We start from the raw sequence: 532,658 nt of genomic DNA, 5'->3' as shown, positions 1-532,658 counted from the left end.
AGAATTTGTCCATTCTTTTACTGAACACATATTTAGCACCTACTATGTGGTAGGCCCGGTGCCAGGTGCTGGCATTACAGCACTGAATTAGACAGGCATGATCCCTACTGTCTCTTGGAACTTCCATTCCAGTAGAGAAGACAGACAATAAACAAACAAACAAATGAGATAATTACAGATTGTGTTAAAGTGCCGTGAAGGAAACAAACAGTAGGACATGAAGGAGGATAACTGGAGGTGGGGGAAAGGAAGGGGCTGCGTTACTCACTGTGGCCTGAGTAGCTTATCTGAGGAAACCTGGAGATGTAGAGCTCAGAACAGAGCATTCCAGGCGAAGGAAAGGGCAGCTGCCAAGGCCCTGGGGTGGGAGACAATAAAGGGGTTAGCCTGATGCCTCTAAGATGCTAAGCTTCCTGAGGGCAGGAAACTAGGTCTCTTACCTCTCCCAACCGGTTGGACAAATACAGGGTAAGATGTATAGAAATGGAGGGGATTTTCCAGCTTGCTGGTCCAACTTCCTCCCCACCCGCAGCCCCTGGAGTGGTGTTGGGGGGTTGCTGGCCTCATCAGTAGGTCCATCTGCACAGCTTAATCTGTACTCCAGCTGTTCTGTACAGGAAAGTCCTCTGCCCACTCCTGCTCCTTTCCCAGGGTTCCCAATCCTCTCCTCAGACAGGAGGGGCAGGTTGGGGCCCCTCCAGAATCTGCCGGTCCAGAGTCTGGACTGAACAGAATTTAGTGTCTGACCTGCAGGGGCTGCGGGGGAGGATGTGTCCCTGATGAATATCACCAAGTGTTTTAGGATCATTGGGGCCTTTTGGGAGTCTCCCCCTTGGTCTGGGTCTCCCTTCAGGGAAAGAAACCTCGAAGAAAGATTTCTTGCACATGGGTACATTTCACACGCAGCAACCGGCACCCCCACCCCGCCCCGTGCTGCAGAGCACACACAGCTCCTCTCACACACTCACCATCCAGCTGCACACTGCGTCTCCATGGCAACCAGTAGGCCTGGTCCACGGATGTTAGAAATAAGTGCCAGAGGAAGAGAAGAGAGAGAGGGAGAGACAGAGGAGAAACATCAGAAATAAAGAGACTCAGAAAGACAGCCTCCCAAGGAGGACCCCACTCTTTCCTTGCACCACCACCACCACCCCCCCCACCCCCCCCCGCCAGAGACTCTTGAATGGACTCAAGGCCTGAGGATGGAGGGGCTCAAGATGGGGACTAAGCAGTGGGCTGGGGGCTGTCTGGAAACAGGTAATGGGGCACAGTGGGCAGTGAGGGAGGAGGAGTATCAGGGAAACTTGAATGACAGTCTGGAGTCCTGGGCTAAGAATACTTGGTCCAGGTAAAAGACAGATGAGGGGGTTGGGTGGGGGTGGGAGACTTGGTGGGGGGGCTCCCTTCCCTTCTTCCAGGCCTAATTGGCTGCTCAGGCTGAAACCTCCTCTTAGTCACTTAGTCTAATTAGAATTGTTCCTGAGAAGATGGTGGGGGAGGGGAAGGAGAAGCTCGGGTGTGAAGGTGGAAGGGTGGGTGGAGACAGAGCTGGGGGTGGGGAGTAGGAGTTCCTTCTATCACCTTCCATCCATTCCATCACCGGCCAGTGGATGGGCTGAGCTCTAACTGTCCAGGTTGTGGGTCACTGTACATCCTGGCCTTCTGTCACCAGTGCTCCTCAAACGCCCCTGCTTTCTGCTTGGCCCCTGTGTGTCTCTCTGTCTCTTGCTCTACCTCTTACTCTCTCTGGCTCTCCCTTGTTATCTTCTCACCTTCCTCTTCACCTTTCCTCAGGGTCTCCCAATCTCTGGCCAGCAATATTTGAATAATAAACAGGTGAAGTATTTAGGAGTTCTGGCTGGGGCTGAACCAGGGGCAGGGAGAGCAGGGAGAGGGGATTATACTGAAAGCAGCCTCATCTTCTGGGAGTAGGAGGGAAGGGGACAGACACTGCCTGGCATGACTCCCCTGACCCCCTCCCCCTTCCCAACCCCAACTAAGGAGAGACCTCGCTGGAGTCTGTGGAGCTTGGCTTCTGGAGCTGGACTGTCTGGACTGCCTTGAACAAGTCACTTAACCTCTCTGAGCATCAGTTTCTTAGCTATGAAATGGGGATAATAAATCCTAAATTTTTTGTGTGGATTTAAGGCGATGGTGCATGTAACCAGCTTAGTCCAATAAATTGTAAGCGGTCAATAAATGCAACTTTTCTCATCACTCCCAGACTCCTTTCCTTTCCCTTCTGGAACCAGGACATCTGCATCTTCCAAACTCTCTCCTTATTCTGCTTCCTCAGTCTTTCAGGCTGAAAATGACCTCTTAGCTCTCAGACTCACCCTCCTTGCCTATGCAGTGCGGGGAGGGCTATGTGAGAAGTTAGGCATGGATCCTGCCCCCTTGCCACAGGGTTAGGACAGACCCTCCTCCAGTTTGGGATCTGATCTTCCCTTTTCTGCAGTACTCCAAGGGAGGAAAGGGGACAGCCATAAATGATGTAGGGGAAGTATACTTGCTGAGGGGGACAATAAGGGATGAGCAATGTCCAAAAACCTAAATATTTCATGGGGCTGCAGCACTGGGAAGGGCAAAGTCCCCGAGCTGTGTTTGTGAATATGCTTGCAATTCCATGTGGCTTGGAGCTCTTCCACATGCCCAGTGCCCTCTGCACGTGCTCCAACCCTCAAAGTGCTGCGCCTACAGAAAATTGCCCCGATGAACCCTTTCCTGGCCATGATCCCTCCAAAACCCCTCAGCACATGCATATTTTATTTCTTACAGCTGTAGTAGTTTGTTCAGGTTTGAAGCTGTATTTTGACATGGGCACGCTTTTCTTGCTCATTCAATTTCCCCTTTCGATCCCCCAAGGACAGATTTTCTTGCCCCTCACCTCCTCGGCATTATCAGGGGAGCCCAGGAGCTGGAAAGAGCCGGTGGGGTGGGAGCAGGGGCGGGGCTGGGGTGGGGATGGCAGGGGGGAGGTCTGAGGAGGTTGACTGAAGAGGAAGGTATCCATTACAGCAGGTGGGAGTGGGTGGATAGCAACAAGGTCCGGCCTCAGAGTGCACTGCTTACAGATGAGCTGGGAGGACCGCCTTTGCCAAACCTCTGCCTCCAGGTGGCCCCTGTTCCCCACTCTCTATGACCCTTCTGACTCCATAACTAAGTACGGGATTAGAAGGTGCCCTTGTGGTCTCTGTCATAGCTCCCCTTTGTCCTTTTCCTTGACCTTATCCCAGTCTATCGTCATTTCATTTATTTGTTTATGTGTTCAATTTCTGTCTCTTCCCACTAGAATAAAAGCTTGCAGGGGGCAAGAATCTTGTTTAACTTCTTTATCACCACTCAAAATGTTTACTGAATGAACGAATGAATAAATGAAGAGGAAATCTATTTGGGGATTCTGTAGGAACGGCAAGAAAAGGGAGCAAGAGAGAGGGCTGGTGGGCCACAGCTGAGTAGGGATAAAGGCCAGAAGGACTGAGCACAGAGCAGGAAGGAGGTGTGGAAGGTGGGAGGAGGAGGTGGCCTGGGGATGAGAGGTGGACTGGGGAAGTGGGTGTGAGGAGAGAGCATCGGTGGAGGTGGAGGAGCTAGAGCCTGGGGGCAAGAGATCTAGGGGAAGGCATCCAGGCTCCCAGAGGGGCTAGGGGCAGGGGCTTTGGGCAGGAGGAAGTTAAGCTTGGATAGAGGCCAAGGATAGGGTCTGCTCTCACCGAGGCTAGGCTTAGAATTTGGGTCTGGGGCTACAGTGGGTGGAGTGTAGGAAGGGCTGAGCCATGGCAGTTTCCCAGGACCTTCAGGTGCCATCAGTGTGTCTCAGACACTGACCCACCCTCACTCCCAAATCTGGCCCAGATGCCCAGCCTCAGTTTTCCTTCCCTTACCCTTCCAGGCCCATAAACAGGAAATGGCCCAGCAGGGGCTGGCCAGTTCTTCCCTCAGAGCAAAAGCCTGAGATACTCCTGAGTAGGGGCGGTTCATGCAAATAGAAGAGAGGTCTTAACCCCTTGATTACCTATGGTATACCCAGAGAGGCCCCTTCAGAAGCCTCCATCCTGCCAAACCAAAGGTGACAGCAATATTCACTCGTTAGCTCTAAGCCCCACAGGAAGCTGGGGATGAAGAACGAATTCTTTCATGGGACTCTGCCTTGTTCCTTGGCCCACTCTCCAGCCCAGAAGGCAGGCAAGGGACGGTGGTGGTAGCCTGGGTGAGGACGGAGAGACTCCCATCAGAGAGCTAGTGTCTCCCCCCCCCCCAACCGAATTGGCCAGAATGGCTATGTGTCATGGGGGAGCGGAGGAGATCAGAGGTGCACACCTGCAGTGGTTGTCATGGCAACCTGACTTGGATCCCAAGAGGGTGGACTCTCCCCCAAAGCCCTGTGCAGCCTGGAACACAAGAGCAGAGACACATGGGGGGTCGGGGTGGGGCAGGGAGGTCCACGTGCACGTGTGTACATACACACACACACACACACACACACACACACACACACACATTCTGGGCTTTGCAGAACTCTACTTCTTAGAGAACCCTGTCAGGTTCCTCCCTCTTCTCTCTACTTCCCTGGGCCCTGGGTGAGGCTGAAACCAGGGATGGCGCCATAAGAGGATGTGTTGGGGCCAGGGAGAGGGAGGCACCCTACAAGGGTTGTGTGTGCTTCCCAGGTGTGTTGGTGTAGGACCCTGTGTGCAGTGTGCCTGGGGGCGGGGGGGGCGCTGTCCCAGTTGTGTGGAGGACTTGTGTATACTCAACTGACCCATCCCCAGTCCCAAAGCCAGACCACACAGAAGAGGGATTTGGGAGGGAGAGGATTATTAACAAAGACAACAATAATCACAGTTAACCTTAATTGAGAGCTTATTAAATTCCAGCTATGTGACTGTGGTGAGCATTTTATAGGCAGTGTCTCGTGTGATCCTCACAGCAACTGTACAAGGTAGGAATTATTAGCCCCATTTACAGATAGGAAAACTAAGATTCTAAGAGGTTAAGTAAATTGCGCCCGGTCCAGGAGCTGGAAGAGAGACAGGGAGAGACTCTGCAGGAGTCTGCAGGAGGAACAGAGGATCAGGGTAGCAGCCACTGAGGCCACAAGTCCCATCCCTGGGCTCCACAGGACACTCAAGCTCACGTGCTCCCATGCTCCTCGGCAAGGCTGCTCGGTGATATGCCAAGAGGCAGGACCTGGCAACCTCGGGTTGTGATGTCCGCCTGGCCTAGGTTGGGGCAGCTGAGGGCACCTGTGAGGGTGTGGGGACACCGAGCAGCGGGCATCGTGATTGGCACGAGCCAGGGGAGCGGCTGGCAGCCTTGCTCCTGGTAAACACGAGGAGAGGTTACTTCACAAGGAAACAGTAATTAACTTTAATTAGCACCTTGCATCTCGGAATATTATTAACATCTCAATTTCTCTAATCAAGGCAGCAGGAGAGGGGCGGCATCTGCCTTGCCGACTCCTTCCTGGCCGTGCTCCCTGGCTTGGCGTGGTTCCTGCCCGGCCCCCACCCGCTGGATGGCACCCAGGAGCACCTCCTCAGGGGCAGGTTGCCAAGGGGAGCCAGGGAGTGAGGGGACGGGGACTGGCAGGGCCAAGAGAACAGGTCCAAGCCAGGGACATGTGAACCAGTGCCAGCGACGGGGCAGGAGGACAGGGGGTCTCCTTATCTTTCCAAGAAGACTATGGACACCAAAGGCAGGGCTAGGCTTGTGTCCCCTGACCCAGAGAACAGACATGGCTGCCTTGCTATTTCCCTCTTCCTTCCTTCTCCCTGCTTCTCCTCTCTTTCCCTCCCTCATTGAGCTAGCCTGCCCTTCCTCTCCCTCATGTCTTCTCTACCTTCTCTCTGTAACTCCCCCTCTCCTTCTCCTTCTTATAGAAGGGTGATGGTCAGGGGCCGTGTGCTGGCTTCCACCATTGGGACACAGAAATGGGCACAGGATAAATCCTGTCCCCAGGGAGTTTGGAATCCCATGGAGGAGATAAGTCTTGGGAATAAAGAACTCTAATTGGGCTCTGTACTGATAGGCATCATAATAGAGGAGAGAGAAAAGGCTGTGGGGGTTCCAGGAAGGAGGCAGAAATGGGAGAGGCAGGGTCTCTAATTGTGGGTCACCAAGACAAACACCATCTGGGGGACCAGGAAAGCAGAAGATCCTGAGGCAGCAAGCGCACTTGGTGCCGACCAGCCCTTTTCAGCCCTCTTCAGGAAACCATCATGGAGGGAAGGCCCCGAGGGCACAGGAGGTGATTCTCTGTTCATTACAGCCACCCTCAGTGGCTGTTAACCCTGCCTCGTGTCTGATATTAATAACTGACTATCCTCCTTGGTCTAATTACAGTGGCCTGCTGCTTGCACAGTTTGGGATTTATTTGGCAGTGTCCTCGTGGCCGTCTCCCCCGTCCATCCAATTTGTATTTATTGAGCACCTATTATGTCTTGAGGGCAGGGTCTGCCCTCGAGTAGACTCCAAGTGCTGAAGTTCCTCTCTACAGGGACTGGAGGGGTCATGGTGGAGGTGCCTACAGGCCTGGACATGTCAGCACAACGACAGCAGTGTCTGCCGGACTTCCCCACAGGGAAGAGGCTGGTTCCACATTGGCTTCGTCAGCACCCCTGGCTGCTGCAGCAGCTGCCTACAGTGTCATCCTTGTACATCCCCTCCCATCTCTGTTTTTAGACCATCCAGAGGACAGCATCAGAAGACTACAGTTCAACTGTAAATCTTGTCCAACATTAACTCAGAGGGCAGGTTAAATGTTCAGTGGAGACTCCAATCTCAAACCCACCTAGTTGGGGAGGGCACACACCATGTGATTTTACTATCTACCTTGGTTCAGAAAACTGATCACACGTCAAATTGCCAGGTGCAAGGTGGGACCAGTTTTGTTTGACCACCCTAATGTGGGGCCACGGAGCGGGGATGGGCACTGGCTTTGCCTTGGCTATCACTCTGTTTGCCCAAGTGGATCATCTTCATTGAGGCCTATGGGATCTCATTTAATTTTTGCAAGAACCTGGAGAAGCAGGAATGTCGATGCCCATTTTATAGCCTGGGAAACCAGACAAAGAGGTGAATCTACGCAGCTGGTAAGAAAGTGAAAGCAGAGCAGGACAAGAACCCTCTGTGGCCAACTCAGGATCACTTTCTTATTTGCGTCTCTCTGTTTTATTTGTGAGCCTACCCTCTGTCAGAAGCTGGGGCGCTGGGGGGGGGGGCCCAAGTGCGGCCTCTGCCCTCAAGGACAATAAGAGAATGGCCATTTGTCTCTTAGCAAACCCTAGCTCTCCCCCTCCCTCCTCCAAACTCCTCCTCACCACCCCCCTCCCCCCAGCTCCCCAGGGCCCTAAACTGGGCCTCAGTAATTGTAGAGTAGCCCGCACAGGGCGGGGAAGAATCTGACGTTTCCAAAGGCCTTTTTGATGTTGATGATTATGGCGATGATGATGCTGTCCGTCTCCTACCAAGACTGGGGCCTTTCTTTGTTTCTCTCACCATCGGGGTCTTTCTCTCTCCCTTTCTCTCTCTCTCTCTGTCTCTCTCTGCCCTGAGGACTGGGGTTGTCAGAGGACCAAGAGTTGCTCCTCCTTGGGGGCTGGAAGGGGACAAACTGGGCAGAAGTGAAATGAGGGGAATCAACCCACCCTTCACCTTCCCCAAACTGGGCCCAGGGGTGTGCTGATGTGTCATTAGCATAACATTTGCATAAGGAACAATTGAGGAGATTGGAGTCTCGCCTCAGAGGAAACACCTGCAAGCAACAGTGAATGAAAGCTTCTCCGCCTCCACCCTTAGATGCCTCCCACCCCACCCCAGGATGGGGGACGTGGCTGGAGCCCACTCATGTGCCTCGCAGTGAGGATGACGGCGATCGCAGTTATCATTCACGGAGTGCCTACTCAGTGCCAGGCACCGAGGTGGATGTTCTGCTTCTCTTCATCTTCGCAACCACCCTCGGTGGTACATTTTATTATTTTATAATACAGCTTACAAAGGAGGAAGCTGGGGCTCAGCCACCTCGAAGTCATACAGACTATGTTAGCAGCGACAGAGCTGGGCTTTGGAACAGGGTGGTATGATTCAGTGCCTGTGCCCTCAACCACTCAACCACTCACAGCAGATTGGGGTGCTCGGGGCTCACTTCAGGCACCCAAATCCAGTCTCCATGGACTCAGGGGATCCTGGGAGGCTTAGAACAAGGGCTCCAAGACAGGCCGCTACCCAAAGGCACACATGCTTGCACACACACATGCACAGCGCTCTGCCCTGCCCCCACCTGTGCTTCTGGAGGCAGAGGAGCTGGGCTGACTTGGCCCATAACCAGGTTAGCTAAGATCCAATTAACTAGTTAGCGCAGGCAGAGCTGGGGGCAGGCAGGGCGCGCTGGAGAGCGGGACGGATGGGTTGGGTAATGTGCAGAGACAGCCAGAGACAGCGGCTCCGCTCTAACCTGATAAGCAGCTCCCAACATCACTGCCGCCCAGCCTGGCAGGCGGAGTGGCCTCAATCCTGGGTTGCTGGGGAGGGTGCTGGGACGGTCTCCGACCCCCATTCCTCCCTCCCACACACACACTGCCCTCATCTTCTGGCCTCTCCTCAGCAACACTCACTCCTGCTCTGCCCCCTCTAAGGACTGTGAGGAAGGCAGCTTCTGCTAGATGTTTTCATCCACTATCTGCAGTCATGAACAGAAGGTAAGGGTGAAAGATCCACTTCCTCCAGGTGGGAGGCTGGGGGTGAGGAAGCTGGAAGAATTAATGGAGAGGGGAGGTGAAAATAATAGCAGCCACTATTTGTGGAGATTGCCACGTGCCAGAGATTCTGCAAACCCTGTATATGTACTCTCTCATTGACACTCACAACAACCCTCTGCTGTAGGCACGATCATAATCCCCATTTTGCAGATGGGAAAAGTGAGGCCTGGAGAGGTTAGACACCTACCTGACTATCAAGATCCTTCAGGCTTAAAACCACCATCACTTTGAACCATCCCTCTGAACCAGGTCTAGGATTAAAAACAATATTACCGGTAACAGTATGCTTCTTGCTTTTGTATAATCACTTTAGAGTTTACAAAAGCTCTTTGGATTTAATCCTGACAAGTCTGTAAGGTAAGTGTTTTACTTCTAGCCCCTATTTTCCAGATAAATACACTTGAGGCTTGGAAGGGCTTGTGCCCCCAAGCCTCACAGCTGGTGAGTAACAGTCAGAATTTGAACCCAGGCCAGGTCTTGCTGACTCTTAGTCTAATGCTCTTGAGGAGACAGTGGAAAAAGTCTGTAAGTCAAGGGTGGGTCATTCATCTATTTACTTGTTTATCACGGCTAGTTGGAGGAGTATGTGCAAGGCACCACGCTGGGCACGCTTACTCAGGGCTGAAGAAAGCAAATGGCTTCCTGCCTTCATGGAACAGGTGGAGAGGAAGGCCCTGAACTTCCGTGTCTGGGAACTTAGGGCTGCCTTGGTCTTGGAACTCCAGGGAATGAAAGACCATTCTGGTCTAATTTCTTCATGTTTCTCAGAGGCTGCATCTGAAGCCCGGAGGGTTAAGTGACTACCCAAGGTTATACAGAAACAGGCAGGCACACCAGGTCTCCTGGCTTGACCTGAAGTTTCCTCTCAGCCCAGGGCCTTTCCTTCATTGTAGGATGGGGACTTACTAACCCTGTAAGCTTTGGGTTCACCCACTGGGGAAGGAGCAGATGCTGTGCCAACCATCCCTGGGGTCGGCTCCCCCATTTCCCTCTGTGCTCTGGGAGAAAAGAATCTCCTGAATCCTGGCCGCTTCAGGCCATCTGGGGCTGTGGGGTCAGGACCCAGGGATGAGTGTATTGAGCAGGACAGCAAGAGGAAGCTTGCACCTGTGGGGGCCACCCGTGTGAGAAGATGTGTGCACCTCTGTGTTGTTCTCTGCTTTCCCTGATACCAGCACCAGAAGGGTTAAGCTGTCCCCAGCCAGTCCCCAGCCTGGGGGGCCTGAGGAGTAGGAGTAGTCAGTGCAGGAAGCTGCTCTCCCAGTCCCCAAGGCCCAGGGAGGGGGAAGGGAGTCTTTCTCAGTCTCTTTCCCAGGCTTCTCAGCCTCCCTGGGGATCCAGCTACATGCCTAAGAGGTGACCCTTGACCCATCCCCCTCCACAAGCCTCCCCTCCCCTCTCCCCCCCACCCAGCCCAGCCAGAAAAGACTCTGATCATCACTCCAGGGCACTAGTAGAGTGGGATCTCCCTACTTCCTCACCTCATTTTCCCCACCATCTCACTTATTCCCCTTAGTGCCTAACTTCACTTCTGTCCCACAGTCACTATATTCAGACCCCTGAACTTCTTCCCCCACCCTGGCGCTGGGCCCCCAGGCCCCTCCTCCCAGCCCCTGCATTTGTAATCTTCTAAAAATAAAAGCTTGGGATTCAAGTAGGCAACTCCGGAAATATACAGTCCAGCCCAGGCATCCGCCGGGGTGGAGAAAGGACCCACATATGGAGAAATACCCAGACGCAGCAACGCCCCCACCCCCTGCCTCTCAGGTAAACACAGGAACACAGTCTGTTCCTAAAGAGAAAGAAGGCAAGAGGAGGAGGATGGGCCCCAAAAGAGAGGGTGTGGGGGCCCCTCATGGGCTCCTCTGTCTGAAATCGTAAGTGATGGCTCCCCTCCTGCTTTCTCACTGCTTGGAGAACTAGCGGGCTGTCTCTTGCCATAGCCAGCTCTGACATCCTGTCAGGACTGAAACCCAGGGAAATTCCAGCAGGTTTGGGCCTAGTCCCTGCTCAGTTTCCCAGGAGTAGGCAGACAGCCACCATGGGCAGCACATGTATTCTTTATCCCTCTGCCTCCCCGTGGACCCTGGCCAGGACAAAGGCTGAAGAGGTCAAGGAGGGGCATCATCTGAGATCTCTTTCTGTTTCCCAGCTGTATGATCAGGTGGCCCCGGGAGAAGGGGTTTTGCAGTGTCCTGCAGGGATACTTCAGCTCCTCTATGACTGGTCCCGGCCACTTCCTCAGGTGGCAGAAGGACGAGGACCAAATCACACTGGATTTGATAAGATCCACTCCCACACTGGGCCTGATGAACTTCCTGGGCTGGAATTTGTGTAACTGCTCAGTAACACATCTTGGGACCTCATGAACAATGGTCATAATTAGAAGAATAATAGTAATATTTTTCAAGCACTTGCTCTGTACCAGACCTGGGCCAAATACTACGTATGCATCATTCTCACTTAATCCTGTCAGGAGCCCCTTTTTATTACCCTTAACTTATAGGGGAGGAAACTGAGGCACAGGTTGCTCACAGAGCCGGCGCTAGCCTTAGGTCACACTAGTAAATGGCAAAGCTGGGATCCGAACCCATGGCTGTGTGACTCCCTAGCTTTTCCTCTTTGGCTCTGGGTCGTGGCCTGAGGGCACGGTGCCCTGCTGATGGGGCATCTTCAAAATAACTGTGGTGTCAAGGCTCAAGTGGGCACCACTCACGTCCTGCGGGTAGAAGCCTGCCAGGAGGCTGGGCTTTCTTCCCACCTGGCCTGGGCCTTCTTTCTGCATGTTGGCAGACACATGCACAGAGCACATGGGGTTCAACGGGCCCTGGCTCATTCCATTCGTACCACCTCAGTTCAAGCCTCAGCAAAACGGCAGAGGTCAGCTTGGGGGGATCTGGGGAGCTGCCCCATCAGCCTCATCCTGGGATCCCGGTCCCCAGCACCCCCACCGCTGGCCCACAGCCTGGCTGGCCCTTGCTAACCCCAGCCAGGCAGACTCCTGCGGCAACCTCACAGGCAGCAGCACAAACTCTGTTTGCCTTCCCATTTCCTTTCGCGAAGGAGGGGCTGCTGAGCAGGCTGGCAGCCTGGACTGGGAAGCCCACAGCACAACTGCGAAGGAGACAAAGACTAACTTGAGAAGCAGCCCCTCTTGCCAGCATCTTGGAGCCCCTTCCCAGGCCCGGTCACCCAACCCTGGCGCTATTCTCCACACCTGGCTTTTGCGTGGTAGGCAACAACCAGCCCTTCCTCTCAGGCCCGAGGGGAGCTGTCCAGCTCGTCCTACACCATTGGTAATCCCCACCCAAGAGCAGGCATTTTGAATTGCAGCCTTTTCGGGTTTAGACAAGATATATCTGTCATAGGGGAATTAGATGGTGTGCCCGGGAGAATCACACCAGTAAAGTTGGTAACACAGGTAAACAGGCCAGCACCTGGTATATATAAAGTGAGTGGATTAGGCGGTCACTCCTGGGACCCCTTAGATGGGTCATCACCCACCATAATAATGCTGGCTAGCATCACCAACTTACCAGCTACTGTTTGTTATCAGTCACAAGCCTGACACTGTGCTGAGTACTTCACACACATTCTTTTTTTTTTTTTTTTTAAGTTTATTTCTTTATTTAAGTAATCTCTACAGACTTGAACTCATGACCCTGAGATCAAGAGTTGCTCACTCTGGGGGCGCCTGGGTGGTGCAGTTGGTTAAGCGTCCAACTTCAGCCAGATCACGATCTCGAGGTCCGTGAGTTCAAGCCCCGCGTCAGGCTCTGGGCTGATGGCTCGGAGCCTGGAACCTGTTTCCGATTCTGTGTCTCCCTCTCTCTCTGCCCCTCCCCCGTTCATGCTCTGTCTCTCTCTGTCTCAAAAATAAATAAACGTTAAAAAAACAAAAAGAGGGGCGCCTGGGTGGCGCAGTCGGTTAAGCGTCCGACTTCAGCCAGGTCACGATCTCGCGGTCCGGGAGTTCGAGCCCCGCGTCGGGCTCTGGGCTGATGGCTCGGAGCCTGGAGCCTGTTTCCGATTCTGTGTCTCCCTCTCTCTCTGCCCCTCCCCCGTTCATGCTCTGTCTCTCTCTGTCCCAAAAATAAATAAAAAACGTTGAAAAAAAAATTTAAAAAGAGTTGCTCACTCTGACTGAGCCAGCTGGCCAATCCCAACACACATTCTTATTTAACATTTACGATGACCCTATGAGTTAGATGTTGCTTATCCTTATTTTAACGATGAGAAATCTGAGGTCATAATCTCACAGTTAGTAAGTAAATGAACTGGGATTTGAACCCAGGCCCGCAGATACGTGGTTTTCTTGTGGTCACTCTTCTCCCAGCTGGTTGGCCCCTGTGCATGTTCGTATGCTCCTCAGATAAAGTGGGCAGGACTTCCTGAAATTCTGAAACTGCTCTAAGCAGTTCTGATGGAAGAGACATGTCCTGCCACTTTGGTGAGGCTTTGCTTTTAGCCTCTAATTGGCTGCTGGCCAGCACTCACCTTCTTGTACCAAACTCTTCTGATCAATAACTACTGGATGCTTTTATATGCAGGAAGCGCCCACCAAAAGTCCCTATCATTATCACGACTCTTTTTTTTTTTAAGTTTATTTATTTATTTTGAGAGAAAGAAAGAGCATGTGGAGGAGGGGCAGAGAAAGAGAGAGAGAGAGAGAGAGAGAGAGAGAGAGAGAGAAGGGGAGAGACAGAAACCCAAGCAAGCTTTGCCTGCCCTGTCAGCACAGAGCCCAATGCGGGGCTCAAACTCACAAACCATGAGATCATGACCTAAGCCGAAGACCCACGCTTAACCAGCTGAGCCACCCAGTTGCCCCTATCACAATTCTTCATAGCGCCTTCGAATCAAAGAATCCTTTTGCCCACTTAATGTTTGTCAACTAATTTACATGCCCCCTTTGACCTTCTCTTTTAGATCCTACCTGGTCCTCCCTCCCACTGTGACCTTGGGGGTCCAGGATAAATTCCATTCAAATTGCCCCTCTGTATTTCCACCAGTATGGTCTTAATATATAAATTTAACTCTAGCCCCTCTGTCTGCCCACCCTTTATCTCTTTCTTAATATCTCTCTGGTCACATCACCCCTGCTCCTCCTCTGACTATCTCTGGTGTCTCTATCACTGCCTCCCTCCCCAGAGCCAATGCCACGGAACCACCCAACATATGTAAGTGTGACTGCCTGGAAAATGTAACTTTCAAGGAGCTTGCAGTTGAGTGACAGTAAACAGAACCTTGGAGACCCGGACATCATCTAGGGTTTACACGGACTCAGCAACAGGAGCTTAGAAATAAGGCAAGAAGAGAGAGGGAGAGGAATGGGGATGATCAAAAGAATGAGCTGGAGGGAGAAATGGGAAGTGAGGGGAGTGATATTGATTCAACCAGGCCAAAAGCATCCTTGACTGTCAATGTTGGAAGGGCCCTTAGAGATCAACCAGCCCAGAGTGGCAAAGAAGTTTCAAGTCACGAGTTAATGCTGAATGATGAGTAGCAGCTGCCTGGAGTGTGTCCTGAGAACAGAGTGCTACTATTGATTAGCAATGTCTGCCATGGGCACTGGATTAGAAATGGTGGCATGTGTGCCAGAATTTACTTCCCTGATCTAGTTTCAACCTCTTCATTGTGGAGCAACTGAGGAGCCCAGAGGGCAAGAGACTTGTCCAAGGTTTCCACAGTGAACTGGAGGCAGATCTCACTCAGGGCCCTTGCTGTCTCCAAAACCCCAGGAAAAGTTGCACAGCTAGACAAAGACAGGGGACCCAGGGAAAGTGGGTCTTCTGCATAGGATAACAAGTAAAGGAGCAGCTAATCTGAAGCTGTGGAGAAGACTGTGGATATCACAGATGAGACACTGGGTGCTTGCTCAGTTCTTACCGGGTGGTCAGCTGAGTGGATGTGCCCAGGAGCCTGGTTGTGCCTCCCCTGAGCTCTGGCTTCTCCACCAATGCCCTCCCAGGGAGGACAAGGAGGCTCCCTGGAGCAGAGGTCTTGGCTGTCTCTCTAGTCCTGGAGAAGCCAGTCAGAAAGAGGCAAGAGTAGGGGAAAAGGGTTTGGGACAGGGATAGCACACATCGGGGCAAAGGCACTGGCTGTGCAGCCATGGAGAGGGCCCCAAAGGTGGTGGCAATTAAGAGGTGTCAGACAGGAGACAAACACAGAGGCACCTGTGTGCAGGTTCCGTGTGTGGGCCAGAGGAGAAGAAAGAACCTCCAGGTGACAAGAGCTGCAGAATAGGGATAATGATACCCTGACAAAGCAGTGGGGGCTTGGAGCCCAGCCCATCCAGGGTGCTGGCACAGCTAAGCTGTGACATACCACTCATAGGCTGGGGGGTGTGGGAGGGAGGAGGAGGGGGGGCCAAGGCGCCCAGCACTGGCACAGCTTTGTAAGTTTGCTCTTGGGCTTCTGCCTCTCTTTCCTTCTCTTCATTTCCATCCTATCTCTTCCTTTCTCTTACCTCCCTCCCTGCCTGGCTCTATACCACAGAGTCTCCAATGGGAGCAGAAACAGGGAAAGGAGTGGTAAGAATGGCAATGACATTGAAAGATGTGGGAGCTGCTCTAACCCAGGTCACCTGCCCAAGGCTGTGAGAGGAAGCCAGGCTGTGAGACGTCCAAGAACAGAGAATCCATCTGGACGCCACACCCAGTTTTTCAAGAGAGACAACTAAGAACTGGTCAAGTGAAGCCTTCCTCCAAGTCAGCACCATATTGGTTTGCCATCCCACTTTCCCATCTTCCTTCTGCTGCTAAGCACACCCATATTTTCCCTAGGCAACCATCCCTTCCTCACTTCTGTCCATGTGGTTTAGGAAGGGCTGACTTTACCCCCGACTAGCCGAGATCTCAGGGTGCAGCTCAGGACTGGAGCTGGCCCATCTGTGCCCTTCATCCCTGGGCCACATGATTCAATAAAAGGTGATCCAGTATGATCAGCACTAAACCATCGGAAAAGGTGTGCTTTCTATGGGGTTTACCACCCTGGTAGGTTTAAGCCTGATGCTATTTAAAACACTTGGGGAAGAGCTACCAGAAAGTAAATCTAACACAAAGGAGAGCAGACCTGAGAGTTGGAGAGAGACAGATGCCAAATGATCAAGTGCCTGGATCCAGCTATGCCTGAAGTTTACAGCTGGGCTTTTCAGTTATGTGCATAAAAAAGCTTAAGCCAGTTTGAGTTGGATTTTTATCCAAGAGACTCTAAGTCAGCTTAGAGAAACAAAGGAGAGAGGGGGAGAGACAAGTACCTGCAGGAATGAGGACAGAGTCTGTTGGGAAAGCAGGGGTGTATGTGTGGGGGGTGGGGAGTGCATGAAGATCACTGAAACTACATTCAACAGTGAAGCAGGATACCAGAATTTATTGGAAAGAACACACAGCCAAAGTTGATTCTCCAGGTGGGCCAATCTGAGGTGGGGTGGAAACTTTTGTACTGGTACACAAGCTATCGTATCTGTCTGTGTAATGACAGAAGTCCATCTGACCCCCAGTGTGTATGCGGTGTGGATCTGCATGGCGTGGGGAGGAAGTCATGGTCAGTTGGAGTTTATCTTGACGGTCAGCACCCAGGTGCAACGGATGTCCCTGCTAACAGCTCTTATGATGTAAACTTCATTCCAAGACAGATATTTAAAGACAAATGAAAACATTCAACCAATCCCTGCTGATCACATGCACTCAGCATCTTCCCAACCCCTTCCTTATCAGATGTCCCCAGATTTCACCTCATTTACAGAACATTAAACTTAGTGATGAACAAGAGACAAGAGGAACAAAGTCACAAGCTTGGCTCATACATGGGGCAGGACATGGAGTTGCACAACTCCAACACATCACCGGATGACTCCAACTTTCCCCCTTATCCTGGAGTGGCAAAATGTATGGAAAACCTATTGATTGTAACCTAAGGAGAAGATCTCCTGGAGCCTTGTCTGCACTGCTAGTAGGAGATGCCAGGTGGGGATGGGGATGGCAGGAGGAAATCATGCCCAGCAAAGATAAGAAACTCTCTTCCCTTGTCACAGGCACACGGATGTCTGTGCTTGGAACCCTCTGGGGTCAAAGGATGGACATAGCCTTAAAAAAGACAGCGAGGGTGGAGGGTCTGATTCCTGGTGCCTGGGAGTTATTTAACTCTCTCTTTGTTTTTAATGTTTATTATTTAAAAAAAAATTTTTTTTTCAATGTTTATTTATTTTTGGGACAGAGAGAGACAGAGCATGAACGGGGGAGGGGCAGAGAGAGAGGGAGACACAGAATCCGAAGCAGGCTCCAGGCTCCGAGCCATCAGCCCAGAGCCTGACGCAGGGCTCGAACTCACGGACCGCGAGATCGTGACCTGGCTGAAGTCGGACGCTTAACTGACTGCGCCACCCAGGCGCCCCAATGTTTATTTATTTTGAGAAACAGAGAGAGACAGAGAGAGAGAAACCCAAGCAGCCTCTGCACTGTCAGCACAGAGCCTGATGCAGGACTTGATCCCACGAGCTGTGAGATCAAGACCTGAGTGAAAACCAAGAGTAAGATGTTTAACCAACTGAGCCACCCAGGCACCCCAGAAGTTATTCAACTCTTTATACTTCCCCACCATTTCCCACTTCCCCTTACTGGGAAACAATTGATGCCTTAAGAAAAAAATCTACACAAACAAAATACATATATGTAATATGTATGCATACATAAAATACAATGTGTATGAACATACACGGATTCAAATGCAGTCTTTCTCCTCCCCTAACTTGCTATTTTAGAGAGATTTCGATCCTGTCCAGTTAAGGTCTGCCTCATCCTTTCTTCCAGCTTCATGGTAATTCTGCTTATTTATCTAATCCCTTACTGATGGACATTTAGGTTGTTTGGATATTTTAAAAAATATTTTATTTTTTAAATTATTTTTAAGTTTATTTAATCTCTACACCCAACATGGGGCTTAAACTCATGACCCCAAGATCAAGAGCTGTGCCCTCCTCAGACAGAGCCAGCCAGGTACCCCTAATTTTAATTTTTGTCTGTTGCACATATAATCTAAACATCTAATACATTTTGTGCAGTGGACACCTAACACATCTTATGCACACCTAATACATCTTGTGCACATATATGAGTGTTTCTTGAGGATTCATTCCTAGGAGAGAGATTGTTGGCTCAAAGTGTGTATGAGTTTTTCACTGTGAAAGACACTGCCAAGTAGGACTGGAGACCTTTTGCCTGTGAAGGAGCCCTCCCTGGGGATGATCAAGGGATCAAGCCACCTGGGGTGGAAAGAGCATGGGCTTCCAAATCAGACATGTTCAGGTTCAGATCTTGGCCCTGTCATCTTCTTCCTGTGTGACCTTGGATAAGTCATTTAACCTATCTGAGTTGTTGTTTCCTTAACTGCGAAGTGGGGGACCATAAGAGCTGCTCCACAAAGCTGTTGCAAGGATCAGATGGCATCTCTAGGTAAAGCCTCTAGTATGGGCCTGGCACACAGTAAGCTCTTGGGTAATGTTAGCACCCTTTCCCTGCATAGACCCCCAACTTCATTCATCCTGGGTGGCCAGCTCTGGGGAAAGGCTGGGGAAGGTGATTAGTAAATGTCACGCAGAAGTCAGGACTCCATGGTGGCTCCTTCTAAAGGTCACCTAGACAATACTTGGAGCTAGGAACCATTCCAAGTAAAGCATGAAGATATGCTTTTGAGAACATAGGCTGGGGGGTCATCTGCTGGAGAAACTTTCACTAAATGATCCCTTTACCCTGGTCACTGCCCTCCAAGTTCTGTCTCTGCAGAGGAGCTGGAAGAAAACCTTCCTCAAGAAAAAAAGTGGGCTGCCTGGATTTGATCATAGGGAGTATGGAATGCTATGTGCACAGAGAACAGACCGAGGATACATGCAGCAGACAGGATTGAGGTCGGGCAGCAGAGTGAGATCTCTGTCTTGGGGAGCCAAGGTGCATGCTCGAGGAAACCTGCAGGGCTGCCCTGCTGGAGACCCTTGCCCAGGACATGGCCCATCCATCTCTGTTTAAGAGAAAGTAGTTCCGTGAAGGGTCTGGAAAGCAGGTGGGGGTGGCCATCCTTTGGGGGTAATGGCCAGATTGTGTCCATAGTCCCAGAAAGATGCCAGCAATCTTAGGGCCCCTTAGCTACAGGTTGCTGTGCTCTGCTCTCTTGAGGCCCCCTCTCCGAAGCTTCAGGGCCATTGACCCTTCCTTCTGGAGACTACATGGGCTATGGAATCCAAGACTGAGCTGCTCTTCCTGGAAGAAGATGAGTGTGTAAGCCCAGAGACTCCTACAATAGGGACCAAAGGGGTGAGTTTGGCAAAAGAGGTGGAGCTGAGCAGCCTGGTGACAGCAATGGTGACAAGGGCTCCAGTAGATGTAGTCATGATGAGTGATGGCTTGGTTGGGGAGGCTGTGGGGGCCTGGTAAGAATGAGCTCTGTGATATGAGTCTGAACACTTGGGTTTCAGTTCCAGATCTATCTATTGCAAGCTGTGTGGTTTAGGGGAAATGGCTTGCCCTTTCTGACCTCAATTTCTTCATCAGTAAAATGGAGAAGCTGATACTACCAATCCTATCTTCCTCAATCTCTTGAACCAGCAGGTGTCTTTAACATGCCAAAGGGTGAGAGAGAATTCAGATGGTACTACTATGCTAAAAACATCTTGGGAGGTGAGAAGATGACTGAACAGAACTGGTCACATTATCCCAAGAATGATTTCTTGTGTCCCCTGGAGACTCTTGTTGCCATGATGTATTTCCTGGTTCCCAATTCCTGGACTCTGGGGTAGCTGGGATCTCTGGCTCTCTCCTCACTTAGCATTTCACAGTGAAGTCCTGGCTTGTTGCCCAGGCCCCACTCATGGGTGCTGATGCTGACCCTGCAGGCCCCTGGCTCCCTCTGCCCGGCTTGAAGACAGGGCCCGGGCTCTTTGGAAGAACTAACAGGAAGCTTGCATGAAAAGCTGAATGTTGTGCATAACAGGAGCTGATTATGGCAGCTGAGGGCTGGGCCTGCACAGGCTCACCCAAGGAACACTTCACCCAAGCGCCCAGAGGGTTTCAGCGCTATGCCTAAGCATGATTCTGGGCTGAGTGGGTCGGGTATCAGGGATTTGGCAGGGAGATGTGTCCTCCAGGTGATCCCTTAGCCCATAATGGAAGTAAGTTCTAGAACATGAGGCTTCCCTGCCTTGTCCATGCCCTTAATCATGCTCTAGAGAGATGGGCAAAGGACAAAGTATAAGAATAAACTCCCTATGATGAGATAGGAGATGGGGGCCATTTAGGCCCTACCACTGCAAAAAGAATTTTAAAAAGGAATAGGATTAGGGTGCCTGGCTGGCTCAGTCAAAATGGTGTGCAATTCTTGATCTGGGGGTCATGAGTTCGAGCCCTACAATGAGTGTAGAGATTACTAAATAAATAAATAAATAAATAAATAAACTTTTTCTTTTTAAAGGAGTAGGATTGACTAATGCCTGCAAATAAATGGGAGGGGGCAGTGTGGGGGTGATGACCCTGAAGGGGGAGGGACAGGAAGCAAAGGATACTTTACTGGGCGCCGAGGAGATGCCCGATACCGCGTCTGCACGGTTTCAGTCATCCTTACGACCACCTTGTGAGGTGTGTAGGTAGACACTATCTCCATAGGTCCATTTAGCAGATGAAGAAACTGAGGGTCTGAAAAGTTAAGTAGTGCAGCTAGGAGGAGGCTGACCTGGAATTTAAACCCAGGAGTGACTGTCTGACTGCTAAATTGGTGCTTTGTGTTCCTTGCCTACATCCCCAGGTCTTGGGGACATCCCTCCTGCATAACCCCATCTCCTGGCCTTGCCTCCAAGCACCAGCCTCCTCCAACTGCCCTATTCCCAAGAGCTCTTTGAATCTCTTCACTTACTCCTCACTCTGCTTCCTCTTTGGAAACCAGCCACAGGCTTTTTTCTTCCATCTGAGGGAGAGAAAATGGTCTCATTCCCCACCCCCAGGTCTTTCCATCCTCTCATCCATCCAAACCTAAGCATCTCTCTCTCCTCCCCTCCTCCCTGCCTTCTTGTTTTTTTTTTCTTTCTGTTTATCCATCACTGGAATCCATCCCCCCCTTCCCTCTTGCCTGTAGGTTCTGTGGCTATAATCAAATCATAACTTTTATTAAATTTAAGATTACTTTTTAATGGAATCAATTTCTTGTGTGGTGCTTCTCTGCCTGCCCACGGGCTCCACAGGCTCTGTGCTCAGCATCCCCACCCGCACAATTGTCTCTGCCGCTGGCGTTTCTGGCTAAGCTGCCTCGAAAGGAGGGGCAGGTCTGACATCCCTAAACACACACATGGAAACACATACACTGAGCGCATGCACACACACACACACACACACACACACACACACCAAGATGCACCTTCCTGTAAAGCCCCAGCTGCACAACCTTCAGCCCCAGGCGCCCACGCTGAGTAGTGGGGGTTGGGGGGGGGAGCAGGATGGAGGTGGCAGGGGCAGGAGGAGGGAGCTGCAGAGAGAAAGACTGAGGGCACAAAACAAACACAGAGCCAGGCAGACATTTCTCAGCCTGTTAATTTCCTACAGTTCTGTTTTCCATCCTCAGAAAGAAGCTGGTTTCTGCCAGTCCACCCCCTTCGCCCTGACTGCATCGTGCAGCTGGTGAGCAGGGAGGAGGGGGTCCAGAGGAGTGGCCAGAAGGCTCTGGTCTTCATCTGATTTATAGAAGTACAGACAAGATGCACAGATGCACCCGAAGCTGTGACCCTGAAGGGAAGCCCAACTTGGAGATTTGCAGGCTGGACCAGTCAAACCATACAGGCCTGGGACTTCAGGAGGAAGGGAGACCAGGGGTTCTACAGGGAACATTGTAGAGGTTGGAGAGGGTACAGGGAAGAGAGGAGTCAGAGGGTCACCTTGATGGAGGAGCCAGAAGCTGGGGAGAGGTACTGTGGGAGTTCTCATGGTGAGCTCATGGTGGGGGCCTGTAGACGGGTGTCTGCTGACTCAGCAGAGGCTTGGCAGCTTCCTTGAACTGTCTAGGCAGACTTGGGCTCTGCTCCAGCTTTCCTGGGAGGTTCCCTGGACAGTCTCAGGTGGACACGATCATGGGTGGGCAGGTAGATCTGAGGCCATCCTTTGGCTCTTCACACTGTCCTCCACACAACTTGTTCACTGTGTGTCAGGAGGGGGACCTGTCCATCCAGGTGGGTGGTGCATAGCTTAGTGGGTAAGAGCACAGCCTTTGGCATCAGGGAGGTCTGTGAATCTAGACTCTGATGCTTTCTAACTGTGTGATGTTGAACAAGTGACCTAACCTCTCTGAATCTGTTTCTTCATCTATAAATAAGGATTTAGTGAGATGATACACGTGGAGCATCTAGCATAAAGCCTGGCATGTAGTAAGAACTCAATAAGTGGATTGTTAATATATGAACTATGTCTTCTAAGCATTAGCCAAATGCATACATAGAGCCGAGATGGATTGGGATCTAAGCCAAGGGGTAAGTCAGAGGGCAGACCCCACCAGGCATCCCTCAGCTCCTGGAGGCAGATCATGCCAAGACCATAGACTGTGGTGTGACTGGAACCCAGGACAGGCCAGGACTATTCTCCCTACTTCAGGATTGGCTAATGGTGGGAAGCCCACAGCACCCTGTCAGGAGGAGAGGTAAGGGACTGATGAAGGCTCCTTGGACACTGAAGGCCAACCCCATGGCCCCATCCCTGACTTTCAGGGGCAAATGAGCCTGAAGGGGGAGGGCCCTCTGGGACAGGAATGCTGGAAACCTTCTGCTCCCTGCAGCCTCTGAGAGCCACCTGTTGGTTATGAAGACATAAGAGAGCTGTGACCTTATTAGACAAGGTCCACTTGAGAGGGGTCTGTAAAGATTTAATTAGGCACAGGGCATAAGTGAACTTTGCTTCCCATTTCGGTCCTCTAACCCCAGGGGGAGGAAGGGACTGATGGAGAATGTGAACAAGGGGCAGAATTGGAAAAGTCTGGCTCTTTTATGAAATCTTACAGCTTAGGAACAGAGACCAACATGTGGTCAGCTTAGGAACAGAGACCAACATAGCCAAGGGTCACAGTATAATGAGATTTCCAGCACAACACCATCAGGGCTACACTTTGGAATCTGGTAGCTGCCTTGGAGTGAGAGGCAGCTGGGGCCCCCTCCCCCAGGCGGGAGCTCACCCTTCACCTTTCCATTACCTGTAGTAGGATGCTGGTCCAACCTGCTGAGCATCTTCCTTTGTTTGACCCCTAGTACAAGAATGCCTGATGAATCTACACCTGGACCTACAGACCTGCATGGTCTTGTCTGGGCCTGGATGTTCCCACAGGGCCATGTATTCGTCACATAGGTAGAGCTTTATTGCTCAGGGGGACTTCTGAAATCTGAGTATTATTCACTTCTGTTCTCCTTTCACTCATAAGGTAACTAAGGTGGGGGGTGGGAGGAGTCACATAGAGTAAGGGTTAGAGCCCGACCAAGGTTTCCTGATTCTTCCACCACTGCTTGCTATGCTTTTTGGTCCCCACTCCTCCAGATGTAGCTATAACTGCCATCTACACCTTATAGCACATGTCCTTACACAGTGTTTACCATGAACAGGCAATTTACATGTATCCCCAGCAACCGTATGAGGCAGGTACTATTACAATCTCCACTTTACAGATGGGAGGAAGAGAGGTTAAGTGACTAACCTTAGCAATTAGGGGTAGAGCTGGAATTTCAAACCAGAATGTCTAGCCCCAGAATCTGGGCTCTTAACCCCTCTATTCTATATCTCCTCACCTGCACGCACTTGCCTTCACTTTCTTCTTCTTGGGTTCCTTGCTTTCACCATCATTGTTGCCATCACCACCACATTCACAATCTGTCATTTTCTACTTTCTGATTTCAGTCTAAGCCAGACAATCACCCCGGCCACAAGGGCATGCTCAGCATCATGATCACATTCCCTTTTGTCTGGCTCTTCCCCATCATTTTTGCCATCATCACCTTCAACATTATCATGCTATCAGGACCACCTTTGCCACCTACAAAATTCTTAATCGCAAATGACTGTGAACCTGGAGACCAATGCAGACATAACTCCTGCCTTGGGATTGGAAGAGAGTGCTTACAATCTCTTCCAGGCATATATAGTCTCTAAAGTAAAGGTACAAGCCAAAATGTGGAAAGGCAGGCTTGTTCGTAGAGGCTTTCTGGAAATAAGAGGGGTGGGGGAGAGAAGTTGCAAACAGCCAGAGAGTGTCTGTTGAGGGAAATTAATCAATGGTCAAGGAGATTGCTTGTCATCTTTCAATATCTATAGCAATAACAAGCCTCCAGGGAGGGGGTCGGAGCTCCAAGGGAAAAGAAGATCAGAGGATCTTCTGCCCAACCCAATCATCTAATGAGCTACAGGGAAAAATGGAATCATAGGCAGCTTCCACCTACTTTGGGTGTTGGCCAATAAATACCCCATCTTCCCAGCCACAATAGCTCTTGCAGTCCCTGGGAGCCAGCAGCAAGCACACTGCCCAGGAGTTTTAAAAATTGATTATGCCTTTGGGTCCAAATTCCACCCACGTCCCAGCCCAAAGAGTCTGCTGGTTGGCGTTCCATGAGTGTTGGCTGCCAGGGGTGCCATCGTCCTGCACAAGATCAAGGGAAGAGGAGGCAATGGCTTCCCGGACCAGAGCCTCCACCCAGAATTCCAGCCAAGTCCTCAGAGCTCCCAGGACCTGGAGGAATTTTCCCCCCTGGTTATGTTTGGAATTGGCTGGTTTTCTGGGCACCAGGCCCAGCTCAGTTTAATTTTTGTTTATTTTTATGTACAGATTCTCTTCTGTTTGGGGAAGAGCTTTGTAAATTATTATTATTTATATGATAAAGAATAAATCACACCAAATAAAAAAACCCACAATCTCTTTTTCTCAATAGAATTACTAAATTAGGGGCTGAAAGGAACAGCCGATATGCTGGGGTTTGGTTTCAGGAAGCCTTTGGACATGGATTCTCACAAAATCTCTTAGTAAATGGGCACTGTTGTCCTGGATTTGATGCTACTCACAGCCAGCAGAGGCATATGGGGCCTCTCAGGAGGACCGTGTTGGTTTGGGCTTAAGGGTGCTTCTGGTCCTCCACATATCCCATTCCTTAGGAAATGAGTAGGGCATTTTTAAGTGATTCACTAACTCGGAATGGTAAAAGAAAAGGGGAAACAGAGGAGTTGGAATTTCTTGCCAGAAACATGATCAAATGCCCAGAAATGGGATGGGGGGAGGGTACATAGGGGTTACTTGAATAGTGGCATTATTACATCAGGGGAAAATGAGCCAATCATTTCTTTGCCTATTCATTACATTTGCATGGTATGAATCTATTGGCTGGAATGAAATGAGTCAGGAGGCAGGGATGCAGATGGGCAGAGGAGGAGCTTGGCCCAGAGAATGTCCCCAACTGGCCCCCACCAACCTGGGTAGGGAGAAGACCAATTCACCAGAAGGACCATCCCTGCCACCTCCTTGTCCACTCTCAAGTTCTGTTTGGGAACTAGGGGAAGACACACCTAGGGCAAGAATATATCATAGGGCTAATACGCTAAAGAGCAGGGAGAAGAAAAAAAAAATCAACAAAATCTGGCTTTTTTTTTTTTTTTTATCTCCCAGGATCTCAGGCTACCAGAGATTTTAAAAAACAGACGGACCTGGCAGCGATGCCTACCAGCTTTTGCTCAAGCTGTGTCTTCTTCCTAGAATGGACTGTTTTGCACCTCCGTAGCTGAGTCCTACCTTTGCTTTAGGCATAGCCGTGACCACCCTATGGTTAAGAGTAGGAGTTCTGGACTCTCATCTTGAGCTTGAACATCCACTCTGCCACTTAAAAGTTGTTGAAAATTTGGGCAAGTTGTTTAACCCTCCTGAGACTTAGTCTTCCCATAAAAAAGAACAATCACATACACACATTTATAGTGAAGATTAAGTGAGAGAATCCATGTAAAAAATGCCTAACATATCATAAGTGCTCAATCAATGTGGTTGTCATTTTACATAATACTCGAATAAGCTATCCCAGAGCTCCCCACCTGGGAATTAACCATGTCCTGCTCCCCCCACCCCACACTAGTTCACTTGTACCCTGGGAACACAAAGCTTCTACTTTTTCTTTTTCTTTTTTTAAAGTAATCTCTACTCCCAACATGGGGCCTGAACTCACAACCCCAAGATCAAAAGTCATGTGTTCTACCGAGCCAGCCAGGTGCCCCAGATAAAGCTTCTAAGATTTCTACTTCAATTATCTTTCACAATCTACCCTGAATTAGCTATTGTGTATAAGTGTGGCAGTCCCTAGCCATGCTTTGCACTTAGTAGGTACTGAGTAAATAAAAAAATGTTTATCTTAAATTTTTTTTTTCAACGTTTTTTATTTATTTTTGGGACAGAGAGAGACAGAGCATGAACGGGGGAGGGGCAGAGAGAGAGGGAGACACAGAATCGGAAACAGGCTCCAGGCTCTGAGCGGTCAGCACAGAGCCCGACGCGGGGCTCGAACTCACGGACCGCGAGATCGTGACCTGGCTGAAGTCGGACGCTTAACCGACTGCGCCACCCAGGCACCCCCAAAAAATGTTTATCTTAAAAGTTGCCGGGACACCTGGGTGTTTCAGTCGGTTAAGTGTCCAACTTTGGCTCAGGTCATGATCTCATGACTCATGAGTTTGAGCCCTGCTTTGGGCCGTGTGTTGACAGCTCGGAGCCTGGAGCATGCTTCAGATTCTGGCTCTGTCTTTCTCTGACCACCCCCCCACCCCCTCCACTGACACACTGTCTCTCTCTTTCTTTCTCTCTCTCTCAAATATAAATAAACACTTAAATAATAAATAAATAAATAAATAAATAAATAAATAAATAAAAATTGCCTAACTAGTCAAATTCCTAAGCTCTGTAAATGCCACTAAATTCGATTTTCTCTGTTCTAGCTCCCATACAATGCCTGGTTTGGCCACCCCCAATAGAATAGGACATGGGGGGCAATGGGAAGTGGGCTAGGGCCCTAGGAAGAGGCAGGAAATGGAGCCTATGAAGTGCTTTACTGCTTCCAGGCCACATGGTCAGTCTTTTTCTAATGCCCCTCCCGTAGGGCACTTAAAATTCCACCCTCATCTTTGATTAACCAACAGCTGACCTGAGACATGTCTGTTTGTACAGGTCCTCGTCCAGCCAGAGAGTATAGGTATTGATTAGCTGAAGTAGTGCAATGAACTGTACAGGCCATGACTCTGAATTTTCTAAGAGGCCCCTTGAGAGGTGGCCCATGTAGGCAGGCAAAGGATGTCTCTGTGTGACTTTGGACACATACGCACTTGCCCTTAAATATCTATACATTTATATATGTGTATTTGTGGGTAAACACAGGTCCTTTCATCTTGGAGTACATTCAATGATTCATTCACTTGTTCATTTATTATTTACTGAGGTCCTACTGTGTGCTAGCACTATGTCAGATGCTATAATGTGGAAGTCACTAAGATAGAAAATTCCTGCCCATGAAGAGTTTACTTTCTAGTGACAGCAGAGAACAAGAGTAAATATGCAAAGAAATAAAAAAAGTCACTTTCAGATTGTGAAAGTGCTATTAAAAATAATAAGACAGGGGCACCTTGGTAGCTTAGTTGGTTAAGCATCTGACTTTGGCTCAGGTCATGATCTCATGGTCCTGTGTTAGAGTCCTGCCTCTGGCTCTGTGCTGACAGCTCAGAGTCTGGAGACTGCTTCGGATTTTGTGTCTCCCTCTCTCTCTGCTCTTCCCTCACTCACTCTCTGTCTCTGTCTCTGTCTCTCTCTCAAAAATAAATAAACATTAAAAATAAGAAGAAGACAGGCTAAAGGAATAGAGAGTGACAGGGCATGTAGCAGGAGCTCCTCTAGGCTTGGGTGGGTTGGGCAAAGCCCTGAATGATGAAAACAAGTCTGCCTCAGAAAAACCTAGGAAGGGGCACCTGGGTGGCTTAGTTGGTTAAGCGTCTAACTCTTCGGCTCGGGTCATGATCTCATAGTTCATAAGTTCAAGCCCTGCATTGGGTTCCACGCTGACAGTGCAGGGCTTGTTTGGGCTTTCTCTCCTGCTCTCTGACCCTTTCCTGCTCTCTCTCTCTTTCTCTCTCTCTCCCCAACCCTCTCAAAATAAATAAATAATTAAAAAAAGAAAAACCTAGGAAGAGAGCATCCCTGGTAGAGGGAACAGCACATGGAGAAGCTTAGAAGAACTGCTTAAGGACTCTAGGGATCTATGAGTTTTTGAGATAAATTTTAATCAGCTCTTACTGCATACACATATTTGTGTCTTTCCATTGCTCCCAGAATCGAGTCCAACTCCTCACTGGGGTCTACAAACCCCCTGTTTGGACCCCCCTGGCTTCTTCAGTTCCTTGAATGAGACAAACTTCTTCCAGCCACAGTGCCTTTGCACAGTCGGTCCCCCCCCCTCCCTTAAATGCTGTTCCTTACCCTTGTTCTCTAGTTAAAGCTTATATCCTTTAGATGTCAGGAAGCCTAGGGTGGTCCACCTGTCTCCCTTCCACACTAAATCAGGCTCCTTTGTTAGATGTTTTCATATTACCATGTTCCTTTATAAGCAGATCCCTTATCTCATTTGGTAATTATGCATTAATTTTTGTGCTTATCTGATATTAGTATCTGACTTCCCCACCAGAATTACAAAACTTGGGAGAGCTGGGATCTTGTCTGTATCCCCAGCTAGTAGCGCAGTGCCTGGTGCCTGGAAGGCACTTAATAAATATTTATTAAATAAATACTTATGGATACTGGGGTCAGCTCTGGGCCCCATTCTTAAGAGTCCTCAGTGACACACTAGGCAGCATAGAGGAGGAGAATAGGATGGTGAAGGGACTCAAAACCACAGACTAACGGGGTCTGGGGGGAAGGGTGCAGGGTTGCTCAGCCCAGGAGAAACAAAGCCTCAGGGGGCTGCAATGGCAGCCTTCAAATCCAGTAGGCCTGTCACATGCCAGAGGGAGACGACATTAATAGGGAGCCAGAAGGTAAAGGACTGGGTTATGGGGAGGTGTGTGGGGATCCTTCTAAGGAAGTTCTTATAATAGTGAGAATTTTCAGGAGTGGAACAGGTGCCTTGGAGGTAGTGAGTTCCCTGTGAACAGTGAGGCCCCTGTAAGCAGAAGGAGAGGAGAGGGACTCTGAGGTCTTCACTTATGTGCCAAGGTACTGCAATTAGGGGTCTCCAGTGGGTCAGGTCCCTCAATCCCATTGCCAGGCAAATAAATGCCCAAGGCACCAAGGTGTACAACACAGAATGGGGAGCAGGGTTGTTTCCAGCTTCATTCTTGGTGGCTGCTCTCCCCCCTCCTCCCTGCTTTGTTCTAACAGGGTCTGGGAAGGAGGGGAAGGGGGTAGAGGTAGGGGAGGCTCTTCCTGTGCATCTTAAGTGGCTCCCCAGCTGGAGGAGTTGTGCATATTTTAAGTGGAGTTTACAGACAATGGATCTCTCTAGGGCTTGGAGGGGAAGGAAGCTGAAATTCAGGACTATTCTGTGAATTCCCAAGTTCTTTTTGTCCATTGTATGGGGAACAATGCTGTTTGTCCTGCACATTCACTCAAGGTGGGAGGTGGGGCTGGCGGGGGTGGGGGGAATACTTATCCCTGGGAGTTCTGAAGTTCTTGGGAGGAGTGGGCTAGTCAGCAATGGGGGACCCTCTCAGGGAAGGAAGAAAGCTGAAGAACCTGGAGAACCTGAAGGTGGGCCACAAGGGAGGTGGGGAAGCTGCAAGTCTAGTTGAGTAGGTTTGAGTTCTAGGGAAGCCCTGGCAAATAGAAAAAAATTGCTTCCCCTTCACTCCTCCCCACCCTTCCCAGGGGTTTCTAACTTTCTAAGTCTTCTGATATAGACCTGTTGTCCAAAGGCTGCATATGATGGGGGGTAGGGTAGAACTGGCGATTTACCAAGTGACCTTGGATAAGTCATTTCCTCCTTGAAACACTGCCTTCTTGCCTTGTTTCCAAGGTTGAGCGGTTGGCTCAGAGATGATTTCACAGCACTGCCAATTCAGACATTCTTTGGACCAAAGCTAGTTTCCCTCCTCTATCCACGACATCTCCAACCTCCCCAAGCCCGGGTCCCTCCCTGATCTCCAGACTGTATCCCAGTGGCATGCAGTATTGGTTGGTGGAGGACACTGTGCACCCTCTGACTGAAAGGGGTAGGGAGATGGAGCCCCAAATTCGGTCATAGAACCTTACTAACAAGAATATCTCCACTTACTGCATCCATTATCTCACGCTGCCTGGATGAAAAGCCTGGCTCTCGCACTAGCAGACTCACCCTAACCTCTCTGAGCCTCAGTTTTCCTTCTGCAGAAGAGACCCAGCAATAATGACATCTACCTCAGCTGTTCTGAGAATTAAATGAGATATCACATCTAAAGCACTGTATTTGGAAGGGATGTAGGGCTCATAGATGTCAGCCCTGTACCTGCATATAATTATTATCTCTGCTTTTCAGATAAGGAAATCAAGGCTCAGAGAAGGAAAGTATCACACAGTGAGTAAATTAGGGCATTATGATTCAAACCCAGGCTGGTTGATTCTGAAGCAGAGTTGCTGACCACGCGCTGGGCCTCCTGCAGGGACGGGACCGATGTCTGCTAGAAGCAGGTCTCTCCTGACTTTCTGACAGCACCTGTCAATGCCAGAGAGCCAAGTTTCCTCCTCCCAGGCAGGGCACATGCATCCTTTAACTGGGGCCGGGGGCTAGGAGACCCCTCTAGCTCTTCTCATACTCACACTATAAATTAGAATCCCCCCGCTTTCCTAGCATTTGCAAGACCGTGTCTTATACAGGGTCAGGGGCAGCCTTGGTGCTCCTGGGTTGGGTTCCAGGGCTGAGCTACAGTTTGGCTGGTCCTGGAGAAAAAATACCTGAGCCTGGAGGGTGATACCTGGCCTTGCTGTGCTCTAGGGTCTTGAGCTCAACAGGGAGGCTGTCCGGGCCCCAGAGGGTCACAGAATTAGAGCTAGGAGAGACATAGGTCCATGAGCTGAGACAGAGCTGGGAGTGGGAGGTGCAGAGGCTCAAGCCTTGGGGGTGCAAAGATGGGGGTGGGGGCACTGAGCCCTGGCTGTTTCCCATCCCTATCTTACCCCTCTATCCACTCTAGTCCAGCCCTGTGCCCGCCCCCACTCTCAGCATTTCTCTCTCTGATTCATGCATCTCCACTGAACGGGAGGAGAAAAGGCTGGAATGGGGGAGAGAAAGCTGGGAGGAAGCAGTCCACTTTGCCAGGTTAAGCAGTTCTTGTTCTATGAATGAAGGTGATATGGGTTCGGGGTGGGGGAAGGCAGGGGAGGGAAGGAAGCACTGGGCAGGGCAGCCTGGGATGGGGTTGCCATGGGAACAGCAGCCTGTCAGGATCCCAGCCTTCAAAGCTGAGGTGCGGGTGTTGCAGGTTCCTAGGGGAGGCTGATGGCATGTGTGCGTGTCTGGGGTGGGGGAGCAGTTCTGATGTGAGCCCCCTGGGACTTCAGCTCCTGGATTCCAGATCAAAACCCTAACCTGATAGGGAAGCGGCATCACGAGATGTTCCCTGGCAGACACCTCTCAGCCTCAAACTCTCTCTTGCTGAATATAAGGCAAGGATGGGGGTGGAATCTACACTGGGGGGGGGGGGAAGGCTGTGATGTAGGTCCTCTGCCAACACTACCTGCTCACTTCAAATGGGGCCGGAGGGAAAGGAGGGAGGGAGTATTTTGTCCTCTAGGCCTGGGTTAGGGGCCATGCTCCATAATGATGAGGCTCCCTAAGACCTCTGGCTCCAATTTCCCAAGGGGGCCTCAGAAACCTGGGGAGTAGAACTTAGAGAGAAGCCCCTGGGCTGTGCGTGAGCTCTCCCGACTGCGCTCTCACTCCCACCACCCACCACTGTGACCCTCTGGCCACTAGGGGGGGCCATGGCCCAGCATCCATAGGAACAGGTCAGTTCTGAGACCCAAAGTGGCCCAGTGAGGCAGTGTGACTGAGACGAAGGCTCAGGGCAGTTGCTTTTCACGGAGTTGGCCCAGCTGATTCAGGCCCCAACAAAACGTGAGGGCCTTTGGGAGGCACCCAGCACCCTGCAGCTACCAATTCAATCCCAGCCTTCTCAAGCTTGAGGCCCTGCCATCCACTCAGACCTTTCCAGAGACCACCAACCAATTTAAAACAGCTCTCAAGCACCTACTACTCACCAGCACTAGGCTGGGCCTTGTGAGGGAGTCGGAAGGCGAAGGTGGGGACGGCCGCTTACACAGTGCAAGCGGCAAGTAAAAATGCTGGCAATGGGGTCGTGAAAACCTGCGTTTGAGTCCTCACTTTGCTGTTTCTAATTGAGTGACCTCAGACAAGTTACTGAACTTGAGCCTTGACCTCCTCATCTGTAAAATGGCGTGGATAACAGTGCCTAGCGCATGGAGTTGTGGGGAGGACTAAATGAGAAAATGGGCATAAAACCTTTAGTGCAGCAGGTGGCCCATGGGAAACCCTCAGTAAAGGCAGTTACAGTTATTAAAGTGAACCATGCAGAGTGCTAGTGCGGAGCTAGAGGCCAAGTGGCAAGGAGTCTTGGAAAAAAGACAAATCAATCTGGTGAGAGAATCAGGGAGGGCTTCCTGGATGTGGTGCCTAATGTGAGTCTGAAAGAAGGGTAGGATTTCTTTTGCTGGGAAGACCAGGGAGGGTGTACCAGGCAGAAGGAAACTCGATGAGGGAAGGCATTTAGAGTTCTTACTTTATTTTATTTAATCCTTGCAGCATAAATTGGCAGCCCCGGGTCTCCCTCAGGGCACCTGTCTCCTACATCCCTATTTCCAAAGGCTCTCCCACCTACCAGGAGCCCTGCCCTGGGCTCCCTCCTCCTGCCCCTCCTCCTCTTCCTTTCTGTCTCACTTGGACTATTTGCCTCTTCCTCTTCCTACCTTCTTCGTGTTAAGAAAGCCGCCTCAGAGAAAGCAAGTGACACTAATAGTGACCACTGCCCTGGGAAGGCTTAGCTCAGCTTGGGGCCGTTTTGCCCCCCACAGGACATTTGGCACTGTCTGGAGACTGGTTATGGAGACCGGGTGATAGGACGGTACCACTAGCTTCTCATGGGTAGAGGCCAGGGATGGGTAGAGGCCAGGGATGCTCCTAAACATCCCGTGATGCACAGGATGTGCCCCCACAGCAAAGAATGGCCTTGTCCCAAATGCCCACAGTGCTGAGGCTGAGAAGCCTGGTTCGTACCAAGAACTGCAGCTGGGGAGAGACTCGGCCCTCTTCCCCACGGTCCTGGTGTCAAACCTGCAAATCTCCTCCCCATCCCCAGCCTCTGATTCCCTTCTTCATCTCCCCCCTTTACCGAGTCCGGCCCTCTGCACCCTCTGGCCTCCCACTCCCACCACTCCGCGGCCTGTGCCCCATCCACCCGGGTCGTGCCCCCCTTTTATCCCCTCCCACGGAAGGGGCTGCGAGGGCCTGTCAGGCAGGAGTCAGCCCGCGGGCTGCACGAGGCTTCGGAGACTGAGCTGCCTGCTGCACTCGGCGCTGCCGGCCCACTGATTGGCCGAGGCTGCTGTTTCCATGGTGATCCCCAGCAAAGCCCAAGGCCCCCCTTGCCGGCCCCCCCACAGGCCCTATTCAGTGGCGAGAGCAGCGACAGGCAGGTTAATAAAACAGGAGCCGCGTGAGGAGCCGGGCTGTGGGCCGAGGTCCCAGCGTGGTGGCCTGCCCAGAGGAGGGAGGGAAGGGTGGGGGTGGGGAGCGAGGCGCTGGCCCGCTGCCCAGTCAGCACCCTCCCAACTCCAGCCGACGGAGGCAACTCTACCCGTGGCAGGTTCTGGGGCTGCACTGGCCGTGGCTGGGGGGGTTGGCCCCTGGAGTGCACCATCCTGCATAGGCCTCTGGGGGCAGTGTCCCTGACAGCATCAGGACACCTGCACCCCATAAACGGAATGGGAGGAATCCTGGAGCTGGGGGTGGGAAAGGGGAGAGATGGGGGTGGGGTGAAGGAGATAAATGGCAGTGAAAGATTGGAACGGGAATCAGGAAAGAGATCCGGTGAGATGCGGATGAGGCGGGAGGGAAGTCGGGCTCTGGAAGGGAGAAAAAGACGAAGAGAATGAGGAAGGGGTTGGAGTGAGGCCAGGGGAGGAAGGAAGAAGGTGGATGGAGTTGGGGATGGGGTATGGCAGATCCTGAAGACAGAGAGGAGGCCAGGATGGGGACAGAGGGGAGCTGGTGGAGGGTGCAGGTAGGGTTGCTGATGACAGGTGGCCATCAGAGACTGGGATGGGAGCTGACAATTAGGTGACCAAGAATGGAGTGTGAAGGGTGAGGTCAGGAGGGTGTGGGGACAAGCACTGGCTCTGGTTTGCTCACCACTTATGTCCCACACAGAGCCTAGCCAGAGTGGGTGTGCAGCAAGTGGACACTTGTTACACAGCTGACGCTCACAACTTGCATGTGGAATGAGTGGCTGGAGTAGGGACTGGTGGGCTGTGGGTGCTGGGAGTGTGCTTTGCACTGGAATCCGTGACCTGGTACCAATGCCACTCTCAGCTGCCAATATCAACACTGACTGCTTCTCATTTACTACTTCGGATAATTCTTTGAGGCAGGCAAAATTACCATTTGACAAAGGTTCAGAGAGGTAGAGTGACTTGCCCAAGGTCACACAGCTCTGATCGTTGCCTCAGGTGAAGACCTGGTCAGCTTTGGTGTTCAGACATGGGCATTTCTGGCCAGAGACCCAAACCATACAGATGGGTAGCAGGGGAGGACAAGGAGCTCCCAGTCACAGGGGCTCCAGGATGGAGTCTGGCTGTGATGCCAGGTCGGGTGTCAGGCTCTCCTTGGCTGCCATCCCTGACCCAGGCACTCACTGGCTCCTTGAGTCAGCTTTCCCAGCTGGTGGAGATGCTGGGTTTGCTGCTGCTTGGGGGGCATCACTGGTATTACAGCTCCATCCCTGCGACAGACACACAGACCCTACAGTGGTTCTTTCGGTGTCACCCCTGAGGTCACCCATTGTGAGACAAGGGGGGAGCCCACAGCTGGTATCTGAGGTCTGGCATGAAAATGACTCTGCCATCTGTGGTGTGGCTTTCAGTACTTAACTTCCCCAAGCCTCAGTGTCCCATCTATAAAATGGAGAAAGCAATGCTACCTAGGGTGGTGATGGAGATTAGAAGGAGAGGATGTCTGTGAGGTAACTGATACAGATCAAGTTATCCAGAAATGCTGTTCCCTGTGCCCGGAGCCAGGGTGCCTCCCTAGGTGCTTCTGTTTCTCCTGGGAAATGTGTGATCCCTTCCTACACGGCCCAGAGGGGAGGCACTGCCTCCCTAGTGTCTGCATGGTCACCACTGCCAGAGGACTCAGTGTGACAGGGGGAAACCGATTTTGCATAGGCCTAGAAGAAGAGGTAGAATGGGTCAGGACACTTTTTTTTAATGTCTCCTCAGAAGGGAGAGATGTATCCAGGCGGAGGGCATGAGAAGGGCTCTGCCCCTCGTATCTCCCCTTACTCTACAGCCAAGGGAGGGAAGGCCACTGAGAGAGGCCAGGTCTGGGGATGAGAGCATAGAGACTTCCAGACCTATGTCGACGGGCTGCTGCCCCTCCAGCCTGCTTGTGGCTAGTAGGACTCTGGGAGGTGCGGCCAGGCCAGCGGCTAGGAGCCCAGGCCTGGGAGGGCAGAGGCGGCTGCAGCAACCTGAGCACTCGATAAGCCATTAATTCTTAATAAACGACAGGCTGTGCATTATTTAACAATAATGATACTTTCTGTTCCATTATAGATTAAAACACCGGCCTCTTCTTATTAATCCTGCATTTCAAAAGCTTGTAAATCCTGTGCAGCCAGAGGAGATAAAAGCCGGCTCATCTCCATCCCGGGGCTGACACGCTTGCACTGACACAGGGTGGCTCAGCGGCCAGGCCCGTGTGCGCACACGCGTGTGCCCGGGGCCCACCCACGCACCCACCACCAGCCACCAGCCGGCGTCACAGCCAGGAGAGAGGAGCTCAGCTGCAGGTGGGGGCCCGGCCTCCATTCTCTGTCTTGCCTTCTCTCTCTGAATCTCCTCTGTCTCCCTTTTTTTGTCTCCCTCTCAGCATTTTTCTCTGACTTTTCTTTTTTGGTTTATCTTGCTTCTCCCTCTCTTTATGTATTGCTCTGTTTTCTCTGTCTCCTCCTCTTCCTTTCTCTTCTCCCTCTTTCCATCTCCTACTCCCTCTCTCTCTCTCACATACATCACCTGCCTTTCCCTCCTTTACCTTCACACCATTTAGTTGAACGGATCCACAATATGCAAGGAGTGTATTCCCATATGGTCTTTGGTTTTCTCAGGGGTCCTCTGAGAGGTGGGGGTGGGGAGAGGGGAACCGAACTCAGAGAAGGAAAAGAAGGAGCACAGAAAAAAAGGATGGGGCAGAAACCCTCAAGACACGCCCACCCACCCCCGCCCCCTGCCAGACTCCTCAACACAGACTAGGCAGGTTCTGATCCTGAGACCTCTTGACACACCCTGAGAGCTGCACAGGGGACATCCAATGTGGTCCTGAGGGATGTTCATTGCCTCTCTGTATTACCTCCAGGCTCTGTTTACACTCCTCTTAGAGACAGGGAACTCACTTCCTTGGGAGGCAGCCTCTTTTATTGCTGCAAAGCTCCTAATACTCAAGAGGGTCTTCAGGAAGAGCCCATTTCACTCTCAATCCCCCTCTGGCAAGTGACAGGCCTTCAGGAATCTGAAGCCTGCCATTCCAATGCCCAGACACCCCCAATCTCACTGGCTGAACATTCCTCCAGCCCTCATGTACCAGTGGGCTGAGTTCCCTCTTCATCCTGGTTCCCTAGTGTCAGAGACCTATTCTAGGTGTCCCCAGAGGGGCTCCTGGGTGGCTCAGTCAGTTAGGCTTCCGACTTTGGCTCAGGTCATGATCTCAAGGTGCCGGTTCCCAAGTTGGAGCTCCGCATTGGGCTCTCTGCTGTCAGGGCGGAGCCTGCTTCAGATCCTCTGTCTCCCTCTCTCTGCCCCTCCCCCACTCTCTCTGTCTCTCAAAAATAAATTAAGGGGAAAAAAAGGTGGCCCCAAAGCTGGCCACAGCCCTTTTTGTGCTGTAACCAAAATAGAGGTCAGTTTGATTCTCCTCCCTCCTCCCATAACTGAGGGCATGGGAAGAAAACTCACTCTTATCTTGAATGTCTCTCCAAGGTCATTGTAAAAAATAAGATCTGTCATCATTTACTTAATTTTACTACCCACTAGGCATGCTGTATATATCCCTTATCTCATTCAATCCTACGAGGTCCGTTCTAAATTATTCCCATTTTGTAGATTAAGAGACAGACTTGGAGGTATTAAGTTAACTTGGCCATGATCACACAGCTAAGAGGTGATGCCAGAATTTGAGCCAGATACTGAAGTGTTTAAATTCAGCTGGAGACTACAGTCTTGGAGGGTTAACCTGAGATGTTCTCCCCAGCTATTTGGAACTAAAAGTGTCTTCATCGTCCACTGGACCCCCAAAGTCAGAGGGACTGGTGTCCCCAAACCTAAACTCTCTGTCCAGGATTCGACTAACAGTGTCCCACGGTGGACTTCCCAGGTAGAGGCAGAGATCAGGTGGAGGATTCCTGGAGGCTGTTTGTACATGTTGGACATTTCTTCAGGTCAAGGTAGAAGAGATAGTCCCTAACACTTACTGTCAGCTCAGGTGTGCACCAGGCTCTAACATCCCCTTAATCCTCACTACAATGCTGCACAGAGGGTGTTGGCCCCATTTTAAAGAGTGGCAAACTGAGGCTCAGAGCTGGTAAGTCAATAGTATTCATGCTAACCCCTTGCTCAGGAGTCTTGGAGCTTGACTGTGATGCCCCTTCCTTCCTTATTCCCTCCTCTTCCTTCCTTCCTTCCTTCCTTCCTTCCTTCCTTCCTTCCTTCCTCTATTGCTTTGTTATTTTAAGTGATCTCTACATCCAACTTGGGGCTCGAACTCACAACCCCAACATCAAGAGTCACATGCTGTACTGAATGAACCATCCAGGTGCCCCAGGCTGTGATGCTTCTTTACAGCAATGTGTGTGGAGAGCGTAAATGAGAGAAGAACAGGGATCGGCTTTAAGAAATACCGAGTTTGAGAGGGGGAGGTGAGCAGCTTTCTTCCTTTTTTGAAATGCACGAATGGGAAATTTAACTTGATCCCTTGTGGTTTCTGGGCCAACCCCTGAGTGAAGTAGGGTAGTTTTTGCAAAGGAAAATTTTATCCATTTTCTGTTTTTATGGGGCTTCCTCAATGAGCAAAACCTCTCCTGTTGGTGCTTAGAGAGGATTTCTCTGCGTGGCCCACAGTGACGCCATGTAATCTCCCAAAAAATATGGTACTAATATTCGCCGGGTTAGGGTTAGTTATTTTTATGTCTTTGTCATTTTGTTTCTAGGCAGCTCTTTCTGCCGCCTGGAAAGGACGCGGCGGACACTTTATTTCCAGAGTCATATTTTTTAATTTGATCAAAGCAAATTTCACCCGTTCTCTGTATAAATTATTTAACTCATTTCTTTTAGGTTAAATGTCTCAATAGGAAGATAGAAAGTCTCTCCATCACATTTTCTTCCAGGATTTTAATCACCTCCTCTAGATTGCATGAACTTCCTTCTCATCCTCCACCCTTCTCTGTCTTCAGTCTCCCTCCCTTCCTTTCTCTCTCTCTCCCTCTCTCTCTCTCTCTCTCTCTCTCTCCCCCTAACGGCTTCTCTCCATCCTCTGCCCCCAACTCCTCCAGGGTCCCTGGCCCCATCCCAGCTTCCGTTTTCTATGACTCTGGGGAATGAGGGGAGCTTGAACACGCAGGGCCCCACAGCACACAGTGAACCCCTCCTGTTGAACAGATTATCAAAAGGCACCTTTCCTCTGGGCGGCCAGGGCCTGCCACGCTCCCACGTGGCCAGCAGAGTGAGGACCGAGAATCAGGCCCTGTGGCCTCCCCAGCCAGGTCTCTGTGCACAACCTCAGTTGCTACTCCCCCATTCTCCCTCTAGGGATGTAGTTTCTTGCTGAATTTTTTTTTCTTTTTAAATTTTTTTTTTAACATTTATTTATTTTTAAGACAGAGAGAGACAGAGCATGAATGGGGGAGGGGCAGAGAGAGAGGGAGACACAGAATCGGAAGCAGGCTCCAGGCTCTGAGCCATCAGCCCAGAGGCTGACGCGGGGCTCGAACTCACGGACTGCGAGATGGTGACCTGAGCCGAAGTCGGACGCTCAACCGACTGAGCCACCCAGGCGCCCCGTCTCTTGCTGAATTTAAATGCAAGAGCCTCTCCCCAAATTCCAGCTTCATTTCCTAATGAAAAACTCCATCCTATTCAATCAACTGCCCCCTGTCACAGGGTTTCCTCAGTGTCTTATTTCACTCAGGTCTGGTTCCTTTAGCCTCAGGGCCCTTCCTGCAGCTCCAAACCCCTTAGGCCTGATGCCTCACTCTGATAATAGTGCAGGGGTTGGGGGTGTGTGTGGCAGGGGGCTGCCGCAGAGGTTTGGGGACTGAGAAGTGGTGCTGCAGAGGAGAGAGGGGCTTGGCTCTGCCAGGACCCCTGCCTCTCCATGCAGCCCCATCTCTGGCCCCAGGCCCTGTCAAGAGGAGCAGAAACAAGCAGAGCAAGCTCATTACTACCCCTCCCTTCCCGCCCTGCGCAAACTCTCCCTTCCCTCACATCACATTGTTTCAGCCAAGAACAAATCTCCGGTGGGAATTCCCTTTTCTCTTACTTTCAAAATATACAGTAATTAACAAACTAATGCTACTAACTGCGACAACTAGGAAATCACAATAAAATCACTGCAGAGTCCACAAGCAGTTGGTCTGGTGGTAGGTCTCAGCTCAGTCTGGAAGGGAGGAGCCCAGTCTGGCCCAGGTGTCATCATCTCAGCCACAGTGGAGCCCCTTCAGGCTGGGAATCTGCAGGGGCTCTGAGTCCTCAGCAGGTCAAGCCAGGGCTCCGGCACAGCCGCTGCATTTCCTGTGCAGGAAGAGTCAGGATCCCGGCCATTCTTCCAGGCCCGGAGGTTTGCTCTCTTATGGAATCCTTAAATAATAGAGTTGTGGCCTGACGCTGACCTGGGCATGTCTGTGAGGACGTGGCCCCTGCTCCAGAACAGGCCCAGTGACTTCCCTTCAAGGTCAGGATAGGTCCTGAAAGGCCTCCAGAGGACAAGGCTTGAAAGAGAACCCCGGGGAGGATCTGCCAGACTACTGTGGCCTCCTTCTCTGGCCCTGCAGAAGCCAGACAGGGTTGCCCTGTCCATCCTTCTGCATTGCTTCCTGCATTCAGGCTTAGCCTCTCCACCGGGGAGATTTTGCTCAGGCATAGCCAAAGACCCCAGGAGGGAGTGCCCTTATTGTTGCCTGACTGGCTGGAAGTCTGTTTACAGTCTGACCTGAGTCCTTCATACTGCAGTACTGTGTCATTTCTTCCGGTGGGTTCTCAGCAAGCGTGGTCCATGAATTCCAGGGGCCCTTCCCAGCAAGGCTCCCTGAGTTGGGCCCTTTTGCTTCCTATCCTGGGTTTCACAATCTCCGTATCCAATCTCTGTTATCCTCTGAATCTCCTTCCTCCATCAGGCAGCCTGGTGACCAGGTAGGGCAACCTGTTCTCACCCTCCCTCCCTATATTTTGTCTTCCCTTGCATACTGACAACATCTGCTTGGGACTTTTAGAAATTCTGTTCAGTAACAGAGGTGGTATTATTAGCTCCATTTTACAGATGAGGAAACCAAGGCTCAGAGAGGTTAAGTGACTTGTTTGAGATCACACAGCAGTGGGGATGCAGCATCAGGACTTGAAGAGCACGTTATGTCCTCCCACATGACTCTATCTTCCTTGACTCCTCTTGCTTCTCAGGGGAATGAATAGTCTAGGTGAGAGGACATCAAAGCAACTTTCCTTTCTCTCTGACCAGGCTGAGCTTGGGGAGGTGGACAAAAAAGTTAATAGATAGCTCATTTCATTTCTCCCCTTTCAGTAGCATTATGAATTAGCTGCTATGATCTCACAGATTTCACAGATGGGAAAGCTGAGGCTTGGAGAAGTGGAGGGCTCTGCCTGAGGTCACAGGGCTGGTGATAATAAAGCCAGTACTTAAAGGCCATCCTGTTTGACTCCAGAGCCCATCCCTGCCTTCAGCCACTTGCCTCAACAGTGAGACAGACTAACTTGAAGTCAGCGACGGTGAGTCCAGCCAGGGTGAGCGGTGAGTCGAGAACCTCATTAGGAGTGAAGCTGCCACACATGTCAAAAACCCCGGCTGCCCAGCCAGCCCCACTCGGGCTTCCAGCGCACAGTGTAAAGTAAACATCCTTACTAATTCACCAAACTCAATCACGTTACTGTGATGGATTTTCCCATCATTACTCCTGAGTGAGTGACAACCTGCTCAGACATTTGCCTTCCCCGCTGCCTTTGGAGGGTTTCAGAAATCAGAATGCTTTGCTCCCTAAGTTGATTTCAACTTGTCCTAAAGTCATTTTAATTGGTGAAGCATCAGAGGCAATTTGGGTAACTTTCTGAGAGCCCCTTTCCACCAGCACCGAGCTGGGGGAAGGGGGGGGTCTTAAATGCCACCCTGGCCTGCGGTGGCACTTTCCTCTTCTCTGATTGGTCAGGAGACTGCACTCCACGCTTTATTTTCATGTTTCTTGCTGAGGTTCCTACCGCTGGTTCCCGAGGATAACAAGATTCATTTTCTCAATGGCTCTGACAGATAGGATTGTTATTGTTATTACACTCATATACCACCTTTCCTCCGAGGAGCTTAAGGCACTTTACAAATTTGAAAATTATCTAATAATCTTCCAGGAACTCTGGGAGAGGGGGAGAAGCTGTAGCTAGAGGCACCGCAGTGCAGCCGGAGAACCCCCACACCCCTCACTCCGAAGACTGGGTGGGGGACGGGCAGGTGGCTACTGTTGGGCTGGAGGCCTCTGAAGGTCTTGTTCCCCCTTCTGAATAAGGAAGTGAAAGGCCTGAGAAAATTGAAACTTAAAAGCTTAAGTTACGGGAAACTTAAACCTAACCAAGCTTAACCAGCTTGTTCCGCTTCTGTACAATTGCTTGGCGTGCCCATGTATTCCTGATCAATCATTATTGCCTGGCACATCCGTATATTCTTGATCAACCATTGTTACTTGGCACATCTATGTACTCCTGATCAATCATTGTTGCTTGGCACATCCGTGTATTCCTGATCAATCATTGTGATACCCGTACCCCCGGTTGTGGTCTGACCTAAAGGCAGGAACCAATCGAATACTGTTAAGTGTCCAACTTTAAACACCAACCAATCGCAGCTCTGTAACTGTGGAAAATTCCTGATTTCCCCATGACTTGTTTGTATCTGTCTATAAAAGGGGTGTAAAAACCTCTCTCAGGGCCTCTTGGCGTCACCGGCAACGGGGGCGCAGAGGTCCAGGTTCGAACCTGCAACAAATGACCCTTGCTGCTTAGCTTTGACTCTGGACTCTGGTGGTTTGTTTTTTGGGGGTCTCTTAGACTCTGGGCGTTTCAGAAGAGGAAGATGTCTGGGTGAGAAGAGGGAGAGAGGAAGGAGGAGAGGGAGGGAGGGAGGGAGACAGGCCCAGCTCCAAAGGACAAAATCCAATGGGAGGGAGCCCAGGCAAGGAGAGTTTTCTTTAAAGACACAAGAAATGAGAGGAAGCAGGAGGCTCCCAGGGGCTTGCGGGTAAGAGAGCTGAAATTCAAAATGGAAATCTACTAAAGCAGCAACTAGGCCGGTTGCAAAGGACCCAGCTCAGGCATGAGAACATGGGCAGAAATATCAAGAGGACCCGAATTGCAAATTTAGGTGGCTGCCTTTAGGTGGGTGTGGGAAGCCTCTGTGGACCTTTTTTTTTTTTTTTTTTTTTTTAACCTGCAAGCTGAGAGGTGTAGCATTAGGTCTCTCCCAGCCTGACATCCTATGATTCTGTCTTTCTTTAAATTTCCTCTTGCCAGAGGTGGCCGCAGTAATTGCAGCACCTTTACTAAGCGTGAAAGGAAAGCTACTATCAAAATGATGGAGGGCTCAACTGTATTACCATTATTTTCTTGAGAAGAAGGCATGCAGACCCCACCCTGTTTGAGGCTGTCCTTTGGGATTAGGGATTTGTGATGGTTCTGGGCTGTAGCCTTTTGGAGACCAAGTATAGTGCTGCGCTTAAGAGCTGAGCTCTGAGATCAGACAGTGCAGTGACCTTGGGCATATGATATAAGCACTCTGAGCCTAGTTCCTTGTCTGTTCAAGGATAATGGTAGGGCCTGTCTTCTATGGATGCTTGAGGATGACTTGAGAGGATGTATGTAACATGCGTGGGATGCTTAGCCATGAAGATGGTGAAGAAGAGGAGGAGGGGGCGATGATGCTAATGATACGGTATGATGTGGTGATTTATAGTAACACATTTGCTCTTTGTCCATTTCTGGCACAGAGCTCCTAAAACCCTTAGAACTGCTTTTTTTTTTTTTTTTAAGATTTTTTAATTTTTAAGTAATCTCTACACCCAACCTGAGACTCAAACTCACAACCCTAAGATCAAGAATCACATGTTCTACTGACTGAGCCAGCCAGGAGCCCCTAACCCTTGGAATGTTCCAAGTGGTGAATGCCACAAAGGTGTTGTTTCTTATGTTAATGAAGTGACTTTTGGGAAGTCCGGTCGGTCACCTAAACTCGGGGGTTGGTTGCCAGGGGAACCAATCCAGTGATAGGAGGATCAGAACTTTCGGTCTTCCCCCACCCCCAACCACCCACAGCTCTGGAGAGCAGGGAGGGACTGAAGAATGATTTCATGTGATAAAGCCTCCGCAAAACACAAAAGGACAGGGTTCAGAGAACTTCCTAGTCGGTGTACACAGTGGAGGTGCTAGAAGAGTGGCCTGGAAGCTTCCCCCTCCCCCTAACCCGCAGCCTTGCCTGGAGCCTCTCCTCTGTCTGTCTGTTTCTGAGTTACTGGTGACCCTCCAACAACACGGTTTTGAACTGTGGGGGTCCACTTCTACATGTATTTTTTTTTGATAAATACAGTATAGTACTGTAAATGTATTTTCCTTATGATTTTCTTAACGTTTTCTTTTCTCTAGCTTACTTTATTATAAGAATATAGTATGTAATACTACACAATATATACAACATGCAATATATGTGTTAATTGTTTATGCTATCAGCAGAGCTTCTGATTAACAGTAAGCTATTAGTTAAGTTTCAGGGGAGTCAGGGGTGCCTGGGTGGCTTAGTTGGTTAAGCGTCTGACTTCAGCTCAGGTCTCCATCTCACCATCACATTGCACATCACATCACACATCGGGGCTCTCTGCGTGTCAGCTCGCAGCCTGCTTCAGATCCTCTGTCCCCCCCCTCTCTGTCCCTCCCCTGCTCTCTCTCTCTCAAAAATAAACATTAAAAAAAAACTTTTTGGGGAGTTAAAAGTTATATGAGGATTTTCTATTGCACGAGGGGGTCAGTGCCCTTAACCTCCTGTATTGTTCAAGGGTCAACTGGATATCCTTTTATAAAAAACTAGTAATCCAGCAAGTAAAATGTTCATCTGAGTTCTGTGAGCCTCTCTAGCAAATTAATCAGAGATGGGGTCATTGGAACCTCCAATCTAGTCTTGTGATTGGCATCTGAAGCAGGGTGAGGAAGATGGCAGTCTTATGGGAATGAAGTCTTAATCTGTGGAATGGGATGCTGTCTCCAGCTCAAGAGTGTCAGAATTCAGTTGACTTGTATGACACCCAGCTGTGTCCAATAATTATTGATGTGGGGAAAATCCCCTTCCTGCATTGGAATTGGGTTTAGAATCCTTTTTAAGGCTACCCTTCCCTTGAGTTTCTATTTTTTTTAAAGATTTTATTTTTAAGTAATCTCTACACCCAATATGGGGATCGAACTCACAACCCTAAAATCAAGAGTCGCATGTTCCACCGACTGAGCCAGCCAGGCAACCCCACCTCCCCCGCCCCTGCCGCCTTGAGTTTCAGCTAAAGCCCTGTCCTTCCTCAAGGGCATTTGGCAGGGTGGGGATTTGGGTGCAGAGGGTGACACAGGGGCTGGAGACCCAGCATGATGGTCTTTGAGGCACCTAGTCTTCATCCTGTCCCCACCACAGGCCCACCAGACCATGGCTTTCATCCCAATCCCCTTGGCTGCTCTCTCCCAAATGCCCTGAGCTTCCCCTACAGGCCTCACTGATCCTGGAGATGCCAGCTGGCTGCATCCCGCTCCAGCTCCCTGGACAGAACCTCTCCCTAAGTCTCTACTGGGGCTCTGACAAGGCTGTTTGGTAAGCCGGGTCTTTAGAGAAGGCCTGGGGCCCCCACTGCTTTGACCCGTGTGGAGGTACCCTCCGAGAAGCCCAAAGGAGGTAGAAGTAATGTTATAGGCCAGAGTGTGAAAGGCAGATTGGAGAGAAGGGACAGTATAATTTAGGACAATGAGCTAGAGACAGAACAGAGAAACTCTTAACAGGGGAGAGAGAATTAGAGGAGGGGAAGCTCTGTAGTTCTCTCCATATTGTCCTGCTGACATAAGACATAGTAGGTCCTCACTAGATGGAAGCTATTATACACACATGTGCACATACCCACAAATACTTTTTAAGTTTTTACTTATTTATTTTGAGAGAGACAAGAGACAGAGTGCGGACAAGGGGCAAAGAGAGAGGGAGAGAGAGAATCCCAAGTAGGCTCCCTGCTGTCAGCTAAGAGCTTGATGTGGGGCTCAATCTCATGAATGTGAGATCATGACCTGAACTGAGATCAAGAGTTGGATGCTTGGGGCACCTGGGTGGCTCAGTAGGTTAAGCGTCTGACTCTTGGTTTGGGCTCAGGTCATGAGCTCTCTCTCTGCCCCTCCCCTGCTCACTTTCTCTCTCTCTCTCAAAATAAATCAACAAATAAAGAGTTGGATGCTTGACTGATTGAGACACCCAGGTGCACTGCCCGCCTCCGACAAATATTTTTTATATAATTAAGAAATACGAAAACACCCAGCCCTCTAAGACACTGTGGAGCTGGTACCTAGTATCCATCCATCCATCCATCCATCCATCCATCCATCCATCCATCCATTCATCCAATAAATACTTATTAAGCACCAACTCTGGGCCAGACCCTATGCAAGGCACTGGAGTATAGCAGTGAACAAAAATAGACTGTCCTCACAGAATTTAGAGTCCAGTGAGGGAGACAGACTTTAAATAGATGAACACACAAAATAAAGAAATGATGTGAAAAGTGTCTTCTTCATTCCATCATGCATTTAACAATATCTGGAAGAGCGAAACTAAGGAGGCCAACTCTTGATGGCTGGCCAGGGAAGACTCTTAGTGGGAATGCTGGTTCAGATAAGATGCAAAGGCTGAGTGGAAATTGGCCAGGGACAGGTTGGGGAGGGAGGGCTCTAAGTAGACCCACTGACACAGTCAGCAGAGACTGGGCCATGAATGGGAAGTTACTGAAGGAAAGTGATCTAATTGAAGTTTTTAATGACCGCTCTGGCAGCTGAGTGATTGGATTCGGGAGGATTGAGTGAATGGATTCGGGAGGGGGACGAGAGTGCAAGCAGCAAGACCAGTGGGCAGGCTATTTCAGGAGCTACCAAGGTAGAGGGCCTCCCTCAATGTCCATCCTCTGCCCATTTAGAATCTAGAATATAGTGGACCTTAAGGTTCTCTCACCTGGGGAGTTTTAAGAATCCTGGTACCCCAGGTGTATCTCAGACTACTTAAATCAGAGTCCCTGAGGGCAGGACCCAGCACCCATCCTTTGTAAAACAGCCCAAGTGACCCAACGTACTGTTTTTCCTTTTAAATTTTTATTATTTTTTTATTATTTTTTTTTCAACGTTTATTTATTTTTTTTGGGACAGAGAGAGACAGAGCATGAACGGGGGAGGGGCAGAGAGAGAGGGAGACACAGAATCGGAAACAGGCTTCAGGCTCTGAGCCATCAGCCCAGAGCCCGACGCGGGGCTTGAACTCACGGACCGCGAGATTGTGACCTGGCTGAAGTCGGACGCTTAACCAACTGCGCCACCCAGGCGCCCCTCCTTTTAAATTTTTAAAAAATATTTTATTTATTTTTGATAGAGACAGAGTATGAGTAGGGGAGGGGAAGAGAGAGAGACACACACAGAATCCAAAGCAGGCTCCAGACTCTGAGCTGTCAAGCCTGATGTGGGGCTTGAACTCGTGAACCACAAGATCACAATCTGAGCTGAAGTCGGATGCTCAACTGACTAAGCCACCCAGGCGCCCCTCCTTTTAAATTTTTAAAAAATGTTTGTTCATTTTTGAGAGACAAAGAGACAGTGCGAGTGGGGGAGGGGCAGAGAGAGAGAGAGAGAGACAGACAGACAGACAGACAGAATCAGAGGTAGGCTCCAGGCTCTGAGTTGTCAGTACAGAGCCCGACATGGGGCTCAAACTCAGGAACTGTGAGATTGTGACCTGAGCGGAAGTTGGATGCTTCAGCAACTGAGCCACCCAGGTGCCCTCTGATGTACTATTCTAGTGCAGTCTCCATCTTCAAGAGGGCAAAGTCACACTTCTGAGTACCTACTGTGTCTGAGGTTCTGCCAATTTAGTTGGCTTACATTTGTTTAATCCTCACTACAACTGTGAGAGATGGGTATTACTGCACCCACTTTACAGAAGAAGAAACTGAGGCTTGGAAAAGTCAAGAGTTTTGCTTCTCTACTTGCTGCTCCTGAGTAAGTCACTTAAACCTCTTTGAGCCTGTTTTTGGTATACATCGGGGATAGTATCTACATAGAAGTGTCAGGGGAGTGAAATGTGGCAGGTTTGCTCAAGGTTATGTATTATACCAGAGACTAGCTCCGTAGAAAGAGACTGGATTCTGAGGTGTCCCTGTGGGTGTAATGGGAGGAACCCAGCCCAGGAACAAGGATCAGAGCCCCTGACCAAGACTGGGAGTCTGTACCACACCCAGGCTCCAGTCAGCCTGCCACATCCTGACCTGGGTTTCAGTAGGGTCTCCCTGCTTCCCTCTGCAAGGAGAAGGTGGGAGCGCTGCCTACTTTCACAGAGAGGGGCAAGCAGCTTGCCCAAAGGCACAAAGTTAGAGGCAGAGTGAAGAATGGTCCCAGGCCCCCTATCTTCCCACCTAAGGCATTTTCCTCCTGTACAGAGGAACAAAGGGGAAGATGAGGCTAGTGCTGGGGTACCAAGAAAGGTGAGTGGTCTGAGGGGAATACTGAGGCCCAGGGCCCAACTCGTCAGCCCCAGTGCTAGTAGGTTCCCTGGCTGACTCTGGGGAGGCCCAGCACCATCAGGGCCCCCACTGCCATCCCTGGTCCCTGAGAATGCCCCCAGCTAGAGCCCAGAGATTTTTCTGGGTTTACACTCCTCATGTGGGGGACTTTGTGGGTTCCCCCAGCCATATGAGTAGAACAGAGCAGCTATGAGCACAGGCTCTGAAGTCAGGCAGGCTTAAATTTCCGTCCCAGCCCTGCCTCTGTCATGCTGTAATACCTTGTGCAAATTTCTTCATTCACCTAAGCCTCAGTTTCCTTATCTGTAAAATGGACATAAATAAAAAATAATGTAGATCAAATCAACCGTTGAAGGAGTTCCAAGATATATTATTTAATTGAAAACTAAAGTGCAGAACAGAAGAAACCAAGATGCAGAACAAGGCAAATCTTTAGGAAGGGATACTCATATACGTGTGTGCCTGTATATGCGTAGACTATATTGGAAAGCCCACAAAATAACAGAAAGTGTGTTTCACCTCTGGGGAGTAGGGCAAGGGATAGGAGTAGCAAGAACAGTTACTTTTCATTGAATAAAACTGGTACTATTTGAATTGTTTACTTTGTGCAGGTTCTATTTTTTTCAATTAGAGGCTTTTTTAATGGGGTTAATCAGATTTACAGGGTTGACTCAAGGATTAAATAAATTAATACATGTAAAGTACGTGTCACAGAACAAGCACTCAGTTCCACACCACCATATTTACTGAGGATGTGGTAGTTTTAACTGGCCCCCTACCATATCCATACCCTTGCCGTGGTCTGGCTTTGGCCAAGAGGGTGCTAGTGTGCCTAGCCAAGCTCTCTTGCGTTTCTGCCTCTTGCAGAAGAACATCCCTGAAGTAGTTGCTGGTCCAACAATGGTTAGAGAAATATGAGACGGGTTTGTACTCAATCCACAGTTGTTTGTTTTTTTAAGATTTTAAGTAATCTCTCCACCCAACATGGGGCTTGAACTTAGAACCCTGAGTTCAAGAAGTGCCAGCCAGGTGCCCCTCAATATAAAACCAAGCCCACCTGAGCCTAGTCAAGATCAACCAAAATCCAGTCAGCCAGCAAAAAATACTGTTGTATGACCCTGATTTTTGTAGTGGTTTATTGTACAACATTATTATGACAAAAGTTCATTAATACAGACTAGGGCAGGCCCTGTGCTAGGTACAGGAGATACAGTAGTAAGCAAAACCAGATATAGTCCCTGTCTGCATGGAGTTTATACTCTAATGATGAAAGGGCCATGAGAGCATTTAATGGCAGGGAGGTAAGGAGAGTTGATCTGGACAGAGGGTCATACAAGCTTCCTTGAGGAAGTGACACTTAAACTGAGACCAGAAAGATGAATAGAAGTTAAGTACTTAAACTCCTCCAGACAAAGGAATGGAATATGCAAAGGCTCTGAGGCTGGGAGGGAACTCTGGCCCCTATAAGCGGGCTGTGGGTGTCTGGGTAACCAAGGGGCAAGTGTGGGAGGTGCAGCTCAGCCAAGGATTTTTTTTTTTTTTAAGCAATGGGACACCTTGGGAGGGTTTAGTGGAAGGCAGGGTAGGACACAATGAAATTCCTTTAGGAAGAGGTCATTTGGACTGAAGTTATATACATATTGGAAGTTATGTTAGTTGAGATAATACTGGAACTATTACAACATCTGTGCCTATCTCTGTGTCTCTGCTACTTCTGTGTCTATATCCATATCTATGTCCTTGCTTTCGTGTCCAGCCTCAGAAACTCCAGAAACCCCAGCCCCTTCCCAGATTATAGGGGTCCTTAAAAATTTAGGGTCCTCTTCATTCATACCACATATGTTTAGCCTGTGCATTTCCAAAGTACCTGCCCATTTTCTGGGCATCTTGGGTCTCTCCAGGCAAGGGTGGGGGTACTGGCTCCAGGCTGGTATCTCTGGACCAGCAGAAGCTGGAGGCTGCCCCTAAGGCTCCTGAGTCTAAGGCCCGATGACTCCTCCCAGATGGGGCAGTTGGGGGGGGGGGGGGTAGGGAGTAGGAGGCACACAAGGCCCTGGCATCTGTAAACCTCCCATCAGTGTAAATCAATGCAAGATTAAAATTCATGATGGTTCCGGGGCACAACTGCAAACAATTTGTTCAGTAAAGTTTGCTCTAATTGGCATTCGTAGAATTTCCTGTTAATCAGTCCCCTTGGGCTCTGTGGGGCTGGGATGCTCTGTCTCCCCATGACAGGACAGAGAGCATGTATGGGTGGTTGTGAGAAAAAGGGGGAGGAAGGATGGGCAAATGTGGGTATCTCTAATTATTTGCCTGGGTATTTCACCGAATGGACTCAAGTGTCAGACTGGCATGTCCACAGGTGGCCTTGCTCAGGGAGTACTTCTGTTCCACTTCAAGTAAGTCTCTGTGTTTGTGTGTGTGTGTGGGGGGGGGTCTGGAATGAATCTGCCTGAGTCAGAGTCTCTGTGCACGTGTGTACCTAGGAATTGGGGTAACATATATCCATTGGGGTATGCATCCAAGTGGTGAGAGGTACATCTGCTAAAGAGTGTATCTTAGGACCCATATCTAAGTGTTTGTCTTGGTGCCTGCACACAGCTGTCCAGGTACAGTCTGCAGCTGGAGTCTGCAGGTTAGTAAAGTGTGGTGCCTCAGGGTGTGAGCCTCAGTGTGGAGGCTGCCAGCTCCAAAGTCCTTACCTAGCTCTCTCTAGGGCTCTAACAAATAGGAACCGGTGATAATCAAGCTGGGCCCTGGACTAAGGGGGTCTCCTGCCCACGAGTCCCTGGTCTATCTATGCTAGCTATCACAAGGGGGGTGGGCGTCCCCCCACTCCATGCCCACTGTCCCTTCACCAGGGCCCTGTTTCCCATCACACACCAGAGGCTCAAGACCCAGGACCCGAGAGGCTTTTGAGGGTTCTGCTGAAAAGTATCAATGACATCAATGACCTCAAATATGAAGAGAATCCACACAAAGAAATCACATGTAATAAATGCTTAATTATACATCTACGAAATATAACAGTGTGCCAACTGCAAAGCTGCTCAGATCATATGGTTATATAGAAATGATATGTAACATGGGATCTGGCTGTGCTTTCTTGTGTTTGATATGAGACAATGTTTAGCCTCCAAGAGGAAGGAGACCCAAGAAGATCTAGAGACCTGGCCTTGGCCAGTCCCTTGAGTGCTGGTAGGAGGGCCCAGCCCCTCCTCTCCCTGGTCCCCAACTCTCTGCTTACTCTCACAGGGAGGCATCCCCTGTCCTTATACAGTGATTGGGTTCACCCTGGCATACTGTCAGACCTGATACAAGGACACTGGAAAGGTGAAGTGTAGGTGTGTTTGTGTGCGTGCATGTGTGTGTTACAGGCTGCTGAGTGCCAAGGCTGCCTGCAGCTTGTGTCTCCGAATGGGTTTATACTCAAACCCAGAGAGCCAGGGCTTGTATAATTGTGTGTAAGGGACTGTGTCTTAGGCCCAGATGGTTATGGTGCTTCTGTGTGTATGTGTGTGTGCACATGCGTGCGTGCGTGCATGCCCAAACAGATAACTTGCCTGAACAGGAGGGGTTTCGGGGGTGTGCTGGCTTGGGGGGTGATGTGCGGGTGGCCCCCACCCCAGCATCCCTCACAATCATTATCTCAGCAGGAGCAGCTCTTGCCCTGGGGCCCGCCCTCACTGTTTCAAGCAGCTGCTGCTTTTCTCCAAATTAACCCCTCTGCTCCATCCTCTCATTTTCCTGCTGGGGGGCCTTGGGCTCGCTGGGGAGGGGTCTGGGGAAGACAGTGACCCCAGCAGGCAAGTTGATCTTTCACAGACCCCAGCCCCCCCCAACCCCCCCTCCCCTCACCCACAGGGGTTCCTTTTCTTTCTTCACTCCTGTTGCTGTGGACAACAGGGATTGTGTGACTGAGTATCAGTGCTGGTCATGTAACTACATGTGTGTGAGTGTGTGCGCTGGGTCTAGAATGGGAATGGTTCAGAAGCACTGTGCCAGGGCTCTGGCTGCCTAGGAGGGTGGGGCTACTCTCTTGTTTTCAGCATAGGGGTCCTGAGTCTGTCTGGCAGCAGGAAGGACCAAAAGAGTCAGGTGCCGGGGTGTGTGTGGGGTGGGGGCAGAGCTATGGCTTTTGCCAATTAGGGAAGTCTTGAGTCCACCCTATGCTCATCCAAGGGCATCCCAGGAAGCTCAACCCAGGCAGAGGGCATGCAGCCCCCTCCACCTGCCCAAAGGGCCAAATCCAAGTAAAAGAGATGAAGGCTCTCAACACAAGTTGCTGAGGAGAAGAGACAGGTGGGGGGAGGAGGGGACCGATGGGAGAAGGGAGAAGGGAGGAAAGAGTTAATCCTAGAAGCCTTGGTTTGAGCTGCTCTGTTTGCCACCTACCTGAGGCCAGGGAGGAGGGAGGGGGCTCCTGAGAGTCCAGATGAAACCCAGGGAAGGTGTAGACAAGGGAGTCCAGATCTGGGGGAGATGGATGGACAGCCATCTCCAACCTGGGAGCTTTGAGTTCTGAGGGCTGCATGGAAGGACCCTGTGCCCATGAGACAAATCTGCAGACCATCCCAGCTGGCCCAGGGACATCAGCTACCAGCACCTTGGCTCTGAATCCAAAACATTGAGGTTCTACCATATGCCCCTGGGACATAATCATGAGCAAGACCCAGGCCAGCCCTCATGGAGGTGCAGGCTGCTGGGAAAGACAGGGGAGTAACCAGTGCTGGGATGGGGGGAGCTCAGAGCTGTGGCCACTCAAAGGAAACACATGACCCAGCTGAGGAAAAACTTCTTAGAGGTGGCATCTCAGCCTGGACCTGAATGACTGGTTGCAAAAATAACACAAATTATTATTTTTAATAATAGTAACAGACAGGGGCGCCTGGGTGGCTCAATCGGTTAAGCTCCCAACTTCGACTCGGGTAATGATCTCACGGCTCATGAGTTATTCGATCCCCACATTGGGCTCTGTGCTGACTCAGATCCTCTGTCTCCCTCTCTCTGGCCCTCCCGTGCACTCTCTCTCTCTCAAAAATAAACAAACATTAAAAAAAAAAAGAAAAAAAAATAACAGTAACAGACAAGCGCAACCCTGAGCAACTTACCACATGCCAGATACATTATCTCAGTCAACCTTTACAACTTCCCTGTGAGTTAGGTACTAGACTGTTAGTACATCTGTTAGATGAGGAAACAGAGACTCAGAAAGGTGTCCAAGAACAAATAGCTACTAAGTGACAGAGCCAAGATTTCAAGTCCACCAAAATGTGAGTATCTGCCCACAGTGGGACACAGCCTCCTGCGGTTCTCAATCCCCTTTCCTGATTTCAGCAGCAGCAGCAGCGTGCAGACCTCTGAGTACCCCAATGACCCTCAGAAGTTAGCCTGGCGGCCTGGACCGGCCTCTTGTGGGCAAGATGCGGGAGAAATCTGGAAAGGCAGGTGTCATCCTCAGACCAGTGTTTGCAGAGACTGACATCTACCTGGCCCTGTTTTCATTTGCTTTTTAGTTGAGAAGGGAAAAGGCCCACGTTTTTATGACACCAGCTTGTGATTCTATTTTCTGTTTAAATTCTGGGTGAGGGAAAAATAAGAGACATCAGAGAAACCTTCAGAATCTCATTTTGAGAGTCTGAGCTGCAGATAAATGAGCCTCCTGCAGAAACGCTACATCAAAGCGAATTTTCTCAGCTGTATTTTCTTTCTTTTAATAGGGCCATTTACTACATTAATATTCCAGGAAGTCATTTTAATTTCGTGTTTATCATCCATTGGGAAAGTTAAACAGGATCAATATGTAACCAGTGGCAAATTTGGGGAGCTTGGGGGAGAAGGGGAGTGTTTGGAGGCTGTGGTGCTTCCACCCCTGAGAGTCCTAGGGAGGGGAGGAGGCTGGGGAAGAGAGGACCGGACAGGATGGGGGGAGGGGAGAGGAAGCATGGGGGAGTTGTAAGGTGGTAATTGTCTGAACATGCATCGGAGGGACAATTATTGAGCAGCTACTAGTGTGAGGCACTGCTCATGTCTCCTGTTTTTTAATCCTCACAACTCCCGAAGTAGGTGTTCTCATTCCTGTGATTACATATGGGGAAACTGAGGCTCAGAAAATTTGTCACATTCCACAGTCTTCCAGGCGAACTCTGACTCATTGACCGATTCATCGCTTAATAAATATGTCTCGAGCACCTGCTATGTGCCAGGCATTTACCTAGCAGCTGGAAGATTTTGGTCAATGAAAGTTAATTTACCAAAAGCCTAAGGCTCCATGTCAAATCCACTGAATGTCTCTTTTAGTGAATTGCCTGCTTCTGGGGACACAGGTGGGCCCCTGCCCTTGTGGAGGTTACAGTCAGGTGAGGTGACAGACTTTCATCAAATAATCACACAAGATGAACTTGCCCCTGTGGTAGAGATCAGGGCTAGAATAAGGGGCTTCCTCCAGAGTGGCAAGCTTCCTGGGTGGTGCTGGGGTGCCCACCTGAGATCTAGGGGAAGCATGGGAGGCAGCTGGGTGACTAGGAAGAACAGAGCTGTGTGGTAGGGAGCAGGGCCAGTTCCAGGGAGCAAGAGAAGGAACACCAAAGTTGGGGGGAGCCAGGGACCTCAGGGGCTGCTCAGGTGGACAGCAGACACGATGGGACCCCTTGAGCTGAGGAAGGACTTGGGGGCCCTAGAAGGCATGAGGCAGATGTATACTCTGGGTCAACTTCTATGCCCTCAACCTGGGGCTCTGTAAGGCAAATTTCCAAGCAGTGCAGGGAGACAAGGGTGGCAAGAAGTGGATGGTGAATAAAGCTCCACGAGCTGAGGGTGTTTCAGGGGACTCAGGAGGAGGTCAGGGAGGATAGAGTTGGATGTTAAAGGGAGGGATCAACTTCAGGGAACTGAGAGATGGAGAAGGCAAAACCCCAGAATCATCTGTGATTCCCATCTTTCTCACATCCCCCACATGTGGTCCCATCGGCTCTTCCTGCTGGCTTACCTCTGCAACAGAATCAGAATCCAGAATCAGACCTCTTCCCACCACTTCCACTGCCACCTCCCTGAACTAAGCCACCAGCTGCTCTCACCTGGATTACTGCAAGAGCCTCCTACCTCTCGTCTCTGCTTTTGTCCTCGACCCCCTACAGTCTATTCTCAACACCACAGTCAGAGTGATACCTTTAAAACATAAATCACGTCATGCCTAAAACCCTCTGGTGGATTCTTGTCTCACTCAGATAAAAGCTAGTTCTTACAAAGGCCCACAAGGCCCTACACAATCTCCCACTACTTTGTGACTCTAATTCCTACTGCTCTACCTTTGCTAATGCACTTACTCTGGCCTGCTTGCTCTTCCTGTAACTTGCCAGCTATGGTTCCACCTCAGAGCCTCTGTACTCTGTGCCTGCTGTTCCCTCTCCATATGCTCTTCCTCTCATACGTGCTTCACTTCCCTTGAGTCTTTGCTCCAAGTCACTTTCTCTGTGAGGCCTTCTCTGACCATCCTATTTGCATTGCAGTCTTCTCACCAGCTCTCCCTCTCCCCGTTGGCTGCTTGCTTGTGTCTTATTGCATTTCCCTTTTTTTTTTTTTTTTGACGGCGGGGGCGGGGGGCAGGGGAGGTATGCACTGTGGGAGGGGCAGAAGGACAGAGAGAGAGAATCTGAAGCAGGCTCCACACTCAGCATGGAGACTGATGCAGGGCTCAATCTCACAACCCTGGTGTCATGACCTGAGCTGAAATCAAGAGTTGGACGCTCAACTGACTGAGCCACCCAGGTACTCTTGCATTTCCCATTTCTACCATAGGTTATCATGTGCTTATTTTGTTTGTGGTCTGCCTGTCCTCTCTGAAGTCCCCAGCTCCACAGGGTGGGGACTTGTCCATTTTGTTCACTGTTAGCATCCCCCGTGCCTAGAACAGTGCCTATACATCACAAGTGCTCAGTTTGCTGGAAAGGACACCTCCCCATGTCTGGAACAAGGAGCAAGGCTCCAAAGCGAATACTATGTCTGGGATGAGTTGTTCTTAACTTAATTTTTTATACTTTGCTGACTCCTAACAACAGTGCTACATGGTGACAACTGTTATTGGCCCCATATTATAGATGGGGCAGCTGAGGCTCTGGAATGTGGTGAAGGAAGTGGTACAGCTGGACATCCTGCAGATCTCAGACAGGCATTGGTGCCATACTGCTTGGGCTGGTGGCTGGTGCCTCTGTTTACAATCTACAGGACCTTGGACAAGCTTCTGTCTTTTCTGTGCCTCAGTGTCCTCATCTACAAAATGGGTACAATCATAGTACCTACCACCAAGGGCTGTTAGGAGAATTTGATGGGACAATACATGCACATTCCTTGGCTTGGGCTGCATTAAAGGTGCTCAATAATGTTAGCTGTTGTTACTCTGGGAGCTGCAGTCTGCTGCCTGAGTGGGGCCCTGGGCCACTCCCGACCCAGAAGACTCCTTCCATTTCCACCAGGGACCTTGGGTGAGCCCAAGTCTCTGCCTCCAAATGGCAGTGGCCAGGCTTGTTCAGTCCCATTTGTTTAGGTGGAATTTAATTTCTGCCTAAGCTGAGAGTCTTCTGCCCCCTCCTGCCCTCTCTCTTGCTCTCATCAGCAGGAAAATGAGCTCTGGGAGCTTTCCCCCTGGTCTAGAAATCCAAGGTGAAGGATTTCATTAACAATCAAGAGGACATAATCAACATTCTAATAATTCTAGATCTGCACTCCCCCATTTTGCAGCCCCCCCCCAATTGCCCCCTTCCTCCCCACTCCATCCCATTCTTGGCTCTCCCAGACACACTCACCTTGACCAAGAAATTTCATTTCCTCTCAAGCCAAATTTACTTTGCTATTAAATTCAGCACCTTACCTTCTGCCCTGATGGTGAGGGGATGTGTGCTCCAGACTTCCCGGATTTCTCCAGCTTCTGAAAGAGATACGAGTGGGAAAAGTGGTGTCATAAGGGGCTGGCTTCTCTTATACCCCCTAGAGCCTTCCAAGGTGGGCTGACACACCTTCCCTCTAGGGACTCAAAAACTCTTTACTACATGGCCAGGGAAACTTTTCCTGGTGTGGGGTTAGGAAGAGGACTCCAGTGATCTCTTCTTGGGGACTGCCGAGTGACTCCCTACTTAAGCACTCAGGAAGATTTAGCCTGTACCACCTCTTGGCTGTATGATCTTGGACAACTTAATATTTTTGGGCTTCAGTGTCCTTACCTGTAAAATGGGGATGATAGCAGTAAGTCTCCTCTCCAGGACACTGGGGAAATGAAAGAAGATAATGTTTATTTAAAACAAAAAAATTTTTTTTTTTTATTTTAAAAAAAAATTTTTTTCAACGTTTATTTATTTTTGAGACAGAGAGAGACAGAGCATGAACGGGGGAGGGGCAGAGAGAGAGGGAGACAAAGAATCGGAAACAGGCTCCAGGCTCTGAGCCATCAGCCCAGAGCCCGACGCGGGGCTCGAACCCACGGACTGCGAGATCGTGACCTGGCTGAAGTCGGACGCTTAACCGACTGCGCCACCCAGGCGCCCCTAAAACAAAAAAATTTTTAATGTTTATTTATTTTTGAGAGAGAGAGACAGGGACAGAGTAGGAGCAGGGGAGGAGCAAGGAGGGGGAGACACAGAATCCGAAGCAGGCTCCAGGCTCTGAGCTGTCAGCACAGAGCCCAATGTGGGGCTCAAACTCAAGAACTGTGACATCATGACCTGAGCCAAAGTCGAACATTTAACAACTGAGCCAACCAGGCACCCCAGAAGATAATGTTTATTAGCACAGTGCCTGGAATGGAGTGGGCACATGGTAAATAACAGCTGTAACTATTATTATAAGCATATTAGTGGTTATAGTGTCTTTGCACTTGAACCCTGCATTGTGGTACCCTCCATTCTTTCTCTCACCTTGCTCCTTCCTTCATCCATTTGGAATACGAGGAGTGCTTATTGATTGATACAGCAAAGTGTGGGTGATGAATACATTAAACAGGCCCTTCCAGTACAGTGTGGTCAGAATTGTGACAGGCAAAGTTCCAGGGCCTATGGGAACCCAAAGGGGGTGACTGTGTGGCGATCAGAGGCTCTGGCAGGACCTGACCCACGTTGAGAGCTGAGGAATGAGGATGGATTTGCCTGGAGATGGTGAGTGGGAGGGACTGACGGTGGAAACTGTAGGCGCAAAGGCCTGGAGGTGAGAGTTCCCAGCTGAGCTCCCCTTCTGTGGTGGTGCTGAGGGACAGTCAAGAGCAGAGGCCAGTGTGGTAAACCCTGCCTTGTGAGCCATGACAAAGTGTTTGGATTTTATCCTATGGGTAACATGGATTCACTAAAGGGCACTGAGGAGAGTAGTGACTGGAGTTTTCTTTTCTTTCTTCTTTAATTTTTCTTAATGTTTATTTATTTTTGAGACAGGGAGAGACAGCATGAATGGGGGAGGGTCAGAGAGAAAGGGAGACACAGAATCTGAAACAGGTTCCAGGCTCTGAGCTGTCAGCACAGAGCCTGACGCAGGGCTCGAACTCACGGACTGCGAGATCATGACCTGAGCCGAAGTCGGACGCTCAACTGACTGAGCCACCCAGGCGCCCCTCTTTTCTTTTGTTTTACATGTTGGTTTATTTATTTTTGAGAGAAAGGGAGAGAGAGGGAGAAAGAGATCCCGATGAAGAATCCCAAGCAGGCCCCACACTGTCAATGCAGAGCCTGAGGAGGGGCTTGAACTCACAAACCTTGAGTTCATGACCTGAGCTGAAATCAAGGGTCAGACGCTTCACTGACTGAGCCATCCAGGCACCCCAGTGACCTGAGTTTTCTTAGAGAAACATGTATCTGGCTGCACTGTGGGGATCAGATAGGTGCAGGGCAAGGGTGGACACGGGGAGATGAGTGAGAATATGGATGGGGTCTGGGCTGGTGAAGCCTGTGGAGATGGAGAAAAGTGGAAATGTGTATTACAGAGGCAGTCCCAGGCATGGCAGGCTCTGACAGGGTGTTGGAGATGATGGGTGGGCTTGAATACCCTGCCTGTGGGGGAGGGGGGTGCTGGGAGAAGCACAAGGACCCAGGGGAGATGGCACCCTGCATGTCTGGGCCTGGGTGGGGGATTTAAGTGGTCCACGTCCCTATCTCGGAAGCTGCCTGAGGAAGCCTTGGGTTTCTGGAGACAGGACTCAGAGCAGTAGCCCAAGAGTCCCATGTCACCCTGGCCTGGCCCAGCTCCGTGCTTTACGCAACTTTACACAGGACCCTTATGGGGCCACAAGGATTCCAGGTTCAACAGAGGCTACAGCTGGAAGTTTAATTCTCTAATCTCTGAATCCTCCTGAAATCCCTTTCGAGACCTGAGTGGCCCTTAGGCTTACTTCCGGATGGTGGCCCCACGGCAGGGCTAATGGCACCTCTCTTGTGCTTCACAAATACACACCACATCCTCTAGCCTGTGCGCGCGCACACACACACACACGCACACTGTTTCAGGCTCCAGGAGGAGCCCTGGGGAACCAGAGGCAGGGACCTTGAGAGTCCAGAAGAGGAGGTGGCACAGGAGGGGGAGGGAAAAGAGGGACTGGAGGGGGAAGAAAAGATACTCCCAACTCTAGTGTCCCTGGCACAAGCAGAGATTAACCCTAGGTGAGAGAGCAGGAGTGTTGCTGCTCTGAAAGTGACAGAGAGCTCTCCCTCCGGGGGCTTCAGCTGGTCATCAAACCACCAGACACCTTCCCTTCTCGTTCCTTCCTAGGGCATGTGGCTCTGGGTGCCTCCCCAACCTCCGATCTTCCCCTGAGGGAGATGGAGAGTGTGGGGGGAAAAGCTGAGGAAGGAGGAAAGTCTTGCCTCCCTTGCTGCTGGGGACAGGAGAGGTTGTTCCCACTTGGAGGAGAGGTAAGACACATGGTTACGAGTCTTCTGGAAGGTCTCCTGCCCTCCCCCCTGGCCCTCAATCTTTCCTCCATATGGCAGCCACATCATCCTCTTGCCTCAAATCTTTCTGCAGCTCCTCAGTGTCCTCAGAGTAAAGTCCAAACTCTCAAACATAACTGATAGGACCTCTGTCCACCCTTATGGTCCTACATAGACACGTCTCCCTGCAAAGCCTCCATGTTTGTTCCCACCGTTGTTCCCTCTGCTGATCTAGCCCCACATCTTACCCTCCTTCCTCATTCTTTAGGTCTCAGAAACCCTGAAGCCAGTTTTTCTCAGACTGCCTCTCCAAGCTAGAAATGATTCTGCCTTTGGGTACTTCAGGGCAACCCTGGCCTCTCTCATTCCCTCCATAGCCTGTGGTTTCCCCAGCCCCCTCCCAGCTCTAATCACTCTATGTTGTAGAACTATCTGGCCCTATTCCTCTCAAGGCTGAGAACTTTGTGAGGGCAAGAATTTGCCTTTCTAGAATCCTCAATGCCTGGCACCATGCCTACCATTCATTAGATAATAGTGGAAGGAAAACTCCAAGAGTTATCAAAATGGTATTATCTTTCAGGCTAGAAGTCAGTTAAGCTAGTTAGAGATCACCAAGATGAACCTCCAACTTTTGAGGCCCAGACAGTGGAAAGAACTTGCCCAAGGTCACAGAGAGGGAGTGTGTGAGCCAGGAAAAGAGCTCAGGCATCCTAACTGCTGAGCGCTTGGCCTCCTACAGTGTGCTACAGGGAGGGAGGGGAGCAGCAGTGTGCAGGGGATCAGTAGGAGGATCTCCCAGCAGCAGCACTTACAGGGTGTGTGTGTGTGCACGCTTGACTTGTGGGGAACCCCTTCCTGCTGCCCCACAGTGAAGGGACCTAGCTCCCTGGGAAGGGGCCTACTCAGGATGGCTGGGTGACAGGGATTTTGGGGAGCTAAGCTGGCCAGGACCTCGCACTGGTGATTTACGTCATCTTAAACCCCAAGGGAAGCTGAAAGTGTGTACCTAGGGGGCAAGGCAGGCTCTGGGGAAGCAATCACAGGCTAATAGCCTCCCAGCCTGAGATGCAATTAGGGGCCAATTCCCAGCAGACCTAGAGGCGGTGGGAGGGGCAGTAGGTTGTTCGGAGGTGGAGGTGGGGGGCACACCTCAACACTCTCGGCTCAGGGTCAGCGGGGCCAGGATGAAGACACAGCCTGGGTAAGGAGACCCCTAAATAGAAGGAAGAGTAGAGACACGGGTGGGTAGTGAGGCAGAGGGGACCTTGGAGGTGAAGCACAATCATGAAAGATTAAGTGTGGAAGGGTATTTCCCCAGGACCCTGGATCTAACAGTGAAAGAGCCAAGCTGAGTAACTGAGATCCTCATTCTTTCTGAGTGGCAGTTTCCTTCCCCATAAGATAATAATAACACACTATCTCAGAGGGCTATTGGGAAAGTTAAGTGGGGAAAAGCATGTAGGGTGCTTAGCTCAGAACGTGGCCCTTACCAGGTGTTCAGTAAATCAGCACGATGTAGGGAGGTGCTATCACACTCCGGGCATAAAGAACCTTTGGAATCATGCAAACCTGGGTTCAAATCCCAGCTCCTCTGCTTCCCAGCTCCAGGAGTTTAGGCGAAAGACTAAGCCAGGGGTCTGTTATCAGTAAACAGAATAGCAGTACTTAACCTCAGCCAGGGATCGATGAGGTGCAATAGGGGATGTGAACTGCCTAGAAGCAGGTTCTCCTTAAGTGATAGCTATCTAGGATGGACAGCAGTCATTCCTAGACCCCAGGTCACCATCTCCAATCTTCTGCCACTGAGACCACAAAGCAGCTCTATCTGACCCCCGAGTCTGACCTCAGGGGCTCCAGCAGGGGCCCACTACCCCACCCTGTCCAAGACAAAGGTCTGCAAAGCTGTCTTCCTAAGGGAGCCTTGAGGGGCCAATAGGGACACGTGATAATACTGCAGCTATGAGGCCCCCAGAACCTGCTGGACAAGTTGAGCCCTCCCAGAGCTACAGCCCCAGGCCCAGTTTCAGCTCAGAAGGGAGGGAAAAGGAAGGTGCAACATCCATCCCAAGTGGCCTTTCCTGAGCATTTTATCGATATCATCTCCTGTAATCCCCACAACAACCCCATGAGGTGGGTATAGGTATCACCCCTGGTTTGCAAATGGGAAGATGGAGGTCCAAGAGATGACGTACAGGGCGCATGGCTGCCTGACTGCTAAGTGTCAGCCCCAGGATTCACATTCAGGTTTATTCCAGAGCCCAGGCATTGAGGGTGAGCCCAGCAGTTCTGAACCAGAGGGGAAAGCTTGGAAAGAACCTGTGCTACACACACTCCCCCGGATAGGGGGACCCCTTTCCCCACCAGATTCTGGAGGTCTGTGGGAATGTGCAGGCTGGCAATATTAACAAGCCTTGAATGCAGATGCTGGTGTTCCGGGGACCCATATATAAAGGTCTAGGATGGCTGAAGCGGGGAGCAGTATCCACTAGGCTACAGGTGTGGGTGCCCAAGGACACAGGGTGGCCCCCAGGAACATGGTCCCTTCTCACCTGCCTGCCCAGTCAGGGAATGAGTCCAGGTGCTTTGAGATAAAGCAGTCCCTAACTGGGGAAGTACAGCCACAAACCTGTTGAGCTTTGTGGCTGCCTTGGGGTAAATATAAACCTGGATTTCCTGGTCTCTGGATGACTCAGCATAGCCAGCCCAAGGTTTTCCTCTCTGTTAGTGGAGAAGGTGGAAATCAGCAACACCCAACCCCCAAGAGGTAGTTTCAGCTGGTTCTTCCCCAGCTCCCACACAGGCTTTGGAAGAGCAAGCCACATTCTGTCTCCAGGGCCCAGCTGAGGTTGGAGAACTGGCCTGGTGTGGTAGAAAGAGCATTGTCCCGAGTAGACCCGAGTTCACAACCCATCCCTGCTACTTACCACTGTGTGGACTGAGTCCCAGTTAGCTTGTCTGTAAAATGGGAATAATCATATCCACCTCCACAAAGATTAATAAGAAAGATTTGCAAGGAAAGCAGAGCCATTCTGCAACTGTTTGATTCCTTTCCTCCCCAGCTCCCAAGGCTCTCTGGCAACTGAAATACACCATTAGCCGCAGAGCCATCCCAAGACTCCCCTTTCAAATGCACAGAGCCGGGAAGCAAGGGACAGCCATTAAGTCCACCTGAGATGAGGCACGTGCAAAGCTCTGACTCTCACAGCTGTAGGATGGAAATGATAATGTTGTCTTTGTTACTGAATTACTGACACCTGAGAAAAGCGGGGCTGGCAAGGCCTTAGCAGATTCTGGTCCCGCTCCCTTATTTTAAAAAGGCAGAGCTGGGGAGCTGCTGGCCCAAGGTCACCCAGAGAGTCAGGGGCTAGTAGAGTCATGCTGCAATCCACTTTGCCTGTGGTTTTGCTTCCTTCATGTCAGGAGAGACAGGTCCTGGGAGAGGGGCCCAGGCTAAACTTGGAGAGGACCTTCTCTGGTGGGGAGGCCTCACTGCTCTTGGCCACTTCCTTAGCACCTGGAACCAGCCTTGGCACATAGTGGGCATTCAGTAAGTATTTATCGAATGAATGAACGAATGGGGTGGTAGGAAGACAAAGGTGCCTTTCCAGGACAGGATGGTATCTCTGTCAGACTATGGTCACCTTGACGAGAAGCGTTCAAAATGTCCCCAGGGCTGAGTCCACGTGTCTACTCTGCCTCCTCCAGATGGCAGCTATGGGAGGAGGGGAAGGGGGATTCCTCAGGGACAAGGCCTGGGGCCACAGCTAGAGGGATGAGGTTAGGCAGCAGGAGAGTTAGTTGAAGGAGGCAGGGAGGCTGGATGACTTCTGCTGTCAGAGCTCTGTGAAGGGGGCGGGTGCTTTGTGTCTGGGGTTGGAGGGAGGGCTTAGTGAAACTGGGAGTGTCCAGGAGACCCTGAGTCACATTTGCTCAGATCCTGGGACACCTGGGGAGCTCTGCAGGCAAAGGCCACCTCTGTTCCTCACAGGTAGACCAAACTTGACTCTGGCTGCTCAGGATCCTGTTGCCATGGAGATGCAGAAGTCTCCTTTGAGGGCTTTGGAGGCACTGGGCGTGGCCTGCCCTCAGAGTGGTTTGAAGCCTGGGGTGGGGGTAGGGGTGCAATCAGGGCGGCAAAGCAGTTTGGTTAGGACGGGTCAGGCACTAATACCCACTGGCATATGCAACGTGGCAGCCACTGGATTTGGAGCCCACAACCCTGAGCTAGAATCCCAATTATTAACTGGTGACCTTGGACAAGGAACATCACATCTCTGACCTTCAGTTCCATCATCTTTAAAATGGGGTTATAATAGTCTTCATAGGGTGGTTGTGCTGTTCATTTAAGCCTGCACGTGGAAAGAACAGTGCCAGGGCACAGTGAGACCCAGTAAGTGGTAACTATTAATTCTATAATTGGGGTTAGGATTGGGGCTCGGCAGGAGTCTGCCCCGAAGGCAGCAGCTCCCTGCCCTCAGCCTGCTCTTTGGGACTCCTGGCTGAGGCTGGAGAGAAGCCTGACTCATTCTCTACAGACACAGACAATCAAGAGTCGGGAGTTATGTCATCCTTTGAACATGGGCCTGGAGGCTCTGCCGCAGGCTCATCTGAAAAATAAATAATAACAACTTGAATAATTCACAGAATCTGTGTGAATAATTCACCACGGCCTCCCAAGCACCAGCCGATTAGTCACCACAGACACAGGCTCTTGTCCGTCTGCCTCTGGTTGCCCCACCACCCCTTGGGGGTGTGGCCTGGCCACAGGTGCAGGAGATGGCAGGCATGAAGGAACAGTTGGAGGGGCCCTCCCAAGGCTGCAGGGGTCTGGGGGCAGCTGGGGAGGCAGGGGCCATGGTCTCTCCATGGAAGCCAAAGGGACTCTCCCAAAGTCCCTGAGCTAGGGAGATCATGCAGCTGGCCATCACTGCTTCCCCACTTTGCACTGCGTTTTGGAGATGTGGAGGAAGGTAAGCCCTTTCTTGTTATATTTTAGTAACCAGTAGCCAGCCCAGTATAGCCTCGTGTCCACAGGGACCCCAGGCTTCGAGGTCTTCTAGCCCTAAAATCGATTGTGTAAAGCCCACACTGACCTCTCATGTTTCCCCTGGGAGGTGGGATGCAGCGGGAGTTAAATGCCTCCGCTCAGGACTCAGACCTCAGTTCAACCTCCCAGTTACCTCCTGTATGTCTTGGCCAAGTGGCTCAAGCGTTCCTGGTCTCCATTTCCTTATCTGTAAAATGGGGATTAAAAACACCTACTTCATAACGTTATTATTGCTCTGCAGATGAAATGATGTAATGGCCATAAATTGCTTAGTGCAATGCCTGGCACATAGTAAGTGCTAAAACACAGTAGCTGTTCTAGATACTCATTATCTTTCCAAAGATAGCATGTTGGGGACTCAGGGTAGGAAGAGGGTTGCTCAGATGTTGCACACGTTTGTACAAAACATAATCTTCAGGCCCAGAATGGACACAGACTGCTGACCAATCCAAGGGAGGCCTGTCTGTTACAGTGTGGGTGGCCTCCAAGGTCCTCCAAGTACATGCTCCACTCAAAGCACCCACTATCCTGTCTCTTTGCTCCTCAACGCTTGCCACTTTGTGATTATTGTCTTAGTATCTTACTCATTTTTTAATGGTGTGCCTTCCCTACTAGACTGTGAGCTCCATGAGGACAGGGACCTCATCTGTTTTACCAGTATCTCCCCAGGCCCTAGAATACTGCCTGGCACATAGTAGGTGCTCAGTAAATATTTGTCAATAAATGAATAGATTAATTGGCCTACCAGAAGAGAGCCTCCATCGTTGGGAGTCGGAGGAGTTTGGGAGACAGTAGCTGAGTGTGCAGCTCAGAGTGGGGATCTTCCCCACCTTCCAGGTAAGTCTTCCCCAGACCAACAGTACCAGGGAGGCTTAGTGGTGGCACAGTCCCGCTGTGTCTTCCCAGTAATGATTTAATCGCTTGTTTAGAATTTCCTGTGGCATTAATGATTATTCCCCAGAACAGGGGGAATAATTGGCTGTGTTCTTGTGGTGAGCAAGCTCCCTGTTAGTGGGGAGCTGAGCCCTTTCTTCTGTAATCTTCTCTCACCTGCCTGCCATTCACTCATAGGGTGATGGAGATGGATGAGCTCATGTGTGCAGAGTTGCTGGGAAGCCACCTGGAGGCTGCAGGGCCTGGCTGGGACTGGGAGGCTGCAGGGAGAGGGAGAGACTGAGAAAGAGGTGCTGCGCAGGAATGCAGACTGATGGAGAGAGAGCAAGAGCCTAGAGACAGTGAGAGAGAATGATACCAGGAATCAGCGTTTTGGGGCCAAGTGATCCTCAGCTCAGCTCCTAGCTTCCAGTTATTCCCAGCTGCCTCGCCTTGTTATTTTGCAAACGCTTCTGTGCATGAATGTGTACCCTCCTGTGTGTGCGCAGGTGGCCATCTCTAGTGCAGTGGTTCTCAAAGAGTGGTGCCCAGATCAGCAGCAGCAGCAGCAGCAGCAGCAGCAGCACTTGGCATCCGTTTGAAATGCACATTCTAGGGGCGCCTGGGTGGCGCAGTCAGTTAAGCGTCCAACTTCAGCCAGGTCACGATCTCGCGGTCCATGAGTTCGAGCCCCGCGTCAGGCTCTGGGCTGATGGCTCAGAGCCTGGAGCCTGTTTCCGATTCTGTGTCTCCCTCTCTCTCTGCCCCTCCCCCGTTCATGCTCTGTCTCTCTCTGTCCCAAAAATAAATAAAAACGTTGAAAAAAAAATTAAAAAAAAAAAGAAATGCACATTCTAGGCCCCACCTCAGACCTCCTGAATCAGAAACCCAGTGTGTGGCCTAGCACTCTAATAAGCTTTTTAGGTGACTCTGGGGCACCCAGGTGTGAGATGCCCTCTAATGTACAGTGTGTAGAGATGTGTGAGGTGGGTGCCTGTGCTGTGTGGGCATGGCCATATGTGCATCCATGTAAGGTGTCTGTGTGAGCATTCAGACCCTTGTTCCCAGCCAGAGGCCAGAAAAGAAAAGGCCCAGGCAGGCAGAAAACAGATGCCACCAGAGGACCCAGGGCTGCTGTTTGCAAAGAGAGGGCTCAGGTCCAGCCATCAACTGCCTCATCATAGCCACCTGCTCCTTCGTAGCCGCAAGACCCCCCTGCCTGGGGACCTGAGGGGGCTAACAGGGGCCCACAGTCCCTGCCAGGGCCTCCATAAAGTAGGCCTGGGAGCAGGATCTGTTGAGAATTGCTGGCCTCGGCCCTGACACCTCAACGTGGCTCAACGAAGGACCTGATCTGACCCTACTTCTCCAGGGACTTGGAGTCCTAGGGACCTTTTCCCACTCCACCCCTCCATGAACCATTGTTTTTGGGCTTTAAGGAAGTGGATTTTCAGGGATTAAGTACATTTAAGGAGGACTGTACAGGGCTGGGGGGAAATGAATTATCACCTGAGAGCCAAGAGGGGCAGTACCTACCCACAGGAGCAGTCGGCAACACAGTAGCCCTGGCTTATGCCCCAATATTTTATATTTTAGAAAGGGGGAGTGGGAGGCAGGGTGGAGTGAAAGCAAGCCCTGGAGATTCAAATAACTCTAGGGTATGAGGGTATTGCAGGGTAAGGAGAGGGGAAGGAATGGAGAGGGAAGGGTAAAGATGGGAGTGGGGAAGGACGAGGCATAAGGAAGAAATGGGTGAAGCTGAGAGTAGGAAACCATGGGAGGTGGGCAGACTGAGAGAAGTAATGGAGAAGGTATAGGAGAGGGCAGAGGGCAAGAGCAGAGAAGGGAGAAGGGAGACACTCTGGGTAGAGGAGAGAAGGGGAGAGGGGAGGTCCAGGCAGCGGGTTAATGAGAGTGGTGATCCCACAGGGGTCTGTAGGGGGCAGGATGGGTGAAAGGCATTAAAGGCTGGGGATGCCCAATGCTCAGTGAAGAGAGGGCATGGGGGCCTCTCCCACCCTAGGCTAACCTGAAGAAAGGGGTGTGGACATGAGATCCATTAAGAATCTGAAACAAATGAGAAAGTGAGCCGCTTGTTGAATTTTGTATTTAACAAGGCAAACAAATGGAAGGAGTATGAATAATTAGGAAGTAATGAAGACCTTGCAAAATAGCTTTTTCTTAAAAAAAAAAAAGGATAACAAAGAAAACACTCAGAAAACCAGAACATATGCAAATCGCCCATCTTGGACAGGTAAGTGAGTCAGCAAGCCAAAACACCCGGCCCCTAACAGCCCAGCTGGGCCTGGGGATGTGGGGTGGGGAAGGTGGAGAGAAGCAGGCAGGAGGAGGAATTGGCTGGGAAGCCAGATCCTGCCAGAGCAGGTTGGGAGGTTGAGATCATGTACCTTCCCCGCGCTTCCCAGCCTGCTGCTCTCTCTGCTGGAGTACGAGGACCCATTTGGTAGAGACCATGGCAGTCCCCAGCAGTGATGCTGACCTCAAACATCTAAGCCAGAACCCCAGCATCTCTCGCTTCCTTTAATTACCGCTGGGGACCCATCATCCATTAATTCCATGCAACCCTTTCTGAACTCCTTTCTATTTTCAGCTTGAGAAGACCCCTTGAGGGTAACAAATTCCTGAAGTTGGACAGCAGCTGTGTCAAGCAGGACTTCCCTTTAGAAATCCTCAATTAAGTAACTCTAACTTCAGGAGGGACCTCCTTGTTCGGGGCCAATGTTTCTTTATCAGTTACTTGGGAGGTTTGGGTCAATACTCCCTCCACTGCCCCCAGTGTTTCCAACAGCCCCTTTGCTCTCACATTCCAAATATTCTGAGCGTTGGGTCAGATAGGCTTGGGTCCAAATAGGAGCTCTCCCACTTCCCAGCTGTGTGAGCTTTGAACAAATCACTTATCTCTCTGTCCTTAGTGTTTCCATCTGAAAAATAATTATATTGCCTCTTTTTTTTATTAAAAAATTTTTTAAAATTTATTTTTGAGAGAGAGAGAGAGAGAGAGAGCACATGGGCACGCTAGTAGGGGAGGGGTAGAGAGAGTGGGAGACAGAGAATCTGAAGCAGGGTCCACGCTATCAGTGCAAAGCCTGATGTGGGGCTCGAACTCACAAACCATGAGATCATGACCTGAGCCAAAGTTGGATGCTTAACCAACTGAGCCGCCCAGGCACCTCTATGTTGCCTCTTTCAAAGATCAGGACATGAAGGAATAATGTATGTAAGTCATCTAAAACAGTTCCCAGAATGTAATAACTTGTGGCTCTGTGCCAGGCACTGTTGTAGGCCATAGCGGGAAAACGGTGAACAAAATAGGGAGACTGCTACCCTCAGGGAGCTTACATCCCAGGAGGAGGTGGGGAGGTGACCATAAGTCAAGAAACAAATCATTACAGTGATTGCAAAGAGTAATTGAGCTCTGAGGACAATAAGGAGGTGAAGGAGGGTGGGGGACAGATGGCTGCTCTGGGAAGGCCTCTCTGTTGAAATGACATTTGAGCTGAGAAGAAGCCAGATAAGTGGATCTGGGGGAGGAATTTTTGTAATGAGTCTCAGGATTTACAAGTAGTTCAGGGCCACATTTTCTATATCCTGCATGGTTTTCATAGGATTTGACTCCCCCCGCCCCCCCACGCCTCATCCCCTTCTCCTTCCTTCTCTGGTTTCCCCCTCTCTGTGTTTGGAGCTCCCCATGTCTGTTAATGGGTCCCAGGCCTGAGAAGTGGAGGGAGCAGAGCAGCCGGGAGCCCTGCCTCCCCCTTCCCTCACTCCCTTACTCCCACGCTGTCCCTCCCCTGCTTCTCTCTCCTTGCTGCCTGCCCAGGGTGATGGATGCCTCCTTCCCAGGGCTGAGTCATTTGCTGCCTCTTACAAGCGCCAGGCCAAGTCTCTGCCACCACCCTCCTCCAGGCCCCTGTGGGGAGGCAGATTGATAGGGGGTTTCCCCAGGGACATGCGTGCATTCTGCTTCACTCTGGCTCCAAGGCTGCAGGAGAAGAGGCTACCACTCAGAGGCTCAGAGCCACTTTGTTCAATGTGCTCAGGAAAGCTGAGGCCCAGAAGGGAGAAGGTAAAGTCGTGCCAGCACTGGCAATGGCTGAGCAGGGGCTCGAGGCCAGAACTTCAGACTCTATGTCCAGTGCTCTTTTTCCTGGCATACAGGTTGCTTGCCTACCTTTAAGGCTTTGCCAGGTTGTCTCTCTCTACAAATATTTACCGAGTCCCTACTATGTAACAGGTACTGTGTTGGGCTCTAGGGATCAGTAATAAGTAGAAAGAATACATAGTCCCTGCCTTCCTGGAGCTTATTGTCTGATGTGCTAGACAGGGGTTCATCAACCAATCACTCACGTGTAACCGAAGAGAAACATTTCTTACACAACAGCATTCCAGGCAAAGGGAACAGCAGCTACAAAGATCCTGAGGTGGAAATAAGCCAGTCGTGTTTGGGGAGCAGAAAGGTCTGATGGCTGAAGTGAGGTGGGAAAATTGAGTGATGGGGGATATGGTTGCAGGGTCAAATCATCAAGGTCTGTGTGTAGACATAGGTAGGTTAAAGTGAGGAGGTGAGATGATGAGCAAGGGGTCAACACTGACTGCGCTTGGAAACGGGGGGTGGGCTGCTTCTTAGAGTCACAGTGGATGGGACCAGTGCACCCCCCTTAAGGAAGGGGCTGAATGGAAATCTGCCTGCTGCATCCTTGCAGCCAAGATACAGGCCCAGGCAGAGCCTCTCCCCTGACAATACACAGTCCTGTAAGAGATTTCCAGGACCCCCTCCCCCCCTCCCTACCCCAACCCAAGAGAAAAAGTGGGCTGTGCCTCTTAGGCATAGTGATGAACAGGTGTCGTTTGGCAGACATTTCCATCACTGGAAGGTGTTTCCGAATTGGAGGGGGGGTTGAGCCCCTCTCTCTTGGCCTCATTTCTGGGGCTCACACAGCCCCTCCCTGGGGCAGCCAGACTTGGGGGGGGTGGGGCTTCAGCAAGTGAGATACAGCGAGGAGCTATTTAAAGCTGCCGGCAGCTCGCCCCTTCTGTTCACGGCTCTGTCGCTCGGGTGGGAGCTGCCATCGTCACGCACCCACCGGCGCCACAGGAACACAGCAGCCCAGTGCACCCACACAGAGACGGGGAGGGGGGGTGGTCTTTGTGCATTTCCACAGCCTGCCAGGGGTCCTGCTGCTTGTGGGGCAGGGCTGATGAGTCAGGAGTGGACCCTGGCCAGCCCCTCACTGCCACCCCATGTTCTCATCCACAGCCTGAGAAAGTAGCCTAAATTTAGGTCAACCCCCCCTCCCCCCATTGGCTACAAAGGTAGCCAATTAACGGCTTTCTGAGGGTGTTGGTGGAGGCAGGGGCATCTCGAGGTCCATGCTGGGCTGGAAGTGCTTCTTGAACCCCGGAAGGCTGTCCCAGGCTTTGGGGGAAGAGCCATGAGCACCCAGCTCCATCATTCACACCTCCCAGGGTCCCACCACAGGGGTTGTCTGTGGGAATTTTGCAGGGTCTGCAGGGGTTCAGAGCACAAGCTGTGGAGGCAAATGGCCCTGGTATGAATATAGGCAGGTGACTTAACATATATGAACCTCAGTTTCTTTCTCTGGAAAGTGGGGATAAAAATAATGCCCACCTCAGAGATAGTTGTGAAAATTTTCTTTGAATTAAAAATGTACAGAGCCTCCCTAAAGGCTAGCACAGAGTAAGCTCCCAGTAATTTTGCCAGTATTACTATCCTCATTATGATATATTTTGAAATTGGCCTCCTCTCTCCAAATTCTAGATAATAGTGGCCCCCACCAGGCCCCTTGTGGATACAGACATGGGATGAATGTCCTGGGGAAGAGAAGTGGGTGGCAAATTTGGCCCTAAGTTGACTGCATGTACTATCTATGGTCCGGACACACACAGGCCCTGGGCACCTACTGAGAGTCCAGCAGTACTGACTAGAATGTGCTGGGGACACCATCCCTGCTCTGATCCTCACGAGCAGAATACCCAGCTCACAGACTCCAGGCTCAGGAACTACCACAGGCTCCTCAGGCGATCTGCGGATTCCACCAGACCAGGACAAGTGGAAACTGGACCACTTCTTTCTGGACCAGACAGACAGGTCTCTGCAGGAGGAGGTGGTCCTGTCCACCCTCAGAACCAGACCAAAGTGATGGGGATCTATAGGGGAATGTCCTAAATGGAAAGGGCAGTTAGCACTCAAAACTGCTCTGTCGGGGGGTGGGGAGATGGAGGGGTGGAGAGGAGAGATGGACAAGCCTAGAGACTGAGAGGTAAAGGGCTAGAAGCAGCAAAACAGCAATGGGGGCAGGGAAGCCTGGCAGGGGGTGCCAATGGGGAGACGGGTGAGGGGCAGGCAAGGGGATGCCCCAAGGAGCCCCATCCCATAGCCTTTCACTGCATCCATGTTCCTGATCCATCCCATAGCCCCTTCACCCACATTTACCATCCCCTAGATCCTTAGCCAATGTCCTGTAACTCTATCCTAGGTCCCCTCCATCCCACCCACAGTTCCCTTCATCCCACCCAATGCCCCCTTCTATCCCCACCCTTCACTGAAACTTCTTCCCATTTGCCCCATCCAGTCTACATAATTGCATCCTGTGACTCCCACCCCTCCCTCCATTATCCCACCCAGGGTCCTTCCTAGGCAGCCCAGGTCCTCTGTGAAAGTCCCAGAACTCCATCTTGAGCCCAGCTCTCTTTTCTGGGTCCCCATCACCCCCTTCCGTCATCATGTTCTGCAGCCAGCCGCCCGGGAGCTGAATCAGAGCCATAGAGCTAACATTTGCACACACGTCTCTCCAGATGACAGGCAAGATGGGCCTTCTGCCCTCGGCCCACACACACCCGTGCTCAGGAAGCAGAGAGAGCCAGGGCTGCACCCCACACGGGCTGGGGAAGAGGGCTGGTGGGGGGCCCTTCCCTTCTGAATAACAGGCCTGACCTGGCCCCTTGGGCCTTTGCTCAAGGATGGGCACACCGTGTAGGGATGGAGAAAGATATTGCAATTGGCAGAGAGAGACAGCAAGAGAGTTAATATCATTGACAGGGACAGAGCAGGAAAACAGGGAAGAAGCAGGCATAGAGACTGAATAGAGACAGACATCCAAGAGACCAAAACAGGAGAAAGAAAGAGGGACTGAGGAGGGAATGCGCAGAGAAGGGAACAGATGATCAAAAAGATAGGGAGGCACTGAAGGTGGGGGTGGGGAGGAAAAGAGACCCCAAGAAGGAACAGGAGCTGTCACCCAGGAGTGAGAGCTCAGATGCTGCCAGGAGCCCAAGCAAACCCTGAGGGGAGGCTTCAGAGATGTTCAGGGAAAATAACCCAGGGCTTCCACAGAAGGACCCAGAACTGTACCAAGAGAGGAAGAGAAGAAGTGGTTCCCAGGCCCCCTGGGACCAGAGGGGAGCTGCTGACAGCTGGGCCCAAAGAGATAGATAGTGAGGACCAAATAGCCCCTTGCCTGGCAGAGCCCAGACCCAGGAGTTCTGCTGGGAAGGGTTGGGCTGATGCCAGGGGAGGCCTCCTGATGCCAGCTCAGCCATCTTTTGCTGACAGCATCGCTTCTGCCCAATCATAATCATGTTAGCCACTATTTATTTGAGCACCTACTATGTGCCAGGTGTTTAGGTGCCAGGGATGGAGGGGACCTGGGATAGTTACAGGACATTGGCTAAGGATTCAGGGGATGGTGAATGTGGGTAAAGGGGCTATGGGATGGACCAGGAACATGGATGCAGTGAAAGGCCATAGGATGGGGCTCCTTACAGTCTCCGCTTTTAATCCTTTCACCCCAAATCCTTCCCTATCCCTTTTAATCCTTTCACCCAAAATGCTTGCAAGGTCAACCTCAATGTTACTTCCATTTTACAGATGAGAAAACTGAGACTCAGAAACATAAAGAGCCTTGTCTAGATCTGTCTAACTCTAGTACAGAATCTATAAGCCTCTGCTTTTTTTTTTTAGCAGCACGATGAAGTTCCATCTCTGCTCTAACATTTTGTGAGTCTGCAGTTTGCCTAACACGTACATGTGGGTGAACCCTGGGACACACACACATACAGGTATTTCTAGGGGGGCTTGGTATCTGTCCTTTATCTGCCCCTTGGGTTCCCTACCCCCAGCCCCAGCATCTCTTGCTTCCCCTCTGCAGTATCTCAGATCACCTCCTTCTAGCTCAGCAGCTAAGAACAAGGATGACGTCATTGCTTTTATTTAAAGAAAAGGGCTGAGCTGGAGCTTTAGGATGGGGGTCCACATGGGAGCAGGAGCCAAGAGACTGGCTGTCCCAGCTCCTGGCCCAGTCTCTTCTGTCTCCCCAACTGCCATCTGCTGAGCTGCTTCATGACCCTGCCCCTTTCCCCAAAAAAGCACCCAGGTGAGGACTCTGCTCAGCATGGGAGCAGTATGGGAGAGACCAGTGCGTGAAGGAAGGAAGGTGCCACAATTCTGTGAGGATAGTGCATTTGTTATAGAGCACTAGGATAAAGGAACATGCTGCTGTTAAAGCCACACTGCAGGGGAAACTGAGGCTCCAGGACGTTACATGAGTTATCCAAGGTGGTTATCTATACATGGCAACCCAGTAGGATGGCAGTGGGGGGGAAGAATAAATGGGGGCTTACACAGTGGTTAGAAGTAATTTCTTCCTCTTCCCACTCTAAAGGTCTCAGTGTAACCACCTATTTCTCTCTAGAACACCCGAGGGGAGCATCGGTGAGGCAAGAGCCCAGGAGTGAAATTGGCTTAGCTTTCCCTAGGCTTCCAATTCCCTTCCAGGGCCTATCCTCCCACCTATGCATGACCTCTCAGCAGTATCTCTAACCCTTTCTGGCCACAGCCTCACTCCCTTTTGGGGGAGCCTCTTTTTGAGAGATGTGGAGCATTTATCATTTAAATCTAGCAATATCATTGAGAGGTTGGTACGACTATTATCATCCCCATTCTTCAGCCAAGGTAACTGAGGCTTGGAAAGGGTGAGCAGCCTGCCTCTGTCACACAGCTGTTAAGTGGCAGAGCCAGGGTGCAAATCTAGGTTTGTTGTGCTCCAAAGTCACTGTCCTCTGCTTCTTGCTATTCTGCAGGCCTCTCTATTGACTCCCACAAGACCCCCATAGCTCCCCTGCACTCCCTAACTCTCTAATAAGGCTGACCAGCCTATTAGGAGTCTTTGAGCCCCTCTTCCCTGAGACTTTGTCCCAGCAAAAGGCTCCAGAGCAGTAGATTGGGATTACCACCTTCTGTTCCTCAGTCCATTCCTGGGGTCCCTAATCCGGGCAGCTTTCCGTGAGCTCCTGCCAGAAGCAGGCAGAGATACTCGTTCTATATTTTATTTAGCCACTAATTGCCTACATTTAAAAGGCAGCACAGTGCCACAGTCGTCCTCTGTTTCATGCCCTGATGCCTGTTTCTGCATGAAGGGACACTGGGGCAGGGGAACGAGTAGGAGAGGGGCCACGGTCTCCCCAATGACAGCTTTAAAAGCCTGACCCCAGCACTGAGTGCCAGAGGATGTCAGGTTGTCACCCTGAGAAGCGAGAAGGGGCATGCAGGGGCTGGGACCTCTACAGAAAGGAGGAGAGAGGTCAGGGCCCTGGCAAGGGCCAGGAAGGAGTGGGAGGGGCACTCCATGTCCCCATTCACCCCTAGGATGAGGGCCCAGCTGATGGAGCCCTACCCAGAATGCCTCGGGTCTTGCTCAGTTCTTGAAACTGGAAGACTCTGCGATAAAGCAGCTGCTTGAAAAAGAACACAGCGCAGTCCTCAGCCCCATCTGCCATGATCAGGAAGGAGATGATACGTGAGCCTTGCCTCTGCCCAACAGCAGGAACTGGGACTCAAAGGAGAAGAGAGTAAGGGTGGGAAGGTGGAGGTAAGTGGATGAGACAGGTGGTCGATGGCAGATGAGTTCTAAGACAGCCCCAGTTGTCCCACTTTGGGTTTTCCACCTACTGAGAAAGTGCACACACTGGTCAGTGAAGAGAAAACTTGGTTCCCACCCTTTCCTAATCTAATTATTTTATTAAAAATTTTTAAAATGTTTATATACTTTTGAGAGAAAGAGAGAGACACAGAGCACGAGTAGGGGAGGGGCAGAGAGAGAATGAGACACAGAATCTGAAACAGGCCCCAGGCTCTAAACTGTCAGCACAGAGCCCAATGTGGGGCTCAAACTCAACAACTGTGAGATTATGACCCGTGCCAAAGTCAAACGCTCAACTGAGCCATCCAGGCACCCCTTTACAATCTAATTCTGAGCCAAATGTTGTCTCGCCTGACCTCAGCTCTCACACAAACAGCAGGCCTATTGACTCCTACCTCATCTCCAACCCTAACACCAACCCCCATCCCAACTACAACTTCACCCCCAATCCTGTTCCCTGGTATCAAAATCAAGCCAAGGTCCACCTCAAATTCTTACCCTAACAGCAATAACAATCCCAACCCCATTTCCAACTCCAACCCTCACCTACCTCCACTACCAATCTCTCCCTAACCCCCCTGCCCAGGCCCCCCTGCATCCTCATACTAGTCTCCACCGCTGGGGAGGAGTGGTTCTCACCCCACCTCTTGCCTGCCTTTCCAGTCCTTACCTCTCATCTGACCCAGCCCTTTCTCCAACCCATGATGATCTCCTAGCTGCACCTGGTGCCAGACCCTTACCCTGGCACTACACCTGGCCCCTGGCTTAGTCCTGTGGCACCAGACAAGGCTGCATGTGGGTTAAGAAGGTTGCCATCTTGAGTCAAGCCACCAAACCATGGGAACTTCAGGGTTGTGCCTCCCATTTCTCAGAATGCTCCAGGTCCCAGCTCTGAGTGCAGGAGTCTGTGCCCTTCCTGCTGTGTTCACCTCTCAGCCTGATGACACTAGGACATGGACAGGGATGTGACAGTACCCCCAACTGAGGAGCCATGCTTCTCCTGAGGAATGGAGAGAAATTAGCACTCTGTAGAGTGGCCCCACCACTGCCACTCCTCACACCTCGCTGGTTAATGTCTACACGGCCGAAGGCTGAGCCTAATGGGCTGCCTGCTTCCAGCCCACTGGACAATCAGGGAGAGCAGCCCCCAGGGTCTCCCACAGAATGAGGGGCTCTGCGCTCTGCTAAAAGGATGACATTTACATCCGGCAGGAGAGAAGGGCACTGTGAAAGCTTGGAATCCTGTAGCCGCTGGGAGACAATGAGCAAGTTAGAGTGCTCTGCTGAGCCCTAAGAAGCAGAAAAACTTCCTCTCTGGGGATGGGCATAGAAGTCACCCCTGTCAGTGCCTTGAGTGCCAAGAAGCCACCATCTGAGCTCAGCAAATGCCGAGTGATTAAGCCTCCAATGTGCAAAGCCTTCCAAATAGCCCCTCCAAGAACAACTCTGTGTACCTGTGCCCTGTTCTCGGGGCCCACCACCATCCACCCTCGAGCTGCTGGTGATGAATGCCAGCTGTTGCCACCACATGGGCTGGCACCCCCCCAAACTGGCTATCATCACCCGCCCCTCTTCCTGGGGTCTGTCTGTCTGTCTGCTCAGATGGGGAGCTAGCTGGCCGGGCTGGCCGCCAATTCTGCATTTCCTGCCGGGCCCCGTGCACTGTGGTTGCTCACTAAACACTAACTGAACGTTTGGTCTGAACTTTCTCCAGCTTCGTTTCCCAGCAACTTCCACTTCCTGAGAAGTGGGAGGGTGACTTCCGTTCTATCTTGCAGGGAAGGCAATTTGGTCTAGTGGTTAAGAGCTCTAGTTCTAGGATCAAAAAGACATGCCTGGATGCTCATTGCCCTTCCAGTCCTACCATTTGCTAGCTGTGTGACCCAGGGCAAGGGGTCTCCACTTCCCTGGACCTCAGTTTCTTATTTAGTGCACTGAAGATAATTATGGTTCCTATCTCACAAAGGTGCTTTTAAAATGAGGTAAGCACACCATAAATGCGTGTATAAAATGTTGCACGTTTAGCTGACAGTAGGTCCTTAGTAAACACTGCCTATGAGGATAAGGCTAGACACTGGCGGCCTAACTTCAAGGCTGTGTTCCTAAGAGAGGAGGTCAGCTTGGGTCCTTCTCCTGGGGAGAGAACGTTTGACATTGTTTACAGTTCTTTCTAAAGCACCCATTCCCCGTTCTCTTCATCCTACCAGACATTCTGCCTCCACCTTCCAGCCCGAGCCATTCCAGTTATTCATGTATTCATTCACTCACACCTTCTTCTAACAAGTATTTATAGATTGACTATTCTGGATCAGGCCCCATGCTACAGGCTGGGAGATTAGTAAACAGATCAAAGACCCTACCCTCACAGAGCTCATGGTCTAGAGGATAGGGGGCAGGGTGCTTTTTAGCTCGAGAGTGGGAGGCACATCGAATACGCTGGTGTAAGGGAAAGCAGGATTGTCTAATCTACGGTATGGAGGACAGGTAGGAGTTACTTGGGGAAAGAGCTTTCCAGGCAGAGGACACAGACCTGGTGAAGGCCTGGGGAGGAGAGAACAGGCAGATGTAAGGCTTCAAGAATATCCAGAGTGGTAGTGGGATCGGAGCGATCACATATCACAGGCTGGAGTTTGCATTTTGTCCTTAGTGCTCTTCCTTCCGAGATTGGACCTGACCCGACGTTTCCCCCTCTATTCACATACAGCCTCCCTGTCAGTAAGGAGACCCAGCCTGAGCCTCTGCCTGGCTGCTGAGGGTTGGGGGGACAGGGGAAAACCTGAGAGTTCACACCCGGATGGACATAAGCCAGGAGGAGGAAGATCTCAGCTGGGGAGAACATGCACAAGAGCCAGCACGACTAAGCATTGACTCTGTGTTCTTGCTCGATTTTCCTAACAACATTATAAAGAGATACACTTATCGGTTCCATTTTACAAATGAGGAAACTGGGATTTTCAGCAACACGCCCACGTTTCCACACCTACAGAAAGTGGCCCTGCTGTCAGTCCCCAGGGCCCATGTGCTTAACTGCCTGGCCGCCCTGGATATGGGACAGTGCTAGGGGAGAGGACATGGGACAGGACATAAGAGGGAATGGAGCCTCCTTGTGAGTGACCACCCTTGGCCTCTTGACCAGCCAGCCTTCCAGACACAGACCGTGAGAGCAAGAACCCGCCTGTGCCCTGAAGGGACAAAGCCCCCCATTCAGGGCTGTGATGATCTCCGATCTCTGCTCCCAGCTGCTCAGCTCCTTGCAAAGCATTTTCCCTTAATAGCCTCCCATTCAGCAGGACGGCTGCAGCCCACATCTGCAGAAACCAGGGCACGGCAACTCCTCCTACCAGACCGGCAAGGCTGCCAGGGCCCATGGTCACCATGTCCCAAGCTTCTCCTTCTCCTCCAAGTCAGGAACCTTCCAATATCCGTCCACTCCACCTGCTATTTCCGGGACTCTGCCTATAGAGGGGGACAGAGTTGAGATCCTTTCCCTCAGGCCAGCCTGTCCTTAACTTTTCTCTGCAAAATATGTCTGAAGAGTGGGGATGGAGGGCAGGAGGAAGAGAAGAGTCCCTGGATTCTAATCCCTCCTCTGCCTCTAACTTGCTGTGGAGCCTTGGGAAAGTCACTTCACTCCTCTGGCACTTGTGTTTCCTCAACTACAGAATGGGAAGGTAGCCCACGCATGGGGATTCAGACCACCCAGGTTTAAATTCTGGATCCGCCACTAACAAACCATGTGACCTTTGACATACCTCTATGAACCTCAGTTTCCTCATCTGTATAAATGGGAAGATCTATCTCAATGGCAGTTGAGAAGATTAAAAGATTGAGAAGATTAAAGCTAATCCATGTGAAGCACTTAGATAGTGCCTGGCTCCCAGTCAACAATCCATAAATGTTAGCTGTAATTATTATTATTACCAAAATACATGTTTTCCAAACTTCTTAGCTGCAGAATTTTTTCTTTTTGAATACACTTTTTAGCAGAACCATGATACTATATGTAAAAGGTGAAGTTTACATATTGAGGGAGGGCTTATTTATTCCTTCTTCCAGCTCTGGCCAGCTCTGACCCACTGTGGCCTCTAGTTTTGAACCGTAAGTCCCAGATCTGGCTGATTTCAGACCTTCCTGGGAGTTTTCTTTCTTTTTTTTTTAACTAGTTTCCTGGGATCCACCCCTGAGATTCTCATTCAGGAGATGTGGGGTGAACCCAGACAGTAGATCTTATAGAATCATCCCAGGTAATTCTCTCTTTTTTAAAAAATGTTTTATTTTTGAGAGAGAGAGAGAGAGCAGGGGAGGGGCAGAGAGAGGGAGACAGAAGATCTGAAGTGAGCTGCATGCTGACAGCAGCAAGCCCGATATGGGGCTCAAAGTCACGAATCATGAGATCATGACCTGAGCTTAACTGACAGAGCCACCCAGACACCCCTCATCCCAGTACTTCTAATGATCTCCCAAGTTCAGGCTGCACTAAGCTCCTTTCTGGCCCTTAGGTGATGTCAAGACTGAGTACAATGACGTCCTCTCCCACTGCCCACTCTGAGACTGAAAAACATCACACACAGGCCCAGCAGGTCCCAATTGTCTGCACACCCTCACCCAGACCCCAGCCTGTCCCTTGCCTTCATCAGGGTTCCCTTCCATGGTTCTTTCTCTTAGACCCTTGACCAAAAGTGGACAGAGGGTAAGTGCTCCCTCACCCGCTTTCAGGCCCAGGCTTCAGTCACCATGTGCCTGCCTCTCTTTTCCAGGGCCGTCACTTTTGCTAATAATGTCTAAATAGCTATTGAGGGCTTCCATGTGCCATGCAAGGTGCTAAGTTTCTTACATTTATCATCTTGTTAAAGTCTCACCACATCCTATGAGGTATGAATTATCATCATCCCCATCTGAGAGATGAGACAAAGCACAGCACAGAGAGGTTAGGTGACTTGATCAAAGTCACATAGGTGTAAATAGCCAAGCTGAAAATCTATCCTAGGTCTGCCTGACCCCATAACTCATGCTCTTAACCACTCTACTGATACCCTCCCCTTGGTGTCCCTATTTCTAACCTTACTCTATTAATCTCCACTCCCTGTGTCCGATGTCCCCAGGGACCTGCTGAAGCTTCTCCCAGGAATGTGGCTCTGGCCACAGCTCAGACAGCAGGCGAGAAGCACCACCAGGCCTTGCTCAAACTGGTACCTCAGAATGCCTGAGTCCTGAGTTGGGGTAGAGAGACCAGGCATTCCTTTCAGAGATCACAGATGCACTCGTGAATCCAGTCACCCAGTCATTGCCTTCCATTGGATTTTCCATCTGCCATATGGTAATCATCCACCCATCAGCTACCAGGTCAGCCTGCACCCACCAGCCTTGGTCATCTGTCAACCTTCCTTCTGACATCAGAGGCCACCAGATGGTCCTTATATGCTTCTTGGTTCATCAACCAGTCAGTCCTTCTCTACAGACCAAGAACCTTGATTTGTGAGTCCCCAGGGTAGAGATCCCTGACTCAGGGTCATGGGGAAGAGACCTAGCCCCTGTCCCCACAGACCTTATCATCACACAGCCTCAGAGTCAAGATTCACACAGCAGCCCCCTAGGTCATGATATCCAACAGCTCTCCCCTCCTGCCCTCCCTACCACTTCATCTCCCCTGGGCCCAGCTTCCCCCCACTGCTGGAGACCTTTCCCTTTGTGACCTGTCTAGGTAATTTGGAAGGTGATTAACAGCAATCACGCTTGAGGTTGACATCCAGGCACGGCTGCTAAATTGAGGCTCACAAAGCCTCCTTGACATCCAATATGTTATATGCTTTTCCCCTTAATTAGGAGCTAAAGTGGATAAATATGAAGTTGCCATGGCAACAGCCTCCCTGGTTGGTGGAGGGATGCAGCTCAGTTTCTGTCGGCTGGCTGGCTGACATGTTGGCTGATGGACCAAGTCAGCTTCTGGGAAGGGGTAGGATGAGGCCCCCTCTCACTTTCCTGGGAATCTGCCTCCCAAGGCTCAGTTCTGGTTATTCTCTCTGTCACTGCTCATCAGATTTCACAGAAACCTGGAATGCCCAACCTGGGCCACAGACCTCAGTTGGTCTAACTTCCTCATGGAGCAGGTGGGGAAACTGAGGAGGAAGGTTGCTGGCTGAGGAGTGAGAGGCAGACAAGATTTAAAGCCCAGATCTCCTGACTTCTGGGCCAGAGTCCATAGTGGTTTGTAGCAGATTTGGGGTCCTAGATCCCACAGAGAATCTGCAGAAGGCCATGAATCCTCTCTTGGAATACACTTTCAGAAGGTTCATGGACCTTCTTCGTCTGTGTACCTCACCCAGCTGTTCCTCCAAAGCATTTACCATCCACAGAAACTCTTACTCTGTATTTGTGTAGAGTCTTCACTCTCATTTCTGCTTTCTTCCCTGTGACAGTCTTGTCTGAGATACACTTCGACCTTCTCTCTCCATCCCTACCCTTGACAAGGTGCCTCAGGCCATTCCTCCACAGGGATTCGCTGTGTATAGCCACCTTGGGCTTGGGGGCAAAGGTGGGAAGATGGGGGTGGGAGCCTTAGGAACTGCAGCTTGTGGCTGGAGGGAAGAATTTTTCCAGCTCTGCAGGTAGAGGGTGGGCTATACATTTGTTTTCTGCCTGGGAGTCAGAGGCTTGGGACTTTGGGGGGCAGTGATGGGGTGAACAAAGCCAGTCAGATCTGAGAGGTAATGTCTGCAACATGGGCCTGAGATCAGCCACACAGTGGGGTTCAGGCCCAGGACTGGGCTCTGCTTTTAAATTTTCATTAACTAGAGGCACCTGGGTGGCTCACTCAAGTTAAGCTTCTGATACTTGATTCTGGCTTGGGTCATGCTCTCACGGTTTGTGGGTTCGAGCTCTGTGTCAGGTTCTGTGCTGTCAGCACAGAACCTGCTTGGGGATTCTCTGTCTCCCTCTCTGTCTGACCCTCCCCCCTCTCTCAAAGATAGGTAAATATTTTTAAAATTTCATTAACTAATAGTTAAGTACTTACTACGTGTATTTTCTCACATTATCTCATTTAATCTTCAGCAATCCTATGGGGCAGGTACTATAATTATCCAAATTTCAGACAAGAAAACAGAGATCCAGAGAGGTTTAGCCACTTCCTCTATGTCACACAGCTAGTACGTAGAGGAGTTAGGATTTGAACTCAGGTCTATCTGACTGCAGAGCTAAACTCTAACAACTAAACTGCCACCCGAAGTGCCTTTCTCTGACCCACAGGTAGTGACCATAGCAGCTGTGGAATTTAAGTCAGGGAGTCCTTCTGCTGTGAAGTAGGAACACTGGAAAATTCCACCCTCTTTGCCCCCAGCTCTGCTGCTGGGCTGGTGAAGGAGAGACTATGGGTTCATGCCTCATACCAGTCTCCCAGTGAAGAAGAGTAACAGAGGTCAAGATGTTTAAATCTTGAAGCAGGAAATGTGGTGTGTGGGGGCTCCACTCACGGAACCCACAACAGAAAGTATCACAGAGCTACCTAAGTCCTATTTCAGGAGATTCTACTATGTCAGGTAAACCTAGTGCAGTGCCAGTGTTTGGGCAGAGAGAGGAGGCAGCACTTCCTCCCCAGCCCCAATCCAGAGTATGTCCCTTCATCCTATCCATCAGGCCCAGCACCTGTGCTGGCAGGTGGGAGGGAGCACCATCCTGCCTCCCTGAGGAGTTGGGCTCCTCCTGCCCCCCTCCCCCCTGCACCACGTGCTATGGGTGCTGGCAGCAGGAGCTGGGGCTGGTGGCTTGGCCCCCGAACTTCCTTTCCTTCCAGTTCTGACTAAAAATAGAGACGCAAGGACGCAGCTCATTCTGTCAGACAGTGTGGTGGGGGGATGCCTGTGCAGACATAGCTTCCCCCTTCTTGGCACATGAGCCTCAGCTGCCAGTTTCCCCCCCATACACCTTCTGCCTCCCCCAACCTTCCTTTGCTGTGGCAGCCCTGGCCCAGGACCCAGGGTTGGGGTAGAGAGGATTTGCTGCTTTCCCCAAAGCCTCTTCAGGAACATTCTCATTTGTCTCTGACTTTAGGGGTGGGGGTGGGGGGTCCAGGTCAGGGCTACAATCTAGAGGAGTAGAACACCTGACTTCAGGATTTCTTGCCCCTCTTCCTCCAAGCCATGTAAGGTGTGGGGGCAGGGCTATCAGGACCGGGCCCCCTCCATACCTTTCAATATTGGAATAATGCCCAGAAGCCCAGACAGCTAAATGGAGCAATCTCAGTGGTAGCGGTGGGGGAGGGGAGCATGTGCTCTAGGAATGTCTTACATTTCTCAGGGAGGATGCCTTTCAAGCCCTAGGGTCCCTCCTGCCTCTTGGCCTTCCTGCAGGTCCTCTCCTGTGGTGATTAAGAGAAACCATTGCTGACTTAGTCCCATATTTGGATGCTCCCTTCCTACAGGCAGTGGCACCAGCAGAGAACCCCTGGAGGGGTCTACAGTAGGGGTTAGGGGAGGAGCCTGGCATCCTCTGCCGTTTCCCTCTGGCACCCCACTCCCCACTCCAGCTGCCCAGACTGGATCTCTCCTCAGGGAAACACACACACACACACACACACACACACACACACACCCCTTCCTGAACACTGCATGAATTTATAAGCACACACCACGTCCTGAGGGCATGAAAAGCTGGTGCTGAGCTAGGGACAAGGACAAAAAAGATGCCTCTACTACGGATCCATGCCCCCAAGGGGATGACTTTCTTCTGGGACAGAGACCAAGCCTGAAACCTCCTCTGATCCCCACCCCTACCCCAATCCCAATCTAGGCACATGAAAGACTCTAGATCTCTGCTGGCTCAATCACACATGGGTGACAAGTGGGAGAGAGGAAGCAGTTTGCTGTGTATCCCCAGTACCTGGAACAGTGCCTGGCACACAGTAGGTGCTCAGAAATATCTGTTGAATGAGTGCCTGAAGGAATGAATAAATGATTGAACAGATGCAGTCAGGACCCAAGACAGGAAGGGAATCATTAAAGCCATCATTAGGGTACTTTCGCAACAGGACTGGACTAACAAATAAGAGAGCCAAGGGCATGCTAATAATTCGGTGCCTCTTCCAACCAACACTCTTTCAATATTTGTTCAATATTTATTTGGAAAAGACGCTGTGTAGGGACTGGGCAGAAAGCTCCCCCCTACCCCCCGGGGTGCAGGCTGCAGCGCTCAGCCTTTCTTCCATCAGCCAAAACAATTCAGCTCTGGTCCTAACCTTGCCAGTTGCACTGAGCTACACGGAAACCCTTTGGTTCTCCAGGTCTCCCCTCCTAAAGGAGTTTAATGAACAATTGTCCTAGTGTGAGCACCCCATGGGAGTCTCACCACTGTGCCTGGCAGCTTATGGAAGTGTTCCTGCCAACCCCCGCCCCCCACCCGGAGGCTCAAACCTAGTAGATGCTCTTTTTTAAATACTCTTTTCCAATTCGTTAAGTGACCACTGAAGCTTTAGTGCCCCGTAGAGATGGGTGCCCCAGGCAGCTGCCTGGTGGGCCTCCCTCCATTGAATCTCCTCTCCAGGTGACTAAGGAGGGGAAAGGCATGGAAGAGGGTGCTTATTCAGTGCCCTCTTCAGCCCCTAACAACCTACAATCCCCATGCCTACGAGGGAAGGACAGGATGGGGAGGTAGAGTGTGTGGAAGAGTTGAACCCCACTGTCTGTAGCTCTGAGCAGGTAAGAGGAGAGTGACCAGCAACTAGAAGTGATTCCTACCCCCTCCCAGTGAGCTCCAGGGGCAGACTCACTACTCTCTTGGCCGCATTCTGCAGGGTAGTGTCCTGAGCCCTGTGAGCCAGCCAGTGCAAGCGAGCCTGGGGTGGATGGCATTGGAGCTGCTGAAGTAATGCTGTCTGACTTACATTCCCTGGGGATGTCCAGGGAAACCAGATGTCTGGCCAATGAGGCGATCATCGGAGCAAAATCTTTAAGTAAATACATAGTCACTCACTTCCTTTTCCTCTACACTGCTTGCCCCACCCTCCTCTGCTTTTTGTACCCAGCCCTCCCTTCCTACCTCTGCCTACCTGCCCCCTGGACCACAGCCTCCCTGCCACTCCCTTCCCAGCCCCCAACCCTACAACCAGCTTCTCCATCCTCCCTTCAGCCCCCTGCCATCTAAGGAGCATAAAAGGAAACCTCAGAGCACCTGTACAAATGCATAAATACAAACAACATTAACATTGTTTCCTGAGCACTCATTGTGTGCCAGGCACTGGGCTAAATACTTGTTTATGTACATTATCTCATTTACTCTTCACAGCAACCTTGAGATGCGGGTACCATACATCATTCAGGGTAAGGATCTGAGATCAGAGTCCCAACCTTGTCATTTGCCAGCTGTGTGACTTTAGTAAAATCACTTAACCTCTCTGAGCCCTTGTTTCCTCATCTATAAAATGGGGAGATCAATAATACCTACCCTCTATGGCTGTGTGAGGATATAAAGAAAGTGCTTAACACAGTGCTTGGCACATAGTCTGGCTGGCTCATGCCACTGTTATCATTATTTTTATCCTCTTTTTAGGTGAGGAAACCAGGGAGCTTAAGTCATGTGCCAAGGTCACATGTGGCTAGAACAAGACAGAATCGGAGTTTGGACCAAGTCTTCCCAGTCTTGTCTGAGGGTCTGCAAACTGGGACTGGGTCAGATATCCTATCCCTTTCCCCCCAGCATCAGAGGCCCCTCTTTTTCCTTGCCTGTGGAAAGGAAACTAGAACTCAAGGAGCTGGAGTGAGCCTCCCGGATCCCTAGTGACAGCCAACATCCCACAATGCTCTCGGGAATGTGTGCACACACGCCCACCTGCAAGGCCCAGAGGAATCCAGGCTTTAGACTTGAAAGGTAATTCAATCCACCGTGCTTCCTCCCCTCCCCCGCAGCACTGGGTGTTCCTGACAGCAGTGACACAGACCCAGTTTCAGAAGACCAAGCCCACAAGTGCAAAGTCTGTGTGGCCTCGCTCACAGGCCGCCCCACTTGGTGCAGCACATGTTCCCCTTACTGGAGACACAGCCCACCCCTGGCCTCTCCATACCTCCTCTGGCCTTGACAACTCTCCACCCTTCCTCAGCTCCCCAATGTGTAGGCTCCTTGTTCCTGACCCTTGCCCTCAGACCCCAGACCCCAGACTCAGGGTCACTTGTCATTGAAATGGACAAAGACTGCCCCTGTGTGTCTCCCTTCACCTACCACCTCTAATCCCATCCCCAGCCCTTTCTTTCCATCCAGTGGTCCTGCTCAACCTAGGCTTACAGCCTGGTGCCCAGCACTTGGGACTGTCACAGGAGGAGGCCTAGAGTAACTCAGAGCTCCTATTTAATTAATAATGAGTAATATGTCAACATGTGATTAGAAGAGGAGGGCATGTGGCTGTGCTCCACGGCCCCTGCCCTGGGGGAGTCCCTCCACACATGCCCCTGCATGCGTCCAGACTCCCATCTCTGGCCAGATTCCCTTCTCACCCACCCTCTCAGGTTCACACTGGGTCCTGGGGCTGGCTCTCTGACTGGTAGTCCCCATTCATCCAGCCCTCAGGACCTTCCTCACTGAATGCTGCCCCAACAACTTGTCCCCTGTTCTCCACTTGCCAGAAGGCAGTCATGAGGGTCCCAGACTCTCCTGGTATCACAACTTTGTGAGGGGCCAGGCCAGTCCCCCATTCCCACCTAGGCCTTGAGTGCTTGGAACAAGAAATTCCACTAAAGAATGCACAGCAAGTCAAGCCCCACATCCCTTCTGCCCCCTACATTTGGCTCCTGTATTCTGTCTCCCTCCATTTTCCTCACTCACCCAGGAGGGAGACCCTCCAGAGACCCTCCCCATCTCAGGCAGTCCCCTGTCCTCTTCCTCTCAACTTCTGTGAGAGCTTCTTGGTGATGGGAAGGCAGCATCCCCTCGCCCTCCCTGCCCTCCACACCCCAGTGCAGTGGCCTAGGGAGGAAAGCATGCCCAGGTTAGAGTGTCTCCCTCTGGTTTGTCTGGAGGTGGGAGCTGCGGAGGGACAGCCCCACTGCCACATGTTAGCGGGCACCTCTTTAGTGCTGGGGGCGGCTCACATTTCCCAGTAGTCTAGTTAGCACTTCTACCATTACTCGAGCCCTAGGGACCTGCTCGATCAGATTTATCCCTGGCCCCTCCCCAGAACAGTTTTTGGTACTTTCACCAGCTCTCCTGACATGGCACATATGCTCCCCCCACACACACTCCCACCCAGCACTGTGGGGCAAAGGGCCTGGCACAAAGTATCAATTAGCTACAAACATGGCAACAAACAAGATCAACACTTACATGGAGCACTTCCTGTGTGTGAGGCAAGGGCCTGGCAAGCCTTGGCCTGCTCATTCACACAGCAGCCCTCAGGAGTCCTGGGTGTAGTGCCCCGCTCTTCACCAGGAGATATTTGGCCCTCATGGTTACTGATGGAGGGCAATAAGTAGGTGAGAGGAGTGAAATCAGGGGTGATGGGGTGTCAGGAACAGGAGAGGGTTCCAGAAAGTGATGTGAGGAAGGGGTGAGGAGTGGAGGGAAAAAGTGTGTGAGGAGTGAAGGGTGTAAGCCCAGGAGCAGTGAAGTGTAAGGAGTGAAACAGGAGGCGAGGGGTGTCAGGTATGGGAGAGGGTGTATGGGAGAGTGGTATGAGCCCACGTAAGGGAAGGAGAGGAGGTGAGGGGTGAAAGGGCAGTATGAGGATAAAGTAGGAGGTGGAGAGAGTGTCAGGTGTGTGTGGGTGTGTGAGGTGGAGGGTGGGGAGGCGTGAGGGGTGTGAGGGGTGAAAAGGCAGTGTGAGGACGAGTGGGAGGGGGAGGGCGTGTCAGGTGTGCAGGGGTGTAAGGGGCACAGAGTGGTTGAGGGAGAAAGTGAGAAAGGTACACAAAGGTGTGAGGATTCTGAAGATTCCTGAGGATCCAGAGGACCTGAGCAGGGGAGAGGAGTGGAGGGAGAGGAATATGGGTAGGGGAGGGGTGGGTAGGTCTGAGGAGTTTTGACAGTTTGGCTTTTGTCCCTGTCCACATCCCCAGCTGCTGCAGCCCCACCAGACCTGGCTTCACTGCCAGGCTCATTTCAGGGATGGGTGGAAATTTCCATTTCAGCAAAATCCATTTGTAAAGCCCTAGAGCTTTGAGCCTCATTCTGCTCTGCCTGCCTGGCTCTGCCTGCTTGGCTTTGGCCTGCCCAACCAGCCCTACTCTCTACCCCAGACCTCCCTCTGCTCTCCCTCCCCAGCAGGCAGGATTTGGTTTCAGTGCCTGGCCTCCCCCAGACTCCACCCTAATCCCATCACTATAGCCTACAGAGGAGCCCACACCTGCTGAGCATTTTGACATCTTGGGGTGCCCCCTAGGGTCTGGCAGTTTCCCCCCAGGAAACTGTTCACTGCCTTGCCCTCAGTCAGAGTACCCTCTGCTCACAGTCTGTCCTCACTGGCCCCCTTCTTCAAAATAACCCTATTTACACCTTTTCATTTTATAAATAGGAAAATGGAGGTCCAGCAAGGAAAAGGCACTTATTTGTCCAGAGCCACACAACTGGTTGGTGTGCACAGCCAATGTTACCCGCTTGCCTAGAGGTGGAATTTTAGGGGGAAAAAATCATGCAAACTTAGGTTCGAATCCTGGCTTTGTTGAAGAGGTATGCCTTCAACAAGTGGTTTTACTTCTCTGCACCTTATTTTGCTTATCTACCAAGTGGGGCTCATGACCATCGTCATGACCAGGCTAGTGTGAGGATGGTGAGTTGACCACAGCCACATACAGCAAAGTGGGGGTGGGTAGTAAAAGCCTCTGGGCCCTCAAGTTCTCAGGGCAGGCAGGAGCAAACACCAGTTCCAGATTCTTTGCCTTGGTCCACCCTTTTCCCAGATCCACAGAAATTGCAGTGACCAGCAGGGATGACAGGGCCAGGGACCGAGGCTCTGGGTGGGAAGATGAGCTGCAGCCTCCTGGGGTAGATGACAAACAGCTTGGGTTGTCTCACTCAGGCCTGTTAGCAGGCTTTCCTCCTGAGTCCATAAAAAGTGGCCACTCTGGGGAGCCAAAGCATAAGAGACTCTTGAAAAGTGAGAACGGGTTGAGAAAGGGTTGATGGGGGGTGGGAGGGAGGAGTGGGAGGGTGATGTGTATTGAGGAGGGCACCTGTTGGGATGGGCACTGGGTGTTGTATGGAAACCAATTTGACAATAAATTTCATATTTAAAAAAAAAGTGGACACTCTGGACTCAGGGAGGAGGGGCGAGTCCTGCAGGTCCAAGCCAAAGTTGTACATCGGAAGAAAGGCTAAGCTCCCCACAGGCAGGGCAGGGTCTGTCTTCCTCACTTCTGTACCCTGGCACAGCATGTGGCAGGGAGGTTTTACCCCTCATGCCCTGCCACAGCTAGAGGCAGCTCAGGACAGATCTTAGTAGCCAGTATAGGGAAAGCACAAAGGGCCACGTGACCTAGGCTGCACTCTACCCAAGTACTATATCCTAGGCACACCCTGTGGCACATGCCCTGGCACATGTTGGAGCCAGTCTCAGCTCTAGCACATGTCCTAGCACACCCTCCAGCTGCTGGCCTCCTCCCCTCAGCCCCCTCAGGAATCCCAGGCCCCATCTGCTCCACTTCCCTGCATCTCCCCTGAACATCTGGATTGCTTCTGAAATCTGGCTCCTGGCTCCATCCAGAGGGAACTGCTAGGTGGAAGAGGAGACTCCTGGGTCCCATTAGTTCTGAGCTGGGGCCAGAGAAGTCTCTTCCTGACCCCTCACACCCACCCTGCAGCTGCCAGAATGAACAGGCCTAATAGGTCCTGGTCCTGGTCCATACCTCCTACTTTCCCTACCTTTGGGCACCCCTCACCTGTAGGGGTTGTAACTATGCCCTTCTCTCATGTACACATAACATACCTACACAGCCTCCCAAAGTCTGCCTAAGGGCAATTCCATTCGCTTGAAAAAAATATCATCTGAATGTATTTAATATCACTGAACTGTATACTTAAAAATGGTACTTTACCACAATTAAAAAATTGAAAAAAAATACCTCAAACCCTAATCTATTCATTTGTTTAGCTTTGTACACTACGTACAAAGGTTCCCAGAACATCCCAGCAAGAGCTGTCCTCCAGAATCTCACCCCAGAGCCCAGGCTGCCCTCCCCCCTCCCATTCTTTTTGATGTGGTAGTGGGGGGCCTTTGGTCCAGGGTAGCAGTATTTCTGAGTCCCAGTTCAGAGTCACCCAGGCTAGGAGGGCCAGGCTGGGAATAAGCCTCACTTTTGTCTGTGCCTTTCCCTCCACTATCTCTCCCTTACTTCCACCTCACCAGCTCTCTCCTACTCTCTCCTGGCAATCCAATTCTTTTGGGAGAGGGCCTTACCTATGTAGGATGCTCTCCATGGTCCTGAACCACCAGGTCTGGGGGCAGGCTTGCTTCTTCGTAGCTTTGAGGAGTCACTTTGTTTGTCACTCCTGGCCAACATCTCCAAGGCATACTGACCCCGGTAAGGAAGGAGATAAAAGTGGAAGAGAAGGCAGTGGAGAGACAAATAGAGACAGAGCGTGTGAGACACATAAGGACAGAGAAAGGGATCACCATGAGACTGCCAGGAGAAAAAAAGTGACTATTGTTCCTTCTGAGGAAGGTTATCTTCTCTCTTGATACTTGGGTGTGGGTCAAGACCCCTCCCCCACCTTATGCAAATGCCAGCTCCTGTTTGACCCTGAAACTCTCTAGTTGTGCCACCTTCCAGTTCCTTCTTTCACCCTCTGTCCTTGGCCCCTCCCTGACTTGGGGTAGCTGTGTGTTGGCAACCACTGCTAGTCCTGCTCCTAAAGACTCAGCTGTTGCTGCCTTCTTCCTGAAAGCTGAGAGAGACGACCTCTCTCCAGACTTCTCTCATCCCCTGCTTCTCCAGGAGCAGACTGGGGCACAGAAGGCCTGTTCAGTCACCCTAAAAACACCACCCCCAATCCCCTCCTGAAAGGTATATACCACTAGGGGAAGGGAGGGAAGGCGTTTACAGACAGACCCAGCCTGGGAGTCCCCAAGGACAGCTCCTGGGAGGAAGGAGCTAGGGAAACAGAAAAGAGTGGAAAGCGGTTTCCTCTAGGTTATGGCTGTTATTATTTATTTATTCATGTATTTTTTATTAAGCAGGAGATGTCGGCCTAATGAGCAAGAAGCCCAACAGGCTCTGAGGGTGGAGCTGGGGATAATGGGGTGCTATACACACACACACACACACACACACACACACACACACTATCCCCCACATGCACACAGGATCTCCTCTCCAGCTGTAGGGGACCACCTCAGTGGCTTGAAGTCCCTAAAGGCTTTCCTCTTCCAGCTCCCTCCCTCACCACTGCACCTCTGCCTGTGCTGGAGGGCCCCCCAGCACACATCATGTCCCTACCCCATCCCCCTATCAGACTGGGACAGACTTTTCTCTCTCCTCTCCAGCCTTACCAGGCTCTGCAGATGCTAGAACCAGAGATGGAGTCTTGGAAGGGATTCTCCTTAGAGAATCCTCTTCCTGTACCTGACCTTTTAATATCCCATTTGATCCCAAATTGGCCCCCCCCCAAATTCTTTACAATTGGTCAGAACCCAGTTTAGGGTCACACATGGCATCTGATCATTATGTGTATTAAATTCTTTAAGATGATGCATTCTCCCCGCCTTTTTTTTTTTTTCTGGCCACTGACCTATGAAACATTCAGATCAGTTTCCCTAAAAAATTTCCCTCCTTCGAGTGTCTGGTTACTTCCTTGTGCTGGTTTACTTCCTGTAAACCAGAAGTTAGATCTAAGGGCTAGAATAATTCAAGTTAAATGTTTTTAGCTAGAACACATGTGAGGTAATGTCATTTACTTCACTTTGCATCATGTCAGAAGACACATAATATTAATCTTTCCACCATTAGAAACACTGAGAGAGACACCAGCTGATGATAGTTATGATTTTCTTCCCACCTTGTTTCTAGAAAATAACATTTGTGGGTTACCCTGGCTCCAAACAGATGTTGATTTCCCCATCAACCATTCTCCTAATGTTTTTTAATGCTAGTCCATAATCTTTGCCTGATTATGGATTAAAAATTTTTTTCAATGTTTATTTGTTTTGAGAGAGAGAGAGAGTGGGGGAGGGGCAGAGAAAGAGTGGACAGAGGACCCAAAGAGGTCTCTGCACTGACAGCAGAAAGCCCGATGTGGGGCTCGAACTCACGAACCATGAGATCATGACCTGAGCTGAAGTCGGATGCGTAACCGACTGAGCCACCCAGGCGCCCCTGATTATGGATTTTTAAAGATGAGAAAACTTAATTTCAGATTGGGAAAGTCCCTCAAGCTCACACAATGAACAAACTAGGAATCTGTCTAGTAGTCAAGTTTTTGTCCTCTTTCCTATCACACTGAGTCAGGTGCACATTAGGTGCCTCGTACACATTTAAATGAAAATCTGTGAGGAAAGGGATTCCCCTCTCTGTAAACTAGTCTGACCAGAAATGGAAAAGCCCAACCCTACTCCATGCCACTAACAATAATGCCAATGAGGCAGCTTAGCATGGGCCATGTGGTAGCGTGTACTAAAATTAGCTTCTTTGATCCTCCCAACAAACCTGCAAAGTATGCATTATTACTACCATTCCCCCCATTTTACAGATGAAGAAACTGAGACCCCAAGAGGTAAAGTAGTTGCCTAAGGCCAAAGAGTTAGTGATCAATGGAGCCAGGATTAGTTCTTATGACCCTAAATTCTGAGCACTTTACATTCACCCTGATCTAGCCTCTCAAGCTGGTCTTCCTCCATCTTGAGACTAAAGAGTAAAACTAGCAAGAGAGTCTCTGCCTTATGTGGGCTGATACTGACGCTGCTGACAGTTCTGTAGCCATCTGTCAGCATTAACCAGGGCATCAGAAGTTCCCTGGGTCTCCTCTGCTGGCCTCTATCCACGAAGCAGCTCTCTCCAGCCCATGAACTTGCCGGAATCTCACCTGGTTCCTCTAGCCCCTTCACCCAGTTAACCCCTTCCACACTCCATCCCCCCGCCCCCCCACTGTGTCCACTCTAGGGCTTAATGTCCTCATCAGAGTCCTTTACACTTGCACAACAACCCACAGTTTATGAAACACTTCCTTTTTCTCATTGGAGCCCCCACAACTATTCTGTGAAGGAGGCAGGGATTATGGGCTCCATTTTACAGATGCAGACATTGAGGCTTAGTGAGGAAAGCTCTGGGCCCAGAGTTGCCCTCCAGTCAGCATTTTCAAAGAGGGATCTCGGTGCTCCTGCCATCTCAGGACCAACCCCAGAAAATTATATTTTGCTGCTGTTTGGAATGAGAGGCTTGTCTCAGGCCGGGGCAAGGGGTGGGGCTGTGGCCTAAGCTCATCTGGGCCTGGAGCAGGGGCCATGGGGTCAGCTCTGTATCTTCCAGCCCCCTCAGGGATCAAGTCTCTGAAATGTCACCAGCACCTAGGGCATCTTGGGAAATGTCAACAAATGCTGATTTAGGTCTCTTAGTGGAGGCAGAGTCACCCTCTACCATTTCTCAGGAGCAGAAGCCAAAGAGCCCTTACAGTGAGCCCAACCCCACTGTTTTATAGTTGGAGGAACTGAGACCCAGACTCACAGAGCAAGCTGGTGGTTTTTTCTCTGGAAACACTGAGGGTCACTGATGGATGTCCATTCACCCACCCTATTCCTCATTCCCTCTTACTTTCTATCTTCCTCCGAGCTTGGAGCCTGTACCCCTTTGAGTCAAGACACTGATTTCCAGCAGCCAGAGAAGAGGGAGGGCCTGGGGAGCTGTTCAGGACTGTGGGCTTGGCATTAGGGGCTACAGTATGGAGAATAGTTTGAGCCAGCACCATGCAGGCCTCTGTCCTCCCCACCCCCTCACTTCACTGACACCTGGACCAGGCTCTTCCAGAAGAGAGAAAATAAAGGTCTTGCTGAATGGCAGAGCGTGGGCTGACAGTAGTCTCCATGTGCTCTGGGAACCTGCCAACCTCTCCAGCCCCAAAGTAGCCAGCACTCCTGCCATCTCTCAACCTCCTCTGTGGGAGCCCGTTGCTTCATCATTCCTACACCCTACCCAGGCAAGGCTGCTTCTTGCCTCGGCCCAGTTAGTGCTACTAAGGCTCTGCCCATTCATTTTCACCTTTACCGGTGAAAGGACCCCCCCTCCCATCTCAGGGACTCCTCCCTAGGGCCTTGGGGAGTCTGGGTCCCCTGTTTTCAGCTGTGGAGTTCACAGACTTTCCTGGCCCTCTCCTACTTGTAGTATACGGTGAGGCTGTGTCCTCTCTGTGCTCTGTCTGTCTCTGTTTGCACTGAGAATAGTGAAGGGAGGGCCTGTCTGCATTTGTGCTTATCCTCCATACTTGCCATATCACAGGTGCACAGTCACTGAGGAAATAAATACTGAGGTCCCAGATCAGGCCTGAACATTACTTGATAGTCTGCATTTCCACCCTAGAACAATTTGCAGTTGGTCTTCCCCATACAGACTATAAGATCCTTGAGTGCAGAGATCATGTCTTCCTGATACACTTCTACATCCTTAGTGATTAACTCAGTACTTGGCCCACAGTAGGCACCTAATAAATCTTCATGCATGGGAATATGTAAATGGATGGGTGGACAGATGGACAGACAGACGATGGATGAACACCAATGAATGAATGATCTAGGCAGGTTATTTTTTTATCCTCTTAATATGGTGGGAAAATGAGACAGAGGATGGAAACCTGGAAAAAGCTTCCCAGATGTTACATGGTGGAGTCAGGATTTTAATGCAAGGAAAGCTAGCCCAGGAAGCTTGGACTACTGACCAGGGAGTAAGGTGACAGAGGTGGGGTGGGGGGGTCGGATGGAAAAGCCTCAGGGCCGAAGGCAAGGCAGAGGGAGCCTCTGCCCAGGAAGAAGGACTTTCCTGGAATTATCTTGCTGCCATATGGAGAAGCAGGGAAGCCTAATTGTTTTTTTCAGTTCCAGGAGCTGGGTCCATAAATCATGACTCCATTTAAGACAGGGGTACCTCCTCTCTGGAGACCTAGGTGTGACTTGATGTACATTCCTAGTGACATGGGGAGGCTTGCAGCCTCCATATGCAGGTGCCCATGCCACCCTTGCCCAGACTAGAAGGCACCACTCAATAGGGCCTGCCAGTCTGCTGCTGTGTGTGAGGTGTGCAGCCCTGTAGGAGGAGCAGGTGGGGGAAGGGGCCCAGGAAAGGCAGAGAGCCCAGGAAGGGGGAGAATGGGAGAGTGGAGAAGGCTCTAATAGCCTTCCTTTGGTGAAGTCAATCTCATTTACCATTTATTGAGTGCCAACCTTGTGCCAGACACTGTGCTGAGCACTCGGACCCTCAGGATGGCTCATATGTGTGTGTGTGCGTGCGTGCGTGTGTGTGTGTGTGTGTGTGTGTGTGTGTGTGTGAGAGAGAGAGAGAGAGAGAGAGAGAGAGAGAGAGAGAGAGAGAGAGAAAGAGAGAGGCAGGCAGCTACAGAGACAGTAATCACAACATGGGTGATAAGTGCTTGAGAGGGATGTACAAAGTGCTCTGGGAGCTCAGAGCACCAGGCCATTAATTCTTCCCCTTAAGAATTTAAGGTGGAGAAAGATTTTGGAACACTTCATAGAGGAGGAGGTGTTTTGGCTGGATTGGGTCTTCTCAGAGGCTGGAAGAGGAAGGGAAGGGTATTTTAGGCAGGAGAGCATGTGCAAAGGCAGGGGCTATGAAAGTAGAAGGAGAAAACTTGTGTATGACTAGAGCAGAAGGGAGGCAGGAGGAGAAACTGGACAGTGAGCCTCCGGCCAGCATTTGCGAGGCCATGAATGGTCCTACTAGAGAGCTTGGACTTGATCCAGTCGTGGGCAAAGGGGAGCCATTGAAGAATTTTAAGCAGGGGTGTGACAGGACTAGATTTGTGTCTTAGAAAGCCTTCTCTTGGGGGGATAGAATGAACCAGGACCGTGGCCAAGGGGCAGAGAGAAGGGAATGGATTCTGGAGTTATTGTGGAGAAAAATGGGCAGGACGTTTTCCTTCCTAGGTAATTATTTTGGACTTTCCTGCCTTTCTACCCAGGCTCCATGTTTCCCTGGGGAAGGAGCTGTTCCCTCCTTTCTCTGTGTCTGGTGCAGACTTCTGCATTCACAGAGCTGAATTACAGGGTCTGATTGACTGACAAGAACGGAGCAGTAGAACTGGCTCCCAGTGGCTGAGGAGTCCTGCTCTGAGGATGAGCTGGTGACTTCTCTCCAATTCAGTCCATAAGCCCCAGAGCAGGGTGAGGCTTAGCCCAGGCCTCTGGGGAATGTCCATGAGGTCCTACCCTCCCTCCCTTCCCTTCTTTTCCTTTCCTCCCTCCTCCTCCTCCCCAGAGCCCAAGCCTTCTTGCTGGGAGGCTCTCAGAGCTAGCAGAGCTGTGGATGAAATGGTTCGGTGGCTCCAGCCCAGCTGCTGCCATGGCAACCAGGCTGCCTGCCAGACCCACAGTCAGGAGCAGACCCAGCATTCCTGCTGCAGAACTACAATTCCCAGAATGCAAAGCACCTGGGGCTAGAAGAGAAATCCACCTCTTAGATGGGTATCCAGTAAGAGAGTCTTCCAACTGGAAAGAGGACACATATGAGCACCACCAGAGAAACACAGTACAGAATAGGGGAATCTGGGGGGTCAGAAAGCAAGGCATACTTCTGGAGGGAAGTCTGGGAACCCCTCCTTAACAGTGGCCCACTGGACAGCCCAGAAAAAGGCCAATGGCTACAGGAAAGTGCAAAGGCTGGCAATGGGTACTTAGTCTTGGTTTTGCCACCAACCTGTGCTGTTGCTTGAAAACTGTCTTTCAAAAACTACTTCTCTTGATCTCCACTAGCACCTTTGTGGTCTGAGCCCAGATGGCTGCAATGCACTACTTATTGGTCTTTTTGCCTCACTCAAGCCCCTCCCTTCCTTCTTCATACTGAAGCCTGAGTGACCTTTTCAAAATGCAATTCTGATCATATCACTGCTGCCTGTGCCTGCCCCCCTGCTGTTTAAACTCTTCAGCATTTAAACCCTTTGCTCTGAGAAGAAGAAAAAAATCCCTTACCTCACCTGACAAGGCCCTGCATGGTTTGGCTTCTGCCTGCTGTCCAGCCTCCCCCTTCACCCCACAATTCCAGACCTTCTGGATTTTAGTTCTTTGTAGAAGACATGCTCCTTTCTACCACAGGGCCTTCACGCATGCTTTTCTGTCTCTCCAGAACACCTTTTCCTCTACTGTTGCTCCACCCACCCATCTCCATCTCAGAGAAATACCGCCTTCTCAGGAATTTCCCTGACCTAATTAACCCAACCAGATCCCCCTTTTGTGTACCCTTGTTGCCACCATAAACCTCTACAAAGCACCTGTCACAGTTGCATACAGTATTTGTATGATTATTTGACAACCATCTATCTCTCCACCAGATTGCAGCCTCTGTGAGAGGAGGAAGAGTGACTTTTTGTCTACCAGTGCATCTTCAGGGTCTACCACTGTGCTTGACACATCACTGATGCTCAAGAGCCATTTATTGAACAAGTTGCTCTGTTTAAGCCGCAGTCTTCCCAGCTGAATGTCCACTACATGCCAGGCACTGTGAGTGGTGGTGCCAGGGATATGGTAGTAGACAAGACAGGCATGGTTCCCCCTACCAGGGAGCTCACAGTCTAGTGGGGGGAAGATAGACACTGAATACCTAATGACAAGAGAGCTGAGTGTTGCAAGTGGTAGAGGATGTAGAGCTGTGGTAGCACAAAGCCAGGACATCCGGAAAGGTCCAGCAAGGAAGAGAGGTAGGATTATCAGATGAAAGGGATGGAAGAGTATAAAAGAGCATTGCAGGCAGAGGGAACAGCATGAGTAAGGGTGCTACTCAGGCAGAAGAGAGCCCGGAGTGCTTGAGGCATGAAGTAAGGCCAGAGTTGCTGGAGTGTAGAATGAATGGAAGGTGGTCTTAGTGCCATCTACATGCCTTGATTTTACTAGGCAGAAGTGGCATAGAGTGAGCTATCTTTTCAAACTGGCTGGCCCTTGCGTTCCGTACTCCTCCCCCTGTTCTCAGACCCAGGTGGAGGTCCAGCATAAACATACCCAGGCTATTCCACTGCTCAGGCACACTGTCCTTTACCTCCAAGAACCCACTGCTGTGTTTCAGGTGTCCTGTGTGGGCCATGCCTGTGTCTGGTATGACGGGGCTGTGACATTTGGAGTGTGTGTGTGTGTGTGTGTGTGTGTGTGTGTGTGTGTGGAGGGGGGCATATGCTGGGGAGGCAGTCAATCAATCCTGGAGCATACATTGCTGACAAGTCTAGGAGAGGTCTCCTGAAGAGGCAGGGAGCCTGGCCTGGAGCTTGAGGGTGGTCTGCTCAGCTTGTTTGGGAAATGAAGCATGACTTACCAGCTGAAGAAACATCAACGGGCTAGGGAGCAGAGGCCCCTGAGCATGGGGCAGGGAGGGGTCCTTCTCCTCCTCACATTTGTTACTGTCTTCCTCTTCCTCTAGGGTCCTGGGTCAGGTGGGGGGATTGTCCCCAGTAGGCTCCCCAAAGGAAAGGGAGCTTTTCCTTTAAACTTGGGGGCTCTCAAAGAAGTAGCTCCCAGTGTATATGTAGAATGAGGTGGCAACTTCCTGGAAATAATGGAATTTAGCTTCTTCATTCCCCTTGCAGGTAGTGCAACAACCACGCGTGCATGTGCACACACACACACACACACACACACACACACAGCAGCAGCAGCAGCATTAGCAGCCTAGATCCCTGGCTCTGCTGAGATCTCCCTGGAGCAGGAGCCTTCAGTTCACCCATTCCCCAGAATAGTGTTTCTCAAAGTGTGAACTTCAGACCCACGGTATCAGATCATGTGGAGTACTTGTGAAGATGCATGTTGCCAGGGGGCTCTGATGCAATGAATCACGGACCACATTTTGAAAAGCTTGCTTTTGGAGGATACCTAATTCTGTCCAAAGAACTAATGAAGCATTCCCTTCCCCAGAAATGTCTCCTCAAATCCAGCCAGGGATGCAATCCTTGGCAATTCCATCCTGGATCCCTGCCAGGAGGACAAGCCAGCCCTGGCCCTTCAGACCTTTCACCTCACACAGTCAATAATATTTAGCAAAGACCTACTAGGTGCTAGGTGCTGGGGTCCTGAGAAGAACATAGCAGCCATGAATCCTGCCCTATGGGTCTTCTAATTTAGGGGTGAGGACAAATATTTTAAAAGCAAATAAATAAATAAACAGAATAATAGTGGTAAGTGCTCTGAAGATGATAAAACATAGCTATCAAAGAAAGTGCCCAGGGGACCTGTTTAATTCAGGGGTTTAGGGAAGGAGCCATCTTAGTTCTTGTGGAGAACAGCGTTCTTAAAATGAAAGAAAAAAACCTTTCCTCTCCTTTTGCTACTTTTTTTTTCTTTCCTCTTGTCTTTCTTCTCTTTACCTCGGCTTGGCTCTGTTTCTCTGGTAAGACTCCCTCTTTGTCTCCTTCATTCTCTCCTCCTCTGCTTCCCTCCCTCCCTCTCCTATTGCCTCCCTCTTCTTCCCATCCCACCTCCTGCTCTTCTGCTCCCTCCAGAGAAATGGAAGAAACCAGATCCTTCTGCCTCTCAGGCTAGCCAGCAGTAATTGAGCTGTGGGCTTGCTCAGCAGCTGGCCCTGAGACCAGGGCTACAGGAGGTCAGAGGGGAGCTGGAGGTGGAGGGAGAGCCCGAGAAATGGGAGCAGGGAGGGGCCTAGGGAAGGAGAGGGCACTCAGAGGGGCTGGAGGTGGCTGCTGAGCCAGGTAATCTAATCATGGGGTGAGTCATAAAGATCACTCACTCCCGTGCACAGGACGGCCTATGAAATCACATTAATTTGAAGAGGGTGTAAAATCCACGGAGAATTCCCCTCTCTTCCCCACACACATGAAGATAAACTGTCTTCAGCTTCCAATATGATCTTACAACAGCTTGTCAGTGACAAAACAGCCTCAAATCCTCCCATTTATCAAACGGCCAATCCTGTTAGCAGCTTAAAAGAGACATAATTACCTGCGGCCTTTTGTGTGATTCTTTATACTAACGCCGCTTCCTTCTTCCTGGCAGCGGTCCAGAACGTGAGCTCAGAATTCATTCCTGGTGACTGGGGAGATCATCAGAGATGTTAAAGTTGGGGGACAAGAGCGGATGGTTGAGGTGGGAAGTTGTGCATTGTGGGCAAGTCTGGGCTGTGTGTTAGCACCACGGACAGAGCCAGGGCTTGGAGCCTGGGAGCAGCAGCCTGGATGGTGGGGTAAGGAGGAGCCAAGCCCAACGAGTGTGGGCAGAAGCCGGTGGGCCAGCTAGGAGCCTGGCAGGCATCTCAAGGACTAAGTTTCAGCTGCCTTTACAGAGCAGTGGAGACTCAGTCCATGGCACATCAGCACTGACAGTAGGGACAGGATGTAGAACAGGCTTGGCCTTTGGATCAGTAATTTGGGGAGACTGCCCCACCCTCAGGTAAAGCCAGGAGCTCCCTCCCTCTTTGACTCCAGTGTGGCTGACACATTTTGAGTTTCCGTGACTTCAGACTCTGCCACACTGCTATTGGGGAGAAGAAGAACGTTCCCAGATAACATTTACTGAATGCTCACTATGGGCCAGGTCCTGTTCTAACCATTTTGTACATGTCATCTTAATTAATGTAAACCTCATGAAAATCTGTTCTATTATCCCATTTTATAGGTGAGGAACCAGAAGGTAAGTGAGGATAAGTCACATATCCAAAGTCACCCAGAACTAATTCAGACTCGTGGTCTGCAAGCTGGGCTGTCTACAAGGCAGTCTCTGGCCATGATGAGAGATCAGTTCTGTGGCTCTGGGTTGGTGTCTCTTCCTCTCCACACTTCCTGCTATTCTTCAGCCCAGTCAAGGCAGGTATCTGCTCTCACTGCTTTGGGGAGAGGGATGGGAAAACCACATGACTTATCTTTCCTTCCACGAGAAATAAGACATCTGGAACTGGCTTCTCTCTGGCCAGAGCTGCTCTGCAATTTCATATCTTCATTCCCCCAGCCCCTCCCTCTCTCTACTGGCCCCAGGGCCCTCACCTCTACCTATTTCAAGAGGCTGCCTCACCCCTCTCCTCTTACTGCCCACTGCCAACCACCTACTTGCTACCAGCTTTCCCCACACTCCTTTCCATTTTCCAGCAGGCCCAAGGGAATCCTCTCCTGGGAGAAAACCATCAGAGTCCATTTGGAAGCCAGATAAAGGGGCAGACAGTGAGACAGACAGCAAGAGACAGATGAGAGACAGAACAAAAATGAATTTTGAAGCGCTGTTGAGTTAATGATTGTGGTCAAATCCTATTGAGAGATAAAGCCAGGATTAGTAATCTGGGGGTATCTTCCAGAATTTCTAGAACTCAGCTTTAAGTCAGTTGGCTCTCTCTGCTCACCAGCCCTCCATCCTCACACCTGTCCTCTAGAACTCCCTCCCAGACCAGCATCCTTTCCCCCATCCCACCCAGCCTCAGGGCATTCATCACTTGGGTTAGTGATTTATCAAAGACTCCGACAGTGTCTGTTGGCAAAAATCAATCTGTGAAGAATGGGACCAACTCAGGGTCCCCTGTTCTCCTGAGCCCCCCACCATCAATCTGCCCCAGAGTAACTCCATGGCTCTGACATCACCACTGCCCCCAGCCTCACCCCAGCCTTGTTTGGGTCCTTTTCTGTTCTTAGAGAGAAGGGAGAGAGGGAAGGAAGAGAGAGGTGAATTAGTGTCTTCTCTTAGATGTTTATTTTGTTGTTTTTAAGCGAGAAAGTCCCAGCTCTATTAAACGCAATCAATAGTTGGCCCAAGAGAAGCTTCCCTTCTCTGAAACATTTGAAATCTGGTCAAATCATTTTGCCCCAATACAAAGTAATTTATCAATTTCAAAACCCTTCTAATCAGTAGAGACTATGGAGTTCCCACTCCTGCCATCTTCAGCTGCAGTGTGCGTACACACACACACACACACACACACACACACACACTGTGCACAATGCACAAACTCCTCTATTCTCTCTGGACACCCCCCCTTCCTCCTTCCTCCATCTTACCTCCCAGGGACTACAGAATGTCCTCCCCCTCAGCTCAGCCTCCAGGCTGGGTGCCATCCTCAGTGTCTCCAGCCCAGCCTGTGTGCTTCTGGCCCAGAGAGACTATAGGCCCCTGCAGGTCTGCTATGCTTAGCCCTGGGGACCTGGAGGTGGGCATGTGCCCAGTCACAGAGGACTGCTGAGTGCACTTCTCTTCACCCAGGTAAAAAACCACGTTAAGGGATTTCTGTTTATAAACAGAGCCCAGAACTGGAGCCAGTGGGCTGGGAGGGGCCTAGAGCCACCAAAATCATTCCCTAGGACCTTGGCTCTGGTCTCCAACGGGGCAAGCAGGATCAGCTGTCTGGAGAGGGGTTTGCTGGCTGAACCTGGGGATGATGTCACAACACTCTCCTGCCTCTGAAGCTGCTATTTTTGCCCTCGAGGACAGCCTGTGTCTAAAGGGAGAATGCGAAGGTAGTGAAATCACCTTGCAACTCACCCTCACGCTCCTGGGGAAGAGCGGCTAGAGCCTTTGCCGCTCCATTATATTGGATTCTCGGCAGGTCTTTTGTGGCCACCAGCTGCAGTGGCCAGATAGGCCACTGACCTTTGTGGGGGGCACCTACTGAATAGTTGATTCAAATGCTCTCCCTACAATGGACTCTGCTCATTGCTCCCTCAGAGAGCGACTGAGGAAATTGACTCAGCGAGCCAGGGGCCTGCCCCACAGGGGAACTCAGGAGCACAGATGGCACATAAGCTTTCTGAGACCTCTATCACAGAACAGTCAAGCCAGGGGCCTTACTCTGACCTTCAAGGCTCTCCATCAGGCCTAACCGAAAACCTTCAACAGACCTATAACAGCATGCCTAGGACTCTGTAAATATGTGTGCAATCAATGAATGTGCTGAACTCTCTGTGTAGTTCTGCACCTGCCTTGTGCCTCCTTTCCCCAAATCTATGCCAGCTCTTCTAGGCCTAGGCCCAATGGTTTCACATCTCTTTGGAGCCCTTATAGTTCCTCACCTAGGGCTCTGCACCAAGTAATATTAAACTAGAGTGAGCACAACGCTTATGGTTTATGAGGCATTTTAGTATTAACTGTCTATTCTGCAATAATGCTGGGGGTTAGCTATTATCTTGTTTTACACTGAAAGAACCCAAGGTTCTGTAGACCAAAGGCAGGCTGCCCCAAATGTGCTATTTTGGCATACTAACTATTCAAAATAAAAGTTACTTACAAGATAGTGCAGGAAGGACACTCAGACCCTCCTCTGTCTCCCTGAAATCAAGAAATATATATCCCATGTGAAAGGTACCCTCTCGGTAGAGGTAGAGAAACATCCTTACCACCAGAGATGAGAAATTTAGAGCCGAGAAGACTACATAAACAACCCTTGTAACTTATTACCAATTTACTAGCCCGGCCTAAATTCTGATGAGAATTCTTTACTAATTGAAGCTCCCAAATCAGAGTTTTCTTTTTCCTATCAACTCCTCACAAATGTATTGTCTCTTTGTCTGAAAAGTATAAAAAACTGCCTGCCTCGGTCATTTCTTTAGGTCTTAAATTCATTATTTGGCCTCCCTGCACATGTAATAAGAGTTTTCATTTTTCCTCCTGTTAATGAGTCTCATGTAAATTTAATCCTTAGTCCAGCTGGAAGACCTTGAGGGCAGAGGAAGAATTTTTCCTTCCTTTTACTTCAATGCGGTGAAGTAATATGTCCCAAACCACACTGAAAGTAAGTGATAAACCTGGGATGCCAATCCAAGTTCTCTGAATCCAAATCCTAAAATCTTCCACATCATTCATTCATTCATTCATTCACTCACCATACAGATGTGGAGCATCCTTCTTATGGCAAACATTAAGCCTTTTTCTATGGCAGTCTAAAACCAAGTGACATCCCTTTTCCTTAGGTTGGGAAAAGAGAGACTTCAGGGTGAAGTGCTTTGCCCAAGGTAAGACAGTAAATAGGAGATGGAAATACATTAAACCCAGGCCTTCTGATCTTAAATCTGGAGTCTTCCACATTGCACCACACTGCAGATTCATCAAGGGCTTGCTATATGCCAAACGCTATACCACAGTCTTCTCATTTGGCATGCTTCTGTTAGTATTCCCTTCTATATGTGAAGAAAACAAAACTTTGAAAATTACGGTATTCAGAGGCCAAGCTGGGATTTGAACTCTGTTTCTCTGACTCCAGAATCTGAGCTCTAGGTTACACTGGCTTACTGATGATGATAAAAGCACTCATTACACATCCAAATAACTGATGTTTATTGAGTGACTGTTCACAATAGATATTAGGTTCATAGCTGTAAACTCTGGACTTCCAGGCTGGCAGCTGGCCCCTGGCCCATACTATTCCTCACAACCACCTCTGTACCTAATAATAACTGCCCACATTTCCTGAGCATTCACTTCATGTCAAGCACCGGGCAAGGCCCCTTATGTGCACTCTCTCTTTGGGTCTACATCATAGATATACTTTTCCTCATTTGAAGAGTGTGGAAACCAAAGCTCAGAGAGATTCAATCATTTGTCCCTGGCCATACAGCCTATCAGAGAGATATCGGTGTAGAAATGTCATCTCGTTCTTCCACCTTGCAAGCCATTTGGGGACAGCCCTCTGATCCTAGCTCACCACTATGACTGTACATGAGGATTATAAATGTCATTTCCCCAGGAGTTTGGGGAGAAAGTAGGAATATGGCACCAAGGGCCACTGCAGCTGGAGGGAGTCTTCAATGCTATAGAGAGTAGAAAGGCACATAGATCCAAGACTAAACCCTGTTGGGAGAAGTGTGGTGACTGACACTTACTGAGGAAGTGACTGAGAGAACAGCTGACTTTGGGGAACTATAGTGCCCATTACTGGCTTGGATCCCCCAACCCCACCCCTCTGAGACTGAGGACTGCCCAAGCCTCCTCCAGAAGGGGCCATTCCTCTATCCAGAGAATGGCTGCAACATGAACCAGCTCCAGCCTTGCCCCTATTGCTTCCCACATTGATGGATGAAAGTGCCTCCGCAAATTGGAAAAATAACTAATGCGCTACTCCCAGACCCTGCTGCCTGTGAGTGGAGGGGGCACTCCACTTCTGGGTTAGCCCAAGAACTGGGAGGAATCAATCCCCTGAATAACAACCCAAAGCAGCAGCAGGGAGAGGCTCCCAGCCTGGTGGGGGTGGAATTACATTTCCTACAGGGTATTCTCGGTGTCGCCTCTCATCACCATAATATTTACATCAAATGCAAAAGGCCTCTTTGGAATAAAACCCTGAGGTTGTAAATGCCAAATCCAAGAATGTCAGCAAATGCAAAAGATCAGGTTCTTTGAGCAGCAGTCTCTCCCTTCCCACCAGGCAATGCCTGCCACAACCCCCTGGGGTGACTGGGTGGTCTCCTGAGCAGCCCTGAACCTAGGCCAAGATCGGGAAAGGCTGGGAGCATGCAGGGAGCTTAAGGGTACCCAGCTCTGGTCCAGAGATGGCAGGCAGCCTTGTCTCTTCCACCTGGCTTCATGCAAAGTTTGAGAAAATTGTGTTTACACATACTTCCTATGAAGAAATGCAGCCAGGTCATCTCATGGACAGACAGGTGGACTCTCTTCTATGGGGAGAACCTTAGGGATCAGTCTGCAACCCAGCATCATAGTTTACAGCCCAGTGGCCACGTTCTCTTCCTAGTGGGTCCCCTTGCTCCTCTAGGTGCCTCCTTGGGGCCCAGGAAAGCTTTTCTGAGGTCATTTGTCCATCAAACATTTATTGAGCACTTACTAAGCACCAGGCCCTGGGGATACAATGGTGAAAGGAAGGAGCTTCCGTTCTAGTGGATAACACACAAGGAGCAAGTTAACATACAAATAACTTCAGATGCTCTGTGCTCTAAAGAAAAGAAAGTGAGATGAAGGGACAGAGAGGGACTGAGGAAGGCCACAGTTGCCTGAGTAGTCAGGGAAGGCCTCTCAATGAAGGAAGGTGGTGTCTGACCTGAAGAATAAGAAAGAGCCAACCCATGAAGATTTGGAGGGTAAGTGTTCCAAACAGGGGATCAACAAGTATAAGAGCTTTGAGAGGAGAGTGAGCACACAGTGGGCGGGGGTGAGGTCAGAGGTGCAGGTCATGCCAGCGGTGGAAAGCAGAAGGATTTCATGCAGAAGGCACCAGGAAGCCATGGGAGTGATTTAGAAAGGGGACAGGACTATATGATTTACATTTTTAAGTCCTGCTCAGATAAGAAAAGTCTTGGTTGAGTTCTGGTTTCACAACCTATTCACTGTGTGATCTTGGGCCAAGTTCCTGCATTATTAAACTTTAGTTTCTTTAAGAACTTCCCGGGGAGTCAGAGGATGACATGAGCTAACATGCACAGTATGTCTAGTTCAGGACCTGGTGTCAGTAGGTGCACAATTAATGTCCCACCTTGTGTCTCTCCCACTCTGTCTTCCCTCTGAGCCCTAGCCCAGGCCCCATCTCTGTGCAGCTGTACACACTATGTGCATCCAGGGCTTAGTGGGGTGCCACCCCTTAGGTGACGAGATGAGACTGCACAGGGACACTCCAGGGGCCACATGCTGCCAGTGGAGTGGCCAGGGTGCCTGGGCACATTTGCATGCAGAACTTCTGCATCTCCATGTCATTCGCTGCACCAGTAGGGCAGGCACAGCATCCAGGAGAAAGGTCACCAGTGCCACCTGAGGATGTTCCTCTACACTCATCTGCAATCCCTCCACCCCTTTGTGCCTAATCTTTGACTCCAGTAGTTGCCTGAGGAGGAATGAGAAAAAGCAACTTGTGGGAGCAACTGGAGGGAGCAACTGGAGGGAGGCTTTGTCAGGCAGTTGGAGATTAAGCCAGGGCTGAGAGCAGAAGGGGTTACCCCCTCTCCTCACTGGAGCTGGGCTCACACTGCATCCAACTCCAAAGTGGGGAGGGAGTGGCAGCACTGAGAGAATCCCCCAGCAGTTGCCTGTGTAGCCACTTGTCCCCCTGACTGTCCTCAAGAGACAGGGCGCTTCTCTTCCTTTCCTCCCTCCCTGCACTGGGCTCCACAGAAAGGATGTGATGAGGTTAATTAATTGCTTGTGGAAAGTTCTTTAGAAGGAGGAGAAGGAGCAAGGGAGCCATCATGTCTGGGAGCCAGAGGGTTCTCGACACAGTATTAACAGTGAAGCCCTGTCAGCAACAGTAGAGGTTGGGAGGGTGGGGACAGCAGAGTGGGGGTCGTGACAGTGGCTACAGGCAGGCACAGGAAGATAGTGGGGCAGCAGAGGAAAAGAACGTGGGAGAGGTCTCAGAGAATAGCCTCAGGTAAGTCTCCAATCCAGGAATGTTTGGGAAGCCCACAGGAGGGAGTTGGTTGGGCAGGGATGTGTGGGGGCCAAAGTTAAGCTCCCAAAGTTAAATGTTCTTTGTCCTGTCACTTCCTCACAAATTTATTGTCTCTTTGTCTGAAAAGAATAAAAACCAAAGGCGCCTGGGTGGCTCAGTCTGTTAAGTGTCCAACTTCTGCTCAGGTCATGATCTTGAGGTCCGTGGGTTCAGGCCCTGTGTCGAGCTCTGTGCTGACAGCAGAGCCTGGAACCTGCTTCGGTTTCTGTGTGTCTGTCTCTCTCTCTCTGTGTTCCTACCCCACTTGCACTCTGTCTCTCTCTGGCTCTGGCTCTGGCTCTCTCTCTCTCAAAAAATAAACATTAAAGATTTTTTTTTTTAAGTACAAAAACTTTAGGTCTCAAATTCATTACTGGGCCTTCCTGCACACATAATAAAAGTTTGGGGTTTTTTCTCCCATTAATGTGTCTCACGTAAATTTAATCCTTAGTCCCACTGGAGGACGTTGAGGGCAGAAGAAGAATTTTTCCCTTCAAGTAGCAAGGCCCAGGTTGAATCAGCCCAGGCTGTGAGGCAAGGAGGAGAAAAAAAACATAACCCAAGCCACAGGTGCATCCGCCCTCCCTTCCTACCAGCTGAGCCTGATGCCAGGAGGCCTCCACCATGCCTCCACTCCACTCCCAGCCCTGAGCCTTGGGAGATCTCCCTCTTTTAGAGATCAGCATACTTCATTATCCATGAGAGGCCCTCCTTCTGCCCATCCAGCTTCTCAGAAGCTCGTGTAGCTCCAATAAGTCCCCCAATGATATCCTCAATTTCACACATAGGCCCACTATTCTCAGCATCTCCACCATACCCAGAGGCATTAACATAGGGCAGGCTGGAAACAGGCAGAGAAAGCTAAAACTGCAGGAATCCAGAGGGTCCTGACTGAGGTTCTGAACAGCTCCAATTCCTTCAACAGAACCTTCACAGCTCTCCCTGTGTACCCTTTCCTCCCATTCCCACCCACACCACCATCCTGCTGCCATCTTCAAGGCTTCATTCTGAATGTGAACATGTGAGGGTTGGTGACTCAGGTAGCTTAGATTACAAGCTTCCCCCAGAAAGCACCAGCCTCCACCCCTCCCATCCTGTCCTTAACACTGGCTCCGTCTGTTCCACCAGTCCTGTCAAGGACAGCCCCCCCCTGCAATCTGACCATGGCAGCAGCTGGCAGGGCCCGGGGCTGCACTTGACATCCTGATCCAACCATATTCTCGGAGAGGAAGCAGGTTGAGAGTTCCGCATGCTTGCACACACCTGCACATACCATGCACACGCTCACTCCCTCAATGTCAGCCTAGACTAGAGAATTGGTTCTCCAATTTCCTGGGTCACAGACCCTCTGGATATGATGAAAGCCAGGCACCCTCTCCCCGGAAGATGTGTGTGTGTGTGTATATATTGCATATCTTATCAGGAAGGCCTGGTATAAGGGTGGCCCGTCCTCTGATTCCTCCCTTCAGTAACAATCCTTGTCCAGGTCTTGGGGTTCCCCTAAGAAGATATTTTCCAGGGAGGTGGGGATGTGGCTAAATTGCTGGATACCCTTTTATTGGCTGAGTTTTGGGGACTCCCTGGGAGCAGTGTCAGGGGGGCTGGGCTTAGGGGCAAGAGGAATCTGAATCATCTCCAAGGACACTTCCAGCTTTCAAACTTGAGGACTCTGCACTTCTGTCCACACATGCCTCCTGCCCACCAAGGCAACCCAGGATCTTCTTGAACCAGGACAGGTGAGCTCTGAGCTCCCAGTGTTTATTTACCTGAGTCATTACACAGTCTGACCGGGGTTTTGCCATCTACAGTGAGCAACAAGCATGTAGACAAGGAAACTGGGCTCTGCCTGGCTTCAAAACTTCCTGAGATTGGGCACAAACCCACTGCTTTGGGTAGAATGCACCTGGAGACCACATACGTGCACTGGCATGTAAAGCACACATACACAGTTCAAGACACACACAAACTCTGCAAGAGCATGCAGAAACACACAAATCATAAAAACAAGATGAAACATGCAAAACTCCAAAAAGCATATACATGAATACACAAACTGTTCACATACACGCAGTCATGTCATGCAAACACACATTCATGTTCTAACATGTAACTTCCATTTCCACCTCCTAGAGACTATTTCAGCTCTATTCAACTTTCTATTTCTCTCTGCTATGTTCTCTCTGTAGTCTGTTCACTGTGACAGAGTCACTCTTCCGTCCTTTTCCTCATCTGGCAAATCTCTAGTTAGCCTAGTAAGCCTCTGTATTAGGGCTTTCCTAGGCCTGCCATAACAAAGTGCCACAAACTGGGTGCCTTATAACAATGAAAATTTAGTTTCTCAACAGTTCTGGAGTCCAGAAGTCCAAAATCAGGGTGTCAGAAGGATTTATTCCTTTTGGGGGCTCAGAGAGAAAATCTGTTCCATGACTCTCTTCACTTCTGGTGGTTGCAACTCTTGCCATCCCTTGGCTTGTAGACATATCAACCCAATCTCTGCCTCTATAATCACATGGCCCTCTTCCCATGTATGTGTCCAAATTTCTCTCTTCTTATAACAACACTCGTCTTTGAAATTAGGGCCCAGCCAGTATGACCTCATTTTAACTTGATGATGTCAACAAAGACTCTGTTCCCAAATAAGGCCACATTCATAGGAACTGGGGATTAGGACTTGAATATATCTTTTGGGGGGGGGGGGACACAATTCAATCATCAACAGACTCTTAGCCAAATATTTCCTTTTCCTTTTTAAAGATTTTACTTTTAAGTAATCTCTGTACCTAACGTGGGGCTCTAACCCACAACCTTGAGATTAAGAGTCATATGTTCCACTGAGCTAGCCTGGTGCCCACCCCCCCCAAGTTTTCTTTTTTCTATGAGTCCTTCCTTGACCTTCTCCCTAGACTGGGTAACGTAAGCACTCCTGTCATGTGCTCCCCCATCACAACTCTTAGCTCATATTATTGCTATTGCTTCTTTAATGGTCTCTCTTCCCAGCTCTGAGGGGCTGGGCAGTCTATTCCTTTTACTTACCATTGTAAGTCTAGCACCTGGGACAGTGCCCAGTTGTGACAAGGTCTCAATAAATGCTTGTTGAATGAATTAAACCATTTATACACACAGTATAAATATGTTAATCATATTCACATGCTTAAGGGCATACTGTACATAAGTGTACAGATATATAAATCAAGCATATACACAGATACATGAAAACTATATACCATACAAATCCAGGTCTTGAACACAGTCCAGCAAGTTCTAATTAGTCAACCATTAATGGCTGAGTTCCAAAAAAATCCAACCCTTCTCTAAGTGCACTGGGAGAGGCAAAAAAGGGTCACCAATGGTCTCCTGTCCTCAAGAGACTGACAGACTAATTGGAAAAACAAGACTAATATATGATGAGAGATGGTATAGTATTTCATTCTATTTTGTGAGCTATGAAGGCTCAGAGGAAGAAGCTCCATGGGCTAGAGGAATCAAGGGAGTCTCCTTGGTGGAGGTGAAGGTTGAGCTTGGCTCTCCTGTGTGGGTAGGCTTTAGACATAATGAAGAGAGAAGAGAGGAAATAGCATGTGTAAAGGCACAGGGGCCCATTCATGGGACCAATTTAAGGGGAGGATCCCATGCTAGTAGCTGGAGTATTGTGGGGAGATCCAGATACCAAAGCTACCAATGTCAGGCTAAGGATCTCCAGTTTCTAATGGCACCAGGTAGTTCAGTCTCTTCCTGCCAAGTGCAGGGAGTAATTTCTCCAGAGTCCTGTGACCCGGGCTTCAAGAGGCTGAGGGTAGGCAGAGATATGCTAACTGTGTACCTCAAGCCCTGAGAACATGGGCACCGTCCCTGGCAGGGCTCCTCTCTTCCCTCAGAAGCTGTGGTAGGCAGCAGCACCTGCTGGAAGAACAGGGTCAAGCTGAATGACTGGTCCCTCCACCCATTCCTTCCCTGGGAGAGGTAAGTGACAAGCTGACAGAAAGCTTCAGTGATACCTTTGTTGGCAAAGCAGCCCCTGTCAGCCACCAGTGACAGGGTGGGGGCGGGTGGCCAAGGGGTAGAGAGAAAGCCTCGCAAAGCTCCCTCCCAGGCCCTGAGCCCTGACACCAAAAGTCTCCTAAGGGACAGACCATGCAGTAATGAGGAGCCACTCAGCAAGGAAGAGGGGCCACTGTGCCTGCCCTCACCAGGGAGGGTGGAGAGATAGTGAGCTCTTTCTTTTGGTACTGGAAGAAATGATAGTTCTTTCAAACTGCAGGGACAGAGAAGGGCTGAGCCTGGAGCTTGAGAAGCAAATAGAAGCCTTCTATTACATGACAGACCTCCTCTCTCACTTTGAAATTGTCCATTTCTTAGGGACAGGGAACCAGAAGTGGTAGTTGTCATGGGAGTATGGAGAAGCCACTAAGAAAAAAGTGGAGACTGCCAGGAAGAGGAGAGGAGCTAGCATTTCAAAGATGGGAAATCTGGCCTGAGCACCTTTTTAACTGTAGACACTGTCCCTGTCCCTTCATGTGCTGCTCAGAAAGACCCCCACTAGGGCAGAGGAAAGAGTAAGGCAAGCTCTGTGTTTGGAAGGTGAAATGATTTTCTTGAATCTGCAGGATAGGGTTCTAGAAAACTATTCCCTAGGTAGACCTGGGTCAGTCACTGGAGAGCATCTGGGCAACCAGGTGGAGCTAGAGCCAGAGGGCAGTGAAGGGATGAACACTCACTGGCTTCCGGGCATCATCTGTGGCCACCTGCTCTGCAGTGACACTGGATGCAGCCCTCACAAAGCAAACAAGAGGATGGTAGGTAGAATCTGAGGCCAACGTTCCGGGCTTGCTTTAACGTGGTGCAGGGTGTGTATAACCCTAGATAGCCAAGCTCCTGGAGACCCCCAGAGTCCCCCATAAGCCTAGGAATGCAGAGTGCACTGTTGACCTCCTCCTCTCTAGAGAACCAGTTTCCCAAGTCATAGCCTGGACGGTGAGATTGGTGGGGATGGGGTGAAGGCTGTCTTAGATGTCACCTTCTCTTCTTCTTAATCTGGTCCAGACCGCCCTGCCCTCATGGCTGCTGGGCCCCATGAGCCTCTGTGAAAACCCATTTCCTCTCCATTCAATGATACAGTCCCTCCCTCAGACTCTGACTTCTGTCCCACATCCTGAGCATTTCTAGGCCAAAACCTTTAGCCACCAGGATCACAGAAGCCTGCTGGCCCTGCAGCTCCAAGCAGGGAGGAACGCTAATTGGCATTAACAGAGACCAGGCCAGCAGCTCACAAAAGATCCTCTCTTCCTGACCAGAGTCATGCCTGGGGCACAGCCAGCTTCTGGTGTGTCTGCTCATGGGGGGAGGGGATCCTTTGGATGATGGCAAACAAAGAGAGGGGAATGCCCCACTGGGACTCTCCTGCTGGTGCTCACATACACTCAGCAAGAACATGGCCCTTCTTTCTGTCCCTCAACACAACTCCTCAGATAGTGCAGAGCACGCTAGCAACTTTGACTCCTTGAAGCCCACCATATGTGCTCTTTCTAATCTGTTCTCACCTGGAACAAAAAAAGCTCTGAGGTCAGACTGCCTGCATTGATATTCCAACACCACACTTAATATGTGTGACTTAGACCAAAACATGGTACCTCTGTTTTCTTGTCTGTGAAAAGGGAATAATACTACCTAACTCACTGGGTTGTCGTGAAAATTAAATGCTATCCAGAAAAAGCTCTTAGCACGGTCCCCAGCATGTAGTAAGCACTCACTCAATAAATGGTAATTGCAGTCACACGATTATGGTTATTATTTCTTGGACTCAGTTCCCTTTGTTGTAGAAAGTTCCCATTTCAGGACTTCAACATTGAGCACAGAGAATTAACAGGGCAGGCACCCCAGAGAAATTTGTTGAACAGATGGAAGGAAAGGAGGGAGAGAGGGCAGGAGAAAGGAAAGCGGATGTATTTGTATTTGTCACAGGTAAAACCCACTTTATGAGCGGACAAGAAAGACTCCCATTCAATACTCCGTCTAATAGACTGTCTGTCACTGCCTAAAATTTCACCAATGTTGATTCATTCTTTTGAGTAAAGCACTGCCCACTTCCCACTGGTCTCCTTTAAGATGCAAACAGTCACACTTTAGTTTGAATGACTGATGAGAAGAGATGGTTTGAGGCACCAGAGGCTTTGTGGGGAGGAAAAGAATTTTGACAAGAAAGGTGCCAAAGGGATCATACAATTTTGCAGGAGGCTGGATCTAAGAAAATTGAGAGCAGGACACTGCAATTTCCCTTCGTAACAGTTCAGATGTAACTGAACCTCATATGCAAGAATGTCTTCCTTGTCTCTGTCCTAAATCCTTCATGCTATGGATTATAGGACAAAATGGTCAACTACTTCTCCACATTATAGGCCCAGCACAGAATGTATGACTGTATTTGTTCCTGAAGGTTTTCTTTTTCTCCAGGTATGAACTATCCACATGCAATCTCAATCCTAAAGTGATTTTCATTTACTGGGAAAATTTGAAGACTATCTCTTGCCAGTCTGAGGTTAAACACAGAGGAAAATCTAAATGCAATTTTCCTGTTTGAGAAGCAGTTACAATATTTTTAAGCAATTGAAGCTTCAAAATTTCAAATTCAACATGCAGTTAGGCCTCCACCACAGGAACTACAGATTTTGCAAAGTTTACAAAACAGTGGAATATCTCAGAGGCTTTTCCCAAATGCTGAATCTTTGAGTGTTTCATAAATGAAGTTGTTCTGGGAGACTAGGTGCAGTTTTACTGCTGTTTGGCTTTTGGCTGGGGCCTTTTAAAGCAAATGTTACATGGGGAAAGTGTAAGAAAGGTTCTATACCAAAGTGTCAGAACAATAATATATTTTAATAGCATTATTTATCAACATCTATTGGCATTTGGAATTAACAAACACTCTGGTCCATACCCATTGAGCATACATAATAAATTTAAAGGGCTTGTCTTGCCTTTGGCACAGTGAAGATGACCCACCTAGGATCCTTGTGTCATTTTGCAGAGGCAGACTATTGGGAGTGGATAGAGAGAATAGACACAGAGACCATAGCCAGTTCCTACGTTTTCCCTGGCCCATTCCCCAGGCCTGGAGAACCCAGTCTGCTTCATGAGTTCTCCCCAGGTCTCCTCATGAAACTCACCCACTACAGCAAGCAGACAGAGGGCTCTGAAGACATGTGAATCACACTATCCTTATGTCCATCAAGGCAACCAAAGGGACAGCAGTAGGGGACCCCTCTCCATAGCCACAGTTGACTGGACCATTACCAGGAATGTGGTAGATGATCCATGGGCCAGGAACCTCTGCTGGGGCCTGGTGGGAGGAAAAAGGTGACTTGGGTCAATCAGATTTTCTCTTCAGGAAATCTATACAGACAAGCACTGTAACAAAGAGACTCATAGAGCAGTGGCTTCAACAAGACAAAAGATTATCTCTCTCATATAAAAGCCCAAGTGGATGCAGTAGCTCTGCTCCACAAAAATCCATAGGAACCCAGGCTCCTTCTGTCTTGTTGCTCCGCCCCTCTGGGCGTTACTCTTATTATACCATGACCACATTCCAGCCAGAAGGCAAGAAAATGGAAGGGAGAACACGGGCTTTCCTTTTAAGGGAACAACCCAAAAGTTGCACATATCACTTTTGCTTATATCCAGTTAGCCAGGGGTGCCTGGGTGGCTCATTCCAACTCTTGGGTTCGCTCAGGTCATGATCTTGAAGTTTGTGAGTTCAAACCCCACATTGGGCTCTGCGGTGACAGTCTGAAGCCTGTTTAGGATTCTGTCTCTCCCTCTCTCTGCCCCCTGTCCCCAGTTGCTCTCTATCCCTCTCTCTCAAAATAAATAAATAAGCTTAAAAAAATCCCATTGGCCAGAATTTCGTCCCAAACCACAGCTAATTGCAAGGGAGGTTGTATGGCCAGCTAAAAACTTCTCCCACATTAGAAAAAAAGGAGAATGGTTATTCCAGGACAACCAGGGGGCTTTGTCACCGTGTCTGGAGAGTGTTCAAAGATGGAGTTAACACTGAGAAAAGACAGATGAGAAATGGCGGGGATGTCATTGAGGCCTGCAGATCCAGCCATGCTTAAAGCCAGTTCTATTCTATTTTTGATTTGTCAGTTATATCAGCCAATAAATTCCTTTATTTTTCTATTATTAATTATTATTATTATTATTATTTTGTTTAAACTAGTTGGATTTCAGTTTCCAGCACCCAAATCTAAAGAGTTCTGGCTAATTCATGGCAAGATCAGAAGGTAAAAATTCATAAGGAAGAAAGAGGACAAAGGTACAATGAAGGGAAAGCCAAAGTCATGAGGAAATAGAACCTTCAAGACAGAGAAAAGCAGAAGCCAGAAGATATAGAGAAAGTACAGAGAGTCAGTAGCTGGTGACAAGGCAAGAGGTGGACACAAAGAGAGAGGCTAAGCTGCCTGACCAACCACATCCTCCTGCAAGGGTCCTTCTTGTGAAGCTACTGTGAGGTTGAAATTACTTTCTAGCTCAATTACAATGTATGGAAAGTTGTATTATTCTTCAAAATATTTATCCTCCCTCTTTTGGGTGCCCTTTCTAAAGGGGGAATACACTTCCCACTGATGTCAGGGTTGGCATAGGATTTACTTTGATCAATAAGATGTGAAGGGAAGGTTTACGACCCAGTGGGCTCCTTTGTTGGCCTGGGCTCCAGATTGAAGAAAACATGAAGCAGAGCTGCAGCTGACCTATGATAGACATGTAACATAAGGGGGAAATAAACATTTCTCATAGGCCTCTGAGATTTGGGAGTTGTTTGTTACTGTAGCATAACTTAATGTAAGCTGACTGATACACAATGTCTATAGAGTCTGTATTTACTGCAGTTCCTACTGATCTTGAAATTTCATATTTTCAGGTACATACTTCCTTGTAGTACAGCTTTTTCTCTCCTTATAACCAAGAGGTCTATCCGTGAAGCCAGGAATTACAAGCCTACATTTCATGATCAAGTGCTCCTTGTTACCAAGTCCTTTTCCAGTTCTTTTTCCCCAATAATTCTGGTAGTTCCAAGAGGACATGGGACAGGTCTGATTACAATAAAACTGGGTAAGTGCATAATGTAAGTAATTTCATGTTTGTAAATTGTATAGAATTTTTGCAATACAAAATCAGAAATGGATCATTTTAACAACACGGACTTCTCAAACTTAAGGACATTGTAGGTTAGAATACATGCTGCACTGGTGATGACAACAATGATGGTGACAAGAATTCATACAGCACTTTTATATTTCCAAAGCGTGTCACATATCTGCTTGCTTTAAATTCACAATAGCCTGTAGATGTTATCCCCATTTTACATATAGGGAGACTGGGGGTGAGAAAGTTGAAGAGACCTAACAACCTGTGGAGCTGGCACCACATCTCCTGGCTCCTTGTCATGCCCCTTCTCCCCTGCCTGTTGCATTAGTCATAGCAGGCACCCCTGGCAGAAGAGGAGAGCACCCACCTCCATGACAGGTGCTTGGGAAGGGCAATCAGGGACACTGTGATTTGAATAAATAAGTGAATGCATGAATATATGACTCAATGAGTGGATGGATGGATGATGAATAAATGGATGAGTGGATTGATGGGCAGATAAATGGCTGGATGGGTAGATGGGTGATGGCTGGATAAATGGCTGGCCGGATCTCTCTTGTATGGATGGACAGGTAGATGGATGGATGGATTTCTGTGGTCTAAGGGAAAAGACAGTGGGGTTCTCCCAGAGTCTGGAAAGCATGCACACACATTCCTAATACTCTACCACCAGAATACTCTATACTCGGCCAATATCTTAATGCTTCTTGCCCAAGCGTCTTAATTCTCCCTCACCCCCAAGAAACTAGAATATGTTTTACCCACAAGTTTGTCTATTGCTACTCTGCAACCGATTAGCTATGTTCACTTCATTTCTCCATGCCTCAGTTTCTTCACTTGTAAAATGGAGATGAAAATAACACCACTTTCAGAGGGTTGTGTGGGAACACATAATATATAGAGATCATTTAGTAAAGTGCCTCACATATCATAAGTTCTCTATAAATAATAACTATTATAATTATTATTCCCTAAAGTTTAGGATGGTTGCCTGTGGAAATCAAGGTAAGTCCCCAGAATCATACCATATTGTGATTACGGTCTTTAGCCCTTTTTCATTAGTGGTGGAATCTGTAATAATACAATAACCTTTATTTTATTACACAGCCCTTGGAAATTGAGGGTTTCATCCATGTCAATTAATTCCTTCGCAGCCCACGTTGGCAGTGACAATCAGAATGTCAAAATGTCTCAGAGGATTCCTAGGAAATCTGAGGCACTTCACGATGAGCCTGCCCGGGCCAGAGACCAGCCGGAGTGAATCCTTAATGCACTTCACAGGAAGGGGGACTCTTCCGAAATGCTAATACAATCAACCTGAAAGCCAAACTTCCAGCTTCCTGCTCAGTGATCAGACCTGTGCTCCCAGAGCTGAGGTGCTCTCCACAGAGAAGGCCAGAAGCCCTGCCTCCTCACCTAGTGCGCTGGGAACAGCGGTCCATCCTAAGTCCCCGAGCACATTGCAGGTGCTGGGCAAAGCTTGCAGGCACTTCCTGTTGCAGCCAGCCAGGGCAGCAACGCAGACTCACTCTGGACACAGAGTGTCCTAGGTCCTAGGTCTGCTCCATGGACACAGGAGGAGGAAGCTTAACCAAGAAACAACCATGGAGTAAAAAGGAGATATCTGGATAAAGGAGGAACTGCTTAACTCCCGGCATTTGCTCCTGGGACCCAGTTTGTAACATCCTCTGGAGCCAGACTGCTTCAGTCCAAACCCTGGCTTCCCTACTTCCTGGCTGTGTGGCCTTGGGTGCATTACTTAACCTTGCATGTCTTACTTTTTTCATTTGTAAAGTGCATCTGATAATACCTGCCTCCTGCGGTTGTACGAGGATTTAATGATTTAATAAATATAAAGCACTCAGAACAATGCCTGATGCATAGAGAGTACCAGATACATGTTTGCTATTTTTATCCATTCTTATATTCCTTCATTCATGCATACCTTACTTCTTCCACCCATCCACTTATTCCTACACTCATGCACCTATCTAACATTCCTATCTGAACCTCTGATGAAGTCATGTTAAAAATGAATAATAAGGGGCGCCTGGGTGGCTCAGTCAGTTAAGCATCCGACTTCAGCTCAGGTCATGATCTCACAGTCTGTGGGTTCGAGCCCCAGGTCGGGCTCTGTGCTGACAGCTCAGAGCCTGGAGCCTGCCTCAGATTCTGTGTCTCCCTCTCTCTCTGCCCCTCCCCTGCTCATGGCGTGTCTCTCTCTGTCTCAAAAATAAATTAAAACATTAAAAAAGTTTAAAAAAGAATAATAAATATCAAAGTTAGGTTTGAGACTCAAAGAGCTACCGTGGGTAGCCTAGGGAAGGTATACTAGCCCTCCATTTTATGCAGCTAATGTTCCACAAAATTTCCAGTTGTATGGAAGAATTAATATTGTGAAAATGTCCATACAATCCACAGATTCAATGCAGTCTTTATCAAAATGCCAACAACATGTTTCACAGAACTAGAACAAATAATACTGAAATTTGTATGGAGCCACAAAAGACCCCAAATAGCCAAAGCAATCTTGAGAAAGAAGAACAAAACTGGAGGTATCACAATCCCAGGTTTCAAGATATACTACAAAGCTGTAGTAATCAAAACAGTATGGTATGGGCACAAAAACAGATAAATAGATCGGTAGAACAGAATAGAGAGCCCAGAAATAAACCCATGATTTTATGGCCAATTAATCTACAATAAAGGAGGCAAGAACACATGATGGGAAAAAGACAGTCTCTTCAACAGTGGTGCTGAGAAAATTGGACAGCTACATGCAGAAGAACAAAACTGGACCACTTCCTTAGACCATACACAAAAATAAACTGAAAATGGATGAAAGACCTAAAAGTGACACCTGAAACCATAAAACTCCTAGAAGAAAACACAGACAGTAATCTCCCTGACATTGGCATTAGTAACATTTTTCTAGACATGTCTGCTCAGGCAAAGGAAATAAAAGCAAAAATAAACTATTGAGGCCACACCAAAATAAAAAGGAAAGGAAATTAAAAATGAAAAAAAATCATCAATCAAATGAAAAGAGCCTATGGAATGGGAGAAGATACTTGCAAATGGCATATCTGAGAAAGGGTTAGTGTCCAAAATACATAAGGAACTTATACAACTCAACACCAAACCAAACAAAACAAAACAATCTGATCTAAAAATGAACAGAGGACCTTAATAGACATTTTTTTCAAAGACATCCAGATGGCCAACAGACACATGAAAAGATGCTCAACATCACTCATCATCAAGGAAACCCAAATCAAAACCACAGTGAGCTACCATCTCACTAGAATCAGAATGGCTAGAATCAAAAAGACAAGAAATAATAAGTGTTAGCAAGGATGCAGGAAAAAAGAACCCTTGTGCACTGTTGGTGGAAATGCAAACTGGTGCAGCCACTATGGAAAACAGTATGGAGGTTCCTCAAAAAATTATAGATAGAAATATCATACAATCCAGTAATTCTATTACTGAGCATTAACCCAAAGAAAATAGAAACACTAAATCAAAAAGATACATGCATTCCTATGTTTATTGCAGCATTATTTACAATAGCCAAGACATGGAAGTAGCCCAAGTGTCCACCGATATGTGAATAAAAATGTGTATAAATATTTTTATAAATATACAATGGAATATTACTCAGCCACAAAAAACAATGAGATCTTGCCATTTGTAACAACATAGATGTACCTTTAGAGTATAATGCTAAGTGAAATAAGACAGAGAAAGACAAATACCAGATGATTTCACTTATATGTGTAATCTAAAAAACAAAACAAAATAAACAAACAAAAAACCCACATTCTTATATACAGACAATAGACTAGTGGTTGTAGGAGGGGAGGTGGGTGGGGAGACAGGTAAAATAGGTGAAGGGGATTAGGAAGTACAAACATCAAATTATAAAATAAATAAGTTACAGAGATGAAAAGTATAGCATAGGGAACACAGTTGATAATATTGGAATAACGTTGTATAGTGACAGATGGTGACCACATTTATTGTGATGAGCACTGAATAACATAGAATTATTGAATCAATATATTGTACACCTGAAACTAACATAATGTTGTATGTTAATTATACTTAAATTTAAAAAAAAATCTCGAACCATATGACTTTGTTCGTGTGGTTTTCTCTTTTTGGACGCTTCCCTTCCTTCTTTTCCCCTCAGAAAAGTTAAGAAAAAAAGTTAACGTTTATTCATTTTTGAGAGACAGAGAGAGGGCATGAGCAGGGGAGGGGCAGAGAAAGAGAGAGACAAAATCTGAAGTAAGCTTCAGGCTCTGAGCTGTCAGCACGGAACCGGATATGGGGTTCAAACCCACAAACTGAACCATGAGATCATGACGTGAGTCAAAGTCGGAAGCTCAGCCGACTGAGACACCCAGGCTCCCCTCCCCTCAGAAAACTCTTACTCATTCTTCAAGCCTAGTTCATGGGTCACCTCCTGGGTGAAGCTTTTTTTTTTTTTTAATGTTAATTTATTTATTTTGAGTGAGACTGATCATGTGTGTGTATGTGTGTGTGTGTGCGCGCACGTGCCAGGGAGAGGGAGAGAGAGGGAGAGAGGGAATCCCAAGTAGGCTCCAAGCTGTCAGTGCAGAGCCTCACACAGGGCTCAATCTCATCATGAACTGTCTGAGATCATGACCAGAGCTGAAATCAAGAGCCAGACGCTTAACCAACTGAGCCACCCAGGTGCCCCTTGGGTGAAACTTTTGTAACTCCCATTCATAACCATTCTCCATCTTCTTAGTGAATGTTTGTTTTACTGAGTAACTGACTTATTAAGGCTCCCAATGTTCTTTGTTCATATTAATATTATAGCCTATATCACTTTATATTAAAATTAGCTACTTAAGCTCTTCCTTCTGCATGGAACACTCTTTCCCTGCCAAGTAGGCCACTTCCATTTTTCATTCAGGTCTTGGTTTAGAAGTCACTTCTTCCAGGACGCCTTCTTTGACTTCCCAAATGTAGTCTTGGGGGCTCTCCTGCAAGCTCTCACAAGCCCTTGCTCCTTCTCTCTCACTACACGGGCCACACTGGTAGGTAATTTCCTGGTTCATCTGACTGTCACCCCTATGGGACTGCATCTTCTGTAAGGTTAGGGACCAGGTTGTGTGCTCCCAGCATCCAATATGGTGTCAGGTACACAAGTCCACAGTTTGAACAGCCCCTTAGAGGGTTATGTGGTGCACAAGTATGTATGGCAGCTCTACCCTGGAATGGTGCCTGACACAGTAAATATTTGGTCAACTCAAGTTGGTGGCAAAGCCTAGCCATCCCTAGGTCTCAGTGCCTGGTGCCTCCCCATTACCACTCACCCAGATAGAGCAAAGATATCTCAGGCTCCCTCCTTCCTCTCTCAGAAGGTATCCTGTGTTTGGGAAGCTCTCAGAGCACCTGGAGGTAAGTGGATGATGGAATGCACTGGGATGGAAAGAGGTGGGTTCCCTGAGCCTGAAAGTAAGGAGGGTGATAACAGGAAACACTGAGTGCTTTCTGGAGATAATGTAGGCTTTGCTCCCATCTCCCTCCAGCTCTGACAAAGGCTACCTGATGCCCCTCCTTCTCAAGATATTTAGGCATTGCAGGACCAATCCCACAGAAGGCAGAATAGGGGAGCAGTTAAGTGCAGACCACGTTTCAAATTCCAGACCACTTTTTATTAGCTGTGTGGCTTTAGGCAGGTTGCTCAGCCTTTCTGAGCTTCACTCTCACCCGTTTAAGAAGACCTCACAGGGCAGCTGTGAGGATTAAATGAAATAGCACATGTAATATGCCTGGCACAGAGTAACGCTCCATGAATGTTTGCTAATATCATTGTTGTTGTTTTTGTTATTAATCATCTTGTCAGAGCCAGCTTGGAGCTGAGAACAGATGAATGATGTGGCGTGGATACACCGCCCCCCCCCCCCCGCCTCTTTCCAGCCCCTCACTGAGGCCCAGAAGAAAATGGGCATTTGTCAGAACCACAATCTGGCAGCAGAACCAAAACATTCACATCACACATCACATCGATGTTCTTCCCTCCTCATGGTCCGTAAAATATCACTGCTGAGTGGGAATTTACCTCCCAACTTTTCTTGTCATCTGGAGGCTGAGACTGGACTCTGGATTAAATTTGTCGCTTGAGCACCCACCTGTCATGTGAACTCAGATGAGTTGCTTAGTCTCTCTGAGCTTCAGTTTCCTCATCTGTAAGATGGGAATAGTCATAACAATTCCTGCCTTACTGTGAAGCATCAGTAAGATAATCAGGAAATTCGAGGAGAGCAGTTAGTAAGCTGCCTAGCTCCGAGTAACAGAGCAATAACTCTTCATTATTATTACCTTATTTTATTAGCAAGTTTTAGGGTATATGGCTGTTGGGGGAAGGAGAACTTAAGATGTGTCCTTGATGGAGGTTTTTACTCTTCCTGAGAGTCTAGGCTCTGGAGCTCCCAACGAGAGCACACCCCATTCCCATCTCAAGTCTGGGGACCACCCTTCTGCCCTTTGTGGGATTGCTCCCCACTCCCTTCCACACTGTGCCTCCAACTCTGTCCAAGCAAGCTGTGGCCTTCCTCTCCTTTCCCGGTGCCCCCACCATGAGCCACTAACCTCAGAGCCTTCTCTCTGGCATTCCAGCATCTGTGAGATGCAGTTCTCACCCAGTGACAGAGGAACCCAGGCTCCCCCAGGCTGGGCAGGCTGCTGGGGTTTGCTCTGTCTCCCACAGGCAGACACAAGCCTGTCCTGACCGTGTTAGAGAACAACACCCCTCTGGGTGGCTTCTGCATGCTTTGTTCCACCTATCTACAGCCAGAGCTGGTGGCTAGTCCTTGGGGATGCCCAACTGGCCTAGGGTTTGTTGCTAATTTGGCATCACCATCCTCACTCTAGTGTTATCCAAAGAGCTGTTTGTCTTTGTAGGTCCCGGAGCACCTGGATACGTGGAGGCTCCTTGACCCTGTCATACCGGGGAGGCAGAATCTCAGAACCAGGGATTATATGGGAGAGGAGGACCCATGGCTCCACTTCGGACCTCACATTTCCCACCTGCTTCCTTTCCAAGAGCAGATCTGGGGCCCCCACCTCCAGGTGCCTAGAGGCCTGAGGAGTTGTCGAAACCGCTGAACCTGACATGTTTAACTGTAGGAGACGCCAGCCGTCTCTTCCAGATGCAGGCTAAAAATACAGAGGAGCAAGGGCCCTCAGTAATGGAGACTTTAAGAGCCTGTGACATGCGGCAACGGCTATGCGGCCGCTAATGAGCTCTGAGCAGTCAATGCCCAAGCCCTGACTGAACGCGTGGGCTGGGAGCAGGGATGGGGGTGTCACTCAGCATTTGTCCATCCTAGCTCAGAAATCTGGATTGTTGGTGTGGGCCAGGTGATTGGGGACCAGCTCAAGCGACTCTCTGACAACCAGCTAGGGAGACTGAGGCCAAGTGTCCGGAGGTGGGAAGACATACCCGGGAGAGACAGAGACTTCAAGAGACCCCAGCCAGACCTCTGCTTCTCTGGCTCCCAGTCTTGCCCCCAGCCCTGTGCCCCAGAGCCCAACATGAAACCCACTCTGGGAGACCCCAGCAAACAGGTGATAATCGACCAACTGAACGAGTGAATGATAAAGACCTTCCTCACTGCAGCCTGAGCTTCCCAAGGATGGGAGTTGTAACTCAGCCACTGTCACTCCGGGAGTGCCTGGCACAGAGTAGACACTCAAACACTGCTTGCTGAATGAATGAACACCTGATCTGCTTCTTGTCCTACCCCCTTCCCGAGTGTGGAGACAAGGAAGCCTATGAAAATTGTGGCAGGTGTCTCTTTCCACTGATACCGCCACTCAAAGAACCAAGGTATAGTCGCACCCAGCCTAACAACAGCCACAGCACAGCGTACATCTCTTAAACAATAGGCACAGTCCTAAGAACTTTGCACAAAGTAACTCATTTAAGCCTCACATCCAACCTTATGGGTTCCATTCGATGTTCACACTTGTTTTACACAAGGAAACTGAAGGGCTCAGAGGAGTTGTGTGACTTGCCCCAGGTCACCCTCTAGAAAGAGGCGGGGTCAGTGTTCAAGCCTGGACCAGTCTGCCCCCTTCCCTCCTTAACCATGGTGCTACCCTGCCTTCCCTAAAGCACAGCAGGAGAGGAGAGGAGATTCGTGGGCCAGAGAAAGCCACACAGGATGGAGGCAGAAAAATACCTGCAGGGCCCATAAAGTGTTTGATAAATTCCAGGAGAAGAATAGGAAGAAATAATGAGCATTTGTCAGAGCCTTTTATAGCATATAAGACGCTTTTGCCTGCATTCTCTCATTTGATCTTCACCACAGGCCTGGGAGGAAGGTATTATCATTGTCTACATTTTATTGGTGAAGAAAGTAAGGCTCCCACACCTCCCAGCTTGGCCAGACAGGCTGCATAGCTAGGGGTGGGCATGGATAGTGGTGCCATGAGGGGGACTTGCTTCTCATCTCCTACAGGTTGTCATAACCTCTCCTCAAATTGTCATCGACTCAAAGACTAAACCCAGGCCAAGACCCGTATGACATTTCTGAGATCTCTGTAATCACAGGGGAAAGGCCAGCAGGGGGCAGAGGCCAGATGAAATGCCACCTCCTCCAAGGAGTCTACCTGGACTTGCCCCCCTGATGAATCTCACTCTTCTATGAGCTGTCCGTCTCTTCCATTCCTCTGCACCTGAGCTTATTACCTGTGCACCATCACCAAAGGTGGATGGCCAACAACTAGCCACCCTGGAAGTGGGAAAATACACTCAGAAAGGTTTGGGTGGAATGAAACCAGAGCCCCTCACCTTCTCCAGGGCCCCTCTGATGCCCCAGCTCCTTCCCTAAGCCTCCCCTGGAGAAATGCAAATTCAGATCTAAAGAGTGCTGTGGGGCTCCTGTTCTATGCCCAACCATACTTCTCAGAAGTGAATGGGGGTATCAGGAAGTGACTGCCCTGTGATCATCTGGAACGTCCTCAGTGCAGCCTGGAGTCAGCTGTGTACAGAAGTCTTACATTCTTTACTTTTTGTGCCAATTCATATGGATGGAAAAATATTGTTTCTTGCTAACCCTACAAAAATGAGAACCCAGATTTTATGTGATTGAATGTTTTTGTACTCCAGTTAATGCATACAGTAGGGTTTTACAGTCCTTGGGATTGAAAAGGGGGAGCCAGAACAGGAATGTGCCCCAACAGGATTCAGGCAGGCATTCAACAAATATATCTGGAGCCCATTGTACTAGGCTTGGAGGCCACAGCAGTGAACCAGGCAGATACTCCCTATTATCAGAAGTTGCCAGACCAGCAGGGGACAGGCAAGCAAACTTGCTACCTCATAGCATGGTAGGTGCTCATAGGGAGTGGACAGAAAGATGTTGTAAAGCACAGAGAGCCACGGAAGCCCACAGGAAGCTCCTGACCCAACCAAGGGAAGAGGAGGATTCCAGGAGGAGGTGGCGCCTGGACTGCATCCTTAAAAGATACACAGGAGGCAGATGGCATAGTGGCGATTAACTCCTGAGCTGGAACTTGCCTCTGCTACTTCTAGCTGGTGAGCCCGGGCAAGTCACTGCACCACTCTGTGTCTCAGTGTCCTCATGTGTAAAATAAGGATTATAATAGTAACTTACCCTTAGGGGTTGTAAGGATTAAGTGAGTTAATATATATAAAGCACTGGGACCAGTACCTGGCAAATGGTGGCCATCTACTCCCTGTCAACTATGATTATTTTTCCTTGTCATTGTTGTGAGGATTAAACAAGGTAACATTTGGGAAGCGCTTAGCACAGAGTAGGTGTTCAATAAATGTAAACTGCTATTACTTTTGATATTAAGTAGGCATTTGCCAACACTAGCCAGGTGGGTGGGAGGGTTGAGGAGCAGAGGAATCCAAGGCAGAGACAACAGCTTATGCAAAGGCCTGGAGGTGAGGGAGAGCCTGGTGCATGTGGCGAAGTTTCAAAGTTCACTTAAACTGACACATAGCCTGGTTTCCAGGAGTGATGTAGGATGGGGCTAGAGAGGTGAAAGGCCGGGGCTAGATCTGGAGGCTTTGGGAATAATGAGCCTCCCTCCCTTCACAGACAGAGCAGCTGAGGGTGGCCAGGCTGATGAAGGCTGGCCTGGGGAAGGAGGGACAAGGCAGTGTGAGGGTGGGCTGTTCTGCCTCTATCCCCTACCCTGCCCTGTGCTACTCTGCGTGGAGCTGTGGGCTGTCAATTAGGCAGCCTCAGTGCAAGAGGCTCTCTTTCCTCATGCGATACATGTCACATCCGGGAACGATCAAAACAGCTTTGCTTTGGCAAAACGTCTTGTGCTGCGTGTTTGTTCTTTGGTGTCTGAGTGTAACTCCTGTTGTTTCTGAGACACCTGTGATTTGCTGGTCCCTGACAGCCATTACCTGCTCAAAGTCTCTGCCTTTCACACAACCTACCTGGTGGTACCCCCATTCCTTTCTCTGCCATTTCCAGAGCACTAAATGCCTCTCCGGGTCACACGGGTTAAGGCTGGCACTGATCCAGACACAGTCTGCAAGGAGGGCCAATTTTAGAAATCGTCTCCACCATTTGGGAATACCTACTGTGTGCCAGGTGCTTTGAATGCCTTCTTAATCTGCCCAACCACCCCACAGTTAGGCCTTTTGAAATTTATTTAACAGCAAGGCTAAGGAACTGGCCCAAGTCCACCCAAGTGAGAAGTGTCAGAAGTAACACTGGAACACAGAGCGGCCACAGCCAGCACACGTCCCACCACAGCAGACTACCTCTCTCCAGATCACTTGCTCCAGGCCCACTGATTCTGAAGAGAGGGGCTTGGGGATGGCTGGGATTCAACATAGGCAGGAGGTTAACAGATGAGAGGTCAGTTTACCTGACCCCAGAGCCCCCAGAGGTATTAGGCCCCAGGGTTGATCTCAAGCACTCACGTTCTGACCAGCAACTCCTGCAGGCAGCCTGTCCCCTTTTTTTCAGATCTTGGGCTCATCCTTTGGCCTCCACCTACCAGATCTCCCTTTGAGTTCATATATGCCAAGTATTCGATTTAACTGTTGGTATTATTATTATTATTATTATGGGTGCTATCATAGCCTTATTTAAGGCTTGAAGACCTTTCCGTGTCCCCTCTCCCCACCTTTCCCCACTTTCTGGGACCTCTGAGAGAGCAGGAACCAAAGGAGACACAGATCCTCCATATTGTGATAAGCTCCTTGAGGGCAGAGCACTGTCTTACTCACCCTTGTTTTCCCAGAGCCTTGAACCACAGTAGGTACACAGAAAATATTTGTTGAATAATCATATCCACGGCTGCTACTACTGAACTGCACTCAGCACTTCCCTTCGTGACCGCCTTTAGTTGTGATAGGAACCATATAAAGGGGGTATTATTTTCCTCACAGATGAGGAAACAGAGGCTCTGAAAGATGTGCCAGGGACCACAGCTAAGTAGTGGAGCCAGGATTTAAAACCCAGCATTGCCTAACTCCAAGCTTGTGTTTCTTAACCTCCTCCCCCATCTTATACTCCCTGTTAATGTAATCAGTCAATGAATAATCAATCAATGAATGAATGGAGGAATCTCACATGCCTTCCACAGCCAGCTGCACCAGGCCTGATCCTCCCACAATCTCCTAGGACACTGGAGCTCTCTGCCTATCCTGTCCCCTCCCCTGACAGGCTTAGGGCAAAGCTTCTCCCAACAAGGCTTATTATTTCTCATCTTAGGAGAGAAGTCTCAGTTCAAAGGCATTTCAATTCCATTGGAGTCAAGGAACAGTTCTCACTTTGCCTCTCTGACCCCCTAATACCCCCACCTCCTTCTCCGACTGGCGCCAATAACACAAGATAAATCTTTCCTCAGAAATATAATAGTTGTTCTTCCTCTTCCCGTTGAAGCCTCTGCCAGGTAATTAGCATACGCTGACACCTTGATAGACGAAAAGAAAGGCATGAGATAATTCCCTTTTTCTTTAACCATTATAGTATGAAGCAGCCTTTCAATTTGCCAGTTACCCAATCCAGCATTCCTGAACGCAGCCCACCGTGTGACATGTTATTCTAGTTGATCCTACCATCTCTGGTATTCATCACCAACCCCAGGTCACACTTGAGAGCGCAAATTCTCCCTCTTCACATTGACACTTTCTCTGGTAGGAGGGGTAGTATGGGGGGAGGTGGTGTTCAGTTGGTCTGGAAGCTGTGGGGATGATGTGGTCATACTTGGTTGGGCGCCCCCGGCTGGCAGTATGAGGTCTTGCAAGGGCCACATACTTCCAGGGGCACCTTCAGAATCCCTCCTCACTTCCTCTCTCCTACTGCCCAAAAGAAGCTGGCTTTTGACCAGGGCTCTGGGAATCCCTGCATTTGATACAGCAGGAGCCTCAGCTTGCAAGTGGTGGCTTTCTTTCTTCTTACCAAAACACACACATACACACACTGTCTTGAGCTCATGGGCCTTGCAGCTTGGGGTTGTGCCCAACCTCTTTAGAGGTACTCCATGGCCATACCTATGTGCTCACATATATATGATTTTCTCCTTGTCATTTTTGGGTGTGAGTGGTAGGGGAATGAATTCCTTCATGCACCTAATTCCTTCATTTTACAAATAATTTATTAAGCATCTATATGTGCCAGACACCATTCTAGGTATTGGAGAGAGAGAGATGAACAAGACAGGCCAGGGTCACAGCCTCATGGAGTTTATAATCCAGTTCAAGTAAGCATACAAGGAATTATTAATAATACAGTAGAAGATATGGTTTCAGATGGTGAGACATGCTTTCTAGGGAAACAGATGAGGTGACAGGGAGGGAGTGGGAGAACTACCTGAAACATGGTGGCCAGAGAGGGCCTGAGACCTGAACTAAAAAGTGGATGAAGGCTCACAAGCTGGCTAGGCATGAGGTGGGGAGAAATATTCCTAGAAGTGGAAACATGTAACCACAACTCATAAACCAGTTTGAGAACCAGTCATCCTATAGTTGGGCCCATCACTTTGGAGGACCCTAAGTGTCTCATCTTGACATAGCTCTGACTCTCTCTAGCACTATGGAAGGTGCAGCAGAGTGGGATGAGCAGCTTGCTCCTCTACTTGGTGAGGGCAGAAGTAGCTGCCTGGGTCCACCAGTCATCCAGGCCCTCTGCAAGGCTAGGGACCAGGCCCCACACCTCTGAACAGAAACCAAAAACCAGATCAACACTGTCATCCTGCCAATGGCTGCCCAAGGAAATCTCCAGCTCCCTATTCCTCAACCTTCTTTGACTCTGGGCAGGAGGCTCAGCTGCCCCAACATTTCCCTCCCCTGTTTGCCCATCTACTCTTTCTCTTGTCTGGGACAGGTTCCTGATACCCTCTTTGGGCCCAGGGGCTGGGGAGTGGGGGGTGAGGTTTTTGCTCGGTCACCCAGGATTTGTGCTCTCTGTCCCTTGCCTGAGGATCACCATGATTCTCTCATCTGGCAGGTGGAGGTGGGGAGGAGGAGGTCCACTGGTGGTCAAATCATTCATCTTATGTCCAGGGGTCCCTGCATACCACCAGATCTCCAAGCTACCCTACAGCCTTTCTGCCTACAGGCCTCTCACCAAACCCCAATATTTACTCTTGCTCCCCTTTTCCTCAATCCAGGATCCAGCCAGGCCCCGCTCTGAACAGCCTCCAACAGCTCAGCCCGCAATATTCTCTCCCCTCCCTGACCACCCACTGCATATATCGACTGAATTGTGCTTTCTGGCATTTGCTTCGACCTAGGCTGGCATTTGATTAGGTTCTGCCGCAGGTTCTCATCTCACTGGCCTGTCAGATCTCCCCAAATGATGGATTTTAATAATAATACTAACAGTACTACTACTATACTACTCCTACTACTACTACGAACACCAATACTAATGCTCCTTCATATATGGGAACCCACTAGACACTCACACATAGGGCTTCCATTTCTTGTATCTCTGTCTCCATAACCACCCCAGAAAGCAGAAAGTGGGGATGTAGAATCCTTCTCATTCTACAAATAAGGCAACTGAGGTTCAGATAGGCTTATATCAAAAACCTCTCAACCCAAGCTGCTTCCCCTTCCCCAACTGTGTCACAAGAACCACTGTTCATCAAGATGCCAGACCAAAAATGGGCCAACATCACTGGCTTTCACCTCATCCTTTCTCTCACAGCTGGACAGTCCCCAAACTCTACAGACACCTAAGCCTCTCTCCAGACCACACCCTGCTTTCCAGCTCTGCCACTGTGGCCCATGCAAACTGTCCATCAGCCTTCCCTGGGGAAATTACCAAGTTCCCCCATACTGCCACCACTGTTGCCCCACCCCACCCCATCCACTGTGAACACCACATCACAGTGGTCTTTCTCTGATGCATACTCATTTATTTCTTCTTCATTCAACAAATAGTTATCAAGAGCTTACGATGTGCCATGCCACAGTTCTATATGCCGGGCAAAGCAAGAAATAAGACAAAGCCCTTGCCTTCATGGACCTTATATTCCAGCGGGGAGGTGGAGGCCAATAAGAAATAATCCAAGTCAATATATAGTATCTAGAGAGGGGTAACTGTCATGGACAGAAAAAAGCAGAGGAGGGAAATATGGAGTGCTCAGGCAGGAGAGAGGCCTTTTACTCAAAAGATGGGGTGTTGGCGGGGGTGGGGGGAAGCCCTCACTGAGCAGACATCTGAAGGAAGAAAGGAGTGACCTCACTGACACCTGGGGCTCTTCCAGGCAGATGGAACAGCAAGCACGAAATCCTCAGCTGGGACTGTGCTTGGCAAGTTCATGTTTTGAGGAAGTGCACAGAGACCAGCAAGGCTAGAGGAGTAGGAGAAGAGGGAGAGATTTGGCAAGAGGCCACACCTTGCAGGGTTTGTAGGCCATTTAAAACCTTTGGCTTTGACTCTGAGAATGATGTGAAGCCATTGGAGGGTTTGAACAGAGAAGTGACACAATTTGATCTACATTTTAATGAGATCCCTCTAGCTCCTTCATGGAGAACTGATTGTAGGGGGACAAGGGGGGAATTAGGGAGACCAGTTAGGAGGCCACTGGAACAATGTGGGGAGAGACAATGATGGCTTGGACCAGGGTGGTGGCTGTGGAAGTGGTAAGAAGTGGTCAGACGCTGGATGATTTATGAAGGGAGAGATGACAATATCTGCTAATGAATTGGATGTGGAGAGTGAAAGAGAGGAGCCCAGAAAAAAAAAGAGAGAGAGAGAGAGAGAGGAGTCCAGAATGATGCCAAGGATGACTACGGATTTGATCTTGTTGCTCCACTAATTCCCCATTGTTTTTAGGCTTGTTCAAACACCTTAACATGGATTATAAGGTCCTTCATGATCGGAACCTCCCACTCACCTCCCAATGCTGTGGTCTCATCTTCAGCAAAGTGAATAATATTACTGTTTAACAGTTATTGAATGTTTACCTTATGCCAGACCTGGGCTAAGCCCTTTATGGGTATCATTTCATTTACTGTGCACAACAATCCAATGAAATGGGCACTATTATTAACTCCTTATTAGGAATATACCCATTTTACAGAATAGGAAACTGAGGCACAGAGAGGTTAAATAACATGACCAAGGTCATGCAGCTAGGAAACAGCAGACCAAAGATTTGAATCTAGGCATCTTATCCCAAAGCTGTCTGTTCACCATCATGAGAAACTGATATTTCATTTCTTTTTAAAAAAAATTTTTTTTTTCAACGTTTATTTATTTTTGGGACAGAGAGAGACAGAGCATGAACGGGGGAGGGGCAGAGAGAGAGGGAGACACAGAATCGGAAACAGGCTCCAGGCTCTGAGCCATCAGCCCAGAGCCCGACGCGGGGCTCGAACTCACGGACCGCGAGATTGTGACCTGGCTGAAGTCAGACGCTTAACCGACTGCGCCACCCAGGTGCCCCTGATATTTCATTTCTATAACCAACCATGAGTTCATTCTCTTAACCTCTGTGCCTTCCAGCAGGCAGTTCCACATGCCTAGGACATTCTCTGACCCATCTGTCACACATCCTCACCCCACCCTCCACACCTCCGTCTAGCTAAACTGCCTTCTGCAGGGAAGACAGGGTGAAGTACCCCTGCTCTGAGCTCCCACAGCTTCCTGTGCTTGCTGTGTTAGAGCTCTGCCCACCCTGCCACCAAAGAGCCTGTGTAGGGATCTGATCTTCTCTGCTACCCACAAGCTCTCTGTACACGGAGGCCAGGTCTACCTGTCTCACCACTGTGTTCACAAGGCAGAAAACAGTGCTTGGTACCTAGGCATTCAGCAGTTATCTGCTGAGGGGTGGATGGGACAGAGTTCAGCTAGGTCTGTGCCCCAATGCTTTGCCCTCTCACAGTCTTTACACTGCTACCTACATAGTAGATAATAATAATAAAATAATAAGAATAGCATTTATTAAGTGCTTACTTTGTGCCAGGCACAGTACTAAGAACTTTACACCTGCGATCTCATTTTCATCTTCATTTTAATATTTTTAATGTTTATTTTTGAGAGAGAGAGAGAGACAGAACATGAGTAGGGGAGGGGCAGAGAGAGAGGGAGACACAAAATCTGAAGCAGGCTCCAGGCTCTGAGCTGTCAGCACAGAGCCCAACACAGGACCCGAATCCACAAAACATGAGATCATGATCAGAACCAAAGTCGTACACTTAACCGACTGAGCCACCCAGCTGCTCCTCATTTCCATTCTACAGATGAGGAAACTGTAGCTCTCCGAACTTAATTCCTCAGGGTCAAAATGTGGTCCTGGGATGCTAAACAAACAGTTGATGAATTGAACTGATGACACTGGTACTAACCTGTGCCTGCTTTCTCTGTATCCATAGCTCTCAGCAAAAGGCCAGGCACACAGTGGGCATGAGCTCAACCAGTGGGTGAGCAAATCTGCAGTTAAGCTTTCAGGCCAGCTAGGAAGTCTTCCTCCTCTCCCTGAGAGCGTCTGTCCCCTCATTCATCTCCCCCCTCACACCCTTAATAAAAGCCCTGGGAGTGACCGATTGAAGGGTGTGATTTCCTCGGGAGAGCAGCAGCATTTACATAGGAGCATTCAAACAGGAACAGAATACTTTCACGGGGGCATAGGCTCCAGAAGACAGCTGTGGATGCAGAGCTGTTGTTGGGCGAGGAGGGGGGTCAGAGGATGGGGAAATGATCCTTTATTTATTTCCCTCTTGGAGCCTTCACCTTTCATTAAAACAGCCTCCGGATGTAGGTGCAATCAAACATTCATTAGACAAGCAAGGTACATTAAAAAAAAAAAAAAAAAAGCCAACTAAGAACACCCGAAAGTGCGCGCGCGCGCGCGCGCGCGCGCGTACACACACACACACACACACACACACACACACACACATAGCAATAATCAATCTGCGAAAAGAAACCGGTCCTTCAGGCGAGAAAAGGAAGCCGTGTTCCTCCACACCGTGCTCCTTCGGCCATGTGTCCGCTCCTAGTGACTGTGGCTCTGTGCCTCGTTCCCAAGTGCCTGCCCCGGTCACTGAGTTGACTGCCTGGGAGCTTGACCCTGGGATCTGGCACCTGCGTGCTGCAGGGCTAGAGGAGCAGGCCACCAGTCAGCCCGCCTGACACTAGGGTGTCCTTCCAGGCCCTCCCACTCTCCGCCTCGGCACGTTTGCCCACAGGACTGAATTCAGCACACACAGGGTTCTCACTTGCATCAGTTCGCACATCCCAACTCCAGGATCAGAGGTTGGCCCTGGCGTTCGTGCCCACAAGGCAGAGGGCATTTTTGCAAAGCCGGGTGGTTGGGGGAGTGGGGCGTGGAAGGAGGTTGTTCCGTGAGACGTCGGCCCTCCTCCACCCCTCAATCACGACCAGCTTCCCGGAGGAGGGGACGGCGGCGAGGAAGTGGCTCGACAGATGGGGAGTGGGAGGCTCTTCCAGCATATGGGGCCGCGTGGGCGGAAGGAGTCTGGGACGGGAGAGGGGGAGGGGACACAGGGCTGCGGAGACCGTCCCCGGAGCAGGCACGCGCGCCGGAGTTGGGGTGGGCGTGTGAATGGGCCCGAGTGGGGAGGAGGTAACCCCCCCCAAAGTTGGGGGCGGAAGACTAGGGGGCGGCCTTGGTTGCACTCACCCCGGAGCCAGCGGAGGGCGCAGCTAGCCGAGCGCCTTGCACAAGGGCTCCCCCTGATGGCGCCTCACGTGTCAGACACATTTTCAATTTTCTAATCAGTTTAACAATCCTCATCTAGACCCTCATAGGAGCCAGGCGCTGGGTTGAGATCTTTGGGGGATACTACTGGGCCCATTTTTCAGCCAAGGGGACGGAGGCCCAGCGAGATCATAGACCTAGAAGCGCGTGGTAAGAGCCAGGATTCCAACCCATGCGTTCATTTACTCAACAGTTATTAAGAAGTCCCTACTATGTGCTGGTGACACTGCAGTACGCAAGACCAACAGATCCCTGGCCTCGTGGGGCTTATAGTCTGGGTGAGGAGACAGACAGCACACAAGTAAACAAATGAGAAAAATAATTTCACTGCTGTGGAGGAAATAAACCAGGGTGTGGAGCTAGGCAGCAACTGTGCTCTCGGCTTCCCCCAGCCTGCCTCCCCCTCATTGCTCCCTGGGGGACTGGGATTTGTCAGCTTTGGCTTCAAGGCAGGCAGCAAAGGTGGCTCTGAGGGTGAAGCGAAGGTGGGGGAGGTGCAGCTTCCCAAGGCCATCCCCTCACATGTACCACCACCAGCACCTGCAGCCTCAGGCTTTCCCACTGTGGCCAACTGGCTGAATTATTTCCTTATCTCAACCCAATGAGTTTTTAATCTGTCTTTATACAGAAGCCTGACTGCCTGCGCGGGGATTATTACTGAGTTCTCTGCACATCGATCCTGCCTCTCCTGTCTATTCTGACCAAGTGAGGCTCTGAGATGAAAGCAGGAGGGGTCTCTGCTCTGGAAAGATTTAGGAGAGCACCAGTGCTTGCTGTGGGCTGGGGCCTGTCGGATTTCAGGCACAAAGACTCAGGATTTCAGGAGCCCTGGCCTGCAAGGGGTGGGGGTGGGGACAGACAGGGTGTAGGGATAGGGGTATGAAGGGACGAAGCTCACCATTTGAGCTCAGGAGACGGGGCTGTTCCAGCACTACCAGGTTACTGCCTGCTCAGGAAGATTGCCGTAACAAGAGGAGAAATGAAAGGAGACAGTAGAGGCCAGGATGGCCTGGGGCGGGGACAGGCAATCAGGAGGACAGGGTTCTGGTCTCAGCTCTGCTCTTTACAAGCTGTGTGCTCTTGGGCAATTCTCTGTAAATGCTTCTGTAAAATGGAGGTGGTTCCTGAGGCTAATGAATGAGGTAGTATATGCACACGCTCTTCACACAGTTAAACACTCAATAATGTCAGCTATTGTTATTGATATCATTATCTGTAAAATGGGAGTAGGAATACTGGCTCTGCTTCCTGGGCAGATCTCTTGTGAAACTCAAATGGACAGAGGCGCCAGGCCCACGTGAGGATTATTGTTGATCACGGCTAGCTCACCAACGCTAATAAAGGTGTGAGGAGGCGTGAGGCAGACGCACTTACTCAGTCCCTCCCACACTGGGTCAGTGACAGACACAGTCTGACAGCAGTTTAGACATGCAGCCTACATACACCCTGCCCTGCCTTCACACCTGGCCTGATAGCAGGGAACGTGGGACAGAAGCTCCTACATGTGACTTTTCATCTGCCCCTGGTGCCACTGGATACTTGAGAGTGGCTTTTCAAGCACCCAAATCTAAGCATCTCATTCACTGCCTTGGGACAATCTCCAAATGCGCTATATGGCCCATGGTGAGTCTTCTGTTCCCACCTTGCCTCTCATCTCTTCCGCCCTCTGCACCCAAGCTCCTGGTGGCTCCTGTGGTATCCTGGGCCCCTTGTGCCTTTGCCTACACACATGCAGTTCCTTCCTCCTGGGACACTTTTCCCTTCAAAATCTAACTCCTTGAGGACAGAGACTTGGTGTGTTGGTTCATCAAAAGTAGATGAGCCATAAATATTTGTCGAATTGAACTGAATCCACCCCCATTCTGGCTGGCTCTTTCTGGCCTCAGCTCAATTCTCAGGAAAGGCCTTTCCACTGTGGAGGCTGGGTGGAGCCCCTTGTTTCCCCTTCTGAAGCCTCCTGTACTTCCCCTGGGGAATATGCATGCTTGATATCCGTCTCTTTTGCAAGACTAAACTCCACAAGGTCGGGATAGCTCCCTCTTATTTACTGCTCTATCTTCAGCTACATAGTAGGTGCTCAACATATATTTTGGATGAGTAAATAAATGAATGGATGTCACTGGGACTCCATGCCTCCTGTTTTAGAACCTCCCATTGACCTTCCTCCCTGTCTTCAGAGGAATGACTTCTGACATCTCAGGGCCAGGTCTTTGCTTTCCAACCCATCTTTTATTCCCTTCCTCCACAGCCATCCACTCCCAGGCCATGCCCTGTTAGGGCACTCCTCTGGCTGGGCCCTTTCAGGCTTGGTTGCCTATCCCTGATGAAGAGTTGTGCTTGCTCTGAGCTTCTGGAGGGCAGGCCAATCTGGGAAACCTGGGACCACCTCCTTTCCACCCTCCAAAGAACATAGCTCTGGGTGTGCAAACACCAGGAGGCCGGGCACCCCTTTCGCTCACCAGCCAGTCAGGCCTAGCAAATGCCGAGTCATCGCCAGCTGCTGCCTGTCTCTAGCTCCTCCAGCCTGCCGAGCTGCCAGGAGCAAACCCAGAAGAGGCGCCCCTGGCAGCATCTGAAGCCCTTCACACCTGAAGCCAAGGAGTTTCCTCTCCCTCTCTGCAGACTCCCACCTCTGCAAGGGTGGATAGAAGCCCTAGAACCAGGGATCAGATCCTGTCAGGGGAAGGCGGGGGGTACCAGTGCTGTACCATTCAGTGCCACCTTCCCACCCTACTCTCCACTGCCAAGGGCCTCTGAACACATGCTGACAACCCAGCCTCAGTTCCTCCATCGGGCCCTTTCTCTACCAAGGGGCTACCAAGGGAACATTTACAGGGCTGCGCCAAAGCTTCGGTGCCTGCAAATGCTGACTAATAATTAAGTCCCTACAAACTGCCTGTAGATAAGCATAATCCCTTGCATTTATACAGCCCTGAACACATTTCAAAGCTTTTTCACGTATATTATCTCATATGATCTCCCACAGTAATCCTATTGGGTAGTTACTGGAAGGGAAATTAATGTCCTTATTTTGTAGAGGAGAAAACCAAGACTCAGAGAGGGAAGAATCTTGTCCGAGGTCACACAGCCTGTGGGGGCCAAAACCGGGCCCCAGACACAGCTTCCTCTTAATTGTCCCCTTGCCCAGGACCCTGGAGTCGCTTATACAGCCACTCCTCTCAGCTCTTCTGCCTCATCAGTCTCTCAACAGCAGCAGCAACAACAGTAGCTGTCAAGAACATATATACGACTTGAATTGTGTTATCCCATTTAATTCCCAACACAACCTTATGATATTGGTAATATCGTTAGCCCCCATGTTACAGGTGATGTAGCCAAAGCTCAGAGAATTTAAGTAACTTTCCTGGGGCCACAAAGCTTTTAACATCCACGAGCACAATGCTGGTCTGTTTGAACAATCTAAATTGAAGCCCATCCTTAAGCTCTCCCTGGCTTAACTGAGGCTCCTTCTCAGACCCTTAACTTCCAGAATCTCCTCCCCTGGAGTCTGGCATTCTTAGGGATCTCTCTTCTCTATGGTTCTCTGCACTCCCAGATCACTCATTTATTCAGACATTCATTTGACAAACATTCATGGAGGCTTTCCTCCATGCCTGGCATTAGGAATACCACAGTGGGCAGTATCCCAATCTCCTGCTCTGCAGGAGCTAGCTCAGGCTCAAGAAGTCTGGGAAGGCTTCCTGGAGGAAAGGGAAACCAAAATGAAATCTTGAAAGATGAGTAGCTGTCAGGCAGCAGAGAAAGAAGGAAGGATGCTTCGAGCAGAAAGAGCCGAGGGCAAGAGAGAGTAGCACCTGTTCAGGGACCCCGTAGGTGAGACAGTTTGGCTGGAGGAGAGAGGAAAAATGAGGCTTGTACAGTGTTGAGAGGGGCATGTGGCAGGGCAGTGATCCGGTCAGAACTATGTTAAGGATGCTGTGGAGGCCATGTGGAGGATGGGGCTGGCACTGGGAATGTGGTCCACTCTTGTGCAAGATCTTTCCCAGTCACCTTTTGTCCTGGACCCTTGGAGCCAGCCCTGCAGGCTGTGGGAATATGGGAGGGCAGGCTTCTAGGGCACCCTTGGCTGTGCTTGGGGGAAACTTTGGAGGCCAGGGTAGGGGGATGGTTTGTGGATAGGGTAAGACATGAGAGCCAAAGCTTCTCCACAGTGGTCCCCAAGGAGGTACCCAACTGAGAGCAAATAGAAGGGAGGGCATTTTAGACAATGGGAACAGCATTTGCAAAGGCCCAGGTGCAAAGAAAACAAGACCAACTGTGGAGCTAGAGTATTTCAACATGGCTAAAGTCAGGGGCTGGGCTGGGTGGGGTCACTACAGTGCAATACGAGAGAACTCAGGCCTTAATGGATAAGAGTCCAGAGGCCCTGCAGGTGATACACCTAGGTTCAAATCCCACCTCCTACTAGCTATGTGTGTTTGTGGGCAAATTACTTAATTTCTCTGTTTTTCTCATTTGTAAAATGGGATTGTGAGGATTATACAAAAGAACACACAAAGCACTTAGCATATAATAAATGCTCAATAAACACAACTTGTATTATGATCACTATCATTAATATTATTATTATTAACAGTTCCAGAGTGGGAAATCTAAAGTGGAATACCACTTTGTAAGGAAGGAATCTCATTTTAAAAAGTAAAAACAAGCTGCAACGTGTGCTTATCTATAATCTCCACATTCACAGATATGTGTGAAATTTCATCTGCAACTGTTTTCTCAGGGTGTCATTGCATTCCAAATCAAATGACGATGTTGGATGCTGGATGCCCTCACAGGAACGATAGGGGCATTACAGCATCTGGCAGCAGGTTCTAGGCTGGGAGCAGGTGCACAAGAGAGGAGGGGGCCTCTCTCAGTCACAGGGGCAGGGGTGGGAACAAGTCCCATAGTTCTCAGCCAAGATGGTTGGAGCATTTTAGGGATTGGGAGTGGCTCTACCCTCCCCAGTTAAGAAAGGAGAATCAGCCAAGTTTTTCTGGAGTGAATGCAGTGAGCAAAGAGCTTGGGACACAGCCTCTGCCTCCACAAGTTTACAATCTTCTGGGTTATAAATTAGTCCCTTAGAATCTGAATTGTTTCAACACGAGGATTAAGCTTTTCAGGTGTTTTCAGGTGTTAGGGGCACCTGGGTGGCTCAGTCAGTTAAGCATCCGACTACTGATCTCAGCTCAGGTCATGATCTCATGGTTCATGGGATCCAGCCCCATGTTGGGCTCTTCACAGACAGCATGGAACCTGCTTGGGATCCTCTCCCTCAGCCCTTCCCCACTCGTGCTCGCTTGCTCTCTCTCCCAAAATAAATAAGTAAACTTAAAAAAGAAAAGAGTTTCAGGTGTTAACCATGAGACACACAGCTCCAACAATGGTGGAACAGGCAAGCCAGGATGGAGAAGGCTGTGCTCCAGAGTCCTACCTGTTTGGAGTCCCACCTACAACCATGTAACTGGGAGCCTTAGACAAACTGAGTTTTGGTTTTCTTGCTATACAGCTGGACCTACCTCAAGGGTTGTATAAGGCTCAGTGAAATAATGTATGTAGAGTGCTTGACACAGAGCCTGGTATGTGATTGGGGCTCAAAAACTAGTGGTGTTCATCGCTGATAGGATGTCCGTCCCCTTCTGAAAAACTTGATGGCCATTCTCACAAGTCCATACAGGGAAGTGAGAGTCAAGGGCTTCCTCCCTGGGAATGACAAATGTCTTGATCCGACTGCTATCCCTTTAGGCAATGGCAGGTGGGGGTCTAGGCCCAGAAAGACCACTGTGCCCATGAGGGGATGGGGCAGAGTGAGGTCTGCATCGGAGTGCTGGTATATGGTCTTGGTAGAGACAGGGAAAAAGACCAATCATTTTCTGGGCCTTCTGAAATTCAGAAACATGAAGTTTTAAAAAACAGCACATACACAAAGAAATGGTTTTTTTGCAGCTGTTTTGGTATTTGGGGAGTAATTTACCAACTTCAAGTTCAACTTAATGAATTTGGGGGTAGGCAGCTTCCATGGGATTTCTGCTTCCTAGTAATCTGCGGTTGCCCAGACGGCAAAGAGGGCCGAGCCAGTGGTCGGTGGGGAGCATTAACAGTAACACGTTGTATATTTGTCATCAGAATGGAGCCCCCGGGCACAGGGGTAGTACCCATGGCTGCTCAATGGTGTATTTGTCATGTGGCCACTGACACAATCAATTGACCCCCTTACACACCGGTGTTTATTAGCCATTGTATAAATATTTCACCCCTCCCCGGCTGACACATAATCTCTTCTTTGCTGCCTCTGACAAATGAACATTTCTCTGTAGACTCTTAAATGAGTATGTGTCACAGCTATGTCACTGATTAATTTTTTTTACCACCACGAACAACGATGCATAGAAATGTAACTTATATTCATTTCCCGGCTTGAGCCCAGCTGTCTAAAAAATTCCACCAGCAGCTACAACTGACAGACAGCTATCCCAGCACTTGGGCGTGCCGACATGTGGTTGTGTGAGTGCCAGCTTGTTAATTACGGGCTTTTTCTTCCGGCCTGGCTGCCGAGTAACCAGCCACAAGGACCTTAATCACTGTTGGGGCCGGGAAGGGCCTGTTTCAGAAGGCTCCAGGGGCTGGCTCCCCAACCCAGCCTAACCACACATATTTTTTTCCTCCAAACGTTGGCCACCCTTTCCTCTTGGCCTTGGTTTGGGAGCACCTCTGAAGGCACCCTGCTAACACTCTTTGCCACCTTAGACTCTTTACTCACTGATCTATTAGATCCTGAGGGTAAGGACTTGGTCTTCTTTGCTAAGAACAAGTGGATGCTCCAGAACTATTTGCTGACAGTAAAGCAGCTAAGGTGCAATTCTTGACCAATGTACCAGCCAATTGTTCATTTCATCTTTTCAGTGAATGTTCTTGGAGCGCCTACTATGCAGGCCTATCAATCTGGGGCCAGAGGAAAAAGTGACCATTGCTTGGAGAAATGAGTATGTGGTTAGACTGGGGTGGGAAGCCAGCCCCTGGAGCCCTCCAAAGTTGGCCCTTCCTGGGCCCAATAGTAACTAAGTTCCCTGTGGCTCGTTCCTTGGCAGCTAGGCCAAAACGAAGTTTAGGTTCTAGTGGTGGAGAACTAGAGGTTCTTGGGGTACACGCACTATTTGTACCCTGGTTTGTAGCTGAGGAAACTAAAGAACAATTCTTGCCATTAGAGTTCAGTTAAGAACTTGTGTCATCTTGCTTGCCCCAGACCCTGCAAACCCTTTTCTATCATCTGCGCTGACCCCATTTTCCTTCTGGGCTGCCTCAGTTTCTCCTCCACTACAGCTCCCCTCCCCTCCCTTCCTTTCTTCTCCTTCATATTTGTCTCTTCCTGGCAGATTCTCAAGTCACCTTGGGCTTCAGAGCCGACTCAGCATCCCTGCCCCCACCCAGACCCTGTCCATCTGCTGCTTCCCCCTCCCCACCCACCTACCCACTGGCATAGGACTGAGCCTTCAGCAGGTGTCTAGGCTGCCCCTACGCCACCCCCTACCTCCATGCACCTGTGTCCCATACACCTGTGTCCCTTCCCTGATGTCATATAACCACTGGCTGGGAGCCAAGTGCATGACACCTGGGGACACTTCCAGTATATTAACTAGTTCACACCATCTCTGCCATTACCCACAAGGCTCTCAAGAGACTGACCCAAGAAATAGAGAACCTTCCCCCTGCACATTCAGGGAACTGATACTCCCTAATGCCATGTTCAGGGAGTCCACCTGAATCAGTTAAAACCACTGATGTGGTGAGACCGAGAGCATGGAATGGGAGTCTGTCTGCATCCCAGTTCCTCTGTTTACCCACTCTGTGTCCTTGGGAAAGTCGCTCATTTTCTCCTTGTCTCGTGCACTGGGGATGCCAGGAGCTACTTCACAGGACTGCTGGGAAGGTAAAAAGAGCTCACATGGAATAGCACCCAGCATGGTACCTGGCACATCGTAGGTATACAGTAAATGGTAGTGTCTTTCTTTCTAAAGAAAGAACTTTCAAGACTCTGTCCCATCTTGACCAGTATCTCCCAGTGAGAGAAGAAAAGCTGGCTGAACCTGTCTCCCGAGACACATGCATGATATCTCCACCCATGTCAAACCTAGGACGTGGTCCTCTGAGACCCCAGGTACCAGGCAGCACTGCCCTCTCCTTCCCTCCTGGCCTGAGTGGTGTGGGAGGAGGGGCAGCTCTACAGGAAATAGATAAAACTGCTAGGGGTGGGTCTGCCCAGACAATCTGCTCTCACCTTCAATAAGCATCATCCACAATGACAGCCACATATGAACATTCAGTACATGCAGCACTGAATAAAGTACATGTTTATGTGCATTATCTCATTGAAAAGATACAAAAACCCTCTGAGTTACGTATGACTGACCTCATTCTACTGGTGAAGAAATTGAGATCCAAAGAGCTTAAGGAAACTACCAAAGGTCACGCAGAACCAGGACTTAATTGAACTTGGGTCTGTCTCCTTCCCAATTACGGGCTCTTAACTACCACCATATGTTACCTCCCCCAAACCTCCTTCCCCACTACACTTACCAAGCTCCTAGGGCATGCTCCAGGGAGCAGGCAGCACCTGCTCTATGATGTCATCCAGGGCTTGTGCTATGACGTCAAGGACCCAGTGTGCCTGCCCAGCCCCACCTGTGGGGACTTAGTAGCATTAAGGTCAGAGAAAAGAGAAGCCTAGATGACACAGAGCTGGGTTGGGACCAGCTGGGGAGGGGGCTGATGCAAGAAAGGGCCCACACAACTAGCTTCAGTTGGAGGCTTGGCTGTGCCATCCCCCATACATTTCCTTGTTCGAAATGGAGCGTGGAGCCCCGGAAATCAGGACAAAAGCACCACCCACAGCTCTGGTCTCGATGACTCAGATTCCACCTCCCACAGCCTCCTCCTGTGTGTGTTTCTGAATGTGTGTGTACCCGAGCATGTGCCCTGCCAGTGCGTGAGGCTGTCAGCTGTGCACGCGTGTATGCACATGCATGCACAAGGATGAGTCCCCATGTGTGCATGCCAGAACTCTGCCCATCTGCATACCTGTCTTAAAGCCCAAGCCCTCAGAATACGATGACCAGCAAGGTCAATGATAATCACATTATTAATAGCCAATGCGCTTCCTATGTTCTTCAAAGGTACTGTGCTAAGCACTTTACGTGTAGTATTGAGTGGAATCTTTACAACAACCTTATGAGGTGAATACTATCATTATTCCCATTCTGCTGCTGATGAAACTGAGGCTCAGAGAAGTTCAGCTGTTTTTCCAAGGCCACACAGCCAGGAAATGGTGTAATTTTCAGAGGCCAAAGTCTGTGCACAATAAGATGTGGTTCCCTCCCTGCCCTCTCTAGAGAGTTTGGAGAGAAGACTCCAAGTGTCCAGCCAGGGTCCCTGAAGGAAAGGGGACCAGAAGCCAGAGTTTTGGAAGAGAAAGGGGGGTAAATATCAGATAGATTCCTGAGCAGGAGGGGGGCAGGGCAGCTGTCTCTCAGAACAGGTGTCAGAGAAGCTGTGACAGCCACTTAGAACCACAGTGGCAAGCCTCCTTTACATGGCGATTTGCATATATTTGCATGCATTTGCATCACCAAATCTGTGGAAACGGCCTTAATGGTCCCTGCCTCAGAAGACTGGCAGAAGCTGAGAGGGTGGGAGTGACAGGGAGGGCCTGGGGAATTCAGGAAGGGAACGGAGGCAAGAGGCAGTGCTGTGGAGGCACTGGGAGGCGCTGGGCACGGCTCAATTCGTAGAGGAAATTGGGAAGATAATCTCCCGCGTGCCCCGGGAAGCCTCCGCGCCCTGAGTCCATCATCCCCTGGAGGATTCGGAGGGTGGGGAGAGCAGAGGAGGGTTTGAAACCTGGGTCGGTGGGCAGAGCTCGGGAGGACGGCCGAGGCTCATATCTGGGTCGGGACCCTCAACCCCAGGTCCTGGGAAGGCTGGCCAGAGGAGAGGGGATGGCCTTGCTCTGCGTCTCTCCACTGGGGGGCCGCCCACTCGGTCACCCGAGCTCACTGACTCGGTGTTGGGGAGCCATCTAGTGGACATGCTCGGGAAAGCGCCCCCTTCCTGCCCATTCTGGCGCAGCCCCCTCCTCTGGTTGCCTGCACAAAACGTGTTTCTGCTTTGCCAGCGCTGAGAAAAGGCGTGGTACTGAAGTAGGGAAGCTGAAGGCACTCCATGGCAGAAAGGTTGCATCTCTGCTGTTTTTCCGCTAGGCCCCATTTACTCATGTTTCATATTTTGCCTGTGAATAAGCGGAAGAAGCTATGTTCCCACTTCAAGGGGGGCGGGGGGGGGGGAGCAAGAAAGTTCATTTTTCTCTGAGTTTTGTCCTAGGCTCCAAACACCAGATAACATCTAAGAAGAGCCAGATCCCAAACATGTTCCAGGACATTACCTTCAAACAAACCTCAGCTGATGCTGGCATCAATACCCCTACCTTCTTCAGTAACTTATGAAATAACACCTATTGTTCACCTGACACCCGCCTTTGATTGGACCCTACCATGGACTCCTGAAGAGACACATACCCTAGATCTTTTTTTCAGTATAACCCCCTATGGCCCCAAGCAACGACAAAACTCATTCCTATCTCCTTCCCAAGCCTCCTAGACACTCCGCTACTTTCTTCACTCATGCTATTCAGCAAACTCTGTTTTCACTTTCTCTGGCTCACGTTTGACTTCTATCCTGCGTGAAGCCAAAGGTCTTCTTGACTGATCCTGTTGGACTCTCCCCTAGGTCCTCGGATGCAGCCTTCCTGCATCAGTGCAACCTGGTCCCGTGGCCCACGTCTGAGTGGGATTTCGATTCTTCTGGAGGATCACCCTCAGGGAGCTTCCCGCAGGGCTCAGGCCAGGCTAAGATGGGCTAATACAGCTGAGAGGCTAAGAGCTTAGGCCTTAAAGTCAGAAAAACATGGCTGTGCCAGTTGCCAACAGAGTGACTTTGTCAAATGAACCTCCTAGTCAGTTACCTCATCCGTAAAATGGGGGTAATAGTATTTACTTATGAGAATGAAAGAAGACAATCTATGCCACGAGTTTATTAGTAGGGTCAACACTAGACAAAATCAAGTGCCTGGAACCCAAAATTTAAAGGATTTGGGACTTGTATGACACTGAGATCTTCTTAAAATTTGTGTCCTAAGCTCCTTGTTCTTTTTGCTCTAGTCTTGGCCCTGACTATTACCACATTGTGGGGCACACGAGGAGCACCTCATGCGCAGGAGCTATTGTTGATGTTGTTACCATATTGTTACTGCTGTGAGGATGCTAAGGTATTGGGAAGGCAGTACCCTACCCCCAAGGCCCAGGAGGAAGTAGCACCCCATCTCCCTGCTGGCCTGGTTCAACAAGGGTGTGAAGTGAAATTGGAGGCCAGAGGGGTGAGGGACCACTTCCCAATAGTCAGGAATAGAGAGGAAGTCACAGGCAGATAGGAGTGGAGGGGGATATTGGGTCATAAAGCTTGTGTGGCTTCTCAGAGTTCCTGTGATCACCCAATGACAAGGAAGGGACCCACAGATGGTCAGTGTGATATGGTGGTGAGAGTCTGAGGTGGACTGATGTCATATTATGGCCCTCTGAGGGGTGACACCAAAAGACAGTGGTCAGGGGAAGTACTATCCAGTGCGCAAAAAACTCTGAGCAGTACATTTGGTTGTCAGCTTCATGTAGAAGAAGACGTGGTCTGAGATGCGGATATTCCCTGACTCCTGGGAAGTTGTGAATCACTTGGCTCATTGGTCAGGAGCCTAGAAAGAACAAAACCAAGATCACTGAGAAAGAGGGCTATGGAAAGACAGATGGACAGACTTTTGGAAGTGGGCACCAAGCGTGCAAACTTCTGGGTCTCAAACACCCTGCAGAGCAGGAGAATAGGAATGAGATAGGAAAGGAGACAGAAATGCCAGGTTGCTGTCAACACAGCAGACACAATGATTCATGAGGTGAGTGAATCTTTTCCTGTCCACCTCAAATGTCTGAACAATAGCTTTTGATTAGAATGGTCATGGTGCCAGGAATGGGGGTCATGTATGGGCCCAACAGCATGGGCTCCCCTCACTAAGGCTGAGCTCATCCTACCACTCTGAGGGCTCAACCTGCTTACAACAAGCCCCATGCTGAACACCTGGTGTGGTTCTCTTCCTCAGCAGACCAGCCTACTCCCTGGTGGCACATGGCTTGCACTGAATCCCTTCCTTCCACCCTGGAGGGGACAGTTATTTGTCCTTACTAGAACCAGTGTGTGCTTGGGGTTTGAGTTTGTCTTCCTTGTCCACAGTGCTTCTACAAGGAAGGTACAATAATGAGGTCACCTAAGACTTAAACATCATCAGCTCTTACATTTAGATTTTGATCCATTTTGCATTAATTTTTGCATATGCTATGAGGTAATGAAATGGTGGTAAATTCAACAGATACATTGGTCTTACTAAGTTGTGCCTCATCACCCAGAAGCAGTGGGCCTGGCAGAACAGTGGAGCAGCCTGTGCAATGCTCAGAAGTTGCTGGCAGAAACATGACACGTGTGGGTTTGGGCCCAGAACTTCTGGACATGGTATTTGTTTGATAGCACTTTGTCCCCTATACCTGGAAATTACAGGTCCCATAATCAATGTGGAAGTGCAAGTGGCCCATCTCACTCTCAGATCTGCACAGTTTTTACTTCTTGTTCCCAAAACTTTAGGCTCTGCTTGTTAAGGGTCCTAGTTCCCATGCAGTGCCAACTGTATGTACCAGGGAACAGAGTAACATTCGTACTAAACTGGAAGCTGTGACTGCTCTTTATGCCAGGGGACCAATAGCAAAAAAGGACATTCATTGCTGGATTGGTCAAGCCATTGATCCTGATTGCCAGGAAGAATAAGAGCAGTAGATAGAATACATATCGATGCAATAAGGGCAGGGAAGGCTGTGTCTGAACCCTGCCAGGAGTTTCACTGGACATCTCTTAGAAACTCCCACCCAGTTGTAATTGACGATGGACAACTTCAACAGTGACAATCCCCAAAGGGAAGGCAACCAAGGGATCAGTGCTCCCAGGGACGAAAGCCCATATAATCTCATCTGGCAAGTAATTTAGATCTGCAGAGGGTTAACTGAGGATAACAGAAGGAGGGAGACAAGATCAGTTATGGAATCAGGACCAGCTACAGTAGTGGGGACTAAAGCTTGCTTCATTAACCCTCCTGTCCTTATCTTCCTTGGGATCACAGCTAGCATTACCTTGAAGGAGCTTTGTTTACAGTGGACTGTACCTCCCTTTCTGCAGAAAAAGTAATGATAGCTTTGTTCTCTTGGACAAAACCGGAGGCCCCATGTTGTAGTAGGGAAGTCAGATATAATGCAAGGGCGTGAATGGATCTCAGTGGCACGAGGGCTGGACCATATTGAGATGGAAACCTTTCTTCTCGAATGACTTGACTACCTCCCTACTCTCTCTGACATTGCCCCCCACCTTCAGGCTTAGACGAAAGGCCACACTTCATAGTGGTTTCTGAATGCCACCAAGGGTTGGTTGACAGAACCCAGAAGCTTGCTGTGAACCTTGCCCCATGGGGATAGGTTGTGGGTAGAAGCTATGGGCCACTGCAAGGTGTGCTTCCTCCTTACAGCCTTCTAGAGGAGTCCCACCGCATGCTGAGTGCACACACTCTGGCCAAGCAAACTGCAGTGTCTTTCTGTGGCCCATGTGAAGCAAGTCAAGACAGTAAGGCATTGCACCACCTTGCTTTGTGTCTTCTGTGCACATATTTCCCTCTTCCTCATCCTTAGCCCCCTGGGCTTTCACCTGAATCCTGGCCACAAGCTCTGCTTCTAGAGGGCCTAAGACAAGGGGGTTCGGAGATTTGTCTCCCTCTATGTGTCCCACACCAGGGTCAGTCCCAGAGCCTGAGTCTGACCAGTCCAGCACAGCTGCTGAAACCAAAGAAATAGAGACTCTATGGGGGGCAGGAACTGACCAACTATTTTTTCCAGATGGGGGGCAAAGGGGTGGACATCTGAGAGATAAGGGAGGAGAGGGTGGGCAAGAGCAGCAAGGAGGGAGAGGAGGGCAGAGGGTAGAAAGTCAAGTCCTAGTGAAGGTGGTCCCCTGTAAATGGATCTATGTAGGGAGTTTTCTGAGGAGGAGTGGCTGGATCCAGCAGGACAAGGGAGAACAATATTCCCTCCCTGCACTGAGTGGACACACGCATCCATGCAGGCTGGGAGTGAGTTTCTCTAAGCCCCCTCAGACCTCCATATTCCTGAATGGGGGCAGTGTCTGACTCTCAGCGGATCTGGAAAAACAGTAAAAAATCAGGAGTGAGTGCTCGTGCTGGGGCCAGGAGGAGGCAGAAACAGGTAGAAGGTAGAAGTTCAGGTAGAAGGTCCAGAACAGCACACAATAATCACTCCCTTTTCTAGTGCAAGGAGGCCAAGAGGGGCTAGACTGATGCCAAGGGGCACCCCCTCTTGGCCTAGGTCTTCACCCTCTGACTACTTCAAATCCTCCAATTTATAAACACTGCAGGCCCATGACACAATCCCATCTCCAGAGTACAGCCTCACATTGCATTGGACTCTGTGCCCCAAGAGGAACCAGCCCAGTGGCATTCGGGTGGCTTGCTGGGAAGCAGGGCAGGAGGAAGTCCGGTCAAGACTGAGAAAAAAGACTGAATGTCCCTCATGTCACCCCTGTACCCTAGCCTTCATCCACCACCTTGCCTTTCTTTAGATGTGTGGGGATGGGAATGCAAGCTGGTGCAGCCACTCAGGAAAACAGTAAGGAAGTTCCTCAACAAACTAAAAATAGAACTACCCTACAACCCAGCAATTGCTCTACTAGGTATTTATCCAAGGGATACAGGTGTGCTGTTTCAAAGGGACACATGCACCCCCATGTTTATAGCAGCACTATCAACAATAGCCAAAGCATGGAAAGAGCCCAAATGTCCATCAATGGATGAATGGATAAAGAAGATGTGGTATATATACACAATGGAGTATGACTCGGCAATCAAAAAGAATGAAATCTTGCCTGTTGCAACTACATGGATGGAACTGGAGGGTATTATGCTAAGTGAAATTAGTCAGTCAGAGAAAGACAAAAATCATATGACTTCACTCATATGAGGACTTTAAGAGACAAAACGGATGAACCTAAGGGAAGGGAAACAAAAATAATATAAAAACAGGGAGGGGGACAAAACAGAAGAGACTCATACATATGGAGAACAAACTGAGGGTTACTGGAGGGGTTGTGGGAGGGGGGATGGGCTAAATGGGTAAGGGGCACTAAGGAATCTACTCCTGAAATCATTGTTGCTCTATATGCTAACGAATTTGGACGTAAATTTTAAAAAATAAAAAATTAAATTAAAAAAAAAAGATGTGTGGGGAGTGCACCAGGCTGGGGACAGAAATCTTGGTATAAAACTGTGGTCTGCTTGTTCCTGGAGTCATCCCAGTCATTCTCCTTCCAGGCAAAGGCAGAAAGAGGGGCAGAGTAGTTGAGCCTGAGCCCCAGGCAGTTGGCTCTGCTTGCCTGGGATACACAAATGGGACTGGAGGGGCCCACCTATGATAGAGTGTGTGGATATTTTTCTAAGATGGAGTCTATAACTGTCAAATTCTCATAAAAGTTTAAGATCTGCCTGTGCTGTCCAGTATGGTAGCCACTAGCTACATGTGGCTATTTAAGTGTACATTAAAAATAAAATAAAAATAAAATAAAATTAAAAAAAATAAAATAATTCAGCTCTTCTAGCTCACCTTTCAAAGCCACAATTCAATGTCTTAATGACCATATGTAGCTAGCGGCTACCATGTTGGACAGCATAGATACAGAACATGTGCATCTGTAAGTAAGTTCTGTTGAACAGTACTGCCTACGAATTAAACATTGTTTTCACTTTGTTGAGGTATAACTGATAAGTAAATTGCATGAATTTAAAGTATACAACTTGATGATTTGACTTGTATGTATATTGTGAAACAATTACCACAACAAAGTTAGTTAACACATCAATCACCTCACAGAGTTACCAGTCTGTGTATGTGTGTGGTGAGAACATTTAAGATCTACTCTCTTACAAATTCCAAGTATATAATACAGTAATGTTAACTACAGTCACCATGCTGAACATTAAATTGCTTTCCATTAACCTTGCACAGGTAAACTGAGACCTAAAGTGGAGGTAATCTGCCCAAGGCCCCAAGGGGAGTCAGTGATAGTGGCAAGAATCATAAATGCCCTTCATAAAATATAAAACTGCATAAAAATATCTTCTTATACATACAGCTTAGTGTTCCACAACAGCCTGGGATGGAAGGAGACAGGGCGCTAGTTGGGGCTCTAGATGGGGGGAAGGGAGGTAAGCTGTGTTTGTTCCTCCCACCCCACTCCCAGGGCTGCCCCAGCCCTTCAGGATAAAGGAGGCTTAGAGTTCTGGAAATACTTCCCCTCCCCCATGATGACCTCATCCTCACAAAAATGTGAGAAGGGCAATGGGAGGGGTTTCATGGAGGGAAGCTAAAGGGGGGGATTGTGGGTGGGGAAGATGGCACAGTCCCCAAGCCAAAGAAATTAGGGGGTGGGGAGAGCTGTACTGATCCTAACCATGCTCCATGCAGCCATCTTCCTAAAATCCAAGTCTGAACCTATAACCCCATGCTTGTACTCTTCTTGGAACGGAGACCAAATCCCAACCAAGGACAAGGGTCTATATGGCCTGGCCCCTAGGCCCCTCAATCTCAGCTGGCCCCAAACTCCCATCTCTTTGCTCTGTCTCTATTACTAGATTTGCTCCCACCTCAGGACTTTTGCTCTTGTGGTTCCTTGGCCTAGGATACTCTCCCTCCCAGCCCTAAGGAACTCCTAGCCATCTTTCTGATCTCAGCCTAAGCACAGCTTCTGGGAGAAGCCTTCCCAGAACCCCCAGGCCAGGACAGCTTCCTCTGTTATATATTCTTATACTGCTTCCCTTTGGAACACTTGTTTTGGCTTGGTTTACTCTACACATTTATTTGGGGGTTCTTTGGTAAATGTCTCATTCCCCTAGCAGACCAAGCTCTCCACAGTCTGTTTTTGCTTATTGTTATATCTCTAAACCCTTGAGCAGTGGTTGTCCCAGAAGAGGTGCTCAATAAAAATATGAGAAATAAATGAAATGATTGAATGGAGTTTTCCTTCCTGCAAGAAACATGCTCTTCAAAGGCCATGTCCACTCCAACTGGCCCATCTCATTAGGACACAGTGTGGGTGGTGCATGTGCCCTCTACCCACCCAGAGAGGGAAAGCAGGGGAAGAAATGTGCCCAGGAGGCCCCTGGAGACAGCAGAGGTGAGCAGGAGAGCAGGAGTGCCAGGATATTGGATGAGGAGTAACAGAAGTGGTGGAACCCACAAGATGACAACCGGGAGATGGTGGAAACACAATGAGAGCAACGTGGTCTAATCTAGCAATAGGATGCCATGAGATGATTGAATAAAACAAGACCCTGGATGTACCAGAGTGAGGGCATAACAGGTAAGCTGGTTTGAATCCAGAGTCACTGTGGAAGTGACTGGCAAAAATCGAAACAAGGAAGGGGAAACATTTATTGAGCACTTACAGGGCATCAAGCTCTTTCCACGTACCCAAGTATTCCCATAGATTAATCTTTATGACAACCCTGTAAAGTAAGCCCTATTACCATCTCTTTTCCTTGCAGAAAAGGAAACCAAGGCACAGAGAGACTAAGTAACTTGCTCAGGTCACATAGCAGGTAAAGGTGGATCAAGATTGTACTTTGGAGACGGCTCTTACTTCCTGCATCATACCATCCCCTTCTGGTGAACAAAATGGCTCCCTAAGTGATTGTGGTTGCAGTGGTCTATGATTTGGGTGGGAAGGTGGAAGAGCAAAGAGAGACATGGAAAGGGTAGTGGAATATTCCTTCCGCAATCCCCACTGCTTGGTTCTGTCCTTCCTCTGCTCGCCGGTACACCTTTTGCCCCACATGTTAGTCACATTTATTCTTACTCCTTCCCTGAAAAATGCTAGAGAGGCTGAATCAAACCACACAATAAAGAGTAAGAGCAAGAGAAAGTCTGTACTGGCCAAGGGGAGGACTTTGAGGAGATGGGGTATAGATGAGAGAGAAGCCCAGACAAGTGAGGTTTGTGACCAACACAGAAGGGTTATTGTAGGTTGTAAGATCTTTTGAGAGATGAAACATTGGAAAACCTGTTCATTCTTTTTGGTTTCTGGCATATACTTTATTTTTAAACTGTGGTTCCATGTATATATTGGGTCACAATGAGCCCTGCCATTGTCATTTGGGTTAAACCAGAGCAGGCAGATCAGATGGTGATGGTCAATAATGGGGCCTCTCTTGCCTGGGTGAACTGGTAGGACTTCAGGGTTAAGGTTTGGAGAGAGTCCTTTCCTATTACCCTGAGCCCACCAGGCCCTGAAGGAGTCACAGGCAGTACCCCAAAAGGGAATGGCAGCTCAGCCCAGATCCCCAGGCATGGAAGCCCGTGGAGGAAAGTGAGTTCCCTAGCTCAGCCTGGTATGGCTCATCTCGCCGTAGGCAAACCTCTTGGATAGTGAGGATAAAAGAGGTCTGGCTAAAGAGCAGGGACCCACAACAGCCTCCCAGAGAAGCAGCCCCTCCAGGGGACACTAGCCACCCACGCAGTCTCCATCTCACTCCTAAGAACTGGTTCACTTCCCACACTACCATTCGCCTCACCCTTTTTCCCTAGGGTGTCTTCCGTGACTACTCTCTGTCCCCATTTTCTCAGACCAATAGCCCTCCCCTCGTCTAAATCATCTTGGGAGGCATACACCCCCCAGGGGAACAGATGACTTGGCTGCTCTACCCCACTCTTAAATATTCAGAGAAAAGATCAATCCCAGAACTCTGTGCTCCCCATCCTTGAGCCCACTGAGCTCCCTTCTGCCCATCCACCCCGGGGGCCAGGGCAGACATCTGCTGCAAGCTCAACCTCTGAGTCCACGTGCCTGCACACCAGACCTGGTCAGTACTCTCCCCTTCTCTCCCCAGGCATGAGGAGGGCAGAAGGCAGCCTCAACATCTGGATTGTTGGCAGTGTGGAGAAAGATCCACTGTATCCAAGTTCAGGGTCACAAAGGTTTCAGCCCTTATCTTCCAGAGCTTGGAATGTTTCCATTCACTACCTTCATTTTTACTCATCTCTGTCTTGACCTGTTTCTGTCCTTAAGAAGATTGAGAATATGGGGTGCCTGGGTGGTTTAGTCGGTTAAGCGTCCGACTTCAGCTCAGGTAATGATCTCACAATTTGTGAGTTTGAGCCCAGCATCTGCTTCTGTGCTGACAGCTCAGAGCCTGGAGCCTGCTTCAGATTCTGCCCCTGACACAGAATCTGCCCCTCCCCCACTCACGCTCTGTCTCTGTCTCTCTCAAAAATAAATAAACATTAAAAAAAAAGAAAGAAAGAAAGCCTCTTTAGAAAAAAAAGAAGAAGAAAAAGAAGAAGGTTGAAAATGGAAGAGGGAGTGGGGAAGGAACCCCTGTGCCTCCCTGGCTAGAGTTATAAGCCCAGGGGTACTCCCTCTTGTAGCTCTCAATGACCCTAGAATTAGAATTCTCTTTGTCTCACTGGGCTCAGGTTACAGAAATCTTTGAATCTGCCCTGTCCCCTCAGTGACGAATTATGGCGTCAAAGAGAGAAACACAAACACAGACAAAGGTAGAGAGAGAGGTGGGGCAGAAAGAGAGGCAGACACACAGAAAAACCACAAAGAAGATTCTGAATGAAGAAAGACGGAACTGTATTCACCAGAAGACAGAAAGACAAAGAATAAAAGAGAAATAAGAGAAACAGAGAAACAGATATGGGAGGTGTGTGGCAGAGAGAGACAGAGAAAAAGAGAAACTGAGAGAGCCAGGGAGAAAGAGAGAAGGAAGATACAACTCAGGGACAAGAGTCTTCACCCACCACCAAATGGCTGAACCAGACAGGGAACATAGGGTCTGGGGAGAGAGCTGGGTCTTCCTTTCTGCAGCTCTGCCCTGACCCTCTTACTCAGGTATCCTCAGTGTGGAGTCACTAAACTTGGACGGGAAAAAATATTATATTATTTAGCTAATCTTATATTATATTAATCTTAAATTATATAATTTAATCTTATATAATCTTAAATTATATTATTTATATAATTATTTATATAATTATTTATTATATTATTTATATAATTTAATCTTACATAATCTTAAATTATATTATTTCAGCTAATCTCTAGCTGAAATTTAGCATTTCCTTCCACTATGATAGTAGCAACAAACCAGTCACATTAGCCATAACAATGGCTTTGTCACCAATAAAAATCACTTATATTTTTGTATCGTATTATAGTATCGTAGATATTTTGAAATATCATTCATGTTCTTCACTGCTTCAAAATTATGTGAGGTATCAACCTACTGCTAGATCTTATTTAAAGCATTAATAAAGCACATATATTACTATATCACATTAAAATAGTTTAAAAACTGTATTACAATATAATTGGTTTCCTTTGTAATCCTACATATTTCATTTTATGCATTTTAAAACATTATGCTGAGAATGGTTACATAGGTTTTGCCAGACTGCCAAAGGGGAACTTGACACAAAAAACGTTCAGAACTCTTGCATCTGGCCCCTCCAAATTATCTCTCTAGATTCCCTGTGCCCTATAGTTATTTACTCAATTCCCTTTTCTTGCTGGGTTACTGGGAAATGTGGAAGAGGAAGGCAACCAGGAGCCAAGAGAGGAATGAAGGAGAGAGGCAAGGAAGGGAGGTTGGGAGAAAATATCTTACACCACTAAGCAATAGAAGGAAAGTTCATCAAGGGTACAGGGATAACTCTTGAGTCAAGGTCAGTTGTCACAGGAATCCCCTTATTTTCCAGGAATGGGCCTACCTTAGGATCTCTGCTGAGTTTGGTCATTGGATGGGAGCAACCCCATGGGAAGCTGGCCTTAAACTGCGAGTTGATGGATTTCAGAAGGCAGCAGCTAAGGCCTTTGGTAAATTTTCAGTCTTTGTAGTTGGAGGTCCATGAAGAGTATTCTCCTGGCCCCACAGTTGCCCATCCAGAGAAATGTCTCCTTATCTGTAAAATGGAGGTGATAAAATCCCCTATCTTAAGAGTTGTTGTGAGGATTAATGGAAATTTGCAAAGCAATATTTGCACAGGGCCTGGGACAGAGTCGGCTCTCAGTAAGTGGCAGCCATTACTATGGTCATTTTAATAATTAATTATTATTATCATTCTCTTTCTCAGAGAGAAGAGCTCCAGGAGGCTGAAGGTAGCAGATCCTCTCTAAGCTGGGGCAGTTGGGAGAGGTGGGGACCACTTCACACTCCCCTCACCTTCTGCTGAGGCAGGGGTCTTCCCCTAGTTACTGACAGTTCCTTTGTCTGCTGACTCACAGCCAACTTCCTCTCATACAAACAGGAAAACACAGCGAGCCAGTGGTGTCCCCCCCCCCCCCCCCAACAACACCACACATAGCTAAACACCAGCCCAACTCTGAGGGGGAAGTGCCTCAGGCTCTGGGGGACAGGCTTCAAGGCTAGGGCTCCAGGCAAGATTGGGAAAAAGGAGAGGAGCCATTTCTCCTCAGGTAACACCCCCATCCCCCTACCTCCGCCCCCCACCTCACCAAAAAAAAAAAAAAAAAAAAAAAAAAAAAAAAAAAAAAAATGGAGTACGAGGATGAAGAGAAGGGGCTTCTCCTAAAGAAGAAAAGACTTCTTGCTGGGTCACTGAGCTTGCAGGGCGCCAGGCTTATCCCCTAAAAGGCAGCCCCAAGACCCGGGTTGGGGGGTATGGGAGTAGGAATGTTGCCTTGCTGACCTTAACCTCTGGGAAGAAACCTAGGCCTGGCTCTTGGGGAGTTAGAAGCAGATGGGGACTCCTCTGCTAGGCATCGGCCCCTATTCCCTCACGTCAAACCTCTGGGCTACTGAAGGGGTCCCCAGCTTGGAAGGCTGTGGCTATCTGTGACTTCCGGATGCCAGCCTCCCTTCACTCGCTAACTGGGTGCCAGGGTCCAGCCACGGTGCTGGGCATGGGACAGGGGCTGCCACCCTGGGGGCTTAGGGCCCACCTCTTTCCCTCCTCTTTTGGCACGATGGGGAGGGAACAGCAGAAGGGATGCAAAGCCGTGCTCCAGGCCGCTCTCCTTTTCGCTCTGGTTCTACCTCTGTCACATCTCCATTCTGGTCTTTACCCCTTTGTCCCTCTCTCTAATGCTGTCTTGACCTCCCGCTCGTGTTCCGGTCCCTTTCTCGGCCCCTAGGAAGACAGAGTTGGCCAGGCCCCGAGATAAGCGCAGCGGTTAGGTAAGGAGCCCAAACCTTTTGAAGGCCGGCGCTTGCACAAGGAGTGGCGGGGCCCAGCGGAGGGAACCGGCCGGCGGGGCGGGGCGGGGCCGGACCCGTCGGGGGAGGGCTGAGGGGAGGCGGGGCCCGCTCTGCGCGACCCGAGCCTCGGACGGCGCGGCGGGCACCGGGAACGGACGGCGGCCGCGTAGTGAGGTGAGGACCCCCGCGCCCACGGGCCCCTGCTTCCCAGACTCCTCCCCGTCCCCTCCTCGAGGGCCCCGTCCGCGCCGGCGGCCCTCCCCCGCCCCCCTCCCCGCCGTGGCTCGCCCCTCCCTCCGGTGGCCCGGCCTCTGCCCCCTCCCTCCTCAACCCCCTCCTTCGTCGCAGCCCGCGCTGCCCCGCGCTGCCCGGCCCGCCCCCAGCACTCCTGCCCCGCGCACCTCCGGGTTCCCAGTCCCGTGCCCTCGGGCTGGATCTGAGTCACTGGGAAACTGGGCTCTGAGTCAGGCCCTAACTCAGCTGGGTAAGGGGGCCCAGCTGCGGAGAGGCAGAAAGGCCAGAACTGATGCTGGGGCGAGAGGGAGTCCTGGTCAGGACCCCATGGGGAGAAAGTGTGTGAGAACCTAACAGGCAGAGGCAGAGAGACAGAAATCTGGAGTCACATACACCTAAAGGTCTAGTTAAAATTGGAGACTCAGGCAAGGAGAGGCTTAATGACAGAGCAAAAGAAGGAGGGGAACAAAGATGGATTTAGATAGAGGCAGTGACCGATAGAGTGGGGTAGAGAAAGGGACAAGCAGAGAGAAAACTCCAGGGAGACAAAATCTGAGACAGGTCCAGAGAATAGACCAGGGTCAGGGTCAGGATGGCAGAACGGGACAGAGCCTCAAAGACTTGAGCCCAAAGGCATGGGAAAGGGAAAGGGAAAGCTCAGAGGAAGAAGATGTGGAGAAAGCAGAGGTAGGGGGATGTCATTTCACACTCTTGAGTCGCTATAGGGAGGGTGCTCACATGTGCATGCATGTGTGTGAACATGCTTCAGGTTGGTGGAGAGTGAAGACCCTGGAGTACCCCTGGCCTCTGGGCCCTCCTCTTTCCAGCCCAATTCTCCACCCTATCCCCATTCCCCAGGCGGCCTGTTTCCACAGCCAGGACCCCACTTGCTGAAACTAGTTAGGGCTCTCTGGGCAGCCTGACCAAGGCAGACAGGATGTGGGGGCGGCCAGGGCTGGAGGGACAGGAAGGAAGTCTGAGCAGAGACAATAGGTGGAAGGGGAGGAGGAACTGGGAATGACCAGGATTAGGATGGCCGAGCTTGTACCTCAGTTCTGAAAACCAGGGGGGTGGAATCTCCACCTCTTCCCTCCTCTTGTGCCACAGCTGCCCCTGTACCCACCTTAGGCCACATCATGAGGCCCCTCTTCCCACCATCCCATTCCATCCTGCCCCCGCAGGCTTCTGTCATCTTGTCCCATGCTGACTTGGTTGAATGCAATAAAGCAGAGGCAGAGCTTTGATCCAGACCTAGGGTGGTCAGGAGCATGGGGGCCAACACTTCCACCAATTTGTTGTGAGCCTGGGGCAAGCCTCTTCCCTTCTCTGAGCCTCAGTGTCCTCATATGCAAATGAAGAGATTCCTCTATAATAAGAAAGCCCTTTCTGATGTTCTGGGACGGCTCTTCCTCCAGATTGCCGGCCACTGGTCATTTTTCTTTGGAGGAAGACAAGTCTGGTGCCTACCCCCTGTCCAGGCCTCAGACTTTGGGACAGGGAGGGGGAATCTCAGCCTGAGCCCTTCCTTCACCCTGCCGCTCCCCCCAGCAATGGCCTGAGCCCCCATGGCTGCCCCTCAGGACCTGGACATCGCTGTGTGGCTGGCCACGGTGCACCTGGAGCAGTATGCAGACACGTTCCGAAGGCATGGCCTGGCTACAGTGGGTGCAGCCCGGGGCCTGGGCCACGAGGAGCTGAGGCAGTTGGGTGTCAGCGCCACAGGTCACCGGAAACGCATTCTGCGCCTGCTGCAGGCAGGTGCTGCAGAGGGCTCCCTGGATTCCCAGTTGGACAGTGCCATGGAGCCATCCCCCAGCCTAGCCCCCCAAGCCCAGCCCCTGAAGCCTGTGCCTAAGCCCAGGACAGTATTTGGTGGACTCAGCGGCCCCACCACCACCCAAAGACCTGGAGCGAGCCCAACCCTCTGGAAACCAGAAGTGTCCAGGAGCCCGGAGTCCAGCCCAAGTTCCCCTCCTCTCCCCACCTCCTCCTCTGAGCAGACTTCAGCCTTGAATACTGTGGAAATGATGCCAAATGCCATCTACTTTGGCCTGGACTTAAGAGGCGGGGCACAGACAGCCCAGGACATGTGAGTGGGGCTGGCTTCCTTGGGATCCAGTGCTGGGTGGGGGCAAGAAGGTGCAGGACATGAGGGTTTCTCCTCTCTCCTCTCTCCCTTAATGATCACTAGACCTTTTCCCTCAGGACCCCAGACAGCTCCCAGGCAGCTGCCCCCACCCCTGCCCTCAGGCCCACAACAGGCACAGGTAGGTGGGTTATCATGGGTTGGGGGGAGAGAGACAGGTCCCTTCAGGACCCAGACATTCCCACCTGACCTCCTCTTCCTTGTCTCTCCCCTGCCAGTACATATCATGGACCCTGGCTGCCTGTACTATGGTGTCCAGCCCGTGGGGGTCCCAGGGCCACCTGACAGAAGAGAAGGCAGAGGTGTCTGTCAGGACCGGGTTGAACACAGGTGAGTAGTCAGTAGGGTGGTGATGGCAGGAAGAGAGAAGCTTGAGGAGCAGTCTGGTGGTGGCCATGGATCCAGTTATTCGTCACGTGTGTATTGAGTGTCCACTGTGTGCCAGCCAGGTACTCAAGATATAGAAGGACTATGGCAGACCCAGTACCCCCCTCAAGCCTCTTGTGACTCAAGGGCAGACAGGAACTGAAACAAGTAGACAAACAGATGGATATATAATTTACAATACGGAGAAATGCTTTTCTTGCTTTCATTTAACAAATCTTTATTGAGCATCTACTGCATCCCAGATGTTGTAGGTATTTGGGATAGATCAGAAATCCTTGTCCGTGTGGGGAGTCAAATAAAAATAAGTATAATAAATAAGTTACATCATATGTTAAAAGGTATTAAATACCATGGGGAAAAAAAGAGCAGGGTAAGAAGGCTGGGATGGAGTGAGGGGAAGTGGGCTATAATTTTTCATTAAGAGTTGCCAGAGTGTTTTCAAATGACACTTGAGCAAAATGAAAGGTGTGAGAGAGTTAATCATGACAGTGTCTGGGATAAGTGTCCCAGGCAGGGGGAGTGGCTAGAATAGAGGCTTCCAGGTAAACCCAGGAGTGGTGATAAGGCCAGTGGGGCTGGGGTATAGTGGCCAGGGCAGGAAGAGTGGGAGGAAATGATGTCAGAGAGGTAAAAAGAGTCAGATCAGGTAGGACCTTGTGGGGACTTTCGCTTTGACTCTAAGTGAAATGGGAAGCCACTGGAAGGGTTTTGAATACATTTTTAAGAATCCCTCTGGTTGCTGTGTTGGGAATGGTCAGTAGGAGCAAAAGCAGAAGTAGAGAGACCAGATATGAGGTTATTGCAGTAATCTAGATGACACATCTCAGACTAGGTCATGGTAGTGGAGATGGCAAGAAGTGGTTGGATATGAGTTATATTTTGAAGGCAAACTGTCATGTGAGAGACATTGACACTTGGGGTGTGAGAGAAAAGAGCAGTCAAGAATGACCTCAAAGATTTTAGTCTGAGCTGCACTGTCCAGTGTGGTAGCCACTAGCCACATGTGCTTACTGAACACATGAAATGTGGCTAGTCTGGAGTAAGATGTGCTGTAACTATAAAACTACCAAATTTGAAAGACTTAGCATGAAAAAAAATCAGTACTGGATGAATATGACAGAAGTAGACATAAATTATCTTACTTTTTATATGGATGACATAGTAAAATGTTAATATGTTGGGTATGTGGGATTAAATAAAATATAATTAGTTTTACTTGTTGCTTTTTATTTTTTAATGTGGCTACTAGAAAATCGAAAATTACATATGTGGTTTGCACAGTGACCTCTGTTGGACAGTGCTGTTTGAGCAACTGAAAGTTCCTGGAGTTGCTCTGATCTGACATGGGGAAACTGCACAAAGCAGGGGGTGGTGGGGAGATCGGGAGCTCCATTTTGGATGTGCTGAATTTGAGGTATATATTATAAGCCCAAGAAGAGATGACAAATAGACCATTGAATATACAAATCTGGAGTTTGGGGGGAGAGGTCTGAGCTGGAGATCTAAATTTGTGAGTTTACAGCATCTACATGGGTGTATATAGCTGTGAGTGAGTGTCGATAGAGCAGAGGACCAAGATCAGAGTCCTGGCATACCCCAATATCAAGAGGTTTGGGAGAAGAGGAAGAACCAGCAAAACAGACTAAAAAGAAATGAGTAGTAAAGGAGAAGGAAAACCAGAAGAGTGTGATGTCATAGGAGCCAAGTGAAGACAGGAGGAGGGGGAGGTCAACAGTTCAAATGCTGCCAGGAGGTCAAGAAAGACAAGGATTGAGAATTGGCTTCTGGAATTGGCAACATGGAGGTCACTGGGGACCTTGACAAGAGGTAAAGGTGAAAGCCAGATCAAAATGGTCTCAAGAGATAACAGAAGGAGTTGGAAGGTACAGATGACATTTTTTAATTTTTCTGCAAAGAAGAGCACAGGGTTGAGTGGTTGTTATAGTGGAAGTGGAGTTAAGGAATGTTTTTTGTAGGAGGCAGTGTTACATATGTTTATAGATGGATTGCAGGGATGTGGTAGAGAGGGAGAATTAGTTGCTGTCGGGGAGAGGAAGGGGAGACAGTCTGGAGCAACATCCTTCTGTAGGTGAGAGGATGGTGCACAGAGGAGGGACTGGTTTCAGACAGGGATGTTTATGACAGCAGCAGAAGGAATGTAAAAAATGTGTGAAATTGGGTAGATGAGGCACTGGGAGTTTGTGGGGGTTCTTATCTGATTGCTTAAGTAAGCAATTTAAATAAGTGTTTCTCACTTAAGTAAGAAACAAATAGGGTAGAGTAATGGTTTTCAACCTTAGCTGCACTATAGTCTGGGGAACTTTTTTTTTTTTTTTTTTTTTAGTTTATTGATTTTGAGAGAGAGAGAGAGAGCACACAAGTGGGGAAGGGGCAGAGAGAGAATCCCAGGCAGATTCTGCACCACCAGCACAGATCCCTATGTGGGGCTCCAACTCACTAACCAAAAGGGAGATCATGATCTGAGCCCAAGTCAGATGCTTAACGAACTGAGCTACCCAGGCAACCCAGCCTGGGGAACTTTTAGAAATAAACATTCATGAGCCCACTCCCAGATGATTAAACTTAAATGTCTAGGATGGGGGCCATATACTGGTATTTTAAGGTTTCCCAAGTGACTTTGTGCTACTGAGGTTAAGAACTCCTGGAAAGTGACAAAGAATAATAGAGGACTTCCTGGGAAGATGGCATAAGCAAAGACCTAAGGGCTGAGATAAAGCAGCCCAGGAAAGCATGTTCTGGGCAGAAGGAACAGCATGTGCAAAGACTCTGAAAGAGGAAGAGAAGGTGGCTAAACTGTAGTAAGCAAAGGCAAGGGTGATATAAAAGGAAGTCAGGGGATTGGGTGTGGGTCTCATTGTACAAGGTCTTACAGCCCATGTTAAGGGATTTGGATTTATCCCAACTGCAAATGAGAAGTTATGCATGATTTCATTGAGGGAAGGGGTGGTGGAGGATAGTGAAATGATCTCATTTGCATTAAATTTTTTTTTAATGTTTATTTTTTTATTTTTTTATTTTTTAATTTTTTTTTTCAACGTTTATTCACTTTTGGGACAGAGAGAGACAGAGCATGAACGGGGGAGGGGCAGAGAGAGAGGGAGACACAGAATCGGAAACAGGCTCCAGGCTCTGAGCCATCAGCCCAGAGCCCGACGCGGGGCTCGAACTCGCGGACCGCAAGATCGTGACCTGGCTGAAGTCGGACGCTTAACCGACTGCGCCACCCAGGCGCCCCATTTAATGTTTATTTTTGAGAGAGAGACAGAGACAGAGCGTGAACGGGGGAGGAGCAGAGAGAGAGGGAGACACAGAATCTGAAGCAGGCTCCAGGCTCTGAGCTGTCAGCACAGAGCCCAACGCGGGGCTCAAATTCACAAACTGTGAGATCATGACGGGAGCTGAAGTTGGACGCTTAACCAACTGAGCCAGCCATGTGGCACCCTTTTTTTAAAAATTTTTTTTAATGTTTATTTATTTTTGAGAGAGAGAGAGACAGACAGACCGTGAGCAGGGGAGGAGCAGAGAGAGGGTCAATTGCATTTTTAAAGGAGTGCTCTGGTAGTGATGGAAAGTGAGGTCCAAGGGAGGGCAGGAGTGGAAGCAGGTGACCAGTTAGGTAATTCATATCACCCTGGTGAGAACTCATGGGAATTTGGTCCAGGGAGAGAAAGTCAAGCACTTTTTGGAGAGAGAACCAAAAAGACTTATTGATTAGATATCGGCAACTGTGGCAGAAAGCCAGCTACACAGCCTTTCCCCAACTTTTCTACCAAGTAATACTAATGGCAAAGGAGAGGGACTGAAATTTTTCCAGTAAAAAATCCAAGTGTGCTCAGGGAAAAGGCTCTATGATAATCTTTTGGGTTCCCAACATCCCCATTTCCCTGTTTGAAAAGTGATCCAGTACCTTCCAAACATTCTATGAAGTGCTGTGGGTGGGGGTATCTAGGGACCTGGGTCTAATATATGTTCTCTCTTGCCCCACATAAGGCTCAGCAGGCAGGATCTGGAAGCACGGGAGGATGCTGGCTATGCTAGCCTTGAGCTACCTGGAGATTCTACCCTCTCACTGCCCACCCTGGACATGGAGATGAATGATGACCTCATTTCACCCTATGCCAGCTTCTCATCCACAGCAGACCGCCCCACGCCCCTGCTCAGCGGCTGGCTAGACAAGCTCTCCCCTCAGGGGTGGGGCTACTGGGGAGGGAAAGGGAGGGTAGGGAGGGAGAAGAGGGAAGAGGGAGGCTGGGGGGTGGTGGTGGGTCGGGTCCCAGGTACTCCCAGACCCTAGGAACCCTCAGGATACAGCCTCCACCACTCACTCATCTTGGCCCCTGCCTTCCCCAGAAACTACGTTTTCCAGAGGCGCTTTGTGCAGTTCAACGGCAGGAGTCTGATGTACTTTGGCAATGATAAGGTGGGGGTCTGGGAGATGCTATGTTGGGCCTAGGGAAAGAGAAAGGGAAGGAGGGTTGAGAAAGGCTCGGGACTGGAAGATGGGAAGCCCAGGTCGGGGGCGGGGGGCGGTCACCACACGACTGATGTCAGCATCTAAAGTAGCTAGGTTAGCAGCTGTACCCCACTGCGTGTGGAATGAATGCCGATCTCATTAAAAGTTGGCGCTGGCCCCAGGGTCAGCACACATGGTTGAGTTGCTGTCCCTTTGGGTCACTGGGCTGTCTCTCCAGGATCCCTTCCCCAAGGGTGTGATCCCTCTGACTGCCATTGAGATGACCCGCAGCAGCAAGGATAACAAGTTCCAGGTCATCACTGGCCAGAGGGTGTTTGTGTTTCGCACAGAGAGCGAGGGTGAGAAGCAGGGCCCTACTGTGTCAGGGTGGGGGGCAGGGAAGCCATGTGAGCACACAGCTGCTGGCTAACCTGCTTCTCTGTCCCCCACCAGCCCAGCGGGACACATGGTGCTCCACACTGCAATCCTGCCTGAGGGAGCAGCGCCTCCTGGGCCATCCCCGGCCCCCTCAGCCACCCCGACCCCTCCGCACAGGCATGCTAGAACTTCGTGGACACAAGGCCAAGGTTTTTGCTGCTTTGAGCCCTGGAGAGCTTGCCCTGTACAAGAGTGAGCAGGTGAGAAGGGCCTGGCCGAGGCCAAGGAGCCTGGCCTAGCCCATTCTCGTGTCTCATTGAACCTGTTCCAACCCCCACAATCCCACCAGGCCTTTTCTTCCGGCATTGGGATCTGCTTCATTGAACTGCAAGGATGCAGCGTCAGGGAGACCAAGAGTCGCAGTTTTGATCTGCTCACGCCCCATCGCTGCTTCAGGTGGGGCCCAGACTGGCAGGAGGCAGGGATGGGGGAGAGACTTTTTTTTTTTTAAGTTTATTATTTATTTTGAGAGAGAGAGAGAAAGGGTGGGGGGGGGGGGAGGGAGAGAAAGTGTGAGTGGGGGGAGGGGCAGAGAGAGAGAGAAAATCCCAAGCAGGCTCTGCACTCTTGAACCCACAAACAGGGAGGTCATGACCTGAGCAAAGACAGACACTTAACAGACTGAGCCACCCAGGCACCCCTGGGGGAGAGACTTTTGAAGGAGACCCAGGGCAGGTAGAGGACTGGAGGCCTCTTCAGTAGGATGTCAGTGGGTGTGCACTGATGGAATTCCAGGGATCAGGGTCAAGGTCTCAGGAGGGTCTGGGCTGGCCCAGAAGTGGCCTGCAGGGCTTCCTGCAGGAATGGCTAGTGAGATGGGACAGGTAGGAGGGGGTATCCATGCCCACAGACTGGCTGTCCACCCCTCAGCTTCACAGCCGAGTCTGGGGGTGCTCGGCAGAGCTGGGCGGCCGCTCTGCAGGAAGCAGTAACCGAGACCCTGTCTGACTACGAGGTGGCTGAGAAAATCTGGTCCAATCGGGCAAACCGGCACTGTGCGGACTGTGGCGCCTCCCGCCCAGACTGGGCTGCTGTCAACCTGGGGGTGGTCATCTGCAAGCAGTGTGCAGGTGAGGGCTGGGGCCTTTAGCTAAAACAGGGAGAGGGAGTGGGGGCTGAGGCTGGAGGTTCTGGGTATCTATGCCACATACCCTTCATACCCTAACAGGTCAGCACCGGGCCCTGGGTTCTGGGATCTCCAAAGTACAGAGCCTGAAGCTGGACACAAGTGTTTGGAGTAATGAGATAGTACAGGTGAGGAGTCTGAAGAGGGAAAAAGTGGGGAAGATGGAAGAAAAGCATCCATAAAAGGCTGTGGGCCCAGCTTGAGGGCAGGATTGAAATGTCTGATGACTCAAGTTCCTGTCAGTTGCCTCTGCCCTTTGTCATCCTACAGTTGTTCATTGTCCTGGGAAATGATCGTGCCAACCGCTTCTGGGCAGGGGCATTACCCCCAGGTGAGGGGCTGCATCCAGATACAAGCCCCGGCCCCCGGGGAGAGTTCATTTCCCGGAAGTACCGACTGGGTCTCTTCCGGAAGCCCCACCCTCAGTATCTAGATCATGGCCAGCTTCTCCAGGTAGGAGGGACAGGTTGGGGCTGATGGAGGAGGGCAGTCTCTGAGTTGAAATGCCTAGACTTGGCGTGGGGTTGGGGCTGTTTCTGATGACTGGAGGACTGTCCCCACACTGTCAGGTTGGGTCTTGGGGCTGACAGAGGCCCTTCCCCTTCTGTAGGCACTGTGTGCAGCTGTGACAGGACCCAACCTGCTGAAGAACATGACCCAGCTCCTCTGTGTTGAGGCCTCTGAGGGCGAGGAGTCCTGGTCCCCCTCAGCACCTGATGGCAGCTTCTCTGGTCTCCTGCTCCCAGGTAATCCCCAGAAGGACCTCCTTTCTCATCCCCTAAGAATTCTCAACCCTGACCCGTGCCTTGATTGTTCCAGGGAGCCCCGTGTACCCTTTTACTCATCCCATCACAATGGCTCAGTTTGGGTAGTTTCCCAACCTTCTAGATCCTCTGGGTCCTATATCCTGAAGTCATGAAATGATCAATGGCACCCACTGCCTGGAATGGATCTGGATGTTTGAGGTGTTAGTGCTGGTGAACCCCTGACAAGGTCAACCCATAAAGGAGATCTCATCTCCCTGGGGAAGTCTGATCAAAGAAACGGTCATCTAATGATGCTTCTCTCCAGGGGTCAGGCCAGAGGGGCTGTGACACTTATAGGATGGCCCATGCTTAGAGGTTTCCACCCTGGGCTGACTGGGTGAATGGATGGCTGGTTGGGAGAGGCAGTGGGCAAGGGCTGGTGTCTTGCTTCCTAATACCATCTTTACTAATCTGGGTAGTAAGGGGTCCAGCCCCACTGGGCTCGACTTGGCCATGCTGCCACTGGAGTTGGGTCCCACTGTCTTCCTCAGTCTGATCCTTTTCCTGATGACTCAGGCCATCCCATTGCACTGCACTGAACTGACCACTTCTCCTTCCCCTTGCAGACCCTTCCCCTGGCGTGTACAATGAGGTGGTGGTACCTGCCACTTACAGCAGCTTCCTGTACTGTGGTCCCATCAGCAACAAAGCCGGACCCCCACCTCCTCGCAGGGGCCGGGATGGTGAGAGGCGAGCCGAGGGTGGGGGGAGATGGGGCAGAAACTGGGATGAGCAAAGTGTACCACAGAGGGGCGGGAAGGGCAAGTAGGGCCACACCCTGGAGTGGACTAGGTGCTGGGAGTAAGAGAGGGACCATGCCTGCTGGCAGCACTGGGTGATAGATGAGAGCGTGTGCTGTGAAGTCAGACTGCCTGGGCCAAATCCCAGCTCTGCTACTTCCTACCAATGTGACTTGGGCAAACTACTCAAACTCTGGGCCTCAGTTTCCCTACCTACAAAGAGGACTGAAGATGATACCCACCTCATAGTGTTGTTGTAAAGATTACGTGAGATCATACACAGGCAGAGGGTTTGGCATAGAAAGAATAAATATGGGAAATGGGAATTATGACGGTAGGGACAGACATCTTCTGCCTGCTGACCATCAGCCTCCCCCTTAGCTCCCCCCCGAATGTGGTGCGTGCTGAGAGCAGCTCTGGAAATGTTTGTGTCAGAAAGCAGCCCTGAACCCCTCAGCCTCATCCAGCCCCAAGATGTTGTATGTCTGGGTGTGAGTCCCCCACCCACTGACCCAAGTGACCTTGACAGGTAACCACACCCCTTGACAGGTAACTACACCCCATGCTCCCTGCACTCCCCCTTTGCCCTTTGTGATCCTGAGCCTGCCAGCCCCTCTTGGTCCCCATTCTCCTCCTTAACCTCACTTTCTTTCTAGATTCCCCTTTTCCTTTGAGCTCATCCTTACTGGGGGGAGGATCCAGCATTTTGGCACAGATGGAGCTGACAGTCTGGAGGCCTGGACCAGTGCTGTGGGCAAGGTGAGCCAGCCAAGACCTCCTCCCTAACAGCCCATGGTTTCCCTGTCCCCATCCTGCCCTCTCCTGTTCCTACAGCCACCCCTACCACATCCACCTTCATTAACAGCTGTGCTAGGACCAGTGTTAGGCACTGCCCACTCAATAGCTCATTTAACTTTCACAACAACCCTGAGAGGAAAGGATTATCAGTATTTCACATACAGGGAAACAGAGTTACACAGGTTATGAAGTCACTTGATCAAGGTCACAGAGCTAGGAGGCAGCAGAGCCCAGGATTGAAAACAGGCCTTTGTCTCCAAAGCTCATGGCTTGAACCTCATTGCGCAGGCCTTCTTCCCAAGGAAAGGCTGCCTCTAACTCCCACTTCCCCCTTCCCCAAGTTCTCCCAGTGCACAGGTGAGGCTGCCTTTATGAGACCCAGCGTCTCCATTCCCAGGCAAGCTGGTCTCTCTGTCCTGCACCCTCTCCCTGCAATTAAAAGTTCGGGCCCTAGGGGTTCGTGGGTGGCTCAGTCAGTTGAGCATTGACTTTGGCTTGGGTCATGATCTGTCTCCATTCATGAGTTTGAGCCTCACATTGAGCTCGCTGCTGTCAGTGCAGAGCCCCCTTTGGACCCTCTGTCTCCCTCTCTCTGCCCCTCCCCAACTTGCGCTCTTTCAAAAATAAATGAATATTATGGGGCGCCTGGGTGGCGCAGTCGGTTAAGCGTCCGACTTCAGCCAGGTCACAATCTCGCGGTCCACGGGTTCGAGCCCCGCGTCGGGCTCTGGGCTGATGGCTCAGAGCCTGGAGCCTGTTTCCGATTCTGTGTCTCCCTCTCTCTCTGCCCCTCCCCCGTTCATGCTCTGTCTCTCTCTGTCCCAAAAATAAATAAACGTTGAAAAAAAAAAAATTAAAAAAAAAAAAATGAATATTAAAAAAAAAAGTTCGGGCCCTAAAGTCAGATATCCTGGGATCTGAGTCCTCCAACTCTCAGCCTTGTGAGCTTTTCCATACAGATAGAGTGGGTCTAAAAGATGCTCCCCTTGGCATTGAGGATTAAGTGACATGTGAGACCTGCGCTGCTTGGCACACAGCAGGCCCTCCATCTGTGGGTGTTGAAATAGTAATGGTGATGACGATGCCAATTGCTCCAATCGCTCCCATCCTTAACCGTTTTTTCCCTCAGTCCTGCTCCACCTTCAGCTTCTTATCACCCTGGTGCCCTCCTGACAACCCCTCAGAATAGTCGTGTGCCCTAGCAAGCATGCCCTTCCTCCTTAACCCCTGATGGCTGCCCTCCTCTGCCAGATTTATGAGCTGCTACTCTGCGGGGGTAGTTAGTGACTTCCCATTACCAAAGTCCAAGGGCCTCCTTCTGGCCTCACCAGGTCGGCCCTGCAGGATGTGACACTCCTCTGTGGGAAATGCTCAAACATTCATCGGAATGTCACAGAGTGATTTTATGTGTAGAATCTACTTTTTATTTTTTATTTATTTATTTTTTTTTTCAACGTTTATTTATTTTTGGGACAGAGAGAGACAGAGCATGAACAGGGGAGGGGCAGAGAGAGAGGGAGACACAGAATTGGAAACAGGCTCCAGGCTCTGAGCCATCAGCCCAGTCAGCCCAGAGCCTGACACGGGGCTTGAACTCACGGACAGCGAGATCGTGACATGGCTGAAGTCGGACGCTTAACCGACTGCGCCACCCAGGCGCCCCTAGAATCTACTTTTTTAAAGGGAGGGCTTATATTGTGTATTTCTTTTTTCAGTTTACTTTTGTAGTAGTTCATTTTTATTGTTTTTTAAATTATTTTTTAATTTTTTTTCAACGTTTATTTATTTTTGGAACAGAGAGAGACAGAGCATGAACGGGGGAGGGGCAGAGAGAGAGGGAGACACAGAATCGGAAACAGGCTCCAGGCTCTGAGCCATCAGCCCAGAGCCCGACGCGGGGCTCGAACTCACGGACCGCGAGATCGTGACCTGGCTGAAATCGGACGCTTAACTGACTGCGCCACCCAGGCGCCCCATTTTTATTGTTTTTTACAAAAGCACTATTAGTAACAGATTGGAATTTTGAACAAAAAAAAGAAAAGAACTCCTTGTTTCATCACCACAGGTAGCTGGAGAAGCACCATTTTGCAGACCATCTCCAACATTTATTTCTTCACGAATCCTCCCCTGACCCCTTAGGGTGGTGGGATTTCCCAGGGCATCGTGACTCTTCAGTTAGAGCATTTTGGCTGCCCATTCTTTCTTACCCTTACATCTCTTACATCCCTTACCCTTACATTTAAGGGCATAAGGCTGCCACACAGAATATCTTCTCTGTGTTGGCTGGAGCAAATTAAATTGAACTGAATTTCTTTCCTGTCTTTCTCCATCCATCTCCTGTGTTCTTGTGTCTTTCTTTTGTTCTCTCCCCATCGCTTTTCATTCCCGTCTTTATTCTGCTCTCTCTTCGTGTCTTTCCCTATCCTTCTCACTCTTATTTCTCTCCACCTGTTATCTCTTTCCCCATCCTCCTTGTTCCCCATGTGTTCCTCTTGACTCACAGTGGTTCTCCCCGCTGAGCTGTCACCAGCTGCTGGGCCCTGGGCTGCTGCGGCTGGGCCGCCTGTGGCTACGCTCTCCCACCCATTCAGCCCTGGCCCCTGGCCTCTGGCTGTCAGGGTTTGGACTTCTTCGTGGTGACCACCTCTTCCTGTGTCCAGCACCGGGCCCTGGCTCTCCAGCCCCTGAGGACATGGTGCATCTGCGGCGGCTACAGGAAATCAGTGAGCAGGGGCGGGGACAGGGATGAAAGGTGGCCATGGGGTAAGGGAGAGTGGACCTTCATCTATTTGGGGATCCCTAGGGGAAACAGCAGAACATAGTGTATTCAGGCACAAGCTTTGGAGTCAGACTGCCCAGATACAGACCTCCACCTCTGTCACTTTCTAGCTGTGTGATCTTGGACAGGTTGCTTAACATTTCTGTGCCTTAGTTTCCTCCTCTTTACAGTGGGCACAATGAAACAGTTGTAGTTTCAAATAAGGCAATGCATGTAAAACACTTATCACAGAGCCTGGTAGGACCTATCTTATAGGTGTTTAATAAATGTTACATGTTATAAATGTTACTGTTACTGTTATTTGGAGTCATTTGCTGGTTGGAGACTGGGAGAGGGGACTGGGTATTCTCACTTCCTCAAAGAGAACAGTATGGGATAATATCAGAGGGCTTTGGAGACAAGAGACCTGAGTCCCAGCTCAGCTTTGCCATTTTATAACAAGTAATGAGACTAGCAGCTTAACCTCTCTGAGCATTAATGTGTCCCCTGTAAAATGGGGATAATAGTATGTAACTTACAGGATTTAATACAGCATTGTTTGTAGGGTTCCTAGTCTGGCACCTACATACCTTAAATACTTAGTAAATATTAGTCACTATGATGAAGACAGTCATGATACTGTCTCATGGTTCTCCTCCCAGGTGTGGTTTCAGCAGCTGACACCCCAGACAAGAAGGAGCATTTGGTCCTGGTGGAAACAGGAAGGTAAATGTTGCCCTTATCCTTGACCCTGGATCCCTCTTTCTAGAGCCCGCCCCGCTCCGCCCTCCACCCTGGTCTGCTGGACCACTACCCACTTTCTCAAATTCCATTGCCTAGTTCAGGGGCTCTGTCTGGGTTGAATTTTGCTGCCCCCTGCTGGTGGTTCTTGGAAGGCTGGGCCTTGTAATCATGGGCCTCTTAGTTTAAAGGACCCTCAGGAGCTGGCTCTGACTCAGGCCTCTTGGGTCTCAGGACCCTGTATCTGCAGGGGGAGGGCCGGCTGGATTTCTCAGCATGGACCACGGCCATTGAGGGGGCCGCTGGCGGGGGCGGCACAGGGCTGCAAGAGCAGCAGATGAGCCGGGGTGACATCCCCATCATCGTGGATGCCTGCATCAGTTTTGTCACCCAGCATGGTGAGTGGGCACTGGCCAATACTGAGCCAGTAGGGGATGGGGTACATAGGAACAGCCAGAAGTTGTGATCTGCCTACAGAAGCTTTGCCTCCAGAGATTGCAGCCTAACAACAACCTGCTGTATGATCCTTGGCAAGCTTCTTTACCTTTCTGAGCCTCAGTTCCCCCATTGGTAGAATGGGGCTACTAACAGTCCTCGTTTTCTAGGATAGTTGTGATAGTAAGAGAACATATGTAAAGCATTTAGCACAGCATCTGGCAGGTAGTAAGTGTTCCAAGGTAGCTGTTAGTGGGCCGTGGGCGTGGAAGGGGAGCAGAGCAGCACTGAAATGTGACTGGAGATGGAGAGCCATAAAGAACAAAGAGGGGGCAGCTGTAAGGCAAGAGCCAAGCTGTGCAGCAAAATCCTTGAAGGTCTGAGCAGATTTATTCTGTGTGGGAGTTTTTCCAGGCATAAAGGCTCAGCTGTGCGAGTGGCTCCCAGAATTCTCTGTGACTTTTGGCCTCTGCTTTATTCTCCAGCCCAAGGAGGCACCAAGTAGAATCTAGCTCCTTGACGAACCCCCTTTAGAAGGCAGGACTCTTTTTTTTTTTTAATTTTTTTTAACGTTTATTTATTTTTGACGAGAGAGACAGAACATGAGTGGGGGAGGGGCAGAGATGGAGAGAGACAGAATCTGAAGCAGGCTCCAGGCTCTGAGCTGTCAGCACAGAGCCCAATTTGGGCTCCAACCCATGAACCATGAGATCATGACCTGAGGCAAGGTCGGACACTTAACTGACTGAGCCACCCAGGTGCACCTAGAAGGCAGGACTCTTGAGAAGGAAACTTCATGGAAAACTAAGGAAGGCAATAAAGGGGGGAAAGGCACATCCATTAGCTACAAATAGTTGTGCTTACAACATTGACAGTGGATAGTGAGTGGCTAATGACATTCTCCACACTTTGGTAGTAGCCTCATGCACTGACTTTGCCTGCTCACTAGATCCCATCCTGTTCTCAGTCTTCCTCATGTTCAAAGGAGGCATTAAGTCAGCAGTCCAGTGAAAGCCCTGGAGAAAGAGCATGTGTGCCCATACCCACTCCTCCACAGTTCCTGGACTGCCGCTCTTCATTCAGCAGATGTTTACTGAGCTGCTCCCATTTGCCAGACACTGGACATATAGTGGTGAAAAGGGAAAGTTCTATGATGCTCAGAGACTAGTGGGAGAACTGGGTAATAAGTAAGAAAAATACAGTCAGTTCTCATTATTCATGGTAGTTTTGTTCTATGAAGTTATTGCAAACATTGAATGAATGAATACTAAATTGTTGCCCCAGTGGAAATACAGGGTTGGGTTCCTGGGAAGCTCTGGTCACATTCTCATCAACTGATCCATCAATATGTAACTTTAAGTGTGTTTCTGTTTAAAGATACTTGCTTTAATATGTATTTGTGATCTGTTAACTTTGAATTCACAGCCAGCAGCACTGTAACTCATGCATAAGGAAAGCTTATCTGACACACATATTTTCTCCATAAGGCACATCACAGCCTTCTTGTACTTAGGAACACTAGACAGCACTTTAGCACTTCACTTGGGGGCCATTTCAAATAGTGAAACTACCCAAAGAAAAAAAGCACAAGAATGAAAAAATGTGGTTCTATATATACCATGAAGACTACACTTGTTTACCATATGAGAGCTTAGCTGGGAATGTGTCCAATAGGCAACTCAAATTCATCTCTGCTCTGCGCATGTTCACAAATGACTGGGAAAGTGCCACAAGCACTGGTTTGGGAGTTTCAAATAAATTTTAGCAAGTAGATAAATTCACAATATTGAATCTGAATAGTGAGGATTGACTGTAATATGATTTGAAAGTGCTATTTCAAAACCAAAATAGTGAGTGATGGGGACTCTGTGTAATATCATGGTTAGGGAAGGACCTTCTGAGCAGGAGTACTTGAGCAGGGTCTTGAGAGTCAAGACCATGGAGGCAGACTTCCTCCTCTCTGGCCCATTTACCCCAGTAGCCCTACAGCATGTCAGGAGGGGTGGTGGGGGTAGGTCACAGATACTGGATACCAGGTGGGTGGGTGGGTCTTTGGGCAGTGGTGAGCAAAGATGCTGGCTGTTCTCAGGGCTCCAGCTGGAGGGCATATACCGGAAAGGGGGTGCCCGCGCCCGTAGCCTTCGGCTCCTTGCTGAGTTCCGGCGGGATGCCCGGTCAGTGAAGCTCCGGCCAGGGGAGCACTTCGTGGAGGATGTCACCGATACGCTCAAACGCTTCTTTCGAGAGCTCGATGACCCTGTGACCTGTGCACGGTTGTTGCCCCGCTGGAGGGAGGCTGCTGGTACTCCCAAGGTCCCTAAAAACTCTTCACAGATAGCCAAGGGACAACCAGGAACTCCACCCCCCCCCCCACCACACACACACCCTTGAATCCCTGAGGCTGTTTTGTGGGATTGGGCAGCCATCCTCCCCAGTACTTCCTCCCCACCCCTCAGGATCACTCAAGGACTCAGCTTAGGTCAAGGTGGGAAGGGGGCAGAGGCACATCCACCCTAGGTTTGTTTCTTCAAAAATCCCTCCACGCTCCCTTCCCAGATCATCTCCACCCCTTCCCCTTTCCATCCCAGAGTTACCACAGAAGAATCAGCGCCTGGAGAAGTACAAAGAAGTGATTGGCTGCCTGCCACAGGTTAACCGCCGCACGCTGGCTACCCTCATTGGGCATCTCTATCGGTCAGTATGGCCAGGACCCCCGCAGGCTCCTCACTGACCCTTTATCAGCTCTACCTGCCCCCCACATTCATTCATTCATTCATCCTGTAAACAATTGCTAAGTGAAAGCGTCAGAGCACAAAGGTTCAGAGTGTGGACTTTGAGGTCAGGCAGACCGAAGCTTTACTCTAGTTTTCCACCATTCTAGTGTGTCACCTTGGGTGTTATTTGTACTCTCTGAGCCTCAGTTTCCTCGTTTGTAAAAGGAAGATGGTGTAACGAATAGTATCCACCTCCTAGGTCATGAGAGTTGAAGGAAATAATCCTTCCAAAATCCTAACTATAGCACCTGGCATGTATGTAGTAAGAATTCAAAAACGGTAAGCAATCAATATTATTTTGCTTTATTATTCTATGACAGACAAAGGGTTAGATGTAGGAGACACAAAGAAGAGTAAGTTGCAGATCTATCTTGACCAGTCTCTTGGGGAGACAGGACTTTAAACGATTCTAAGGTGAACACTGGCTGTATTGTACTGATTACTCTATATCACAGGGATGGGCCAACTATGGCCCATGGGCCAAATCCAACCTGTTGCCTGTATTTCTAGATGAAGTTTTGTCCATGAAGTGTAAAGCCACACCCATTCACTTTTATATTGTCTATAACTCTTCTCATACTACAACAGTAGAACTGAGGAATTGCAACAGGGAACGTATGGCCTGCAAGCCTAAAATATTTACTGTCTGTCCCTTTACATAAAAGTGTGCTGCCTCTTCCAATATTTATAATCACCCATTCGTTATCTGTCTCTCCCCTAGACTGGGAGCTCCTTGAGGCCAGTATTGTGTCTTACAGCTGTATCCCAAATGCTTAGCCCAGGGCCTGGCATACTGTAGGAACTCACTAAGTATTTGCTGAATGAATGGATCCATTGACCAACAGGTGAGCACAAGCTGCATCCCTTGTGACCTGTGTCACGCCCTTCTGCAGGGTGCAAAAGTGTGCTGCTATAAACCAAATGTGCACGCGGAACCTGGCCCTGCTGTTTGCACCTAGTGTGTTCCAGACAGATGGGCGGGGGGAACATGAGGTGCGGGTGCTGCAGGAACTCATCGATGGCTACATCTCTGTCTTTAATGTAAGCTCTCTCAACCCCTGACTATAGTCCCTCTTCCTGGATTCTAGATCTTGCTCTCCCCAACAGGACCCCAGCCCAGACCTCTGAAAGCCCTCTGCATCGGGAATCACCTTCCAGAGCCCTGGGCCCCTCTATCCCATAACGTCACTCCAAATGCCCATGCCCCATTAGTTCTTAGCTCTTCTGGCCTCTAATGCTCTCATATAGATCCTCTGGCCTTGTACATCTCTCCCTTCTTCCCTCATTTCCTAGCACCACCCCCCGCCTTCACAATACACACTTCTTTTTGACTCTTCCACAGATTGACTCTGACCAGGTAGCTCAGATTGACTTGGAAGTCAGTCTTATCACCACCTGGAAGGATGTACAGGTAACTTGTCCTGACCTTAGACTCCTGAGTGGGCCAGGAGGGGATATCAAGACAGGAGGGTGGCCTTCTGCTGCTGGACATTGGCCGTCAGCTTTCAGAGAAAGGGGGAAACCAAGGAGGGGAGTGCTTTGGGGAGAGGGGTTTGGTTTAGGATTTACTCCACTTATTCCACCATGAGGATTCTTCATTACACAATGGTGGCGAGTACTTCAGTTCTGCATGTAAAAAAAAGATCCAAGGAAGAGTTAGCTAAGTTAGACCAAGTGCTGAGAATAATAGTAATAAATAGGATAACAAACAGCAGAGGACTTATATTCTAAACCCTATGATCTCACTTTAACATCACACAACTCCATGAGGTGTACAGTCCTATTTTTTCAAATAAAGAAACAGAGCGGGGCACCTGGGTGGCTCAGTTGGTTGAGCATCTGACTCAGTTTCAGCTCAGGTCATGAGCTGGCTGTTAGTGAGTTTCAGCCCCGCGTTGAGCTCTGCATTGATGGCGCAGAGCCTGCTTGGGATTCTTTCTCTCTCTGCCTCTCCCCTGCTCTGTCTCTCTCTCAAAATAAATAGACATTAAAAAAATAGTTATAAAAAAGAAGGCCTTGAGGGTCACTTATTCAAAGTCATACTGTAGCGAGTGCCAGAGATGTAACCCAGAGAGTCTGACTCTAAACTTGTCTTTCCATATGTTGTACTGCCTTGGGAAATACCCATGCAGCCTGAAGATGTGGTTCTGCCACTCCTGGGGTTCTCTCTTATAAGGGCCTGAGCCACATTGGGGATGAGGGGTAGGAGGAGACTTTTGTGGGGGGAAGTGCTTATGAGGCAACATAAGGAGTCCTCTGACCTTGATATTTTGGATTCTCTTGTGTCCTCCTGAATACTTTACCCGTCCCCTCAGCTGTCCCAGGCTGGAGACCTCATCATGGAGGTTTATATAGAACAGCAGCTCCCAGACAACTGTGTTACCCTGAAGGTCAGTCCTAAGGGGACAGGTGGGGAGATGGGAGGATTGGGGGAAGCAGGGTCAGTGAACTGACCAGCATGGGTCCCCTGCTCTTGCCATGACCCCAGGTGTCTCCGACACTGACTGCTGAGGAGCTGACTAACCAGGTATTGGAGATGCGGGGGACAGATGCTGGGATGGACTTATGGGTGACGTTTGAAATTCGTGAGCACGGGGAACTTGGTGAGCATGACCATGTGTGTGTGGATGCACATGTGATGGGGGGAGATCAAAGTCACCAATGCCTTCTTTTACCAAATATAGTGGACATTGTCCTCGTGCATGTGAGGGGACATTCTACACTGTTGACCACTCCCTCTTTCTCAATACTCTCTTCTCTCTTGGCTTTTGTGGACCCCACAAACCCTAGGTTTCCCTTCTGCATCAAAGAAGGCTTTTCTTCCTCCTTTGCCTAGATTCCAAATGTTGGAGGAACCCAGTATTCAACCTGGACCCTTTTCCTTTCTCTATCTACATTCTTCCTTGGATGCCTCATCCATTCCAGTGGCTTTAAGTGTCATTAAAAAGCTGACACCCAAATTTTTATTTCTGGCCCAGATCTTTCCTCTGAGCTCCAGACTCACATATTCAACTGTCTACTGCACACCTCCACTTGTACGTCTCATAAGCATCTCTAATTTAAAATGTGCAAGACTCAACTCAGTTTCCAGACCCCTTCACCTAACAAAAAGCCCCAGCTATTTCCCAGTTTTCCCTAACTCAGTTATCAAGGCTGGGAGTCTTCCCTTTCCTTCAACTTCACACCTAACCCAACCACCTAGTCTTGTTGATTCTATTACAATCTGTCACTTCTCTCCATCTCCACCATTACCACCACCCAAGATGAAGTCACTGCTATCTTTCTTCTCCCAACATTAACCACTAAAATGTAAAGCCCCAGAAAGGGAATAGCTGGCTAGTGTTCCCTTCTTGCCTCCCGATGATCCATTTTCCAGCAGTCAACACGCATTGCAAGCGTAAATCACGTCATGCCATTACCTTCCGATGGCTTTCCACTGGACTTAAAATAAAATTCAAATTCCTTATTATGGCCCACAATCCCTGAGCGTCTGGACCTTGCTTATTTCTTGGACTTCATCTCACATAACTCATTCTCTGGGCTTCAGCCATGCTAGCTGTTCTTCAAACACATCTTTCTTGACTCAGGGCCTTTATTCCTGCATTTTGTCATGCCTGCAATTTTCTTCCCCTGATCTTAGCATGGCTTGTTCTTCCCACCCCTTCTGGCCTAAGTCTCATCCTCAAATGCCCCCTTTTTGAAAGGCCTTGCCAGTTAAGTGTCTGACGTCAACTCAAGTCATGATCTCATGGTTCATGAGTTCAAGCCCCTCGTCGGGCTCTGTGCTGACAGCTTGGAGCCTGGAACCTGCTTCAGATTCTGTGTCTCCCTCTCTGCCCCTACCCCACTCACGCTCTGTCTCTATGTGTCTCTGAAAAAAAAATAAGTAAATGTTAAAAAACATTTAAAAATTTGAATGGCCTTTCCTGGGCATTACCCTGTCCCAGTGGCTGCCCTCCTCTCTCTCAGCTTCTTATTGTTTCTTTCAAAGCACTAATTGTCTGCAATTCTTTGGTTGACTTAAGGCAGACTTAAGGTCTGCTCCCTCACTGTGCTGTGGGCTTTGTGTTTCGTGCTCATCACTGTATCCCCAGGGCCAGCACAGTGCCTGGCACAGAGTCGGTGCTAAAATAAATACTTGTGGCTGGGTGGCGGATTGGATAAATGAATGTGACTCGTGGGAAAGGAGTTGGGGGCTCCAGGCTGTGGACGGATATTCTGGTTGATTTTCACTCCCACTTTACCCCTTCCTTAGAGCGGCCCCTGCACCCCAAGGAAAGGGTCCTAGAGCAGGCCCTTCAATGGTGCCAGCTCCCAGAGCCCTGCTCAGCCTCCTTGCTCTTGAGAAAAGTCTCCCTGGCCCAGGCCGGCTGCCTCTTCACAGGTGAACCTCCCTCTTCAGTCCAGCATCCCCATCCCCAGGCCTCTCCCCCAGGACCTTCCACCCAGCATTGCCCGTTTGTGCCCAGGTATCCGCCGCGAGAGCCCAAGGGTGGGTCTGTTGCGATGTAGGGAGGAGCCACCCCGCTTACTGGGAAACCGCTTCCAGGAGAGGTTCTTTCTGCTGCGTGGTCGCTGCTTGCTGCTGCTCAAGGAAAAGAAGGTGAGGGAGGCTGGCAGCCCTGTGGGAGGAGCTGTGACTACATCAAGCCTCTCACTCCACAAATCATGTGCTTATCAATCTCATTGCTGCCCTGGTCCTTTGACCTCTGTGACCCTGTGATTGCATAACCCCAATGTTTCCATGACTTCTTGACCCAAATGACTGTGATCCTTCTCTCACCTTTTGACTTCACTGACTGCCCTCTTGTTCTCAGAGCTCTAAACCAGAACGAGAGTGGCCTTTGGAAGGTTCCAAGGTCTACCTGGGCATCCGAAAGAAGTTAAAGCCTCCAACACCGTGAGTGTCCTTCCCCAGCCCACATTTCTAGGGCCTTCCTGCCATCACCTTTCTGGCCTTTCTAATCACCCGTCTCTGTTCTCCTTTGCCTCCTAGGTGGGGCTTCACATTGATACTGGAGAAGATGCACCTGTGAGTACCTGCCAGCCTGGCTCTTCTCTAGCCTAGCCCTGCACCCTGTCCAACCCCTCCCTATCCTCCATCCCTAGAGCTACAATCCCTCCTCTCCAGCTCATTTCCCTCTGATCACCCCCAGCTACCTGTCCTGCAGTGATGAGGATGAGATGTGGGATTGGACCACCAGCATCCTCAAAGCCCAGGTGAGGGGAAGGAGAAAGCTGAGGGCTAGGTTGGAGGTCCCAGCTCTAGTCTTCAGTACCACCCATACCCATTGTGCCAATTCTTCAATTCCCTCCAGCACGATGACCAGCAGCCAGTGGTCTTACGACGCCATTCCTCCTCTGACCTCGCCCGTCAGAAGTTTGGCACTATGCCTTTGCTGCCCATCAGAGGGGATGACAGTGGGGCCACCCTCCTCTCTGCAAATCAGACCTTGGTGAGGTCCCCCAGCCTGCTCCAGTGCCCTCCTGATCCCTGCCTGTGTCCTTGCCACACTGCAGGAGGGGAGTGGTGTGCCTGTCATCCTAGTGCCCCCCCTCTGCCTTCTTTGTGTCCCCACTCCCCACCCTTGCCTCCTGTTGCCAGGCCTCACTGTGTCTCTATGTCTCTCCCTCTCCTCACCCCCATCCCACCTGTGCCCAGCGGCGACTTCACAACCGGAGGACCCTGTCCATGTTCTTTGTGAGTACTGTGCCTGTCTCAGCTGTGTGCCCATCAGCTGTGTGTTCCTCTGTGCTGCCTGAACTGGTGTACCCTCTCTATTTGTTCTGATGCAGGCCATCAGTGTGTGTGTGTGTGTGTGTGTGTGTGTGTGTGTGTGTATGAGAGAGAGACAGACAGACAGACAGGCAAACAGACAGAGAGACAGAGAAGGAGACGGACAGTGTATAGTGAGGGACCAGAAGGAATCAGAAAAATAAAGGACGGTAGGATGTGACAAGGAAAAGGGAAGTGGTCATAAGATCTGAGAAAGAGAAGGAAAGTGGTTAAGTGAATGCATTTTAGAGTTAGACCTGGGCTGAAGCCCTAGTTCTTCCATTTACTCACTGTGTGATCTTGGGCAACTTACTTAATCCCTCTGTGCCTCAGTTCACTCACCTGCAGTGTAACCCATTGTACAGAGTTATTTTGGTATCATACATGCAAAGTATTTTGGAGCATCTGGCCCAGAAGAAGAACTCAATAAATGTTAGTGATTAATAATGTAGTAACTCTAACTCCGTGCCTGCTTCATGCCACCTCATTCCCATCCAGCCAATGAAGTCAACCCAGGGGTCTGTGGAGGAGCAAGAGGAACTGGAGGAGCCTGTCTATGAGGAGCCAGTGTATGAGGAAGTGGGAGCCTTCCCTGAACTGACCAAGGACACCTCTACCTCCTTCTCCACCATGAGAGATCAGACAGCCAACCCTGAGACGCCCCTCACCAGCCAGAGGTCCTTTGATCAACCCTTTTTCCCCAAGGCAGGTGCCCCAGGCCCAGAGGAAAGGCCACCAGAGCTCCCTCCAGGCCCCCCTTCAAAGAGCAGCTCCCAGGCACGTGGGTCCCTGGAGGAACAGCTGCTCCAAGAGCTTAACAGCCTCATCCTGAGGAAGGGAGAAACCACCATAGGCCTAGGCAGCCCCTCCCAGCCCTCCAGCCCTCAGTCCCCGAGCCCCAATGGCCTTGTGACACAGACACCTGGCTTCCCCACCCAACCTTCCTCTTCTAGTTCACCCTCCAGCCAGCCCCTCACATGACCCTAAGACCAGAAGTCTGAAGGGGTAGGTAACCAGAAGACCCAAGTTCTCACCATGGCAGACACTGCTGGGAGCCTCCTCTGCTCTGGATGGAAAGACTCTAAAATCCAGTGTGGTGCTATGGAAAGACCACAGGACTCAGGGCTCTGGACTCTCCTGCCCAGAGAGGGTCAGAATATGGCCCTCACTGAACCTCCACTCATTCTATGTACCATGATGTCACTGAAATAAGGAGAACAGTGAACATCAAACTGTTTCTTAGAGCAGTAAGCCCCACATATTTTTCCTCATCAAGGACAACTCCTTATATATTTGATATGTAGGTGTCCTGTGAGACATTTTGGGTTTGAAAAGAATGGTTTTACTGCATTAAATAAAAAAAAGGATTTGGAAGCCAGAGAGCTGAATGATTTCCAAGTCTATCCTACCCCACCTCCTACATTTGGGAACTACATTGAAGACCTAGAGTCGGGAGATTGATTGGGGTTGAGAGTTGGGGTAAAGAGGAGCCAAAAAAGATGTGTCATTGTTAATAAACCTTGGAACCAAAGGCTACTGATGCTTCATTCATTCATTCATTCATTCGTTTGTTCGTTCATTCATTCAACAAATATGTACTGAGCACCTAACTGGGTGTTAGGTATTCAGTGTGAACAGAACAGATGGGTCCTGCTTTTATGGAGCTTCCAGTGTAGAGGAATAGAAAACATTAAATACACAAACTAATTCAGTGATGTGAAGAAATTAAACCTAAAGTGATGTGTTTGTGGAGATGGCCCTTAGGCTGGGAGGATGGGGAAGGCCTCTGTGATGAGCTGAAACTTAAAGAAGCCAGATAGGGGTGCCTGACTGGCTCAGTCAGTAGAGTACTTCAGATTAATCTCAGGGTTGTGAGTTCAAACCCATGCTGGGCATAGAGTGTACTTAAAGAACAAAACAAACAAACAAACAAAAAAACTAATGGGACTTGATTTGGTGGCACCTGGCTGGCTCAGTCAAAAAAGCATGCAACTCTTGATCTCAGGGTCATGAGTGTGAGCCCCATGTTGGGTGTAGAGATTGCTTAAATAATTAAAAAACTTAAATAAAGAGATGCCTGGGTGGCTCAGTTGGTTAAGTGTCCAACTCTTGATTTTGGCTCAGGTCACAATCTCACAGTTGGTAAGTTCAAGCCCCACATAGGGCTCTGCTCTGACTGCACAGAGTCTGGGATATTTTCTCTCCCTCTTTCTCCGCCCCTCCCCTGTTCTCTCTCTCTCTCTCTCTCAAATAAAAAAAACTTTAAAAAAATGTTTTTAATAAATAAAAAATAAAGAAGCCAGACATGTGGAGTACTGGAAGAAGGAGCACTCCAGAAGGAGAGGGAAAGCAGCAGGCATGAAGGCTTTGCAATGGGAAGACTTGGCCTGCTGGGGAAACAGCAAGGAGGCTGGAGTTGCTGAAGCACAGTGAGTGGGGAGCCAGAGAAGTGTATGGGCCGAAAGGGGAAAGATTGGCTGGGGCCCAATAATGCACAGCCTTGCAGGCCATGCTAGGGTGTTTGGATTTTATTCTAAAGCAAATGAGAAGTTTTTTTTTTTTTATTTTTTTTTTTCAACGTTTATTTATTTTTGGGACAGAGAGAGACAGAGCATGAACAGGGGAGGGGCAGAGAGAGAGGGAGACACAGAATCGGAAACAGGCTCCAGGCTCTGAGCCATCAGCCCAGAGCCTGATGCGGGGCTCGAACCCACGGACCGTGAGATCGTGACCTGGCTGAAGTCGGACGCTTAACCGACTGCGCCACCCAGGCGCCCCTAAAGCAAATGAGAGAAGAGAGTGATAGGATCTCATTTTCTTTTTTTAAAAAAGATAAATCACTGGCTATTTTGTGAACAATGGGTTATGGAGGGAGTTGGGGGTGGGGAGAGAGTGAAAGACCAGATATTAGACAGAAAACTGATTATGGGGCTTGGACTAGGTTGGTGGTTTTGGGAATTGAACGAAGGTGATCAATAAGAGATCTTTTAGAAATAGAACCTATAGAACTTGCTAACGGATGGAATGTGGGGGTATGAGAAAAGGGCAGACTGACTCTGGGTTTCAGACTTTCCTAACTGGATGGAAAGAGGTGCCCTTTGGCATTTTATCTGGGGAAGATAACTTGGGAAGGGTCAGGGAGAAGGAGCAGTTTTAAAGATTTGAGGTATCTATTAGATATACAAGTGGGGCGCCTGGGTGGCGCAGTCGGTTAAGCGTCCGACATCAGCCAGGTCACGATCTCGCGGCCCGTGAGTTCGAGCCCCGCGTCAGGCTCTGGGCTGATGGCTCAGAGCCTGGAGCCTGTTTCCAATTCTGTGTCTCCCTCTCTCTGCCCCTCTCCCGTTCATGCTCTGTCTCTCTCTGTCCCAAAAATAAATAAATGTTGAAAAAAAAAATTTTAGATATACAAGTGCTGGTGTCAGTGGTCTGTTGGAAATGTGAATTTGGGGCCACAGGACTGCAGTGCAGAACCTGAAAAGTAGGCCCTAACGGTGAGAGGGGCCTTCTGGGACGCAAGGCCCCACACCCATCTCCCCGCTTATATCCACTCAAAAGTACCATTTAGCTTCCATTGGCCCCAGACACACCTGTTTTCCTCTGGGACTGGTTTCTTCCTGGCTCCAGGCAATTTTCTCACCACTCAGGCTGGCTTTTCCAGTTCTCTGGGAATTTGGGAAAGGTCTGAGAACAGTCCTGTTTCCCTTGTCAAAATCATCTTTGCTCAGGCATCCAGTGACTCAGTTTCCCTGGTCACAAACTGAGTTCCTCCTTGCCACACATCACCCTTCGCTCCATCACCGGAGATCTGCATATGTAAATGAATGATTAGAAATAATTAAGAGCTGAGTCAGTGGCTCTACTAGAAACAGAACCCAGGCGTCTTGACTCAGAAACTTAAGAGTTTCCCTACCGCGCAGCAGACGCGGCGTCCACTCGGCGGCTCCGACCCTTTCCGGAGTTTTAGCAGTAGTAACAGAAGTTGATCCGGTTTCTTCTCGGCACCTTCGCGCTTCGCAGCACTGCGCGAAGTCGGACGAGGCGTGGGCGGGACGGGGGCGGAGCTGAGCCAGGTCCGGGGCGGGGCTTTGGCGTGGGCGGGGCTTCCTCGAGTTCCGGAGTCGAGTCTCTCGCCTTGGCCGGATCGGAGATGCAGCCGCCGCCCCGAAAAGTGAGCTTGGCCTGGGAATGGGGACTCCTGGTGGGCTGGCGGAATGGTGGGAGTTAAGGGGCTCCGGAACCGCAGTGGGGGACAAGGAGTTGTAAGGGTTCAGGGCCTAACCCAGAAGTAACCCAGGAAACAGCCCAGCCCCTCCCCGGTCCCGCCCCCTCACCGCTCCCTGCGCGGAGTGTTTTTGCCAGGTCTCAGGCACTGGGGGTCTTCATCCTCTTCTTACCCTCACAGGTGAAGCCGGCTCAGGAGGTGAAGCTTCGCTTCCTGGAGCAGCTGAGCATCCTTCAGACCCGGCAGCAGAGGGAGGCAGATTTACTGGAGGACATCAGGTAGCTTCTGATCCCCTCCACGTACCCCCCCCCCCCCTTCGCCGTTGCGCGCCCCGCCTCTCCTCAAACCTACATCCGTCGGATCTGGGCCGGGGAGGGGAGGCAGAGGGTGAAGAGTTCTCCACCCTGCCCATTACTGGCCCTCACTTTCGGCCTCCCTCTCCAGATACCAGATAGGACTTATCCTTCTTCCCACCCCAACACACAGAAACACGCACGTACCCTCCCTGAAACCCCTTGACCCCATACCACTCCCTCCACCACACAATCAAGCTTAGAGCAGAATCTTACCTCCCTCTTCCAGACCTGTTGGAAGGCTGGAGGACAATGTATTCAGGCCCCCATCAGTCCTCACGTCTGAGCCCACTGATGGTTCTCCGGGGGGGGGGGGGGGGGGGGGGGGGCGGGGAGGATCCTGCTGATGCTCTGAGCAATGAGGTGAGGTTGTTCTGGGTTGCAGCTGCCTGAGGTGATCTCAAGGACTCTCTCTTAAGTCTCATTTGCTCCCGGTATACTCACACTCTAGGCCTGGCCCCACTCTTCCTCCTGCCCAGGCTGAGGAGAGGATTGAGGGTGGGAGAACAGGACTAAACTGTAACACCACCCTGCTCCATTTATCTCCACAGGTCCTACAGCAAGCAGAGGGCAGCCATTGAACGGGAGTATGGGCAGGTATGGAACTCCTTTCTCTGGACTTTGTCTTTTGTTCTAGCCTCCTTTAAACCACCAGCATTGTCTCTCCACACATTCTTCTGTTCTGGTCAAGAGCAAAGGCCTAAACAGAGGGGTGTCAAATCTTTCTTGTGCTACTTGTTGGCTGTGTGACCTTGGACAAAGTACTTAGCCTTTCTTGGCGTTGACATCTTTCTCTGTACAATGGAAATAATAATTGTACCTTCACGTGGGGTTGTTGTAAGGATGGGATAGGTTAATGCATGTAAAGCACTTAGCAAAGTAAGTAGCACATAATATGCATCTGATGAATGGCGTTAGTATACTCTGATCCCATATTTTCCCAGTTGGTGAGAATCTTTGAGAGGTAACTGGGTCTATGATGACTTTCCCACCAGGCACTTCAGAAACTGGCTGGGCCATTCTTGAAGAGGGAAGGGCACCGGAGTGGGGAGATGGACAGCAGGTGGGTCCCATGGAGGTAGGGAGGTCAGGAGACCTAGAAGAGATGAGGAGCTCAGTCTCAGGAATCTATGGGAATAAAGAGTCAGTGAGGGGGGAGGGCACGTGAGCTGTAGGTAGAGCTGACACAGCAGCCAGAGAGGAGCTGACCCAGCAAGGACACTGTGGGTGCGGGCAGAGGGCATGAGTGATCCTTGTGGCTGAGCTAATGGGCTGATCGATTGATAGGCTCCCAGACAAGGGGGATGGGAAAGCACTCTGTCTCTTATGGTGTTGGGGTTGGGGGGGTCTCATGAAGCTTTGGAGTGCTCTCCTCCTCAACACAGACCTTCTATGGGGAGAGGCAGGATGGTGTTTGGTGCCTGGCGCTGCCTGCTGGATGCCACCGTGGCTGGGGGCCAAGCCCGGCTCCAGGCATCTGACCGATACCGTGACCTGGCAGGGGGCACAGGGCGGAGTGCCAAGGAGCAGGTGCTTAGGAAGGTATGTCTATGTGGATGGGATGAAGGAAGGGCTGGCTCAGGGCTGGGGTGATCCAGGTCAGGACTCTGTGTGTCCATGCCCCTAGGGAGCAGAGAACCTCCAGAGGGCACAAGCTGAGGTGCTGCAGTCTGTCCGGGAGCTGAGCCGAAGTCGGAAGCTGTATGGGCAGCGGGAACGTGTGTGGGCCTTGGCACAGGAGAAGGCGGCTGATGTCCAGGCTAGGTGGGGTCGTGTGGAGTTGGGAAGCCTGGCAGGAGGAGGGGATCCAAGGCATGACAGCCAGGCCTAAACTCGACTCCTCTTCCTTGCCTGCACAGACTGAACCGAAGTGACCATGGGCTCTTCCACACTCGAACCAGTCTCCAGAAACTCAGCACCAAGGTTTGGGGGATGTGGATATGAGGGAAGGCAGGAAGGAGGTAGGCAGAGTAGTCTCGTGGTTTGGAAGCCAAGGGCATAAATCTGAGAGACTGGGATGAATCCAGGCTTCCCTACACCTTCAGTCCTTGACCTTGGTTAACCTGATCTCTCCGAATCTCATTTTCTTCATCTGTAACACGGAAATAGTGCATTTCTTTTTATTCCTTTACTGTGCATTTATTGAGGATTCTATGGAGTTCCTGCCTTCAGAGTCTGGTGAATGCCAGACAGATAGTAAATAAACAAATAATCAGACTAAGTGAAAACAAAACAAGGTGCTATGATAAAGGGTAACAGGGTGTAATTTAGAGAGAAAGCTTCTCTGAATACATGGCCTGTCAAGAAGGAGCCAGCCATGCAAAGATCTAGGGGTGGAACATTCCAGGGAGAGGAAATGGTGAGTTCAGGGGCTTTGAGATGGCAATAGCTTTGTGGGCTTGAGGAACTAAAAGAAGACTAGTGTGGCTGGAGTACTGTGAGCAAGGGGACAAGTACTGTGCAAACAGGTCAGAGAGGTCGCAGGAGCAGCTCACATGAAACCTGGTAAACCACAGTAAGGAGCAGTTGGGATTTTATTTTAAATGAACCCAGACACCACCAGTGCATCTTGAGCACGAGTTGTGAGTGTACAAAAGTTTTAGTGTAGCACCAGGTATATAGTAAGCACTCAATAATGTGAGAATCCATTCTGGATATGGATTGGCCTTGGAAGGACCCCAAGGGTCTAGCGGTCCCTGTTGACATGTATTTTCTCTTCCCAGTTGTCTGCCCAATCAGCCCAGTACTCCCAGCAGCTGAGAACAGCCCGCAACGAGTACCTGCTTAACCTGGTGGCCACCAATGCCCACCTTGACCACTACTACCAGGAGGAATTGCCAGCCCTGCTCAAGGCCAGTCCCAGCCCAGATACCCCTGCCTCTCAGCAGAGGGTGGCAGTGTGTGGGAGGGCCTGTCCTTTCTTCCCACCACCACCAGACTAGGTGGTGTTAGGGACCTAGCCTGCTTTGAGTGGGTAGAAGATAGATCCTCTGGTTCTGGTTCTAGTTCTAGCTGACTGCATGACATTGTGCAGAACACTTAACCCCTCTGAACCCCTCATCAGGGATAACTTCTGCTCTGCCTACTTTATAGACTAATGGGGCTCAGAGGAGAGAATAGATGTGAAAATGCTTTTTAAACTGTTAAGGTCTATGCATACGTGAGGGCCTATTATTAGAAGCAGCAATAATGTCTCATTCCTTCCCTCTTTCCAATTCCTCATGCCCATACCAATCTAAACCTGGGCAGAGAGCCTACTTTGCAGTAGATGCTGGGGGAAGGGTAGTGTCATTATCTCAGGGTTCTCTCTAGGCCCTGGTCAGCGAGCTGTTGGAACACTTGAGGGACCCCCTGACCTTGCTAAGCCACACTGAGCTGGAAGCTGCAGAGATGGCCCTGGAGCATGCCCGCCATGGAGCACAGGCAACCTCCCAGGTGAGGGCTGTGCCCTGTAAGACCTCCCCAGAGATCCTCTTTACCCTGCTCTTTCAGTACAGACCACCCACTGCATTATCTGCCTTCTTTCTTCCAAGAGGGGCTGGGGACAGGCTTAGAGAGGTAACCAGTGAGTGCCTACTTTGACCTTTTACAACCCCCCAGGTAAGCTGGGAGCAAGATTTGAAGCTTTTTCTTCAGGAGCCTGGAGTATTTTCGCCCACACCACCTCAGGAGTTTCAGCCTGCAGGGACTGATCAGGTGAGACCACTGTTCATTGGAACCAAACCACATGTAAAGGGGACTGTGGTTTAGGCTTCCTCCCTCATCATCCTTGTCCTGATAATGACTTGGTGACTGTTATGTGGCTTCAGAACTCTAGTTCACCTCCTTCCCACCAGGACACAAATAAACATATTTTATTCCACCTTTCCGGTCCTTGACTGCACTATCCTCATCGTTCTATCTCTATCCCTCAACCCACATCCCATTTTGGGGACTCTCTGTGTCTCTGTGTCCACAGGAAGGCACACCTGTGTCTATATACATAGGTGTGTGCCCTCACCTCTTTGTCCCTGGAGGTCAGGACAGAAAGAAGAAAAAAGGAGGAGACTGTAGTGAAGGAGCAATATCAGGTCTTCCTCACAGCACCTGTGTTCATTGTTCCTGCAGGTGTGTGCCTTGGAGCTGGAGGGGGACGCAGGAGGCATGGCTGGGGACAGTAGCCTGGAGAAAGAGGTTCAGCGCTGGACGAGCCGAGCCGCCCGAGACTACAAGATCCAGAACCATGGGCATCGGGTGAGGTGGGGGGGGTGCAGGTATCATGGGTGGGCAGGAAGAGCTGAGAGATGGGAACCCTGGAATCAATGGGAATGTCATAGGGCTGCAGGCAGGAGGGGAGGGAAAGGTATATTAAGCCAACAGTGTGGCACAGTAGTTAAGAGCACTGGTTTTGGAGTTAGACCCACCTGGGTTCAAATCCTGCTCTCTTGTTTCCTAGTTATGTAACCCAGAGTGAGGGAGTGACTTAACCAACCTCTCTGGACCTCAGTTTCCTTATTATTAGAGTGGGGTTAATAATAATAGCCACCTCATAGGGAAAATTAAATGACATAATACATGTGAAGCAAGTAGCAAAGTGCCATGTCCATAGTAAGTTGTCTCCCGTAGTATTTCTACCCACCCCTGTCCTCTGCCTTCCCAACCAGGTGCTGCAGCGGCTGGAGCAGAGGCGACAGCAGGCTCCAGAGCGGGAGGCTCCAGGCATAGAACAGCGGCTGCAGGAAGTGAGGGAGAGCATTCGGCGGGCACAGGTGAGATGTAGCCCTGTGGCTAGGGCCACTGAGATCCTACCCCCTTACACAACACTCTCCTCCACTCTCTCTGGATGGTGGGGAGTGGGTGGCAGGAGGTAGAAGGTGGACAAACTTGGGGAGGCTTCACCCACCTCCCAAAGGCAGGCCTAGCCATAGCCTTGATTGATCTCTCTTCCTAATGCCAGGTGAGCCAGGTGAAGGGGGCTGCTCGGCTGGCCCTGCTACAAGGAGCTGGCCTAGATGTGCAGCGCTGGCTGAAACCAGCCATGACCCAGGCCCAGGATGAGGTGGAGCAGGAGCGACGGCTCAGTGAGGCCCGACTGTCCCAGAGGGACCTGTCTCCTACGGTGAGCACCCTTCGCTCCGTACTCATACACACCCAGGAAGGTAAAGGGTAGAACTCCCCAGTGGAGGGAAGACCCTGTAAAATGGGGATCATGACCGTACCTAAGTCAAAGAGGTTGTCGTGAGGCATGAATGAAATAAGTATAATTTTTTGCATGGTTTGTAGCATAGAGTGTCAGTGAACTTTTGTCATGAGTACAGTAAAACCTTGGTTTGCGAGCATAATTCGTTCCGGAAACGTGCTTGTAATCCAAAACACTTGTATATCAAAGTGAATTTCAAGAACCATTGGCTCAGTTGTGATCATGTGACATTCAGCATCACATAATACTCATATCGCAAGACAACGCTCATTTATCAAGTTAAAATATATTAGAAATATTTGCTCTTCGTGCAGAACACTCACAGAACAAGTTAATCACAATCTAAGGTTTTACTTGTATAGGATGGTGGTTATGAACTAAGCTCTAAGTACAGATTATAAGTGGTTCGAATACCAGCCACTCTACTTATTAGCTGTGTGACCTTAGAAAGTGACCTAACCTTTCTGAGCCTCAGTTTCCTCCCAAGTAAAACGAGGTTTTCAGTTATGCAAAATATCACTGGGTCATTATGGAGATAAAATGAGGTGATATACATAAGATGTTTGGTGTTGTACCTGGCACAGAGTAAGCACTCAGGACTAATTCTGTGGTGGTTGGTGTTACCCTGCTTGTTGATTTTGCTTTTGATACATGGTGAACAGATGGGGGGGGGTGCCACCTTGGGGAATGATCTGCCAGTGTTCTTTAAGAATAGAGTGGAGGAGTGGGAGATGAAATGGGTGCTTGAGAGTGTGGGGCCCCCCTATGATGTCTGTTGTCTGCCCTCTCCAGGCTGAGGATGCTGAGCTCTCGGACTTTGAGGAATGTGAGGAGACAGGGGAGCTCTTTGAGGAGCCTGCCCCCACAGCCTTGGCCACTAGGCCCCTTCCCTGCCCTGCACATGTGGTGTTTGGCTATCAGGTATCAGGTGGGCATGGGGGTGGTGACCTCCGACAGGTGGGGATGGGAGACAGCCAAGTCCTGAATCCTTCCTTGTGGGGCACAGGCAGGGCGTGAGGATGAGCTGACCATCACAGAGGGCGAGTGGCTGGAGGTCATAGAAGAGGGAGATGCTGATGAATGGGTCAAGGTGGGTATGGACCTTAGATCCTGATCCTGGTGGTGGGCAGGTGGGGAGGGTGCAGTGGGAAGGTCTTCTCTATGGCTTGCAAGGATCCAGCCAGACAAAGCTAGAAGCCTAAGGAGGAGGGCTAGGGCTATGGGCTGCTGAGGCAAGTCTGCTATCTGTTCACATTGCTGGGTGAACAGGCTCGAAACCAGCACGGCGAGGTAGGCTTTGTCCCTGAGCGGTATCTCAACTTCCCGGACCTCTCCTTCCCTGAGAGTGGCCATGACAGCGACAACCCCTCAGGGGCAGAGCCCACAGGTGAGAATGGGAAATTCTGGGTCTGGGGAGCGAGTGTTTGTGGCCCTGGGATATCATAGTCCTGAGGGCACTACCATCCATCAACTCCCCTCAGCATCTCTCCTGGGCTTCTGCAGCTTTCCTGGCCCGTGCCCTATACAGCTACACGGGACAGAGTGCAGAGGAACTGAGCTTCCCCGAGGGGGCACTTATCCGCCTGCTGCCCAGGGCCCAGGATGGAGTGGATGACGGCTTCTGGAGGGGAGAATTTGGAGGCCATGTTGGGGTCTTCCCCTCCCTGCTAGTGGAGGAGCTTCTTGGCCCCCCAGGGCCCCATGAACTCTCAGACCCTGAACAGGTGAGGCTTTCTTCTCCCTGGATCCCCAGACACCTCTGGGTTGACCCTCCCACTCCAGTGAGGCCCCATATTCATCTTAATGCCCCCTCCCTTCTCCGGGTTTACCTCCTATAGTGGCTTGGGTCTCCCAAAGGAGTTTGGCTGGGCAGAGAAGAAGGAAACCCAAACTGTCTTCATTAGAGTTTGATAGTCTTACTTCACTGCTAGGTACATCTGAGTTCATTCCTACTGCATTACCTTGGGCAGTGATATAACCTCTGTGCTTTTGTCTTCACATGTAAAACAGGGTAATAATACCTGTGTCAGCAGCCCACTTGTCATGATTAGAGATAATGGAGGTAAAGCCCCTAGCACAGTGACCCACAGGAGGTTCTTTAATATATGGTACCTGTTGTTACAAGGAAAAGCCTTGGCGTGGTAGTCAGGAGACCAGTTCTAGTTGGGACTTGACCACTAACTGGCTCCATGCTTTTGGATAGATAGCTTAATCTGAGTCTGACCTCTAACATAGAAAACAAAAAAATCCCTACTTCATGGGATGGTGGTGAGGAATGAATTAATTAGTGTATATGAAGTGTCAGCAGAGTGTCTGGGATATAGTTAAGTGTCAGTACATATTGGTTATTGAAGTGTATTATCAGCTAAGCCCCCACCTGGATATAAGCATTTGGTGGCTCTCCAAATTGAGAAGTGATGGGACAGGCATTGAAGACAAGGTGAGAGAAAAAGTTAATGAAACTTTCCCATATGCCAGGAATAACTCTGTGTGCCCCTTCTTCCCAGATGCTGCCGTCCCCTTCTCCTCCCAGCTTCTCACCTCCTGTGCCCACCTGTGCCTTGGATGGAGCCCCTGCACCTGTGCTGCCTGTGGGTGAGTAGAGGGCATTGGAGGCCCTGAGAGTGGAAGAGACAGGAAGAAGGAGCAAGGTTATACTTGACTTCTCTGCCTGCCCTCAGGAACCTCCTCCCTCAGGCTTACAGAAGCATGATGGGGAGAAGAACTTGGGCTTTGGAGGCAGGTGCATTGTTCAGACTTTGCCTGTGACTTGCCAATGTGTGGTTTCAGGAGTTATGTGTAACCTGCCTGGGCCTTTACAGAGTGAGGAGAAATGTCCCTACTTCACTGAGTTCTTGTGAGAGTTAGAAAGATGGGCCTAGCATTGTGTCTGGCACATAACACTCATGCACTTGGTAGCTGTTTTCTCATGATTATTATTTGACAAATTAGCCAGCTTCTCCCAGTGTTTTCCCAGTATGCATTCTCTGCCTCTAATGTTCTTGAATCCTACAAACGTCTTAGTGTGTATCATCATTTTCTTTCTTGGAATGTCTACCTTTTCTAAAACCTTCTGGCACTTCTATTTTCTTCATGGAGCTTCCCTCCTTGATTCCAGAGATCCCTGTGAGCATATTCTGTACCTCCTATACCTGTAGTTCACTTGGAATGATTTAGCATTTATTCATTTTGTTTGTTGGTTTTTCACTCTTAGGTTCCTGGCATGGCCATTGGGAGTGGGAGTGCTGTGAATTCCATCTTCCCCTCTCTGGTACCTTGCACAGGGGCTGATTATACAGCAGGTGCCAAATAAATGTTGAGGATGGATGTAATGATGTATTTTATGGCTCCGATTAGTGACTATTCATTAATGCAACAAATACTTAGAGAGTACCACTGTCGTAAATGCTGGAGATGCAGCAGTGAACAAAATAAAGCCTGAAGACTGACTTGTGGTTCTTGTTTGCAGACCAAGACCTGGAATGTCCTGGACCCCTGGACATGATGGCACCTCGACTCAGGCCGGTAAGGGCCCCTCCCCTGGAGGAGATTGTGTCATTCCAACTTGTCCTTTTTTGTCTAGGGGTTTGACGAAATGGACAGGGATATCCCCAACGGACGCTTCTGGAGCACTGACTGTGTGTTCCCTACAGATGCGTCCACCACCTCCCCCACCAGCTAAAGCCCCGGATCCTGGCCACCCAGATCCTCTCACCTGAAGCCAGGGGACTGCTGTTCCCCAGTGATGCTGCTGTCCCTATTTCCATGATGTCAGAGACCACCCCCTCAATGATCTGAAGTGACCAAGCCAAAAGCTGGAGTCTCCCCCATCTCTACTCTCACCTCCAGGAATAGAAACTTTTCTTCTCCCCCTTTTCGGAGGTTGGAACTCACTCCCCTCCTGATTGTCCTCCTGTTATTTCTAGGGCTGGAACTCCCCCTTTTTCTTCTGCCACCACCCCATCTCTAAGTGGGTTAAATATCTAGAAATCTGTGGGGCTGGAACCAATTCTCCAAAGTCTCGAGTGGCTCCAGCCCATCTGTGTCTCCACCCTGGCTCTGTGACCCACCCCACTCCAGATGCCATGGCCACTGGGTTTGGGGGCTGGAACAGGGGCAAGCCTGTCAAAAGGAGCTGGAGCCAGTATGCAAAACAGCTGTAATGGTCTGAGCGGATTTATTGACAGTGAATAAAGGGCACTAAGCCCAAGCCAGGGCCTGGGCCTCTTGTGCCAAGAGGGCAGGGGGCCTATGGTGCTATTGCTTTAGGGGCCCACCAAGGGCAGGGGCCTGCTCCCAGCTGCCACGCTCTAGCAAATGGAGCGAGGTGACGGGGAAGGGGTCAGGCGGCCTGTTGGCAGGCAGGGGAAGTGAAAGAGACTGAGGGATAGGGGTGGGGAGACTTCTCCCGAGGTCCCCCAGACTGAGACCATGCAACTCCAGATGGAAGTAGAGCTGGTTCCTCAGCTGAGGGCAGAGCTGTCCAGTGGAAAGGAGGGCCTTCATGCCCACCCACCCCCGGCCCTGCCAGCCGGTAGTCCATCAGTACATTGAAGAAGGAGGCTTGGAGGAGAGGAAGGGTAACAGTGTTGCTTCCTATTCAAGCTGTGTCTCAGCTTTTACCCAGGGGCTACAGGACCTTCCCTACCTCCTGGGGCACATGCCCACTCCCCACCACTAAACCAAAGAATGTATAGCAAAGGCCAAGCCCAGGAGTGCAGAGAGCCAATGGGCTTAGGTAGTTTAAGTAGAGAGTGGGAGGATGAGATTATCTGACTTGGGGCCCAGGCAGACTCACCTCACACACCCCCTGCTCCTCGTGGTGCAGACACCTGTGAGAGAGAAGTGGTCAACAATGGAAGAACAGGATGTGGGTCATATCAGGGCCACCTCCCCTTCAATCCAGGGTAGGAGGCAATAAGAGCTGAGCCCACCATAGCCCTGCCCATGTCTTCATACCTGGTGATCTGTGGTGTCCAGTTTGCTTGGCTGTCCAATTGCCTCTCGACTGGCCAGTCCTGGGCTTGGGCCCTTCCCTCCAGCCCCTAGCACTGACTCTGCAGAGGCTCTAGGGTTGCCCTCAAGTGTACAAGGGACTAAGCTACTGTCCCTGAGTCCTCCATTCTGCACCAAGGGACTGGCGAGGGCCAGGGGCTGTGGCCTCTCAGGGGGCAGGCTCTCAATGGCAGGTGTCCCTGCCCTGGGATGCCCTCCCCCAGACCCCTGACTACCCACTATGTCCTGCCCTCCACCAGACCCCCAGCTCCTGTCTGTGGGAGAGCCATCACGATGCTCATGTAGTCCATAGCGCTTCTCTATGTGTGTCACCCGGAACCTGGGAAGGGAGAGAACACTGGGGCTTAGGACCATAATTCAGAGGCTGCTCAGCTTCCCTTTAGCCAGGGACATCCTGGGTTTCATGGCCACTTCCTTCTGGCCTAGGGCAGGGGAGACCTCCCCCAGATGGTGGGGCATACTGTGTAGCCTGACTCCTGCTGTAGTTCACAGTCTAGGAGAACAGAGCTGGGGACCACCTTTGGAATGAGGTGCCTGATCATTGGGGCTCCCACCTCAAACTCCCTTTCCCTGGGGCTTTCTATCCCCACCTGCCCACAGAGAACACAGTGGTCTCCCCAGGCCGGGGGCGGCTCTTTCCTTCCTTGGAGCGTCCCTGACGGACAAGTGGGGGCCTCTTGTTGCGGCTACAGTGGATGCAAGGGGCAGCAGACCCCAGATGCACTGTGTGATGATGGGAGGGGGTTCCGTCCTGCAGGCTGGAGGTAGCATCCACGCTGGACAATAGGGAAGAGGGGAGCAGGAGTGACATTACCATTTCCTTTCCTCTTCCATTTGCTCCTGTCCTTTTCGCTTCTTAAAACATCAGATGCCTCACCTTCCCCAGGCCCCAACACTATTGTATTTATCTAATAAACAATATTAAGACGTTAATGATCATGTGTTCTCCCTCCCAGGGTTGTTTGCTGAAAGCGGGCACTGTTTAACCCAAAAGAGTGGAACAAGGGATAAAGGTTAGGCTTGATGACATCCAGATGGAAGTATAATTTGAAGGAACTCAGATTCCTACAAAACTTCTTTCTTCCTATAGGTTAGCCACCTTTGCGTTCCCCCCACCCCAAACATGCGAAGACATTGGGAAAGGATTGTGCTGGAGGAGAGGGTACTCTCCAAGGCAAGCTAAGTCATGCTGGCCCTTGTTTCCAGCTCACCTGGACAGCTGCACTGTCCCTTCTCCTTCACTGTCCCCCAGCATCTCCTTCAAGGCCTCAGCATTGGCTGAGAGGAGAAGGAAAAGAGGGAGTCAGTGGAGGTGGAGGTCAGGGCAAGAGAAAATTGAGTGGGGACTGGGTGGGGGGGTGGGTTGCGGGGCAGGGAGAGCAAAGGGCCAGACTACACCCACCTTCATTTTGGATGATGCAGCGAACAATCCTCTCTACTGTGTCCTCATTCATGTCATCGTCCTCAGCTGAAGCATGAGAGGTTGGCAAGGAAGCAGGAAATGAGTCAGCTTTGCGTGGACATTACCTGGTGGCTTCTGTGGCTTATTGCTCAAGATCTATCCTTTTGTTTGCCATCATGCTGCATGTTAGCATTTCAGGGGTCAGGGCAGTAAAGATGGGAAAGGTAAGTGGGAGCCCAAGACTACCAACAGTGAGCCCTTCCCACCCATCCTGCCTTTTCTAGCCTTGCTTTCAGGATGGTGTCATCCCACTTGCAGACTCAAGAAAGCATCATTAAGCCTCCCTGAAGGCATGGTAAGGGTTTGGCCTGGGTCTCTTGGCCAGGAAGGCAGAAAGAGGTGTGGGGTGAAGGGTATGGGAGAAAGGTGACTGAGCCAGGTTCTAGGCTCCTCACTCACGGGGCTGGAGCTGGGCATCGTCAGGCTCCGAGCCCCTCGACGTGCGGCAGCGGTAGCCCTTCTTCTTGAGCACGTGGCAGATCATGAAGCCTACGAGGCCCATGAGGAAGAAGACCAGCACAAGCAGGAAGAGCATGTACAGCCCATGTTGGGGCGGTTCCAGGTCAGGCTGTGGTTCCGACATGAGGCCCTGGGGGGCGAGCGCGGGCCAGGGCGCCTCCTGGGGTTAGGGGGCTGCAGCTAGGGACTGGGGGAGGGATAGGAATTCGGTCCTCAGGATCCGAAACTGACAAGCCTCGGAGGTCCGGCCCCACCCCCCTACCCAACCAAGGAGCTGTCCGTGTCAGGGGTGCTGGTCCGGGGCCGGGGTGCCAGACGGCGGATGCGCAAGCCCTCTTCCGCGACCCTGATCCTGCTTCCCCGACGCACAGAGCGTTCCCCTTTCCAGCTTGTCCTGCGCTTCCGTCCCTCCCAAGGACACTGCAGAGCGAGATGGGACGGAATTCTCAGGCGGTCGGCTTAAGAATCGCGCCTGAGTCAGCGTCCGCACCTCCTCCGCGCTGGCCTGAGCCAGGCCTCTGCAGCCCCCTCCCCTGCGGGTATTCCGCACAATGCCACCCCTTTGGGTTCCTCCCATCCAGGCCACCTGGCCCACTCGGTACCGGTGGTTTGGTTCTGGCTCCGGCTCCAGCTCGGGTTCCTGCTCCAGGGGCGTCCTAGTCCGGCTCAGGGCCCCCGACGCCCTCCCGGCGCTCATCCCTTGCTTCCTCCCCCTCCCCCCTTCGCCGCCTCACCGGCTCCGGGCTGCGGCTGCAGATACCGGTGCCGCGGCAGGCGGGGGGAGGGAAGGATGAAGAGGGACGCGGGCTGGTTGGGAGCGGCGGCAGGCTTCGGACAACTCCGACTGTGGGAAGGGGAAGGAGATGGGGGTGGGGGCGCTGCCGCAGCCTCCCTAGGTTCCCAAATGCCTTCGCCAGTCGCCAGCCCAGGACCAGGGGGCGGAGCGCAGGTGTGCGGGGCGGAGAGCTAGAGCCTTGCGCGCTTGTGAGCGCAAGTGTGGTGCGCGCGTGACTGCGCCGTCCCCCCTCCGCGGGGGGAGTGTGCGGCGCCGAGCCTGGGTCCGGGCGGGGAGCACAGGCAGTCAGACGAGAGTGCTCTTCACGGGTCTATCCCGCACGCCGGGCGCGGCTCCGGCCCTCAGATGCCTCAGCCGAGTGGATAGTCAGGAATCTTCCCAGTGGGCCGGGGAAAGCTGGCTTTCTCCACCCAAGAGGGACAGCGTGGCTGGTTCTCCGGAGTCTCCTAGACTGGTGACCACGGCCTGAGCCCCGTTTGGGGCAGGTGGCTGGACGAGATGGCTCAGCTTCCCGAGGATTTGGCCCCCGCCCGGAAGGAAATGACCCTAGCATCCTAGGACCGATGCTACGCGTCCTCCGCAAAGTCCAGAAGCTCAAGCTCCAGAACCTAGAAGGGCGAGCCAAGCGAGGGGAGGAACTCCGCAGGGGGCGTGGTCGGGAGGCGGGGCCTGGATTTCCCGGTTCCGCAGAGGCAGGCTGCGTGCTTGCGCAGCACGTACGAGCGGGGGTGGGGCAGGCAGCCGGGCGGGCGGCGGAGGCACGGGGCCTGGTCCCGCCGGCACCATGGCCAAGACCGTGGCCTATTTCTACGACCCTGACGTGGGCAACTTCCACTACGGTGAGGGAACAAGGTGGTACGCGAGGGGTTTCGGGACGCGGAAGTTACGAGGCGGGGGGACTACAACTCCAGCGAAGGGTACTGACGAACTCTTTTCCCACCCCCAGGGGCAGGGCACCCTATGAAGCCCCATCGCTTGGCATTGACCCATAGTCTGGTCCTGCACTACGGTCTCTATAAGAAGATGATCGTGAGTCCCAACATCGCTGTTGGGTTTTGAGGGTGGAGGCGAGCTGGGCGGCCCTAGGATAGGTGGGCTGCACTGAAAGCACGGGGTGCGACCTACCCTTGGGATGGGGTGGAGGCTGGATTTCAGGAGTCAGGAACACCCACCTTGTGTGTAGTGTTGGTGGGTGGATCCACCGACTTAATGGGAGTTACTTCTTCATCTTAGATCGCTAACCTATGACCTCAAGTGGACCAACCTCTGGCCTATGGTTAGGGTGGAGTGGGGCTGGTTTAAAGGCAGATGTTTTCCTTTTCAGCATCTTAGGGTGTGGGCAGTGCTGTGGCTTCAAGAAAGAGAGAGGGGGCTGGATCACTGTATCTGGATGTGAAGTGTTCCCACCGGTTCCCACCCCCCTTCTCAGCAACCTCTCTGTGCCTCTAAGGAGCTAGAGCTCCAGGGAGGACTCCGCAGGCCTGTGCGCAAATACCTATGTGTGTGTGAAAGAGAAGAGATGTCGTGGGTATTTCCTTATGAACTTAGAATACCCCCACACAGTTCTACTTAATTGCTCCCATCTCCCAGATATGCACATGGGGACAGATAATCCCCAGCTTGGATTTTATAGTTGTGATAGGCGATTATAGCAGTTAAGTTTAGCCCTCTTGGGTCACAAGGGGAATTGGACAACAGTATGAATGAGTGTTGCCCACTGTTTGTGCTGAGGCACAGAAAAGTGAAATGGTTATAGAAAAGACTGAGGTGATGTTAGTGCATGATTCTATGAATTCATGATTCTATGAATTGTTTGCTGGTATGTACCTGTGTGCATTTTCTGGGGAGAGAAACTTTTTGTTCTAGCCTGGTTTCTAAAGAACTGTGTGAATTAAGAACTCCAAGGAGAGAAAGGATGGCATCAGAGCCAAGGGGAGGAGAAGAGTATGGAAAGAATCAAAACTAGGAGGTCCAAGGAAAAGTGCAATGGATCAGGGCTCACGGTTGAGAAGGTGGGAAAGATTGGGCTGGAAGTGGGAAGAAGGCAAGCCCACTGGTCTTTAGAAGGTTTGATCATAGTACCCCACCTGGCTAATCAGAGCCTCTCATCTTTACTGATGTTTGTTTCATATAATAGCAAGGATTGCAGCAGTGATAGGACCACTGCTGTGTGTGCTTTTGGACACTCCGCGGGGCTGGGGTCAGTGTGGGCAGTCTCAGCCCAATGAATGGGACTGACCTTACCTCCGTTCACCTTGTTTTCCATCCCGAGGTCTTCAAGCCGTACCAGGCTTCCCAGCATGACATGTGCCGCTTTCACTCTGAGGACTACATCGACTTCTTGCAGAGAGTCAGCCCCACCAATATGCAAGGCTTCACCAAGAGCCTTAATGCCTTCAACGTGGGCGATGACTGGTGAGGGGAGGCCTGGGGTTTTTAATGCCACCCATTTCAAGGAGAATGCTTGAATGAGGTCTCCTGGCAGCAGTGGGAACATATGAAAGGGGTCCTATTTGTCAGTGACTCATCATTTACTCATTTGGTTTTTTTCAACAAATATTTATTGGTTGTTTGCCCTAGGCCAGGCCCTGTGCTAAGTCCTGTGAAGGAGAGGTACATGGCCAACTGTGAGAGTGTATACTTGGGAGAATTACCTGTCATGGGTATGGGGTTGTCAGTGGAGGCTTTCTAGGGGAAGTAACGGAGGTTAAGGAGATCTGAAGAAAGAATAGGAAGTAATTAGGTGAAAGGTGGTTGGGAGGACACAAGTTGAGGCAGGAATGTCATTGGGTATCAGGGACAATCTGTGCTGAGGGTTTGTGCAAGTGTGGTATGCCACTCATTTGAGAAACAAAAAAGGTCAACCACATTTTATGAAGGAAAGAGTGATCGGAATCAAGGCTAAAGAGATGCTTAGAACCTTAAATGGTAAATAGCCCTATTATTAATTGAGGCTCTTACCCTTAGAGTAGACAGAAATTATCAAAGTTTTAAAAGTAAGAGAGTGATTTACCCTGAGAGAGGTTTACATTGAGCTTTTCATACAAAGAAGACTCAGAGTTAGGTCCTTTGGGGAAGGGAGTGGATAACAAAGATAAGCCATGATCCTTGCTTGCATTCTTGTATATATTCATGAAAATGTAATAGTCATAACAGTTACCATTACTCAATTTATTTTTAAACTTTTTATTAGGAAAATTTCAAACATTTCGAAAGAATAGTACTGTAAACTCCCCTATATCCATCACCATCTGCAACACTTATAAACAAATGACCAATCTTACTTCATCTGCATTGCAGATCATTTTAAAGCAAACCTAACATTTTTGAAACGACATGTAAATACTTTATTGTGTATCTCCAAATGATATTCTTAAAAAAGAACTGTACATGCTTGAGTGTATGGGTGGCTCAGTCAGTTGAGCATCCAACTCTTGTTATTAGCTCAGGTCATGATCCCAGGGTCTTGGGATCAAGCCCCATGCCGGGCTCGTCACTGAGCATGGAGGCTGCTTAAGATTCTCTCTCTGCCTCAACTCCTGCTGTCTCTCCCTAATTCTAAAAATTAAAAACAAAAGAGAACAACCCCCCCCATACACATTGTGATTATCACTCCTAAAAAATTAGCAGTAATTCCTCAATATCATCATATATGCAGTCAGTATTCAGATTTCTCCAACTGTCTCCTAAACTTTTCTTTCTTGCAGTTGATTGTATTTGGTTGATAACATTTCTTAAGACTTTTAATCTGTAGTGTTTCCTTCTCTACTTTGAATTTATTTCTTGAGGAAACCAGGCTGTTGATCTGTAGTTTCCTACAACAGCTACTGTTTATTGAGTGCTTACTCTGCTATGCTCAGGTTTGCTGGTACATCCACTTAATTCTCACGTCAACAGTGAGATGTTGTAGTCCTTTTAAGTTAGGCATAAGGATACCAAAATTTGAGGAGATTTACATAACTAGCCCGAGTCACAAAACTGGTCAGTGAAAGTGGCAGGATTCAGATCCAAAGCCCAGGTTTTCAAACACTTCAGTGTTCCCCGAAAGGTGTTGCCAGTGGAAGCACTCTGGGCTGGAAGATGGAAACCAAGTCCTTAGGCTGGCATTGACCACCTTCCCAGGCTTACCCTCATGTCCCTGCTTGCATTGGATTCCTTTCTGGAATGCCCTTTGCTCCTCTTTCAACCTCTCCAAGGCCTTCCTGGTCTTCACACCACCATGAAGTTTCATACCATGAAGACTTTCTTGACCACATGAGGCACAAAGTTCTGTCCTGTACACACTGCCCTCGTCTTTTGGTGTTTGATCGCATGCTGTCTTGGGAGCTTCCTTGGTATTTTTTTATTGCTGCTGCTGTTGGTTCTGAGCTAACTTTACAGGTGTCAGAATGCAGTCACCCTCAGGCCACAGCTGGGGCTCTGTAACTGCTCTCTGTGCAGTTAGGGAATACTACCTACCACTGGGCCCTTTGCACTGCCTCGGTTGTGCTGTCAAACTTAAGCTACACTCACACCTATGTGTGTATTTCAGATGAGAATCAGGGATTTTCCCTTTTAATTAATTGGAAATTAATTAATTTTGTTGGCTTTCAAATTAATGTACTATAAAAAACCCAATTATACTGCAAAGCTTTTAATGGAAAAAAAAAAAAAAAAACAGTCCCAGATCTATCCCTCCCACCCAAAAAATCCCTCTCCCCAGTGGCAGCCACTTTCAGGTCCTTAGCTATTTCTTCTGATATTTACCTTTGGATTTCAAAGCACTGATATTAATCTACTACTGTTCCTAATAATCTCTAATACTTAAGTAATGCCCTCTTTGTGTCAGGGCATTTGTGTACTATCCTAAATGCTTCACAGGCATTAGCTCATTTAATCTCATCAATCTCTGTGAACCAGGGTCTGCTATTGTCTCCTTTTTACAGATGAGGACACTTAGGGACAGAAACTTTATTTATTTAAATTTAATTAATAATTAATTAGTTTAGAGAGGAAAGAGCCAGAGCCTACATGTGTGGGGGAGGGGCAGAGATTGAGGGAGACAGAGAGTGTGAGATCATGAACCTGAACTGAAATGAAATCAAGAGTTGGGTACTTAATGGACTGAGCCACCCAGGCGCCTTAGGCCCAGAAACTTTAAATAGCTTGTCCAATGTGATCATTACCAAGTGTTGAAGAGTCAAAGTTTGAACCTAGGTAATCTGGCTCCAGAATTTGTCTCTTAAATCGTGCTACCATATTATACTGCCTGTTGTAATGTGCTTGTATTGCTATTTTTTCACTTTACAACTTAAAGTGTTTTCTATTAAGCTCTTAGTATGGGAAATGAGCATTTAGTCTCCTCATACCATCACCCTGGCTTCCCCTTCCCTTCCACCTTCACAATATATCACTATTTTTATTAAATAAGTATTCTATGTTTACATCGTTATAACTTTGAAAAATTCACTTACTAGAGAGCCAGATAGTATAGTATGATTTAATTTTTCTATTTGTACACCTTTTTGTTTTTCCAGGAGTCAATAATCACATTGTTTTTTCATTTGCTTAGTTTTCTAGGTATCAATTGTTAATTCTTCCCAGAACCTTTGAGAAATTATAAAACTCCCTACACCTCTTTTTTTTTGTAGTCAAATGTATCAGCTGAACGATTATTTTTTGAGAACTAAAACTAGGGAGGGGTCTTTTAATCCTTTCCTTTTTTATAAGTCAAGTTTATGAAGGTAAATTTGCATACAGTAAAATTAACCCTTTTTAAAATTTTTTTATTTATTTATTTTGGGTAGAGTAGGGGAGGGGCAAATAGAGAGAATCCCAGGCAGTCTCTATGCTGTCAGCATAGAGCCTGATATGGGGCTTGGTCTCCCAAATTGTGAGATCATGACCTGAGCAGAAATCAAGAGGCAGATGCTTAACTGACTGAGCCACCCATGTGCCCCTAAAACTCACCCTTTTTAGGCTTGTAATTCTGAGAGTTTTAACAGTGTGTATCAAAGTATAGATTATTTCTATTATTCCACAAAGGGCTCTTATACTCTTACCGTCAGTCTCTTCTTTCCAGCTTAGCTCCAGGTAACTACTGATCTGAGGTCTGTCCCTATATTTTGCCTTTTCCAGAGTGTTATATAAATGGAGCCATATAATATATAATGTTTTGTATCTGGTTTTAAGCCTCTCCTTTTTATAAAAAAAAGAAGGTAATAATTATAATTAACATCAACTTCTGGAGTACTAGGTACCACACGCTTTGTTAAAGACTTTCTATAGTTTATCCTTATTACTTTCTGTGGGTTATCCTTATCCTTACTGTATATGAGAATACAGTTTTTTCTTAAAAATGTGTGATTCTAAAGAATATTATTGAATGTTGTGTTAAAATCTGATATGCATAAAAGAATCTTTTAAGAATAACAAAGTTTATGTTCTCTCTTAACTTATTTCCTTTTTGGTGTGTTGCTTAAGTACCTAGAAGCTGCCTCCTTTTCTCCCCAGCCAGGATGCGAACTCCCTGACAGAGTTAAATGTTTTTTTACTTCCATCCAGTGACTTGCACAGGGCTTGGTACATGGTTTGGTCCAAAATATTCGTTGAATAAATTTGCACATAACCTGGGTGCATAGGGTGTGGGGAGAAGGTTATTAAAGAATGGAAGTTGGAGGGGTTTGGAGTTAGGGGAGAGGTGTAGGAAGGACCTGGTTGGAAATAAAGAGCTCTGACTTGCTTCTCTTCCCTGCAGCCCAGTGTTTCCCGGGCTCTTTGAGTTCTGTTCCCGTTACACAGGCGCATCTCTGCAAGGAGCAACCCAGCTGAACAACAAGGTGACCATGGCCCTGAGTCCTGTTCTCCCTTTCCTATGGGTCCTTTCACTCAAGGCCTTAACCCTGAGCCTGAGCTTCCAGCTTTGGGGATGGACAAGGAGGACTGTGAGTTGGGTGTTTGTCTTTCAGATCTGTGATATTGCCATTAACTGGGCTGGTGGTCTGCACCATGCCAAGAAATTTGAGGTGAGTGAGGAGATGATGGGGGAGACAATGACTGCCCTAGGTAGGTGGTCAGGATGACAGTAGGGGGCAGCTGGGTAGAGGAGTCGTTCCTCTCTTTGTAAGACCACTGTCTCACTATAGGCCTCTGGCTTCTGCTATGTCAATGACATTGTGATTGGCATCCTGGAGCTGCTCAAGTAAGTAGCCTGGGAGGAGTTGGAGGGACTTGTGAGACCTGTGGGTGAGGAGGTCTCTCAGATGGCACTGGCCCTGACCCCGGCCTCCACCCCCATACTAGCTTCTCCACAGTTCATAATGCTTTGCTCAGACTACGTCCTCTGTGTGTTGCTGGAAACTCCCTGCTGCCTGCTCACATTTCAGTCTTCTCTGCACATCCCTCTCCTGTCCCTGCCTCCAGGCTGGAGCCCCAGGGTTGCCCGTAGGGATGGCATTAGGTTTCAGCGGATTTGGGCTGAAGCAGACTCTTCCTAATTCCAGACCTTGTTTTGGGAGGAGTGGGTTGGATGGTTTTCTTGCTGGAGTTCCATTCTACCTCAGACCCTGGCTTGGCCGTCATCCCAGGTACCACCCTCGGGTGCTCTACATTGATATTGACATCCACCACGGTGATGGAGTTCAGGAAGCCTTCTACCTCACTGACCGGGTCATGACAGTCTCCTTCCACAAATATGGAAACTACTTCTTTCCTGGCACAGGTATGGGAATAGGGATGACCGTCCCCTTTGCTCCTTCAGCTCTTCACTGTGATGGCCTCCTGCTCAACCTTCAGGTCTCGGCTCACGTGGCCTCTCCTCAGAGAAGTCTCTCCTGACCACCACAGTTAAAAGTAATCCCTCCTTCCCCATTACTCAGTCACATCCTCGTGCTTGCTTCTCTTAGAGCACTCACTGCTATTTGTATTTATTGCGGTGTTTTGTTTTGTTTACTGTGTCCCTCCTCATCATGCCCACCTGCCAAGAATATAAGCTTGGTGGGATTTCATTCATTTCTTAGTTCTTTTTACTACTAGATCCCCTGTGCCTAGTACACAGGTTGGCTCATAGTAGGCCCACAAAGATTATTTGTTGAATGAATGCAAGCCACGAGAGGTGGGGTGGCTCTAGGGAGTATGTGGTGGAGGGACATAGATGTAGTGAGAGGCCCTCAGGGTACGGGTTGGGGTTGAAGCAGCTGGGTTGTGAGTGCCCTCTGTGGATGGCTCCCACCCCCTACCCTCCACTTCCCTATAGGTGACATGTATGAAGTTGGAGCAGAGAGTGGCCGCTACTACTGTCTAAATGTGCCCTTGCGGGATGGCATTGATGACCAGAGTAAGTATTGAAGTCTTTTCCCTGCACGTTAGACCTCTTCTTTCTCTCCTTAAATTAACCTCTTCTGCCTGGTATTGTCTGCTATTGGGCCAGGTGTCCTTAAGGATGAATGGCCTTCAGAGGGACCATGAACCCCCCGGAAATTGTATGCAACATGTTATGTGTAGGTGCATTTTTTTGGGAAAAGGGTCATTAGCTTTCATCAGTCACTCAAAGGTGTCTGGGACCCCATTCAGAAGTTCAGAACCAGTGATTTGGTTCTTTGGGTTGCCCCTTTTCCTGGGCTACATGCTCTCTCAACCCCCTTTTTCCTTTTGTTCCCTGTCTCCCCATCCCCTTGGGGTGCCAGGTGCCCATCTTTGGCCCTCTCCCAGGTTACAAGCACCTTTTCCAGCCGGTTATCAACCAGGTAGTGGACTTCTACCAACCCACGTGCATTGTGCTCCAGGTAATACTGTCAGTGCCTCCTCAAGAGGGCTCTGCCTGGGCTTAGGGGAAGAAAGCAGGGAGGAGGAGAGCCCCAGTGTTGGTCAGGGAAAGGAAGTGAAGGACATCTGGGACGTTCTGATCGGTTATCTCACTGCAGCTGCCTGGGGTTTTGCTTTTTGCAGTGTGGAGCTGACTCTCTGGGCTGTGATCGTCTAGGCTGCTTCAACCTCAGCATTCGAGGGCATGGGTGAGATTTGCCTTCTTTCCCTGCCCCCGGGTTTTCAAGTGGCTTTGAGCCTTGATACACAAAGTGGGGGTAGGTGGCAAATGGGCCATAGGAAGAATAGGGAGAGTCACTCCTATGCAGTAAGAAAGGCCCATGCAGAGGCACTGAGACAGGGAAGAGCTGGTGTAGCAGAGGAGATGAAGTCACAACAGTGAGGCAAGAACACAGGGAGCAAGCTGGAGGTGGTTTGGCTTGAGGCCTGTGAAGGCAGCCGTGGCAAGGTTGTACAGAGCCCTTACCTCGTGGTAAGGAGTCTGGATTATATTTCAGATATGATGGGAAACTGCTGGAAGATTTTAAACAGGGAAGTGACATGATCCAACTCAGGTTTGAAAGTGACTGCTCTGGGGCGCCTGGTGGCTCAGTCGGTTAAGCATCCGACTTCGGCTCAGGTCATGATCTCACGGTTCGTGAGTTCGAGCCCTCTGTCAGGCTCTGTGCTGACAGCTCAGAGCCTGGAGTCTGCTTTGGATTCTGTGTCTCCCTCTCTCTCTGCCCCTCCCCAACTAGCACTCTGTCTCTGTCTCTCTCAAAAATAAATAAACATAGAAAAAATTAAAAAAATAAAAAGAGAAAGCGACGGCTCTGACTGCTGAATGCAGGAAGGATTGGGGTGGGGGTTGGGGACAGGAGTGGGGGTGGGAAGACCAGCTAGGAAGCCATTGGTGTCGTCCAGGCAGCAGATGCAGTGCCTGGGTTTAGGCGGAGAAGGTGACCAATGAGACGTACATGATTGGAGTTCTGTTTTGGAGGCTAGAACTGACAGCACTTATTGGTGCATTAATGAGAATAGTTGATTAACAGGTAGGGTGTCAGGGTGGGTGTTGAGCAGGATGGAGGTGGGAGTGCACTTTGTTTTTTAAATTTTTATTGAGATACAATATGTATGCAATACATTACACATATCTCAAGAGTATAAATCAATGAATTTCATTACCTAGATCAAGATATGGAACCTTTTCAGGGCGCTGGGGTGGCTCAGTCAGTTAAGTGTCCTGCTTCGGCTTAGGCCATGATCTCACAGTCCGTGAGTTTGAGCCCTGCGTTGGGCTCTGTGCTGACGGCTCAGAGTCTGCAGCCTGCTTTGGATTCTGTGTCTTCCTCTCTCTCTGCCCCTCCGCCAGTCATGCTCTGTCTCTCTCTGTCTCTCAAAAATGAATAAATGTTAAAAAAAAAATTAAAGAAAAAAGATATGGAACATTTTCTAGTTCCCTTGTGCTCCTTCCAAGCAGTAGCTAGAGATGTACACTTTGAGTTTTTGAGAACTTCCTCCAGCTATTCCCCTGGTTCCTTTTAACAGGGAATGCGTCGAATATGTCAAGAGCTTCAATATCCCTCTTCTGGTGCTAGGTGGTGGTGGCTATACTGTCCGAAATGTTGCCCGCTGCTGGTGAGCATGCTCCCTGATTTTCTTCCTCCCCCTTGTCCACTGTGAGTTGGGGGCTCCCTGAGAGATGGCCAGGTGGGCCCTTCAGCCCACTTGCTCAGCTGAGCCCACTCTGCTGTTTGGTTTCAGGACATATGAAACATCGCTGCTGGTAGAAGAGGCCATTAGTGAGGAGCTTCCCTATAGTGGTAAGGACCACCCCATGATACCCCATAGCAGGAAGCCATTCTCAGAAGACCCCTGAATAGCCTGGTTTGAAGGCAGATCAGAATTTTTTTCTTATTATTATTACAGGTTGGAAATTTGACACTCTAGGAGCTCTGCAGACTGAACTCCTAAGCAGGGAAAAGATTGGACAGCTCTTTTGCAGGGGGTTTGGATGGGAAGGAGATAGGTTGGGAAGTCTCAGGACCTGCCTGTCTCTGTCTAAGCCATGTCTTCTCTCCTGATCTCCCTTTCTGTGCTTAGAATACTTCGAGTACTTTGCCCCGGACTTCACACTCCATCCAGATGTCAGCACCCGCATCGAGAATCAGAACTCACGCCAGGTCAGCAGCTTGGAGAAACTGAACACAAGGGTTGGGGGAGCCTAGGAGAGGTCCAGGATGAAATCAGAGAAACCAGAGAAGAGAGGAAAGTTCTTAGTTGTCACTATAACTCTTAGCAGCTAGGAGACAGCCTGGGTTCAAGTAGAGGCAATTGGGGTCGGGAGGAGGGACATTTATCAGGTGGGTACTTGAACTAGGATTCAGAAAGGGATTAGAACTAGGATGGTATGGGTGAAAGGTAGCTAGAAGTGTGGGTGCTCTGGGAATCACTCACTCTCTATTCCAAATCCCAAATCAGTACCTGGACCAGATCCGCCAGACAATCTTTGAAAACTTGAAGATGCTGAACCATGCACCTAGCGTCCAGATTCATGATGTGCCTGCAGACCTTCTGACCTATGACAGGACTGACGAGGCTGATGCAGAGGAGAGGGGTCCTGAAGAGAACTATAGCAGGTCTGGGGCAGTGATTTGACAGCAGGGGCTTCCAACAGGCATATGGAGGAAATTAAGAGGGAAAAAGTAAATTGGAAGGCATTAGCTTGATTGCTTCTGGCTTAGCTCCTTTAGTACTTACTTTTTGGTCTGTTGCAATTCCACACTCTTGGTGTGTGTGTATGTGTGTGGGTATGCCACAAATAAGTAATTTATTGTCAAAATTTTAAACAACACCAAAATATGTTAAGCTTGCATTCACACAGTCCCAGACCAGTTTGACAAGTAACCACTGTTAATAGTTTGATTTCTATTTTTTCAGATAGATCTTTTTCAATAGATTATAAGTATACTACTCAACATACATGTATGAACACAAACACCTACACACTCATTCTCAGAGTTTGTGCATCTTTTGTTTTTAAATGTAAGTTGGATTATTCCATACAAGTTGCTCTACAATTTACACCTTTTTTTTAAACAAAACAGCATATCTTTCCATGTGATTATGTATTGATCTGCTTCATTATTTTATTAGCTGTATAATATTGCATTGTGTGGGTGTAGCATAATCTAAGTACCACTGATGGCATTTACATTATTTCCCTTTTTTTTTTTTTTTACCATCACAAAGAATATGGTGATGCACCCCCTTATACAAATATACGTCTTTTGTATGCTTGTTTCAGTAGGCTGTGTGCACTAAAACTTTTTATATATTTGTTGCCAAATTGCCCTCCAAAAAAATCTATAACAGTTTATAATATTCCCAGCATTTTACATGCTTCTTCCAGGTTCAGAGCTCTACAGGTCATTGCTTATATACTCTCTAAGACCTTTTGATATCTTTCCTCTGTTCATTTTTTTCAGGTGTGATAATTATATTATGTCTTTTTTTAAGTCTTTATCTTTCCGAGATACATATTAAAATATTTACATGTGCATTGAGTTAGGGAAAAGAAGAGATTAGAGCTTTTAAAAATTTTTTTAGATCCCAGAATAGGTTTTTCTGAAAAATGAAGGGAAAAGACAGCCGAAACAAGAAGTGTAGAAACAGATGCACTTAATGGAGAACAGATATCGTTACTTGACTGAGGGATAACCACAGCTGGTTACCTGCACCTCCCACGCAGTGTTAGAGGTTCGAGCTGGCTCTGAGTGTGATGACCTTCTCAGTCCCTTCCAGAATCTGCTTCACTTAGAGGTCAGCTTTCAGATTTCTCCTTTAGATCTGGGCTTTACTGCTTGGACCTTTGGAACCACTCTACTCCTCCTCCATGAACACCCTCTTCTTCCCACTCCTGGTTGAGGAGGTATCAGAACCTCTGGCCTAAGGATTCCTTTTGAATGCATCGCCTCCTTGTCAACTTCTCCAGGTCTCTGAAGCTTGACTTCTAGAATTGATTTTCTTAGAAATGTGCTTTGAAGTTTCTCCTTTTGGCAAAGTTTGGCTTTTTCATCTCTGGTTCTAGGCTGGTGTCTGGGCCTAGTCTCTGTATAATACTACCCCCTCTCAACAGCCAGCAGAAGCCTCAGGCCTCTTCCTGCCCTAAGCCCTACCTCACTGTGAGACCACTCACCGAGTTCCTGTTCTTTGATGCCTATAGTTCCAGCTTGCATAGCACTTGCAGAATTGTAATAGGAGTGACTACTTTTTGTGGATTTGCTAAGCATCAAACTCAATCCTCAGTGCTTTATATTAAAACATATGTATCTTCATGTCATTGTTCTGCTGTCATCAGACAACCCTAAAAGGTTATCCTCAAATTACCTGAGGAGGAATCTGAGGCTCAGAGAGGTTAAGTAATTTGCCAAAGGTCCTACAGCTAGTTAAATATCAGGACTGAGAGTCAAGCCTGAGTCTCTGACCCCACATCTTTAACTCTTATGCACTCAGAGGTAACTGAGACATCGTTTACCAGGCAGATAGGGCTTTCCCTGACTTTGTTCTCCAGCTTCTCTTTGACGACTTTCTCCCTTCTTGCTCAGTTATCAGTGTGGGCAAGGTAATTCAGTTTTCAGTTACTCATATTCTCTCAGAGAGTAGTTTTCCAAAAAGAAAGAAACAGGTATTGAGTACTTACTGGGCACTGAGTTGCTTTCGCATCCCTTTCATCACTCTCCTTTCCATTGCTCTTAGAACAACGCCCCATTCTTTGACCAGGGCTTTAGAAAGCCCTGTGTGCTGGTGTTTGCCTATGTCCATGGTCTTGTCTGTAACTACTCTCCTCCCTGCACACTGCTCCCAATTGTCCTGGCCTCTGTGCTCCTACTGGAATACATCAGTCACCCTCCACCTGATAACACTGTACTTGGTTTTCTTGCAGCTTAAAATGGGCTTCCACAGATATTTGTCTGGCTAGCTCCTTCTCGGATTTGAAGTCTTACCTTAGAACAGCTGTCTGTAATAATTCTTCCTGAAGTTTACCCATTTCCTCCCCTTCACTCTCATTCAGATCCCTTTATTTCTTTTTTTTTTTTTTTCAGACCACTTTCCACCATGGTAAATTATCATCTTTATTTACTTACTTTGTTATTTACTGTCAGTCTTGTTTATTTGGTAAGTGTTTTGAGGATAGGCAGAAATTTTACTGAACTTATTGTCTACTGTATCGCTGTGGCTTATGATGGTGGCTGGCATAGAGTAGTCCCTCAGTAAATGTTTATTGATTACAAGAATGGATGGAATGGATCGCTACCAGTATCTGCCAACAGGAGAGGAGTAGTTCCTTGACAAAAAGGGCCTAAGACGTTGCTCCAGAGAGGGTGCCTGTGTGGGGGAAGATGAGAATTTGGGGAATAGGACCCTGACCTCTCTCCCTTGCTTTGCAGGCCAGAGGCACCCAATGAGTTCTATGATGGAGACCATGACAATGACAAGGAAAGCGACGTGGAGATTTAAGAGCAGCTGGGCTTGCTCTATCCCAAGGAATTCCTTTTTACCTCTTGTTTGGGCAGGAGGGAAAAGATGTGGCGCCCACAGCCCTGGACGGTCACTTTCAGGGCTTTACCAGTGCTGGAGGAGGGTTTGGAGACCACACCTGGTTTTTGAACCAACTATCCCCTTTACTGTATTTCCCAAGGCCTGACAATGGTACTTATTAGGGATTGGATGGGGACAAGGATAACTTCCCCTAGGACATCTTGGGCAATGGGCCCTAGATGCTGTTCCCAGCTACTTTGGCCCCCTTATTCCTTTCCTGCTTCCCTCCAACCCAGAGACTTACAGGGATGAAGATGTTAGACGGCAGTAAAGTTGCCTCTGACTTTCTCCTTTCTTGGTTTCCCCTACAGCAAGCCTTGTTTTCAGTGCAGGTGAAGAGTGAGGGATTTTAGGGGTTTCTGGCTCTCTAACATCTTAACCCCAGATGATGGGAAATATGGTTTTGAGTCCGGGGAGGATGTAAAAATGTCTCTTTCTAACTTTTGGCTTTATGTCCATTTTACCACTGTTTTTATCCAATAAACCAAGTTGGTATTTTTTGTACCTTTTGCCTTCCTGGGAATATTCTTAATTCTTGCTAGCTGCCTATGTATGAAAGGAGAAGAAATGGGGGTCATGATGTATATAATAAAAATCATAGTTAACATTCATTCAACACTTATCTTAGGCCCTGTGTATGAATTCTACATGGATTATGTTACTCATATATAGGGAGTTCTTAGAGCATTCTGGTTAAGAGTTAGACAAACCTGAGCAATTACTAGCTTAAGAGAGGGAGTAGAAGATGACTTGATGTTTTGGAAACTGTATGTTTGGAAGGGTAATGCTAGTTGGTGAAGATACACTGAGATAAAACGTCAAGTGCTTAGCATGGTGCCTGACAAGTGGTTGCTCAGTATCTTAACTGTCTTGGTGAAGAATGATGCTAGATACTGTAGTAGCCACAAATGTGGACCCTTCCCTGACGTTCATAATCCAATAAAGAGTGAGGTAAATGGTATAGCAGATGTAGACAGCGGTATGAGAAAGAAGAGTGATAGATGGATCATTCCTTCCATGCTTTGATCCTGTGTCGGTGCTCTAGCTTAGAAAATAATATCCCATGCCCTAAACTGAGCACTGGGGTCTCAGAGTTCCCTCCAGGAACATATATTTGAAATCTTTTGTCAGCTGTGGGTGAGATAATTCCATCCATATTTTGAGGGCCTACTGGGGGCCACATATTTTTCACAGAAGGAACAGATGTAGCTGGGAGAATGGATGAGATTACTGAGGGAGAAATGAAGCTGGATGAGCAAAGAACACACTCTTGGAGAACACCTGCTCTTTTCACTCAGGTTTGGTTTTTGTCAGTAGGATATCCTGGTCAAACATAGGACTTCCCAGACTAATCTGTATTAAAAAAAAATTTTTTTTAACACTTATGTGCCCTCGAGCAAGTCACTTTAACTCTCAGAAGTCCCAAATTTTCTATCTGTAAAATGGTGAGACTAATGGAGTCTGTCACATGGCAATGCCAGGATTCAGTGAGGAACAACACGGAGAGTTTTGCATAGCGTCTGGTTTAGAGCAAGTGCATGGTAAATGGTAACTATTATTCCTGAGTAGTCACCTGTTGGCAATAACTAGTTTTTCATAATAGAAAACACCACTGGGAAATAGACCTGCGATTCAAAACTAGGTGATCTAACTCCAGTCTAGCACTTGCTCTGGACCACTCTCTGTTCCAGGCACGTAGCTTTCAATAAATACTGCCGCTTTCAAATTTTTTCATGTGCTCCACTGATGTTGCACACATAAAAAACTGTATTATCCTTGAAATACCCGCACTGGATTTTCGGCCAAAATGACATCTCTTATTTGATTTTTTGTTTAGATAAGATCCTGGTCTAGGGTGTGAGAGGGTATAGGCTTTACAGCCACGTGGGCAGTGTGGGAGCGGGGAGGCCTGCGCCGCTCCGGCCGCCAGGTGGCGCTATTCCCTGTCGAGGCCGCAGAGTTGCACCGCCCACTCACCACCATTCCCCCCCACCCCCCCACGTGAGTCCGAATGGTTAGGTCCGCCAGGCAGGTAGCTTGCTTCCGCGCCTTCCCTCCACCCCCTCACTTCCCCCATTGGTAGGAGCTGCTGGTCCGGGCGGAAGTGGGGCAGGCGGGCGGGAGCGAGGCGTCGCCGTTGTATATTCATGAGGCGCGCGCAGCCCGGCATACTAATGAGGCGGGGCGCGGCGGCGGGCTGAGGAGGGAGCTGTTGGGCGGCGGCGGCCGGTCGGGAGCTGCCCGGCGGGAGCTGCCCGGCGGGAGCGGCGTAGGCGCGGGGTCATCTGCCAGCGCGAACCTGGACATGGAGCCGCTCGGCGGGGGCCAGGGTCCCGGCCGCGGGACCCGGGACAAAAAGAAGGGCCGGAGCCCGGACGAACTGCCTGCGGCGGGCGGCGACGGCGGCAAATCCAAGAAATTTGTGAGTGTCCCTCCCACCCGGTTCCTTCAGCCTAGCCCGGTAACCGTCCTCCGGTCCCCGGTGACTCCCGCAGCCGACCCCAGGGCTGTACGCCCGTCTCTAGGGAGCCGCCCCCGCGCCTCTCTTCCTCCGTTTGCTCGGTCCTGGGCTCCACAGCCGGACATCCTACCCCTCTGGGACCTCGGGAATCCCCGGAGTCCTACCCGGCTCTTGCCCTGGCAGCCTCGGGGCTTCCATCACCCCTTCAGCCCGTACGCTCTGCCCTCCGCCCCCATAGCCCGGCGGGTCTTAGCCCCATCTCTTCCTTCTCAGCCCCACTTCCTTTCTTCTTCCTCTGTTACCCGCACACGCCTTCTCTATCTTGTCCTCTGTGTTTTTCTGGGTCCATTATTTATTACCCTTCCACAACCCCCCCCCCTTTTTTTTTGTATCCTCTTATTTGCTTCTCTTAAAGGTCACTTCCTTCTCAAGATTGATCCCTTTCACCTGCTAACTTTCCTCCCTCCTCGCCCCGGCTCTGGGCCCTCAGCCCGGTGTCACCTGATAATCCTTCCCCTCTGGAATGTTACCTGACTTGGCTTCTACCTTCCCTGGACGTTTGTCCTTGTGATTGCAGGAATGGGTTCCTGCCCAGGTCCTATGGTCATTGGGCATGACGTTAATTTGTTTCCCAGTATTTCTCCATCCCGAGAACCTGCCTCTTTGCCCTGTTGCTTATCACTTTTCAGAGGGTTAGAACTTCTCTCATGATGATGCCTTTCTTGATTTAGGATGGTGATAAACCTTCCTCATAGGGAGGAAGTTAGGCTGCAAGTCCAAGAAGTTTGAGTAATTGAATCGCTTTTTATGTTTCCCATGAAAACCATCTCAATTCTTCTGCCACCTCCTGTGTGACAGGCTAGTGACATCCCTTTTCCTACCTGTACAAGAAAGAGTATAGCTGTCCCCAGGTGTCAGTGACTTCCAATCTGAGTTAGAAGGAATACTGATATTCATGTAACACTATCATATTTCATTACTTTTGCCCACATTAAATCTTGTTTACTCCTCTCTCCAGGGAGCTATTTGTTTGCTTTTTACTGTAAAAGCTTTGAAAGATGGGGGACACTATCCAAGAGAGGGAAATAGTCTTGGGTCTTAATAATCGTTTGCTAGTTGTAATTGTAGTTATTAGTCTTTTCTTCCAGGTGATTATGCCTCCACCACAGTATCTCTTTCTAGTAACCAAATGGATTCTGACTCTTTGCTCCTTTATCCCCAACCTTTAGTATTCTGATCCAAACCCACAAATTTGGGAAGAAAACTGATAAAATGATGGAAACAGGAGAAAATGTTGCTTTGGGACCTAGAGGATTGAGATGTGGAGAGTTCTAAGCAGAATTAAAATAGTGACTCATCTCTTCCTACCTATTTCTAGCAAGGCAGGTGCTTCTGGACTGTCCTTTCCAGTGACTTATGGGCTGTCAGTAACTGCCTTCTTTTTTTTTTTTTTTTTTTTTTAATTTATTTTTTTAATCTGGTGAACATCTGTTTTTCCAGAAATGTAGAATTAATGGTAGTGAGGACCCTCCCCCTCGTGATTAAAGAAACATTTCCTTATGTTTGTTTAGGATAGTAACTGACACTCTAGTTAGAGAGCTTTCCTTCTAAGAATTAAATTCTGGGGCTTATAATCCTTTTTTATTATAAACATACATATATCTGTTATTGTTGTTTTGCTCTTGTTTCCATGGGTACTGTTTGACCTTCCTCACCCACATTCTAGCTATTCCTGCTGATGTATTGAACTCTGTGGCTTGTAATGTTTTTCAGGCCCTTAAATAGAATTTTGTTTGTGCTTTTGTTTTACCTAATACCTGCGTGTTTCACAAGTGAAGGGAATTGAAGTTGAGATACCTGAGGAAACTTAACTTTTTTTCACCTGTGTTTTGGAATGTTCATGGACTCTTGTGTATGCTGGGTGGATTTGGCTCAGAGTTTTTGGTATTTGCTTTACAGAGGGTGGAGCCGAACCAAGTTCTCTTTTTCTTTCTGAGGTGTTGGTGTTAACTCTTAACCAGCTGAAATGTTTAAAAAAAGAGAGAGAGAGAGAGAGAGAGAGAAAGAAAAAAAAAAATGTGTAGTACTGGTAGTGAGTAGAATTGCATTCAGAGCTAGGGGATTGGAAAGTTTCCAGAAAAGTAGTGCTACTTAACCCCTTTCTTGCCAACTGTAACTTACCTCAAGGCATCAGAATATTCTCTCATTGTTCTTTTTATGAGAACTCTGTGACAGTGAGAGACCAGGAGGGGCATTGCAATCCACTTGTCTTTGTGTCTGTGTGTATATGTGGGTGCGTGGAGGGGGAAAAATTGCTGGTGTGCTTTTGTTATCCATGGCTTAGTTTTTTGAACTACAAGCTAAAAGAACTGTTTTGCCTGCTCCACCTTTGCTAGAGTGTGTGTTCTCTGGAATCCCATTAAGAATGTACTTTATAAGTCTCCCTTTCTCTCTGCCCCTCTCCCTGCTTGTGTGTTCTCTCTCTCCTTCAAAAATACATAAACATTAAAAAAATAATAATTTAAAAAAGGGCACCTGGTTGGCTCAGTCGGTTGGGCATCCAACTTCGGCTCAGATCCTGATCTCCCTGTCTGTGGGTTTGAGCCCCGTGTCAGGCTCTGTGCTGACAGCTCAGAGCCAGGAGCCTGCTTTGGATTCTGTGTCTCCCTTTCTCTCTGCCCCTCTCTCTGCTCATGAGCTCTCTCTCTCTCTCCTTCAAAAATAAACATTAAAAAAAAAAAATGTACTTTATAAAACTCCACTGGTTTGGACTTAGTGTGCCTGAAGGTTATTTGTTTGCATTTGAGGAGTTTCTCATCTCTTTAAGCTGCTGCATACCTTTCCAGGCTTATGCAGGTTCTAAGTACAGATCAAGTGAATGGAAGGCAGAGCTTACATATTGGCAAAGATACTCTTACCCTCTGAGACATCTTGGGTGGAAAGCAGATGGAGTTGAAGTTTAAAAAGTGGTTGGGAATCACCTTTTAAAAACATTGGGTTGTTAGAGATGCTGATACTTGTGGCTGAAGCTGGGCTGCCTGGTATTTCCTGATTCTTCATGAATCTTTCTCCTCCTGGGCCATAAGCATATCCTTTCTCCAGCATTGTTGCAGTTCCTTGCAGAGGTCTTTAGGATGAAGGAAAATAAAAATTCAAAATGAACAGAATGTTTTCTGATTTTTCAGCAGTGATGAATTTGGGTGTCAAATAAACTGCTGGCTGAAATATGTGTAAAGGTAGTAATTACAACCAGGGTGTTGGAGGCTGCAGAGTATTCCTGCATTTTATAAACACCGTGTTTTGTACAATCAAGAAGTTGATGCATTCTAAGAAGGAATACTACTTCCTGATTCAGCTAGAGGCATAAGTCTGTAAAACATGAGTTTTAGCTTGGGATTAGAGAGAAGATACATAATTTTTAAAATCTTGTTTAATATTAGATGTCAATGTATTGAATTTCACCAAGCGAGTTTCATGCCTTGTGAAAAACAAAGTGATAGTGAAACTATAAATGTTTGGTTGTAGACCCCTGTCCGTCCGTCCATAAGGAGAGCAGTCAAAGGTAAAGGATGCCAGGCAGAATTTTAGATAGTAGGGAAGATAGAGAATATGAAAGAAGTGGAGTTGTTTATGCAAATATCTGCTTCTATCTTATTAAGACATTAACTTTGTTTTTTTTTTTTTTTTTTTTTTTTTTTTTTTTTTTTTTACTACAATAGGTTTTATTTTCTTATTCAACAATTTAAGTTTGAAAAACATATACATATTTATAGTACATATTATAAAACAAGCTCTGGGACATTGAGAACAGATAAAGATGTGATGATAGAAATACTAAAAAAGACTTGACTAATCTAATTGGTCTTAAGATTTTACTGTGTTATCCTTATAAAGGAAGGAATTCCTATTTTCTAAATATGTTTCTATCTCTGTGTTTTAAATATTTCTTAAATAGGTTAATAAGTTTCTCAAGTATTAAGATTATACATGTAATATGCTTAGGATTGTTCCAACTCAAGATAACCATTCAATAACTTTTGGTTTTGTTGTTTTCATCATTACTATTATAGCTATTTTTGGTAGTGGTGATGATGGTGGTGATATTGATCAATATGATCAAGGCACGTGATATCAAGGCATTGAATATCATTGTATATATTTGTACTGTATGTGTTTGAAATAGTTTAAGTGATAGTTGTACATGCTGTTAGGAGACAAATTTTTATTTCTATTTCATGCTTACTATTTCATCAAAGCCTTGTTGTAATTCTTTCCAGGCTATATAATTTGTTGCCACCAAAGGCCAATAATAAGACATTAACTTTGATCCAGAAAGTTGCAGAAAACGGAGAGCTTTATACTAAAGTCATGTGATTTTTTTTTTTTTTAAAGGTGATAAACAAAGGGATTACTTATTTTGGAAAGAGAGCCTACAGGAATGTTTGTGAGATGTTTGAGATGACAGAATGATACCTTAAAAATTGCTGCCCTTTTTCCTGCCTTGTTTTTAAAGAGGTAGCCCAAGGATCCACTTGATCATGTTACATTTACTTGTCTCAAAGGAAATCCTCCCTGACAAGAGGTCAGACCAAGGGAATCCCTCAGAATTAAAATCTCTGCCTTGAGAGAGTTGGTAAATGTTCGGATACTTTTATTAAAAAAAAAACTGAAAATTTTATGACATGTAAATTATATTTGTTATAAAACCTAAGAAAATAGTTATAAGTGAGAAATGATTTAAGTTTGTTGATGCGCATATGGGTCAGAATAGACTAATTTTATTTCCTGTATGGTAGAATAACCTTTTGCTATCCCATGGGGCTCTCCATTTTATAAATGGATTGCCAAGTTATTCTTGGAGAGTATTAACATTTTCAGTGAAATGTAATGGAGGTTTACAAGATAAGGTTATACCACATAAGATTTAGAAGAACAGGTTAAAATCATGTTTATTACCAAGAAATAGTAGTAATTGTAGAGAAAAGGTTTGTGTGTTCAGATAGTATGTTTTTCCCATTTTATGTCTCATTTGAAATCATTCATGACTACAAAAAGCATTCCTATTTGAAACAAGCTACGTGTTGTATTACTTAAGTGTTTTTCTTTATTTTGTTGCCCTTCCTCTTACTCACTTTTGTTTGAAAGCCTTAGGAAAGAATTTACCTCTTGCTAATGAGCAAAGCAGCCTTGAGTATTGCCCCTAGTTAGGGTTAAGGAAGACAAAGGCAAGCCTCCTCTCCCCTTGCCCAGTTAATATCTTCCCCTCCTTCTTTGTTTTTATTCCCTATCTGCTTCTGTAGGGGCAGGGCCCAGTTCCCTGGGCAGCCAGGCTTTTGATGAAGGCTGTTAATACTAAAATTTCATAAAGCTTCAAAGCTAAAATTGAAAAAGAAAGAATGTTTAGACACTGGGAACATATTTTACTTCATTTTACACCTCTCTTTTTCCTTTCTCTCTTCTTTCTTTCTCCCTTCCTTCCTTCCCCCCACAACCCCCTCCAAACATTCTATTAGAACCAAGGAACCCTTTTTAATAAAGTCAAAGAATTACTGGAAAAGAGAAGTATTAGGACCAGTGTTTCAATGAATTTTACCACCTATTACAGGATAACTGGGTGTATCATTGCTGTTTTAGCTCTGAGATTCTTCCATTCATTATTAAAACTTGCTATGAAGGGTAGCCTTAAAATTTTAGTGTTGGAAGGGACTTTAAATGTCATCAAGCCCAAACACCCACTCAGTGCAGTAGTCTCTTCTTACATTTCAAGTTTGGAAACATGGGGGGACCATGGGGTGGATGTTGGATAAATGAATGCAGAAGAAGCACAAATTTTGGATTCTACGTATCCTTTAGTAAATTTCAGGATCTTGGAATAGCTAGAGTAGTAGAAAGATTTTATAAAGGGAACGGATATACTAGAAGCTCTGTAACTGAGAGGGAAAAGATTGAAGAAACTGCTGTGTGTTGCCTGGCTCTCTGACAATCATAGTTTCAATTTGTCCTATAAATATTTGCTTAAATTTCTTTACTCTGAGAATGGGGATGGAACAGATAAGGGGACACAAAGGAGAATAAGTATAACGGAGCTGAATTAAGAGAAACACCTGGCATTGTTACGTGGAAGCATTCTTATATGGAAGATGGGATATTCCATCCTTGGTGGTGGTTAAGTGGTCCTTAGTCTAGGTGGTAGCGAAGTTGACATTTTAAGGTAGTAGGTAGAGGTAGAATTGATGGTGTTCTGGATTTTTGATTCTGTGATTTATTCCCTGTTTTAGAAATACTGCTGTGTGAAAGCATAGAGTTTGCATTTTCTTCTAAGATTTAACATGCTTTAAGGATCCAACAGAAGATAATTTATAAACTGTCTTTGATCCTGCAGGTCACAGAAGACCAAGGAGTATACCTTGGTATTGGGCTTACATCTCAGAAAAAGCTGCCTTATGTTTAATTTTTTTTTTAAGTTTATTTATTTTTGAGGGGAGGTGGGAACAGAGGATCTGGAGCTGGTTCCATGCTAACTGCAGAGAGCCCGATGCAGGACTACAACGTACAAACCGTGAGATCATGACCTGAGCTGGTTGAATGCTTACCTAGCTGATCCTCCCTGGCACCCCTATGTTTGACTTTTTAAAAAAGCACCAAACTGTTTTCCAAAGTGAGTGTACCATTTTACATCCCCACAAGCAATATAGGAGTTCTAGTTCCTTGCTGACACTTGGTATGATCAGTGTTAAATTAGCCATTTCAGTGAGTATGTGATGGTACTTCAGTGTGACTTTAATTTGCATTTGTGTAATGATGTTGAGCATCTTTTCAACTATTTATTTGCTATTTATGTGTCTTCACTGAAGTGTCTGCTCGAATTTTTTCCCATTAAAAAAAGTTTTTTTTAATGTTTATTTTAGAGAAAGAGAGAGAGTGCAAGTGGGGAGGGACAGAGAGACAGGATTGGAAGCAGGGTCCATGTTAACAGCAGAAAGCCGAATGTGGGCTTGAACCCATGAACCGTGAGTTCATGACCTGAGCCAAAGTCAGATGCACAACTGACTGAGCCACCCAGCTCTCCCTTATTATAGTCTATATGCAAGTAATTTGTTGGATATATGTTTTGCAGATACATCTTTCTCCTATGATTTGCCTTTTCATTTTTTTTTTTAACACTGTGGTATGAAAAACAAAAGTATTTAACTTTGAAGTCCAATTTTTAACTTCTTGTTTTTTGTGTCATTTCAAAAATCTGTGCTAAAATCACAGCCCATAAGATTTTCTTCTTGTTTTCTTTTAAAAATTTTATAGATGTAGCTCTTAAGTTCTCTTTTCCTCTGTGGGTATGTTAATTATATCCTGCTCATGCTTTTGGGGGGTATATTTTCACTTGTAGGCAAAGACAGAACCTTTCTGATACTCAGGATTGGGGACCTTTGAGATTCCATTTATCCTGGAGTCATTTTCATCTTAATATGTGGTGGTAGAAAGCTTTTGTTCTCCTGTATGTCCTGTGCTACAGGGTGTATAGTGCCATTCTTCTATCTAAAAATATTAAAGAATGTTTAGCATCTTTTTTTTTTAAGTTTTAATTTATTTATTCATTTAAGTAATCTTTACACCCAACATGGGGCTCAAACTCACGACCCCAAGATGAAGAGTCAGATGCTCTTCCGACTGAGCCAGCCAGGTGCTCCACTGTTCATCTTGATAGTAGGAAGATGAATTCATTCCAGACTGGAAGGACAGGGAGTAATAGTAACAACAACAGTAGCAGTAGTAATAAGGTTTGTTGCATACTTATACACCCCTAGCACTGTGCTAAAGAGCTTTAGATTCGTTATCTCATTAATCTCTAACTCAATCTTATAAAATAAGTACTGTTGTTATTCCAATTTTATAGGTAATTAAACAGACTCAGATCAAGAAACCTGCTTTAGCTTGAAAAACTAGGATTCAGACTGAGGTCTGGCTTATTAAAAAAAAAATTTATTCACCACCTTGTGCTGACATTTTACAAGTGTCCAGTTTTTGCACCTTTAGTATAAAAGAGTATTAACTGCTAGGAATTTACTAGAAAATGTTGGTGGCATCTCTTTAGTCATTTGATGACTGTAGTCTATTAAAACTGGGCTCTCCTCCAGTTCATTTGGTGGGAAAGAAGTACTGGGTCTAGATGGACCAAGTGCAGTGGCTAAATGGCTAACTGCTTTTTGCATTTAGTGATTTAAACTTTGAAATCATTGCAAGAATTACAATTAAACCTTTCTTAGACATGAAGAAGTAGCAATTTCAGTGCATCACAACCAATCTTTCCTCTGGCTCATGAGTTATTAAGAAGTTGCCAGTTATTATTTTTTTATTTTAATTTTTTTTTAATGTTTTATTTATTTTTGAGAGAGAGAGAGAAAGAGTGAGCAAGCAAGCAAGCAGGTGAGGGGCAGAGAGAGAGGGAGATACAGAATCTGAAGCAGGCTCCAGGCTCTGAGCTGTCAGCACAGACCCGGACATGGGGCTCGAACTCACAAACTGTGAGATCATGACCTGAGCTGAAGTCGGACACTTAACCTACTGAGCGACCCAGGCACCCCACCAGTTGTTATTTTTAAAGGCAACCTTCTGTGTAAATGAAATAGCTCTAACAGCATCAGCTATCAGTTGTATGAGTTGTTTAAATTGATTAAAGCAGCAAGTAGTGGTGACAAATGGGAAGGAGGAAGCTGTTGCTAGACTGCTTCCCATAGTTACCTTTTCTATATTTTAGAATAAGCATGTAGTATTCTTAAAATCCTTTCTCTGTAGCCCTGAAACTTGACTGTAAGGATTGCGAATGGTTAATATCTCCAGGATCTCTTCTGAGAGTCTGGGGCCTGCTGATGTTTGTTCTTTAGACCTGGCAGTTATTTGCCTGTGGTTAATAATTAAAACATTACCACCAAGATGCAGGTACCTGGAACTAGGATTTTCTGTATGACTGCTGGCAAAGAGTAGAGAATAGAGTTTCTCTTATTTGTTTGAATTCGCATGGATCTACTCTGGATCCAAAAGGCTAAAGATCAACAAGTCATGTGGTTGCCCTATCAGGTTCAGTCCTTACTTTTTAATAGATTGTAATCTCAGTCATGTTAATAGGTGAATGGGTAGGAAAAGCTCAGAGGCTATGAACGTAAGAGTTTAAAAGCTGTAGGATTTTAGGGGTGCCTAGGTGGCTCATTCGGTTAAGCACATGCTCTTGGTTTTGGCTTAGGTCATGATCTCACAGTTCATGGGTTTGAGCCTCATTGGGCTCTGCGCTGGCACTGTGGACCCTGCTTGGGATTCTCTCTCTCCCTCTCTCTCCCTCTCTAAATAAATAAATAAACATTTTTTAAAAAAGAGGGATTTCAGAGAAGTGAAGGAATTGAGTGGAAAGATTACTGGACTAAGAGAAGACCTAGGTTTCAGAATCTTAGAATGCTGGAGGTTAAAAGGATGCTAAAAATTATTTCATTCAAACCCTTTATTTTATGCATTAAGAAATGTGAACCTAGAAAAATGATCTGTCTACATTTATAGCTAGACCTAGGACTAGAACCCCTATCTCCCACTCCCATCGAAGTATTCTTTCCAAATATTCCTGTTTAGTCAGACTTTGCCACAATTAACCCTGTGAACTCTGGGCAAGTCATTCCACTTTTCTTACTCTTTTCTTATAATATTAGAGAGTTAGCATGTAAGATTTCAAAGGTCTGTATTTACATCCCAAATTCTATAATAGAATTCTATTCTAGAATAGAATTGTGGACAGTGTTAGTTAACTTCATAGAAGATGGGGGATATGACAGGCCTTGGAAGGAAACACACGGGTTGGTAGAGAAGATTTCATGGTGTGGGGAGCAGTATGAACAGAGGCTCAGAGGTGCAAGTGTGTGTCTGTGGTAAAGAGAAATGGCCCAGTTATAGCAGTCAAGTATTGATATGGGACATAAATCCTTTAAGAAAGGCACACTACTTCATAGAGTTTATTTTATTCCTTTTAAGGGAAAAAATAGGTTCTCTTTCTGTAGAAACCTGCAGAAGGCAGGATTGAAAATTAGTGTTTTGTATGTCGCGATGCATGTTGATGCAGTTTTTGGCCATGTGAATGTGTTATGGTGACAGGAAATCAGCATATCCAAGAACATGAATAGATAAGTGTTAAGGTTCCAGCAAATCATATCTGCTACCGCGATGGAATTTAGATAGTTAACTTTGTTTGAGTTACAATCCTTGTCCATTTTAACGGACCCATCTTTTCAGACTTTAGGAGATAAAGCTAGGTTTAAAAAATATGATTCTCAGCTGGATCTCAAAGCTGTATAGCTAAATAGTGGACTCAGGTAGGAAATGCCATTGTAGGAACAATTATAACTCTTTAGACCCTACTACTTCTTAAAAGTTGCCTAGTACAGGGGTTCCTGGGTAGCTCAGTTTGTTAAGCGGCTGACTCTTGACTTCAGCTCAGGTCATGATCTCACAGTTGGGTTTGTGAGTTCAAGCCCCACATCAGGCTTTGCACTGACAGTGGGGAGTCTCCTTGGGATTCTCTGTCTCTCTCCGACTCATGTATGTGCACTTTCTCTCCCCCCACCCCTGCTCTCTCAAAAATAAATAAACTTAAAAAAAAAAAAAGTTCCTTAGTGCAGTATAGGTTTTGATTGCATGCTTATTTGAAGGGTTCTTTAGTCTTTTGTAAATGAAAATAAACATGTATATATATATATGGCCTTCCAAGGCCTGTCATGTCCCCCATCTTATAGTATATAATATAGAGAGGAAGGGAAGGAGGTATCTTTTTGGGCGGATCTTATTTCCCATCTTGCTTGTGAGGTGCTTAAGCCCTTTGGTGGTATTTCACTCATGTTAGCAATATCCTTTTATGTATTTACTTTTAATGTTAGTCTTGGGAATCTTGGGATCATTTTCAAGGTTCTCTGTTTCTATGGTCTAATGTAGGAGATTGACAGAAACCTTAGTCCTCTCTCACCAAGGTAACTGAGGCAGAGAGAAGCTCTAATGTAACTGTACCTGACCAGAAGAACTCTGTTGAGAAAAGTTTATTATTATTCTCTAGAGATACAGTATCTTCAAGTTTTGTGTTTAATGAAGGAACATGTCTATAGGACTAAAAATGTCTGCATTATTTTACATACTTCAGGGCTGCCAACTTATAATGAATGGGAGTAGTATTTGGCCCAGTGCTATAGGGATTGTTAACATAACATTTAAAGCAAGTAATTGGTAAGTCCCTATATTATTTTAATCTATTAGTATCATGGTCTTTCAGGGCTACAGAAAGGTTTACACAGAGTTAAGAAAACAAGACAAAGAGGAGTCTTCTAAGTCCTCAGGAAATGTCTAAGTCTTCACAAAAAGTGCTAGTGACCGTTTTGTTTTGTTTTGTTTTGTTTTGTTTTTGTTTGTTTCTTACACTCTTATACTCCTACATAGCTATTCTTCAGTTTCTTCATTTGGCCATAGCAGCAAAGTAGATTGAGACTGTTCTAAAATTACTTCATCATATTTGCATGGGACCTCCAGAGATAATTTTAGTTTTGTTAGTTTTTTGTGAAAGATGTGTGTTGGGCTCCCCAGGCATAAAGGCCTCTAGTGATTTCTTGATTCTTGTATTTTAGAAAGATGGGAGTTGGCCTTAGTTGGCAGCTCTTTGCATCCGCCAGGGCTTATTCGTTACTTACTTCTAGGCCCATGGGTGACGTCTGTTTCCTGTGATTGAAACCACAAGAAGAAGTGGTGAGAAGCCACTGTAGGATATGTACTATCAGGCAAGTAGCAGGCATGGAGCTGCCCTCAAAAAGAGCAGTAGTAACTAAGCACAGTCTTTAAGGTCTCCAGAGACCCTAGAAATGTTCTGACCTAGCTTCCTCATCTTAACATGAGGAGGCCGGTGAGGTCTGGAGGTATTAATTTGCTCAAGGTCATGTAATTAGGTGAGCTAGCTTTTAGACTATTCATTATTCTTTCTCACATTGCTTTGTCATCCCTAATTTTTCTTCTTCTTTTTTAATGTTTATTTATTTTTGAGAGTGAGTGGGGGAGGTGCAGAGAGAGGGGAGACAGAGGATCCAAAGCGGGCTCTGCGCTGACAGCAGAGAACCTGATGCTGGGATTGAACTCAGAAACTGTGAGATCATGACCTGAGCTGAAGTGCAAGGCTTAACTGACTGAGCCACCCAGGTACCCCTTTCATCCCTAACTTTTCTCATTGTGCCCTGCCAGAGTGTTTCCTTAAGCAAAGTATGACTAGAGAAGAGTAAATACTGGTGGGCATTTTGAATATGGGAATTGGATGATGTTACTTTGCTTTTAGGTGCTGTGCCATGATTGTTTTTATGCTTTTTTTTGAAAAAACATGTATTTTCAAAATAACAGTATCTAAACCCCAAATTTCTACTTTTCATTTTTATTTCACTTAGTATTTGAATATTCTAGTTATGTCTATGCACATGTTTTTGCAAAGTTGCAATTATAGTTGACACAGGTTTTCTGCTTTTAAAACAATGTATCATAAACATTTTCTAGCTTTCTAATCTAAAAATGTTACTTTTATTTGAAATGGAAATGTATATTTTATTATAAAAGTGAAACACATATTTCTAAGAAAATAGAGATGTGTATAAAAATAAAGTAAAACAATCCCCTACCTTGTTTTCCAGAAATTATAGTTATTTTAAAGTAGATAGAACCAAAAAGAAAAAAAAATGATACATGGAAGTTTCTTTGTAGCCTAAGTACTTTGGCCTGAAATTCTGTATTTGTGTTAGAACATAGTTCCACACGAGTACAATTGCTCCAAGTATCAGAAGTACCCTATTTTAACTTTTGCCTGTATTTCTGGTGTTAGAGTAGTAATGAGATTTCGCCTCCTGCTCTCCTGCCCCCTCCCCTGCAAGATTTTTTCAAAATCAGATCTTACTCTAAATTTGTAGGGGCCCAGAAAATGTTTACTTGGTTTCATAAGATCAAGTCTGGCTTTTTGAGTAGTAGTGTAATTTTTGGATCAGTTAAGCTATTATCAGTAGGCTATGATTATTTCTGTGTATTTAGGAATGACGTGAGGACAGAAAAAAAAAAGGTGTAACCATCATTTAGAAATGAAGGACTTGAGAATGGGATTTAAAATAAGGTGGCTTCATACTTGGTGCCTGTATGTAGAAGTAATATCAGCTGCAGGAACTTCCTGTCAGCCAGGCCTTGGGTGTGTCATACATGTGCTCACCCTTGAGGAAGAGTAGACGTCCTGCTACTCACATCACAACATGGGAGGAGAAGACAGTTGCTACGGAGATTGGGAAACAGCATTCCTGAGTCACTGACTATTTCCAAATGAATGGACAACACCCCCCTTTTAAAGGAGCAATTACAATCTAAGCTCAGGCAGTAAAGAGAGAGACCCAGTAAGAAAGTGAAGTATTTGGAACTGGAGAAATGTGTTGAAATTTTAGAAAAACAGGTTAACATTATTGTTTTCTAATCAGGTTTCCCCCATCATCTAAAAGTTGAGTGTTCCTATGAAAACTTTCATAAGCCAAAATGGCATAAAGCAAAGAAGCACTTACCATTAATTTATAGGGAAGATTTTTCGAGCATTCCTAAAAATAACCTCTCTTAGGCTTTTCTGATACCTTAGATCACATCTTGCTAACGGATGCACAAAACAAATGGAGATTAAACATGGATGCTTAACAGACACCATTCAAAGCGCTGGTGGCCTGATGCTGAGATGCTGAGTGTGGCTGTGCTCGGGGTGCCCTGCCTCTCTTAAAATGCTTGCTAGAAAACAAACGCTGAATGCTATTTTCACTTTTCACCTTTTTTGGTAAAAGCGAAAATCTCTTTTGGATTTCTTTTGGTTAGCGAAAACAGGTACTTATATAGGTCTTTCATAAAAGCGAAGTGGCCTAATATGAACTTTTGAAAAGTGGGGGATACCTGTGTGCATTCACAAGTTTTATCAGAACCTTAGGATGTTTGAAAGGGAAGACTTGCTTACTGATATCTCACCAGATGACAGACTATATGTGCACTTCCTTCCTGACAGCAAAAGAGGTGGTCATGTCTGCCACACATTGTGACACTGGTAGGAAACTAAGACTTCCAGAATCTGAGCACTTTCTCTGTTGGCAGCTTGTTTTCCCAGCCCATGGGTGGTTCACAGTGCACGGGGCTGCCAGTTTGTTTGGATGGGCTTGTAGGAGGAATGCTATGTTCCCAGCCTGGCTTCCACCTGTCTGCTGAGCTGGAATAGTGAAACCTGAGTGGACTTGCCTTCTTTTCTCCAGGCTATCAGCTATCTAGGATGCAGGCTATGCCAGTCCCAGGCTTCAAAATGAGCTAAGCAGTAGGCAGAATGTTGCCTTCTCCTTTTCCCCAAGAGGCTTGCCTTCTTGAACTGACAAGAGGACTATTAGAATGCATTTTGGACCTGTCAGAGGACTGAATCCTAATGTTAAAGATAGTTTTTCCCTCATTTTAATCACAGTTGGGTGAAAGCAGACCCTGATTTAGACAGTTGTGGGGATATTGAGTTGGTTGCTTTGCATTTGTAGGTAAATTGCTTCAAATTTCTAACTAAATTAATGAAACGGGGAATGATTAGTTACCCAGTACTCTTTTTAGGACAATTCTAACTTGTGCTTGACTGGTGCTACTGCCTGGAATCTTTTAGGGCTCCCTGGGTAGTATCACTAAAAAGATACTGCTTCTGGAAGACAGGGGTAGATTGAAAGAACGGTCTTAATTAGGAATACAAGATCTTGGACTTTCCTGTGTTCCTTTTGTTTCTTGTATGAATTTTAACAAGTTACCTGTTCAATTGTGAGTTTTAGCTGTGGGGCTGCCGAGGCAGAATGAAACTAACTGGATGAGCTGCTAAAGTGTTAGTCCTTGAGCAGTTTTTGCTTAGAGATCGTGGAGAACATTGAGTGAGCCATCTCCATTTCTGGGGACTGCCAGGTAATCTTGAGGTTTCTTTCCCTTAAACCTATTTAACTTAAGAGTGTTCAGTTAGCTTTATAGTTGATGGTTTCCAATTCTTGGTCCTTTTTGTGCTTTGCTTTTAGTCTTCTTTTTCTTGGAGATACCCTTTTTGCATTATTTTCTTTTTTGAAGTGGGTGCTCCAGTTCTACACAACTCCTGTTGAAGCTTTTGGCATCAATTAATAATGATGTCAGAATCTAGTTTGTTTCTCTGTAAATGGTAGATGAGATACTTAATTCACTGTCATCTTTGAGCCATTCTTGAAAATTGAAGGGAAAGTTCTTCTCTACATTTGAAGATATTACCCATTATTTCTTTCTGTATAGTTCTGATTGACTTCTGTATGAGAAGTGAAAATTGAGGAAGGGAGACTGAAAAGTTTCATTGGTTCCATCCTCATATCTCATTTAACTTTTACAAAGCACTTTGCAAAACAAACTGCTTTCCATCCATTTTATGTCTTATTCTTCATACCATTCCTATGAGATGACACAGTCCTAAGGATAAGACTGAAACAGAGATAAAAAGAAAAGCTTACCCGGCCTTTACTGTTTGTTAGTGGAAATGTGGCAAATTTTGCGGCCATGCTGGAGGGGTTTTCATTGGTAATTGAATTCAAGTGCACTTTATAACCTTCTGTTGCCTAAGGAACTATCCTGAGGAGCTGGATGTCATTACCATGATAGAATAAAGAGATGAGTCAGAGCCATACCATGCTCCGTATGATTCTGAATGACATATACCTTACCTGATCCTTCCTGGGTAGGTAGATGAGGATTTGGAAGAAAATTCTTGTTGGCTGTAGTGACACTTGCCATTTTACCTATAGGTAGCCTGTGTCTTAGGGCTTCTTACTTTTCTTTTTTTTTTTTTTAATTTTTTTTTTAACGTTTATTTATTTTTGAGACAGAGAGAGACAGAGCATGAACAGGGGAGGAGCAGAGCAGAGAGAGAGGGAGACATAGAATCTGAAACAGGCTCCAGGCTCTGAGCTGTCAGCACAGAGCCCGACGCGGGGCTCAAACTCACGGACCGTGAGATCATGACCTGAGCCGAAGTCGGAAGCTTAACTGACTAAGCCACCCAGGCGCCCCTAGGGCTGGGGGTCTTCTTACTTTTCAAAGGAAGTGGAAGACTCCCTTGGTCACATGTGTCCCATAATTGGATATTTTCCCCAAGGACAACTCAAAATGTGTCATGTGTCATGCATCAGTCAGCGACCCCTGTGCTCATTTATAGGGAAAGATGTTACTCTTGAAGGTGTGGTTTCATAGTTTACTGAGCTGTCCATAACAGTCACAGACTTTGACTTGAAATATTTCCTCAATTTGCCCAATTTGAATAAAGGAATTAATGAATGAATGTACTGTGGTTAGGATGATGCTCTTAAGCCTGTAGTGATGATAATTCTTAAAACACTTACTAAATATTGGGCATATGAAATGAACAAGATAAGGGTTTCTCCCCCCAAGCAACTTACAATCTGGTCCACAGAAACAGTTACAATAAACAGTCTGATTGAAAATAGTGAGAGCCTGGCCTTGGTAAGTCCTTTCGTTCCTTTTGTGAAGTGATGGACTGTGGCTAAGTGTATAGTTTATAGATGAGGAATAGCTTTTTCCTTGTGTTGTTGGAGCACAGTGTCAACTAGTCCAGTCTTCAGGTGTGTATTTTAAAATAGGTCTTTCTGTAGTAAGAACAGCATAATTGCCTTTACAGAATGATCTGTCATCATTCCGTTTTATATCTCATAGTTCCCAAGTGGTGTGTGTGTCCGGTTTTGCTTTGTTTTTAATAAATAGGGGAACTGAAGCATGAAGAATTAAAGTGATTTGCTCAAAATCATACTTCTAGTTTTTTAGGATGCTAGAAATAAATCAGGACTCATGGTCTTTTTCCATTAGCCAAAGTTCTAGATAAATTGTGGATTTTGTCATTTTGTTTAACGTGTTAGTTTCCTACTGCTCTGTAAGAAACTCAGCAGTTTAAAGCAAAACCTACTTACTAGCTCACAGTTCCATTAGTCAGAAGTCCAGTATGAATAGTGTGGTTGCATTCTCAGAGTATCAGAGGGCTGAAGTCAAGGTATGTCAGTCAGCTGGGCCAGTTCAAATCTGTAGTCACTGGGGGAGAATCTGCTTCCAAGCTCATTCAGGTGTTGGCCAAATTCAGTTTCTTGGAGTTGTAGAGCTGAGGTCCCTGTTTCTTTGTTGGCTCTCAGCTACTAGTAGCTGCCTGTAGTCGTTTGGCCCCCTTCATGCTCAAGCCAGAAATGACACGATGAATCCTTGTGTCTCTAACATCTCACCTCACATTTAAAGGCCACGTGTGATTGGGTCAGGCTGTGCAGATTATTTCCCTTTCTTAGTAGTCAATTGTGCTGAATAATACAACCTTGGCACAGTACAGTCCTCGTGGTCATTATACAGGGTGCATATGTCACGCTAGGAATCCTGGGGGACATCTTAGAGTTTTACCTATCCCTGTAAACATTTCCCTTAGACTGTATTAGACAGCTGCTGAGCAAGGGTGGATGTCAGAAGAGGAAGAGGTATGAATTGACTGTACTGAGGCAGTTAGTGAATTGCTTTGTGATAATAGGTTTTATAAGAAAACCTGTAGTTCCCAGGGATCCTGGGCCTCTTAGAATCCTTACACTGTGGGGGCAGACCCATTCAGCTGTAGTGTTCTGGTGATAGTCATGTAGCCAAGAGCCCAAATGTAGTTGTAGTTGTCTGGTTAGCCTGTCAGCCTCAATAATTTTTAAGTAGAGGGAGAGTAGTGGAAGAATGGGCAAAATGGGTGAAGAAGATTACAAATTTGCAGTTCTAAAATAAGTCATGGGGATAAAAAGTATAGTGTGGGGAATACAGTCAGTAATACTGTACTACTTTAGTGAGCATTTTATGATGTATATAATTGTTGAGTCACTGTGTCGTGCACCTGAAACTAATACTGTGTATCAACTATACTTTAATTACAATTTTTAAAAAATTAAGTTAGCCTGAACAAAGCATTTAGAAAGTACTGAGGTATAGGCTTGCAGTTGTGGGTTTGCATTTACCTGTATGCAAGCCATATGGTTCATGGGATTAACATCCATGATGAACTGTTCCTGTGAAGCACAATGGTGGAAATGAGAAACACTTTCTGCTATGTAATGTACTCTGTTCAAAGTAAAGTTTAATCTTTAAAATTTTTTTTAATGTTTATTCTTTTTTGGAAGACAGAGAGAGACAAAGCACAAGCAGGGGTGGGGCGGAGAGAAAGGGGGACACAGAATTTGAAGCAGGCTTCAGGCTCTGAGCTGTCAGCACCAGAGCCCGATGCTCGGCTTGAACTCACGAACCGAGAGATCACGCATGACCTGAGCTGAAGTCAGACTCTGAACCGACTGAGCCACCCAGGGGCCCCACAGTAAAGTTTAATCTTAATCTCTTATTAGATCTCTGCTAACCTCTCTGCTGCTAAGACGCTACCTAATTGCTTTTTGTTTGGCTACCTGAACATCTTATGCCAAGAGACCATCCTTAATTGTTTGAGAATTCTGTGCCCTTTTTCTGATGAGTGAGAAAAGTTAAAAGATTCAGGAAATTGGATAGAGGTCAATCAGTCTCTCCAATGCTTTTTGTATATCCTTGAGTTTAAAAAATTGCCAGTTCTGTTGCTAGGCAAAGAAACAAAGGGAAACTCTTGTCTAAAAGACTGCCATGTTTAGTCCCATACCACCTGCTTTTTAAAAACTGAAGTGGGGCGCCTGGGTGGCTCAGTCAGTTGAGCGTCCGACTTCGGCTCAGGTCATGATCTCGCGGTCCGTGAGCTCGAGCCCCGCATCGGGCTTGTGCTGACTGCTCGGAGCCTGGAGCCTGTTTCGGATTCTGTGTCTCCCTCTCTCTCTGACCCTCCCCCGTTCATGCTCTGTCTCTCTCTGTCTCAAAAATAAATAAACGTTAAAAAAATAAATAAATAAATAAATAAAAACTGAAGAGTTAATAAATACAACCACTACAACAATAAATCCAGTATGGAAGATAAGTTGTATAGTTCATTTGCATTTATTATAATAATTGATCAGGGTATGTTTCATAGTCATTAAGTCATTTAATTAGTTTGGCCCATATAGCATACCTTGGGATCTTTGGACTTTTTTGTTTTTGGTTTCTTTTTTTAAAAATTTTTTTTTTTCAATTTTATTTATTTTTGGGACAGAGAGAGACAGAGCATGAACGGGGGAGGGGCAGAGAGAGAGGGAGACACAGAATCGGAAACAGGCTCCAGGCTCTGAGCCATCAGCCTAGAGCCCGACGCGGGGCTCGAACTCCCGGACCGCGAGATCGTGACCTGGCTGAAGTCGGACGCTTAACCGACTGCGCCACCCAGGTGCCCCTGTTTTTGGTTTCTTATAGAAACCAAACTGTAAAATGTCTAGGAAGTTTCTTATTTCCTGTAGATGATAACCAAAAGATTTATCTTACCACATATAACATTAGGATGTGGTGAGTGAATCAGAGCCTTGAATTATTCTTTGAAAGGGATGGTGAGGGGACAGCTTTTCATCTCAGTACCCAGCCAAATATATTTATTTTATTTTTTAAGTATATTTATTTTTGATGCTTTTGATGCGGTACACCTTTGAGCAATTTTTATTGCTTTAAATAAGATTTAATAACACTGAGTATCTTTTAGAGAAGTGAAGGTCATTTTAGTAAATGCAATTTTGTTGAGCTCTTTTCTGGTACCACCTAATGACCTTTAGAAATTTATTTCCTCACCTAATTCTGTTGAGTAAGTTTCTATGGAATATTTTTTTTTTTACTCCATTTAATTTTATTTATATAAGTAATCTCTATACCCAACTTCAGGTTCAAACTCACAACCCCAAGATCAAGAGTCACATGCTGTACTGATTGAGCCAGCTAGGTACCCCTTTTTTACTCCTATTTTTTTCTTTAATTTTTTTAATGTTTATTTATTTTGAGAGAGAGAGAGAGCGCGCTAGTGGGGGAGGGCAGAGAGAGAGGAAGACACAGAATCTGAAGCGGGCTCCAGGCTGTCAGCACAAAGCCTGATGTGGGGCTCAAACTCACAAACTGTGAGATCATGACCTGAGCTAAAGTCGGATGCCCAACTGACTGAGCCACCCAGGTGCCCCTTATCCTTTTTAAAATAAAATGCTTTATGCTGTTAAACAACAACATTCACCTGAATAATTTGAAGATCATATTAGCTTTTTTCAGTTATTCTTGAATTGGGTCGCATCCCATCTGGCAAATCAGGAGCTCTGAGGAGCTGTGCAAAATGGAAGCCTTTTATAGGCAAAAGGTAGTGGAAAAAGGAAGTGTCTAACAAAGAGTGGATTGTTTCAAGCAAGGTCACCTTCTTTGGGGGAGGCAGGGGGCCTATGGTGCATATTACCTCACTAGTGCTGATCACATAATTCCAGATTAACTGGTTATAGGTAACATTCCTGGGAGAGGCTGAAACTACACTTAGGTTAGATATTAAGCCTTGTTTTGCTGATGTGGGGCTTAGTACAAGTGACTCCATTTTGGTCCAGTTGTCTCTTTTTTTTCTTAATGCTTCTATCAGTAATTGAATAAATGAAAGATGATTATAGAACTTGAGTAACAAGTAAAAACTTACTCTGTATGTGTAAATGACAGTATTGCCACTGTTAGCTACATGGAAGCTCCCGGAGAAGATAAACGGAGTACTTGGACTCATAGTCTGACTTTAGATTCTCTCAAGAGTTTACAGTGGCTCCTTATGAGGGTATCACTGGGCCAAGCCTAGAGAACCTAGAACTCACCATAGTTGAACATCTGGCTAGGCTGCAGTGAGGGTCCAATACTAGATGTCCAACAAGAATATGGTCAGGGGAGTCCAGTGCTCTGTATTTTCTATTTATAAGCTTACCATGGCTAACCTTAGCTCTTCTGGGAAAGTCAAAGTAGAAAAACTCTGTGGGGTGGAATGAGTGTCCTTGAGGTCCTGGAAGTAGAGCGAGGAAGGAAGTGAAGAAGTTATTAACATATGGTTCCAATAAGCCAAGAATCTGGCTGGGTCACTTCACCAGCTATTGTCATTTTAAAAGCCCGGAACAAAAGTGGCTGATGGTGCTGGCAGTATTGGAGGGTTTGACTCAGTTCTCATAGTTCCCTTTTAATTGTGCTGTCTGACAAAAGAGTCGGCTCCAATCTTTACCCTAGAGATTTCATTCCCCTCTTTCATGTGTTTCAAGTCTTCTCCTTCTTGGTTTATTCCCTCATTTTGGTGGAGCATATCCTGCAGTAGCTTCCTGAGTTGTATAGGGACAAATTTTGAAAGCTCAAGCTTCTGAAAATGTCTATTCTGAACTCAAAATTTGATTGCTTTGTTGGGTATAATAGAATTCTCAGTTCAAAATTATTTTTCTTCGTGTTTTTAAAGGTCTTGTTCTATTGTCATTTAGCTTTTCATGTATTGTTTTTAAAAAGTCTAAATCTGTTCTGGTTACCTTATATATCATCAAATTTTCACCCTTTCTGTCAAGTGTTATAGAATGTTCTTTGTATTTAGTGTTTTGAAATTTCACTGTAATATTGCCTTTGTGTGGTCTATTTTTGTCCTTTGTGCTGGAGACATATCCTTGGGTACTGGGAAATATTATTGCATTATTTCTTGGGTAACTTGCTTCCCTGTTTTCTCCTATTATTTGCGTATTGGGCCTTCCAAACTGATCTTACCTTTCCTCTCTTATTTTTCCATCTCTGTCTTTTTGCTCTACTTTTTGGGAGAATTCCTCAGTTTTTATCTTCCCATCCTATTGAGCTTTCTCTTGAGTTTCTGTTCTGTTTTCAACTTCTATGTGTTCTTTTTCCTCTGAATGTTTCTTAAAATGGCATTATGTTATCTTTTGTGGATATTAGTGATTTTGAAAATCTTTTTGCATAGTCTATATATGACAAGCAGCCCCCCCCCCTTTTTTTTATGTCTTGTATTAGTGGCTTTTCTCAAATGTCCAATAACCTGGGTTGTCTGCTAATGTTTAAGAATGAGGGACTAACAAACTGATTGGAAACTCTAGACGAACTGGTTTGTTAAGTGTGCACTTCATGATAGAACAACTTTGTCCAGTAGAGATACAATGTGAGTTCCATATGTATCAGATTTTCTGGCAGCTACAGAAAAAGGCATAAAGAAAAAAAAAAAAGAAACGTGAAATTAATTGTAATAATATTAGTTTATGTAATCCAATATATAAAAATATTTCAATAGGTAGTAAACATGAAATTATTAATGAGATGTTTTACATTTTGTTTTTAGTATTAAGTTGTTGGACTCCAGTGTTTGTTTTACATTTATATATAGTACATCTCAATTTAGATGTTAAATTTTCATAAAAAGTAGTTGAGGTAAATTTAGACTTTATAAATTTTACAGGTCAAAGTAGATTCACATACCCAGGATATTCCAAACATACTTAAGTTTAACATTAACAATAAAATACAAGTTTTTAAATTTAAATTTATTTAAAGTTAAATAAAATTTAAAATTCATCCCTCAGGCATACTAATGACATTAAAAGTGCTAAGTTATTACATGTGGGTAGTAGCTACCATATTAGATTGCAGAGTTCCAGAGTGATCTACTTGGACTGTGTCAGGAGTTTTAGGTCATTTTTCAATTCCCAGACAAGAGTCTACCAATTTACCGCCTCAATGGTAAGGGCCATGCTGCTGGGGTTCTGAGAAACTTTAAGGGGGAAGGTGCTAGGTGTCTTAGTAGGTAATATGCATAGTTTTGCTTACTCTTCTTTTTGGTATAGGATTCCTGCCCCCAACTGTGCCTGGCATCTCCCAGTCACAGACCCTATTTTACTTTCTTGTAAGCATAAAACTTCCAGGGACACCTGAGTGGCGCTGTCTATTTGGTGTCAGACTCTTGATCTTGCAGTTGGTGGGATCCAGCCCTTCATCGGGCTCCAAGCTAATGATATTGTGCAAAGCCTGCTTGGGATTCTATCTCTCTCCTCGACTGCTCCCTCTCGCATGCATGGGCACACGCTCTCTCTCAAAATCAATAAATAAACTTTAAAAAAAAAAAAAAGAATATACTTCTTTCTGCTGGAGTAGGGAGGGTACTCTCCCAGTGGTATGGGCCAGGAGATCTGGGGGAGTGGGGAGGGAGGATCTACCGGTAGATCCAAGTGCTTCTTAAACAGCTTCCAACCAGTCCTCCTATTTTTAGCCTATCCCTTCCAACTCCCATTTCCATAGGTTCCTGGGGCTGCTAAATCTTGAACCTTTTGAGGACCTTTAAATATAGTTCGGCTTGGTTATTGGCTTTTCCTACTTTTAGTTTAGGATTCAGCTGTCTTAGGCCTGCTGGGTTTACTGCTAGTCCTGTTTATTCACAGCCTCAAAATTTGTTTGCCCTTGTGCTTTTCTCATTCTTCCAACCTTGTAGGCTCCTCCTTTCATCATTGTTATCTTTCCAAAAATTCTTTTTCTGTAGATTCAGAAGGGTTTCAAGAAGGGTCAAGACATTAGGTACTTTTATCTAGTAGTTCCTGTTAATCTGTATTCATGAGCAGACTTGGATATTATAAAAGGTTTCACTTAGTATCTATGCTTCTTCCAGTATCTGTGTTTATAGTTAAAGGCTTTAGGGGAAGACTAAGTAGGAAGGACAGGAAGATGAAGTAGTGAGTGCCAACAGGCTAGGAGAGCAAGAGTTTGGTTGGGGGCAGAAGAGAATTGACAGCAAGCAAGGAGAATTTTGAGAGGAGAGGCATTTAGAGGCAGGTAGGGTGATTAGAGAACCTAGTGAAAAAGCTTGGACATTTGAGGTGTTAGCCACAAATATAGCTCCAGCAGCATTTATCTTCCTGGACTTCACTACCTTTAGTCATTTATGCTTTTTATGAGCTGGAAATTTCTCATTTTGTATCTCAGAATCCACAAAACAACTAATGATACAAGGAAAACACTGAGCAAAGCTTACTGTTTTTAAACACTGTATACCTAGGACTTGTAAGGAAAACACACATAGTTTTAAGTCAATAAACAGTACACCCTCAATATAGTGTAGGAGCAGGTTCCATTTCAGTAATTGAATTGAGCTTGCTGTTTGGGTGTTCTGTTGGGTTTTGAAACTGAATTTTGTCTGTAGGGTGATTCGCTTTCCTGGTAGTTGCTGCCCTCTGTTGGAAATTTTGAGGAAATACAACTTTGATCCTGCATGCATCATTTTTGCTCTCCTTACTGAAACTGACCACTAAAATGTGGTTAATTTTTTAAGTAAGTAAATCTGTTTCTAATGTACCAAGGAAAGCAAGGGAAAGTGGTATCTTTCTTTTTATGAAAAGTTATATTTACTTTGATATCAAAGGCAAGAGTTAGTGGGCATTAAGTGGGACCAAGACACAAGAATTTGGAGAATGCAAAGATTTTTGGGCTTCGGAATCTGGAGACTAGAGTTCATTCCCAGCTTGTTGCTGGTCATGTGACTTCCATGATTTACTCTACCTGTCTGGGCTTCAGTTTTTTCATTGACACAGTGAATAGATTTGAGAGCTTCTTCCGGGTTTGGTATTTTAGGAAAGCAGCCCCAGATGGTGGTATTTGTTCATAGGAAATATAATGACTGAGTCTCAGGCTCTGCCCTGAAGGAACTTAGTCTGGAAAGGGGTAGAGGAGACAGACAGTCAAGAGACAATTGTAATCCACAAGTAGTGCTATGAGACAGTCAAGTACCTATTACTGTGGAAACATAAGGAGAAGCACTTGTCCAATTAGAGGAGGTATCATCCTGCAGGGCCTGTTTGATTTAGCTTTGAGAGCACAGTCTAGACTGAGGGAAGGAGCAGCCTAGGGAAAGTCTGGGGTGGTAAGACAGCATGATCTATTTGTGGACCTGCAACTAGTTTGGGATGCGAGGGTTTGCGAGAGATGAGGGGGAGAATCCAGGAAGGAATGTCCTATTCCACGCTAAGGAATTTGGATTTTAACCTGAGGGTAGTAGTAGGGAGCCATTGAAGTGTTTAAATGAGGAAATACCATGGACACCGTGTCATTTTAGAAAGATTACTCTTGGATGTAATATGGATAATGGATTTAGTGTTGGGTAGACAGGACTGGAGGTAGGGAGATCAGTTAGGAAGCTGTTACAGTAAGTCAAGCAGGAGATAATAATTCTGTAAACTTACATAGCGTTAGTAGGGATGAGCAGAAAGGAAATAAAGTATGTAGGCAGAAGGAACAAGTTGCTGGTTTCCTTTCTTTAACTTTAACCTGTAGCTGTGAGCAATCCAGCTGGCACTGTTTCATTAGACTCAAGTTCTGTTACCTGTGTTACATCCGTCCCAGAATGGTTGGGGTTATTGATTGGTTCTGAGGAACATTTTGAGTTTGGAGGACCAGATCCTAGAAGCAACTGCTCTAGGTGCAAATAAGTTTAACTGTGGCTGTGGCAACCTAAATTGTACATCCTCATCCTTTTTGTAGCTTGTTTTCGCAAGTGCCAGGTAGTAACTAAGGGTGGTGACAAAAAGAACTGTTAGTCTCCTTGGGTGTTGCTGTCTGCCTCACCATCCTTCTATCTTCAGTCCCTAGTTAACAGCACACATAAAGTAACTTTAAACTCCATCGATTCTGAGCAAGGTTCTTAACAGCTTCAGGTATGTGATTAGCACTCAGTCAGTGGAAGCTTGACCTCCTCTGGACCATGGTGGGAAAAGTTAAGATTCACAGTTCACACTGGATTTAACTGACTTAATAACATGAGCAAAAAGAAATAATGGTTTAAAATTAAGTATTAGGGCAAAGAATTCCTACTTTACCACCCTGCTTGTTCCTTTTTCTTTCTTTCTTTCTTTCTTTCTTTCTTTCTTTCTTTCTTTCTTTCTTTCTTTCTTTCTTTCTTTAAGTATGGCATGTACATAGAAGAGAACATAAAACATAGAATAATGAAACCAAGTAGAATATTGTGAGCCCCTTAGAAGCCCCTTTTCCCCTTCTGCAGTCACACCTCACCCACTCACCCCAAGTAAGCACTGTTTTGACATTTGTGATCATCATTCCTTTTATAATTTTATATTCTAAATAATATAGTGTCCATGTTTTTAAACTGCATATAAATGAAATAAATTCAATTTTAATGTTTGTAAGTAGCTCTAAGTTCATTTAATTTTTCCGTATAATTGTTCTCCACAGATACATGGTATCTGTTCTACTCTTGATGGCTCTTGGGATTGGTCTCTGTTTTAGGTACTCTGGTGTTGCTGTGAACATTCTTGTTATATACATCCTGGTACATACATACAAGTTTCTGCAGGGTAGATTTATAGAAATTGATGAGTTGTACATATACATATTTAACTTCACTAGATAATGCCTTGCTGGTTTCCAAAGTGGCCAGAGCAATTTACATTACCACTAACAGAGTGTGAGAGCTCCCGCTCCTCTACAACTAGACAGACATGAAAATGTTTGCCCATCTTAAGAGTGGGAAGCATTATCATTGTGGTTTTAGTTGGCATGTCCTTGTTTACTAATAGAGTATGTTTCATAGGTGTATTGCTCATCAGATTGAGTCTGTGCAGGTCTTTACTTCCTCCTCCCCCTCCCCCCCAAGTATCAGGTATTAGTGACCTTAAAACTCTTGATGCCTCTTAGCTAAGGGAATGTGCTAAGGAACACTTGGCTGAAATCTTTTAGTTTGTGGAAGGCAACTTAGATCCTTTTACCTTATTCTTTTTTCCCCCCAATCCATCTGGTGTTTGGGACATTTCCTGGAATTTCACTGATCTATCTTCTCTTTCTTCTCCCTCCTTTTTCCTGTTTCCTAGACTCTGAAGCGGCTCATGGCAGATGAGGTAAGGAAATTTTGTTCAGCATGTGCATGTCCTAGCTCATTTCCTCCACTGTGATACTTATCAGTTGTCATAACTTTGACTTTCTATAACTTGAAATGGTGATACTGGCTCTATTCTCAGAACCTCCCAAAGCTTTTCCCTAACTCTTTGCTCTGTGTTTGGCCCATTGCATGCATTTCCCTGGGGCATTCATTGGTTTCCAAGGGTAGGCACATTCTTTAAATTCATAACTGACTTGCAGTCTGGATGCAACCCCTATCACTTGAAGTCCCCCAGTGCTTGCAGATACTTAACTTTTACTTTCAAACAGGTGGAGCGAACAAACTGCAGCTTATTGGTGGCTCTTGGATTTGAGCATCTGTACTTGAGTTTTGGGGAATGGTTCATGAGTCTTTGGTTGGCAGAGAGGTGGCTTATATATCCCTAAAGTACACTATGTTCTTTTCTGTCAGTTCAGTGCTGCTAGAGGGCTTAGAAATGGTCAGAGAGCTCAAGAACAAAGTTTTCTCATTTTAGAGAGATTTCAAATCTTAATACTTCAGATCTCTTATCTTTGGATGAAAGTGAGAGTACAGAGTCAGTATACTAAATTAGATGTCAGAGTTCTTGTTTTCATGTCAGAAGATATTTTTTAAAGTTTATTTTAAGAGACAGAGAGGGAGAGAGAGAGAATGAGCAGGGGAAGGCCGAGGGAGAGAGGGAGGGAGAGAGAGAGAGAGAGAGAGAGGGAGAGAGAGAGAGAGAGAGAGAGAGAGAGAGAGAGAGAGAAAATGAATTCCAGGCAGGCTCTGCACTTTCAGCGCAGAGCACAACATGGGGCTTGAGATCATGACCTGAGCCGAAGCCAAGAGTCGGACACTTAACCGACTGAGCCCCCATGTCAGAAGACCCTCGAAGTGCCCACAAACCAGAGGAACCTTGCACATATAAGAAGCTAGAGTTTGGCTACTTGATGTGTCGATTGTTGTGTAAATGAAAATGTATAACTGTTAATACTTTTTTCTTTTTCTCAGCTGGAGAGATTTACCAGCATGAGAATTAAAAAGGAGAAGGAAAAGCCCAATTCTGCTCATAGAAATTCTTCTGCAGCATATGGGGATGATCCCACAGCACAGTCATTGCAAGATGTTTCAGACGAGCAAGTTCTAGTACTCTTTGAACAGATGCTGGTAAGTTTCCCACCCCAAAACATTGCTTTTTTTCTGAAAATGCATTTGTGGGCATGGTTGGTACTCTTTTGGGCATGATCTCCCTTAATGAGCCCCTTTTTTACCCGAAGTATTTGTTTATTTTGAGAGAGCATGGGAGAGGGAGAGGGAGGGGCAGAGAGGGAATGTGAGAAACAATCCCAAGTAGGCTCTGTGCTGACAGCACAGGCTTGATCCCACAACGGCAAGATCATGACCTGAGCTGAAATCAAGAGTCCGACACTTAACTGAGCTACCCAGGCATCCCCTACTCACTTAATTAGCCCTTAATTACAAAAGTTCCAGGCTTGACAGAGAACTTTTTTTTTAATGTTTATTTTTGACAGAGAGCGACAGAGTGCAGACGGGGTGGGGGGGAGGGACAGAATCTGAAGCAGGCTCCAGGCTGTGAGGTGTCAGCACAGAGCCCGACATGGGGCTCAAACTCACGAACTGCAAGATCATGACCTGAGCCAAAGTTAGACACTTAACCAACTGAGCCACCCAGGCACCCCTTAGTTTTTTTTCAAATGTTTGTTTATTTTTGAGAGAGAGGGAGAGAGAGATCAAGCGTGATTAGGGGAGGGGCAGAGAGAGAGGGAGCCACAGAATCCAAAGCAGGCTCCATGCTCTGAGGTGTCAGCACAGAGCCCAGCGTGGGGCTTGGACTCACAGACTGCAAGATCATGACCTGAACTGAGGTCAGACACTTAGGCAACTGAGCCACCCAGGCGCCCCAACAGAGAGGTTCTTATTAGTAGTCCTATTAACAAAGGGACTAAATTTATAAGCACCCATCCATAAGATTGGAATTGATGAGTTAGGCTTGGAAATATCTGATCAGTGACCACCTCCTTAATGTCCTGCCCAGCATTGTGTTAGCCACAAAGACATAAGGTGAGTGCACCAACTCATGGGGTAGTGTGGAGACTACCTTTGGGTTAGCCAGGGTAGGTAAAGTTTCACAAAGAATCTTAGAGAAGAGACTGAGTAATGGAAAGGCATAATTTGCTGAATGTCTTCTATTTAGTGGTGAATCTGGAAAGAGAAATCTGATGCTACAATTACTAGAAGACCTTTAAAGATTATGGTTGAAGCCAGTTGAGTAATGCAGTACACAAGGATGTGACTTAATTTCCTGTCCTCAGTGAGGAACACTGAAGAGGACACTCAGTGAATGTCCACTAGCGCTCAGTCTTGAAAAGTTTTGAGTACTTGTTTCTAAGGTTTCATAAGACCTCTATATTGCCTGGATATAGGATTTCAGATTCAAATGGAGACTAGTGGCAGACCTCATTTAATTGAGAGCATGGGCTTAAAATTCTTAACACAGGGCCTGGTATATAGTAAACACTCAGCCAGCACTATTATTCTTTTTTCAGTAAAAGCTTTTAGTTTGTCTCTTAATCCAAGTGCTGTGTGAGCCTAACACAATCTCTTGGGTTTGGACTGCCAATTTACATGTCTTTGGGGGCCAGGGAGTTGGCAGGAATAAGTTAGACCAGATAGCAGATGATGAAAAGGAGTGAGGACTGTAGTCAGATGCAGAAGGACTTTAGGCCTGTTAGGAAGGCCAGCCGTGATTCAGTGGCAGTAGGCTCTGTAGCACTCCAGTTGGAAATGCCAGTAGTGCCAGATACTTGTATTTTCTAAGGAAGCCAGAAATCTTCAATTTTTGGAGACAGTAGTTCTTTCATAGCATCAACTATCATAACCAGCTTTCAAATTTCACCAGTATTCAAATTTCACCATTAGATCATTTTTTTGAAAACCATTTGTTCGCTCAAATCACAGTTCCAAGTTAGGTCCATTGTATGAATGTTCTTTTAAGTTTTATTTTATTACAGGTTTCGTCCCTCTCTTTTATCCTTGCTATTACTACAGAAATTTTGTGGAAGAAATCATTTGACTTCTAGAGTTACCCACAATCTGAAATTTGATGACTGCATCTTGTGATGGTAGAAATCTGTATTTTATTATGAAGTCTTCCAAATTTAAAATGTTGAGCTAGCCAAGCAAAATATACTGTGTTTTGGGGTCTGATTCAACCTGAAGGCCACGTACGTTGCAATTTCTGTGTTCAGTTTATCTGTAAAAGGAGAAAAAAAGCACCAGGAATTGGGTCAGAAAAACATCACAGTATTACTATTTTGAGGCAGTGTTTCATTCTCTCTCTCTCTCTGTCTCTCTCTCTCTCTCTCTCTCTCTCTCTCTCTCTCTGTCTTACACACAGAGCGAAAGAGAAGAGAGAGAAATGGAGAGTAGAAGAGAAGAAATGGAAAGTACCTATTTTACCCCTACCCTTTCCCCATTTCAGATACTATTTCAGACTTGTTGGGTTAAACTGTGCTCATCAAGGTACTGGGCTCAGACACATGGCTATACAAAGGCTCAAGCAGTGCCTTTTCTTCAATAATACACCCAAGTTATATCTGTTGAGGGGCTTTATCAGACTTTTCTAGTTCTTTCTTCATGGGAAAGAAGTTTGTACAGGGACTGAATTAACCAGGGGTATTGGGTGTTTATGCCTGAGAGTGGTACACATCTTGTGGGTGTTTGGATGATGCCGTTCATCCAGAGGAAATTTTTAAGATCCATTCCAAGTACAAAACCAGTATGTGTGCTTTTCTTTCAATAATAAAATAAATTTTTTCATCTATTTTAAAAAGCCATTTTTGTTAGGAAAAGCATTAAGAGTATAAAAGTGTTTGTAGGAATCTATGCTAAAATGTTAACCATTAACATTTATCCCTGAGGAATTTTCGTTACCTGGTGATAGCTTAAACCTCAAGGGATCAGGAAAACTTATTTATTCAGTAACTATTTAATTTAGCTTCTCACTAAATATACTAAATATTAAACACTGAAAAATTATAAGGAACTTGATGCAGTTTTGTTTTTTCCTTTTTTCCCCCTTCCTCTACTAGCTGGATATGAACCTTAACGAGGAGAAACAGCAACCTTTGAGGGAGAAGGATATTATCATCAAGAGAGAGATGGTGTCCCAATACTTGCACACCTCTAAGGCTGTGAGTCCTAGGGCAGGTACCCATGACGTGGGAGACCCTGCCCTCATCTTGGACCTGTTTGTTGTACCAGTTCCTTAGAACATTGTGTGTCTACATCAGTCTTCTTTTATTCTGTCGTATAAGTCTATTCATGTTTTACTCTCATTTGAGTTACCATTCTTAACATACTTTGTGCCTGATTCAATCTTCACGAAGTCTATGGGGAATGGGATGGGAAATTATGAGTCCCACAGAGTTTGGTAGTATTTATGATGTGTGTCTGCCTTGATATTCATAATGTAATGACTGATTCTAGTCCATTTGCTGATTGGGTCCAGTGTTGATTAATCTCTCCATATGCTCCATCTAGGGCATGAGCCAGAAGGAGAGTTCTAGGTCTGCTATGATGTACATTCAAGAATTGAGGTCAGGCTTGCGGGATATGCCTCTGCTCAGCTGCCTAGAGTCCCTTCGTGTCTCCCTCAACAACAACCCTGTCAGGTGAGGATTCTGAAGTGGTAACAAGAATAAGAGCCCAAAGTTAGGGTTTACTGGTGGAGTCAGGATGTCTGAGAATTCTGGATTGGGAGTAAAGAGTTGCCAGGTAGAATTTGGGCAGTTACCGATTATTGATATTGCATTGTCTCTGTCTATTCCTTACAGCTGGGTGCAAACATTTGGTGCTGAGGGTCTGACCTCTTTATTGGACATCCTTAAACGACTCCATGATGAGAAAGAGGAGACTGCTGGGTGAGGACTTCCAAGTTTTGACATCTTCCCAGTGGAGGGTAGTGGGGAACTTGTCTGTATGCTCTAAAGGAGAAAATGGCAATAAAATGAGAAGTTGTGGACCAGGAGAATATGCTGTTAGTTGAGAACAAGGTTTACCTAGGGCAAACTAGAGGCTGAGGGATGATTACAGATGCAGGAAATGGAAGAGGAACATGGTGGATAACACATAAGATTGTGGGTCTCGTAGCATAACTGACCCTATCTGGAAGTGGGGTTGGAGTTCATCCATAGCTGTCCTGGGACCTGGTCTGGCTGGGACCTGAAAGTCTTAGAGTACACTTCATGAGTTTGGGACTGGCTTTATGATAGTCTTCAAGGTTGAGATAGTTTGGGGGATACCTTGGACTGTCTTAGGCTACCTTGAAGCCAGTCTGACCCACCGTGACTTTTCTATTTCCTGGGATCTTTCCAAGACAAAACGCCAGGCCTATACCTCCTGAATGTACAAGCTTGAAACCTTTGAAGTAGTGAGGCAAGCAGTAATAGATGGGATGTTATCTTGATGGAGTTAAGCACTTAGAAGCCTGGAGGGAGTTAAAGAGGAGATTTTAATGTAGTAGTAAGTTCTTGGATTGCAGGATTAACCAAAGGTCTTATGGTGGCAATGCCTCTTCAGCTACCTGTTTTTGCCAGTGTTTCAGGGCAAAGTGGTATGTACTAGAATTTACTCGGCTACTAATTGGGGATGTTTTGAAGACCCTTGTTTGCAAGATTGAAAAGTCAAGTGGCAGAGGAGTATAGAATAAAGGGAATTCACTGATTATGTCTTCTACACACAGAGGCTACGATAGCCGTAACAAGCATGAGATCATTCGTTGCCTGAAAGCTTTTATGAACAACAAGGTGAGATTTTTCCTATTCTCATTCCAACCCCCATCATGATCCCTGTTCTTTCTTTCTTTTCTATTGGCAAACTCCAAAAAAGGACTTAGGAATAGGAGGTTCAAGAAGTGTAGCGTTCCCTTTTAGTGTTACAACTTTTTGATTGTCACCTAAGTATGTTTCTGTGGACCTTTTTTTCTCCAGTTCTGATGTCTGTTTCAGAAGGTAGGTTTGCTTTCCTTCCTCTTTTTATACTTTGTTTTGCTAATTGAATTTCCTGACCTGTGTTTGTTTTTGGAAGGTTTATTTTATTCTTTGGTTATTTGTTTTCCAGACTGTTTCTACCGTAGAATCTTTGTTTTTTTTCTTTGTTTAGTATTTAATTTTTTTTTGGAGTTTGTTTATTTTGAGAGACAGAGCGGGGGAAGGGCAGAGAGAGGAAGAGAGAGAATCCTAAGCAGGCTCCACAGTGTCGGTGCAGAGCCTAATGCAGGGCTTGAGCTCACAAAATGTGAGACCATGCATGAGCTGAGCTGAAACCAAGAGCTGGATGCTTAATCGACTGAGTCATCTGGGTACCCCTGTCTGTTGAGTATTTAAACTCAGGGATCTCACAGTTGTTTGCTTTTGAGTGCAGATATATCTTCCTCATCATTTAATTTTTAAAATATTAAAAATTTTTTAAATTTTTAATAAAATTTTTTATGTTTATTTTTGATAGAGACAAAGCATGAGCCAGGGGAGGGGTAGAGAGAGAGAGGGAGACCCAGAATCTGGAGGAAACTCCAGGCTCTGAGCTGTCAGCTCAGAGTCCAACACAGGGCTCGAACCCATGAACCATGAGATCATGACCTGAGCCGAAGTTGGATGCTTAACCAACTGAGCCACCCAGGCGCCCCCTCATTGTTTAATTTTTTTTATAATTAATTTACTCCATTGGATGGGAGGGGGCATTAAAAAAAATACAAGAATTAAAGACTTTTGTTCTTGAAGACCTAGAATTGTGTTTGATTTAGAATAAAATTATTTTGCTATGCTTATCTCTGTTTAGCTCGGGAAAGTTCTACCCTTGTGTTAGTTTGCTAGGGCTGCTCTACAGAGTATTATAAACTGGACTAAACTGTATTTAACAAGAAATTTATTGTCTCACAGTTCTTAGAGGCTCTAAATCCAAGATCAAGGTGTTCGCAGGATTGGGTCCTTCTGCGAGGGCTGTGAGGGAGAGTATGTTCCATGCCTCTCGCCTGGCTTCTGGTGGCTTGCTGGCGATCTTTGGCATTCTGTGGCTTTCAGATGCATCACTCCAATGTCTGCCTTCATGTTCACAAGATGTTCTTCCCATGTGCATGTGTGTGTCCCCATGTCTCATTGTTATAAGACAGTAGTCACACTGGATTAAGGGTCCACGTTATTCTAGTGTGACCTTGTTGTAACTTAACTAATTACATCTGCCAATGACCCTATTTCCAAGTAAGGTCACATTCTGAGGTACTGGGGATTATGACTTCAACATATGAATTTAGGTGGAACACCTTTCAATCCATAATAACCCTGACTTTGTCCTTGGTTACTTCCTGTCATCATTAAACTTCCCTTCTCTGTTCTTGTCCTACTAGTTTGGAATCAAGACCATGCTGGAAACAGAAGAAGGAATCCTGCTGCTGGTCAGAGCCATGGATCCTGCTGTTCCCAACATGATGATTGATGCAGCTAAGCTGCTTTCTGCTCTTTGTATCCTACCACAGCCAGAGGACATGTATGTGACTGCGTTTTCTCCTACATTCTCTTTTTTTACCATCTTCCCTAATCTAGAGGAAAATTGAGTGGGTGTCCACTTTGTCTTAAATACTAGGTAAGACCATATCTCTTCGAAGATGTGAACACTGTGAATGTTTTTTTTTATAAGTTTATTTATTTTGAAAGAGAGAGAGAGACAGCATTGAGTGGGGGAGGGAGGGAGGGGGAGAGAGAGAGAGAGAGAGAGAGAGAGAATCCCAAGCAGGTTCCACAGTGTCAGTGCAGAGCCTGATGTAGGTCTCGAACTCAAGAGCCATGAGATCATGACCTGACCCAAAGTCAAGAGTTGGATGCTTAACCAACTGAGCCACCCAGCCACCCCAACACCATGAATCTTAATGTTTAAGAAAGACTGTAACTGCAGGGGCACCTGGGTGGCTCAGTCGGTTAAGCATCCAACTTGGGCTCAGGTCATGATCTGATGGCTCATCAATTCCAAGACTCGCGTCGGGCTCTGTGCTGACAGCTCAGAGCCTGGAACCTGCTTCGGATTCTGTGTCTCGCTCTTTCTCTGTTCCTCCCCCGCTCACACTCTGTCTCTCTCTCTCAAAAATAAATAAAGATAAAAAAAAAAAAAAAGACTGTTAGGTGTGTGGCACTATCATCAGTGTACTTGTGGTTATCAGTGGGATAGCAAAGCATCTCCTAGATCTCCATTAATGTCTGTAGGACATTAATAGGACAAAGTTTGCTTTTACTTTTTTGTTTTTTTAATTCAAAAGTAACACATTATTTTTTAAACTCAAACAAATATGGAAACATATAAAGTAAAATTTAACAGCCTTATCCCTCTAGTAAATCTATTCTGCAGGGGTAGCCAGTGTTAATGGCTTGGTACAATCTCATTGATTTTTTTTCTAGCATAGACAAATATATTGTCTTTCCTTGATTATGAGATACCTTCTGTTGCTCCAAAAGATGCTATCTTAGAACGAAGGAAAGATGTAACTTTTCTGTAAAACAAATCACATGCCTAGGATAGATTTTTATTTTTGTGGAGCAGTTTGGTTTAATACAAACAAAATCATACCATTCATTTCTTTTTACCTTTTTTTTTTTTTTTTTTTTTTTTTTAAATATAACAGTTGATCTTGGACATTTTTTCTCTGTGGGTATTTACAGATCTACCTTATTATCTTAGGTGGCTATTTAGAATTCTATAGGATGTATATCCCACAATTTATTTAACAGTTACCCCATTGCTAGACTTTTTAGGTGACATTTTTTTTTTCTTAGCACATTCTGGCCCCTGCTCTAGGTGTTAAGTTTTACTATTACAAATGATGCCATAATGAACATCCTTGTACATATATTCTTTCACATTTATGCATTTATGTTCAGTAAGTTTCTAGAAGTAAGCCAAATGTTAAATTCATTAAAAACCAGTACTATTAAATACCCCTCCAAAAGTGGTACCAGTTGATACTCCATAGAACAGGTGTCTTAATTTGGTATCCATAGATAGGAGTCTAGGAATGGGTTTTAGAGAATACATTTTTCTAAGGAGATGGTTCTTAGCTTTCAGCAGATTCTGGCTCCTGACCTAGGTGATGAGGAGAATAATATTGAAAACCTGGGCGTTGGTAATGTTCTTTTCCTAACTGATTTGTGCCACTGTATAATCTACCTATTGTGCTTGTGTGTGTCAGGGCACCTGGACATTTCTCTCCCTTTCCTTTTTCCTGGGCAGGAATGAAAGGGTTTTGGAGGCAATGACAGAAAGAGCTGAGATGGATGAGGTAGAACGCTTCCAGCCATTGTTGGATGGATTAAAAAGTGGGACCTCCATTGCGCTCAAGGCAAGTATATCCTCTGAACTGTGCCCAATAATAGAACTCAAAATGGAAGGACTTAAGTTCATTTGATGTTTTAATAGAACACATGGAATGGTTCCCAGGTATAGGCATCCCTCAGGGGAACTGCAGGTTTGCTTCCAGAACACTGCAATAAAACAAATAGGTCAATAAAGTGAGGTAAATGAATTGTTTGGTTTCCTAATGCATGCATATAAAAGCTATGTTTGCTCTGTATTGTAGTGTATTAAGTGTGCAATAGCATTATGTCTACAAGAACGGTATTGCTAAAAAATGCTCACTATTATATGAGCTTTCAGAGAGTCATAATCCCTGATCACAGATCACCATAACAAATAAAATAATAATGAAAAACTTTGAAATAGTCTGAGAGTTACCAAAACATGACACACAGACAAGAAGTGAGCAAATGCTGTTGGAAAATTAGCACTGATATACCTGCTTAACACAGAATTGCCACAGACCTTCAGTTTGTAAAAAATGCACTATATATAGAGCAGTGCAATAAAGTGAAGTTCAGTTAAATGAGGTGAGTCTGTATATATTTATTTTATCATTCAGGATTTGCTCTCTGAGAAGGCAGAGAGAAAGCAGCTCTCCTTACTATGAGCTGGTGAAAGGGCATGCTATCTCCTTAAGTGCTGGGAAAGCCAAGGCCTAGTACAGAGTATACCATCAAATCCTTGGAATCATTTAGACTTCTGAGCGACCCAGACCTGGGCCCGAATCAGATCTAAATGGTGCCAGCAGAAATTTTTTCTTGTGGTTTTGTACTGCATCTTCTGCGTGACATCTGGGGTCCTCAGCACTCATGTAAAGAGAACGGAATCTTGATCTCTAGTAGATTACAATGACATAAGTGCCGAATTTGCTTATTTTAGGTGGGATGTCTACAGCTGATCAATGCTCTCATCACACCAGCTGAAGAACTTGACTTCCGAGTTCACATCCGAAGTGAACTGATGCGCTTGGGGCTGCATCAGGTGTTGCAGGTGAGATGCAGCTCTTCATTAGAGAGGCCAGGCTGCCTGCTGCCTGCTTTGATAGTTCAGTCATCTCTGGGGTCACTTTCGCTCTCAATTTAAGAACCAGGTTGAAAGGCTTGGGTTTCTAGCTGGCATAGGATGCTTCTGGGTTCCCTGACTTGTACTTTGATCATTGACAGGATCTTCGAGAGATTGAAAATGATGATATGAGAGTGCAACTAAATGTGTTTGATGAGCAAGGGGAAGAGGATTCCTATGACCTGAAGGGACGGCTGGATGACATTCGAATGGAGATGGAATATCCTTTTATGGACTGGGTTCAAGACATATGAGACATTCATTATAGATCCCTGCATGAAATGGTGTGGGGTAATGACTCTGAACGGGGTATCAGCCTGTGTGTCTTCTCAGTAGGTGAGGCAGGTGTCTTTTGATTGCTGTGGGCTTTATTTACCTCAGCATGGACCAAAGAAATTAGGAAAGGTGATCTGAGGGTTGCTCAGCATGGAAGTAGCCATCAAAACGTGTATAGACTTCCTAGAACATAAGAGCTTGGTTTAACGAAGGTGTAGAGCTGGTTTTTGGTGCACATTCACAAGTCGGGGAGTAGGCTTGTCATTTGCTTTCTTGTGGGTGTCCCTGAGACTGACAGAGGGAGTAGTCTGGCTATGTATCACTATTTGACACACGTGACTTGTGGGTACTGATTGTTTCATTTCTGTCTACTGCTTGATCTTCAAGCCAAGTACTGGGAATCCTCTGTCTCTGTGTATAGTACCACCCAACTCACTGGTCCCTTGGCCTTAGGAAGTTTATGGAGCTTAAAGTTTTGGGTAATGTTTACAGGGGAAATGGCTGTTAGAATAGAAGTGGCATCTTGGGACTTTTCCCAAGAGTTGGGCAATCGACCTGTCAAACAGTTTCTAAATATATGCTTTCCTTAGCCTCTTCCCCTTTTCCACTGACTTCAGTGAAGTTTTCCAGATTCTCCTAAACACAGTAAAGGATTCAAAGGCAGAGCCACACTTCCTGTCCATCCTGCAGCACCTACTCTTGGTCCGAAATGACTATGAGGCTAGGTAAGATGGTATACCTGTGAGAAGTATTAAATTTGAGCCGAAGTAGAGAGAGAAAAATCCTTAAATTCAAAGACTGTAAAAGGAAAAAGAAAAGACAAAGGTTACATTTAATTTTCAGTCAGATATATAAAGAGTTGTCAGTTGTCCTTTTAATCTGACTGAAGGGCGGCTGTATGGAAGAGATCACAGTGTATACCGTAAAGTGTCCTTCCCATTTTGGAAATGGGAGGTGGGTGGGATAAAGATGGTAGCAAAGGGAGGAACCCACTTAAGGTTCTTTCAGGTTACCTAGAAGTAGAGAGTAAGCAGTAGTGCTGTCTATCACAGAAAGGATCAAGCCTGAATTTTGAGATGGGAAATTATTGGCATTAGGAAGCAGATGGCAACAAGTTTTGATTATCTGAAGTAGATGGAGTAGCTGCTGTAGAAGAGGGAGTTGCCTAGCCTGGCAACATACTTCTGTTAGTTTTACGAAAAGGTCTTCTCTGGAATAGTTATCCTCAGGTCCCTCATTTATCAAAGCAGTTAACTTTTCCTGATCCTGATTGCTTCTGAGAATTGTATTTTGGTTTTCCTTTGATAACCTTGTTCTGTTTCTTCCATAGACCACAGTACTATAAGCTGATTGAAGAATGTATTTCTCAGATAGTTCTGCACAAGAATGGGGCTGATCCTGACTTCAAGTGCCGGCACCTCCAGATTGATATTGAGGGGTTGATTGGTAAGCATATTCTTCTATCTGCCTCCTTAAAACATTGTTTCTACCTTTCATTTTGTGTCTTTCTCCAATGAAAGTTTCATGGAAGATAAATTCCTAGTCTCCAGGTATTTCCATTTGTGTCCTTAGGTGATCATCAACATCTGTGTTAGGAATATACAGACCTTTAGTTTATTTCTGTGTGAAACTAAGAATGTACCACCACTCACACATCGCCCCACCTTTTGAAGGGAGTTCAGCTGTCATCTGACTCCTGGTCTCAGAAGTTCATAAGTACCACTTGTGGGCACTCTCCATGCTGCCCAGCGTGGCGGCCTTACCACATCACAGGCACCCAGAAATTCTGTGTTGAGCTCAATAGAAAGTTTCATTTCTTTGTTTAGTGCAGAACAGTAAGAAGTATAACAAAAGTGAGAAAATGGACAGAAGACTGCCATTATATTGAAGGATTTAGGTAGTGAGAGGGAAAGACAAGAGAATTGGGAACTTTACTGATTCTTCTGTTTCTTTTCAGATCAAATGATTGATAAAACAAAGGTGGAGAAATCTGAAGCCAAAGCTACAGAGTTGGAAAAAAAGGCATGTATGAGAGATCAAAAAAATTGGGGTCTTTTTTTCCCTTTTTAAGGATTATGTTTTTTTCGGACATGTGAAACTGTTACCTGTGATACTTAGCAAACATTCAGCACACAGTAGCGGTTCCTAGGAGAAACCTTTCTGGTATAGGTTAGTCACTGGAGAAACTAACATGGATGTGATCCAGAGGAATTGGTGGTACACAGTTCTTGATCCCCTGGGTAGGACAGGAAAAGACAGATGGCTCTCATGAATAACAGTGACAGTTCTTGCAGTTTTGCTGGCATCTCAGGCCTCTTATTCCTAGAACAACAGGAATATGTGTGTGAATTCTTTTTTTCCTCTTTAGTTGTTACGGACTCCTATTGCGGTTGATGGGGGTTTGCTCCTAGAGGCTGCTGGGATTGTCCACCATAGCTGCTCTGGTGAAATGTTTTAACGGTGTTAAATTTCTTTAAAATCTTAGGTTTATTTGATTGCTTGGTTTTTAACTGAAGTATAGTTGACACACAATGTTAGGTTAATTTTAGGGGTGCAACATAGTGATTCAGCAACTCTATACATTATGCTGTGCTCACCACAAAGTGTAGCTACCATCTGTCATTATGCAACACTATTACAATGCTATTGACCATATTCTCTCTTCTGTGCCTTTCGTCCCTGTGGCTTATTCATTCCATAACTGGAAGCCTGTACCTCCCAATTGCTGTCATCCATTTTGCCTACCCCCCACCCCCTTTGCATCTGGCAAACACCTGTTTGTTCTCTGTATTTATGGGTTTGTTTCTGCTTTTTTTGTTTGTTGATCTGTTTTCTTGTTTTTTTGGTTTTTTTTTATTCCACACGTAAGCGAAATCATACAGTATTTGTCTTAGGTTGTTTTTGTTTGTTTTTGTAATTCCCCAAATTAGATAGACTGTGGAAATGATCCCTGGTTTCCCCCTTCTTTAACCTTGATTTTTTTTTTTTTAATTTTAATTTTTTTTTTTCAACGTTTATTTATTTTTGGGACAGAGAGGGACAGAGGATGAACAGGGGAAGGGCAGAGAGAGAGGGAGACACAGAATCGGATACAGGCTCCAGGCTCTGAGCCATCAGCCCAGAGCCTGACGCGGGGCTCGAACTCACGGACCGCAAGATCGTGACCTGGCTGAAGTCGGACGCTTAACCGACTGCGCCACCCAGGCACCCCTAACCTTGATTTTAAGGTCAAAATCATGGTGGTCTTTTTTCCCAGGCATTCCCTGGGAAAGTGAGCTCTCTAAAAGCATTGGGACAAAATAGTGAATTTGGGGGAATAACGCTGTGCTTCTTGCTGGAATGGAGAGCTTACAAAGAGCCTAATTCCTTTCTCCTTTAGCTCGACTCAGAGTTAACAGCACGACATGAGCTACAGGTAGAAATGAAAAAGATGGAAAGTGACTTTGAGCAGAAGCTCCAGGATCTTCAGGGAGAAAAGGATGCCTTGGATTCTGAAAAGCAGCAGATAGCCACAAAGAAACAGGACTTGGAAGCAGAGGTGTCTCAACTCACAGGGGAGGTAATGCCTGAGCGGGGGAGGCAGAGTGACCTCTGAGCCATCAGCAGCCTCATGATAGGCCTGTCTGCAGCAGGAGTCAGACACCTTATTCCTCGGGAGGGTTCAGCTATTAATAGGTAATCTAGTTAGATAGTGCATGTTTTAAAAATCATTTACTGTTTTTTGTTTTATTTTGAGGTAATACATAAGATAGAAAATTTGGAAAATACAGACAACGTAGAGAATAAAAGGAGTCACAGTACTACCCAGAATTAAAACTAAAGGTCTTCTAAGACATTCAGGAGTAAAATCCAAATTACCTCTTCACATATTTGCCAATTTTCTCTTATTTTAGCTATTTCTGGACAGATTTATCCCCATACTCTCTTTGCAGTTATAAGTATTTATTTTTTTAATGTTTGTTTATTTTTGAGAGAGAGAGAGTGTGCACCTGTGCTAGCGGGGAAGAGGCAGAGGGGGAGGGAGACACAGAATCCAAAGCAGGCTCCAGGCTCTGAGCTGTCAGCACAGAGCCTGACGCAGGGCTCGAACTTGGGAACTGTGAGATCATGACCTGAGCTGAAGTCAGATGCATTAAGTGACCGAGCCACCCAGGCACCCCTGAAGTTACAAACACTTAAATATGGTATCTGATAAGTTGATCACTTACATGGTTTTATCACTAGAATATTTGATTTGCTTGAACTTTGTATTTTCTAATTAAAGGGAGAATTTAACATAGAGGTTGAAGTTGCCTTTTTAATGCAAAGCATGCTAAACTAAGAACATGAAGACCTGAATTCTAGTTTGTGTCCCTAAATATCTGTGACTTTAGGTATGACTTGAGGAGTTTGTCTGATTACTTTCAGTGTCTGTGTGTGTAAAAATGAGAACTTTGGATTAAGTAATTTTGTAGGTCCCTTCCAACCCCAGTAGTCCCTGAGTGAAGGGAGGAGTACTTCCATTGTTGTTGTTCCTCTAGGTTGCCAAGCTTTCTAAGGAACTGGAAGATGCCAAGAAAGAAATGGCTTCTCTCTCCGCTGCCGCTGCCGTTACTGCTGTAGCCCTTCCTAGCAGTGCTCCTGTCCCCCCCACCCCTCCTTTACCTGGTGACTCTGGCCCTGTTACTCCACCCCCAGCCCCTCCTTTACCGGGGGTGGTTAGCATACCCCCACCAGCTCCTCTTCCTGGAGGTGGTACCATTCCTCCTCCACCACCTCCCCCTCCTTTGCCTGGGGGTGTTTGTATCCCCCCACCCCCACCTTTGCCTGGAAGTACTGTTGATATCCCCCCACCCCCTCCTTTGCCTGGGGGTGCTGGCATCCCTGTACCCCCTCCTTTGCCTGGGGGTGCTGGCATCCCCCCACCCCCTCCTTTGCCTGGGAGTGCTAGTATCCCTATACCTCCTCCTTTGCCTGGGGGCACTGGTATCCCCCCACCCCCTCCCTTGCCTGGGGGTACTGGCATCCCCCCACCCCCTCCTCCCTTACCTGGAGGAGTAGGAATGCCCCCTCCTCCTCCCCCTCTTCCTGGTGGTCCTGGAATCCCTCCACCCCCTCCATTTCCTGGAGGTCCTGGAATCCCTCCGCCTCCACCTGGAATGGGTATGCCTCCACCTCCCCCTTTTGGATTTGGAGTTCCTGCAGCCCCAGTTCTGCCATTTGGATTAACCCCAAAGAAGCTTTATAAGCCAGAAGTGCAGCTCCGAAGGCCAAACTGGTCCAAGGTGAGAATTTCTGTCCATTTTTTTCATTAGTAGATATTAAGAAACCACTTCACTTTCCTACTTTGTGCCCAGGTGGTCTTCCCTTTCTTACGACTAACATCTGTCTTCAGGTTCCATTCACGCTTCTGCTTATTCAGCACATGTTAGGCGTCTTCTGTATGGCAGACATCACTTCGGAGAGTTCTTGGAGCCCTATTCTCTGCTACAAACCCTAAACATATCTTTAAGTTAATGTTTTTGGTCTTTTTTCTGAGGTTATGAGTGCCATGGTAACAAACAGTTTGGTAATAGTCATTTCACCAGTTTGCGAGCTGCTGACAGTAGTGCTGATCTGGAAAGTTGTGGCTTTTGGATACATCCTGATACCTCTCTCTGCCATCAGTGAGTTACAGAGGACATGTTTGCATGGCACAGTATTTCCTCCACTGTGCATTTGAGGCCCCTGTGATTTCTGCATTAGCCTTCTGCTTAAAGAAACCAAGTTAAAAGAGCCTAGTGATACAACATAAACTAATAAACTCATAAACTAATTTGTCATAGTTAAATTGTTTTTTTCCGTTTGTCATAGTTAATAGCTAAATTTTTGGGAAAAATATAATGTACAGCAAGGGAAGATGTGAAATCCTCAATACTTCTAAAACTAGAGGACTTGAGGTTAGGAGGAAGATAAGTAGCATAACTGAATCTAGTTCTTGAATAATCAACAAAAAACAAACTGGAAGCACTGTCTCCTGATCCTACCATGAAGAGTGCGGCTCCTCTGTGTCTTGGATTAGTCTGTTTTGCTGAGAACCACTACCCACGTCTTCTGCATGTTAATCCATTTTCCAGGTTGGAAAGTACAGAGCTCAGCTTAATAACTCAACACTCTGCCTTTATCCACAGTTTGTTGTTGAAGACCTGTCCCAGGACTGCTTCTGGACAAAAGTGAAGGAGGACCGTTTTGAGAACAATGAACTTTTCGCCAAACTTACTCTTACCTTTTCTGCCCAGACCAAGAGTGAGTACCTTCCTCTTTCATGCCCAGGGCCAGGATAGGACTTGGAGTGTCCTTTAAGTGGGTTTTCCATTCTTTTCCTGTCCCTGGGTGAGGGTTGAAGAGAGGTGGTTTTTCCTGTTAGGAAGGAATTAAGATATTTTTGTATTCTGGGGATGCTGAGGTTGAGAAAGAAAACTGTTGCATTTTGGTATTTTTCCCCCCAGTTTGTTTTGTATATGGGTATTTTATATCAGTATAACTTGTTGCGGATATGAGATTAAGGTGACAAGAAGCTCAGTCTAGGCCCCTGTTAATAATACCCTTGAACGGATTCTGACACTGTCTTTAAGGTGCCATCCTAGACCTACACTCATAAAGGGTTGGGTGGAGTTTTGAATAGCTTAGGTGATTGAGTGACGTCTATAGTAACAGAGCCATGTGTGATTCTTTTTTTTTTTTTTTCCCTTCCATTTCTTTTCAATATTTGATGTTTTCATGGCCATTTTCCCTCCAGCTTCAAAAGGTAAGAATACAGAAGAGCCTTTTAATTGAGTATCTTGAACATTAGAGCGAGATGAAGCAGATGTAAAGCGATTTCTCTTAAGAAGACTGAGAGATCGGGGATTGATATCTCTACTGCAGGTTTTGTTTTTTTTTTTTTTTTTTAATTAATAGTCCAGAAGGCTCAGTACCTGTGATGTTAACTGACAGGGTAGAAAGTTATTTTAAGTCCAGGCTGCCACACCTGAAGTACTAATACTGTTACCTTACATTTCTGTTGTGTTTTGTAGTCTTCTACCTGCTTTAACATGTGTTACTTCTTGGATCTGCAAAGAAGCCTTAAGAGATAAGCAGGATGTGTATTATCTCCATTCTGTAGCATGTTTGGAGTGAGTAGGTACCTTGCCCAAGGTTAGATGACCAGATCTAGGGATCTTGTCTTCTGGTCCATGGTTTTTTTTTGGTATAAATTCTTGCTTCTTCACCTTTGTATCTTCCCCTTTGTTCTAGAAGAACTGATCTTTTTGCCCTCTTCTTTCTTCACTTCCTAATTTTTGTGGTTTTGTGCTGCCTTATGATGGGGCACTTGTAGTTATTTCCCCTGAAGAATTCAGTATTTGAATTTAATGACAATTATAGCCCACTAATTTTGTATTTCTATCTGAAAGCTTTTTTATTTACTTAGGGGTATATTATGACCCTAGTGATGGAAACTAAGTGCAACTTTTGAGCATTTCCCCATCTTCTCTCTGCCCTCCTCCTGCCCCTTTATTTTATTCCTTAAGTGATCTGAGGGGACCAAGCTGCACTTTCTTATAAGGAGCCTAACATTGCTAGGTGTCTTTGGTGGTCCCTAGATATGTGCATGTATCTGAGAGTGTGAGATCGCTGTGCTCAGACTTGACATGTTGCCCTGTCACTCAGGGCAAAGTGGCCTTGTATTCCAGAAGAGCTGTCATCTTCTGAACTAAAGCCCAGCACAGTGGATTACTTTCACCCTCTTAGTGAAAAATACCATGACAATGACAACTTACCCTACTCTAGTATATCACCAAAGACTAGTTGACAGAGAAACTCAAAATCAAATGATTTCCTAATTTGTAAGGTCACAGAATCTAGCCCTTTGTTGGCTCTGGCCTAAGTTGCTTTCTTGCAGCTGTGCTCTGAGTGCCACTGTGCATGCATACTGGCTGGACCCCTTTCCTCCTGCCTTGGTCACATCCTACTTCTGTACACTCATATTACTGTTGATGAGAGTGGGATTTTCTGCAGTTTAATGGTTTTCCTTGGCATTTTATTCCCCCTGTGAATTGATAGATGGTATGTTAAAAATACCCAAGCCAGACTTTATCTTTTGTCATTTTCAGCACTGTAACCAAACTTTTTAACGATCCTTCAGTTCTCAGGTTCTGCCCTCGAAACGACATTCTTTTCATTTAAGTTTCTAACTTTCTACCAGCCTTGGTTCTTTTTTAAATTTTCTTTAGTTTGGTTTAATGGACTATTGATTTTTGTGTAGTAATAATCCTCACTAGTAGATTGCTGAGTGCACAAGCAGGGGAGAGGCAGAGAGAGAGAATCTCACTCAGGCTCCATGCCCAGCACAGAGCCGGACACGGGACTCAATCTCACGACCTTGACATCATGACGTGAGCCGAAATCAAGAATTAGACACTTAACTGATTGACAGGCACCCCTTTAGCTAGTCTTTAAATATCTTTAGTTTCAGTTACCATTTGCAGCTGTTAAATTGGCACACTGTCTTAATGTCCCTGTCTTTTCATTAGGAAACACTTGAGGGTGTGTTCTGAAAACTACAAAATCATGAGTTTTCCAGACATTCTAAATCTTAATGATTTAAAGAAATTCCTGAGGGAGGTTTTATTTTCTCTGTCAAATATAATCCTAAGTACTTACTGTTTACCCAACTCTAAGTTACTTATAGCACTCAGATGCACCAGGACATTCCTGCTGCTTGTTGCCCATGGTACATCTATGTTTTCATTCATTTCCCCCCAAAAAAGAAATGCCTCCCTATTTTAAAAATAATTTTTTCTTTGGATTTTTAATGTTTTACTGACTTTAATGTCTGATATTTATTTTTTTCTTCTCTGTTTGCCTGCTTTTTTCCCCTTTGAGTTAGTCTGTGAATCTCTGGTGATACAAGAGGTATTTGAATATTGGGACTTATTTAACATGTCTCTTGGGAACAGAATAGTTGATTTAATGCCATTGCTGCAGGGGTCTCAGGTAGCAGGCAGAAGTACTGCATAGGGACCCCATCCCATGTATAACTCCCACTGTGATCAGGGCTAATTTGCCCTTGGCTTTCCTGATGCAGTTTTGAACTTCCTTCTCTTGGTGCTTCAGGTTGGCAAACTCCATGCATATTGTTCCCAAGTAGCCCCTTGATCACAACATACCTGAAAAAAAACACTTGAGTAAAAAAAGACTTTGAGGATCTTAGTTAAAGTTTATGTCAGGTAAGGAAATTCAGGCTTTAGCAGCTTCAGAGGTAGGCCTCTAAAGGGCCAGGTCTCCTGATTATAAAAGCAAGGTTTCTTTTGTTTCTGATGTTTTAAACATGTCCATGTAAATTTTCAGAATATCTTCATCCTTAATCCTTTTTGTCAGGTAGGTAACCAGTTTCAGTTTCATAGTCTTAATATTGATGATGTAATTAAACAATAGATAAATACTCATTAGCACTCTGTAAATATTCTGTCTTTCAGATAAAGAATTAGAGACCTAATTTGAATAACTTTTACAAGTCTATATAGTAAGTGCCAAAGCCAGGATTCTCACTCTTGAGTGTCTGATTCCAAAGTCCTTGCTCTGGCCCTCTGCGTTCCAGAAGTGTATATCCCTCCCCTAAATGTTTCCAGAAGCTTAGCTCCAGACAAAAGATGAAAGAAGTAGTTTTGCAACTACTTCATTCATTCAGGCACTTCACTTCTGTCCTTGAATTGGCAGTGACTCTTAGTATAAAAAAGAAATAACAGATTAGGGAAAGTAGGAAAGTAGGTGAAATACTGGATATTTAGGGTTGAAGAAGAAGAGACATGTTTTGATTCTAGTATATTCACTTGTAGCAATGAATCCAGTTGGAGAACTAAGACCTGCTTCTCTATTACAATAAAAGTTCTGCTTAGATGATTTCAGCCTAGTAGTTGCCAGACTTGATGAGGAAGTTATTTGGACAGTGGGTGTTCATAATATTGCATTATTTCCTTTCTCATTTGCTAAACACAAGTCTCCGTTACTTGTTAGACATAGCTGTATCCCCCTTTTATTTTACTGATCCCTAAAGCCTCTTGTATACCTACTCCAGGAATGAACCTTAAAGAAAACGCCTACCTCACTCTTTACATCTCCCTCCTTAGTCACAGGTCTCCAGCCACTTCTTCATTACGGTTCAGGAAGATGTGGGCCTTTTTAAGTAAGAGCCCAGAGAGAGGAGCCAGTCCTCAAATGTATACTACAAGTTCTCTTGATCATTTTTCTCTCTTAACGATTAGTCTCTTGTTTCTGAACTCTTGACTTTCTATAAATCACAAATTTCCTCAGGTGATTTATTCCTTGCCAGGGAATATTATGAATTCAGATTTGATAGGCAGTGCTATAAAAACTTCTAGCCCTTTTTAGTTTCTCACTCCTCTTACGGTGATCAGCAAGGAGTCTTTTATCATGGTCTCTTTCTTGACTCTGCCTTTTGAATTCCTTGGGAACACGTTCATTAGTTAAATTTTAATTTTTTTCATCTTTTCCTAAGGAGCATTTTCATCACCGTGGTGACCTCAGGTCATTATTTGTATGTATGAGATAAAAGTAGTTTTTCATTCAGCTTTCCTTCTAACTCTTACTCTCTTTTGTTAATGACTTGATCCCATGAAAAATTCTGTCCTTGGAATGGTGTAAGAAGTGATAACTGATGTGCTAGGTAACAGTGACATTTTCCTTTTTAGGTTTATTCCTTCCATCCAAAAATGTTCTGGGCTTTTAAGATCCACAAGCTAACCTCCATTAGTGGTGTGCATTGGACAGACAATATGTAGGTTAAACCCTCTCCCTGTTAAAAAGTATGAGGGGCCTTGTGGCAACTTTGGGCATCATCAGAACAGCTCTCCAAGTGGTTATCAGCAGTAATTTAGAAAGAACTCTGCCTAAAAGTAAGATCTTGACCAGGAGCTGCAAATTTCATACACAGTAACAGTATTTTCATTAGGATTTGACTGTGTGCATCAAGATCCCAGTGTTTGTGCTGTTGTCCCACAGGTCAGAACTGTTGGCAACAATCCTCTGTTGCTCTCCCAGAACTTGTTTGATTCAGGCTTCAAGTGTAGCCAGTGGTGGGGAAGCAATCCCTTCTTTCCCCAGAGGTCAAAGGGTCTTTCCTTTTCCCTGTGATCCTCTTCTGTCCACTAGGGGGCACTCTTTCAGTTGGATTTTTATCAGGAAATGTCCAAGTGAATCTTTACAGTTTCTGCAACTTTAACCCCTAGAAACAAGATTTTGTAAGAGCTCAGCATGCTCCACTCTATTCATTGAATGTCTTGGCAGAAAGATGTCTGTTCCATCAGTTCATTACTGCTCTCAAGTGTATAGGATTAAGACTCCAAGGGCTATTCAAGTGAATATTTGTTGGGATTATTGTCTTTTAATTACTAATTTTCTTGGGTTCTAAGTAGGATCAGTCTATGAGTTAGTGCAAAGTACTTGGGAAGTTCCATAATATCAGAGGGCACTTCCTCATCATCTAAAAAACCTGAATCTCCTATCACCTGGGGTAATGAGGAGCCCTGAACATTTGGGTTGTCCTCTGCCCATCATCAGGGGTATAAAAAAAGAACCTAACCATCCCTTTCACATACTCCTCTCTCCTCTCAACCTTTCCATCACCATTTGCCTTGAATTCACTGGATCTAATATTATGCTATTTATCTTGGTGTGTATTACTATAGGTCGTCCTCACATCCCATACTCGAATCCCCTTAAGGGTCTATGTATCTCCTATTCAGTCTCCTCCTCTGATCCTACCTGAGCACCTGAAACCCATTCACTGTGCCCTCTGGAATTCTTGGTCCAATACAAGCAAAGTCTCCGATAACATCAACTTAACCTTGTTGGTCTAATAGAAACCTGGCTTTCCCTCAACACTGCTTTCCTTCTTGTGTTTCTCCTGTGATGGGTTTTTTTTTTTTTTTTTTCACATAAATCTCATCTTAATGGACCTGGACCCAGAGATGGTATAGATGTCCTCTTTGTTGTTTTTGCCACTTTAAGATCATACCACCTTTCTCTTGGCTAAAAACCCATAATTTTGAATATCATGACATCAAATTACATCACCCAGTTCCTTTCTTAGTGCCAATGATCTACTAACATCCCAAGTTACTCCTCTCTCAGCCAGGTTAGCAATTTGCAGTACTCCAGTACCACTTCCACCTTAATTCTTTGCAATTTCTGTATGAAAGGGTCATGATCCTGCCAGTATTTTGGCTTCCCACTTCCTTGAATTCTTCTTTTGCAGTGATCTTGTCCTCTACCTCATCCATTCCCTCCTACAGTCATCACCAAAACTGCAGTCCCTCCACAGTCTTAATTTCATGCCACGCATGTTCTATGTTTTTACTTCTCTCTCTAGTATCCTGACCGCCACCCCCTGGGACTTCCAGTCCATTTGTCCTACCACCTTTCACTGTCTTTCTGTTCCTCGATGACTTCACTCTCCTCCTCAACTAAAATTCCATGGTTCGTCATCATAATTATCACTCTCTTGGATGTTTTCCCCTTCTGTTACCTCTCTCTGATTTTATCATAGTTGATTGGCAAAAACCACAGTCTCTCCTTGCCCTGTACAGGTAGCTGTGCTGATGAAAGTGGCTGGAGAAAAGCAAACATTTGGTCCTCTATGATAGACTTTTCAAGTTTTCAGGACAGCAGATGCTCTTACTTTTTCTCCTACCTCACTGGCTGTTCTTTCTTCTGGGTCTCCTCCGCTCAGTTTGCAGTGTTGCTTAGCCCTTGATCCTGCCAAGCAATTGGATATTAAACATTTCGAGTACCTTCAACTTCCTATTCTTCTAAATGATAATTTCACACTTTTTCTCTTCTCAAAGACCCAATATCTCCCTCATTCTCAGTCCTCCTACTTCACTGAGAATACTGAAGCCATCAGAAAACATGCTTCTGTAGACTTCTGCCATTATTATACCCACTCTCTGTGTCTTCCTCTCTCTTACCATGGTCTGTCTGAAGCCACTTCCTGTACTATTATGATATCTTCATTTCAGCAAATACATAGAATACACTAAAAATATTTTTTAAAAAAAGTCTTCTCCCTGCCTGGAGTGACCATGGTTAACATACCTTTCAGCTGTATGTGTTATTCTAATAAATAAAAGGGTGAAATCCTTTTCAGGTGGGAAAATGTGGGAAATTTTCCAATAGAATCTTAATCTTAACTGGAACTTTAAGGGACAGGGGCGTTAAAAGATAAAATTACAGGGGCACCTGGGTGGCTCAGTCAGTTGAGCGTCCGACTTCAGCTTAGCTCATGATCTCACAGTTTGTGAGTTCGAGCCCTGCATCAGGCTCTGTGCTGACAGCTTACAGCCTGGAGCCTGCTTCAAATTCTCTGTCTCCCTCTTTCCGCTCCTCCCCTGCTCATGCTCTGTGTGTCTCACTCTCCTTCAAAAATAAATAAAAATATTAAATTTTTTTTTAAAAAAGTAAAATTACAGAAATGTGAGGGTATACACATATTTTTAATCTAATCTGTGGGATTCCATGTGGTAGATACCGTTGTGCATTTTGCTGAACATTTCTCAGCATCTCTTGATACCATTACATACAGATGTATTCCCATTATTTCTAGTGAATAATTGTACTTTGTCACATGAATAAATCTAAACTTTATACACTTGATCTCTTACTGAGAAGTTACCAGCCTTTTATACTATAAGCAGTGCTACAAGAAGAATAATTTTATATTTATCTCTGTATATTTGCATTTCTGCAGTATATTCTTAAAGTTTCTATGTCCATATTGCTAAGTATAGGATAGTACCAATTTATCCTACCATCAAAAATCAGGAATTACTTATTGTAGTCTGTGATAGGGGAATGTGGTACCTTGTTTTAATCAGACTACTAAGGAGATTGCACCAGCGATATTCCTTCATACCTCTTTCCTCATCTATAAAATGAGACAGATTAACCAAAAGATACTCTCAACTTGAAACTTCTGGGTTTTGTTATTCTGGTTTTTTTCCCTTTCTTTTTGCTTGCATAAGTTGTCTTTGGTGTTATCATCTCAAACTCTTTTGTTTTGACTGTTTGCTAAAAAATTCTCCTGTTGTTTTGTTTTGAGTTTCATTCATTTTCCCTGCACTGAGATCAGGCATTAGAAATTGCTGCTTGCTTTCAATTAGTGTTTGGGGGTATGGAACTAAACTAGTGTAAAACTGTGAAAGGTTTCATGAAGACTGCTGGTTTACTTTCCACGGAAGACTTACTGGTGGAGATTTAAGGGAGGGTGTTATCAGATAAAGATAATTAAACTTTAATTCCTTCTAAACTAGAGGAATTTGATATATCTGAAGAGTGCTCTTTCTCCTTTTCGCCACCAGATGGCACATGGATCTCTTCTGTTTTAGTTGTGTCATTGTTACGTCTGCGAGTGATGCAGTCACGTTAGAGAGAGACAGCCTCTGTGATTTTCAAATACAAACTGTGTGTTATGCTGCCCTCTATCTGTCAGGAAATACATTTGGAGGACTGATCAGTAAAAGACAGGAAGCTGTAACTTGCCTTTTACAAAAGGATCTTATCCTCTTGCAGCTAGTATCTTTATAGGAGCAACACTGGTGGTTTTTGGAGGGCACAGATGCTGGAGCATGTTTGTTTGGTTTTTTTAGTCTGATAACTTCATGAAATCATAGCCTTCCTTTTAGAAGGCTTAAAGAAAAAATTGTTTTTTACCAGCTTGACAGTTCATTCTATACATATTTATAACTCCATGATAAAAATATTCCCAATCCTGTCTCTGTCTCTGCTGAATAGTTCCTTCAAGCATATAATGGAACTCCCCGCTGATAATATACTCCTAACTTCCCAGAGATAGTATACTGAATAAATTTCCCTCAGGGAATTCCCCTGGTCTGTCTTGGATAGAATTTGCTGGTACAGAAAAGTTTTCACTGTCAACCCTTTTCTATCACTGTTAACTCCTAATTACCCCCAAGATAATTCCATTTTTAGAGCCTCTTTCTAGCTATTCAAACTTTAGTGTGTGCCTGTATTACTGTTCTTGACATGCATAGACTGAAACTATATCTTTTAAACCCAAGGTACCATCCAGCATTATCTGCAGATTTCAATTGTGTATCTTTCAGAGTAGGTATTATCCTTGTTTTTATGGAGATCATACAAGATAAGTTAGCAGGCAGTATGACATTTTCTATTGATTCCTGACATTTTAGAGGCTCTAATTCAGGGGCACTTGTTTTTACAAAATTTTTTCTTGCCATCTTCTGGCCAGGTCTCGTTAGGTATCTTTGAAGGATATTTTGAAGAAGTTCTCTGGAGTCTGTGTAGCTAGGAACCACTGAGAGACTGATGATGAGGATGGAGGATATGTGTGGCAGGCAGATGTTGGGAAATCCCTCCAGTTGTACAACAAAGATGAAGTTGTGTAAGACCAGGAAGTCCAGATCGTGATGAAGGGGCTACACTCGGGCAGACAGCTCTTGCTCTTGTTTGGTTATTCCTTCACCATGGAGACCTGGAGTTGGTAGAGATCAGGGATGTGTTTAGGAAGAAGAATGGGACCTCCAGGAAATGTCAGGAGCAGAGCTGGGCTTTAGGATAAGCAGGAGAGTGATCCAGTGCTTTTAGGCTGCTACATGCTGGGGCCCAAAGCAGCTGCCTTACGGGAACAGCCCTGTTCTCAACATCCCTTACATGCTTTGGGAATTGTCAGATGTGAACTTACTCTTTTGCTAATAAGGGACCAATCTCCCTGTAAACATGAAATTATAGACCAGTTTTCAGGGAGTACTAATGATACCTCCACCACAGGATGTTTCCTCTGGGGCTTTCCTGCTTCTACGTTATCTGGTTTTCTGCATAAGTAATCTAGGTAGTTGAGAAGTCAACATGGTATGAAGAAGTCTCATAACCACCCTAGTGTTCATCCATTCCATCCTCCCCCTCCCTACCCTTAGAGGTCATCATTTTTATTAGTTTCTTGATTATACTTTCATTGTGTTTAAAAATGCAGTTATAAGCAAAAACTGATAGATTCTTATCCTCCATCCCCTTACCAAAAGGTAACATACTACCTTTATTGTTCTGTACTTCCTATATCGTGGAGAGTTTTCATGTCAGTACATAGATATCTTTGTCATTAAAAGAAATCTAATTTTCAACAAGCATGCATTGCTTTTCTAATGAACACGAGAATAAAAATATGGTAGTGAAGTAATCTGTCCTTTTTTTTGAAACAGCTGCGACAATTTAATCTGACTGCATCTTGAGTGTGTGGATGTGTCCTCTTGTTCTCCCTGCAAACTCTGTTATGTAATAAATAATTGAACACACCAATTTATAAATGTAGGACACCTCATACTGAAGCCTTCCGGCCATTGTGGTGTGAAGGAAAGAGTTTTGAAAAGTTCTTCTGTGGGCCCTTCCAGACTCTAGCTACTTCTGGAGCATTATATTCTCAAGCAGGAGCAGAGCTTTGTATCACTAGCATAGGGATGCTACTTCATAGGAGGGATGTGGTCTTCAAAGGAAAGGGATGGCCTGCCTCATTTATTCCTTCCTTCTTAGTTTTTGTTCTGGAAAGAATAGTTCTAGAACTTACTACCCTGTAACTGTTTTGTTTAAGAATTCCGGCACATCATTGGGGCGCCTGTGTGGCTCAGTCGGTTAAGCGTCTGACTTTGGCTCAGGTCATGATCTCATGGTTCGTGGGTTCAAGCCCCTCATGGGGCTCTGCTGACAGCTCGGAGCCTGGAGCCTGCTTAGGAATCTGTGTCCCCCTCTCTGTCCCTCTCTTCCTCCCCTGCTCGCACTCTGTCTCTCTCTCTCAAAAATAAAGATTAAAAAAATTAAAAAAAAAAAAAAAGAATTCCGGCACATTGCTTTCAGAGCAACTTGGAAGAACACTCATGATATGGTGTTAGGCAGGAAAAGCAGGAAACCATTATGTACAACCATTATTGCAATTTTGTTTTACAGAAAAAAATGCAGAAGTAGAAGATTGGAAGAGAATATACCAGAATACTATGACAGAATTTGTTAGGGTGCTAGATTTCTTTTCCTACTGATTTCTCTATAATGTGGTCATCTGACTTTTTAAATGGGAAGAACAAAAGGGTTAAGAAGAAAGTTTGCCAGTGGCCATGATGCTGAAAAGGGGGTTTTTAGAAGTACTTTACCTAAGAAATTAGTGTTTACAAAGCAGAATGCTAATATCCAGTTCTACACAGCAGGTAAAAGCATCTTATTTCACTCCCCATAGTAATCCTAGCCTGCTTGTCTTTGAAAAATCAGATTCTAATTTAAAAAGCTATTTGTTCCAGCAGCTTTGAGTGAGGGAACTCCGTTTATACAACAGCAGGGCATTGGAAACCCCATGTTTGCAAGATGGGATGGAACTTTTCCTCCTTTCTGATCCTGTATTAATTCCAACTCTGTTCTTACAGTCTGTGATTCTTTCTTTTGTTATCTGTTAGTTTGGGAGATAAGGTGAGTGTGTGTTTAAATTTCCTCGTGGCAAGAAAAACTGCTAAATCCTTTGAATAATGACCCCCTTTTCCTGTTCTGCTTGCATTTTTCTTTTCAACCACGGGGTGTGCGCAGTTGAGCTATTTTGGCTCCGGTTCCAAATTGTGATGTCAGAGACTAGGGATTGGAGGAGAGTATCAGGTGACTTTCAGTAACAGTGATGACGGTTCTGCCCTCATCCCCACCCCTTCAACCCCCCTCCCCTCGCTTTCCACACCCTTTCCTGACTTCCACCTTAGGAACAAAGAAGGGAAAAAAATAGCAGTGTGACGAAAACCAGCTGCTGCCTTTGCAGACTCAGGCTGGGGGCTGGGTATTTACTCCTTGTGTTCTCTTTGTTAGGCACTTACTCTATTACTTCTCCTCCCAGGACCCTGACTAAAATGTAGAGTGTTTCTAGGATCCTTTGTTACCGAAAACAGCTTAGAAATGTGCAGTTTACTCAGGATTTAGGAGAGGTACAGCAGAGATTAAAACTGCTCCAAGAATCTAGAAAATAATGGAGGTATTTTGCTTTCTTAAACTGATTCAAGACTACCATTTGATATCAGATGCGGTGAATGATAGGAGCACATTATCTGTTACTTCCAATTCTTGGAACAGTGCTGCCTAGTAGGTGTTATCTTCATTTTATAACTGAGAAATGGGAAGTACAGAATTAATACGTCCTTTGTTTATTAAGATCTTACAGCAAGTAAATAGCAAGCCAGAATTTGACTCCAGATCTGTTAGGTTCAGAATCTAAGATTTAGTGGAAGGGAGTACCAAGAAGGCAGGTGTGTTCAGAGATGCCTGCTTCCAGAGACTGTCGTGGCACTGGGTGAGCGCTCTTTGCTTTTCACCAGTGACCAGTCCTGATTTCTTTAACAAATAAATCTCCAGGGGAAAAAAATGAGATGAGGAGAACATAGAAGCTAAAAGAGAATTTAAAAATATGTCAGCCAGTTAAAATGTGTGGCTCTTATTTATAGCCTGATTGATTTCTTTTAAGAAAGACAAAAACTTTATACCTAGTGCCGTATATTGATGCCTTTTCTCCTGTCCTCTAGCCTTACTGTCTCTTGTCTCTCCTTCCAGGCCCCGAAGCTCATGTCTCTTCCTTAGCACTCCCATGTTGAGTCACCTTCCTGGGTGTGCTGGGAAAGTATCTGTGAGAAATTCAGTGACTTCTTGTCTGAGAGATCAAATGTTTTGAGAAGTGCCCAGATTTCTGATAGGGCTTTTTTGCCACCCTTTCAGACTTTGATTTGCTCCCTTCTTCCTAACTCTTAGCACTTCAGCTCTGTACGTTTGGAATTCAGTCCTGCTTTGTTCTTCTCCTTCAGGTTTATGCATTTTACCAGTTTGTCCCATCTTGCCTTAAAGCTTGCATATCCACTGTGGTTTGGTTATGTGGGATTTAGCAGATGGGTATTTGTTTTGCCGGGAGAGGTCAGTGATAGGAATCTGGTTTTCCCTCCTATGGTGTATTCCTATGAGGGGCTTCAAGGTGCTGAATTTTCCACTCATGTATATTACATCCATGGGGAATATGAAGTAGACATCCTGCACATGGGCAGCTTCTTACATTAGCACATGGAAGGGCCCTCTTGTTCTGTCCTTTCCTCAGAATCAGAGAACTTAGGTAGAGCTTGATAGACACAGCTTATTGTACACTGGGTGGACTTGGTGATTCTTAGCTATGTTGCCCTCAACGGAGTTTGTTGCTGTGTGTACTACCTACAGATCTTACTAAGTGTTCAGATCTTTTAGATAAGCTAGGGAGATCTAGGACTCTTCTCCAAAGGCCCTATTTTATCAGAGAGAGAACTATAATGGTACCGGAGTCCACTTTTTCTAACTTCCTATTGTGATTCTGTGCTCACACGTATGTCCTGCCATTATCTCACTTCATGGACATTGGATTGGCTCACATATTTGTGCCACCTCATTTAAGTGAGTGCATGCTATTGGTGACTTGGATTCACAGATTTCTCAGCATGTTCCACATTTTCTACCTTTCTCCTGTGTTCTCTTTTAGTCATAAAGTACTTGGGTTACTTAAGGGAAATGCAGCCTAAGATCAATGGAGGGTGTTCCCTGTAGAATAGGGACAAACGACGCAGGTTCATCTTGGGCAGAGCGAGTAGAGTCTGGTCCTGAGTCAGTGAGTGAGCCCGAAGGTTAGGTGGAGTTGCTTTATAGCTCAGGCTGAATCTTTCAGCCCTGCACATGTAACTGGCTTTAGAGCCAGCTGTGTTCTCAACAGAATTTTCCCAGAGTCCTTTTTCCTACCTCACTTACTCACTCACACCTGCAATTCTTAAGAACTTAGCTTCTAGGATGTCAGGCAACTCCCTCCTCTTCCATTTCCTGTTTGTGGTCTTCACCGAGAGAAGCCTGCCACAGGAATTCCTGGGGAAGTGATGGCTACAACTGTGAGACTCTGGGCGCCATTAGCTCATTCCTGCAGTTAGGGAATACTGTGTTACGTAGGAACTCCCTTCCGCTCTGGGGGCCCTTAGAAACTGTTACTGCTCAGAACTCAGCAGTCATTAGGACTCCGGCCGCTGACTTTGTGCCTTGACTCTTATCTGTCTTCACAGACTGGAAATTATGTTCCTTCATGCCTCAGTCTGCTTCAGTTTTCGAATTCAACATAAGAATCAATATTTATGACAAAATTAGCTTGGATGAATTCTTTTAACATATGCAATAATAGGGAAGAAAGAAAAATGGGGTACTTCTCTTGGGCAGCAGGGGGTGCCCTTTCCCTTTGCTTTATTGCCTGGCACTCCCTACTGCATTCAGCCATTTTAGACAGATTGTTTTTGCTCCTAGCTAACTCCATTTTGTGTTTGTGACGCAGGAAAAAAAGAATTGGGCAAGGGAGGAGCCCCGCTGGGGGAGGAGTGAGACAGGCTGAGACGCAGCCACTGACCCCTTTACTCAGCACTTGCTCACCAGGGACTTACCTTGCTGCAGGCTGCCTGCATCCCCAGCCACAGATGGAGCATATCCTTGCCCTCTAAACAGAGAACACGGTGGTGTCTGGCTACTGGATACCTAACAGTGACAGGGTGCTGAGATAGCAGGCGTGGCATCCTCTCTCCCTCTTCAAGGATCTGAGCCTGAGTTTAGGTAGTTTTTTCTTACAGAGATCTTGAGGCTTATTTTCTCAACTATAGGATCAGCTAAGAAAAGGTACCCTTTTCACTCACTTTTCTGAGATCAGATGCCCTAATGACTCCAGGGAAGCAAATCTGACTTAAAAACAGCATTTATATTATAAAAGGTAAAAAGCACACACGTGTATACATAACACATATATGCATACACACATACATATGTGAAGAGAAGAGTATGAATACCTATGTATCCCCATCACCCAATTTAAAAACTCCTAGCTCATCTTGTTTCAGCTACCTGCATCAGCCTTTCCCTTGCCATACCAGTAATTTAAACCGTATCCTAATTAGTTCTATCATTTAAGCTTTAGGTAAGTAGTTCAGAATTTATATCAAAAAATGAGGACTTTTTTTAAAAAGAAATATATAACCATTATCACATCTAAAAAAGTTATTTAATATCATCAGGTATCTACTGTTTCTCAAGTTATCTTCTGGATTTTTTTTTTTTATAGTTTATTAATCTGAATCACAGCCAGATACAGTCCCTGCATACAATTGGTTGATATCTCTATAGATTCCCCCTCCAGCCTATGTAGTTTCTCTCTTATTTGTTTTGTTTTGCAATTTGTTTGTAGGTTTAATTTCTTAGGAAAGAGGGAGGAAGCCTCAGGTTGGGACTGGGAAAATACAGAGCCAGACTTGTCTTCATAGAGCACAGCTTCCCATCTTGACAATTTCCCCAAGACGTGACAGGAGAGGAAATGAAGGGGAAGTGCTCTACAACATCATAGAAAGGGCTGGAATATCTTATTGAGGTGGCTTGTTTTTCTCCGACATGATAGCCTGTTACCCAAAGTCTTTAGAGAAGTTTGCAGACTGCTGTCAACAGAGTGGACCCTGCTCTTTCCTAGGAATTAAAGGAGCACTTTTGAGCTTTGGGACACTGGATTAATCTGCTGTGTGATAGCTGTATCCCTAGGGTGATTTCGCAGGCTCCGCTTTATCTCCCAACCACTTTCCTTTTTCTTCATTGGCAGCCTTTCTCCCTGACCAGACCTAATGAGTTAGCAGTACTTCCTAGACTGTCTCACAGAAAGAAAAATTATATGTTGTGTTGGGGATGGGCACATGTGAAAATTCTTTCATGGCTTCAGCACTATAACCTCCCCACTCTGGCCCATGACCTTTTTGAAGGTTATCTTTTGAGTCTGATTTAGATGTAGATGATGAAGTGAAAGCTTTTGCTTGATGCTCTTTCTCTCCCTTCCGAAATAGGTCAGTGACTGACAGACAGCAGCTGCTGCAGGCAGTCTGTTCCCTTGCTCTGGGAGAGAGCATAGGGCATAGAAGGGAAGTTGCTGGGTCTGACTTCTTGGCAAGGCTGGCAGGACACTTGTCAAGTCTGGTCCTTCGAGACGAGGTTGGCTGTGTGCCTAGTTCGGAAGCTGTGGTTGCCATTAGCAAAAGTGCTTAGATCTGCTAAAGAGGTCAGGGTTGCAGCAGCTAGAGTCATGGACACTGGCACCGACGTGCTTTTCTACCTAAGAGTTGGCTGAGTGAAAAGGGTCTCTTTTCTGCTCTTGTCAGTGGAGGGGCACAGTCATTTTCAGATAAGATTCTCCTCCTTCCCTCTGTGCTGAGGAGCTGTATATACTCACTTATGGTTTTGTCCCATGTGAATTTCATACGATTCTACAAACTGAAGTTACTCGGCTCTTGATGTCATTTTTAGTGTGAAACACGGTATGAGAACTTTGTTCTGGGCTTTCCATCCTTGCTTGGGCAAAAATGGGAGGTGGAACCCAAGCATTGTAAGGTTATATGTTGAGTGCTGTAGTATTTGTATACCATTCCTACAGCAGGGCTGGGAAGGCTACTAATGGGAGTTACCCGATAATTGCTACATTTTGATTTTTTTACCTTTTTAGAAAAATTTTTTTTAATTTATGTTTTTATTTTATTTTTGAGAGAGAGAGAGAGAGAGAGAGAGAGAGTGTGTGTGTGTGTGTGTGTGTGTGTGTGTGTGTGTGTGTGTGTATGAGCAGGGGAGGAGCAGAGAGAGGGGGAGACACAGAATCCAAAGCAGGCTCCAGGCTCCGAGCTATCAGCACAGAGCCCGACGTGGGGCTTGAACCCATAAACTGTGAGATCATGACCCAAGCTGAAGTCAGACACTCAACCAACTGAGCCCCCCAGGCACCCCTTTATTTTTTTATTTAAGTAATCTCTGTGCCCAACACGAGGCTCAAACTCCTGACCTCAATATTAGGAGTCACATGCTCTACTGACTGAGCCAGCCAGGTGCCCCTTGAATCTTTATCTTTACTGCTGGTTGTCAGTGGATCTCCCCCAACCTTCCTACCCAGTGTCAGAGCTGAACCAGGGCCAGCTGTCTAAGGATATGGAAATGTTATAGGTGGCATCCAGACTCATTCCCATCTTACCTTTCTCACAGTTCCCGGGTGGGTGACACTTTTAAAAACTTACACGTTAGATAATGTAACTATATTAACTCATCAGACTATTTTAGTTTTGTCCGTGTTGGCTTGTAGTCTTGGTCTATACTGTATATATAGCATTTATGTTGTTGTAATCAGAGGGGTGTGTATCAGTTATTTCTTCATTTTCTTTGAAGTGTACAAAGCATAGGTGTACAGGTCAGTGGATTTTCACAAAGTTAAAAATGCAATTTATATCCATGTAGTGAACACCTGGATCAAAAAACAGATTATTACTAAGACCTGGAAATTCCTTTTACCTCCTTCTGGTTATAGCTGATCCCTAGTCCTCCCACCCTGGCCCAGAGTAAGTGTTATTCTGACTTCAAAGATTTCTCTTACCTGGCTCCTTACCCACAGTATATTTTCTGGTTTGCTCACTCCTACAATACACATTAAGTACCTCCAGAACTGCTAACTCATACCACTTTGCAGTGCACATCTACTAACCAGAGTCCAAATTTCTTTAGGCCAAGATTGTTTGCTTCCTTTTATTAGATAATTCTCAAATCCATCCATTTCTATCTCCAGCCCCACCATGACTAGACCATGCCTTCATTTCTTATGTGAAATAGTAAAACCTCATGTCTTTAAAGGTTTTGATCAGTCTCATTGACAATCATTTTGTGTTGTATAGTAATACTTTAAATACTGACTTTTGCCTCTTTTCCTTAATTCAGAAATGAAAGATTTTATTTTTTGCCTTTCTGCTAGGAAAGTGAGGGTATTGATACAAGTACAGAAGGCTACATCAAGCAGATGTACAGTTTAGGGAATTATTATAAGGTGAATACCCTTGTAAACACCATATGTATGGAGATACAGACTTTCCAGGGGACCCCTAGGAACCTCCGTGTTCCCCTTCCCTCCTAAGAGAAACCATTATCCTGTCTGGTGTGATAATCATTTTCTTTTTTATCACCTGAGTTTATATTTCTAAATACTGTAGTTTAGTTTTTTTTTTTTTTAACTTTGTTTTCTTAATGCTTTTGAGACAGACACAGACTGCCAGTGGGGAGGGTCAGAGAGAGAGAGAGAGGGAGACACAGAATCTGAAGCGGGCTCCAGGCCCTGAGCTCTCAGCACAGAGCCTGACGCAAGGCTCAAACCCATGAACCATGAGATCATGACCTGAGCCGAAGTTGGACGCTTATCCAACTGAGCCACCCAGGTGTCCCTGTTTTGCCTGTGTTTAAAAAATTTTTTTTCTATGTTTATTTGTTTTTGAGAGAGTGCGCGCGCACGCGTGCACACAGGGGAGGAGCATAGAGACAGAGTGACGCAAAACTTGAAGCAGGCTGCAGGGTCTGAACTGTCAGCACAGAGCCTGATGCGGGGCTCCAACCCACGAACTATAAAATCATGACCTGAGCTGAAGTCAGATGCCCAACAGACCAAGCCACCCAGGCACCCCCTACCTGTGTTTTTAAATGTCTTTGCCTCTCTTAATTTCTCCTTTTTTTAAATTTTTCTTGCAATTCATTTGTTGTGAGAACTATATTATTTGTCCTGCGGAGTTTCCCATAATAATGGATTTTGTGATTTTATTCCCATAGTGTAGTTTGTATGTTTCTGTCCCCTATATTTGCTGTAATTTGGTAAATGGATCTAGAAGTGTAATCAGAATCAGGCTCCATTTGTCTTTTGCCAAGACCTCTTTATAATAGATGTTAGGTTCCTCTTCAGACAGCATATAATGTCTGGTCATCCCTTCTATGATGTCAACAGCCGTCAGTTCTCAGTACATAGATTTGTTAGTTCATGAATGTTGCAAATGATCATATTTCAAACAAAAGGTCATCTATTCTAGATATCACTCCTTTGTCACTTAGGTGTATCACAAGCATCTTCTCTGACTCTGCAGCCTGTCTTTTCGCTTTGGTGTCTTGATGAATAGTTCTTCATGTAAAGTGCTTAGATGTATCAGTCTTTTTCCTTATGGCTAATGCATATTGTGTCTTGTGTAAGAAATCCTTTAGTCATTCTAGTTTTGCCTTTGTTTGACATTGAGCTTTTTAATATGTAATTGATTTGCCTATGGATGCAAATTTTTTTTTTTTCACGTGGACACTTAATTCCAAGTCTCATCTATTGGGAAGTGTGTCCTTTTCCCAGTCATCTCAAATGCCCAGTCTGTTGTATCAAGTGCTGTTCTATGTATGGGTCTGTATTTTGGACTATACTGTTCAGTATTTTGTCTATCCTGATGCCAATACCACATGATCTTGGTTATTACAGCTTTATAGTATATGTCTATACAACCTATCTTCGGCTGCTTTGCCAAAAATGTCCTACCTTTGGCCCCTTGTATTTACATACAAATTTTAGAAACAGCTTATCAACTTAAAGATTTTTTATTCTGCTGAGTCTATAAGTGAATATGGGATGAATTGACATCTTAACATTATCAATTCTTTTTTTTAAAAATTTTTATTTATTTATTTTGAGAGAGGGAGATAGCGTGTATGCACACAGGCAGGGGAGAGGCAGGGAGAGGGAGAGAGAATCTCAAGCAGACTCAACACTGTCAGCACAGGGCCCAATGCAGGGCTTGATCTCATGGGCCATGAGATCATGACCTGAGCCAAGAACAAGAGTCGGATGCTTAACAGACTAAGCCACCCAGGCACCACAACAGTATCAAGTCTTTTAATATATGAATCTGTAAATTTGTATTCACTTACATATTTTTAATGTTTTTCATTAACATTATATACTTTATCCATAGAGCTCTTGTATGGTTTTTATTAAATTTTTTTAGGTACTTCATTTTTTAATGATTTTTTTTATTACCATTTAATTTATTTCTTTAATTTACATCAAAGTTAGCATATAGTGCTAGTGATTTCAGGAGTAGATGCCTTAATGCCCCTTACCCATTTAGCCCATCCCCCCTCCCACAACCCCTCCATTACCCTGTTTGTTCTCCATATTTAAGAGTCTTTTATGTTTCATCCCCCTCCCTGTTTTTATATTATTTTTGCTTCCCTTCCCTTAGGTTCATCTGTTTAGTATCTTAAAGTCCTTATATGAGTGAAGTCATATGATATTTGTCTTTCTCTGACTAATTTCACCTAGCATAATACCCTCTAGTTCCATCCACGTTGTTGCAAATGGCAAGATTTCATTCTTTTTGATTGCCAAGTAATATTCCATTGTATATATATATATACCACATCTTCTTTATCCATTCATCCATCGATGGACATTTGGGCTCTTTCCATACTTCAGCTCTTGTGGATAGTGCTGCTATAAACATTGGGGTGCTTGTGTCCCTTCGAAACAGCATACCTGTATCCCTTGGATAAATACCTAATAGTGCAATTGCTGGATTGTAGGGTAGTTCTGTTTTTAACTTTTTGAAGAACTCCATACTGTTTTCCAGAGTGGCTGTACCAGTTTGCATTCCCACTAGCATTGCAAAAGAGATCCTCTTTCTCCGCATCCTCGCCAACATGTTGTTGCCTGAGTTGTTAATGTTAGCTATTCTGACAAGTGTGAGGTGGTATCTCATTTGTGGTTTTGATTTGTATTTTCTGATGGTGAGTGATGTTCAGCATTTTTTCATGTGTCAGTTGGCCATCTGGATGTCTTCTTTGGAGAAGCGTCTATTCATGTCTTTTGCCCATTTCTGCACTGGATTATTTCTTGTGTGTTGGCTTCGGTAAGTTCTTTATAGATTTTGGATAGTAACCCTTTATGTGATAATGTCGTTTGCAAATATCTTCTCCCATTCCATCGGTTGTCTTTTAGTTTTGCTGATCGTTTCTTTCCTTCTCTGTACAGAAGCTTTTTATTTTGACGAGGTCCCAACAGTTCATTTTTGCTTTTGTTTCCCTTGCCTATGGAGACGTGTAAAAAGTTGCTGCAGCCAAGTCAAAAAGGTTTTTGCCTGCTTTATCCTCAAGGATTTTGATGGTTTTCTGTCTTACATTTAGGTCTTTCATCCATTTTGAGTTTATTTTTGTGTATGGTGTAAGAAAGTGGCCAAGGTTCACTTTTCTGCATGTTGCTGTCCAGTTTTCCCAGCACCATTTGCTGAAAACACTGTCTTTATTCCATTGGATATTCTTTCCTGCTTTATCAAAGATTAGTTGGCCATATGTTTCCACAAACATTTCTGGGTTCTCTATTCTGTTCCATTGATCTGAGTGTCTGTCTTTGTGCCAGTACCATACTGTCTTGATGATTACAGCCTTGTAATACAGCTTGAAGTCTGGTTTAGTGATATTTTTAATTCATTTTTTTGCTTGCTCAAAATGTATAGATTCTTTTAGATTTTTTATATTAACAATTACCATTTTCAAATGAGAGTGTTACTTGTTTCCAATCCTTAGAATTTTTGTTTCTTTTTTTAAAAATTCAGAGCACATGTGAGTGGGGGAGGGGGCAAAGAGAGACAGAGAGAGAGAGGGAGAGAATCTTCAGCAGGCTTGTACTCAGTGCAGAGCCTGATAGGGGGCTTGATGTCACTACCCTGAGATCATGACCTGAGCTAAAATCAAGAGTTGGACACCTAACCAACTAAGCCACTCAGGTGCCCCTGTTCATTGGTCTTTTATATTCTATGTATAAGTGAAATCATGTGTACTTGTCTTTCTCTGTCTGACTTACTTTACTTAGCATAATACTCTCTAGGTCCATCCATGTTGTCATAAATAACAAGATCTCATTCTTTTTTATGGTTGAGTAGTATTCCATTGTGTATATATGCCACATCTTTTTTACCCATTCATCTGTGGATGGACACTGGGTTGCTTCCATATCTTGGCTATTGTAAATAATGCTACAATAAACATAGGGGTGTGTATATCTTTTTGAAATAGTGTTTCTGTTTTCTTTGGGTAGATACAGTAGTGAAAATACTGGATCATATGTTATTTCTGTGTTTAGTTTTTTTGAGGTACCTCCATACTATTTTCCACAGTGGCTACACCAATTTACATTCTCACCAGCCATGTATGAGGGTTCCTTTTTCTCCACATCTTTGCCAACGCTTGTTATTTCTTGTCTCTTTGATTTTAGTCCTTGTGACAGATATAAGGTGAAACCTCATTGTGGTTTTAATTTGCATTTTCCTCATGATTTAGCAATATTGAGCATCTGTTCATGTATTGTTAGTCATCTGTATGTCTTCTTTGGAAAAATACCTATTCAGGTCTTCTGCCCAGTTATATATTATTTGGGGTTTTTTGGTGTTGAGTTGTATAAAATCTTTATATATATTGGGTATTAACCCTTCTGAGATAATCTCACTTTCAAATATCTTCTCACATTCAGTAGGTTGCCTTTTTGCTATGCAAAAGCTTTTAAGTGTGGCATAGTCCTGGTAGCTTATTTTTGCTTTGGTTTCACTTGTCTCAGGAGACCTACCTAGAAAAAAGTTACTAAGGGTGATGTCAAAGAGATTACTGCCTGTTTTCCTCTAGAAGTTTTATGGTTTCAGGTCTCACAGTTAGATTTTTAATCCATTTTGAGTTTGTTTTTGTGTATGGTGTTCAGAAATTGGTGCACTTTCATTATTTTGCATGTGGCTTTCCAGCTTTCTCACATCATTTATTGATGAACTGTCTTTTCCCCATTGTATATTCTTGCCTCCTTTGTCATAGATTCATTGACCCTCTGAATGTGTGTTTATTTCCAGGCTGTCTGTTGTGTTCCTTGATCAGTGTGTCTAATTTTGTGCCACTACTATACTGTTTTTATTATATCTTGAAATCTGGGATTATGATACCTCCAGCTTCATTCTTACTGAAAATTGCTTTGGCTCTTGAGGGTCTTTTGTGGTTTCATACAAATTTAAGGATTATTTGTTCTACTTGTCTACTTGTATTTTAATAGAGATTGCATTGAATCTGTAGATTGCTTTTGGTAGTGTAGATATTTTAACAATATTAATTCGTCCCATCCATGAGCATTGTATATATTTCCATTTGTTTGTGTCAACCTTGACATGTTTTAAGAGTACATACCAGTGAATGTGTAAAATTTCCCTCAGTTTGGGTTTGTCTAATGTGTCCTCGTGATTAGAATCAGATTATATTTTTTTTTGTGCTTTATATATTTTAGTATGTAAATGTGTTATGTTATTTGGGTACATAGAAATTCAAAATTCTTATATTTCCCTGATCAACTTTTATCATTATACTGCATTTCTGATTTTTCTTTTTATAAAACAGCATACTCTTGGACTGTTTCTTTTTTTTTTTTTTTTTCTTTTTTCACTCCAGTTGACAATATTGGTCTTAACTGAAGCATATAGTCCATGTATACTTCATATAATTATGGAAATATTGGGTTTAAATCTGCCATCTTATTTTGTACTTTCTATTTATCCTGTCTGTTCTCTTATATGCTGATTTCATTCTGTTCAAAATATTTTCTAATTTCTAATGTGATTTCTTACCTGAGTTCAGAATTATTTGGATATTTATTCAATATCAAATAGTTGGGAATTTTCTTATTATCTTTTTTACTGATTTCCAAGTTAAAACTATTGTGGTCAGAGAACATACTTTGAAAGATTTCTACCCTTTAAAATTTGTTGATGCTTGCTTTTACCCAACATGTGGTGAAATTCATAAATGTGCTATGTGTGCATATGTAAAAAAGGTGTAGTTTTCCATTGTTGTATGCATTGTTCTAATATATCAATGAGGTCAGGTTTGTTAGGTGTGTTCAGAATTTCTATATACTTTGCAAGTTTTTGTCTGTTTGTTTTATTAGTTTCTGTACAAAAGGTCTTAATTCTTCCACAGTGGCTTTGGATTTGCCCTTTCTTCTTTTAGTCAATTTTTACTTCATTTATTTTGAAACTAAATTATTGGATATATTTAGATTTAGAATTAGATTCCTTGTGGACTCTTTATTGTTTTGAAATGTGTCTGTTCAAGCCAGTTGCACTATTAGAAATGGAATCTTTGTCTGATATTAATATAACTACAACAGTTTTTTGTTTGGTATATCTTTTTCCACTATTTACCTTAACATTTGTGTCTTTATTTAAAGTATATCCCTTGTAAGCAGCACATATTTAGTGTGTATGTTTTGTAAATACAGTGTGATGATCTTAGTCTTTTCATTGCCAAGTAATTAATCCATTTGAATTTATATATACTATATTGCTATTTGTTTTGTTTGATTTTTTCAGGTTTTTTTTCTGTTTTTATCTTCTTAAAGATTCATTTAAAACTTTTTATTTCACATATATTCTATTCTTAGTTATACAGTTTTTACTGTGTTTTAATGGGTACATTAGAAATTGCACATGCATGCTTGACTTATTACAATCTAATTCAAATTATGACTTTTAACACCTTCCAGATAATGCTAGAATTTTACAGCATTGTAACTCTACGACATTCCTTCTTTTTGAGTCATTGAGATCACGTATTTTAATTCTACATGTTTTAGGCTCCACAAACATTTTTTACTATTATTCTGTAATACTGATATTCACTTAAAGTGTTTATTTATTTTTGAGACGGAGAGAGACAAAGCGCGAGCAGGGGAGGGGCAGAAAGAGAGAGAGAGAGAGAGAGGGAGACATGGAATCTGAAACAGGTTCCAGGCTCTGAGCTGTCAGCACAGAACCAGATGCAGAGCTCGAACCCACGAACCATGAGATCATGACCTGAGCCAAAGTCAGATGCTTAACCGACTGAACCACCCAGGTGCCCTGATACTCACTTATAAACACTTATCTACTGTTTTTCATTCCTACCTACATTTCTGTGTTTCTTTTTGTGATAATTTTTATCTTCTGCATAAATAAATATTCCCCTTAATACTTACTTTAGTTCAAGTCTACTATAATAAATTCTGGTTTTGTCTGGATATATCTTTATTTCACCTATATTTTTGAAGGATATTTTTTGCTTTTTCTTTTTTGTTAAAACAGCTCCACCATCATTGTTACTCTTGTTCATTTGAAGGTAATATGTTCAGGGGCGCCTGGGTGGCTCAGTCGGTTGAGCATCCGACTTCGGCTCAGGTCATGATCTCTCAGCTCATGAGTTTGAGCCCCGCGTCGGGCTCTGTGCTGACAGCTCAGAGCCTGGAGCCTGCTTCTGTTTCTGTGTCTCCCTCTCTCTCTGCCCCTAACCCACTTGCATTCTGTCTCTGTCTCTGTCAAAAATAAATAAACGTAAAAAAAAAAAATTTGAAGGTATTATGTTCAACCCCTGCTACTTCGAGAATTTTTTTTACTCTTGGTTTTAGCATTTCTTATTGTGATCATATGCCTTGTTGTTCTTATATTATTCTTGGGGATTCTCTGAGCATCTTGATTCTGTGTTGAAATCTTTCATCACTTTTGGAAAACTCACATCTATTTTTCTTTCAAATGTTCCATCTTTTTTTTTTTTTTTTTTCCACTTTTGGCACTTTATTTTGCTTTCAGGTTCAGTGCCAGTGAATGTCACATTTAGCACTCCATTTTATGTCCTGTATGTGTGAGGGTTTTGTTTTGTTATTTTTAATATTTTTCTTTCTGCATTTATTTGCCCTGTTCCTAGACTTCAGGCTTTCTAGGGCTTTTACTTGTGAACCTGTTGTATTCACCTTTATTCAAGATGCAGCCAAAATTTTGAGTTCTCAGCTCCTGCGGAGAGAGTCTCATTTGAGATTCCCGGCTTTGGGCAGAAACTAAACTTTAATCCCTGTTCACCCTTGTGCAAATCCATCATAGAGTGTTTTGGTTACCTCTCTGGAGCGCTTCATCACTATCTTGTTACTTCTTCCAAGTAACAAGGTGGTTTTTTAAATGTTATACCAGCACTTGTAGATGTTTTTCGTGGGACACTTGGCATCATTACTGGAAATGGAAATTCTCATTTCTTTCATATGTTATATGACAGTTTTTACCACATGAAGAAATGAAAAGGTTTTGTAATCAAACCAGTTTGTCTTTTACATGATACCATCTTGATTTTGTGTTATTTTTAGAAAAGTTTTTAAAATTGTGTTGTTTTTTAATTTTCAACATTTAGCTGTTTAATATGTCTAGAATTTATTTTTGTGTGCAGCATAAAGTTAGGATCTAACGATTTTCCCTCAAAACGGAAAGCCAGTTCTTCCAACACTTGCTTAGACCAGAAGTCAGCAAACTGTGCCCACCCCATTTCTGTTAGTAAAGTTTTGTTTGAACACAGCTATGTTCATTTCATTACATACTGCCTGTGTCTTCTTTCATATTACACTAGCTGAGTTGAGTAACTGAATCAGAAACTTAAATACCTAAAATAATTAATTCCTGGTCAATTAAGAAAAAAAGTGTAGCAACCTCTGTTTTACACCTTTCTTTTTTCTTTGATTTGAGTTTTTACTTTGGCATATGCTAAACGTTTGTGTCTATTTTTCCTTTTTCTCTTCGAATGTTCTTTCACTATTACTTGGTTAGAATTATTGTAGCTTTAGGCTACTGTATTTTATTGACCTTAAAGATATAATTTGCTTAGCCAGGCTTATTGAGGTACAATTTGCATATAGTAAAATTTACCCTTCTTTGAATTTTGACAAATGTATGCAGCCGTGTAACCACCACAGTCAAGATAGAGAACACCTTAATCACTTCAGAAAGTTCCCTTCTGCGCATTTATCTATCCCTTGTCCTCACCACCAAGCCCTGGAAACTACTGACCTGATTCCTCTTTCTCCGGTTTTATCTTTTCCAGAATATCATATAAATGGAACATATATTAAGTAACCTTTTGAGCTTGGATTTTTTCACCTAGCAAAATGTATGTGAGGTATAGGTTTGTGCATACAAGCTTATTTCTTTTTATTGCCAAGTAGTATTCCATTATATCCATTCACTGGTTGATGGACGTTTGGGTTGAGTCCAGTTTGGGGCAGTTATGAGGAAAGCCAGTAGGAACATTTGCATGCAATATTTTGTCTGGACATAATATGTTTTCATTTTTCTTGGACAAATACCTAGGAATGGGGTCATTGGGTCATTTGTTAAAATAAATATATGTTTAATTGTGTGAGAAACTTCCAAACTGTTTTCAAAGTGGCTGTACCATTTTTTTTTTCATTTTCACCAGCAATGTACGAGAGTTGCAGATACTTTGCATCCTTACCAGCACTTAGTTTCATCAGTTTTGTTTTTTAATTTTAGTGATTCTAGTGGGTTAGGCATTGAGTGTTGCTGTTGTTAAGATTTTATTTTTTTAAGTAATCTCTACACCCAGCATGGGGCTCGAAATTAACAACCCCGAGATCAGTAGCCACATGCTCCACCAACTGAGCCAGCTAGGTGCCCCTTAGGCATTGCAATTTTAATTTCTAATTGATATAATTCCTAGTACATATTCCTAATAATGATGATGAGCATCTTTCCCTGTGTATGTCTTCGTTGCTGAAGTCTCTCTCCAGATATTTTGCCCGTTTAAAAAAATGGGTTTTCTTATGATTGAATCATGAGAGTTTTTTAATATGTTGTGGATACTAGTCCTTTATCAAGATATATGTTTTGCAAATATTTTCTCCCAAGCTGTAGCTTATCGTTTTGTTCCTTAACAGTATCTTTGAAAGAACAAAAGTTTTTAATTTTGATGGTCTGCTTTATCAAGTTTTTCTTTTATGTTATGTATCATTTCCTGTTGCTTTATAAGAAATTACAACAAACTTAAACCAACATAAGTTTATCACCCTGCAGTTTCCATGGATCTGGAATCCAGGTTAGCTGGATCCTCTGCTCATGGTCACTCCAAACTGAAATCGGGGTTCCAGCTGGGCTGCACTGCTTTCTGGAGCTCAGTGTCCTCTTCCAAGCTTGTGTGTCATTTGGCTGAATCCAGTTCCTCGTAATTGTAGGACATAGATACCTGTTTTCTTGCTGGTCATCAGCTAAGGGCTGTTGTCAGCTTCTAAAGGCTGCTCATCATTTCCTCCCACAAGGTCATCTCCACAGCACAGGGTTTGCTTCTTCAAGGACAGCCGGAGAGCATCTGCTGCAGCTTTGAATCTGACTTTGCTTGTCTCTGACCTCTAAACTATTCTGTAAAAGGGCTTACTAGAGTAGTTCAGGCCCACTTACACTCAAGGAGAAGGGTTATACGGGGTGTGTGCACTAAGAAGGGGACCCACTTAAGATACTGCACACCACATGGTTGGTACTCTTGTGTTTTTAAGAATCCATGCCTACCCCAAAATTGGTAAGATTTTTCCAATTTCTTCTAGAAGTTAATAGTTTTAGGTTTTCCATTTAAGTCTGTAGTCCATTATATATATGTATTTATATATGTGTGTGTGTATATATATTCTGAAGTGTAATTCATATACCAGAAGATTCACCCTTAAAGCAAGAAATAAATTTTAATTTGTAGCCCTCCCTCGCAAAAAAAAGTCCTGGCTTAGAATCCATATACATCACTTCGCCCATACTCCATTGATGAGAATTAATCATATGGTCACTCCCAGATGAAGTTGGGCTGGGAAATATGGTCCCTACCTGGGCCATCATTTCCCAGGACAAAATCTCCACATCGTGGAAAGGGAGCAGATACTGTGGTAGACCGCTCTCTGGGCCACAGCCCAGGCTAACCCAGGGACTTTTGTAAAGATAAGCCATCCTCTATGACTGAAATGATTGTTCAAAGAATGCCCTGGTATCATATGCATTCTGAAGAACCGAACCTAAAGAAATATATTTAAAAGGATACTATTTAAGACTAAATAGTCATTTAAAACAAGAAAATTAAGCTAAATCAAGCAGGCAGATATAGATCCTTCAAGTTAAAGGGACCCTAGACATCTTCTTATCACACAAAATAATTCACCTAGAACAACTGGTCAGAGGGTTAGCATGTGTGTTGCCTCTCCTTTGAGACTAACCTCCTCAGACTTATTACTATGTTGGTATGTCCCTCTCTCCCTTTGCACTACCAGCCAAAACCATCTTGTGGTTAAAATGAAGCAGAGAAGAATCAAGAAACACAGGCTGCTTCACTTACTAGTAAACCGTCAAAGGTATCAGACAAGATTACTTCTAAATCGTTATAAAAGCATTTTCTTTTTCTGTTTTTATTTTTGAGAGCGAGAGAGCATGCGTGGCAAAGGGGGCAGAGAGAGAGGGAGACACAGATTCTGAAGCAGGCTCCATGCTCTGAGCTGTCAGCACAGAGCCTGACGTGGGGTTTGAACTCACAGATGGTGAGATCATGACCTGAGCCAAAGTTGGACACTTAACCGACTGAGCTACCCAGGTGCCACATAAAAGCATTTCTGTATTGATTACCTTCAAGATGTCGGTCTTGGTGAAGAGATTTTCCAGCTAATGAAATTTATCCTTTTTATAGCCAAAATTTGCTTTTAAAAATTAAAACATTAGGGGGCACCTGGGTGGTTCAGTCAGTTAAGCCTCCGAACTCCACTCAGGTCATGAACTTGTGTCTGACTTCAGCTCAGGTCATAATCTCACAGTTCGTGGGTTCGAGCCCTGCATTGGGCTCTGTGCTGACAGCTCAAAGCCTGGAGCCTGTCTCAGATTCTGTGTCTCCCTCTCTCTCTGCCCCTCCCCCACTGAGGCGTGCGCACAAGCAAGCACGTGCGCGCTTTCTCTCAAAAATAAATATTTAAAATTTTAAAAAATAAATAAAACATTAAGAACTTTCAAACAACAAAAAAATTCATCTTAAAAGTGTACAATTCTGTGGGGTTTTTTTGTATATCACAGAGTTGTACACCTCTGCTGCTGTCTCATTCTGGAACATTCTCATCACACACACAAAAGAAACCCTGAATCCATTGGCAGTCACTCCTCACCTCCTCTTCCCCCAACTTGGTTAATCTCTAATCTGGCTTTTGTCTGTATGGATTTGTCTTTTCTAGACATTTTGTGTATATGCAATAATATTTTCCCTTTTGTGTCTGGCCTTTTCACTAATAATGTTGTCAAGGTTGACCCATGTTGTAGCATGTATCAGTTTTTCATTCCAGATTATGGCTGAAAAATAGTCTGTTCTTTTTAGATATACCACATTTTGTTTTTACATTCATCAGTTGATGGACATTGCGTTGTTTCCACATTTTGGCTGTTGTGGATAATGGTGCTGTGAACACTTTCCTTTTTTTTTTTAAACTGAACAGTTTGAAATAAAGTACTGACATCATGGCCCTTTACAACTAAATTCTTGAGTATTCCTTTCCCACGTAGAAGAATATTCTTTTTCATAACCACACTGCAATTATCACATTTAGGAAATCAATTATCAATAGAATACTGTTAGCTAATAAACAACCCATATTCACATTTCACTGATATAATTTGTGATTTTACGTATCTTTTTTTTAAACAATTTTTGTAATGTTTATTTTTGAGAGAGAGAGCGTGCGCTCATGAGTGGGGGAGAAGGAGAGACAGAGAGGGAAACACAGAATCTGAAACAGGCTCCAGGCTCTGAGCTGTCAGCACAGAGCCTGGTGCAGGGCTCAAACTTGGGAATGGCGAGATCATGACCGGAGCTGAAGTCAGATGCTTAACTGACTGAGTTACTCAGGTGCCCCTGTGATTTTACACATCTTAATTACCAATTTTTTATTGAGGTGAAATTCACATAACATAAAAAAAACTAAAATAAACAATTCATTGGCATTCATAAAGTGAAGTAGAAAGTGTCCCGTCTTCTATTTTCTGGAAGACATTATATTAAATTGGCATTCATTTTTCTTTAAATGTGTTAAGGAAGTTTCTAGTGAAATCTTCTGAACCACCTTTTTTTTCAGGAGCCTTTTAATTTTGAATTCAATTGTTAAAATGGTTTCAGGAGTATTCAGGTTATTTATTTCATCTTGGTTGAGTTTTGATAGATGGTAGCTTTTGAGGAATAGGTCCATCTCTTGTAAATTGTCCATTTCGTGAGTACAGAGTTGTTTGTGGTATTCTGTTACTATGCTTTCATTGGTAGTAGGACCTCTAGTGATAATCTATTTTATTCCTCATATTGGTAATATAGGGCTCCCTTTTTATCTTTGTCAGTCTTTCTGGATGTTTACCTATTTAATTGATGTTTTTCAAGCAGCTTTTTGAGTCATTGGTTTTTCTCTATTTTCATTTTTATTGATTTCTGCTCTTATGTTTTTTATTTCATTCCTTCTGCTTGCTTTGGATTTGTTTTGCTCTTTTTCTAGTTTCTTGAGATAGAAAATGGGACTATTGACTTGTGATCTTTTCTGCTATAAACTTGGGGCTGTCACTTTAACTGTCAGCATTGTTGTAGTTGCACCCCATATATTTTTATGTGTTGTGCTTACATTTTCATTTAGTTCTGTGTATCTTAAAATTTTCTCTTGAGACTTCCTCTTTGATTCACAGTTTACTTAGAAGTAGTTCTTTAGTTTCAAATGCTTGGATATTTTCCTGTTACCTGTTACTGATTTATAGTTTGATTCCATTATGGTTAGAGAACATGCTCTGATTTCAGTCCTTTAAATCTGTTGTGGTTTATTTTATGGCCCAAGATAGCATCTTTCTTGGTGAATGTCCAGTGAAGCGCTTGAAAAAAATGTTTTTTCCACTGCTTTGGGTGAAGTGTTTCCTACGTATTACTAAGTATTACTCTTGATTGAGTGTAGTGGTCACTTGTTCTGTATCCTTGCTGATCTTCTGCCTAGTAATTCTACCCATTACTGAGAGTAAGGTATTGATGTCTTAAAGTATCGGTATGTTGGGTTCTCATTTCATCTCTCAGTTTTTGTTTATTGTATTCAGGAGCCTGTTGTTTAGTACATACACATTTAGAATTGTTATGCCTTACTAGTGGATTGATCTTTTAATCATTATGTAATTCCCTCTTTGTTTATGTATTTTCTTTGCCCTGATGTAATATATAGATGCTTTTTTTTTTGAAGTTTATTTATTTATTTTGAGAGAGAGAAGGTGAGGGAGAAGACAGAGAGAAGAGGCAGAGAACCCCAAGCAGGCTGCATGTTGTCAGCATGGAGCCCAGTGTGGGGCTGTATCCTCTGAGCCATGAGATCACGATCTGAGCCGAAATTAATAGGCAGACATTTAACCAACTGAGCCACCCAGGGACCCCCTAGACACTGCTTTTTTTAAAAAATATTTGCATGGTGTTATCTTTTTTCAACCATTTACTTACAACCTACCTTTGTTTTTGTTTTTGAAATAAATTCATAGACCAGCATATTGTTGGGTCTTTTGTTAATCTGTTTGGCCATTGTTTTGTGTCTGTCTGAGCCCATCAGTATCGCTGTCAGCTTGGAATGCCTGGAGGTACTCATTTGAGCCCTGCTACTTGCTACAAGCTCCCACACATGCAGGGAGCCCGCACACATATTTTCCTGAGCAGAACCCATGCTGAAGCTGGTTCCTATGATTGCAGGATGCGGTTCAGCAACAGTTATCGGGGAGCTTTGAAAGAAAGTTTATTGTTCACAGGTCCTGGAGTGTGCAGGACACACCTGGGGCCACACAGCGAAGTCTCTGGTAGAGCAAGAGAGAAAGGCCAGCCCTGGAGTTCTGCTTTTATCAGGGTCAAGGGTGGGGTACCTAGGGTTTTGCCAGTTGACTCTATTGGTGACTTTAAAACATAATAGCAAGAATTAAGTTGCAGTAAGAGAAAAGCGGGGCCACTCAAATAGTTATTTTAGGTTACCCAGGGCTTTCTGAAAGGGAAGCTTCATGGGTGGGCAGCCTGGCTCTTTATATAGATGTATAGCTGGCAATATGGAGATAGATGTCTTTGAAATGGATGCCTCAGCAATCAGAAACGTAAAGTCAGGTTCATACATCAGAATCCAAAAAGCTAATTGTCAGGCACTTAAACTATAGGCTATCTCTGTTAATTATTGTATTTAGACCCTTTATATTAAAGGTAATTACTGAATGTTAGGGCTTAAGTCTGTCATTGTGTTTTCTGTTTTGTTTCATCTTTTTCTCTTAATTTACTGTGTTTCTTTGAACATTTGTTAGGATTCCATTTTGATTAATGTATAGTACCTGAGTTTATCACTTCATATAGGTTGCTTGGGTGTTCCTCCAGGTGTGACATTATACATACACTTATAACGTATACTAGTCTAATGATACTGATGTTTTACCAGTTCCAGTGAAGCATAAAAACTCTCTTTTCATTCAGGTCCCTTTACCCTCCCCAGTTTTTAAATACAATATATTTCCTCTATGTGGGGATACTCCATTTTGGTAGAGCTAAGAAGTCCATATTGTGGTGTCATTCTTGATCTGAGGGAGGCCTCCTAATGTGGGGTAAGGAAGCTGATGGCGCAGGTGCTGAAAGGATTCACCTGAGGCAGAATAAAGCAGATATAAGTTTATTGAATACACCCCCACAAGGGAGCAGTGGGCAGGACAGCAGAGGAAAGGCTATCTGCAATGAGGTAGTGGATGGGGACTGTTTTTAAAGAGGGAAGGTGAGGGGGTGCCTGGGTGGCTCAGTTACTTGGGTGTCTGACTTAAGCCTCGCGTCAGGCTCTGTGCTGACATCTCAGAGCTTGGAGCCTGCTTCCGATTCTGTGTCTCCTTCTCTGCCCCTCCCCTGCTCATGCTCTGTCTCTACCAAAAATAAATAAATATTAAAAAAAAAATTTTTTTTAAAGAGTGAAGGTGAGGAGGTATGGCTAGGGATGTATGGAATTGGTCAGTTAGGGCCTATGGATATCTTGAGCGGGGGGGTCACCTAATGGGCCTGTGTGTAATCATCTCCCGGGGGTCACTGTGAGTCCTTTCTATAATCTGTCGCTCAAGCCTCTGGTCTAAAAGGGACCTCAACACATATGCTTGTCTAAATTATTAGTTGTAGTAGTTCCTCATTAGTCTAGTGGTTGTTATGAATTGCTACATGTAATTCTATCTTCCGCAAAAAGGTACCTTTTGTCCCCTTTTTTGTTTATATTTAAAGTTAGTTAATGTACAGTGTAGTCTTGGCTTCAAGTGTAGGACCCAGTGATTTATCACTTACCTATAACACCCATTGCTCGTCCCAACAAATGCCTTTCTGAATGCCCATCACCCATAATCCATCCCCCCACTGACCTCCCTTCTGTCCAGCAACCCTCAGTTCTCTGTATTTCTGGTTTGCCTCCGTCTCTATTTTTGTTATTTTTCCTTCCTTTTTCTATGTTTATCTGTTGAGTGTCTCAAATTCCACATATGGATGAAGTCATATGACATCTTTCTCTGACTGACTTATTTCGTTTAGTGTAATAAGTTCCATCCACGTTAGTTCCTTCCACGTTGTTGCAAATGGAAAGATTTCATTCTTTTTTATTGTTGAGTAGTATTCCATTGTACATATAAACCACATATTCTTTATCCATTCATCAGTTGATGGGCATTTGGACTCTTTCCATAATTTGGCTATTGTTGATAACATTGCTATAAACATTGGGGTGCATGTGCTCCTTCGAATCAGCATTTTTATATCCTTTGGATAAATTCCTAGTACTGCTATTGCTGGGTCATAGGGTAGTTCTTTTTTTAATTTTTGGAGGAAACTCCAGACTGTTTTCCAGAGCGGCTGCGGCCAGTTTGCATTCCCACCAGCAGTGCAAAAGAGATCCTCTTTCTCCGCATCCTCACCAACCTCTGTTGTTTCCTGAATTGTTAATTTTAGCCTTTCTGACAGGTGTTAGGTGGTATCTCATTGTGGTTTTGTTTTGTATTTCCCTGATGATGAGTGATGTTGAACATCTTTGCGTGTGTCTGTTAACCATCTGGATGTCTTCTTTGGAAAAGTGCCTGTTCATGTCTTCTGCCCACTTCTTCACTGGATTATTTGATTTTGGGTGTTGGGTTTGGTAACTTCTTTGTAGATTTTGGATACTAACCCTTGATCTGATATATCATTTCAAATATCTTCTCCCATTCCATCAGTTGCCTTTTAGTTTTGCTGATTGTTTCCTTCCCTGTGCAGAAAAAAGTTTTTTATCTTGATGTGGTCCCAATAGTTCATTTTTGCTTTTTATTTATCTTGCCTGTGGTGACATGTCAAGTAAGAAGTTGCTGTGGCCAAGGTGTCAAAGAGGTTGCTGCCTATTTTCTCCTGTGGGATTTTGATGGTTTCCTGTCTCACAATAGGTCTTTCATCCATTTTGAATTTATTCATGTAAGAAAGTGGTCCAGTTTCATTCTTCTGCATGTTGCTGTCCAGTTCTCCCAGTGCCATTTGCTGATGAGAATGTTCTTTTTCTATTGGATACTCTTTCCTGCTTTGTCAAAGATTAGTTTACCATATATTTGTGTCTATTTCTGGGTTCTCTATTCCATTGATCTGTGTGTCTGTTTTTGTGTCAATACCATACTGTCTTGATGATTACAGCTTTGTAATACAATTTAAAATCCAGAATTGTGATGCCTCCAGCTTTGGTTTTCTTTTTCAACATTACTTGGGCTACTTGGGATCTTTTGTGGTTCCATACAAATTTTAGGATTGGTCTAGCTCTTTGAAGAATGCTGGTGCTATTTTGATAGGGATTGCGTACACAAAGTGTAAATTGCTTTGTGTAGTATTAACATTTTAATAATAGTTGTTCTTCCAATCCGTAAGCATGGAATATTTTTCCATTTCTTTGTATCTTCTTCAATTCCTTTCATAAGCTTTCTATAGCTTTCAGCATACAGATCTTTTACCTCTTTGGTTAGGTTTATTCCTAGGTATTTTACGGTTTTTGGTGCAATTGTAAATGGGATCAGTTCCTTGAAAACTCTTTCTGCTGCATCATTATTGGTATATAGAAATGCAACCTATTTCTGTACATTGATTTTATATCCTACAGCTTTGCTGAATTTGTGTATCCATGCTAGCAGTTTTTTGGTGGAATCTTTTGGGTTTTCCATGAGAGTTAATCATTTCATCTGTGAAGAATGAAAGTTTGACTTCTTCCTTGCCAGTTTGGATGCCTTTTGTTTCTTTTTGTTGTCAGCTGAGGCTAGGACTTCCAGCCCTATGTTGAACAGCAGTGGTGGGAGTGGACATCCCTGTCATGTTCCTGACCAAGCTCTCAGTCTTTCCCCATTGAGGATCATACTAGCTGAGGGCCTTTCATAAACTGCTTTTATTATATTAAGGTATGTTTCTTCTATCCCTACTTTCTTGAGGGTTTTGATCAGGAGAGGATGCTGTATTTTGTCAAATGCTTTTTCTGTATCTACTGAAATGATCATATGGTTCTTACCCTTTCTTTTATTAATGTGGTGTATCACATTGATTTGCAAAAATTGAACCTGCCCTGCAGCCCAGAAATGAACCCCACTTGATCATAGTGAATAATTCTTTTAATGTACTTTTGAATTTGATTTGCTAATATCTTATTGAGAATTTTTGTATCCAGTTTCATCAGGGATATTGGCCTCTAATTCTCCTTTTTAGTGGGGTCTTTGACTGGTTTAGGAATCCAGGTAATGCTGGCTTCATAGAATGAGTTTACAAGCTTTCCTTCCGTTTCTTTTTAAAAAAAAAATTTTTTTTTACATTTTTTATTTATTTTTGATAGAGACAGAGCACAAGTAGGGGAGGGGCAGAGAGAGACGGAAACACAGAATCTGAAGCACACTCCAGGCTCTGAGCTGTCGGCACAGAGCCTGACACCGGGGCTTGAATTCACAAACCACGAGATCGTGACCTGAGCCAAAGTCAGACTCTTAACTGACCGAGCCATGCAGGCGCCCCCTTTCCTTCCATTTCTGTTTTTTTGAACAGTTTGAGAATAGGTATTAACTGCTTTTTTTTTTTTTTTTAATTTTTTTTTTTTAACGTTTATTTATTTTTGGGACAGAGAGAGACAGAGCATGAATGGGGGAGGGGCAGAGAGAGAGGGAGACACAGAATTGGAAACAGGCTCCAGGCTCTGAGCCATCAGCCCAGAGCCTGACGCGGGGCTCGAACTCACGGACCGCGAGATCGTGACCTGGCTGAAGTCGGACGCTTAACCGACTGCGCCACCCAGGCGCCCCAGGTATTAACTGCTTTAAATGTCTGGTAGAATTTCCCTGGGAAGCCATCTGGCCCAGGATTCTGATTTGTTGGGAGATTTATGATAACTGATTTGATTTCTTTGCTGCTTATGGGCCTGTTCAAATTTTCAGTTTCTTCCTGTTTGAGTTTGGTAGTGTGTGAGTGTCTAGGAATTTGTCCATTTCTTTCAGATTGCCCAGTGTGTTGGTATATAATTTTTCATAATATTCTCTTAAATAGTTTGTATTTCTGTAGTGTTGGTTGTGATCTCTCTTCTTTCCCTCATAACTTTATCTATTTGGGTCCTCTTTTTTTTTGAGAAATCTGGTTAGGGGGTTATCAATTTTGTTTATTCTTTCAAAAAACCAGCTCTTAGTTTCATTTATCTGTTCTACTGGTGGGTTTTTTTGGATTCTGCATCGTTTAATTCTCCTCTAATCTTTATTATTTCCCTTCTTCTGCTGGCTTTGGGTTTTATTTACTGCTCCTTTTCTAGTTCCTTTAGGTGTGTGGTTAGGTTGTGAATTTGGGACCTTTCTTGCTTCTTGAGATAGGCCTGAATTGAAATGTATTTTCCTCCCAGGACCACCTTTGCTGCATTTCAAAGGGTTTGGACTTTGGTGTTTTCATTTTCATTTGCTTCCGTGTATTTTTTAATTTCTTCTTTAATTTCCTGGTTAACCCGGTAATTCTTGAGTAGGATGTTCTTTAACCCCATGCATTTGGGTGCTTTCTAAATTTTTTCTTGTGGTTGATTTCAAGTTTCATAGCCTTGTGATTTGGAGATATGCATGGTATGATCTCAGTCTTTTTGTACCTGTTGAGGGCTAATTTGTGACCCAATATGTGATCAGGAGAGTGTTTCATGTGCACTCAAGAAGAATGTGTATTCTGATACTTTAGGATAGAATGTTCTGAGTGTATCTGTTAAGTCCATCTGATCCAGTGTGTCATTCAGAGCTGTTGTTACCTTGTTGGTTTTCTGCTTAGATGTTCTGTCCATTGGTGTATGCGGAATAGTAAAATCTCCAACAATTATGCTATTGTTATTAGTAAGTTGGCTTATGCTTGTGATTGATTTATATATTAGGGTACTTATAACTTGGGAGCATAAATATTTACAGTTCTTAGCTCTTCTTGATGGATAGACACCTTAATTATGATATCATGCCCTTCTTCATCTCTTGTTACAGTCTTTGTTTTAAAGTCTGGTTTGTCTGATATAAGTATGGATACTCCAGCTTTCTTTTGACATCCATTAGCCTGGTAGATGGTTCTCCATCCCCTCACTTTCACTCTGCAGGTGTCCTACACGGTCCTCAGTCTCTTATAGGCAGGATATACGATGGATCTTTTTTTTTTTTAATCCATTCTGATATACTGTATCTTTTGATTCATTTAGTCTGTTTACATTCAGAGTGATTATTGAATGATACGAATTTAGGGCCATTGTATCATCTGTAGATTTCATGTTTGTGGTGATGTCCTCTGGTCCTTTGTAGTCTTTGCTGCTTTCCACTCACAGAGTCCCCCTTAGGATCTCTTGCAGGGCTGGTTTAGTGGTCACGAACTCCTTTAGTTTTTGTTTGGGAAAGTCTTTATCTCTCCTTCTATTCTGAATGACAGCCTTGCTGGAGAAAGGATTCTTGGCTGCATATTTTTCCTATTCAGCGCATGGAATATTTCCTGCCACTCCCTTCTGGCCTGGCAAGTTTCAGTGGGCAGGTCTGCTACTACCCTTGTGTGTCTATCCTTGTAGGTTAAGGACGTTTTGTCCCTAGCTGTTTCCAGAATTCTCTTCATCTTTGTATTTTGCCAGTTTCACTATGGTATGTCGTGCTGTTGACCTGTTTTTGTTGATTTTGAAGGGAGTTCTCTGTGCCTCTTGGACTCAGGTGCCTATTTCCTTCCCCACATGAGGGAAGTTCTCTGCTATAATTTTTCAAATAAATCATCTGCACTTTTTCTTGCTTGTCTTCTTCTGGAACTCCTTTGATACACAGATAGTGTTTCATTTCATGTCTAATCTCCATTAGCTAATAATTTCCTTTTCCTTTTTTTTCAGCTTCATTATTTTCCATAATTTTATCTTCTGCTTCACCCATTCTCTTATCTGCTTCTTCAGTCTTGCCACTGTACCTAGTTTATTTTGCATTTCAGTTATAACATTTTTTTAATTCATCGCGACTAGTTCTTAGGTCTTTGATCTCTACAGCAAGGGTTTCTCTGGTGTCCTCTATGCTTTTTTCAAACCCAGCTGTTAGTATTAAGACTGTTATTCTAAATTCTTGTTTGTATATATTGTTTATATCTGTTTTGTGCAATTCTCTGGCTGTGATTTCTTCTTGACTTTTCTCTTGGGGAGAATTCCATCATCATGTCATTTTGGCTAAGTTTCCTCCATCTTGTCTTTTGCATATTAAAAAAAATTGTTTTTAATGTTTATTCACTTTTTTGACAGAGAGAGACAGAGCAGATGGGGTAGGGGCAGAGAGAGAGGGAGACACAGAATCCGAAGCAGGCTCTAAGCTCTGAGCTGTCACCACAGACTCCGACGCGGGGCTCGAACCTGCAAACCATGAGATCATGACCTGGGCTGAAGCCAGACGCTTAGCCAGCTGAGGCACCCAGGTGCCCCATCTTTTGCGTGTTTTAAAAGCTTGTTAGATGTCCTGCATCTAAGAGTACTACTATATTAAAACGGGGTCATACCCTGTTCGGGGCCTGGCGCTCCAGGAAGTGTTTCTGCTGTATGTTGCGTGCACTCTGTTGATATGTTTTGGCTACTCTGTCCCACTGGTCAGTCCTCTGGAGAGCTCCTCCTTACTTGTAGTGGTGGAGCGTTTGGACCTTTAACTAGGTGTGCTTTGATTTGTTTGTTGAAGTAACCCTGGGCAAAAAAAAAAAAAACAGGAGGTGGGGAAGCCTTGATCCTGCCAAGCTGTCTCCTCCACCTGTGGAGAACTTTCTGCCACTCCTCAGATCGATTTCCTGGGTGTTGCAAGTGATCTGAACTCAGTACAGCTATGTTTGAGGGATGAGGAAAATCCCTCTACTTCTCCGCCATCTTAACTCCCCGTTCCTGGGATGTAATTTTTTACTCTGTTAACATTCTCTTCCTTACAAACACAGATGGGTGGCAAAGGATAAATATAACTGAGAGTAAGAAGCCATTTGCATCCAAATGAGATTAATAATTTCATGACTGCTCAGCATCATCCAGGGTTCAGTACTGCTTTTCTGACCCTTCTTTCTGAGTAGCAAGTAAATTCCATAAATCTCAGGAGTTCTACCTCAGATGATGGCTCTCATTCTCAGTTGAGCCTGCTCTATTTTCACGGCAGACTAATTCTGCTCTGGTGCCCCCTATCCTAGATCCACTCAGTTTTCTAAAGCCCCTGTCCCTTTCTTTCTTGTATATATACCACATATTTATTTTTATTTTATTGCCAAGCAAACAAGTTGAGTCTGTTTTTTTTTTTTTTATTTTTGTTTTAATGTTTATTTTTGAGAGAGAGAGAGAGCGTGTGAGCAAGTGTGAGTGGGGGAGGGCAGAGAGAGAGGGAGACACAGAACCTGAAGCAGGCTCTAGGCTCTGACCTGTCAGCACAAAGCCCAATGCAGGGCTTGAACCCACAAACAATGAGATTTTGTCCTGAGCTAAAGTCAGACACTTAACCGACTGAGCCACCCAGGCACCCGTTTTTTTTGTTTTTTGTTTTTTTAACATCAGTAATGAATACATATCTTTCTACTTGCCTGTATAAAATGAGAGCTTTAGTTTTACTTTTTTCCTTTCCTGTTTCTAAGTTTTTGTGATACAGTCTGGATGTTTTATGTTTCCATTTTTATCTCACTACCCATAATTTCTGTTTTGTTATATGATCTGTCTTTAGTACCTCTGTGACTCTCCCAGCCTCTCCCTCACTCCATGTGCCATAATGACCTTTTGCTTTGAGCACACCTAGCCTGCTCCTTTCTCAGGCCTTTGTATTTGTTGTTCTGTCTGCCTGAAATGCTTTCCCCTCCCCGAAGATATTCATGTGGTTTGTACTCTCACTTTCTAAAAAGTCTTTTCTCAAAAGTCACATTCTAGGACCTTCCCTGATCCCCACCCCCCCCACCACCAAAGATACAATCCAAACCCCATGAAATTCCCCTATTCTCTTCCCTACTTGATTTTTTTTTCACAGAACTATGACTAATACACTATTTTATGTATTAACTGATTGTCTATTTCTTCTTATTAGAATATGACATTCATGAAGGCAGGAATCCATTTCATTTGCTGTTTTATTCACAGTGCCCAGAATAATCTGGCACATACCTTCTTTGAGTTGGGACTATCTGGCCAAAGGATGAGTTTCTAATAGCTCTTGGTACTTTTTGCCATGTAATTTTCTTTTTTGTTTGCTGTCTTTCTTATTTATTTGTACCAGATAGTGCTTTTTTGTGGTTTAATGAAAATTCAAACAGTATATGAGGAAGTTATTCACTATAATACACTTTTGTATTCAAGCACCTCATTCCTCTCCTCAGAGCAACTAGCTTTGTCAATTTCTTGACCCTCCTTGTGGAGATACTCCCATGGAGCTTCCTAAAAAGAGTTGATGCCAGGTTACACCAAAGGACAGAATATTTTACAATTCTGTCCATCCAGAACGGTTCCCGTTTCCCTGTCTGCTTCCCAGCCCTCCTCAATAGCCAGTGCCACCCATTTCTTAGAGAATGTTACTATCATGCTAACTGCTAAGAGAGTGAGATAATAAAATATTATTTTGTCCATGCTCCAGAAGTTAAAAATGTGGGTGGGATGGGAAAGTATCCACACTTAAAAAGTAATAGAGGGTTGGGGTGCCTCGTTGGCTCAGTCAGTGAAGTGTGCAACTCCTGATCTTGGGATTCTGAGTTTGAGCCCCATGCTGGGTGTAGAGATTACTTAAAAGTAAAATCTTAACAAAAAAAGTAACGGGGTTTAAAAAGATCAAGATGATACACAAGAAATGTCACAAAACATCGAATAATTGTTGAATGAGGTATGATAAGAAATACCATCAAAGCATCAGTTTAATTTAAGAAGGAAAACTTTACAGAATAAAGAAGTATCAAATTCAGTGGGGATTCGGAGAGCATAGGCATTTGGGGAAATAAAAATTTTTTTTTTAATGTTCATTTATTGATTTTGAGAGCGAGAGAGGGGGAAAGCACACATGTATGCACGCAGGAGGGGCAGAGGGGGAGAGAAAGAGAATCTTAAGCAGGCTTCACACTCAGGGCAGAGCCTGACTCAGGTCTCAGTCTCATGAACCGTGAGATCATGACCTGAGCCAAAATCGTTAGATGGTTAACCAACTGAGCCACCCAGGCACCCTGGAAATGAAAATTTTTAAAGAGAATTCCTATTCAAGATGGAGCTTGAAGGATAAACAGGATTTTTAATAAGCACAAAGGATAACATGGTGGAAAACTCTAGTAAGAGGTTGGCAAACCACATGCCCATTTGTTTACGTATTATCTCTGCTTTCATGCTATAGTGGTAGAGTTGAGCAGTGGAGACAGATCATATAGTCTGTAAAGCCTAAAATATTTACCATCTGGTCCTTCAGAGAAAGATCTGCCAGTAAATGATATGATGTAGGTGGGAAAGCATTATTGCTAACAGTTAAAGGAATGTTAAACAGTTAAAGGAACAGGATGTTGACTATAGTTGGTAGGGGGGTCAGTAATAGGAGGGTGGGTGGTTAGAGAGAAGGTTAGCTTTGAAGGAATGCAGTAAGAAAACTGTTGCTAATAGGAGGTGAGGAGCCATTCCAGGCTGGTACAGCAGTTCAGTAAGGCACGAATGTGGCTTCTCCTTCATCATGCTTTTCTAATCTTTCCCTTACTAGCCAAGAAGGATCAGGAAGGTGGAGAAGAAAAGAAATCTGTGCAAAAGAAAAAAGTAAAAGAGTTAAAGGTGTTGGATTCAAAGACAGCCCAGAATCTCTGTGAGTAACTCTGTGTTCCCAACTATTTGAAATGTGAGGGGGTTCTTCTGAAATCTTAATTTTGGTGGATCCAAGTCCCTTGATTTGTGGAGCTCCTTATGTAGCCAAGCATTGTAAGAACTTCCAGCATCTTGTTTAATTCCTCCGTAGACCTACAAGATTGTTAGCATCTAGTTTTATGGCAAGGAAACAGAGGTTAAGGCTTTTAGGAATTTGCCAAGTCCAGTAGGTAGAGACAGGTCTGAGATTTGAACTTCAGATTTTTTTATTTCAAAGCCTTTACTATTTACATTGCTTCCACAGAAAATCTACCACAAATATTCTAGCTATTGTGCATTTCCTTCTTTTTAACTTCAAGAACTTCCTTTAAATCCAGCACTGGTTTGATTGCATTTAAATCTAAAATAACTTTGCGGTGTAGAACAAATAATGTAAACCCTGTACTTCTCAAAGTAGGATCAGAAACTTTTCCCCCAAGTTGATCCAGGTAGTTCTTATTTGATGATCAGGATGAATGTTTATTTTGTTGTTGTTGTTTGGTTGTGGATCCCTGGTAATGCTGAGTAGTTACAGATTTAAATGTTTGTTCATATAAATATTTGAGGTTCTGCCATGTTGCAGTCTCGATTAGGCACATACTACACACGTGTTTCAGAGATGAAAGGGTATATATTCCATAAAACCCACTCACAGTCTTGCATTGTGGCTGTTGTCCTCATTTTTCCAAATGAGAAGATCAAAGTTTAGATGTTGTGACTTGGCCAAGATCACACAAGTAAATGAATACACATACCTGTAAGTAAAGTCAGTGATAGAATGAAAACAGTACACCTTTCGCATCATTCTTTGCTGTGTAGACCTAGATCAATGACAGCAAATATTACTAAATATTATCTGTGGGTAAGTCCTTTTATGGAAACTAATGTGAGATAATTCCTCTTCCCAAGATTATCTCTGTGACCAGAAAACTAGAATAACTCTTATTTTAGAAAATGATACGACCGTGGAGTAGGACATTGTTATTTCCAGTTGAGTGATACTGATATGGAAAACAGAACTCAGAGAATTGAGATTAGTTTCTGGAAGGATGGTCTAGGAGATATAATTTAGTGATTCAGAAATTACTAAGTGCCTCTTATGTGCTAGGGACACTAAGCTGAGTAAGGTACAGTCCCTGTCCTCAGGAAGCATGCATCTGGTAGAGACAGAAGAGTAAATAATGGTAACAACACAGACTGATGGATGAGTGCTCTGATGGGGGTGTGCTAGGATGTGTATGAGAGCACCGGGAAAGGGGCATCTAAATTAACTGGGGGGAGTACTGGAAGGAGCACATCCTAGATGTCATTCGAGAGGAGGTCCTGCTTAACTGAGCTAAAAGAAGTATTAGTCATGAGTGAAGTGAAGAGTGTGGGCTGCCTTGTTTCCAGCAGAGAGATCTGCATGTGTGAAGGCACAGAAGCACGAGGTAACACTGTGCAGTTGGAAAACTGCAAGTAGTTGAGTACAGCTGAGTAAAGACTATGCAGGTGAGTGGTGGCAGAAGAAGCTTTCAAGAAAGAGAAAGAAGCCAGATCATGAAGAATCCTGACAGGCTTAGGCTAAAAAGTATCTATTTTATCCTGAGAGCTTTGGAATTTATTGAATGGATGTTAATCAGGAAAATGAGTGATATGGTCCTGTGTAATTTGGGGAGAAGCTACTTCAGCAGTGACTTTGAGGCTGGATTGCTGGGGTACAGGAAGACTGTAGGCAGAGAGATGAGTTATGTTCTCGCTTTAAAACTAGATGAGAAGTGATCAGGGCCGGAAACTTAAGTAGTAGTGAAAGTGAGCAGGAAGGCAGAAGATACTAAGAAGATAGAAATACTGGAACTTAGTGATTGGCTGAGGGAATAAAGGAGACATTTTCTTGGGTTTACATCACTCTAGTGAGTGGGGTACCGTTTACTGAAAAAGGAAAATCCAGCAGGAGCAAATTGTCTTTTTGGGAAGGAGCAGTGGGTAGTGGACATGAATGAGGTGGCAGGGTGGTGGGTGGAAATGAGTACTTTTAGGGTAGAATTTAAGATGCCTGTGGGGACTCCTCCAGAAGGATGGGTATGTTAGGCATTTGGGTGTAGAAATCAGGAGGAAGGTTTGGCTGGAAATGGGAATTTAGAAGATAGCACATGAGTCATAGTTGAAGCCATGAGGTTGCTTTGAAGGCCACTGATACTAAAGGGGCAAGTAAATAGTGGGGGCGGGGGGTGGAGAACTAAAAGGAGACTGGAAAGGAACAGCAAGAAAAATGGTATAAAGTTACAAGAAATGGGAGTAGTGAGGGCCCAAGTCCCAAAAAACAAACAAAACAAAACAAAAACAAACCAAAAAAAGTGGGAGTAGTCAGCAGTGTCAGATGAAGACAAGAGTCCCCTAAAAACAGGACAGGACAGGTCCTCTGGATCTGGTGGAGGAAAGTCAGTAGCCTAAGCAAGAATAATTTTGGTGTAGCATAGAGGTTAAGAACAGAGGCTCTGGAATCCTTTAGTATTTAAATCCTGCTTCCAACAATTACTGGCAGTGTGACCTTGGATTTGAATAGCTTATTAACTTTAAATATTAGGTTTCTATGAAATGAGGCTAATACTACAGACGTATGGGGATATTATGAATAGGATGAAATGAGATCATGTATGTAGGTTATGTGTAAGATACCACATCTGACGTTCACAGTCTTGTCATGGACTCTAGGGACAGGAGAATAGATGAGAACTGCGGCAGTGGAAGAGAACAGACTGCTGTGCTGTTAGAATGTTAGACAGTGAGGGAAAGAAGTTGGCAGTTAGGAGTTTCAAGTCAGGGTTTTGGTTTTTTGTTTTTTAGATGGTAGAAACTGGATTACGTGTATGCACTGAAGGAAAAGGTCCTCAGGGCCACTGTTCTTTTGAGACACAAGAAAAAGATGAGTACATGGGTGTAGTTGCTGATAAGCTGACAGAACTGTTGGCACAAGGCTTCTTCTCTATAATTCCACACAGTCTTTACATAAGCCTTGTCTATTCTGGCTCTCGCTGATGACCTCCAGTGCATAAGAAAATGCTTGGCAAGTAATTTGACCAGTGGCTTCAGTTTTTTTCAGCAAAGAGAAACAATATCTTAAAAATCAGAAGTGGTGGAACAGTTGCGAGAATGAGGATATTTTGGGAGGAGCTTGCAAGAGGGCGCAGTGCTGAGACCCCCGCTATCATTGGTACCGCTACACACTGATGAACTGTGATCTGCAGAGTCTTTGCCAGTGGTATTCATTAGCCCAGGTGCCAGAAGAGAGCGATGAGAGGTCTGGATTGACCAGAGACTGGAAGGAGAAGGAAACAAAACAGGAATAGTAGTAATGGAAATGGCAGTAATAGTAGAAACTGAGTGAAACTCTATACTGGAGGGTGGAGGTGAAGTGGAACTCATACATCCAGAGAAAATGGAATGGTCGGCTCTCCCACCAGAGAGAGTACGTGAATGCGCTCTGATGAGGTTGAGGGGTCACTGTAGAGACTGGTGCTAAAACAGGAAGACAGGATGTGTTTGTTGGGGAATGGGGATATGGCAGTTTAAGAATCAGCAGTTGAAGGCAGTGGCAGCTTTGAGGCTGGAGTCATGGGAGTGGGGAACTAAAAATAGAGTGGGGTGAGTAGCTTGGATGTATAGAGATAGAGAAGATCAAAATCTTCCTGTGTGAGCAAAGGCCAGGAGCCACAGTGTTTGTTGAATGTGTACTTCGAACGGTGTAGCTGGTATATGCCAAAATGTGGGGATTCATGAGAGAGAAAGCTGGGAGGTGGGAACCTTCCACACTGGACTCAAGAACTTGGATTTTAGCTACAGAGGCAGTGGGGAGCTGGTGGAGGTTTTTAATAGTCTCATTTTCTGGCAGCCATCTTTCTGGGTTCATTCCGCATGGCCTATCAAGAGATTAAGAATGTCATCCTGGAGGTGAATGAGTCTGTTCTCACTGAGTCTATGATCCAGGTAAGGAGCAAGGTGGTTCTGCTGGATTGGCTCTTCACATCGCGGTGCACTAGCCTCATCACCTCTTTGAGTAGAGGATGAGGTCCTCTAGCATAATGGTCTAGAGGATGATTTATGGAACGCTGGCTTTGGGTAAGCGTCCGTGTCTCTGGTGGTTAGGTTATTCCTGGTATATTTTTCAAAAGTCCTGCCATCTCACTAGCTACCTCTCCCCCAATCCATGTTTCCTTCTTTGTGGTCCCTGGGCAGAGTGGGGGGCTGACAGGAGGCCCAGGTTGTCAGCTCTTCCCCCTCAAACTGAGACAGTCCCTTCTCTCTTTCAGAACCTCATTAAGCAGATGCCAGAGCCAGAGCAGTTAAAAATGCTTTCCGAACTAAAGGATGAATATGATGATCTGGCTGAGTCGGAGCAGTTTGGTGTGGTGGTGAGTGAGGCCTAGGGTAGTAAGCTCTTCCCTGACTCCCTTGCTCCTCTGCTCCCCCAGAGTAGCCATGGTACTTGTTCCTTGCCTCTTTTCTATTTTGAACCAATGTTTCTCTCTGCTTGGTATTCTTGAACTCAGAGCCTCCTATAGGAGAGGCTCAAGCCTGTACGTTTTTTCTGACTTTTCCTCTCCCTGCCTGCTGTACCAAACTGCTTGTCTTCCTCACCAGATGGGCACTGTGCCCCGCCTGCGGCCTCGCCTCAACGCCATCCTCTTCAAGCTACAGTTTAGTGAGCAAGTGGAGAATATTAAGCCAGAGATTGTTTCTGTGACTGCCGCGTGTGAGGAGTTACGAAAGAGTGAGAGCTTCTCTAAACTCCTGGAGATTACGTTACTTGTTGGAAACTACATGAATGCCGGCTCCAGGAATGCCGGTGCTTTCGGCTTCAACATCAGCTTCCTCTGTAAGGTAAGCCAAGGGTTTAGAGCAGAGCAACAGAAGGGAAGGCTGCCGGCCTCTGGGGGCCCAGTGTGGCAAAGTACTGTTGGTCTCAGGTGATCTTGGGTATGTCAAGACTGACAGTTTCTCCTCTTTCCCCAAGCTTCGAGACACCAAGTCCACAGATCAGAAGATGACACTGTTGCACTTCTTGGCTGAGTTGTGCGAGAATGACCATCCTGATGTCCTCAAGTTTCCAGATGAGCTTGCCCATGTGGAGAAAGCCAGCCGAGGTGGGGCGGGTTGGGGCAAAACTAGAAGGCTATTTCAGGCCCCCAAAATCTCTGCATGGGGACGGAAGTAAGACACGGTCTAGATCTTATCTTAGATAATTTTCAGTTCTGCCTATTCTAGGTGGGAATGGGAGAGGGTTTAGGCATGATGTCTAAGCCACGGGGAGAGAATTATCAGGCAGAGGGGAGGTCTCCGTGTATAGAAGTGGGAAGCACTCTTTCCTTTCTTAGGGAAATCCCAAATACTAAAAAACAACTGGAAGAAAGGTAGGTGTTTTTAGTCTAGGTCAGCAGTTATTTTTATTCAGAAAGCATGGACTAGATTGTCAAAAATCAGGCCTCATCATCCTGGAACTACACAAAGAAAAAGCAGCATTCAGTAGAAATGGGAACAGATTTCTGCCCTTCCTCTATTTCTGTGTATATCTCCTTCCCCTTCAACTGTGTGCCCTACAATAAATGAGACCAAGATCCCAGGGAATTTCATAGGTTCTTGTTAAATTAAATGAAACCTGTCTTCTCCTTGTGGAGGCTGGAGGTTCAGTTATCAAGTAATTTATAGTTGAACTGGAAAGATAGAAACCGAAATGTGGGAAACAGCTAGAGGAGAGAGCGTGAGAGCCAGGATAACTGGGTACAGCTGTATGGACAGACAGAGCCTGGGCCCCAAAGACTGGAGGCTGAGGGTCTTGAGACTCATCATGAACTCTTTCTGTTTTTGTGTTTCCTTTAGTTTCTGCTGAAAACTTGCAAAAGAACCTAGATCAAATGAAGAAACAGATTTCTGATGTGGAACGTGATGTTCAGAATTTCCCAGCTGCCACAGATGAGAAAGACAAGTTTGTTGAAAAAATGACTATATCCTTTCTTAAAATGAGGGAGTTGCTTCTTAGGAAGGGAAGGAAAATGTCCCATGGGGGAACAGCAGGATAGATCTGGTGATAGACAATTTTTCCTTCTTGAAAAAAATTCTGTAAACAAAAAAGACCCATGCACATAAACGAAAATTCTTCCCTGACACCTTACCCTTTGCCCCATCTCCAGTACGTACACACACACACACACACATGTATTCTCTTCTCCCTCCCCTTACCAAAGGTAACCACTTCCACTGAACTTCTGATTTTTACCTCATGAATTTACTTTAAATCAAAACTGTGTTGTATTTCTTTTTGAATATAATATGTCTTAAGCCCAGGTTCCACAGCAATATATGGAGAACAGCCTCTTTTTTAATTGCCACCTCCTTTTCTGTAGGTGGACCATGGTTTATGGCTTGCCATTCCCCTATTTTCAATATTTAGGTTGCTTCTTGGTTTTGCTGTTATAAACAGTGCTATGCTGAACATCCTTGTGCATGCCAGCATGCATCTCTGAGTGTTCTTCGGGGCCAGAGAAGTGGATCTGCTTCTTGGTCTTGGTCCTTTACTTCCTGGCCGCACAGCTTTGTGAAGGACGCACAGGAACAATATAACAAGTTGCGGATGATGCATTGTAACATGGAGACCCTCTATAAGGAGCTGGGAGAGTACTTCCTCTTTGACCCCAAGAAGGTGTCTGTGGAAGAATTCTTCATGGATCTGCACAACTTTAAGAATATGTTTGTGGTGAGCAAGGGCTATCTGCGGACTGAATCTTTTGTGGACATTTCTCACTTTCCACATTGGTTGGCTTCACATTGGTTAGTGTTGGGTGGGCATATGTGTAAGTGCATACATGCCCACGTGTTGTTGTTTTCCTCCACAGCAAGCAGTCAAGGAAAACCAGAAGCGGCGGGAGACAGAGGAAAAGATGCGGCGAGCAAAACTAGCCAAGGAAAAGGCAGAGAAGGAGCGGCTGGAGAAGCAGCAGAAGAGAGAGCAACTCATAGACATGAATGCAGGTAAGAAGTGGAGGAGAAGGGCTAATGGGTTGAAACAGGAACATTTGCAGGACTTCTCTGCCTAGAATGTAGAGGGCAGAGAGAACAGCTCATGTCTGAGCTCAGCTCCTGGCAAAAGATTGTTGGCAGTCTTCTACCTCCAAGAGCCTGATGCTGGACTTTCACCTCAGCTCCCCTGCATGCGCGATCCAGTTCTCCGAGCTCAAGCCGTACTCTCTCCTTTGCCAGTTTTCCCGCATTAGGTCTCATCTCCCCAGTGATCTAGGACTGCTGTAACACGTATTGTGCTGCTCATCCGAATGTTCCGCTGGCCTGTTCTTTGTATCCTCTACTAAATCTTCTGTTCTTTTCCCCAGAATGTTTTCCTGGACCCAGTCCCATCTCTTACTGGTGGCTTGCCCTCCCTTTGTGCTTATTTTCACTAAGGGCTGTGTCCTCAGTACTTCAGCAGAGTTGTCCACACTGTGCACACATAACTGCGTGTACCTATCAGATTATAAAGGGATTGCACTTGTGGAGAGGGGGCATGGGAGCTGGCCACTCTCTTTTTTCGTTAGCAGAATCTGTTTCACTACCAGAAGCATGTCTTTGTTGAAACATATGGCCTTAATTACTGGCCTTCTGTTTCCGGTCTCTGCTGCCTTCCTGCTGCTTATGCCCTGCCCCCGCCTCTGTCAGCTCCTTCTGTGAGGAGAACTGTAGTATACATTGTGCACAGAATTTAGCTGATGCCACCCTTCTTGAACCTGAGGCACCACCAGCCATCTAAGTAAAGGGGTTCTTAGGGCCTCCAAGTCTGGCAAGAATCAAGTGCTTTGCTGAGCACAAGAGACCAGAGCTGCTCTAGCACCTCTTCCTCCCAAGGACTTTTCTTTGGCAGCTCCTGTTGTGATGAGGCCCGGGACCTTAAGGAGCAGAACAGCCTACACTTTTTTCTTTTCTTCCTATTTTTCTGGGAAGCATTTCCACAGTCCTTCCTATAGTTATATATATAAGCCACAACATTTTGTTCTGCAAATGCTGTTAAAGCCCACGCCAAGTATCTTTCACTTTCCCCCTTTCTCCCCTGGCGGCCAGGGTTTGTCCCTAGATGTAGGGAAAGGTGGAGTCCAGCTGACATGCAGGATGAAAGCTGCACCTACTCACCTGGCTGTGCAGCAAGACCTGGCCCGGGTCCCCAAGGCAATGCAGGAGGTTGGAAATGTAGGTCACCTGCACTGGTGATGTTCAGCCAGCAGGTGGCGCGAGGAGCAGTGAGCCCAGCCTTGTAGCTAACAAGCCCGCAGGCTCCTGGGGATTTCAGTTTCAGATTTCACCACCCTGAGCTGTTGCCATGGAAACAGAGCCTGGCTGGAACAAGAATTCTACATTAACTCTTTACATTCCAGCCAGGATGCTCTGCTTACATGCTGAGCTGGTTCTGGAAGATGCAGCCACAGGGGTCAGTACTTACGAGAAATTCAGTCTTGATCAGGGGTTTCTCTTTTTTCCTCAGCCCTACTCTGAAACTGGAACCAGGCTCTCCCTGACATGTTTATGTGAACTGGAGTGAAACACTTTAGGATAAAGAACGAGTGATAATATTCCATATTAATTTCATAATCCCAGTCTGTGTGCTTATTCTGGGAATTAGACTTGGGCATTTCTGCAATTCTCTGTGCTAGTCCTAGTTGGGATAGGAAGGAGGGTACTGCCAGGAAATACCCCAAGGTCTGCAGTGGTTAATAGGCAGCCAAACGTTTTAACCATTTTCAAACAGATGCAAGTAAACATGGGCTGTGGGGTTGAGCCCTCTGTCTGCTCTCAGCCCTTAGCCACTGTGGGTGACAGGAAGCCAGTCAACAGTCCATACATTATGTGTGGGGCCCAATGCTGCATGCTGCTCAGGCTGAAAAGCATACATCTCCATCTTTGTTCATGACAGAGGGCGATGAGACAGGTGTGATGGACAGTCTTCTGGAAGCTCTGCAGTCAGGCGCAGCATTCCGACGGAAGAGAGGACCCCGTCAGGGTAAGTGAGCAGGGGAAGCCCAGCCTGGGCCTGGAAGGGGTGAGGCTGTTTGTCTTGGGCTGAAGAACGGGTAAAGATGCTCTGACAGTTTAGAAACTTCCTCTCAGTAGGCCCTGCATCAAGAGTGGGTTGTCGAGGCCTCTTCCTCCCATATTAGAAAGCACTGACCTGAAGAACTAGGTCTCGTGGGACTGAAAGTGTACATTTGATGTAGGAAATACAAAGAAAAGTTAAGAGTCCTTACTCAACTTCACAAGCAGAAAAGACAGAGGTTAGGCATCATTATCCTCACATGTAATAATAAAGAGCAGCAATCCATTGGAAGAACTGTCTCTGACAACTGCCTTTTCTTGGGTGAGTTAGCTTCCACTGCCTTTGTGTTCCCTATTTACTCCCCCACAACCCTCAGAAGATATAAGTGGATTAAGTTGAACCAGAGCCTCTAAGAAGAATTACGAGGATAGGAGGACAGATGATCCAGGCATTCGTATGGGGGAAGGATCGGTAGATAAGTTTCCTTGGAGGGAAGCGCACAGTGGCTAAGAGACTAGTCCACGAGAAGGTAGAGCCAACACCGTCCCTCATGCAGGGCTGACTTGCACCATTGGGTCTGGCGAAGGCCCTTTGGGACTAGGAGTGATGGCTTTTTTCCTAGGTTGAGGGTGGGAATAACAGAAAAATTCCCTGGCTGGTATATTCTGTAGGTCTGTTTGAAAGCACTTTAAGGTTATCGTAAGGAGGAGGTGTGCAGCTTGCTTTGGCCAGCGCTTAGCTGTTAACACAGAGGTATCTGTAGGGCTTAAAGTACCTATCATAGCCTGGAAAGGGGACCCTGGGATGAAGGGTATAGAGCATGCTAGCTGCCATAAACTTAGTGTCCTGGCCCAAAGGTTGCTGCCTATTTTTGCCCATACTCTGAATTCCCAAAGGGAAATTCCCTTCTGAGGGCTCTTCTGTACAACCTCTGAACCTTCCCTAAATAGGAGAATCCCTCATTTACAAGTCTTGGCATCCTTTGAGAAGAGGTTCTCTAGTGCAAGAATAGGTGATTATGATGGACTTAGAACTTCCTGGGTACGTTTAGTCTTACAGATCAGTGTTTGAGTAGAGAGTGCAGCTGGTAGTATTTATTTTGTTTAGTTTTTACAGGTTCTTGTGACATTGTTCTCTACTCACCATATAAAGTGATGTGGCCTTACTTGAGGTATTTCTAGCCAAAAGAAAGTACATTGCATCTCACTGTTGACTCTCTCAGCTAAATGCCAACCGGCATCAAATTTTTGGTGGGGAATTCCCTTTTTAAGCCTCTTCCTCTGAAACTATACTAGAATGCCAGATGCTTCCTGTACACAGGCAGCCAGACATCAATGTCTTCCCTCTGTGGGGGAGGCCCCATTCTCTACTTCTTCCCAAGTAGGAAACCAGGACTCACAGGCAGAGGAAGCAGGGATTTTATTGGAACATAACCTTTCAGCACAGGATCCAAGTTAGTCAAAATGCTATTTTTCCAGGGTAAGAAGGAATAGGAGAATGATACTAGGAGATAGTGCAGCAGAGAACTACATGATTTTTAAATTGGTTCCATCCTGTAACCTAATCTTCCTGGGCTCTGGGTGTCTAGGAGAATCTCTTAGGGGAGACACTTTGACTTACTCTGGTATCCTGCTTAGACAGTACATTCATGTCCTCTAAAGTGATCTGGCCTCACACTAGCTGTAAAGGTTCTATCACAGTAGAGTGTGACCAGCATCAGACTAGGTAGAAATCAAAAGACCCAGAGTCAAGTAACTCTGATGCTATGTACCTTGGACAATTGTAGGCGATTCTGTTTCTTCTTGAGCTGGACTAAAATGGTCTCTTGGGTCCTTTCCAGCTTTAAAAATCCTGTTGTCATGGAACAAAAGAATAAGAGAAGACATAAAAGAGGCTGGACTCAGAAGGCCCCGTTCTCAAACTATAAAATAGGGCCTGGTGGCTACAGGTTTCCTTCAGTGGCTCCTGCACTTAGCTGGTCCATTCCTTGCTTGGCCTCCTCTATCCCTTGTGATCAATTGCTTTGAGCCAAAAAACTGAAGCCCTGTCAAGCAGATCTGCCTCACAGGCCTCCTCAGTCCCAGCTGTCCCAGTCTCAAAGACCCTGGCCTTTTCCTTAGTATTTAAAGGAATGTTTAAAAAAAAAAAAATCTTCCCGTCTCTGGAGACCCGAGGGAGTGTATACTGAGTACAAAGTATACAAAGAACCATTGAGTTAGAAAAGGAGAGTTACTATCAGGGCCGGTTCATTAAAAGTGACATGTAAACTGCTGTGATCTGCAGGGTGTGGGAGAACAATGGTTTGAGTGTCAAAGGGAAGAATCCATGTGATTGTATTACAGCTACTATTTCAGGCTGACGATTGAGTCAGCGTGTGGTTTTAATGACTCAACTTTATCTCCATGTCTGAATTGTGGCCTCTTATATACAGGCCATCTGCCCACTGGGATAAAAATCAAGGAAGAAATTCATCTTTCTTTTCCTTTCCTTCCCTCTAAGCTCCACCTACACTAATAGAACCTTAGAGTCAGGAGAGCCTCTAAAGACCTTAGTGATTAGCATCTGACCTCCTCATAGATGAAAATAATTAAGACCCAGATAAGCTCTTCCTCTCCCAGATCTGAAGAGCTAGAGCTAGAACTGTAGTAGCCCCCTTTTGTGATTCCAAGTCCAGGGCTATTTCCACTAAGCCTACTTGATGGACCGGAGAGGACAGTGACCCCTCTGTGTAGGCCAGAGTATTCTTTCATACCTTCTGGCAGAGAGCACTGGACACGGTACCGTTGCTTCAGGGAGTTTTCTGATGTCTACCTGTCTATAGAAGGTTAAGAGTATTTCCTACATGACCACTTATTCTCCCTCTGCTTTTGTAAAAATAGGACAGGTATTATAATTAGGCAAGTTTTAGACAGTAATGAGTTCTTTTAGGACAGTAATGACTGTCTCATCTGTCCTAGTTTCCTCTCCCCCAAGGAAGCTTATTAACAAGAACACTTCCTCTTCAGTAGCAGTTTCTAGCCTGCATTTTATAAATGTAAATATCTTTTTTCCAAATCATTGACCTTTTTCTAGTTATAATATGCTTGGTGGATTTTGCTGATGTTTTTATCTTAGCCCACCTGAACTTCTAGGAATCTGTCTTCAGAGACCTTTGACCCAAGTTTCAACATTGTTCCCTTTTCCCCACAGGCTGTGAGACTATTCTATTTTGAGTTAATAATCCTCCTTGATCTAATATAGTCAAATTATGTATCTGCTTCTATGGCTACTTGTCAACAGTCTCAAGTACTCAAGGTAGGGAACGGAGGGGAAAGCTCACTTTTTCTTAATTGTTCAAACTGTTGAGTATAATTGTGGCCCCGAAGACAGAGTGGAAGCCAGAATTCTTGAGTTCTGTTGATTCTCTTTCCAGTTCCAATAAGAGCTTTCTCATTTCTGAGAAAGGCCACATCTTAGGCCACATCCCTGTGTACTTACTTTCTAGGCTTAAAAGGGAAGTTTTGGGGGCACCTGGGTGGCTCAGTTGGTTAAGTGTCATACTTCAACTCAAGTCATGATCTCACAGTCCATGAGTTTGGGCCCCATGTCAGGCTCTGTGCTAACAGCTCAGCCTGGAGCCTGCTTCGGATTCTGTCTCCCTCTCTGCCCCTCACCCGCTCATGTGCACTCTCTCTCTCTCTCTCAAAAACAAACACTAAAAAAAAAATTTTTTAAGGGAAGTTTTGGTCTTCCCCCCACCTACCATCCACTCTTAGTTTTTGTGAAACCTGTAAAGCATCAGAATCTTTTGGAATCTAGAAAACCTAGAAACACTGCTTGATTAGGTACAACTGGTATCAACTTAGTTTAGAGGAAGAAACCAGACTTTTCCCATGTTGCCCAGGACAGGTCTCCCTGAAGACCCAGTATTCTTTTCCCTCTGGGGTCTGGAGTCAAATTATTTCAACACAAATGCATTTCTTTAGTCACACACGAATAGTTGGCAATATTTTCTCAACTGCTAGAGGATAAATACACAGGCACACTTGAGTGACATCAAGCCACTGCCTTTCTGGACATGAGAAGTAGGGTCCTAGAGAAGGGAGTAAATTTAGAGAAGAGCAGAAACTAAGTGGGGCTGAGGCTAAGAAGATCTAAGCACATACATGTAGACTTCCCTAGTCACACTGTCCCCACCCCAGTCACTGAGGCGGTAGCACATGTTTATAGTCAAAGTAGTGGCCTGTGTGGAACACCTGGAGTATAGGTCACATACCTTCCACCTGGAACCAGAGGGTGAGCCCTTGTGCCTCTCAGTCAGGGCCTTCACTCTTCTTTCTCCTCTTGTTAGACAGTCCATTGTGCCCCTGGCAGGAGGAGTTGGAGGAGGAGGAGACCTATACACTGGTAACCTGTGGGCATGCAGTGTGCTCCCTGACCTAGGGGTGGCCTCTGTTGTGTGAACACAGCAGTGCTGGCTCTCTAGGGAAAGGGTGGGCCTTCCCCCTGTTTGGCTTCTGTGCTGCCTAAAGCTTTTTGCTGGTCCAAACAAGGCAAAGGTATTATGGGCGCTTTGTTCACTGCTTCCTCTGGACCTCTTCATTCCTGCGCCTGTCCCAGAGCTGCCCCCATCATTTAGCAAGCTGTTCTTGCTTCTGTAAGGCTGAGGTACTGCTTTCTCCACTCATCTTTCCCATGACCCAGCAAAAGCTGGATTTTTTTAGATATAAATCAAATGCTTAGAATTCACCCTTTTAAAGTCTACAATCCAGTGGTTTCAGTATATTTTTAAGTTTGTGTAACCACTAATTCCAAAACATTTTTACCTCCCCAGAAAGAACCCCCATCCCCACTGGCAGTCATTCCCCTGGCAATCGTGAATCTACTTTCTGTCTCTCTGGATGTACCCATTCTAGACATTTCATAGAAATGGAATCATAGCACGTTTAGCCTTTGTGTCTGGCTTCTTTGACCCAGGCAGGCAGCTCTTTGTGTACATGTGGTCTTTCTGTGCTGTTTTGTAGGGCATGGGAAGAAGCAGAGAACATGAGATGGGCATGGTCCCAAGGAACTGCCTTTGTGTTGAATGAAGATACTGGGGCCATAAATCTGCATTCCATAAATTGTGACAGTCTTAGGGATGGCTCCCAGCAGTGAGAACAGAAACTCATGGCTTAATTGGATCTTCTCTTTCTAAGATTACAACTGGAGTGTCACCATCCCTTAACACATTGGAATGAGATTTCTTTGTAGGGGCCTGTCCTCACCATTCTTGACGGCAGCTCTGCCTTTGCTGACATACCTTTCATTACCCACTCACCCCCACCCCGACATACATACCTTGTAGGGCCCTTGGCATTTGTCTCCCAGCTGCTACTCCTGAAGAGGTGGGGAAGAGCTGGGCATGTGGGCATGGGGAGAGGGAAGGGGGGTAGGGGTACACATGGGAGTGTGACGTGCACTTGACGTCAGCGCTTGGCTGCTGCTCTGCTTTGCAGGAGTTGCCCCCAGCAGCCTACTGAAGGCTGGACAGGCCTCCCCGGGTCTGACTTGAAATGGTTTTGGCCTAGGAGATTCCTGAAAACAGCCAAGAGAACAAAACTACTACTCTTTACTAAGCCTGAGTCTATTTAATTCCAGCAACTCTATGATGAGTAAACAGATTTTGGGCACTTCATTCCTCTTTAAGTTTTACCTAACAAGCCTGAATCACATTTTTTCTGTCTAGCTATATTCAAACCTGTGTACAGTTTTCACACAGGAAAGCCTGCACCACATGCTCTCTGCACCTAGGAAGTATATTCCACATGTTGTTAGGTCTCTGCCCCTCTTTCTTTCAAAGAAGGGCCTTCTGAACCAGACCGTGCAGCCACATTTGCATGGCTTTGGGCGGAATGTCTGCTACAGAGTTTGAAAGGGATTAGAAATTGGGCCTTCTGTGGACAAGATCTCTCATGTCTTTTCTTTGCAGCCAACAGGAAGGCTGGGTGTGCAGTCACATCTCTGCTAGCCTCGGAGCTGACCAAGGATGATGCCATGACTACTGTTCCTCCTAAGGTTGCCAAGAACAATGAGGGAGTCCCCACAATCCTTGAAGAACCCAAGGAGCTGGTTGGCCGTGCAAGCTAAGCTGGGTCTTATGGCCCCAGCAGCTTCCTTAGTGGAGCCCCAGACTGTCTTGCCCTGCAGCATGTGCCTAAAGGGTCACGGAAATATTCCTCTGGGGTGGCTGCTCCCACTACCTTGACCCGGTCTTACTCTCTGGCCTGCTGCTCTCTGTACATCACACACAGCTTCAGCTGCCTGGAGGCCAGTAGGAAAAGGCAGTGTGGGGAGGCCTGACCCCAGCCCGCCCTGGCTGTTGTATTACCAAAGCAGGCTCCGTGTTTGCTGCCTTAACCCCAGCGGTCTTCTGTCACTCTGAGGCCTTCTCTCAGACCAGGCCCCACCTGCTTTCTCAACCCCTGCCTTTCCAGTAGGCTTTCACTTTGGTCAATCTTGCTGGGTTCGTGCTTTTCTTTTGTGGTTTCTCTAGCCCTGAGAACAGCATGGGGCTTGTGAACCTTTAGGCTGTATCCCTCCTTTCATCGCTGTCACCTCTGCTCTGCTCTTCCCTCTCCCGGTTACTGTTATTTATTACTAGTGGTGTGACATTGGGAGCCGTGCCCAGAGAAGTGGGGAGGCAAACCCCACCCTCCCCAAACCTTCATGGGAAGGGCCTCCCAAAACAAAAAGGACCTGGACCACTTGATCTGTTCCACGATGGCCTAGGCCAGAGCCTGTGGGCAGGCAGGATATAGAGACATTGTGGGACCTGTCCCCAGCCTGCTGCCATGTTTTATGACCCTGCCTCTGTGAACCTTCTATACCTGCCCCAGGCTACTGAGCCATGGTCTCTCTTCACATCTTCCCCGGAGCTTTGGTGCATCTCCTCTGGAGTATGGGCTTTATTGTGACCATCCCAACACCTCACCCTCTGTCTCCAAGGAAATGGGAGGTGGAGCCTCCTGGCTGAGAAATTGTTTTGCAAATGGATCTATTTTTATATGAGATTTTTTTTTAAGAGAATAACTATCCCTTCCCCCTTTCCCCTCCATAATGTAGGAGACTTTGATGGCAGGTCCTGGGGTCCCTGGGGTTTCTCCCCACAGGCCTCAGTCCTGAACAACACCCTGGACCTCCACCCTAAAGCCTTCTGGGCCCTTGAAGTCCAGTGCAGATTCTCTCTCCCATCATCTAGTTCTGGGGCAGGAGGAGCTCTTCTCTGGTAGAGGTGGACCAGGCCTCAGTGGTGGGAGCTCTGAGACCACAGAGTTTTTAATAAAAATTTAATATATTTATCAAGCCAAATGTGCAAATGCTAACTGGACACTGGGCAAGTGAGTAGTGTTGCCACACAGCGCCCCCCTGCTCCCTTATGAACAGTGGGCAGGCCAGACTGTTCAGAGGCCCTGGCTCCAGGAAGCTCAGATTCTCTGGCTCAGGGTGACACTTTGCCCTCCTTTGCTTTTAGCTTCCACCCCCAGGTAGGAGAGAGAATGACACTGCTCAGGCTTGACCCAGAATTAAAGTTGTTGGAGCAAAGGGGGGAACGCAGGAGACCTGAGGCTTCCTGCAGGGAGGCCTTCAGGCCAGGAACAAAGGTTCCGTTTGCTACAGCTGTCTGTGTGTGAAGGGGCAACAGCATCTCCTTTGAGTGGGGGGGAGGCTGCTCCCCTGGGTCCCTCCTCTTCCCTGCTGACATCTGGGGCTTTGACCCTTTCTTTTTTAATCTACTTTTGCTAAGATGCATTTAATAAAAAATTTAAAAAGACAAAATGCAAACCTGTTTCCCTTGCCTCTTGGGCTTCTGGGATGTCATCACCTCCAGTTTGTTGGGTTTGTTTCCAACTGTTAATAAAGCATTGAAACAGTACTACCTTACCTCCTCCTTTGTGACTTTAAGCTATTTTCCAAATCCCTGGTTGATCTGACATTGTCAAAAAGCTTAAGTTGCCTAACATGTGCCAGACAGACACCATGCTTAGGCTTCTGCCCTTACATTTGCATCTTACAAAGGAATAGAGCCCCAGTTCAGTTTTGGCAGCCTGATGGTTTGGAACCCTTTTCTTGAACTCAGTTCTAGTTCCCCACCTCCTAGCACCCCCACATGTCAAGAACTACTAGGTCCTGGCAGTATCTGTGGCTCTTTTGCTGAGGGAAGATTCTCCCATCTCCCCTCTTCATGTCTCCCTGCCCGCCCCCCCTTGGTGGCCACAGACCAACCACACTGCAGATTAGAGGAATTTATGTGGGGGAAGAGGGGGACAGAAACCTGAGCCTGCCAGCAGAGGTGAGAAGCCAGAGGTCATGCTCCAGGTGACTTGCAGCTCAGAGCCATACTTGAGCACACTGTAACCTACACAAAGGAACCTTACAAGCTATGAACAGACCCAGAATAGACAATGAGGGGCTTGAAGAGGACCACAAACCCATTCTGGCAGGCTCTAGAACTGGAAATAAAAGCCTTTTAAATAGCGCTGGAGCCTGGGCCAGCTGCCTCCCCAGTATGGCTGGGGATGTGGGGGTAGGTTGCCTGCCTCCTCCCTCTCCCCCACCAGAAGCCACGCGTTTCTGTTTCAGAGCTTTACAGGCGCACATACCAATTAGGGGACCAACCACAGCTGCTCACACACACTGCCAATCTACTGCCGTGCCTGGAATAGAACCCAGGCAGCCAGCACCCCGCCCTCTGCAACCCAGCTCTCAGAAACAAAACCCCAATTCCATCTCAGAAACTGTCCACACCACCCTTCCTCCCACACAAGAAGGTCGCCTCCAGATGCTTAGTTGGAAGGCTTGGTTTCCGTGACAACCGACTTCAGGAGCTGGCAAAACACATGACCAGGCTCTGGGAGGATGCGCATAGGAAGCCCACAGACTGCCTCCTTCCACCCTGCAGTTAGGCATGCCTTCCCGGATCCACCAGATAACCCCAGTGGGTCTGTGTTTGTCATTCCTCTGCGCCCTGTCTTCTCTCCTCTGTACTTCCTGCAGAGGACAACCTCCAATTCCCACTGTGTTCCAAGGAGGCAGACTGAGGAAGAGGGGAGGGGAGGAAGGCTGAGAAGTGAATGGAAAAGCAAGGAGAGAGGGAGAAGAGGAACAAGGGAAGATGGTCTGGGTCTACTGACAATCTATCCTGTATACTCACTCTTCAATCCCCTTGACACAGGGCACCCCACACCATCCCCAGCAACAAAGTGATGAACCTTCTACTTTTCCTTGGCTTTGCCACAGAGAGTGGGAAGGTGACTTCCAGATGGGTGAACCGAGGCCCAGGCTATATGTAGCCTGCCCTCTTGTGCGGTGTTCCCAAAGCCACTAGGCAGCCAGGGTGGAAGGGAGTGGTCAAAGGAGAATCCACCCTCCTAAGAAGGAGCCCACAAAGGTACTGTGGGGTGTTAATTTTAGCAGGGAAGAGGGGGAAACTAAGGAAATGTCCACCACCCGATTTCCAGCTCTGTAGCCATTGCCAACACAGTCCTCCCCTGCTCTGGAGTCTCCTCTTCTGCTGGGAGACTGGCGCTTAGAACCTTGAGGGAGAGAGAGCCACAAGCATACAATCGCACGCTCAACTGCACAGCGCCACGCAGCGCTCAGAGATCCCCCTCCTCAACAGACCCATAAAACGATTACACACAACGGTATACCGATCCACAAGCGCAATTACAGTCGATTGTATACTGTTAAATATGCACAACAGTATTGCAAGCACACACAGCCACATTTGACTGTCACACACAGACTCAAGGGCAGCGACACAAAACCAAGACGCAAATACAATAGCCTCGCGATCCCGCCCTTATTCCGGCATACACCTCTTAGCACTTCATCCACACATGCTAGGAGCCTCCATCTCTTACACAGAACCGTTCAACCTTTCAGAAGAAACCTTTTAATTTTTTTTTCAAAGAAAAAAAGCCATATAAATATTAGAGTATAAAACTTGCGTGAGACACAGGAAGGGGAGTGGGTGGGGAGCTACATGACTATGCGAAGAGAAGCACTTATAGGAGTCAGTACAGGGGACGGGGTCGCCGCAGCGCATGGACACAGCACAAAACACAGCACGGGCCGCCGCAGGCGGATTCAACGACAGATGGCTGCGCGGAGCCCTCCGCCCACCCGCCATCACGGAAAAGCACACCGCACTACACTATTGGCTATTCTACACCAGCCGAAAGAGGGAGGGGGCTCTACACTACTGTAAGGGTTGGGGTGGGGTTCTTGCGCAGCCCCACTGGAGGTACGGGCTTGGGGGAGGGGGTGGGCAGAAGGGGATGGGCAGAGAAAGGTCTATGCACAAGGAGGCACTGGGGGACTTTAACCAGGCTCTGGCCACTAGGGAGCAGACTGGGGGGGGGGGGGGGGGAGGGGGGCTGGGCATTGGCCTTCACGGAGAAGAAATGGCACCTGGCAAGATGAAGGAACAGAGGCTGGAGGAGTGCAGGGGCCCTGTGGAGAAGCCCGGATCCTAGGCTGAGACTTTCTGTCCACCTGGTCCCTGCTGTAGCTCCATGCCTCCCGAACCCAGGGACCAAGAACCGCCTAGCTGGCCCTGCCTCACTGCTAGGGCCACACTGATTCTTCTACCTGTGGCACCTCTGGAGTACCCAGCACCCACAGAGGGCCCTCTGACCTCTCCAGGGGACCTGGTCCCAAACGTCCTCAGACCTTCCTTTGACTATAATGCCAGTTTAAATCCATTGGTGCTAATAGCTCAGCCCAAAGCTCACTGCCTGAGGTGAGTGAGCAAGCCTTGAATGTGGTAAAGGAGAGTCCAGCCTGGTACTTGGTTTATGGCTGGAATTGGGGATCTGGCCAGTACCCTGGGGACACAGAGCCTTCTGCAAGATCCCGATAACTGGCAAGTCAAGCTTTGTCCATCCCCTATATCCACACCCTTCCCTTCTTTATCTTACCACCCCATACTGTCTTGGAACATGCAATGAAGTCTCTTGTTTGGAGAGGGGGAAGTCACGGCATGCAGCGGGAACATCAAACAATGAAAAACAGAACAAAAGACTGGTCCCAAGGGCGCTGGGAAGAGGCACGGTAGCAAAGTGCCCTCCCTAAATCCAGCAAGCGTCAGTACCATGGCAATGGTGACCATGTCTGCCAAAACTTGAGCTTGGTCTTGGGCTCTGGAAGGAGATGAAGGGACGGGCACCAAACCATGCTTTGGGGGCAGTCTGAGAACTGGAGAGGCCAAGAGGTTATGACGCCCTTCCAACTCTTCAGAACTACGAGCCTTTTTAGGTCACCAGGTACCTCAACACCCCCACCACCTTATTCAAGAAAGAGGAGCTGCTGAGGGGGTGGGGTGACAGGAGCGAGGCAGGGAATTGTGGATGGGCCTGATTGAATTTGGAAGATGGCAAAGTTCAGCTGTAACTAAAGGGGGTGTGATAAATGGTGTCTACACTAACCCCACTACCCCCATGGGCACAGCAATTGACTGGATGGGGGTTCCCAGCAGAACTCCCTTTTGCATATTCAATCCCTTGGGGGCAGAGAGGGGGGTGTTGACTGGGCACTTGTTTCTGTTTCTCAAAGGGAGCATGGCCTGGACCCCTACCAGTATCTGGGGGTGAGCCCTGAAAATATGAGGCCTGGGTACAGATACGGAGAGGCTGGGCTGGTTGGGGAGGGAAGTTGCCCCGTGGCTCTTGGCCTGGCCTCCACGTTACTTCTTCTCTTTTTTGCCTGACTTCTTCTTGTTGCCATTGCCACCGGTGGGGGCCTTGCCATCTCGCTTGCCAGCCGCGTTGGTCAGTGTGGCGTTACTGCCGGGGATGTAGACGTTCTGGCGGTAGTCCGGCACGTGCTGCAGGGTAAACTGGGGCCCGTAGCGGGCACTCAGGCCCATGGTGCCAGCGCCTCCTCCCAGGGTGGAGCCCCCATCAGCAGCTTCTGCAAGAGAGAGAGGAAGGTGAAGAGCTAAACTCTGGGTCCCTCTTTTATAGCACAACCAGTTAATGGGCAGAGCGCCCAGCCCTGACCACAGTGAGCCCTGGGAATATCATCTCTATCAAAGGGGGATAAACACCTTTTGATAAATACCCTCTAACAAAGAGGCAGAGGTAAGTGGCTCTGGAGTGAGACCAGCTGGGTTTGATTCCCAGCTCTTTTACCTACTAACCAATTGGGGGCAATCCCTATGCCTCCTGATCTATGAAAAGGGGTAAAAATAACAACTACCTCTTCTGGTTTGGGTGAAGACTAACCAAGATTATGTAGGGCCTAAAACATGCTGTTATTTTTCAGGGCATAAATAAAAGCTCTCCAGTCCTTGCCCTAACCCTTCTCACGGGAGCCTCTCTGGTCTCCACACTAGACTGTGGTCTCCTGGAGGGCTGCAACTAGGGCCTGTGTGTCCTCCTATCCTTCACCAGCCGGTGCCCACAGAGTGGGGGCACTCAGCAGTTCTGTTGTTAGCAGGGGGTCAGGGGGTTTAGCAGGTATTCATTTCATAACAGCGACAGGAGTTAACTAGTGTCAACTATTCTGTGCCAAGTACTCTGCTAGATACTGCACGTGCATGATGGCTTTCGCCTCAGTGAGACAACCCAGTGAGGTATGGTATTTATCCTTACTTTATATATGAGGAAAGCAAGGCCCAGAGAAGGTAAAAGACTAACTCAAAGCCACAGCAGCCATCACAGGTTAAAGCAGGGGTGGCTAAGTGTATCTCAGCATATACTGTACAGAGAGTCACCACTACCACCATCAGGTTGGATCTTATCACTCTGAGGATAAAGGAGGACAGAAGACAAAATGAGCCATGTTCTAGGAGGCTAAAAAGATGATTCCGGGACCAGATATCTATTATTTCTCTTTTGGATTTCAAATTTTTATTTAAATTCTTGTTAGTTAACATATATGGTAACATTAGTTTCAGGTGTAGAATTTAGGGATTCATCACTGACCTATAACACCCAGTGGTCATCACAAGTATCCTCCTTAATACCCATCACCCACTTGGCCCATTCTCTGCGACCAGGTATCTTAGGTACAAGGTAGACAGAGGTTCACAGTATCAGAGCTATGGAACATCAGAGAACACCCCAAGCCCAACTTCCTACTGTATACAAGAAGAAACGGGGTCTAGAGAAGTATTCTGGCTCTAGCTTAGCATCACCCTGAGAGCTTGTTAGAAATGGAGACTTGGAATCTGCATTTTAAAAAGATTTCCAAGTGATTTTTAGGCACACTGAAGGTAGAAAAGCACAGGATCACTTATCCCATTGGGTTTTTGTGAGGCTCAAATGAGACAGTGCTTCATGAGTCCACAGGCACTTGGTAAGGGCTCACTCAGTGTTGGGTGCAGCGTTCACATCATCACCACCATATAGTGTGTGTTGTTACTTCTACTCTACATGCTCCCTGGGTGCAGCAAGGAAAACCAGGAATTTCCCCGACTCAGCCTGAGTTCACAAGGGCTCCTGCTGGAGTCCTCTGGCAGTGGGAGGGTTAAAGCCCCTGGAATTCCCAGCCAAGACCCAGCCCAGCTGACAAGAGTTCTCCTCCCAGCCTCCCTTTACTCTAAGCTAGACCCTGGGAGTGGGTAGAGAGGGTGACTAAAGCCGGAGAGGCTGACTAATCCTGGGACACTAACCAGGGATTGAGAAATAGACAGGAACTATTTTAAAAACAGCACAAGAGGGGGAAGGGCACAGGAGAAGGGAACAGATAGAAAAGCCTTGGGTCTTTCTGCCTCCTCACTCCAATGCTCGGGTTTCTACAATCTCCATTTCAAGTCCCAAATCCCGGGATTTGAGGGCTTTGGGGTGTGTGTGAAAGGCTGGGTGGGAGGGAGCAGCTGCCCACTTCCTTCTCTCTTTCCCCAGACTGCTCCCCTCCCCCAGCCCTTTCATTCCATTGACTTTTTCAACGTTTTCCCTAATTAACTCCAGGATGCAGCCAAGCTCACCCTCCCCTTCAGCATACCCCCTTGCAGCCTGGGAATGAAGGGGTGGGGGAAGGGGCCTAGATTCTGTTTCAAAGAGCTAGGATTCCAGAATGATTTAGGGGCTAAAGGGGAGACTTCAGAGGCGCCAGAGAGGGAGAGGGGGACACACACATACATACATACATACACATAACACACACACACGCACACGCACGCACACGCATGTGTGTGCACGCAGAAATGGGGAGAATCAGGGAGAAGGGAGGCAGAAACAGAAGGGCACAAAGGGCTTGACTTGGTAACTGGAGGCAAAGCCCACCCACATCCCACCGGCATCCCAGATCTCTAAGGAGCACCCCAAGGAGGTGGAAATGACAAAGCCAGTTCTTGCCACCTCCCACCAGAAGCACAGGCCTGATGCTGGCCCAGGCTCTGTGGGGGACTTTGAGGTTGGGCTGGACCAGGAGAGAGAAGATGTGCAAATCCAGGGCATAACAGAAAAAGGCTGACACTAGAGTTCCTTCTGTTTAGCGCTGTCACTAAGAAAGCTGGGTGACCCTGGCAGAGGCCCTGCACAACTCAGGCCTCCATTTCCCCATCTGTAAGTCTGAGGGGGGAGATGGTGGATTGCAGCCTCTGACCTTCTGTAGAATCAATTCTTCATCGGTCCCTCCTTCTACCTCCCCCCAGCACACAGTGAGCAGGGACCAAGATCTTTTCCATTCTATAGAGAAACATTCTTTAAAAAGCAGCCAGAAAGGGGTGACTGGCTGGCTGGCTCAGTCAATAGAGCATGAAACTCTTGATCTCAGGGTTATGAGTCCGAGCCCCACGTTGGGTGTAGAGATTACTTAAAAATAAAATCTGGAACACCTGATGGTGGCTCAGGTGAACTCTTAATTTCACCTTAGGTCAAGATCTCACGGTTTGTGGAATAAAGCCCCATGTGGGGCTCTGTGCTGACAGTGTGGAGCCTGCTGGGGATTCTCTCTCTCTCCCTCTTTCCCTCTCTCTCTGCCTCTCCCCTACTCATGCTCTCTCAAAATAAATAAATATTTAAAAAACAAAAATAATAAAAATTAAAAAATTAAATCTTAGGGAAAAAAAAAGGCATTAAGAAAGAACCTAGGCAAACTCTGGCCTAAAGGGCCAAGGTCACTGGCCTCCTCTCCAGCTCCTGGCCTCACAGCCTCCCTTCCCACCCCAGCTCAGGGCTGAGACAGCACCTCCAGACAGGGAGGCCTGGTCAAGCTAATCCAGAGTCAGTTGAACCGCAAATCAGAACCTCCTTGAGAACACACTTCCCCCCAAGTGTTTATTTAAAGTGCCTCCCAAGTGTACTTACTTTCCTTCTTACTTACTTCCCCTCAGCAGCCCCTTAGCCAGGCTGGGCTGGACTCCAGGAACCTCTCTGGCTTCAGGGCAGAGAAGCGGGTGTGAAAGTGGGAGTAGAGCCTGACCCTGCCACTTCAACTCTCTGGATCCATTCCCCAAGGCCCTAGCCTACACTCAGGTCAGATGCTGTGTGGGCCAGAGGGGTGGAGCCCTGACAAGGGAGGGGACCCTGGGGGGTTTTAGGCCATAAATACTGATTCCATTTCTGTTTCTTAAATCTGGATTTAGGCCAAAAGCCTCCTTCCTGCATGTAATGCTAAAACCCACAACAGTTAAATATACCTGTCTGTCTACTTCCCTCAAGAACCTGACTTGGTATCTCCTAGAGCCACCCACCTGCCTCTTTCATACTCAGTATCTGGCCCCTCCAGAAGTACAATCCCCTGCCCACCCCAGACCTGGGCCAGTTCTGTCCCAGAAGGCTTGCTGCCCTCTTCACTTTCCCCTTCCTCTCCCCCTTCACGTGAACTACCAGGGGCCTGGCTTCACTTAACCTCACAGACATCTGGGAGAGGCATGCCAAATTTAACAAATAAAATGCAGAATACTCCCAATTAAATCTGAACTTGAGATAAACAATGAGCAGGTTTTTTTCTTTTTTAATATAGTATGTCCCAATACTCATGTTTGGGACCTACTTATGCTAAAATATTATTTGTTGTTCACATGAAGTTAAAATTAACCAAGCTTCCTGTGTTTTATCTGGCACCTCTAGTCTGGGAGAATAACGCAAGACAGTAAGAGGAGGTTAGCCTGTACACCTTTTCAGCTAAAAGGGAAATGTAGGCTGCATCTCAAGGCAGACATGGTCCCTGCAAAAGCAAAGGCGTGAACTTGAGAGTCAGACTGGGTTAGAATCCCCAATCTGCATCTCAAAATGGGGACCTTGGAGCAAGGGATTTCTCAGTTTTCTCATCTGTCAGATGTAAGTAATCACAGACCTGCTTTGCAGAGCTGGTTAAGAGGATGAATTGATGTGAGGCCTAGCATGCACCCAGGACAGAACATAGGTATGATTTGAAAATTATTGTTCTGATTTTACTGGGTTCTCTCCCAGCCCTCCACACGTGCTGCAGGCCAGACAGAGGATTTCACTGCACTAAGTAAGCCCAGGGTCTAACGCCCTGACAGCCTTCATAGGAAGCCCAAGATGTGCTGCTCCTAAAACTAGTCCTTATGAACAGGCATTATTCTCCATCTGCCTTTTATGGGTCAAACAAGATAAGAAGTAATCAATTTTGGCCACTACCTATTGTGCCTTACTCTGTCATCCCCATGCTAAGGCCTTGCATTGGGCCCTCACAACACCAGCAAGATCTGTTCTAGTTCTCATGTGATAGTCACTGAAAGTGAAGCCCAGAGGGGCTTAGCACCTTCCTTGAGGACTCATGGCTAAGTGTGGGTGCTGAGATTTGAGTCCAGGTTGGTCTGCCTCCAAAGCTTGTGCTCCTAAGTACTAACATCATTCTGTTTTTCTGTTTGCCCTACTCAGGACCCTTCTGACTGTTCAGGGACAAAAACCATTGGCTGAATCTCTGTTGCATGTGAAGTTCTGTTAGCCTTCTAGGAAAATCAAAATCCTGCTCTGGAGGTGGGGCAACAACAAAGGGAAGGGGTCTCACATATCCAAATGTGTTCTCTGTGCTGGGAGTATCCACGCCCACAACCATGGAGGGAAGGGCCTGTACGTCACAGGTCCAGTACTTTGTGCTTTGTGTTATCATCTCATTTAATCCTCACAACAACCCTTTGAGGCCACTGTCTCCATTTTCTTGGCTTAAGAAGCTGAGATTTATCGAGATTAAGCAAAATGATCAAATTCACAAAGATAATAAATGACAGAAGTAGGATCTGACCCATGTGGTCCCATTCTGGAGCTGGACTCTTAACGTCCCTCCCTCTATTCCCTCAATAAATCTTTCCTTTCTCACTCTTTTCTAGGCATCCCAGGAAGTCTTAACCTGTTTCTCAACCTGGGTTTTTGTCCAGGAATTATGAGTCCTCTCAGGGACTCCAAGAAAGATCCAGAGAAACCATGCAGGTTGATAACCAGTCTTAAGGCAGATGGCTGTGGGATTCCCCCCAGAACCCCAGGTCCCCCATCCCCACACACACAGTGGCACAACTTACCACTGGCAGAGGCCAAGATCATGGCTTGAAGCATCTCTGTGTCAAACTGGTTGTTGGGCCAAGTGCCGGTTTCATCGCCATTTTGGGAGCTGAGGAGAGAGTGGGATGGTGAATACAGTCTCCCAGGCCAGCCTAGCTCACGCCTCTCCCGTCCTCTCCTAGAGCTCCCAGATCTAGTAACCTATATCTCCATCCCATGCCCAAAGATGGCCTGTAGGATTATAACATATAATGTTTGCAAATACTTTGAAAAAATCCCTTTGCCTAGCATACTTGCTTGCCTTGCACCATCTATAGAAATCAAACCTTTTCTGAGGCACTTCCCTAATTCCTCAAGCTCCCTCTCACAGCAAATCTGGTGTTCCCTAGACTGCCAGTTCCCAACTTCTACCTTGCTAAGATGAATAAAATTTGTCAGAGGGATTTCTAAGCAACTCCCCCCAGCCCAGCCCAGGTGCCTCCCCCAGGCAGCTCAGGTCGCATGGCTCCTGCTGCTATACCTGTCTACACTGTCTGTAGAAGATGGTGTCTGCGCCCCTCCTGCTGAAGCACCTAATTAAAACCTTTGGACACTCTAAGCACTGAGAAAAACACGAAGTGATTGATGATTGTTAAAAACACTAACTTATAAATGACCTGAAGAAATTCCAGCTCAACTCAGATTTTTCCCACAGTGAGTATTTCCATGTTTTTTGGAATTCTGAAATATCATATTATTTCTGTTTTTGAGGGAAGGAAGAGCCACCCTGACACACACACCATTAGGTGACCCTTGGCACCACCTGGAACACCAAAGTTCCTCAATAAGTATTTCTTGCTTGAATGAATGGGGGGGGAAACGCACGAAGAGAGTGAGGTTACCATAGGGAAGGATCTGGCACCAGGGTAAGGGCTGCAGGGCAGGCCTTGGAAGCATGAGAGGGAGACAGAGAGAGCAAGAGCATGATCATGTTGGTGTATTCTGTCATGGTGGGTGAGCACAGCCAAGAAATGCTTTACAGTTTTTCCAAGTTCTGTCCCTGCTTACGGTTTCCCCTGATCTGGGATTCTCCATCCTCAGGTAAGTGGACTTAGTCTAAGGCTTGGCCAGAGTGCAGCTGCTCTATGTGTCCTCTATACCCTCACATCAGACAGTTAGGGTTGAAGGGAAAGTAGGAGCCTCATTTCTCTCTCAGAGTGACAACAGTTGGAATTCTGTGTCCATTTATTCAACCAACATTTACTGACCAATTACTGTGTGCCAGACACTGGGCAAGATACTGGGGTTATAGTTGTGAACGTGACTGACATAGTCTCTGTGATGCTCATGGTCTATATACTGAGAGGCTGACATTAAATAATCATACAATTATTTAATGGTAACTGTGACAAGTGCCATGGGGGCAAAGTGCAGGGTGTATAAGGGAGTCTTGATTTAGTAAGGGCTAGGGAGCTCAATCAGTCCAAGCTTCCCTGAGGAAAAGGGAAATTAGAAGACAGGGAATTCACATCTGAATAAATTTCCAGGTAATCTGTAGGACAATTCCATCTAAACAAAGGTAGGAGGAATGACAGAAAATCACCACCTCATAACCACCAATCATTGGTGAATATTAAAATATTAAAACTGAAAGGTTGCTGCACAGTCTCAAATATCACGCACAGAGTACTCATTAATCACAAATATTTTAAAATATATTTGTAATGGAGAGATCTGAAGATACCAGTTTAACTAAGTGAACAAAGTGAGTATCCCTGATAGCTGAACAAAATGACATGAAATGATTCCTGACGTAATGGAGGTGTACAATGTCACCCAGTCAGTATTCCTACCAAAATGGTTGTTAACCTGATTTCACTGTGAGAAAATGATAAGCAAATCCAGATCATGGGACATTTTATTTATTTGTGTTTATTTTTGAGACAGAGGGAGAGAGGGACAGATAGATAGAGGGGGACAGAGGATTCAAAGCGGGTTTGGTGCTGACACCATGAGTTCATGACCTGAGTTGAAGTCAGATGCTCAACCAACTGAGCTACCCAGGAGCCCCAGATTGTGGGACATTTTAAAAGACAACTGGCTTGGACTCTAAAAAATGTCCATGTCATTAAAACAGACAGACAAAAAAGTAAGGAGACTGTTCTACATTAAAGGAGACGAAAGCAATAGGGCAAGCAAAGGTAATTCATGCTCCTTGACTGAATCCTAAATTGAAACAAAACAAAACAAAACAAAACATCAGGGGTGCCTGACTGGCTCAGTTGATAGACCATGCAACTCTTGATATTAGGATCATGAGTTCAAGCCCCACATTGGGTATAGAGCTTGCTTTAAAAAAAAATACCAAACAAATTAAAAGGACATTTGGAGAACATTTATGAAAATCTGCCAGTGGACTACATGTTATTATACTACTGTTAAATTTCCCAAATGTGATCATTCTTATATGGTTTGTATGAGAATGTTACTGTTACTAGGAGGTGTATACTAAAGTTTTTCAAACACTACAATGTCTGCAACTCTCAAATATTCAGAAAAAAAAAAAGTGTAGTATGTGTGTGGAAAGAGAGAGAGAGAGAGAAAAAAATGCAAAATACAAACAACTGATTAATCTAGGTAAAAACAATATGTCTGAGTTCATCACACTATTTCGACAAATGAATTTTTTGACAAGCTTGAAACATCTCAAAGTAAAATGTTGAGAAGTAAAATGAAGTATCTAGGAGAAAGTAGTGTTGTGGGAGAGAGCTTTCCAGGCAGAGTGAGGAACTTGCCCCAAGCCTCTGAAGCTGGAAAATGCTTGGCCAGTTCAGTGGACTAAGGGCAGCCAGTGTGGCTATCCCAAGGGGAGATGGTGTCAGGGGCTGAGGTTGTAAAATGGACACTAAAAACTTTGGTCTCATCCTAAGAGCTCTGAGAAGTCACTGAGGTGTTTAAAGAGAGGGGGGTGTCATGATTGGATTTAAGAATTTAAATACTGGTTTTGCTCCTGGGAGAGGACTAAGGGTGAAGGGTCCCTCTAGGAGGACAGGAGCCCAGTGCTGCGGCCTCAGCCACCTCTGTCTCTGTGGGAATCCAGGGGTCTTTACTTGCAGTCCTGCTGTCACTCGACGTGCTGGAAGGCAGAGGCCTCAGGCAGATGGGCTCATGCCTAGAGGAGAAGCCTAACTGGGATAGAGTGGGGAGAACAGTTGTCACGGAGGGGAAGCAGAGAGACAGGCTCCAGGGGAGACAAGAGGGTCAGATACCTGGTTAGGGGGATGCCCAGTGGAGACTGGGGAGTGGTGCTGAGGGAACAGAGGTGAGTGGAGTGGAGGGGTAGGCCTGGAACCATAATGGGCTGGCCTATAAGGAGGATTCTTGGGCAATGGTTGAAGGCTGCAGGCTAAACGGATGGGCAGTTGCCAGATCTTTGACTTCTTTCTGAACAATTTGCTGAGAGCTTCCTATTCTCTGGAAGAGAATATATTTATGTTCTTCCTATATGTGTGTGTGTGTGTGTGTGTGTGTGTGTGTGTGTGTGTGTAGCCAAATTAAGCCTCAGAACCACCTGCAGGTAAGTGTTATTATGATTATCCCTATTTTTCAGTAGATGAATCCAGGGCTCAGAGAGGTTAAGAGACTCCCAAATTCTCACAGCCAATAACTGGCAGAGCTACGTCCTGAAAGAGACCTAATGTGAATCTGAAGCCTATGTTCTTATACATGACACCACACTGGACTTCAGCAGAGAGGCAGCAGTGGGGATAGGAGACTCTTCCAGGATTTAGGAGATGTTGAACAATAAAAGTAGAGGGGATTGACTACCTCTAATTCACCATTTTCCAAGAATCCACTATGTGTCAGTGACTATGGTAAACCCTGAGATATAAAAGCTGATAGAGTTTTGCCATAAGGAGTTTGTATTCTGGTGCACTGGATGGGTGTGTGAGGGAACATCCCAGAAGATGGGCTATGGAAAAATGCTCCCTGCAGCATGATCAAAAAAAAAGAAAAGTCTGGGAAAGTCACCTCTAACAACAGCCTGGATTTAACTATGTTAAAATATAAACATGTATGAATTTTTTAAGGTAGTAAAAGCCTGTCAGCCTTTTAAAATATATATTATATGCCCATATAAGGGGCTGTTATGCAACAATTAACTTTGAATTTTTTTTTTTTTTTTTTTTTTACTGACATGGGAAAATTGTGATATACTGCAAAGAGAACAGATACAGGTGGATCTTCTGTTCCAGCTCTCTCTCTGCCCTGCCCCAACTCACACTCGTGCTCTCTCAAAATAAACAAACATTAAGAAAATAATATAATAAAATACACATGTGAAAATATTAAAGAGCTTAAGAGATTTGAAACACTCAAATACAAAATGTGGGTCTTAATTTGGATAAGCATGCAAATGAATTACCAGAGAGAGACACATAACGGGAAGTGTCAATACAGACTAGATATTTGATGATACTAGTTTATTAATATTATATTACTTAGTATTAACATATTATTAGTTTATTGATATTATTGTTAATGCTTCTGTATGTAAAAGAATTGTCTAAGACCGTGAAGAGTCAGATGACATTATATGATGGCTGAGATTTGTTTCACAGTAATTCAAGGGGGAAACAGGGTGGAGACTGAAGTGAAACAACGTAAGGCATTAGGTGAAGCTGGACGGTGGGATCATAGAGGTTCATTATACCGTTCTACTTTTGTACAAATCTGAAAATTTCATATTCAAAAAATGTGAATGTGGGTTTCTCTGGGTTGTGAAATTTGAGTCCTTTTTCTTTTAAAAATTTTTCTCTATTTCCCCATGCTTCTACAATGAGCATGTATTATTTTATAAGCAAAAAAATAAAAAAATAAAAAAATAAAAAAACAAACCCAAAACTAAGTTGCTATTTGTCTGCTGAATGGCTGCCTCAACTGAGGGAGAGCAGGGATAGTGTTTCTCAGAGGAGGGGGATGGAAGGGTAGTGTGGAGCCATCAAAGGAGAACAGAGTGGAGACCAGGACAAGCTAAATGGAGACTCTCATTGAGCAGAGGCAGGGAACAGCTGCAGGGTGGAGCCTGTGTTACTGTGTGAGAAGGGACAAGTGGCTTGCTGGGTTCAGAGCTTGAGATAACAGCTGTTGAGATAAGAAGCCAAAAAGATGACTTGAGACAGGACAGTGGCTGGAAGGAGGAGCACCTGGCAGGCAGGGACTTCAGAACATGTCTTTCCCCCTTTTGTCTGGGCAATGTGACCCAGTGCTGACTTGAACTTGAACTAGGTTCACCTCAACACTAACCCTGCTGTGAACATGGTGTGCCAGTAGCCAAAATGGTACAGTGGAGGGGAGTGGAGCAGAGAAGCAATGGAGGGCTGGAGCCAGAGTTGGACTAGATAAATCTCCTTTCTTCATCCTTCCACTCATCATAACAGCAGCAAAGACAAAGTACCCTGTCAGTCTGTTGATCTTGAGAGGCCTTACCACAAGGCCTGTGTGGAGGCTCTTCCCTCTCTCCTTGAGCTGGTTAATTTGAAACCCTTCAGATTTCAGCACAATCTCCTTTCCTCCTAGAGGTCCTCTTGGTCCCTTACCAGGGCAAATCCCTACTGCAGGCCCTCACCACCAGGTAGTGCACTTTATAGCACTTACAATAGCTGTGATCTTACATTTACTTTGGTATTTAGTTAATATTTGCTTTATTCAACGCATGGTAAGCTCCTTGTGGGCAGGGAGCAGGCCTATTTTGTCATCTCCTACCCCTAAAACACCACCTGGCCCACAGTAGGTGCTTACTAACTATGGAATAAATGAAAGAGAAAAGGTATAGTTGTTGGATTGGGCCCTTAATGTTTATTTCACCTGGGCCATTTTGGAGCTACATCAGAAATGTTTGTCCATCCCCCTCAACTTAACTAAGGAAGGGAATCTTCCCTTACATCTCCCCAAGAGCTCCTATATTTCAGGCCACCAAGTCTTTCATTTGATGACAAAGGACTTGAGGCAGGGGTACGGTGCTCAACCCAGAGGGGACAACAGAAGCAATCTGTGGGACTTCTAGGTTCAGCACTGAATTCTGCTTCAGGACCAGTATACAGTCTGCAGCAGAGGTGGGTAAAGGGGACACAATTTGCCCAGTACCTCTCATCACCTCAGCTCAAATGTCACTTCTTCTTGGAGGCTTTCTCTACCCTTCCCCCCACGATTACACTCATATGACCCTCTTTTTCTGAGAACTTGCTATGATTTCTAACTAGACATTTTTTAGGGCAATTTGTTGTCAATTTGTTGTCTCACCTGCTATCCTGGAAGTCTGTGAGCTCAAAGATCATGTCTGCTTGTTCATTCTTACAGGACAGTGTTTAGAACATGGCCTGGTTCATAGTAGATGCCCAATAAGTAGGTGATGCATGAATGAATACATGAATAAACATATGAATGACCTAATGGATAAGCTATACAGAAAGGCTGGCAAGGCCACTGGATTAAAAGGAGACAGATGGGGTCAAGGGAGGGGCAAAGACAGTCCAAACCAACTGTTTTTCTGCCTTCTAAAGGCCTTCTAGGAAGCATCTTGAGTTCCTGATACATGTGCAGGACTGCACATGCCAAGGAGGTGGAGTCTCTACCTCCCTGGCATGTGCTGAGGTCTCCTGGATTCTTGTGGCAGTGAACACTCACCAACTATAACATGTGGGAAAATGTGGGCAGCAAGTGCCTGACCATCAAGGAGGCAGAGGAAGGTGACCTAAGCTCTGCCCTCTCTCTCTCCTGGGTTCCTTGGACTCCTCTAGGCTCCTGACTTCTAACAGGGAGAACTGGCCCAAAGCCCACCCCACTTCCCTCAGACCAACTAAAGATCTTTCTGCTTTTTCCTTCCCCACCACCCACAGGAAGTTCCTGTCTCAGCAGGAATTCATACTCAACTGAAATGAACAGCTGGGATAGCCTGGATAGAGGAGTATGTGGTGTGAGCACTGATCAAAGACTCTGTATGTGAGGGACAGGGGCAGGGAGAGAGTTGTGGGCGGGAGGTGAGGGGATGTGTATTCTGGCTTGCCCACAAGTACAAAAAAATGAGAGACAGAGACAAAGAGTAGGAGACAGGATAAAAGGGAAACAGAGAGAAACAAAGTGTTACTCTGGAACAGATTCAGCAATGCAGACACAGACTACACACTTAGAGATACAGAAACAGACACACACAAAGACAAGGAAAAAGACATAGGCTGAGAACAAAGAGGAAAGCAGAAATATCAAGAGGTTGAGAAACCAAGAGACTAGAGACAGAGGAACATGAGGACACTAGGAAAGAGGAAAAGAAAAGCGTTCAAGGAAAGAGACTGGGAGGCAGAAACAGACAGAAAAGAAACAGAGACTGAGACTAAGGAAGAGTCATATTTATTCATTAATTCCACATTTATTGAGCACCCAGCATGGCAGGTGCAGTGCAAGGCACAGATCAGGGCAAGTAGACACAAACGGCAGGGACCAAGATGCAGCAATAAAGACAGAAACTAAAAGACAGAAAGAGAGTGAGAGGCAAAGACCACAAACTGAGATAAGAGACTGAGGGAAGGCCAAAGCAGTAAGAAAGAGTGGCAGAGAAAAAGGCCTGCAGGTAGAGAGGGCAGGACCAGTTTCAGGACCTAGGCAGCCTGGAGTGGGGCGGGAGGAGACCTGTCCCAGGAGCTCCCTCCTCAGCCCAGCCTCCAGCAGTGCAGTCTCCCCTTCCAACAGCTGACCCACCTCCCCCACCTCTCCTGGGCTCTGCCCCGTGGACTCTGGAGGAGGTTCTGACTGCTGACTGTGCCTCCCCCATCTCCTGTCCCCTGGTTCTCTGCCTGAACCCCAGCCCAACCTGGAACAGGGGGACTTAGGAATTAGATGGGTTCCACCCAGAGACCACCTCAGGACCAGGAGATAGGAAAAGATTCACCTGGTGAGAAGGGAGGGGCTGAGGTGTGAAATGAGCTTTCAAAATAGAGTAGAAGCCTTTTCCTTCTGGGCTCTGTGTACGAGCCCCCAATACACCAAAGCCTCCCTGAAATCCGGAACTGAGGGAAGAAGCCATTTGTAGCAAATGCTGAGCCCTCCCCCACCTCCTCCCACGTCATCACTGAGAAAATGCCGCAGAGAAGAGGGTGGGCTGGAGAAGCAGTCACCTACCCGCTGGTGCCAGGTCTCTGGGCCTGAGAGAATCGCCAGTCCGTGTTGGGCGGGGCTTGCTGTGGAGAAAACAGAGGGAAAGGAGCTGAGTACTCACAAAAAGAATGTCACCACAGTCTGGGGATGGGCAAGGAAGGAAAGAGGGGAATGGACACAGAGAAAGAGGAGGGAGGGAAAGACTAATCTCCAAAGACAAACCGAACCCCAGGTCTCAGAGGTCTGAGGCAGAGAGAAAATAACACCTATCTGAACATAGTGAGCAAACCCAGATTCCTCTGCTGAAGAAATAGCCCATTCCTCCCTGCCCACAGACTCAGAAATTCAGAGCTGAGATTCAAGGGATGAAAGTGTCTCCTGTGGAACCAGAGGGAGGGGTGCAGAAAAGGCCCTCAAAAGTGGCAGAGGAGATTTTAGATGAGAATTTCACCAGCCTCTAGAAAGAATTTATTTAGCTCCTCAGCTGGGAACAAAAGCATCCTTGCAGCAAGATGGCTGCTGCTCCGGGTAACCCTTTTTGCGCCAGGTTGTGCTGTAATATATTCAGAGGGACGCCTCCTCCAGGCCTTTGGCTCTCAAGAATACCTTCCCACAGCTAAACACATTATTAACTTAGGAGTCATGCCAGACTGATCCTTTGCAGGGCATCCAAGCCCCAAGACACCCCTCACCCCCAGAACTCTGCCAGACAATGGCTGTGACTAAGGAGGAGAGAACAAGGCTGCTCTGTCTGGGACAGAGAAAACTGCTGGGATGGAGCGCAGCAGAGACCTAGCTCCCACAGCCTCCAAAGCCTCTAAGGAGAGCCAGCTAAGTCTCCAGGGCTCTTAAGGGGCTGATCTGTAGCCATGTCCCACCTGGGTGAAGGTGTGAGACTTTGGCCGGCCACTTCACTCCTGAGTCCCTTCCACCCTTTCGAGAGGGTGTATTATCCCATCACATATGGAGCACTCCTAGAGCCATCTCCTTACCCCTTCTGGGCTGTGCTGATAAGAGACTCTCACTCTCACTCCCAGAAGCAGAGGAGAAGTGTGAGCATCTCTGATTACACGGGGGAGAAAACAGACCCAAGTCTGTCAAGTATCTCACTCTAAGGCCCACAGGTGTCAGTGATATGAGCAGAACTCAGAAAGTTAGCATCCCAGGTACAACACAAGTCACCAGCACCAGTCCAGATCACCAGCCTGGGGAAAGGCAATGGGATGCCTACTCATCAGCCACTGTATTCTCAGACACAGGACAATCTATGTATGATCCATGCAAGAACCATGAATCATGCAAGAACCATGACAGACTGGAGGAGAGTTGCTGGGCAAAACTCACAACTTACACAAAGATGGCGGGTCCAAAGTGTGTTCAGTGAGGGCTACTCAGGAACAAGGAGCCCCAGGAGACTTTTCTCTAACATATAAAGCCCTAAAAGGGAAAGAATCCCATCTATGCCTCATCCAAGCAGATGCAAACTGCCCTCCCATCTTCCAGCTTTGTGAAAGCACAAATTCTGGAATTAGACCCAAGTTAGATCTTTCTCTACCACTTACCCAGTGAACTTGCATGTCACTTGACCTCTGTGAAATTCAGTTACAAGGTGGGGAAGCTAGTATCTACCCAACAAAATTCTTGGGAAGAACAAGTGAAGAACATGGTACTCCAAGGAGGTAGTGCAGGAAGGCTCTTTCAATCAGCTATCACATGGGGGTATTGTTTCAAACTCTAATTCTGATTCAAGTGCAGGGTGGGGCATGAGTATATTTTGAATAAAAGCTCCTGAGTTTGTGGAAACTAGTGCCTTTTTACTATCATAGTTTCCCCACTGATGAGGGCACCCCAGCATCTGGCAGAGGCTGTGGCTTTCCCTCAGCTGAAGGAAGGATTGACAGAGTCTCACATACTTTGGTCACCCCCAAAGCCCTGACCCTAGATCACAGGAACCACATCAAGGTCACGACGGAGCCAAAAGCCTATCTCTGAGTGTCCAGGGTCCAGGTGCTTCATGTCCCCACTTCCTGTGATAGGACAGGCAGTGACTGTCACTGAGGTCCCAGGCTGCCTATCCTACCCTTGGCCCACAGGGTAGCTCAGCCAGACCCAGAGGTTTCTGGGCTGGAGGCACACTGCTGCCCTCTGCTTGGAGCCCCAATACTATGGGGTGGCCCACGCCAGAGTTAAAAACTCTTGCCCAGAGGTGACCTGATCTAGTCCCAGGAAGAAGCAGGAAAAGGTTCCTGGGTCCTTGCAGGCCCTGGGATCCTCACCAGGGTGTGATCAGTCAGCAGTGAGCACCACTGAGGCCAACAGCCAGGTGGTTGGGAAGCTATGAGGGGCCCAGGAACAGCCAGTGCAAGTGAACTTGGCAGCAGGCGCTGGCAGTAAAAGGTGGTGTGTGTGTGTGTAAGCCCAAGTGCAGGTGTGTGTGCGTGTGTGTGCGTGTGTGTGTCTGTGAGCATGCAGATGAGATGAGACAAGTCTGTTGCTGCGTGTGGCCAGTGGGTGTGTTCTGCAAGGAGGACATGCATGAAGCCTGGATGTACAATAATCCTGTCTACAGGTGCATTTGTTTGACGGAGGAATAAGGAAGGTTGAGATTAACAGTGAAGTCACAGATCAAGGGACTGGAAGAGGAAACTTAAAGACTGGCACAGCAAGCTGGCTGGCTTGGGAGTCAAGGAGGCTGGATGCAGGCATAGATCCATGACTGCCTCCACCAAGGACCACCCTCTGCTCCCCAACCCTAGCCATAAAGACTGCTGGGCCCCAGCCTTTTCTGAGTGAGGGCAGCAGGGACTGGTCTTACTTCCCCTCACCTATAATCACCACCACCTCCTGGTGCTCAGAGTCCTATCCCCACATTGGCATTCCACACAATCAGTCCAAATGGTCCCAACAATCAGGTGGAGTGCAGGCAACACTGAGCTCCATCCTCTACTCCCACACCCCCACCCCCTCCCGAGAGAAATGGACATAAATTCAAAGTCCCTTTTGTGGATGGGCTGCTTCTCCATTGCAGGCCACAGGGGTTGTCCTGGGCAGTGTTGAGCCCCTCACCTGGCTCCGCTCCCGCAGCGTATTAGAGCGGGACCGGAAGGCATCAGGCTCCAGCACCAGCGCTGAGGGCTGCTGGACACTGAGGGGCCTTAGAAAAGTGAAGTCACTGCCATCCGAGGCTGGTGAAAAGCACGTCCTGTAGCAGTGGCTCTGTGAGTCTGTGGGCCGCAGTGTCACCTCCATGTACTTGAGTGTGCCGTCTGAGCTCACCTGCAGGTTGGGACTGGACTGCTTATAGAAGTCCCGAGAGGGCGAGTCCTGGTGCCTGCAGCACTGGCCCCCACCCCCATCCTCATCTGTGTGCCCCCGAAGGCATTTAGCTGACAGAAAGGTGAAGGTGACTAAGGATAAGAGACTGATGGCTGCAAGAGCCACAATGAGGTAAAGGGTAAGGTCTGAACGCTCAGGAGGGAGTGTGAGGAAATCGTTGGATTTGGGCATTTCCTCAGGGTCCTCATCCTCCAGAACCAGCAACACTGTGGCTGTAGAGGAGAGAGAAGGGTCACCATTGTCCCTCACCAGGACCACAACCTGCTGGGTGTTAGAGTCATCCTCCCGTAAGGCCCGGGCTGTGCGCACCTCCCCAGTATGTGCAGACACCAGGAACAGTCCTGGAGCTGTAGACTGTGGCAACAGTGAATAGGAGAGCCATGCATTGTGGCCAGCATCAGCATCCACAGCTGTCACTTTGGTGACCAAGGAGCCAGGAGGAGCAGAGCGAGGGAGACGTTGGGGGACTGAGAGTTCCCAGCCGGGTCTTGGGTGCAGCACCGCTGGTGCATTATCATTCTGATCCAGGACAAACACATGCAGAGATGTGTTCGAGTGCAATGGGGGAGAGCCAGAGTCTCGCACACCCACCATGATGTGCATCATTTGCAACAATTCGTAGTCAAAGGTGCGCTGGGCAAAGACCCGCCCATCCTCAGGGTTGACATATACAAAGGAGGAAGCTGGGGCTCCCTGAATCTGATTCCCTACAATGGAGTAGGTGAGATGGGCATTATCCCCAGTGTCTGGGTCTGAGGCAGCCACAGTGCAAAGAAGGGAACCTGGAGGCCGGTTTTCAGGGATGTAAGCAGTATAGAGCTGTTGAGAAAAGTAGGGTGCATTGTCATTAACATCTGAAATGTTGAGCCGGATGGTGAGATGTGCATGCAGGGGAGGTGAGCCTGCATCACTAGCAAGTAGCTCAATGACATAGTGGGATGTGGTCTCCCGGTCCAAAGGCTGGCTGGTTAGCAGTGAGTAGTGGTTCTCAGAAGGCTTAATCTGAAATGGCAGGTCCGGGGAGATATCAAGGCCCACTTCACCATTTCTCCCCGAGTCTCGGTCCCGCACATTAAACAAGCCCACTACTGTGCCCACTGGTGTGCTCTCCAGGATAGGGTTGACCAGAGAGGCTAGCAGTACCTCTGGGGCGTTGTCATTGGCATCTTCCACATCCACCTGAATCATGCAGTGGCCTTCCATAGCTGGCTGTCCCTGGTCACGGGCTCTTGCATGAATTTCATAGAAACTTGACTCCTCAAAGTCTATGGGACCCAACACATGGATTGCTCCACTGCTAGGGTCTAGGCCAAAGATGTTACGCACCACTTCTGATGTATGGTCTCCAAAAGAATAGTCTAGTTGGCCATTGGTGCCCTCGTCCGGATCAGTGGCATTGAGGCGGAGCAGCAGTGTACCCATGGGTGCATTTTCTGGGAGCCCCACACGTAGAACAGAGGACTGGAAAGTCGGAGCATTATCATTAATATCCAGTACAATGACAGAGATAAGGGTCGTCCCTGAGCGGGCTGGGATACCCCCATCCACAGCAGTAAGCACCAGCTGATGTCTTGCCTGGGCTTCACGGTCCAGCTGCTGCTCCAGCACAAGCTCTGGGAATAGCTTCCCGTCTTTTAGGGTCTTCACATTCAGAAAGAAATGGCTGCTGGGGCTTAGAGTGTAGAAGCTCACAGTATTGGTGCCCACGTCCGGATCCTGGGCACTATCCAGTGGGAATCGGGCCCCAAGCGCAGCTGATTCTGAGATGCGTATCTCTCGCTCAGAGGTGGCAAAGCCAGGAGAGTTGTCATTGAGATCCAGGATCTCTACCTCTACGCGGATTAGTTCCAGGGGGTGTTCAGTCACCACCTGTATTGGCAGCAGGCAGCTTGTACTGGCTCCACATAGGCTCTCTCGGTCAATCTTTTGATTCACTACCAGAGCACCACTCATCAAGCTCAGGGAAAAAAAGTGTCCATTCTCCTCAGACCCCAACCGCAGTCGGCGGCTCAACAGATCTGTCACCTTTAAGCCTAGATCCTGAGCAACATTCCCCACCAGCGTCCCCGGCTCAGACTCCTCCACCACTGAGTAACGAAGCTGCCCGGACACCCAGCCCCAGCAGCACAACGACAACATGCACAGCACTTGCCATTTCCCAGCGAGCTGTGGGGGTGTCTTGGGCCCCATGACCCAGAGGTCCCTTCCTGGACACTGACTCTGTGCTGTCCTGTCTCCAAGGCAGACCCAGGTCTTGGAATGTAGCAGCTGAAATCTCTTATGTCTCCTTCCAGCCTCTTAAAAACTGCTCCGAGGTATGTCTGCCTGCAGCAGTTCTTCTTAGTCACCAAATGGCGGGGGTGGGTGGGGGGGGAGGGGAACTGAATCTGAGTGGAGCTGGGGAACAGGAGGAGGAGAGGTGGGCAGGAAGAGCAGATCCCCCACCTCTGCTCTGAGTCTGATTGGCCAAAAAGTCTGTCTGCTCTCAACCAATTATGAAGTCCCCTCAGTCCTGGAAACCTTAGGAACAGGCAAATCTGTGTCAATGAAGCCTCCTACCTCCCCACTCATTTCATGCTGCAGGTTGATTCAGCCCCCTTGGCAGCAAAGTTTGACAGCTCAGATGGTTCTCAACAGGGAAGACAAAGTGGTACAAAACTTCTCAGTGTTCTGTCCCAGCAACTTCCCTCAGGACTTTAGAAGTTTCCACTACTTTGTTAAACCAACAAAATTTTGTCCTTCCAGGGGAGGCAAAGCCATGTGAACCCCCCCCCCCCCCCCCCGCCCAACGCCATTCTGCCAAACATGGCTGAGGTGAGAGAAACCATTTGTTAGGATCCTGTAAAGCCTTGCTCTGACTCTCCATCAATGCTTTGAGGAATCTCAATGTCAGCTGATGGTTACAGGATTCAGCTTTTATGAGATCCCTGACTTGAGCTATGGAATGAGCATAACAGCTTTTAGTAGGGGGAACATTCCTGGAACTGATCCAGGTCACCCAAGAGAGTGAGTAGAAACCAGGCGTTGTCTCTAGAATTTATGGTTGCACCAATTCAAAAGTCTACTTAAAGACTTCCAGAGTGGCTGCCTCTGAGTTCCTCAGCTGTAAACCAGTTTTCTGACATGAAGTGATTTTACTCACATGTTGCTTCCCCCCCCACCAAAGAAGTAATGCTCCCCTGCCCCCAATTCTTTTGCATCTAGCTCAAATATCAGTGGGAACCTGAATGGGATTCCTGAAGACTTGGACTAAAAGATCTCTGCTTGGATCCTGATGCCTCCCTACTTCCCCTTCAGCTCTCCCCTCTTTGTGCTCTCTGCTGTTTCAAGCAGCGAGTTCTCTCTATAGTGGGTTAGGAGGTACTTAACATTGTGGGGCAAATACAGCAGTCACCCTAGATTCATTGGGAAATGGTAACCTAGAGTTAAGGTAGTCCAGAACCTGCCCCCCTCATTCAGGAAGAGAAAGCAACCTCTTGGGTTTAGGTGACTGCCTGATACACCCTACCCCTGTACAGGATAGCCTTCTATGCTCCCACATTCTGGCACCATGCTTCCACAATACCCTGGCTCTTGATCATTACCTTCATTTCTTACCTTCAGGTACATAATCCACCTCAAGTACTAATCTGTGACAACTTCCTGGTTATTCACAAAATACTTCGAAAGCACACCATCTACAACATAGTTACCACTCACTATGGGCTCTGGCAAAGAGACCAACAGTCCCAGGGACATGACCCAGCCATATGCTTGGATCAGAGTAACTCTCAAGCACTGGCTGAGCCTGCAAAGGTCTCACCTCTAGCCCATACAGAAGATCAGAGGGTGGGCAGCTTGGGCGAACAGGCTCCCCTGCCATAGGTGCACTGGGTGACTTCACCATCATGAAGCTATCGCTCCGAGTGGGTGCAGAAGCCAAGGGTGTACAGCCATGAGAGTGGCCGCCCACATCAACAAACTTGATAGGATCATCTGACCCTAGCTGGATTCGCAGGATCCCATTGGAAGGAGGAAGCCCCTCCCTCCTTCGAGATCGGGTGAGACAGGCACAGGTGCCAGCAGGAAAGCAGGTCACTCCACAGGCAGCCCCACGCAAACACTTAGACAGTAGTGCAACAAATGAGCCAAAGGAGACAAAGCAAATTGCCACTAGTGATACAGCCAAATAGAGGGTCAGGCGGGATTCTCCTTCCCTTGGAGCTGAAGATTCTCGAAGATCAGGGACAACTGGATGAGTATCTTCCTCCAAGGACACCAGTAGAGTAACAGAGGTAGAAAGTGGTGGACTACCACTATCCTTTACTACAATGACCAGCTTCTGTGGTGGGAGATCAGCTGGGATTGGAACTGCCGTCCGAACCTCCCCAGCATAGCGAGAGACAGCAAACAGGCTGGGGTCTGGGGCCTCCAGGAGCTGATAGGAAACCCAAGCATTGTAACCTGAATCCAAGTCCACAGCAGTCACCTTTGTGACTAGATGGCCAGCACCAACTGATGGAGGCAGAGCTTGCGGACATAAAGAACCAGGCCGGGCCCTAGGACGCAGCACAGCTGGGGCATTGTCATTGAGGTCCAGCACAAACAGACGAACTGTCACAGTGCTACTAAGAGGTGGGTTGCCCCGATCCCGGGCCTGCACCTCAAATTGCAATGTCTGTGTTTGTTCATAGTCAAAGGATCGAGTAGCATGAACAGCTCCTGTTTGGGGGTTCAGAGAGATGAAAGAAGAAGCTGACACATCTCGATTTCTGGGCTCCAGGAGAGAGTAGGAGATGAGTGCATTCAAGCCAGAGTCTGGATCAGAGGCTGCAAGGGAACAAAGCAGGTCCCCTGGGCGATTGTTCTCAGGAACAAACACCTCATGTGACCTCTGGAAGAAAGAGGGTGGGTTATCATTCACATCTGAAATATTGAGGAAAATACTCCTCTGGGTACTCAGGGGAGGATTCCCAGCATCGGAAGCAGTGACCATGATGTCATAGCTGGATTTGGCCTCTCGGTCCAAGGGCCCAGAAGTCACCAAGGAGAACTGGTTCCTGAAGGCAGACTTGAGGGCAAATGGCAAGTGGTCAGGAATACGGAGGCTCACGTCTCCATTTGACCCTGAGTCAGGGTCCTGCACACTGATGAGTGCCACTACAGTGCCAGGTTCTGCACTCTCTGGAAGAGTCCCAAGCTCTGAGGTCACTGTGATGTGGGGGGCATTGTCATTTACATCTAGGAGATCCACCCGAAGGCTGCAATGTTGCTCCATGGCTGGAGAACCCCCATCGCGAGCCCGAATATCAAATTCATAATAATTCTCACTCTCAAAGTCTAGGGGCCCCTGAAGGGTAAGCTTTCCAGTAGTAGGGTGAAGGCTAAAGAGGTTTCTCACATGATCAGGGGTATGACCACTGAAAGAAAAGGTGACGTTACCACTGGGACCCAGGTCTGGGTCAGAGGCATTGAGCTGGATGAGCAGCATGCCGGCAGGAGCACTCTCCAACACACTAATCCTGTAGCTGGATTGCTGGAAGGCTGGGGCGTTGTCATTCACGTCCAGCACTGATACCCGGAGCTCTGCAGTGCCAGATCTCGGGGGGTTCCCTCCATCCACAGCAGTCAGCACCAGGCGGTAGTCTGATTGCTTCTCTCGATCCAAAGGCTTCTCCAGGAGCAGCTCTGGGACCAGGCTGCCGTCGCTGCGCTTCTTGACATCCAGTGCAAAGTGTTCATTGGAGCTTAGTCTATAGCTGCTGATAGAATTGCTCCCCACATCTGCATCCTGAGCCTTTTCCAAGGGGAAACGCTGTCCTGGAGGAGCTGCCTCCCCAATTTCCAAGTCTAGCTGCTGCCGAGGAAATCGGGGGGCGTGATCATTCACATCCACAATCTCTACCTCCGCTCGGTACATTTCCAAAGGCCCTTCAGTTACAAACTCCAGGGGCACGATGCAGCTGGCACTGAGTCCACACAGTGCCTCTCGATCAATTGGATTCTTGATGAGCAGGGCTCCACTGTCCAAATCCACACGGAAGTGTCTTTGGTTCACCTCTCCAGCAACCTGCAGCCTACGAGCTGACAGAGTCTCTGTATCCAGCAAGAAATCTTGGGCGACATTCCCTACAAAAGTCCCTTCTTGTGACTCCTCTGGGACCGGGTAGCGGATCTGCCCACAAACGTAACCCAGGTGGCAAATGAGGAACAAAAGGGTGGCCCCCCAGCAGATTTCTACCCAGCTTCCCACCTTGCGGAGCATTGCTGCTTCCCGTTAGTCCTCTACCTGGTCCTGGGAAGCAGAAGAAGCCGACCCGCCCCAAACGGCAACAGCAGCTGGAGACACCTATCTCTCTTCGTGGCGCCAGCTCTGGCGCGGCTGGGCCGGCACCGCAAGGGTTACAGGCCGTTTTTGCTGGTGGCGGGGTAGATTTGTCTGCCTTCCACCACCCGATTGGCAGACAGCAGCTCCTAGGTTCAGCCAATAGGCTGAGCAGAGAACATCCCAATAGCAGCAGGGTTAATGCGTCGCAGCATTGGAGGACAAAAAAAAAAAAAAAAAAAAAAAAAAACCAGAAAAACAAAAACAAAAAAAACCCAAAAAACAAAACAAAACAAAAAACCTATCTTTTTGCCTTCCTCCCACTCAACAGCATTTCCTTCTATAGGTTTATTACCTCTAATGAGAGGCAAACAACATGTATGTATGTTCTTTTTTCCCCCCAAACACACCAACTTCCCCCGCCCCTTTTCGGCGGGGAAAACAGACAGCCAAAGCCCTAGCAACCTGCAGCCCATAGAGGAGTAGCCATTTGAGACTGGTCACTTTGTTCAAGCCAGTGTTGTCATCCACCAATATTTGAAATGGGTAGTTTATGCCTCAGTCTGATTGTATTGGAGCAACAGCGAATTAGAAGCAGTGCCATATATTCAAAACTCTGCCCCTCTGCAGATTATTCAGAAACATATCCATCTCTTTGCAGACAAGACTTACACATTAATGTAACCAATTAAATTTATGCAGTGCACGTTTCTTTTGGAACAGGAGGTGTAGCAGACACAAAATCTCTCTTATTCAGGCACTAGCTAGTGATACACTGAATTACCATTCGTTGATTTCCAGGACAGTATAGAAGGAGATGAAGCAAGGTGGAGGGAGTCAGGAGAGGGAGATGTTCCAAATCAGTAAAGAATCAGTGTGTATGGGAGGCGCTAAGGACTAGATCTCATTGCTTGGCAGAATGCTAATGTTCACAGATTTAATAGCTTCCTTGAATGACTGAGATCAGCCACTAATAGCACTGTGCCCACAAATCCCCTTTATTTGACACCATGGTATGCTTGATTTGTTGTTAATTACCAACAGAGACAGTTTCAAAAGAGCAAGCTTTTTACTTGGCCCCTGGGGGCCTCTTGGAGCTGGAGACTTTATCTCACTCTTCTTCAACCCTGATCTAGACCCTCCCAGGAGCCTGGCTACCACCTTAAACATACACACACAAACACAGAGTTGAGAAACACAGATCATCTCACACTGTAGTTACCTGCAAACTATAATCTGAGTGACAAACACACCAGAGCACAAAGAGAAAAAGTCCAGCCTGATGTCAACATAAGATTTCTTAACTCATCTGAAGCCTCACCTAGGTTACCACTGGGTGTGAAAACTGGGAGCAAAACCCAGGGTTCTAATCCCTCTCCAGATTTTTCCAAACCCTTAAGCCTCAAGAATATCCTTTTGACTATCCTCTTGAGGCCAACAACCTACATTCTGGTCTCAAAGAGAGGGATCTGAATTTGTGTGTCTGTGTGTGTGTGTGTGTGTGTGTGTGTGTGTTTTAACCAAAAAACAGCTAACTCTCCTCTCATAGGAATGGTGGAAGTATAAATCAGTCTGACCTACCAGGTATTTTGGGCAGGATTCACTATCACAGTGAATGACACCACCATCAACCCAGTACCTCCATCAGAACAGGGGAGGGACAGGCAGAGCCATCCTTGACTCATGTCTCTCCCTGACTCCCTCAATCATGTCAATTAAAAAGTCCTGATGATTATACTATAGTCAACACCTTCCACCTATACTGCCACTGTGGTGGTTCAAGCATTTATCAATCTTCTCCTCAGATATTTTAACAGGCTTCTAACTGTTCTCTTTGTCTCCAGTAGCAATATCCCCAATCTATTTTACTTATGGGTGCCAGGATAATCTCTCTTGAGGACATCATACATAGGGGTTTAAAGTTCTGCAGTGACTATCATGAATACAGAACGAAGCCTAAAAGTAACTCAAGATCTAACTCCTGCCTACTTGCTTCACTTTATCTCTTGCCAAGACTGTTAAACAAACATACTTTAAGGTTCAGCAATAATTAAGTATCATTATCCATATGCATGAAATTTCCTGCAAAGGCCCTTCCTGCCTCCTTTTTCCCTTTACTATTTAATAAACTACTACTTACTGAGAAACTTAACAGAAGACCATGGGGGAGAGGAAGGGGGAAAAAAAAGAGGTTAGAGAGGGAGGGAGCCAAAACATAAGAGTCTCTTAAAAACTGAAAACAAGGGGCGCCTGGGTGGCGCAGTCGGTTAAGCATCCGACTTCAGCCAGGTCACTATCTCGCGGTCCGTGAGTTCGAGCCCCGCGTCAGGCTCTGGGCTGATGGCTCAGAGCCTGGAGCCTGTTTCTGATTCTGTGTCTCCCTCTCTCTCTGACCCTGCCCCGTTCATGCTCTGTCTCTCTCTGTCCCAAAAATAAATAAACGTTGAAAAAAAAACCTGAAAATAAACTGAAGGTTGATGAGGGATGGGAGGGATGGGAGGGAGGGGAGGGTGGGTGATGGACATTGAGGAGGGCACCTGTTGGGATGAGCACCGGGTGTTGTATGGAAACCAATTTGACAAATTTCGTATTTAAAAAAAAAAAGATTTACCTTTAAAAAAAATTTAAAAAATAAACTACTCCTTAACTTTTACTTCTCAGCTCAATAATCACCACCTCTATAAAATCTTCCCGATTTCCTCAGGCTGGCTTATGGGTTTCTTTCCCTTTGCTCTGGTTGCTTCTTGTATTATGCAGATCTTCACCGTCATTTTTTTTTCCATGTGTTTCCCATGGTACTACTCTATATACCATAATGACAGGAAATGTGTCTTTTCATCTTTTACAGTGTCTGCATATAGGAATACTCACTAAATGGTGAATTACTGATATTATCATTTATTAGTTCAACAAATACTTACTGAATACTTATACTTCACAAGAATATTTTATATTCAGCATGCTTTATATGCACTGCTTTTATTTTTTTTTTTAATTTTTTTTTCAACGTTTATTTATTTTTGGGACAGAGAGAGACAGAGCATGAACGGGGGAGGGGCAGAGAGAGAGGGAGACACAGAATCGGAAACAGGCTCCAGTCTCCGAGCCATCAGCCCAGAGCCTGACGCGGGGCTCGAACTCACGGACCGCGAGATCGTGACCTGGTTGAAGTCGGACACTCAACCGACTGCGCCACCCAGGCGCCCCTGCACTGCTTTTAACTTACAAAACAATTTTGAAAGAAGTCATCTGTATTTTATAGATGAGGAAACTGGGGTTCAGAGAGGTTAAGAGATGTGTGTGAAGCTAAACAACTAATACATGCAGTACTAGAACTCCCCCCACTCCCATACCTGGTTTGTCTGAGAAAAAAGACTCTCTTTCTATAATATCTTTTTTTTAAAGCCATTTGTTTTAAATTTCTTTTATTTATTTATTTATTTTTTTTTTGAGAGAGAGAGAGAGTAGGGGGGAGGCAGAGAGAGAGGAAAAGAGAGTGTCCCAAGCAGGCTCAACACTGACAGTCCAGAGCCCACCTCAGGGCTCTAATCCCACAACCCTGGGATCATGACCTGACCCTAAACCAAGAGTCTGATACTTAACTGATTTTGCCACCCAGGCACCCCTCTATAACATCTTAAATGATTTTTCTACTAGTTTGTAATCTGTACGATCATAAACTAGCCCTTTCCTGATACCTTTCATATTTAAGAACTAGACCTCTTATAGGTCTCCATATTTGCAAGTTCACACCAAAAGAGGCACACAGTCAATTACTAGCACTGGAATATCATAAAGCCTTAATCCCATATCCCTGACTTGATCCTTTTATGCCAGGTTTGTGATTCTCCCATTCTACAGTTTAAAAACAGCTTTAATGAGATACAGTTCACATACTATATAATTCATCCATTTAAAATGCATAATTCAGGGTGCCTGGGTGGCTCAGTAGGTTAAGCATTGGACTTCGGCTCAGATCATGATCTCGCGGTTCTGTGCTGACAGCTTGGAGCCTGGAGCCTGCCTTGGATTCTGTATCTCCCTCTTTCTGCCTGCCCCTCCCTCCCTCTCTCCCAAAAATAATAAACATTAAAAAATAAAATGCACAATTTAATGCTTTTAGTATACGTGAATATACTAAAAGGATACAACCATCACCACAATCTAATTATAGAATCTTTTTGTCACTCCCCAGAGAGGTTCCATACCCACTGTCCAGCTTTTTTTTTTTTTTTTTTAATGCTTCTTTTTGAGAGAGAGACACAGACCGTGGCGGGGCCGAGGGGAGGGGGGTGGCGCAGAGAGAGAGGGAGACAGAGAATCCAAAGCAGGCTCCTGGCTCTGAACTGTCAGAACAGAGTCCGACACGAGGCTCAAACCCACGAACCGCAAGATCATGACCTGAGTGGAAGTCAGATGCTTAAGTGAGTAAGCCACCCAGGTGCCCCGTGTGCTAGTGGTTTAGGAAGATTGTCTCTTTAGATGACTGAAGGATCCTGTTATGTCTTCCCTATGTTGCTCTTCTAGAGCTATTCTATATAATACATATGTATTTTATTTATTTATTTGAGTATACTTGACACACAATGTTAATTTCAGGTGTACAACAAAGTAATTCAATGAGTTTATAGAGCTATTTTATGTAATATCTTAAGGTTGAGAAATGACAGGATTTTCTAAGTTCAGCCTGGCCCAATAAGCCTGGTTCTTTGAATGCCAGAATAACACTTTGCTTCATAAATATGTTAACTGAAAGACTGGTACATTCTAGGGAAGAAGTTTTCAAACTTGTCTGCACATTAGAATCACTTGGGGACCTTCAAAAAATACTGAGCCCTGTGTCCCAAGAGATTGTGCTTTAATTGGTCTGGGATGTGGCCTGGGCTTCAGAATTTTTAAGGGGTCCCCAGGTAATTCTAGTGTGCAACCAAGTTTGAGAACACTGTTCTAGGGAAAATGCCAGTTGATTCCCAGTCTGACTTCCAGTCTGACAGCTGCTTCTCTCTGGCTTTCATCTTTTCTTAGCCTTTCCATTTATGCCTCTACTTTGTCATTTCTGGCCATCTCCAGATTTTCTTATTTCAAGGTGTGCTTAAGATTTTGGATGGGTAGGGGCGCCTGGGTGGCGCAGTCGGTTAAGCGTCCGACTTCAGCCAGGTCACGATCTCGCGGCCCGTGAGTTCGAGCCCCGCGTCGGGCTCTGGGCTGATGGCTCAGAGCCTGGAGCCTGTTTCCGATTCTGTGTCTCCCTCTCTCTCTGCCCCTCCCCCGTTCATGCTCTGTCTCTCTCTGTCCCAAAAATAAATAAAAAACGTTGAAAAAAAAAATTAAAAAAAAAAGATTTTGGATGGGTAAAGAATAAAAATAATAATAGTAATAGACAAGATTTTTTTTTAACACTTATGATATACCAGGTTCTGAGATTACCTTAGCCAAGAACTCACAGCTGATAAGTGGTGAAGCCCTATTTGTCTAACTGCCAAATCCAAGGTTAATAACAATAATACACTTATTAGTAATAAAATAACAGTGACTCTCCCACAACCGGAAGTGTGTATAGGTTTCACTAAAGACACAGGCTTTACAGTTACCTGCACACCAGCCTGAATAAATGAAAGCTTTACCTTTCTCAAGATACAAATTTACCTACATTTTATACTGTGTGTATACTTAAAAAAATAATGCTGGACGGATGGGGAATAATGCTAGGGTACAAAAGAACTTTCAATTTGTACTATATGTTCTTTTGGACTGTCTGGATTTACTTTCAAAATAAATGATTACTTTTACTTTTATAATTAATGGTGATTATGTCTTTAGATTTGGGGATTATTGTTAGCTTTAATTTTTTTAGTACTTTTCTCTATTTCCCAAGTTTTTTATATTACACATGCATTACCATTATAACATAAAAATATTTTGTAGGTAATGTACACGTTATTTCCATCAGTGTACTTGAAATAAAAGTTAAAGGATGCCTAGAATTTTATTTACTTATTTTTTAAATGTTTATTTATTTTTGAGAGAGAGACAGAGTGTGAATGGGGGACGGGCAAAGAGAGAGGGACACAGAATCCAAAGCAGGCTCCAGGCTCTGAGCTGTCAGCACAGAGCCTGACGTGGGGCTTCAATCCACAAACCTCAAGATCATAACCTGAGCCAAAGCTGGAGCTTAACCGACTGAGCCACCCAGGCACCCTGAATTTTATTTAACTGAAAATCACCTGAGAATGAGGTACAGGATCTGCCTGCATAGACAAAGGAAAATTATCAGCGGACCATTAGTTTTAATGCAGATGTTGCAATCAAAACAAAGACAGACAAATGAGGTGGTTGTTGTATTCCTAGCATCTGCCACTTGTTAGAGGTATCTAGCAGCTCAGCTTGCTGTCATTGCAAATGACACCAAACTAAGCTGTGAGGGCTGAGATCTTGGGTTATAATTTAATGGCCTCTTAGCAAGATTGGTTAGTTGTGATGGCAAGTGAGTGCTGAAGGTGTGAATTGGGGCCACACAGGAGTCAGTTAATTCTACACCATGTGGGACCACAAACCACACTCTAGCCACGCCATCCCCTTCACAAACGCATGATGTTTGATCTACACAGGGCAAGGTGAAAAAGTAGATGCATCATTAGGAAAACATCTTCATCACTAAAACAACAGCTCCATCCCTTTCTGAACATGGTCCAGGCATCAAAAAGCATTAATATCATTCTGGGATGCTAACCCTTACCTGTCCTGGAGGGGAGCTCTCTGCACCCAACACTTGCCTATAGAACACTGGATCACAGCTCCGCAGTGTGTTCTGGCGGCTGGCCAGTGGGCTGGCAGCACCAGGTTTCTTCAACAGTGGGTCGCTGCGGCGTGAGTCGGTGGTGAGGTACACCTGATGGTAAAGGTGCGGTGGCATCAGACCTCCCCGCACAGCGTCTGCATGCAGAGAGGACCCTGGTGTTCGGTACAGGGAGCTCACAGGAGCTCTGTACAGATCCCTCGACTGTTTCCACTTGTAAACTTTGAATATGATCACTCCCAATACTGTGACTGCAAACCCCACAGAAACCAGGATTAGAGAGAGGAGTAGATAAAAGGTGAGATTTTTATTCTGCTCCCGAGGGGCAGAGCCAGAGGGGAATTCAGCCCGGGCTTCAGGAGATTCCTCGGTTACTGACACAGTCAGGGTTGCCGTGGTGGACAGTGATGGCTCCCCATTGTCTTTGATCAAGACCATAAGAGTCTGCCTGGGCACATCTGTGTCCTGAACTGGGCGGGAAGTGCTGACTTGACCCGTGTGAAGCCCCACAGCAAAAAGGCTCTGGTTGGAAGCTCCTAAGAGGCTGTAGGAGAGCCAGGCATTGTGCCCGGCATCTGGGTCCCAGCCTACCACCCGAGTGACCACATAGCCAGCAGCGGTACCTCTGGGCAGCATCTCCATTGAGCTCCGGCCAGGCCGGGGGTATAAGACCTGGGGGGCATTGTCATTGCGATCAGTGACAAATATGTTCACGCTAATGTTGGTGGTCAGGACTGGAGTGCCCCCATCGCTGACATGAACTGTTATTTCAAATTCTCGCCGATCTTCATAGTCCAGGGGCACTACAGATGACACGATGCCAGTGTCACGATTTATCGTGAAATAGTGGCCCACTAGCCCAGTTTCAGCTTCTTGTTCCAAGAGAAAGAAGGAAAGGCGAGCATTCTGCGGGGCATCAGGGTCCCAGACACTTAAATTTAGTATTGGAACCCCGGGGATGTTATTTTCCTCAACATAAACATCATAGGAGGACTGGGAAGACTGTGGAGGGTTGTCATTGATGTCAGACACTCGTACCTGCACGATTGTAAGGGCTGAGAGGGAAGGAGTTCCAGCATCTCGAGCAGTGATGCTGAGGTTGTATTCTGGGACAGTCTCACGATCCAGGGCTGCGCTGGTTTTCAAAGTAAAGTAATTCTTGAGGGAAGAAGTGAGGCTAAAGGGGAGACCTGGTGGCACCTCGCAAGATACCAATCCATTCTCCCCAGCATCCAGATCAATCACACTGAGCAAAGCAATGACAGTTCCAAGAGGGGCATCCTCGGGAACTGGGCTGTACACAGAGGTGACTGTAATCTCTGGGGCATTGTCATTCACGTCCACAACCTCTACCAAAACTTTGCAATGTGCTCCTTCGGGATTGGCGCCTTTGTCTTTGGCCTGTATGTAAATCTCGTGGAGTTTTGTGTCTTCAAAGTCGAGGCGACCTCTGATTGTCAGCACCCCACTTACAAGGTCTAAGGAGAATAGGTCTCGTACACCGGCGCGGTTGTGGCTGCCAAAAGAGTAAATGATTTCACCATTGGGGCCTTCATCCAGATCAGTTGCATGAACTCGCACCACGACAGTACCCGGCGGCGCATCCTCCAGGACTCGCGCACGGTATAAAGACTGATTGAAGGCGGGTGCATTGTCATTCGCGTCCAGCACGGTGATGCGAATGGGAAGGGTGGCGGAGCGAGCCGGGGTGCCTCCATCCAAAGCCGTCAGTACCACCTGGAGACTTGGCTCTCGCTCCCAATCAAGGGCGCGCTCCAGCACCAACTCCGCGTACTTAGTGCCGTCCTCTCGCGTCTGAACGCGAAGCGCAAAGTACTCATTTAGGCTCAGCTCATAGGTTTGTAAAGAGTTGCTTCCTACATCGGGATCATGCGCGCTCTCCAGCGGAAAGCGCGTGCCTGGCGCCACGGCCTCGCTGATCTCCAATTTCATTTCCCGGGTAGGGAATGTGGGATTGTTGTCATTGATATCCTGGATCACCACTTCCGCCCTTAACAGCTCTAGTGGGGTCTCCACCACCAGCTCCAGAGTTACAGTGCAGGAGGGCACTGTCCCACAAAGCTCCTCCCGATCCAGGCGGTCGTTCACGAACATCTCTCCAGTCTCCCGATTCACCTCAAAGAATCTTCGGCTAGCTCCAGACAACACCCGTAGCCTGCGTGCTGACAGGCTGCTGAGATCCAAACCAAGGTCCGTGACCACGTTGCCCACCACAAAACCTTTCTCTCTTTCCTCCAGAATCTCATAGCGAACGACGGCAGAAGCCTTGTGCAAGGCACCAAGCAGAAACAAAACTCCCACTACTCTCCCGATGCTTACCAGTCCGCTCCTCCAGGCCTCTGGGACCATCTCACTCAAAGGCAGTTCCTCTCAGCGGAGTCCAGATCTTTCCGGCTTTTTCACTGAGAAACTTTCAGCGGGTTAGCGCTTGAGCGCTAGGCACGGAGTCGGACATGGCTTTCTCGATGCCGTTGATTTGCTCACCGGCTGTTCAGTCTCTGCCTCATCCCGGGGCACCAAGAGGGGACGGGCCAGGGCCAGATCTCCAGCGTCTTCATTGGCCGACAGCGGCACGCAGAGTCCCAGCCAATAACTGCACGAAGAATGCGCTAGCGCCGGGCTGAGCGGGACAAACGCTACCGCCAGGAACTTCACTTTCCTTTTGCTTCTTTCCTGAGTTTAGGGCCAAAGGGCCTTGGCAGTTATCTGTACATCGGCAACCTACCCTGGCCTGAAAAGCAAACTGCAGATCCATGAAGATGGCTGTTTTGTAGGTTTTCAAACCAAACCAAGGCCTATTACACATTTTTTTAAACCGCTGTCTGTAATCGCAAGAAGAGAGGGTCAAACAAACCCAGAATGACACAACACCGTCTGGAAAAACACAAATATGCTTTGTTGGAGGGCTGCATAGAGCCTATCCAGTTGGACTCTATATGTAAGGGAGCATTTATCATTTCTGTGGAAATGTTAATAATTTCAGCGTTCTCTCTTACCAAATGAGACTGTACAATTCTGTTTCTCAGTAAAGAGAATCAATAGGAACCACTATCTGGTTTAACAGTTTTATGTAATTCAAAATTTAGATTTCTTTTAAAACTGGATGTTGTTTAGTTCTCATTTCTTAAGAACCAGGGAGCAATGTGACAACTCCCTACCCCATCTTTCCTAACAAACATAATCTCAATCATAAAGCATAATTTCAAATGCTTCCCTTTACATGGCCAATCCACTTCCCAAGATCTTGTATTAATATGCCACAAAGAGAAGTTGCATTGCTAAAGAAGGATAATACCCATTCCCCCTTCAAAAAGAAAAAAATCTAGGCCTGTTTATCACCTGGGACCTTTATAAAATGACTAAGATATAGCAGCAACGCTCCATAAACTCTTTAGAGAAATACACAGCCTTTAACCCAAAAAATAAAGAGCCTTGAAGAGTTTTCTACATTTAGGATTAAAACTCATGAAACAAACCAAATAGCACTTATTAGGATAATGAATAAGAGAGTCAGGTATGAAATAAGTCAGAGCTAACACATCCCTGGGCAAGAAACTACCCTAAAAGTGTTTCTGAGTTCCCACCCTATTAAATGAATACGGCAGGTAAAATGTCTGGCATACAGTAAGCCCAAATTACTGATCCAAATTACCCCATTAAATATGAGATGCCAAGTTTTAGAGCCTCATACTGTTTCTGTATACTTGTCTTGGACATCACTTTGAGTGCATATAAACCTTTCTGAAGTGTAACTGAACCCTGAAAGGGATAGGCAGACATATTAGGTAGATAAGAAGTATACAGTATAGAGGGTATTTACTGAAGAGATAAAAACCATATTTGACCTGATTCTCCATGTCCTCCAAACTTTCTCTCTTAAAACCCTTAGTTTTAAATAGTTTTACAACAGACCAGACCACTAAGAAGGTTGACAGGCATTCAAAGACAGAATATATTCCATAGAATATATTTAGAAGACAGAATATGGCCTAGTCACTTGCTACTCAAGTATAAGCCAAGAACCAATGGCATAGGCATCACCTAGGAGCTTGTTAGAAATGCAGAAATTCTCTACCTTGACTAAATTATAATTTAACAAAATACCTGTGTGATTTGAATGTGCCTTAGGGTTTGAGAAACACTGATTTGCAGTTTCTTCAGAGATAGACTGATTTACCAATCATTTTTCTCATTCACAATAACTTAATTACAACATGGCTTTTGAAAACTGGTTTTTAAAAGTTGAAATGGTTTTCCCATTTATAATAAGGCCCATAGTTAATTCTTAAGATTTCTTCAGAAGCCAGCAGAATCCTCTTGGATCCATGCTCCACAGTGGCCAAAAGATCTTCTTACAATTTTAATTAGATGATACAATTATCCAGCTGAAAACTCCTCAGCAGCATCTCACTACTCTTGAAATAAAATTCCAAATCCTTTGCACAGTATCCAAATTCTCATGCCTTCTCCTTCTCTAAATACTCCATTATATAACATAGTCATCAGCCAAGCTTTTTTGTGCCCCAAGGCTTTTAGAAAGACTACTCCTCTCTTAGGAAAGATGCTTACCCTTCCCTCCCTTTGCTTCGCTAATTTCTACAACTCTTTCAGGACTCACTTTAAATGTTATTTCACGATAGAGGTCTTCCATTAGACCCCAGTTAAAACCAGGATTCTTTGTTATGTGCTCTAAGAGCACCTTGTATTTTCCTTTGTTGAGTCTAGCACAATTTAATATTTTAGAATTATGTTTTGTTTAAGTATAATGTCTGCTTCTTCCACTACAGAAGGTACACTACACTACACTACAGGAGGTCAGAGACTATGCCTGTTTTGATGATCATTTATATCCCTGGCACCTAGCACAGTAGGCACTTAAATGCTTCCCCCTCCCCCCCCCGCTTTATTAAAGTATAATTGATAAATATAATTGTATAAGTTTAAGGTGTAAACATGATAATTTACTATATTGTGAAATAATTAGCACAATATAGTTAACATATCCATTACCCCTGTTTATTACCGTTGTACGTGTGTGTGTCCACATATGTGTTGAGAATGATTAAGATATCCTCTGTCAGCAAATTTCAAGAATATACTACAGTACTGTTAACTAGAGTCACCTTTCTGTATACTAGAGTCCTAGAACATATTCATCTTTAAGTGAAAGTTTGTACCTTTTGACCAAATCTCTCTACATTTAATGCTTATTAATATAGCAATCTTCGGGGCACCTGGGTGGCTCAGTCGGTTAAGCGTCCGACTCCAGCTCAGGTCATGATCTCATGGTCCGTGAGTTCGAGCCCCGTGTCGGGCTCTGTGCTGACAGCTCAGAGCCTGGAGCCTGCTTCAGATTCTGTGTCTCCCTCTCTCTCTGAACCTCCCCCGTTCATGCTCTCTCTCTGTCTCAAAAATAAACATTAAAAAATATATATAGCAATCTTCATGCCAATGGCCTACTAATCATGAAATGCACCAAGGATTACATATGGTCAATTATATGCATCCACTTTCCCTAGAGGTAAGCATTTTTGGAAGATACAGTCACTCTTTCAAGCTACCAGTGGGCCTAATGAAACTATTTGGTAACCTAATGACTTGAATAATTTGCTAAAGAGCCAAATAAGGTGTGGTAATACAACTCACGCAAGAAAAAAAAAACAAACAGGATGCCTTGCTGTGCCACCTATATTAAGGGGAAATGAAAGCAGCAGTGTTAAAGGGTCAACACAATTTTCCAGTCTCTTTCCTCTTTCCTTTCTGTTCTATAATTTCAAGAGAGCCTCTGATCAATGAGATACAACAAAAATAATTTTAAAATAGAAAGTGATTATGTTATAGTTGTCAAGAGTGAAGCCTTAGTGTCAAAAAGACTTGAGTTCCAATACTGGGTATTATACTTAGTAACTATGTAACCATGAAGCTCTTATTTTTCACTTCTCTTTCAGTTTGTTTATCTGTAAAATGGGAATAATAACAGCACTCCTTGACATAACCACAGGCATCTCAATCTGTTAATATTTTAACAGCTTTATATTTACCATAGCGTTCATCTAGACATCTAGATCATCTAGACAATGATTTTCAGTAATTTATAGTTATGCAACCAACATCACAATCCAGTTTTAGTATATTCCCATCACCCCCAAATGCCCTAATTCTGTCTGCAATCAATTCTTGCTCCTACTCCCAGCCTCAGGCAACCACTGACTCAAAAATTCCCAAGTCAGGGCATCTGGGTGTGTAGAGCATGCAATTCTTGATCTCGGAGGTGTGAGCTTCAGCCCATGTTGGGTGCAGAGATTACTTGAAAATAAGATCTTTAAAAAAAAAAAAATTCCCAAGTCATTCTTAACATCTTTTTCTACATTCCCACATTAATTACCAGTACATGCCAATGTTTACTACTTCCAAAATGTATTCTGAATCTATCAAATTACTTTCCCTTTCTACTGCCACTACCTGAGTCAAATACCTTAAATATCATTATGATTGGCTACTTAATTTTTAAGGCCAATGAAAAATGAAAATGGGAGCTTCCTTATTTAAAACTTAAGAATGGCAAGATGGTAAGAGCAGAGAATTAGCCCTGGGCCCTATCTCAGGGCCCTCCTAAAAAGGGGACCCATGTGATCGCACAGATTACACGCTCATGAAGCTGCCCTTGCCTGGCACAGAGGAAGGTCTCCATAAATATATCCTAATATCATTTTTAAATACTGGGTAACTACCTAATATTATTCATTCTCAGAGGATCAGTAATATCAGAAAATCTTGCTCATGAAACTGTTAAAAAATGTATTACCCCCTTAAAATTCTAAATATCATCTAGTAATCTTTCAATTTAATGTCATTTGACTATTTGAAGAACATTCTGAGGTCAAAGGTCAAAAGTCAAATTAAGGGAGCATGTGAAGAGAACTGGTATAAAAACAGATAACCGATAGGTTAATCAAACATGTATCATAATTTAGCCAGGTGGGTGATTCAAGGATTTGGTGAATAAGCTGAAGAGTTTAGCCTTAATATTTATCTCAAGTTTATTTACGTGAAAAAATATTCTGCATACTTTGATTTGAAAAAGATCTATAAATCTTAAGTTTTATAAAACCTCCATTCTATCTCCCCTCAGACAAGAAGAAATTCTCTCGCCAAAGTATTTTAAAACTACAATGATAATCAGTGATTTTTGAGATCAAAAGTTTAAGAAAAAAAGATTTACCTCTTTTCCCATTTGAGTGCTATTCTCTTCTAGTCTTGATTGCATTAGTACTCTTATTGTTTAATAGATCATAAACTCAAATGTGCCAGGAAACTACCCGCAAAAATTATCAATAGCCCACTTGAAAATCTTCCAAGACACCTAAATTCTCCTTAGAATCTGTTCAATTTTTCCCCAGCACACTATTACATTTTTACCTAAATTATTATCAGTTCTCAACAAATGGGTAGCCTTGTGTGATTGAGCTGTTTTTTTCTTTTTTTTTTTTTTTAAATTTTTTTTTTCAACATTTTTTATTTATTTTTGGGACAGAGAGAGACAGAGCATGAACGGGGGAGGGGCAGAGAGAGAGGGAGACACAGAATCGGAAACAGGCTCCAGGCTCCGAGCCATCAGCCCAGAGCCTGACGCGGGGCTCGAACTCACAGACCGCGAGATCATGACCTGGCTGAAGTCGGACGCTTAACCAACTGCGCCACCCAGGCACCCCGAGCTGTTTTTTTCTAAATGAAGTAATTTGCTTCAAAATATATTAACTTTGAGTGAGAAAGAAGTGTGGCTTTCTGATCTTTAAGCCTTCTATCAATACAGAAGTTTAGTATACAATAAAGATACTATCTCAAAATACTGAGACAAAGATGAAGGTTTTTTTAAAAACACTTATTTTATTTTTGAGAGAGAGAGAGAGAGAATGTGAGCAGGGAAGGGACAGACAGAGTAGGAGACACAGAATCCAAAGCAGGTTCCAGTCTCCGAGCTGTCAGCACAGAGCCCAATGTGAGGCTCGAACTCACGAACGGTGAGATCATGACACGAGCTGAAGTCAGATGCCCAACGGACTAAGCCACCCAGGTGCCCCAAAGATGAAAGTGTTTAATAAACAGTACTGAGACAACTGGACAGCCGTTTGAAAAAAAAAAAATTAGATCCATTACTCAGCACACACAGAATAAAACCCTTACAGATCAGGAATCTAAATGTAAAAACCAAAAAATCATACAAGTATTAGAAGAAAATGGATGAATTTTCTATAACCTCAGTGTGGGGCAAGGGTTTCTAACTATGACTCAAAACCTAAATGCAATTTAAGAAAAGACTAATTAATTTCATTACATAAAAATAAAAAGAAAAAAAGACTGCAATGCAAAAAATACCCTAGACAAAACTGAAAGGCAAATGACATACTGGGAAAAAAATATTTGTAACTTATATCTTGGGCAAAAGGCTAATATCTCTAAATATATAAATAACTTTAAAATTTTAGGACAAGACACTAAAAAATCATACAGAAAAATGAACATAAGACATGAACAATTTTTAAGAGAGATAAACAGGCTCTTAAACATGTAAAAAGGGGCATGTGGGTGGCTCAGTGGGTTGGGCATCCGACTCTTGGTTTCAAGTCAGGTCATGATCTCACAGTTCATGAGTTTGAGCCCTGCGTCAGGCTCTGTGCTGACAGTGTGAAGTCTGCTTGGGATTCTCTGTCTCCCTCTCTCTCTGCCCCTCCCTCTCAAAACCCACTCCCTCTCCCTCTCTCAAAAATAAATAAAACTTTTGTAAAAATGTGAAAAGATCCTTAAATTCAATCAGAATGAAAGAAACTCTAATCAAAACTACTCTGAGATTTTTTAAATGATCAGATTGGCAAAAATTAAAAATCTTGATGACATACTCTGTTGTGGAGGTTGTGGGAAAATAAGCATCCTCATCTACTGGTAGGAAAGCAAAAGAGTACAACCTATATGGAGGAAAACAGTTATATCTAACAAACCTACATATGCATTTACCCTATGGCCCAGTAATCACACTTTTAGGAATTTACCCTGAATATACACTTCAAAAATTCTTAAAATACATATGTACCAGATTATTCATTACAGCATTATTTTGAAATAATTTGTAAATGCAAAAAGATTAGAAACTACCTAAACTGCATACTAGAGATTGGTTGAACATACTATGATATGTACACATATAATGGAGTTTTAGAAAACTATAAAAAATGACCTCTATAAATTCATATAGAATGATTTACAGGATATAGCATGTTAGTACAAAAACCAAAGTGAAAATTTTTGTTTCTGATCATGTGAAACTAGCCATATCATTATAAAAAACTTAGACACTGATGAAAATATGTGGAAAAATGCTTTCAGACAATGGCTTAAAAGGAGTGGAAGACTAAGAGAAAGGATCTCTCATGTTTTTCCTGGAGGCAATTTTCAGACCATGGGGCAAAAAAGGGGAAATCCAAGAATAATATAGTGATCTTGCTGAGTTGAGGAATAAAAATTAGCATTTAGGAATACTGAGGAAGCTAAAAATTGTGGAACAGAGAACAGAGCTATGTAAAGAACTCCAGAAGTCTGGATAAGGATCCCGTGAGTCTCTGGATGAACTATAATCTGAGCATGTACAGAATGACAATTATCCTGAAGCTGAGCAAAGAACAAGGGACCTATTAGCTGAAATTTTTCTGGAGCTCACATCGGGATGGGAAATATTTGGATTCCATTCATCCAGAATATAAAAATCTTGACAAACACTCCAAAAAAGATCGCGACTTAGTAATAGGGCTAATTAGCCCAATGCAAAGGTTTCTATAAATCTTTTCTAACAAAATTTTAAAACAAGCCTTGGAAAAATCAACCAGATCTGCAAATAACTTAACTGCCTTCCAAAAAACAAATTTCAATACTTTTTTAAAGTAGCATTTTATTTTTTTAAGTTTGTTTCTTTATTTATTTTGAGAGAGAAGAGAGTGTGCATAAGTGCACAAGCAGGGGAGGGATAGAGAAAGAGGAAAAGAGAGTATCCCAAGCAGGCTCCATGCTGTCATGGTGGATTCCAACTCAGGGCTTGATCGCATGAACCATAAGATCATGATTTGAGCTAAAACCAAGAGTTGGATGCTTAACCAACTGAGTCACCCAGGCACACCACATTTCAATACTTTTTAAAGAAAAACAACAAACACAAACACTCAACAATGTAGCATTTACAAAGTCTGCCATCCAATAAAAACATTACTAGGTATGCAAACAATCAGCAAACTGTGACTTAAAACCAGGAAGAAAATCATCACTAGAAATGACAAAAGTAATTAAATTAGCAGACAATGAATTTAAAAAGCTACTGTAAATGCTCTCAAGGATTTAAAGGAAAACATGAAGCTACTGAGAAAAATGGAGAGAAATGAAAAAATGAAATGAAATTTATGGAAGTGAAAAATACTGTATATGAAATGAAAACTTCACTAGATGGTATTAACAGCAGCCTAGACATAAAGAAGATCAATGAACTTGAAAACATAGCAAAACAAACTGAAAATAATGAAAAAATAGAAACACAGCTTCAGCAACCGGTGGGAAAATGTCAATTGGTCTAACACAAGTAAAATTGAAGTTTTATAATTGTGTATGTGTGTGTAATAATATTTGAATACAGCCCAAAACTTTCTAAATTTAAAGAAAACTATACATTGACAGACTCAAGAACCTCAACGAGTCCCAAGAAGGATAAAACACCAAGAAAAATACACTAAGGTCATCATTATCAAATTTCTGAAAATCATAAATAAAAAGAAAAATTTAGAAGCAGCCAGAGGGGGAAAAAACAGTAAAAACAAAGCAACAAAAATGACTGTAGACTTCTTATTAGAAACTAAAAGAAAACTGTCAGTCTAGAATTCTATATCCAGCAAAAGTATCTTTCAAAAATGAAGGTGAAAGAAAGATCTTTTTCAGACAAACAACAAACAAGAAAATATGTAACCAGAAGATTTATTCTGAAAGTTACAAGAAACATTAAAAAAAGTTCTTCAGTCAGAAGGAAACTGACACCTGATGGAAATTTGGACTACGTAAAAAAATAAGTGACACAAAGATAAAAATGTACATTACATATGAAAAACTTTTCTTCTCACTTTCTCGTTTCTTTAAAAAATAATTGATTATAGGGGATCCTGGGTGGCTCAGTCAGTTAAACATCCAACTCTTGATTTTGGCTCAGGTCATGACCTCACAGTTCATGAGTTCAAGCCCCACACTGGGCTCTGTGTTGACACTGCAAAGTCTGCTTGGGATTCTCTCTCTCTGCCTCTCTCTCTGCCCTTTCCACATGTTTTCTCTCTCCCTCTCAAAATAAATAAATAAACTTTAAAAAATTGATTATTTAGAAGGCAGGGGTAACCCAAACTTGCAGGAAAGGCTCGGGGAATCTAGGACACCTAGCAGCCAAAATGAAGGTAAAGATGCTGAGCCTGAACCCGGAAACTATGTCCACAAAACCAAGCCAGACTTACAAAGAATTCCAAGAAACTATGATCCTACCTTATGTCCTTTTGAGATCCCGCGAGAATATGTATGGAATTACACTGGAATTAAGCTGAAAATCAGTAACAGAAAGCAGGAAAATCTCCAAACACTTGGAAATAAAACAACACAGTTCTAAGTAATCCATGGGTCAACAAGTCATGAAGGAAATTTAACAATATACTGAACTGAACAAAAATGAAAATACGCTTATCAAAATTTGTGGGATGCAACTAAAGCAGTTCTGACAGGGAAATGTATAGCACTAAAGATAAAAGTTTTCAAATCAATAAACTATGTTCCTACCTCAAGAAACTAGAAAAAAGGAGCAAAATAAAAAATTTTTGCAAAATTTTTGCTTTGCAAAAGCAAGCAGAAGCAAAGAAATTTTAATAAATACAAGGCCATATATCAATGAAATTGAACTCCTAGATATACACCTAGGAGAAATTAAAAGATATATTCATACAAATACCTGCAGCAAATGTTCATCATTTTTCATAATAGTCAAAAACTGGAAGAAACTCAAATGTCTATCAATGGACACCTATATAAACAAAATATGGTGTAGCCATACAACAAAATACTATTCAACAGTAAAAGCAATTAAGGGCTGATACATGCTACATGGATGAATGTCAGCAACACTGTGCCAAGTGAAAAAAGCCAACATAAAAACTACATATTGTCTAACTATATTTATGTGAAATTTCTACAAAAGAAAAAAACTATAGAGACTGAAAATTGGCCAATGGTTGCCTGGGGCTGCGGATGGAAACTGACTGTAAACAGACACCAAGGAAATCTTTGGGATGAAGAAAATGTTCTAAAACTGGATAGTGGGGATGGTTGCACAACTGAATAAATTTATTAAAACTTGTCTAACTCCACCTGAAAATGGGTTAAGTTCATTATACATAAATTATACCCCAATTTAACTATTTAAAAAGATATATAAATCAGTAAAACTAAAAATAAAAATAGAAAAAAATCAATGTCACTAAAAGCTAGTGCTTTGAAAACTAATAAAATTAGTAAATCAATAAACTGACAAACTCTAACAATATGAACAATCCTATATCTACAGTGAAACAGAGTATCACTATAGACCCCACAGACATTAAAAGGAATATAAGGGAATATTATGAACAACCGTATGCATGTAAAAGGAATATAAGGCAATATTATGAACAACTGTATGCATATAAATGCAACAACTTATTTTTCATTTATCTATTTATTTATTTATTTATGAAAGAGGCAGAAAGAGGCAGAGAGAGACAGAGAGACAGAGAGAGAGAGAGAGAATATCCCTGGCAGGATTCATGCTCATGCAGCCTGACATAGGGCTCGATCCCACAACCCTGGGATCACAATCTGAACCAAAATCAAGAGTCAGATGCTTAACTGAGCCACCCAGGCACCCCTAAACTCAACAATTTAAATAAAATGGACCAATTGCTACAAACAAAATGCTAAAAACAAAAGTCACTAGAATACTCACCCAATATGAAATGGATAATCTAAATAGTCCTATAGCTAGCAGACAAATTGAATACATAGTTTAAAAATTCCCCAAAAGAAATCTCCAGGTCCAGATGGTTTCACTGGAGAATTCTTTCAAATTTTTAAAGAAAAGCTAACACCATTTCTACACAATTTCAGAAAATAGAAGAGGAGAAGACCCTTTCTAATTCATTTTATGAAGCCAATTTTGCTGATGTCAAAGCTAGACAAAGGCAGCACACAAAAAAACTACAAATCAATATCCCACATAAATATAAATACAAAATCCTGAATAAAATATTAGTAAATGGAATTCAGCAACATGTAAAAAGAAGTATATACCATAACCAACCCTGGAGCTTATTCCAGGGATGCAAGACTATTCACTATTTGAAAAATAATTAATATTATTCACCCTATCAACAAGCTAAAGAAGAAAAATTATGCAGTCATATACAATGGTACAGAAAAAGGATGAAAAAAATTCAACATCTATTCATTATTTTTTAAAAAATTCAGAAAACTAGGAACAGAGGAGATATTCCTCAGCTTAACAGAAAGAATCCACACAAACCTACAGTAAACATGATACTTAAGAGTGAAAGATTAAATTCCCCCCCTTATATCAAGAACAAAGCAAAGATGCCTACTCTCACTATTATTAATTTTTTTTACATTTATTTATTTTTGAGAGACAGAGCACAAGCAGAGGAGGGGCAGAGACAGGAGACACAGAATCTGAAGCAGGCTCCAGGCTCAGAGCAAGCATTCAGCACAGAGCCCAATGCAGGGGTCAAATCCACAAATTGTGAGATCATGACCTGAGCTGAAGTCTGACACTTAACCAACTGAGCCACCCAGGCGCCCCTCACTATTCTTAGTCAATATAATACTAGAAGTTCCAGCCAGTTGCAGTAAGGCAAGAAAATACAAAGAAAAGACATACAGATTAAAAGGAAGAAATAATTATATCCCTATTGCAGATGGCACATTGTATACAAAGAAAATCCCAAAGAATCTATTATTAAAAAACTCCCAGAACTACTAAGTGACTTCAGTAAGGTCATAGGATACAAGGTCAACATATCAAAATCTACTTCTAAATACTATGACTGAACATGTAGAAATTGAAATTACAAATTCAATACATGGGAATGCAAGATGGTGCAGCCACTCTGGAAACAGTATGGAGGTTCCTCAAAAAACTAAAAATAGAACTACCCTACAACCCAGCAATTGCACTATTAGGCATTTATCCATGGGATACAGCTGTTCTGTTTCAAAGGGACACATGCACCCCCATGTTTATAACAGCACTATCAACAATAGCCAAAGTATGGAAAGAGCCCAAATGTCCATCGATAGATGAATGGATAAAGAAAACATGGTACATATATATATAATGGACTATCGTTCGGCAATCAAAAAGAATGAAATCTTGCCATTTGCAACTACATGGATGGAACTGGAGGGTATTATGCTAAGTGAAATTAGTCAGAGAAAGACAAAAATCATATGACTTCACTCATATGAGGACTTTAAGAGACAAAACAGATGAACCTAAGGGAAGGGAAACAAAAATAATATAAAAACAGGGAGGGGGACAAAACAGAAGAGATTCATAAATATGGAGAACTGAGGGTTACTGGAGGGGTTGTGGGAGGGGCGATGGGCTAAATGGGCAAGGGGCACTAAGGAACCTACTCCTGAAATCATTGTTGCACTATATGCTAACTAATTTGGATGTAAATTTTAAAAAATTAAAAATAAAATTAAAAAAAAACCACATTTCCAATTATTCAAAAAATGGAATTCTTAGGTATAACAAAATATGCATAGAACTTACACAATGAAACTTTAAAAATGCTGATGAAAGAAATAAAAGAATATTTAACTTAATGGGGAGACCAATCTAATATTCATGGTTCAGAAGACTCAACATACTAAAGATATCAACTCCTCCCTACCTCCACTTTGATCTCTAGATTTAACACAATTCCTCAAAATATGAACTAGATGTTTTTTGTACTACTGACAAGTTTATTCTAAAATAAACATATAGTGGCGCCTGGGTGGCTCAGTCAGTTAAGCGTCTGACTCTTGATTTTGGCTCAGGTCATAATCTCACAGTTTGTGAGTTCAAGGCCCATGCTGGGCTCTGCACTGATGGTGCAGAGCCTGCTTGAGATTCTCTTCCTCTCTCTCTCTCTCTCTGCCCCTCCTCTGATCACACTCTCTCTTTCTCTCAAAATAAACATTAAAAAAATTACAGGGGCGCCTGGGTGGCGCAGTCGGTTAAGCGTCCGACTTCAGCCAGGTCACGATCTCGCAGTCTGTGAGTTCGAGCCCCGCGTCGGGCTCTGGGCTGATGGCTCAGAGCCTGGAGCCTGTTTCCGATTCTGTGTCTCCCTCTCTCTCTGCCCCTCCCCCGTTCATGCTCTGTCTCTCTCTGTCCCAAAAATAAAAATAAACGTTGAAAAAAAAAATTTTTTTTAATTACAAAAATAATAAAACATACATATATAGGGGTGCTGGGGCGGCTCAATCAGTTAAGTGTCTGACTCTTAACATTGATTCAGTCATGATCCCAGGGTTGTAAAATCAAGCCCCATGTCAGGCTCTACACTGAGCGTGGAGCCTGCGTGAGATTCTCTATCTCTCTTTCTCTACCCCACTACCCTCTAAAAATTAAAAAAAAAAAACTTTTAGTTAAAAAAAATACATAATGAGATAGTAAAACATACCCACTAGAATGGCTAAAATTAAAAAGTTTAACAGGGGGGCGCCTGGGTGGCGCAGTCGGTTAAGCGTCCGACTTCAGCCAGGTCACGATCTCGCAGTCTGCGAGTTCGAGCCCCGCATCGGGCTCTGGGCTGATGGCTCAGAGCCTGGAGCCTGTTTCCGATTCTGTGTCTCCCTCTCTCTCTGCCCCTCCCCCGTTCATGCTCTGTCTCTCTCTGTCCCAAAAATAAATAAAACTTTAAAAAAAAAAAAAAAGTTTAACAGGAAGCATTAGTGAGAACATGGAGTAAGCAGAGCTGTCATACAATGCCGATGAGAATGTAAAGTACGACCTTTTTGAAAAATAGTTTTGTAGCTTCTTATAAAGCTAAATATAGATTTCCCATGTTATATGATCCAGCAATTGTACTTTTAGGCATTTACCTGAGAAACTAAAAATATGCCCACAAAAATTTTTACATAAACGTTCACATCATCTTAATTAAGAATAACATCAGGGGTGCCTGGCTGGCTCAATCAGTTAACCATCGGACTTCGGCTCCTGTCATGATCTCACGGTTTGCGAGTTTCAGCTTCGCACTGGGCTCTATGCTTATGGCTCAGAGCCTGGAGCTTACTTCATATTCTGTGTCTCTCTCTGTCTTGCCCCTCCTATGCTCATGCTCTATCTCTCTCTCAAAGATAAATTAACATAAATTTTTTTTTTTTAAAGAATAACACCAAACTGGGAACTCAAATGTCCATTAACAGGTAACTGTATAAACAAATTGTGATGTATCTATACAATGCATTATCAATCAGCAATTAAAAAAACAAGCTAATGAACACACAACAGTGTGAAGGAATTTCAAAAACATGTAGAAGAAAAAGCAGACACAAAAAAGTACATGTTGTAGGATTCTGTTTAGAAGAAATTCTGGAAAAGACAAAACTAATTTATGGTGACAGGAAGCAGATCAGTGGTTGCCTAGATCCAGTGATGTGGGTAAATGATTGTGAAGGGGCATGAGAAAGCTTTTGGAGGTTATAGAAGTATTGTATAATTTGACTGTATAAATGGTTACACAGGTGTAAACATCTGTTAAAATTCAATGAGCTGTATAATTTTTAAAGGTACATTTTATACATAAATTACGCCACAGTAAATATAAATTACACCACAGTAAAACTGATTAAAAATTGTTTTAGGGGCACCTAGGTAGCTCAGTTGGTTAAGCATCTGACTCTCGGCATCAGCTCAGGTAATGATCTCACTGGTTTGTGGGTTTAAACCCAGCATTGGTCTCCGTGTTGACAGTGCAGGACCTGCTGGGGATTCTCTCTCTCTGCTCCTCCCCTGCTCACATGCTGTCTCAAAATAAAATAAACTTAAAAAATTGTTTTAAAACAAAATGTGAAAAAGTATATATAGGCATTCCTTACTTTGCAGTTGTGCAGGACTGTAAAAAATAACCACTCAAACTGACACTGCAAAGTAATCTTAACAATCAATAGAGGAAATTAGAATTGTTCCATGACCTTTAAAAAAGTTTTTGAAAACATTAAAAACTCCTACAGGGAAGTAAAAAAAATAGTGAAACTAATATTTATTTAATACATTATAATCTGAGACATTAAGAATAGCTGAGAATTACAGGGTTGGCTTTTTCTCATCCTATAATTTATAATACAGAGCAAACATCTTTTCTATGCCTTGGAAAATTGTCAAGACTTTTCGTAAGTTTGGATCAACTTCCAGTATTTTATGTATCCTTGGAGCTTTCAAGGTCATGAAATATCTCCAAGAGTTCCTCTAATGTGAAGGTTTTTTTGCTGGTGTCATTTTTTTCTGGACATTTTCATCCTTTTTGTCACAACCACTTTCCTGACTTGTGCAGTAAGTTCACATTCACAAAGCTCCTTAGGCTACATGTCTAGAGACTCTTGAAGGTAGGAGTGTCGACATTTCCAGTGTCAGCTATTTATTCTATAATTCCATTTTCTAAGATTTTATTTTTTTTAAATTTATTTTGAGAGAGAGAGAGAGAAAGAGAGGGAGAGCACATGCAAATGGGGAAGGATTAGAAAGAGAGGAGACAGAGAATCACAAGTAAATTCCATGCTGTCAGCAAGGAGCCCAATGTGGGGCTCTATCCCATAAACCATGAGATCTTGACCTGTGCAGAAATCAAACGTTGGATGCTCAACAGACTGAGCCACCCAGGTGCTCCTTAAAGATTTTAAGTAATCTGTACACCCAACATAGGGCTTGAACTCACAACCCCAAAATCAAGAGTCACATGTTTTAATGACCAAGCCAGCCAGAAGCCCCTATAATTCCATTTTTATTCAATTTGAATTTCACTGACTGCATTATCACTTTCGTTTATTTGCTGCACTTTAATTTAGGTGGTCAACTCCCTCTACACATTTTTGTAAAATGTCATGTGGGTTTATCTCTGGGAGATAAGAAGGCAACACAACTACATGCTTTGCTGTCTGTGCATAAACTAAATAACAGTAACCAATCTCTGACAGACAGAAAGCCGCTAGGTGATTGGTTACCTATCATGGTGCATATCTGCCATATGCAAAGTAGTCTGTGGACTAAAGGGCTAACAGTGACATTTATGCTTGAAGTAATTACTCAGAGAAAATGCCATGGTAACTGAAATTTGAACTGTTTCTATAAGACTGGTATTATTTAAACCATATGTATGTATGTGTATAAACACACACACATATGAGAATGATAAAGAGAATAAAAAGAAAGAATAAAAGAAATGTAGCAAAATATAAATTAACAATAGCTAAGTCTGGATAAAGGGTATATAGTTCTTTGTGCAATTCTTGAAAGCCTTTTGGAAATTTGAAATTATTTCAAAATAGTTAAAAAGAAAACTTGCTGTGAAGGCACCTATCAAAATTACAAACCTATTTACTCTTTGACCCAGCAATTCCACTTTTGGGAATTCATCCCACATATATACTGCACATGCACAAAATAATGTCAGTACAAGACTTTTCACTGCAGTTATTTGTAATATTCAGAGACTGAAAACATCCCAAGAATGAATTTATCTATCAGGAGACTGATAAATAGCACAGTGGAATACCAAGCATCTGTTTAAAAGAAAAACTTTCCTTATGTATTAATATGGAAAGACTTTTAAAGGATACATTGTAGAGTAACGAAATCAAGAAAAAGAACAGTGTATGTTATCTGTTTTGTAAGAAAAGTGGGGAAAATATATATCTAGATTTGCCCCTATCTGTATAAAGAAATGCTTAAAAGAGACTTAAGAAACTAATAAAATGTATGTGGGCAGGAGGAAACAGGGGCAGAAGAGTAGGACAGGAATGGGAATAAGACAATATATACTTAATATGCAACCATTTCATTTTTGAACGATGTAACTGTGTTTCTCATCACAAAATAAGATAAAATTACTAAGATTGAGGTAGATGGCAGAACTATAAGGACTCAAATGAAAAGCTGCCCCTGGAATATTATTAGTTGGGAAAAAGCAAGATGTAGAACAGTATACTTACTATAAAATGATCCCTGTTGTGCAAAAAAGCACACACATTTACATATACCAAAAAAATGCTTGGAAGTAAACATAATCAGATATTAACACTACTGGCTTCTTAGAGGTGAGTCTGGAGACAATTGTGGGTGGGCCGAATCTGATGTTTTATTTTTTTATCTCTCTAATTTTTTTAAAAAATTTAATTAAAAAAATTTTTTAATGTTTATTTATTTTTGAGAGAGGGGGAGACAGCAAACAGGGAAGAGGCAGAGAGAGAGGGAGACAAAGATTCCCAAGCAGGCTCTGTGCTGTCAGTGCAGAGTCTGATGCGGGGCTCGAACTCACGAACCGTGAGATCATGACCTGAGCTGAAACCAACAGTCAGATACTTAAGTGACTGAGTCTCCCAGGTGCCCCAAGATTTTATTTTTTAAATAATCTCTACACTCAGTGTAGGGATCAAACTTAAACACTGAGGTCAAGAGTCGCATCCTCTACCATCTGAGCCAGCCAGGTACCCCTTTTATATCTTTTTAAATTGGAGTATTGTTTATATACAGTGAAAAACCAAGGATCTTGAGTTCAATGAGTTTGGGCAAATGTATACAACCATTTAATTTACCACTCTATCAAAATAGGGAAAAAAATTTAAATTTTTAAAAATGTTTATTTTTGATAGGGAGACCAAGTGCAAATGGGGGAGGGGCAGAGAGAGAGGGAGACACAGAATCTGAAGCAGGCTCCAGGCTCTGAGCTGTCAGCACAGACCCAGACGCGGGGCTTGAACTCACAAACTGTGAGATCATGACCTGAGCTGAAGGTGGATGCTTAACCAACTGAGCCACCCAGGAGCCCTGAAAAAATATTTTAAATTTATTTATTTATTTTGAGAGTGAGAGCATAAGGGGGGGGGGGGCAGAGGAGGGAGACAGAGAGAGGGAGGAAGGGAATCCCAAGCAGGCTCCACACTGTCAGCACAGAGCCCCAACGCAGGGCTTGAACTCACGAACTGTGAGATCATCCCCTGAGCTAAAATCAAGAGTCAGAAGCTTAACGCAATGAGCCACCGAGGTGCCCCAAAGTATGAAAAATATTTATCCCTTTATGGGGAGAAGTTCTACCATCATTAACACTGCCAGTTGCAACTTAAAATGCTTAACTACCATTAATTTATTCAGGAAATATTCATTTAGAGCTTAACAATGTCAAGGACTGTTCCAGCCTTAAAAATATACCATGAAGGGGCGCCTGGCTGGCTCAGTCAGTTGAGAGTCGACTTCGGCCCAGGTCATGATCTCCCGGCTCGGCTGGTGGGTTCAAACGCCTCTTTGCTGACAACTCAGAGCTTGGAGCCGGCTTCAGAGTCTGTGTCTCCCTCTCTCTCTGCCCTTTCCTGCTCACGCTGTGCCTCTCTTTCTCAAAACTAAATAAACATTAAAAAAATTTTTAATATATACCATGGAAAAGAAATAACCCCTTGTTATGAAGGAGCTCGTATTCTTGTTAGGGAGAGAAAGTGAACACATTGAGGAAGAAGCAAATACACGTCAGATGAAAGTCACAGAACAAAAATTAGTATCTTTTTAACATGGTTACTAAGAATCCTAAAGGATGTTTAAGTTTGTGTGGGTGTATCTTCCAAGTGTACTTGTAATATTAAAATTCAACAATTTTATTATTGTTGCTACACATCTCTTATCCTAAATATTCCTTATTTGAAATTCTACTGTTTGTAACCCAATAATATATGGTGAAAAAATACTAGCCTTAAAAACATGCATGAAAAATATACAATCAAGTGAAAGAAAATTAAGCAACAACAATTTAAAACATCCTGGTAAATTATAATCCAAACAATTCTAGAGGCAGAAAAGAATTGGGCAGAGCTAATGTGAAAAGTAGAGTGAGCATGAATTAAACAAAGAGGTTCTCTGGGTGCTGGATGTCTTTAACAGTGAAAAAGAGATCAGGAAGAAAAATAAAGAACAGGGGTAGCACTGTAATGAACCCAAAAACATACCAGCGTAGAGCTACCAGGAAGCTTATCAAGCTCAGCCTGGTGAGGATCTATCCATCTGAATGGACTATCACAATGGAAGGAATCAAAATAATGGTTACTATATGTCCAACCACCTTCTTAATATCTGGACATGGATGTTTCACAGAATCTTAAACAACATGTTTACAACTCAAATCCTAATTTCTCTGTGATCTACCCTTCTCTAGTCTTCCACAACTCACTAAATGGTACCTTTGTCCATCCAGTTCCTTAATTCACAAATCTGGCAATGATTCTTAATCCCCCCTTTCTTTCAATCACTGTTTTTCTTCAATTAACAATATTTAATTGTAAATTTACCAGCCAGGCAATGATCTTTCCAGACACTAAAGAATATAAAAGAGAAAACAGTCCCTACCTTATGGAGCTTACATTCCACCATTCCACTATTCTCTTCTTGAATCTATTTCCTAAGTATATCTCCAATCCATCCATTTATTTCTATAGCCACTGCCTTCCCTTTAATCCAATCCAGCACCATTTTTTATCAGAAACACTGCCATGGTCTCCCATCTATTTTTCCTACTTCCATTTACAACCCTCATAAATCAGTCTGCCACACAACAGCCAGAGAAATATTTTAAAAATTCAAATCATATCTTGTCACTACCCTGTTTAAAACTTTTCAAAAGCTCCTATGTACAAAAGTACTTAGAATAAAATCCAGAGTCTTTAATATGGCTTACAGGACTCTGCCTGTACCTCATTTTTAGCTTCCTTAGCCTTTTTCACTTGCTCATCTTTTTGGAAGGACCTTTACACACACTATTTCCTCTGCCAAACAATTTCTTCTTTCATCTCCTTGTCACCTGGCTAACTTCTACTCATTTTTCACATCTCACACTAAATTTATCACTTCCTGAAAGAAGCCCTCCCTGACCCTCAGGCTAGGGTAGCCCCCCCCCCCCACCATTATAACCTCTCTTAGCATCCTTGTTTTTCTCCTTGGTAGCATTTATCAGACGTATAAAAGACCGTATCTTAGAAAGAGACCCATTAAGTCAGGAGTCATAGCTGCCTTATTCACTGGTGCATCTTTGGCACCTAGGACAATGGCTTGCATATACCAGGCAGTTAATAAATATTTGTCGTATAAATGAATTATGATCCAACCACCGCTAGACTTGGGGCAGACACTAGTGTTTACTCTGTTTTGGGATAGGCTCTTCCAAATTCTCTATATTTCTATATATAGAAATATATAGAAATATATAGAATATAGAAATATAGAAATATATAGAATTCCAAATTCTATATATTTCAGAGAATGAATGCCTGAATTTATGTAGATGTGGTTTAAACTTAAACTATATACTTTTACATTATATTCTCACACAGTATTAGAATAGAGTACCTTGCACTTCTTGTGTTTCAAAACCAGGTGCAGTATACAAAAATAAACAGCAACAATCAGAAAATGAAATTAAAATATATTTTACAGTAACATCCCAAACTATAAAATATGTAGGAATAATTTAATGAAAGATTACATAAGACCTCTACACTAAAAACTATAAAACACTGCTAAAAGAAGTTAAAGAAGATCTAGATACATGGAAATATAGTACCACTCCCATAGGTTAGAAGTCTCATTATTGTTAAGATGACCCCTCTCCCAAAAGATTTATAGATTTAGTGCAGTCCCATTCAAAACCCTTGCAGGCTTTTTCCCTCTATAGTGAGAAGATGACTTTTATTTGGAAAGAGAAAAAGATTATGAACAGTCAGAACAATGCTGAAAAAAAAAACAAGGCAAAAAAATGGGAGGATTCACCAACCTGACTTCAAGACTCACCATGAAGCGACAATAATCAAGACAGTGTGGTTGTGGCAGAAGGATGGACAAACAGATCCATGGCACATGACGGGAAGTATAGAAACAGACCAACTTATATCAAATGATTTTCAACAAGGGGGCCAAAGTAATTCAATAGGAAAAGGAACATCCTTTCAACAAAAGAACAAAAGAAAAAAGAAAAAAGTCAAGAACCTTGACTCCTACCTCAATGAATTCCTACCACATATCACATGTAAAAATCAATGTAAAATAAGATAGGGGGGTCCTGAGTGGCTCAGTCAGACTTAGGCTCAGGTAATGATCTCCTGGTTCGAGAGTTGGAGCCCTACATCAGGCTCTTTGCTCTCAGGACACAGTCCACCTCAGATCCTCTATTTCCCTCTCTGTGCCCCATCCCCCTCAAAAATAAACATTAAAAATAAACTAAAATAAAATAAGGTAAAGGAAAGAGTCAACATGTATTAAATAAGTGCCCTTTGCTCACCAGGAATACTCACTGCCTCCCCTAACACACTGCTAGAGAAAACACTACACAAGATAAAGTGATATGCCAGTGGCACATATGTGTTGAGATTCTTGCCTTTTCTTGGTTTCCAAGCTTTAGCAAACTATTCAGGTGAGCAAAAGAAACCAGGTTGAATATGCCAAATTATGTGATTATATGAATTCCTTTTAGAGATCACCAGGGAGGTAATAAAGTTAACATAGTTTGGACAAACAATAGAATCCACACCAGTAAGGAATCCTACCATGACTAACCAGACACGCTTTTATGTATCTTCTTACTAATATTCTATTTCTCTTGACTTGCCAGTAATTCACTCTTTTCAACTTTCTTATTACCCAATTTATCTAAATACACTTTCCAAGGTTAAGATTTCCTTTTCCTTTTTTTGTTACATTTTAGACTGCAATCTTCCAAACCACTGACAGTGATATATAAAAGGGAATTTTAATTGTAAATGTTATTCCATAATTTTTCAAATGTTTGTAAAATGTAAGTTGAGTGAAATGTTATGCTAACATTATTTGGATCCACCTGATTACAACGAACAACCCCTATCCAGCATTCTGTGCTACCTCAAATTCACTTTAAGTATCCATACCAGCCACAAGGGGGTAGGGAGATATTTGCTGTTGGATCCCAGCTCAGGATCTGAGGTGCAGACTTGGGCAATGAAGGTGCCAGGAGGGCTGTTTTGGGCCACATGGACCACTAGGTGGCCTGGTGGAAAACTGGCCTGCTGTTGATGTCACCAACGTGGAGGGGGTGGTCCTTCGGCTGGAAGAGAGAGGTAAGAGGTAACATTGTACCCTAGGTCAGCTCCTAGTCCAGGGCCCCTTCTGTTGCAAGCATGTAGTAATTACTGATAAAAGACAGAACTAGTGATAGATTCAATTCTGAATCTATACCAGAAATGTGACCTCCCTGTTTTCTCCCAAATCTGGATCATGTGGGTTTTTTGTTTTAAAGTTTTGGGTTTTTTAAAATTTATTTAAGTACTCTCCACAGCCCATGTCAGGCTTGAACTCAGGAGTCACATGCTCTTCTGACTAAGCCAGCCAGGTACCCCTGGATCCTGTGTTTTATACAAAGTGATTACTGTCAAAGGTAGGGAATCTTCAGAAATCATTGTGGAAATAAAAGTAAGTATCAGCTCTGGGATTGTCATTATCACCGAAAATTTTGATCTCAACTACACCAGGCAACCAGTCCTCCCCATCGCTGTTCCTTGCTTCCAAAACCATGGAACATTTTTAAATCTCATCACAGCCCAATGAACTTAAAGTTTTCATTTCAACACAACTGTGATCAAGATGAAACTGGATACAGGTACTCTGGGCTGCCAAGATATATCTGATCTCCACTTTACTGCTCTCATATGGATCAGCAGCCCTCATCCTCACCAATGGAAGTGGCTCAGGCAGCATGTTTTCTCAAAGGATGACCCCGTATACATTCTGGCTGAAAATGAGTAGGGAGATACAGTTGCATCAACCACCAGGGTGGAGATCTAAGCAGTGCTGCTTTGGGGCTGTCTTTGACTTTGACTAAGACTTAGCCTTTGACTAAGGCTGTCAGGACTAAGCCATGTGAGTTTTGCTTTTCCTAGTCTATTGGCTTCTCTAATGCAGGTTCAACCTATTTGTTTCCACTGTTGATCTCTTTTACTTCAAAGACAAATATAGTCCTGCTGCTAAGGTGGCAAAATTGCTTCCAACATCAGTGTCTTCTGTAGGTTCTATTACAAATCTTGCCCCAAGCTGGGTCAACTCAGACATTTAAGTCAGTAACACTCCTGCTGAACTTTGCATCTTGACTATCTAATGTAGAAAACATTTAAAGGATTTTCAACTACCATTTCTAAACATTTGACACAAACCATGGCATATGGGCATATCTGTTTCAGGTCCATCCTGTTACAATTAAGTGTCCGCTTTCTTAACCCAGAGTGAAGTATTCTTTTACCACATTAATCCACAGCTTCTGAACAACCAAGTCCTGGACACATAGACCTATATCCTTGGAAGGGTCCAATGAATAAAGTCACCCAGCAGAAACCTTACAGATCTCCTTGTTAACCTCTATTTCCACACTGACTCACAGCAACACTCTAAGTCTCTGCCTTAGGACTGCAGCCTGAAGTAATCAGAGTTCAATGATCTGAAGAGTTGAGAAAGATGTTTCTCACTGGAATTTGTAGACTGAGAAGCAGCAGTAGTACAGCCTTATTCATGCAATTAAATATTCCTGGGAATTTATATTCTCACTGACTCCAGCATATGAGGTCAAAGTGGTGACTTGGTTTTTTTAAAATTTTTTTTTAATGTTTATTTATTCTTGAGACAGAGACAGAGTGTGAACAAGGGAGGGGCAGAGAGAGAGAGGGAGACACAGAATCCGAAACAGGCTCCAGGCTCTGAGCTGTCAGCACAGAGCCCGACATGGGGCTCAAACCCACAAACTGTGAGATCATGACCTGTGCCGAAGTCGGACACTTAACCGACTGAGCCACCCAGGCGCCCCATGACTTGTTTTTATAGCTCTTCATGCTTAAGTTATTTTTTAGGTTGTCTCTTTTTTTAAAAAAAAAAAATTTGTGGGGCGCCTGGGTGACTCAGTCGGTTAAGAGTCTGATTGATTATTGATTTCAGCTCAGGTCATGATCTCACAGTTTGTGAGATGGAGCCCCAGGGTTGGGCTCTGCTCTGACAGCACAGAGCCTACTTGGTATTTTCTCTCTCCCCTTCCCCTGTTTGCACTCTCTCTCTCTCTCTCTGAAATAAATTAATAAACTTATAAAATTAAATAAAATTAAATAAAATAAATTAAATAAAATAAATAAAATAAAATAAAAATAAAATAAAATTAAATTAAATTAAATTAAATTAAATTAAATTAAATTTTTTTTTGTATGGAAGTCTCAGGATGAACTACTGGCTGGATCTTCAGGTGCAAATATGCAGAAAGCATCTAAGAAGTTTCACAATATTGAAAGCTTATGTACAGAGGCAACTATTTAAAAATGTTGACACATCTCCAGTTCCTTAGCTTTGCATAGATAGGTCAGAGAGTTGGCTCTTATTAGGAGTTTGATATAGAGGAAAAGCACATGTAAAATAAGTAGTTTGTGCTATGATTTTTCCCCAAGAGACTACTTTCTAATCACTGAACTGAAGCCTTTTACTGAATATTTAGAAGGGGTACAAACCATTGTGTGGAATGCTTCAGAGACTTAAAGATGAACTAAGAAATTATACTTGTCCTTCTATGGCTTCTCTAAGAGAAATTGTGGAGATATTGATTTCTTTTACATACAAATTATTGAGTCTATGGTTCTTCTGATAACAATTTCTTCACATTTTTCTGAACCACAACTCTTCCCATTTGGTATCAAGTAAACTCACACTCTAGCAAAGATATTTTCAGGGCGCCTGGGTGACTCAGTCAGTTAAGCGTCTGACTCTTGATTTCAGCTCAGGTCATGATCTCACAGTTTGTGGGTTTGAGCCCTGAGCCCGGGCTCTGTACTGACAGCATGGATCATGCTTAGGATTCATTCTCTCTCTCCTCTCTCTCTCTCTCTCTTCTCTCTCTCTCTCTCTCTCCCCCCCACCCCCCGCTTATGTTCTCTCTTTCTGAAAATACATAAACATTAAAAATTTTTCAATTACATTTCATAAGCTATCTTTTCCTGTCACATTTTAAGAATCCTAAACAATGTGTTCTTTTATTGATAACTTTTCATTAGATATGGTTTCCTAAAAATGAACTCTAAGTGTAACTCTAGAGAGTAGTAAACCTATTTGATCAACATCTCTTTGATCAACAACCTTTCACAGGTGTTTGCTTTAAAATTTTTTGAAGTAGCTTTACTGAGGTATAACTGATATACAAAGAACTACACATATTTCATGTGGAGGTGTTTTTTTTTTTTTAACCTGGTATATGGCACAAGGAAAAAATATAATTTTCATCAGAACTGTTCATGATCACAGCTATACTCTGTCACATATAACTAAGAAAACTGTGATAAAGCCCATTTATTTATCATTAGCCTTCTAATTCAGTTTAAAATGATGTATGGGGGGGGGCGCCTGGGTGGCTCAGTCGGTTAAGCGTCTGACTTCAGCTCAGGTCATGATCTCATGGTCCGTGAGTTCGAGCCCCGCGTCCGGCTCTGTGCTGACCGCTCAGAGCCTGGAGCCTGTTTCAGATTCTGTGTCTCCCTCTCTCTCTGACCCTCCCCCGTTCATGCTCTGTCTCTCTCTGTCTCAAAAATAAATAAACGTTAAAAAAATAAAGACTGCAGAGATTAAATCTCCAGAAAAAAAAAAATAAAAAAATAAAATGATCTACGGGTTGCATAGTCTCAACAAGATGTACAGTCTCACCAAGAATCCTAGCCTATTTCTGCTTCAAACAGCATAAAATCTCTTCTAGAATGGATGTGGAGGAAGAATATCTGTTGGCAGATTACATTTCCACTTCAGGTGGTATGAAATAGTGGAGCTGCAACTTTTAAGTTATAGCTGAACACTTTAACTTATTAGATTAAATGAATGCAAACCCACCTTCCTTAACACACAGGAAGAAAACAAAGTCTTTCACATAATTTCATTACTGGAACAAGCACAAAAGAAGCATCCAAACCTACTGCCTAGTTTCTCTAAAAAATATCAACAAATATACTAATTATCAATCCTAAATTATCAACAAATATTCTAAAGCTAAGACTGACATGTTATATTAAATGTGTTATGTTAGCTTAAACTCTCATGTTGCCAAAACCAAATGACTCCAACTTTCAGGTTTTGATGATACTTTTTCCAGTTAAATCATCCTAACAATCCTAATGAAGTAAAAAGTTCCTTTAAAGGAGAAATTTCATAGGACCCTTGGTTAGGTTTCACTATGGTTCAGAAAGAGAAAAATTAACACTCCGACAACTGTCCCATCCAAAACAATGGTTCCTGATCTTTTATGACCCCAAACAGGGGTTTCTCAATCAAGAATGTGCCTAGGGAGATCCTTTGCCCATTCTGCCATGTGAGGTCACAGCCAAAAGCCTGTGATCTAGAAGGAAGCCCTCACCTGACCATCCTGGCACCCTTATCTCAGAATTCCAGCCTTCAAAACAGTGAGCAATACATTTCTGTTTATAAGCTATTCATCATCTAATCCCCTTTGGTGAAGGGGATCAATTGGTATAAACCAGTTATAAAGTAAGTCATAGGGATATAATACACAACAAAGGGAAGTCAGTAATACTGTAATAACTTTGTGTAGTGACAGAGAGTAACTACACCTATGGTCAATGTAACATACAGCATAGAGAATTGTCAATAATATTGTAATAACTCTGTATAGTGACAATAACTAGACATATCAAGGTGATCATTTCGTAACATATAAAAATGCTGAATCACTGTCATACACCTGAAACTAATAAAATATTGTATGTCAATTATAATTCAGTTTTTAAAAAAATTTACAAATGAATGCACCTAAGCACTTAAGCTTTTTAAATTAGCTTTCATAAAAATTCTAGAATAGTTTTACTTCCATTCACGTGTCATCCCATTGTACCACCCATAGAAGCACACAAATCATTACTTTTCACAAAATGACAAGTAAGCTAATATTGAAAGCTTGACTCCTTTTTATATCAACAATGTAAAAATATGGCCACCATTAATTACCTATTATAAACAAGATGGTTTATATGTTATCACTACTCCTCACCACAATCTTTCAAATTATACATTATCTCTATTTTGCTGAAGCTGCTAGAGATTTAAAAAACTTGTTAAAGGTCACAAATTTAGGAATTACCTCATTGCAAAGCTGCTACTTTTCTATATTATATCTTAGAATACTGATAGCAAGTAATCCCCAGAGCACACACATTTGTCCATTCATTCACTTAACAACTAATTAATGGAGCCTATTTAGCTCAACTGAAAGCATTAGTTAAGATCATTGCTATATGAGATACAGCCTAAAGGTCATGATTGTTCATTGTCCCAACTTGTAATCATTTGTCTCTAAATCAGGTTAAGTGAACAGAAGTCAGCATAACTGGACTATAGCAGTTTAGTTTCCCAAATAATTTTGTTGTGTGTTATGTCTTTCATTTTGAACTGACCACCATATGAAAACCAGCCTTGTGATAAACATTTTAATAGCTTTTACAAAACAGGACATTACACTGCCCTCTAATCCTGATGATATCATTTAGAAAGTTCTACTCATTAAGTTTCACCTGGAACTTAAAATACAAAATCTACATTTTTAGATCAGCTCAAAAACTTCCTTTAAAACAAATCAGACAGAACCATACTATTTTTCCTTTTTTTGTCTTGGTTGTCACAAAATATAAAGTGACATGTGAATTTCATTACCAGTAACACGTCTCACTTTAGGGCCATTTGATTACCTTTCTTTCTCAAACGATTTCTAACTTCTTCCGTAAGTCCAGATATTAACTACTGTATCTTTGGAAGGAGACAGGCAACAACAACAAAAAATAAGGATGCTAGGATTCCCTACTCCTGTATGGAATTCGCTAAAAAATCCAGGCTTTTCACAGATTCCAGCAATGTTTTCCTAAGACTACTATACATTAGTGTTCAATTTAGGTTCAACATTATACTAGAAGCATAAGGCTCTCAAGAAACACTTAGAATCTGAGCACTATCCAAAAATTTTTTCCGTGTGTGAAAGTTACAGGAAACTTATATAAAAGAGATTACTACATATTCACCACATTACCAAAACACTCAAAACACAATTTGTTAGCTGCGTGTTCCACAAAGTCATCATTAAGATCAGCAGTACAGGTAAACTAAAGAAATACCTCACCTGGAAACACAGACATTGCCATCCCAAAATCTCTAATAAGTCTAAAAAATAAACAATCTCTTCAGTTTTTCTTCATGACAACACTTACACTGTTTGCATATTTCTTTTTTATTTTTTTAAGATTTTATTTTTAAGTAATCGCTATACTCAACATGGGGCTCAAACTCACAACCTCAAGATCAAGAGTCACATGATCTACCAACTAAGCCAGCCAGTTGCCCGTTTGCATATTTCACTGAGAAAGTTTTAAGCATGTAGGAAATAAACTTGGTGTATTTTTAAGTTCAAGAATTGTATGAAACCATGTAATGACTTAAGACCTGAGAAAGTACAAATGTATGCATTACTAATGACCAGAATTACTTCACGTTAAAAGAAATTAAATGCACTTCATTAATTCGTTAGCAATTTCATATGTAGTTAGAAGCCCCTCTACCCATAAAAGTTTATTAAAAATTTCATTTATGCTTTTTATAAATTACAGTGAATTTCTCTACAAGAATGTGTGTGTAAGTAGGCTCTTCGCCAGCAGAGAGCCCAACATAGGGCCTGAACTCAGGACCCTGAGATCAAGACCTGAGCTGATATCAAGAAACCAACACTTAACCTACTGAGCCACCCAGGTGCTCCGAGTATTTGTGTTTTTAACAGATAAACTAGCATCAGCTGTTCAACATAAAAATGTTATGTACGGGCACCTGGGTGGCTCAGTCAGTTGGCCCCGGACTTTTGCTCAGTTCATAATCTAGCAGTTTCTGAGTTCCAGGCCCCATCTGGCTTGCTACTGTCAGCACAGAGCCCACTTCAGATCCTCTGTCCCCCCTTCTCTGCCCCTCCCCTGTTTGCATGCTCTCAAAAATTAACATTTTTAAAAATGTTGCACGGCCAATGGTAAATAAAAAGACCAATTAAAAGCAGGCATATCTTGTTAATTAGAAAAATTACACAGGATACTAACAAAGTACTAGAGTGGTTATAATATTATAATATACAAACACTATCACAAATAAGGCGTGAGAGAAGGCGTGATGGGAGCCCTGAGAGAAGACCTCCAGGTTGGTCACTGGTGTCTGCCACGCGTATACAAATTTTTTAGTGTGTGCTTTATCAATGCTGAATATATACTGAATATACATACATTCATTAATGGATAGTTATATTTAGAAAATGCCAACTACCTAACAGCAGAAGAGGGTCGTTTCTCTCACTGCACTCCCGGCTCAGGCGCGTGTCTGCATCATCAGGCTGTGGGAAGATCACGTGATTCCCGCGAGAGTCCGCGGGGAGGGAAACCTCGTGGAATAAGTCTGCGGGAAAGCGCGCACCCTGTCCACGCCCACAAAGCGCGAGGCGGACACGCCCACCAGCCCACCTCTTGAACCCTGAAGCCGACTTGACTCGAGGCGTGCCAGCGCCTCAGACTGAGCGCCAGCCGCACGATAACAATGACGTGGAAGACGCAGGAGGTTGCGGCTACGGCCACCACCAAGTACAGCGTGTGGTCTGAAGAGTCAGGGTCAGCTGGAGGCTGGACATTGCCCAGATCAGCCAGAAGTCTAGGATGCTGTCGGCGAAGGCCACGGTGAGCGTGATGGTGGCCGAGAGAAGGGGCTGGCGGTGATCCTGCACCACCACCACCAGGCTCTGCTTGAGCGAATCTCTGTCCAGCAGGGCCCGCCCGTGCAGTGAGCACCTCGCCCGTGTGCAGCCCCACCGCAAAGAGCCCTGGCTCGCTAGCCTTGAGCAGACTGTAGAACAGCCAGGTGTTCTGACCAGAGTGGTTGTCCACCGCCACCACCTTGGTCACCAAGGTGCCGGGCTCTGCGGATCGTGGTGCCAGCTCCACGCCTGTGGAAACGTCAGTGGAGAGGGTGGGGTACAGGACTTCTGTCACGTTGTCATTCTGGTCCACCACGAACAGGCTCAGAGACACATTGATGCTGAATGGAGGATCGCCGCTGTCACGCGCCATCACTTGTAGCTGCATGTCTTGGAACTGCTCATAGCCGAAGGAACGCAGTGCATACAGAACGCCAGTGTTGGAGTTGATGGAAATGTAGGATAGTGGTGGTGCAGGGAGGGTGTTCTTGGCTAGGAAGTAAGTGACCTGGGCGTTCTCTCCATAGTCGGGGTCGTAGGCCATTTTTTTTTACCTTGTCATGTATTTCTTTTTTTTTCCAATATATGAAATTTATTGTCAAATTGGTTTCCATACAACACCCAGTGCTCATCCCAAAAGGTGCCCTCCTCAATACCCATCACCCACCCTCTCCTCCCTCCCTCCCCCCATCAACCCTCTGTTTGTTCTCAGTTTTTAAGAGTCTCTTATGCTTTGGCTCTCTTCCACTCTAACCTCTTTTTTTTTCCCCTTCCCCTCCCCCATGGGTTTCTGTTAAGTTTCTCAGGATCCACATAAGAGTGAAACCATATTGGGCGCCTGGGTGGCTCAGTCGGTTAAGCGGCCGACTTCGGCTCAGGTCATGATCTCGCGGTCCGTGAGTTCGAGCCCCGCGTCGGGCTCTGTGCTGACAGCTCGGAGCCTGGAGCCTGCTTCATATTCTGTGTCTCCCTCTCTCTGACCCTCCCCTGTTCCTGCTCTGTCTCTCCCTGTCTCAAAAATGAATAAAACGTTAAAAAAATTAAAAAAAAAAAGAGTGAAACCATATGGTATCTGTCTTTCTCTGTATGGCTTATTTCACTTAGCATGACACTCTCCAGTTCCATCCACGTTGCTACAAAGGGCCATGTTTCCTTCTTTCTCATTGCCACGTAGTACTCCATTGTGTATATAAACCACAATTTCTTTATCCATTTATCAGTTGATGGACATTTAGGCTCTTTCCATAATTTGGCTATTGTTGAGAGTGCTGCTATAAACATTGGGGTACAAGTGCCCCTATGCATCAGTACTCCTGTATCCCTTGGGTAAATTCCTAGCAGTGCTACTGCTGGGTCATAGGGTAGGTCTATTTTTAATTTTTTGAGGAACCTTATGGAGGCTCTTCTAGGGTTGTTCTCTGCAATATAGGTAGATTAGAAAGCGTCGGAGAAGGCGGGCAGGTTGTCTTTGGTGTCTGCTACTTTCAGTGAGACGTGAGTTTCTGTGGACAGGGGAGGAGTTCCTCTGTCACTGGCGATCACCGTGATGTATCTAGGAACCTGTTCTCAGTCTAGGAGTGTGTCTGTCACTAATGTATAGTAATTTCCACAAGACTTTTATAATTTAAATGGCACATACTCTCGGATGAAACAGGTCACTTGTCCACTTTCCCCAGAGTCTTGATCATTTACATTTAAAAGGACAATTAATGTCCCTCTGGGAGAGTTTTCCAGAATGGAGCTGGAGAGAGAGGTGACAACTATTTCAGGGGCATTATCATTTACATCCAATATTGTGATCAGGACTTTGGCTCCTGCAGAATATCCTGTTTTATCCATTGCTTGCCTTTCCATCTCGTAGAATCTCGATTCCTCATGGTTCAGGTCCCCTATTGTTGAAATTGTCCCTAAATTAGCATCTAGTTTGAAAACCGGGGCCGCATTGTAGTCTACATAACAGAAGGAATGTCACTTCCGCATTGGCTCCTTCGTGAGAGTTGGCGGCCCTTACCAGAAGCAGCTTAGTGCCCACCACCATATTCTCTGGAACGCTCACGCGGTACTCGGACTGAGCAAATATTGGTGCGTTGCCATTCACATCAGCTGCCATCACACGAATTCGCTCAGTGCCTGTGCGCACTGGGTCACCCCCCATCGGAGGCTGTGAGAACCAGGTGATGAACAGTCTTCTGCTCCCGGTCCAAGGTGCGCTCCAAAACCAGTTCTGGATACTTGTTACCATCCACTCCGCTTTGCACGTCCAGGCAGAAGTGAGTATTATTACTACTGAGTCTGTAGCTCTGAAGAGAGTTCTTCCCGATATCCGGATCCCAAGCGTGGGGAAGCGGGAATTGCAACCCAGTGGCTGCGTTTTCACTCATTTTTATTTCTAATTCATCTTCCCGGAAATAGGGGGCATTATCATTAATGTCTCTCACTTCTATCACTACCTCGTATATTTTTACTTTATCTTCCAACAGAATCTCCAGATTTAATTGACACTTGAAGACCCCTGTCTATCCTGTCTGCAGAGATAAGGCTGCCGCTTCGGGGGTTTAGAGCGAAAAGCTGAGTCCTACCTCTGGAGACTATACGGACTCCACGCTCCTCTAGCTCCCAGGGCTCCAACCCCAGGTCCTTGACCCACCCTAGAGCCTTTCTCCAGCTCCTCAGGAACTGAACAGTGAATTTGGGTTCATCTGGTTTCCCACAGAATCCCCAGGAGAACTCCCAGCAAGACAAGCCCTTTGCAGTCACCTAGGAATCATTGTCACTTTCCTCCAAGATTATTTTCACTTCTTCCCTTGACTACCGAAGTAAGGTCCAGCTTTTCCAGTCTTCAGAATCCAACAGTTTCTTCACAATCCTGAGATGGTTAGCTTCTATCTGTGTTTTGCGCTTCACGCCCCTCCCGGGCAAGCAGGAGGCAAGCAGGAACTCTGTTGTTCTTTCCCTGATTAGTGAACAGCGGTGCTCAGAGCCCTAACCAGTTACTGCACGATCTTGAGGATTTTTGGTTTTTGTACCTTAAATAGCTCCACCTACTGTTCTTCAAATAGGCATGGAAGTAGGGCCAAGTAAAAAACTACAGTGTTCCTTTTAATAGAAACTTCAGTGAGCTTATTTTCATTTCCGAGCTTATTTTTATTTCTCTAAAATTTTTCATACAGAGTCACTTTCTTGAGATTATTTTCTGTAGCTGTAGGTATATTCTGTCTTTTTCAATGAGCTTTTATTTTTTTTAATTTTTTTAACGTTTATTTATTTTTGCAACAGAGAGAGACAGAGCATGAACGGGGGAGGATCAGAGAGAGAGGGAGACACAGAATCTGAAACAAGCTCCAGGCTCTGAGCAGTCAGCACAGAGCCCGACGCGGGGCTCAAACTCACATACCGCGAGATCATGACCTGGCTGAAGTCGGACGCTTAACCGACTGAGCCACCCAGGCGCCCCTTCAATGAGCTTTTAAATGAATCTGAAGTTTCTATACAAAGTAATTTCAACCTTATAATTTTAGTGCACCTAATTTGATATCACCACCCCAAAAAGACACCTATTATGTGACATCTCCCTAGGAAATTACTGTTTTCAGATATCTTTAATAGAATAAACTTTCTCACTTGCTGTGATAGGTGGCATTTTTTAAAACAGATTCTCAAAGTTACCTATATAGAACTATTGTTGTTCTATAGATTGTTAACATCTAATATTTAAAAATCAAAATTTCACAACATGGAAACCTAAAAATAAGAAATGGAATTGTATACATTATCAGAAGCACACTGACAAGAAGTCAACTGAGTAAGACACATCAACATTTTCAGGACAAAATGGAAGCATTTCAACTTGCATTTATGGGAAATGAGGGTAGTACTTCACAACTTACTAATACATTATATTACAAAATAGTGTTTGAGAAAATTAGCAATCCAAAGAATATTACAAACTTACCTTTTTCTGAGTAACAAACCCAATTCCAATTACTGAAAATGGTAATACATTCAAAAGCCCACCAAAATACAAGAAAAATTCTCGCTACTCTGCTTTCATGAATGTAAACATTTAGATTCTGATGAAAAGCATGTTTGGCAGGCATACCACAATGTATTTTTAAAACTGGGAGGAGGGGCGCCTGGGTGGCTCAGTCGGTTAAGCGGCCGACTTCAGCTCAGGTCACGATCTCGCGGTCCGTGAGTTCGAGCCCCGCGTCGGGCTCTGGGCTGACAGCTCAGAGCCTGGAGCCTGCTTCTGATTCTGTGTCTCCCTCTCTCTCTGACCCTCCCCTGCTCATGCTCTGTCTCTCTCTGTCTCAAAAATAAATAAATGTTTAAAAAAATTTTTTTTAAATAAAAATAAAACTGGGAGGAAATCTGCAGGTAGTTCTGAGAAAAGATTGAGAAGAAAATTAGCCTATTCAGGGGGATTCAAAAAATCTCTAGCAAACATACCTGAATATTGTCAAATCATTACTCTGTCCTTTAAAAAAAACCAAACAACCTTGTGCATTTTCCTCTCACTTTGTAGCTATAAAGAAGAAGCCTTATATATTCAAGATATCAATGTTCTGAGAAAGGTAAACACCCACAGGAAGAAAACATTTACGTTTCAGCTACAAATATTTCTGTGGCAACAACATCATAATACCCACTTCTCACAGTAAAAGAGATTTGTGGGGGGGGGGGGGGTGGTAAAGACTATCTCAGGTGAAATTGTCAAAATATTTCAAAATACTTGAGGGCTAATAATGAAGTTACGGGTCCACATAGAAAGGAACAGAAAATATTGAGTGGGCAAACGAAGTGATAGAACATATGATTTAAGATTTTTTTGCCAAAATATTGTTTTAAAATTAAAAACTAAACCTATGTATTGAAACTCACATGGGCAGAAGCAGCAGCAGCGTTAGAGCTTAATTTGTTATTCTCCTCAGTGAAACTTATTACCAAAGAAGCTTCATTGGAGAGATCTCCTTGGGGACCCATTTCTGACGTCATAGTTAGAAAATTAAGCCGTGTTTTCTGAGAATCGGAGGCAATGTACGTATTGTAGGAATACGGCAAAGTTTCAGGATTATAGGTGGGAGAAACTCCTGGTCCAATCTTATGACAGAAACCAGGTTGAATGCAGTTCCAGGCAGTTGGGGTGATGGAGCATCGCAGGCGCAGGGCCACCGCCAGAATCACCGCAAGGAGGAAGAGCACCGAGATCAAGGCCAAAGCCACCACCAGGTAAAACTGCAGCTCGGCCTGGGGGTCAGAGGGCTCCGGGCGGTCGCTGACATCCGGCAGTACTTCTTGGAGGCTGTCGGCGAAAACCAGGTGCAGCGTGGCGGTGGCAGAGAGGGGCGGCTGTCCCCCGTCCCGCACGGCGACCAGCAGGCGCTGGCGGGCCGCGTCCCTGTCGCCCAAAGCACGCGCAGTGCGCACCTCGCCCGTGCGCAGCCCCAGGCTGAAGAGTCCGGGCTCGCTGGCCTGCAGCACGTGGTACGACAGCCACGCATTGTGTCCCGAGTCGGCGTCCACCGCCACCACCTTGGTGACCAGGTAGCCGGGCTGCGCGGCGCGCGGCACCGTGTCGAAGAGCGCCGAGCCGTCGGGCCCCAGCGCCGGGTACAGCACCCTAGGCGCGTTGTCGTTGCGGTCGCCCACCAACACGCGCAGGCTCACGTTGGCGCTGAGCGCGGGCGAGCCCTGGTCGCGGGCCTGCACCGTCAGCTCGAAGGCGCGCAGCTGCTCGTGGTCGAAGGCGCGCTGCGCGAACACCACGCCGCTCTGCGCGCTCACGGACACGTAGGACGCCAGCGCCCGCGGCTCCAGGTCGCTGGCCACGATGGAGTAGGAGACGTGGCCGTTGGGCCCTAGGTCGGGGTCGGAGGCGCTGACTTGGGCGATGGAGGCTCCTGGAGGGTTGTTCTCGGCAATGTGGACCATATAGAATGCCTGTTCGAAAATGGGCGCATTGTCGTTGACATCTGCGATGTGCACAGTGATGCTTGAGCTAGAGGAAAGAGGCGGCTTTCCCCTGTCAGTAGCTGTGATGGTGACATTGTACACAGGGGTCTTCTCCCGGTCCAGGGCCCCATCTGTTACAAGTTTGTAGTAATTATTGGCAGAAGATTCAATTCTAAAAGGAACTTTTTCTTTTATGAGGCATGTGACCTCTCCATTTTCTCCGGAATCTTTGTCATGTGTTTTGAACAGAGCAATCACCATCCCCTGTTCTGTGTCCTCAGTTATGGAACTTGACACCGAAGTGAAAATGACCTCTGGGGCATTGTCATTCTCATCTAAAATTTCTATTATAATTTTACATTCAGTGGTCATGCCTCCACCATCCTTGGCTTCTATACTCATGGTATAACTACTACTGTTTTCAAAGTCTATAGGAACTTTGGATTTAATTTCTCCACTTTGATGGTCAAGCATAAATATATTTCCAATATCTCTTACTGTTTTGAAGGAGTAGGTGATCTCTGCATTGATGCCCTCATCCTGGTCGATGGCTGTCACCTTTAGCACAGAGGTGCCTGAGGGCAAGTTCTCTGGAAGGTTAACTTTGTACACATCCTGACTGAACACTGGGGGGTTATCATTGGCATCGGTGACCTCAATCTTGATTTGAACGGTGCCACTTCAGACTGGGTCACCTCCATCCACTGCGGTCAGGACCAGAAGATGGGAGCTCTGATGTTCCCAGTCCAGCGGCTTCTCCAATATTAATTCTGGGGCATTCTTGCCTTCGGTCTTATCCTTCACCATCAGAGAGAAATACTCATTATAGCTGAGTTGGTAATTCTGGAGAGAGTTAGGTCCTACATCTGCATCTATAGCAGATTCCAAACCAAATCGAGTTCCAAGAATTGCAAGTTCATTGATTTTTAAAACAATACTATTTTGGGGGAAATAAGGTGGATTGTCATTTATATCTTCTATCCTCACAGATATGTGAAAAACATTTAGAGGATTATCTGCCACAATCTCTAAGGGCAGGACACACAGAGGGTTTGGGGGACAGAGCAACTCCCTATCTATTCTGTCACTCACAAGTATGTTGCCATTCTCTGTGTTCACGGTAAAGTATTGTTTCTCTGCACTAACTCTGAAGTTGCGGGTCAATAAATCCTGTACATGCAGTCCCAGGTCTTCAGCAAGGTTCCCTACCACTGAGCCCCTGGCCATTTCTTCCGGAATAGAGTAGTGGATCTGCTCAGAGAGCCCCCCACAGAACAAAGGCAGCAGGAAGGGAAAGAGTACTTGCCACTGCCAGGTATAGCTCCTCTGCTTCGCCCTAGTTCCCATCCTTTTCTGCGCTGCCACAGCCTCTGATGTTAAGAGAAGATGCTTTACGAATTGTGTTTAAAATATTTACTGCCAATACGTAGAAAACTCAATGTCCTCAATTTCAAGGCATCCCAATCTGTATTCCAAAATCATTTGCTGAGCAGATAGTCTATGTGTGGGCTTCATCTCCTTTCAGACTTGCTTCCGTGACTGCGCAGAAAATCACTTAGGTAGATCGTGGACTCCTGCTCTTGCAGCACATTGGCCAACAGCGGCGCTCAGAGTCTACTTAGAAAATTGCAGTCCAAAGCCTTGCAAACAATGGGATTTGCTATTCCGTCAGATTTGTTGGACTCAGGTATACAGAACAAGGCAATATATGAGTTTTGGATGTGTCTCTTTTCCAGTGTTTACTACCAAAGAAGATTCATTAGAGATTTGATTCTATAGAAGAGCCATTAACCGAGTATGAGAAAAGTTTATCTTCTTCTAATCAGAGGCAGTGCACATACTGGAAGAACAAAGCCAAGTCTTCTCTCCAGATTTAGAACATAGACCACATGGTAAAACAGCCTCACCAAGTGATATGGGGAAATTTTTGCATCCATGAACTACCCCCCAGTATTATTTTCAATCTGATGTGCAGATAATTTTCCTCCTAATTTTTCCAGAGGAAACTGGAGGGGAGCTCAAATCTATATAGGACATACTCAGGATGAGGTTGACCAAAGATATATTGTTTTCCTTGCTCCTTATAAAGGAAATTTTTGAAAAGGATTATCAAAATACTTTCACCATAACACTTTCACCATAACAATATAAAAGTATACCCTAGTAGGTACCATAGGAATTTAATGACATGCAAAACGTGAGAGTGTTTTATTTTTATCCTTCTATTTAACTGGACCACATGTTGTACCTTAATAGAAGTTTATCACTACCTCTGAATCAAAATAACCATCTTCTTTATAATTTTTTTTAACGTTTATTATTTTTGAGACAGAGAGAGACAGAGCATGAATGGGGGAGGGTCAGAGAGAGGGAAACACAGACTCTGAAACAGGCTCCAGGCTCTGAGCTGTCAGCACAGAGCCCGACGTGGGGCTCGAACTCACAGACCGCGAGATCATGACCTGAGCCGAGGTCAGCCGCTTAACTGACTGAGCCACCCAGGCGCCCCGTAAAATAACCATCTTCTTAATCTCAAGTTTCAAAGGTAACCTTTCCTTTTGTTCTCCAAGATTTTGGTTGCCAGCTCCTAACTGTTCAGACTATGTTTTATATATATATATATATATATATATATATATATATATATATGGAACAACCTCCCTCTCCCACAAAATAACTCATGTCCTTTTATTTGTCTGCTTTCAATTCAAGTAAAATGCCTCAAGTCTGTTTTCTTTTTTAACTTTATTTATTTTTGAGAGAGAGAGAGAGAGAGAGAGAGAGAGCACCCACATGTGAGTGGGGGAGGGTCAGAGAGCGAGAAGGAGAGAGAGAGAATCTCAAGAAGTCTCCATGCTGTCATGGGGTTCGATCCTATGGACCATGAGATCGTAACCTGAGCTGAAACCAAGAGTGAGATGCTCCAATTGGGCCACCCAGGGCACTCCAAATCTGTTTTCTCAGTTTGGAATTCCACAGGCATAAATTTTATCCCTACATGCTTGAAACACTCTAAAATTTTTCTTGACATCAAGAATGTCAAGCATCTGTTGCAGGATATCCCTTTCCTACAGTTGAAATTCTTTTTGCCAAAATATTAGAAACTCAATTATAGCTAAATACATTAAGGTCAATTACTAAATGAGAAAAGAAAACTTGAAAGGGAACATGAATATGTTAATAACCTGGGCCAAACATCTATAAGTGGTATGAATTGAGTATGGAGATGATTCCTGTGTTCAAATATCTTCAGTAAGTTGTGTATGAATTGAGTATGGAGATGATTCCTGTGTTCAAATATCTTCAGTAAGTCTCCTTTCCTCACTTGACTTTCCTATGCAGTGTTTCAGATAACACATATGTCATTAGGTAACTACCAGGGTTTCAATAACAAGTTGGTTCTGAATATAAGGATTGAATATACTTATATATATTACAAAATGAGTTTTCAAAGGAAATAAAAAAGGAATCCATGACTCATAGGCATATTGAAAACAAAAACAACAAAAAGGAAATACCAAATAGGAATACCAGATAAATCAGTCTCATAAAGTCCAAATATTCACAAACTATTTCACATTAGTATACTGAAAAATGTAAGCATGTTTAGCCAATTTGAAAATAACTTTTTGAGAAGCACTGGATCAAAATTATTTCTGCAGGTGAATTTACTACATTAAGAAATCTTAAACACACACACACACACATACACACACACACACACTAAAGTACAAGTAAAAGAATAAAAGAAAATAATACCAGTTCAACAATTCAACTATTTCTTCAGAACAATCAAATGACTTCATGGTAGAAACAGAAAATATGTGTAGAACTTAAGAAAAAAGGTGTACTCTACATTTCCTCTCCCAAAAGAATCTAGTAGTAAAAAGGCAATCAGTATATCTGTTTTGGTAATATAAATAAATTACACAAAGTTGAAATAATCAACATAATTGAAACATATTACCACTCATCAAAACTCAAAATAGAATTTTCATGCTCAGAGCCAAGCTTACATGTGTAAACACTTACATGTAAATGTTGTATATATGTGTATATAGATAAGGAAAAGAGCTACAGAGTGTATGCCATTGAATCAACACGATCAAATTTGAACATTAGAAATAAAGCAAATAGTGGTAGAATTTAATTATAAATAAATGGAGGCAATGTGAAATTGTAATAGGCAAACAAAAAAATTGTGAATCATTAATTTGAATCCTAACCAGTTCATTGATAGCCACAAACACTGATGATAGAAAAATATTACTAAAATTTAACTTATTATAAAGCAAGCCATGGTAGCTGAACTAGACCTTTAGAATCAAAAGAAAATATGCCAGAGGAGTGGAAAAACCTTTTCTGAAAAATGATGGTAATTTGTTGAAAGATAAAATAGAGGAACTCATATGTATTGCTCTAAACATGTATGAGCTGAATATATCCCCCCACCAGAAATATGTTTTTAAGCCACTTAAAAGACTTGCACAGGGATAGCAACAACTGGGAGGTAGGTAATAAATCTCACCTGATTATTCTTGGAGTCAAATTTGCCTAAACCAGCAGCTGAATCTTCAGCTATCAAGAGTGGCTCGCTTTTCTCACAGCTGTCATGACTAATAAGCATGTCCGCATAGTTGGGCTGAGGGAAGATCACATGACTCCTCCGAGAGTCCGCGGTGAGGGAGACCTCTTGGGAATAGGTCTGCAGGAAAGCTTGCACCCCGTCCACACCCACAAATTGCGAGGTAGGCATGCCAACCAAACTGCCTCCTGAAGCCTGGAGCAGACGTGTGGCGTGCCAGTGCCTCAGTCTGAGCGCCAGCAGCACAATCACAAACGCGAGGAAGACGCAGGAGACAACTGCCACCGCCACCACTAGGTAGAGTGTGAGGCCAGAATCATGGGGATTGGCAGAAGACTCGAAGCTGCTTAGGTCAGCCAGGACATCTGGGATACTGTCAGCCACGGCCACGGTGAGCGTGACGGTGGCCGAGAGAGGGGGCTGGCCATGGTCCTGCACCACCACCACCAGGCTCTGCTTGAGCGCATCTCTGTCCAGCAGGGCCCGTGCTGTGCGCACCTCGCCCGTGTGCAGCCCCACCACGAAGAGCCCTGGTTCGCTGGCCTTGAGCAGGCGGTAGGACAGCCAGGCATTCTGGCCAGAGTCTCTGTCCACCGCCACTACCTTGGTCACCAGGTAGCCAGGCTCAGCTGACCTGGGCGCCAGCTCCACACCAGTGGAACCATCGGTTGGGAGGGTGGGGTGCAGGATCTCTGGCACATTGTCATTCTGGTCCAGCACGAATATGCTCACAGAAACATTGCTGCTGAGTGGCGGGTTCCCACCGTCCAGCGCTGTCACCCACACTTGCAGGTCACGGAACTGTTCATAGTCAAAAGAGCGCAGTGCATATAGGGTGCCGGTGTCTGAGTTGATGGAGACATAGGAGGATAAAGGTGCTCCCTGCAGGGTATCCTCCACTAGGGAATAAGTGACCCGGGAGTTCTCATTGCTGTCCAGGTCAAGTGCCATCACTGAGAAGAAGGAAGCTCCTCTGGGGTTGTTTTCAGGAATGTAGACGGAGTAAGATGAGTCAGCAAAAGTGGGTGGGTTATCATTGTCATCTGCTACATTCAGTGAAATGTGAGTTTCTGTAGACAAGGGTGGATGTCCCTGATCTGTGGCTATCAAGGTTATATTATAGCTGTGGACCTGCTCCCTGTCCAGCACTCTGTTTGTTATCAATTTGTAATAATTTCCATAAGTCTTTTCTAATTTAAAAGGCAGACTGTTAGGAACGAAACATGAGACTTGACCATTTTCTCCAGAGTCTTGATCTTGCACATTTAGAAGAGCAATAACTGTACCTGGAGGAGAGTTTTCCAGCACTGAATTAGTAGAAGATGTGATAGTTATTTCTGGAGCATTATCATTCACATCCACAACTGTGATCAATATCTTAGCAGTGGTCGAGAGACCTCCACCATCTTGGCCTTGAATTTCCATCTCATAAAATCTAGATTTCTCAAAATCCAGAGACCCTCGTATTAAAATTTCTCCAGTTTGAGAATCCAACTGGAATATTTCAGAAGCTTTGCTTTCCATATTCCGGAATGAAAACACCACTTCCCCATTGATTCCCTCATCTGGATCAGTTGCATTTACCATGAGAACCCGAGTTCCAGAGCTGAGGTTTTCAGGAATACTCACTTGATATACAGACTGTGTAAACTTTGGTATATGGTCATTTACATCGAGGACCACTACACGAATGGCAACAGCACCCTGTTGGATGGGATCTCCTCCATCGAAAGCTGTGAGGAGGAGATGGTGAGCAGCCTCCTTTTCCCGGTCCAAACTCCCCTCCAGCACTAGTTCAGGATTCTTGGCCCCATCCATCCCGCCTCGCATTTGCAAGGAAAAGTAACTATTAGGATTGAGCTGGTAGCGCTGGAGAGAGTTCATTCCTACATCTGGATCCCTAGCGTTAGGAAGGGGAAATCTCGATCCTGGAGTTGCGTGCTCACTGACTTTTATCTCTATTTCTGCCTCCTGGAAGCTGGGGGCGTTATCATTAACATCCATTATTTCCACCTCCACTCCGTAAATCTTCAGGGTATCTTCCACAAGTATCTCTATATTTAAAAAACAGGAGGACAGTGTCTCACAGAGCTCCTCCCGGTCTAACCTACCTGCAGTGATCAAGCTGCCACTTCGCGGATTCAGAGCGAAAAGCTGCATCCTGCCTCTGGAGATGATGCGGACTCGGCGTTCCGCCAGCTCCCAGGGTTCCAGCCCCAGGTCCTTGGAAATATTGCCCACGAAGAAGCCTTTATCTGTCTCTTCGGGCACCGAGTATTGGATATGCCCTGCCCCAGACTCCTGTAGCGTCCTCAGGAAAATGTATAGTAGGATCAGCCCGCTGCGGTCCAGAAACAGTAGCCGATTCCCCATGGCAGTAAGCTGAGCTTATATTCCCTGGTTTCTTGGGCTGTTTTGTTCTGAATCAGCTTATGTATCTACCAAGTTCAAGGATGACTGCATCCAGAATATATTAGAGAGAGAACTACTTTAAGTTTCCAGCATCAGGATCTGTGAGTATCCATGTTACTCTGCTTTGTGTTGTAGAGATGGGGGAGGGAGGGAAGGCAGCTTGCAGCTTCCCATTCCCTGGTTGGTGAAGAGCGGCGCCTAGAGCCAAATCTTATTATTGCAACGAGTAAGAAAAGCCCAACTTAATGTGTCTCTTCCAGAAGTTATTACACACCTCTTCAAGAATTACACATATTAGGGGCGCCTGGTGGCGCAGTCGGTTAAACGTCCGACTTCAGCCAGGTCACGATCTCGCGGTCCGTGAGTTCGAGCCCTGCGTCAGGCTCTGGGCTGATGGCTCGGAGCCTGGAGCCTGTTTCCCATTCTGTGTCTCCCTCTCTGCCCCTCCCCCGTTCATGCTCTGTCTCTCTCTGTCCCAAAAATAAATAAAAAAACGTTGAAAAAAATTAAAGAATTACACATATTTGTAAAACTGAAAACTGCACAAAACAAAGGGTTGTATAATGTGATGTTGAAGGTTTACCAAGAGCATTTAATAAAAGGAATAATTATTAAAAGGGATTGTTTAATTTAAAAAAATGTTTTCAAATACTATAGGAACTGAACAACTGCAGGTTAGACTTGCTTTCTATTGATTTTTACCAACTGAAGGGAACAGTATTTATGGATGTGGAACTAGCTCGGTTCCAAAAATAATCATCAGAGCGCATGACTAAAATTCTTACCAATATTTCTTTATTGAGTAAAAGATGAAACATTTGAGAAAATTTGGATGACATTAAGCTGTCATTTTAAAAATTACCATGATATAAAAAAATAGAATTGTGTTCCATATCCTTAAATAAGAAGTATTCTCTTTCATGAAAAATTTGCTTGAGATTTCTATATATTCTACCTTAAATTGCATAGTAGAATGACTGCAGCACCGTAAACTTTAGTCTAAACAGTGATACCAATAGGTTTGACCTAGATTTATTTTAGGAATTTTATCAAGAGATTGAATCTAGAATCATTACTTGTATTTATTTATTTAAAAAAATTTTTTAATGTTTATTCATTTTTGAGAGACAGAGACAGAGCACAAGCAGGTGCAGGGCATAGAGACAGGGAAACACAGAATCAGAAGCAGGCTCTAGGCTTTGAGCTGTCAGCACAGAGCCCAAGGCAGGGCTTTATTCCAACTCACAAACTGTGAGATCATGACCTGAGCTGAAGTCAGATGCTTAACTGACTGAGCCACCCAGGCACCCCTATTAATTTATTTTTAAGTAAGCTCTACACCCAAAGCGGGGTTTGAAATCACAACTCTGAGATCAAGAGTCACATGCTCTACCAACTGAGCCAGCCAGGCACCTCTTAATCTAGAATCTTTAAACAACAATGCTCCATTGGAATACATTGGCATTAGAATATAAAAAGCATTATTTTAAATACTTACCTGTTTTAAAGTTTTCTTATCTGCTTCAACACTAGGAGCTAAAATGCTAGTCATTAGTCCCGAAGGGCTATCTTTGTTGAGAATATCTTGTGTGGCTGGAAAATGATCAACAGATGTGAGAAAATTAAATTCCGGATTAGTTTGATCCCCAGGCACACAAAAATTATACGCATAGGGTAATGTTCCTTCACTGTAGTTGGCGGTAATCTCGGGTCCAGACTTGGAACACCGAACAGACCCAAAGCAGCTCTCTGGGGCGTGGCTGGAAGAGCTTCGCAGGCGCAGGGCCACCGCCAGAATCACCGCAAGGAGGAAGAGCACCGAGATCAAGGCCAAAGCCACCACCAGGTAAAACTGCAGCTCGGCCTGGGGGTCAGAGGGCTCCGGACGGTCGCTGACATCCGGCAGTACTTCTTGGAGGCTGTCGGCGAAAACCAGGTACAGCGTGGCGGTGGCAGAGAGGGGCGGCTGTCCCCCGTCCCGCACGGCGACCAGCAGGCGCTGGCGGGCCGCGTCCCTGTCGCCCAAAGCACGCGCAGTGCGCACCTCGCCCGTGCGCAGCCCCAGGCTGAAGAGTCCGGGCTCGCTGGCCTGCAGCACGTGGTACGACAGCCACGCATTGTGTCCCGAGTCGGCGTCCACCGCCACCACCTTGGTGACCAGGTAGCCGGGCTGCGCGGCGCGCGGCACCGTGTCGAAGAGCGCCGAGCCGTCGGGCCCCAGCGCCGGGTACAGCACCCTAGGCGCGTTGTCGTTGCGGTCGCCCACCAACACGCGCAGGCTCACGTTGGCGCTGAGCGCGGGCGAGCCCTGGTCGCGGGCCTGCACCGTCAGCTCGAAGGCGCGCAGCTGCTCGTGGTCGAAGGCGCGCTGCGCGAACACCACGCCGCTCTGCGCGCTCACGGACACGTAGGACGCCAGCACCCGTGGCTCCAGGTCGCTGGCCACGATGGAGTAGGAGACGTGGCCGTTGGGCCCTAGGTCGGGGTCGGAGGCGCTGACTTGGGCGATGGAGGCTCCTGGAGGGTTATTCTCAGCCACGTGGACCACATAGGAGGCCTGGTGGAAAATCGGTGTGTTGTCATTGACATCGGTGATGTGCAAAGTGATGGTAGTGCTGGAGGAGAGGGGCGGAATGCCCCTGTCAGTGGCTGTGATGGTGACGTTGTATTCCGGAGTCTGCTCTCGGTCTAGCGGTCCATCTGTCACCAGCTTGTAGTAATTATTAGATGAAGAATGAATCTTAAATGGAATATCTCTACTTAAGTTACAAATGACTTCTCCGTTTTCTCCAGAATCCTGGTCCTGTGTTTTGAAGAGAGCAACAACCATTCCTGGATGGGAATCCTCCAAAATTTGATCAGAGAGAGAAGTAATGATTATTTCAGGGATGTTGTCGTTTTCATCTAGAACTTCTATGATTACTTTACACTGGGTAGAGAGGGATCCTCGGTCCTTCGCTTCTACATCCATGGTATATCTTTCTACTTCTTCGAAATCCAAGGGTTGCTGAGTTATAATGTTTCCTGTGGCAGAATCCAGAGAGAACACATGCTGGGCTTTATTAGCCATACCAAGGAATGAGTAGGTGATCTCCGCGTTGAAGCCTTCGTCTTGGTCAGTGGCACTCACCTGCACCACTGAGGTGCCTGGGGGTACACCTTCACGAAGACTGACCCTATACATATCTTGGCTGAACACCGGGGGGTTATCATTGGCATCCACCACCAGGATTCGGATCTGAGCTGTGCTGCTTCGTGGTGGATTTCCATTGTCAAATGCTGTCAGCACCAGATGATGAGAGCTTTGTGTTTCCCGGTCCAGGGTCTTCTTCAGTACTAATTCTGGATATTTGCCACCATCGGGATTGTCTTTCACCACCAAGGAGAAGTACTCGTTAGGGCTTAGCTGGTATTTGCTCAGTGAATTCGTACTAATATCAGGATCTTTTGCAGACTCAAGAATTGTTCCCATCCCTGGAGTGACAGATTCACTGATTTCTAAGTTTATTTCATCTTTATGGAACTGAGGAGCATGGTCATTAATATCCTCAACAACCACAATGATATGAAAGATATTTAAAGGATTTTCCACCACGGCTTCCAACTGCAACTCACATCTTCTTCTCTCTTTGCATATCTGCTCCCGGTCTATTCGGTCCTTCACTAGTAAGTCCCCGCTCTCTGCGTCTACGTTGAAAAGCAGCTTCTCCGTGCTGACTCGCAGCTTCCTAGCTGACACGTCCAGGACACTGAGCCCGAGATCCTTGGCGAGGTTCCCCACCACCGAGCCCTTGGCCAGTTCCTCGGGAATCGAGTAGCGGATCGGCTCGCAGAGCGCGGGGTAGAACAAAGGTAGCAGGAAGGGAAACAGTACCTGCCGCCTGCCGGCCGGGCGCCTCTGAACGCAGCTCCCTCCCATTGCGCGCTCTAGTTCTCGCTGGGTCCCAGTCTTTCTAGCTAGAAAAAGTGCCCGCTATCGCACTGGTAGCATTAGGCCCAGAACATACAGAGCCTCCAGTCTTGGGGCTGGGAATCTGTGTGTGCTGGGGAGAGTCTGCGCGGCCAGAAGCCCCTGTGTGTATGGGGTTCCTTCACTCTGTGTTGTTGACTGCGCAGGAACACCCTGGCTAGAGGCTGAAGAATCCCGGGCGACAGCACTTGCCCTGTACTGGCCGACAGCGGCGCCCAGAGGCTTTGTGTGGAACCGCAATCTAGTTTTTCTCTTTCAGGAAATCTTGTTAAAATGTAAGATGATAACAGCTAATATCCTAAATCTTATTTTTCAATGTTTTCATTCTCATCATGAAACGTGTTTCATATGGTAAAAATTATAATATGTTGTATAGGTTAAAAATTTACATAGACTTTGAATAAGTAAAGTACTTCTCTCAAAATTCAAAAAAGCAGAGAAGAATATAGAGTGTAAAGTAGCTCTTCCATCCCATGGCCCATTGCTATTCAGTTCTTGCATCCAGAGGTAATCACTGTTGTTCCTTTTAAAAGTAATTATCCACAAAGGTAAGTACTGAAAATAAGCAAAAATCTTTTTCTCTTCAATCGTAGCTTACATTTAGCTAGAAAGCATTAGTCCATCTCCCATATTTAGAAATTAGAAGGCTGTCATTCCCATAGTCATTACATTCATCTAGGGTGTTCTGTGCTGTTTTCAAATAATAATATGATTTGGTCACAATAATTACCACGCCGAAAGAGTAGTTTTTTTAAAACCCTGTATTTTTCAGAACAGAATTATTTAGATATAGATGCGTAATAATTTTGACTCCCAAAGATAGATTTAAAATGACTTTCAATGATTTAAGTTAATAACTATGACCCTAAAGGATGTGCTCTCTTTCCATAGACCTATTGTTGAACAAATGTTGGATGACAATGAGAAAAATCATAGTCTCATAAATATTTTGAGACACATTAGGATATTCTTGGACTGTATGCTACCATATTGGTTTGGAAGAATACTAGTAATAAGTTAAAAGTAAGATATCAAACCAAATACATCGCCATCTTCACTAAAGTAAATGGCCACATCAGAAACTCTACTTACTGATTGTTTAGAATACTTCTGTGTACTTCTCTGCTTATATTCAGATCTCCCACAGAAATGACATTTCTTTCTTGACCTAGGTTATTTTGATTCTTAACGTCAGAATTTTCATAAATCCAGGTGGATCTTGTTTCTTCTATGTTACAAAGCCACTGAAATACCCTTGGAACTCATCTTTTGCTTCTGTTCTTAGGCACATGTACAAATGTTTTTTCTTATTTGGAGAATTTAACAAAAAATGCTGGCAGCATAACCCAAAATTTGCTTACTTTAACCTTCTATACGTTCTTTAGCATCCCTAGTGAGCAAGGAAAGTCAAATTAAAATGCCGTCTTCCACATAACAGTATGAAATTAGAATCACAAGCAAAAAGGATGCTACACTGTTACAGGGTGCCTAGGTAGCTCAGTCCGTTAAGCATCTGACTTTTGATTTTGGCTCAGATCATGATCTTTCAATTCGTGGGCCTGAGCCCCATGTGTTCTGTGTTGGGCTCTGCACTGACAGCATGGAGCCTGCTTGGGATTCTCTCTCCCTCTCTCTCTGCCCCTCCAATGCATGCGCTTTCTCTCAAAATAAATAAACTTTAAAAAAAGGATGCTAATGTATTGTTACCAATTATGATTACACTTGGAAAATTTTAAGCACACATTGTTAACAATTGTTAGTAGAATACTAATGAAAAACTTAAATCCTTCTAGGAAATATATTCAACTGTAATTGTCACCGTAAGGTATATTTTGAAAAATAAAACCACAAAGGTGTATTGCTTTTCTCGTTGGGAAAAACAACACTGAGGAACCTGTTCACAGTTTCCAGTGAAGTTAATGGATTTGTCTCTGATATTCACCTATTTTACCAGACTTGCCTTCAAAACAAGAGCTAAGGTTGCCTAAGAGGCTAAGATTTTAGCATGTGCCCAAGAGAAGTGTACATAAATTGACAGACACTTATGGAGGTACTCTCAGGAACTGTCAGTACTGTACTCAACAAAACTATAAAGTAGAATGCTCTCAAAATCGTAACAGCCTTGTGACCATAGGCCTTCATTGGAATTACGTGAATATTTACCAGAAAATAAAAACATATCAGTCTTAATAACCATCAAATTCTACTCTTCAATGTTTTAGCAAGAAACAAATATCACTGAAATGGAGGGAACAGTGAAAAAAATAAAGACCAAAATTTTCTATCATTATGCCAAACCTAAAAGTAAAACCAATTATAATTCTTAAAAGAAAAAGAGTAAAACCAGAACTCACTGGAACCAAAGGGTTATCTTCTACAGGTAACTTCAAATCATCTAACAAAGACAAAGGATCCTTTTTCTCAAAGCTCTCATGGCTAATGAGCATGTCGGCGTAGTTGGGCTCGGGGAAGATCGTGTGACTCTTCCGTGAGTCTGCTGTGAGGGAGACCTCATGGGAATACGTCTGCAGGAAAGCCCGCACCCCTTCCACGCCCACAAAGGGGGAGGTGGGCACACCCACTAGCCCACCTCCTGAAGCTTGGAGCTGGTGCGATGTGTGCCAGCGCCTCAACCTGAGAGCCAGTAGCACGATGACAAAAGCGAGGAAGATGCAGGAAACTATGGCTACCGCCATGACCAGATATAGCGTTAGACCTGAAGCTTCGGAGTCACGTGGAACTTCCAGACTGCCCAGGTCAGCCAGGACATCTGGGATGCTGTCAGCAATGGCCACAGTGAGTGTGACGGTGGCTGAGAGAGGGGGCTGGCCATGGTCCTGCACCGCCACCACCAGGCTCTGCTTGAGCGCATCTCTGTCCAGCAGGGCCCGTGCTGTGCGCACCTCGCCTGTGTGCAGCCCCACTGCGAAGAGCCCTGGTTCGCTGGCCTTGAGCAGGCGGTAGGACAGTCGGGCATTCTGACCTGAGTCTTTGTCCACTGCCACCACCTTAGTGACCAAATAGCCGGACTCTGAAGAACGGGGTGCCAGCTCCATTCCAGTGGAAGTGTCAGTGGGTAGGGTGGGGTACAGGATCTCTGGTGCATTGTCATTCTGGTCCAGCACAAATATGCTCACAGAAACATTGCTGCTGAGAGGTGGGTCCCCACTGTCAGTGGCAATCACCTGAATCTGTAGATCATGAAATTGCTCATAGTCGAAAGTTCGCAACGCATACAGGACTCCTGTGTCAGAGTTTATGGAGACGTAGGAGGATAGAGGTGCTTCCTGGAAAGTGTCTTCAGCTAGGGAGTAAATAACCTGAGCATTCTCTTTGCTGTCTGGGTCTAGTGCAGTCACAGACAAGATGGAGGCACCTCTGGGGTTGTTCTCCGGGATATAGGTGAAGTAGGAGATGTGGGAAAAAGTGGGTGGGTTGTCATTAATATCTGCCACTTGCACAGTGAAGTGAGTTTCTGTTAATAGGGGTGGATTTCCTCCAACTGTGGCTGTCACTGTGATATTGTAAGAGGATACCTGTTCCCTGTCAAGGGTTCTGTGTGTCACCAGTCTATAATAACCGTCAATGGATTTCTCTAACTTAAATGGTAGATTGCCTGATATGGAACAGGTGACCTGTCCATTCTGTCCAGAGTCTGGATCATGCACATTTAAAAGGGCTATAATAGTTCCCGGAGGTGAGTCTTCCATCAGGGGACTAAACAGAGATGTGATGGTCACCTCTGGATTGTTGTCATTTACATCTTCTACTGTAATCAATACTTTTGCCATTGCAAGATATGCTCCTCCATCTTCTGCTTGTATTTCTAATTCATAGAAATCTGTTTCTTCGTAGTCTAGATTTTCTGATAATTTTATTTCCCCAGTATTTTTGTTTAGTTGGAATTTCAACAATTTGTCAGGAACAAATTTTCGGAATGAATATGTGACTTCTCCATTGGCTCCTTCATCCCTGTCTGTGGCAGTGACTGTAAGCAGCTGTGTGCCCACAGGCAAGTTCTCCAGAACACTCACTCGGTATTCTGGCAAGGTAAAGACCGGTGCATTGTCATTTGTATCAAAGACGATCACACTGATGAGAACTGTACCAGATAAGAGAGGGTCACCCCCATCGGAGGCAGTGAGGACCAGGTGGTGTAGTGCCTCTTCCTCACGATCCAGGGCGTGCTTCAGTACCAGCTCCGGGTATTTGACACCACTGGCATGACTCTGAACTGCTAATGAGAAGTACTTATTGGAGCTGAGCTGGTAGCTCTGGAGGGAGTTCACACCCACGTCTGGATCAACAGCTTCCAGGAGAGGAAAACGCATTCCTGGAGCGACATTTTCATTAATTTTTACCTCTACATTTTCTGCTTGGAATTTTGGGGCATTATCGTTGACATCAGTTATTTCTATTTCTATCCCAAAAAGTTCCACCCTATCTTCCACAAGAATGTTAAAATTCACCAGACACCGTGCACTCTGACCACAGAGCTCCTCCCGGTCTATTCTGCCTGCGGTGACCAAACTGCCACTTCTCGGGTTCAGAGCGAAAAGCTGCGTCCTACCTCTGGAGACGATGCGGACTCCAGGCTCAGCCAGCTCCCAGGGCTCCAGCCCCAGGTCCTTGGAGATGTTGCCGACGAAAGAGCCTTTCTCTAACTCCTCAGGAACGGAGTAGCGGATCTGCCGGGCTTCAGCCTCCCATGACAAACCGAGGAAAAGACAGAACAAAACCAGCGCTTTGCGGTTGGAGTGGTTCCTTTTAGCAGCCATTGTTGTCTAGTCAAGGAATTCTCGCCAAGTAATCACTGGGCACGTTGTGTGTTTTAATGATTCCTTTTTCTTTGTCTGGCTGCTGGGAGCCTCTGTAGCCTACGCACCTCAAATTCTGGAGTGAGTTTCACTACAACCCTGGAGCAGGTTTGTAGGAACTGAGGAGCTTTGCGTAGTCGGAGTCCTGAGAATCCGGATTGAGCGCTGGCTGCGTTTCTCTGGGAGAACAGCGGCGCTCAGAGTCCTGAGAAGTTACTGCACCCACTATGTGTGCAATGGAAAACACGGTACTCTTTGTTGGATCTTTCATTTTACTTTACAATACTTCTTTGGCTTCTCAACTGATATCCCTTAAGTCAACTACTACTTGTAGATTGCTTATTGGGTAGGATAAATGGAAAGTACTATAAAATATCAAATGAAAATAACTGGTTAAATATACATATTTGTAACACTTTCTGAGTAGAAACATACTCATTTCTAGCTATATTCACTTATAATTTTTATTTTAGCTTTAACTAATTGGCCAATTAATTAAATTTGTTGATGATTAATATTGTGTAAAAATTTTGCAAAATATTCTTTTCTAAAATAGTTTTATTGAGCCTCCACGAACTGTTTTGAAAACAATGGTTTTTTTTTATTGTAGGCATATATAATTAGAAGTTAATTTGACCTATTTAAATTAATGAAGTAACCACAAACTAAAAGGAGTATAACATATCTGTGTGGTAATGGGAAGAAAAATATAAGAATTTCAAGCTACAATTTTTAAAAACAAAATAATCATGTAGGGTTTTTTTTTTAAAGTAAGTATTTACTCAAATGATCTGTTTTCATCAGAGCACTGATGCCCATAAAAACAATCTCTTCTGGCACTTTGTATGGAAGCCCAAAGTGAAGTGGTTCAGACATCTTCAATTCTACCTGCCCATCAACCCAGCAGAAGTTCTCTCCCCAAAGGTGAGGCGTTTAGAGGTTCACATCTTTTATACAGAGAACAGGTTGTTCAGGACCATTTATGTTACTATGCCTCCAAAGTGTGGAACTTTTCAAAGATTTTATATTTTGTCTTCAAAGACTTTATATCAGACAATTAGAGACAGAGACTGAGTGCAAAAGGCAGTGACAGTTCATTTGTTTTCTTGGAAATTCATTCTTTTTCAATGTAGAGGAAAAAAGATTAGGAAAGAGTACAATTTGAGCTCCAAGAAAAGATAAATAAACATAAGAAGAAAGCCAGAAGAACCAAATGCTGAAGAGAAAAAAATCCTCTAGGGTAGTTATTATTAAGTTCTGGGGAGCATAGAAACCTTGGCAATGGAAAACAAGTTTGACTCATCTCCCAAGGAAAATACGTATTTCTATAACTTTGCATAGAATTTCAGAAACTTTTCTATTTGTTCACCATCTCCCCTCAAATGCTTAGTTATTTTAATTACTAGAATAAATGAAGATACCTAAATATAGCCAGGATATTATTTACAATAAATGTTTCTTTGAAACAAGCACCTGCTTGAATATTTAATGAGTGGCTTAATATTATTATACTCAAAATATATAAGTAGAATATGGAAAATTCATCTTAAATCTTAACAAACTTGAGTAATTACTTATTAATTTATTCAGTAAGAAGCCACCGCCTGTTTTGCTAATCTGAGCTTGACTAGATATCGCCAATTTAGTGACATTATTGCTGAATTATAGAGCACTTACAAACCAAGTAACTCTTGAAAAATATAATCTGCAAAAAGTAAATACTGAGACAAGGTGATTTGTTATGGATTTTCCAAATATGACTCATATTAAAAAATACAATAGTATGCCTCAAATAAGAGAAAACAATAGAATGTTTCAGAAGACACAAAAATGTAACTCACCGGTGTGAGCATCTCAGGATGTGCAGTCAAATCATGCCCACCCTGAAGTGGAATTAAGGCCCCAGACGAATCACCGCAAACTATGTCTTGAGTGGAATGCAATAGCTCATTACATTTTAGGAAGTTAAACTCTGCCTTTCCGGTTTGGGCAACGCACAAATTGTAGGAATAAGGCAAAGTCCCCTCACTGTAGTTAGGAGGAACCACAGGTCCAGACTTGACACAAAGACCAGGCTGAAAGCAGCCCCAGGCAGCGGGGCTGGGGGAGCGGCGCAGGCGCAGGGCCACCGCCAGAATCACCGCAAGGAGGAAGAGCACCGAGATCAAGGCCAAAGCCACCACCAGGTAAAACTGCAGCTCGGCCTGGGGGTCAGAGGGCTCCGGGCGGTCGCTGACATCCGGCAGTACTTCTTGGAGGCTGTCGGCGAAAACCAGGTGCAGCGTGGCGGTGGCAGAGAGGGGCGGCTGTCCCCCGTCCCGCACGGCGACCAGCAGGCGCTGGCGGGCCGCGTCCCTGTCGCCCAAAGCACGCGCAGTGCGCACCTCGCCCGTGCGCAGCCCCAGGCTGAAGAGTCCGGGCTCGCTGGCCTGCAGCACGTGGTACGACAGCCACGCATTGTGTCCCGAGTCGGCGTCCACCGCCACCACCTTGGTGACCAGGTAGCCGGGCTGCGCGGCGCGCGGCACCGTGTCGAAGAGCGCCGAGCCGTCGGGCCCCAGCGCCGGGTACAGCACCCTAGGCGCGTTGTCGTTGCGGTCGCCCACCAACACGCGCAGGCTCACGTTGGCGCTGAGCGCGGGCGAGCCCTGGTCGCGGGCCTGCACCGTCAGCTCGAAGGCGCGCAGCTGCTCGTGGTCGAAGGCGCGCTGCGCGAACACCACGCCGCTCTGCGCGCTCACGGACACGTAGGACGCCAGCGCCCGTGGCTCCAGGTCGCTGGCCACGATGGAGTAGGAGACGTGGCCGTTGGGCCCTAGGTCGGGGTCGGAGGCGCTGACTTGGGCGATGGAGGCTCCTGGAGGGTTATTCTCAGCCACGTGGACCACATAGGAGGCCTGGTGGAAAATCGGTGTGTTGTCATTGACATCGGTGATGTGCAAAGTGATGGTAGTGCTGGAGGAGAGGGGCGGAATGCCCCTGTCAGTGGCTGTGATGGTGACGTTGTATTCCGGAGTCTGCTCTCGGTCTAGCGGTCCATCTGTCACCAGCTTGTAGTAATTATTAGAAGAGGAGTAAATCTTGAAAGGAATATCCTTTTCTATGTTACATGTGACTTCTCCATTTCCCCCGAAATCCTTGTCCCGTGTTTTGAAGAGAACAACCACCATTCCTGGAAGAGAATCCTCCAAAATTTCATCAGAGAGAGAGGTGATGATTATTTCCGGCCTGTTGTCGTTTTCATCTAGGATTTCAATGATTACTTTACATTGGGTAGAGAGTCCACCTCCATCCCTTGCTTCCACTTCCATGGTATATCTTTCTATATCCTCAAAATCCAATGACTGGTTATTCTTAATCATACCTGTTTTCTCATTCAGCAAGAACATGTACCTTGTACTCTGAGCAGTGCTCCTGAAGTAGTAGTTCACTTCTGCATTGACCCCCTCATCCTTATCAGTGGCTGTCACCTGCAACACGGAGGATCCAGGGGGCAGATTTTCACTAACACTGATTCTGTATTCATCTTTGCTGAACACCGGAAAGTTATCATTAGCATCCCTGACAGAGATTTCTATTCGAGTGGTGGCACTTCTTGGTGGGTTCCCCCCATCCAAGGCAGTCAATATCAAGTGATGAGAATGCTGCTCTTCCCTGTCTAGGAGTTTTTCCAAAGTTAACTCTGGATATTTACCACCATCGGAATTAACTCTAACCATTAATGAGAAATAAGGGTTAGGATTTATCTGATAATCTTTAACTGAGTTCATGTTTATATCGGGGTCAGTGGCAGGGTCAAGGGATATTCGTGCACCTTCTGATACAGATTCAAAAATTTCTAAAAGTATTTCCTTTTTATCGAATTGAGGGGCATGGTCATTAATATCCTCAACAACCACAATGATATGAAAGATATTTAAAGGATTTTCCACCACGGCTTCCAACTGCAACTCACATCTTCTTCTCTCTTTGCATATCTGCTCCCGGTCTATTCGGTCCTTCACTAGTAAGTCCCCGCTCTCTGCGTCTACGTTGAAAAGCAGCTTCTCCGTGCTGACTCGCAGCTTCCTAGCTGACACGTCCAGGACACTGAGCCCGAGATCCTTGGCGAGGTTCCCCACCACCGAGCCCTTGGCCAGTTCCTCGGGAATCGAGTAGCGGATCGGCTCGCAGAGCGCGGGGTAGAACAAAGGTAGCAGGAAGGGAAACAGTACCTGCCGCCTGCCGGCCGGGCGCCTCTGAACGCAGCTCCCTCCCATTGCGCGCTCTAGTTCTCGCTGGGTCCCAGTCTTTCCGGAAAGTCAAAGAAACTGCAATCCACGGCGTCACTGGAAGAGCATTCCACCCATGACAAGCGTACCTGGGAATCCGTAAATGTTGGGCAAAGTCTGCGCCTCCAGGAGACCCAGTTGTATGAGCAGATTTTCTTCTGTGTTGGTGACTGCCCAGGAAATCCCAGGCTGGAGACAGAAATCCCAGGCGACTGCGCTTGCCCTGTACTGGCCGACAGCGGCGCCCAGAGGCCCCGTGTGGAACCGCAGGCATTTTCCTCTTGAATCCAATTGTTCTCTACAATCTCTATAATATATATATTCCTCTTCGAAATTCCTATACATATTTATATATATGCCCTGTACTCTGTGAAGTGCTCCTGAGGTAGTTGTTTACTTCTGCATTGACCCCCTCGTCCTCCTGAGTGGCTGTCAACTGCAACACGGAGGACTGGGGGCCAATTACATACAAATAGAAACATACGATATTTATTTCTCTATATATAGAATATGTATATATTGCTTCTTGAAAATGAACTTATATAATAGCCCCTAATTTTAGTATTATATTATTACAGACTATATGCTTAGTGTTTTAAAGAAATTTATTATAGAAAAATTTCAAACTTCTACAAAGTAGGGAGTATTATTATTGAATCTTCATATACTCATCACCCAATGACAATAACGATCAACACAAGGCCATCTTCATTTAATATAATTGGTACACCCTAATTATTTTGAAGCAAATCCAAGATACTTTAACTCTTCTTTTAAGATGAAACATTAAGATTAATAAGGATTTTATATTTAAGCCTATTTTGTTATATAAAATGTTACCAATACAAAAGTCTATCTAGTTTAAGAAAACTAGAATTCAACATTTTCCACACTGCCCATTCACCCAGTGAGCTTTGTGTTCTGTTGTAAAGGCAAGTGATATTAATGGTAGAGAATAGTAGTTACTGACCTACAAGCCTTCATCACTATGTTATGTTTTTTCCCAAGTTAACACGTACTTAATATTTGTAAATACTAAGTACCAATGGTTACTCGCGAGGACAGAAACTTCAAGTGACAGTTTTCTTATTTCATAGTTAAAAATATGATCCTGAAGCATGCTTTAATTTTTTCCTACTAAATTAGGAGTAAGGAGTATTTGAAATCAGTATAACATCTGTATGTCATAATGGCTGTCCAGATGTTACCCCTATTAGCCAGCACTTTTCAAATAGAATTTTTGAGTCAACTTCATAGTTTATTTTTAAAGTCTCCTAGAAAGTCATTTATTACTCGGAATGCCACTATGTTTAAAATAAAATGAAATAGGGGCATCTGGGTCGCTCAGTCAGTCATGTTTGATTTCAGCTCAGGTCATGATCTTGCGGTTTAAGAGTTTGAGCCCCACATCAGGTTCTCTGCTCTCTGTGCGGAGCCTGCTTGGGTTCTTCTGTCCCCTCTCTGCCCCTCCCCCACTCATTGCCCCCCTCCTCAAAAAATAAACTTGAAAAAATATTATTCCTTTCCTATATCTAAAAGCTAGTAAAATATTCTTAGAACTTCTTCCAGCAGTTCCTGAGAATATTTTCCTAAGTTGTCTTCCTTATCCAGGTTTATTTCTAGCCTCAAGGTTGGAGAATTGAGCCATAAATAACAGACAGTTGAATAATGTTTATTTCCCTTGTTTTGTCCTCAACAGTGTTCATTCTCAGAAACCCCTCTAAGTGAATTGTGATTCTTCCTCAGAAGTGATCTTTAAATTCAAACAACCTCTACAAACATGTGATCTGGAAAACATAACCTCAAAGGGGGGTTATCCTATAATAGAAACAGAAAAGCAGAAGCAGAAAAATCTGGGCTCTCAGTTTCTTCAAGAAGAATGCATGTGTTTTCTCATTAATTTACCTTCACATAGTGTCAGCTGTATTTATGTTTCAGAGGTATGTAAGAAGTTCAAAGATAAGTAGGAAGTTCACTATGTGGCCACTGAAGATAGCAACAATAATAAATTTCAGGAATGGAAAACCACCTCTAAGAATTAGTAGTGAACTGATAATCAACCAAGGAACCCCACCCCAATAGCCCATATCAATGGCTCAATAATGAGAGAAGCCCCATGAAAAAGATATCCATTGACCCTAGGTTAATTTAGGTTAATTATGAGAAACTTCTATCAGTGATCTAACCAGTAAATGCCTCCTATAGATGTTAGAACAAAACAAGGCCCAGTAAAACTTGGATGGTGAGAAATATGTTAAAGAGAATGTATCATACCTTAAGTGGAAACCTTAAAGAGAAAACCAAATCATAAGAGAAAATAAAGGAAAAAGTTGAACTCACTGGAGCCAATGAAGTATTTTCTTTAAAAACAAATTTTTTTTAATGTTTATTTCTGAGAAGAGAGAGAGAGCACACAAGTGGAGGAGGGGCAGAGGGAGAGGGAGACACATCTGAGCAGGCTCCAGGCTCTGAGCTGTCAGCACAGAGCCCGACACAGGGCTCAAACTTGTGAACTGTGGGATCATGACCTGAGCGGAAGTTTCATGCTTAAGTAACTGAGCCACCCAGGCGCCCCCAAAGAGGTATTTTCTATAGGAAACCTGGAATCATCTGAAGCACACAAATGGTCATTTTTCCTAGAGCCCTCCTGGCTGATCAGCATATTGTCATACTTGGGCTGGGGAAAGATCATGTGACTCTCTCAGGAGCCTGCCCTGTGTGAGCCTTCCTGGAATAGGTCTGCAGGAAAGCCCACACCTATCCACGCCCACAAAGAAGTAGGCACAGCCAATCCAAGCCCTGCAGCCTGCAGCAGATTTGAGATGTGCCAATGCCACAACCTGAGCACACAATGACAAAGGTGAGGAAGATACAGGACACTGCAGCCACTGTCACCACCAAGTATAATGTGAGGTCTGAGATCTCTGGGTAGGTGAGGACCTCCAGACTGTTGAGGTCAGCCAGGCCACCTGGGATGCTGTGGGCCAAGGCTTCAGTGAGGGTGAAAGTGGCCGAGAGAGGGGGCTGGCCTTGGTCCTGGACCACCATCACCAGGCTCTGCTTGAGCCAGTCTCTGTGCAGCAGGGCCCATGCAGTGCACACCTTTCCTGTGTGGAGTCCTACCATGAAGAGCCCTGGCTCACTGGCCTTGAACAGGTGGTAGGCCTGGTGTTCTGACACAAGTCTCTGTCTATAGCCACCTTGGTCACCAGGTAGCCAGGTTCTGTGGAGCAGGGTACCAGTTCCATGATGGTGGAACATGTCAGTGGGGAGAGTAGGGTCCAGGATTTCTGGTGCATTGTCCTTCTGGTCCAGCACAAACAAGTTCAGTGACATGTTGTTGGTGAGTAGGGGGTTCCCACTGTCACTTGCCTTCACTTGCATTTGAGATCACAAAACTGCTCATGTTGAAGGGATGCAGTGTGTATATGAGCCAGTGTGTCGGAACTGGTGGAGACATAGGACGACCCTTGGATAGTGTCCTCAGCCAAGGAGTGAATAACCTGGGCATTCTTGTCACTGTTGGAATCATGGCCTGTCACTGAGAAGATGAAGGTTCTTCTATGGCTGTTCTTAAGGAGATAGACTGTGTAGAAGTTTTCAGGGAAGGAAGGTGTACTGTCATTGACAATGATCACATGCAGGATGATGTAATTTCTGTCTGTTGTGGTCACTGTGATGTTATATTCAGAAGTTTCTTCTCTGTCAAGAATTCATACTTTCAACAATCTACAATAATCTATTGACTTTTCTAATTGGAAAGGTAAATAATGGAGTGCCTGGGTGGCTCAGCCAGTTGAGTGTCTGACTCGTGATTTCAGCTTTATGATACCAGGGTCATGGGATCAAGCCTTGTGCTGGTGTCTGTACTGAGCATGGAGCCTGCTTGGGATTCTCTCTCTCCCTCTGCCCCTCCACCACTCACAGTTTTGTGCTCTCTCAGAGGAAGGAGGAGGAGGAGGAGGAGGAGGAGGAAGAGTAAAGAAAAAGAAAAAAAAAAGAAAAGGTAAATTATGAGGAGTGTAACAGACAACTTGACCATTCTTCCCGGAGTCTCGGTCATGCACATTCAAAAAGGCAATTACTGTTCCAGGAAGAGTATTTTCTAAGACTGGACTAAACAGAGATGTAATGATCACTTCTGGCCTGTTGTCATTTACATCTTCCACTGAAATGAGCACTTTGGTCCTCCCTAAAAGTGCCCCCACATCTTCAGCTTGTATTTCCATTTCATAAAATGCACATTCTTCATAATCTAGACTCCCTGCTGCTGATATTTCACCGGTATTTTCATTAAGATGGAATAGCGGAGATTGCTTTTCACTAATTTTCCAAAATCTATAGGCCACTTCTCCATTGGCTCCCTCATCTGGGTCGCTAGCGCTCACAGTAAGCAGCAGGGTGCCCGGGGCCACGTTCTCTGGGACTGTCACTCGGTAAATCGGTTGAGTAAAAACCGGGGCATTGTCGTTTGTATCCAACACCGTCACGTGGATGTGCACTGTGCTGGAGCGACGCGGGTCACCGCCATCAGAGGCGATGAGGAGCAGATGGTGAGCAGCCTCTTCCTCTCGGTCCAGGGCCTGCTCCAGCACCAGCTCTGGGTGTAGAGTTCCGTCATCTCCAGTCTGCACTTCCAGAGAGAAGTAGTGATTGGGGCTGAGCTGGTAGCTCTGTAAGGAATTCATGCCCACATCCGGGTCAACAGCCTCTGGGAGTGGGTAAAGTGTTCCAGGTGCAGCGATTTCATTAACTTTTACTTCCAGATTTTCGACCTGGAATTTTGGATTATTATCATTGATATCAGTGATTTCTATTTTTATCCCAAAAAGTTTTCTTCTGCCCTCAACCAGGATATTGATATTTACTAGCCACTGTGTGCTCTGAGCGCAGAGTTCCTCCTAGTCTATCCTGCCTGCAGTGACCAAGACAAGCCACTTTGCAGGTTCAGAGCGAAAAACTGAGTCCTACTTCTGGAGACGATGCAGACTCCATGGTCCACGAGCCCCAGATCCTTGGAGATATTTCCCCAGGATATAGCCTTCTTCTGTCTCTTCAGGTGCCGAGTAGTGGATCTGGCTGGCCCTGGTCTCCCATAGCCTCCACGGGCACAGCAGAATCAGTCCTTTGCAGTGCGGGCAATTCAGTGGAGTGGCTGTTGTTGCTTCACTATGGATATTGTTTTTCAGAATGCTTTCTGTGCAAACTGACTCCTTAGGTTCTTTAACCTCCTGCAAATTATGATGATCTTTTTCCTAAGGAGAAACCAGAGTGCCCCAAGAAGGTGAGTTTTGTGGCAGCTTTTGCTGAGGTTTGTGGGCTCTGTGGGACTCTGTGTAGTTGCAGATCTGAACAGCTGGATGGAGAGCTGATTGAACTTTTCTTAAAGTTGGTGAACAGTGGCACTCGGAGTCCTAACCTGTCACTACATGCACTGAGATAAGTAATGCTTGATTATAGATAACCGAGAAAGACAATACTCTTCTAACTATGTAGACTTGTCTCACTGTTTCTTGCATTCTCATTCCAAAAGCAATTACCATTTTGGAATGTTAGTTGAAAATGAAGTGGAATGGAACTTCTATTAAATGTATTGTTAAACTGCCATTTTTTCTTAACATCAAATTAACTTATTCTTGGTAGAATTTTGCTTTCTTTCTAGATATGTAAATTATTCTAACTTCAGTTTTATAATGTTTCAAAAATTTTCTGTATGTCATTATTTTCTACAGTAACCACAATGTGCAATCCTCTTTGGAAATAGACTTCTTCTTCTTAGTTTTATATATACATGGATTATTCACTTTGAAGTTATTTTATAAGATTAATTTATTCAGATAATGAATTTGCTGGAGTAAGTTTTCCTTAAAATTTCATTCACAAAAATAATTTTAATAAGGCAACAGTAATAGCTTCTCTCACCTAATACTGCTAAATTTTGAAAGGATTGGTTTTTTAAAGTTACATATTTGTGAATGTTAAACTTTTATCCTGGTTTAAATTTTTTGTACTCTTCTATGTGAATACATAATGCATACACAGGTTATGGCATTTGGAATATTCAAATAAGCATATATTGAAAAGCAAGTTTCCACTTCAATACTTCCATAAAGAAAATATGCAGTTCAAAGTAGTCTTAAACTTCTTATTGTAAAGGTCACTTAAATCTGTAATAATTAGAGACAAAGAACACAAGATGTAGAACCAATTATTACCACTAAAAAGCAAAAAGTGCCATTATGAGAAATTCTTACAGGGGCACCTGGGTGGCTCAGTCAGCTGAGCATTCAACTCTTGATTTCATTCAAGTCATGATATTACAATTCATGGGATTGAGCCCCAAGTTGGGCTCTGCACTGACATCAGGTAGCCTGCTTGGGATTCTCTCTCTTTCCCTTTCTCTCTGCCCTTCTCCACCTCAATAAATAAATAAACTTAAAAAAAAAAAAAGAAATTCTTTCAGGGGCACATGACTGGTTCATCAGTTGAGCATGTGACTTTTTTTTTAAGTTTCCTAATTTATTTTGAAAGAGAGCACAAGCAGGGGAGGGGCGGAGAGAGAAGGAGAGAGAATCATAAGCAGGCTCTACACTGTTGCACAGAACCTGACACGGGGCTTGACCCCACGAACCTTGAGATCATGATCTGAGCTGAAATACAGAGTCAGACGCTTAACTGACTGAGCCACCCAGGCACCCCAAGCATGGGACTCTTGATCTCAGCCTCGTGAGTTCAAGCCCCATGTTGACCTAGAGCTTACATTAAAAAAAAAACAAAAAACTCTTTCAGCAATTTGTAAAGAAATCATTTACTGAAGCAGTTACTAGGGGAGACCAAGAAAAAGACTGATAGTTAAGAAATGGCAACTTTGCACATAAAATTAGTGATTTTTGCCATAAGAGTGGAAAATTTGGGATTCTCTTTCCTCTAATCACTAATGTTTAGAGCTCCAAATAATAAGACAAATCCAGTGACTCACCCCCTCCTCCTGGCCTCAAGTGATAGAGGCAACAGCATTTCCTTTTCTTTTGTCAAGTGTCTTTTTCTTAAATTAACTATAAGCGTAGAGGAGGATTTTGCAATCAAGAAAACTTAGAGAACACAGATAATGAACTGGACCTTCTAATGAGTTTACTGAGTCTTTCTCTACGCCCTCCACCCACACTATTTTCCTTACAGTTTTAGGGCATTCACAGAGTCATGACTAGGTAGATACAAAGAACCAGACATGAGGAATAAACATAAAAAAGATGGAAACTGTACTAGTGAAATCAGCAAAGGAGATAGCTGGTAGTAGTTTTTTTTGCTTTAAAAGATGAGTTAAGTGAATGCCTATTTTAAATTTAATGTTTACTTACATGTAACAAAATTTCAAATATTTTAGGGGTCCCTGGATGGCTCAGTTGGTTAAGCATCCAACTTCAGCTCAGGCTAGATTCCTGAGTTCGAGCCCCACATCAGGTTCTGTCTGTGCTGACAGCTCAGACCCTAGATACTCCTTCCAATTCTGTCTCCCTCTCTCTCTGCCCCTCCCCCACTCACACTCTGTCTCTCTCTCAAAAAATGAATAAACATTAAAAAAAATTTTAAAGGGGCACCTGGGTGGCTCAGTCCTTGAGCATCTGACTTCATCTCAGGTCATGATCTCACGGTTGATGATTTTGAGCTCTGCGTCAGCTCTGTGCTGACAGCTCAGAGCCTGGAGCCTGCTTTGGATTCTATGCCTCCCTCTCTCTCTGCTCCCCCCCCCCCCCCCCGCTTGTGCTCTGTCTGTCTCATGAATAAACATAACCCTTAAAAAATTTAAAAAAATTTTTAATTCAAATATTTTAAATAAATGAGGCAATCAGTGGACAAGTTTCATTACCTTTGAAAAAAGCAATAAGAAATTGATATAATACTTCTGCTGTGAAGTAAGAAGCACACTCTCCCTACTTTGTAAATCTGAACTTGGTGCAATAACTCTATTATATATCACATAACTACTCCCAAATCACCACTCTCTTTAAAAAATGTTAGTACAGGGGCGCCTGGGTGGCGCAGTCGGTTAAGCGTCCGACTTCAGCCAGGTCACGATCTCGCGGTCCGTGAGTTCGAGCCCCGCGTCGGGCTCTGGGCTGATGGCTCAGAGCCTGGAGCCTGTTTCCGATTCTGTGTCTCCCTCTCTCTCTGCCCCTCCCCCGTTCATGCTCTGTCTCTCTCTGTCCCAAAAATAAATAAACGTTGAAAAAAAAAATTTAAAAAAAAAAAAAATTAAAAAAAAAAAAAAAATGTTAGTACAGCTCTCTGATGAGCTGTAATACCCTTAAGACAACTCGCTAACCTTAGAACCATAATATATTTTCATAGAAGTATGAAAAAGTGGATAGATGATGAAAAGGAGTAGACACTTAAACAAAACTCACCGCCATTTGAGTTTCAGGATGGGAAGTCGACTCACTGGAATTACAAAGCGGAAATAAGGCCCCAGATGAATCACTGCAAAGTAGTATATCTTGTCCTGAACTCAACTGCTCATTACATTTTAGAAAATTAAACTCTGTCTTTCCAGTCTGGGCAACGCACAAATTGTAGGAATAAGGCAAAGTCCCCTCACTGTAGTTAGGAGGAACCACAGGTCCAGACTTGACACAAAGACCAGGCTGAAAGCAGCCCCAGGCAGCGGGGCTGGGGGAGCGGCGCAGGCGCAGGGCCACCGCCAGAATCACCGCAAGGAGGAAGAGCACCGAGATCAAGGCCAAAGCCACCACCAGGTAAAACTGCAGCTCGGCCTGGGGGTCAGAGGGCTCCGGGCGGTCGCTGACATCCGGCAGTACTTCTTGGAGGCTGTCGGCGAAAACCAGGTGCAGCGTGGCGGTGGCAGAGAGGGGCGGCTGTCCCCCGTCCCGCACGGCGACCAGCAGGCGCTGGCGGGCCGCGTCCCTGTCGCCCAAAGCACGCGCAGTGCGCACCTCGCCCGTGCGCAGCCCCAGGCTGAAGAGTCCGGGCTCGCTGGCCTGCAGCACGTGGTACGACAGCCACGCATTGTGTCCCGAGTCGGCGTCCACCGCCACCACCTTGGTGACCAGGTAGCCGGGCTGCGCGGCGCGCGGCACCGTGTCGAAGAGCGCCGAGCCGTCGGGCCCCAGCGCCGGGTACAGCACCCTAGGCGCGTTGTCGTTGCGGTCGCCCACCAACACGCGCAGGCTCACGTTGGCGCTGAGCGCGGGCGAGCCCTGGTCGCGGGCCTGCACCGTCAGCTCGAAGGCGCGCAGCTGCTCGTGGTCGAAGGCGCGCTGCGCGAACACCACGCCGCTCTGCGCGCTCACGGACACGTAGGACGCCAGCGCCCGTGGCTCCAGGTCGCTGGCCACGATGGAGTAGGAGACGTGGCCGTTGGGCCCTAGGTCGGGGTCGGAGGCGCTGACTTGGGCGATGGAGGCTCCTGGAGGGTTGTTCTCCATCACGTGAACCATGTAGGAGGCCTGGAGGAAAACCGGAGCGTTGTCGTTGATATCAGTGATGATCAAAGTGACACTTTTGCTAGCTGAGAGGGGCGGCTTTCCCCTGTCGGTGGCTGTGATGGTGACATTGTACTCTGGGGTCTGTTCTCGGTCCAGAGTCCCATCTATTACCAATTTATATGAATTTTTTGATGAAGAGATTATCTGAAAAGGAACTTCACCCTCTAATCGACAATTAACCTCCCCATTCTCCCCGGAATCTTGATCGTATATTTTGATCAAAGCAATTAGCGTTCCTGGCCCTGCGTTTTCCAGAATCATTTCGACTAGAGAATGGAATGTAATTTCTGGGCTGTTGTCATTTTCATCTTGAATATTAATTTCAACTGTACATTGTGCAGCCAGTCCTCCACCATCCCTCGCTTCCACCACTATAGAATATTCCTTGATTTCTTCGAAATCCAACATTCTTAGAGTTGTAATTTCCCCGCTCTTTGAATTCAGACTGAAGACTTGCCCAGTCCTGTAGAAAGAATAAGTGATTTCCGAGTTGATGCCTTCATCTTGGTCAGTGGCTGATACTTGCAGCACTGTGGTGCCTGGGGGCACGTTTTCTGGAAGGCTTACTCTGTACATGTCCTGGTTGAATACAGGGGGGTTATCATTGGCATCAGTGACCTGGATACGGAGCTCAGTGGTGCCGCTTAGTGGGGGATCTCCGCCATCCATGGCAGTCAGAACTAAACGATGGGAACTCTGTTGTTCCCGGTCTAAACGTTTCTCCAACGCCAATTCTGGGTATTTACTACCATCTTGTTTCTCTTTATTTATCAATGAGAAACTAGGGCTAAGAGAGAGTTTATAAATCCGCAGAGAGTTTAAGCCAATATCGGCATCTTCCGCTGCTTCTAATATAAACCGTGTGCCTGGCACCGTAGACTCACTTATTTGCAGCTCAAAAGAAGTTTGCGTGAATTTTGGTGTGTGGTCATTAATATCTTCGATGTCCACACTCACGTGATAAAAGTTCAACGGATTTTCAGCAACAGCCTCAAATTCCAGAGCACAGGCTGGCTTCTTCCCACAAATCTGCTCCCGGTCTAGCCTGCCGCTCACAAGTAGCTCCCCGCTCTTGGCGCTCACAGTGAAGTAAGGTTTTTCCGAACTGATGCGCAGTTGTCGACTAGGTAACTCATGGACGCCGAGTCCCAAATCCTTGGCGAGGTTCCCCACCACCGAGCCCTCGGGCATTTCTTCGGGAATCCGATAGCGGATCTGCTCTGAGAGCGCCGGGCAGAACAAAGACAGCAGGAAGGGAAAGAGCACTGGCCGCCTCTCAGCCCAGCCCCTTTCCCCAGCGCCGCTCCCCATCCCTTTTGCTCCCCTCAGGTTGCTCACCGGCCTGGAGACGCCGGATTACAAATAATCTCTGTGCTGCAGATGTCCGGAGCTCCGAACAGGCTATATTTCCAGCGTGAGGGTCGGGGTTCCCTCTTTTCCAGAGGAGGAAGTTGTGTAAAGGCTCGAGCTAGAGAGCCTGACACAGGGAAAGTGCGCTGCGGCTGCGCGAGAAGATGGCCAGTGCCCAAGCTCTGCACTTTGGCCAACAGCGGCGCCCACAGTCCGCACTGGGAAACTGCAGCCCCTGCTGCTTCAGTTTAACCAGCTACAATAATCACAATCCAGCGCCTAACTGAACAAGCCACGTTTTAATGTTAATATATTTAATATCTTAAATTATAAAGCCTTCTTTAATATATACATTCTCTTGTTTCCAAATTATTAGAAATGTGATGAGTTTTTATATTAACCGACATATCTGGTCCATCCATTTCACCCTACTACAAACATACATTGAACTCTTGCCTTGTACTTAGTAGTGCCCTTGTCAGTGATGATATAACAATGCAACAATGAATAAGACACGGGTCTTGACCTTAGAAATTTTATCATATACTGTATTCACAAATTCATTTATGTTTATTAGGTATGATATGTGAAACAATCTTAATCTTCTTTCATGATTCCTAAATGTTTCCCCCAACATCTCTACATTATGTTATTTAATATCATATGTATTAGAGAATACCAATAGTGTTGAAAACTATTCTGTAAAGCTTTGCAGTTTCATACCAATCCTCAAGCATCTCCTTCTGATAATATCAACACTCTCTTCAAAAAATTTCTTTTTACTCATTTGACTACCTAAGGAAGCATTCATTTTTAAAAAACCTGTCCCTATGATGTAGCCAAGGGATGATTTACTCTACCTCCTTCTTCATATCTCACAATTACTTGGCTTATGTCATACCCAACATCATACATGAATTCATTCTTAAAAGTCACTAGGGAAATGTTTATTCTTCAATATAAAGTCACAAAGGGATACTTCAGTAGACCACCTGACTTTCTGATCTATGTATCTATGTAATACTGAAGCAATGACTTTGGAATTGAGCTTCTGGTAAGTTTATTTGCATAAATTTCCTGGATAAATGTCACTTGTTCTAATTATTTTATTCCATTTGTTGAAATTTTTGAACAATCAGTGAATCTTTTGAACAAGAGTAAGGATTTTATTTTCTATCAGGGCAAGTTTCAAAACACTTAAAAATTGCAAAATCTCAATAATACAGTTGTTCCCTTAAATGACTGTGCACCCAAACACTACAGAAAATACGAAGTTAACTCCCACGCACAGGATGTGCAAAATAGGAGGGAACACTACACAATCCTTCAGACGTGCCCTTTTTATAACTAACAAATGATTTATTGTGTTTTCCACTCTCATGTGATGACAAATCAATGGTAAGCACTGTTAAAATGCTATAACAAGGACTACAGAAGACATAAAATCTAGATGGAATCATTTTTAGTTGAATTGATGAGCTTGTTTAGAATCTGTTTACATGAAACTACTTTTTTTTTAAACTACATTCTCAAACTCTCTCACCATGAGAACATTTCACATGGCTGTCCAATCAAAACAGCTCATTGGAACTTAGTGAAAACATGTTCTTCTTTATGCTACAAAATGACATTTTATTTAAAGTATGATTTTTTTGTTTTTATTGGGGGGGTTGATGGACATTTCAGGCTTTAGATTCTACGTCTTTAGTATGAGCTCTTGGAGACCAATGACACATAAAGGAACCAGTCTCACCTACCACCAAAATCCATCCTTTCAAATGTATTTATGTTTTAAAATATAATAAGTATTAAAATTTTGAAGGGTACTGATGCAAGCACAAGGCTTATAAAAGAGGCTTAAAATGAAGAAATCCTCAAAGACCTAGAAGACTTCAAGACCTTCAAGATCCAAATCCTAAACAGATTTCTAAAATTCTGAAATGTATTTTACTTTTACCAAGCTAATACAAGGATTTAAAAGTCTCAGTTATATATCCCCTATTTATACAACAAACTTACCATATGTGGTTGGGTAGCTACTTCTTAAGTGAATGAGTGATAAGTGGTAATTATAGTAACATACAAAGGATTTTTTTTAATTTTTTTTCAACGTTTTTATTTATTTTTGGGAAAGAGAGAGAGACAGCATGAACGGGGGAGGGGCAGAGAGAGAGGGAGACACAGAATCGGAAACAGGCTCCAGGCTCCGAGCCAACAGCCCAGAGCCTGACGCGGGGCTCGAACTCACGGACTGTGAGATCGTGACCTGGCTGAAGTCGGACGCTTAACCGACTGCGCCACCCAGGCGCCCCACAAAGGATTTTATTTTTAAAAATTTTTAAAGTAATCTCTACATGTAAAGTGGGGCTCCAACTCACTACCCAGAGATCAAGAGTCACGTGCTTTGCCAATTGAGCCGGCCAGGTGCCCCATATATGGAAGATGTTAAAAGGTTGAGAATCAATGTTTAAACAATCTTGTCCGAGCCTTTGGAGAGCAAATGAAACCAACTATCATGATTAGAGCTCAATTTTATAGTATCACCACTAAAACAAACCAAAAACTTTGTGGTACACATTTTCAAAATATTTTGAACTGTCTCCGCAATGTATGTCCGAAAACATAAATTTATAAAAAATATAATTTCCCTGAGAATTAAAACGTACACAGAACTGAACTCACCTGAATAGAAGCAGCTTCATCCTTACATTCATGAAAATCTACGGATGTTAATAAGGGATCATTTTTCTCACAACTCTCCAGACTGATAAGTGTGTCCACGTAGTTGGGATGGGGGAAAATCTCGTGATTCGCCTGCGAGTCCGCGGTGAGGGAGACCTCGTGGGAATACTTCTCCAGGAAAGCCTGCACCCCGTCCACGCCCACAAAGTGCGAGGCGGGCACGCCCACCAGCCCGCCTCCTGAAGCCTGAAGCAGGCGCGTCGAGTGCCAGCGCCTCAGCCTGAGAGCCAGCAGCACGATCACAAAGGCAAGGAAGACACAGGAGACTGCGGCCACTGCCACCACCAGGTACAGCGTGAGGTCAGAATCGTCTGAGTTAGCAGAGGTCCTGACGCTACCCAGGTCGGCCAGGACAGCTGGAATGCTGTCGGCCACCACCACGGTGAGCGTGACGGTGGCTGAGAGAGGGGGCTGGCCATGGTCCTGCACCGCCACCACCAGGCTCTGCTTGAGCGCATCTCTGTCCTGCAGGGCCCGTGCTGTGCGCACCTCGCCCGTGTGCAGCCCCACCGTGAAAAGTCCTGGCTCGCTGGCCTTGAGCAGGCGGTAGGACAGCCAGGCATTCTGGCCAGAGTCTCTATCCACCGCCACCACCTTGGTCACCAGGTAGCCGGGCTCTGCGGATCGGGGCGCCAGTTCCACACCTGTGGAACCGTCCGTAGGGAGGGTGGGGTACAGGATCTCTGGCACGTTGTCATTCTGGTCCAACACAAATATGCTCACAGACACGTTGCTGCTGAGTGGAGGGTCTCCGCTGTCTCTGGCAGTCACCAGTAGCTGCAAGTCTCGTAAGTGCTCATAGTCGAAGGAGCACAATGCATATAGGATGCCTGTGTCTGAGTTGATGGAGACATAGGAGGAGACAGGTGACCCCATGATGATGTCCTCAGTCACAGAGTAAGTGACCTGGGCATTGTTGCCACTGTCAGGGTCGTGGGCCATCACAGTGAAGATGGAGGCACCTCTGGGGTTGTTCTCTGGGATATACGCTGAGTAGGAGGCATGAGGGAAAGTGGGTGGATTGTCATTGGTATCTGCCACATACAGGGTGATATGAATTTCAGTAGATAGAGAAGGGGTTCCTAGATCTGAGGCCGTCACTGTGATGTTGTACATAGGGATCTTTTCTCGGTCCAGATAGTTCCATGTCACCAATCTATAATAATTATCTATTGATTTTTCTAACTGAAAAGGTAGATTATGAGGTGCATAACAGACAACTTGACCATTCTTCCCGGAGTCTCGGTCATGCACATTCAAAAAGGCAATTACTGTTCCAGGAAGAGTATTTTCTAAGACTGGACTAAACAGAGATGTAATGATCATTTCTGGCCTATTGTCATTTACATCTTCCACTGAAATGAGCACTTTGGTCCTCCCTAAAAGTGCCCCCACATCTTCAGCTTGTATTTCCATTTCATAAAATGCACATTCTTCATAATCTAGACTCCCTGCTGCTGATATTTCACCGGTATTTTCATTAAGATGGAATAGCGGAGATTGCTTTTCACTAATTTTCCAAAATCTATAGGCCACTTCTCCATTGGCTCCCTCATCTGGGTCGCTAGCGCTCACAGTAAGCAGCAGGGTGCCCGGGGCCACGTTCTCTGGGACTGTCACTCGGTAAATCGGTTGAGTAAAAACCGGGGCATTGTCGTTTGTATCCAACACCGTCACGTGGATGTGCACTGTGCTGGAGCGACGCGGGTCACCGCCATCAGAGGCGATGAGGAGCAGATGGTGAGCAGCCTCTTCCTCTCGGTCCAGGGCCTGCTCCAGCACCAGCTCTGGGTGTAGAGTTCCGTCATCTCCAGTCTGCACTTCCAGAGAGAAGTAGTGATTGGGGCTGAGCTGGTAGCTCTGTAAGGAATTCATGCCCACATCCGGGTCAACAGCCTCTGGGAGTGGGTAATGTGTTCCAGGTGCAGCGATTTCATTAACTTTTACTTCCAGATTTTCGACCTGGAATTTTGGATTATTATCATTGATATCAGTGATTTCTATTTCTATCCCAAAAAGTTTTCCTCTGCCCTCAACCAGGATATTGATATTTACTAGACACTGTGTGCTCTGAGTGCAGATCTCCTCCCGGTCTATCCTGCCCGCCGTGATCAAGCTACCAGTTCTCCAATCCAGAGCAAAGAGCTGTGTCCTACCTCTAGAGACGATGCGGACTCCGTGCTTCACCAGCTCCTGTGACTCCAGATTCAGGTCCTTTGAGATATTACCCACAAAGGATCCTTTGTCGCTCTCTTCTGGCACCGAATAGCGGATCTGTCCTCTCCCGATTTCCCAGAGCGTGCCCAATACAGTGTACAGCAGGACCAGCTTGCCGCGTCTCTGGTAATTCTTTGGAGCAGCCATTGTTCTTTCACTACTGAATCCACTCAGAATCTTCACTGGGCATATGCGTCTTGTTTACCTTTTTGCTGCAGCTATGGAGATCATCTTATATAAAGCTGGAGTGTCTCAGATTTAGGAACGGAGTTTCGCTGCAGCTTTGCAGTTGGTCTGTGGGAACTGTGAGTCTTTGCAAGATGGGAGCCTTTATTACAGGATGGCGTTTGGTTAAATTTATCTCCAAGTAGGTGAACAGCGGCGCTTAGAGTCCTAAGCAGTTACTGCACCCACTTAGATAAGTAATAGTGTATGCCAGGTTATTGAGAGAAAAAAAATTATTCTTGCCTTTTATAGTTTATTTTTAATGTGTTTAATTTGTCTCTGAATTCATATTTTAAAAGTAATTGCCAAGAAGCATGGGATGAAGTAGGGTTAAAGTTTTATAAAGAATTATTAAGTGATATCAAAAGATTTATGGGTTAGTCTCACATTACTCACATTTCTGGAATACATTTACTCTTAAAATGTAAACAATTAAAACTTTATTTTGTGCTATGCCCTAAGCTATATTGTAAATCTATTATCAAATGAGTAGGGATTCCACTTGTCACTGGAAATTCATTCATTTTTAGAATAAAGTAGACCTATTGGAGATGACTGACTCAGAAGGTGTTTTATTTCATGTAAACTAATTAATCATTATAGTAAGCTCTCAGTTGCTTTTTAGATATTCTTTTAAAATGCCATTTTAATTACATATTGATAATGTTTTCAAATTAACATTGTGAAATTTAACAGGATAAATGCTTTTACTTTCAAGTGTCATCATCAAAGACTATATTGTTTTGTTATTTTACATATTTATTTAGTTAGTTATTGCATTATTTATTTTTAAGTAATCTCTAGACCCAACATGGAGCTTGAACTCACAACCCTGAGATCAAGAATCGCATGCTGTACCAACCAACCCAGCCAGGCAACCTGTTTAGCTACTTTATTTCAATTATGTATTTTTTCTATTTGAATAGAAAATGTTTAAAAAATATCAACGAATACACAACAAAAATCCAATCCCCAGCCTATTCTTCCACAAATGAGAGATGATTATATTTTAGTGCAGACTTAATTAACTTCTTATGAAAGACATATATTCCAAAGTTAATTTTACTCTAATTAGTATTTTGATTCAGAGAACCACAAAAAGAAACACGTAATTATCACTAAACAGTCAGAAAGTGTCAATACAGAAAAAAAACTACGTCTCTTTTCTTCAGCGGTTTGTTAAGTGGCTAGTAACTGAAGCGGTTGCTAACAGAAATCTACAAATGTATTATTTACTATTACACTTGTATGCACATCAGAGTGGCAATTTTGTCTAAAATTTGAAGAACTGAAGACTATTTTTCTCCTAGAGATAATAGAATGACTAGAAGACCTCTAGCTATATTAGCTTAGGGCTGCAAAAAAGTTCAAAATGATACAGGAGTGTGTGTGTGGAAAACCTGTGCTGCAAGTAAAAGAAAATGCTTTTTATCTTCTGGTGAGCATAATGATCTAACTGCTAAGTAAAATGCTTTTACACACACACAGTTCATTGCACACAATTGCAATGTGTCTATCTACATAACAATCCATGTTAAGATACCTTATTCCAGAAGGTTCTGAAACAAAGGGGAGTAAATATAAGAAACAACACAACAGTTAAATCAGTTAAGAAAAATGTCTAATTTTAGCGTAACTTTTTTTGTTAAAGGTTTATTTAAATGCCTGTCCACTTTTACATTTACACAATGTCCAAGTTAAAAAATTAATATATTAGGTAAGAAGAAGAAAACTTAGAAAAAAGTCCCATTAGCATTTAGGAGATAGGCTATAACATCATCTCTTTCCCTTTGTTGATAAAACCACACTCTCACTGCTTTGTTGATCTGAGCCTGGTAAGACACCCCTAAAAGACACATAACTGCTCCTATTTCAACTTTCCTTGAAGAATAGTATGACAGCTTTTTTACTTTTTAAAGAAACGTTTAGATCTACAAATTGTATCTTTTCCTATGAATATAAAGAATTGGATAGATTGTAAGAAGCAGGTTATGCTTAAAAGAAACTCACCAGATGGGAGGTCGACTCACTGGATTTGCAAAGTGGAAATAAGGCCCCGGATGAATCACCACAAAGTATGTCTTGCTCTGAACTCAACTGCTCATTGCACTTTAGAAAATTAAACTCTGTCTTTCCAGTATGCGCAACGCACAAATTGTAGGAATAAGGCAAAGTCCCTTCACTGTAGTTGGGAGGAATCACAGGTCCTGATTTTTCACAGAGACTGTACTGAAAGCAGCCGCAGGTGGTGGGGCTGGAGGAGCGACGAAGGTGCAAGGCTATGGCCAGAGTCACTGCCGTGAGGAAAAGCACCGAGATCAAGGCCAAAGCCACCACCAGGTAAAACTGCAGCTCAGCCTGGGGGTCAGAGGGCTCCGGGCGGTCGCTGACATCCGGCAGTACTTCTTGGAGGCTGTCGGCGAAAACCAGGTGCAGCGTGGCGGTGGCAGAGAGGGGCGGCTGTCCCCCGTCCCGCACGGCGACCAGCAGGCGCTGGCGGGCCGCGTCCCTGTCGCCCAAAGCACGCGCAGTGCGCACCTCGCCCGTGCGCAGCCCCAGGCTGAAGAGTCCGGGCTCGCTGGCCTGCAGCACGTGGTACGACAGCCACGCATTGTGTCCCGAGTCGGCGTCCACCGCCACCACCTTGGTGACCAGGTAGCCGGGCTGCGCGGCGCGCGGCACCGTGTCGAAGAGCGCCGAGCCGTCGGGCCCCAGCGCCGGGTACAGCACCCTAGGCGCGTTGTCGTTGCGGTCGCCCACCAACACGCGCAGGCTCACGTTGGCGCTGAGCGCGGGCGAGCCCTGGTCGCGGGCCTGCACCGTCAGCTCGAAGGCGCGCAGCTGCTCGTGGTCGAAGGCGCGCTGCGCGAACACCACGCCGCTCTGCGCGCTCACGGACACGTAGGACGCCAGCGCCCGCGGCTCCAGGTCGCTGGCCACGATGGAGTAGGAGACGTGGCCGTTGGGTCCCAGGTCGGGGTCGGAGGCGCTGACTTGGGCGATAGAGGCTCCAGGAGGATTGTTCTCAACCACGTGGACCACGTAAGAAGGCTGTGGGAAAACCGGCGCGTTGTCATTGACATCGCCAACGTGCAGGGTGACGCTGGAGCTTGAGGAAAGGGGCGGTTTTCCCCTGTCGGTGGCTGTGATAGTAATATTGTATTCAGGGGTCTGCTCACGGTCTAGAACTCCATCTGTCACTAATTTATAGGTGTTTATAGAAGAAGAGAGTATTTTAAATGGAACATCACCTTCTAATTTACAAGTAACTTCTCCGTTGTATCCAGAATCCTTGTCACGGATTTTAATCAAAGCAACGTGTGTTCCCAGCTTGGTGTCCTCCATAATAAGATCCGGTAGAGACTGGATTACCACTTCTGGGAAATTGTCATTTATGTCCTGGACCTCTATCTCGACGGTACATTGGGCAATCATTCCTCCACCATCCCTTGCTTCCAAAACTATGGAATATTCTTTGACTTCCTCAAAATCTAACATATTTAGAATAGTGATTTCCCCCGTGTTAGAATTCAGGTCAAACTGGGTGATCTGGCCTGCTTCAGTGAAAGAGAAGGTGATCTGGGCATTGACACCTTCATCCTGATCGGTGGCCATCACTCGAAGCACAGTGGTGCCAGGAAGCACATTTTCCGGAAGGCCCACCCTGTATAGTTCTTGGCTGAACACTGGAGGGTTATCATTGGCATCAGTCACTAGGACCTGTATCTGGGCAGTACTACTTAGGGATGGATTCCCGCCGTCCAACGCAGTCAAGGTCAACTGGTAGGATTTCTGCTCTTCCCGGTCTAAAGGCATCTTTAGTACCAACTCAGGGTATTTACTACCATCTAATTTCTCTTTATTCACGAGTGAGAAATGATCATTCGGATTGAGCTGGTAATTCCGTAATGAGTTGGTACCAATATCTGCATCATGGGCAGATCCTAAAATAAATCGTGCTCCAGGGTTTGTGGACTCACTTATTTGCAGCTCAAAGGAAGTTTGCGTGAATTTTGGTGTGTGGTCATTAATATCTTCGATGTCCACACTCACGTGATAAAAGTTCAACGGATTTTCAGCAACAGCCTCAAATTCCAGAGCACAGGCTGGCTTCTTCCCACAAATCTGCTCCCGGTCTAGCCTGCCGCTCACAAGTAGCTCCCCGCTCTTGGCGCTCACAGTGAAGTAAGGTTTTTCCGAACTGATGCGCAGTTGTCGACTAGGTAACTCATGGACGCCGAGTCCCAAATCCTTGGCGAGGTTCCCCACCACCGAGCCCTCGGGCATTTCTTCGGGAATCCGATAGCGGATCTGCTCTGAGAGCGCCGGGCAGAACAAAGACAGCAGGAAGGGAAAGAGCACTGGCCGCCTCTCAGCCCAGCCCCTTTCCCCAGCGCCGCTCCCCATCCCTTTTGCTCCCCTCAGGTTGCTCACCGGCCTGGAGACGCCGGATTACAAATAATCTCTGTGCTGCAGATGTCCGGAGCTCCGAACAGGCTATATTTCCAGCGTGAGGGTCGGGGTTCCCTCTTTTCCAGAGGAGGAAGTTGTGTAAAGGCTCGAGCTAGAGAGCCTGACACAGGGAAAGTGCGCTGCGGCTGCGCGAGAAGATGGCCAGTGCCCAAGCTCTGCACTTTGGCCAACAGCGGCGCCCACAGTCCGCACTGGGAAACTGCAGCCCCTGCTGCTTCAGTTTAACCAGCTACAATAATCACAATCCAGCGCCTAACTGAACAAATTATTTTTATATGTTCATATATTTAATGACGATTAATTTGCACTATTAACTACATAGTTATCCCAAATTTCCAGGGTTTAAGGTAATCAACATGTTGACATGCATCTCAAATCCGCACTGTAATAGAAAGATTACTATAACACATACTTGGCCTAAATGATCTCAGAATACAGTAATTTTGAATAGTAATATGAGTAAAGTTTTATCCTTCTTTCCTTATTCCCGTTTTTCCTGATTTCATTAGTTTTTGGGTACCTCCATGCTGATTCATTTCAATTTTTCAGAAAGCATCAGTAATGCTGAAATTGTCTTTAAAAGGGCACAATTTATATTTACCTCTAAACCCTCTTCTTTCAAAATAGTTTCAGCAATTTCTTTATAGTAGTATCATATGACCTACATGTCATCCATTTAAGAAAATGACAGCTGGAAAAATATTAGCCTATTCCTCCTTTGCATTGCACAATTATTTTCCTGGTTATAAAATATAACATCAACCTTGAAAGTTAGCAGGGAAATATAGTTTGACTTGCAACACAAGGTCACTAACCGTGGTCTACTGCAGTGAGGTTCTGGCTCCCACCTCTGTGCTTAAATTGAACATCACATGATGAGCTCAATTGATAAAATAATCCCTAGGATATTCAATTGCAGTAGCATACTGAGTTTAGGTCACTTTCCTTTCTTGAAAAATATTTTTAAGTATCTAATGAATTTGGGGATATTCTTTTTCAAAATACCTGATAATCATATTTCTGCCTCACCAAGTATCAGTTATTGTCTTCTCAAGTGATTGTACATCTGAACACTGCAAAATATATGAAACATACTTCCACACTATTGCACAGCCCAATTTATGCAAAATACCACCAAACACAATACTATGCTAGAAAAAAGTCCTTTTATTTAACACCCAAAAGGTTACTATACCCAGGAAGAGTTAGCCTATCCCCCTCCTTTCTATTGAAGAATTATTTTCCTGGTTACAAAATGTAACATCAATCTTCAAAGTTACAAAGGGAATAATATTTTGCATAGTTCCTAGTAAACAAGTAGGTCCAAGTAAACAAAATTACTTGTCATCAACCCCTTCTAGTTGCTAATCAACTGATGTACTGAGCTTTAGTAAAATGTTATATAATGAATATAAATGTAGTTAACCCCATATTGGGTTATTTCTAACTGAATTTTTTTAGCACATCCAACAAGTTGAATCAACTTCTGGTCTTGAGTATACAAAATTGTTGTTTCATAAAGCAAGCATCCCCAATCTCCCACTAGGAGAGCCCATAAACACACTTCACATGGCTGTACTGCTAACACAGTACAATGAAATTTTGTCTTAAAACATATATATGCTTATTTCACAAGTGCAACTTGAAATGACACTTTATTTGATGTCATATTTTATTGGTTTCAGGCAATAACCTTTAGTGTGGCATTAGATCCCTATCTCTCATTGATATAGGTCTTAGTGAAGCTTGACACACACATTCCATTCTTTAGGCATCAGTCTAACCTTCTACCAGGATATAACTTTAATAGATGATTATGCTTTAAAATGTCAGGAAGCAAAATAACACCTCACACTTGTCAGAATGGCTAAAATCAAAAACACAAGGACTGACAAATGGTGAGGATGTGGAGAAAAAGTAACCCTCCTGGATTGTTGGTGGGAATGCAAACTGGTGCAGCCACTGTGGAAAACAAGTTGGAGGTTCCTCAAAAAGTTAAAAATATAACTAAGATATTATCCAGTAATGGTGCCACTGGGTATTTACCCTCAAGATACAAAAATACAGGGGTACCTGTGTGGCTCAGTTGGCTGACCAGCAGACTCTTGATTTTGGCTCAGGTCATGATCTCGCGGTTCATGGGATCCAGCGCCTGTTGGGCTCTGTGCTCACAACACAAAGCCTGCTTGGGATTCTCTCCCTCTTCTCTCCCCCACCCCCATACATGCACACTCTCTCAAAATAAATATTTTTTAAAAAGATACAAAACCACTAATCCAAAGGGATGCACATACCCCAATATTTGCAGCAGCATTATTTAAACTAGCTAAACTATGGAAATAGTCCAAGTATCCATTGATGAATGGATAAAGAAAATTTATATATATATATACACATATACACATACACATACATACATATCCATATCCACACACACACACACACACACACACACACACACACACACTGGAATATTATTCAGCCACAAAAAGAATGAAGTCTTGTCATTTGCGATGACATGGATGGAGCTCAAGAGTATAATGCTAAGTGAAATAAGTCTGTCAGAGAAAGACAAATACCATATGATTTCACTCATATGGGAATTTAAGAAATGAAACAAATAAGCAAGGGGAAAGTGAGAGACAGAGAGAAGCCAAGAAACCGATTCTTAATTATTGAGAATAAACTGGTGGTTATCAGAGGGGAGGTGGGTGAGGGGAATGGGTGAAACAGGTGATAGGTTAAGTAGTGCATTTGTCATGATGACCACTGGGTGATGTACAGAATTGCTGAATCACTATATCGTACACCTGAAACTAATATAACACTGTATATTAACTATACTGGAGTTAAAATTTTTAAATATGTCAGGAAGCAACTGAGATTTTCAAAGTCATAAAGTTGAGGTATATGGAGGCAGAAGATCTTCAAGAACCTTTCCTAGATCTAATCTAAAAAGAATCCTGACAAGGTGTATGAGCTGTATTTTCCTCTTGCTAACCCAGTGCAATGAAAAACATGTAACAATTTATTCTCATTTATAAAACACATGAATTGAGAACACTGAAGGGAAAATACATGGAAGGTATAAAAATGTGACAGTCCACTTATTCACAGTCTTGTATAGGCTTTCACTAAGGAAATGACACCAAAACCTATGTCAATAAGTGTTCTATGTTAAATAAATCGGTTAACTTGCTTTTGCCTCTTACATTTTTAAAACATTTGTTTCACAATACAGTAAAGAAAATTACACAAAATATAATTCCTCAAGGATGTAAAGATAAATGTATTAGTGAACTCACCTGAATATTTTCTGCTTCGTCCTTACATCCATGAAAATCTATAGATGTTAATGAGGGATCTTTTTTCTCACAGCTCTCCAGACTGAGGAGCATGTCTGCATAGTTGGGCTGGGGGAAGATCAAGTGACTCTCCCTGGAGTCCGTGGTGAGGCAGACCTCGTGGGAATACGTCTGTAGGAAAGCCCGCACCCCATCCACGCCCACAAAGCGCGAGGCGGGCACGCCAGCCAATCCAACCCCTGCAGCCTGGAGTAGACGTGATGAGCGCCAGCGCCTCAGTCTGAGAGCCAGCAGCACGATCACAAAGGCAAGGAAGACGCAGGAGACTGCGGCCACCGCCACCACCAGGTACAGCGTGAGACCTGAGGCATCAGGGTCAGCTGGGGGCTCGAGACTGCCCAGATCGGCCAGGATGTCTGGAATGCTGTCGGCCACCGCCACCGTGAGTGTGACGGTGGCCGAGAGAGGGGGTTGGCCGTGGTCTTGCACTGCCACCACTAGGCTCTGCTTGAGCGCATCTCTGTCCTGCAGGGCCCGCGCTGTGCGCACCTCGCCCGTGTGCAGCCCCACCGTGAAAAGCCCTGGCTCGCTGGCCTTGAGCAGGCGGTAGGACAACCAGGCGTTCTGGCCAGAGTCTCTATCCACCGCCACCACCTTGGTTACCAGGTAGCCGGGCTCTGCCGATCGGGGTGCCAGCTCCACGCCTGTGGAACCGTCGGTGGGGAGGGCGGGGTACAGGATCTCCGGTGTGTTGTCATTCTGGTCAAGAATGAATATACTCAAGGACACATTGCTGCTAAGCGGTGGGTCTCCGCTGTCCTGCGCAGTCACTCTCAGTTGCAGGTCACGGAATTGCTCATAGTCGAAGGAATGCAAGGCATATAGGACACCAGTGTCAGAGTTGATGGACACATAGGAGGATAGGGGTGCCCCCCGGAGCGTGTCTTCAGACAGGGAGTAAGTGACTTGGGCATTCTCATGGCTGTCCGGGTCATGTGCAGTCACAGAGAAGATGGAGGCACCTCTGGGGTTGTTTTCAGGGATGTAGACAGAATAGGAGGAGTGGGGGAAGGCAGGTGGGTTGTCGTTGGTATCTGCCACATTCACTGAGATGTGAGTTTCCATGGACAAGGGTGGGGTTCCACCATCTGTGGCTTTCAGTGTGATGTTATACACAGGGAGTTTTTCCCGGTCTAGGTTTTTCGCTGTCACCAACCTATAATAATTGTCTACTGATCTTTCTAATTTAAAAGGCAGATTTTCTGAAATAGTGCAGGTCACCTCACCATTCTTGCCAGAATCTCGATCTTGAAGGTAGAAAAGAGCAATTACTGTTCCAGGAGGAGTGTCTTCAGGGATTGAGTTGCTTACAGATGTTAGAGTCACTTCTGGGGCATTGTCATTCACATCTAAAATTGTGATAATTACTTTAGCCCTTGTCATGCTACCAGGACCGTCCTGAGCCTGAACTTCCATTTCATAGTAGCTGGACTCTTCATAATCTAGGCCTTCTGAAGTTGATAATTCTCCTGTATGAGGGTTCAGTTGGAATATCTGTAGAATTTTTTGAGTTATTTTCCGGAAAGAATATGTCACTTCCCCATTGACTCCCTCATCCAGATCGACAGCGTGTACTGTGAGCAATCTTGTGCCCACTGGTACGTTCTCAGGGACAGTTACTTGGTACTGAGGCAAAGAGAAGACTGGCACGTGATCATTCACATCCACCACAGTTACCTGGATGCGGGCGGTTTCTGATCGGGGTGGGTCACCGCCATCAGAGGCTGTAAGGAGTAGGTGGTGAACAGCCTCTTCCTCTCTATCCAGCACCCTTTCCAGCACTAATTCTGGATATTTAGCTCCATCATCTCCAGTCTGCACAACCAGGGAGAAGTGACGATTGGGACTGAGCTGGTAGCTCTGGAGGGAGTTCGTGCCCACATCTGGATCCCTAGCCTCATTTAAGGGAAACCGCACCCCAGGAGCTGTGTTCTCCGTTATTTTTACAGTCATTTCTTCTGTCAAGAATCTAGGAGAATTGTCATTAACATCTATTATTTCCACTTCTATAGGGTAAAGACTCATTTTATCCATCAGGATGTTAAAGTTCACCAGGCACCGTGCACTCTGAGCGCAGAGCTCCTCCCGGTCTATTCTGCCTGCAGTGACCAAGCTGCCGCTTCGCGGATTCAGAGCGAAAAGCTGTGTCCTACCTCTGGAGACGATGCGGATTCCGTGCTCTGCCAGTTCCCGGGGCTCCAGGCCCAGATCCTTAGCGATATTACCCACAAAAGACCCTGTGTCTGTTTCCTCCGGCAAAGAGTAGAAAATATGTCCTGCCCAAGCTTCTCTCCGGGTCCCCAGGAGGATGGAGAGCAGGATGAATCCTCTGTAGTCTCGACCCCTCTTCAGAGTCGCCATTGTTGTCCTGCTGATCTTGTTAGACACTGGACTATCTCCTTTTGCGCTTATGGATGCCAGTGTGTCAGCGTGGAATCCTTTGTATTCATAAGAGAAGCCCGGAATTTAGTATAATAGAGACCGGAGTTTGATGCAGCTTGGAAGAGAATTTGTCTCAATCTGATGTTTCTTTGTACTGTAAAATCTCGGTGGCTCTGGCAGATCTTATTGCACCACTTTCCCCGTGGTTGGTGAACAGCGGCGCTCAGAGTCCTTACTAAGTTACTGCACCATATTGAAGCAAGATAACTGATTTTTCAGAAAGTTGTTTTATCCTTCAAAATCCTTCCATTTATATGTCTTCGATCTATATATCTAACTTAAAAATACATTCCAGTTAAATGAAATAATGCAACAATGCTTATGATGGATGCTTATTAATTCAAGATAATTACATTTTTTTTTTCTCTTTTGCATTGCAACTTTGAAATGATGTTGGGTGCTACCTCAGACTTCACTGAACATGGAGTAAAAGTAGTGTTTGCAGGTAAAAAAAAGTACAACTTATTTTGAAAAGGTGTGTGTATGTATACATAAGAAAGATGCTATGTAGAAATCGTTTTCATCAGTATAATAAATTTAAGTTAATTCATTAATATTGAACACATACTATGTTCTAGACACTACCACGTAAGACTCAGTCAAAATTTTCTTTAAGATACAGACAGGTCATTTAATTAAGTTTTTGATTGGAAGGAACCTTAGAGATGATTTAGTCCAATACCTTCATTTTAATGATTTTAAAAATAAGAGTAAATTACCTTGTCCTTGATTATATATATAATAATATACGTTGGAATACAAATATCATCACTTCCAGTGTTTTGAGCAGAAAAAAGAAAACCATTTGCCTTGGCTGATGCTTTATGCTCAAAAAGTGCCATTAGAGATGAGGCGAGAACCCAAGCAGTAACAGTCAGCTATAGACGAAATTTTGTACAGAAGGCAGGAATTTGCAGAGATTCTACTAGCTGTGGAGTGTTAAAGTGGATGTTGACTGCTTCTCTTCATTATGCAATTCAAATAATCTTCCTACTCTAGATGATTATTCTAGAATAATTGAAAAAAGATGGGCCTCCAGATAGCCTTTGAGCATAAAAACAGAACTGTCCTGAGAAGATCATTAGAGGTCCAATTTTTCCACTGATGTTAAGTAAAACTGAATTGCTGATGGCTCAGTTCTTCTCAGCTTATAGAAATAAAGTTCCTTCCACATAGTTGCAAGAGAAAAGAGAGTTACCTGTTCTGAAATGAAGACCTGGCAAGAAATAACCCTACTTCATGGGGCGCCTGGATGGCTCAGTTGGAAGAGCGTGCAATTCTTGATTTTGAGATTGTGAGTTCAGGCCCCATGTTAGGTTTAGAGATTACTTATATAAATAAACTTTTTTAAAAAGAAATAACCTTGCTTTGTAAATTATTTTAAGCCATAGGGGAGTAGATAGCAGCACCAGGAAGAGAAATCAAAAGTAGCACTGAAAATGCTTGACTTAGTTGCTGGAGATTTCCTAACTACGTAATCTATTTCTGCTCTCTGATGGCACTGGTCCAAAATATAGGCAATGCTTTGAATGAAATGCTGTTTTAATCTATCAAAATAATTTACAGCCATGTTTGTTTTCACCAAGTAGACAGAATAACTTTTTGTTCAAAGGAGCCAATATGAGTATTACAGATTAGTTCCATAAATAGGAGTTAAATACTATTTGTTTAGTAGTAATTTTGAACTTCTTGTTGACGTAAGCAAAGTCATTAAAGATCATGAGTACTTGCAGACATTTTAAAACAAAACTTTTATGTCTGAATATTATGGCTGCCAATGTTGTGATCTTTTTTCTACCTAACACTTCAAAAATCATAGTGTCATCTTACATTTCTTTCTTATTCTACTATTTTTAAAAAGTCTCAGTTAACTTATTACTTCTGGATACCTTATTTGGAACTAAATAAGTAAGATCTAGATGAATAAGATTATGAACATACTCTGAACATAAAGCATACTTTAGGGAATAACTGGCTTTATATCTCTAGTAACCAATTTTTCTAAGTTACTCTACAACATAAATAAATATATTAAAGATCTCTACTAGACCAATGAGTTATGTTAAATATAATATAGGCTTACCATATAAAACCAAAATAAGTTTATAGTTTTAAAGGAAGTATGTTATTATTGATTGAGTTATTAGGAAGAATGGACCTTCATCTGTTTACTTGCATAAAAAATTCTATGGAAAAAATTGTATGGAAAGTCTAATTGACTTCCTAGGCATCGAGTTATTCATCGTCTCTCCTTTCTTTATGGAACTTTTTTTCTATTGAGAAAACATTGTTTGGAGTTCTGTTTAGATTTACATTCCCAGGCAAACATGTAGGTATTTTCCATTTCTCTCTGAGATTTTTACTTCTTCCCATTGACAACTGTCACCTCAACAGAAGTTTCATCAGATGGGTGGTTTTCAAAGATGATAAACTAGCCCAATAATTTGGTAGGTTTTCTTCCTGATGCTTCAAAATTCAGTACTTAAAATTTCAGACTGCCTATCTTATTAATATGATCTGTATTGTATGTAGGTCTGAGAACCTCAGTTAGTCAGAATTTAGCAAATTCCATGACTGCTAGGATTTAACACTTGGTCAGTCCACATGAATGAGTATTATTGAGAGTAGAATCTGGTAGTTTTTCTCAATAAAATATTTTATTTATTTAAATGAAATGGTCATAGGTAATTCAGGTAAGAGAATGAAATAATGAAACAAACCATCCTACTATCCCATTAGTGAGTGAACAGATAAGACGAATAAAATAAACCAGCCTACTATCCATAAAACCCAGTTAAGTGAACTTTGCTTACAACAATGCAGGTTTAAGATGTAATTTATTTTTATTTTTTCAAGATGTAGCTTAAATCATCCAGAATTGGTGCTATAAAAAACATTTACACTCTCAGATCATATCAAACAAATCTTAATACTTGTATGAGATAATCTGACTCCCATGACCAATACCCAAGATTCAAGTTGTTTAAAATTATTTACTATTAAATTCCTAATAAAACCATCAAATAATTATATCACAAATGTCCAAGAAAATCATATTTGAAAATGTGTATGTCTGGAATCTCTTAGTCATATACATTTGGAATCTTGAAATAAATAATTCTAAAATAATCTCTGAGATGTAAATACCACAATACTGATTTGGGGAAACATAGAATACATTTAGCATCTAATTTAAAGGCATCAACTCAACATTATATTAAATTTTTTTTTACGTTTATTTATTTTTGAGAAACAGAGAGAGACAGAGCACAAGTGGGGGAGGGGCAGAGATAGAAGGAGACACAGAATCCGAAGCAGGCTCCAGGCTCCGAGCTGTCAGCACAGAGCCCAATGCGATTCAGGGCTTGAACTCACAAACTGCGAGATCATGACCTGAGCCGAAGCCAGATGCTTAACCGACTGAGCCACGCAGGTGCCCCAATATTATCTTAGAGATGATTGGGGCACCTGGGTGTTTCATTTGGTTAAGCATCCAACTTCAGCTTAGGTCATGATCTCACAGTTGGTGGGCTTAAGGATCACATCAGGCTCTGCGCTGATAACTCAGAGCCTGGAGCCTGCTTCAGATTCTGTGTTTCCCTTGCTCTCTCCCCCTCACCCCCTTGTGCACACACACTCTCTCTCTCTGAAAAAGAAATAAATAAACATTAAAAAAAAAAGACTGACAATTTCCGGTTACAAAGGAAGGTTCTCATTTATTTTCAACATATCTTTTCAATTATTTATGTTAAATGTGAATACCCAATTTAGAAGCATAAGTGGCCAATCTATTGCATTATCAGATCATAGAATCCTCCAGCTCAGGATTGGAAAATACCTTGACTATTATGTATGTCAACAACTCATCCAATTATATTATCCCCTGTATTCTATTAATTCCAGGGCCAACAGCTTACTTTTGAAAGGAGCTAATAATAGAACCTCTTACCTCCTAGGCAATCCATTTTCCATTAGAACAACTTCAACAACTCAAAACCTTGCTTTTTTCTACTCATCAAACCACAGTTTCATTCACACCTTTGGGCCACGATGAATGAGACTAATTCTTCTAATGACAGCCCTCCTTTCCTTAAATATTTGGATAGAGTTTCTATATGACAGAAACCTTATTTTATGTGGGTTAAATATGCTAAATTATTTAAATTATTATTTGAACACTATCAATCCTTCATTCTCCCATTCAATATTCAGTTCTCTAATTTTTAGAGATACATCCTTGTAAGTGGACACTAATAAGCATAGTTAGAAATTCATTTCGGGAGTGCATGGGTGGCTCATTTGATTAAGCATCTGGCTTCATCTGGGATCATGATCTCCTGTTTCGTGAGTTCCAGCCCTGCATCAGGCTCTCTGCTGTCAGCACAGAGCCTGCTTCGGATCTTCTGTCTCCCTCTCCCTCTGCCTCTCCACTGCTTGTGCACAATAGTGCACTCTCTCTCCCTCAAAAATAAACATTAAAAATTATTTTAAAAATTCATTTGCACTCTTAAGTACTATCAAGCACACAGATTGCAGAAGACATTATAGTAGGCATACAGCATCAGATGCTTACATTTGTTAACATGTTAACAATCACAATTATAATACTGGTGATGTCAACAAATACTTGTTCACTATACTACTTTATAGTTGAAAAAAACTTTAATTATTTTGTTATATTTTCTCAGAATTTGTGTGAAGTAAAGAAGACAAGTCTTTTTAATTTAAATTTTGCTTTAAAAACTATAGATATTGTGACTGGCCCGAGATGAATAACAAATAGTTCCAGGAATGTTATTCAGGCTAACACCAAAGATCGGGTCTTCTCTGCTACAGAGATCAATTACTTTTATCTTTCATAAAAATAATTTTTGATTCCTAAGTAGTAAAGAGGGAAAATATCTCTCACAAATCTCCATTATTTTAGAAAGCACATGCTATTAATTAAAATCGGGGAAACTGAGACCTTGATCTTAACAGAGGCTGCAATTCAGGTTTTTTTTACATTAGAAAAAGAATCTCATGGGGCAGCTGACTGGCTCAATTGATTGAGGGTCTCTGGATTTCACTCTGAATTTCAGCTCAGGTCATGATCCCAGGGTGGTGGATGGATCCCCACTTCAGGCTCTGCCAACATGGGATATACTCTCTCTCTCTTACTCTCTCTCTCTCTCTCTCTCTCTCTCTCTCTCTCTCTCTCTGCCCCTCCCCTGCTCAAACACTTTCTCTCTCAAAATAAATTAAAAACATTTTGAAAAGAAAAAGAATCTCACAAATGTCACAAGGCAGGAACACACACACACACACACACACACACACACACACACACACACTCTAACAAAAGAAATGAACGAAACCCAAGGCAGAAAGAGCTTGCCAGCAGAAAGGTAAAGAAAATCTGCATCATATATTAAGATTTTTTTCATGAAATCAGACGAAACTAAGATTTAATAGAGTTCAACTGATATTTTAAAAATTCTCAAAATTGACGCACTGCAAAGACTAAGAAAACTAAGCACTGATCAAAGAAACTTTTAAACGTTCTTGTTCAAATAAAACCAATAAAAGGAATAACCTCACCTGAACAAGGGAGTCTTCCTCTTTACAAAAACCTGAATCTTCCTGAATCAAAAGAGGCTCGCTTTTCCCACAGCTTTCTCCGCTGATAAGCGTGTCGGCATAGTTGGGCTGGGGGAAGATCACGTGACTCTCCCTAGAGTCCGCCCTGACCGAGACCTCCCCGGAGTAGGTCTGCAGAAAAGCGCGCACTCCGTCCACGCCCACAAAGCTCGAGGCGGGCACGCCCGCCAATCCAACCCCCGCAGCCTGGAGTAGACGGGACGAATGCCAGCGCCTCAGCCTGAGTCCCAGCAGCACGATCACAAAGGCAAGGAAGACGCAGGAGATTGCTGCCACCGCCACCACCAGGTACAGCGTGAGATCCGAATCATCAGGGTCGGCCGAGGGCCTGATGCTGCCCAGGTCAGTCAGGACGTCTGGAATGCTGTCGGCCACCGCCACCGTGAGCGTGACGGTGGCCGAGAGAGGGGGTTGGCCGTGGTCTTGCACTGCCACCACTAGGCTCTGCTTGAGCGCATCTCTGTCCTGCAGGGCCCGCGCTGTGCGCACCTCGCCCGTGTGCAGCCCCACCGCGAAAAGCCCTGGCTCGCTGGCCTTGAGCAGGCGGTAGGACAACCAGGCGTTCTGGCCAGAGTCTCTATCCACCGCCACCACCTTGGTTACCAGGTAGCCGGGCTCTGCCGATCGGGGTGCCAGCTCCACGCCTGTGGAACCGTCGGTGGGGAGGGCGGGGTACAGGATCTCCGGTGTGTTGTCATTCTGGTCAAGAATGAATATACTCAAGGACACATTGCTGCTAAGCGGTGGGTCTCCGCTGTCCTGCGCAGTCACTCTCAGTTGCAGGTCACGGAATTGCTCATAGTCGAAGGAATGCAAGGCATATAGGACACCAGTGTCAGAGTTGATGGACACATAGGAGGATAGGGGTGCCCCCCGGAGCGTGTCTTCAGACAGGGAGTAAGTGACTTGGGCATTCTCATGGCTGTCCGGGTCATGTGCAGTCACAGAGAAGATGGAGGCACCTCTGGGGTTGTTTTCAGGGATGTAGACAGAATAGGAGGAGTGGGGGAAGGCAGGTGGGTTGTCGTTGATATCTGCCACATTTAGATAAATAAGTGTTTCTGTAGACAGAGGTGGAATTCCTTTGTCTGTGACTGTTACAGTGATGTTGTACAAGGATACCTGTTCTCGATCTAGTACTGTATTGGTCACTAATCGATAATAATTGCCTACTGATTTTTCCAGTTCAAATGGCATACTTCTTGAGATGGAGCATGTTACCAGGCCATTCAGTCCAGAGTCTCTATCATATACTTGAAAAAGAGCGATTACTGTTCCTGGAGGCATACTTTCAGCAACTGATCTGCTTCCAGATGTAACTACCACTTCTGGTACATTATCATTTACATCTAAGATAGTTATTAAGACTTTTGCTCTGTCAAGTAGACCTGGCCTATCTCTGGCTTCAACATCCAGTTCATAAAAGCTTGAATCCTCATAGTCTAAATTTGCAGAGATCGAGATTTCTCCAGTGAAAACATTCAAGCAGAAAATCTTGGAGATCTTTTCTGTTACCCTCAGGAAGGAATACATTACTTCCGCATGGACTCCTTCATCCTGGTCAGTAGCATTTACCGACAAGACTGGTGTGCCTACTGGCAGGTTTTCAGGAACACTTACACGATAGACAGGCTGAGTAAATACTGGAGCGTTGTCATTCACGTCTAGGACAGTTACCAGAATTCGAGCAGTGCCTGAGCGGACAGGTTCACCGCCATCCACAGCAGTAAGGATGAGGTGGTAAACGGCATCTCCCTCCCGATCCAGGGCACGCTCAAGCACCAGCTCCGGGTATTTGGGCCTATCAGCTTCACTCTGCACGTCCACTGAGAAGTGACTATTCTTGCTGAGTTTGAAGCCTTGAAGAGAGTTCATTCCCACATCCAGGTCATAGACCTCCATTAGTGGAAAACGAGAGGATGGGGGTGCGTTTTCCGGAATTTTCACTTCTAATTCTTCCCTAAAGAATCGGGGTGTGTTGTCATTAATGTCTAGTATTTCCACTTCTATGGGATAAAGATTCAGTTTATCCTCAATGAGGATGTTAAAACTCACCAGACACCGCGCGGTCTGGGCACAGAGCTCCTCCCGGTCTATTCTGTCTGCGGTGACCAAGGTGCCGCTTCGCGGGTTCAGAGAAAAGAGCTGCATCCTACCTCTGGAGACGATGCGGACTCCACGCTCCCCCAGCTCCTGGAGCTCTAGCCCCAGATCGTCAGCGATGTTTCCTACGAAGGAACCTTTGTCCAGCTCTTCAGGAATGGAGTAACGGATCTGCCTGGCCCCGAGCCCCCCCAGAATCCCCAGCAGAATAATGAGTACCACTAATCCGCTCTGGTGCCGGCGCTTTTGCAGAGCTGCCATGACAGGTCCTTATGGACTTCCTGGGGATTGTGAGTAGAGGGAGCAGGTTCACAATCACTTTTTTGTGCTTCTCTGAATTAGAAGCCAAGGTCCATAAACAAGTAGAGGTCAGATGCGAAGCGTTTTAGATTAGAATTTCTGCGCAGCTGGAGAGCTATGGTGTCTGATCTGCTTTGTGCTGGAGGATATTACTTGAGTTGTCATTACTTTCCTTGCCGGGATTAGTGAACAGCGACGCTTAGAGTCCTAACTTAATACTGCACCGTTTTTGTGGAACCATCATGCAAAGAATCTTATTTCTGCTAAATCTGCTTAGATGTCACTCATATTTCCCTCCCCAAGAAGAATAAAAGCGCATATTTTGAATAGTTTTATATATTCCCGGGAATTTACTACTCATTTTGGGGGGGGGGGTCATGAGCTCTTAGGGCCTTGGAGAAAAGAAATAAGATTATGCTTTTCTGTAAATTTGAATTCTATTCCACCATCATTTATATTTGTCCCATTTTCATTTTTTTTAAGTTTCACATTTTTATTTAAATTCTAGTTAGTTAAGATATAGTGTAATACTAGTTTTCAGGATAGATTTTAGTGATTCATCACTTACATGTAACACCCAGGGCTCATCACAAGTGCCGTCCTTAATATCTAGCACCCATTTAGCCCATTCCCCCCCCCCCACTTCCCCTCCAGCAACCCTCAGTTTCTTCTCTATAATTAAGAGTCTCTTTTATTTGTCCCTTTTTCAATAAGGGCACCAACAACTACACATTTGGAACCAATTCACCTACTGCCAGTTACAAGTATTGCCACATTTAGATGTCATCTATTTTATTAACACATAGATTAATAAATGCTCTAGCATAAGCAATATTTCTGTATACTTTTAAAATCAAGAAAAGGGGGGCAGTTGGCTGGCTCAATCAGAGTAGCCTGTGACTCTTGATATCCATGTCATGAATTTGAGCCCCACGTTGGGTGTAGGGATTACTTAAATGAATAAAAAAACCGTAAAAATAAAATAAAAACATAAAAAGGAAGTGAAAATACATTGTCTACAATGAGAAAACTTGTATTAATATATTATATACAAAACATAATTTAGGACTGACTGCATTGAAACTAAGTCAACCACTTAAGTGCCTACATTTGTGTTTAATTATATAAGGTTTCCCAATGACAGGGTGATGCTAATATATCAAAAATGTTTCATGATATGTGGTTTTAGATTTAACAAAAATTTCAAGACATCACAAGGCCACTTTATATGAAAGACTGCAACACAGAAATGAACAAAAAAATTCTAACACCCCTCACACACAAACGATGCCCAGAAAAATCAATAAAACACAATAAAATCAGGGTATAGTTAGCCTGTATACTTTTTATCTATAACCTAATTATACTTATAGAAATAAAAGGTTTTGACTCACCTGTTGCAAATTGACTGAATTAGAAGTCATTTTGCGATTATCATTATTGGCACTTTCAAACCAAGAGGCTTCATTACATAGAAGATCTTGTGATGGACCATTTTCAGGCTTTATACTGAGAAATTTAAACTCAGTCTCTGAGGAATGTGAGGCAGCACATAGATTGTAAGAATAAGGCAAAGTCCCTTCGCTAAAGTTGGGAATAACCCCAGATCCAGTCTTGGAGCAGACATCAGTCTTAAAGCAGCTCCAGGAGGAAGGGCGGGAGGAGCGTCGCAGGCTCAGCGCAACCGCTAGAATCACTGCTAGGAGAAACAGCACTGAGATCAAGGCCAAGGCCACCACCAGGTAAAACTGCAGCTCAGCCTGGGGGTCAGAGGGCTCCGGACGGTCGCTGACATCCGGCAGCGCCTCTTGTAGGCTGTCTGCGAAAACCAGGAGCAACGTGACAGTTGCGGAAAGGGGCGGCTGTCCTCCATCCCGCACGGCAACCAGCAGGCGCTGGCGGGCCGCGTCCCTGTCGCCCAAAGCACGCGCAGTGCGCACCTCGCCCGTGCGCAGCCCCAGGCTGAAGAGTCCGGGCTCGCTGGCCTGCAGCACGTGGTACGACAGCCACGCATTGTGTCCCGAGTCGGCGTCCACCGCCACCACCTTGGTGACCAGGTAGCCGGGCTGCGCGGCGCGCGGCACCGTGTCGAAGAGCGCCGAGCCGTCGGGCCCCAGCGCCGGGTACAGCACCCTAGGCGCGTTGTCGTTGCGGTCGCCCACCAACACGCGCAGGCTCACGTTGGCGCTGAGCGCGGGCGAGCCCTGGTCGCGGGCCTGCACCGTCAGCTCGAAGGCGCGCAGCTGCTCGTGGTCGAAGGCGCGCTGCGCGAACACCACGCCGCTCTGCGCGCTCACGGACACGTAGGACGCCAGCGCCCGTGGCTCCAGGTCGCTGGCCACGATGGAGTAGGACACGCGGCCGTTGGGCCCCAGGTCAGGATCTGACGCGCTGACTTGGAAAATAGAAGCTCCGGGCGGGTTGTTTTCTGCCACGTGGACCACGTAAGAGCCCTGGTGGAAAACAGGAGCATTGTCATTGACATCAGCAATGTTCAAGATGACACTTCTGTTGGAGGAGAGGGCTGGCCTTCCCCTGTCGGTGACTGTGATGGTAATGTTGTATTCCGGAGTCTGCTCTCGATCTAGGGCTCCATCTGTGACCAACTTGTATGTGTTTTTTGTATCTTGAACTATTTTAAATGGGAACTTTCCTTTTAGTTGGCAGAAAACTTCCCCATTAAATCCAGAATCGAGGTCATAGGTTTTGATCAGGGCAACAACAGTCCCCAACTCAGCATCTTCTAGAATATGTTTAGATTCAGAATCCACGGTTATCTCTGGTGTATTGTCGTTTTCATCCAAAATATCTATTTGTACTTTACAGTGTGCTGTGTGATGTCCACCATCCTTTGCTTCCACCCCAATTGTGTAGCTCGCTCTCTCTTCAAAGTCCAGTCCTCCGCCAGTGGTGACTTCCCCTGTTGTACTGTCCAGTTTGAACAGCTGTCTCACTGCCCTACCAATGTTGATGAAAGTGTAGGTGATCACAGCATTGACCCCTTCATCCAAGTCAGTGGCCATCACTCTTAGTACAGAGGAGCCCATAGGCAGGTTCTCTGGAACACTGACCCTGTAAATGTCCTGGGTGAACACTGGTGCATTATCATTTGCATCTGCCACAACCACCATGATCTGGGTAGTGCAGCTTCTGGCTGGGTCACCCCCATCCACAGCCGTGAGGACCAGGTGGTGGCGTGACTGCTCTTCCCTGTCCAGGGGAGTCTTCACTACCAGTTCTGGGTACCTACTGCCATCTGGGTTCTCCTTCTGGATCAAAGAGAAGTGTGGGTTGGGACTGAGGTAGTACTGCTGCAGGGAATTGACACCTACATCTGAATCTTGCGCGGGTTCCAGGGCAAAGGAGGCTCCGGTTACGGCCAGTTCACTGATTTCCAATTCAGTGATATTTTGGCTAAAGGTTGGTGGATTGTCATTGACATCCTGAATTACCACACTTACATGAAAGAAGTTCAAAGGCTTTTCGGCCACCAATTCGAATTCTAGAACACATGTCGACTTCTCGCCACAAATCTGCTCTCGGTCTATACGGTCACTAACAAGTAAGTCCCCATTCTCAGTACTCACTGTAAACAGTTTCTTCTGTGCACTAACACGCAGGTTTCGAGCAGGCAAATCTCCAACGCCAACCCCCAGATCCTTGGCGAGGTTTCCCACAAGCGAGCCCCTGGCCAGCTCCTCCGGAATAGTATAGAGGATCTGCTCCGAGATCACCGGGCAGAACAAAGACAGCAAAGAGAGAAACAGCATTTGTCTCCGCCCAGCCGGGCCCTTCAATCCCAAGTGATCGCTCATCCCGCTTTCAGCGCCTTTGCCTTTCTGACTCTGAAGAGCTATGGTCGCTAAATTATCCCAAGAATTCTCCGAGCAGGAGCAACTCCTTGATTTGTCTTGGCAGGCGGGTTCTAACAAATATCTTAGCGTCACAGAGCCAGAGGCAGAGTGTCCAATTCTCGCGGTTCCGCGGTGGGCTGGCGATTCCTTTGCGCCAGGAGAAGCTGATACTTCGCTCAGTACTAGCCAACAGCGGCACCCCGCGTCTGGGCTGCAGAACTGCAGTAGTGGTTACTACATCAGCTCCAAGTAAGGAGTGGGTTAGAAGAAAATTCTACTGTGTCCTGATATAGATACTCATTTTTCTCATTTTACAAGGATTTTAACATTTTAAATATTCACTCTATCTTTGGTCTGGCTGTGATTTTATTTGAACCTGAGCTTTATCCATCTAAATCAAGTCATTTTTACTCCTCAAAGAGCAGAGGTAACTTGCTGAAGACATTGGCATCGTAGTGCTTTTCATTTCCATTTTCATAAAATGGCTATAATAACATCTTCCCTGTGTTACTTAGTAAAATTGAAGACCAAATAAAATAATATGTAGAAAATGACACAAATGAAAGTAGTGGTGGTGCAGCAGAAAGTGTAATAGGAAAATTCTTGAAATATCAGCTTGATATGTATTGTTACTACTCCACTCTATTTTCTTTCTTTCTAACTTAAAAATGTTACAAATATCGTAGCTTTTAGTTGTATCCTGTGTTTCACTTCCTTCTATATTATCATTGTCACCTTACCCACCAAATAATTGATATGTAAGCAAAGAGACTGATTATTCTTATAAAACAGGAGTATGGTAAGAAGCAAGAAGAAACTCCTTGTTAGTTTCCAAGTGTCTACTTTCAAATGACTAGGATTCAAAAACTATTACTCTGATTTTATTTTTTCCAAACTACTTTACCATTGTCTGTAATGGTACTGTTTCTTCTCAAGTAGCTTAGCAATGGTGAGTTATTCGAATTTGGGGAGTGAAGTATGAGTCCTTATAATCACATATTCTAAAGAAAGTAATCTATGTCGTCTACTTTTTTTGGTCCCAAGGTTACTATCAGATCATCCCAACCCTTTGTTACTGACATTCTTGCCTTGTAAATAAGCATGTCAATTTTATGTTTCTGATAGGTCTTACAGGTTTAATTCCATTTCCAAGCTAGAAATCTTCATAAAGAAACTTTTTTAACCTACACAATACATTGTCATTCTAAAACTTAGCGGATGTGTAGAATCTTAAACTGTTCATTGTATTCAGGATTCTAGGCAGAAACTCATGGACATCTCTACTTCATACAAACATAAAAAACAGATTCGAGACTTTGCTCCAAAACATGACTGAACAATATGGTGTGAACACTTAAATTAGTATAGGACAGTTATCTTTTCAGAGCACATGTGAAACTAAAGATTCAAATATTTCAAAGAATATGGAGTATACACAGTATATACACTCAGAGTGTTGGATCAAGCATTTCATTATATAAAGTCTATTGAAGTTTATAGAGGTTTACTCAGGACACATATCCAAAGTCTATAACACCTTCATTAAAATATAATGAAAAGAAAAAATAATATTTATTATAAAATATAATGAAAAAATGAGTTTTCTTGTAAGAGTGAATGGTATCAGTCTCCATCCTCCATCATACAGATTCTTGTTACTCTTTTGATGTATTTGCTGTTCAGTGAATCTGCACATTTTACACTGTGATCAGAATTGTCCATATAAAAATTAATTGGATGCCCTTCAAATAAATATTTAAAAAATAAAAATTAAGTAGTCATAGGTTCCCATATGTAACAATAAACCATTTGTTTGGTCAGGTAATGTAGCCTACTATCCCATTCATAATATTTTATTGCCATTTCCCCTATTTATTCATACTTTGCAGCTGATAAAGTACAGTATTTGAAAAATTTAAAGAGAAGCATCTGAAAATCATCTTCAGTAAATCAGATATCAAAAATGAAAAGGGTAGTTCTTCTTTTTTAAAAAAAATTTTTGTTTAATGTTTATTCATTTTTTTTTAATTTTTTTCAACGTTTATTTATTTTTGGGACAGAGAGAGACAGAGCATGAACGGGGGAGGGGCAGAGAGAGAGGGAGACACAGAATCGGAAGCAGGCTCCAGGCTCTGAGCCATCAGCCCAGAGCCTGACGCGGGGCTCAAACTCACGCACCGCGAGATCGTGACCTGGCTGAAGTCGGACGCTTAACCGACTGCGCCACCCAGGCGCCCCTAATGTTTATTCATTTTTGAGAGAGACCGAGATAGAGTGGATGGGAGAGAGGCAGAGAGAGGGAGACACAGAATCTGAAGCAGGTTTCAGGCTCTGAGCTGTCAGCACAGAGCCAGATGTGCAGCTTGAACCCATGAACTGGGAGATCATGACCTGAGCTGAAGTTGGAAGCTTAACCAACTGAGCCACCCAGGTGCCCCAAAAGGGTAGTTCTTCTTAAGCAACAGACACTCATGAATTTTAATACCCAATGAAATACCCACATTTCATTAAGAAGGATTATTAATTTAAGATGAGCATGTGAATTTCAAAATTTTAAACAATTTTTATGTTGAATTGATTTTCCAAGTACAAATCTTAGAGTCCGGGGTGCCTGGGTGGCTCAGTCGGTTAAGTGTCTGACTCTTGATTTTGGCTCAGGTCATGATCTCACAGTCATGAGATCAAGCCCAGCATGTCTGGCTCCATGCTGGGCATGAAGCCTGCTTAATATTCTCTCCTCCTCTCCCTCTACCCTTCCCCTGCTCATGCTCTCTCTCTCTCTCTCTCTCTCGCTCAAAAAATAATAAATAATTTTAAAAACCACAAATCTTAGAGTCTAGTAATAAAGCAGAATTGTACTGACACTTGAATAAATGCAAACATTCAAGTAGATATTGATTCTAAAAAGTGAAGAGGTTATCTGTAACCAGATGATTCCAGGTGTAATGGCATATTAATGGTGTATTTAATGAATGTAGCAAAATATAATTCTTTGGAGATTTTAAACTGCATCAGAAAATAAAGTTCTAAGGCTCTTTCTCACTGATTTTTTCTCTCAACAAATACACATGTCCAGTAATTACATAGATTAACCCAAAGTTTCCAGACTTGAGAATGCCACAGACTATAGATTTGATGTTTTTAATTTTTTTCATGTAGTTTTCTATATTCCTCCACTGATTTATGAAAATACTGTAAATTATTTCCTTATAGAAACAGTATACTAAAACTTCAATGCTGTACACTCTTCTTCCAAAACATATTCACCATTGGTGTTTACACAAATATTCAAAAGAGAACATTACATGTAACAATTTGGACTAATCAAACAACTCTTCTATTAACATAGTAACAATTCTGGGGCAGCTGGGTGGCTTAGTTGGTTCAGTATTTGACTCTTGACTTTGTCTCTGGTCATGGTCTCACAGTTTGTGAGTTACAGCCCTGCATTGGGCTCTGCACTGAAAGCACAGAGCCTGCTTGGGATTCTCTCTATCCCTCTCCTCTGCACCTCCCCGCCTCTCAAAATAAATAAACATTAAAAAAACATAAAAGTTGTATAAGAAAGTCTTTGGGTAAAGCAATCATGTTTCATTTATTTTTAAGACTATGGATATCAGCTAGATTGTCTAGAAATTTCATGTATTGAAAAAAAAGACATTAAACCCAAAATATAATTTGAAAACAAATGAAGAGAGCATCATCAAATTAAATCAAGTCAATCTCTAAATAAAACATACAATGATTGATTATTTATATAATTAACAAACTTTGAATATGGCAGACAAATGATTGAGGAAACAAATGAAAAAAATGCTACAAGCAATGATACTGGAAAAAAAAAAAACCTCACCTGTACAACTCCTAGCTCTTCATTTACATTTATCTTCTCAGATATCAGAGGAGGCTCGCTTTTCCCACAGCTCTCCTGACTGATGAGTGTGTCTGCATAGTTGGGCTGGGGGAAGATCATGTGACTGTTCCGGGAGTCTGCTGTGAGGGAGACCTCGTGGGAATAAGTCTGCAGGAAAGCTCGCACCCCGTCCACACCCACAAAGTGCGAGGTGGGCATGCCAGCCAACCTGCTTCCTGATGCCTGGAGCTGACTTGAAGAGTGCCAGCGTCTCAGCCTGAGTGCCAGTAGCACGATGACAAAGGTGAGGAAGACACAGGAGACTACAGCCACTGCCACCACAAGGTACAGTGTGAGACTGGAGTCGTCAGCATAGGATGAGGGCTTGAGGCTGTCCAGGTCAGCCAGGACATCTGGGATACTGTCAGCTACAGCCACAGTGAGTGTGACAGTAGCTGAAAGAGGGGGCTGGCCATGATCCTGGACCACCACCACTAAGCTCTGCTTGAGCGCATCTCTGTCCAGCAGGGCCCGTGCAGTGCGCACCTCACCCGTGTGTAGCCCCACCGTGAAAAGTCCTGGCTCGCTGACCTTGAGCAGGTGGTAGGACAGCCAGGCATTCTGGCCAGAGTCTCTGTCCACCGCCACCACCTTGGTCACTAGGTATCCGGGCTCTGCGGATCGGGGAGCCAGCTCCACACCAGTGGAGCCATCGGTGGGAATGCTGGGGTACAGGATTTCAGGGGCATTGTCATTCTGATCCAGCACAAACAGGCTCAGTGACATGTTGCTACTAAGTGGAGGGTCTCCACTGTCACTGGCTATTACCCACAGCTGCAGATCTTTAACTTGCTCATAGTCAAAAGAGCCCAGAGCATACAGGATGCCTGTATTGGAGTTGATGAAGACATAGGTAGACAGAGACATTCCTTGAAACATATCCTCAGCCAGAGAGTAAGTGATCTTGGCGTTGTTGCCGCTGTCAGGGTCGTGTGCAGTCACAGATAAAATTGAGATGCCTCTGGGATTGTTTTCCAGGATGTAGGTGGAGTATGAGGTGTGAGGGAAGACGGGAGGGTTGTCATTGATGTCTGCCACATTCAGGGAGATGTGGCTTTCTGTAGACAGGGGTGGGTTTCCACTGTCAATGACAGTTATTGTGATGTTATAATCTGAGATCTCTTCTCTGTCCAGGGCTTTCGTTGTCAATAAGTGATAATAATTATCAACTGACTTTTCCAATTTAAAGGGCAAGTTCCTGGGGATAGAACACACAATCTCACCATTCTCCCCAGAATCACCATCATGTACACTAAACAGTGCAATTACAGTTCCAGGAGGACAGTCTTCAGAGACGGAACTAGCAAGGGATGTGAGGATCACTTCTGGGACATTGTCATTCACATCCTGTACTGTCACCAATACCTTAGCACTGGCAATAAGAGCACCTCCATCCTGAGCTACCACTTCCATGAGGTAGAATCTGGATTCCTCATAATCCAGTGATTGCAGAGTTGAGATTTCACCCAGGCTGGAATCAAGTTGGAAAGTCTCTGAAATCTTATCTTCTTCATTGCGAAAAGAGTATGTTAATTCCCCGTTTACTCCCTCATCTGGATCCGTGGCGGTTAGTGTAAGCAGCCGAGAGCCTACAGGTATGTTCTCTGGAACAGTCACTCTGTACTCAGATTGAGTGAAGAGAGGCGCATTATCATTTGCGTCGAGGACCACCACGTGTATGTGCATACTACTAGAGAGTATGGGGTCTCCACCATCTAAAGCTGTGAGAAGAAGGTCGTGGACAGCTACTTTCTCGCGGTCCAAGGGCCGTTCCAGTACCAGCTCCGGATATTTTTGTCCATCAGTTCCGCTTTTCTGCTCCAGAGAGAAGTGCATATTGGGGCTGAGCTTATAACTCTGGAGAGAGTTCATACTCACATCCGCGTCTCGAGCGAAAGGAAGCGCTAACCGAGTTCCCGTAGCCGCATTTTCATTAACTTTTACTTTTACTTCCTCATCCCGGAAACGTGGAAAGTTATCATTAATATCTATTATTTCTATTTCTACTCCATAAATTTTCATGTTATTCTCAAGCAAGATGTTAAAACTCACCACACACCGTGCGCTCTGAGCACAGAGCTCCTCCCGGTCTATCCTGCCTGCGGTGACCAAACTGCCGCTTCGCGGGTTCAGAGAAAAGAGCCGCGTCCTACCTCTGGAGACGATGCGGACGCCACCCTCCGCCAGCTCCCGGGGCTCCAGACCCAGGTCCTTGGCGATGCTGCCCACGAAGGAGCCTTTGTCCAGCTCCTCCAGCACCGAGTAGCGGATCGGCCCGGCTCCAGCTCTCCATAACGTCTCCAGGAGCAGGAGGAGCAGAAGCGGCTCTATGCAGCCCCAACCCCTCAGTGTATCCGCCATTTCCTTCTCTCCGACCAGTTTCCTTAGTCCTAATTCCAGCCTGCTGTATCCTTATTTCTTTCAAGTCAAAGGAAACACATTACTTGACAGAAACGCGAGGCTTTTCCCCAAATTTCTCTGGTCTGTGTTTGTTTAGGGCGGAAGGAGCAGAGTCAGGTCGCCGTCAGCGGACAGCTTTTCCACTTTGGTGAACAGCGACGCTCAGAGTCCTAACCAGTTACTACACCAATTCTGTTTTTATTTCATAAATGTTTAATTATATTTTATTTCTAATAATTTTGCTGTATTCTTAACCTATTGACAAGTGACATTACTCATATCTAAGATTTAATTCTGAAATATCAAAGGACTTCCACAAACCTTGAGATCAATATAATTATTACATTTTTATTTCTTTAGAAAAGTTTTATTTAATGTGCCATTGAGTCTATGTCCTTTATTTACCTCTTACCTATACTGAGTCCATTAAATTAGGACATTAGAATTCTTAATTTTGTAGGCTTTAATTTAACAAAATTTCATCTTTTTATTAGGATATATTTATGAAAACGTACCTACTATGGATCAGAATGTCCAGGAAACAAACCTAGCTCTCATCGCACCATTGCATAAAGGCCTACTGATTCAAGCAAATTGTATTAGATGTTGTAAACAGAGAAAATAAAGGGTCCATTTTGCTGCTTGAGGTCTTTAAGAAAGTTCCCAGACTTTCACACTAAGAGTTTGGCAGCTCCACTATATCAGACTAAGAGTCTGAGTTGGGTTAACTACACATTATTTATATTTCCCTATTATCATGTCTAAATTGGAGTTAAGGCATTTTACAGTGACAGACTCTTGGGGAAGTCAGTGTAGTGACTGAAGAAAAGGGCTTTCGTTCGTCACCTAGGCAGAAAAACATGTCCAGATCCTTAGTGAGCAGGCAAGTGCCCTTTCTATGTTGAGACGGATATTAAATGCTATCACCTTTACATGGTAGCAGGAAAAAAAGGCTCACGATTGAAAACAAAGGGACATTTCAGAGAGTCCACTGAGAAAAGCAATTTTTTCCCTAATGACACCTCCATAGGAAAAGAAACAACACGAAGAGATTTTATATCTATAATTAGAAAATTCAAAAAAGAAAGTTTTAGGTAAACAATGTGAGTATAATTTGCAAAATTTTTCTCATTGTACAATTTTTCACAAAAGCAATTTGTTATATGCATGAGAGAGAACGATTTCTCCCACTTATTAAATACATTCTTTTTAAAAGTTTATTTCTTTATGAGAGAGGTAGAGCATGAGCAGGGAAATGCAGAGAAAGACAGAATCCCAAGAAGGCTCCACACTGACAGGGCTCAATCTCATGAATCATGAGATCATGACCTGAGCCAAAATCAAGAGTCAGACACTTAACCACTGAGCCACCCAGGCACCCCCATAAACACACTCTTAATAACAGATACTACAGGCCTCAAATGTTGCTTATCCTTTAAAAACAGATCTGAGATCTCAAGACATTAAGCTTGAAAAGATACTTAGAAGGGAGGTCTACAATTCAGTCCTACCCATGCCCTGCTGTTGACAAGCCATGACACTGGGTAAAATTTTCTTTTTGGTTCCCAGTTTTCCCAAACGAGGAACATGGAAAGCTCTCTTTACTCTGAAGTGCTATAATTCTAAGAGGAAGTAAAACTAAAATCTGAGTAATAAAGATCTGTAGGGTAAAAGGAATAGCTTAAGATCCCAGTAGTAATGAAATTTCAGAGGAAAGTAATATAAAGATGAAGCAGAAACTATTTCATGTAGTAAAGGCTTGTAATTATGGACAAATAAATCTCACACATCAGAAAGAAAACCTATGTTAAAATTCTGTTTAGATAAGATTAAGATAACTAAGGCAGAAAACTGCCTAAATTGAACCCACAAGACAAAATATGAAATAGTGATTTCTACGCCAGTAAGGTGATTTGTTAACAAACATTGAAACCCAAAGTGAAAACTAGCGAAGTAAATTAAAACTCACCTTTAGAATAGTATCTGATGCAAATGGGACCCCAGCGCCTTCATGATTTGTATTTGGTAACCAAGCGGCATCTTCACAGAGGAGATCCTGAGAGGGAGTCACTTCCGGGGTGACATTAAGAAAATTAAACTCTGTCTTAGCTAACTGTGAAGCAACGCACAGATTGTAGGAATAAGGCAAAGTCCCTTCTCTGTAATCGGGGAGAACCCCAGGTCCAGATTTGGAACGGAGGCCTGACTGAAAGCAGCCCCAGGCAGCAGGGCTTGGGGAGCGGCGCAGGCGCAGGGCCACCGCCAGAATCACCGCAAGGAGGAAGAGCACCGAGATCAAGGCCAAAGCCACCACCAGGTAAAACTGCAGCTCGGCCTGGGGGTCAGAGGGCTCCGGGCGGTCGCTGACATCCGGCAGTACTTCTTGGAGGCTGTCGGCGAAAACCAGGTGCAGCGTGGCGGTGGCAGAGAGGGGCGGCTGTCCCCCGTCCCGCACGGCGACCAGCAGGCGCTGGCGGGCCGCGTCCCTGTCGCCCAAAGCACGCGCAGTGCGCACCTCGCCCGTGCGCAGCCCCAGGCTGAAGAGTCCGGGCTCGCTGGCCTGCAGCACGTGGTACGACAGCCACGCATTGTGTCCCGAGTCGGCGTCCACCGCCACCACCTTGGTGACCAGGTAGCCGGGCTGCGCGGCGCGCGGCACCGTGTCGAAGAGCGCCGAGCCGTCGGGCCCCAGCGCCGGGTACAGCACCCTAGGCGCGTTGTCGTTGCGGTCGCCCACCAACACGCGCAGGCTCACGTTGGCGCTGAGCGCGGGCGAGCCCTGGTCGCGGGCCTGCACCGTCAGCTCGAAGGCGCGCAGCTGCTCGTGGTCGAAGGCGCGCTGCGCGAACACCACGCCGCTCTGCGCGCTCACGGACACGTAGGACGCCAGCGCCCGCGGCTCCAGGTCGCTGGCCACGATGGAGTAGGACACGCGCCCGTTGCGTCCCAGGTCGGGGTCGGAGGCGCTGACTTGGGCGATGGAGGCTCCTGGAGGGTTGTTCTCGGCAATGTGGACCAAATAGAAAACCTGTTCGAAAACTGGCGCGTTGTCGTTGACATCTGCGATGTGCAGAGTGATGTTTATACTAGAGGAGAGGGGCGGCTTACCTCTGTCGGTGGCCATTATAGTGATGTTATATTCTGGATTCTCCTCCCGGTCCAGGGGCCCGTCTGTCACTAGCTTGTAATAGTTCTTGGAGTAAGATTTCAATATAAACTCGGCCTTTCCCAAGATGCGGCAGTAAACTTCTCCATTTTCTCCAGAGTCTCTATCTCTTGTTTTTATCAAGGCGATCACAGTTCCTGGTGGTGAATCTTCTGGTAGCGGAGTAAATACCGAAGTAATAACCATTTCAGGTGCACAATCATTCTCATCGAGAATTTCAACTTGGATACTGCAATAGGCTGCTAGATCTCCATGATCTTTTGCTTCTACACTGAGAGTGTAACTATTAGCAATTTCAAAATCAAAATTATCCTTTGTTGTGATTTCACCTGTTCTTTTATCTAAGTTAAAAAACTTTTCCACTAGTTCATCCACATGATGAAAGGAGTAGGTGATTTCTGCGTTGACGCCCTCATCCTGATCAGTGGCCGTTACTTGAAGCACGGAGAAGCCCAGAGGTACACCTTCCTGCAGGCTGACCTTGTACACGTCCTGGATGAAAACTGGGGCATTATCGTTGGCATCGGTCACTTGGATTTGGATCTGAGCGGTGCCGCTTTGGGGTGGGTCTCCACCATCCACAGCTGTTAGAACCAATTGATGGAGATTCTGTTCTTCTCTGTCTAGTGAATGTTTCAGAACCAACTCAGGATATTTACGTCCATCTGGAGCCTGTTTCTCTATGAGATCAAAATGTTCATTGTCATTAAGATGGTATCTTTGCAGTGAATTTGGGCCAGCATCTGAATCCAGGGCCGGGTCTAGTGGAAATGTTTTACCTGGCTTAGTGGATTCTCCAATTTTTAAATCAATATTATTCTGTTTGAATAGCGGGGTATTGTCATTTATATCCTGTACTATTACTGCTACATGGAAAATATTTAGTGGGTTTTCAGCGACAGTATCGAAGTCCAGAATACACAGAGGCTTCTTTCCGCATATCTGCTCTCGGTCTATTCTGTCACTCACAAGTAAGTCCCCACTCTCAGGGTTTACAGTGAAATATTCTTTCTCCGCACTAACCCGCAGCTTCCGGGCTGGCAAATCCCGGACACTGAGCCCCAGATCCTTGGCGAGGTTTCCTACCACCGAGTTTTTGGCCAGCTCTTCGGGAACTGAATAGCGGATTTGATCTGGAAGAGCCCCGCGGAACAAAGACAGCAGGAAGGGCAACAATACCTGCCGCCACCGCGCTGGGCTGCTCCTTTCTGCGCTCGGCCTCGGCCTCATCCTGTCTCCCTTCACGGTGGCTCTGTTTTTTGGATGGGAGGAGAATTAAGCCCTCTGTGGATGGCAAAATCCCGGGTAGGGTCGCTTTTCCTGCTTTTGTTTTATGTATCCGAATCAGTACTGGCGTCCTCTACGTGGCTGGTTTGAGCAGGAAGTTACCCTCTAAGAGACTCCCAAATCCTTTTTCTCTCACTTTTTTGACCTACAGCGACACCCAGAGGTTTTCCCGTGGAAATGCACCAAATGCTTATAAACGTTTTGCGAACCTTTCTTTTTTGAATCTACAGTTGTTTTTAAATAGATATATATTCATGTAGCTCCAAAATTGAAGAGGTACATAACGCATATTCTCTCCCTGTCTTGTTTCAATAACACGTTTATCCCGAGAGAAATAAGTATTACGTTTTTGTGTGTATCATTCCAGAGATGTTTTGTGTAGTGCAGCAAATTTTTATAAATGTTCTCCCCCACGTTAATACATAAATGTAAGTATACAATATACCATGTTCTGCATCTTGCTTTTTTCATTCATTGTATCTTGAAATCATTTCATATAAGTACATAGCTTTCCAATTTATTTCTTACAGTTATGTAGTAATCCATCATATGGTTGTACAATAATTTACTTAATCAGAAATATTTTCTAAAAGAAACCCAGTGCCCAAACAAAAATATTTTTTTTCTGTGTGATATTAGGGTGTTAATTATCTACTGCTCTCCTAGGCATTTAAAATATGTATCACTCTGATTCTGGAATGTATTCCTAATACCAACCTCCAAAAATGCTTGACAGTTTCAGGCCAATTGGCATTTCCAAATTTTCTTTTAAAGCTTCAGTATTTTAAATAATCTCAGACAAATAATCTCTCCTCAAATAAACTTCAATATTTTACATAATCTCCCCTCAGAATCTTGCTCAATATTATTTCCTCTCTCCTTTCCCCATGCCAGACAATTGTATCACATGACATTCTGTTTATTCTATGTATTGCAACACAGTTTCCCATGAAGGCAAAAGCATTTAGAAACTAAAATGCAGGGTGCTTGTGTGGCTCAGTCCAAAAAGCATGTGACTCTTGATCTTGGGGTCATGAGTTTGAGCCCCATGTTGGGTGTAGAGATTACTTAAACTAAAAAGAAAATTGTTTTAAATAAGTAAATTCTTTTTTAAAAACTAAAATGCCCTTTCTTAAATTGAATTGAGGCATAGTTCACAGTTTACTGCTACAGTTCCCAGCTATGAAAGAGCACTAATTTGTGTTGCCCTACACACTCTTGAATTCTTAATTATCTCATGGAACTAAATGAAGGCACATTTAACAAAAGTGTTGCATATCCCTTGAACACAAAATATTTCCCCCATATCAGATCATCCCAGAGCCATCTCAGAGCTACCTGAGAGCAATTTTCAGGAACAGGGATGAGGCCTACTTACTAAGTAGCATAAATCATATCAGTTCAGAATCTAAGTTACCCAATCTCCACAAGTGACTCTCATGATGAAAAAGGAGAGATTTTGAAAGGTATGTTTTCCTTAGAAATTGAAAGGGTCTCATTGTGATGCCATAATAGGAAATTTATAAATTATTAAAATTATTCCTTCAACCTACTTAAAGATGAGTGAAATAAAATGTGCAATATTTTTCATAATCCCAGAAGTGAGTCAAAGGAATCACATATAGTCACTACTGGTGTATCTCACAAACTGCAACAACAAAATATTTGAAATATACCAATCCTAATGAGAGCTATCCTTGTTAAAATTAGACCTAAAAGCTAATTATTTTGGGGGAGGGGAAAAAATAGTTACAAACAGAGAGGGAAGGAGGCACACCATAAGCAAACTGAAGGTTGATGGGGGGATGAGGGAGGGGAAAATGGGTGATGGGCATTGAGAAGGGCACTTGTTGGGATGAGCACTGGGTGTTGTACATAAGCGGTGAATCATGGAAATCTACCCCCAAAACCAAGAGCACTCTGTACACACTGTATGTTAGCTAATTTGATAATAAATTATACTAAATAAATAAATAAAGGTTAATATTTTCTCCAATATTTATAAATTGCCACTGTTTGTTTAATTATAATGGAAAATACCCTTTCAAGGAAAAACAAACTTCAAGCAAAGTGTAAAAAAGAGGACAGTTAAAAATACTCAGTCTTCTATTGAAGAGAGATGGTTAGAGATATATAGTTAAGAAATTGTTGTTGAAACTGTAACTACATGAAGACTAAAAATGATAAATAATAAACAGCTTTTAGGAGTACTAACTGCTATTGATTATTCTTGAGGAATCATCTGCTCCTCCCCTTTAAAGTAATAGAATACTAAAAAAAAAAAATGCCTTTACTTCATCAATTACCTACCTTACACAGTTGGAGACATTTATATAGCTCTTTGCCTATGTTTTGGTGCGGCAAGATTGACTCACCTGATGAGAACCAGGGTCTCCTTTTGTTTCAAGTAAATCCTGAGTTATGAGAAGAGGCTCGCTTTTCCCACAGCTCTCCTGGCTGAGGAGCGTGTCGGCATAGTTGGGCTGGGGGAAGATCACATGACTCTCCCTGGAGTCTGCCCTGAGGGAGACCTCCTGGGAATAGGTCTGCAGGAAAGCTCGCACCCCATCCATGCCCACAAAGTGCGAGGCTGGCACTCCAGCCAATCCGACCCCCACAGCCTGGAGCTGACGCGAAGTGTGCCAGCGCCTCAGCCTGAGCGCCAGCAGAACAATGACAAAGGCAAGGAAGACACAGGAAACTGTGGCCACTGCCACCACCAGGTACAGCGTGAGGCTAGAGTCATCAGCATAGGCTGAGGGCTTGAGGCTGCTCAGGTCAGCCAGGACTTCTGGAATGCTTTCAGCCACCGCCACTGTGAGTGTGACAGTGGCTGATAGAGGGGGTTGGCCGTGGTCCTGCACCGCCACCACCAGACTCTGCTTGAGCGCATCTCTGTCCAGCAGGGCCCGTGCAGTGCGCACCTCGCCCGTGTGCAGCCCCACCGTGAAGAGCCCTGGCTCGCTGGCCTTGAGTAGACGGTAGGACAGCCAGGCGTTCTGGCCAGAGTCTCTGTCCACTGCCACCACCTTGGTCACCAGGTAGCCAGGCTCTGCTGATCGGGGTGCCAGCTCCACGCCTATGGAACCGTCAGTAGGGAGAGCAGGGTACAGGATTTCAGGGGAATTGTCGTTCTGATCCAGAACAAAAATACTCAAGGACACATTGCTGCTGAGTGGAGGGTCCCCGCTGTCGCTGGCTGTCACTAGTAGTTGCAGGTCTCTAACCTGCTCATAGTCGAAAGAGCACAATGCATACAGGACACCAGTATCAGAGTTGATGGAAACATAGAAGGAGAGAGGCATCCCGTGGAGTGTGTCCTCAGCTAAGGAGTAAGTTACTCTGGCATTCTCAATGCTGTCAGGGTCCTGGGCAGACATGGATAAAATGGAAGCTCCTCTAGGGTTGTTTTCAGGAATGTAGGTAGAGTAGGAAGCATGAGGGAAAGTAGGTGGGTTGTCATTGATGTCTGCCACATGCAATGAGATGTGAGTTTCTGTAGACAGTGGTGGAGTTCCATGATCAGTGGAAGTTACTGTGATGTTATATTCTGAGACTTCTTCCCTATCCAGTGTTCTTTGTGTCGACAGACGATGATAATTTCCATAGGTCTTTTCAAGTGTGAATGGCAGATTATCCAGAATAGAACATGTGACAAGGCCATTCTCTCCTGAATCACTGTCATGCACATTGAAAAGTGCAATTACTGTACCTGGGGAAGAAGTTTCTTGGATAGAGCTGGTGAGAGATGTAACTGTGACTTCTGGAGCATTGTCATTTACATCCAGAACTGTCACCAGAACTTTACTTCTGGCTCGGAGACCAGGTCCATCATGGGCTTCTACATCTATATCATAGAATCCAGAGTCTTCATAATCTAGATCCCCCACTATTGTTATGTCCCCAGTCAAAGAATTCAACTGGAATAGTTGGGACATTTTATCACTCACTTTGCGGAAAGAATATGTTACTTCTCCATTGGCTCCTTCATCTGGATCAGTGGCCTTTACAGTGAGTAGCCAGTAGCCCACTGGCACATTCTCCGGAACATTCACGTGGTACTCTGGCTGAGTAAATACAGGAGCATTGTCGTTGGTATCCACAAGAGTTACATGAATCTCGACAGTGCCAGAGCGAACCAGGTCGCCTCCATCAAAGGCGGTGAGGAGGAGGTGGTGAACCGCCTCTTCTTCTCTATCTAGGGCAAGCTCCAGCACCAGCTCAGGGTACTTAATGCCATCCACTCCACTTTGCACGTCTAGGGAGAAGTGAACATTTGAACTGAGCTGGTAACCCTGCAGGGAGTTGACCCCTACATCTGGATCAAAAGCTTCAGGAAGAGGAAATCTTGTCCCAGGATTTTCATTTTCAGCGACTTTTATTTCCCTTTGCTCTATCCCAAAGTTGGGTGCGTTATCATTAACATCAATTATTTCCACTTCTACTCCAAAAATCTTCACTTTGTCCTCCAGAAGAATCTCCAGGCTTACTACACACTTTGGAGATCTCTCACAGAGCTCTTCCCGGTCTATCTTACCCGCGGTGACCAAGCTGCCGCTTCGAGGGTTCAGAGCAAAGAGATGCGTCCTACCTCTGGAGATGATGCGGACTCCCCGCTCTGACAGTTCCCGGGGCTCCAGTCCCAGGTCCTTGGCGATGTTGCCCACATAAGACCCTTTGTCCAGCTCCTCAGGCACCGAGTATCGTATCTGTTCCGCCTGTATTTCCCACAGAGCCCCCAGGAGAACGCAGATCCTGACCAGCCGGCTGCAGTCTGGCCGATAAGGAGGAGCCGCCATTGCAGCCCCGCTACGGAATAGCTTGCACTTGGGTGCTCCCTTAGTGGAGGTCAGAGGAGCCCCAGAATCTTCAGGGTCCAAGATTATATGCTTTCACCGTTGGATGATGGAGTTCTGGGGTCCAGTCTGAAGCTTCCCAAAGCCACAGGGCTACTGCTTTGTGATGCAGAAATCTTGTGGTTTGGATTAAATTCCTTGTTGTCTTTTTCCCCTGACTGGTGAACAGCGACACTCAGAGTCCTAACCTGTTACTGCAATCTATTCTTGGTAAAGAAAAGATGTTTATACCATTTCTTTTCCATAATTTATTTCTCCCCAAAAGAATAAAATTCAAGCTCCCGTTATTTTATTTGTAATAAAAATCCAGGCTTGACCCAAATGTTACTGTACAATAAGCCCTCTAAAGTAATTTATTTGTTTTTAAAGAAAATATGGTGATTTTTTCTAACAATTTTTTCTCTTCTAAGTTTTTCCATTATTTATTTTCATAGCCCATTTTCAGTACAGTGCATTGTGTGAGTGACACATTTATCCTTTACAGGAACAAGGATTAACTTGAAGAATGAAAGAATAGGTGAAAAAACAGTGTCAGGTCGGGGAAGTTGGAGGTCTGAGCTCTAGTCCCTTCCTATCCAGAAACAAATTCCCTCACATGAGTTGACCCTTTAAAATATGGGCAACTTTTCAATTCTCTTGTAAAAAACATCTACTGTTCAAGAGCTAGTCTTACCCCTGAGCAAATGGGGTTGGCAAATATGATAATAGGTTTGGGAAGGTAATTGGTTTATTAATTTTGTATAAAGAAAATTTTAGACCACAGCTATGTTTGTGACTATCATGTTCACAGTCTGTCCTCAAATTTTAGAACAGCACCTTTCATAGAGTAGATACTCAGTTTTTCATTGTTTAATGAGTGCATCACTAATATAAACGCAAAGCCCTAAAACAATTGGTAAATAACTCTGATATTAAAAATAAATAATAAAGATAAAAAAGACAGAAAAGTTAAACTGAAGTTTTGTATGTAAACAGCAGACAATATTCAGTACCACATAAAGACACATCCAGAAAGTATTATTTTACTATTATCTATAAGTTTACTTTAAGTTTGATTTTAGAAATAACCACTAAAAGGAAAGTTTTCATATATATGTGTGTGTGTGTGTTATCATTGCATGTTTCAGAGTTTTCTTACACATGAATACTTTGAGTAACTTACTAATCGTAGAAAACTTAATATAAAGCAGCAAGTAGCCAGTTCTTTAGATTTTTCCTCACATAATAATTACCTTCTAGAAGTTACTTATGAATTCTATCAGACAAGAAAGGCTATTGTTTATTCAGAGTATTAAAGTCATCAAATTTTGGAGAGCATACTAAAGGTAATTTTCACAATCCTCAAAGAACTCACAAATTGTTGGGGACTAAGAGGTAAAATGAGGTGTTTCAAAAAACTTTGACTCACATCTCAGAAACCTATACTAAAAAAAAGAATTAAGAAAGAGGCTTTATACACAAAAAGGCTCATTACATTCCTCATCACAACAGCAACAAAGTAGAGGGTATAAAAATAAGTTATTACATAATGGTTAAGAAGGTTATTTTTCAATATATTTTTTAAAGTTTATTTTTGAGAGAGACATAGCAAGCAAAAAGGAAGGGCAGAGAGAGGGAGAGAGAGAATCCTAAGCAGGCTCCACACTACCACTACAGAGCACAACACAGGGCTCAAACTCACGAACTGTGAGATCATGACCTGAGCCAAAATCAAGAGTTGGATGCTTAACTGACTGAGCCATCCAGGTGCCCCAAGATAGTTATTTTTTAAAAGATTTTATTTTTAAAGAATCTCTACACCCAGCATGGGGCTTGAACCCACAAACCCTAGATGGAGAGTCATAGGTTCTACTAACTGAGCAAGACAGGTGCCCCCCAAAATTATTTTTGAATGAGACAACGGAGTGGGAATAAAATTCACTGGAAACTAGTGATCCAAGTCACTGTTTGCCACATGTGAGAAGGCAAAGAAGTGCTAAGAAACTTAACTCTTGGAAAGTTCTATTAAAAATACACATTGCAACAAAAAGATGAAAAAACTATAATAGATTTGATGGACTTTAACTTAAGCAAGAAGGACTGTCAGTACGTTTATGTAGAATAAAGGTTGAAAAAAACAGTATCACACATCAACTAAGAAAGGACAATACTCTTACTAAAGGTGGTGACATCCCAGAACGAGCTCTCCTTACCAATATTTTTTGATCATACAAAATTGCCAACAGTACAGATTGAGAAATACTAATTATGTAACTGCCAAGACTATTGGGCAAATAAGGAACCAGTCTCCGCCCATCCAATAAACCTCTTCTACCACTACCATCACTAGGAAAATGAAAAACAATAAACAAAAGAATTATGCACAATTGAGAATAAAAGCATGTTTGCAGAAACTCACGTGAGAGGCAAAAGACGAGTCATAAGCGATTTGGGGGTCTTCACTGCGGGCACATACATCCATACAAGGATCTTCACAAAGAAGATCCTGAGGCGGAGTCATTTCTGGTTTCGGGTTGGAAAAATTAAACTCTGTCTTGGCTGATTGTGAGGCAACGCACAGATTGTAGGAATAAGGCAAAGTCCCTTCTCTGTAATCGGGGAGAACCCCAGGTCCAGATTTGGAACGGAGGCCTGACTGAAAGCAGCCCCAGGCAGCAGGGCTTGGGGAGCGGCGCAGGCGCAGGGCCACCGCCAGAATCACCGCAAGGAGGAAGAGCACCGAGATCAAGGCCAAAGCCACCACCAGGTAAAACTGCAGCTCGGCCTGGGGGTCAGAGGGCTCCGGGCGGTCGCTGACATCCGGCAGTACTTCTTGGAGGCTGTCGGCGAAAACCAGGTGCAGCGTGGCGGTGGCAGAGAGGGGCGGCTGTCCCCCGTCCCGCACGGCGACCAGCAGGCGCTGGCGGGCCGCGTCCCTGTCGCCCAAAGCACGCGCAGTGCGCACCTCGCCCGTGCGCAGCCCCAGGCTGAAGAGTCCGGGCTCGCTGGCCTGCAGCACGTGGTACGACAGCCACGCATTGTGTCCCGAGTCGGCGTCCACCGCCACCACCTTGGTGACCAGGTAGCCGGGCTGCGCGGCGCGCGGCACCGTGTCGAAGAGCGCCGAGCCGTCGGGCCCCAGCGCCGGGTACAGCACCCTAGGCGCGTTGTCGTTGCGGTCGCCCACCAACACGCGCAGGCTCACGTTGGCGCTGAGCGCGGGCGAGCCCTGGTCGCGGGCCTGCACCGTCAGCTCGAAGGCGCGCAGCTGCTCGTGGTCGAAGGCGCGCTGCGCGAACACCACGCCGCTCTGCGCGCTCACGGACACGTAGGACGCCAGCGCCCGTGGCTCCAGGTCGCTGGCCACGATGGAGTAGGAGACGTGGCCGTTGGGTCCCAGGTCGGGGTCGGAGGCGCTGACTTGGGCGATGGAGGCTCCTGGAGGGTTGTTCTCCATCACGCGGACCACGTAGGAGGCCTGGTGGAAAACCGGCGCGTTGTCGTTGACATCGCTGATATGCAGGGTGACACCTGTACTGGAGGATAGGGATGGCTTGCCCTCGTCAGTGGCTGTGATGGTGACATTGTACTCTGCCATCTGTTCCCTATCTAGGGCATTGTCAATCACCAACTTGTAATAATTCTTGGAGGTGGATTCTAATTTGAAGGGAACTTCTTCCTGAATATAGCACCTCACCAGTCCATTTTCCCCAGAGTCTCGGTCTCTCACTTTAAAGAGAGCTATTACGGTTCCAATGTCTGAGTCCTCGGGAATCTGGTTAGAAAAGGACATCAACGTGACCTCTGGGGCATTGTCATTCTCATCAACAATTTCAATCTGAACATTACAGTGAGCGGTGTGTACCCCTCCATCCTTGGCCTCTACACTCAACATATATCTACTGGTCTCTTCAAAGTCCAATGTACCATTGGTTGTAATGTCACCAGTATTTGGGTTGAGATTGAAGAGAAGGCTGGTACTTGTTGGGGCATTGAGGAAGGCATAGGTAATCTCTGCATTAACGCCCTGGTCCTGGTCGGTGGCCATCACTTGCAACACAGAAGTCCCCCAGGGCACGTTTTCTTGGATGTTAACTCTGTATGTGTCCTGGCTGAACAATGGAGCATTATCATTGGCATCAGTGACCTGAATCTGGATCTGGGTGGTTCCACTTAACGGAGGGTCTCCACCATCTATGGCAGTCAGGATTAACTGGTAGGAACTCTGCTGTTCTCTGTCCAGAGGTTTTTCCAGCAGTAATTCTGGGTATTTACTCCCATCAGGACTTCCCTTCGTTGTCAGGGAGAAATGTTCATTGGGGTTGATAGTGTATATCTTCAGGGAGTTACTTTCTACATCTGCATCTTGTGCAGAATCCAGAGGGAATTTTACACCTGGTAAGGCTGACTCGCAGATCTCCAAGTCAATGCCTTTTGCAATGAAACGTGGTGCATTGTCGTTAATATCTTGGATTGTAACAATCACATGGAAAACATTCATGGGATTTTCAGCGACCATTTCAAATTCTAGTGCACACTCGGATTTCCTCCCACAAATTTCCTCTCGATCTATCCTACCGTTCACTAACAAATCCCCACTCTCTGCACTCACACTGAAGAAATTCTCTGCACTAACCCGCAGTTTTCGAGCTGGCAACTCCTGGACACTGAGCTTCAAGTCCTTGGCGACGTTCCCCACTCGCAAGCCTTTAGCCAGCTCCTCTGGAATTGTGTACTGGATGTGCTGGGTGATAGTCCCGCACAACAAAGACAGCAGGAAGAGAAACAGTACCTGAATTTTCATCCATTTGGCTTTTCTGGAGCTTCTTTGCATTTTCTGAACTCTCCGGGAAGCTTCTTTTCAGGATGTCTCTGGGATGTTTAAAAAAATCACCCAGCTGTCACCCAGGTGACAGCACCTAGACTTTTGTGATTTGAGGGTAGGACTTGTTTGTTAGGAACTGGTGGGTGCACTGGCGCTGCCTCCGAGTTCTGATGTGCGCAAGACAAAGCAGGAAAACACGGCCCAACTTTCACGCAGAACTGAGAACCCCTTTCTTCCCTTCGGTCAACAGCGGCGCTCAGAGGTTGTCTGGGAGAATTGCATATTGCGGAGCCATTTACTCTCAAAGGGTAAGCTCTTTATGTATGTTGTCTTTTTATTTGGTGTAAAAAACCCAAATACTCATTTTTCTCCTCTAAATTGGATATTTTCTATCTTTATTATTTCATAAGTGTTGCCATCATTTTACATTCTTTTTTGTATTAAAAAATTTCACATGGCATACAACCATTTTTTTTTTCAGTTTTGGGGGCAAAAATATCTTTAATGATTCCACTGTATTTACAAACACTGGCATGACTAGTATGGATGTAACAAAAAAATTACTGGCTTTTTACCCACATTTGAGCAGATACTATGATCCTTACATTTTTGTAAAATGCATAACCTCCCTTATTTTAACTCTCTCCATAAATATGTTATCAACTCAGCAATACTTTTCAAAGATACAGTCTTTGCAAAAAAAAGAGTGAATCAAGACCCTAGACTTATTTTAATATATTGCTCAAATTTTTAAAACATAGGTAATCTTCCCATTAAGTACAGCACAGCACAGCCTAATATTTTAAAGTGACTAATTTAGTACACCTGCTTTTATACAGCTGAATCTTGTGAAAGATTTATTTTACTTATTTTTATGCAATCAGTGCTTTTTACTATATTAATGTATATACAACCTCCATAATCCCAATACTCAGCTCCAGCTGATTTATACCATTTATACCATTGAATTTATACCAATGAATTTGACTTGATCAATAGTAAATATTGGAGAGGCATTGAGAATCCTTAGACACTTCATTTTGGAACTTAGCCTTTGATCTCTGAACTCATATTGGGTAACTAAAGCAAATACCTTTATTTCAAATGCACTGCCAAATTATATACCAATGTAGTGATTTATTCCACTGCTTTGCACCCACCATACTCATATTACACCCCAGTCAAAACAGATGATTATCTATTTTCCGAAGATGTTATTTTCATTTTTTTCTCTACCCCATGACTTTATATTTTCTGTTCGTTTTGTCATAAATCCTCCACCTTTCTGTTGTAATGAATTCTTGCCCATCCTTTTAAATGTAGTTTTTGGTGGGGGCACCTGGATAGCTCAGTCGGTTGAGCATCTGACTTCCGCTCAGGTCATGATCTCACGGCTCGTGAGTTCGAGCCCCGCATTGGGCTCTACGCTGACAGCTTAGAGCCTGAAGCCTCCTTCTGATACTGTGTCTCCCTTTCTCTCTGCCCTCCCCCTCTTGGGTTCTGTGTCTCTCTCTCTCAAAAATAAATAACTTCTAAAAAAATTGTTTAAGTCCTGTATGGTGAAAATGGAATATCTGAGACTTTTCATTATCTATACAAGTAGATAGAAATTGTACTGCCTTTGTACTATCTGTACACTTTCACAATATTTAGATAAATGTTATTTATCTAATATTTAGGCTTTGTTTTATATAGGATTCTTAGAAAATTCTCTTTGAGTATCTAGAGTTCCCGTGGCACTATCCATTTAATAATTTTTCTCTTTATGAGGAAAGTGATACTAGTATTATAAAGATTTTTCCTTAAAGAAGGTATTTTGAAGATTATGGGCCTTTTTTCCTGTACTGTATTGCACGTTTGAGTGAAAATATACCTTTCTCTGCTCTCAGTTATTTTGCTCAGGCCCCACGTCTCACACTCTTGAATATATATCTTTCTAATATATTGAGGGAGATATTGGTTCCTTTATTTGAATTCTAATGAATTATATTTGGTCTCATTTTGTTTGACTCTCTGAGGTGATTTCATGGGTGAATATAATTTCATAAATTTCAAAATAGGCCAACAATTTCTGGCTCAAAAGACTTGTAGGACTCCTATTCCATTGTTGGAGTGGCTGGTCTGGAAATCTCCTGCTGAGGCTGAGACATATCTCCTTGCATTTTTAAAAAATCCTTCTCAAAGGACAAGACATGCCACTCCAAGACTTATAATGATTTAGGCAATTGACCTTCCCACCTTCAAGCAAAAGGCTGAAATCAGTATGAGTGCACACAATCACCCACACATACTTTCGGTATACATAGTAAGGACTACAGGACAGGTAAAACCATTTGACCAATCTGTACATTTTTTACCCAACAATTTTTATGTCATTGAGATGAAGAGTTTGGCCTGGCTTGGTAGGAACTGAGCATCATTTTATTGGAGACTAAAATATCTAATATTCATATTTTTTACTTGTATCAGTCAGGATAAGCTAAGTAGTTGGAGTGACAAACTTCAAATCACAGGAAGTTAAGATGAAGAAGGTCTATTTATCACAGGTATACACATCAATGTAGGACAACCACAGGGCTCTTTCTTGGTGTAGTTATTCAAGCAATAAGGTAGAAGGAAGAGTCACAATTTCAAAAAATAACTTAGAGATCTGGAAATTCTTGCAATGCCATCGGGAGCTTTCCCCAGGGAGAAGCACATATTACCTTCATTTACAATATATTGGCCAGAACTAGTTACCTAGACCCACTCGGTCATAACCAGGTCAAGAAGATCCGCTCTACCAACCGCCCAAAAGAAGAGAGGAACTAATTATTTAAACAGCAGAACTAATGACTACCATGTTGCTTTATTTTCAAATAAATGTATATTAAATCTTTATAAAATCACACTGGCATACCTGTTCTTTATAATATTCCAATAAAGAAATAAACCTACCTCGAGTAGGTTGGGGTCTCCTTTCGTTTCCAGTAAATCTTGAGATACCAGGAAAGACTCGCTTTTCCCACAGCTTTCTCCGCTGAGGAGCGTGTCGGCATAGTTGGGCTGCGGGAAGATCACGTGACTCTCCCGGGAGTCCGCCCTGAGGGAGACCTCCTGGGAATAGGTCTGCAGGAAAGTGCGCACCCCATCCACACCCACAAAGTGCGTGGCGGGCACGCCAGCCAATCCAACCCCCGCAGCCTGGAGCAGACGGGACGAGCGCCAGCGCCTCAGCCTGAGTCCCAGCAGCAGGATCACAAAGGCCAGAAAGATGCAGGAGACTGCAGCCACCGCCACCACCAGGTACAGTGTGAGGTCAGAATCGTCTGGGTCGGCGGCGGTCCTGATGCTGCCCAGATCAGCCAGGACGTCTGGGATGTTGTCAGCTACAGCCACGGTGAGCGTGACGGTGGCCGAGAGAGGGGGTTGGCCGTGGTCTTGCACAGCCACCACTAGGTTTTGCTTGAGCGCATCTCTGTCCAGCAGGGCCCGTGCAGTGCGCACCTCTCCCGTGTGCAGCCCCACCGTGAAGAGCCCTGGCTCGCTGGCCTTGAGTAGACGGTAGGACAGCCAGGCGTTCTGGCCAGAGTCTCTGTCCACCGCCACCACCTTGGTCACCAGGTATCCGGGCTCTGCTGATCGGGGCGCCAGCTCCACGCCTGTGGAACCATCAGTGGGGAGAGCGGGATACAGGATTTCTGGAGCATTGTCATTCTGGTCCAGCACGAATATGCTCAGTGACACATTGCTGCTGAGGGGTGGGTTCCCACTGTCACTGGCTGTCACTAATAGCTGCAGGTCTCTAACCTGCTCGTAGTCAAAGGAACGGAGAGCATACAGGACACCGGTGTCGGAATTGATGGAGACATAAGTGGATAGAGGCGCCCCCTGGATGGTATCCTCAGTCAGTGCGAAAGTGATGTGGGCGTTCTGGATGCTGTCGGGATCCTGGGCGGTCACACAGAAGATGGAAGCTCCCCTGGGATTGTTTTCGGGAATGTAGGCTGAATACGAGGCCTGACTGAAAGCAGGTGGGTTGTCATTGATGTCTGCAACATGCAGAGTGATATGAATGTTCGTGGACAGTGGGGGGCTTCCTCCATCTGTGGCTCTGAGAGTGATGTTATATTCAGACACCTGTTCACGATCCAGAGATCTGGCTGTCACTAAGCGGTAATACTGGTCTATTGATTTTTCTAAATTAAATGGCACATTTCCCAGGACAAAAACTGTGACTTGTCCATTTTTCCCAGAATCTCGGTCATGCACATTGATAAGGGCAATTTCTCTTCCAGCAGTAGCCTCTTCTGGGACTGATTCAGTAAGAGAAGTGATTGTTACTTCTGGGGCATTGTCATTCACATCCAGAACTGTGACTAAAATCTTAGCTCTTGAAAGGAGACCAGGTCCATCTTGTGCTTCAATTTTAATTTCATAGAACATAGCATCCTCATAATCTAGACTTTTTAATATTGATATATCTCCAGTCACTGAATTGAGATAAAAAATCTCAGCGACTTTCCCAGGCATTTTATCTAGAATATAGGACACTTGAGCATTGAATCCTTCATCAGGGTCAGTGGCATTCACTGTGAGCAGTGTGGTACCCACTGGCAAGTTCTCTTGAATACTTAATTGATACTCAGATTGAGTAAATACTGGTGGGTTGTCATTTGCATCCAAAACTATCACTTGGATGTACAAGTTGCCAGAGTGGACAGGATTCCCACCATCAGAAGCAATGAGGACAAGCTGATGAACTTTCTTTTGTTCACGGTCCAGAGCCCTCTCCAACACCAGCTCTGGGTACTTGGTCCCATCAGAGACATGCTTCACAGTCAGAGAAAAGTAGTCATTGGGGCGGAGATGGTAGTTCTGAAGGGAGTTCATGCCCACATCTGGGTCAAATGCAGTCTTAAGTGGAAATCGAGTTCCAGGAGCCGCTAGTTCGCCAATTTTTATTTCCAATTTCTCTGTTAGAAAATCAGGAGCATTATCATTAATGTCTTTAATTTCTATTTCTACTTCAAAAATTTTCAATTTGTCTTCTACAAGGACGTTAAATTTTACAAGACACAGCGCGCTCTGAGCGCAGAGCTCCTCCCGGTCTATCCTGCTTGCGGTGACCAAGCTGCCGCTTCGCGGGTTCAGAGCAAAGAGCTGCGTCCTACCTCTAGAGATGATGCGGACTCCACGCTCCGCCAGCTCCCAGGGCTCCAATCCCAGGTTCTTGGAGATGTTGCCCACAAAGGAACCTTTGTCCAGTTCCTCTTGCACTGAGTAGTGGATCTGCCCGGATCCAGTCTTGCATAGCGTCCACAGAAGCACAAACAGCAGGGCCAATCCTCTGCAGTGTCTGAATCTCAGGTATTTAGTCATTTCTTCTTTGGTGAATTATTTTCTGTGAATTCCGTTCCAACTACCCACGACGGACTCAAATCTTATTTGTTTTCAAGGAACTAAGCCTTTTATGGTCCTATTTTATGGGTCACAGAGCTGGTTGACTGACAGGATGAGCTTTGTAGCAGCTCGGACCTTCTGGAGTCTGATTGACTGGTTCTTTGCTTTTTAGGAACAAGGAAATGGTGGACAAGCTCGCCAGCCCCGTTTCCCTCCTTGAGTGGTCAGCAGCGACACTCAGAGGCCTAATGGTTTACTGCACCCTTTCAGATAAACCCAAGTTAGTGATTTTTAAGTTTCCCAACACCCGAAATCTTCTGTATCAGAGGTAATGGGATTGGTGTCTATTTCACACAGTTCAATTGTTATATGTTAAAGTATGATATATGTTAAAGTATGTTCCTTAGGAAGCCATGCTCTAACCTTAAGACCACTAATATTGCTTCAAACATGCTGGAGTTACTGTTTTGAAATGTTCAAAGTTTAAAAACCACATAGAAATATCAGCTATATTTATAGGTTATACTCATTAAAGTTTGTCCTTGATAGCCTGACATCTTAGTTTCAATATCTGTAATTGAACCCATTCATTAAACATAATTGGGTGTTAGACAATATGTGAGGATTCAAGGTAAATGATATGAACATAACCACTTCCTCCCCAAAGCTAGGTAGATATAAAATCAAACAAGGAATTCCAGTGCACTGAGATAATTACCATAATGGAAGAAACCAAAGGTAATGGGAGGGCGTCCAACCTGGCCCTGGAGGTTAGCAAAGGCTTTCCCAAGAAACATGAGAAAAGTGGATCAGGGAAAAGGCCTGGATATGAGAGACAACAGTATGGCAATTTCTAGATGTGAGAGAGAAATCACACAACTTCAGAGTACTGGAAGTAGTTCACTTTGTCTAAATCTAGAGTAAAGGTGGTTTTTAAACACCAAAACTGAAACTAGTAGAGATAAACTTTTGTTTTATGTTCCAGAAACCTTTTCTCTGTATTTGTTTTCCTCTCCAAACACAGAAATAGAAATATATTTGTCATTTCAATTATGCAGTGTTATAAACTTATCCATAAGGCATTTATTCTTGTGAAAAGATACTATACACACTAAAAGAAACTTTGTCTTTAATTTTCCTCAGTTTAAACTTTATTACTTAGAAGTAAAGATGTTATGATGTATTATTCCACAGTGAGTTCCAGTTTTAGCTCATAGAGAATTATGTAATAGTAATAAACACAAGAGACTGCATTGACTCAGATAAACTCTCCTCAAATGCCCTAAAATATAATAAAAAATCACAGCACCTTGAAATATGATAATACCATCAAATACAATACTCAGTATATGATTGCTTCCAAATCACAATTTAAAGTGATCCCAGTTACATAGAATATTAGTGTATTTTTTTGTTCTTCATTATTAAATTTTTTTTAAAGTTTTTATTTTTATTTTTGAGACAGAGAGAGACAGAGCATGAACGAGGGAGGGTCAGAGAGAGAGGGAGACACAGAATCTGAAACAGGCTCCAGGCTCTGAGCTGTCAGCCCAGAGCCCGACGCGGGGCTCGAACTCACGGACCGTGAGATCATGACCTGAGCCGAAGTCAGACGCTTAATCGACCAAGCCACCCAGGCGCCCCTGTCCTTCATTATTAAAAACATAACTGAAACACTAAAAGCCAACATAGAAAGAGAAATGAGGAAGGAAGACAGTGGTTGTGAGGGAGACTGAAGTTAGGTGAAGGATTGGAAATATTTTTAACAGTTGTTCTGAGAAGGAATCTTTGAGAAAAGAGATATATAAGAAGGATCTTTAAGGGCTATTATTTGATATAGCCTCTGAATCCCTTGAGGACATATTATTTTTAAAGATAAAAAGTAAATATGGTTTCCAGATATGAGAAAATAAAAATATCAAAGAGAAATGTGTTTACTATTGCACTACCCATTTATTATAGAGCAAACAAGAATTCAATCACTTCATCAACCAACACAGAGCTACTTTAAATACTTTTTTTAAACATTTATTCATTTTTGAGAGACAGAGGGTGAGTTGGGGAGGGGCAGAGAGAGAGGGAGACACAGAATCTGAAACAGGCTCCAGGCTCTGAGCTGTCAGCCCAGAGCCCGACGCGGGGCTCGAACTCACGGACCGTGAGATCATGACCTGAGCCGAAGTCAGACGCTTAACCGACCAAGCCACCCAGGCGCCCCTGTCCTTCATTATTAAAAACATAACTGAAACACTAAAAGCCAACATAGAAAGAGAAATGAGGAAGGAAGACAGTGGTTGTGAGGGAGACTGAAGTTAGGTGAAGGATTGGAAATATTTTTAACAGTTGTTCTGAGAAGGAATCTTTGAGAAAAGAGATATAAGAAGGATCTTTAAGGGCTATTATTTGATATAGCCTCTGAATCCCTTGAGGACATATTATTTTTAAAGATAAAAAGTAAATATGGTTTCCAGATATGAGAAAATAAAAATATCAAAGAGAAATGTGTTTACTATTGCACTACCCATTTATTATAGAGCAAACAAGAATTCAATCACTTCATCAACCAACACAGAGCTACTTTAAATACTTTTTTTAAACATTTATTCATTTTTGAGAGACAGAGGGTGAGTTGGGGAGGGGCAGAGAGAGAGGGAGACACAGAATCTGAAGCAGGTTCCAGGCTTTGAGCTGTCAGCACAGAGCCCATTGCAGGGCTCGAACCTATGAACCGTGAGATCATGGCCTGAGCCAAAGTCAGACACTTAACTGACTGAGCTACCCAGGCACCCCAACACAGAGCTACTTTAAAAGTCAGTGGGATTTTTAATTACGTGGAGATACCATGACATACTTTCCTAAGACACAGTGAACATATATATTTCTAAATTTCCATATTTTAAATAGGGAAGGTCATATGAATCAAATAAAATGAAGAAACTCACTGTCAAACTGAAGGAAAAATATTACAACTGAGTGAAGGCATTAGACAACTAAAGTGTTTCATTATTCATAGGTTAAAATATAAAACAAAACCCTTGAATTTTAAAGCACTTGAGTAAACATAAAATTCAGACTTCCTTTTTTTTTTAAAATAAACTCTACCACCATATGGAGCTCAAACTCCCCACCCCAAGATCAAGAGTAGCATGCTTTGCTGACTGAGCCAGCCAGCCGCCCCTCAATCTTCATATTTTTAATAGAGAAAGAATTATTGATCCAGGTAGACAAGAAGATTTGCCCAGAGAGGAGAAAGAAAGTATGAGAAACCAGATACACCATTTCCTAATGCAATGCTCTTTGATAACCTAAATATAATATTCACCCAATACTAACTCCTGATTTAAATTCATGATACAATGATTCTAGCCTCCTCTTCCCCCGTACAAGGTGTAAACACTTAGAACTACTGAGAAATAATTCACCAGGACTCATGTCCTTAAAAGGGATATATTCACAACTAAATATGCAAAACAGAAAACATGTGGTAAACAATGGAGGCAGCGGAGTAAATAAACATATCTATTTATTTTAGCAATGTCTCATAAGTATACCGTGAAGGGAGTTTACCTTGGATGTTTCTTCTCCTTTGTCTTCAAGTAAAGACTGAGGTAATGATAGAAAATCGTTTTTCTCACAGCTCTCCTGGCTGAGGAGCATGTCGGCATAGTTGGGCTGGGGGAAGATCACGTGACTCTCCCCGGAGTCCGCGGTGAGGGAGACCTGGTGGGAATAGGTCTGCAGGAAAGCCCGCACCCCGTCCACGCCCACAAAGTGAGAGGCGGGCACGCCCACCAGCCCGCCTCCTGAAGCCTGGAGCAGACGGGATGAGTGCCAGCGCCTCAACCTGAGTCCCAGCAGTACGATGACAAAGGCGAGGAAGACGCAGGAGACTGCGGCCACCGCCACTACCAGGTACAGTGTGAGGTCAGAATCATTTGGGTCGGCGGGGGTCCTGGTGCTGCCCAGATCGGCCAGGACGTCTGGGATGTTGTCGGCTACGGCCACTGTGAGCGTGACGGTGGCCGAGAGAGGGGGCTGGCCATGGTCCTGCACCACCACCACCAGGCTCTGCTTGAGCGCATCTCTGTCCAGCAGGGCCCGTGCAGTGCGCACCTCGCCCGTGTGCAGCCCCACCGTAAAAAGCCCTGGCTCGCTGGCCTTGAGCAGACGGTAGGACAGCCAGGCGTTCTGGCCAGAGTCTCTGTCCACCGCCACCACCTTGGTCACCAGGTATCCGGGCTCTGCGGATCGGGGCGCCAGCTCTACGCCTGTGGAACCGTCGGTGGGGAGGGCGGGGTACAGGATTTCTGGTGCGTTGTCATTCTGGTCCAGCACGAATATACTCAGTGACACGTTGCTGCTGAGGGGCGGGTTCCCATTGTCCCATGCAGTCAACCTCAGGTGCAAATCCTGGAACTGCTCATAGTCAAAGGAACGCAATGCATAAAGGATGCCAGTGTCAGAGTTGATGGAGATGTAAGAGGACAGGGGTGCATCCTGAAGAGTGTCTTCAGTCAAAGAATAAGTTACATGGGCATTATCATCACTGTCAGGGTCATGGGCCACCACAGAAATGATGGAAGCACCCCTGGGATTGTTTTCAGGAATGTAGGCAGAGTAGGACATGTGAGGGAAGGTGGGTGGGTTGTCATTAATGTCTGCCACCTGCAGCGTAATGTAAGCATCCGTGGACAGAGATGGTTTTCCTCCATCTTTAGCAGTCACAGTGACGTTGTAAGAGGAAAACTGTTCCCTGTCAAGGGCTCTGGTTGTAACCAGTCGGTGGTAATTGTCCACTGATCTTTCTAACTTGAAAGGAAGGTTCTCTGGGAGTGAGCATGTGATAAATGCATTCTGCCCAGAGTCTCTGTCATGTACATTAAAAAGTGCAATTATGGTTCCTGGAGGAGAGCCTTCAGGAATTGAACTGGTAGAAGATGTCATGTAAAATTCTGGGGCATTGTCATTCACATCCAGAACAGTCACAATAACCTTTGTTCTGGTCAGAAGGCCCGGACCATCCTGAGCTTCAATATCAATTTCATGGATTTTGGCATCTTCATAATCTAGACTCTGTATGATTGTTATATCTCCAGAGGTCGACTCAAGCTCAAATATCTCTGAGGTTTCTCCAGGATTTTTCTCTTGAAAATATGCTACTTGGGCATTGTATCCCTCATCTGTGTCAGTGGCGGTGACTGTGAGTATCCGGGTACCCACGGGCATACTCTCAGGAACACTTACACGGTACTCAGGCTGTGTAAATATAGGTGCGTTGTCGTTCACATCCAGGACAGTCACGTGGATGCGGGAGGTGCCAGATAGGACCGGGCTGCCCCCATCCAAAGCCACAAGGACGAGGTGGTGAACAGCCTTCTCTTCGCGGTCCAGGGCGAGCTCCAGAACCAGCTCAGGGTACTTGTTCCCATCCACTCCGCTTCGCACAACCAGGGAAAAGTGGTCATTTGGGTTCAGTTCGTACTTCTGAAGGGTGTTTTCTCCTACGTCTGCATCGTGTGCACTCTTTAGAGGAATTCGGAATCCTGGCGTAGTGGTTTCACTGATTTTTAGCTCTAGTTCATCTACTCCAAAGCGAGGGGCATTATCGTTAATATCTGTTATTTCCACTTCTACTGAATAAATATTAAATTTGTCTTCCAGGAGTATGTTAAAATTCACCAGGCACTGCGCGCTCTGAGCACAGAGCGCCTCTCGGTCTATCCTGCCTGCGGTAACCAAACTGCCGCTTCGCGGGTTCAGAGCAAAGAGCTGCGTCCTACCTCTGGAGACGATGCGCACTCCACGCTCTGCCAGTGTCAGGGGCTCCAGCCCCAGGTCCTTGGCGATGTCGCCCACGAAGGAGCCTTTGTCAATCTCTTCTGGCACAGAATAGTGCATCTGTCCAGCTCCGGCCTCCCACAAAACCACCAAAAGAAAATACAGCCGATCAAGCCTTCCGCGTTGTGATAACTTTTGCAGAGCCGCCATTTCTTCTGCTGCAATCTTTTCTCCCAGGCAACTTCCAGCATCCAGTGTTATTCCTCTGTATTCCTCAGGGTCTGTGGGGATCAGCATTCACAGGACCCAGGTCACTGCAGAGAGAAATTTGGTCTGCTGCATTTTTTTTTTTTCCGCCCGGAAGCTTGGGGGCCAAATACCCAGTCCTTTTGTTGTGGGAGCCGGAATGTTGGACTGGATGTGTTGCAGCCTTTTACTTCTTAGGTGGTCAACAGCGACGCTCAGAGGCCTAAGTAATTTCTGCACCCTTTTAGGCAAACCCAAGTCATTTCTTGCTTGTTAGCTTTGTGACTTTCAAGTTGCTTTGAAGAATCTTAAGAGTTTTACCATACCTTAGAAGTAGCTCTTTCAAGTCAGGAATCTTTTTCTCAGGATTAATAAGAATGTGTAAACAAATGTGACCTTGGTAGTAGTTGGTAGGAAAGTATGCCTAGTGAACACTAAAGGCATTAATCAAGGCTGCCACTACCCTTGCTCCAAATATCTTCAACTTACTTTATATTCAAAGGCAATAAGATCAACTTTAGAACATTAGCTAATTTATCTTCTAAGGCTATACATTTTGGATTTCTGTGCTTCATGGCTTAGGATTTAACTTCAACATCTGTATTTTAAAAATTATCAGACACTACTGTATACCTGACACCAATGCCTGATTGATGCTGGAGAAAGAAATGGTGAATGTGATGAACACAGTTCTTGTTCTCAGGTAGCTTACAGGATAGGAGAGGACACAGGAAAGTAAACAGAGTATTTCAATACAATATGCTAACTGATACAAAGGTGGGGACCACTAGGCAATGAGAAGGGTGGGTCAATACTTTTCCAAGACACTATTGAAGATGACTCCTAAAGGGTAGGAATGGGTCAAGAAGAGGCTGGAGTGGTGTTCTAGAACCTCAGTACCAATGCTTGGAGGTGAGAGCAAGAATGGAACATTAAGGAAATTGAAGGAGGTTTGTTCTTTGTTCTTCTTGTTCAAGATTGTTTTGGTTATTTGAAGTTTCTTGCTACTTTGTATGAATTTTAGAATGGGCTTTTTTCTATTTCTGCAAAACAAGTCATTGGGGTTTTGATAGGGATTGCATTGAATCTGTAGATTGCTTGGGTGGTTCTGTAAGTTTTTGATAGGTATTCTTCAAGTTAAGGATATTTTCTTCAATTCCTAGTTTTCTAAGATTTTAATCACATGCTGAATATTCTCAAGAGCTTTATTATGTCTCTATTTAAATGAATGTATGGCTTTTTATCTTTGATCTCTTAATATGGAGTTTTGCCTTATTAGATTTTCTTATATTGGAATATCCTTGCATTCCTGAAATAAACCCTAAGTCATAAGCTATAAACAAAGCTTTTAAATATATAGTAGGTAGGGTTTGATAATATCTTAATTAAGATTTTGAATCAACGTTCTTTTTAAAAAATATATTTTTTAAGTAATCTCTATACCCATTGTGGGGTTCAAAATCAAGACATCAAAATCAAGATTCACATGCTCTTCCAACTGAGCCAGTCAGGTGCTTCTAAATCAACATTCTTAAGTGAGATTGCCCACTTCTGTATCACTTCAGTCTGTTTGCCTTTGGGTGTTTCTTCCGTGTTGAACTTTTACCATTTTTACTTTTTTTTTTTTTTTGAGACAGAGCTGGGGAGAGGGACAGAGGGGAAGGGAGAGAGAGAGAGAGAGAATGAATCCCAAACAGGCTCCACACTCAGGGCAGAGCCCAACTCAGGGCTGGATCCTATGACCTTGGGATCATGACCAGAGCTGAAATCAAGAGTTGGATGCTCAACCAACTGAGCCATCCAGGTGCCCCCAATTTTACTTTTACCCATTCCTCTGAGAATGGAAAAAATTGCGAACAATTGATATCAACTCACCTTGTTTTCTAGTAGGGCCTCCACTTTTTCTTAGGTTTTTAAAAATATTTTCATCAACATTGTTTTGATGCTTTCAAGTCTCATTAAATAATTGTTCAACATCCCTTATTGTAGCTCTCTAAAGATTATCTGTTCTTTGTCTTTGACAATATCTAGTTTTACTCTGTATATTATTTCCCACTCATTCTTCTTGCTTTTTATCAAGTTGTTTTATTTTTTCCCCAGTTTCTCTTGCTTTTCTTTATCCTTTTCCAAGACTTTGTTTTTAATCAGAATTTGGGGTTTTCTTTTAAAATCTTTAAAAAGAATTTTAGCCATGACATCTGCCTACTGTATATTAGTCCCACCATTGGACTTGACAGAATTTTAATTTCTTCCCACCAGTTTCAGTATGACTTTTACTGTCTGCTTCTATTGTTAAAAAAAAATTTAATGTTTGTTTATTTTTTTTTTGAGAGAGAGAGACAGAACACAAGCAGTGGAGGGGCAGAGAAAGAGGGAAACACAGAATCCTAAGCAGGCTCCAGGCTCTGAGCTGACTGCACAGAGCCTGACAAAGCAGGGCTCAAACTCATGAGCTGTGAGATCATGACCTGAGCTGAAGTCGTATGCTCAACTGACTGAGCCACCCAGGCGCCCCTCTATTGCTTTTTCATTAGCATTCTTCCTTGTTTGCATATCAATAATTTATACTCTTACCTTGGTTATTTTTCCTATTAGTTTCTTTAAGTTTATGCTGATATAATGTGGGTTTTTTTGCCTTGTTTCTTGAGTGGCTTGCTAAATTCACTTATTTTAAATAATTTGTTTTGTTTAACTTTTAGTTATTGTATTTGTCAATAAATTTACCCCTAAATACTCTTTTAGCTGTATTCCACAATTTTAAATAATATTTTAATTTTTGTTCCTTTCTACAGTAGTTCTTATTTCCATTGTGATTTTCTTAAATCCAAGAGTAATATAGGAGTATAGATTTAAATGTCCAAACTTTTTTTGTTCCCTTTTACTATTTTTAAATGTTTGCTTTGTAATTTTTCCAGCTTTATTGAGGTATAATAAATAAAATTGTAAGATACACATAGAAGCAAAATTTTTCATTAATAGGAGCTGAGAAAATCCAGAATTGAAATAACTTATATTATTAATAGAAAGTATACTCCAAACAGATAATAAAAATAAAAATCACCACTTAGACATACAACAAGAATCAGAGAAAAATTTTTAAAGCCTTCAGAGAGAAAATGGAGATACCTTAAAAATGACAATTTGTTGAAAGTATCTCATTAGCAACAATAACTCTAGAAGACAATGTGTTTCAACATTTTGGTTTGTACATTTATTTTAAGTGGAAGAGTATTTTATTTTATTTTACTTTATTTTTGAAAGAGAGCATGAGTAGGGGAGGGGCAGAGAGAGGGGGGGACAGAGGATTCCTGTCAGTTCTGTGCTGACATCAGCAAGCCCCCAAGCCCCAAAGCGGGGCTCTAACTGAACAACCATGAGATCATGACCTGAGCTGAAGTGAGACACTCAATTGACTAACCACCCAGGTGCCCCAGAAGAGTTTTTTTTTTAATTGGTCTTTTTCTTCTACTTTCTCTCCCATTCTCCCTCCCTCCTGGGTTCAGGGATTTGTCTCAAATGGTTTTGAAATTATTCTATCCCAGGTCCCAGGCCATAAGTAGGTCTTTTAGTGGTGTGCAGCTGTAATACTATGAATATTACAACTCAAGTCTAAGAAATTCAGTGTTCATTTTCTGAAGCCAGCATCTGGATCTACCTCTCTCCCTTGGTCTGCAGGTTGCAAAAAGTTGTCACCACTGGAATTGGCAGGCAGCCAATTTGAACTAGCTCAGGGGCTGAACTGCTTATTTTAGATTCAAGTAGTATGTGCGGCTCAGGTCCCTTGTTTAGCCCAAAGCACTTTGTTCCTGTTATAGTGCTGGAACAACCTGTTGACCTTCAATGTCTGCATCTAAGCCAAGCCTAGAATTTCCACAGCTTCAGCCTGGCTCACCACTTCCTTTTCCATCTTTGGTCCATTAATATATTTATCTTTTATTTGTGCCTTACCATGCTTTGGCTTTCTTCTTTTTATATTTGGTATATCTCTTTAATTTACTGGAGCAGAGTAAGTATATCAAAGGATGGACTTACTCATCTATGATACATTTCCTGTAAAGAGTTAACACACACATTAAAATGAAATATATTCTTAGTTTGTGTCAGTTGTTTCCATTATGGGCATAATATACAAGATAGGAGGCTCTGAAACTGTTTCTCAAGTTGCACAGTAAATTTTCCATCGTTCACTTTATTACCTCATAAGTTACTTAAACATCTAGTGTATTCTTCAGCATGCATAAAATATCTAAAAATAACAGACTATGCAAAGGGCTAAGATATTCAACAAAAATTTACAACTTACATAGATTTGTATAATTTAATCCTAACACAGATAAAAATATTACTTTAGACAATCTTTACCTCTTCAAACGTCCCCAAATAAAATAGCACGTTGACAGACAACATCTATATTAAATTTAGGGACAAATTAGTATTTGTAACTGAGAAAAATTTGAAAACACTATTAGTCACATAAATATTGATGGATCTTTTATAGTTAAACCCTATCCTTGCCAGGTAAGAGAATGGTAAACTCAGAAAAATAAGATTATTTGGCCAGAGGAAAGCAAGAAAATATTAAAAGTCAGATCTTCTTGTTTCTGATGCAGTGCTCTTTCCACAACCAACATAGCATCTCACACAATACTCATCTCAATCACCTACATTAGAGTTAATTTACAGTTTCCTTTTCAATGAAATAGCAATTATAATTATACCTGGATATAAACACACAATGATAATTTCCCAGAATTTGTAAACAGAAATCTACAAAGCTATGCGGGAAATAGAACTGTTAGTAGTAAAAAGTGAAAGGTAAGTAAACTCTGTAATTATTTTTACCTAAATAAATTTACAAAACGTTTACCTGAGAAAATGCTTCCTTTTTGCCTTCAAGTAAATCCTGAGTTATCAGCAGAGGCTCGCTTTTCCCACAGCTCTCCTGGCTGAGGAGCGTGTCGGCATAATTGGGCTGGGGGAAGATCACGTGACTCTCCCGGGCGTCTGCCCTGAGGGAGACCTCCTGGGAATAGGTCTGCAGGAAAGCCCCCACCCCGTCCACGCCCACAAAGTGCGAGGCTGGCACGTCAGCCAATCCAACCCCCGCAGCCTGGAGCAGACGGGACGAGTGCCAGCGCCTCAGCCTGAGTCCCAGCAGCACGATCACAAAGGCCAGAAAGATGCAGGAGACTGCAGCCACCGCCACCACCAGGTACAGCGTGAGGCCTGAGGAGTCAGGGTCCGCTGAGGGCTCGAGACTGCCCAGGTCTGCCAGGACATCTGGGATGTTGTCAGCTACGGCCACGGTGAGCGTGACGGTGGCCGAGAGAGGGGGTTGGCCGTGGTCTTGCACAGCCACCACCAGGCTCTGCTTGAGCGCATCTCTGTCCAGCAGGGCCCGTGCAGTGCGCACCTCGCCCGTGTGCAGCCCCACCGTGAAGAGCCCTGGCTCGCTGGCCTTGAGTAGACGGTAGGACAGCCAGGCGTTCTGGCCAGAGTCTCTGTCCACTGCCACCACCTTAGTCACCAGGTATCCGGGCTCTGCGGATCGGGGCGCCAGCTCCACGCCTGTGGAACCGTCGGTGGGGAGCGCTGGGTACAGGATTTCTGGCGTATTGTCGTTCTGGTCCAGCACAAACAGGCTCAGCGACACATTGCTGCTGAGTCGGGGATCCCCGTTGTCATAGGCCATCACTCTCAGATGAAGGTCCCGGAACTGTTCATAATCGAAGGATCGCAGGGCATATAAAATGCCAGTGTCTGAGTTGATGGAAATGTAGGAGGATAGAGGCGCCCCCTGAATGGTGTCCTCTGCCAAGGAGTAAGTGACTAGTGCATTCTCATTGGTGTCAGCATCCTGAGCTGTCAAGGAGACGATGGAGGCACCTCTGGGATTGTTTTCCGGAATGAAGATAGAGTAGGAATCCTGGGGAAAACAAGGGGGGTTGTCGTTGATATCTGTCACTTTCAGTGAAATGTGGGTTTCCGTAGATAGAGTTGGAATTCCCTTATCTGTTGCTGTTACTGTGATGTTGTACCTGGAGGTAATTTCTCTGTCCAGTGTTCTTTCTGTCACTAAATGGTAATAATTATCATCTAACTTTTCTAATTTAAAGGGTAGATTTTCAGGAATGGAACATGTAGTGTCACCATTGTCTCCAGAGTCTTGGTCATGCACACTGATAAGAGCAATGATAGTTCCAGGAGGAAAGTTTTCTGGGACTGCAGTGGTGACAGATGTCATGGTTACCTCTGGGGCATTATCATTTATATCCAGAACTTTGACTAGCACCTTAGCTCTGGCCATGAGGCCTGCACCATCCTGAGCTTGAATTTCCATTGGATAAATTTTGTATTCTTCAAAATCCAGGGATTCTTTATTTGATATTTCTCCTGTGTCAGAATCCAATTGAAATATCTGGGCTATTTTCTGGTCTATATTGTGAAATGAGTATGTTACTTCCCCATTGGCTCCTTCATCTGGGTCAGTAGCTTTTACCGTAAGCAGCCGAGTGCCCAGTGGCACATTTTCCGGGACACTCATGTGGTACTGTGTTTGAGTAAATGCTGGAGGGTTGTCATTTGCATCTACCACCTGAACATGAATGCGGAGGGTTCCTGAACGGACTGGGTTGCCCCCATCAGAGGCGGTGAGGACGAGGTGGTGCACAGCTTCTTCTTCCCTATCCAGGGGACTCTGTAGCACCATCTCTGGGTATCGGGATCCATCAGATCCCTGCTGAACATCCAGGGAGAAATGAGGGTTGGAGCTTAGCTGGTAGTTCTGCAGTGAATTCATACCAACATCAAGGTCTTGCCCAAAAGGCAGAGGGATCCTGGTACCTGGAGTAGTTATTTCATTCATTTTAAATTCTACTTCCTCTAACTGAAATTGGGGAGTGTTGTCATTAATATCAATTATTTCCACTTCAACAGGGTAAAGCTTCATTTTATCCTCTACCAAGATGTTAAAACTCACCAGACACCGCACACTCTGAGCACAGAGCTCCTCCCGGTCTATCCTGCCCGCTGTGACCAAGCTGCCACTTCGATGATTCAGAGCAAAAAGCTGCGTCCTACCTCTGGAGATGATGCGAACTCTGTGCTCCGTGAGCTCCTGAGGTTGTAACCCCAGGTCTTTGGCGATGTTGCCCACAAAGAATGCTTTGTCTGTCTCTTCTGGCACGATGTATTGGATCTTCCCGGCCCAAGCTTCCAACAACAGCCCCAGAAAAAGGCACAGCAGAAACAGTTCACTGCAGCTGGGCTGCTTCCCCGGAATCACCATTGCTCTCTCCTTTCGTAGTTTTCTCCCAGTCTGGTACCAACGGTATTGTTTCTCTGTTCTTCTAAGCCCAAATTAACTGAATTTTCAGGAGATTTCAGAGCGGAAAGTGGTCCAGAAGTAGGGTCAAGGAAGCTTCAGGGAGGTTGTTTTCAATCTGGCGGTGATGGAGGTTCTAAGACGCTTTTTAATTTTTTTCCCTTTGGGGATGTGTGAGTGTGTGCGCGCGCGCGCGCGCGCGCATGCTGCCTCTCTCTCTCAGACTGGTGAACAGCGGCGCCCAGAGTCCTCACCAGTTACTACACTCCTAGGTAATACTTAAACATTCCTTTCTCATTAACCTGACCTATCTTTCCTTAAGTCTTAGTTTATTGTCAAGGAAATAGTTAAGCATTTTACAAAATATGTATGAGAATTAGAAAGTACTATTTTTATTTAATCACATCTAACTGTTGCTAAATTGCGATATACAGTAGAATCCCCCTATTTCCAAGCTATCTGCTTTCTATGTGTTATTCATGTAATATCACAGTGACAAAATCATACCTCCATTATGCTACTAGAGCTTGACCATTTGACAGTTTCTCAGGCCACACAGAAGAGCAATTGTCTTTTGACTGGAGGATGAAAAAAACTGGAGGATAAGTAAACTTTTAATTTTTTTTCTTTTAATGTTTATTTATTTTTGAGAGAGAGATAGAGCAGGGGAGGAACAGAGAGAGAGATGGGGGAACAGAGGTTCCAAAGCGGGCTCTGCACTGACAGCAGCTTGCACAACTGCTAGCCCAATGTGGGGCTCAAACTCAGGAACCTTGAGATCACAACCTGAGCCAAAGATGGTCCCTCAGCTGACTAAGCCACCCAGTTGCCCCAAGGCATAAATAAACTTTTAGGATGTAAGCTAGACATTTAAAAATTGGACTGTCCCATTTCATTTCCACTGTGCTTTGAATATCAGAAACCTTGGAATTTTAAACAACGTGTTTTATCCCTAACCTTATTTTTCCACTTTTCTGAAGTTTTTGTATTATGTAGATTTTAAAAGATCTTTAATTCACTCAAAGGTAATGTATTTTGAATAAAATAACACTGGGCTCTTAGAATTTACTGGAAAATGTCATATGAGTATCTAATTTAAGACTTCACTACCATTCACTACCATAAGAGGTAGTGATATTCTTCTTCAAAACTGAAAAGGACATGGCCACATCTTTATTTTTAGACAGGCCATTAACATAATATGCATTCTCCTAAAATCACACTTAATATTCCCCCAAGAGAAGCTGGTTTTCTTAAAGAGCAAGATTTTTAAACTAGATTGCCTTCCTTCTTTTACTCATTGCAAAATTAGTAAAAGGTTACTAATTAAAATGTCTGAGGCTCCGAGTGATTTACCCAAAAATTAGGGAAGAATGTTTTCTGCATTCTAGAGGTTAACATTTCAGGAACAAATTTGGCCAGATACTGGCAGTCCACCCATGAACACGACTGAGAAGGGTCCAGAAAATGAGGAAATAAAGGAAACAAAGGCCACAAGAGTAGTTCTTAGAAAGAGAATATCTATTCCTGTGTAACCAAATCTATAGTTTCTCAGCTTCTCAAAACAAGTATATGGAACCCAAAGGCTTAAAGATTCAGCAAACCTCCTTCAATATTTCAAGGAAAGGACTTTTTAGCAGAAAATATAAGTTTTTAGAATATACACTAATAGAAACAAACTTTTCACCAAAGGGACTGTCTGAGCTAGTGAAAGAAATTAAAATACACACAGAAACTAGAAAGTGAACTTGCAGAGCTTCTCATCATTTAACAACAACAAAAAAAACCAATCAGGGTTGATTTATAACAGGATATTACAAAATAAAAGTGTTAAAACTCACAGGTAAACATTTGAATCCAATGTAATATTTAAGGTTGCATTGCAGGCACCACAGAGACTATGCAGTTAAAAGATGTATCTTGGGTTTACTTCAAGAAATTAAATTAAGACTTTCCAATATCTGAAGCCACACAAAGATTGTAGAATTAGGGCAAATCTCACTTGAAGTAGAAGCATCTCCAAATCTAGGCTTGGACCAGAGACCAGACTGAAAGTAGGGCTGGAGGAGCCCCACAGAAGCAGGGTGAAGGCCAGAGTCACTGTGAGGAGAAGAGCACAGATATCAAGGACAAGGCCACAGGCAGGTAAAATTGTAGCTCTGCCTGCCTGGCACCTGGTGCCAGGCCATTGCTGAGTTCTGGCAGCAACTTCTGCAAAGACCAGGTGCAGCACGATGACAGTAGGTATTGTATGCAGTGACCAGCAACCCTGTAGAGCAACATCTCTGTTGCTCACAGTGCCATGGTGCTAATCTCACTCTTGTGCCTCCCTAGGCTGAAGAGTCATATTAGCTGGTCTGAAGCATATGATAGGACAGTCAGGCAAAGCTCTCCAGCTGGTCACTTTCGTGACCAGGTAGCCAGCTGCACTGAGCATGGTGCCACATCAAAGAGGGCATGACTTCTGGCTGCAGCTCCTGCCACAGCACTGCCTGTGTATTTTTGCCATCACAAGGAGCCTGCAGTGAACATCATCATGCTCTGCACCTACTGACACATTGGATGACAGTGCACACAGTGCCAGGTTGCTGGCCAGGAAGAAATAGGTGCACAGGGCCCCACATCTGGGTAAGAAGCACTAAAGTATGAGATGGAGACTTATAGCAGGTGTTCCCATTCTCCTGGACTGCAGAAAGAGGTCTGCTGGAAAACAAGCATTTTTGGTTGATGGTGGTGATATGCAGGGTGATGCTTATGCTGGAGGAGAGGGACAGCTTGTCCTTGGTGGCTCCGGTGGTGACATTGTATTTCATGGTCTGCTTCCAGTTTAGAATTCCATCTGTCTGTAGCTTACAAAGAATTGCATAGTAATTCTTAGAAGTGAATTGTTTGACTGTGTGTTTACTACTTTCTGTATCTTTCATCTCTCCATTGTTTTGGCTTGGGCAGCCACAGTTCTTGCCTTTAATAGGACTAGACACCCAGCTGAAAGTCACCTGCACAGCACTGTAGTTCTCAACCTCCATTTCAATCAGGATCTTGAAAGGGGCCCTTAAACTGCCTCCAATCTTCTCTTCTACTCCATGATGCATCTGTTGCAGTCCAAAATCAAAGATGGTACTGTCACTTTTAGATGGTAGATATGCTATATGAGACTGTAGTAAGTGTAGGGGATCTCGACCTTACAGTGTCATCCAGGTCAGTAGAGTCCCCCTGAAGAATGCAGAGCATGTGGTGGAGGGCAGGTTCTCCTGTAGGCAGATTCTGCTGTACTTCTTGTGGCTCAGTATGGCAGCACTGGCATTAGCATCCAACTCCCTCATCTTGCCATGAGCTGTTCCTACCCCTCCCTAACACTAACTGGTGGCAGCTCTGCTCCTCTGGTCCATTCCTGCCCTAGTCATCTCTTTTACTTGTGGGGACTGGGGAAATGGCTATTGAAACTAATGTGATAAATCCATAGAGAATTACTTGTAGCATCCAAACATACTGGGGTTTAAGAATGAACTATGCTCATTTTAAGATGTTTTCCACAATTTCCAAAACAAAATGTATTAAAAACCATAAATTATTTATATCCAGGATGAATAAATTTATATGAAAAGCATTCATGGGGTTTCCAGTGAGGGTTTCAGATTCAAGGGCCTAAAGACTTCCTTTAACATTATCTGCTAGATCTAGTCTATCATTCTCCAGTTCTTCCCTGCTCCTTTCTCTGGCAGTAAAGAGGCTTCCCGGCACTCACCCATAGTTCTGGTCACATCTTTGCCCAGATTCCCCACTTTTAAACCACTGGCCTTTTCTTCTAGAATCTCGCAGCACATCTGACGCATACTTCAATAGGCTGAACAAAGACATCAGTAAGGGAAAATGCTTACTGCGCACGGTGTGCCTTTCCTGTGGGGGACTTCTTTCTTATCTCTTCTCGATGCTGCTTCTCAGATCCTAATACATCTTGCCATGGTTGCTCCCGGATTACAAAGGTACACTGGAGAGAAAAGGCAGCGCCTCATTCCGGGTCATTAAACATCCTGATGTTCCTGACGCAGAAATTTAGAAAAGATGGTGGAAGAGAAGGCGTAAGAAGTCCACTCCAGATATATTCCACAAATGTCGGCGGGGATCGCTGGGTCAGAATGCCAATGGATTGCTTTGTTTCACTCTAGCTACGGACTGGCAGACAGCGGCACCCAGAGGCCTGGTACGATATCTACCTCCTGTTATTTCTCAAAGTCAGGAGACTGTATTTGCTTTATTTCCAGGACTTATTTTAGGCAGAGGCTGCGAGTCATTATTTCTTTTTGACAAAGTATAAGAAATTAGCCTTTCTGAAAAATTTAAACCAAATGCTTTAAATTATTAAAATTCAAATCGACTTAAAAGAATTCCTACACAATTTTCCCTTTTGACATTTCCTTTTGAAGATGATACACCACTGAAGCTTCTTTTCCTTAAAAAATTTTTGCTCAAGAAATTAGCCATTATAAAAATAATTTTTCATCACAAAAGTCATTCTCACTGTAAATTCTACAATATAACAAGTTTTTTTTATTATACAAAAGTAGAAAATGCTGATAAAAATTTTAAATCACCAGTAATTATGTGATTATTATATTTGATGACTGTCCACACTTTGTAAATACATATATACTTTTTTTTATTGTGGTAATATACACATAAAATTTAACATCTTAACCATTTTTAAGTATACAGTTCAGTGGTATTAAATACATTCATAATCTTATACAACCATTACTACCATCTATCTCCAGAACACTTTTCAACTTTTAAAACTGAAACCCATACCCATTACCTATTAACTCTTCATTCTCCCCTCTCTCCAGCCCCTAGAAAACATCATCTATTTTCTATGATTTTGGCTACTCTAAATAACTCATATAAGTGGAATCAACTAGTATTTATCTATTTATGACTGGCTTATTTTACACCGAATAATATCCTCAAAGTTCATCTGTGTTGTAGCATATGTAAAAATTTCCTTCCTCTTTTTTTTAAGTTTATTTATTTATTTTGAGAGAGAGAGAAAGAGGGAGGAAGAGAAGGAAGGGTTGAGAGAGAGACAGAAGGAGAATCACAAGTGGGCTCTCTGCTGTAAGCAATCTCATGAACCACGAGATCATGACCTGAGCTAAAATCAAGAGTCAGACCCTTAATCGACTGAGCCACCCAAGCACCCCCAAATTTGCATCCTTTTTAAGGCTGAATAACATTACATTGTATGTACAGACCACATTTTACTTATTCATTCATCTGTTGATGGCAACTTGGGTTGCTTCTAAGTTTTAGCTACTATTAATTATGTTGCTATAAACATGGGTGTACAAATGTCTCTTTTTAAATGTTTTATTTATTTTTGAGAGAGAGAACATGAACAGAGGAGGGGTGGGGGGAGGGGGACAGAGGATCCAAAGCAGGCTCTTGGCTGACAGCAGCAAGCCTGATGTGGGGCTCGAACTCATGAACCATGAGTTCATGACCTGAGCCGAGGTCAGATGCTCAACCAACTGAGCCATGCAGGCACCCCTACAAATGTCTCTTTGAGACCCTGCTCTCAATTCTTTTGGGTACATGCCCAGAAGTGGAAGTGCTAGATCATAAGGTAATTCTACTTTTAATTTTTTTAAATGTTTATTTATTTTGAGAGAGAGAGAGTGAATGTATGAGGAGAGGAGGAGCAGAGACAGACAGAGACAGAGAATCTGAAGCAGGCTCCACATTGCTAGCACAGAGCCCAATGAGGGGCTTGAACTCACAAACCGTGAGATCATGACCTGAGCCGAAATCAAGAGTCAGATGCTTAACTGACTGAGCCATGCAGGTGCCCCTATTTTTAATTTTTTGAGGAAATGCCATGCTGTTTTCCACAGTGGCTATACAATTTTAGATTCCTACTAGCAATGTACAAAGGTTTCAAATATTTCACATCCCTACTAACATTTGTTATTTTGTTTTTCTGATAGTAGCCATCCTAATGGGTGTAAGGTGGTATCTCATTGTCTTGATTTGCATTCCCCTAACAATTAGTGATGTTGAGCATCTTTTCATGTGCTTATTGTCCACTTGAATCTTTGTTGGAATTAAATATATATTATTATAACCCCTCAAATAATCAGCTCTTTCATGGATATTACTGGTGGCCTCTATAAACCGGTATTTGTGTTCCCTCAAAATTCATATGTTGAAACCTAATCCCAAGTATAATGGTATTTGGAGGTAGGGTTTTGGAGAGGTGATTAGGTCATGAGGGTGAAGTCCTCACCAGACATCAAATCTGCTGGCACTTTTATCTCAGATTTCTCAGCCCCCAGAACTTATAAATAAATTTCTGTTGTTTACAAGCCACTCAGTTTATGGTATTTTGTTAAAGTAGTACATATGGACTAAGACAGTTGTCTATGCCCTTTGCTCTCTTCTAACATTTCCTTTTTTAGTTTAGAGGCCCACCCTCTGAAACAGGAAGCTAAACCTATTCATAGATACTGATAGATCTAAACCAATAATGGTAAACCTCATTCCCCTTGTCAGTGTTAGCTAGGAATACAGACTTAATAAGCTTACTCAACCATGGTACTATTTTGAGCCATGGAACTATTGTGGGGAAGAGGGCTGGTCTGCATATGGTAGGATATTTAGCAGCATCCCTGGCCTCTACAAAATAGATGCCAGTAGACCCCACCCCCACAGTTATGACAATCAAAAATGTCTCCAGACATTACCAAATGTCACCTCCTCCCCATCATACTGAAAATCACAGGCTCAGGGTATTCCCCAGGTGACTATTATTGAGCCAGGGATAGGTAAATGGTCTAAACTGGTCCAATCACATTGAAAGACAAACTTTGGTTGGGGGGAGCCACTCTCTGAACTTACCGTGGACAAGGAAGGAAGCTCCCTGGTTACTGCTGGCAGAATTCTTATGACCAGAGACTTAAGAAGTTTACAAGATAAGGACAAAGCTGAAAGAATAACAGAAAAAATATAAATAAATTATCATTCTCCAAAATTAGGAAGAGAAAAACAATTTGTGCTAGGTCATGATTCTATCAGGCCTAGAGGGAGCCATACTTTCAAGAATGGCACTGGCACTGTCCAATACAGTAACCACCAGCTACATGTGGCCATTGAGCATCTGAAATATGGCCAGTCCAAATTGAGATGTGCTGTCAGTGTAAAATACGCACCAGGTTTTGAAGATTTAGTACAAAGTAAGAATGTAAAATATATCATTAATAATTATTACATTGATTATGATCATTTGAATTAAGTTAAATCAAATTATTGAAATTAATTTCACATATTTCTTTTTGCCACTTTACTCTGGTCACTAGATAATTTAATATCACATAAGTGGCTTTCATCTGTGGCTCACATTATATTTCTATTGGACAGAGCTGCTCTAGAACACCTGGTTTTTAAGATAACAGATTTTCTAATTATTTAAGGGGAAAAAAAGTTAGAGAGGAAGGGAGCCAAACCATAAGAGACTCTTAAAAACTGAGAATAAACTGAGGGTTGATGGGGTGGGAGAGGGAGGAGAAAGTGGGTGATGGGCATTGAGGAGGGCACCTGTTGGGATGAGCACTGGGTGTTGTATGGAAACCAATCTGACAATAAATTTCATGTTAAAAAATAATAAATCAGTGTAAATTAGGTTGGCCTTTTTTTTCTATAGAAAACATCCTACTTGATACAGGAGACTGCTATATTTTAGTTAAACTTTTTTTTTAAGATTTCATTTTTTTAAGTTTTATTTATTTAAGTAATCTCTACATCCAATGTGGTGCTCAAACTCACAACCCTGAGATCAAGAGTTGGATGCTCCTCTGAATGAACCAGCCAGGAAACCCTTTAGGATTTTATTTTTATTTATTTTAATTTTTTATTTTTTAAAAAATATTTTATTTATTTTTGAGACAGAGAGACACAGAGAATGAGCAGGGGAGGGTCAGAGAGAGAGTGAGACACAGAATCTGAAGCAGGCTCCAGGCTCCAAGCTGTCAGCACAGAGCCCAATGCGGGGCTTGAACTCACAAACCGCGAGATCTTGACCCGAGCCGAAGCGGACGCTTAACCGACTGAGCCGCCCAGGCGGCCCTAGGATTTTATTTTTAAGTAATTTTTCCACTCAAAGTGGGGCTCAAACTCACAACCCCAAGATCAAGGGTCGCATGCTCTACCGACTTAACCATCCAGGCATCCCTATAAACTTGTTTTTCACTGTTTATAAAATGATATACCAGTATAGAAATATACTTTCCTGAGGTGTCTGAAATTTCCTTACCCTGTAATTTGTGATCTCCAAAATATAAGCAGGGCTTCTTTTATCACTCATAATTTTTTAACCTCCACAGTATAAGCAACTTAAAAGTTTATTAAAAGTTTACTAAAGGGAATTTTCAGGGGTGCCTGGGTAGCTAGGTCAGTTAAGTGTCTGACTTCAGCTCAGGTCATGATCTCATGGTTCATGAGTTGGAGCCCTGTGTCAGGCTCTGTGCTGAAAGCTCAGAGCCTGGAGCTTGCTTGGGATTCTGTGTCTCCCTCTCTCTCTGATCCTCCCCGACTCATGCTTTGTCTCTGTCTCTCAAAAATAAATAAAGAACATTTAAAAATTTTTAAAGGGAATTTTCAAGCATACAGCATTAGCCTGATTGTGATACTGCTTTTATTAAAGGAAGGAAGCATTTCACTGGGGAATTTATCGCTCTTCCCAAATCTTTGGTTTCCTACTATCACAGATATTCCATGGAACAACCACAGAAGTGTAATTCGTTCATCAATTTAGAGTGTTCCTGTATGTCTAATGGACTTGATTTTTTTTTAAAAAACCTATATTTATCAATAGACATTAGGGTAATGTGTGATGAGGTAGAGCCCTTGGTTTTAGGATCAATGTAATTTTCCCCCCAAAAAACAGCATTTATAAAATGTGTTAAACTCAAAAGCAGAAAATATGTTCCAGGACTGAAGGAGGTAGATACCTGAGGGGAAACTTCAGTTAATCCTTTTAATTTTCTTCAACAACATTCCATATAAAGATTTGCTAACTAAAATAGATAATAATTTTGGAAAATCAGAATTACATAGAATTTATCTTAAATTACTTTCTGTGACAAAGGTATTTGAGCATCATAAAACTCAGGCAATTAAAATGCAAATATTTGGATTATTTACATGTACAGACATGTCCTTACATATTATATGGTTAAATAAAGTACCATGCAGAGGCTAGCAAATAAAACTCTTATAGCTACAAATGAAGTAAAACCAAGTATAATTAAGGGATAATCACACTGAAAAAAAGTTCACCATCGAAAAAAGGAAACAGATGATCCTGAAATTATAGTTAAATCAGTGAACATTCTTCAACACATCATAGAACCAAGAGAACTAATGTAGTTTATCTGGAAGAACCTAATTTCTACTTCAAATTTAACAAAAAATCCAAATTGGTGCCAGGCCGTTTTAATTTCCTCCCATGATTAGGTATCAGAGTCTACCTAAACCACAGAAGACACATTCACACACACTTTTAGCAAAACTCTCCACTCATAATTGGCACTGTCCTTGACTAGAGAGAAATGTATATAACATGGCTCTATCTCATTTTAAGGTGACATAGAATATATTTTCCCTCACAAATTATTATGGGAATTAGACTATATTTGTTATTTCTAGATAGGTCAGTTGTTTCATTCAATTAGCAAATTTTTTTCTGTGTCTCCCATGTTTTCATACTAGGCACTGGGACACGATGACTATGGGAGACTGAAAACTCTGGATTATCACAGAGCTTCCAATCTGGGGTGAAAGAGACAATAAGTGCCAAAACAAATAAAGCGAATTTTGAAAGTGTTAATCACATTTTAAGTGAGTTTTTAAATTTAGATATAGCTGTTCATATTTTAGAGGACAGAGATTAAATTTAATGACCTTGATACTTTATCTGATCCTATTAAAAAATAAATGGAAATGAATAGGAGCAAGTGGAAACTCTTATTTAGGCCTAAATATTACCAAAAAAGCAAATGAATACCTCACTACGCAAAGAAGAGACTAGTAGAAAAGCTTCAAAATAGTGGACGTGGAATGAAAAAATCCTAATTAAATTTCAATTTTATTCTTCTATAGTTAGACCACTTGTCAGACAACTGTGTCCTAAACGATTATGTGCCCCCATACACTTATTTCTGTTTACGTTTATATTTACATCAAACATATTAAAAAGAGTAATCACCCATGTTCCCTTGGGGTCCTTCAAAACACAGTCCCTAAATCGTGAGTCCCCTTCGGGCATTTTCATAATCAACAAAATATATACTTAGAATTATATAGTGGTCAGCTTCTCCTTCTCACTCCACTATTTTGGGTACTTTACAATCCTCTGTATGGTTAATTATAATTTCTTGTATCTGCTTCAGATTGGTATACCGTGTGGAAGCATCCGAGAGGTTCCAGACAGATGCAAAGACGCTTTCCGCACGGACGCCCTATCTCCGGTAATCACTCAGCAGTCTAGGAGCTATCCGGCCCCACGGCGACCGGTAAAAGTTCTGGCTTAGCGGAGCGGGAAAGGGGGACATAAGGGTCTAACGTCTTTCTAGGAAGCTTTGCCTCTAAATACTTTCAAAGCAATAGCTCTCTATGAAATATTATCGCGTTAAGTCAAATTCTCACGAGAGGACAAGTCGCCGGATGGCGTAATTGCACTACTACGCCTGCGCAAGCTAGGGTAGCCCGCACTTCCGCTTGAGTCGTGCTGTCACTCACAGCCGCTTCTCCCGCCCGGCGGGATGACGTAGTGCTTTCTTTTTCGCTCGGTCAGCCGCTCCGGACCGAGACCTGCTGAGCTGCAGAGCTATCGCTTCTGGCTCTGCGAGTTGCGGCTCTCGGCGAGATTTCGCGCTGCCTGCCCTCCGCCATTCCGTTGCTAATCGGTAGCGGATCACTTTCCTAAGAGCCGGAAAAAACAGAGGAATAAAGAGACTGAATAAGACTCTCGACTCCCGGCCGTCTTGCTCTGAGTGGCTTCCTCTTCCGTTAGCTCCTGTCCGGAGAAGCTAGGTTTATAATCGTCACTGGATTGTAAGTACCCAAGGCGAAGAGAGCTCAACTGCGCCCCGATTTTTGAATATCTTTGTTCCGTGAGAGAGTGTGGATTGGGAGTGTCTGCTGGGCCTTACTTACTGTGTCGAAAATCATTCCGCAGAAGCCGCCATTTGCTTTCCTGCTAGCTAGCTCCCTCTGCATTGTCCGGCAGCGGCATCTGGAGGCTGAAACTTGCATTGCAGCTAATAGATTAAAACTCACCTAACTGGTTTTTAGTCACGACAAATTCATATAGACTTGGGCCTTGATTCAACATTAAGACAAAATAGACGCTTAGCTCCTGTTCTGCTTAAAACTCTTTGTACTTAAGATTTCAGCTCATAACAAACTGGTCGTTCTAACTGTTGGAACTTTTTAGTGCAACAAGTGATTGTCAGAAAAGTGAATCTCAAAGAAGTAAAGATGAGTAAGAGCAAAGATGATGCTCCTCACGAACTAGAGAGCCAGTTTATCTTACGGCTACCTCCAGAATATGCCTCTACTGTGAGGCGGGCAGTACAGTCTGGTCATGTCAACCTGAAGGACAGACTGACAATTGAGTTACACCCTGATGGACGTCATGGAATCGTCAGAGTGGACCGGGTCCCATTGGCCTCAAAATTGGTAGATCTTCCGTGTGTTATGGAAAGTCTGAAAACCATTGATAAGAAAACATTTTACAAGACAGCTGATATATGTCAGATGCTTGTCTCCACAGTGGACGGTGATCTCTATCCTCCTGTGGAAGAACCAGTTGCTACTACTGATCCCAAAGCAAGCAAGAAAAAGGATAAGGACAAAGAGAAAAAGTTTATATGGAACCATGGAATTACTCTGCCTCTTAAAAATGTCAGAAAGAGAAGGTTCCGGAAGACAGCAAAGAAGAAGTATATTGAATCTCCAGATGTGGAGAAAGAAGTGAAGCGGTTGCTGAGTACAGATGCTGAAGCTGTGAGTACTCGTTGGGAAATAATTGCTGAAGATGAAACAAAAGAAACAGAAAATCAGGGCCTTGATATTTCTTCTCCAGGAATGTCTGGTCACAGGCAGGGCCATGACTCATTAGAACACGATGAGCTTCGGGAGATATTCAATGACCTCAGCAGCAGCAGTGAAGATGAAGATGAGACCCAGCATCAAGATGAAGAAGATATAAACATCATTGACACTGAGGAAGATTTGGAAAGACAGCTACAGGACAAGTTGAATGAATCAGATGAACAGCACCAAGAAAATGAGGGAACCAATCAGCTGGTCATGGGAATTCAGAAACAGATTGATAATATGAAAGGCAAACTCCAAGAGACCCAGGATAGGGCAAAACGACAGGAGGATCTCATTATGAAAGTTGAAAACCTGGCTCTCAAGAACAGATTTCAGGCTGTGCTGGATGAACTCAAACAAAAGGAAGACCGAGAAAAGGAGCAGCTCAGCTCTTTGCAAGAAGAGCTAGAATCACTCCTAGAGAAGTGAGAAGAGTTCTCATACTTCATTTCATTCCTTAGATTGCTCACCATTGAAAGAATAATCTTGGCTTCATCACCTGGACTAGATGTAACTTTATAGTAGTTCCCATTTTCCCCACTGTTTGTTGCTGAATTTGTCTTACAGACAAATATAAATGTGAATTGCTATCTTGTTTGTCATAACCACTTTGTTAGGTGTTTATTCTTTAGGAAGTAGGAATGTGTACACAGATAAATGATTGTAGGAAAATTGTAGGATTAGTGGAATGAACAGTTCAACCTTAGTAATCACACCTTGACTGCAGGACTTTGCTGCTGTTTCTCATTTGCCAGAAGTGGCTGTTGCTTCTCTCTGATGCCATCTGAGAGCTATAAGATCTAGAGTCTAGTCTGCAGGCAGTGAAACTAGTTTGCATATGTTTTCCCATGCAGTGGTAGCTATTTTCTCAGCTGCTGAAAGCATATGTCCCCATGTAGAGTTGCAAATCATTTCATAAAGTTGTTTTAACAGTAAATAAAAGTAACTAATTTTCACCTCATAATGTGTCTTGCTCTTTTAGGGGTAGTGGAGATCAGATCCTCTTTTGAGGTGGTTTCTTGGTGGGGTTTAATGACTGATTTGATTCTGGTTTGTAGGGAAAAGAAACAGTTATGTATTGGGTTTTAAGAAATTACAGCAGGGTCTGGGGCGCCTGGGTGGCTCAGTCGGTTAAGCGTCCAACTTCGGGCTCAAGTCACGATCTCACTGTCTGTGAGTTCAAGCCCCGTGTCGGGCGCTGTGCTGACTGCTCAGAGCCTGAAGCCTGTTTCAGATTCTGTGTCTCCCTCTCTCTCTGACCCTCCCCCGTTCATGCTCTGGCTCTCTCTGTCTCAAAAATGTTAAAAAAAAAAAAAAATCACAGCAGGGTCAAAGAAATTGGGAAATGCCATCTTTGCCTTATGTTAAGTTTCCAACCCACCTGTTTCATTTGGAGGTTACAAAACACAAGGTATAGAACCTTTCCTAAACTATCCTAACTTTTGTTAGGATACAACTTACTATTTTTATCTTTAAGAGTTACTATAGGGGCGCCTGGGTGGCGCAGTCGGTTAAGTGTCCGACTTCAGCCAGGTCACGATCTCACGGTCCATGAGTTCGAGCCCCGCGTCAGGCTCTGGGCTAATGGCTCCGAGCCTGGAGCCTGTTTCCGATTCTGTGTCTCCCTCTCTCTCTGCCCCTCCCCCATTCATGCTCTGTCTCTCTCTGTCCCAAAAATAAATAAACGTTGAAAAAAAATTAAAAAAAAAAAAAGAGTTACTATAGTTTTATTTATAAAACTTAGTATTTTTATCTTTTTTTTCTTTTTTAAGCACTACACTCACTTGGTTAAAATAGTAGAAACAAAGCAAAGGCTATCATACCGAGTACTTTTCACTGAGTCAACATTGGTTTGAATTGATTGCATTTGTAAATATTTTCAACTTTAATCCTGCAGTCATTTAATAGTATTCTCAGAATGGAGGTGATGTGTCCATGTTAGTTAATCAAAATTGTTCATAAAGGAAGTCATCACTATAGTATTTCAAAATTTCTTAAACATAATTTTCATATTCTTAAATTTTACATGTTCTTAAGATTCTAATCTAATGTCTTACATTTAAGCTATTTCTGAAAACTGACAAAATTTGCAAAATGCACTATTGCATGCAGTTCATTTCTGACAGGTTGGGATTAAAGGTTCGTTTGAAAATTGGCCTCATGAAGCAAACATTTAAAGCCCATTTTAATTTTGTATTTGACAGGAAACATCCGTAGTGAAATGTTAAAACTGTGCAGACTTCTCAAGTCTAAAATCCTACATGCTGATGGTGGAAATCTCACAATACTAATTTTCTCTTTCACATTATCTGATTGTTTTCTACCAAAATGTCCTAATTTTTAAGATTTTAGTACAGAATACAGAGGTTTAAGGTTTCTCCCAAGTATCAGACTTTGGATTATTTCTTGATGTTTGCAAATAAGAAGAAGCAAGTTTTCTTAATACGTTAGGATGGTAAGTAGAGGGTTGTCTGGGTGGCTCAGTCGGTTAAGCATTTGACTTTGGCTCGGGTCATGATCTCCCAGTTTGTGAGTTCGAGCCCTGCATTGGGCTCTGTGCTGATGACTCAGAGCCTGGAGCCTGCTTCAGATTCTGTGTTTCCCTCTCTCTCTTCCTCCCCCGTCACACTGTCTGTCTCTCAAAAATAAACATTTTAAAAAATTTTTTTTAAAGAAAAAGGATGGTAGGTAGATAATAAATGCTGTTTTAGTTCATTTGGTATTTTGCTACACTTAAAGCATTGACACCTGAAAAGCTCCCACCATATTTGCCTTTACAGTGAGTCACTTATCAAAAAATTTATTCTTACAAAGGTCTCAACACCACCGATGGCTGAATTCCATCTTTAATAGGAAGGAGAGATGCGGCATACAATAGCAAAATGGTCTAGTGATTGTTTGACTCCCATTTCAGTTACTAGCACTATGCTGATTCTCAAATCCATATTTCTGATCTCTTAAGAGCTTCAGATTTAGTATATTCAGCTGTATACTAGAAATACTTGTATCTCTCAGGCAACTCAACTCCAAATGTCCCCAAATGGAACTCCTTTCCTCCTTTTCCTTGAAAACTTGCTCTTCCTTGTTTTATGACTAAGTGAAAATAAAGAGCACAATCACCCAACCCAGTTACTGAAGCTAGAAGCTTAAGCCATAACTTTTGACTACTCACCCTCTGACTACTGAGTCTACTTATAAAAAAGCTCTTCAATCACTACTTCATCTCTACTGGCAGTGTTCCAGTTCAAATCATTTTCATCTCTTGCCAAGCAAATGGCAATGGCTTCCTAACTGGTTGTGTGTTTATAAGCTTTTTTTCTCACCAATTTAGGTTTTTGAGTTGGCCACCAAAGTGATCTTCCTAAGCTATATTTGATCATGTCATTCCCATGCTTAAAACCCTTCAAAGGTATACCACTGCTTTCAGGACTAAGTTTATATTTTTTTAAAAAACACAAGATTATGAGTACTCCAATTACCTTTTCAGCCTCGTGTCACCACATCTTCCCACTTATTTTTAGCCCATATCTAGAAGACTCTTTATTTGGCCAAATCCCACATATCTCCATTCTCAACCTTAATGTCACCAACTCCAACAAGTCCTTCTTTCTCTCCATCTAGAGCAGCTCTACTATGGCTTTGCTTCTACTCTTTACCTTTTATTCAACAAATACTTATTGTTCTATACCATACCAAATACTGGATATGAAGTACTCAACTACACATTTAGTGTCTGTTATAATCTCATGCACTCTCCAGTAGTCTGCTGGGATAAATACTCAGTTATGCATTTACCATTCTAAAGTGTAAACTACCTATGGCTCATCCCCCACTAGGCTGTAAACTCACTGAGAGTAGGCACTTGGGCTTGTTAGTCACTGTAAACTTACTAAAGGATAGTAAAGAGATCAAAATCTCAAGATCAAGAGATGCAGTGCCTGGGTTTACATGCTAGCTCAGTGACCTATTAGTTGTGTGCTGTTGGACAAATCTGTTTTTTTCAGTGTTCTCATCATTAAAATGAAGGTGATAATATTATGTACCTCATAGAGCTGTTGAGTTGTTGGTTGTTGGCTATTGAGTTGATACATATAAAGGACTTAGAACAACGCCTGTAATATAGAAAAATTAACAATAAAAGCAAACTATTTTTGCCTATGTACTAATGTCTGAACATAACAAGGATTAAATAATTTTGAATTAAAAATGATAAAAGTGATAGACAAGTATAAAGAAACAGCTATTTTAAGTGGCTGATTTCAAATTAAAGAATCTAATTACAGGGGCGCCTGGGTGGCGCAGTCGGTTAAGCGTCCGACTTCAGCCAGGTCACGATCTCGCGGTCCGGGAGTTCGAGCCCCGCGTCGGGCTCTGGGCTGATGGCTCAGAGCCTGGAACCTGTTTCCGATTCTGTGTCTCCCTCTCTCTCTGCCCCTCCCCCGTTCATGCTCTGTCTCTCTCTGTCCCAAAAATAAATGTTGAAAAAAAAATTAAAAAAAAAAAAAAAAAAAAAAAAAAAAAAAAAAAAAGAATCTAATTACAGAGACACCTGGGTGGCTCAGTGGGTTAAGTGCCCAACTCTTGATTTGAGCTCAGGTCATGATCTCACAGTTGGTGAGATGGAGTACCGTGCTGAGCTCTGTGCTGACAGTCCAGAGCCTGCTTGGGATTCTCTCTCTCCCTCTTTCTTTCCCTTCCCCACTCATGGTCTCTCTCTCTCTCTCTCTCTCTCTATCTCAAAATAAATAAATAAACATTAACCCCCCCTCCAAAAACACGCAAACAAAAAAAGGAAACTAATTACAACAGAAACAAAGTTTGCTTCAAATAATCTGCAGCATAAACAAAGGGACTCTGCTAACTACTATAACTTTGTTTTTTACTTGATTTATTTATAGCTTGGCTTTCTATTCATATTGAGAACTCTATAATGAGTTACAGAGTTATAAGTTATAGAGTTAAGAGTTACCCTCTTATGTAAAAAGAAAAGCTTAACTGAAAAAGAGTGGGATCCATTTCTCTTAAAGTAAGTACTGAGTTACCAAAAGAACTCACTATTCCCACCGTCACCAGGGCGTCCCCAGTCGAGGGAAGACCAGGACCCAGAGAGGTGCGGCGGGGCCTCACCCTGCGGCAGAGCCGCCATTCCAGTTTTCTGATCAAAAGCAGCCACCGACTGTCATGTAAAAAACCCCAAGTAGTTTATCTTCTCTGTTTGAAACCTCTGTGTCTTTAGATTTGACCCTTTGACTCCAGGCTCGACCAACAGGAGCATATCCCCTTTTATTTTGCCTAGTAAGAAATGTGGGGAGTAGGTGGGAACCTAGCCGAAGGGGAAAGCACGAACATCGGCGCCTATTGTCTCTGCCCTTAAATGAAAGAATTTATAAAGTAGCTTTCAATCTCTGTGTTACAATTCATTAAAAGTGTGTACCGAGACCCCGTCCCCGGCGGGCGGGTGCGGGGAGGGCCGGGCGGATGGGGGCGGGGCGGGGGCGGGGGCGGGGGTGGGGGTGGGGCGGGCGCTGCGGGCAGCAGGGCACGCTGGAGGGCCTCGAGCACGCCGGCAAGCCGGGGGTTATTTCTGTGCGCGGGAGCGCGTCCCGAGGCCTCTCCTGGGGTTAAGCGGCTTCTCCCCAGGAGGAGGGAGAGTGGAGAATGGGCGTCTGGCTGTGGGACGCCTGCCCTGAGCTCCAGAGAGTTGCTTCCCACGGAGACCAGCGGAAGAGTGGGCGAACATGAAGTCCAATCCTGCCATCCAAGCCACCATCGACCTCACAGCGGGCGCCTTAGGGGGCACAGCATGTGTCCTGACTGGGCAGCCTTTCGACACAGTGAAAGTGAAGATGCAGACGTTCCCCGGCCTGTACAAGAGCTTCACCGACTGCTGCCTGAAGACGTACTCCCAAGTGGGTTTCCGCGGCTTCTACAAGGGGACTGGCCCAGCGCTGATTGCCTACGTCGCCGAGAACTCTGTCCTCTTCATGTGCTATGGCTTCTGCCAACAGCTTGTGAAGAAAGTAGTTGGATTGGACAAACAGGAGAAGCTGAGTGAACTACAGACCGCAACTGCGGGGTCCTTCGCCTCCGTGTTTGCTGCGCTGGCCCTGTGCCCCACTGAGCTTGTGAAGTGCCGGCTACAGACCATGCACGAAATGGAAATGTCAGGGAAAATAACAAAAAGCCAGAACACAGTCTGGTCCGTCGTGAAGAGTATCCTTAGAAAGGATGGCTTCTTGGGCTTCTACCACGGACTTTCGAGCACTCTACTTCAAGAAGTACCGGGCTATTTCTTCTTCTTTGGTGGCTATGAACTGAGTCGATCATTTTTTGCCTCCGGGAGATCAAAAGACGAACTAGGCCCTGTCCCTTTGATGCTAAGTGGTGGAATTGCTGGAATTTGCCTTTGGCTTGTCATATACCCAGTGGATTGTATCAAATCCAGAATTCAGGTTCTTTCCATGTCTGGAAAACAGGCTGGATTTATGGGAACTCTTGTAAGTATTGTGGAAAATGAAGGAATAGCAGCCTTATATTCTGGAATGAAAGCTACTATGATTCGAGCATTCCCTGCCAATGGATCACTATTTTTAGCTTATGAATATAGCAGGAGGATGATGATGAGCCAGTTTGAAGCATATTGAAGTGTCTTGGTGAACTGGATCTAAGTAAATGCCTTAGAGGACTATAGTTTATCTCTGGTTTCATGCAGTACTGGACCAATGTGGAATTATTTTTTACTTCATGGGAATTTTGTTTTTGTCTTCCCTTCTTCTACCCTAAACTTTATGGAAGATCTTCTATTTTACATCATATAATTTCTACCCATAATTGTATTAAAATAGAAGATGACTGCTCTTGTGTTTGGTGGGATATACAGAGTGAGCTGGTGGTCTGTGAACCTGTTCTGAATGCTAAATCTAGTTATATCACGGCTTTTGCATAAACCTGTACATGTACATGCAGTTTAGTTGGTTATCTGTTGTGAGTAAAACAGTTTGGTCCCATGTTTAATGTCATATCAGCAGAAAGAGGTAACCATGTTTCATGAAGATGATCATAAATGATAGCTTAACCCATTCTGCTTAACATGTTCTCTATACTAGGCAATTAAAGTTTTAAAAAAGTTTTTGTGTGGTGCTTGAAACCCCAAATACCCACCTAGATTTTTAAGAGGACAACATACTTGCATACTGATGTGGCTTCCACATTGTTGAGTACAATTTCAGAGTAAGCATCCTGCAATTTCTCTATTTTTAAAATAGTGGCATTCACTTTCAAAGTGTGATCATATTCGGCACTCTTAGTTAGGTGTAGCCTACAGCATCAGGACTTGGGGAAGTAGTGCAGCCTTCATCTGTACCAACTTTCCCTCTTTTTCCCTCCCAAAGAGCTTCCCCTCTGCTGGGCTTTAGATTGAGGGACGGATTAATGGAATGGGGCTACTGAAGCACTTTGGACCATTCATTGTCCTCTCTGCCTCCAACAGTCAGAAACCCTTCCAGGGAACATAGAGCGCCAAAGCCAAGGGATCCTTTGCTCATTGTTTGGCGAGCGAGTAAATGAAGTTCTCTTCTCACAGGAAAAACCAAACAGAACTTAATACTTGCACTCCACAGTAAATAATGCTAGGGCTGACCCATCCTGAAGTCTACCTCAGGATCTATAACTCTTTGTCATTCTTTTACAATGTTGGACCCTTCTAAATTTGATATTGGCCATCAGGGAAATTTATTGATGACTGTATATTGGGTGTAACTTTATAAAGCAATGAAACATGAGAAAAGCAATTTATTAAACTATATCATATGTATGTGTAAAGCACTGATAAAAGAAAAACCCAGAAAACAAAAAAACAAGACATATTTCATCTGATCCACACAGACTTGTAGATGAGCAACTGTTCTTTGGCCATATGGTATAGGGGGTCATTCTTGTTACAGCCAAAGTAAGCCTCATTATTCCTTGCTGCTCAAAGACAAGCAGAATTTCTCTCAATAAAAACTGTTTTTAAACACCTTGGAAAGCTGAAAGCAAGCCAGCTACCAGTCTTAGTAGTAGTCCACACCATGTGTATCTATCACCATTGGAAATTTTGTGTGGAATCTCCAGTTCCCCTTAGCTTTTTGCTATCTGTGAAGCTTCGGCAGTAACTCTAGGCATAGTCCCAGAAACAAGAGGGTCAGAGAAATGAGATGTTGACAAATGGGGATTGCGGCAGACGTTTGGGGAGGGAAAACTCAGTGTTGGGCTTGGTGTGCTGGAGAGCAATGGTTGGTCTTCCATTTGCTTTTTCTTTAAAAGAAAACCACTTTTCTACTTAAAAAAATTTTTTTAATGTGCATTTTTTTATTTAAAAAAATTTTTTAACGTTTATTTATTTTTGAGACAGAGAGAGACAGAACATGAACAGGGGAGGGGCAGAGAGAGAGGGAGACACAGAATCTGAAACGGGCTCCAGGCTCTGAGATGTCAGCACAGAGCCCGACGCGGGGCTTGAACTCACGGACTGTGAGACCATGACCTGAGCTGGAGTTGGACGCTTAACCCACTGAGCCACCCAGGTGCCCCTTTAATGTTTATTTTTGAGAGAGACAGAGTGTGAGAGGGGGAGGAGCAGAAAGACAGAGGGACATAAGAATCTGAAGCAGGCTCCAGTCTCTGAGCTGTCAGCACAGAGCCCGACGAGGGGCTTGAACTCACGGATCATGAGATCATGACCTGAACTGAAGTTGGATACTTAACCGACCGAGCCCTCCTGGTGCCCCAAACCATTTTTCTACTTTACTTTTGAGTTACTTATACATTTATGTTCTTTTTTTTATAGTGATAATGATAGGTCTTTAATAGCTGTCCTTTCAAGCCTTCAATTGTTTTTTTTTTTTCTTTTTTCTTTTTTCTTTTTTAAATTTACATCCAAATTAGTTAGCATATAGTGCAACAACGATTTCAGGAGTAGATTCCTTAGTGCCCCTTACCCATTTAGCTCATCCCCCCCTCCCACAACCCCTCCAGGAATCCTCAGTTTGTTCTCCATATTTATGAGTCTCTTCTGTTTTGTCCCCCTCCCTGTTTTTATATTATTTTTGTTTCCCTTCCCTTAGGTTCATCTGTTTTGTCTCTTAAAGTCCTCATATGAGTGAAGTCATATGGTTTTTGTCTTTCTCTGACTAATTTCACTTAGCATAATACCTTTCGGCTCCATCCATATAGTTGCAAATGGCAAGATTTCATTCCTTTTGATGGCCGGGTAATACTCGATTGCATATACTCCATTCCACATCTTCTTTATCCATTCATCCATCGATGGACGTTTGGGCTCTTTCCATACTTTGGCTATTGTTGATAGTGCTGCTATAAACATGGGGGTGCATGTCTCGCTTCAAAACAGCACACCTGTATCCTGTGGATAAATGCCTAGTAGTGCAATTGCTGGGTAGTTCCGTTTTTAGTTTTTTGAGGAACCTCCAGGCTGTTTTCCAGAGTGGCTGGACAAGCTTGCATTCCCACATTTATGTTCTACATTTCATACTTAAATGGTCAGTAGCTACTTAGTGGAACTTCATCCAAACAGACCTGGATTAAGGAAGAAGAGAGAGCAGAACTGGCTTCCAGCAGGAAGTGAATGTCTTCAGAGTCCACAGGCCCCCTGCCCAGCACTTGTGACCTTGTCTCACTCCTGTTGTTGGCATACCTTTCTACGTGTTGTCTATCAAAGGTTTAACAATATCTTCAAAAGAAATAGTTTTCAAAAGAAATAGGTCATGATCTTACAGTGCCTGAGTTCAAGCCCCATGTTGGGCTCTGTGCTGACAGTGCAGAGCCTTCTTGGGATTCTCTATCTCCCTCTCTGTCCCAACCCTCAAAATAAATACTTATTTTTTACATTTTATTTATTTTTGATAGACAGAGAGCACAAGTGAGGGAAGGGCAGTGACAGTCGGAAACACAGAATCCGAAGCAGGCTCCAGGCTCCCAGCTGTCAGCACAGAGCCAGACACGGGGCTCGAACTCACAAACCACGAGATCATGACCTGAGCTGAAGTTGGTTGCTTAACTGACTGAGCCACCCAGGCTCCCCAAAATAAGTAAACTTAAAAAAAATAGTTTGAGGCAGCTAAGGAAGAACAAATTCTAAGTCAGGAGAATTTTTTTCCACTCAATTTGCTTAACTTATGATTTGATATTTGGGTACAATTTGTATAATTTTAGATCTGTACTCCAGACAAAGATAAGGTAACTTGAAATAATGTGTTTAGAGAAATTTGGAGTTTTATATTATTAAATTATTTACCTAATTAAAAATATTTAATTCACATCATTTATAATGTACCATATTTACCTCTGGGTATTCAGACATTAATGTATTTGGTTTCTATCCTCAAGGATCTGATGGTTTAGATGTTTTACAGTTAGAAGAATGATATTCTAGAATAAAATTAAAAAAAAATTTTTTTAGTGTTTGTTTGAGAGAGAGAGAGAGAGAACGTGAGCAGGGGAGGGGCAGAGAGAGAGGGAGGCACAGAATCCAAAGCAGGCTGCAGGTTCTGAACTGCCAGCACAGAGCCCAATGCGGGGCTCGAGCCCATGAGCCATGAGATCATGACCTGAGCTAAAGTTGGATGCTTAACTGACAGAGCCACCCAGGTGCCCCTAGAATAAAATTTTATATGAAAAAGTAGAATATAGGGGTTCCTGTGTAGCTCAGTGGGTTAAGCATCTGACTTCAGCTCAGGTCGTGATCTCGCAATTCTTGAGTTGGAGCCCTGTATCAGGCTGTCTGCTGTCAGCACAGAGCCCACTTCAAATCCTCTGTCCCCCTCTCTATCTGTCCCTCCCTTGCTCATGCTCTCTTTCTCTCTCAAAAATAAATAAACATTAAAAAAGGTAGAATCCAAATTGTATGTGTGTGTAAAATGAGTGATGGGATCTCTGAATTTAAGGGGCTGCCTCTTTCCCTTAGTTGTGTTTTGTTTTTGTATTGTTGGGTTTTTTGTATTCCTTAAATTGGTGCATGGTATTTCTTTTTCTCCATAGTTTTATTGAGATTTAATTGACAGATAACATTGTGTAAGTTAAGGTTTACAATGTGATGATTTGACATATGTATATCTTGTGAAATGATTACCACAATTAGGTTTGTTAACACATCCATCACCTCACAGTTACCATTTATTTGTGTGTGTAGTGAGACGGTTATTTATCTCTAAGATGTAAATTGTCAAATCTGTTGTTCTGATGCCTGGTCTTATTTTAAACTTCACTTTGACATAACGTAATTTAATCCTCATCTTTGAAAAATCTTTTCTGATATTTATTATACCTTTTGGTATACTGTCAGAGCCAAATGGTCTGCATCTTGCAATGCTACAGTGATGTTGTAGCTAGAAATTCATTCTGGGGCGCCTGGGTGGTGCAGTTGGTTAAGCGTCCGACTTCAGCCAGGTCATGATCTCGCGGTCCGTGAGTTCGAGCCCTGCGTCAGGCTCTGGGCTAATGGCTCCGAGCCTGGAGCCTGTTTCCGATTCTGTGTCTCCCTCTCTCTCTGCCCCTCCCCCGTTCATGTTCTGTCTCTCTCTGTCCCAAAAATAAATAAACGTTGAAAAAAAAATTTTTTTTAAAAGAAATTCATTCTTTGTCTAGCTTTCATGGGATACCAAGCTGTAGCAATTGTTCAGTGTATGTGATACCTCAGAAGGACCATATCTGGCAATGGAGCATCAAAGCTGATATTTTGTTTGAACAAGAAAATTGTTCAAAAAATTTTTCTTGTTCAAACAAGAAAGTATCTCCAAGTTGCTGAATTTGAAAGAAAAATAGGTTATTTTTTTTTTTTTTGGCCCAGGGTTCTAAAGACAAGTGATGATACTTCTAGGAAGTAGTTGTGTACATAAAATACTCACAGGAGATTTTTGCTCAAATTCAGAAAGTACCCTCTATCTGGAGTCTGCATTTCCAACTTGAGCACCATTGAAAGCCTGTAACTCTCTAATCTCTCTGGTCTGTCCAGATTCATGTGGAATGGCCCAGAAGTCTTTGCTGAGAACGTTTTTAGAAAGTTAATTATTGGGGTGCCTGTGGCGCAGTCGGTTAAGCGTCTGACTTCAGCCAGGTCACCATCTCGCGGTCCGTGGGTTCGAGCCCCGCGTCGGGCTCTGGGCTGATGGCTCAGAGCCTGGAGCCTGCTTCCGATTCTGTGTCTCCCTCTCTCTCTGCCCCTCCCCCGTTCATGCTCTGTCTCTCTCTGTCCCAAAAATAAATTAAAAAAAAAAAAAGAAAGTTAATTATTTCAGTGTTGGAACTATTATCCAAGCCTGTGGCCTGCTTCATGTGCTGCACCATCCACAGTGTTCTCAGCTCCCTCCTGATGCCAACGATTACTCTTTGTCAATGATGTTTAAGAGGTAGATTAGCATCTTCCTGTGTCCTGACCTTTTTCAGGTTGATGGTGGTCAACTGATGACTGGTTCACTGCATCAGGCTTAATGGCTTTTTTGAAAACAGTACAAAACATTTGGTATTACTGGCTTTGAATCTGTATCTTGAGGTGAAAAACTCCACAGTGGGTAAACAGTTTTATAGAAATAGATGTCTGTTAACAATCCTGCACATTCAGGGGGTGGGAGGATTTCCCCAGAAAGGGTATTATGTCTGCCAAGGGGAAGCCAGATTGTTGTCTTTTTTATTTATTTATTTATTTATTTTGAGAGACAGCACAAGTGGGGGAGGACCAGAGGGAGAATCTCAAGCAGACTTCACACTGCCAGCATGTAGCCTGATGTGGGGCTCAAATCCACAAACTGTAAGATCATGACCTGAGCCAAAATCAAGAGTTGGGTGCTCAACCAAGTCATCCAGGCACCCCAGATCGTCGTCTTTATAATGAGTAGTTCTACTCCAGCCTAAAGTCATTTCATTAGGTTCTCATCAGCCACCTGGACTCTTGGCAGGCCTTAACTAGGGCAACCTTCCATGTACCTTCTTTTCTGTTAAAAGACAAATGGCTCTTTGGTGCATTCAGAGGAAAGGCTTCTTTCTGCCTTTGGAGAAATGGCTTACTCTTCTCTAGGCAGCACTCTGGGTTCCCAATCTAGTTCTTGGAGATGTTGCCCACAAAAAGTCTTCCTTGTGTCCTTGACACCAGACATAAGAATATTCTCAGACTCAGGTGTCCATTGGGTCATCAAGAAGCTGCACAGCAGAGTTAGTCTTCAGCTCTTGATGTGGAGACTACCATGGTGCTATTCCTGTCTTCTGTAATACAGGAAGGCCCTGGGTTTCTGGGCTTTGTGTCCTTGAGGGAAGGCTTGGTTGAAGTTAAATATTTTAGTGAGAATACTTCATTGTTAATTCCATGTGCTTATGTTCTATCACATATGCAGTATTTTTTTCTAGTTAGAACTCAAGTTCACAGAATTGGATTATAATAAACTGTCATCATTAGTCCATATATGACCTACATTATTTATCTACTTATACATCCAATATCATCTATCTATCTATTTCTCTGTCTAGTTATAAATCTAAATAGTAATGGGAATTTATAAACATAGCACCTCCCCCAAATGCTAGGGACTTGGTAATAATCTACATCTACCCATATACATGGTCCCTCATACCTGTCTCCACCTTCACCAAATGAAGATAATCATCATCCCGAATTCTATGTACATCATTCTTTGCTCTTTTGAATATGCTTTTAGTGTATTATATATTACTCCCCTGTATATATTTTTCATTTAGTTGTTTTAAACTTTATAGTAAAGGTAAAAATACTGTATGTAATACTTTGCTACTTATTTTTCCACTTAATATTTATTCTTAAAATCCAATAATGTTGTGTTACTGTAATTCATTTATTTTGGCTACTGTAAAACATTCCATTTTGTGAGTCTACTGTCATTTACTCATTAGTTGGTGGGCATATGGGTTGTTTCCTGATATTTTCTCTTGTGCACACAGCTAATATAAATATTCTTATACCTCTTTTTTTTATTTAAAAAAATTTTTTACGTTTATTTATTTTTGATAGAGAGAGACAGAGCACAAATGGGGGAGGGGCAGAGAGAGAAGGAAACACAGAATTGGAAGCAGGCTCCAAGCTCTGAGCTGTCAGCACAGAGCCCGATGCGGGGCTCGAACCCACAAACCACGAGATCATGACCTGAGCCAAAGTCAGACACTCATCTGACTGAGCCACCCAGGCGCCCCTCTCATATATACCTCTTGATGTAAATGTGCAAGAGTTTCTCTTGGATATATAACTGGGAATAGAAATTATGGAACTCTCAGGCATTTATTTAGGAGTAATTATGCAATTTAGTAGATAATGCCTGGCTTGTACCTTATCGTATCTTTTATTTTTATTGAGGTTTAGTTGACATGTAACATGTTAGTTTCAGAGGTACAACATAATGATTCAGTATTTGTATGTATTATGGAATGAAATGAAATGATCCCCACAATAAGTCTAGTTATCATCCAACCACCACACATATTTATAATATTTTTCTTGAGATGAAAGATGTTAAGATCTGGTCTCTTAGAAACTTTTAAATGTACAATACAGTAGTATCAACTATAGTCACCATGCTGTACATTACATTCTCAGGACTTGTCCTTTTTACATCTTTAAGATGTCTATTGGTGAGTCCAAGTCCTTGATTTTAATACAAATTTATTAATCTTTTATTCCAGGGCCAGTATCTTTTTAAACATTTTTTTAACATTTATTTATTATTGAGAGATATTATTTATTAATATCTCTCAATAATAAAATATTATTTATTATTGATAAATAAATTATTTATTTATCTATTATTGAGACAGAGCATGAGCAGGGGAGGGGTAGAAAGAGGGGGAAACACAGAATCTGAAGCAGGCTCCAGGCTCTGTCAGCACAGAGCCCAACGCGGGGTAACTGTAAGGTCTGTTTACCCTGAGAAGAGGAACTGTCCATCTCCCTCTAGAAATGCCAAGTGGAACAGCCCAGATGAAGCTACTTATGCACTTCACATGCAAACTGTGTGGGATTGGCTTTATGATGACGGTGATACTCGCCCACTGAATATGCCCATCACCTAGATCATTGTAAATGCTGAATTTAGGGCAGGCCCTTTCACATGGGCATCCCATATTACCTTATTGTTGCAAAACCAAAAAACAGTTTGGGATGCCTAATCGAATTTTCTGTCTCAGCTTCTCCCTAAGAGTCTTCTACATGCTAATAAAAACATTAAATTAATTAACAAGAGATTGGGGAGAGGCCAGGGGAGAGACAAAGTACTCTTCCCAAAAAAGGTGGAAATTTTTATGGTTATTAAGGAATAGATGAATAGAATGAATGTTTATAGGAACAAAATAAAGAGGAAACAAAAAGGAGGGAGCCATAGGACTTGTCCTAGCAGGGTGGAAATCTTTAGATGACAACTTAAAAATGGGGTAAATAAAATGGACACTGATTACATTAAACAAAGGTTTTAAAACAGCACTACCTAAGGTTGGGCAGGCCAAAGGGACCTCCTCGTTGGCCTCCCAACATTAAAGGACCCCCAAACAAGTCTAACTCTCTTTACCCCTGTTTGGAGACATGTAAAAAGTCAGAAGGTAGAGATTACAATGAGAAACTTAACCAGAAATCCCTTGGGGACATTGGTTAGGCAGATTAATCAAGACTGAGAAAAGAGCCAGCATCCCATGACTTGGCCTCTCACAGGGGACCCAAAGCCTTTTGCACAAGAGTGGTTAAAATGGTCAGAGGGTGAAGAAGAGAAGTTTCCAGGACTCCTTGATATGGAAGTCCCACATGATGTGGTACCAAAGCCCACTGGTGAAGCCATGATTTGGGCTACAATTAGGTTGAGATTACCTAAAACCTTAATGGTTGGTCGGATTATGAAAGACAGAATGTTTAAGCAAGTATTATGTAAAGATGTTGTGTTGGGGCACCTGGGTGACTCAGTCAGCTAAGTGTCCGACTTCAGCTCAGGTCATGATTTCATGGCTTGTGAGTTTGAGCCCCACATTGGGCTCTGGGGTGACAGCTGAGAGCCTAGAGCCTGCTTCGAATTCTGTGTCTCCCTCTCTCTCTCTTCCCCTTCCCTGCTCGCTCTCTGTCTCTCTGTCTCTCTGTCAAAAATAAACATTAAAAAAATTTTTTTTAAAAGAGGTTATGAGATCTTTACTGAATGTTTTATATGGGAATGGATATTCTATATGGCTGAGGAACTCTTCCTCTACCTACTATAGTAAAATCAAAACCTGTGGATAATATCCCAATAGAGGCTACAGTGAAGAACATATAAGTTGATAGAATTATGGTAGAATTTTGTAGAATTGGTATCTTTGAACAAGCTATACATGAAGACGTTGTGTCTTTTTTACCTGATTGTACTTGGGCTACAGACATTGTATCTGACTGGGGAACATTTCTCCTACTTAGTATTATAAAACAGAAGACATGTAAATCAGCTCTCTTCAAGTAAGGCTAATTGGACATGCTAAATGAGAACTAGTAAGATTGCCTGAGCCACACAGTGTGGAATGGAAGCTAGAGTACTAGTAGGGACAAATTCTCTCTGTCGATAGCCCTATGTGGAAGGAACCTCGTCTGGGACTTAAGACAAAAGCCTGTGAGTGCTTCCTGGTAATGACTATGGTGACTTTGGACAAGAGAATTTCCATTTGACAGGTATTTGCTACCTTGCTATCAGATGTTAACCAAAGCTATCCTGATTACTGCAGGACATAGGAGGTTCTTGAAACCTGAAATACCCATAACATCTAGAGTGATATTGAAAGACACTCTAATGAAGACCACAATGCCCAGACAAGTTCTATAATAAAATGGAAGTGATTTACTTAGGAGCATGCTGCCTGGGGATTACAGGAGATATTTACAAGTAGGAGCCTCTTTTCCCCTAGGACTGACTCTGGAATTTCATAAGGACTTTCTGCATTCTACTATCACATGGCAGTGCTCTATAAAGAGCACTCGACTAACCAACAAAAAGTTGCTTGGTTTATGGATGACAGTTCCAAGGTGAATGGACAAATATCCTGTTTGAAAGACTAATACCTTGATAAAGTGGTCATCTGAGTCCATGAAATAAGTGGATATTAGGGCAATGTAGAGAAGGGATGAATCTAAACATATTCCTCTTGCACCCACTGAGACACAAAATGCCAGTAAAGACTGTTCTGACTGTCCACAAAAGACACAGAGACTACAGGTGGCTATATGGCAGATTCCCTGATGGGAAATCCTTGAACATAACTGGCAAGTCAAGCTGATACTGGTAGCTCCAGGGGGCTACAAATGGGTGCTGACAGGAATAGATATGGACAATGGACTAGGCTTAGCTTACCTGGTGGTAGATGCAAAAGCTCAGAGTGTTATGAAAGAACCAGAACAGAAAATACTGCACCAATTTAGACAACTGACCATCATTTCTTCAAACCAAAGAAAAAAATTGGTTGTCTAAAATAGGGACAGATAAAAGCAGGAAGATCTGGCTTACATGCCTTCACAGGTGTGTCTAAAGGACTGTCCCTACTGGCTAGATTTCTCATTTTTCTGATGGCTCTGGGGAAGAGGGAGTAGGGGAGGTGCTGGCATACTTTTGTCCCCGTATCACCTCAACTATTTTTTCCCTGCTTGATACAGTAGTCATAGGACCAGGTCTGCAACTACAAGGTCTAGAATCAGGGATAATTCCTAAGCAAGAAACTGTAACTATGTTTTTAACCTTTATGTCAGAATTCCTAAGGGCCTGCTCAGCCAGGATGTACCTTCACCCCGTCTGGAAAAATTGGGCTTACAGTGAATGCAGCTATATTGCTGGTGGTATATATAGCCCCCTCATTCTGCAGCTCTGCAACCTTAGTCTATGTGAATAGGAGTGGACTGAAAGGGAAGTGTTGCTAGACTAGTATTGCTGCCTGCAATCTAGACCAGCACAGTGGCCAAATTTAATGTCCCTTCCAAGCATGGAAAATTTTGAAAATAAATGCAGAGAACAAACAATAGTATCTATGACTAAAGGAATGGATAAATGGGTTATGTAATGAAGGAAATACAGTATTACACGAACACCTTGAAAGAAGCTCAGAGCAAGAGATTATATACAGACTTTCTTGTTATCAACCTTCTAATCTTTCTACTCCATGACGTATAGGCCAAATCATCAGCCACTGCTCATGAATAAATGACGTTATGAGTTGAATTATGTCTTTCCTGAGACGTTCTAACCCCTGGTACCTCAAAATACAAAGGCAACAAAGTTAAAATGCGGTCATTAGGATGGACTCCAATCCAATATGGCTGATGCCCTTATAAAAAGGGGAACTTTGGACACAGACACAAATGGAGTGAAGACTGTGTAAAGATACAAAGGGAGAAGAATTCTACCTACAAGTCCAGGAAAGGGACCCAAAACAGATTCTTCCCCCTGAGGCTTCACTAGGAACCAACCTTGCTAACATTTTAATTTCAGACCTCCAGCTTCCAAAACCACAAGATGATAAAATGTCCATTATTTAAGCCATCCAGTTTGTGGTACTTTGGTATGGCAGCCCTAGAAAACTAATACAAATGCAAATCTATACCTCTAGGGGCACCTGGGTGGCTCATTCCATTAGGCATCCAACTCTTAACTTTGGCACAGGTCATGATCTCGCAGTTTGTGAGTTTGAGCCCCACATCAGGCTCTGCACTGAGTGTGTGAAGCCTGCTTGTGATTCTGTCTCCCTCTCTCTGTGCCCCTCACACATTTGCTGTCTCTCTCTCAAAATAAATAAAAATAAACTATTAAAAATTCTATAACTCTAGCCATCTTTCTTTCCAGGAAAAGTGAACAATCCGTTGCACCAGTTGAAGTTCTCTCCCATGAGGGGGAGTTCACTCCCTTTCTGGGCCAGTCCTACAGGATGCAATTCTCTAGAGGTCTTATTCTGGCTTCTGCCAGATTTCTGTGTGGAAATATTTCTAGGTTAGGCTCAAATTTCCCATCTTCAGTAATTTGATCACAGGGCACTCCCACTGAGCCCATAGATGGAGGGTGAAAGAGAGGTGGTAATGCAGGAGCAATAGGTGCATTGCCAGTCTGATCTATCCACTAATGAAACATATGAAACATTTACATTCTCTAGAACTTGTCATGTATGATCTTGTATTATTCCACTTGAAGATGGAATGCTGATACACAGGAAACCAATTTTATGGTTTGATGAATCCGGTAATATCTAGTAGTCAGGGGTTCAGTCTCTACCACAGTCTAGTAACAAACCAGAAGCTGTGTTACTAAGTTGGGATCTCTAGGAACCTGACATTGAGATAGAGTTTGAGTGTAGGGTGTCTGCTGAGAGTTCTTTGGGATTTATACCTGTGGAATTGAGGTGATGGAGGCAGGATTCAGCAGACAGAGAAGTAGGGAGTTCTGGAGCTAAAATGGCCCATTAGAGTTGTTTTGTGTTAGTCTGAAATAACCAGGTCTTCATATTTCCACCTTGATCAGTGGCTTGATGTGGCTTACCCTGGGATGGGTGTGACAGCTGAAGGATGCCCACTGATAGCGCTCCTGCCACTCCCAGACACAAGTCCTTCTCTGAAGGGGAATCTTAGTGGTGCATCTCCATGTCTTTACAGTCCACCTGCTGTGCCAGTCAGATCCTCTTCGTACATATATTCGGAAGACAGCTCTTTCATGGTTCTGATGGTCCTCTTCCTGGAGGGAAACTTAAAGAGAAAGTTTAATGGGATGACCTACAGCCCCTGCTACTGAACCTGGTTTCAGGGTTAAAACTGACAATCATTTCCTCACTTCTCTACTGTCCACTTTAGGTTTCTTCCAACCCTCCACTAGCATCCCTGCTGATCTCACCAGCTTACCTGGTGGTGTAATCCAGACGTTCATCCCTGAGAGATCTGAGCCATAGTCACCATGCCCTTCTCAATCTGGGATTGTTGCATATGTCCAATTACCAAAGTAAATGGCCAAAGGTGTACCAGGAGGCATCTAAGTGGGTCCATGGGGTGCCAAACATATTTTTCCTTGCCCCCCAGTGTGTAATAGCAGTCCTATTTCCTCCTGATAAGAGTCAAGTTGGTCACTTCTCTTCTTGTCTGCTGGACCCTGGTCACATAGAATCCAAAAGATTGAGGCTACTGCTTTAGCTTACATTATATTGGGAATCTTGGTTTGTTTCCTGGTGGAAATTTTTCCCTTTAGGGACAAGGGCTTCTAACCATGCAGAGCTCAGAGTTCAGAAATGGGAAGCACAAATTCCCCAAATTGTTTGTTAGGAGCAATGGTAACTGAGGCCATTCCTGCCATATAAAGGGTTTAGTGTTGGTCTCAATTGCTGGAAGGTTAGACATTTGGCTGTGTATGGAAGCAGCTAGATCAGCCTTGGTAAGTGAGGCACAGACACTTGCATCATTGCCAATGTGTCCTCTTTGTTCATGTGCTCATCGTGCCAGTGGTATTCTGGCTGATGAAAAAAAGCTTTCTAAAGTTCAGAGGGTATATGGGGTGCCTGGGTGCCTCAGTCAGTTGAGTGTCTCATTTTGGTTCAGGTCATGATCTCCCGGTTTGTGGGTTCAAGAGCCACATCAGGCCCGGTTGCTGACAGCTCAGAACCTGGAGCCTGCTTTGGATTCTCTATCTCCCCCTCTGTCTCTGCCCCTCCCCCACTCACGCTCTGTCTCTCTCTAAAAATAAACATTACAAATTTTTTTTTAATTTTTAAAGTTCAATGGATATATAATTTTGTCTATTTCAATGTTTAGTGACTCTTCTTGGTGGGATGCCCTCTGGTGGCCATTAACTTAGCACATAGAGGTTTTCACACTTTATGTTCACTCTCACATGTCCATCAACATGCTTCTAAGCCAGAGCTCCTTATACTCAATCTTCCAACTTTTCAGACCTGCAAGATTTTGTCCTCTAACACCTTTATTCAATGAAAAGGAAGCAGAGCTCTTTGTAAGGATAGTGTAATACATACTGGATCACCAATAAAAAAAAGAATAATTTTGTGACCTCTTGCTATTACCAGAAAGCAAGAAGGATGCTTTCAAAATAATGGGTTGGGTCAAAACCCAGAGAGGCCAGTTTAAGGAGTTTCCTGCTGGCCAAGTTGTGATTAATTAGTAAAAGAGAACCAATGATGTATACTTGATTAGAACAAATTAAGTCCATAAATCCATGAGTATATTAGGATACCGAAAAAAATGTTCATTTTCTCTTCAAATAATTACTAGTACATTAAGTTCAATTTTTAGTTTGTTCACTGATCCTTTTGATAATATATAGGTCTATACAAGATGTCTTACTATATATATGTCTATACATGATGTCTTACAAATAGTATGTTTGCTTGCCAATTGCCAATTTCTACCAAACAGTCTGGTTCGATTTTGATTGGGATTGCATCTCTATAGAGATCAACTTTGTAGTAATGGACATCTTAACAATTCTGAGTCCTCCAATCAGTGAACATGGCATATTTCTCCATTTATTTAAATCTTCTCAACCCTTCTTTGCAATATTTTATAATTTTCAGTGTCGAAATTTTGCACATCTTTGGTTAAATCTATTCCTATTTATTTTCTAATGTTATAGCAAATGGTAGTTTTTAACTTTTATTTTCCATTTGTTGCAGTTACATAGAAATGTAACTGATCTTCTGGGGCGCCTGGGTGGCTCAGTGGGTTAAGCGGCCGACTTCGGCTCAGGTCATGATCTCGCGGTCTGTGAGTTTGAGCCCCGCGTCGGGCTCTGTGCGGACAGCTCAGAGCCTGGAGCCTGTTTCAGATTCTGTGTCCCCCTCTCTCTGACCCTCCCCTGTTCATGCTCTGTCTCTGTCTCAAAAATAAATAAACGTTAAAAAAAATTTTTTTAAAAGAAATATAACTGATTTTCTATAGTATAGAAATCAACCTTATATCCTCACCCTTGCTCAGCCTACTACTCATTAGTCCCTGTAGTTTAACAATTATGTCATCTGTAAATAAACACTAATATTTTAAATATCTGTCTTTTATTTATTTATTTTTTAAAAATGTTTATTTTGAGGGGGGGGTGGGGCATAGAGAAAGGGAGAAAAAGAATCCTGTCAGCGCAGAGCAAGCTCCGGGCTTAAGCTCACGACCAGGAGATCATGACCTGAGCTGAAATCAAGAGTCAGACGCTTAACTGACTGAACCATCCAGGCACCCCAGTCTTTTATTTATTTTTCCTGTATTTTTTAAAATTTTTTTAATGTTTATTTATTTTTAAGACAGAGAGAGACAGAGCATGAACAGGGGAGGGGCAGAGAGAGAGGGAGACACAGAATCTGAAGCAGGCTCCAGGCTCTGAGCCATCAGCCCAGAGCCCGACGTGAGGCTTGGACTCACGGACCACGAGATCATGACCTGAGCTGAAGTCAGACGCTTAACCGACTGAGCCACCTAGGTGCCCCTATTTTTTTTCCTGTATCTTTAAATTGACTAGATCCTCCATTATAATGTTGAACAGAAGCAGTGAGAACTTACTGGCCTTGTCTCTAATATAATGGGGAAGTACTCATTATTTCACCATTAAGTATGATGTTAGTTGTAGGATTTTTGTAGATATTCTTTACCACAGTGAAGATGTTCCCATCCTCTAGAGTGTTGAAAATTTCACAGAGTGCACTTTAAATTTTTCAAAGACTTTCTATGCATTTATTGAGGTGATCACACAAATTTTCTCCTTTATGTTGCTAATATGATGAGTTACATTAATCAATTAATTTAAAACATACTATGTTTATCATTTAGGATTTTATTAGTTTTGAGTAATGTAAAATTCTCACAACATGACCCACAAATCAGCAAGGTGCTTATTTCTCTCCTGGAAGCGTCCAGAAATAGTCAGTACAGGCATAGTGTAACCACTTAATACAAAAGGGGACCAAAGTTACTAATTTGTTTATGTTTATTTTTGAACTATGTGCTCACTAAAGAAAATACACCTTTTACAATGTAGAGAAAAGGGAATCAGAATATTGGAAAAGTTTGAAATCATGATATCCTGAAAGGGCAGTAAGAGTAAGCAGGTTTGAGTTCATATGGAAATTCAAACAGCTGTGCATTTCTATCCATCAAAGTAGGTCTATGAAGAATGAGCTCCTGGAGATGTTTGTGGAATCTACCACCTCTGAAGGAACTGAGGTTAAGTGCTTAATGATCGGCTCAGGGCTGATGTTCAACAAAGCCAATAGTGAGGAAGTCAACCGTGAAGTTTGAAACTTCTGAATGGTTCTGCATCTGTCAATCTGCTACTTCCACACCCTTTTGAGATTAATAGCTTCTTCATTTTGCATTCCAAATCTCATGCATGTTCCTCTTGACCACTTTTAACCTAAAACCATATAGGATTCTGGAAAACATGGTTCTAAGCCTCATATAACACAATCCAGCACAATCATTATCCTTAGCTTTCATTCTCATGGTTGAAATGGCTCTCCAACTTGAAGTGTTGTGTCCAACTTGGAAGAGCAAAACAAAGAAGGTGAAATTACCAAGTCTAATGAAACCATCCTTTTTGATACCTTGGCAGTTTTTACTTATATCAACTACCCATGGACCAAAACAATTAGTTACGTACTACATTAGCTACAAAAATGCTGTAGATCTCTCAACAGTAAGAATCAATTATTTGTCCCAACAAGTACCAAAGTCAATAGCACAATGACCACATGCATTGCATATAGTGGTAATTAATTAGAAACAATAACAAAAATAATTTCAAATATACTTACATACTGAAAATACTTTACTTAAGTTCAAAGAGACTTCACAATAGAAATGATATAATACATTTTAGTGAATCATAATGCAAATAACATCAGAAGTTGTATGATATAGCTACAAGGGTATTGGGAACAACAATTTTCATACCATAAAGGTTTATATTAGAAAATAAAAAGTAGGAATTATGAGCTAAAAAATATGAGAAATTATGAGTTTATGAGTCACTTCAAAGATGAGACACTGTTAAAGAAATTCCATACTTACAACATTTTAAAGATTTCTCCTCCAGTATGAATTTCCTTACACATAATAAAAGATGAGAGTCATTGGAAGGTTTTCCAAAAATGACGACATTCATCCCATTTCTCTCCAATGTGACTTTTCACATGCCTTTGAAGCATGAAGGTAAACTAAAGAATTTTCCACATTTTTTACAGTCTTGTATCACAGTATGAGTTCTCACTAGCTCACTAAGCAATGAGAAAAACTTCAAAGCTTTTCCACATCCTTTACATTTATATAGTTTCTCTTCTGTGTATATGTTCTCAAATATGTATTGAAGTGTTAGGAAATATACTTTTCCATATTTCTTATACTTATATGCTCTCTCTCCAATGTGAATTTTCACAAGGCTTTGAAGGAATTGGATACAAGCTAAGACTTTCCCACATTCCAAACATTAACATGGTTTCTCTCTAGTATGAGTTCTCACTACCAAACAGATGCGAAGGCAGTAGATACTACATTTCATATATTCACAGTGTTTCTCTTCCAATGTGTAATATCATATATACAGTAAATCATATACAATTATAAGGCATCTCTCCAGTGCTCGTGGTTATAAAAGGAGAGGGAAAACTAGTCTTTCCCACATTTCTTCCATGTATAGAGTTCCTTTTTGGTAGGTTTTCTCACCTGTTGAGTAAGCTTTGAGGAGTAAGTGAAGGTTTTCCTATATTCCTTACATTCATAAGGATTCCCCTCAATGTCAATCTTACATGTACAGTAAGGAATGTGGAAGAAATAAGGATTTACTCATAATCTTCTATAGTCAAAGTCATATCTTCAATATGAGTTCTCACATGTGCCTCAATGTTTAAGGACAACTGAATATTTTCCCACATTTTTCACATTCATGGTATTTGTCTTCATTGAGAAAGCATTCTTCTAAGAGATGAAAAAATTCAAGACTTTTTCACATTATGTGAAATAAAGCTTATTTCCACCATGAGTTTTACATGTACAACAATGGATGAAGAATGAATAATGCTTTTCCTACATTTTGTATATTCTTTTCCAAGAATTTTCACATCATGAGCCCTACACTACAAAGAATAGCTGACAGGCTCTCTGTATTCCTTAAACTGATAGAGTTTGTGCCAGTGTGTGATCCCATGTGTGTTTTAACAATGAATGATTAGTTAATGCTTTCTCACATCCACTGAATTCATAGCATTTCTCTTCAGTATGAGTTCTTTTTGTGCACACCTAAAGTTGGAATCTGGCTGAAGGCTTTCTCACACTGATTATTTTTATTAGATTTCTCTCTAGTATGGAGTATCTTCTACACATTGCATATTAAAATCTTTTTCAAGTATTTCCCAATTTGATTATATTCAGAGTTTGTTTACCATATGAATTCTTAATTATCTCTCCTATATCTTGTACTGATCTTCTCTGCCATAACAAAAAAAGATGAGAATCACCTAATAGAAAGTTTTTCACATTATTGGTGAAGTGAAATAATAAAAACTTAAGGTCGACTGTGTTAAGGAAAGGCTGTGTATTCATATCCTGAGATATCCCCAAAAACATTACAGGTAAAAAGTTAATTTAGGATATAAAATGGAATACAAAAAAATACACATTAAGCAAAACAAACAAACCAACAAAATCCAAACCCAGTAAACAAGAAACAAAGGAATGAAAATAGATGGTACAAAAAACTGCGGTAGGGGTGCCTGTCTGGCTCAGTTGGTAGAGCATGCAACTCTTGATTTATGGATTGTGGGTTTGGGCCCAACATTGGTTGCAGAGATTACTTAAAAAATAAAATCTTAAACCACCACAATCCTAGAGAAAACAAGCAACAACTTCTTTGACCTCAGCCACAGCAATTTCTTGCTTGACATGTCTCCAAAGGCAAGGGAATTAAAGGCAAAAGTGAACTATTGGGACCTCATCAAGATAAAAAGCTTCTGCACAGCAAAGGAAATAATCAACAAAACTAAAAGGCAATCAACGGAATGGGAAAAGATATTTGCAAATGACGTATCAGATAAAGGGTTAGTACCCAAAATCTATCAAGAACTTAAAGCCAACACCTGAAAAACAAATATTCCAGTGAAGAAATGGGCAAAAGACATAGACACTTCTCCAAAGAAGACGACATCCAGACGGCCAACAGACACATGAAAAGATGCTCAATATCACTCATCATCAGGGAAATGCAAATCAAAACCACACTGAGATACTACATCCCACTGGTCAGAGTGGCTAAAATTATTAACTCAGGAAACAACAGATGCTGGAGAGGATGTGGAGAAATGGGAAACCTCTTGCACTGTTGGTGGGAATGCAAACTGGTGCAGCTGCTCTGGAAAATGGTGTGGAGTTTCCTCAAAAAACTAAAAATAGAACTACCCTACGACTCAGCAATAGCACTACTAGCAATTTATCCTAAGGATACAGGAGTGTTGATGCATAGGGGCACATGTACCCCAATGTTTATAGCAGTGGTTTCAACAGTAGCCAAATTATGGAAAAAGCCTAAATGTCCATCAACTAATGAATGAATAAAGAAGATATGGTTCACATATACAATGGACTACTACTTAGCAAAGAGAAGGAATGAAATACTGTCATTTGCAGCAACGTGGATGGAACTGGAGGGTATTATGCTAAGTGAAATAAATCAGTCAGAGAAAGACTGGTATCATATGTTTTCACTCATATGTGAAACTTGAAAAACGTAACAGAAGACCACGGGGGTAGGGAAGGGGGGAAATAGTTACAAACATAGAGGGAGGGAGGCAAACTGTAAGAGACTCTTAAATACAGAGAAGAAACAGTGTTGGGGGACAGGGGAAAATGGGTGATGAGCATTGAGGAGGGCCCTTGTTGGGATGAGCACTGTGTGTTTGTATGTAAGCGATGAATCATGGTAATCTACCCCCAAAACCACGAGCACACAGTATACACTGTATCTTAGCCAACTTAGCAATAACTTATATTAAAAACAAAAAATATTTTAAAAAATTGCAATAGACACAATAATATAAATAATTACATTAAATATAAATGGAACTAACTCTACAATTAAGAGACAAAAATGATAAAACTGGATTAAAAAAAGCAAGATCCAATTCTGTGTTTACATATGATGTATTTAAAATATTAAGACGGCAATCAGCAAAACTAAAAGGCAATGGACAGAATGGGAGAAGATATTTGCAAATGACCTATCAGATAAAGGGTTAGTATTGAAAATCTATAAGAACTTATCAAACTCAACACCCCCAAAACAAATAATCCAGTGAAGACATGGGCAAAAGACATGAATAGACACTTCTCCAAAAAAGACATCTAGATGGCCAACTGACACATGAAAAAATGCTCAACATCACTCATCATAAGGGAAATACAAATAAAAACCACAATGAAATACCACCTCACACCTGTCAGAATGGCTGAAATTAACAACTCAGGCAACAGATGTTGGAGAGGATGTAGAGAAAGACGATCTTTTTTGCACTGCTGGTGGGAATGAAATTGGTGCAACCACTATGGAAAACAGTATGGAGGTTCCTCAAAAAATTAAAAATAGAACTACTCTACAGCCCAGCAATTGCACTACTAGGTATTTATCCAAGGGATACAGGTGTGCTGTTTCGAAGAGACACATGCACCCCAATGTCTATAGCAGCACTATCAACAATAGCCAAAGTATGGAAAGAGCCCAAATGTCCACCGATGAATGAATGGATAAAGAAGATGTGGTATATATATACAATGGAGTATGACTCGGCAATCAAAAAGAATAAAATCTTGCCATCTGCAACTACATCAGTCAGAGAAAAACAAGTATCATATGACTTCACTCATATGAGGACTTTAAGAGACAAAACAGATGAACCTAAGGGAAGGTAAGCAAAAATAATATAAAAACAGGGAGGGGGACAAAACATAAGAGACTCTCAAATACGGAGAACAGAGGGTTATGGAGGGGTTGAGGGAGAGGGGATAGGCTAAATGGGTAAGGGGCACTGATAAATCTACTCCTGAAATCATTGTTGCACTATATGGTAACTAATTTGGAAATTTTAAACTAAATTTTAACCAAATTTTAAAAATAAGTAAATAAAATTAAAAAAGAAAATAAAAAGGATGAGCAAGTAAAAGGAGGGAAAAGAGGGGCGCCTGGGTGGCACAGTCAGTTAAGCGTCCGACTTCAGCCAGGTCACGATCTCGCAGTCCGTGAGTTCGAGCCCCACGTCAGGCTCTGGGCTGATGGCTCAGAGCCTGGAGCCTGTTTCCGATTCTGTGTCTCCCTCTCTCTCTGCCCCTCTCCCGTTCATGCTCTGTATCTCTCTGTCCCAAAAATAAATAAACGTTGAAAAAAAAAAAAAGGAGGGAAAAGATATATCATATGAACTCTAAGCATAAGAAATATAGGGTGATTATAGTAATATCAGATTAACAGTATTACCAGACATTAAACAGGATGTTTCATACTAGTGTCAGTTCATCAAGAAGATAAAATAATCCGGGGCACCTGGGTGGCTTAGTCGGTTAAGCATCTGACTTTGGCTCAGGTCATGATCTTTTGGTTCATGAGTTCAAGCCCCGTATTGGGCTCTGTGCTGACAGCTCAGTGCCTGGAGCTGCTTTGGATTGTGTCTGTCTCCTTCTCCCTCTGCCCCTCCTCTAATTGTGCGCTCTCTGTCTCTGTCTCTGTCTCTTTCTCAAAAATAAACATTAAAACATTTTTTAATTAAAAACAAATTTAAAAGATAAAATAATCCTTGTGCATATCTAATAACAGAGCTTCAAAATGTATGAATTTTTACAAAATGCTACACCAGAAGGGAGAAATAAATTATGATTGTGAATTTGTCTAAGAATTTAACATTTTTCTCAATAATTGACAGAAAAACATGTAGGAGAAATGGTAAGAATAAAGAAAAATCAAACAACATTATCAAGCAACTTGGTTTAATTGATATAGCATACTAAATACACATTTAAGTACACATGGGAAACTCACCAAGATAACCCATATATTGGATAACAACAAAACCCAATAAATTTCAAAGGATCAAAATCATACTGAGGATGTTTCCAGACCAAAACAATTATTTTCACTATGAAAAATTTTATCTCTGGATATTTGGACATGAAGCAACATACTTCCAGTTAACCAGTAGTTTAAATAAGAAATCAACAGGGAAATTAAAGACGAATTCAAACTGAATGTATCAAAATTCATGAAATGTAGGGGTGCCTGGGTGGCTCAGTTGGTCGAGCATCCGACTCTTGGTTTTGGCTCCAGTCATGATCTCACAGTTTCAAAAGATCGAGCCCCCTGCCTGGCTCTGCACTGGCGGGTTCTCTTTCCTTCTCACTCTGTCCCTCCCCTGCTCGTGCTGTCTCTGTCTCTCTCAAAAGAAATAAACTTTAAAAAATTCATGAAACGTAGCTTCAATAATGCATGGAAAGAAATGTATAGGTTTTATTTATATATTTTAATCTATATATATATATGTGTATATAGTAAAGAAGTTTAGCATCCATTATCTAAATCTTCAGAGAAACTAGGGGAATAAAACTAAACCCAAAGTAAGTATAGAGAAAGAAATAAAAATATAAGAGTGGAAGTCAATGAAATAAAAAACAGAAATAGGAAAATAATGAAGAATAAGATTGGTTTTTTAAAAAGATTAATAAAATGGATACTGTTAAACCAATACTGATAAAGACAAAAGGAGAGATAATGTATTTTACCAATACCCAGAATGAAAAAGGCGCATTACAGATTCTAAATATATTGAACAGATGATAAAGGAGTATTAGCAATAACTTCATGTCAATAAATTTAACATCTGATAAAACGGATAAATTGTTTTAAAAAACACAAGTTACCAACTGACACAAGAGGAAACAGAAAGGGAGAATTGCAGCCTATCTATTCAAGCAATTGATTTTACAATTCAAAATCTTTCCAAGAAGAAAATGTTAGCTACATGTGTCTTTTGTGGTAAATTCTATCAGATACATAAAGAAGAACTAGTATCTTACACAAACTCTTTCATAAAAGAGAGGAGGAGGAAACAATTGCCAAATCATTTTATGAGACCAATCTAACCATGAAACTAAACCTGGTAAGAGTTTAACATGAAAAAAACAGATAGGTCAATATTACTCATGAACATAAATGCAAAATTCTCAACAACATAGTAGCAGATCGAATCTACCTAACAGATAGAATATTTTTCACACAGCTGCATGCCACTTGGAAGAAAATTGTAAACAATTTGCCTGGCCAGTCACAGCCATAGGTATGCTTTTCTCTTCTCAGTCTGTAGGACTCCAGTTCATTGGATCTCCTTGAGTATATTTGTATTCTTCTATCCTTGCTGCAGCTATCCCATAATCAGAATGGAGAGGCAACTGATTCAGATTTCAGTGCTCAGATTCTAGCTCTGACTATAACACAAGTACTGCAATGGCCACTTGAACTTGCAAGTTGGAAACAACCAATAGGACCTGGACCAGGCTAAGTCAAGTGTCTCAGAAACAAAATTAATGTCACCCAAAAATGTAGTACTAAAGACAGATACTATTTAATGCAATATTCTAAAAAAAAATAAAACTTAATGAACAAAATCAATGATGGACAAAATATCAGAATATTAAACAAAGAAAGGATATAACCACACACTTGCACAAACTTGGTCTCATCCTAATCCCATCCCTGTCACATTCTGATGTCAACTTTATTGTTTCCTGAACTCATTGGGGGAAAAAATTACCATATCTACTGTACAGTTCCCTCTCCTGGGCTGTTCCTTCAAGGACAAGAGGGCTATCAAGCATCTAGATATAATAATGCTGGCACTGTTAAAATTACAAAAATAAAGCTCCTTTAGTTTGCAAATATGATCTCTTCTAGAATACGTTATCAATGCCAAGTTTATTACATGCATTTATGCATTAAAGGAAAAATATCTTTAAAAGTGGAAAAGCTATGGAAAAGCAATGTTACTCTAGTAGTTATATGTGCATGCAGGGCATCTCTACCATCTACTAAAGCTACTTCCCCCCGCCCCCCGCCACACGCACATATACAAACATACAT

The 532,658-nt window shown here is 45.2% G+C and overlaps 8 protein-coding genes, 2 long non-coding RNA genes and 3 pseudogenes across 51 annotated transcripts; 6 read left to right on the top strand and 7 right to left on the bottom strand.

Moving 5' to 3' along the window:
• Positions 1–158,194: 158,194 nt before the first annotated feature.
• Positions 158,195–183,266, top strand: ARAP3 (ArfGAP with RhoGAP domain, ankyrin repeat and PH domain 3). Of its 3 annotated transcripts, none has more exons than XM_043581188.1 (33): positions 158,195–158,271; positions 159,880–160,420; positions 160,537–160,598; positions 160,696–160,807; positions 164,876–165,076; positions 165,236–165,305; positions 165,577–165,697; positions 165,792–165,976; positions 166,066–166,172; positions 166,647–166,846; positions 166,945–167,030; positions 167,173–167,355; positions 167,513–167,648; positions 168,275–168,391; positions 168,830–168,977; positions 169,105–169,207; positions 171,750–171,969; positions 172,667–172,730; positions 172,980–173,143; positions 175,270–175,482; positions 175,769–175,874; positions 176,848–176,995; positions 177,297–177,365; positions 178,270–178,344; positions 178,443–178,557; positions 180,210–180,338; positions 180,424–180,557; positions 180,772–180,854; positions 180,951–180,986; positions 181,111–181,174; positions 181,273–181,410; positions 181,617–181,655; positions 182,229–183,266. In XM_043581188.1, the coding sequence occupies exons 2-33, from the start codon at positions 159,897–159,899 to the stop codon at positions 182,709–182,711; spliced, it is 4,635 nt and encodes a 1,544-aa protein (XP_043437123.1). In that variant the 5' UTR covers positions 158,195–158,271; positions 159,880–159,896; the 3' UTR covers positions 182,712–183,266. The 3 variants fall into 3 exon arrangements, with proteins under 3 accessions (XP_043437123.1, XP_043437034.1, XP_043437204.1); XM_043581099.1 differs by having other exon boundaries at positions 158,214–158,271; positions 159,747–160,420; XM_043581269.1 differs by lacking the exon at positions 181,617–181,655 and having other exon boundaries at positions 158,214–158,271; positions 159,747–160,420.
• Positions 176,242–185,892, bottom strand: LOC122484346. The gene is made up of 3 exons (XR_006297562.1): positions 185,644–185,892; positions 185,321–185,538; positions 176,242–177,580 (listed from the first exon to the last, which is right to left on the bottom strand). It is a non-coding gene; the product is annotated as an uncharacterized LOC122484346 (long non-coding RNA).
• Positions 185,791–197,701, top strand: FCHSD1 (FCH and double SH3 domains 1). 4 transcript variants are annotated; one of them, XM_043581492.1, is made up of 20 exons: positions 185,791–185,901; positions 186,136–186,233; positions 186,860–186,905; positions 187,304–187,371; positions 187,715–187,850; positions 187,936–188,072; positions 188,168–188,231; positions 189,032–189,160; positions 189,621–189,743; positions 189,909–190,004; positions 190,416–190,541; positions 190,952–191,056; positions 191,245–191,406; positions 192,280–192,408; positions 192,494–192,577; positions 192,757–192,874; positions 192,991–193,211; positions 193,995–194,082; positions 194,957–195,012; positions 197,594–197,701. In XM_043581492.1, the coding sequence occupies exons 1-20, from the start codon at positions 185,881–185,883 to the stop codon at positions 197,684–197,686; spliced, it is 2,100 nt and encodes a 699-aa protein (XP_043437427.1). In that variant the 5' UTR covers positions 185,791–185,880; the 3' UTR covers positions 197,687–197,701. The 4 variants fall into 4 exon arrangements, with proteins under 4 accessions (XP_043437427.1, XP_043437340.1, XP_043437606.1 ...); XM_043581405.1 differs by having other exon boundaries at positions 187,694–187,850; XM_043581671.1 differs by lacking the exon at positions 197,594–197,701 and adding an exon at positions 195,141–197,436.
• On the bottom strand, positions 195,648–199,419 carry RELL2 (RELT like 2). 2 transcript variants are annotated; one of them, XM_043582209.1, is made up of 8 exons: positions 199,027–199,419; positions 198,365–198,844; positions 197,906–197,971; positions 197,715–197,781; positions 197,094–197,279; positions 196,447–196,822; positions 196,286–196,319; positions 195,648–196,050 (listed from the first exon to the last, which is right to left on the bottom strand). In XM_043582209.1, the coding sequence occupies exons 2-7, from the start codon at positions 198,546–198,548 to the stop codon at positions 196,287–196,289; spliced, it is 912 nt and encodes a 303-aa protein (XP_043438144.1). In that variant the 5' UTR covers positions 198,549–198,844; positions 199,027–199,419; the 3' UTR covers positions 195,648–196,050; position 196,286. The 2 variants fall into 2 exon arrangements, with proteins under 2 accessions (XP_043438144.1, XP_043438196.1); XM_043582261.1 differs by having other exon boundaries at positions 198,365–198,611.
• Positions 199,420–199,783: 364 nt separating this feature from the next.
• Positions 199,784–214,106, top strand: HDAC3 (histone deacetylase 3). 4 transcript variants are annotated; one of them, XM_043581896.1, is made up of 15 exons: positions 199,784–200,072; positions 200,167–200,249; positions 201,493–201,635; positions 205,957–206,038; positions 206,168–206,224; positions 206,345–206,400; positions 206,786–206,919; positions 207,454–207,534; positions 207,909–207,982; positions 208,146–208,210; positions 209,550–209,639; positions 209,766–209,824; positions 210,105–210,184; positions 210,483–210,640; positions 213,452–214,106. In XM_043581896.1, the coding sequence occupies exons 1-15, from the start codon at positions 199,784–199,786 to the stop codon at positions 213,519–213,521; spliced, it is 1,521 nt and encodes a 506-aa protein (XP_043437831.1). In that variant the 3' UTR covers positions 213,522–214,106. The 4 variants fall into 4 exon arrangements, with proteins under 4 accessions (XP_043437831.1, XP_043437732.1, XP_043438010.1 ...); XM_043581797.1 differs by having other exon boundaries at positions 199,784–200,075; XM_043582075.1 differs by having other exon boundaries at positions 199,898–200,059.
• Positions 214,107–215,692: 1,586 nt separating this feature from the next.
• DIAPH1 (diaphanous related formin 1) lies at positions 215,693–319,744 on the top strand. 5 transcript variants are annotated; one of them, XM_043578626.1, is made up of 29 exons: positions 215,759–216,024; positions 242,901–242,927; positions 243,941–244,096; positions 247,042–247,143; positions 247,493–247,623; positions 247,786–247,872; positions 248,694–248,757; positions 250,353–250,492; positions 252,224–252,332; positions 253,229–253,339; positions 253,513–253,631; positions 254,296–254,412; positions 255,018–255,133; positions 255,645–255,709; positions 257,067–257,246; positions 258,208–258,951; positions 259,837–259,951; positions 260,445–260,453; positions 302,665–302,763; positions 306,673–306,767; positions 307,091–307,192; positions 307,422–307,661; positions 307,795–307,924; positions 308,658–308,782; positions 309,367–309,531; positions 309,671–309,806; positions 311,731–311,817; positions 316,181–316,236; positions 317,801–317,951. In XM_043578626.1, the coding sequence occupies exons 1-29, from the start codon at positions 215,908–215,910 to the stop codon at positions 317,837–317,839; spliced, it is 3,783 nt and encodes a 1,260-aa protein (XP_043434561.1). In that variant the 5' UTR covers positions 215,759–215,907; the 3' UTR covers positions 317,840–317,951. The 5 variants fall into 5 exon arrangements, with proteins under 5 accessions (XP_043434317.1, XP_043434561.1, XP_043434227.1 ...); XM_043578292.1 differs by lacking the exon at positions 316,181–316,236 and having other exon boundaries at positions 317,801–319,744; XM_043578382.1 differs by lacking the exons at positions 260,445–260,453; positions 316,181–316,236 and having other exon boundaries at positions 215,693–216,024; positions 317,801–319,744.
• LOC122483708 lies at positions 246,092–250,061 on the bottom strand. Its single transcript, XR_006297457.1, has 4 exons — positions 249,887–250,061; positions 248,112–248,181; positions 247,819–247,935; positions 246,092–246,203 (listed from the first exon to the last, which is right to left on the bottom strand). It is a non-coding gene; the product is annotated as an uncharacterized LOC122483708 (long non-coding RNA).
• A 2,002-nt stretch (positions 319,745–321,746) lies between the features above and the next one.
• On the bottom strand, positions 321,747–499,849 carry LOC122482144 (protocadherin gamma-C4). Of its 29 annotated transcripts, none has more exons than XM_043580349.1 (5): positions 499,822–499,849; positions 496,264–496,349; positions 337,443–337,501; positions 329,309–329,397; positions 321,747–323,784 (listed from the first exon to the last, which is right to left on the bottom strand). In XM_043580349.1, exons 1-5 carry the CDS (start codon positions 499,832–499,834, stop codon positions 323,558–323,560), a joined length of 474 nt encoding a protein of 157 aa, XP_043436284.1. In that variant the 5' UTR covers positions 499,835–499,849; the 3' UTR covers positions 321,747–323,557. The 29 variants fall into 29 exon arrangements, with proteins under 29 accessions (XP_043436284.1, XP_043434979.1, XP_043435537.1 ...); XM_043579044.1 differs by lacking the exons at positions 496,264–496,349; positions 499,822–499,849 and adding exons at positions 473,580–474,002; positions 487,336–489,990; XM_043579602.1 differs by lacking the exons at positions 496,264–496,349; positions 499,822–499,849 and adding exons at positions 400,443–402,856; positions 411,984–412,468.
• Positions 356,297–388,684, bottom strand: LOC122496034 (annotated as a pseudogene).
• Positions 412,590–417,545, bottom strand: LOC122496017 (annotated as a pseudogene).
• LOC122496024 lies at positions 414,704–415,769 on the bottom strand (annotated as a pseudogene).
• Positions 499,850–500,136: 287 nt separating the features above from the next.
• On the top strand, positions 500,137–502,483 carry TAF7 (TATA-box binding protein associated factor 7). Its single transcript, XM_043580889.1, has one exon. The coding sequence runs from the start codon at positions 500,902–500,904 to the stop codon at positions 501,949–501,951; it is 1,050 nt and encodes a 349-aa protein (XP_043436824.1). The 5' UTR covers positions 500,137–500,901; the 3' UTR covers positions 501,952–502,483.
• Positions 502,484–507,119: 4,636 nt separating this feature from the next.
• Positions 507,120–508,651, top strand: LOC122488416 (mitochondrial ornithine transporter 1-like). The gene has a single exon (XM_043589745.1). It carries the CDS (start codon positions 507,261–507,263, stop codon positions 508,164–508,166), a length of 906 nt encoding a protein of 301 aa, XP_043445680.1. The 5' UTR covers positions 507,120–507,260; the 3' UTR covers positions 508,167–508,651.
• The last annotated feature ends 24,007 nt before the right edge of the window (positions 508,652–532,658 follow it).

The sequence above is a fragment of the Prionailurus bengalensis genome, chromosome A1 (assembly GCF_016509475.1).
Source record: "Prionailurus bengalensis isolate Pbe53 chromosome A1, Fcat_Pben_1.1_paternal_pri, whole genome shotgun sequence".
Taxonomy (NCBI): domain Eukaryota; kingdom Metazoa; phylum Chordata; class Mammalia; order Carnivora; family Felidae; genus Prionailurus; species Prionailurus bengalensis.
Note: the sequence above shows the minus strand (reverse complement) of the source record. Positions and strands in the feature narration are given on the sequence as shown.

What these genes read in the sequence shown, in the direction of transcription:
- TAF7 (XM_043580889.1), top strand. Translation starts at nt 500,902, where the DNA reads ATGAGTAAGAGCAAAGATGATGCTCCTCACGAACTAGAGAGCCAGTTT.
- DIAPH1 (XM_043578292.1), top strand. Translation starts at nt 215,908, where the DNA reads ATGGAGCCGCTCGGCGGGGGCCAGGGTCCCGGCCGCGGGACCCGGGAC. An exon ending in GGCTGCATCAGGTGTTGCAG is followed by an intron (nt 253,340 to 253,512) that starts GTGAGATGCAGC and finishes GATCATTGACAG; the next exon opens with GATCTTCGAGAGATTGAAAA. An exon ending in GAAGGCCAAACTGGTCCAAG is followed by an intron (nt 258,952 to 259,836) that starts GTGAGAATTTCT and finishes CTTTATCCACAG; the next exon opens with TTTGTTGTTGAAGACCTGTC.
- FCHSD1 (XM_043581405.1), top strand. Translation starts at nt 185,881, where the DNA reads ATGCAGCCGCCGCCCCGAAAA. An exon ending in TTGAACGGGAGTATGGGCAG is followed by an intron (nt 186,906 to 187,303) that starts GTATGGAACTCC and finishes CTTTCCCACCAG; the next exon opens with GCACTTCAGAAACTGGCTGG. An exon ending in AGAGCATTCGGCGGGCACAG is followed by an intron (nt 191,057 to 191,244) that starts GTGAGATGTAGC and finishes TCCTAATGCCAG; the next exon opens with GTGAGCCAGGTGAAGGGGGC.
- LOC122488416 (XM_043589745.1), top strand. Translation starts at nt 507,261, where the DNA reads ATGAAGTCCAATCCTGCCATCCAAGCCACCATCGACCTCACAGCGGGC.
- ARAP3 (XM_043581188.1), top strand. Translation starts at nt 159,897, where the DNA reads ATGGCTGCCCCTCAGGACCTGGACATCGCTGTGTGGCTGGCCACGGTG. An exon ending in ATCATGGCCAGCTTCTCCAG is followed by an intron (nt 167,356 to 167,512) that starts GTAGGAGGGACA and finishes CCCCTTCTGTAG; the next exon opens with GCACTGTGTGCAGCTGTGAC. An exon ending in GTCCTGGTGGAAACAGGAAG is followed by an intron (nt 172,731 to 172,979) that starts GTAAATGTTGCC and finishes CTTGGGTCTCAG; the next exon opens with GACCCTGTATCTGCAGGGGG.
- RELL2 (XM_043582209.1), bottom strand. Translation starts at nt 198,548, where the DNA reads ATGTCGGAACCACAGCCTGACCTGGAACCGCCCCAACATGGGCTGTAC. An exon ending in CTGCATCATCCAAAATGAAG is followed by an intron (nt 197,782 to 197,905) that starts GTGGGTGTAGTC and finishes TTCTCCTCTCAG; the next exon opens with CCAATGCTGAGGCCTTGAAG. An exon ending in ACTGTGTTCTCTGTGGGCAG is followed by an intron (nt 196,823 to 197,093) that starts GTGGGGATAGAA and finishes CTCCCTTCCCAG; the next exon opens with GTTCCGGGTGACACACATAG.
- LOC122482144 (XM_043578757.1), bottom strand. Translation starts at nt 482,099, where the DNA reads ATGCTGATCCCCACAGACCCTGAGGAATACAGAGGAATAACACTGGAT. An exon ending in AAGGAGAAGAAACATCCAAG is followed by an intron (nt 337,502 to 479,591) that starts GTAAACTCCCTT and finishes TTTTCTCCACAG; the next exon opens with CAAGCCCCGCCCAACACGGA. An exon ending in GATCTTGGCCTCTGCCAGTG is followed by an intron (nt 323,785 to 329,308) that starts GTAAGTTGTGCC and finishes TCTCTCTTGCAG; the next exon opens with AAGCTGCTGATGGGGGCTCC.
- HDAC3 (XM_043581797.1), top strand. Translation starts at nt 199,784, where the DNA reads ATGCTACGCGTCCTCCGCAAAGTCCAGAAGCTCAAGCTCCAGAACCTA. An exon ending in GTCTCTATAAGAAGATGATC is followed by an intron (nt 200,250 to 201,492) that starts GTGAGTCCCAAC and finishes TTCCATCCCGAG; the next exon opens with GTCTTCAAGCCGTACCAGGC. An exon ending in CTCAGCATTCGAGGGCATGG is followed by an intron (nt 208,211 to 209,549) that starts GTGAGATTTGCC and finishes TCCTTTTAACAG; the next exon opens with GGAATGCGTCGAATATGTCA.